The sequence below is a fragment of the Panthera tigris genome, chromosome B1 (assembly GCF_018350195.1).
Source record: "Panthera tigris isolate Pti1 chromosome B1, P.tigris_Pti1_mat1.1, whole genome shotgun sequence".
Taxonomy (NCBI): Eukaryota; Metazoa; Chordata; class Mammalia; order Carnivora; family Felidae; genus Panthera; species Panthera tigris.
Window position 1 is genome coordinate 163,999,476 of NC_056663.1, and position 463,230 is coordinate 164,462,705.

Here is a 463,230-nt window from a genome sequence, read left to right on the forward strand (position 1 = left end):
ACTCGCTGGAGGGATGGATCTGCAGAAGCACCGCGAGTTGGGTGTTTGTGTGGTGCAAGCAAGTTCCCTGGCAGGAACCGGTTCCCTTTGGGATTTTGGCTGGGGGATGGGCAAGGTAGATGGCGCTGGCGAGTGCCTTTGTTCCCCGCCAAGCTGCGTTCTGTTGTACGGGGCTCAACAACTCTCCCTCCCGTTGTCCTCCAGCCCTCCTGCTCTCCGAGCAAAGCTGTTAACTTATAACCTTCCAGCTGTTAAGTCCTGCTTGCTGTCCGAACACACTCCATCCGGCCCCTCTGCTTTTGCAAGCTAGACTTGGGGCCTCTGCTTGGCCAGCGGGCCGCCCCTCCACCCCTCCGCCCCGGCTCCCTCCCGCCAGTCCTTGTAGCGCGCACCGCCTCTCCGCCCTTCCTACCCTCTTCTGTGGGCCTCTCATCTGCTCTTGGCTCTGGAGACTCCATTCTGCTAGTCTTCTGGCGGTTTTCTGGGTTATTTAGGCAGGTGTAGGTGGAATCTGAGTGATCAGCAGGATGCGGTGAGCCCAGCGTCCTCCTACACTGCCATCTTTCCCCCCATCCTTTTTTTAAAAAATATAATTTATTGTCAAATTGGCTAACATGCAGTGTGTAAAGTGTGCTCTTGGTTTTTGGGGTAGAGTCCCGTGGTTCATTGCTTATATACAATACCCACTGGTCATCCCAACAAGTGACCTCCTCATTACCCATTTTCCCCTTCCCCCCATCAACCCTCAGTTTGTTCTCTGTATTTAATAGTCTCTTATGCTTTGCTTCCCTCCCTCTCTGTTTGTAACTAATTTTTCCCCCTCCCCTTCCCCCATGGTCTTCTGTTAAGTTTCTCAAGATCCACATATAAGTGAAAGCATATGATATCTGTCTTTGCCTGAGTGACTTATTTCACTCAGCATAACACCTTCCAATTCCATCCACGTTGCTACAAATGGCATGATTTCATTCTTTCTCATTGCCAAGTAGTATTCCATTGTATATATAAACCACATCTTCTTTATCCATTCATCAGTTGTTGGACATTTAGGTTTTATCTATAATTTGGCTATTGTTGAAAGTGCTGCTATAAACATTGGGGTACAAGTGCCCCTATGCATCAGCACTCCTGTATGGGTAAATTCCCAATGGGTAAATTCCTAGTAGTGCTATTGCTGGGTCATTGGGTAGTTCTATTTTTAATTTTTTGAGGAAACTCCACACTGTTTTCCAGAGTGGCTGCACCAGTTTGCATTCCCACCAGCAATGCAAGAGGGTTCCTGTTTCTCCACATCCTCACCAGCATCTATAGTTTCCTTATTTGTTCATTTTAGCCACTCTGTGATGAGGTGGTATCAGTGTGGTTTTGATTTGTATTTCCCTGATGATGAGTGATGTTGAGCATCTTTTCATGTGTCTCTAGGCCATCTGGATGTCTTCTTTGGAAAAGTGTCTATTCATGTCTTTTGCCCATTTCTTCACTGGATTATTTGTTTTTCAGGTATTGAGTTTGGTAAGTTCTTTATTGATTTTGGATACTAACCCTTTATCCGATATGTCATTTGCAAATATCTTTTCCCATTCCACTGGTTGCCTTTTAGTTTTGTTGATTGTTTCCTTTGCAGTGCAGAAGCTTTTATCTTGATGAGGTCCCAATAGTTCATTTTTGCTTTTAATTCCCTTGTCTTTGGAGATGTGTCGAGCAAGAAATTGCTGCAGCTGAGGTCAAAGAGGTTTTTTCCTGCTTTCTCATCTAGGGTTTTGATGGTTTCCTGTCTCACATTTAGGTCTTTCATCCATTTTGAGTTTATTTGTGTGTGTGGTGTAAGAAAGTGGTCTAGTTTCATTCTTCTGCATGTAGCTGTCCAGTTCTCACAGCACCATTTGCTAAAGAGACTGTCTTTTTTTCCATTGGATACTCTTTCTTGCTTTGTCAAAGCTTATTTGGCCATATGTTTGTGGGTCTAGTTCTGGGGTTTCTATTCTATTCCATTGGCCTGTTTTTGTGCCAATACCGTACTATCTTGATGATTACAGCTTTGTAGTAGAGGCTAAAGTCTGGGATTGTGATGCCTCCCACTTTGGTTTTCTTTTTCAACATTACTTTGGCTATTTGGGGTCTTTTGTGGTTCCATAAAAATTTTAGGATTGCTTGTTCTAGCTTTGAGAAGAATGCTTGTGCAATTTTGATTGGGATTGCATTGAATGTGTAGATAGCTTTGGGTAGTATTGACATTTTAACAATATTTATTCTTCCAATCCATGAGCATGGAATGCTTTTCCATTTCTTTGTGTCTTCTTCAATTCCCTTTGTAAGCTTTCTATAGTTTTCAGCATACAGATCTTTTACATCTTTGGTTAGGTTTATTCCTAGGTATTTTATGGTTCTTGGTGCAATTCTGGATGGGATCAGTTTCTTGATTTCTCTTTCTAACAGTACACACATCCTTAACTCAACTTTGTGGTCATGGTGAGGCATTACTGACCTGGGAGCAGGATCTGATAGCTTCCCACTTAAATATGCTTTTTCAGTAGGTATAAGCTTACTGTTTCTACACTGCTGTCTACATTCAAAGGTAACCACTGTACAGAGAATAGCATTTAAGAATCATTATGTAAAATAGGGACGTGTTGTAAATCCCAGTGTGCTGGAGCAATGTTCCTGTTATTCTGTCCTAGTCACAGCTCTGGTGGCCAGTATAGAAAGGGGAACAAATTCTTTCCTTGATAAAATGTATCAGAATGCTAAAAGTCACGGCCTACTGTGTTAACATCGGAGAAGGGAAGATCCCAGATGTCTAAGGAAGCCTGAGGGATAAGAGGGCTAGAGAAAATGAATCTTTGAAAGAAATTTATTCTTCACATTGATGGGACAAGCAAGAATACACATAATACACAGTAAGGCAGGTACCCAAATTTCAAGGGTGGGGCTAGGATTCTGGGAAGAGAGTGGTGTATGGCTTTAGGCACAAGAGCTGGGGTGTTTTAGAAAACTTCCCAAGAACACTGTTCTTGGTTTTACGTGCATAGACAGGCTGGATCCAGAGAGAATTGCAGATATACATTGTATGGAATCTCTCACTTTGCACTTACAAAGTTTTATTTTTTATTTCTGCAAAATAATATTTTCCGTAGCCATATGTTGATTGGTACTCATATCTGATTGCATTGCTAAAAGCATTTTTACTGGAAATGAAGTTTTGTTTTGAACTCAGTGAAGTTCACTGAGGGTTATTTTAGAAAAAATTCATAATGGCATAAAAGTGAAAAACATTAAAAAATTTTTTTTTCTATTTTAGGTTACTTGGAACAAGGACTGCTGGTAAAGGAAGAGGTTAAACTCATAGAGAAATATAAATCAAACTTGCAATTTAAACTTGATTTTATATCACTGATACCAACTGATCTGCTGTATTTTAAGCTAGGGTGGAACTATCCAGAAATTAGATTGAACAGACTGTTAAGGATCTCTCGGATGTTTGAATTCTTCCAGAGAACAGAAACGAGAACAAACTACCCAAACATCTTCAGGATTTCTAATCTTGTTATGTATATTGTCATCATTATCCACTGGAATGCATGTGTGTACTTCTCTATTTCCAAAGCTATTGGATTTGGAAATGACACATGGGTGTATCCTGATGTTAATGATCCTGAATTTGGCCGTTTGGCTAGAAAATATGTGTACAGCCTTTACTGGTCTACACTGACTTTGACCACAATTGGTGAAACACCACCTCCTGTGAGGGATTCTGAGTTTGTCTTTGTGGTGGTTGATTTCTTAATCGGAGTGTTAATTTTTGCTACCATCGTTGGTAACATAGGTTCTATGATTTCCAACATGAATGCTGCCAGAGCAGAATTTCAAGCAAGAATTGATGCAATCAAGCAGTATATGCATTTTCGAAATGTAAGCAAAGATATGGAAAAGAGAGTTATTAAATGGTTCGACTATCTGTGGACCAACCAAAAAACGGTTGATGAGAGAGAAGTCTTGAAGTATCTACCCGATAAGCTGAGAGCAGAGATCGCCATCAACGTTCACTTAGACACGTTAAAAAAAGTGCGTATTTTTGCGGACTGTGAAGCTGGTCTATTGGTGGAGTTGGTCTTGAAATTACAGCCCCAAGTCTACAGTCCTGGAGATTACATTTGCAAGAAAGGGGATATCGGGCGAGAGATGTACATCATCAAGGAGGGGAAACTGGCTGTGGTGGCAGATGATGGAATCACTCAGTTTGTGGTATTGAGTGATGGTAGTTACTTTGGTGAGATCAGCATCCTTAACATTAAAGGTAGCAAAGCCGGCAATCGAAGAACAGCCAATATTAAAAGCATTGGCTACTCAGATCTCTTCTGTCTCTCAAAAGATGACCTCATGGAAGCTCTGACTGAGTACCCAGATGCCAAAACTATGTTAGAAGAGAAAGGAAGGCAAATCCTGATGAAAGATGGCCTGCTGGATATAAATGTCGCAAATGCTGGAAGTGATCCTAAGGATCTTGAGGAGAAGGTCACCCGAATGGAGGGGTCCGTAGACCTCTTGCAAACGAGGTTTGCTCGGATCCTGGCGGAGTATGAGTCAATGCAGCAGAAACTGAAGCAAAGACTCACTAAGGTCGAGCGATTTCTGAAACCACTTATTGACACAGAATTTTCAGCTCTTGAAGGATCTGGAGTTGAAAGTGGGCCCATGGACTCCACCCAGGACTGAAAAGCTGGTTGTTAACAAGGACATGCCTCATGATCCTTTTGGTGATGTTATTAGGCCACTCTAATTTGGAAGAAGAGGAAGATTCAGCTGGGGGAGTTTTCCATAAGGAAAATGTGCTTTGGTGCAGGGCACAAGGCCCACATACTCACTTGCGAGGTACTGTGATTAAAGAATCATCGTACTTAGGATTTTTCAGAATGGATAGTGTGCAAAGATATAGAATGATTGTCAGTCTCTATATCTTCTGATCTTTTTCATGTATATTCCTTTTGTGTAATATGCTTTATAAAAGTGAATAAGCATCCCTCACTTTCAGGCATTTTTGGATCACTGAGGAGCAACTGGGAATTACCATGTACATCATGTTCAGGGTACCATTTTGAAAAGAATTACAAGGCAGTAAAGTAAAATAAATCCTAAAATGAATACTCCTTATCTGATCATTTAGTAGGGAGTTTAGGATCTTACAGAGCTTCAGAGTCATTTTAAGGGTAGTAATCATTGTACTTTTGGACTTGGGAAGCGTGGTTAAGAGAAACTTCTTACGATAAAAACATGACAAATTAGACTTCACATATATATGCTAATATATAAATATGTAACATTAAAAATCATAAAATGTAGGAATTTTTTATAATAAATTTTTTAAAATTTCTCTGATTCTTTTTTTAATTAAAAAAATTTTTTTGAATGTTTATTTTTGAGAGAGAGAGAGAGAGAGACAGAGCATGAATGGAGGAGGGGCAGAGAGAGAGGGAGACATAGAATCCGAAGCAGGCTCCAGGCTCCGAGCCCGACACGGCTCGAACTCAGAGCCATGAGATCATGACCTGAGCCGAAATCGGACGCTCAACCGACTGAGCCACCCAGGCGCCCCAAAATTTCTCTGATTCTTAAGGCCTGACAGCAATGACTACTATCTTCCTTATCTGACTGGCCAGCAATAAAAAAAGGGATACAAATAATTCTATTGCTGGGTGATTAACAAAGGAAATTGTTGTAATGTTAGAAAAGGAGATCTGAAAGTTCAATGGCAGCTTCTTAGAAATTCAGAATCTCAGGCCCTACCCTAGACCTACTGGATTAGAATCTACTTTTTAGCAAGACCCTTGGGTGAGTCATACCTACATTAAAGCTTGAGAAGCACCTAATTAGACAACCAGGAAGGAGTTAATGGGATTGTTTTAGAAATTTCAGAAAAGGGAACTGTATGAGAAGTGTGTGGTTGTGGAAGACATTGCTAATCAGTCATACAGCTCTCTATTGCTTAACCCATGTGGTTCAAAAGTTCTTCTTAACACAGATCTCTGGAATTGATATAAAATTTCTATCTCTGCCTATAATAATATGGCTTGACATGACATCTTGTTAATTTGACATTTCAAATACTTATATGGACCTTGATCAGTGTATGTCTATGGTAGAGTTTATTGTGTTCTACCAAAAAGGATATTCATTGAACTATGCATGGTATTTGCAGTCTTATGTTGCCATTTTACATGTTATTTGTTCAATATCACCCAGCAAGTGTTTCTTCACTACAGAGGAAGTGGCTGGTTCTGGAGTGGGTGGGTTGTAATTAGAATGTAATATGGTTTCTGACTGAGACAAGTACTCTTTTTACTCTCTCTTTTTCCATATTTTTAATACTCCTTCTCCTTCACACACATTTTATTCTTTGTGCTCCTTGTTGCCTGTTATAAAAACCTCTAAGGCATTGCAAAGAGACTTGATTTAGTAAGATAAGATGGCTCAGGGCCGGGGCGCCTGGGAGGCTCAGTCGGTTAAGCATCCGACTTCAGCTCAGGTCATGATCTCACGGTTTGTGAGTTTGAGCCCTGCATCGGGCTCTGTGCTGACAGCTCAGAGCCTGGAGCCTGCTTCGGATTCTGTGTCTCCCTCTCTCTGTTCCCCACCACTCGCACTCTGTCTCTCTCTCGCTCTCTCAAAAATAAAGATAAAAAAAAATAATAAAAAAAGATGGCTCAGGGTCTGGTTCCCAAGGAGAAGCAGCTCCAGTCACAGCATCCAGGAGGGTGGGTACAACGAGTCTGATCTGGGCTAGAGACACCCATTCTGATTTGATGACCTCGGACCCAAAGCTCTGTAAGTCTTTCTGATGCTTCGATTGGGCAGGTGGCAGATTCTTGGTACAAAGACTTGAGTCAGGAGGGCTAAGCCAATTCCTTTTCCATGACTCCTCCAGGTGGAGGCTCTGACAGGTAGTGGCGAAGTTCCACTTTAGACACCTGGAGTGCAATGCAGAGGTTCACAACTGGATTCTGGCTTCATAAAGAAATCTTTTAAAAAGACAGGAAATATGTGGCTTTGGGAGACTCATGGTAAGGATGCTGACCTGGGTACAGATAGATGTCAAAGCAGGAACTCACCTTTTGCTAATGCAAGAAACCACCCTTATTCTAGATTGATTCCAGACTCCACTTGCCTGTCTTAACATATTAAGACTAGGACAGGGTCTAGATAAGGACAAGGGAGAAGTGGTTGAAATTTGAAGTTGTTTAGCAACTAATCTGAGAGCAGATGAGAGAGAATTCTAGAACTCATAGATGGCAGATCAAGGAGGGAGCAGAAGCCCAATCAGCTAGTCTTGCCAGTGTGTCTGATGAGTGTTTACTCTGCACTTCCTGCCCAACTCTAGTATAATGTAATGTTTCCATAGGAATAGATTACTTCAGAGTTTTGCATATATCTTTAAAAAACCCCAACTTTTCCAACTTGAAATATGACATAGTTAAACTTCTTACCATTAGGTGGCAATGTTGGTCTACAATCACAACCTCCAAAGCCTGAAACTACATTTTTCTTCACAGAAATTATAGGTAGTAAAATCAGAGGTCTTTGGCAATAATGGGCATTTTTTTTCCTAACATGAATATTTCCAGAAGATTTTAGCATAGCAAACTATATGCCAGTCTAAAATTAAAGCATGATCAAGTAAAATTTAATATGCAAATTTAATGGAGACAGCAACAAGATAAATTGAAGCATTTTAGTATTTCTTAATTTCGGAAAGCTCACCAATGCAATAATGACAATTACATTACAAGAAGCTTTTTACCAATCTGTGAGCTATGTATTAGAGGTAAGCACACACAAAAAAGGAGCAAGCAGCATTTATATTGAAATTCACTTTATATTTTTATTAAAAAATATCCATTGCTTTAAAAAGTTTGGAAACTGTTGATATGTTTTAACTGTGTTGGAAGTATGCCTGGCTAAAACACTGTCAATGTGGTTAATATTCTACCTTATGACTACAGAAATTGTATTATTGGATGCCTTTGTTTATAGACCATTCAGAATATAAAATACCAAAAAACAGGCCTATAGACTCAAAAGAAAAGGTTGCTATTCCCTGGACTAGTTTATCTCTAGGTGAAGGAAGAAAGCAGGAAATTCATGGAAAGGAAATTGGAGCACATAGAAAATGCAACAAGATTCCAGAGATGGTCTAATTCACCCCTCCTCGTTTTACAAGTACAGAAATGATGATGAGGCAACACTACAGTTGGTGAGGATGTAGAGTGTTAGGAACTCGGAGTAGCAGTGGGAATTTTTACCGTATGTTGGAGAGCCATGTGCTAATATCTGCTAAAGCCAGGGTCAGGCTGATGTAAAAGCCAGCAATTTCATTGTTAGGTATAGTTACTACAGAAAATTGGCCACATATGCACCATAAGACATGTCAAAGAATGCTTATAATAGCTAAAGTTTGGAAACAACCTAAATGTCCATCAAAAGGAAGCCAGATACATGAATTGGAATATAGCCCCATAATGGAATACCATACAACATGCTTGAATAGTAACAGATACCATCACTTAACCTAGTGTTTAGTTTGTGCTGGCACTGGTCAAGTACTTTCTAGATTTCAGTGCATTTAATCTTCGTGATAGCTTGTAAGTTAGGTTCCACTATGTGTTCTGTTTAAAAGATGAGGAAAGGGAGGCACAGAGAGTGTAAGTAATTTGCCCAAGGCCCACAGGAAGGAAGTGGTATAACTGCTCTTTGAACCCGGACAGTGAGGCTTCAGGGCCCCTGCTCTTCACCCTTGAATTCATGAGCCGACTTTCATGTGCACAAAATATCACCTATACAAAATTTACAAACACACAACACAATACTCAGTAGTGTGTATGAATCTGCACCTCTGATGTCACAGTTTAATAACAGGCATGGGAATATTCGATAGAAATCGGAACACCATTCACACTTGTGGGGCTGGAGAGAATGAGACGGGGGTGGGGGGAGAGTGAAAAATTCAGAGGACTTCAACAGTCCATGATGTTTTATATTTTTAAAAACAATCTGAAAGACATAAGTTCAACTGTTAAGATCTGATGAACCTAGGTACAAATACATGTATTCTGTCTATGATTTTTGGTATATGTGAACTATTTCAAATGGAAGAGAAAAGAGGAGTAGAAGAGGTATGAATTCACACAGCTAGTTTAGTGACAAAGCCTGGACTTTTGACCCTTGGTTCCGTGTTTACTTCACTGTGAGGTTGCCTTTGAGTGCTCTCTACACAGACCAAGTTGAGTGCTTTATGGGGTTCTACTTGGTGATAACATGTCTGTTACCTGTATGTTTCCACTTTAAGCTAGTCAGACTGCATATTGAGTAAATTCGAGACAATACCTTCTAGAATTACATTTCATGTCTGGCTCTTGGTTTCCTGATGAGTTAGAGGTGAAAGAATGCATTTTTCACCAATGCATTCCTTTGGGGTTCTGAAAATAGCAATTTACCACAAAATTACTCATCGGCCTGACAATGTTGGCCCTTAAAAAGAGTTGATATTGGATTTCTCGTCAGATTGCCAATTTCTCTTTTTAGTTAGATTCATTTTTGCTTTATCTGGGTTGAGCTTTAGCCAGTTGGATGTGGTCCAAAAAGCTACTTGAGTTAGTTCTTTAGAGATCATGGAGCCTGTTTCCTGGGTTTGTCACAAAGATTGATGATGCCCAGGAGCACAGTACCGTTATGGCACCAAAATCCATGATGTTCCATGCTTTCCTTCAGTGGTCTCATTGCTTTCTCTCTGCAGAAAGGGGGACCAATGAGCCAGCCACTCAGGGCACAAGGGATGAACATTTGCCTACCATTATCAGGAGTCTCTAGAACACAGATGTAATTTTTTTCCATTCATTTTTGAATGTAATAAGTCACTGTCCCTAGTTCCTTCATTTGCCAAAAATACTGATAATCAATAGATTTAAATTACAGATATTCCCATTGTTCCATTTAGATATAATTTCAAAATGCCCAAAGAGCACAAAATATATAAAATTACTATGGAAGCATACCACAATAACGTAATATGAAATTTACTTCAATTATATTTCTTTTATTTTTATATCTAAAATAATTGGGCATTCGAAACTTTTCGATTAAAGAGAGGCAAGACTCTTTGGTGACAGAAAACTGAGAGTTGTTTTTTACTGAACTGCAATAATGGCTATTTCCTCCCTTTTGAGAAACTCTTTTTTCACATTTCGGTACTAAATCTCTTAACATAGACCTCTTGGTTTAACACCGGTGACCTAGTTTCATTTCTATCTCTTACCTGGAGAGGGAGACTGCCCTTCTGGCCTCCATGCCAAACCAGAAAGACTTTGCTTCTTTGCAGCTCAGAAAGGATGGTCAAAAATAAATCACAAAGGATCTAAAAATACATAACATAGCTTAACCATATTTCAAACACTTATCTGCAATCAAATATAGTATGCCAAAGGTATTGACCATGTGGATTGAGACTTTGCTCTCTGAGTCCGGTTAAGATCACGCTCTTCAAATTAAATGGTCCTTGAGAACAGGAAGCCATAACTAAATCACCTAGTTGAGCTGTAAATAGGTTTGTGGACAAAGGAAATAAGTAAATATCACTTATTTGAACTTTCAAAAATTTATCATAAGGATGCTTACTATTGTTTCAATTATATATGACATTTAGAGTAAGATCATACAAGTGGTAAGGTTAAATAGGTTCTTGGCTTACTGATACTGATGGGACCAGTTACACCTAACATGTTTAATTAAATATGATCTTAAAATCAATGGATGAGCTTCAGTATAGATAAGTTCCACTGGAGTACCCCAAGTAAAATAATTCAAATTACAATTTTTAAGTAATTGGCTTTAAGCAATCAAATACAGTAAAGAATACAGTAAAGGCCTAGATAAGGAGTTTTGTAGCCTGTAATGTTTCAGGGAGTACTTACAAAAAAAAAATCACGAAAAGTTTGGGTTTCGTTAGGAAGTTTTAAGAAGAAATTTTCCTGCCTTTGTAGAAAATCATGAGCATCCAAACTTAGGAAATCGTGTGCTCTTCTGTTTAATGAACCCTGAATATATTTTATTAGAGCTGGGTGGGGTCTGGAGAATGAGTGGAAAGGTGACACATGGATTAATGGTGGTGCGCGAGAGAACACAGGACTCCAGTGCAGAAAGACAGAGGCTGGGAGAAATGCACTTAAACAGCAACAGCAACAGTAAAGATACCTAGATGATTATTAAGAGAATGGAAAGACTTAACATTGACTAATTCGTCTATAAAGTTCCTTCAGAAGCTGATTATTCCCATACTTGTCTCTGAGGACTAAGAAAAAAGGAATATCTAGTCTTACTGTGGAAAGAGGCCTCAAAGCTCATCATCTACTCCTAAAGCCAAATGTAAGAAAAACAGAGAGATCCAGCAGCTTCGGATTTTGCTTCACTGATTGGACTTTTCCTGAGTGCTGCACTTGTAAGACACATAACAACATGGTACCAAAGGAAGGCTATTCTCATTGGGGAACAAATGATTCTTAGAAGTGTAATTTAAGCAGAATGTTGAGGCAAAGAAAAAATATTTCTGAGCTGAGAAAGGTCAGGTGCGATAATGAGGGCAACTGTTTCCAGGGCAGTCTGTTCAAACTTCCTTGATTATGACCCATAATAAATAACCCATATAACATGCATTTTGATTGCGATCTAGAAACCACATAGCTGTAACAAACCTTTCAGAAAAGAATACTTCCCCTTCTAACGTGCAATGTACTCAAGGACTTTCTCTTTTATCTATTCTATTTTAGTTCTTTTGAAAAAATGCTTGTTGCAAATTACTCAATTGATATCGTGATTAATTAATGGACCACCACTGGCAATTTGGAAAAAAATAAGCTCTCTTTCAGAGAATAAGTAGGATTGCTTGGAAGAGGAACGAACTCACTTTAAACTAGGCAGAGATGAGGAAAATCACGTAATGGGGAAGGGGAGGGAAAAATGTGTAACGGTGGAGGTTCTGGAAGTCTCTTCATACAAAACATTAAGAGTATAACTCCTCACAGTACTGTCACTAGGAATGAAAAATAGCTTATTTGGAGTGGTTGCCTGTTATTTCTTGAGAGCAAACTGTGATAACGAATTACCTTGTTGCCAGATGGTTCCATCGTTTTTAAAAAGTGATATATGAATGTCAACCTCATTTGCAGGAGTTTCTTCTAGTTTTTAGAAGATTTTCTTTCAGCACAGTCAGAGAAATAGTGAGTATTTTTCTAGATCACCTATAGGTGGCAAGAATGTTTGTAATGTTTTGTAAGGTGCCTTGAATCTCCTCAGAACTAGGGTTTCTCAGATTTTACTTTTCTCTTCAAGAGAAGGCAGTAATTGTGGAAATGAAGGCTCCTACTAACTTTAGAAGCATTAGGCACTGTTTGGCACACTGTCACGCCATATTAGGAACTAACATGTTTCTAGTATCATGTTTTGTTTTTTTTTTAATTTTTAATTTATTTTAGAGAGAGAGAGACAGACAGATGAGAGCAGGGGAGGGACAGAGACACAGAATCTGAAACGGGCTCCAGGCTCCGAGCTGTCAGCACAGAGCCCGACGCGGGGCTCGAACTCATGAGTGGTGAGATCGTGACCTGAGTCGAAGTCGGACGCTTCACCGACTGCGCCATTGAGGTGCCCCTTTAGTATCATAGTCTTGATGCCAACCCTGGAAAAATAAACACAACAGAATATTCCAATAACAAGCCTGGAAAGGATCTTCAGATGTCAAGTTAACTATTGCTGAGTTCATCTGAGTAATATCTAACAGAATAATATCTAAGCACTTTCAAAAGCCTCAAGGAATTAAAAATTTATCACCTCTTTTAAGCTGATGATTGTATTCTCTGACAGCCATCTCATTTCTGTTGGAATGTTTTCCAAATTCTTGTAATGACTTTTGATTAAAGGTCTGTAGAAAATTTATTGAAATCGAATTATCAGCTTTCCCTCACAAAACCGGATTATTTGTGTATTGTGGGTTCAGATGCAAGCAGAGGATAGTAATGGCTTATAAGAATTCAGGAACTGTTGTTTAAACATGATTGATCTATATTTACTTCTCATGCTGAAGTCCGGATAGAAGCAGGACAGGCCTGCCATGACATTTCTCAGAGAAGTTCTCCGGGGATACTAGCTCCTATCTGGATGTTTCAACAGATCTGCCTTTCATCCTGTAGGTCTCCTCTCCCAAGATCGCCTCATGGTCTGAGATGGCTAATTCAGCTTCTGCCATCCTATTTACACATTAGGCATCTGGAATGAGAAAGGGGGAGGGCATTTCTTTCCTTTAGGACACTTTCATTTCCACTCACATCTCACTGGCAAAAACTTAGTTGTGCGGTTACACCTAAAAGCAAGAGAGGCCAACACGGCATAGTCTTTATATTAATATATAATATTACATACATGATATATTCTGTATAAAATATATATAAAATAATAATATAACATATCATATACAATACATAATAATATAAATATAAATAACATATAATAGTGTGTAATATACATTATATATAATATTAAAGTCGAGCAGAAATACCTGTCTTCTTCTTTTAGCAATGGAACCCCTGAATTTATATATATCTCATATTTGGAATATCTGCCCAAATAAATCTGTTGTTTCTTGAGACCATTATGTACTCATGAGTTATCCTGCTCCCAGCCTATCTTTTTTTTTTTTTTTTTTTTTTTAAGGTGATATCTGAATGTCAACCCTACTTCCAGGGCTTTCTCTTCTAGTTTTAGAGAATTTCCTTTCAACATATTCAGAGAAATAGTGAATCTTTTACTAGATCACAGATGAACGGCATGAACATTTTACAAAGTGTGTTGCGTTTACTCAGAAGTAGGATTTCTGCTAGACTTTAACTCTGAGCTGGGAGAAGGAAAAAAAAAAAGCTGTTGGTTCCTTGAGTGCTCCCCAAGGCTATAGTAGGCCCTCGAAGGAAACAACCAAGTTGAACATGGGGAAGACTGGATCCTAGACCTGGAGTCCCTAGCCTCTAAAAGAGTCTCACGCCCCAAGTAGTGCACTGAGACCGCACACGTTAGGGTCTTGCCACCACAGCATCGGGCATGGGAGCAAGCCTGAAGAATGTCTGAGACAACTCTCTTACAATGGACAAGCACCCTAAGTTCCTGTCTGAGAAACTGTATCTTCTACTTGTGCACAGGTTTCTAGACCCTCTCTTGTACTCCAGGACTTTGTTGTTACAATCATCTCCCCCTTGCCTTGCCCCCCCCCATCATGCTTTACCATCCCCTCACCCCCTGTGGATTGTCCCCTTCAATGTGCAATGGCTCAAATCTTAAAAGAACATCTACCTGCTGCTTGGCCCTGTATCTGCTTCCAGCCAACACCGCATTCTGCTCTCCTTGACTGTAAAACTTCTGTAGAATTTGTCTTTGCCAACGGAGAGAGTTCCTCTCTCTCTGTTCTTCCTTGAACCTGACACGATGAAGTTTTGCTGCTATCACTCCACTGAAATCTCTTGTCAAGGTGACCAATATCAATGACCCCTGCTTTGCCAAATCTCGTGGTCAGTCCTGAGTCCAAAACTCACCAGATCTCTCAGTGGTGTTAGATAGAGATGATCACTTCCTTTCTGGAAATGCTTTTCTTCACTTGCCTTTCGAGATACTTGGCTTTCAGTCAGTTCTCTGACTGGATTTCCATCTCCCTTGGTTCCCCTCCTCATTGAATCTTTAAAGGCCAAAGTGTCCCGTGGCCACCATAATCACTCCCTAAGTGAGCTCATACATCCCATAGCATTTTACAACATCTATGTACTGAAAGCTCCCAAATTTGTATCTGCAGCCTCTCCTCCTCCTCTGAACTCCAGACTTGTATATTGAACTGGGCACATGGTATTTTCTTTGGTAAATGTACTTTAATAAGAAATATAAATTTTGGTCTTTGTTTCTGGTTCCTGGCCCAAGCTCCTAAAACCGTTGTAGTTCCCTAAGTGATAAGAGCTATAGGAATATCTTTTTTAAGATTTGGTTTTTGTCACTGACTCCTGAAGCCAGCTCCAGAGTGAAAAAAATTTAAAAAGCATTTTTTTTTGTTTTTCATAACATGCCTCTTTCAACCACATCTGAGTTTCTGTTGATGAAGTAACTTTTGGAAAGCCCCTAAGGATGGGGGCTGGTTGCCAGGGGAATAAACCATGGGATTAGATAATTGGAACTTTCAGCCCTACCCCCTGACCTTGGGAAGGGGAGAGGGACTGCAGGTTGAGTCAATCACTAACACCCAATGATCTAATCCATTAGGCTTATGTAATGAGGCTCCAATAAAAAATCCTTAACCCAAGGGGTTTGGAGGGCTTCTGGCTTGCTAAACACATTGAGGTACTGGGAGGGTAGTGCCCTCAGAGTTATGGAAGCTCCTTACCCCTTCCCACATTCCTTGTCCTATGAATATCTTCCATGTGCCTGGTCCTGAGTTGTATCATTTATGATAAATCAGTAAGAAAAAGTAAACTCTGTCTCTGAGCCATTCTAGAAAATTATAGAACACGAGGAGGGGACATGATTTATAACTAGTTGGCTAGTAGCACACGTGACAACATGAGACTTGTGACTGGGCATATGAAATGTGTGTGAGGGCAGTTTCGGGGGACCGAGCCCTTAACCTATGGGGTCTGTACTCTCCAGGCAGTTAGTGTCAGAACTGAGTTAAGTGTCAGAACTGAGTGAAATGTCAGAACTGAGTTAAATGTCAATTCTGCAAATTGAATTGTTTTGTTTGGAAGAAGCTATACATCTAGTGCCAGAAGCATTGTTGTGCAAGCTGGTGATCTTGTTTGTTTGTTTGTTTGTTTATAGTGAGAATTTGATGTGTCCTAGGCAGAACTCATGACTTTTTTCTCAAGCCTGTTTCTTTCCCTGTCCTCCCTATGTCAGAAAATGACACTGCCATTGACCCAGTTCCTCTGGTGAAAAACTTTGAGTCTTATTTTCTTGACTCTTAATCTCATACCTGTTATCTAAGCCGTCAGTGAATGTTGTGAGCTCAACCTTCAAGATATACCCCGAGTGTGAGGGTAATCTGTCACATCCATTGCTCATCTAAACTACCGTCTTTCACCTAGATTCCTACAGTAGTCTGTTACCCAGTATCTAATTCCACTTTTACTCTTCTTATGTCAACAGTCCATTTCCACGGAGTTGCCACTGTGATCTTTCAGAAGCAAAATCAGATTAAAAAAAAAAACAAAACCTAAGGCTTCCTTTTATGATATTGTTTCCCCTTTCTTGAACCTCATAGTGATTACTTAGTGCCATCATTGAGAACGAATTTTTCTACTTCGGTTTTCAAGATGCTCTCCAACTTTCTTTATGACCTTTGCCTTGGGATTCAACGGAATTTTCTCTTTTCTGGTTCAAACACGTGCCATGTTTATTTTCTCTTCTAAACCTTGGCTTACCACTCAGATTGCATCTTTCCATTCTATCCAAATCTAACCCTGCCCCTGGCGTCTTCATGAGTCTCTTCATCCTAACCCTGGTACTTTACCTATCGTGAATCTCTCTCATCTCTGAGTACATTATGTCCAGTGCCTGATAGTATTAGATATCTGCTAGACTCAATTATTGATTGATGGGTGGATTGTTAAGCTGAATATTTGAAAACAGTTTACATTAAATATGAATAAACGTTTGTTTGATTTTGTTTCTCTTGTGGTTTTCCTAGACAAAGTAAAATGATAAAGTCAAAAAAAAATTTAGTTTCATTTTCATAAAATTTACATTATACAGTGCTATTTTTATTATTCAATTCTGAATATTACTAACTAAAGGAAAAAAAGAACAAGTGCCCTAAAGTTATATTTTGAAAGTTATTTTAATGTGACTATGGAAACAACCTGATTATTAATATTCTAGTTTTCCTCTGCCCTATGTATGGCAGAAAATCTTTTTTACTTATTTTGGCTGGTATATTTTGCACTTTATGTCGTATCCTTAATTTCCTTAAAAACATTTTTTTTTTAATTTAAGAGAGAGTGAGCAGGGGGCCCTGGGCCAGTTTCCATGTTGAGTCTGTTTTGAAGGTTAACTGCAGGCCAGGCAGAGACTGCAAGGTTGCTGACCCAACGTGCGGTAGCAGGAAACACCGGAAAAGTTCTTTCCCACGATGTCTCTCCAGCGCCCTCTGCTGAGAAAACTTAAGGTGGTGCTCTCAGACGAGGTGCTTAAAAGAGTGCTGTCCATTATTAGAGCATACATTGAAGGGTGAATTGGAGTTGAGAGGCAATAAATTGATAACTGGCATAGTGTTTACGTAAATATATATGTATCTGCCAAGGATAAATGTATTTGGGGGGTTCTGTATGGGTACTCTGGCAAAAAGAATCCACATCAGGATAATGTATCAGTAATGGACAAATAAATATAATTAAATCACATTTTTCAAGGGGCTGGACAATAGACGTATTCAGATATTTTATTTTTTCTATATTTTATAATTCTTTTCAGAATTGAGGGGTATCACACATATCATAAGTTGCACAAATCATAAATGTATATATTTTTTGTTTTTATATGTATACACACACATGAAACTACCACCCAGATCAAGATAGAAGTTTTCCACCACTTAGGTGGCTACCTCACTCCTCTTCTCAGTTAAAATCCTTCTACCCCCATCAGAGGTAATCACTAATTTGGCTTCTATTTCTAGTTCAGAAACTTTATGAAATTGGAACCACATGTAAGTACTCTCCTGTGTCTGGCTTCTTTTGCTTAATATGATATCTTTGAGATCACCCATCATGTTTTATATTCATATATATATATGTGTGTGTGTGTGTGTGTGTATTCATATATATTCATGTTATATTCATATTTATATATGTGTGTGTATATATTCATATATATTCATGTTATATTCATATATGTGTGTGTATGTGTATATATGTACACACACACACATATATATGTATATACACATACACACACACACATTTGTGTGTGTGTCCATTATATGACTACACCACATTTATTTTTCTATTCTGGACATTAGGGTTGTTTCTAGCTTTTGGTTGCTATGAATAAAGCTGCTCTAAATGTGAGTTTTCTGGACATATGCACTCATATCTTTTAGGGGTATATACAGAAGTGGAATTGCTTGGTTATGGTGTTATAGTACTAAGTCATATTTTAGTAGATATTGCCAAACATTTTTTGAAAGGGTTTCAACCAATTTCAACTTCCACCAGTAAGTATGAGAGTTCCAGTTACTCCACATTGTTGCCAACACTTTGTATTGTCAGCCTCTTTTTAGCTATTCTTCTGGGTACTATTTCCAATAATTAAAATTAATTGGACCTGCACAATTATAGTTATCGATCTTTATAATTTTATTTTATAATTTTAATTGTGTTTAATTATATCTAATTATATTTATTATATAATAATTAAAAATTTTTTAACGTTTATTCATTTTTGAGAGACAGAGAGAGACAGAGTATGAGCAGGGAAGGGGCAGAGAGAGAGGGAGACACAGAATCTGAAGCAGGCTCCAGGCCTGAGCTGTCAGCAGAGAGCCCCACGTGGGGCTCGAACTCACAAACTGTGAGATCATGACCTGAGCCGAAGTTGGACGCTCAACTGACTGAGCCACCCAGGCGCCCCTATTATATAATAATTTAATATGTACTATATAATAACATAATATGATAATAAATTAATAATTTAATACATAGGATATATACTAAATAATATAATTTTAATTATATTTATAATTTTTAATTATATTTCCCATAAACACACAAAAAAATCTTGTTTCTCCCAAATATTATCTGAAATTCCAAAGTAAAAATAACAGCAATGGTCACTTTGTAAACAGGTTCTCAACTGACATATGCTTCCACATGGTATACAATTCTTCACTGCAAAACTTTACTATCATTCTGTAATAGTTTCCTAACACAGATAACACATATGATTCTGATTCCAAAATAATTATGATTATAAATTTTTATTTTGTCATATGGCAGGGGAAAAATTCTCATTATGTGAGGATTTTTTCACTTGATTAGGCCCTCTAAAAGTAACTGAATTTCTGTGTAAACATTAATACATTTATACAGTAATCATATGGCATGGTGCTTAAGAATATAGGTCAGGAATTACGCTACTCTGTTGCGATTTTGATTCTGCTAGGATTTTGAATAAGAAAATTTTGTGTTTGTTTCCTAATTTAAAAAATGGTATCCATGATAACAATACCTAGTTCTATCAGCAAAGGCAGATTACTTAACTTCTCTGTGCCTCAGTGTTTTCAGCTGTAAACTGGGAATAAATAGGGTTATTGTGAAGAATTAATTAATACATATATATTAAGACACTTTGAATAGTGTCTGGCACTTAACAAATGCCATTTAAACATTACGAATTTATTATTAATGTAGAGAATTGAGGTTGAAGAGTTGTATAAAGACAGTACTTCCAAACAGCAATCAACATATTCCTCAATCCCAGTCAGACCCCCAATTTTTTGACGTTTATCTTTTTTTAATGTTTATTTATTTTGAGAGTGGGGAGAGGGGCAGAGAAAGAGGGAAAGAGAGAATCCCAAGCAGACTCCCTGTTCAGCGCTCAGCGCAGTATATCTTACTGGAAAAGTCAGCAAAGTCAGGTCATGGCTTTCAATTACTTTCCTTAATAAAATCTACTTTAGGGAGCTGTCATGAAGGTAAAAAACCAGCCTCCTTCAGGACCTTACTGTAAACTATAGACTATAAAAAACTATGAGACTTATCCTTTACATCGCTATAGCAATTCAGAAGGGCGCTTGTCTGTATTCCATCCACTTTCTCTCAATACTCCAGCTTTCCTTCCCTCTTCCTCTACGCCCAAGTGTTTTCTTTGTTTATTTCCGTCAGTGAGAATTCTGCCACCTGAAAGCCTGGAGTCAAGGCTAAGGCTGGAGAGTAGCCAATTACAGCCACTCTGACAGAACCCTGATACCCAACTGGGTTTAAGGTACCGTTGGGGAAGCCTTAGTATCCTCTGGAGTTGAGAACACTTAGGGCCCGCCCACCTCCCAATCTTCCGCCCTCTCTGGGCGACGATCCCACCCAAACCCCAGAGCACGCCGGGAATTGTAGTTTCCGAAGGCTCGGTGCAAGTCAGCGCACGCGCTTTGAGCAACTCTCCCTCCCAGAAACGCTCCCGGATAAGGAAGTGGCCAGTGATGCCACGCGTTCTGCGGGCAGTCGATCTGGGCTTCTGGGAGTTGTAGTCGCCCGGGGCGGGCGCCGTCGGTAAGGAGACGTAGCTTTCCTTGGGGTCCGCTACTACAGTTGGTCTCCCGCGGGAGCCGAGGGGTCAGTCTGTACTTTTATCCGCACTACGCTCCCTCTGAGGCCGAGGAGGCGCTTCCCTTCTCCCGGGCTCTCCCTCTGCGGTACTGGATGCTCCTTGCCCTGAGGTCCATTTCTCTGTCTAGTCCTCTCTCTCCCTGGTCCATCTCCTAAACCTGGGCTTAGCGTGGACTGGCCCTCCTAGTGACAGGGCCGCGACCTTCTCACACCAGGTCCTCGCCCCGCGGGGACCCTCCTCATTCTGCTCCTCGCACTGGCTTCCCCCACTGCCCCTTTCCCCACCTCGGCACCCGCTGCTCTCACTCTCCTTCCACTTATTTTTTTTCCCCCTTCCTCTGCAGGGATGGAAGCTTCCTGGCGCCAGGTGGCCGGTGGCCGAGGCCGAGCCCGAGGACGGGCCACTGCGGCCCCCTCTTCGGGAAATGGACTCCATCTTCGCGGCGCCGGAGGGGGGCGAGAGAAGGGGTCAGTGGGCGCTGTGGGTCCTGGCCCCAGCCCCAGAGGAGCCGCGACCCCTGCGGCTGCAGGTAGTTCGGCCGGGCGCAGCCCCGCGGGATCTGAGGCACTGCAGACCTCCGTAGCCTGTGGTGAGAAAGACTCCGTCCTCGGTTTCACCTGGATACGTATTAAGGCACTTACTGCCCAGAACTGCCTCCCTGCCCTTGCTCTCGTTTACAGATTTTCTTCTCCTTCGAGTTTATTATTGCCCCTACATCTCAAACTCTGCAAGGAAGCTACTCATTTCGGTATTCTAGGCAGATTCCCAGCATACCTTTAATTTTAATTGACATTAATCAGCGTCTCCTCTTTGTCCGGTGTTCTTTTCTTTATTCGTTTTTGCCTACTGAATCCCTAGACCAAAATTTGCAAACTGTGGTCCGGGGTTCTGATTTAGCCTATAGTTTGGTTTGGTTAACACAGTCCTTTAAATCTGAATTGGTTGCCAGCAGGTTTTTTTGTTTTTCTTTTTAAAAATCTCATAAAAATCTGGTTAATAAGTTTTCTTGTAAAATAGGGTCGTGTGGCTTCATTACCTTTGTTCATGGTAACAGTCCACTTGCAGAAATTCCGTTTAGGCACTCCATTTCACGTGGTCTCTCCTACCTTGGGGGCAGTTGTCATTTTCCACCTTTGCAAGATTGCCTTAGTTTAGTAACTTAAATGGTCTATGCCCCGTAAGCACTTGAGCTTGAGGTGTTTTCCTCAACTTTGGTTGCTATTCACAAATTTCATGTCCTTTTCCGGATGTCTGATGTGGCCGCACCTGGAATGTCAGTATCCTTCATCCAAGGCTGTTTGAGTGGAGCCTGAGAACACACAGGCAACTGAATTGTCCATGCTAATGGAGGATTGCATGAAGCTAAAGAAATAATCCCTCAAATCATTTCACTTTTATGTTTGGAATTTGTTTTTCAGAATATATTTTTTGAGGGGAGGAGCAAGTTAAGCTTGAGTGCTTTTTTTCCTAAGCAACTTTTTAAAAAAATTAAAAAAAATATTTTTGAGAGAGAGAGAGAGAGAGCGCGCATGCACGCCCGTGCGAGCAGGGGACGGGCAGAGAGAGAGGGAGACACAGAGTCCCAAGCAGGCTCCAGGTTCTGAGCTGTCTGCACAGACCCTGACGCCTGGCTCGAACTTGTGAACGGTGAGATCATGACCTGAGCTGAAGTCAGTTGCTTAACTGACTGAGCCACCCAGGTGCCCCTTTCCTGAGCTACTTTTAAAGTTATTCTCATAGCTTGCAGTTACTGAGTTTATTTTAATTCCAGTATAGTTAATAGTTAACGTACAATGTTATGTTAGTTTCAGGTGTACAATATAGTGATTCAGTTCCATACAACACCCGGTGCTCATCACAAGTGCCCTCCTTAATCCCTGTTATCTCTTTCACCCATTTCCCCTATCCCCTCCCCTCTGGTAGTCCTTAGGAGTTTATGATAGTGGTGGTGGTGAAATGTGTAAGTTGGAGACCAAGAACAGTTTTGGTAATGTTTCTTGGACTTTGTGGATAGTAGAAAAGCAAGCATTCTTCACCTGTATTTATGAGATTTGACTGTAAGAAATAATATATATAGGAAGTGTCTTTTGTCACCTTTCCTTGAGAGGATCTTATGTGGATACCTTGATCGGGTTATGGACATTTTTATTATATCTTCTAATTCAGCCTTAAAAAATGTATCCTTGGGGTGCCTGGGTGGCTCAGTCGGTTAAGCGACTGACTCTTGGTTTCAGCTCAGGTCATGAACTTGTGGTTTCATGAGTTCAAGCCCCGCACTGGGCTCCGAACAGGCAGCCTGCTTGGGATTCTCTCTTTCCCTCCCTCTCTCTGCCCCTTCCCTATGTGTGCTATCTCTGTCTCTCTCAAAATAAACAAATAAACTTATTAAAAAAATAAATAAAAAAAGGATCCTTAAGTGGTCTTTTCCCACAATTAATGACATTTATCATCTCTCTTATTGCACATCAAGTTTTGGGTCATATAGCTCATAGCCATTACTTTTTTCCTAATACACAAAGATTCTTATAAAGGCACTGAATACATTTCTTTCAGTTTTATTTGAAATACTGAAATAATCCCCACCTAAACTGGCTTTAAAATGTAAATTTTGATTTCACGAGGGAACAAAAGATAAAACACCATTAAGTACACATATACAACCCAGATTAAGAAAGTTTATCCTGGTAGGGGCTCATCAGTTTCAAGCATAAAGTTTAACTTTAAATTAATGATTTATAATTTTAAATAAGTAAAATTAAAATCCTCTCAATATGGGCATTAATAAGTTCATATCAAGTCAGTATGTTTGGGACTTATTTCCTAAAACTGTGGTTGTTGTCCATAAGACTTTTTTTTTTATTTTTATTTTTTTATTTATTTTTTTAATTTTTTTTAACGTTTATTTATTTTTGAGACAGGGAGAGACAGCATGAACGGGGGAGGTTCAGAGAGGGAGACACAGAATCCGAGCCCGACGCGGGGCTCGAACTCACGCACCGCGAGATCATGACCTGAGCCGAAGTCGGATGCCCAACCGACTGAGCCACCCAGGCGCCCCCATAAGACTTTATTAATAGTTACTTAGTGCTTAAAGAAATTCCCCCTGGTCCTTGCCCTTAAGTAGTTGGGAATACACTATGAAGTAATCTAATTCTTTTTGTGTTATTATTTAACCAAGTAACAAAATGAGAAGTATAGTCAGTGATAGAATAGTGGAAGAACTGATCAATTTATTTAACATTTCTTTTTGGAATGAAGCTGTTGTAAGAACCACATTTTCTGTATTGGCAACATCCGGGTGGATTAATGTTAAATATATATATTTTGTGACCACATTTTAATAAAGGGAAAATGTCCTTGAGCTTTCTAAGAACAGATGATAAAATAACAGGTATGCAGTGAATATTGTTTGTGCAAAATCTTCGGTGGCTAGGTAAGGCTGGGCTGTAGTGTGGAAGAGGATTGTTTGAGAAAGCATCCATTTTAACTGATTCTGATGTGTTCCCAGTTGGCATGATTCCCACCTCTTAAAAATTACTGTGTATGATTTGTTTTTAAACATCCCATTTTTAATTTTTTAATGTCCTTATTTTGGGATTGATTACAGGTTTTTGATGCTTTTATCATATCTTTATAATTTTTTAATCGATTTGTTAGTCACTCTGTTTCTAGAACAATTTGCTGCATTTAGGATATTTAACAAAAGTGAAAGTTTTCATTTTAGTAGTCTCTTTTTTTTAATATTTTATTTTTTATTTGAGAGAGAGAGTGCACGAGCGTGAATTGGAGGGAGAGGGGCAGAGGGAGAGAGAATCTTAAGCAGGGTCCATGCTCAGCGAGGAGCCTGATGCAGGGCTAGATCCCATGACTCTGGGATCATGACCTAAGCCGAAATCAAGAGTGGCTTGCTCAACTGACTCAGCCACCCAAATGCCCCAATGGTGGTATTCTCTTTAGTTATATGACAAGAAACTTGAAAATACTTTTTTTGTGCATACAGCAAAACAGAATGCTCCAAGGGTGACTTTTAAATCTGTGCTTTTAGAGATTGTTTTGAAGAAATGAAACTAATTTTTTTTCTTTTAAACAGAGCTAATGTCTCAAAGGAAATTTGAGGAAATCAAGAAGGCCAATCAAGCTGCAGCCAAAAAACTTGTTGAAGAACACTTTAGCTCTTCCTCTGAAGAAGAAGGAGATGAAGATTTTGAAGGAAAACAGGGAAAAATAGTTGCTAATACATTTACAACTTACACTACTCAGACAGGTGCTGTATCGTCTTTTAAATTTTGATTTTTTATAGTTTTTATTTAAATTCCAGTTAACATACAGTGTAATACTAGTTTTATGTGTACAATTTAGTGACTCAGCACTTATACATGAAACCCAGGACTCATCACAGCACGTGCACTCCCGTCACCTATTTAGCCTGTCCCCGCCATCCATCTCCTAGTGACCGTCGACTTGTTCTCTGTAGTTAAGAGTCTGTTTCTTGGTTTGCCTCTCACTTTTATTCCCCTATGATCATTTGTTTTGTTTAGAAAATTCCACATATGAGTGAAATCATACAGTATTTGTCTTCCTCTGACTGACTTACTTCGCTTAGCATAATACTCTCTGGCTCTATTCATGTCATTGCAAATGGCAAGGTTTCATTCATTTTTATGGCCCAGTAATATCCCGTTGTATATATAAACCACAACTTCTTTATCCATTCATCAGTCATGGACATTTGGGCTCTTTCAGTAATTAGGCTATTGTAGATGGTGCTGCTGCAAATACTGGGGTGGATCCATGTATGTCTTCGAGTGAGTATTTTTGTGTTTTTTGGGAAAATGCCTAGTAGTGCAGTTGTTGGATCGTAGGGTAGTTCTATTTTTAACTTTTTGTGGAACCTCCATACTATTTTCCAGAGTGGCTGCACCAGTTTGTATCCCCACCAACAGTGTAAGAGGGGTTCCCTTTCTCCACATCCTCGCCAACACCTGTTGTTTCTTGTGTTGTTGATTTTAGCCATTCTGACAGGCGTGAGGTAATATCTCATTGTAGTTTTGATTTGTGTTTCTCTGATGGTAAGTGATGCTGAACATCTTTTTATGTGTCTGTTGGCCATCTGAATGTCTTTGGAGAAATGTCTGTTCATGTCTTCTGCCTGTTTTTTATTTATTTATTTTTATTTATTTATTTTTAATGTTTATTTTTGAGAATGAGAGAGAGCACAAGCGGGGGAGGGGCAGAGAGAAGGAAACACAGAATCTCAAGCGGGCTCCAGGCTCTGCGCTGTCAGTACAGAGTTCAACGTGGGACTCGAGCTCATGGACTGCGAGATCATGACCTGAGCTGAAGTCGGACACTCAACCGACTGAGCTACCCAGGCGCCCCGTCTTCTGCCTGTTTTTTAATTGGATTTTTTTTTTTTCTGGGTGTTGAGTTTTATAAGATCTTTTTATTTTAGATACTAGGCCTTTATCAGATATGTCATTTGCAGATATCTTCTCCCATTCTCTACATTGCCTTTTAGTTTTTTCGATTGTTTCCTTTGCTGTGCTGAAGCTTTTTATTTTGATGAAGTCCCAATGGTTCATTTTTTGCTTTTGTTTCCCTGGCCTCTGGAGACATACCTAGTAGGAAGTTACTATGGCTGATGTTAAAGAAGTTACTGCCTGCTTTATCCTCTAGGATTTTTATGGTTTCCTGTCTCACATTTAGGTCTTTAATCCATTTTGAATTCATTTTTGTGTATAGTGTGAGAAAGTGGTCCAGTTTCATTCTTTTGGGTGTTGCTGTCCAATTTTCCCAACACTATTTGGTGAAAAGACTGTCTTTTTCCCATTGGATATTCTTTCCTGCTTTGTTGAAGATTAATTGACCATATAGTTGTGGGTTCATTTCTGGATTTTCTATTCTGTTCTGTTGATCTTTGTGTCTATTTTTGTGCCAGGACCATACTGTTTTGATCACTACAGCTTTGTAATATAACTTGAAGTCCAGAATTGTGATGCCTCCATCTTTGCTTTGCTTTTTCAAGGTTGCTTCAGCTATTGGGGTTCTTCTGTGGTTCCATACAAATTTTAGGATTGTTTGTGAAAACAGAAATGTCTGCAAAAAATGCTGGTGGTATTTTGATAGGGATTGCTTTAAATGCACAGATTGTTTTGGGTAATATAGGCATTTTAACAATTTTTGTTCTTCCAATCCATGAGCATGGAATGTCTTTCCACTCTTTGTGTCATCTTCAACTTCTTTCCTCAACATTTTATAGTTGTCAGAGTACAGATCTTTCACCTCTTTGGTTAGGTTTATTCCTAGTTATATTATGGTTTTTGGTGCAATTGTAAATGAGATTGATTCCTTGATTTCTTTTTGATGCTTCATTATTGGTTATAAAAATGCAATAGATTTCTGTATGTTGGTTTTGTATCCTGTTACTTTAATGAATTCATGTATCAGTTCTAGCAGTTTTTTGGTGGAGTCTTTCAGGTTTTTATATATAGTATCATTTTATATGTGAAGAGTGAAAGTTTTACTTCTTCCTTGCCAGTTTGGATGCCTTTTATTTCTTTTTGTTGTCTGGTTGCTGTGGCTAGGACTTCCATTACTATGTTAAATAACATGGTGATGGTGAGATTGTTTCGTTCCTGACCATGGAGGAAAAGCTGTCAGTTTTTCCCCATGGAGGATGATCTTAGCTGTGAGTTTTTCATATATGGCCTTTATGCTGAGGTATATTCCCTCTAAACCTACTTTGTTGAGGATTTTTATCGTATTTTGTGTTGTGTGTTGTATTTTGTCAGATGCTTTTTCTGCATCTATTGAAAGGATCATATGGTTCATATCCTTTCTTTTATTAATGTGATGTATCATATAGATTGATATGCAATATGGAACCACCTTTGCAGCCTAGGAATACATTCTTCTTGGTCATGGTGAATGATTCTAATGTAATGTTGGGTTTGGTTTGCTAGTATTTTATTGAGAGTTTTTGCATCCATATTTATCAGGGATAACTGGCCTGTAGTTTTTTTTTTTTAGTGGAGTCTTTATCTGGTTTTGGTATCAGAGTAATGCTGATCTCAGAGTATGAATTTGGAAGTTTTCCTTCCTTTTCTATTTTTGAAATAGTTTGAGAAGAATAGGTATTAACTCTTCATTAGATACTGGTAAAATTTGCCTGTGAAGCCATCTGGCCCTGGACTTTTGTTTGTTGGGAGATTTTTTATTACCGTTGAATTTCTTTGCTGGTTATCTGTCTGTTCAAGTTTTCTATTCCTGTTTCAGTTTTGGTAGTTTATATGTTTCTAGGAATTTATCCATTTCTTCCAGATTGTCCAATTTGTCGGCATATAGTTTTTCATAATATTCTGCTATAATTTTTGCATTTCTGTGGTTTTGGCTGAGATCTCTCCTCCTCATTTATGATTTTATTTATTTGGGTCCTTTCTCTTTTTGATATGTCTGGCTTGAGGTTTATCAATTTTATTTATTTATTTTTTTCAAGGAACCAGCTCCTTCTTTCATTGATCTGTTATATTACTTTTTTAGTTTTTATCACTTATTTCTGCTCCAGCCTCTCTTATTTCCTGTCTTTTGCTGGCTTTTGGCTTTGTTTGTTCTTTTTCTAGCTCCTTTAGATGTAAAGTTAGGTTGTTTATTTGAGATTTTCCTTATGGTGGGCTTGTATTGCTATATACTTCCCTCTTAGCACTACTTTTGCTGCTTCCCAAAGGTTTTGGACCAATGTGTTTTCATTTTCCTTTGTTTCCACATATATTCTTTATTTCTTCTTTAATTTCCTGATTGACTCATTCATTCTTTAGTAGGATGTTCTTTAACCTCCATATATCTGTGGTCTTTCCAGATTTTTTTTCTTGTGGTTGATTTCAAGTTTCTTATCGTTGTGGTCAGAAAATATGCATGGCATGATCTCAGCCTTTTTGTGCTTGTTGAGGCTTGATTTGTGACCTAGCATATGATCTGTTCTGGAGAATGTCCGAAGTGCACTTGAAAAGAATGTGTATTCTGCTGCTTTAGGGTAGAATGTTCTGAATATATCTGTTAAGTCCATTTGGTCTGTGTGTCATTCAAAGCCTTTGTTTTATTGTTGATTTTCTGTTAGATGATCTGTTCATTGATGTATGTGGGATGTTAAAGTCCCCTAATATTACTGTATTATTATCAATGGGTTCCTTTATATTTGCTACCATTTTATATATTTGGGTGCTTCCACATGTTGGGTGCATAAATATTTACAATTGGTAGATCTTCTTGTTGAATTGTCCTTTTTCTTATGAAACAGTGCCATTTTCATGTCTTGTTATAGTCTTTGGTTTAAAGTGTAGTTTTTCCAATGTAAGTATTGCTATTGTGACTTTCTTTTGATTTCTATTTGCATTATAGATGTTTCTCCACCCCTTGCTTTCAATCTGCAGGTGTCTTTAGGTCTAAAATGAGTCTCTTGTAGGCAGCATATAGATGGGTCTTGTTTTTTTAATCCATTTTGATACTCTGTATCTTTTGATTGGCACATTTAGTCCATTTATATTCAGAGTAATTATTGATATGTATTTAGTCACATTTTATTATTTGTTTTGTCATTGTTTCTGGAGATTTTCTCTGATCCTTTCTTGTCTTTGTCACTTTTGGTCTTTCCTTTTCACTCAAAGAGTCCTCTTTAATATTTCTTGCAGGGCTGGTTTTATGGTCAAGAACTCCTTTAGTTTTTCTTTGGGAAACTCTTTATCTTTTCCTTCTATTCTGATAGCCTTGCTGGATAGAGTATTCATGGCTGCAGATTTTTGCCATTCAGCACTTTGAGTATATCATGTGACTCCCTTCTGGCTTGCCAAGTTTCAGTTGAGAAATCTGCAGCTAGCCGTATAGGTCTTCCCTTGTAAGTTAAGGACTTCTTTTCCTGCTTTTAAGATTTTTTCTTTATCACTGTATTTTGCAAATTTGGCCTGCTTTTGATGATTTTGATGGGAGTTCTTTCTGCCTCCGGGATCTGGATGGGTGTTTTTTTCTCCAGATTAGGAAAGGTTTCAGCTATGATTTCCTCAAATAAATTTTCTGCCCCCTGTTCTCTCTCTTCTTCGTCTGGGACTCCTTTAATATTAATGTTATTACATCTGATGGAGTCACTGAGTTCCCTCAGTCTTATCTCGTGATCCATAATTCTTCTTTTTCTCTTTGTTCAGCTTCATTATTTCCATTATATTGTCTTCTATGTCATTTATTCATTGCTCTGCTTCTTCCAGCCTTGTGTTCATTGTATTAAGCCTGTTACCAATCTCAGTTATTATATTTTTAATTTCTGACTGATTCTCTTTTTAACTCTTTCATCCCTGCAGTAAGGGTCTCCCTGATGTCTCCCATTCTTTTCTCAAGCCCAGTGATTATCCTTACGATTGTCGCTTTAAATTCTCCATCAGGCATGTTACACATATCTGTTTTGCTTAGATCTCTGGCTGTGACTTTATCTTGTTCTTTCATTTGGGATGAATTCCAACATCTTGGCATTCTAAGTCTCTGCCTTCTTCTTTGTGTTAGAAAAGGCTGTGTATTTCCTGCTTCTGAGAGTAATGGCTTTATGAAGAAGAGGTCATGTAAGTGTCCAGGGCCTGGTACCTCAGGGAGTGTCTCTGGTGTGTGCCGCCTGCACCCTGCTATTGTGTTTTGGTTGCTCTATTCTTCAGGCCAGTCATCTACAGAGGCTGTCCTTGCCTGCAGTGGACAGTGTTTGGACCTTAGCCAGAATGTGGCAAGTTTTAACTAGGTGTGCTCTGGTCTGCTTGTTAAGTGAGATCTGATACTATTGCACTAGACTGACGCTCTGAGAACTCTGGTTAGGAGATGTGGTATGGGCGGGGTTTCTTCTGGTCTTCTGGGGAAGGAGCCTGCTGTGCTAGGACTGAAGCAAGCTTGCCTGCAGTCCTGCCAGAGCACAAGGGTGTGGGACTTTGTATAAGCAGGTTAGGCAGTCAGTGTTGGTGCTGCGCTGCTTTACCACAGGTGGCTCTGTGTTTATACTAGGGGGTGGGGGAGGGAAATGGCACGAGCTGGCTCCTTTGTCCCTAGGGAGACATCTCTGAACACTGCCTCTCAGGAATATACTCCAGGAGGAGTGAATAATCTCCTCCTTGTGTGCCCCAGGTGTTTTTCAGATCACTGTTTCCATGCTGCCTGACCCCAAGCCGTTTGCCTGCCTTCTCTCCGAGAACAGTGCAGTGCTGTCAGGGCTCTGTGCCAGCCAAGCCCTATGACCTTTAAAACTCTAGTGTTTAATCCCTACTGGTTACAAGAACTCATGAAGATCAGCCCTTCTCGTTTTCCCAGCCAGTGGTTTTGGGGACAGTTCTAGTGCATTCTGCTATGTGCTCCTCTCTCTTGACTTTCTCTGGGACCAGGGCTCCATCCCCTCCTTAGTACTTGTGATCCGTTTCTCCCCTAAACCATGTCTCCGCACTGCCTATTCTTTAGTGTGGCTTCTTCTTTCCCTTTAATTATGGAATTTGTTTTGTCAGTCTTCAGGTTGATTTCTGGGGTATTTAGAAGATTTGATAGTTTCTAGTCACGTTTGAGGGAAGAGACGAGCCTAGGGTACTCTGTCGCTGTCTTAGTTCACCCTAAATTGACTTTTTTGGCATCAATGAAAATATATTTCTGATGTTTATACGTTAAAAAAATGTTTTTAATTTTTATTTTAGAGAGAGAGAGACACACAGAGTATGAGTTCGGGAGGGGCAGGCAGAGGGAGAGACGCAGAATCCAAAGCAGGCTCTAGGCTATGAGCTGTCAGCACAGAGCCCCATGCAGGGCTCGAATTCAGGCGCTGTGAGATCATGACCTGAGCCGAAGTCAGAGGCTCAACACTGAGCCATCCAAGCACTCTATATTTCTGACTTTCAAAAAACTAGTCTATATGGAATAGTTGTTGCATTTTAAATTTTTTTTTTTTTTAACGTTTTCTTTATTTTTGAGACAGGGAGAGACAGAGCAATGAACAGGGGAGGGTCAGAGAGAGGGAGACACAGAATCTGAAACAGGCTCCAGACTCAGCTGTCAGCACAGAGCCCGACGCGGGGCTCGAACCCACAGACTGAGCGATCATGACCTGAGCCGAAGTCGGCCGCTCAACTGACTGAGCCACCCAGGCACCCCAGTTGTTGCATTTTAAGAATGAGCATTTTGTATCATTTTGTGCATTTTATTATTTGAGTTACATGTTCTAGAACACTAATCTTTCCATAGAGCAAATAGAATGGCAGTGTCCCTTATAGGCTTAGAAGTTCTCCTGTATGTGTAATTGGCAGTTCATTAAATTCTGGAGGGGGATGTCAAAGTTCTCTGAAATGCATGGGATCAAGTTGTCCCCAGTTATGATTTGGTTGGGCTGGAGTACTTTATTCCCTTAAATCTGTTCTTCATTTTTCTGTTTTTCATTGTGTTAAATGTGTTTCGAAGTCAATTTCATTTCTTCACTTTATTCCTTTATATCTTAAAAAATTGATTTTATACTTTTTTTAGAGCTAAGTCTTCTTATATTTGATGTGTACAGTCACATTAAATGTTGTATGTATCTGGTTTACCCTCTTTAAAAAAAAAAATGTTTGTTTAGTTTGAGAGGGACCACAAATGGAGGAGGGACAGAGAGAGAGAGATTGAGAATCCCCAGCAGACTCTGTGCTGTCAGTGCCGAGCCCGTCTTAGGGCTCAGTCCCATGAATTGTGAGATGACCTGAGCCAAAATCAAGATTTGGAAGCTTAAGTTCAAGTCCTGCATCGGGCTCTCTGCTGTCAGCACAGAGCCCGTTTCGATCCTCTGTTTCCCTCTCTCTCTGCCCTTCCCCTGCTCACGTGCTCTCTTGCTCTTCTCTCTGTCTCTCAAAAATAAATAAAAACATTTTTAAAAAAAGAGTCAGAAGTGTAACCAACTGAGCTGCCCAGGCACCCCCTGGGTTACTCTTAATACCACATTTGTTTATGAGAGAAGAGGGCCTGTGTGTGCTGTGTGTGCTGCTGTGAAGGATTTGGTACTAAGCATAAAAACAGATTCTTTTAAATTTAAGTGTTTTAACATTTTATACTTAAAGACATTATTGGAAAGATGCTTGCATGTGTTATCAACATTAGTTAGTCGCCTGAATGTTCTGATGGCATCATGAGGGCACATATTGTCAGGTAGATTTTACCCTATCTGCTAAAGAATTGAGATCAGGAAGCTTCTTTAAAGTCTGGCTCAGCCACTGTAGGTTGATAAAGTGTGACCTTTATCAACTGGCTCAGCCAGGTTAGTTGATGAAGAGGTAATTTGAGTTTAGTAAGTTTCTTTCTTCTGGAGGACATTATAGGAAGCAACCTTAAGAAGTTTCCTGCCTTAAGAAGACCTTACTTAAAATAGTCTAGATAGAGAGAAGTTTTATTTTAAATAGAAAATTCAGTACTTTAACTCAGTATTTCTTTGTAGTGTTGAAAAAACATTTTTTATGTAAAGTTACTAATTTTTGGTCTGGCTTTCGTCTTAAAGTGTTAAGGCAATTTTTCTTACATTGTTTTTTGTCAAATCCATAAATATTTTGATTCTTGTTCCTTTGTGTTCTCTACCTATATCAAAGGAGGGAAATCTTACTACTTGATTTAAGAACAATAAATGTTAGAGTAATGAGGTGTTTCCCATCTCACTTTAGTGAATTAAATGGCAGAACTTTGCCAAAGAAGTTCATTCTTTTTGTCTGAGTCCCACTTTTGTATTTTCATGATGCTTCTCTCAAATTTCAGAGTTGCATGGTCACCTTCCCGATGGATGTATCTATCTTGTTGACCCATGGACATACTGAACATCTGTTGAAAGATAACTTATTTCTTCTCTTGTTTTGTTTACTTCAGCACCAGAATTTTTTCACCCAAGCCAGAAATCTGGGCACAGTGATGGCATAGACATAACATGAGTGTGTTTCATCCAGTACCATTCCTCCCCTCTGCCCATGTCAGACATCTCATCAAACACAGCACCCTTTCCTTTGAATGTTGACATGAATGTTGGCGTTTAAAAGCAGCACGATCTAATTGTCACCAAGCCCTGCTGAGTTTTACTTCCTATATTTCTCAACTCCACCCTTTTTCTCCCCACGTGCCGTAATTGCCTAATTCAGTCCCCTACAGCTGTTTAATATGGATTAAATCTGTATAACTCTATGAGATAGATTCTATTGCTATCATTACTGTTTTAAAGATGAGAAAACAGACAGAAACAGGTAAGTTGTTGAAAGTCATTTTTTGCCTTATCTGCTTCAACTGCCTCTTAACTGGTACTTGAGGCTTCTGGTCTTGGCCTCCTTAAACTCCTCTTCTGTTGCCAGAGTGATCTTTTTAAAATGCATGACTTCAAATGCCAGGCTATCCACTATGACATCTTGGACAGTATACCTAATCCCATAGCCAAACTTCAATACACTTTTCAAAGAAATCTTAAATAAATTTTATAAATATAAGGTTGGACTTTATTTTGTTAAAACCTGTTCCATCATGTTCTCAAATTCTGTTTTATATGTGAGCTGTGAAATTTAAAATGTTTTACAGTTGGGGCGCCTGGGTGGCTCAGTCGGTTGAGCGTCTGACTTCAGCTCAGGTCATGATCTCGCGGTTTGTGGGTTCAAGCCCTGCATCGGGCTCTGCGCTGACAGCTCAGAGCCTGAAGTCTGCTTTGGATTCTGTGTCTCCCTCTCTCTGCCCTTCTCCACTTGTGGGCGCGTGCTTGCTTGCTCTCTCAAAAATAAACAAACATTAAAAAAAATAATAAAATGTTTTACAGTTGACCCTTGAACAACATGGGCTTGAGCTGTGGGTCCACTTATTTGTGTTGTTTTTAAAAATAAATTTATGTACAGTATTATAAATGCATTTTCTCTTCCTTATGATTTTGTTAATAACATTTCCTATTTTCTAACTTGAGAATACAGCATGTAATACATACACAACATATGAAATATGTGTTAATTGATTATGTTATCAGTAAGGCTTCTGGTCAGCAGTTGGCTACTAGCAGTTAAGTTCTAGGGAGTCACAAGCTATATACCCAGACTTTTGACTGCATGGTTGTTCAGGGGTCAGCTGTCCATTTGTTAAAGCCAACTATGTTGAAAAGCAAAGGAAGCTCACAGAATATGATCATTAAAGTCTGCCTTTAAGGATACTCTTTAAACTTCAATGTTTATTTAAAATAAAGCAATTGTCTTTAATAATTTTATAATATAGTTATGGGAGTGAATTTATGTATATTTTGTTTAATATTCTAAATTATATTTGTTTATAGAGCAAGTTAGCAAGGTAGAGCAAGTTTTTGTAAAGTGCTGTGTTTACTTGGGTGATTTCAGAAAGTAAAGAATTAGCCACATGTCCTTTTTATTTGACTTTTCTCTTTGGTGACTTAAGTTTTGGTTTGAACCATTGTATTGCCGTGATAGTTTATGCTATTTGTCTGCTTTTCTTCGAGATTCAGTCAACCTCTATTGAGGAATCTATTGTACCAAGGGCATGTAGTTTTATTTCTCTTACACTAAAGGGACTCAGATTATTAAAGATCGTATGCTTTGAGGTAGTTTTTCAGCCGTTACTTCTTGGATCTCTTGTAGTAACCTTTTGAGGCAGCATAGCATAGTGGTCAAGTAAGGCTCACTTTTAGTCAGACTGAAGTTACTTAATTGTTCTCACATCAGTTTTCTCATCTGTAAAATGAAGATAAAAATAGCTCATTTAATCCCACTAAAATACAAATAGTATAGTGCCTATCAAATAAATGCTCAATAATTGCTTACAGAAAATACAGTTTGGTAGTATTTTCTAAGAAGTTCATGTTCCCCTTTTAAGTAAAGTTGTGAACATAATTTAATGAAATGAGGTTATCATAGTGTAATGACCTTGGGATCACTTCATTTAACACGTTTTATTAATAATATATTGTGTGTCAGCACACACACTTATATTTAGGCTAAATGGCTCTGCTGAGCTTTGGCTTTCCAGCTTCTTTCACTTTGCTTTTAGGTATGCTTTTCCTTAGTTACTTGACATCTTGGAGCTCTTGCCTATGGCTCTGCCCCCACCAAATTTGCTAAGGACGGTAATAGCAGTAAAAGCAAGTATGTTCTGAGAGGGCGGATGTACTGTTTTTAAATCAAGTATGTAAGATTTAATGCATGCACTTTGTGACCTTTTGGCAGCTCATTGGTTGCTTTTTTTTTTTTTTTTTAACTTCTCACTTTTCAACTGTATTTCAAGCAATTGATATGGCTTCAGTCCTCAATGTGATGCTATTAGTGAGTTTGTGTTATTTTCAGATGTTAACATGAAGTTTTCAATTTTTAAATTTCAAGATGGAGATATGCGTGAATTAGAGAGAACCAAACAGTACGTACATGAAGCTTTCCAAGCAGGGGCCATGACTTGCTTAATTTGTATTGCTTCAGTGAAGAGAAACCAAGCAGTAAGTTTTTCTCTTTACCTATATTAATGTATCTTCCCAAAATATCTTATTTTGCATTTATAGTTATTTCTTATTTTATTTTATTTATTATTATTCTTTTGCTTATTTTTGTTAAAAAACGCTTCATTTGTGATTTTTGTTTATGAATTGATTTTCATTTTGTGAATCTGAATTTGAAAAAATTACCTCTAAATGAGCATCCCGTATTTTCAGCACTCTTAATAAGTGAAGCAAGTATCTTCAGTTTTAATGTACATCTCCGTTTGATAAAGCCTAGCATCTGTACTTTAGAGATTCCCACGAGTACTAAAATGTTAAAATGCACTATGTTTCACTACTTTCAGCAGGGTTAAAAAAAAAAGGTAGATATGGTCCCTGCCTTCAAGGAAGTAGAGCCTGGAGTGAGCTTCTCTTGTGTTGAAGACACTGTAGAAAATGGCTAGGGTCATTGGGGAGAGATGGATTCAGATAAAACTCATGGACATAGAGGTGTTGGTATGGTCTAATGGTGAAGTTATCCGTAAATAAATAAGGGCATAAATTAAAAGGGCATTAAAGAAGCAGTTAAGAGGAAGTAATGACTGAATATGGTAGACTCTGTTTAAATTCAGATTAATCTGCTGTTACAGCAGCATTGCCTAGACACAGAAAATCAGGCCAGATCAATTGAGTTGGTTGTGTAGAGTGAATCAGAAATTTAACATGCATTGGATAGGATAGATATAGATGGCATGTGCCTTTGGTGTCACATCTGGTGACTTACTCTGATCTTAAGTGCGGTGGGTGAATAGTTTTTCCGCATGTGGTTATAGTCCCACCTTAAACACTTGCTGTGTATGTAGATTTATTTTTTTTAACCTTCGTCCTTTCTTCTTGGGAACTGACTCAGGTAGTACACAGGCATTGTGCACAAGCACAGGGGAGTTAATGCCCCTAGGGGCAACATTCTTCCACATGGAATTAATTGGTGGATGAATGTCCCAACATCCTCTCTGCTAGGTGTTGGGGCCTGGGAATTGAGATGTGTTTTACATGGTTCTCCACAGGGTCCCTAACAGGAATGAACTTTGGCCCTTAGTGCTAATCAGCTCAACAATTTACTATTTATTAGCATTTCCTCTTCCCCACCTTGTCCCCTCATTGCTGCATACCAGTTCTTTATTCAGGCACTGCTTTAGGGCTAACTCAAACTAAGAAATTGCCTTATTTTTTTAATTCTATTGCAGTTTATGCATTATGCTACTTGTCTGATTGTATTGAATAATTGCCAAATGTTAAAATGAAAGCAGAATTGATTTTTGTCACTGAAATGTTGGCAGGTTTTAAAAATTAAACTACTTTACTATTATTCTTCAAGTTTTAGTATATGTATGTGTGTGTGTGTGTATATATATATATATATATATATATACACATACACTTAAGTTTTTTGCTCACTTAATTTTTGGAATTTAACATTAAATGCTAGGTTACGAGATTTTACATAACAAAGGGGCTATGGAGAATATATGTACATATTATATTTCAGGATTCCTTGGTGGCATTATTTATGATTGGAAATACCTAAATGTCTAAAAAGAAATTGGTTAAATAAATGGCGATATATAAATCTACATGATACACTGTATAGCTGTAAATATCATGTATGAACATATTTAATAACAGTAAATGCTTATACATATCAATACAGCATAACCTTATTTTTCGAAAAGTTTGTAATATATACCAAAAGCATTGGAGATCATTCAGAATGTTAGTAGTAGTTATTTCTAGCTAAATGAATCAGGGTAATGAATCGGGGTAAAAACACTTTTTATTCAAAGTGTTTTATGCTTAAATAAATAGTTATGAAGAACATTTCTTCTATTAGAATGGAAGGAAAAATTTTTTTCCTTTATAATTCGGTAGCCCTTCAAAATAATTTAATGGGATGCTCATTTTAAAGTATTGTGGAATTATCAAAGAAAATCATGGCATGCGTGTTAATTTCTGATACCTTTTTCTTAGGTTTGGAGCTGTTCAGGATGTTTCTGTATATTTCACATGCCCTGTATCCAGAAGTGGGCTAAAGATAGCCAGTTTCTAGTATCTTCTCCTTTGACAGATGACGATTTTGGAAAAAGAGATTATCCTTGGCCATGGTAACTTTTTGCTAATTTAGTTGGAACAGTAAGTTGTAAAATAAATGAAAATTGTAGCTCAAAAGTTGCTTTATTGGCGGTTTCAGGATCCATGTTGGGTTTTCAATTAGTCATTTGGTTTGTGAAGTTAAGGAACTTTGGTAATGGCTCTTTCTTTCTTTCTTTTTTTTTTTAATTTGTGTAACTACTTGTTCCTTTCAAAAACTAATAAAGCGTTCAGACTTTTTCTTCTGCAAAACGACTCCTTAATTATCCTTTTTAAAGAACTTTCATTTCTTTAAAATTCTATAGGACTAGAATCCTTCATAATTCTGGTACTTCTTTTCTGGAGTTACTGTTAGTATACATTAATTAGTATCACATTGTAGAAGACTGTCATCTAATGTATTTTGATCATAGCCTTCCCGGGTTTATCTCTGCAGGTGTATGTTATCCAGCCTTACCAGTTTCTCCACATTTATTTATTTATTAGTATGCTTATTGTTGATGAGTATTTGCAAACTTCTGTTACATTTCCAGAAAGAATTGGGGTGTGGAGAATTTATATCTCTGCTAAATAAAGATAATAAAAAATTAATCCATACTGGCAGCTCAGAGGGTAGATTTACTGTCAGGGTAATGAAGCATAAACTTTAGGGACTCTGTGTTCATATAAATATTCACTTTTGTAACTTATATTTGTAATTTTATGTTCTTTTTCTTAACAGAGGCGCCCAAATTGTGTAAGATTCAGACCTCAGAAAATCTGGATCCATATTGGACCTCCCCTTTTTACTACAAATACTGATACATTTGTAAAATTGTGGTAGTGTAGTTTTTAAAAAACATTTAGACACGCTAGTTACTTTAAAAATAATTCTCAGCATTCTGTGAGGGTTTATATTCCCATGTTAATAATGGGGATATTGAAGTTGATAAAGCAAATTGGTATGTTCAGCCTTCTCTTACTCTTAAATGGTGTAGCCAGCATTTGAAACCTAGGATTTCTGATTTCTAAATTCAGTGCTTTCTCTATTCTACTGAGTTCTCTCTTGTAGTACTACTTTTAGAGATATTATTTGTTTTCTCTTCAATCAATATTAGCTTCTCTGAAACATTTTAAAATTTCAGTCTATATTTGTTTTGCTACTCCATCTTGTTTGTGGGAGAATTTCAGTGTTCAATAGGTACAGAATTGAACTAGATACTCTGGCTTAGTTTTAGAGATCTAAACTTTGTGTATACTTTTTATCACTCTTGCTCTTCTCACTCCTTTTTTAAGAGGTCATTTTGCCACAGTGCTGGGAAGTAACCAGTTAAGAGATGAATGAACTGCTACTCTTCACTTAAATCTAAAAGGAACAAAAAATTGATTCAACCGTGTAGTAGTAATCTTTGCATTCTGTACTTTACCTTTCTTAAGAAGGAAAATCAATGACTAGTCTGGATTTTGTTTAATCCTCATCAAGATGGAGCTAGAACTTGATAAAAATATTAATGGTTTTAAATTGGTTGTTTTTGTGGAATTCAAACATTTAAAATATATGTTTCTACTAAGATATTGCTTGTTTATAAATAAGGTATGGCCTAATTACATTTCATTATTGCATGCCATTATTTTAAATAACACATACATTTGCACATAATGTCCTTATCTCTCCCAGTCTCTTGGAGCAATTCAGCCTCACTGTTGGGCGGGCAGCATTAGGGTTTTGTGAGTTGCGTTTTAGTCATCCATATCCAGCCTTATTTAAAGTACACATCCCCCTCCACACTAGCTTAGAGGAATGTAGCCATTTGTCCTTTAGTAAAGGAAAATTATAACTCTTCCAGCAAAATTCTAGAGGAGCGTCTAAATGAATGTTTAGATGAGACATGGTATTTTGTTTTTGATTTTTGATTACAAGAACAAATATCTGTTATTATTCTGAATATTTTTGTGAAAAAATATTATTTTGGAAACAGAACATGTTCTCAGGGCAACGAGAATATATATGATACAAGAGAAAGTGATGACGTGACTTTTTCCAGTATAGTGTACTAACTGTACTCATTTGTCTGCAGGATAGTAAGGGTTAGAGCATCTTTTTAGCATGAAGTGATCTATGATCTACAAGTGAATTTGATAGAGCTTAAGGTTAACAGTGCTTTTTAAAAATCTTACTAGCTAAGAATCTGCTTTGACAGAGGATATGAGACAATATTTGAACTTTCTTTGAGGCACATTTGGAATATATCTATTTTGTATTAGATGTAGAAACATTCATTCTTTAAAGGATATTCCCCTTTAATTGTGGATTTTAGGCAAGTTTCTTGCTGCTGCATTGCCTGCCTATAACCTGGTTTCTCTCTTCTGTTCACAGTTGCCAGTATATTTTACTTATTTGCACATCACCCAACCAAACTTTTAAAACATTGAGCTTTATAAAAATTGGAGTGAATACCTCAGGAATAAAGTTCATCTGCTTAGTAGAAAGCTAATGTGCCTTCTTTTTGTAGCTTCATTCTAACTATGTTTCATATAGCACCAACTAGTCACATGTGGTTATTTAAATTTTGAAAAATTATGAAAATTTCTGTTTCTTCCTTAGTTGTATGTATCAGCCACATTTTAAGTGCTCATTGGTCGTATGTGGCTAATGTCTACTGTCCTGGACATGGCAGGTAGTAGAACAGTTCCATCATGTCAAGAAATCATATTGGACAGAGCTGTCCTAGATTGTTGAAAACGGCTTTTGTAAAATCTTATTTCATACTAACATAAAGATGGAGTGGGTGGTACATTAACATAAAATTGAGTATATTGTACTCAGTATATTTATATTCCTTTCCCTCGTGTCACTTTTAAAAAATGAAATTCATTTCGTAATTTTATTATTATTATTTTTTTGTAGTCCAAAGTGTAGATTTGAATACAAGCGATCTGACACACCTAGTAGGTACTACTGCTACTGTGGAAAAGTAGAAGATCCACCTTTGGATCCATGGCTTGTGCCTCATTCATGTGGCCAAGTATGTGAGAGAGAATTTAAACCTCCTTGTGGCCATAAGTGTTTGCTCCTCTGTCATCCAGGTGAGCTATATATCACATTTCTGATTATTCGTGGGTGGTTATTTCTTATGTTGAGGCCAAAAAAAAAATTGTGAAGGTTTAATTCCGAGCTTACGTGTACGTAAGAAGGGATCAGAAGGGAGTGGTTTTTAAGGTATCACTAAAGACAGCTTTACAAATTACTGGTAGGTGTAGGAATTGAAAGTTTTAAATTTTGACTTACGATTTTGTTTTTCCTTTCATTGGATTCTAGGTCCCTGCCCTCCTTGTCCAAAGATGGTCACAACTACTTGTTACTGTAAGAAAGCAAAACCGATCCCTCGTAGGTGCAGTGCCAAAGAATGGTCCTGTCAGCTTCCGTGTGGGCGCAAGTTGCTTTGTGGACAACATAAATGTGAAAGTTCTTGTCATGCAGGTAAAAGGTCATACCTCTAAGGTGTTTTGACTTTTTAGGTAAAAATCAAAGCAGCGTTGGGGCATCTGGGTGGCTCAGTTGATTAACGTGTCCGACTTCGGCTCAGGTCATGAGCTTGCGGTCTGTGAGTCGAGCCCTGCATCAGGCGCCGTGCTGACAGCTCAGAGCCCGGAGTCTGCTTCAGATTCTGTGTCTCCCTCTCTCTCTGCCCCTCCCCTGCTTGTGCTCTCTGTCTCTCTCTCTCTTTCAAAAATAAATAAACATTAAAAAATTTTTTTAAATCAAAGCAGTGTTTATTGTTTTTATAACGTTTCTATGCTAATTTATCATTGTGACTTTAGGAAATTGTCCTCCCTGTCCACGAGTCAGTAGACAAAAGTGTGTCTGTGGGAAACAAGCCGCTGAAAGAAGCTGCGCCAGTCCACTGTGGCACTGTGATCAAGTAAGTGCATGTGCATTTGGAGGGCTGGGAAGGAAAGACTGCAGAGAGCATAAGCAGTTAGAGGTGCTAATTAGGTTTAGTTGGATAAAAGGAGAAGAATGGTGACTCACATGAACTACTTTCATGTTTCAGGAAACTGTTTTCCAATTTAATACAATTTTAATTACTGGGAGAAATTTTCTTTTTCAAGTTAATAGCTATTTGTTGAATTTTGGATTTAGTACATATGTGCTCTGCTTCTTGCTGTCTCTCCCACCTTCCTTGTCTTTCCCTTCTCTTGAACTGACACCACTCTCTTCTTAACTTCATCCAGTTGAGGAAGTAGGATTGATTTTGTAGATTGTCCAAGAATTGACATGGTTTTCGTACCATTTGGAACTCTTTGGTAGATGGCCATGTGAAGCTATATGTACTTTTTTCCTTTTATTTTTAGAATATACCCTTTGGTACATAGGAAACGTGTGTGTATGTATGTGTGTGTGTATATGTATGTATGTGTATATGTTTACATGTATATGACACGTGTAAGATACAAAGCATAATAGGAAGTTATGTTGTGCACAAAGGCTTTGTAACTTTTAAGTCCTTCACTATTGCTTGTTGCATTTTATTTTAGGTGTGCGGAAAAACACTGCCATGTGGTCATCATACATGTGAGCAAGTTTGCCATATTGGTGCTTGTGGAGAATGTCCTCGATCTGGGAAAAGGTTCTGTCCATGTCAGAAGTCAAGTAAGGCTTTTTTTTAAACCTTTAACGGAATATGATTATCATGTTCATTAGAGTACTTTCCTAATTAAATTAGACTTCTCTGGGAGTTCATAATGTAGTTTTGGTAATAATACAAATATGATACTAGATTTCTTTACGTTTGGTGAAAGGACAATATAACTTGGTGGGTTAAGAACTCAGACTTTGGAGTCAGGCATGTCCTGGCTCAAAACCCACATTCATGAAATAATAGTTTTCTAAAGTTAAATGGGGACAGTAATAGTACCTTCCTTATAAAATAAAGAGAATGAAATGATAAAATGCACATTCGATGTAGTGCCTGGCAATAAAGAAACCTCATGATCAGAGACTTGTCATTATTATGTATTAGGTTACAGGTGAATTTAACTTTTGGCTGCTTTGAGATAAGACACAGAAGGTTGTAGTTTGAGTCTTTGACTCTGTACCAGCTGTACCAGCACACGTGTTTATAAGATTATTGGCAATATTTGTCTTACTATGTTTATGTTAAAGATTAGTTTCATAATGTTTTCAAGTCTACATCTTTCCTTTTTTTTCTAATCCTGTGAGGTTAAGAGCAAATTTTCCTTTTATAATTCTATAGATTGTCTAATTCTTCATAGAGGTGTACATGGTCTTACTCTTTTATTGAGATAAGTATTTCTGAAATAGTTAGCTCATAAACACGTGCTTTTTGAGGATGGTAACTTGTCATGTGTCACATTCTTTTTAAAAAACAAACTTTTTTACTAGGGATTATTTTTATTAAATGTAACTGTTGCTGGGCACCTGTGTGGCTCAGTTCGTTAAGCCTCCAGCTTTGGCTCAGGTCATGATCTCACGGTCTGTGGGTTCGAGCCCCATTGTCGGGCTCTGTGCTGACAGCTCGGAGCCTGGGGCCTGCTTCAGAGTCTGTGTCTCCCTCTCTCTCTTCCCCTCCTCTGCTCACTCTTTCTGTCTCTCTTTCTCTCTCAAAAAAGAAATAAAAATTTTTTAACTGTTTCTAAAAATTATGTACATACAAAAATTCATAGTCTGAAAGGGTTGCCATTCTTTAGGAAGTCAAAAGAATATGGCATGTTATTAGTGCTTTATAGTAATGTATCTTATTAACTTTGACTTTTTGTCTGCTCTTAGAGTTTTCTTTGCCTTGTACAGAAGATGTGCCAACTTGTGGAGACAGTTGTGACAAAGTACTTGAATGTGGAATCCATAGATGTTCACAGCGTTGTCACCGAGGTCCTTGTGAAACATGTAGACAAGTTAGTCATCTCCTGTAGTAATTAATTTTAAGAACCGCCTAGCATAATATGTCAAGTGAGATTATTCTGTAATTGTTTTCCATTATTTATATAAATATCTATGTCATGATCTGTATGAGTTTAGTGACCTAATATTTATGGTGGAGAAGCAAGAGAGTATGCCAACAATCAAATCTAAAAATTACCTTTTGTTTGATTGTGTTTGGTAAAAGTTTGTATGTTATTTTCATAATCCAGCTCGGGGTTGGTTGTTTTCAGAAGACACTCAAGGCACTGATAAAGTTGACCTAGTGATAATGAAAGAAACACATGCCTAGAAGTGAGATGTTAAAGTTATATGTGTCATTTTGGTTTTGACCATATTACTAGATAATCTAATTTCTTTTATTATACTGAGACAAGATGTGCAGATGGTATGGTGTAACTAGATGTGATTTTAATGTGTGGTATTGTTTTACTATTTAATATCCAATTTTTACTATAATGAAATTCTATGAAGTCTTTGTTGGAGCAAAGTAAGATACAAACAATATTTTAAGGAAATTTAGCTTTATTTTTGGTAAAGCCTTTGTATGAAATTTTTATAAAACTTTTCTTCATTTTTTACTGATTATAGAGATTGCAATGTGGAAAAAAAGTCAACAAAAGTTGGTTTTAATAGCGTTTATTCGATATTTCCAGGAAGTGGAAAAGCAGTGTCGCTGTGGAAAGCATACAAAACGAATGCCATGTCATAAACCTTATCTGTGTGAAACTAAGTGTGTTAAGATGCGGGACTGTCAGAAGCATCAGTGTAGGAGAAAGGTATGTGTAGGAAGCTTGGGAAACTGTTTGAAAAACCATCTTGAATTTGTCCTTTTTGTGCCTGTGATAAGTGTTATCATGATTTGTTCTTCAGATGTTCAAGCATATCCTTTGCTTTCCATATGAAATACTAATAAATGTTCTAGATTAATTTTTTTTATTTGAGAGAGAGCAGGGGGAGAGAGGCAGAGGGGGAGAGAGAAAGAATCTTAAGCTCACTCCACGCTCAGTGTGGAGCCTGACTGCAGGGCTTGATCCCACAACCCTGGGATTATGACCTGAGCCAAAATCAGGAGTTGGATGCTCAGCCAACTGAGCCACTCAGGCGGCTCTGTCTTAGATTAATCTTAATTGTTTATATCAGTGGGAAATCTTATCAAGTTGTTTAAATGATGGGTCTTTTTGGTCCTGGACATAAGCCTTTCAACTTGGTTCCTGGGCTGTTTCTGTTCCCTGGATTTTAAATCATCATAGCAGTGTTAGCGTGATAGTTCATTTGGTGGTAGAGGCTTAACTTTTAGTGTTCAAATCTTATTTATAAACACTTGGTTCTATGTAAGGTTGACCGGAGTATTTTATAGAGTCTGTAGATTTGTGGGTTTTTTTGAGTCCTGTTTATCATTGTGAATTATCCCTTACCCTTCTGGTAAGGTTTTCTTGTGCCTAAATCCATTTAGATATAGTGATACCAACTTTGTTTTGTTTAACGTTAACATGGGTATCTTTTCCCATTCTTTTACTTTGAACTTATTCATATCTTATCTTTAAAGTAGATTTCCTGGGGTGCCTGGGTGGCTCAGTCATTTAAGCAACCAACTCTTGATTTCACCTCAGGTCAGGATCTCAGGGTCATGAGATCAAGCCCTGAATAGGGCTCTGCGCTGTGTGTGGAGCCTGCTTAAGATTCTCTCACTCCCCCTCTTTTTCTCCCCCCTCCCCTGCTCACATGCACATGTACTCTCTCTCTCTCAAAATAAAGTGGATTTCTTATAGATCACATATAGATTTTATTTTATAATATCTTCCACTTTAAACATTGACAGTCTTTGTCATTTAATTTGGCTGTAAATCATTGACATTTAATATGATCTTTGGGGCACGTGGGTAGGTCAATTGGTTAAGTGTCTGACTCTTGATTTCAGCTCACGTCATGATCTCACGGTTCATGAGATTGAGCCCCACCCCCGAGCTGACAGCGCAGAGCCTGCTTGGGATTCTCTCCCTCTCTTTCTGTCCCTCTGTCACTCGTGCTCACACTCTGTCTCTTCCTCGCTCTCAAAAACAAACTTCAAAAAAAGGTTTTTTAAGTTTGTTTATTTTTGCTGACAGCAGCAAGCCCAATGGGGTCTCGAACTCATGAACTGCAAGATCATGACCTGAGGTGAAGTCGGATGCTCATCGGACTGAGCCACCCAGATGTCCCTCCCCCTGCCCAAAATACACTTTTAATGTGATCTTTAGTATGGTAGTATTTAAATCTGTCATTTGCTATTTATTTTCTATTTGTCCATCTGTTGTTTTTTCTTTTCCCATCTTTTTGTTTTCTGTTTAATTGAGTATTGTTTTTCCATGATTACATTTTAACTCTTTTATTGGATTTTCACACATTTTATATACGTGTATTTTATAAACTCCAAATACATTAATTTTACTTTTGCTTTAAATAGATATCTTTTAAAGGGTTTGAAAAAATAAGAAAAGTAGTCTTTTATATTTATCATCAAACTCACTACTTCTGGTGCTTTTCATCCTTTTACATAGATTGGGGTTTCTGTTTTCATTTTTTTTCTGTCAGCGGACTTCTAACGGTTTTTATAATGTTGGTCATGACGTCTTTCAACTTTTATAAACTACCTTTAGCCTTTGTGAAACATAGTTCTGTGGTAAAATTCTAGTTTGATAACTTTTCTCCCATACTTTAAAGATGTTGCTCCATTATCATTTAGCTTGCATTTTTTTTCCCCCGACAAGGAGTGTGCTGTGATTGTTATCTTTCTTCCTCTGCATGTAATGCCTCTTCTTTCCTTTGGGTATTTTTAGATATTTTTCTCTATACTGTTGGTTTTCAGCAGTTTATTTGTGGTGTTCCTTTGTATGGCTTTCTTTGTGTTTCTTTAGCTTAGTTTTTGTTGAGCTTCTTTGGATCTGTTTATAGTTTTTATCAAATTGTGAAATTTTCAGTCTTTGTTTCTTCAAATATTTTTCCCACGTGCACTGCCTTCTGAGACTCCAAAGACATGTATGTTATGCAGCTTGAAGTCCTACAGCTCACTGATGCTCCATTTTTTAGTCCTTGTAATTTATGTGTTTTAGTTTATGTAACTTTGTCTTCAAGTTCACTTATTTTCTTCTACATTGTCTAATTTGATGTTTATATCTGCCTGTGTTTTTTCATCTCAGATATAGTATTTTTTCATCTCTGAGAGTTGGAGTTGGGTCTTTTTTATATCTCCCATGTCTTTCCTTACCAGGCTCATGCTTTCCTCTATCTTCTTGAATATATGGATGGGCTATACTTACAATGCCCATTTTAATGTCTTTGCCTTCTAATTCTGTCATCTATCACGTTTGGGCCTATTTCTATTGATTGACTTTTCTTCTTTCGGATTATATTTTTCTGATTGGTAATTTTTGATTAGTTTTCAGACATTGTGAACTTTACATTTTTGGATGCTGGGGGTTTGTTTTGTATGTCTTTAAATATTTTTAAGCTTTATTCTGTTTTGAAGTCAAGTTATTTAGAAATCATTTGGTTCTTTTGAGGTTTCATTTTATTAGGTGTTTTGAGGCTGCCCTTTTAGTTAGGACTAATTTGGTGTCGCTACTGAGGCAATAATTCTTGTAAGTACTCTAGGTGATGCCTGTGTGTTAGGAAGTTCTTCCATTCTGGCCATAGGGAGCACAACCTATTTCTAGTCTTGAATAATCTCTGGAAACAGTTGTACCTTCTTCCACTGGTTCTTTCTCAGATTTTGAATAGTTTCTGCTTCACACGTGTAAAGACCAGTACTTGGCCAAAGACTTGAGAGGTCCTTTTGTAAGTTCTCCAGAGCTTTCTCTGTACTGCTATCACTTCTCCACAAATTCAAGCCACACTGACTTCTCTGAACTATGAATTTTGTCTTCTCAGCTTGGTGAGACCACCAGACTCTGCTTGTGATCTTCTTCCTTGTCCTATAGCCTCCAGGTCTGAGCAAGCGCTATCATAGGACTCACATTGTTTGTTTCTCTTCTTTTAGGGTTGCTGTCTTATGCTGCCTAATTGTCTAATGTCCAAAATCTGTTGTTTCATATGTTTTGTATGATATTCTAGTTGTTTAAGATAGAGTAAATCTGATTGTTATTCCTCCATGGTCAAAAACACAAATGTCAAAAGTCTTATTAAGTCATGGACCACATAACTTTCTTTCTCCCACTGTTAACTGGCAGGATGATAGGCACATAGTTTTACTTGGTAAATATTTGTCTAATTGAATGAACTATTTTGACTTTTAATTGTTTTTCAGTACTGTGTGTTCTGAGTTATTTTTATATACTGAAACTTGTTCTTAAGTAGGTTACAACCCTAAGTTTCTTTAAGACAGTTGTAGTATTTTTTTCCTCCAAAGTTTGGATATATGAGAGGCCAAGGAAGGAGTTAGCATGGCAAGATGGGCTTTAAGTAGTTAGTTGCTTTGTGTTCATGAATGAAAATTGGGAGAAGTTTGCACGAATGGATTGGAAAACAGGTGACAAAACAAAGTTAGAAACAATTAGCCTTTCTCTTTTTCTCTCCTTTAGTCTTTGATTCCATGGTTTGAAAATAACTGCTGGGGTGCCTGGGTGGCTCAGTTGGTTAAGCGTCCAACTCAGGTCATGGTCTTGTGGTTCGTCAGTTTGAGCCCCACATCAGGCTCTGTGCTGCCGGTGAGCAGCCTGCTTGGGATTCTCTCTCTCCCTCTCTGCCCTTCCCCTACTCTCTCTCTCTCTCTAAAGATAAATAAATAAACTTTAAGAAAATAACTGCCAAACTAATCTATACATTGAACTATACATTGATTTATTTTCATTAAATTTAAAAAATAGATTAATTGCCTAAATTGACTATAGGAGTTGACCAGATCCGTTCCTTTGGTTAATGCTGGCAATCTCTGCATAGATAAGTAGAAATGAAATTATCTAATGGGACTGTTGTTAGTCACAGAATAATTAACTGAAGGGCAAGAAACCTTAGCTTAATTTCATTAAATTAGGTCATTGTCTATTTACATTTATAAGTTCTTAATACAGTCTGTCTACTTAGAAGAATGTGGATACTCTTGAATACTTTTATTCTTATGGTGAAAAGTTCTTTGGCTTTTCATAAGTTCTGAGAATAATGACACTCATATTATGTGTGGTTTTCAAGTGACCTGTTCTCTGTATATTGCTTTCCCTTCAGTGTTGTCCTGGAAACTGTCCACCTTGTGATCAAAACTGTGGACGGACTTTAGGATGTAGGAACCATAAATGTCCATCTATCTGCCATAGAGGTAAAATTTAATAATAGCTGTAATTTTTTGTTTGTATTTATACAGTGCTTTATAGTTGATAGAGTTTTATATTCATTATCTTACTCTGAACAACCTTGAGAACGTAGGGCAGTCACCAGTGTCCCTATTTTATGGACAAGGAGATTGAAGCCAAAGATACTTCAGTGACTTACTCAGGGAAATACCTAGTAAAGAAGTATGGCTAAGATTTGAACACAGGCTTTCTACATATAAAAGTTCTTTCCATAATACCATGTTGTTTCCTTACTTCTTCCCAGCATCTCCCCCACAGTTTTTAAATTAGTTATTATGTTCTTAGGTTTTTCAGCATTATTTTGAATATTAGACATTTATATGGAATAGACATCTAGTAAGGGATTGGATGTATCCTAAGCCAGTGTTCTCAGCCTTTTTGGTCCCAAGATCCTTTTACATTCTTTTTGTACCCAAAGACCTTTTGTTAATGTTAGTTTCATCTATTGATATTTATTGTATTTGAAGTTAAAATACAATGTAATAATATTTATTATTTTATTTAAAAATAGCAGTAATAAACCCATCACATCTTAATACAGTAACTTTTTTTGGTGAAAAATGACGTTTTCTGAAACAAATGTAGTGAGAAGAATGGTATTTTACATTTCTGTAAATGTCTTTACTGTTCAGCTTGATAGAAGATAGGCTACATTCACATGTGTGCTTCTGCATTCAGTCTGTTGTTATACTGCTTGACCCATAGCACCTGGAAGACTACTCTAAGCACATGAGACCTTGCAGACCTCCTGAACAGGTCTTAGGGTTGCTAAAGTTATTAGACAATGAAAACTGCCTGGGTGGCTCAGTCAGTTAAGCATCTGACTCTTGGTTTCAGTTCTGGTCAGGATCTCACGGTTTTGTGAGTTCGAGCCCCAAGTCGGGCTCTGTGCTGTCAGGGCAGAGCTTGCTTGGGATTCTCTCTCCCTTTCTCTGCCCCTCCCCCACTCATGCTGTCTTTGTCTCTCTCAAACAAATAAACTTAAAAAAGAAAAACTGAGTTAACTTTACCCATTTGGAGTAGGATGATATAAAAAAGGAACACTGATTGTATAGGGTAGTAAGAAGGGATGGACTTTAGGGTAAGAGGTCCTGGTTCAAGTCTGGACTTTGCCACTTAGTAATGTTATGACCTGGGACAAACTATACTGTGGGATAAGGTGGATGCTTGATGCCTTCCTTAATCTCTTAGTCCTCAAAAACCTCAAAAAAATATGTTGTGCTGCTGTTATTTTGTACAGTAAGGAAATAGGCAAAAAGACTATTGGCCCAAGGTCATAGAACTAGTTGCAGGCAGGTCAGATGGGAACTCAAACTTTAATGATCTTTACATTATATCCCATTGCCTCCCTGTTAGGAAAAGTGGCAGATTCTATTAATCCCATAGATACTTTCCTATGAGTGTTCTCTCATGGGACTACTCATAGTGTTAGTGTCTTCAAATTGTGAAGTTTAGGACTAGTTTTTCAGTTTTCCCCATTACTGAAAGAATTTTATTTTTATATAGTCATATGATATCATTGATTCATTAGATTTCATTAACTTTAATAAAAATTTTTTTAATGTTTATTATTTTGAGAGAGAGACAGAGGATGAGCAGGGGAGGGGCAGAGAGAGAGGGAGACACAGAATACAAAACGGGTTCCAGGTTCTGAGCTGTTAGGTTAGAGCTTGACATGGGGCTCAAACTCATGGACTGCAAGATCATGACTTGAGCTGAATGAAGTTGGATGCTTAACCAACTGAGCCACTCAGGTGCCCCGGATTTCATTAACTTTTCTAATGTTACTCATTAATTAAAAAAGTGTTTTTGAGTGTCTACTAAGTACCAGGCACTGGGAATATATAATTGAACGATATTGACAAAGTGCCTCCTGCTCTTATGGAACGTATTTTTTTTTTTTTTTACTTCCCCTCCGTTAGAATATAAATAAATAAATAAATAAATAAATAAAGAATATCAGGTAGTGACAAGTATAGAAAGAAAATATAGTGTGATCGGGGAGGACTCTAGAAAGGTGACATTTGAGAGGAATCCTAAAAGAAGTAAGGGATATAAGCCATGTGCAAAAGAGGGTGGAATAGTGTTTTGGGCAAGAAAGCAGTAATTGCAAAGGCCTTGAGACAGGAGCATTTGAAGGAATTGCAAAGAGGACTGTAGTAAGTGCTCAAGGGACAAAGGGTAGGAGATGAGGTCAAAGAGATGGTGGGATGAAGGGTGCTGGAGAAAGAATATGTATAGGACCTTGTTGACCGTTACTAAAATGCTGGCCTTTACTACAATTAGAAAACCTATCTAGTTATATTACCATTAAAGAAATTGGATCAGTAGTTTAGAATTGCCAAGAAAATACGGCTTAGTTGATTTTTACACATTAACAAAATTTAAGATATATATATTCAATCTCTTTATAAACTGTTCGAGAGTATATGTAAAAAAGGAAGATGTCCCATTATATCATCTGACAAGGAAACTAAGAGAAAATTATCAGCCAATCTAACTCATAAACTCTGTAACTCGTAAATATTTGTAAAATATTAAAGTTTCAGCTAGTCAAATCCAGCTATCCAGTATTACAGTATTAGCTGTCTAAAACCTTAATCTTTCATAACCAAGTTGGGTTTATTCCAATAATGTATATGATTGGTTAAACTTTAGAAAATCTAATAATGTGATTTACCACATTAGTAGTTTAAAGGAAAAATGAAACTAAGTAAATGTCTAAAAAACAGTTGATGAAATTCAATATCCATATTTGATGGAAACTTAACTGGAAATAGAAGGGAACATCCTTAGCTTGATACAGAGTATCTGTAAAAAAAAAAAAAAAAAGGTAGAGCAAGCATCATGTTTAGTAGAGGAGTGTTGAAAACATATCCCACTCTTGTTTATTTTGATGCAAACCCCATAAATCCTTCAGTATTCATTTCTAAAATGTGGATTCTTAACCTGAAAATAGTTAATATATGTAACATCAGCAAATATCAGCTGTTTAGCTATATTGTCTCAAAAATGTCTTCATTTTTTACTTTAGTTTGTAAGAATCAACAACCTGATAAGATTGACATATTGCAATTGGTTGATGTCTCTAAAGTCTATGAATCTATACTTTCCCTCCTCCATCTTTTTTTTTTTTTTTTTTTTTTTTTTTTTTTTTTACCCCTTGTCACTTATTTAAGAAACTAGGTTGCTTTATTTAGTCACAAAGTCTACATATTACAGATTGCATCTCTGTGGTATTATTTGACATTTTCTTCTGTATTTCCTATAAATTATTACATTATTAGTGGGATGTAGAGGTTTGATCAGATCCAGGTTCTTCTTCTTCTTCTTCTTCTTTTTTTTTTTTGGCAGAGCATTTATTTTTATTTAAAAAAGAAGCTTATTAGACCCTAACAAAAATTACTTTAATGGAAAGTATGTGGAAGCTACTATTGTGTAACTTTCACCATCCACAGTTACAGAAGACATAGAGAACCATTATTCCATACCCTTTTTCATCATTCTAGATACCTTCATAATCAAGGTTATACTGTAACTCTTAGGAAGAGGATGCTAACTGGATGTTTGCACTGTGAACATAGGAAAATTTGACTTATACTTCTTTAAGTTCAAGGTTATCTGTGTTTATGGTTCCAGAACATTCTGCATGAGTACCCATTTTGGCCGTTGACCCACTGGTCACTGTAGTTACCTTCTGTATGCTGCTTTTTCATTTTAAAAATCTCTCTGAAGCTATTTTAATTTGTCATGTTGTACAGGTATCTGTAACAAATTCTGTTGATCAGTAGGAAGACCGTTCACAGAAATTATTGCTTATTTTTCTCAAGATTTAATTTTCATAAAAGGAAAAGTGATGCTGTAGGTTAACGTGGCAAAAAAGGTGTTATGTTTGATAAGTTTTCTCTTTGAATTGCTGAAAGTGATTGAAAATTATCATTGTTAGGGAGAAAATGATATAATATGCTGAATGAGAAGAGTTAAAGGTCATTATTAACTTTTAGAACATTTGACATCTAGTCATTCTTTTGGAAAGATTAAAATTGATCATGTGGATCAGGATAACTTGGCTTGTGTTACCATCAGGGAAATACTTCATGGATTACACTTATCAAAACACTGAAATATAAATTTGGTAATTTGTATAATCCATATATATTTATATTTTTCCCTATTGTACTTTTTACTCTCATTTCCTTATTCTGTGTTCATTATTTCAACCAGAATTCTTAACTTCTGTTCCTTTTAAGAGCTGTTTTAAGAGGCTTTATCCAGGATGCTTGTCATCATTTATCTGTTATCAGGTTAACTGCTATTCAATATTTTGCTTGGTCTTGACACAAAGGTGGCAGTCTCTTATGATCCTCACTCCTTAGTTGAAGACTTTTATTCCCTTCTTGCTATTTCAGTTCTAGTGAGGAGCCTTAGTTACTGAGAACACTCCAGTGGGAAGAAGATGATGTTGGAACCGTGGGGAGAATGTTATAGCCTGTTTAAAAGAGTTTCTTTGATTTTGTTTTTATGTATCCTCACCAACATACAACAAAAGAAGGTAGAAAGCTGAAACCCAAATAACCGTTCTTTTTGAAATGTTTAGAAAAGAAGTATTTGGAATTAGAAGGGTTATAAGGGTGTAACCTAAAATAAGGGTTGAGAATGAGTCCTTCACAAAGCACGAGTAATAGAAAATTGACTATTCTTGTTAATAACCTGAAGAGAGATGTTATTCTTATTGGGGAATTTATCTAAAAATAATATACTTGAATAAATTTAAGTAAGTTTATCTAAATTTATCTCTTGCTGGGGAATTTATCTAAAAATAATACACTTGAATAAGCAGTATGTGTGAAAATAAGCCAGAAAGAGTATTGGCAACGTTAGATTTTCCAAGACTTAGATCCATTTTGCTTGTGCAGCGGCAATTAAATTAGTAGAGTGTTAAATTTGTTATTTAGAGTAGAACTTTTAGGAATTTTTAAAGAAAATCCTAAAACTTTTTAATGGAATTACCAGTGTAGCTATAAAAAGTATACAAATCTTAAGTGTATAGCTTGATGAACCTTTACAAACTGATCATAACCAGGTAACCAGAACTCAAGATGATTACACAGAACATTACCAATATTTCCAAAACCCTCCTTGTATCCTTTGTAACCATCATCCTGATTGCAAACAGTATAGATTAGTTTTTTGTGTTTGTTTTGTGTAAATGGAATCATATACTACATACTCTGTGTCTGACTCTTTTGCTCAATGTTATGTGTGTGAGGTTCATTCATGTAGTTCCTTTATTCTCATTGTAGAACATCCAGTTGTGTGAATGCTAACCTCATTGATTCTACTGTTGAGGGGCATTTGAGTAGTCATAGTCCTTTTTAAGTTTCAGACTTTTTTTTCAGGTAGTTGTTATCCCTGCCCAGAAACGGTAGATGTGAAGTGCAATTGCGGTAGTACAAAGGTGACAGTGCCCTGTGGCCGGGAACGTACCACAAGACCACCCAAGTGCAAAGAGCAGTGCAGGTTAGTATGAAGTTCTGCACAAACTTACATCTGGTATCTTACGGATTTAAATTCATACTGACTTTTAATATTGTTAGTATCTTTAATTTTACTTTAATGTTCTAAAATACTGATATTCACAATATTCTTGTTCTGTTTGGAGTCAGAAGATAAATAGATAATTGCACTTTAGATGTAATTGTTTAATGATCAAAAGTAATTTAAAAAATTGTACTTTATGATTTAGTCGACCACCAACTTGCCATCATACAAGTCAAGAAAAACATCGCTGTCACTTTGGCTCTTGTCCTCCATGTCATCAACCTTGCCAAAAAGTTTTGGAGAAATGTGGTCACTTGTGTCCTGCTCCATGTCATGATCAAGCATTAATAAAGCAAACTGGCAGGGTAAGGGAATATATTATTAAGAGGTAGTGCATTGCTGTGGGTCATATTTTCTTAATTTTACTTATTCAACAAGCAATGATTAAGTACCTACTGGGTGTTAAGCACTGTGATAGGAGTTGGGGTACAAGGTAAATAAGACTTGATCTTTTGTCTTAAGCTCACAGTATAGAAAAAGCGAGAAACCAGTAAACAAATGTTTGCTAATACTGTGTGATAGTCATGTTGTAATCGTGATACACAAGAGTTTGGCAGTCTTCCTTCATATATTGTGGTTCAGGGTTAAAGATATCTTTTGGTTTCCTCAAAGATTCATTCACTTACTCAGGGAGTATTTGTTAAGTCCGTACTGTGTGATAAGCATTCTTCGAGGTGCTGGGGAGACAACAGTGAACAAAATAATGGAGATTACATTCTACTGGTGGAAGTTGGATTTTACAGTTCTGTTTGTCATTCTTCTTTTGGCTAACGAGAAGTGAAGGAGGCTACATTGCCTTTGTTCTGCCATTTAAAAACTGGGGTCTGCCTCAATTTTTATTGTCAAATGTGTGTAGAGGGGAACAATCTGATAATGACAATCTGATGGAATAAAATATTTCACTAAGCACAATTTGTTGATGACTTGAAAAAATTTCAATCTGCTTGAGCAGAGGATATGTGGAACTATTCGAGTCTTACAATGGCCCTATGATTTAATTCCTCTGCCTTAAAATTGTTAATGTATTTTACTTGTAGCACCAGCCTACAGGCCCTTGGGAACAGCCTTCTGAACCAGCATTTATTCAGACTGCATTACCTTGTCCTCCATGTCAAGTTCCTATTCCTACGTAAGTATTTTACAGTTTTAAAATGTTTATTTATTTATTTTTGAGAGAGAGAGAGAGAGAGAGAGAGAGAGAGAGAGAGAACATGGAGGGGAGAGGCAGAGAGAGAGAGGGAGACACAGAATCCAAAGCAGGCTTCAGGCTCTGAGCTGTTAGCATAGCATCTGACGCAGGGCTTGAACCCACGGACCATGAGATCATGACATGAGATCAAGACATGAGTCAGACACTTAACTGACTGAGCCACCCAGGCACTCCAATATTTTAGAATTTTAACTTAAAAAAAAAAAAAAATCTTTCTGGGGCACCTGGGTGGCTCAATTGGTCAAGCGTCCGACTTCGGCTCAGGTTATGATCTCATGGTCCGTGAGTTCGAACCCTGTGTCGGGCTCTGCACTGACAGCTCAGAGCTTGGAGCCTGCTTCGGATTCTATGTCTCCCTCTCTCTCTGCTCTTCTTCTGCTCATAGTCTCTCAAAAATAAACAAACATAAAGAAAAAATTTTTTTAAATAAAAAAATCTTTTGACACTTTAATTTGAAGTGTGTCTTAGGCCACCTACTCCCCTTTTTCTTTGTTGAGTTTATCATTCTTTCAGGCCTAGTCCATAAACCAGTCTCTCTTTTTCAGCCTTATTCCTTTCTAAATATATTTTACATACTGCTTGAAAACCTCTCCTATGTGTATATTTTTTCAGCCTTTCCCCCAGCTGGAGTTTAATATCCTTATTAGTTTCCATAGCAACTCTTCTTATCATTACAATAATTCATCCAAGAGATCATCCTCTGTTAGTTTTTCTGACTGATTCCCATGCTAGTCTTTGAGTTCCTTTAGGATGGAGGAAAGCCAGGTTTTAGGTAAGGTGTAATTGAAGGAAACATTGAAAATGAAAGTAGGTAGTTTTCTGGAGGGACCAGAAAATGACCTGGACTGAGTTGTAAGGAGCCAAACCTAAGGTAATAATAGAATCTTGGAATGGTTCATACTTTCAGTAGAAGTTATGGAATATAGAAGAAGAGGGAAGCATAGAATTCTGGGAAGCAACATAAAATCACCATTAAGGTTCCAAATTGAATATTGGTACGTCTTATATATCAACCTTTTCCAGAGGGCCTTCTTGTTTATTTTTAAAAGCTCTCACTCTCATTTTGTCCCTCCACATCTTTCTTTTCTGTTTAAGTAGCATGTATATTTTTGTATATTGGTTATGGAGTCAGGTTCGGAGGCAAAGTGTTGCTGGGAGCTATATCTACAGAGTGATTTTAGTCTGGATATTAGTGAAAGATTCATAAACACTAAATTTATATAATTGTAATCAGTTATCTTTGAATTCCTTAGTTTATCTTACAGGAGGATTATTTAACAGATATGTCTATCTTCATTCATTCAATTAATTTGCTTGAAATCTTAGGTTGGATTAAATATTTTATGACAATAGAAAAACTGCCTGGAATTACTAAGTCATGTTTACTAGAGGTTTAAAAAATTAATTTAAAAGTCTTTCCTTTGCACTTGAATGTGCTGCTGGAAGTTTTTTTGGATATGTATATTAAAATTGTGTTTTAGAGTAAGAACTTTTGAGCCCAGTGTTGTGCTTCCCGCTAACTACTACTATGAATAAGTCATATCCCTTCTCTGTAAAATAAGGAAATTTAAGATATCTACAAAAATGTCAGTGTCAAAGAGAAAATTTTTGGAGGTCCTTCTCAAAATCTATTCATTGTGTCTAATAACAATTTTTTTCTAAAGTCTATTTTTTCTGATATTAGTATAGCTACTTATACCCTCCTTTGGTTACAGTTTACATGGAGGGATAGACAGATTCTTAGAAACACAAAAGCAACTGAAGCTGACTCAGAAGTAGAAAATCTGAATAAAACTATACCTAGTAAAGAGATTAAAGTAGTAACCAAAAGCTTACCATAAGGAGAAGCTGAGGATGGGTGACTTTACTGGTAAATTCTACCAAACATTTAAAGAATTAACACCAATATTTCATTGTGGGGAGACATTTCCTGATTCATTCAATGAAGCTGGTATTTCCCTGATACTAAAAGCAGAGAAGGACCTCATAAGAAAACTATAGACCAATATCCCTTTTGTATAATAGATAACAAAAATTCTCAACAAAATAGTAACAAACTGAATCCAGCAACATGTAAAAAGGATTATGCATATGACCAAGTGGATGTATCCCAGAAATATGAGGTTGATTCAACATATGAAAATCAAAATATCAAAGTAATATTTTATCACTAGAATAAAGGACAATTGATAGATTCAGAAAAACATTTGACAAAATTGTACACAGTTTCTTGATAAAAAAAACTCAACAAACTTGGACTAAACAACCTCCCTCAACCTGATAAAGGGCATGTATGAAAAGCCCTTCATCATACTTAGTAGTGAAAGACTGAAAGCTTTCCTGTTAAGAACAGGAACAAGACTAGGATGTCTGCTCTTGCTCCTATTTATGTTTACATTGTATTAGAGGTGCTAGTCAGACCTATTAGACTAGAAAAAGAAATAAAAGATGTATTCATACTATTTGTATTGTTAGATGATGTGATCTTGTATATGAAAAATCCTAAGGAATCTTTACATAAGTTATTAGAGATATTGAATGAGTTTAGTAACGCTATATAAGCAACACTGATATACAAAAGTCGATTCTATACACTAGCAATGAACCATCTGAAATGAAATTAAGAAAACATTTCTACCTCCAATAGCCCTAAAAAAGCAACTTGGGCGGTTCAGTCGGTTGAATGTCCGACTCTTGATTTCAGTTCAGGTCATGATCCCAGGGTCGTGGGATTGAGCCTCACATCAGACTTCATGCTGAGTATGGAGCCTGTTTAAGATTATCTGCCTCTCTCCCTCTGCCCCTCTCCCCATTCTCTATCTAAAAAATTAAAAAATTAGAAAACCAACTTGTTTATTCAACAAATTTAATGAAAGAAATCTAAGGTTTTATGCACTGAAAACTGCAAAACATTGTTGGAAGAAATTAAAGAAGACCAAAGGCTCTAGTACTGGCATACATACATATAGATCAAGGGAATAGAATTGAGAGTCTAGAAATAAATTCATACACTTAATGGCCAGTTTTTGACAAGGGTACTAAGATAATTATTTAGTAAGCGGCAAGATATCCCACTTTTATGGATGGGAAGACAATATTGTTAAAGACATTACTACCCAAAGTAATCTACAAATTTAACATACTCCTTGTCAAAATCACAGCTGGCTTTTTTCCAAAATTCATATGGAAATGTAAGGACACAGAATAGCCAGAACAGTCTTGAAAGTGAAGAACAGATTTAGAGAACTCATACTTCCTTATTTTAAATTACAAAACTTTAGGGGCACCTGGGTGGCTCAGTCGGTTGGGCGTCCGACTTCGGCTCAGGTCATGATCTCGCGGTCCGTGAGTTCGAGCCCCGCGTCGGGCTATGTGCTGACAGCTCAGAGCCTGCAGCCTGTTTCAGATTCTGTGTCTCCCTCTCTCTATGACCTTCCCCCATTCATGCTCTGTCTCTCTCTGTCTCAAAAATGAATAAACGTTAAAAAAAATTAAAAAAAAATAAATTACAAAACTTTAACAATCAAGAATCTGTGGTATTGTAGCGACGGACATATTGATCAATGGAATAGAATTGAGAGTCCAGAAAGAAACCCATATGTTTATGGTCAGTTGATTTTTCACAAGAATGTCAAAAAAATATAGTGGGTGCTGAGAGAACTAGATATTCACACGGAAAAAAAAATGAAATTGGACCTCTGCTGCACAACATATGTAAATCTTAAAATGGGTCAAAGATCTAAAAGAGAGGTTTTAAACTCTTAGAAGAAAACAGGTGTAACTCCTTGTGTCCTTGGGTTAGGCAGTGGCTTGTTACATATTGCTGCCACCTAAAGCATAAGCAACAAAAGAAAAAATAAAGTGAGGACATTATTAAGAAATTGTGCTTCAAGGACACAATAAAAAAAATGAAAAACGTCACCCACAGAATGGGGAAGATGTTCGTAGATCATATATTCTATAAGAGTATTATCCAGAATATATAAAGATTTCTTTTTTTTTTTTTTTTTTCAAGTTTATTTACTTATTCTGAGAAAGAGAGCACAAGCAGGGGAGGGGGCAGAGAGAAAGAATCCCAAGCAGGCTCTGTGCAGAGCCTTCAAGCAGGGCTTGAACTCACGAACCATGAGATCATGACCTGAGCTGAAACCAAGAGTCAGATGCTTAAGCAACTGAGCCACCCAGGTGTCCCAGAATATGTAAAGAATTCTTAAACTGAGAAGCAAAAAGGCAATCTGTTTTTAAAAATGGGCAAAATCTTCGAATAGACATTTCTCTAGAGAAGATCTACACATGGCCAGTAAACGTGAAAAGATGCTCAAGTAATTATTAGGGAAATTCAAGTCAAAACCACATTAAGATGTCAATTTATACCCACTAGAATGACTAAAATAAAGAAGACATAAGTGTTGGTGAAGCTATGGAATAGTTGGAATCATCTTACATTGCTGATGGGAACGTAAAGTGGTGCCACTACTTTGCAAAGCAGTTTGGTAGTTTCTCAGGAAACTAAACTTGGAGTTACCAATTTTAGGTATATACCTAAGAGAACTGAAAATATGTGTTCATAAAAAACTTGTACATGAGTGTTACAATAATAGCATTATTATTAATAGCCAAAAAGTGGAAACAACTCAAACGTCTGTCAACTGATGAGTGGATAAAATGTGGTATAACTATGCAGTGGAATATCATTCAGCTATAAAAATGCATGAATTAACTGATATGTGCTGTAACATGGACGAACCTTGAAAACAGTATGCTAAGTGGAAAAGGCCAGACATAAAAGGCCACATAATGTTTGATTCCATTGATGTGAAATGTCCAGAATAGGCATATGCATAGCACCAGGAAGTAGATTAGTGGTTGCCAGGGGCTATGGAGTGATTTCTAAGAGTTACAGGGTTTCTCTGTTGGTAGTGAAAATATGCTTGATACTGGTGATGGTTACACAACCTCGTGAATATACTAAAAACCACTGAATTGTGCTTTAAAAAATTTTTTTTAATGTTTATTTTTGAGAGAGAGAGAGAGCATGAGCGGGGGAAGGGCAGAGAGAGAGACGGAGATGCAGAATATGAAGCAGGCCCCAGGCTCTGAGCTGTTAACACAGAGCCAGATGCGGGACTCGATTCCACGAGCTGTGAGATCATGACCTGAGCCCAAGTCAGAGGCTTAACCGACTGAGCCACCCAGGAGCCCCTTAATTGTACTTTTTTAAAAGTATAAATCTTATCTCAGTTTTAAAGAGGAGACAAACATGTAAAGGTCTTTGTAATTCTGATATAATGATCTTTCAGTGGCAGGTGTAATAAAATTAGTATAAAGTATATGTTAAAAATATTACTTGTCACATGAACGCCGAGGTAGTATAATTTTTTCTTAGAGTAGAATGTTCATGTCTTCTTGTCCCTTGCCTACCATTTTTAAACATAACCTGACTTTTAATAATTTGGCTGTGTGGTAAAAGAATTCTGAACATAAAATACGTGCTGTATCATTATGGTGCCTTTGGCTTCAAGTTATAAAGAACCTACATAAAAAAGTGACATAATAACAACAGTTTTGCCTTGTGCAGTTAGACTGGAGGTAGAGCAGCTCTGTGGTTGGTTAAGCTGATTAATGTAGTTCTGCATCATCAGGGGTTCAGATTCTGTCTTTCTGTTTTATCCTCAGTGTGGCATCTTTGCTCTCAGGCTACTTGGCTTTCTGTTAAACTTCCCATCCAGACAGGAAGCTTTCCAAAGAGAGAAACAAACTGTTTATGTCTTCTACCATCATCTTCTATTTTTAAAGAGTGAGAAGCCTTTTCCAGTAGCCCCATAGCAAAACTCCTTTCACATTTCATTGGCCAGAGTAGGATCACAAGACAGTTTAGAAACTGTCCCTGGAAAGGGAAATGAAATGTTTATTTTTTAGTTTTTTTTAAATAGACTTTATCTTTTTTTAGATGATTTTCAGGTTTACAGAAAAATTACACAGAAAGTAAAGAATTCCCATATGGTCCTGCGACACAGTTTCTCTTGTTAACACTTAGTGTGGCATATATATATTTTTTTTACATTTGAGGAACTGATATTGAATAATGATAATATTATAAACTAAAGTTCATAGTTTATACTAGGGTTTATATTTTGTGTTGGATGGTTTTATGAGTTTTGATAAATGCCTGATCTCGTGTATCTGCTAATTACAATATCATATACTATAGCCACTGCCCTAAAAACATCGTGTACTATTCTTGTTTATCCCTCACCTTCTTCCTCAAGTCCCTGGTGACCACTGATCTTTTTAATGTCTCTATCATTTTGCCTATCAGAATGTTATATAGTTGGAATCAGATGGCTTACAGTCTTCTCTATGCATTTAAGTTTTCTCTATGTCTTTTTATGTCTTGGTAGTTCATTTCTTTTTATTGCTGAATAATATTCCATTGTATGAATGTACCACAGTTTGTTTATCCATTCACCTATTGAAGGACATTTTGATTGCTTCCAAATTTTGGCAGTTACGAAGAAAGCTGCTTCAACATTCACGTGTAGGTTTTGCTGGATCATATGGTAAGGCTAGCTTAGCTTTGTAAGACACTGCCGAACTCTCTGACAAAGTGACTGTACCAATTTTGCATTCTTATCAGCAACAAGAGTTCCTGGTGCCCTGTATTCTTGCCGGCATCTGCTTGTCAGTGTTTTGGGTTTTAGTCATTCTAACAGGTATGCAGTGGCATCTCATTTTAATTGGCATTTTTGTAATGACATGATGTTCAGCATCTTTTCATAGTTTTGTTTGCCACCTGTATGTTTTCTTTGGAGGGTGAGGTGTCTGTTCTCTGTTCACATCTTGACCATTTTTCTTAATTGGATTGTTTGCTTTATTATTATTAAGTTTTAAGAATTTGTCTTACACTTTGGAGACAAACCCTTTGCCAGATACGTTTTTTCTCAAAGTCTGTGGCTTTTCTTTTAAGTGTTTTTCACAGGGCAGATGTTTTAGTTTAATAAAGTATAGCTTAACTATTTTTCTTTCGGAGATCACGCCTTTGGTGTCGTACCTAAAAAGTCATCCCCACACACAAGGTCACTTAGATTTTCTCCTATGTTGATAATTTCACATTTCACATTTAGGTCTGTGATCCTTTTTGAGTTGTCTGTTGTGAAAGGTATAATGCCTGTTTGGATTTTTTTTTTCCCCATGTAGATGTCTTTATTCCAGTACCAACCATTTGTTGAAAAGACTATCCCTTCTCTATTCAGTTGCATTTTTCCTTCATCAGAAATCAACTGAGTATATATTTGTGTAGGTCTGTTTCTGGGCTCAGTATTCTGTTCCATTGATCTATTTGTCTGTTTACTGTTACCAGTACCATCCTGTCTTGATCACAGTAGCTTTATAGGATGTCTTTAAGTTGGGTAGTGTTAGTACTGTGTTGTTCTTCAATACTGTGTTGACTATCCTGGGTTTTTTTGTTTTTCTATATAGACCTTAAAATCAGTTTGTTGGTGTCCACTATTAATAACTTGCTGGGATTTTGATGGGAATTACATTGAATCTAGATCAAGTTGGGAAAGAATCAACATTTTAACAATATTGTGCCCTTCTATCAATGAACATGAAATATCTTTATATTGTCTTTGATTTCTTTCATTAGTGTTTTGTAGTTTTGCTCATATAGATCACGTATATATTTTGTTAGATTTGTATCTATTTCATTTTTTGGTGCTAATGTAAATGGTGATGTGTTTTTAGTTTCAAATTCAAATTGTTTATTTCTGGTATATGGGGGAGCAGTTGGCTTTTGTATGTTAATTTTGTATCCTGCAATCTTTTTATAATCACTTATTCCATATGTGCTTTTTTTATGTAGTAAAACTAGTGGCGTTAGCACCTTTGCTTTAGGTAATCTTTTTGAAGAATTTATAATGTTTTCATTTTATTTTTTTTTCTTGCAGAGAATGTCTTGGGAAGCATGAGGTGAGTTATAGGTACAAGTTTTAAGTAAAGCTTATAATCTATGCTACTGTATAGGGATTGTTAGAAATGACAAAGTCAAAGTATTGTTTTTTGTGTTTTTTTTTAGTGCTCTAAAAAGTACAAGAGTTTATTTGCTGATTTTTAAAATATACAGTGCTTTTGAGAATTAGCCTATGTCTGTGTGGTCACTATAGCATCATTATATTGAATTTCCCTTTTAGGAATAGAATGTTTTGCTTCTTGGCATTCGTTTTTTGGATTTTTTGATAGGTTACTTTGATTTTGATAATAATTACTATTAATGAAAATGTGTTAGACCTTTATGAAACTTGTTCTTAAATGATAACAGAGTCATTTCAGACATATGGGACAGAAGGTTTTGTGTGTGTGTTGCTAATATTTTCTTTTCTTTTCTTTTCCTTTTTGTTAAGGTGAGTCCACTACCATGCCATACTGTAGGACCCTACTCTTGTAAGAGAGTCTGTGGACGAACCTTAGATTGTCAGAATCATACATGTATGAAAGAATGCCACAAAGTAACTGAAATTGATGCCTTCATTGGCAAAAACAAGGTAATATCCTTAGGTTGAATATATATGTGCTTATAGTATGCTTGAAACATTCTTTTGGATAATTATGCCATAAATATTTTTCCATTTTGTTATAACTATTTTCCTTTTTCTTGCCCTCATCTCTTCTCCTTCCTTGCCTTTCTTAATACAAGCAGCTTTAACAGCTTGGTGTACATTTCTCTGTATCTTTGTGCCAACTCATGATATGCCTTTTAATGTACTCTTCACATACTGTACCTGTGTTAATACATAGGCTTTCGTTTTATGATAAAAGTACAGAAATTATGTATCTATTTAGATAGTAGATAGAAATATTACTTCCACTTCTGTCCGTTTATATCTCTGAGTTTAATTCTGGAACATTTTTTCTTAGCTGTTTTTTAAACCTAACATGTATGATAGACAATGTCCACAATTTTAATAAATTTCTAATCTTTTGTTGGGAATAAAGTAAATAGCATCACAGATGTAGGGTATGTGTGTGTGAAATTCACTAAAAGCATTTTATAAATCATATAAGTCAACCATTGAAAGTTCTCTAGAGGCGCCTGGGTGGCGCAGTCGGTTAAGCGTCCGACTTCAGCCAGGTCACGATCTCGCGGTCCGTGAGTTCGAGCCCCGCGTCGGGCTCTGGGCTGATGGCTCAGAGCCTGGAGCCTGCTTCCGATTCTGTGTCTCCCTCTCTCTCTGCCCCTCCCCCGTTCATGCTCTGTCTCTCTCTGTCTCAAAAATAAATAAACATTAAAAAAAAAATTAAAAAAAAAAAAAAAAAAGAAAGTTCTCTAAAAACTGACATTTTACAAGGAAAAATATAGCCAATAAAATTTTAAATGATACTAAATTTTTTGTATATAATATATAAATAACATAAAACATATATATATATATATATATAAGTATATATATTTAGAGTGGGAGAGTATGAGCCAGGGAGAAGGACAGAGGGAGAGAGAGAGAATCTTAAGCAGGCTCCATGCTCAGCATGAAGCCTGGTGCAGGCCTTCATCCCACGACCCTGGGATCATGATCTAAGCTAAAATCAAGAGTCGGACTCTCCACTGATTGAGCCACTCAGACGCCCCTTATTAAATTTTATTTTTAAACGTTTAAATTCATCAACAAATAAAACTAACAAAACCCAGCAAAATCATTTACAATAGCAATAAAATATACCAGATTCCTGTTGAAACACAATACAGATAGTCAGTCTCCTGCTCTGAATTTCCTAGGCCATATGCAAGGTTCTGGCCAATAAAACATAGGCAGAAATGTTATTCAACTTCAGGAATAGTTAGAGAAATCTTAATTTATCATTAACCATTCTTTCTCTGTTTCCATGATGGAGGAGGTTGTATGTCTCTTGTGATACAGTTAAAAGCTAGCAAACTCCCCATCATCTTGTATCCCAGAATCATTGATTTCCCGGAGTCCCCTGCCAGCCTACATTTGACATGATGTGTGAATAAAAAATAAACTTTGTTATATAAAAAATTATATATTTTTAAAATATTTAATGTTTTTTCAAAGACTTCCATTCTATAGGGAATCATAATATTATTAGCAAGTGTGTGTAATGAGAAGTAAGCCAAAGATTTTAAGATTCATTTTATTAAATAACATTAAATTTTCAAATGTTTAAATTATTAATATGAATTGTATGCTATTGAAAAATTCACTTGCATTGTTACTTTTTTTTTTTTTTGTCTTTGATTCAGTGGTTGTAAAGCCTGATAATATAAATGTCCATAGTATCATTCTTGCTCATGTGCAGACATATATGTAAATATATTGCCTATAATTTCTTCATTGATCTGTGCTTTCATCCTTAATAAAAATGTTCTCATGATAAAATGAAAGAGAGAGTGGAATTATAAAATCATACTAACATAAATATAATAATTCAAAATCACTTTAGTCAGAGTACAGCTGCTATATCTTCTCTAGATTTCCAGAACATCAAATGAGTTGGAAAAACTCATTTTAAGAGCTGATAAGAGGGGCGCCTGGGTGGCTCAGTCGGTTAAGTGGCCGACTTCGGCTCAGGTCATGATCTCGCGGTCTGTGAGTTCGAGCCCCGCATCGGGCTCTGTGCTGACAGCTCAGAGCCTGGACCCTGTTTCGGATTCTGTGTCTCCCTCTCTCTGACCCTCCCCCGTTCATGCTCTGTCTCTCTCTGTCTCAAAAATAAATAAACGTTAAAAAAAAAAATTAAAAAAAAAAAAAAAAGAGCTGATAAGACACCAATTGGGGAATTATCTTGGATTATCCCAGCATTGCTCCATGGGCAATGGCTGTGGTAAAGTTTGGGTTATAACTTACATGCAGTTCATCTCAATTTAGCTACAAGTCCACCTTTGTCTCCCACTCAAGGAAGGCTACTACAGTGCAAGTGAATGAAAATTACATTATTTAGGGGATAACTTTGCAATCATTCTAATTTATATATTAAACATGAAATATATCATGAACTCTTTAAAATTCCTTATTGTAACATCTCAGTTGAGACCCACTGGAGATGATCTCCTTGTATGTCTGTCTTGACCCAAATGGCTCAGGAATTGTTAATTCAGCTTCTACCTTGAGTTGTAGCACAGAGCTTACAACATACAAAAAATATTAAATTAATAAATATTAAATATCGGGTATTTAAAAAGCGTTTATTGACTGGAATCAAAAGTCTTTTGTTTCTTATCTCTGTAGATCTCTCAGTCCAGTCAAAGCTGTTCTTATACGCTGTGGCTCTGATTGCTACAAGTAGCAACAGATATATCTCTATTGTCTAATTCACTGGCTGCAGTGAGTGGAACTGTGGTTAATTGAGGAAAGGTGTGAGATTGATGGCAATTGAAGTGAGTGTATTTCCCAAGCAAACCTGGGCACAAATAATTTTTAGAGTGACTGAAAGAAGAAATAATAAGTATTTCCGTTTCTTCTACTTGAAGAGAACATACTCTCTAAGAATACTTTCCATAGTGATTTTGATGTATTAACATAAAAAATAAAACCTCAAAAATACAAAAAAAAAAGAAAAGAAAAGAAGAAGTGGAAGAAATAATGAGGATAATCTTTGGGGAAAATCTGTACCAAAAATAAATGAAAAAGAAAAAATATATCGGTACATAATCACACATAGACACATACATTTCGTGTATGCTTATGTATATGGTAGACCCTTGCCACGCAGCATTGGCATCACCTGTAATCTTGTTGGAAACCCAGAATCTCAGATCGTACCTCAGCATTTAACGATTGCCAAGTGATTGATCATGCACAAAAGTGTTTGAAAATCACTGCTACAAGCAAGTGTGTATGATGTGTCATGTTTCATTGATTTAAAAAAAAGAATTTTGTTATAATCATCAGACTTTGTAAGAGATTGGAACTTAATTATTTCAGCCATTAAAAACAAAGGATAATTCTGTAATGTGATAGAAGTTCTAATTTTTGCTACGATGATAATCATAGTATATAAATGTGGAACACCTTAAATTTATGAAATGTCAAATATAAAACAGGAAAGAAAAATTTTACTTATCAAGATTCATTTTCCAGTTTGTAATAATAATGCACATGTTTATTCTGCCTTCTCATCATCTCCTTGCTTATAATTGGGATTGCTATCCTTCTGGGATTTCTAGACATCAGATGAATCAGGAAAAACTCATTTAAAAAAGATGGTATGACTAATTGGGGAATTATTGTAGATTATCCCAATATTGCTCCCTTGGTTAAAATTCCTGTCTCCCTTTAAAAAAAAATTTTTTTTTAATGTTTATTTTTGAGACAGAGACAGAGCGTGAGCAGGAGAGGGGCAGAGAGAGAGGGAGACACAGAATCGGAAGCAGGCTCCAGGCTCTGAGCTGTCAGTACAGAGCCTGACGCGGTGCATGAACCTGTGAACCATGAGATCATGACCTGAGCCAAACTCGGATGCTTAACTGACTGAACCACCCAGGCTTCCAGTGTCTCCCCTTTTTAAAATAAGAACTGTGTGGGGCGCCTGGGTGGCTCGGTCGGTTAAGCGTCCGACTTCAGCTCAGGTCACGATCTCGCAGTCTGTGAGTTCAAGCCCCGCGTCGGGCTCTGGGCTGATGGCCCAGAGCCTGGAGCCTGCTTCCGATTCTGTGTCTCCCTCTCTCTCTGCCCCTCCCCCGTTCATGCTCTGTCTCTCTCTGTCTCAAAAATAAATAAACGTTAAAAAAAAAAAAAATTAAAATAAGAACTGTGTAAGATATTTGACAGCCAGTCTTGCTGTATTTCTGAATTAAGGTAGATTCTTCTGGAAGATAGAACTTGATATTTGAAGTGATCCAGGAAGATAGCTTAGCAAGTATAGATTCAGTGATTTTTTTTTTTTTTTCCATAACTGGAACAAAGGAGCCCCATACCATCAGTATAATTCTTCTTTTGCAGATAGGGAAACTGAAGGTTTTCAAGTGACTTGTTCATGATAATATAACCAAGAGAGTAGTAATAAGAAGGTAGTATCCCTGATACTACCTGATATTAACTTCCAGCCCAGTATGATCTTCTATTTATTTAAATGAAAGATTATTACAGATGTACCACATAGCCAGGAAGAAACAAATGAGATAGACTATGTGTGTCATCTTTGGTTATGTTTGCACATTTTGAGATTCACTGCTTCTCTTTTTCCAGTCTTTCCCATTTCAGAAAGTTGTTTTATCAGTTTTACACCATTCTGCAGATCAAAGACAGGAACATTGCTTAATTTCTTTCTTATCTTCCTTTCCTTGTCTCACAACAAATCTTGTTAGGTTTATTATCTTCAAAGTAGATCCCTGAATCTATTTCTTATAACCTCTGACACTAACCTTCTCATTCAAGCCACCATCACCTCTTCCCTAGATTTCTGCAGTATTTTCCTAGCCAGGCTGTCCACTGCCTCGTTTGTCTTACTGCATTAGCCAAATTCATCTTTTAAAAATGTAAGAAAACAAAATAAGTCATGTGTCATCTCCCTTTTCAAAACCCATCAGTAGCTTTCAGTTACTCCCAGGATAAAATGCAGATGGCCTTATGATAGCCCAATAAGGCTTTATAGTGATCTAACTTCTGATGACATTTCCTACCTTTTCATTCATCACTCACTTGTTCCCTTCTACTTTTGTTCTTGCTATTCTTTGAATATTCCACATTTGTTCTTCTGTCAGAGCTTTTGCACTTAGTTTTTTTTCCCCTCTGGAACTCTATATTCTTGTGGCTTTCTCCCTTATTTAACTTAATTCGTGTTCAAATATGAACAGGAATTTCTTCATGTTGCTCCTATTACCCTCTCTTATCCTGCTTTATCTTTTTTCAGAATATTTATGAAGACATTCTGTTATGTTCTTTATCTCCCCCATTTAAATTTAAGTTTCTTAGGTCAGGGATCTCTCACATTTTGCATATTCCCAGTGTGTGAATGATTCCTGGCACATAACGCTGAATAAGTGTGAATAAATTAATATACTTTTTAAATTAAAAAATAGAAATTATTTATAGAAGAATGTTTCATAATTGAGACACTTTTTCTTTTTTTTTTTCTTTTTTTTTTAATTTACATCCAAGTTAGTTAGCATATAGTGCAACAATGATTTAAGGGGTAGATTCCTTAATGCCCCTTACCCACTTAGCCCCTCCCCCCTCCCACGAGATACTTTTTCTTTTTAATCGTGTATGTTAAAAGTAGCTTGGGTTTTTATTGACATAATAACTCGTTTGTAATCATAGCTTTACTTAGGAATGATAAAAAAAAAACATTTTTAAACTTTAAGACACTATCCATGTCTATAGCTCTCTTATTTCGCGTATGACATATGAAAATACTGTCTTGTAATAACAATTTTTAACCTTTTGTAGATATAGTTAAATTATTAAATACTAGAGGAGAGAGGTGCCTTCTTGAGTTACATTCAAGTACATTTATTTTTTTCATTTTTTTTTTTCAAGTTTATTTATTTTGAGAGAGAGGGAGATCTCACGTGTGTGTATGTGTGAGTTGGGGAGGGGCAGAGAGAGAGGGAGAGAGAGAACACCAAGCACGCTTCATGCCCTCAGCACAGAGCCTGATGGATGGCTTGATCTCAGAACTGTAAGATCATTACCTGAGGAGAAACCAAGAATTCTACGCTTAAGCTTAAGCAACTGAGCCACCCAGATGCTCTGAAGTACATTTACTTGTAAATGTAATGTAATCTTGGTTTACTGAAGTGCATTAAAACATAAACTTCTGGTCATTCTTTTTCCCCTCTATGCATGTTTCTCTTTGACTAGATGAGATCAGTATCTTCAGAACACTGAATGCTTTGGGAATTGTTATTTATGTATTAACAGGGTGTTGATTTCTTTAGTTTGATGGTGATCGTGCTTGTTGGGCGGAAATGAATTAATAATGTTTTACTCTTTATTTTTTTTCTGCTACGAACCATTCTTTAGGAAGTAATTTAAATTTTTAGTAGGAATACCTCATGTAATCCAGTACAATTTCAGATGACGCAGTTTGATTTAATGAAGTTTGTAGACATAACAGTCTTTGTGAATAGTGGTGATATTGATAATTTTGCTATTCTTCATTTTTAATATATATTTTTTCACTTTGAATAATTTTAAAGAGTGAAAGCATGCACCATTTTATTAACTATATTCTCAAGAGCTGCAAAAGTGCTTTTTTTTTTTAATGGGATATGTGAATTTTGTAGTTTTAATATATAGAAATGTTCAACTTCTGTACTTAGATGATTTATTTCCTTACTACCCATCAGGCTGGCCCAGAATGCCTTCACTGTGAAGAAGGGTGCTCTAAATCACGGCCTCTGGGTTGTCCCCATCCATGTGTTTTGCCATGTCACCCTGGAGAATGTCCTCCTTGTGTTCAGATGCTTAGAATAAAATGTCACTGCAAGATCACAAGCCTTTATGTGGAATGTAGGTAAGTGGACTGAAGAAGTATTTACTATAATTATTTTAACCAGTATTTCTTTGTAATTCAGAACCCTATACAGTATTCTTTAGGAAATATTATTCACTGTTGCCCATAGACACTAGAAGCCTAGACTTTCCAGTAGAGACCTGAAGAAAGACATGTAGAATCCCTCACCTTCTAGATACTTAGTCCTGGTTTCAAGGGCAATTCTGCTTTTTCCATTTGGGAATTCTGTGTAAGAGTTTTTAAGGGAAAAAGTTTCATCAATCACTGCTTAAAAAAAAATAGAAATATTCCTATAGCGGATTGTCAAGCAACTATGTCAAACTAGAATTTTGTTGGATCAAAACTTGATGTGCACATAGTTACTAAGGCATAATTTTTAAATTCTATGGGGCGCCTGGGTGGCTCAGTCGGTTGAGTGTCCGACTTCAGCCCAGGTCATGATCTCGCGGTCCGTGGGTTCGAGCCCCGCATCGGGCTCTGTGCTGACAGCTCGGAACCCGGAGCCTGTTTCAGATTCTGTGTCTCCCTCTCTCTCTGACCCTCCCCTGTTCATTGCTCTGTCTCTCTCTGTCTCAAAAATAAATAAACATTAAAAAAAAAAATTTAAATTCTAGACTTTTGTTTATTACAAGTGTAGCTGTTATGGCATATGCCAAACTAGGCTATGACTTCTATATTTCCTTTACTTAAAAAAATGCACACTTAATAATATGTATATTTTTGCTTATCAGTTATGTGGAGGGGAAAAATTACCATTTTTTCCCTATTTAATCACAATCTAACATAATTTATCTAACTTGTTCAGCTCCGTTTCACCCAAGTTTGTAAAGTGGGCTGTGTGTAAGTGTATTTGACTCAAGTTAAAGTTGGGGATATGACTTTGTTTCTCATTTTTTTAACATAAATACTTTTTGAAAAATGCCTGTTAATAGTATCTTAAATTTTCTTTTGTCATTTATACTATAGACTACTGTTTTTTTAAATTGGAAAAGTTAAATTTTATTCTTTTTATATATTAAAATTATTTTGTTGAACTTTTAAGAATGAACTATTCTAATTTTTAGCTTTAGAGTTTTGTTTGAAGAGGGCAATTTTGCTTTAGTAATTAGTGATACTAAAGAAAGGAGATTTTCTTTGGTCTTATAGGGTGTAAATTTCCTTTTCTTGCTTCTTTTTCCCTTTGTTATGAAGTCTCCAAAGTGTGACTTTGCCTTTTTACCTTCTTGTCCAGAGTGGTTGCCTTTCCAAGATTGACTCCTTGATTCTTGTGTACTTTTTAAAGTTTCTTCCTTTTAGTTAGTGTTCGTATCTACCAGTACTTTTTCACATTTAGGGTGGACTTTCTCTTTCTGGTGTGATGTTAGCTCAGTTGCCCTCTTCTCTTTTCTGCTCAGTTTTTCCAGAACCCTACTAGTTCTCTGAAATGATTTGCTGTGAGAGCTTGAGAAATAGCTTCGCTATGAATTGGTATTTATTTTTCTACTTGCCTGTAATTTGAAATTTGTAGAAATTTGTATCTTCTGATTATATGCAGGTCATGGGATTTGAGTGATTTTATTATTAATGAGCTGAATGATTTTGTGGGGAGGATATGTAGATATATATATTTGGATTGAGTTGGCTTCCATTACTACAGTTATCTGGATCCTTTTCCCTTTCCTTGAATGTATATTTAAAGTGTATGATTTTCAGCAGAATATACATTCTTTTCAAGTGTACATGGAACATTCTCCAGAATAGATCACATAGTAGTTCACAAAAGAGGCCTCAACAAATGCCAAAAGATTAAAGCCTCACCATGTACCTTTTCTGACTACAACACTATGAAACTAGAAGTCCAACTACAAGACAAAAATTGGAAGGACCACAAATATATGGAGGTTAAACAACATGCTACTAAACATTGAACAGCTCAACCAGGAAATCAGAGAAGAAATAAAAAATTACATGGAAATAAATGAAAATGAAAACACAGTGGTCCAAAACCTTTGGGATGCAGCAAAAGCGGTCATAAAAAGTATATAGCAACATAGGCCTACCTTAGGAAGCAAGAAAAATATCAAACAACCTAATCTTATACTAAAGGAGCTAGAAAATGAATATCAAACAAAACCCAAAGCCAGCAGAAGGAAGGAAGTAATAAAAATTAGAGCAGAAATAAATGTTATAGAAGCTAGAAAAATAGAACAGATCAGTGAAACCAGGAACTGATCCTTTGAAAAAAAAAAATTAATAAAATGTGATAAACCTCAAGCCAGACTTATCAAAAAGAAAAGACAAAGGACTCCAAGAAATAAAATCACAAATGAGAAGATAAATAGCAACCAACACCACAGGAATACAAAAAATTATAAGAGAAAGTTATGAAAAATTTTATGCCAACAAATTTTTTAAAGTTTATTTTGAAGTGGTGGGTGGGGGGGGGGAAGGGACAGAGAGAGATGGAGAGAGAACTCCAAGCAGGCTCCACACTGTCAGTGTGAAGCCCAGTGCAGGGCTCAAACTCATAAACTGTGAGATCATGACCTGAGCTAAAACCAAGAGCCAGATGCTTAACCAACTGAGCCATCCAGGTGTCCCTGTATGCCAACAAATTTGACAACCTAGAAGAAATGGGTAAATTCCTAGAAACATGTAAATGACCAAAACTGAAACAGGAAGAAATAAAAAACTTGAACACACTGGTAACCAGCAAAGAAATTGAATCAGTAGTCCAACTCCCAACAAACAAAAGTCCATGACCAGATTCTACCAAACATTTAGAGAAGAGTTAATAACTGTTCTCAAATAATTCAAAAAAATAGAAAAGGAAGGAAAACTTCCAAATTCATTCTATGGGGCCAGCATTACCCAAGCTACCACTAAAAAAGAACTACAGACCAATATCCCTGATGAACATAGATGCAGAAATTCTCAATAAAATACTAGCAAATGAAATCCAACAATGTATGAAAAAAGTTATTCACCACCATCAAGTGGGATTTATTCCTGAGTTGCAGGTGTGTTTCAGTATTCACAAATCAATCAACGTGATACACCACATTAATAAAAGAAAGGATATGAACCATATGATCCTTTCAATAGATACAGAAAAAGCATTTTACAAAGTATAATATCTGTTTATGATAAAAACCCCAACAAAGCAGATTTAGAGGGAACACACCTCAAAATGACAAAGGCTATATATAACAACCCCATAGCTAATATCATCCTCAAGGGGGAAAAACAGAGCTTTTCCTTTATGGTCAGGAACAAGACAGGGATGTCCACTCTCACCACTGTTATTTAACATAGTAATGGAAGTCCTAGCCACACAATCAGACAAGAAAAAGAAATAAGAGTCATTCAAACCGGCAAGGAAGAATTAAAACTTTCACTATGACATGATAACTATATATAGAAAACCTGAAAGAGTCCACCAAAAAAAAAAAACTGCTAGAACTGATACACAAATTCAGTAAAGTTATAGGATACAAAATCAATGTACAGAAATCTGTTGCATTTCCTTACACCAATTGGAATTTAAATAAAAACTTAAAATCACAATGAGATACAACTACATACCTGTTAGAATTCAAAAGATAAAAGATTGACAGGTGTTGAAAAATTAGTTTATTACTAATTATAAATTTTTTTAATGTTTGTTTATTTTTGAGAGAGAGAGAGAGAGACAGTGCGAGTGGGGGAGGGATGGAGAGAGGGAGACACAGAATCCGAAGCAGCCTCCAGGCTCTGAGCTGTCAACACGGAGCCCTATGCAGGGTTTGAACCCAAGAGATGTGAGATCATGACCTGAGCCAAAGTCGGCCGCTTAACCAACTGAGCCACCCAGGCACCTCCCTCTTTTTTTTTTTTAATGTTTATTTATTTTTGAGAGAGAGAGAGATAGTTCAAGTGGGGGAGGGACAGAGAGAGGGAGACACAGAATCCGAAGCAGCTTTAAAAAAAATTTTTTTTTAATGTGTATTTATTTTTGAGAGAGAGATGAAAAATTAGTTTATTACTAATTATAAAATGACAGGAATTGGGGCGCCTGGGTGGCTCAGTCGGTTAAGCGGCCGACTTTGGCTCAGGTCATGATCTTGCGGTCCGTGAGTTCGAGCCCCGCGTCGGGCTCTGTGCTCACAGCTCAGAGCCTGGAGCCTGTTTCAGATTCTGTGTCTCCCTCTCTCTGACCCTCCCCCGTTCATGCTCTGTCTCTCTGTCTCAAAAATAAATAAACGTTAAAAAAAAAAATTAAAAAAAATAAAAATTAAAAAAAATAAATAAAATGACAGGAACAAAATGATATTAATTCTTAAGTTCAGATGTGAGCACCATACTTACAAGGATGAAAACGTACAACTTCTGGGAGAGCCAGAAATTATTAAGTGAATTTTTGCTAAGAAAATTGCATATGTTACCTTAGAGTACATTTATACTAATTTGATAACACATATTTAAGATAATAGTTTTGACATTAGGCTAAATTTATGATATATTTTTGCAATTATGTATACTAAAAGGAAATAGGAAAAGCAGGAAAAGAAAGAAAGAATAAAAAGGAGAAGAAAGGTAATGGAAAGAGAAAATAAGATTCATATGGTAGGGATTTTAAGAGTGTCACTAGTTAACTGACTCATGCGATACCTGTTGTGGTTGTATTCAACTAGATTAGAAAGTAGTTTTATTCCCTGGTGCTTATGACTTTTCCTGAATTACCCACCAAGTCAAATATAAAAGCACACAGACTGCTCTAAAATGATTGAATCTAAAATGAATCAATTTCTAATATTAATAAATAGCTTACCGAAACAACTTAAAAAGATTTCCTAAAACAAGCTCATTAAATTCTTCAATTTGAAGTAGGTTTTTTTTTTTCCTCTTTAAGAAAAAGCAAGCAAAGGGGGGTGGAAAGAGAGAGAAAGGGAGGCAAATCAAGAAACAGACTCAACTACAGAGAACAAACTGATGGTTGCTAGAGGGGACGTGGATGGGGGAATGGGTTAAATAGGTGATGGGGGTTAAGGGGTGCACTTGTTGTGATGAGAGCTCTGGGTATTGTATGGAAGTATTGAATTACTATATTGTACACTTGAAACTAAATTACAATTTATGTTAACTAATTGGAATTTAAATACAAACTTTAAAAAAAAGAAATCTGGGTGAGCATTTTCTCAGGATCAATTTTAAAGTAATATATTGAGCCATCAGTTTTTAACTGTTCATAGAAGTGTTAGGAAAATGATAATTATATGATGATATAATGATTGATCTATCAACAGGGAAAGATAATAGCAGGAACTATTAAAGAGATCATGTTTTATATGTGTTTTATACTCCCTTTTTGCATTGATTGACTTTTTGGCATTTGATTTATTGGTAATAGATAAAGCGCTGGAAGGTTTCAGTTATCAGAACAGGTAAGTAATTTGAGATAATTATTACAGATGGTACACAAAATAGTTTTCAAGAAAAAAATGAACTAGGGTAATTTTGTGGATATGTTTGAAATGATGAATTACTTTTAGAGAAATTATGTTATAAAATGGACTTTGGTTTGAATGGCATCAAAATTTCCTCTTTTATTTTTAGAAAAATAACCACTGCTGATATAGATGAAAAGAATCTCCTTAGTTGTTGCAAAAATCAGTGTCCTAAAGAGGTAAGCTTTAATAGAAACTTTTAAGTTGTATTTCTATGGCCTTGTTTCTCTTGGATTTTCTCTTTTCTCGTTTGGTCTTATTTCAGGTCTTTTCTGAACCTGCTAGACATGTGGGTCCAGAAGAGAAGATGTGATTGAGGTCTGTAAAAATGTAATACATACTAACTGTGGATGCACATCTCTTTATGAAATTTTGGGGGTATTAGGACTAAGACTGACCCTTCGAAGATTTTTTTCTAAGAGCAGTTTTGAAGAGAGCTTATATACTTTATATGATAGAGTATTGACCTAATGCTTTGCCCCTCCTTAAAATATTAAATACGTGAAGAACTGTGTGAGTCATAGGCTGTGAGACAGTAAATCCATAGTAGGTTATTTAAGAAGCAGATTTGTGTGTGTGTGTGTGTGTGTGTGTGTGTGCACGCGCGTATGTATGAACTTTAAAGTTCATTATTATTTTGAATTAATACAAAGTACTTATGTTAAACTTTTATTTTTAAATATTCTGATTCTTGTATGTGCATTGTATCCAAACTGAAAGTATTAAAAATAGTTCAGAAAAATTATTCAGAGTGTAAAGGTTAAAAGTCACCAGTGATTTTTCTTGGTGATAATTTGAGAAACCAAAGTGGTCCGTCTATAGTTGGTTAACTTAAAAGTCAGAGTATTCCCTTTTTTGTTGTTGGAGGTAGGGCAGTAATAGTTACTTGATTTGGTTGGACATTTATAAAGGAATCCCTTTGACTTACAGATATACTTATTGTACCACTTTTATTTTAATTCTGTCTTTATGTATTTACCTGTTTCTCGTCCTCTTTATAGTCAGGGAGAGATGACAACAAAGCCTTAATGACAAGTATAGAAGTCATTCTCTTTAATTAAATAAAAAGAAATTAACGCATGATATGCCTTTTTGTTAGCAATATTTCCTTTTAACTAAAACTGGATGCTTTTTATGGATTTCTATTTAAGAACTATTGGAAGTTGAACCTGTGTATTTTAAAAGTTATGTGAGATTATAAACAGACATTTCAAGCAATAAATGATTATTTTAATAACCTGTCTTTGTCATACAAGCAAAACTAAGGGGGACATTGGGATATTTCAAATTTAATTTTCTGAATTCTTCAAATCCTGAGTTTTTCCTTTTTAAAATAAATTTTCTTCTGTCCAGATTCAGATTCCGGGTAATAAGTGGTTGAGAATGTTTTATTTTTAATCTGACTCAGTAACTTGGTATGAGATTGTAGTTAGAAATAACAAAATTAAATTTAGGGATTGCTAATTTGCAGTTTAACATTTCCTTGGCTGTGATTCATTTGTGATACTGTTATGACATTTGGTGGGACTAGATGGATGGTCACTGTTTAAAAATTTGTTTTCCATGCTCATGATTATTTGGATTCTAGATCATTCTGGAGCCCCGAGTATTTCCAGAGTCTCCTTGGGCTCCCTTGAAAAATATAGCCTTAGTTTGGGAACAATCCAGGTGGCTGTTATAGTTTGAAACAGTCTAGGAGCAGACAGGTGTCTAATAGAACTTACTCTAGTTTATGGCCTCTCAACATTGGTGAGGCTACAGCAATACTTCTCAAACAGTCAGTTTAAGAGCTTCTTGAAATGGATTAATGGGCCCTGCCCCAGAGTTTCTGGTTTTGGGGGCCCAAGAATTTGCATTTCTAATAAGCTTATATATAATAGTGATATTGTTGGTCTGGCACCACAGTTTTGAGACTCACTAAGCCATAGAATCAAGTCATACTTGGGATCAACCAAGAACTGTGTCACTTTGCATCTGCAGCAGATATCCTGTACTCAGAGTTAAGGTATAGGATGATGGTAAATTCTGATGTGCTGATAGATTCCTGTTCACTTTCTCTTCCCCTCCCCATACTATGGATTTCTTGAGGGCAGGGACTATGTCATATTTGTCCTTGCATCCAGTCCTTTGTTCCCTGTTTGTATGTATTAGGCAGTTGGTAAATGTTTGTTGAATGTGAATTAAACTGAACCGTGGGAGTGATATAGGCATATCCTTCTAGATATACACACTCTATGTCTTCTGGACTGGTTTGAATTTAACTAAAAGAAAATATAAAGATACCATGAAGAACTAACTACACCTTTAAACTGCCCCACATACACAATTCTGCTTTTAAAAAATATTTCTGAATTTGGTTTTATCATCCCCATGCAAGCTTTTTTACTTTTTGCTTGGGAAAATTATTTAATGTCTCTGTAACTCAAATTGTTCACGTATACAATGGGAGAAATAATACTCACTTCTGAGCGCTGAGTATTAATGAGTTAATAACATGTAAATGTCTTAGTATATGGTAAGTGCCTTATATGTGCTTGCTGTAGTGATGATGATATATGTGGGTATTTATCCACAAACATTGTTTTGAAAGCTTTCCTTAATTATTTTTAAAGATCTTTTTTAATTGTTGTGATTAAAATGGAACATTTTGAAGTAGACAGTATTGGTTATTGATGAGGTGTTGGATATGACATATGCAAATGTTAGCAGAATGATGTTAGGGGCTGAGTAGAAGAAAACCATTCCACATTGAGTAGAGTAGGCTATCTCTGCTTTAAATGAATGTGAAGGTTAGATGTTTTAGAAAAACCTCAGTATTTTGGTGTGAAGTCTGTAATGAAGATACAGTCTTTATATATTATGCATTTTAATCAGCTTCCTTTGAAACTGCTTTTCAGCTCTTTTAGAATATAAGCTGGCTTTTAAGATAACACATACTTGAACATCTGATTTTTTTTAAACAATGAAATTATTACCTAGTCAGAAATACGTAATACATATGGACAGTTTAACAAATGGTTAAAAAGTCAAGACCGTATAGCTCCACCCAGGTTAAAAATTACAGTGTGACTGCATCTCAGAAGTCTACCAAAGTCCCTGTCTGACTGTGGTTTCCTCTTTCTATCCTATATGTTATCTCCATCTCCCTTTTATAGTAATTTACTTGCTTTTGTTTATAATTTTCATCTGGAAACAATATTGCTTGCCTAATTTTATATTAAAAGTTCAAAAGTATGAACTTACGTGACCTACTTACTGTGCTTTATGTTATGTTTGTCTCGTTTATTACATGTTGCCACAGTCTTTATTCCATTATATGAGTATGCTATAGTTCACTGTGTTTTCTTTACTGTGGGTAGATATTTGAGTTGCTAAAAATACTGTTATGAACATTCTTGTTTATACATTCTAATATATGTGCATATAGGTTTCTGTATGTGCCATTGCTTATTCATAGGGGATGTATAATTTCAACTTAAAGTCATATTGATTTCCAAAATAGTTGTACAATTTACTATCAGTAAATTTTCCTGTTTACTACCAGTATTTTAAAGTTCCAGTATTTTAATTTCCAGTTACCACCACACTTGGTATTGTCATAATTTTTAAGTTTTGCCAATTCTATGGCATCTGGTGATTTTAAATTACATTTTCCTGATTACTAGTGGTTTTTAATACTTTTTCAGGATTAATGACATTACTTTTGTCTGTGGGGCATATGTTGGATACCAGCACAGCAGACTTCTGGATGAGTTTCAGTTCTCCTTGCAAGCTACAGAAATCAGTTTGGTTAACTTATCACACACACAAAAAAAGACATATTTGGAGGATATTGGAGGCCAGTTCATAGATTTTGAAGGAAATGCTGTTACAGCAAACTTTGGGAAGGGCAGGACCTGGGCAGCCCCCAGGGCCTTGCCAGCAGGGGCTTGAGGGCTCTGTAGTGAGATGACTATTCAAACCACCATCTCTTTCTTTTTAGTTTTCAGTTATCAGGAGAGAAAATCTGATTGGTCCCCTTAGGTACGGGGGCTCCCTTGGCACAGGCAGCAGCAGACAGGGAACTGGAGTGGGTGGTACAGTCATGGCCATAGCTCCTGGGAGAACTGTGGTAAACCAGGCAGCCATCCCAATTTATGTCTTCTGTTTCTTCTACCAGCAGAGAAGGTGAAAGGCCGGGAGATTCATGGAAGAATTGTGAGATGGGGGTAACAGGATCAATACAGTATTTAGAGAAAAGAGGTAGATTTTAAAGGTAGAAGACCCAGCCAGAGAAAAGAGACTTTTAAGATGGTAGTCAAATTGTGGAGAGTGACCATGGGGTCTTTTAGGACTAAGGCAGAAAGATAGGACATCCATCCGGTTTTTAGCTTTTCATCAAACCCCAACACGTTGAAAATATAGAATACTATAGTCACAATTCTGAGTAACTTCAGAAAGTCTATATTGATTCTGAAAAGCTTCCCTATTCACTTTCCCCATTAGAGTTACTGATTTAAAGTTGAAGTAGAGTGGTTAGTTACTTTTAGAGAGGATGACCGATGTCATTACCTCAATGAAGGAAAGAGCAAGAGGCTACAGAGACCTGTTTTGAGAAGAAGAGAGGATGGGTGGTAAGTTAATGCCAAATGTTTGTCTTCTTCATGAAGTCAGGCTAGAGGCACTGGCAGGAATGGAAGTGAGGAAGAAGTTGAGGAGGACAAAGACTTTAAACCACCCTGTGAGGCAGATATTTGATAGTTCAAAAGTATGAACTTTTGAGCTTATTAAGCAGTGTTCAAGGCCTGTAGTTAGGTAGAGAGAAAAACAAAACCAAAGTGGTCCAGGAATGCTAGTGTGGAACTCATTCCAGCAGTGCAGCCCTATGGTGGGACTGATGAAAATGTAGTCTGAGTGATCCATATTTAGTTTTGGTGCGAACGTCTCAGCTAAAAATGAAAAAACAAGAAATTTAGTTGCACACCAGAGAGAGACTAAAGGCAATGGAAAAGACTTCTGAATGTTTTAAAGTCAGTAGAGTTAATAGTTTGAAGAATCAATCTGGTGAAATATAAAGATCAGAAGTTGGAGAATTCAATGTTTATTAAGGTGTCTTTGTTAATGAATATAAGAGACACAAAGAAATAGAAGACCATTGCCCTCATTATAATACCTTTTATTATAATAGCTAAATATATCGAGAACATTTAATCCTCACGACAGCCTTACAAAGTTCTGTTTCCCTTCCCAGTTTTATACGTGAGGCACAGAAAAGTCAGGAGGTTTGCCCAAGATTTCACAGTTGGTCAACAGGGAAGCTGAAATTCAGTTCCAGGCAGCTTGACTTTGGAATTCAACCACTAACCAATGGTGTCTTTTATTCACAGTCTGGTTAGAGAGACAGGAATCTATGAAGTGTCTACATTTTTTAAAATTTTTAATGTTTTTATTCATTTTTGAGAGAGACAGAGCACAAGCAGGGGAGGGGCAGATAGAGAGGGAGACACAGACTCTGAAGCAGGCTCTAGGCTCTGAGCTGTCAGCACAGAGCCCATCGTGGGACTTGAACCCACGAACCATGAGATCATGACCTGAGCTGAAGTCAGACGCTCAACAGACTGAGCTACCCAGGCGCCCATAATTTTTTTTAAGACCACACAGTGTCACAATAGTTTAAAAGTAGATTTCTTACATAATTACTATTATTTGTTCAAATATAGGCAAATTTCTATCATGTTACTATGGTGATCTAAGCCATTTATTGAAGTCTGGATAAGATTTGAATACAAAGAAGATCACAATGTTTCATCTGAAAGCTTGACTGTGATAAGAAGATAGTAAATAACTAAAGACAAGGAGCCACATAGACATCATGGCAATTGCTTAGTTGGTTTGGCTACCTATATAATATGTTTTAATACATAGCGGCAAAGAGAAATGATTTAGAGTAAAAGGCTAAGCAGTTGTATTACAACACAGTGCCTTAAGGACAAGAAAGTTTTCTTTCTTATATAACCATATAGGGAAGGTAGATGTGTTATCACTGTGCTCCATGTATTCATCCAGGAACTCAAATAAGTCAGGCAGCTCTGCTTCATCTTGACACATGGTTTCCATTCGTGCTCTAAATGTCATCAGTTACAGCACATTGGGAAGGGAAGAACATGGATGTATGCTCTTGAAAAGCTTGAAGGCACAAAAGCACTTTTGCTTACATTTCATTGACCAGAACATAGTCACGTGGCTATAACTAGCCGCAACCCTGATGTAAGATACACTCTTGGAGTGGAACTGGGGAGAATATTTAACATTTATGTGTAAAGTAATTTATATCTAAAAGAAAAAGTTGGAAAATTAGATCATTATCCAGGGTTGATTGACCGACCCTACTGTGATAGACTCTCTTAAAATAGCTGTTGAAGGAAGGGGAGTTTGTAGAGTATGACTAGAATATAAATATGCAATTGCTTTATTTTCATTTTATTTTAGCTTCCTTGTGGTCACAGATGCAAAGAAATGTGTCATCCTGGTGAATGTCCCTTTAATTGCAACCAGAAGGTAAAACTTAGATGCCCTTGTAAAAGAATAAAAAAGGTAAGTATTTTAAGTTATTGAATATACTTTTCTGTGTAAAAAAAAATTTTTTTGTCTCTGTTTTGGTAGTTTTTGGCTTTACTTTTTGCCTTTTAATTTTAAGGTCTTACCTTTTAGAATCTTTATTGTTAGCCTATTTCTGTAGGTACTTATTTTAAATATCAGCTTTGTTTGGCAATTTAGTTTTCTGTAATTTACTCATAAAAGAACTTTGTTTTATGTTGGAACTAAGTTCAGTGCCCTTTTTTTGGGTAGAATCAACATGCTCTAGATTTGAGGGGTGCCTGGGTGGCTCAGTCGGTTAAGCGTCCGACTTCAGCTCAGGTCACGATCTCGCAGTTTGTGAGTTCAAGCCCTGCGTTGGGCTCTGTGCTGACAGCTCAGAGCCTGGAGCCTGTTTCAGATTCTGCGTCTCCCTCTCTCTGACCCTCCCCTGTTCATGCTCTGTCTCTGTCTCTCTCTCTCTCAAAAATAAAGATTAAAAAAAATTTAATATGCTCTAGATTTGAGGTCTTTGTACAAGGAACATGGAATGAGTAATAGAGTGAGTTTCATGGTTTAAGAAATGGTCTGGAATTTAACCTTTGTTGCTCTTATTTATGAAATAGTTTTTGCTATCAGTATCATGTTGTGAAAACACAGCCTTAAAAAGACTTCACATGCGCAGCCTTATGACAAACTGGGAGAGAATTCATGTTAAGATAAAATAGTGGTAATGCAGGAGTAAAAGGGCAAAACCTTTTTTTTTTTTTTGTAATGTTTGTTTATTTTTGAGAGAGAGCGAGAGAGACAGAGTCTGAGCGGGGAGGGGCAGAGAGAGAGGGAGACACAGAATCCAAAGCGGGCTCCAGGCTCTGAGCTATCAGCACAGAGCCCAATGTGGGGCTCAGATTCACAGACCACAAGATCATAATCTGAGCTGAAGTCGGACGCTTAACCCACTGAGCCACCCAGGAGCCCCTGAAAGGGCAAAACTAAGAACTGAAAAGCTCAGTGGAAGCAAACTATACACCATTCAGCTAAACTAAGCTTACACAGAAGAGTCTCACTTTTCTCCAGTGTCAGCAGCTGGTGGTCTTGTTTTCAGCCTCCTTTTCCTTGACTTGCCTGTTCACGCTGTTGACCTCTGATTTTTGCTCTCTCGGTTACAGTTGTAACTCCTTTTTTCCTTCATATTCTTATGGTCATCCCCTAAGGTTAGTCTTTTTCTTTTCTTTAAATTCATTCAACAAATATTTATTGAGAATCTTCTGCTTTTATTGAGGATATTTGCTTTTTACTTTTTTTCACAGTTCCTACCATCACTTCCTGGGATAGGTAGCTTCTGAATTTAAATTTAGAAGCCTGACCTCTTCTGAAGTTGAATCCCTAAGTTTTAGATATTTAAATTGGACTGCTTTATGTGAAAATCAATGCTTAGTCAAGTCACTTTTCATCTGCGATGTCTCTCTCATGTCCTGTTACTGTCCAAATACAGTTCGCCACCCACTAGAAGAACTTTGGCAACAGCTCATTCTTGGACTCTGATAACAGCTTCATAGCAGATTTCCCTGCCTCCGAGTCTAGTACTTCCTTAATCTAAGTTCTTCAGTGGTTCTTCATCACTATGGGAAAAGAATATACATTTAGAAGAAACATCTGTGTACATACTGACTTGGCATTCAAGTGAATCTGTGATGGTGAATGTTTGCCTGCTTATCTCCAGTCTCATCCTCTAGCAGCCATCTCTGTGAATCTGTTACTTAGGTGTCCTAACATACATGCTACCTTACGCTTTAATCTGTGGCGATGTATACATTCTTCCTTTTGTGTAAAATGCAAAGTTTTTCCCCTTTACCATTCCGTCCACTAGAATCCTGCTTCTAGTATTCAGTGCACGCATTTCCTTGTTTGGGAAGCTCTTCCTTGTCCTGACTCCCTTAGGAAGACTTAGATGCTGTTTTCCCTTGGTTTCCTTTATCCTAGGTTCATGACTAAGAGCTTGATGATCCTAGGGACGTCTGCAACCTTGTTTTCTCATCCATAAAAGAGAATTTATACTTAGATTTATTGAAAAGAATAAAAGAGGTAATGCTTATGTAGCATTTAGTACAGTGATTGCTATGTTTAATAGATAGCTGCTGTTATTATTAGTTAACCACTTGTCATATTATTCCATTCTTTTCCTTATTGTGTCCCTGTCCCTCATACAGTGCTTGGCATGTAATAGGTACTCTGTAAGTACCTTTTTTTTTCTTTTAAATTTTATTTATTTTGAGAGAGAGAGAGAGGGAGAGAGAACATGAGAGAGCACACACAGGGGAGGGGCAGAGAGAGGGAAAGAGAGAATCCCAAGCAGGCTCTGTGCTGCCAGTGCAGAGCCAGACATGGGGCTTGAACTCACAAAACTGTGAGCTCATGACCTGAGCCAAAACCAAGAGTCGGACACTTAACCAAGTGAGCCACCCAAGCGCCTCACCAAAATTTTAAAACTTTTTTAAAAAAGATTAAGTGGTTGAGAGGGAAATTTGTAGCTCTCCAGAAAATTCTCTAGAGCTGAATGAGTTGGTAGCCATTGGCCACATATGGCTGTTTATTTATTTGAATATTTTTAGCTTTATTGATGCACAGTTGACAAAAATTATACGTATTTAAAGTGCACACATGATGATTGTCCGTACATATACACTGGAGATGATTACAGCAATCAAGCTAATTAACATTTACCTCACAGTTACTGTTTCTTTGTGGCGAGAATATTTACATAGCATATTTAAAATATATAATACAGTATTAGTAACTATAGCCAGCATGTGGTGTATTAGGTTCCTTAGAACTTATTCATCTTATCACTGAAAATTTGTAGCCAGTGACCAATTTCTTCATATTCTACCTAGTCCGTAGTTCCTAGAAATTTCCATTCTCTTCTCAGCTTTTCTAAGTTCTTCTCAGCTTTAATTTTTTAGATTCCACATATAAGTAAGATCATACAATATTTGTCTGTATCTGACTTATTTTACTTAGCATGATTGTCTCCATGTTCATCCATGTTCTCTAAATAACAGGATTTCCTTCTTTTTTATGGCTGAATAATACTGCATTATAGGTAGGTAGGCAGATCACATTTTTTTTCATTCACTTATCCATTGATGGACACATGCCTTGTTACCATATCTTGGCTATTGTGAATAATGATGCAGTGAATATTGGAGCACAGATATCTCCTAGATACTATTTTCATTCCCTGTATAGCCAGAAGTAAGACTGCTAAAACCTATACTACATCTCTTTTAAGTTTTTAAAGAAGCTTCCACACTGTTTTGCATACTGGCTATACCAATTTACATTCCTGCCAACACAGCGCAAGGTTTCTTTCTTTTTTTTTTTCTGTAGTCTTGCCATGACTTGTTATTTATTGGCATATCTATAGTTATTCTAACAGTTGTGAGTTGATTATATCATTGTGGTTTACATTTGCATTTTCCTGGTGATTAATGATATTGAGCCCATTTGTGTATACCTGTTGGCACATATGGGTATTTAAAATTTGAATTTTAACGAATTAACATTAAATAATAGTAAACCTTCAGTTCTTCAGTTTCACTAGACACATTTTGAGTTTCAGTAGCCATATGTAGTTAGTGTTACTCTGTTGGGTAGTGCAGATTTAGGACGTTTTCATGATCTCAGAAAGCTGTGTTGGATGGCACTACTCTAGAGCATTTTATCCCCTGGAAACCTTAGAAATATAACAAGCAATAAAAATAAAGAATAAAAATGAAATTAAAGCTAAGTTCATAGTGGCTCTAGTAAATAATTATTAAATGGATGCTTTGAATTTTATGTTATTTACTTTTTTTCAATTATGAGGCAATAAAAGAATGATCCCTCTTTGAATTAAGACATTTAATACTTGTAACCATATCATCATTAAATATTCATGAGGTGACTGTTAATATGCATAACCTTAAGCTGTTAGAGAAATTTTGCTTTTTTGTGGCATACAGTTAGGACTTTGAGGGAAAAAGCTTTTAAAGTCAAATTTTTAAAAATATTATTTGTAGGAACTACAGTGTAACAAAGTACGTGAAAATCAGATTTCAATAGAATGCGACACAACATGCAAGGAAATGAAACGGAAAGCATCTGAGGTAATGTTGCATTAAATGTCAATTCTAATTTGCTAATTAATAGCCTTTTCATATTTTGTGGATTACTTTATGTGCTTATTACAAACAAATCTCATCTCTTTTTGCTTTTGTAATAAAAGCCTAGTTTTGTAGGCCTATTTTCAATCCCCAGGTGTATTCTTCAGTGTGTACTAGATTTTTCCATACCAGTTAGTGTATAATGCTCTGGAATGGGACATAGTTTTTCATTTTAATGTTAGTCTAAGCCTCTTGAAAGCTAGGTTAAAATAATACAAAATAAGGTTTTGGAATTCTTTGCTGTTTGGGTTACCTCTAGTGTCATCATTTGCCTCCATTAATGCATTCAATGAGTAAACTCTTGATTTTGTTTGATACTAAGGATTCCCTTCCAGATAGAACATTTGCAGAAAATGGTCAATTTCAACTCTAGAAAAAGAGTGGTATTGAATAATTTATTATAGACTTAGTATGATAACTCAAGAGAAAAAAATCAGCTTTAAAAATATTTCATTTTGCAGTTTTGTGACTCTTTGAATTGTGTTCTAATATCTATTACAATTGTTAAACTGAAATGTTTATATACCGTGTAACACTATCCCTCCCCTCCCCTTCCAGTCGGTTAGACAGAACCTTGGTAACACTTCTCAGTATAACCTTTACATGTCATTAAGTAACTTCCAATATAAAGTTCCTAGAAGTCATTCTGGGTTAGTGGATGCTGGGTGGGAAGATGTTAAAATTCTGAATAAAATTTGATGGTTGTGATGGTAATGTACTTTTAAATGTCTATAAAACAGATAAAAGAAGCAGAAGCCAAAGCTGCTCTTGAAGAGGAAAAACGAAGACAACAGGTAACTAAACAAAATACCTAGATTTATGTCTCTTTGTATCGTTGTTAGTTTTTATAGAAACACAAGGTATATTCCACATGCAAACTAGGGGCTGGTCTACTGTTTTCTGGACTGAAAATAATACATTTCCTACAAAACAGAAATTAGCCATTCCCTCACTTCAGTCCAGCTATCCTGAACCTCTCAAGAAGCATGAAATCTTGTATATTCCCAGATATTTTGTATATTCCCAAATTTACTTCCTTGCCAGGCTCATCCATTCTCTAGTGATAAGAATTTTAACTCCTCTTTAGGTTGGTGGGTGTTGGTGGGGTGTGGCAGCATCCATTTTTTTTTATTAAAAATTTTTTTATGGGCACCTGGATGGCTCAGTGAGTTAACTGTCCAAATTTGGCTCAGGTCATAATCTCACAGTTCATGAGCCCCATGTCAGGCTCTGTGCTGACAGCTTGGAGCTGGAGCCTGCTCCGGATTTTGTGTCTTTCTCTCTCTGCCCCTCCCCTGCTCACACTCTGTCTCCCTTCTCTCTCTCAAAAATAATAATTTTTTTAAATGTTTTTTTTTTTTCTTGAGAGAGCGAGAACGAGAGAGAACATGCTTGAGCCGGGTAGAAGCAATGAGAGAAGGGGACAAAGAATCCTAAGCAGGCTCTGCGCTGACAGCAGCAAGCCCGATGCAGGGCTTGAACTCATGAACTGCGGGGCTCTAACCCACAAATCATGAGATCATAACCTGAGCCAAAGTCAGACACTTAAATGACTGAGCCACCCAGGCCCCTGGCAGCATCCATTTTAAAGTACCTCTTGGAGCACTTGTCTTCACTTACCTAAAATTATTTGAGTTCTATTTTACTGGGTTGTAAATTGTCTGTAAAAGTCAGTGTTGTTTACTAACCAATGCCCTTATTTTAATAATACATTCCCTTATTTCTCCTTTATTTTCATAAATGCAGGATTATTATCTGCTCTTTGTTCTATAGCAGATAACAACTACATTTCTGTACATTTGCTCAAATACTATCTTGATTGTATACTCCAAAGAGTGGCTTAAGTTTCTAATAGTGACATGATTGTTTATCAGTTTGTATTTTGAGATGCTCCATACTTAGCAAAAAGGGTATATTATATGCAAACTGCTGCCTTTTGAATGAGGAAATTGAAATTTATATGACTTGAGGGGAGGGCATTGGAAACAATTCAGGTAGCAAATAAATGTGGGCTAAAATGACCTCTGATGTTAAATGGTTCTATAAAGTTGGTTTGCCTAATATTCCGAAATAAGTTATCAAAGCTCTTACAGTAAAACGTGGATTGACTAGAATCCTGGGAGGTTAATTTATTAGGAATAGTTGAGGGTGAATCTTCTTTCCCTTTTTATAAACCATTGTGGACGGAAATTTTTAATATATTCACTATTTACTGACCTTTTCAACAGAGTGTATAGAACATTGTTTAAATTCTGCATGATGAATGTGGGTCATCATTAAAGCATCAATTATTTTACTGTATCAGTTCCCAAGTTTGGCTCCTTTTCATGTATATTGATCTTGTTCTCTATTTCAACCACCACGAAAAATATTCTGACATTTTGATTCCTTGAAGAATGCTGCTTTGTGTTAAATTAAGTCCAGGAGTAGCTCATCTTCACATGTGGTTTACGGGTGAAGTAATGGATGTGTTAACTGAAGTTTGTACAGTTGACTCTCGAACAACACAGGTTTAAGCTGCAGGGGTCCACTTAAATGAGGCTTCTTTTTGATAGCTACAGCACAGTACTGTAAATGTATTTTCTCTTACTTATGATTTTCTTAGTAACATTTTCTTTTCTCTAGCTTATTTTATTGTAAGAATACAGTATATAATACAACATACAAAATATGTGTTCATCAACTGTTCGGTAAGGGTTCCAGTCAACAGAAGGCTGTTTATTAGCAGTTAAGTTTTGGGGGAGTCAAAAGTTGCATGTGGATTTTTGACTGTGGGGTCAGCACCCCTGACTTCTGCATTGTTTAAGGGTTAACTTGTATTTCCTTTAGATAAATAAACAATTACAGAATCTTGCACGACGATTACATACATATTTTAGTTAATGACTATCGTGGTTTAGTTACAATGCACTGTAGTGTATCATGTTACGTTATCATGTATAAAGTTAAGTTCTTAACAGTAGAATAAAAATCCGCATTTCATGAGTATCATCCAGTTACCCTTTTTTTAGAACCAGTTTTTATATTCTACTTTCTAAAATAGTCATTTTGACTTAAAGCATGAAGCATTTTTCCCCTGAAGAGTTTCTACTCTGTTTTTAAATGTATTTGATAAAGAGAAGACTCAATTTCTGGCAGTTTTTTTTCTCTACTCACTTGAATTTCCTTCATAAAGCCATTAATGTTTATTACTAGCATTGTAAAAAGCTAGAATTACAGGTATTTTTATTCTCACTGGGCATCTCTTATCGCTTGCCAGAAATTGTTGTCAAAACCCAGTAGGTTAATGGTGTTGAAGTATAAAACTAATGTCTATATTTAGGGCACCCTTTTTTAATCAGATATTTCTGTATTTTGTGTCAAAGTCAGGCCCATGGTCTGAAATAATCTGTGACTCCCCGTTTCCCTTTCTGCTTACCTAAACTCTGAATGTGTTGAATGCAATCTGTAGTGGAGAGAGTTTTTTTTAAAAAATCAAATCAATATATTTATTATATACCATTACTATTAAAACATTTCACAAATTGATTTTCATCCAAGTGGAGAATTTCAAATCAGCGTACGTATCGAATCTAATAAAAATGATACTGTTTTGTTTTTGACTTAGGCTGAACTGGAGGCTTTTGAAAACAGGCTGAAAGGTCGTCGGAAGAAGAGCAGGAAAAGAGATGAAGTGGCAGTGGAGCTGACGCTATGGCAGAAATACAAATATTTTCTCCTTCCCGCATGTGCGCTGGTGGTTTTAGTGTTTGCCTGGTACATAGCCCGTGACGTGGCCTAGAAGTTGTGATCTGTTCACATACCTCAGACTGGATTTAGAGAAGTCAAGTCTGGAACGTTAGGAAGTGTATACTGTAGAACATATATATTCACATTCGTCTCTGTGTTCTCTTCCGGCTGTTGTTAGAAGGACGGAATGCTAAGCTTTCTCCTGATGAGCATACCAGAAGTGGTAGGGTAACATTGTTCACTAGTAAAAGCATGACCGAAATTGTGAAATCTTTCATAAGTCATAGCCAGTGGCAGGGTAGCACATCAGTTGTTCAGTGCGCTTCCTTGTGTTAACACAGTTGTTTCATTGACTATTTCAAACCAACTTTCTTTTCTTTTCTCTCTCTTTTCTTCTTTCTTTCTTTCTTTCTTTCTTTCTTTTTTTCTTTCTTTCTTTCCAAAATTAAGATGAAACTGAGCCATATGTGCAGTAAAAGGAATATTTCACAATGCTTTGGTTACTTATTAAAAGGTACTTTTCTTGATCATGTAACTTTGTACTTTAAAAAAAAAAAAACTATTCTCTAAAAGACCTCTTAAATTGTAACATGAAGCTATAATTAGATGTAATTAGATTCCAGAAATTGGCTTATTAGTGAGGAATTTTTATCAGTTATTGAAATAAGTTTTTATGTGGTGGCTTTCTCAGAGGAAAATATAATTGTTTTTAAAAAATGTCAGGCTAGATTTCTCACATGTGGCTATTTCTTGTGTAAGAAGCACTTAACTGAAGTTTGGCATGTTTTGTAAAACTTGTACGTGTCTTCTCAAAGTAACAATAAAAGAAAACCTGATATTTATGAGCAATAAATGCTTGAGCACAGGGCTTATGAGCTTTCTATACTTACTCTCATTTCTTTTTATCATGATCCTGTAAGTAGATTTCAGCTGGAAATCATCAGTTCTTATGAAAAAAACACTCTGATAGAGAACTATCAGTAAGCCAAATCTGTTTGAATTGTCATTTTAAATGGTTTTGCTATTTAATTTTTGTATGATTAATGTTTTCGTTAAACTTTTTCATACCAAATTTGTAACCTAGAATATTTACTATTATCTAGAAGATTCAGGAGCCAGTAATTTTAGGTTAGGTATTAGTATCAATGTATAAAAGCTCTAATACTTGATGCAAAACATAGTTAATTGGTAGATACTGAAAAATGCAGAAGTATGTCTTAAACAGAAATACAAAGAAGGATTTTTACACATCGCTGACCTGAATTCAAAAATTTTTAATGTTACATGCATTCGTCTAGTATTAGCTAGTGTCTAAAATGAAAGGGCAGTCATTCTTTTCATTATGGTATTTGTGTTTTGATTTTAGACTTTTTTTTCTTTTTTACCTTTCTACATGTTAGAGTAACTGGGTTAGTGTTTCAGGAGCTCTAAGTTAGAGCTGCTACACTTATGTCATTTCCTGACTCTAAAAGGTGAATATTAAAGACTGTGAGCAACTAGGTGTCTCCCTGAGGAGCTATTTTTCATGTATCTCAGAATCTTGGCCTAATAAATGAGCCTAAAGCCTATTTCCTATCTGTTTGTTGGGCTTCTGTTCTTGCTAGTTTTCTTTCGCATTTGTGGGGAAGAATTTAGTGAGCTGAGGAATGAGACTGATTAGAATAATAATAATTAAGCTGTTTATTATTTTGTAATTGCTTGGCTAGTAGTTCAGAGCTTTGTTAATTTGCCCAAAGTCACACAATTATTCATTTATTCAATCAACAGATGTGTTTCCTGTGTTACAGGTACTTGGTAGGTACTGGAGATTAGAGTGATCCTTCCTCTTAGGGAGTGACTAAGGAGTGGAAGGGGACAGGAAGGAAACAGATACACAATAAAATGAACATCCTTTCATGTGTGATAGGTGGTATTAAAAAATGAAAAGTCATGAAAATGGGGGTAAGTGGGGACTAGCTGTTCTATTCTGGGAAAGTCCCTCTGAGATGGGGACAACTGAGCTGTGCCCTGAATGACCTTCACTTGAAGACATGAGGGAAAAATCCATGAGGGAGGAAAAGTAGCAAGTACTAAGTCTCTGAGCCCCATAGACCATGGTGAGGAATTGGGGTTTAGTCCATTCGCAAAGGGCAGTGTTGGAAGGCTTTAAGCAGGGAATAGTTACTGTTAAGATGACTGGCTGGCTGCTGGCTGCTGGCTGCTGGTGGAGAAAAGACTAGAAGGGAGCAAGGGAGGGGGATGGGCTGGGAGGCAGCCTAGGCTGGAGGTGCTGGTGATGCCTCGCCCCAGTTCCCCATTGCCCTTGAAAGAGTGGCGAGCACGAGGAAGTTGCCAAAACCGCTGCATGATGAGTGGAAGGGGAATGAATGAGATAGGATAGTTCTTTAAGGTCAACGTGAAGTTCAGTTTGGCCTAACTACTGGTTTGGAGGGAAATAAAGCAGTACATATGGGCCTTTTTTTGCTTCAGTCTGAACCAGAGAAGGAATGGAAGAGTTATCAAATAGCCACTAGAAAGGACACAGATAAAATTGTGAATGTCATGGCCTTACTTTCCTATTCACTCTGTGTCATTGTAAAAGTTTAGTAGCTTACTATTTGAAATTTGTGGAAATTTTAGTTTTTCGGCTTAAACTTTTAGGGAGTCTTCAGAACCTAGTGTTTGTATTTCAATTACTTTAGTCAAGTCCAAATTAAATTCAAATTTGAAATAAATTGGTATAATCTTTGCTGAAATTGCCAGAGGAACTTGGTTGAAGCAAAACATTGAAAACATTTGCTTTTTGCAAAGAAGTCTGATGCTTGAACTTCATGGCTATTAATGTTAAAGATTTTATTTATTTACTTATTAATTGTTTATTTTTGAGAGAGAGAGTGAGTGGGAGAGGGACAGAGAGAGAGGAGAAGCAGGCTCCATACTGCCAGTGCAGAGCCCGATGCCGGGCTCAAACTCACGTCAAGATCATGACCTGACCTGAGACAAAACCAAGATAGGGGACGTTTAACCAACACCCAGGTGCCCCTACTTACTTATTTTTTAAATGTTTATTTATTTACTTTGAGAAAGAATGAAAGCCCATGAGCAGGAAAGGGGCAGAGAGAGAGACACAGACAGACAGACAGAATCCCAAGCGCTGTCAGCACAGAGCCCAATATGGGGCCCGACCCAGAGTCGATCTCACGAACTGAGCTGACATCAAGAGACGGAGGCCTAACTGACTGAACCCCCCAGGTGCCACGATTTTTGTTAAAAATTTTAAACGCAGGTAAGTATCTGTGGTAGTGTTTCAAGATGACCTAAAGCTTTTTTGGCTCTTCATGTTATTTCAAATGACCCAGGTGACTCCTCCAGGTGTTACCTTTGCCCATCCTTGGGTGTTAGTGAGGCAGATGTTTAAGCTCTGGAGTCAGAATTGATGTAGGGCAGCTATGTCTCCTCTCTGGTCTTTGGAAGTTGTCCTCTGTATTGAGTGGCAGTGATTAGACCACCCTAATCCTTGGGGCTTAGAGTCTACTTATAAGTCGGTGAGCTTCGTAGAGGGAAGAAGCACCCCCTAGAAGAGATGCAAATTTGGGAGGGGGAGCTTCGAACGCCTCCGCGGACAAGAGAGACCAGGCATCCACCTGGAAAACCATTTTCAGGTATTGCAGAATCTTGGTCTGTTGGGGTAAGCTTAGGGCTCTTATTTGCTGCGCTTCTCTCATTTCTAAGCTTCGATTTCAGTTAATGTGGGACATGTATTTATGTAGAACTGTGAAGAGTTACCCACATACAGCCTGCAATTCCACAGTCCAGATTCATTTGAGTTAAAACACTTTCAGAGAGACATTCCCTTTTCACCATCATCTGGCCATCCTCTACCTTACAATATTTTTTCCTCCTAGCACCAAACAGTACCTGTCATTGTATCATGGATTTGTTTGTTGTCTCACCTGCTTCACTAGAACATAAGCTCCATGAGGGCAGGAGTGCAGTTTTGTTTGCCGCTGTAACCTCAGAGGGCACGCCTCGCCACAGAGTAGATGCTGGCATTAGTTTTCTGGGCCTGCCATAGCAAATGGCCACAAACGGAGTAGCTTGAAATGACAGAAATTTATTCTCTCACAGTTCAGGAGTCCAGAAGTCCAAAATCAAAGTGACAGTGGGATCGATTGGCTGGTTCTGGAGACCGAAAACTATTCCATGCCCCTCTCTCAGCTTCTGGTTGTGGGCGTCAGTCCTTGGCTTGTGGACTTAATCACTCCAGTCTCATCTCCGTCTTCGCATGACCTTCTTCTCTGGGTCTGTGTCCTTTTCTGTCTCCTCTGTATATTTAAAGTCCACTCAGCCGGTATAATCTCATTTTAATTAATTACATCTCAAAGGACCCTATTTCCAAATGTGGAAGGTGACATTCTCAGGCTCCAAATGGACATTGGTTTTGGGAGGGATGCTATTCATACCGCAACACTTATTATTTAACTTCTGTAAGCCTCAATTTCCTTTTGTAAAATAGTGACAATAAGCATTAGCTATTATTGTATGTCTGCAACTATTTTAAAGCAGTTTACGTTTTAAAAATTGCCATGACAGCCTATGCATTCTCCTTTTACAGCAAAGGAAAGTAGGTTTGTTTCAAGGATCAAAAACAAAATAAATATGTCACTTTGTGAAGTACTTGGTCACATAGTGCTTAGAAAATCTTAGCCACTCACCTGGGTGGCTCAGTCGGTTAAGTGTCCAACTTCAGCTCAGGTCATGATCTCACAGCTCATGGGTTCGAGCCCTGCATTGGGCTCTGTGCTCACAGCTCAGAGCCTGGAGCCTGCTTTGGGTTCTGTGTCTCCCTCTGTCTCTGTTCTTCTCCGGCTCACGCTCTCTCTCAAAAATAAGTAAACATTAAAAAAAAAAAAAAACTTTAAAAAAAATCTAAGCTATAATAATATAGGTAAGTGTGACTTAATCTCATAACTTCAAGACCTCTGTTACAAATGGATTCACAAATCAGAGGGGGGAAAATCTGTCATGAACTGAGGCACCTCAGCTTTTGCTCATGTGGTCACTGTCAATGAGGTGGGCACTATCCCTCTGAAGACCAGGCAGAATGCTGGCCAAAGGTAGGGGCGTTTGGACAAATTTCAGGAAGGGGCCCTGTTGGTGAGGAAACAGCACTAGGTGGGCAAGGGTGCTAAAAATAAAAATTCCTTTGGAAATTTTTCTGGACCAATTCTTATTCCTTTTCCCCGAATGACTGCTCTGATACAGTAGAGGAGGGGACTGATACACTAGTAATAATATGTACAACAAAGCAGGTCTACCCATGCTACTCTTAACATATGCACAATATTCAGTGTGCTGATAAGGGTATGTTGACTTTGTCTTTTTAATTAAACTCTCCCCTGCAACAGGTAAATTTCCAGTCCACCTATTTCTTGCTCTTTAACATTGTAAAAAAATCTTTGCATCTTTAGATCTCAGCTAAAACTGCCACGTTCTAAACCACCTAAAGCCAGCCTCACATTATTTTCAAGTATTTTTACATAGCATATCTTTGTGTGTGTTTAATGCATCTCTTCTACTAGACTGACAGTTCTCTGAGGGCAGGAGCCCTTATTTTGTTCACCTGGTGGCTAGCAAATCCTAAATGAGTATTAGTTGAATGAATAGCTAAACAGATAGGTCGTGGGGGTAGCGTATCTGTCTTAGCCACTGCTTGCCTATTACCATCCTCGGAGGCTGGCTGCAGCTTTAAAATATCTTTTTCTTGTTCTCAAATTGCCTTCATTTGTAGTACTAAGCACTAAGGAGGTCTGTCATATATGTGACCAAAGTTTCATCTGTAAAATTATCCTTTGCAGAGATACATTCAGTATGTTTAAGAAGTTGATTTTTCCCATCAACCTCTTTAAGGTTTGTCTTATTTCTTTTAAATGATCTAACTAGTTGAACATACACTGGAAGTGCTAGACAATAAAAATTTCGAAAGGCTAGAAATGTTTCTCTTGTAAAATTAAAGCATTTTAAGAGACTAGCCGGCGCTTGTTATTTTAAGTTGAAAAGCAAATGTGGCAAATTTGTAAAAACGAATAACTCAGGTCATTGAAGATTACTGTGGGCCCTCTGCATATTCGAAGTACTTCAGATGTTATGAGGCTTCTCACATTTTTGTGATTTCTTACATTATAAACCCTTCGTACAAAGTATATAAAAATAGATGTTTCCTGTCATGCCACCAATACCTCAAGTATTCACTCTGGTACCATTGGTAACCAGAACTGGTTGGATTTTGTTTTTTTTTTTTTCTGGAAAGAAGTTTAAGGAATTCTTATCTGACACCAGCAATGCAAGCAGTGTTAGTTCTCAGAACACAGCTGGTGTGGAAGAGAGAGGGACACCCGTCCACACCAGCTATCTCCAATCCACTGATTTATCTACTTTGCTTTCACGGTTCCTGCAGCACCTCCACCAGAGGGCAGAAAGTGGAAGAGAAAGGAGGGGACACAAATCCATACCAGCCTTCGGAATGCCTGTAGAACCCTTGAGGACTGAATCCAACCCTCCTTTTGCAAACGGAGTTAACTGTGGCTCGGGAAGGCCACGTGATTTGCTCAAGGTAGAGGCGGCTGAAGAATCCCCTAGGCTCTTCGTTTTCAGACTGGTGTCCCTGCAGTAATAACTTCAGATGAGGCAGTATTTCAATAAGAACACAGTCCTGAAGTTACAAGGCTTCCAGGGCATCCCAGCTCAGCACTTGTCTAGCCGTGTAACCTCGGACCGGCCACTTCAGCTCCCAAAATCTTCCTCATCTCTAAAATAAACAGTAAGAGTACCTACTTCATAAAGGGGTTGATAGACCCAAAAGAGAGAATCCGTATACAGTGCTTAGCACAAAGCTTGCCTCAGATACTAAGAGCTTAATTTTTTGAATGATGATAAACTTGTCAGATACTGGATTTCAAATCTGATGTTTGGAACACTGATGAAATCAGCGTTTCAACTATTTTACTATATATTTTTTTACTGTTTCATTTCATTTCAGAAACAAAATACAGATTTCCCCCCAGTTGTACAAAGGTAGACAGTTTCCCTCAGCAATATTATTCAAGGAACAGGTGCCTGGTGCATACTTTGTTGACTATGCACCGCCTCCACCAGAAAAATGGAGATGGGTGTATTCCATGACCTCATGAATCATTTTTGAAATTTCTATTAAGATCTTGACCGAAGTCGGATAAAAACTCATTTTTCAGAAAAAAATGCAATGTAGTCTCCCTGCCCCCCACACCCCCGGACAGATGACAACTGTCTTGGCCTTCAAATGAGAAAGGAATCTTTACCCTTGTAAATACCGGCAGCGCCCCCCTGGTTGTCTGCAGGAGAGCGGATGTTAGCGAATGACAGAAAAGCAGGGTTGCCGACCCGGACCCCTCGGGGGCAGCCTGTGGATCCCACCCTAGGAAATTGCCACCTGGGCTTATTAGGGAAGCAGCCTGAGGTTCCTCCACATGCCTGCAAAGCTCAGCAAAGTCTCAGGCAGTTTTGCAAAAGCACTTTCTTCGCCAAATATGTAACAGAAGGCAAGTTTCTATCTGTCTAATGCAAATAATGCTCGCCTTCAAAACGTCAAATCTTTTTTTGAGAAAACAAAGTTGGCCTTTTATTGCCAGTGCCCGCAGTTATTTCGATTTTTACTTGGCTAAGCTCTGGCTAAAAGAAAATGGTGTAGGATGTGATAAGGAGATTTTGGGGCGCCGAGAAGTAACTCTTGCTCCCAACTATTCTGTCTCCCAGGGCCCAAAATTTCAGGTCTTCTTTTCTTGCCGTCCTCGCGGGGTGTAAGTCCGGGGGGTGGGGAGCCAGCAGTCTGCCTGGCCTCCCCCTCTGCCCCTGAAGAGTAACTTCTTTGAACGCAAAAGAGGTGGGGTTGCGGAGGATCTGTCCTTAAGGGCTCGTATGGGTGGGACCCAGAGACGGCAGTGAAGGGAGGGAGTGGTCCGCGGGTGGGATCTGTGGAGCAGACAAAATGTGGGGCCCCTGTCCCCTGAAGTTCAACTTGTCTCTTCCTGAGTGAGGAGCAAGTCGTCCGTAGTACGCTCCCCCCACCCCCAAAGGGGCACGACGGGGAAAGAAAAGCGACCAGGTTAAGAGTGGGCAGAGGAAAAAGCGAGTCATGTGCTCCAGGAAACAGTCCCCAGCCCTGGCTCGGGAAGAGCGCTACCGCCCAGCCGGAGCCCCGGAGCAGGTAAGATCCACGAATTGCGCTTGCCCGCAAACAGGTCGGATGACCTCTCAGTGCAGATGAATTCGGGGTCGACCCCTCCTTCCCCTGCGTCCTCCTCCCCTCGGTGCCACCTTCCTCCCCCGCCGTCGGTGAGCTCCGGCTTGCCCGGCGGCGTTGAGCTCCCAGCAACCAGTCCTCGGGGCGCACGCTCCTCCACGGGTCGCTCAGCGTCCGCGACCCTCGCAAAGTCATGAGCAGACTTTCCTTCAACGTCCGAGTCGGGTCGGTCCGGAGACCCCGCTCTCCTCGGCAGGGGCGTCGGCACGTCTCCCGCAGAGTCCCTCCTCGGCCGGGCGCCCTGCACGCGGCAAGTGGACTGGGCGGCGCGCGGCCGCCGGGGGAGGCGGCAGCAGGAGCCGTCCGCACGAGCCCCTCGGGGATCCCCGGCTTCCCCTCAGCGCCAGCGCCGCGGAAGCCCGGGACGCGGCGGAAGCCCGGGACGCCCCGACCCCGGGAGCACTGCGCAGCAGCCCGGCCGGCCCCAGACGTAAGCCTGCTTTCCGACTGCGCGCCCCTCGGTCTCCGTCCTTCGCAGAGCCGGGGCTCGCGCTCGCTCCCCCCGCGGACAGCCGGCCCATTCTGAGCGTTGCCCCGCTCGCAGCGTGCCGCGACCTCCCGCGTCCCCTGCGCGCCGACCGTCTCTGGCGCAAGTCCGCCTGGACACACCCGGCGCCGGCCTCCGGGGGGCGCAGGCTCGGAGCTGCTCTGGGTTTGGCGGGCTCCGATCCTGTCTTGGGAAGGGACCGCGCTGCCCCTACTTCGGGAGACGGAAGGGAGGGAAGGGCGTCACAGACGGCTCGCACTAGCCTGAGCCCCCAGGAACAGGGTCTGATTTGCGACCGCCCTTCTTTTCGGGGTCAGGAGGGTCTCAGAATCCGCTCACTGCCACGCGGTGCCGGCTGCACGGAGTCGGGGACCAGTGACCGCTCTGTGCGAGCGGGGACCGAGGGCTAGGCGGGCGGGAGGAGGGTGGTGTCGTGTCGGATCCTGTGGGGACTCTGCCCCAGCTCCCGTGGCGGGCGTCCCACCTCCGGTGCCACCAGCTTGGGACCGGTGGATGGCGGTGTAGGCGTTTTTAGCACTGCTGGTCAATCCCAGACCGAGCCCCTGGCGCTCGGAGCTGCGAGCCCGACAGGAATGCAGCCGGGCTGGGCATTCACCGGGAAGCTGTCCTCGCAGTTCAGAAAGTGGAGATTTCCTCCCGTGGGGGAACCTCTGAGAACAATGCGCGGCAAAGACCAATTCTTGGCTAAGCCTCCGACGGCTTCTGGGTACACATTTGTAGTTTTTAGGTTTTTGTCTTTGTAGAGTGGTTTGCTGGTGGAAACAGAACTCTGCGAAGGAATGCCCGACTGCTACCAGAAAGGGAGCCAAGTTCAGGATGTACTGAGGAAGGCGGGATCATTATCCAAGAACACACACTTTAGCTGGCGGTGTTGAAACTAAAGATGCTGCAAAACGTTAATTTTTTGGCATAACCCGGAGAGCATGAGGAGAACTGCACCCATGCATCCCGTTTGCCCCATCACTGTCTTAGGCATTCCACTTTGCCTGGCCAAGCGGAAAATGGGGCTGCTTGGCTAAAGGAATACTGACCAGTACAGAACACTCGATCCGCAGGAAGCGCTCAAGCAACCTCCAGACTTAACCTGTTCCACAAAATCTACCCGGACATGCAAAGTGCACACACATACATGCTTTTGTGTTTGAGACTGTTCATTGAGGGTAGGGATGGAAAAAAAAATCGCAAGAGTGAAAGGCGCTGTTAGCTGGGGTGCCTCGGAGAGTAGCGTATGGGTTTTGGTGTCTAAGCTAAGTTCAAGTCTCTGGCTTTACCCCTTGAAAGCTACAAAGCCCTGGGCAAGTCAGATACTCCTGTTGAACCTTGGTGTTCGACCTGGATCCAGCAAATGGAGATGATACTGTTGGCGATTTATAAGAACGCTGTGAGGATTAAGGAAATAAACATGTCCCGGAAAGACTATCCATGATAGTTGTACATTCTATGAAGTCTCCCTAACCTGTTTTTACTTACAGAGCTGGTCCCATCTCAGATCCAATGAGTCTGCCAGGCTTTTCTGCACAGCCAGGCTTCTGTGATTCTAAAGCCGTGCTCTCCAATAGAGTAGCTGCTGGTCACACATTGTTATTTAATTAGTGTCATTATTTAAATTCATCAAAATTAAATCAAATGAAAAATTCCATTCTTCAGTCTCACCAGACATTTTTCAAGTGTTCACTAATCCCACGTGACTAGTGGCTACCGTATTATGTTGATAGAACATCTTCAATGTGGAATGTTCTCTTGAGCTTTCTTTTACTTGAGTGATAATTTAATGAGGCTCTTGGATGATACAGTTTTTCTGTTCAGTTGCCTCCTTTTGCTTCTTTTCTTCCCAAAGAGTGGTTTTGTATAGCTAAATCACTTCTGTTTTGTTGAGGTCTTTGACACGGGGCACTTGTTGAATGGTAAATGGCTAGACTCCTTTATAAATCAACCAACAAGTGTGAATTAGCCACAAAGTCCTTGGGCATCCCCTCTCAGCCTTGATGGTTTTTGCTAATGTATTCTTTTCCCTTCACAATGAGCCTTATGGCTGATGGTTTTCCTAGTTTTAGAGCAGAAACTCTGACATAATAGAGGAACGCTCTTCTCTCTCCCTTATGCCCTCCCATGTTGTACCATTTTTTTACACAAATGACAGTTCTAGAATACTAGGTTCAATGTTTGCATCGAAATTTACTGGGAGTGTTCGATTTATTTAGATTTGAAACTAATACCTCCGCCTTATTCTGTAGGACCCCTTCCTGAACTCACTACCCTTTGACAGACCATATTTTACTTCTTTATTCTGATTATTTTCTGTGTCCTCCTACATTGAGAAGCTCCTACTCTGAGAAGGCAGAGATTTTTCTGTGTTTGCATTCATTGCTAGAAGAGCGCCTGGTACATAGTGGGTACTTATTAATTATTTGTGAATGAACGACTGTACAGAGGTGTATTTGGAACTAGCTAGGACAGATAGATGCTGAGTTGGTTTCCAAGGGCTCTGTAACAAATAACCACAAACTGGGTGGCTTAACACAATAGAAATGTATTCGCTCACTGTTCCAAAATCAAGATGTCAGCAGGGCCATGTCCCTTGAAGGTTCTAGGGAAGAATCCTTCCTCCTCTCATCCTAGCTTCTGGTGGCTGTTGGCAATCCTTGGCTCATAGCTGTATCACCCCAGGCTCCGCCTCCACAGTCCTTCCTCCCTGTGTCTCCATGTTCTTTCCTCTTTTTTTTTTTTTTTAATTTACATACAAATTAGTTAGCATATAGTGCAACAATGATTTCAGGAGTAGATTCCTTAATGCCCCTTACCCATTTAGCCCATCCCCCCTCCCACAACCCCTCTAGTAACCCTCTGTTTGTTCTCCATATTTAAGAGTCTCTTATGTTTTGGCTCCCTCCCTGTTTTTATATTATTTTTGTTTCCCTTCCCTTATGTTCATCTGTTTTGTCTCTTAAAGTCCTCATATGAGAGAAGTCATATGCTTTTTGTCTTTCTCTGACTGACTAATGTTGCTTAGCATAATACCCTCCAGTTCCATCCACGTAGTTGCAAATGGCAAGATTTCATTCTTTTTGATTGCCGAGTAATACTCCATTGTGTGTATATATGTGTAGATAGATAGATAGATAGATAGATAGATAGATACCACATCTTCTTTATCCATTCATCCATCAATGGACATTTGGGCTCTTTCCATACTTTGGCTATTGTCGATAGCGCTGCTATAAACATGGGGGTGCATGTGCCCCTTCGAAACAGCACACCTGTATCCCTTGGATAAATGCCTAGTAGTGCAATTGCTGGGTCATAGGGTAGTTCTATTTTTAGTTTTTTGAGGAACCTCCATACGGTTTTCCAGAGTGGCTGCACCAGCTTGCATTCCCACCAACAATGCAAAAGAGATCCTCTTTATCTGCATCCTTGCCAACATCTGTTTTTGCCTGAGTTGTTAATGTGAGCCATTCTGACAGGTGTAAGGTGGTATCTCATTGTGGTTTTGATTTGCATTTCCCTGATGATGAGTGATGTTGAGCACTTTTTCATGTGTCGGTTGGCCATCTGGATGTCTTCTCTGGAGAAGTGTCTATTCATGTCTTTTGTCCATTTCTTCACTGGATTATTTGTTTTTTGGGTGTTGAGTTTGATAAGTTCTTTATAGATTTTGGATACTAACCCTTCATCTGATATGTCATTTGCAAATATCTTCTCCAATTCTTTCAGTTGCCTTTTAGTTTTGCTGATTGTTTCCTTTGCTGTGCAGAAGCTTTTTATTATGATGAAGTCCTAATAGTTCATTTTTGCTTTTGTTTCCCTTGCCTCCGGAGACGTGTTGAGTAAGAAGTTGCTGCGGCCAAGATCAAAGAGGTTTGTGCCTGCTGTATCCTCGAGGATTTTGATGGCTTCCTGTCTTACTTTGAGGTCTTTCATCCATTTTGAGTTGTGTATGGTGTAAGAAAGTGGTCTGGGTTCATTCTTCTGCATGTCGCTGTCCAGTTTTCCCAGCACCACTTGCTGAAGAGACTGTCTTTATTCCATTGGATATTCTTTCCTGCTTTGTCAAAGATTAGTTGGCCATATGTTGTGGGTCAATTTCTGAGTTCTTTATTCTGTTCCATTGATCTGAGAGTCTGTTCTTGTGCCATCTTTTCTCTTATTATAAAAATACTGGTTATATTTAAGGGCTAACCCTAATCCAGTATGACCTCACCCTAACTAATTACAAAGATGGACCTTGTTTCTTTCTTTCTTTCTCTTTCTTTCTTTCTTTCTTTCTTTCTTTCTTTCTTTCTTTCTTTCTTTCTTTTCTCGTATTCTTTTTAATTATTTAAATCCAAATTAGCTAACCTATGGTGTAAAGACCCTATTTCTAAGTAAGGTCACATTCTGAGTTTCCAGTGGACGTGAGTTTTGGGAGACACTATTCTAGCCAGCACAGAAGCATAGATAGACAATCTTTTCCCTGCCTGGCTTCCCAACTCCCTAGAGGTTGATTTTGTTTCTGGACTTTGCTGGATCTGCTTTGTTCCAAACACAGTCCACAGCGTTTTTTATTCTTACAAAGAATCACCACACGGGTTGGGAGGTTATGTGTGCTGTCCACAGCCCCTTCCTGAGCCTGTCACTCTTCCCAGCCCTGTCCCTAGCCTCTATTATCTCTTGGCTCAGGTGGAGCCACTGTGGTCCGAGAGCACCAGCTTGTCTGCCCGCCTCATCCTTGAGCCTTTCTGCAGGGGTGTTTGCTCAGCTCTGAGCTCTGCTAAATTATGTTTTCCTCTCAGCCTGCTGGCAGTTGCCTCCATTAGCTCACCTTACAGCAGCTGTTTGAATATTCTCCTGCAGTACGTTTCTACACATCCAAGCCATCAGAGCTGGTGGTGACAGGCGACGTTTCAGTGCTCAATGGGCTGGCTGGGGATCCAGGGTGGTCCTGTAGGTGATCCATCTTGCCATTCAATATCGGTGTTGAAACTCTGTCAGCAGCTCAGGAGGACATCTGTGGAGAAAGGCCAGGCAGCCAAAGGTCTGGCTTAAGAGTGGGCAGAAAATATTGGGGTGGGTGGTGAAGAACGTTTTGGTGCCACTAGCTGTGCTTAGCCTGGCACCGCTGGGAGCCTTTTGGCTGAAGGGCACCTTTTATTTCCAGCAGTTGGGAGACTTTTAAAGAAAGGTCTTTGTGCAGCTATGAAAGTGCATCTCCCAAGCCACGAAGGTCATTCTGCCAAAGTGTCACAGTAGCACCAGGAAATCTTGAGTGGGGGGTCCCTGACCCCCACGGGTGGTGAAAAATCTCTATGAACAGTTCCACGTGAATTTTTCTGGCTATAATACCCTGAGAGGTTAAGAGTCTTGTGCTAGACCCAAATTGCTTCAGCTTATGAGAATCCAGCCACACAGCCTGGACAGAAGGCTGTCCAGTAGATCCATCCATTTGCTCGACAAACACTTGTATGCCAGGCACAGTACTAGGCATTGGGATACACCGGTGAACAGAACACAAAGACTCATGTGCCTCGGGAGCTTTAGTTTTCACCTAAGCAATGGCCACTTTATCAAGAGTGCAGGGAAGAGAGCTAGCTGTTTAAGTAGTATGGATCGCATTGCTGGTCATTCTACCTGGTGCCCCGGAATGAGAACCCGAGATACGAGAAGGGGGTCTACTGTTAGCGTCAGGACACTGGTGCCTTTCTATGTGTTCGTGTTGCAGGTCTACATGTGATTCTGTGCCTTCTTGTCCTCTGACCTCAAGCCAGTTCATTAATCTGGTGCTAAACTGACGAGCTTGTTCCATCTCTGGAAAAACTGACCACGTGGAATTTGTTTACGGAAGTTATATTGGTCTCCAGTGTGGCACTTCTCCTAAGGACTTTCAAGGATTATTTTGACTGCACACGATTTTCACCTTTGTGTGCCCATTTCAGAGCCTCATCCTGAAAGCAGGATGCTCCCTGAGTTTACTTCATGTATTTCTCTGTGATCATTCAGAACGATTTTGGTCCAAGTTGAACAAAAACAGGAAATCGCAAATGGGCGTTCTAGTCTTCATCTGATACTAAGTTGCTCTGAGACTTTACAGAAGTCACTTAATCTGATCCTGGTGTCCTCATGTGTAAAATGAGGTAGTTGGACTAGACGCTCTCCAAGCTTTCTCGGTCTAAAAGCTCAAGTGTTAATGTGGCAGAGAAAACGAGCAGCACATTGTACCATTTTTTTTTTTTCTTTCCTTCCTCTCTTTCCAACCTTTGAGAAGTGCTGTCTGGGGAAGAAGCATCCTAGCAGACCTTAACGTCTGCTTCCCTCTTTGTGGCTCTTTTTGCTGATTCTTCTTATGGTGACCATCTGCCAAAGTGCAGAATTGCCTGTTCAACCCCAAGGAAGACTGATCAGGGGAAATCTGATCACCAGAGTTCCAATCTGTCTGGGATATCTTTTCTGGCCAGAAGTCAGAGCTGAGCATTTCACCAATGCATGTGGCTTGCGGGTGGTGGAAAGTGGGGCGAGACAGTCATGGGTGTTGGGGTCTTCCAGCAGATGACCCGGGATCCAGTTGGGAGCCAGGTATGCCTCTGGGTGTAGCTGAGGAGCAGTTTGACACAGAAGAAAAATCATCTTCCTTAAATGGCTAGGTAGGACGTGCAGCCCTCTGTATTCAGTTAAGAAATAATAATAATAATAATAATAATAATAATAATAAAGTGTTCAGAGTAGCAAAAAGGAATAAATTTTTTTATTTTGGAAAAAGGAAGAATTGTTGGATCTCTGAAAGTTAGGAAGCTTGCTTGTAAAATAACTCAGGAAGTAGAGTGAACCTGATTAAACTGTTCAACCCCAGCCCGGAAATAGGCTCAGGGCAGCCCTGGGTGCTCATGCTTGCAGACCTGGGTCAGACTCTTGCTCGTCACTTAGGAGCTGGTTGTGCCTCCAGCAAGTACATTTTCCTTAGGCTCAGTTTCTTTCTCTGAAAAATGGGAACAAGGTCCCTCTTACAGGATTATGATGGAGGATTCAGTGAAATAATGCTTTGTGGAGGTGCTTTGTAAGAACACAAGTTGCTAGAGATATATATATATTTCAGTTACTGTTTTTTAGTTACTGTTGTGCATGTCCCTAGATGATATCCGTCTTGATTTGAAATCTCAATTCAGTGTTCAGTTGCTCTTCCTAGAGAAGGTTGAAAGAAGAAATGTTGCTCTCTACATCTGGGCTCCCTTCTAAGTATGAGTGTGACAAAAATAAAGCAATTGCAATTTACCACTACCTTGCTTCCTTTGTGGTCTATAGCAGCACTATCCCTTAGAAATACAATGTCGGCCACATGTGTAATTTAAAACCGTCTAGTAGCTACATTTGAAAAAGCAAAAAGAAACAGATTAATTTTAATAATGTATTTTATTTAACTCACTGTATCTGGAATTTTATAATTTTAACATGGAATCAATATAAAAATTATTAATGAAATCTATTCCTTTTTTTTTTTTTTTTTTTTTTTTTTTTGAGCGGGGCAGGGGAAGAGAGAGAGAGAGAGAATCTTAAGCATGCTCCAAGTTCTGTGCAGAGCCTGATGCCAGGCTTGATCCCACACCTCTGGGATCATGACCGGAGCCAACACCGAGAGTCAGATGCTCAACCGACTGGGCCAACCAGGCGCCCCTATATTACTTTTTGTTTATAACAAGCCTTCAAATTTCAATACTCTTACAGCACATCCCAATTCAGATGGGTCACATTTCAAATGCTCAATAACCACATGTGGCTAGGGGCTAGTGTTTGGATAATATAGAACCATATGGAGTATGATAGGTTGAATAGTGCCCCCCCCCCCCATCCACGTCTTAATCCCTGGGATCTGTGAATACCACCTTATATGGCAACAGGGACTTTGCAGATGTGATTCGTTAAGATTCCGAGATGGGGAGATTATCCTGGATTATTTGGGAGGACCTGCTGTAATCAACAAGTTCTTGGACAGGAGGGTCCATCAGAAGAGGAAGCAATGAGATGGTGGATGTGGAGATTGGAGACAGGTGCTTTAAAGATGCAGGAAGGCCTACCAGCCATGCCCTCCAGACAGGGAGCCGATAAAAGCTGAAAAAGACAAGGAAACAGATTCTCCCCCGAGAGCCTTCCATAGGAAGTGGCTCTGATAACACCTTGACTTTGGTCCAGTGAAACTGATTGCAGACATCTGACCTCCAGATTCATAGGGAAATAAGTTTGTGTTGTAAGCCACTGTGGTAGTTTGTTACAGCAGCCATAGAAAACGAATTCCTTACTAGTAGTCTAACGGTAACATCCTTTCTAAGACCGCTTTGAGAACGGCTACATCACCTTACACAATTAGAATGCTTGGCTTCGTCGCGGCCCAGTCTAGGGTACCTATGCACAGTCATTCATTCTTAGGGTTGGCATGCGTCATGGCCATTCTCCCCGAGCAGTGGGGTCTGTTTCTGACTCTGACTCGGTTGCAGCCCTTGATGGCAAAACTCAGTTGATGTCTTGTCATTGTCCTTGAGAATGAACAGCGGAGAGAGGTTTTTCACATTAGGGTATACAGTACACAGGAGGAAAAAAGGTGTTCAAAAAAAGTTACTAGCTCTCTCTGCCATTCGCTCAATGTTTTCCTACATCTAAAAATGTACAAAGAATTAATGTCTCTTAGTTTGCAAAAATGTACTGCCATGTGGATTTGGTATGGGTAAAGGTTTACTCTTTATTTTTTTATTTTTATTTTTTTAACGTTTATTTATTTTTGAGACAGAGAGAGAGCATGAATGGGGGAGGGTCAGAGAGAGGGAGACACAGAATCTGAAACAGGCTCCAGGTTCTGAGCTGTCAGCACAGAGCCTGATGCGGGGCTCAAACTCATGGACTGAGAGATGATGACCTGAGCGGAAGGTGGCGCTTAACCGACCCTGGCACCCAGGCGCCCCTAAAGGTTTACTCTTATGATCCTTTATCTCTGAATGTTAATGAATGTGATTGGACCACTTCTTCTCAACAGCATGGGAATCACCCAGAGGGCCTGATATAACCTAGGTCGCTGGGTCCCACTGCCACAATTTCCAGTGTAGTAGGTCTGGGGTGGGGCCCCGGGATTTGCATTGCTAACAAGCTCCAGGTGATGCAGATATGGCAGGTGGGCTGCAGAGGTGAGTAGGTGGGCGCTGGGAGAGCCCCTGGGAATACTCTGCCTGCAGGAGGACGTCCCAGGCCTGGCTTCCGTGGGGAGGGTGCAGCACTATTGCTGGGAAGGCCCCCAGGCCGGCCTGCCCAACCCCCACCAGAGTAGACACGGAATCTTCTTCCAACAATAAGCTCCGTGGTGGCTGTTGCTAAGGAACCTCAGAGTCGGAATCCCTCCTCTTGCGTGGCTCTTTTGTGTCTCCTTCCCTGAGGTCAAAAGTAGATGACAATCCTGACATCCCCAAGTCTCAGCTAAAAATACCTCCTTTGCCACACAGGCCTGAGCTGACTTCTCAGATTTCCCAGCTGGAGTGAATCGCCCAGCCCTGGGGCTGCCCCAGTGGAAAGGCTATAAGCAGAAAATACCAGGTTAAAAATAGCCCTGCGGAGGCCCCACAAAGCTCTCACACCCAGCTGCTCTCTCCAGGTGACCAGTTCAGGGCAAGGGGGCAGGTAGAAGAAGTAAGCCAAGAATGACTGAAGCCCAGTGTCATTGTGTAGAAGAGTTAGGGCAAATTTTAGAGACTAGCTCCCTCTCTTCTGATGTGTGTGTGTGTGTGTGTGTGTGTGTGTGTGTGTTTAATGTAAATTCTAGACTTGGTAACTATGGTCCTCAACCTGGCTTGTGGTGATTTTTATGCTGCCTTCTTCTGCATAAGAATAAAGCTGAGGGGCACCTGGGTGGCTCAGTTGGTTAAGAGCCACCTTCCGCTCAGGTCATGATCTCACGGTTCATGAGTTTGAGCCCCACATCAGGCTCTGTGCTGACAGCTCAGAGCCTGGAGCCTGCTTCGAATTCTGTGTCTCCCTCTCTCTCTGCCCCTCCCCCCGCTGACACTTTGTCTCTCTCAAAATAAATAATCATTAAAAAAAAAAAAAGAATAAAGATGAGCTTCCCACTCTGAAATTAAAATAGAGGTGAGCCTTTCCGAAGGTGTCCTTGGTGAGAAAGTCAAGTGGACCCTTGGAAGGACCTGTGAGAGCTGATTTATGTGCCAAGGTCAGCAGACTGCATCATCCTGTGACCACCTCAGCTTGCCTGCTCGACTCCCTCCTGATTGCACTGACCCTTTCGTCTGGATTGTTTTGACTTTACCTCTATCAGCTCAATATCAGTAAGAGAAAGAAAAATGCTCCCTAGATAAGGGATAAATATTCCTAACTAATAATATTCTCCAATCATTTGGAGGCAGGCAACTCTCTCCCTTTCTTCCCTGAAGAGAGTTTTCCCAACAGTTGAAAAATATCTTCGTTCCAGAAAAATTATTTATTCCCCCTAATGGAAGTAAGCAAAACTCATGGGATAACTACTGTAATTTTTATTAGAACAAATTTGTAATTAAAACAAAATTTCTTTAAATTGCTTATTGCTTTTTTAATTTTTAAAAGCAGGCTTTTCTTTTTAAAAAGTTTGTTGTTTCTCCACTCACATTTCTCAAAGACAAAGGAAAAATGTAATAAATTACCCAATTTGGCCTTTCCCCCCTTCATGGAGTGCTGAATGTTCTGCCCTGTGGCCGGGAAATTGGTCAGGTCGGGTAGGAAGCAGTGAACACAGAGGTTCGGTGGTGGTCTGGCTGCTGGAGCATAAAACGGACACACACAATGCATACACTCACAACCTCCTGACTGACAGGTAGGGGAGAAGGTTGGAGGATCTAGATCTTGTCCTTTTATTCCTCTTTTGTGTATGTTTCAGTGAGAAGCCAGTGAACAGAGGAAGAACCTGATTGCCCCCTGTAGATTTCAGACCTTTGGTTGGATCTCCCTTTTCTTGCCCCTTAGTGATCAAGTCCTGAATCTGTTTTATGGGTAGAGAAAAGCAAGCTCTCTGGTCCCAGGAGGGGCAGTGCAGTGCCCAAGACCTGGCTGTGGAGGGGTGCCCTGTGGGGTGTAGGGGAAAGGAGGGCATGTGTGGGGTTGGCGTGGGTTGAGGGTCAGAGCTCGAGTGGGATGAAGGTTCAAGCGTGGGGCAGCCGAGGCAGGGCATCAGAGCTTGGACAATGTGAGCATGGCATCCATACGACATGGGGCCGGGACACTCCTTGTAGACTGCAGGACTGATCAAATAATTGTACATATTAAGAATAAGCCACATTCTTGCTATTGGAAAAAGGAGTTAAAGACAGAGAGAGGCAGAAAGCTAAATCTAGAACCCTGTGATATGGGATTGGAATTGGAGATACTTGTGTAAATGTATGTTTCAACATATAAAGTTAGATAAATATAGAAGTAATGTGTGTGGACATGTGGATACACGAGTGCACATGCCGTATAAATACATTTTCCCCTCTAGCTCTGTCTGCTGAAAGAGACTGGGCACAGCAACAACCTAAGAGCGATGAGCACACCCTGTGAGTTCTAAGGGACAGCCAGAGCTAGGTTTAAAATACCATTTGTTACCAAAAGGAACCAAGGTTCTTGGAGAAATGATTGATTCCAAGGATGAAGCAAGAAAAGAGACTAAAACATCTTGTTCCAGAAAGCAAGGAAGGGCTCAAAGAATGATGGGTGCATGTTAAAAAGACACTGAAACCAGACTGACTTGGCTCCCACTGACCAAATGGGAGGCAATTTAGCATGAAATAAAAAATGGTGGTAACAGATTATAAACCATTCAATAAAATAGGAAACCAAGAGTTCATGCACATGTCAATAAAAGAATAAACTGAAAATTTGAAGGGATGAGATAGTTTCATAATTTCAATACCTCACCACAAAAAGCTTCTTGATTACACAAATGAGATGGGGAGGAGGGGGGTAATATTCTAGCAGGGAGGCGTGGCAGACACCATGTGATTGATGTAATTGTACCAGTAGAGAAATACATTGATAGGATTCCCATGAGAAGAATATAGTATCACTTTTGTGATATTTCTTTTTTTTTTTTAAGTTTATTTTTATTTATTTTGAGAGAGAGAGAAAGGGAGGGAGCAGGAGAGGAGCAGAGCGAGAGGGAGAGAGAGAATCCCAAGCAGGCTCCATGCTGTCAGCACAGAGCCTGACACAGGCTCCATCCTGCAAACTGTGAGATCTTGACCTGAGCGGAAATCAAGAGTCTGATGCTTAACCGACTGAGCTACCCAGGCACCCCACTTGTGATATTTCTGCTACAGATATCTAAATTTAATCCTAAACCACAGCTAAACATCCCACAGAATAACTGGTCTGTAATTCCCCAAAGCGTCAAAGTCATGGAAGTCAAAGGAAGACTGAAGGAGACCAAAGAAACATGAAAAAACTGGGGCACCTGGGTGGTTCAGTCAGATTTTCTCTCTGTTTGCCCCTCTCCTGATTGTTCTCTCTCAAAACAAAACAAAACAAAACAAAAGCTAAGTGTAATATCTGATTCTAAATTAGACTTTTTGGGTGTAAGGGGTATTATTGAGACTATTGGCAAAACTTGAGCGAATTCTGAGAATTAGATGGTAGCTATGTTCTAGTTTTGATGGTTGTACTGTGGTTATGTAGGAGAATGTCCTTGTTTGTAAGAAATACCCACTAACATGTTCCAGAGTGATAGGGCATCTGGTTAGCAACCTATGAAATGGTTCAGAAAAATCGTTGTTTTGTACTTCTACCTTTTCTATAAATAGGTGGTTGTTTTGAATTTTTAAAAAAGGAGAAAAAGGTAAATGAGTTTCATTTGATAATTTTAAGAGATTTTAAAACTTTTTATGTTTGTCTCTACACTAAGTTTATTTTTAATCATGGCAACCTATTTATTTATTTATTTTTTGGAAAGCAGTAAACAAAAAGTATACTGTTAATACGCAATTTAATCTTATATTTCCAAAAGGAGAATTTCTTCTAACTTCTTCATATGAAAACAGGATTATTTATAATCACTTAGTTCACAATCATATTTTTAATTTTTTTTTGTAGAAGATAAGAGTCAATGCACTAAGTTTATGCAATTATTAAACATTGAAAGATATCTTTTTTGTATGAGTTTAGTCTCTTAATTTGGATTCAGGGGTTTGGCTTCTCATAAGCAAATTAGATACATACTATGCATTTTAAAACATTTATCATTTATACGTTTGGTTTTGTCTCAAGGTGTAGAAAACTTTGGCACTGGCAAAAAAAAAAAACTCACGAGAGTTAACAGATATTATTCTTTGCAAAATACTATATTATCATCTTTAAAAATTTCCCTTTCACCTATTTGCCCATCCACCCCCATCCACCTCCCTTCTGGTAACCACCAGTTTGTCCTCTGTATTTAAGTCCGTTTGTTTGTTCATTTGTTTTGTTTTTTAGATTCCACATATAAGTGAAATCATATGGCATTGGTCTTCTCTGTCTGACTTATTTCACTTAGCATAATTGCCTCTAGATCCATCCGTGTTGTCACAAATAACAAGATCTTTATTCTTTTTTATGGCTGAGTTTTCCACTGTACATATGCACCACATCTTTTTTATCCACTCATCTATTGACAGACACTTGAGTTGCTGCCATATTTTGGCTATTATAAATAATGCTGCAATAAACATAGAGGTTCATTTTTCTTTTCAAATTAGTGTTTTCATTTTCTTTAGGAAATTGCCCAAAAGTGGAATTACTGGATAATATGGTATTTCTATTTTTAATTTTTGAGGAATCTCCATAGTGCTTTCTACTGGGGTTGCATGAATTTATATTCCCACCAAGAGTGCACAAAGATTCCTTTTTCTCCACATCCTCACCAACACTTGTTATTTCTTGTCATTTTATACTAGCCATTCTCACAGGTATAAGATGATATCTTATTGCAGTTTTGATTTGCATTTCCCTAATGATTAGTGATGTCAATCATCTTTTCATGTGTCTGTTGGATATCTGTATGTCTTCTTTGGAAAAATGTGTATTCAGGTCCTCTGCCCATGCTTTAATTGGATTATTGTGGGGGGGGGGTTGGCATTCAGTTGTATAACTTCTTTATATATTTTGGATATTAGTCCCTTATTGGATATATCATTTGCAAATATCTTCTCTCTTCTGTAGGCTGCCTCTTTGGTTTGTTGATAGTTTCCTTTGCTATGCAAAACATTTTTATTTTGGTGTAGTCCCAACAGTTTAATTTTGCTTTTGCTTTTGAGACATATTTTTAAAAATGTTGTTAAAGCTGATGTCAAAGAGATTATTGCCTATGTTTTCTTTTAGGAGTTTTATGGTTTAAGGTCTCACGTTTAGGTCTTTCATTCATTTTTAGTTCACTTTTGTGTATGGTATAAGAAGGTGGTTTAAGAATGTGGTTTTCATTCTTTTGCATGTAGCTATCTGATTTTCCTAACACCATTTATTGAGAAGACTTTTTCTTAATGTATATTCTTGCCTGTTTTGTCATAGATTAATTGATGATATCAATGTGGGCTTATTTCTGGGCTCTCCAATTTGTTCCATTGATCTATGTGTCTGTTTTTGTGCCAGAACCATACTGTTTTGATTACTATAGGTTTGTAGTATATCTTGAAATCTGGGATTGGGATACCTCCAGCCTTGTTCTTCTTTCTCAAGATTGCTGTGGCTATTCCAGGTCTTTTGTGGTCCCCTACAAATTTTAGGATTATTTTAGCTCTGTGAAAATGCACTTGGTTTTTTGATAGGGATTGCACTGAATCTGTAAATTGTTTTGGGTAGTACGGACATGTTAGCAATACTAATTTTTCCAATCCATGAGAATGGTATATCTTTACATTTGTTTGTGTCATCTTTAATTTATTTCATCAATGTGTTACTGTTTTCAGAATATACGTCTTTTACTTACTTGGCTAAATTTATTCCTAGGTATTTTATTTATTTATTTTTGGTATAATCATAAACTGATTTTTATTTATTTATTTATTAAAAAATTTTTTTAAGGTTTATTTATTTTTGAGAAGAGAGAGACAGAGCATGAGTGGGGCAGGAGAGAGAAAGAGGGAGACATAGAATCTGAACAGACTCCAGACTCTGAGCTGTCAACATAGAGCCCGACACGGGGCTTGAACTCACGGAACCTGAGATCATGACCTGAGCTGAAGTCAGACGCTTAACCGACTAAGCCACCCAGGTGCCCCTAAACTGATTTTTAAAATGTTCTATTCCTTGGGAATACTAACTGTAAAGATATAAAAACAGTATTTAAAAATATGATGGATGGGGGGATGCCTGGGTGGCTCAGTCGGTTAAGCATCTAACTTCAGCTCAGGTCATGATCTCGTGGTTGGTGAGTTTGAGCCCTGCATCGGGCTCTGTGCTGATAGCTCAGAGCTGGAGCCTGCTTCAGATTCTGTGTCCCCCTCTCTCTCTGCCCCTCCCCTGCTCATGCCTTGTCTCTGTCTCAAAAATGAATAAAAACATTTTAAAAAAATTAAAAAAAAATATGACGGATGGGCTGATGAGGCTTATAGTCTGAAAAGTCTTCTTTTAATCATCAGCCTCTTATAATTTTAGGAATGTTATACAATTCTTAATACTTTGGACTCTGATCATAAATATTAAACAGCACAGTTTATGTTGTAAATATGATTAACATAGGGGCTATTCGGTGGCTCAGTCAGTTGGGCATCGAACTTCAGCTCAGGTCATTATCTCATAGTTCATGGGTTCAAGCCCTGTGTTGGGCTCTGGACTGACAGCTTAGAGCCTTGAGCCTCTTCAGATTCTGTGTCTCCCTCTCTCTCTGCCCCTCCCTGCTTGTGCTCTGTCTCTCTCTGTCTCTCAGAGATAAATAAACATCAAAAAAAATTTTAAAAATAAATGTGATTAACATATTAAAAACATTTTAAACCCTCATTGGAAAGAAATTGGGAAGCTAAATTATTTAATTATGGATGAAATAATTCTAGTAATTCAGTTTTGAGCACTAATAAGCAAGTATTCATTAGAAGTCCTTGTCACTGAAGTATTTTCAATATTAGACTATTCCCTGTTGTAGTTAAAACAACATGTTAAGTTTTAATGAAAAAGTGGTAATTAGTTTTGTATGTTCCTTTTTCACATTACCACATATTATTTACCCAGTAGTTACTCTGTATAGCACTTAATGCAATTATAATTAAATGAATATTTGAATAACTATATACTCTCTTTCTCCTCTGACAGATTGTGTGTTTCATGAATATCGTTTCCAGTAGCCACTTGACATAGATGTACAATCTTGAAAGCATGGTTTCCAAATTGTTCTTGCAGTGAACTGTCTACTGGCAGCTTTAAGAAGCCAGTTTTCAGTAATTTCTCCAATTCTTTCCTCCTTGGGGGCAATCAATTTATTTGCTCTTTGAGATTTTGCCTTGCGCCTCCTTCTCTGTTTGACTTCTTTGGGTTCCAGCCATGTATTATTGTCTATAACTGCCCAAACTATCTTCCCTCTTCTAATAGCCTCCTTAAGAGTAGTAGACCTGGGTGAAACTTTGCCATTCTCTATCCAGACCTTCAGAGTCATGTTTTCTTCTTCCTGTCTGCTCAGCCTGTTGGCTCAAGGCTCAGCCTTTCTCTTAAGGAAATCTCTTTCTTCCTCTAGCTTCATTAGTTTGTTGTTAGGGAAATAAGACTGAAGTGTGTTTTTTAAGCCATTCCACATCTCCTTTGACTCTCTGAGTTAAGTTGATTTTGTCAAGACAGATCGTTCAATGCACAGGCCTTTTAAAATGTCTTTTTAGGATTGCATTTACAAAAATTTTATTGAGTTGTGGTCCTAGCTCACCTCAGGAAGATGAAATACAAAATGATAAAGCTGTCTATTCCTCTTTGTTTTGAAACAAAATCTGCCACCTTTCCCTGACAGAATCCATGAATTAGTCTCTAAAATCTAAAGCCAAGGCTAGAGGTTATTTAATTAACAAATCCAGAGTGAATTAGGACCATGTGGGGGAGGATGGCTAAAACTTGTGAACAAGCCCCATGCATTTGGGTACCTCCACTTGTTGGCTTATTTCCATGGATCTGACTATAATTTAAAACAACATCATGAGAAATGGAATCTGGGGAAGCCTTCCTTCAATATCTGTTCTAAGACTGACACAAACAGTCAAAACTAGAAGTTCACATCTACTCCTGGAAAGCCAAAGGATCTCAGTTGCTTTGTAGTTTCTCAGAAGCACATTTGGTTCTGTTCACCTCTAGGACTACAAAGGCTTGGTCCTACCTCTTCCTCATTTGAAACACTGGACCAAGCTACACCTGGGTAGCCTGGGGGCAGAGCCTGCAAAGATGGTCCAAAGTCTAAAATCCTTCATGGCCCATACTTGGTATGGATCCACCAGAGCTTAAAACCTCATGCCCTGTCTACCCAAGAAATAATCACTCCATGTATATTTTCCCCCCAGTACTACTCACTCTTACTCAGTATTCCTAGTTTAATGTAGTAGATGTTAGGTTTCAAACGACCTAATAAATTATGCCTCTCTTCTTTAATTAATTAATGTTGACATTAAGAATCTATGTGTGTGTGTGTGTGTGTGTGTGTGTGTGTGTGTGTTTTATATGCCAAGTATGGTGATGGTCCCAATGAAATGATAAAATGTTTGATCTTGAAAAGTGTACTATCTCTCTGTGGACAAAAAGGTATAAACGCTCATCATTTACCTGAAGGCATTAGCTCTCAGTGCTAGTTAATGCCTATAGAATGTGGGAGAAATTTGCTAATCTAGGACTTTGCCTTGCATCCAGAGCATAGAGCTTACCGTGCAATATGTGTTCAATAGATGCCGGCTGAACAGCCCAAATGTTTCTTAACCAGAAAACATAGTACCCTGGGGGACACTTAGAAATAATGGAGGATGTGCTGTTGGTCACAATGCCTGGGCAGGGTGAGGAGAATTACTGCTGGCATTTATTAGGTGGTGGCCAGGGATGCCAAATGTCCTGAAATATGTGTGAGAGTCCCATCAGTGAAAAATTGCCCTGCAAAAATATCAATTATGTTGATTTCCCTTGGCTTCCCTCCTCCCTCAACCAACACACACATGCTCCTAGCCCCATCAAAATGAAGGCTGGAGAAATACTGTTGTTTAATCTTGGGGCAAAAGTGAAAACTTACATATTTTTAAAAACATAGCAGTGTGGACTGACTGTGCCCTAGTTCACTTCGCCTTTATGGTTGACTTACTGTCCTTTCTGCATAGTTTTACTGCCGGATCATGGACTATTGAAGTTACTCATTAAGGTGTGCATCTCCTGGGAGGTAGACTGTCAACTCCCGGAGGGCAGGGGCTATGTCTTTCTCACCTTTGTATCCTTAGAGCTCAGCTGCACAGAGAATAGGTGCTAAATAAGCATGAGTGGAACAAGCCAAATTAATATTTTAGCATGTAGCATAGACATGTTTTGTAATGGAACACAAGACAGGACTTCTGAATTTTCCAACTAGAATATTCATGAAATATAGCAAAACAAATGATGACTGTTAAGTTTGGAATACACCCCTTTGCTACAGGTATTCAGAAAGAAATTGCTGCTTCATCTAACACATAAAATCCTAACTTGTACTTTTTTTTTTTTTTTTTTTTTTTTTTGCTGCAAGATCCCTTTCAGGTAGGTTCAGTAGGTTAACTGTTTTCGACATCTGTTTATGTTTTACTTTGCATTGAAATGCCTGAAATGGATTGTTGTAGAGCATAAAATCCATTTTGTCTTGTATGCATTCCCTGATTATTTTCAGCTGTAGGGAGTCAATATTTTAGTTCTGTACTCACTTTCCCAATCTGTTTGAATTTTTTAAAGTCACAACATTTCCATTGTTATAGGATCAGCGAGTCAATTAGGTCTCAAATTTGCACGAAGTCAACAACTTCCTTAGTGCTCCATGAAAAATAGGTTTGGCTTCATTTGACAATATGTTAGGCTCCTCTGGATTTTGCTGTAGCATCCTTAGAAATATAGTAACTTATAGTCAGGATGTGAAATTTAAAACATTTTAATGAATGGATGTCAAATATTTAATTTCCTGAGGGACAGATAACCCAACCCTCTTCCCCCTTTCCCGCTCCCCCCCTCCCCAGCCTCCATTGTTTCCAAAGAAACATACTGAAAAGGCTTTAAGACTCTGTAATACATGCAGAAAGACTTCTGATATTGTATCTACTTTAAAAGGAATCTTTTATTACTTTACGATTTGTGGCTGTCATAAAATGGTAACATCAACATGTTTGAGATTGGGGGCAAAGTCATCTCACAACAAGGACGCAGGGCCCCATTTATCTATCTTGTCTAGATGGGGAGTTGCCTGCTGTTTTGTTCTGAGATCATCTTCTGTAACTGTAACAGAAATTTGACCCTCCCACCTTGCTCTGAAGAAAATGAGGTTTACCTTAAAAGATTTGCCTGTTGCCCCTGAAGACATTGCCTCACTTGAATAAAGATTATTATAACTTTCCCCCAGAGACTGAATTGAACAAACTCAACACAATGTGTTGGAGAGAAATCAAGGCTCTTAGAGCTTTTTGAACTTGAAAGAGACATTGTTATTCTTCTTTTCTTTTGCTTTACCAATTTCATTTTATTTTTGGAATATTTGTGGTTGGCACCAGACATTTATTTTTCAACCCTTACTTACACATATGGAAATATGGTTAGGACACGGTGATGGCTTTATAAGGTCACCTAGATTGTCAGTGGTGGAGACAATATTGTACAAGTTGTCTCTGAAACATTCCAATCTTCCCTCTCATATTTCAGACTTCGGCTAAACAATGCTACCCTCAAAACAGAAACAATGAAGTGATATGCTGCCTGGGTACTGGATTATTATTATTAGTCTCTTCGGCAGGAAAAATATTTGTCGGTATTTAGTGTCTGTATTGAGCATCCCTTCTGGGATGTGGGGATATGGAACTTGGGTTGGGGGTACTATCTGGTGCTGCTGTTAAGTTAATTTTCAAAGGAGAAAATGTGAGCCTGGTTGCCTTGCAGAACCATGTGTTCTGGTGTGAACTGAGTAATTTCATTTTGAGAGAGCTCATGAGTTCTTTGAACTTTTTATGCTTCAATTAAATACCAGAAAATGGGATGAAAAGACTTACTGAAAACCAGATGCTTGTTTTTCATGCCTCTTGGAATATTAAAAACAAACATCACAACAAAAGACATTTGGGTTTGACATAATTCACTGATGGATGATTTTGGAGGCATTTTGCTTAGTGGTAGAGTGGGAGCTAATATTTGAAGAATTAACAGATGTCTGGTCTGAGTGTATCTAAATCACTAATCTCTTATTCAATAAATCTACTTTTAATTCATATAGGGAACGCTTCCACAGCTCATTGAGACCAGAGCGGAGAAAGCATCTAGCGCTGGCAGGTTTTCTTTTCAAATATGGGGTAACAGTTGGCTTGTTTTTTGTCAGTGGATAGACAGTGGAAGGAGATTGGAGAAGCTCTTTCTTGGGTACTGAAAGCACGTTTCAAATCACATTTTGGAATGATGGTCGTACAGGACCATGTTCCATGCTGAATATCGAGCAGCAAGTGGAGTCTTGGGTGTCTGCATGTTTTCGGGACTGTAATTACATTAACACGTGATGGCATAATATTCCCACAGAGTTTAAGGGAGCTTCTACGTCCTGTTCAGGCCACAGCAGGCAGAGTGACCTTGTCCTTCTTGCAGGCTGCTCCCTGCATCACGGAAGCAGCAGAGTACAGAATATATTGACAGTTTATCAGCTTTCTGCCCAGCAGACTAAGGTGCTAGGTTGGTCTCGAGCCAACACATAGTTTGGCGGTGGGATGAAATTGTTCTTGTGAATTGTTTCCAACATTGTAAGCAAATCTTGTTTGGTAGGACAGATGGGTATTGAATTCTGCCATAGTTTTGCATAAAATCCCATCCACCAAAATGTGTGCTGTCATTTGGCTTAGGAATGTTTTTGATATTTGACTTGCTCGTATCATAAACCGCAAAGCGATACATAGAATTTTACTAGATCTATGAGTTAGGATAACTTGTGGGTAGTAGGTAGTAATATTTGTACATGGCTAAAATTAACAGGCTATTGACTAACCAGCCCATCTTAACTAAGTCTACATAATTTCATAATTGTATTTAAGAATATAATCATTTTGGGGCACCTGGGTGGCTCAGTTGGTTAAGCACTCGACTTCGGCTCAGGTTGTGATCTCATGGTTTGTGGGTTCGAGCCCCATGTCCAGCTCTGTGCTGACAGTTCAGAGCCTGAAGCCTGCTTCCGATTCTGTGTCTCTGTCTCTGTCCTTCCCCTGCTCATGCTCTGTCTCTGTCTGTCTCTCTCTCAAAAATAAAAAATACACTTTAAAAAATATATAGTCATTTTGATTTTTAAGAAAATCTATAGTATAGTATCATGTTATAAAGGTAGAATTAACCTCCACATTTCAAAATACTCTGTTAATCTGGAACAGTTTATATACTACCTCAAGTTTGTCTAATCTTTGGTTGTAATTTAAGCAAATCCTATTTGAAATAAAAATAATCAACATATCTCTACATATGATATTGTACCTTAAGAAGTAGCAAGCTGATACTAGTCTTTTATAAACAGTGTCTTTGGGTGTGCATACCACTTTTGGAGCTATTGTAGGCCAAGGATAGCATATGTTTGGCAAAACCTTGGAATGGTCAGGAAATAGGGTTTTTGTTGTTGTTAATTAGGTTTTTCACGTATTACATATGAACCTGAACCTCCTTTCTATTCTGACTTTTTACTGTTGAAATGATGTTACTTACACTGTGCTAGGCAGAACAATATCCCTATCTTTGGAAACTGATCATTAGGGCCAATGCCCTGCATTCTCAGGGCAAAATATTCTACACTATAGAAACTGTAGAAGATTCCATGTTTTCCAGAATTTCAAGTCATTCTCTGGCAATATTTTATAAATTAATTCTTGACAGTTTACTTATTTTCTTATGATTTTTTCATCTCTCACATCTAAAAGATAGAGAATAGAAAACTTATGCACTTAAAGATTCCAGGTAATTAAGGTTTTACTAGATAATTAGATCAAGGTTATAAAGGTAATTTTGAAATGTGGGCTCTAGAAAGAAATTGAAAAATACCACAGACAGGCCACTTCTAAAATGTATCTCTTAATGGCTGGCTGTGGTAACCTCCATTATGCCATACCTGACCTGGGAGGAGGGGCAGAAACATGGAGACTCAGGAAAAGCTCTATTTCCTACCTCCAAAGGACGAGCTGTTCTCAGGAATGGGTGGTTTTGAGTCTTTTAGGATGAGGGCCATGAGATCTGGTCCTTCATAGGACATCTGGATCCAGCTCTGCATGACTCAGGGTAAAAGCTTAGTCTATCTTCGCAGGGACAGAGCTGGAGTGTGGACAGTGTGTTCTAAAAAGTTCCGAAAACCATAGAATTCGATCAAATTAAAAAATCATGAGATCTCTGGTCTTTCTACTGAGCTTTAGAAAAAGGAACTGAATGACTGAATATTGCTTTGGATTCTGCCTTTTTGTCAGTTGCTTTGAATTATTTTTATAAGTTATTCACAAAGAGCCTCACACTCATCTATAAATGGGTATGGTAATAGCAACCACCTAGTAGAGTTTTTTGAGGATTAAGAGCATTTTTATATGCAAAACACTGAGAGCAGTGCTGGGCTCACAGGAAATGCCCAATTGATTTTTTGCTGTATTGTTATTATTTCGGTTATTATTATGATGGTAGTAATTATTCCAACATGGAACAGCATTTTACTCCTTGTGTTTCCAGGACTCTTCTGACAGTGGAAGGGCAGATTTAGATGAATTTATTGATTCATCATTTTAATACTTTTATGAAGTGCCTACTACAGTCAAGGCCCTTTTCACGTATAGGGCTACACTGGCGAGCAAAAGCCAACATGGTCCCTGACTTTATGGTGCCTACAGTGTGGCAGGAATAACCAACAGAATCTAATGAGCACACACATATATGTAAATTGCAACTGGGATAAAGAGCAGAAAGATGAGAACTAATCATGGTCATGAGTGGATGTAGGAAGGGTGAGTCTTGAGGGACACAGGCTCGTTGGGAGATGGAGGGAGGCCGTTCTAGGCAGAGAGTTCTTCTGAGCATCCGGAAGAGCCAGGTAGCAGAAGGTAGAGAGGGAGGCCATGAGAGGTGTCCAAAGAGGCTAGCATTGGCGGTGCAGACCCAGAAGCGTCCCTAGATCCTGCTACTGCAAAGTGTGGTTCTCAGACCACTAGCATCAGCGTTACCTGGGAGCTGGGGAGGAATGCACAGTCTCAGGCTCCACCCCAGACCTGCTGGCTCAGACTCCTCCCACATGTTTCACATGTACATCGAAGTCTGACAAACACTGTCTTCTATGCCACGTGAAAGAAGTTTGCCTTTGTTTCTGGAGGGTTTTAAGCAGGGCTACAATGTGAGGTTGGAAGGGGACAGGTGAGGATAGGGGGAAACCAGGTAGGAGATTGCTGAAGTTGGGAGAGAATGTGGGGTTTCCAATGGGATTGCAAGATGACCTAGTCCACTGATTGCCTGCATTTTAACCAACCTCACGTTTTATTGCTTGCTCCCTATTGACTCCTGATGAAACATTTTGGCTACTACACTGTATTTAGAAATTAAAAAAAAAAGTGTATATTTATTTTTGGGAGAGTGTAAGTGGGGGAGAGGTGGAGAGAGGGGGACAGGGGATCTGAAGTGGGCTCTGTACTGATAGGATGACAGTAGCGAGCCTGATGTGGGGCTCAAACTCATGAACCTTGAGATCATGACCCGAGCTGAAGTTGGATGCTCAACTGTCTGAGCCATCCAGGTGCCCCTCTAGAGATTTTTTAGAAGTTTATTTATTTATTTTGAGAGAGAGAGAGAGAGAGAGTGCAAACAGTGGAGTGCAGAGAGAGAGGAAGAGGGAATCCCAAGCAGGCTTCTCACTGTCAGCACACAGCCCTACTTGGGGCTTGATCTCAGGAATTATGAGATCATGACCTGAGCCAAAATCAAGAGTCAGATGTTTAACTGATTGAACCACCCAGGCACCCCAGGATTAGTCTTAAATACGAGGGGCCTTAAATAGCTTCTCTGTTTGAACAGGAAGGAAGGGTCTATAAATGATCAGGCGTGTAGGTTTAGATTTAAGTAAGTGAGGCAATTCTCATTTGACAGTTTTTGTTCTCTGTGTAAGACGGGAATTGAGATGGGTCATTTTTTAGGGTGAGGACGGAATGGGAGAAGGTAGTTTGAGGAGAATGGAGGAGGCTTTAAGTCAGCAATTGAGTAGTCCTGTTGAGTGACTTTTTACAGCCACACTCAACTGTCCAGGTGTAGATACAGAGAGATAAGATTGTTGGATTCATCTGGTATTGACTTTTACATGATGGGTGAGAAGAAAATTTAGAGGGGTGAGCAGGTTCAGGGCACTAGCAAGAGTATTGTTGCATTAATGGCACAAAGATTTTAAAGAAGGTATGTAGGGAAATGAAAAAAGGAGAGAGCTGATAGACTGGAACAAGATAGAGGAATCCATGGACAGCTGGTCTCCAAAGAGTCAGAGGATGGCTGTCATGAAAATGGTTGAGTCAGCAAGTTCAGAGGTGAGCATGAGAGAGTTAAAAATATGAAAGGAGAGGGATTAGAAGGTCTCCCACATGGAATCAAGTTGACTCAAGAAAATATCCTAGTTAGATAGATTGTATCCGTACATGTGGTATAAACCAACATGGCAGCTTTTAAAAGAAATGTAGCTCTTAAGATATAAGAAATGAGTTTTTACCAGCAGGATTAACAAAACACAAGAAGGACATATTTGAAGTATGTGCAGGTCAATCAGATGCAGTCTTGCCCGCCTGTCCCATGGAATGCTGTGCTTGTGCTTGTCTTACAGTTTCAAGCCCATGAAGGTAGTTTCTGGAAGAGGGTGCCCTCTGGAGAGAGGGTTGTGGTCCACTGAAACAAAGCTCAGGAATTTCCCCAGCAGGTTATCTCATCTGGTGTTATTAACTCAACAAGAGAGTCTAAGAGTTATGTTATGCCCAGGGGAAACTCCTCTGGCCTCTGAGTAATGCAGCACTTATAGCTATAGTCCTAAGTGGTCATGAGTACAGGAGGACAGTTATGAAATTGACAGTAGTGCTGGCTTTCTTCTAAGTATTTCTTTCTCTTCTCCCCTTGATAAGAGCAAACAATTTCCTAGACACGGGAGAACATATTTGCACAAATCGTGAATATGGTTTCTGGAGGTCAAGTACTTGTTGACTTGTTGACTTGACTCCTATATGCATAGGAGATATCAGAATGAGCTTCTAGCACTTTCTCCGCTGACTCTTCATGGATCAATACTAAATAGGATGTGCTTGGCTACAAGATTCCAGACAGTGCTGAGGCCATTGTGAATTTGCTACCTAAGAAGATGATCTCTGTAACCTCCTGTGACCGTCTTAACAAAGAAACCTTTTCTACTGTTATAGAAGCCAAAGAAAGTTCATAACTTCCTTACCTCTCTGATTGTATCTTACCACTCTTTAAAACTATAGTAGGACTTTTCAGGGGTACTTTTCTCAGAATTATGTTTGCCTCAAGTGCTGGTTCTCTGTAATGCTTTACCTGATCCTGCAGCAAGAAATTGTATTCCTATCTTTCGAATTCTTACGGCACTTCAGCTGTAAGTGTCATGGTGCTTAACATTTGCTACCTTGACATGTAGATATATCGTTTATGGACTTATCTCTCCTATAAGACCGTGAGCTTTTGGGGGACAGTTAGTCTGAAATCATAGTTACATCCATCACCATGCTGATGATAATCTTAGGTTTTCAATAACTAATTGCTGAGTAAATGAAGTAAGTCAGTAGATTCTCCTACTGTCTCTGTTGGGCTGTAGTCCCACACTTGCTTATTTCCATGCCTGAAAGGACACCACCCGTCCAACGCTGGTGTTGTAATTATTGTGCTATTGCAGATCTTATATTAAATTGTGTCAGTGTGTTGGTTTGCAAACTTAGGAGCTTCCTGGGTAAAATTTGAAACTGGCTTTTACACACAAAGTGCAAGGAGATACTGAAGAAAAAGACAGACCACTTCAGATTGGTAGATGGTAGGTTTAAGAAGCAAGGTAACTTACTATGAGGCTTGTCTTAGGCAGACAAGATGAGTGAATTTCCACACCTGCCTGCCTGAATCATAAAAGTTTATATAGAGGCCTTAACTAGGTTTAGTCATGTGTATTGTCCAGATGGTCTCAACAACACATTGCTCTCTCAAGGCTGCATTCTTGAAAATGGCTCTGGCTGTGGGAACAGTGGTACATTTCAAGGACGGGGGAGGGGGTGAGAAGCCTCTGATTGCCTGGGTCCCGCTCACGGGTCGATGGGTGGTCACATTCTTTTTATGGTCTCCTCTAACACAGTGCCATGTCTTCGTGCAGATCAAATTGTAAATTAACTCAGATCTCACTTTGGCTGGTGGATTAAGCCAGGTGCAGAGGGAATGGGTCAGTAAAGACATTAACCTAGCAGATCAAGCCATTCTCAAGCTAACATCATAGGTTCTTTCAAATAATATGTCTCATGGGGTATGCTTAAAATTACAGAGGGTGCCATTACGTCATAGTACATGTAGTGAACACTGCCTGCGATATGTGTTAGCGAATAAGAATTGATTCTGATTTAGGGGGAATAAAGCAGAAATGGAATATCACATATGCCTTGCAATCCAGAAGAACGTATCCAAGTTGCCTTTTTATCCATGAGAAATTATCAAGTACTTGTTATATGCTGTAAACGATCAAGTACAGGACCATTCTATTAGGACAACTTCTTGATTAGGATAAAGGTCTATCTCAAAGGCCATTCATTTTTCAAAATTAGACATTCGTTATAAGGGAAGAACCAACAAAACCTGATAATGTGTGGCATGGGGGGATGATGGAGAAGTGAGGAGTCTTGGGGTACTGGAGTAGTGGAATGTCTGTTAGCAAAAAATATGGAAATCAAGAGAAGAACTAGTTTGAAGGTAGAGACAGAGAAAGAGATTAATTTGGTTTTGGACTTGTTGAGAAGAGATGCCGCTGAGCACCGGGCATTGGAAAAACATGATACAACTTGGAAGGAAGTTGGAGACTCGAGAAAGGTTCAGGAGTCATTCATGCAGAGGTTATCATTCAAGCTCTGAAACTGTCACAGAAGAAAATGCTAGGAGAGTCAGAAGTCTAAGAGGAAGCCGTGAGAAACACCTTCACATGGAACTGGAAGAGTTGCTCATAGTGAGGGACTCAAATCACTTTTAATTTCATCTCAGACTCCTGTTGAAAATGTCAGTGCCCTAAACTAGCCATTTGCAAGAAATGAACTTCCAGACATCATTTCTGGCAAGAGACCGAACTAAAAATTAAGGTATTTAATTTTAGTTTAAGTTAGCAAAATTTCAAGTACTTTAAGATAAGAACGTTGTCGGAACCATCTCATAATGCTTTCACAAATAGATAGACTGCAGGGGCAACCTGGACAGTGGAAGGTATCCTCAGGGGTTGTCTGTGTTTAACTGGTCAACAGGACAGGCTCTCTTTTTCATTGTTCAGCTTGTCACTAAATACATGGTCAGTAATATTTAATCTTGTTGAATTATAAATGGCTGAAAATTAATTTTATCCAGATTCATGCAGATTGGGCTTAGGACTGAGGGGACAAACAACAATGAAATCTGGATAATGTCCTGTCTACACCTACTCACCAATATTTTATCACTGTACTAGGTAGTCTTTGCTTGTAGCTCTGGGCCAAGATAAGTCCTTGCCATGGAAACTCAGAGCCCTTTGAAATAATACCAAATTGGCAAATATGTTAAAAAATTCAAGATGGGATATCGTTAAAAGTTCATGTACTCCTGAAAAACACTTCAGAAACAGATGATTTTATCTGCCTTGAATGTGGTTGTATAGTTATTTGTTCACTTAATAGTGTGATTTAATGCCTAAGTCCATTTTCATGCCCTAAAGTACACGCACTAGAATCTCTCAGGAATGCTGCTTCTCTGAATGGACAGCTGTACTCTATAATTTCATACCGTGTATCGCGCTGCTTTGTAATATTAAAACCATGTTTCATATTCCTCTTTTACATTAGGTCTTGGGAGCTGTTGACAATAACATGGGTGATGGCTGCTCTCAGAAGCTGGCAACTGCGAATATTCTCCGCTTCTTGTTGCTGGTCTTGATTCCGTGTATCTGTGCCCTCATTGTCCTGCTCGTGATCCTGCTCTCCTTTGTTGGTGAGTGATGCCACTATTAAAGAAAAATGAAGTCAAAATGAAAATGAGCATAACCGTCATTTCTACTTAGTACTTATTTAACCCGAAGTGTCAACTTGATGAAAGGGTTACCTGTTGACTATCTAATGCAAATCTGAAGTTTCTGCCAGTGTAATCACTCTGCTAGTGATTATTATCAATATAAATTAATGAAGTAATTAATTAAAAGCACTTAAGGTGTGATTACCAGGTACCAGGGACTTTGAAAGTCCCTGAGAACTTAGGGATGGTTAACTTTAAGTCCTTCTTTCTTAGGAACTCATGGGGGAGAGGAAGAGATGATTACTACACAAGGCAACACAAGTTGATGATGGAGGTTTACCCTAGGTACTTTGGGGGAAATCGAAGAAGGGTTCATGAGGCATTAACATTTTAACTTTTGGAGAGTTCATAGCAATTCAGGTAAGAAGGCCATAGTACAAGTACAGGGTTTGGCAGAGAAAATAGCAAGTGCAAAAGTATAACCTTGTGCTAGATGGAGGTAGACTTAGGAGATTGGGTAGAATTTTGGCAGTGGGAGTAAATGCAGTCAGATTGATAGATAAAAGTCCAAATGACACAGGCCCTTGCATGTTGTCCTAAGGGAATTGGGCTTAAGATCCTAGGTAATCGGTTTTCAAATTCTATTCCATGAAACCAAGGTTCTGAGGAAGAATTCCAAGGATTACACAAATGTTTTCTTTTTTCTTTCTTTTTAAAAAAATTGTTTTAAGTTTATTATTTATTTTTGTGTGAGAGAGAGAGAGAGAGCACACACAAGCAGGGGAGGGACAGAGAGGAGAGACAGAATCCCATGCAGGCTCCATGCTGTTAGTGCAGAACCCAGTGTGGGCCCAAACTCACAAACCTTGAGATCATAACCTGAGCCAAGCTCAAGAGGAATATGCTTAACCAATTATGTCACCCAGGTGCCCCCCTTTTTTTTTTTTTAATTTTAGAGAGAGAGGGGGGAGAGCTGGAAAGAGGGGCAAAGGGAGAAAGAGAGAATTTTTAAAAAATGTTTATTTATTTTTGAGGCGGGGGGAAGGGCCAGAGAGAGGGAGAGAGGCAGAGAAGGGGACAGAGGATCTGAAGCAGGCTCAAAGCCCAATTTGGGGCTCGAACTCATGAACCATGAGATCATGACCTGAGCTGAAGTCGAATGCTTAACCCCTGAGCCACCCAGATGCCCCAGGAGAGAGAGAGAGAGAGAGAGAGAGAGAGAGAGAGAGAAAGAAAGAAAGAGAAAGAGAATCTTAAGTTGTCTTCACACTGAGTATGGAGCTTGACATGGGGCTCAATCCCACTAGCCTGGGATCATGACCTGAGCTGAAATCAAGAGTCAGAACCTCAACCAACTGAGCCACCCAGCCTCCCTACAAATGTTTGTTTTGGCTTTCAATTTATAAAAGAAATCTTAAACACATACTCAAACTAGATATTACACACCAATTTTTAACCGAGTGGAGACCAACAACCAAGTAATTTGTGCTGACAGATTAATTCATTTGTATTTGGATCTTGCTATCTCTGTAAATGAATCAAATGCTAAACTTAAAAGGTGAACTGTTAGTGGGGAGAAACCCCAAAATACTACTTTTGGTAGTTACCTATTGCTATGAATTAGGATTTTTTTGATCATGTGCATTGAAATGAAATAGAGAAATAAATAGCAAGATGATTTTGATCAAATTGCTTACCAACAATTTTGAATTTTTGTATTTCATCAAAACTACCTATTATTTTCTAATTGGTTTTTAATAAGTTATACACTTATAACTTATACAGTAAATTAATCCTAATAAAATACAGCTTCTATTTGTAGATATTAGGAACTTATATAGTATTAATTTGAAAATAGTATTTATTTTCTAGAAAAATGCTTGAGAACTGCTGCTATGAGTGGTAGTTTACCATTAGAGGATCTTTCCAAGCAGGGATAAATCTGATCATATTTGCATCTGCAAAAGACAGTAGGTCTAGATAAACCACAGAGGATTGGAGGCAGAAAGTCAGGAGGCCTTTTTGAGGCTCTGGCTATGGTCTAAGTAAGAAAATGATAAGGGCTTCAATTAAGGCATTTGGTGCATTAAAATCAGAAATCAGGACTGATTGGATTTTGCTGTGAAGGAAAAGAGGGATCAATGTTGACCTCTGAATTTTTGGCTTAGGCAACCAGGGTGATTTTGGTACCATTTGTTCCAGGAGGAAATAAAAGTGGAAGAGTGTGATGTAGGTAGATGGAAGGCAGGTTGGAAGTTCAGTTTGGACATGTTAACTTAGAGATACTTGTGGGAAAACAAAATATATTGGCATCATAGTTTAAGTGCATTTATCTTGATCAAATTCAACAGTGTAGGCAAGACTAAGAAATGAATGTAGGTATAGGGGCGCCTGGGTGGCTCAGTCGGCTAGGCGCCTGACTTCCGCTCAGGTCATGATCTCACAGTTTGTGAGTTCAAGCCCCGCGTCGGGCTCTGTGCTGACAGCTCAGAGCCTGGAGCCTGCTTCAGATTCTGTGTCTCCCTCTCTCTCTAACCCCTCCCCTGCTCATGCTGTGTCTCTCTCTCTCTGTTTCTCTCTGTCTCTCTCAAAAATAAATAAACATTAAAAAAAATTAAAAAAAAAAAGAAATGAATGTAGGTATAGAAGAACATGTTGCTTTCCTAAGGAAATTTCAAAGGAAATTGTGACTACACATGATTTTTGGCTTTCGTGTTCACTTTAGAACTTAGGGTGCCTGAGTGTCTCAGTTGGTTGAGTGCTGACTCTTAATTCCAGTTCAACTCATGATCCCATGGTCATGAGATCAAGCCCCAAGTTGGGCTCTGTGCTAGGCTTGGAGGCTGCTTGGGATTCTCTCTCTCCCTCTCTCTCAGCACCGTGCCCCACCCCCCCAATAAATAAATAAACATTAAAAAAAAAAAAAAGAACTTAACTCTCACCCCACTGTTACTGGTTTGAAGCTAGAAGGATCCAGAAGGGAAGCCGAGTCTGACCAGTTATGAAGGTGTGAATCTCACTGACAGTTGAAGGAATAGAAATAGATGAACCATAAACAAGAAGTGTACTGATCAAAAGCTGAGGGCAAAAGCCCTGGAGTATTTAAGGGGAAGATAAAGAAAAAGAAGGAATCAAGAGATACAGGAAGAATGGTCAGAGAAGAAGGAAAAGAACCCGAAGTGCTGGGTTTCATACCCAAGAGAGGAGAGACACTGCAGAGGTTACAAAGTGGCAAGTAAGAAGAGGAAACAGGAAGTGGCTCAGCCCAGGAAGACTTCAGATTATCTACTGGAGTTTTAGTCGCCCTGCCCCCACATGGTACCAACTGTGGTCTGCTCGCAGGCCAGAGACAGGACAAAACTCTGAAACTCTTCTCTGCCACTCTTTTCTTCCAAGACTCAACTCCCCTCCAGAATTGGCCAGCTTCTGTTTCCTTTCCTGGGCCTTCGGGTCCTTTTTTGGTGTGTTTTGTCCAGATTTATAGTTGTTATCTTTGCGAGGGTCTGTCTGATAGGAGCTCCCTCAGTCAGACCACTGTCATTTTTAAAGGTCTAATTCCTTTAAGAGGTTCAGAGGCTCACACACACTGAAGAGTATTTCCTTTCATTCTCAGGGTAGAATGCTAAATGTAAGTTTTAAACACATTTTTAAGTACCTCAGGGGTTGATGGGGGGGTGGAAGGGGGGGGAGGGTGGGTGATGGGCATTGAGGAGGGCACCTTTTGGGATGAGCACTGGGTGTTGTATGGAAACCAATTTGACAATAAACTTCATATATTGAAAAAAAAAAAAGTACCTCAGGGCTTAGAGGTCTCTGCACGGAGGTGAGATGCTATTAAAGCAGTGCTTTAATCGGGTTAAATTTGTTTGTTTGCTTCTTTATTTATTAGATTCTAATTTTTGTACAGCTTTATTGAAATATAATTCACATACCTATTTAAAGTATATATTGAACAATTTTTAGTGTATTCACAGATAAGTGTCACTCTCCCTACAATCAATTGTGGAACATTTTTATCACTTTAAGAAGACACTCTATACTTTTTATACTGTTTATAAACAGTGAGTCCCCTATATTTCCATCCTCCTCTTGCAGCCACTAATCTATGTTCTGTCTCTAGATGTCCCTAGTCTGGACATTTTGTATGAGCATATGTGGTTTTTGTAACTGGCATTTTTTACTTGGCATAATATTTTCAAGATTCATCCATGTTGTATTATGTATCAGTACCCCACTCTTTCTTATGGCCAAATAATGTTCTATTGTATTGATTTACCACATTTTTAAAATCCATTTGCCAGTTGATGGACATTTTAGTTGTTTCCATCTTTTGGTTATTATGAATAATGTTTCTCTGAATATTCACATACAAGTTTTTGTGCAAACCTATGTTTCCATTACTCTTGGGTTATACCTAAGAGTACAATTTTTTTTTATCACTATATATGGGATTAGGAAATATACCATTTATAACCACTTTTGAGTACCATTTTGGCTTATTTTTAAGTAACCTTTAGAAAGTGAGAGTTTCCTGGACAGTTTCTTCAAAAGCATTCTTTTCATAGATTCTGCCCCAGATGATTTGATATGGATATGTTAAGTAGTATCTGCTCAAATAAACATTTTCTATTTTATAACTGACATGTTTGTTTTTGTAATAAAACAGTTTTATATTTTTGTTTTTAAAAATAACCTCATTAAATTATTCTGCTTACTTTAAAAAATGTTCTGTTTGGTTTGAGTTTTTAACTACATGCTCTTTCAAAGTTTTTTATTTATTTGTGGGTCTATAAGTGTTGCTGTGGGATGCTGGGATGCCAATTTTGTATAAGTAACACGAGTTGTAGCTTCAAAAGACAACAATAATAGTGAGAGGATTATGAATTAGGAAAAGATAATAAAAGCAATAAAAGCCTTATGCTAATACAGATGTACTCTGTGTAGTAGTGTTTTGTCCCTTTGGGCTTCTCTCATGCAAAAAGTCAAGTTGGTAAAGAGATTCTGGAAGATAAGGGAGTTGGACTTTCTAAATAATTATTTCAGGAGCAGGATATAGAGGAGAGCAGTAGCAAATTGTTTCTCTCCTCAACCCCCAAACCTGAAGCTGGAGCTACAAAGGTTTAGTTTAGTTTAGTATTTCTTTTTTTCTTTCTTTCTTCTTCTTTTTTTTTTTTTTTTGAAAGTTTATTTTGAGAGAGACAGAGAAAGAGTATGAGTTGGGAAGGGGAAGAAAGATGGAGAGAGGAAGAATCCCAGTTGGGCTGTGTGTGATCAGTGCACAGAGCCTAAAGCAGGGCTTGAACTCATGAAACTGTGAGATCATGAGCTGAAATCAAGAGTTGGATGCTTAACTGACTAAGCCACCCAGGTGCCCCAGTTTAGTATTTCTAAAATTATTGGATAGTCTGAGCTGTCTATATGGTTCCAAAAATTTGGACTCTAAAATAAAGATTTAGGTTTTTAAAAAGTGAAAGTCCAGGATCAGATGGATTTCAAGGTGGATTTTACCAAACATTTAAAGAAGAACTGGGGCACTTTGGTGGCTCAGTCAGTTAAGCTTCCGACTTTGGCTCAGGTCATGATCTCACAGTCCGTGAGTTTGAGCCCCGCGTTGGCCTCTGTGCTGACAGCTCAGAGCCTGGAGCCTGTTTCTGTGTCTCCCTCTCTCTTTGCCCCTTCCCTGCTCACACTTTCCCTCTCTCTCTCTCTCTCTCTCTAATAATAAATAAACATTAAAAAATAATAATAAAAAAATAAAGAAGAGTTAATATGTATTCTCCTCAAACTATTCCAAACAACAGAAGAGAAAGGAGAGCTTACAAAGGCATTCTATGAGGCCAGCATTTCTCTGATACCAAAACCAGACAAAGACACCACACAAAAAAAGAAAATGATAAGCCAGTATCCCTGATGAACACAGATGCAAAAACTCTTAACAGAATAGCAAACTATTCAATAATACATTAAAAGGATCACTCACCAGTTTGCAAGGATGGTTCAATATTTGCAAATCAATCAATATGATCAACCACATCAACAAAATGAAGAATAAAAATCATGTGATCATCTTAATAGATGCAAAAAACCATTTGACAAAATTCAACATCTGTTCATGATAAACACTCCCAACAAAGTGGGTTTAGAGGGAACATACCTCGACATAATAAATGCCACATGTAAAAAAGTCACAGCTAACATCATACTCAATGGTGAAAAACTGAGAGCCTTTCCTATAAGATTAGGAACTCTCACTACCTTTATTCAGCATTGTACTGGAAGTCCTATTCATGGTAATCAGAAAAGAAAAGAAATAAAAGGAACCCGTATTGGTAAGGAAGAAGTTAAGCTGTCACTATTTGCTGATGGCATGATACTATACATAGAAAATCTTAAATCCTCCACCAAAAAGCTATTAGAGGAAATAAATAACTGGTAAATCTGCAGGATACAAAATTAACCCCCAGAAATCAATAGTATTTCTATACACTAATGAAGTAGCATCAATAGGAAAAATTAACAAAACAATCCATTTAGAATTGCACCGAAAAGAATAAAATACCTAGGAATAAACTTAACCAAGGCAGTGGAAGACCTTTACTCTGAAAACTGGAAAACACTGATGAAAGAATTGAAGATGACACAAACAAATGGAAAGATATTCCATACTCATGAATGGGAAGAATTAGTATTGTTAAAATGTCCATATTATCCAAAGCAATCTACAGATTCAATGCAATTACTATGAGAATACTAAGAGCATTTCACCTAGAACTAGAAGAAATAATACTAAAATTTGTATAGAACCCATAAGACCCCAAGTAGCCATAGCCAACTTGAGAAATCAGAACAAAGCTGGAGGTACCACAATCCCAGATTTCAAGATATACAACAAAGCTATAGTAATAAAAACAGTATAGTGCTAGCACAAAAATTTACACATAGATCAATGAAACAGAATGGAGTTCAGAAATAAACCCATACTTATATAGTCAATTTATCTATGACAAAGAAGTCCAGAATATAAAATGGGAAAAAGTCTCTTCGACAACTGGTGCTGGGAAAATGACAGCTGCATGCAAAAGCGTGAAAGTGGACCACTTACTTACAGGATATGCAAAAATAAACTCGAAATGGATTAGAGATCTAAATGTGTCACTGATACCATAAAATTCCTAGAAGAAAACATAGGTAGTGATTTCTTGGAGATCAGCCATAGAAATATTTTCCTTGTGTGTCTCCTGAAGCAAGGGAAACACAAACAAAATTAAACTGTTGGGACTACACCAAAATAAAAAGCTTCTGCACAGTGAAGGAAACCATTAACAAAACAAAAAGATCACTTACTGAATGGGAGAGGATATACACAAATGATATACCTGATAAGGGGTTAATATCCAAAATACATAAAGAATTTATACAACTTAACACCAAAACCCCCACAGAAATCCAATTAAAAAATGGGCAGAATGGGAAAGCAAGCTGGGACAGCCACTCTGGAAAACCGTATGGAGGTTCCTCAAAAAAATTAAAAATGGAACTACCCTATGACACAGCAATTGCACTACTAGGCATTTATCCAAGGGATACAGGTGTGCTGTTTCGAAGGGACACACGCACCCCCATGTTTATAGCAGTACTATCAACAATAGCCAAATTATGGAAAGGACCCCAATGTCCATCGATGGATGAATGGATAAAGAAGATGTGGCATATATATTCAATGGAGTATTGCTCGGCAATCAAAAAGAATGAAATCTTGCCATTTGCAACTACGTGAATGGAACTGGAGGGTATTATGCTAAGTGAAATTAGTCAGTCAGAGAAAGACAAATATCATATGGTTTCACTCATATGAGGACTTTAAAAGACAAAACAGATGAACATTGGGGAAGGGAAGCAAAAATAATATAAAAACAGGGAGGGGGACAAAACATAAAAGACTCTTAAATATGGAGAACAAACAGAGGGTTACTGGAGGGGTTGTCGGAGGGGGGATGGGCTAAATGGGTAAGGGGCATTAAGGAATCTACTCCTGAAATCATTGTTGCACTATATACTAACTAATTTGGATGTAAATTAAAAAAAAAAAAAATAAAACAAGTTTAAAAAAAAACTGTAAGCAAAAACAAAACAAAACAAAAAAAAAAGGGCAGAGGACCTGAATTATATTTTTCCAAAGAAGACATACAGACACATGAAAAGATGCTCAACATCACCAATCATCAAGGAAATGCAAATTATAACACAATGATACATCACTTTACAGCTGTCAGAATGGCTAAAATCAAGAAAACAAGAAACAGTAGTGTTGGTGAAGATGTGGAGAAAAAGGAACCTTCATACACTGTTGGTAGGAATGCAAACTGGTGCAGCCCCTGTGGAAAGCAATGTGGATGTTCCTCAAAAAATGAAAAAAAAATAGAATTACCATATCATCCAGCAGTTTCACTATGGGTATTTACTCAAAGAAAATGAAAACACTAATTTAAAAAGGTGTACGTACCCCTATGTTTATTGCAGCATCATTTGCAATAGTCCAGATATGGAAGCAACCCAATTGTCCACCAATAGACAATTGGATATGATGGTGTGATATATATACACAGCGGGATATTATGCAGCCGTAAAAAAGGATGAGATCTTGCCATTTGTGATGGCATGGATAGACCTAGAGTCTGTTATGCTAAGTGAGATAAGTCAGACTAGGAAAGATAAATACCATATGATTTTACTTGTAAGTAGAATCTAAAAACACACAAAAAAGTGAATAAACAAACAAGCAAACTAAAAGTGGAATGAGACTCTAAATACAGAGGACAGACTGATGGTTGCCAGCGGGAAGTGGGTGGGAGGATGGGCAAAATGGGTGAATGGGATTGGGAGGCTTCCTGTTACCGAGTAAGTCACAGGAATAAAAGGCACAGCATAGGGAATATAGTCAATGATATTGTAGTAGCATTGTATGGTGATAGATGGTAGCTACATTTGTGGTGAGCACAGCATAACAGAGAGAAGTTGCACTATGTTGCACAGCTGAAACTAATGTGACACTGTATGTCAATTACACTAAACATTTTTTTTTTAAAGATTTAGGTTTTCGAAAGACATTGAAGGGAAAATTGAAGAGTTGGAAAGTTACAATATTCTCCCTAGATTTTTATTTCTTTAGTTATAACCTAATAATGAAGGGCCATGTGACATAGAAATGTAATTTATAATGTCACTGGGAAGCTGGGGTTTAATGTCTTCCTCTTCCATTTAGTAGATGTGTGAGTTTTGGTCAGATGCTTTAACTTCTCTGTAAGTGGAGGAATATAATTTTTATTCATTTCCCAGCATTGTTACGAAAGTCAAATGAAAAAATTTGTGAAAGTGTTTTTATAAATGACAAAATTCATTATTAAAGGAAAGAATTAGTTTTTACTATAGTCAAAAATTGACTAAAAATGGGGTTATCTGTTTTAAACTCTATCCATAAGACCTAGAATCTTTGTGCAATGATCCAGTGCCATAGTAATCCCATAACCCATAACCCCATAAGCCTATTACCCAGCCATTGCTACAGTGTATTTCAGTTGCCAGTATAGTTGCTGGGAAGGAATAAAATTGACTCACTGTTGGATTTGCAATGTGATGGCAGGTTTCACATGACTTTTATGCTTAGACCGAGTGTTAATTTCAGAGGCTTTCCATTTCTTATCAGAACTAAACTGGGGGCAGGTTATATTGCCATCACATCCTTAGAAGAGTCGGTTTATGCCCTGGAGTACTTTATTAGAGATTGAGCTGATATCTGCTTGAAATTATATGCAAATGTATAAATAATATCTAAACATATATATGCAATATTTATTTTGCTATGTTGGGAAACATTTGAAAGAGAATTGTGGCTATATTTGATACTGAATTATTCAGTCCTTTAACAAACATTTATTGAGTGCAAGGCAATCTTCCTTGAATAAACTTGGCATTGAATAAACTTGGCATTGAATAAACTTACCCTCCTGGACCCCACAGTTCAACGAGAGAGGAAGGCATTAAAAAATGATCACGCACTTAATGCCAACAGAGGTAACCGATGTGGGAAGAAACAGTTGCTAGGAGAGTTTATGACAGGGGCCCAAAGCTAGTTTGAGTTGAGAGCAGACTTTTCTGATGGAGTGGCACTTTAATCTTGAACTCCACAATGGGGACAATAAGGGTGTTGGAGTAAGGGAGTGACATGTTTGATCTGGTAGAGCTTTTCAAAGGTGCCTTTGGCAGGTATAGGGAGAGAAGGTTGAAGTGGGTAGAGTATGTGTCAGGGAGAAAAAATGAGGGGGGGTATTGCAACATTCCTACAAGTGTGGTGCTTTGGGTTTTGGTTTGCGCTGAGCTTTGCAAACCATTGTTCATCCTAATTTAATTGCATCAAAGTTATGGTCCAAAAAAATCTCATTAGGATGCTCCCTATCTTCTTTCCCAGGCTGTTGAAGCCTTGGTTTCAAAGGCTGTTCCATACATCCACATCAAAAATACATTTTGTTTGTTTTAGGCATAAGCTTATTATGAGTGGTATGAGGTAACATTCCTAATTTTCCTAATACTATGAAAGGACTATGTGGTTTGTTTGTTTGTTTTTTGTCTGGCGATGAAGAAGAAAGAAAAATGATAGTGGTGAAGATTGTCGCAAGTATGGTAAATAGGCCATTTTTCTTGAACTCAAGAGAAATATTCCTTACAAAAATGCTAGATCAGCTAAAGATCATTGATTAAACTTAGAGTTTTTCTCTTAGCAAATATCTTTACAGCTTGTGGCTTTTACGAGAATTTGGAATTATAAGAATTTTAACTTCCTAATTTATAATGTTGTATTTTGACTATCACTTTAACCTGGAAAAACCTCCCAGATCCTTATTTCCTTACACCAAAAAATTTAAGATCCTCTATTATCCTTTATGACCTGACTCCGCATTTTACTTAGTTGAGCCCCCAAATTCATTTAATAACCCTGGCCTTCTGGTACAGATTCAGGGACATAAAGCTTCCAAACTTGAGAATAGTTTTCTTTAACCGCTCAGGTCTGAGGTTATATGTAATGTCTAAAGCTTTTTGAAATGGGAGTCTAAAGCCTTACACTCGAAGTGTGGTCCATGGGCTGGCAACATCAACATCACTTGAGAGTTTGTGTGAAATGCAGATTCCACGCCCACCTCCTGCCTTTGCCTTCCAGCAAGATCCCCAGGTGATTTCTGTGCTTGATCCAGTCCTCAACCCACTGCAATCTGATCTTCCCCTCTTTCTCTTCTTGTCCTACTACTAAATATTCTTACTGAGGCACTGAGTGCATTGTATGGTGGCCTCACTGAGGCGGTGACTTTTTATCCAATGCACAGCATTTGAAACTGATGTGTGTTTGAACAAGACTCTGAAATGAAGAACGCGTGCTTTCTCTCTGTGTTTGTTTACACCAGCTCACAAAGAGCATGTTCATTGTTAGTTGGTGCCAGCAACACTGTCTTTCATTCAAGTAGGGTCACGTGACCAGATATACTCTTGCCCAGTTTTGACTCTCTTCCCAAAATGCTCTTCTGTTTGGCCTGCATATTATCATTTCTGATTTTTCTTCTATTTCTGACTATTCTTTCTCTGTCTCCTGGAGCTTATCTTTCTTTACCTAGCCATTAAATGGTTGGGGTTTCTGTCCTAGGCTCTCTCTCTTCTCACTTTACACCCATGACTCTCTTGGAAGTGTCATCCACGCCCATCCATGAGTTGCTTCATCATTCACACATGCAACAAATATTCTTTAAGGCCTACACTGGTGCCAAGCATTCTCCTGGGCACTTGAGATACAGACATGCATAGAACACCTTCCTACCTTCAAGAAGGCAGACAAGAAACAGACAATTGCTCTTGAATATATGTGTGATACAAACAGTGTGTGCACTGGGACCACAAAGATCAGATTTGTGGGGGTCTGACAAGGCATTCTGGAGGAAATGCTTAGATTGCTCTAGATTTTATACTCAATGAATTATAACAATAACAATAACGAAAGCCAGCTCCTACAAATTCTATTTTTCATTCTCTGTATTAGTCAGGATAGGCTATGCAATACTGTGTAACAAAAATAACCCTAAAATAATAGTGGCTTAAAAACAGCAAAGGTCAATTTCTCACTCATGCTGCATGTCCTTTGCGAATGACATGGGGGCTATGCTCATTCAGGGACTAAACTGATCACCCAGCCATCATCTTGCACCTGTGTAGTTATTGTGCCAACGAGAAAGAAAAAGAGCACTGGAGATTCTTTTCTTTTCCTCAAAGGGGTATGATATGGTATTATTAACTATAATTGCCATGCTGTACATTAGATCCTTAGAGCTTATTCAACTTATAACTGGAAGCTTGTGCCCTTTGAGCACAACATCAGAAATGTCCAGAGACAGAGAATGAGGCCAGAGAATGTGACCCAAGCATATGTCTTAGTGAATGCGAGAGACTTGAAAATATTTGATGAACAGCCTTAATGACTGTCACCCTTATCTCAGTGGAAGGTCCCTTCATACACACAGTAATTCAAACCAGAAACCTTGAAGTGACCTCTGACTCTTTCCCTGATGAGCCCATAATTTTTGCCTCTTCCAAATGTTACCTGAGTCCTCACTGCTTTTGTCTTGGATCAGACCTTCCTCTTTTCTCACTTGGACTTGACCCCTTTCCATCACCATGCTGCTGCCACAGTGATCATTCTAATGTGCCACCCTTTTTAAGATCCTTCAAAAGTTCTTCATCACAAGAACAACTCCAAGCCTTTAACAGGAACTCCTCTTCATAGTCTGGCTTCTTCTCTCTCTTTAGCCTTTCCTCTTGCCAGGCCCCCATGTGCTAGCCATGTTTAGTTACTTGCCGCTAGGTTTTCAGTATCTTTCTCCCTTTGCTCCAACTAGAAAGTTCTCCATTCCCTATTACTATACCTCCTTCTTCTTCCCCACAGATGCTTTGCTCAAACCTCGACAATCCGTAATTATCCTTTAAGATTTATATTGAGTATGATCTCCTCCTAAGAAACCTTTCCTGGCTTTCTCAAATGGAATGACAGCTACCTCTCTGCTTTCTGTCATCAGATTGTCTTATGCTTACCATTCTCAAAGCACTTGTATCATGGTTTGTATTTTTAGACTACATGCCTATTTCAACTATAGATTTCAACTAATCTATAAACGTCTTGATGATAAGGAGCTTTTACAAAATGTCGTGTTTTCAGCAGAGAGTAAATACAGCATTCCTGGCACATAGAAAATGCCCAGTGAATGTATTACCGCATGGCTAGAGATGTAAAGATGAGGAATTACTTTTAAACTCCCATCATAGGAAGATAATTTTTTTACATGTGTATGATGGTTGATTTTTTAAAACCTGCAGACTTTGTCCAAAGTGAGAAGTGTATATGGGTGTATATGTGTGTGTGTGTGTCATGTCCTGACTCCATTCTTGGGTGCATTAAATAACTCTTGAAAGCTTCAGTTTCCTCCTCCCTGAAACTCTGTAAATGAGAGTTAATTATAGCATCTGTTTCAAAAGATTGTTGGAAGACTAACTCAGTAGATGCTTATAGTGAAGATCCTTAGCAAGGTGCTTGTGCTGGTTTCCTATTGCTGCTGTAACAAATTGATTACTCGGTACAATGCAAATACCTTACCGTGGAGTTGTAGAGGGCAGAAGTCGAAATAGGTCTCAATGAGCTAAATTAAGGTGTTGGCAGTGCTGTATTCCTTCTGGAGACTCTAGGGGACGGTCTGTTTCCTGTCTTTCCCAGCTTTTGGAGGCTTCATGTGTTCCTTGGCTTGTGGCCTCTTTCCATCTTTAAAATGAGCAATGGTCCATTAAGACCTTCTCACACTGCGTGGCTCTGATACACAAAACCTCTCACCTCCCTCTTCTCCTTGTAAAAACCCTGTGACCATCTTGGGCTCACATGAATAATCCAGGGTAATTTCCCCCTCTCAAATTCCTTAACTAATTCACATTGGCAACATCTCTTTTGCCATTTAAGGTATGTAGGGTAGCATATTCACAGGTTCTGGGACTTAGGAGGTGGATGTCTCTGGAGGAACGTTAATTTTGCCTACCACAGTGCTCGATACGTTCATTATAAGTGACCAGTGAAGTTCAGATATTATCATTGGAATTATAGACTTTTCCTTAAACATTTTTTTTTATTTTTAATGTTTTATTTATTTTTGAGAGACAGAGGTGGGGGGGGGGGCGCGGGAAGGGGCAGAGAGAGAGAGGGTGACACAGAATCCGAAGCAGGCTCCAGGCTCCGAGCTGTCAGCACAGAGCCTGACGTGGGGCTCGAACCCACGAACCATGAGATCATGACCTGAGCCGAAGTAGGATGCTTAACCAACTGAGCCACCCAGGTGCCCCTCCTTAAACATTGTTAATTAAACAGAGCTGTGTTCCAGAGCTGATACACTTTTGAGCCAAACAACCTTGATTGGTGGGGCCTTATATTATTAACTGGGCGTGAAAGAGCCACACTTCTTTTACTCCAAAAGTAGGTTAGGTGATTCACTTTTGAAATTTTCCTTAGCCATTTTGTTATGTGGGATGCACTTAGAGTAAATGGAAATTGATAGTTATTTAAAAGTACCTAAATAGCCCTAAGGAAGACAGTTTTACTTTCGTTACTATCATTATGTACTAATGACTAACAGTTACTGAGAACTTACTATGTGCCAGGAACTGTTCCAAATGTTTATATATATATTGACTAATTTGATCTTAACAGCCAGTCCCATGAGGGGAGGGACTTTTATTTTCCTTAGTTAATGGCAGTTGAGACTTTGCCCAGTTTCGGGGCTAGTGAGCACCAGAGATGGGATTTAAACCCACGTGGTCAGGCTATAGAACCTGTACTTTTAACCACAGCACTGTAAAAATAAGAGTGTAGAAAATTCTGGGGCGAAACTGGAAGAGTGAGCTCTCGATTGTGGGCTAATCACTCTCAGCATTTTTATAGCTCACCGTGGTGTAGCTTGAGGGTATTTAGTCTTATCGAGTTCTAATGTTTGTACGTTTTAAAAAATGACCAACTGTGAGGTGAGAGTTGGTCGGTTTCCAGAGCTGCTTGAAAAGAAATTGTCCTAGTGAGTTCAGGCTTTTAAAGACAGGTCCTTAGGTTTATTCTCTCTCCTTCTTTGTCGGTTGGTCCATCTGCCTGTCTCTTAAAAATGTACTTTAGGGACGTTAACTACAGCAACTACCATGTATCATATATTACCTGTCTCTTTCTATCTATTCTGCCAGCTTGTTTTCATATGTAGAATTTAAGAGCAAGGAAGCTGAATTTTTTAGAAAGTTATTATCTCAGTGTTTCCAGTCAGTGTTTCAGAAGATGACCCCCTTCTTCTTCTTCTTCTTCTTCTGGTAATTCATTTAGCTAATTTTTTTAATATAATTTATCATCAAACTGGCTAACATGCAGTATGTAAAGTATGCTTTTGGTTTTGGGGGTAGATTCCTGTGGTTCATCGCTTACATACAACACCCAGCGCTCATCCCAACAAGTGTCCTCCTCAATGCCCCTCACCCATTTTCCCCTCTCCCCGTCCCACCATCAACCCTCAGTTTGTTCTCTGTATTTAAGCGTCTCCCTAAGCAGAGTTTGCCTCCCTAAGCAGATGTCATTAACACTTTCACCACTGTGGTTTGATGAAAAAGATAAAAGAAAGATTATTAATATGGTTAATTATTACAAGCAAAATGTTGAGAACAACTGTTGAAATATTTCATATGGAAAGCAACTCCTTTTGAATTGGATTACTCAGGGATGTAACTGTGAGGAGTTTGCATTTGCTAAATGTGTGTTGACAGAGCTGGATGCTGACTCAGAGGGTTAGCCTGCTAAGTAAGTCAACTTTATGGACTTTAAAAGTTCATCATGGTGCTGGCTTCGGCAGCACATATACTAAAAGTTCATCATGGCCACGTTAATGGAATTAACATGTTATTGTGAAAAGTCTATTTATGCCAAAATAAGGAACGGTGAGAGCAACTAATAAATGGATGAAAATAAAATTATATCTAATTGATTGGTAAATTTTCCTGTATGAATGAAATCTGTATTACATAGTCATCAAGTCTATCAAATACATTTATTTTGATCTCAATCATTTTGAAAATAAAAAACAATTACATGAAGTCTTTCATTTTGCTTACTGCATTTAATACTTACTCATAATCATACAGACAGTTTGGAGAGTATGTTACCTGCACCACATGGTCACGATTGAGTTTTTATGCTCCGACGTTTTATTTAGAATCCTTTGGCAGATGAAACTGTTGACCTTAGTTAGCTAGAAAACAGCTGCTTTTCTATTTTGATTTGTAGTTAATGTTTTCCAAGTGTCAAGCACATGTAGGGAAATTTTTTCCATAGACTGATATTAAACATTTTATTTATATTTCTTTTATTTTTAATGGTCTGTGGACTGTTTGGAAAAGTGAGAGCCAATTAGAGCATTCGCTGTAAATTCTTTTAGAAAAAAAATCTCCCTTGGGTATTTCTATAATGAATCAATATCACATTTGTTTATTTTAGTGACATACTCAATTGCAGTGCTATATTCTGGAAACAATCTGTTGTCTATTTTTACTAAGTTAAAAATACATGATCTCTTTCAAGGTTTTCAGGAGTTTCGGCCTAAAGCCAAAGTGAGGTGATTTCCAGTAATCTTAGGTTTGACTATTTTGTCGATGAATGAATACCCTGAGAAAGTGACCAGTTGATAATCTTAGTTTTAATGCCTGTATCTTATAGTCATATTTATGGTTCTGGTCAAAGATGAAGGTAATTTAGTTCCTTCTCTTAGTTTTTCTAGAATTAGAGTTTACTTTTTGGCGGGTTTTCCGAGCTAGGCTTGGTAAATATATGAGCCCTATTATTTTTATTTATTTGTTATGCACAGGTCACTGAAACTTAGTGGAAAATGTGGAGAAATAAAGGCTGAACCTAAGCAGGCACTGTTGTCCTTTGGCGGCAGATATAGAGATATGAAGAGCTTGTGTCCTGGGTACTAAGTAGCATAAAATGGTGGATGAAATTGAGAAACTGAGAAAGCCAGAAGGAAACACCAAGATTCACCACATTTCATTTATTTGTTGTGAGTCTCAGGTGAAATGGAATTGCCCTGAATTCTTTGGGTACCGGGAACCCTAGATGGGAGGCTCAGTTTCTATGCCTGAAGCTTTTGAGAAAGGAGTGGTTTCTTCACAGGATTAGGTTATTTGTGGTAGAAAAGAAACTCTCTTGGTTGTTCCAATGAAGTGGGCAGTTTCGTGAGCCATCATCTTCCTCTTTGGGTTAGCCAGGATAGAATGAGACTTGGGAAAGTAGTTCAAGAATTTTCTCAATATGTTTTTAAAAATAAACACTTCTAATTATGTATCAGAATTTTTTTTTTTTTTTTTTGTCTTTCAGGAACATTAAAAAAAGCCTATTTTAAATCAAATGGGACTGAACCTTTGGTCACCGATGGTGAAGTCCCAGTGTCTGATATTGCTCTTACAAATACGATTTGTAACAAGAGCACTGTGCCGTCTGCCACGCATCCCAACCAGCACGTTCCAGCCTGGACCATGGATGCTTCTCTCCCAGGGAACCAGAATCACAGGAACACAAGTAAGTCTGAAGGTACTGAATACCCATGCCCTTTAATGTTTGTAGAACCTACAGGTGGATTTTAAGCGTGGCAACCAAGTGTGACCACGAACTGGCCACAGAGGCCACGTTGCACTCACTTACCCAGCAACCCTAACTGAGGGTTCTGTTCCTAAACATGAAATGCCATCAGCTCGGCCATCCAGATAGGGAGGGATAAGGGGGGGAAAGGAAAACGTATGAATGTCATTCAACATTTCTGAGGCACACTGCTTGCCCCGATAGAATAGTAGTGATTTTTATGGTGGTTCATCTCTGAAAGTTTGTGCTTCTGTTTTGAAGTTTTGAAGTTACTTGTTTTGAGATAGATAAATGAATATGTAGGTGAAGTTACTTATTTTGTTATTGGTGCCTTGTGGGAAGGATCTCGGTTCTATAATAGAATGTCAATGATTGAATGGGAACTATCCCCCCCCTATTTACTTTTGAGGTGCTCACGCGTTCTTCTTTCCTTACTTCCCTCTTCTCCCCCCTTTATTGGCTGTGCAATTTATTTTATGTGATGACTGACAATCACACCTTAAGGAAAATGGTGTGTGTGAAACCCTGCTTGAGGACCAATGCCAGGTATTCCAGAACAAGAGCTGGGAGAGAGAGAGGACAGAAAGTGTGGAGATGCGACCAGGTAGATAGTGGCAGACGGTATGCTGTGGAACATGATTTTATTCCTCAATATCCCTTAAATTTTTAGTAAGGGCACTAAGCTTCCAGATTGCTGGTGGGATTAGAGTTGGGGGCAAGTGCCTGAGAGCCTCAGCTCTGATCCAGTCAGCTCTGGCAAACATAATCAGAGCGCAGTCACTGTAAGAACTTTCTCTGTAGTTGTCTTCATTCTTATTTTCTGCTTCCCCAAACAAGGTCATGTGATTGAAAATTATACAAAACTCATCCATCTGGGGTCATTTCCTTGTTTGTTCCTCCCTCTTTCATGAAAACCCACAAAAGGAATCACATCCTAGGTCTAGGACAGAGTATTGATTTTCATCCTGAGCCAGGAAGGGAAGGAGGAAGCTAAATTTTAGCGATCATGGTATATATTTGACAGTGTCTGAAGAAAAGCAGGTTATTCTATTGCTCTAGACCTAAAGAGACAGACTGTTTGGATTCCATTGTTTCACACAGCACCTACATATTAACTGTTTCTGATGCTTGGTGTTTACCAGTGATTAATACGGATTTGTGTTTATTACCTGATGGTAATAACTGCAAACCCAAAGTATGACAAGTAAAATTTGCTTTCCTCATGAGTTTTACTTTGAAGTTTTTAATGTTTTCGTCATGTTTTTTTTTTTTTTTAATTTTTTTTTTTTCAACGTTTTTTATTTTATTTTTGGGACAGAGAGAGACAGAGCATGAACGGGGGAGGGGCAGAGAGAGAGGGAGACACAGAATCGGAAACAGGCTCCAGGCTCCGAGCCATCAGCCCAGAGCCTGACGCGGGGCTCGAACTCACGGACCGCGAGATCGTGACCTGGCTGAAGTCGGACGCTTAACCGACTGCGCCACCCAGGCGCCCCAGTTTTCGTCATGTTTTAAGCCCTTCATTTTTCTTAAGGACAGTGTTTTTCATCAGAAGTGCAGAGGTAATTTAAGCAAAAGCTCAGTCCCATTAATGTGTTTGCAATTATAGCGGTTGTTATTTTCTTTTGCTAAGTGGATTTTTCTCTCTTTTGAAAGTTTTGTCATTTGTTAAGATTCAAGTAGAAGTGGCAAACACATACTGTGAAGAGTAAAGAAACATATGGTATTTGTTACTCAGTTTGGAAGCTTGATGGAGGTCTGTTCGACTCGTTTTCTCTTCCTATGACTGGAACATTGCGTGAGACGAGGAATGTAATTTGACATGTAAAGGAAATCCAGGTGAAATTAGCACGGTTAAATGGAGAAAGGTCAACACCTTTGAATATATGTCATTCCATATTGTTCATGTACTTGACAGCATTGAGCTTTACTGCTAACCACATAGACCTTCAATACACTATCTTAACTAAAATTGTTCATTGCAAGGGATTCGATAGTTTTTCATACATTTCAGTAATATTGCTAGCCTGTGATTGTAGAGCTTTTGGGGCATAGTTTTTAGGGCATAGTTAAATTCTTTCCTCCTTATATATAATTAACTGATGACGTATGCAGGACAGGCGACACATACCATTTCAAGTTATGGAACTGAGGCTTAGCTGACATATCCCAAATTGCTTGTCTAGTACGTGATAGGCATGAAATTGGAATTCAGATCCTGGGACTTGTAGACCAGTGCTCTTTCAAGTTTTGCATGCTTCTTCATTTAGTTTTATTGCTTTCATTGCAGGAGCAGAGCAAATTTTAAGCTCCAGGAGAGTCGTCTGTTTTGTTTGCTGCTGTATAGCCAGTGCACAAGAAAATATTTATTGAATGAATAAGTAAACAAACCGCAGACATTTCCAATTTTTAATATCTGCTTTATCACTTCTCATTAATAATGTCTGATCACACTTCTGCACTTAGTAGTTACTTAACCAGTTTTATTTAAAGCATCATGTAGTGCCTTGTATCACTACTAACACCTAGGAGAGAATTTGCTTTTGTCCCTCTGAAAAAATTGCTCTCTAATTAAAATGTCATTTTAAATTCCTGGCATATGTAAAAGCTATTTAAGTCCACTTCAGTCCAAAAATACAGTGGCCAGACATTCTGTTCCATCCAAATATCCTGGGTAGGAAACTGAGGACTAACCTTCTGGCAAAAGGTACCAGGAAGTAGCCTCTCCTTAACACATTTGCCCCTGGGCATCCTTAATATCAAGCCAAAGCATAGAATACCTTAGTTTGTAAAGTCTTAATCAGAATCGTCCCTGTATTACACTGTGTGACAGAGCTTTGTAAATGTATAAAGTAGGTTTTATGTGACATCTGTTACTGCTGGACTTCCATGAGCTGCATTTTGAAACCCAGCTGTGATACGGAAAGGGAAAAGGTTGATAGCTCGCCTGTTATATTTTAGCAAGGCATTTTTCTAGGTTGCCTTTTGTATTTTCACCTTTTCTCCTTGTATATGTATTGAAGCATAAACTGAATTTTAAGGAAAGAAAAAAAAAAACTCTTTGACCAACCAAAAGCATTTGGGTTAAAAATAATATGGTGGCCAATGGAATTACCTGTAAACTGATCAGGAATTGAAGTGACAAAGAGTGGGGTAATGTGCAAAAAGCTTAAGATGTTCCTTTTTCTCATCATGTTGTTTGATAACCAGATCCGTAATCTCTGCATCAGATGAGAATGCATCATATCTATCATTCACTTTAATCAAAAGAACACTTTTTGAGTTATTATCCACCTACTACAAAATTCACCCTCTAATACGTAAAATACAAGATTTTAAGAATGTATTCACAGAGTTGTGCAACCACCACAACTATCTAATTTTAGAACATTTTCCTCCATGCAAAAAAGTGTTGGGGGCACCTGGGTGGCTCACTTGGTTTTGGCCATCTGACTTCGGCTCAGATCTCACAGTCTGTGAGTTCGAGCCCTGCCCCAGGCTCTGTGCTGACAGTTCAGAGCCTGGAGCCTGCTTCAGACTGTGTCTCTCTTTCTGCCCCTCCCCCACTCATGTGCATGTGCGCGCTCTCTCTCAAAAATGGATGAACATTAAAAAAAAAAAAAAGAAAAGAAAAAAGAAATGTTGTATCCATTATTCCTCATTTCCCTATTCTCCCATCCTGTGTCCAAAACTCCTACACTTTCCGTCTTTATGGATTTGCCTATTCTGAACACTTAATATAAACAGCATTATATAATAATTATGTGGCTTTGGGACTGGCTCCTCATAGCTTTCTTGAATATGTGCACAGTCTGGCCGCCCAGGTCCCAGAGAATATATCAGAGCCATTCTAAGGCCCCTTTGGCTATCTTATTCTCCAGTTTTTCCTTTTTAGGTGTTTTGGGTCAGCCTCTTATTTCCAAGGACATCTTTGCCTTAGGTAGCTGTGAAGTTTAGCAATCGCCACACATTGTTTTTGACAAGTGCCCTGGGGATAGGGCTGTTTCCATATAGACAGTTCTGAGTCAGAAACAACAACAACAAAAAGTTCTGAGTCAGGTCAAGTAAGGAGAAGCTCTGAGAATGGATTCTTTCCAGGGATCTTCCAGACAGGTTGAATAAGGACAGTTTTCTGGGGACTGCTTTTTGGATAGCTTCAAACCCATTCTTTCTTCTCCATTGCCTCCCCCCTCAGTTTCAGGTTTTTGCAATAAATGCAAAGCCATTGGTTTTCAAGGTTACCGCAGAACTGAGGAGATGGTGATGGAAATAGGGCAAGATGAAATGCTACAAAGCTCAGAGTTCTCACTATGGTTGTCATTTTTCTTGAATAAATGTTCCTCTAATTGATGCAAGCCTTTGGTTAAATTCCAAAGTTTTGAGAAATTTGATTTTGATAATTTTTTTTCCCAGTGTTTTCACTGCTTTTACATAGGAGCATATTTCTGGAGGATCTTACTGTGCTGTTCGGGAATTGCTTCCTACCCCTCAATCATTTTTATCTTCCTTATCTACTCTAGTGCTTGTTTTTCATCTCCTCCTACATTGGGAGCTTATTTTCTTCTTTTTTATAATGCACAACTATGTTCATATTATACATATTATGCTTAAATGGAAGTATTTTTCTTTTATTTATTTATTTATTTTTTTTTTGCATAAATCTCTTCATTCCCTCTCCTTCCTTTTGCATTATATTACCCCCAATCTGCCCATGGTTAACCCATGTTGACTACTTAGTGTATATGATTTTATAGTTTTCCCCATGCTCCTATAATCATACACAAACATATATGCACATACCTGTATATAGAATAACATACGTACAGGTTTTCTTGTCATTGTTTTTCAAAAAATGGGATCACATTTATTACATAAAATGTTTTCTTCATTCAAGAATACTTTGACTAAATGTCTCCAAGACAACAATTTAGCTTTAATTCATTATTACAATGACTGAATAGCAGTCCATATTGTCATTAGGCCATGCTTTATTTCAACGATTCTCCTAACAGTGGACATTCACCTTATGTTTACTTTTTTATTTTTCTTTAGGAAATATATAGAGTCTTTCTTCTGAATATAAAATGACTTGGATCAGAACAGTGAAGCTGTCTAAAAAGCAGAGATTTATTAGCACTGATAACTTTGTACCAAAGGTGCCCTAACCACATGCTCAAAATTTGCTGAGTGTAGAAAGCTTATATACCAATCAAAAACCCTAAGGTTATTCTTTCTTCCTGGTTTTCTGTTTGTTACATAGTATTTCTATTAGCTTGAAAATGAGTTCTGCAAGAATATGAGGCTAAAAGGATCAGAGAGCATCTTTTGAAGTTTTGCCACGAGTACTATTCATCAGGCAACTATCCAAGGGAGTACTTGGGAGAAGGAGTCTAATTAGACATCAGAAATCTTTCTTTTATCCTGACGTTTTCTAATACTATTAACAATAGAACCCTAGATGTCTTTATTATATTTTTCAAAACTCAGTTCTGCTGTCCTCAGAGTAAGATACACACCTCTGTAGATTGCTGACTGTGGATTATTGTGCCTTTGGAGTAGGAATCTGTGCTTATCTGTTCTTACATGTGTAAATGTAGATGAGTGAATGGATTAAATGCATCTGAGAATTGTATCCTTAGCATTCCTCTGTTGTTGTTGGATAGTACTTCTCCATCTGGGGTCTGAGAGACCTCAGATGTATTCTGGGGATCCAAGAATTCTCTGTAACAATTTCTTAAGTATATGCTTTCATTTCAACGACAATATAAAATAGCTAATGTAAGCCTGATCTCGATAACCTGGATAACCATCTTATAACAAGTACTTACATGGACTTTTCATGCCTGTATTTGAGCTTCTATTTATGATTTATGTTGCTGCTAAGCTGCATTGCTTAGACATTTGCCACGCATCAAGAAAGGAACAGAGGCAGACTTGATATTCTTGTCAATTGCAGATCTAAAGTACATACCAGCTTCTTGTGCAAAGGGCACCTTCAGGGCAACTCAGGTGGAGAAAAATGGTGACCCACTTACTCAGCTGGAATACATTGTAGTATAAGTGTCCTAAAGACAGAAGAAACTTGTGCCTCAGCACCATGCTTTTCAGAGAATAATGTTAATATTATTCATTAATGTAATTAACTTAAATTTCATTAGTTTTGTAGTTTTGTTTCAATTTAATTTATACATACTAATTTTGTAGTTGTGTTAGATCTATAGGCATAAAGTGGTTTATATCTAATTGTATATATACTTGCATAACTTTCTTCCCGTAAAAATGCCTATACAATTTTCAGCTTGCAAAATACTGCTTTAGGGTGACAGAATGCTAGCTGTTTGTGTCACATCCCCAGAAAAAGCAGCGATGCTCTAGGGCAAAGCTGCTTCTTCTTCTTCTTCTTTTTTGACCGCACCCCCACCCTAACCCTATGGCAGAGCTTCTTAAGTTTTTAGTGCCCAGGGCTCCTTCTGAAATCTGATGAGGCCTCTGGGTACCTTCTCAGAGTATTGTTTTGGTGCTTAAAAAAAATTACACAGAATCACAAAGGAAGGCAATTTTATTACAATTCAGTTACCAAAATATTAGAAATACAAATTCATGATACAGTAATTCACATGTCTATTAACGCATTAAACAATGGTATCTAGCTATAGGCCAATAACTATAATTTTATAACAGGGATGCGTATAAATAATAATTTGAAATGTCTATAATACTTCCAGGTTGATATGAAAATACCAGATATAATTTTTAATTTGTTCTTCTACATTTGTTGCCTGCATTGATAATTTAAGTATGCTCAATTTCAGTAGGAGGTTAATGGAAATAGAAATGCTATTTTTCTCCAAATCAGATTCTTCATAGACAGTAAAAATTCTATGTATAGGCACTTGGCGGGTCTTTGAATTATGAGTAAGGACATATATTCCAGATGAAAAAAGTAGTTTTTGGTAGCTAAGAGAGTTGAAGGCCTGTTTAAGCTGCTTCATTAGGAATTTGCTACTACAAAATTTACTGTAGTTGATAGGGAAAAATCTGTTATAAAATGGCCGACAGGACTGATAGGGGAATTTCAGTCCCTGCCTAAAGACTTCCGTTTCCGGGTTGTTCTTCCCACCCTGCTTGCCGTGAGCACCAAATTACTACTAATGAGGAATGCGGAAGTAACAGACTATAAATTGTCCCCTCTGTTGATGCCCTGCACTCAGACCTCTGGAGAACGATCTCTGCCCTGGGCTCAGTCCTCTGGAGAACGATCTCCTCTGAGCCCCCCGGTGTAAAGTAAACCTCCTGCCTTCCAAGATCTCTGAGTGCCACTTGGTTCTTCTGCTGGGTGATCCAGACCAGTTTCCATAACACAGTCATGATCCTGGACACCTTCGCTTATGTACTCTGCTAACCCCCAGTGTTCGACACCAATGTTCACACCCAGTTGGTTGCCCTCCACTGTATATTAATCATATTCTTCAGGCTTAAAGAATACTTATGAGATTCAGACATGGGCTTCTGGCTAGCATCAACATCTAAGCAAGAGCCAGCAAAGCATTTGAATAATTGCTTCGTGTTCTTCCAGTTCGCATGGTAGCATTCTAGTGAAGACCGACACACTCCTTGGGAGAGAGAGAAAGGAAATTTGAATGTAACACTGGACTCTCTTTTTTCCCCCCACTCTTCCTTTTTTCTCCTCATTTCATCTTTGGATGACTGGGAAGTATTGGGTCTCTCCCAGAGAGAGCAAACTTGCAGAGGTAGGCTTTTGAAAGGGGTAATGGATTGGTGACTGGCTCACTCTCCTTTGACTACAGTCCCAGTCTTCCCTTCTCAAAGATCTCTGGGTAAGACTTTCTGACCTTCTTTCCAAAATGAATCCTGCCACATTCCACAGGTGACATATTCCCCCCAAAGCATGTTCCTGTAACACATTACAAGTCAGAGTTTAGGTAGTTATGTCAAAGGCCTGTGGCTCAAAATTTTCCTCTCCAGATTTATTATCAATTTCCTTTTCTGAAAGAACAGCCCAATATCTTTGATCTGTATAAAGAAAAAAAAATAACAACAAGGTAATACTGCATTATAATCACAGTCCCAATAACAATTCAAGGTTACAAATCATCTTTTAAAAGACAAATTCTCAGATAAAACTAAACAAACAAACAAACAAACAAAAACAACTGTGTAAGTTATTCTACTTTGGTTCTGAAAGAAAATTGGCATTGTGTATATTCTTTTGCCTGAATCATTCAATTTGCTGACTGTCTTAGGTTTTTGGTCTTTGTACAATTCTGTGTTGAAAGCAAAAAAAAACCATCAGTGGGAATCTGTTTGCTGTTATTTATGCCTTTGGAGAATATGTCTTTTCACTTGTAGTTGAAATGAATATGATAATGAGTTTTGTAAGCCAAAAGCTTTGTACCAATTTACATTTGATATAAACCACTCCTTGTCTTTTTTTGTTAACATATTTTATGCTTATATTTTTCTCCACTGCATCATTAATCTAATATTTGTATGTGGTGTTTGAATTGATAAAACTTACAGTACTTGTTTACAATTATGTTAATTGGTGTGAATTCACTCTGATGTGTACGTACTCTTCCAGGCTTTATGAGGCGTCTCAATTTCTGAGAGTTTAGGATATTCTGGGAAGCACCATTTATTCATCAGCAACTGTTTATTGGGTGCCATGCTCTAGGGTTTGGCTGTGCAGACTATAAGGGTGAGTCAGATAGAAATCCTGTCCCCAAGTCGTAGCTGCTGTCTGGTCACTGCCTTAAGATAATGAACATATTTACAACCTGAGAAATTCTATAGGAGTTTCAATGACAGAGGAAAACATGGTCTATTTCAATTCTTCTTATTTCTTTAAAAGATAAGGTTTCTAATTCATACCATTTATATGCTGTAAGAAATACAACATTTTCCCAAACAATAAAGTTTTATTTATAATTATAGAGGTAAATTTTAGTTTAAAGGTTTGACCTGGAATTTTAATTTTTGGTGAGATTATACTGTTTCATTATTAAATTTAAAAACTTATTTATCATATAATTATCTTAGGTAAATTGAACAATAGTTTTCAATTTTATGGGAAGGCCAACCTTGCTTTTATAGGTACTACTGAGAATTTGATCACCTCAGGAAGTGGGAGGTCTAGAATTATACAATTCCCTTCTTGAAATTTCTTTTCAAATTTCATTGTTTATTAAGTAATCAGCTCAGAGAGTTTGTTTCTGCTTTGGTTGTATGTTTAGAAATGTGTTCTGACAATGGATATACATTAAGAAACTGATTTATGTTAACTCGATGGCTATTAAGCCACAGTATGTTACCATATTATGTATCCTTTAAAGTCAACAGAAAAGTTTAAACATAAATAATACAAGAGTGCTGCCATGAAAAAGAAATGGACACTTTAAATCAAAAGTCTCTGCTAGTTTTAGAGTTCGGGGATTGGCCAAGTGGCCATGTTATAGCCAATCATGAGATGCAGTGAAGCAAGTAATGTGTGGGGACACATCAAGTTCTGTCAGTGTTCAGGTGAGGACCGGCCACCCCTTCCTTATTTCCTATTTCTCCCTTTGGGAATGGAGATGTCTATCTTATGCCTGTCCCACCATAGCATTTTGGAAGCACATAACAAGTCCGTTTTCAGTTTCACAGCTGGAGAGGAATTTTGCCTCAGGATGAACTGTACCTTGAGTCCCACCCATATCTGATGTGGATAGTATTTAGATAAGACTTTGGACTTTAGACTTTGGAGTTGATGCTGATTGACTTAAGACTTTTAGGGCTTTGGGGATAGAATAAATATATTTTGCGTTAAGAAGGACATGAATTTGGGAGGGGCAAGGGTGGAATGCTATGGACTGAATATTTGTATCCCTCTAAAATTCATATGTTGAAGCTCTGACACCCAGTGTGATGGCACTTGGAGATGGGGACTTTGGGAGGTAATTAGGGCTAAAGCAGGTCATGAGGGGGGACCATCATGATGGGATTAGTGCCCTTATAAGAAGAGACAGAGGAAAACTTGCTCTCCCTCTCTCCGTTTTCACCCCAAAAAGAGGTCATGTGAACACACACGTCGTGGGGCTCGAACTCACGGACTGTGAGATCATGACCTGAGCCGAAGCCGGCCGCTTAACTGACTGAACCACCCAGGCGCCCCTAAACTGGAATTTAAATAAAACTTGGGGAAAGAAGAAATAAATGAAATAAAAAATGAAAGAGCATCTACCAAACCCAAGGGGAGAGGTTTCATTGGAAACACACCATGCTGTCACCTTGATCTTAGATTTCCAGTTCCAGAACTGTGAGAAAAATAAATTTCTGTTCTTTAAGCCACCCAGTCTATAGTATTCTGTTATAACAGCCTGGGTAGACTAATGCAAATCTCACTTATAAAATGCGAAGCTATTAAATAGAATATCAGCAACCAAATCTATTAATACCAAAAAATATATTGCATCTTAACAAAATAGGCTTTATAAAAATGCAAGGATGGCTTAGTATTAGACACTTTATTCGTATGTCTCCTCATTTAATTACTACAGTAGATTTCTTTTATTGATCATCTCAATTGCTGAAGCAAACACATTTGTTAAAATTTGACAGTAAAAAAGAAAGAAAATTTCTTTAATTCTAAAAAGAATATCCCTCAAAAACCTGGATGCTTTGACATTATTTGCAATTACAAAAGAATGGAAATACTCTAAATGTCCATTAGGAGGGAACTGTTAAAAACAAAACAAAACATGGTTTAGCCAAGTAATAGTGTAAGATACATCTGGGAAGATAATGAGGTAGATTGCTACACACTGATATATGTATATTATGTATATATAATGTATAATATATTATATACATAATGATCTGGACTAAATAGTGAATCAGTTAGTCAAGGTGCAAAACAGTGTATAAAATGTCACCTTTTGTGTGATAAATGGAAAGGGGAAATTATTTATTTACATTAAAAAATAAACAGAGGATACACCAGAAACTAATAAAAATGTTTCTTATTGGTGAAGAGAGGCAGGAAGGAAGTGACAGAGATGCAAATAAGACGTGTTCAAATGTACCATTCATGTAGCTTTGATTTAGAATCAGGTAAACGACTTACTTAATGAACAATTATACCAAAGGAAGAAATTCATCAAAAATTGAAAACAAGGCAACAAGTTATCTAACTGTATATCAAGTTAGTGACTTGACCATCTAAAATAAACGAATTATCTCCACTGAACTTAGAATATTTTGATTGTTCATCCCTAGTGGATGTACTCTAAGCACCTGAAGAATTGCAAAGAAAGCTTAAACTTCAACAAGTAGTATTGTTTTCCTCCCAACTTTACTGAGGAAAAATTGACCAATATAATCGCATATATTTTCAGTGTAAAATGTGACGATTTGATATACAGATACATTTTGACATGTTTGCCGAGATCAAGGTAATTGATGCATCCATGATTTAATGTAGTTAACTCTTTGTGTGTGTGTGCTGAGAACACTTCTCTCAGCAAATTCAAGTCTATCACACAGTGTCATTAACTATAGTCACCCTGTTGTACATTAGATCCTCAGAGCTTATTGATCTTGTAACTGAAAATTTGTACCATTTGATCTACATCGGTCTATTTCCCCTCAGCCCCTAGCAATCACAAGTCTGTTCTCTGTTTCAGTGAAATCCTTTTTTTTTTTTTTTTTTTTTAAGATTCCGCATATAAATGATACCATGCAGTATTTGTCTTTCTCTGGGTTTATCCATGTTGTTGCAATTGACAGGATTTCTTCTTATGACCAAATGATATTCCATTACATTTTCTTTATCCATTCATCCATCAATGGGCATTGATGTTGTTCATGTCTTGGCTGTTGTAAATCATGCTGCAGTGAACACGGGGTGCACGTATCTTTGTGAATTGGTGTTTTCATTTTTTTTGCAGATAAAAAAGAAATTGTGCTTTCCCAGAAGTGGCATTTCTGGGTCATATGGTAGTTCTATTTTTATTTTTGTGCGGAATCTCCACACTGTTTTTCATAGTGGCTACACCAATTTACATTCCCATCAACACTGTTCAAGTGTTCTCCTTTCTCTACATCCTCATCAACACTTGTTATCTCTTGTCTTTTTGATAATAGCTATCCTACAGGTGTGAAGTGATATTTCATTGTGGTTTTGATTGGCATTTCTTGATGATTAGAGATGTTGAGCATCTTTTCATATTATTTTTGGCAGTTTGTATGTCTTTTTTGAGAAACTATTCAGGTCCTTTGCCCATTTTAAAATTAGGATTATTTGGTTTTTTTGCTACCGAGTTGTGTGAGTTCCTTATATATTTTGACTATTAACCACTGATTGGATATATGATTTACAAATGATTTTTCATTTCAGAGGTTGCGTTTTCAAGTTTTTTAGTTTTATGCGGTTCCACTTATTTACTTAGCTTTTGTTGCCTGTACTTTTGGTATCTTATCAAAAAAACCATTGCCAAGATCAATGTTAGGAAGCTCCCCCCTCTCCTGTTTTCTTTTAGGAATTTTATGGTTTTAGGTGTTATATTTAAATCTTTAATTCATTTCAAGTTTCCATTAGGCAGTCTTATTGTTATATTGGGGTTGTTATTTTGAAAGCATTGTTTGCACATTACAGGAGAAAGCAAATAAGTATTTACATTCATGTTCTCAGGAACCAACATTTTCAACATAAAAGAGGTACAGATACAAAAATAAGTAAAACACTGTAATCTTAATTTTGAATTGAAAAGGAAAATATTTTTTCCTTCTTTTAAAATACATAATAATTGGGGCACCTGGGTGGCTCAGTCAGTTGAGCGTATGACTTTGGCTCAGGTCATGATCTCACGATTTGTGAGTTCGAGCCCCGCGTCGGGGTCTGTGCTGACAGCTCAGAGACTGGAGTCTGCTTCAGATTCTGTGTCTCTCTCTCTCTCTATCCCTCCCCGACTAGTGCTCTGTCTCTCTCTGTCTTTCAAAAATAAGTAAATGTAAAAAAAAATTTTTTTTTAAATACGTAATAGTTGTCTCTGTTCAACACAAAGCAAAAGAAGTGACAACTCAAGGACAATGAACAAATTTGGTCCTTCCTGACAAAGTTCTTGAAGAATTCTTCTATTAAGCTTATTAACTTAAACTGTTTGTATCTTGATGTCCATCATTCTGATGTCATAACGAAATATGGCTGCCTTTTTCATATGCAGATTCATTTATTCCTTCATTTCAGGAAAATTTTTTCTTTTATTTGTTATATTTTTAAAAGATGTTTATTTTTGAGAGAAAGAGATACAGAGCACAAGAAGGGGCAGGGCAGAGAGAGAAGGAGACAGAGAATCCAAAGCAGGCTCCAGACTCTGATCTGTCAGCACGGAGCCTGACACGGGCCGAACTCACAAACTGTGAGATCATGACCTGAGCCAAGGTCAGATGCTTGACTGACTGAGCCATCCAGGGGCCTCAGGAAAAATTTTTCTTACTAACATTTTCAGAACTTTTCTCTTTCACTTCTGGGTTCTTGGATTTAGAAGGATATTTTTTGTTGACTTGCTATTTTCCTTACATGTTCATCTTCTTAAATGTGCTTATAGTGATTATCCTAAGACTCGTCAATTTTGATTTATTACTTGTAAACATTTTCAGTCTTAAATTACTATTATTAGTCTTATAGCCGCAATTTTCTTAATTTTCTTTTATTACAATTTTTTCTTTTGTCTTTGAGCTGTATTTTTTTTTTTGGTAAACGTATATTTTATGCATATATATATATATATATATATATATATATATTTATTTTAATTCCAGTTAGTTTACATATTGTGTTATGTTAGTTTCCAGCATACAATATAGTAATGCAACAATTCCATACATCACTCTGTGATCATCATGACAAGTGCCCTCCTTAATCCCCATCACCTAATTAACCTAGCACACCCCTCTGGTAACCATCAGTTTGTACTCATAATTAAGAGCCTTTTTTTGTTTGTTTTGTTTTGGTTTTGGTTTGTCTCTCTGTCTCTCTCTTTTTTCCCTTTGCTCATTTGTTTTGTTTCTTAAATTCCACACATAAGTGAAATCATATGGTATTTGTCTTTCACTGATGTTTTTTGTTTAGCCTTATACTCAGTAGCTCCATCCATGTCCTTGCAAATGGAGAGACTTTATTCTTTTTAATGCATGAGTAGTATTCAAGTGTGTGTGTGTGTGTGTGTGTGTGTGTGTGTGTATCCCATCTTCTTTATCCATTCATCAGTTGATAGACACTTGGGCTAGTTCCATATGTTGGCTACTATAAATAATGCTGCTATAAAACATAACGGTGTATGTGTGCTTTTGAATTAGTGTTTTTGTATTCTTTGGGTAAATACCCAGAACATTATTGCTGGATCATAGGGTGGTTCTATTTTTAACTTTTTTTTTTTTTTTTTTAAATTTTTTCAACGTTTTTTATTTATTTTTGGTACAGAGAGAGACAGAGTATGAACGGGGGAGGGGCAGAGAGAGAGGGAGACACAGAATCGGAAACAGGCTCCAGGCTCCGAGCCATCAGCCCAGAGCCTGACGCGGGGCTCGAACTCACGGACCGCGAGATCGTGACCTGGCTGAAGTCGGACGCTTAACCGACTGCGCCACCCAGGCGCCCCTATTTTTAACTTTTTGAGGAGGCTCCATACTGTTTTCCACAGTGGCCACACCAGTTTGTCTTCCCCAACAACAGTGAACAAGGGTTCCTTTTTCTCCACATCTTCACCAGCACCTGTTGTGTCTTGTGTTGTTGATTTTAGCCATTCTGCACGTGTGAGGTGATATCTCACTGTAGTTTTGATTAGCATTTCCCTGATGGTAAGTGATGATGAGCATCTTTTCATGTATCTGTTGGTCATCTGCATGTCTTTTTTTTTGGCGGGGGGGGAGAAATGTCTGTTCACATCTTCTGCCTATTTTTTAATTGGATCTTTTGAGCTGTTGTTTTATTAAACTCTTTCCTTAGTGTTTTCTTATAATACATAGCATTTATAAAGATTTTGGGTTTGTTTGTTTGTTTCTGGGTTATATTTTTTAATGGGTTTTTAATCAGTCTTTTGTTCTTCTCCCCATCTCTTCCTTTTGATTCATTGTATGAATAAATGTACAACGATTAAAAACAATGTTGTGGAAGAATACATACTGATATTTGGAAATGTTCAAGATAGGTTAATGAGCGAATAAGTAGACTAAATAATATACTTTGCATATATACAGAGCATTGTGATGCATTGCAACATTATATATATTCATATTATGTTAAGTAATATACAATATATCTTTTGAAAGAAAAAAAGACTAGCAAAATAATGTCAAATTTATTGTGTGCTCATTATTATGCTATATACTTGATTACATGAAAGCTCTATTACATAGGCACTATTAATATTTATTGACTATATCAGCAAATACAATAATAATTGAAAATAGATTTCTACTTATGCTTGCCTCATTTCATTGCTAGTTACATAGGTTGTTTTCCACATCTTCTAATAGTAGGGATTGAATTAAAGTTTACATAGGATATGGAAATATAGGCAACAGATATATAGTGTAACGTTCCAAAATCAAAATAATTCAATAATCTGATTTAACTTAAAATACATCATTTTCTTTCTTAGTTCCTTTCTGCATCCAAGGTACAGACTTTCATTTTTTTTTTCAAACTTTAAAATATGAGGAATACTCTTATTTTCCTCTATGTTTGTGAGCAAGCAAAGCAATAAGCCCCAGATTTCTGATTTTTATGGTAATAAATAAGTACCGTAGCCAGTGCTACTCAACCTTGCAAATTTTTAGGCAATTTAAAGAAGTCTTTACAAAGAAGCCTCTTGCACTCTTTTTCAATGTGATGAAGGATTTCAAGTATACATAATTTAATAATCACCATTGCTTCTTGCTTCCTGCTTCTTCCTTCTGTGTTAAATTCTCTTCTTAATTGAAAATACTCCTTGGAGGTTTGACCAGTGGGAACTATTTCAGTTTTGGTTTATCTTCAAATGTCTTTATTTCCCCCTCAAAATGGCATGACTGTTTAGCTAGGTTGGCAATTTTTTTTCCTCTCATCAATCTAAGAATTTTATTTCACATTTATCTGGATTCTTCAATGCTATCAGAAACTTTAGTGCCAACTTAAATTTTGTTTCCTTGTAGGCAATTGGAATATTGTCTTTGGATGTTTGAAGTTTTGTGTGTGTGTGTTTAAAATAAACTGGTTATATTACAATGGATAGAATGTGGGTATCTTTCTTTCTATTCATCTATCTATCTATCTATCTATCATCTATCTATCTATCTATTTTAGAGAGAGAGAATGTGCACAGGGGAGAGGGGCAAAAGGAGAGAGAGAGAGAGAGAGAGAGAGAGAATCTTAAGCAGGCCCCACACTTAGCACGGAGCCTGATGCGGGGCTTGATCCCATGACCCTAGGATCATGACTTGAGCTGAAATCAAGAGCGATATGCTCAATCATTTGAGCCACCCAGGTGCCCCTGTATTTCTTTTTATATATCTTGTCTGGAAGATGCACTTCTTGAATTTGGGGATTCAGATATTTCTTCAGTTTGGGAGAGTTCTCAGCTTTTAATGCTATGAATATAACCTCCCTCCTGATGTTTCTATTCTGTCTTTCTGGAACTCTAATTACACTTAGGTTGGACATTCTCATCCATCCTTTATTAATCTTTGTGCTAAATTCTGGTATATTTCTCAGGTTTGTCTTCTAGTTCTTTAGTTCTCTCTTCAGCAGTATCTAATCTTCTATTTTACTCTATTCACTGACTTTTAAATTTTATTGTTTATATGTATTTTTCATTTCTAGAGGTTCTGTTTGGTTCCTTTTCAGATTGTCCAGTTTTTTTTAAATTTATAGTGTGTCATTCAAATGACTACATTTTTGTCTTTAGTTGTTTCATTCATACTTGTTTTTTTTTTTTTATTTTTTAGTGTTTATTTATTTTTGAGAGAGAGAGAGAGACACAGCCTGAGTGGGGGAGGGGCATAGAAAGAGGGAGACACAGAATCTGAAGTAGGCTCCAGGCTCCATGCTGTCAGCACTGAGCCTGACTTGGGGCTCGAACTCATGAACTGTGAGATCATGACCTGAGCTGCAGTCAGATGCTTAACCAACTGAGCCACCCAGGTGCCCCCATTCACACTTGTTTAATAGCCTCCATTGATTGTTCAATTGTCTGAAGTTCTCAGACTTTTAATACTGCTGCTGGTTATGGCTAATGATTTATTATTCTTTCTCTTAATGTATTGGGTTTATGGGTTTATGGGTTTATGACTTTAGGTTATAAACTTCCTTGGATTCAGGTCATGGCACTCTAGGACAATTTTGTGTTCAGTTTGACCAGGCACCCCAAGGTAATACTGTCCTGGGGCCAATTTTTATGTTAATATTTCATTTTTGTGGTTCTTGGATCACATGCATAGTTGTAATTTCAAACCCTTGGGAAGGCTAGAACTGTGGGAAAAAGTGCCCAAAGAAATGTTTTGTTTCCAACCAGAATCTAGGCAGAGTCAGACAGGCATCCTCATAATATGCCTGAGCTAACTGAGTCCTTGTTTTTTGTTGGGGGGATCTTTGTTCCTCTTTGTGCTTCTTATGGATACAAGACTTCATTTCTTTTTTTTTTTTTTAATTTTTTAAATTAAGTTTATTTATTTATTTTGAGAGAGACAGAGACAGTGTGAACAGAGCAGGGACAGAGAAAGAGGAAGAGAGAGAATCCCAAGCAGGCTCCGTATCATCAATGCAGAGCCCAACGTGAGACTCAAACTCATGAAACTGTGAGATCATGACCTGAGCTGAAACGAAGAGTCGGATGCTTAACCAACTGAACCACCCACGCACCCCTGAAAGGTTTCATTTCTTTATTGAAAATGATAGCTTCCTTCAAGACAAGGCCATTGTAATATTGGCTCATGTGATATTCATTCATGTGATGTCATCTCATGTACTCACTGCTTTTGTTGTCAGTTTGCTACTGTCTTTCTGGAATCCTGAGATTTCCTTTTCTTGATGGAGAGTTCAACTGTTTACATGAAACAAATTTGTTTTAGTTTACAAAATATTTCTCAATGTTTATCATGGGTGGGCTTTTAGATTATTTTCTAATATTTCAGAATTCATTCTTTAAAAAAATCAATTTACACAAAAATTTTTAGTCACACACAAAAGTAGAGAGAATAGTAAAATGAATCTCAATATGCTGTCTCCCAGCTTACCAATATTGTATCAATTTTGTCAGGAACTTTCTTTTTTTTTTAATTTTTTTTTTTTAACGTTTATTTATTTTTGAGACAGAGAAAGACAGAGCATGAACAGGGGAGGGTCGGAGAGAGAGGGAGACACAGAATCCGAAACAGGCTCCAGGCTCTGAGCTGTCAGCACACAGCCTGACACGGGGCTTGAACTCACAGACTGTGAGATCACGACCTGAGCCGAAGTCGGACGCTCAACCGACTGAGCCACCCAGGCGCCCTTGTCAGGATCTTTCTTAAAGCATTTTTCCTAGTGACTTTTGTAGCAGAGTTAAACTTTCTCCTGTAATTACACAGAGGAATTTTGACATTAACTAGTTTTTAATTACAATACTATGTTTCATAGTTTTAAGAAATCACCTAGAGAAAGCAAAGGCTTTATATAGCAGTATGTTAAACCTAATATTAAATACTTAATTCATCATTATTAAAATTCACATTCCAACATTTTCCAATTATAGGAAAATTACAATGTCCCTACACAGACACAAAATTGAATTGATATTCCCCCTTGGAGTTTTTGTGTTGGGTACTCCAGGGCTTTCACTGCACCATTCAGATCTCTGCCTCTCTTTGTTTGTATTCTACCCCATTTGAATTTGGGCCAATCTCACTAATTTAAAAAAAAACATTTTTTTTTCATTTATTTATTTTTGAGAGACAGAGAGAGCACAAGTGGGGAGGGTCAGAGAGAGAAGGAGACAGAGTCCAAAACAGGCTCCAGGCTCTGAGCTGTCAGCATGGAGCCCGACATGGGGCTCAAACTCGCAAACTGTGAGATCATGACCTGAGCTGAAAAGTCAGACGTTTAACCGACTGAGCCCCCCAGGTGCCCCCAATCTCACTGATGTTTGACTCTGCTTCTTTGCTATTTCAACTTCATTCATTCGTGTACATGTTTAAGCTTCCTGTGTTTCTCTTTTTTGGCTTTATTATCCCAGGGCCCTCTACTCCAGTTACTTCCATCTTCACCCTAACGTGAAAAGGCAGAGAGTAGAGAAGTTTCAGAATTTACATTTTTTCTAAGGTCACGTTTTACAGAGTCCTGTTTTTAGTCATCTGACAAGTGAATTGACATTACCTACTATTGTTGGTGACAAGTGGGAGAAAAGTACTCCCAGTTTCCTGTTGATATCTTCTTGATAAAGAAGAAACACTTTTCTTAATGTTCTACAAATCTCTTCAGTTACAGTTTGGCCAAATTCATCTAATGTGTCCATAGTAGGGATACAGTATAGCCATTAATATTTTCTTGAGAAATTCCCTGTGAGTCAAGGGCTCAAAATGACTGATTCATGATGGGTGGGCTTTACTATGTGCACTATAATTTAGAAGCAGGTATAAAGCCGCAAATATTTCAGCACAACGTTTGGAACATTGGATCAGCAGCATTAGACCACGTTTTCTCTCCTGGCTAAACGTGAGAGAAAAGAGGCCACTTAACAATGGCAGGGAATGGGCTCCTCACCAGTCCTATGTAGGCAGCTTCCCTGGAGAGATGTATGACTCTCTCAAGCTGGAGTTGAAATGTAGTCTGCACATACATCCAGTTTCCCAAGAGGAGACACTACTTTCATGCGATGTTTGAATGGGTGGACAAAGCCAGGGATGCTGTGTGTTTGGATATCTCTGCCTCTGACACCTTAAAATCTTAGAAAAAGATAGAAGTCCTCTGACTAAGCTGGAGGCCCCTACAGCTCTTAAACTGATCACCTTTAATTCTTACCTAATGTCATAGAGAAATCCTGGGACTTCTGCTCAAATATCGCTACGTGGAGAGTGATGGAGTTTTGTGGAGGGAGGACTCCTTTTCTAATCATTGACCAGCTTCATAAACACGCTGACCTGTATGGTTGCACAGAACTCTGAGCACAGGGCTCCACCCATTGTTTAATGCTCTGCTGTCGCTTTGTTGAAATTATTAACGATAATATAAATATTACAAATAATATAATATAAATAATATAAAATAATTTTTGAACAAGGGGCCCTATATTTGCGATTTACCCTGAGTGCCCTAAATTAGGTAGCCCATTCTGTCCCTGGGTTTTACTGTGATTGGACCAACTTCAGTCTCTTATTTGCCCTTGAATTAAGGACAGTGCCAAGCAATGTCATGAGTTAACAGTCATTGGCCAGTCAGGACCCCTGCCTGGAGCCAGGGATAGGGAGAGGTCTCCTGAACTTCGTGGCTGATATTCCAATTAGAGATGAGGAAGTTGATACTGAGGATACAACCAATAAGAACTAGTCCATTCTTCCTCCTTGTTGTTGAGTGGTTGCTTATGTTTTACTTTTACTTTCTAATCTTACATTGCCTTGTAATAAGATAAAAGGTATATTTGTTAAAAGCAAAAAGTGTATCATATGCATCCCCAAAACTAAAATTTTAAATATTCCCTTTTGAGATTCCCTTTATAATCTTACTCCCTTTACAATTGTATTCTCTGTAAAGTCTTCCTTTGTAAATTCAGAGAGTAAAAAGGTAAATATCAGCTCAGCTTGAGGCTCACTTGTTACTGATTTTAAAGTTAGAGAATTCTGGGGGCGCCTGGGTGGCTCAGTCGGTTAAGCCTCCGACTTCAGCTCGGGTCGTGATCTCGCGGTCCTTGAGTTTGAGCCCCGCGTCGGGCTCTGTGCTGACAGCTCAGAGCCTGGAGCCTGTTTCAGATTCTGTGTCTCCCTCTCTCTGCCCCTCCCCCGTTCATGCTCTGTCTCTCTCTGTCTCAAAAATAAATAAAGGTTAAAAAAAAATTTAAAGTTAGAGAATTCTGAGTGAGAGATGGTTATCTGAATGGGTGTTGTACAAATACATTAAGAACCACAGTACTTAGCTGGTATAATGCAGACCTTGGTATTACAGATCTGCCCTCTACATATTCTTCCAGTATTTCAATGTTGACTGTGAAATGGGGTTCCCAATAAAACTACACATGTTGGAAAGTCCGTTTAGATCTCATTGCCTTCGTGAACAGTGAAGTTTAAAACTAACCTCAAGTGAGGCACTGATTTTATATTAAATAAACCCTACCCTCCATGAACATGATGTGTCACTAAGTAGTTTCTTATACTCTCGTCATTTTAGAACTTATTTTTGTCATTAGTGGCATTAAAAACCAAACAATTTTCATGTGTGTTAAAGTACATATTGGGTAAATAAATAAAATGTGGTCTAATTTCAAATTCTTATTTTTAAATTCTTTAGCACCAAGACTAATGCCTATATTTAATAGAGAATACATATTTTCTCAATGAATAACTAATATTTTTAAAATATAACACCCAACATTGTTTCTTTTTCAAGTAAGCAAACTAATTAATGAAACTTTGAATTTTGACCGTGTGTGTGTGTGTGTGTGTGTGTGTGTGTGTGTAATGGAATATAATCACGGAATTTAGAAGAAAACGGCCGATGAAAGCTTAATGTTTCAGCCTCGGTTTTTCTACCCATACACCATGGATACAAGTATTTCTCCTTTCTAGTCTACAGAGTTTTTGTGAGTCACAAATGAGTTAATCATAATAGTGAAAAGTTTTATAACTTACCATATGTGCCAATGACAGGCATTATGTAACATCACTTAATCCTTATAATAGCCCCAAACATAGTAATTTGCAGATGAAGAAACATAAATAGAAAAGTTCAGTAACTTGTGAAAAGCCACATAAATATGGAATAATAAAAGCAGGATTTGAATCAGACCAATAGATATAATTATATAGAAAATGTTAAATCCCAATCCTCATGCTTCTCCTGGCAAAATTTGGTAGCTCATACGTAACTCTGATAATTAGTGTTGTACTAGCCAGGCACTTACATTTTTTACATGTGCAAAAATTGGCAAGACATTGAATTACCAATGCCCTTGACTATGTCTGTAAAGACTTTTTACAAATGCCACAGTTGACTCATGTGTTTTACTTTGTCTCACTGATTTTCTTTTATGAGAAATAAAATAGTTACCATATTTGGATTCAAAGATGTTTACAGAGTTGGTTAGGAGGCCAGGATCTTCACAGAAGGACCTGTCTTTAACTCTCTGTTCCTTCTTATCTTACTGCAACCCTTTTACGGATCTTCCTAAGTACACGAAGTCCTTTCATATTGGTTTGTGCCAGAAATTATTCTGACAAGATGTAACTGTCCCCATAAGTTATCTAGAATAGAGAATGGCTTTCATTATTCCATTCTGCTGATGTAGTCCTGACCTGTGTTGACTTTGTAGTACAGCCAGGAATAGATACTAAGCGTTCCCAATCCAAATGGACTCTTAGTAAGGACAGGTGAACTACTTTTAATAGCAAATTCACTGTTTCCTTTGAGAACGTTTAATTTTTGCCAATCTTAGAGAAGCAGCTCTATTGCTAAATCCAAGGAGAGTCATCAAAATATTCTACAGTGAATGAAGTGAATTTACCATGTTTAAAATGGAATAGTATCTCTGGCAGAATTGTATAGAGGAAAAGAATAGGTTATGGGATCAGAAAAACCTGGTTTCGACTCTACAAGTTAACATCTGTGTAATTTTGAGCACTTTCTTACCCTCACTGAATCTATCTCATCATATATAAAATAGGAATAAAAAAATCTTTCTCATAGGATTGTAACGTACCTAGAATATATATAACGTATATATTGTATATAACGTATATAATGTATATAACGTACCTAGAATCATAAATCCAGCCTAGAAGGTACTCAAGGATCTTTTGTCTATTTTCTTACCTTTAAGTTGTTTTATTTAATACAAAACAATAAGTGGAAGGGAAATTTTAAGTATATTTAATAACAAGAGACAACTTGAATAGATACTAATAGTTTATTTAGGCTTTTACTGTAAACTTATCTCAGCCTATCCTCTCTGAATTGTATGTTTTTCTTGCTGAAGGTACCAACACTATTGAAATGATAGTTGAACATCAGCAGTATGATGATTTCTGTTTTCTCTGCTATGGTGAGGTCTCATGCTACAAGCAATTGAGCATGCTTAAGGGTAACAGAAGGTATACCTTTTACAGGAAAGGGAGGGCAGCCCTTTCTCTCTTACTTCCAACTGCTGCACTATATAGTCCAGAGGGGAGTCCAAGATAAGAATTAATCCAGTGAAAGAAACAGTATGGGATGACTCCCTAGGTCATGGTAAGTTCTAGGGAACAGATAATTAAAAACAATAGTTGCAGTATTAGCCATCAACATTGGTGCCTTTCGGTCTGAGATATACTGGCTCATTCACATCTACTATCTTTTTCAGGAAGAAATCTTTTAGAGGGGACAATCTGTTCCATTGAATGTTTGCATTCATGCAGTGAATAACTATTGTCTACTCTTTGGTATCCCAGTGGTTTCTATCATTGTGGAAGAACGCTGGGAGTAAATAGATAGACAGACAAGATTGTATGAGGTAGTCCTAATACTATAATGAAAATAAAATAGGATGATGTTATTGAGGGATATAGGAGCACTTTGGATGATATGCTTACGGGAGCTCTTGCTGTCCTCTGAGAAGGAAATACCTTTTGTGCGTGTGTGTGTGTGCAGCTCACAATGCCATAACACAGTAGCACATCAAATGTGAGTTACCTTACTATTTTGTACTTTTCAAATGATTTCTTAAAATTCATTTTGCAGTATTCTCAATAGTGATTCTCAATATTCTTTGGCTAGGTGAGGATGAATTAGCCTTTTGATCATCTCCTCACTTCAAATTTAGTTTATCAAGTGTATAAACCCCAAAGCTATGAGCCCTACAGAAAATAATGTAATATAAAATGAATGATACTGGTCAGTATACATGGGTGTATTATCTCTGAATATAAATTCAGAACGATAACATGCCATTACATGCTTTTTAGTCTTTTCCTTTCATGGGCCATTAGGAATTATATTCTTTGAGATATGTTTTTTTTTTTTAATTTTGTTTTTTAACGTTTATTTATTTTTGAGACAGAGAGAGACAGAGCATGAATGGGGGAGGGGCACAGAGAGAGGGAGACACAGAATTGGAAGCAGGCTCCAGGCTCTGAGCTGTCAGCCCAGAGCCCAATGCGAGGCTCGAACTCACGGACCGCAAGATCGTGACCTGAGCTGAAGTCGGATGCTTAACCGACTGAGCCACCCAGGCGCCCCTCTTTGAGATATGTTTTTAACATAATAACCCCTTTGGTGTTAGCCTAGGGTGGTTCCAAACAGAAGTTATTCAGAAGACCTAAGTTTGAAGATCTGGAATTTTCACAGAATGGCTCTGCATAGCCAGGCAGATGTCTTAGCCTTTCTGCAATTGAGTTTTCTCATGTATACTATAGATGTGATACCACTTTAGCAGGTTGTGAAAATGAGATCGTTGTGAACGAGGGCCTCTGAGTACCTGGTTTAGTGCTTGGCACCTGCTGGTTTTCAATACATGTCTTCCTGAGACTGAATTTTCCACCAATTTTTTCACCTTTTTTGGTGGAGTCAAACTCTTACTCTCAGCTCTTTTAAGTAAGCATCTCTGCCTATAGCACAATACATACAGTTGTGTCATTTTGAAGTTTACTGTCCATATGATCACTCTGCCTGTGCTTATCTCCCACACTGAAATGTGTTTTAACCTCCCTCACCAAATGACATGACTGTCATATTCGTGCAATGTGCCTGAAACCCCCGACCTTAGCACTCATGTGAGGCTGAATTTGTGTGTTTATGTGTCTATTTGTGTTCTGTCTGAGTATTATTTTGACTTGGATTTTCTTCTTCTCTGACTCCTGTCTTTCCCATTTTGTATTTTGAGTTTGAGGAGGTCCAAAAAAGTGTTGTGCCCTTAAGTTTTTGGCCGTGTCTCTCCTATATTCTAGGATGAGAGAAATTCCACATGTCATTGATTGGCTTTGAAAAGGAAAATCATGTTTTGATCCTGCCCCACTGAGCTCAGCGCATTTTGGGTTAGATAATAAAAACAGTGGTGAAGTGTGTGTTTTCATGAAGAATGAGACTCTGAGCTAATGGCTACAATCTGGTCTTTTGGGGGAAAGACTTCTTACACGGTTTGGGCAGTTTTCAGAGAGGTTTGAAAGAGACGTGACATTAGGCAGTGTACTTAGGAGACTAGGAAGGGCAGTGAGATGATAAGAAGTGAAGTCTCTGAGGTGACCTATGTGAAGGAAAGAAGCAGAAGAGGAGGTCTGGAATCCTTCTGTGATAGGCTGTATTTGCTCTGTATTACAGATCAAAGGGTTTGTTTGGCCGTTTTGTCAGAGATGCAGTCTTATTTTTTAACATTGTTTTTATTAAAATGAAATTGGCCTTAGGTTTGGAGAGGTTTTCCCTTTATCTCTTTGACGGGGAGTTATATATCAGGAGAGATCTTTCCTTTCTTGTTGAGCTCTATTCCCTTCTTGCCTTTATCCCTCCTCAACATAATTAGAATTAATTCTTCCACTGTGTTTCCCAAACCTGAAGACTCTGGGTTCAAGTAGTAGCTTGCTTCAATAATAACCAAAATTTTAATTATCCCCTTCTTAAATGAAAAGTAATAAATCTTTATATAAACCAGTAAGAGAATACAGAATTCAAAGAGCAAAATAGAATAGTCTCCTAAAATCCCATCACCTGGATTCATATTAATATTTTTATTTATATGACACCGACCATGCAAATTTAGGGAATGAAGGAGAAAGAGAGGCTATGGAGGTGGTAGTGAGCCAATTATGGAGGAAAATGAAATCGGAGGCTCTGAGCTGACCCTGAACTGTTAGCATGGACAAGATTGGAAACCTTTGGGTAACCATGTATTTTTAAAAATAGGATCATGGTATGCAAACTGTTTTGTGACTTGCTATTTTTATTTAATACAAGCACCATTCTATATGATTAAATAGTCTTCTAAAGCATCTTTCATATAGTTAAGTATTCTGTTGTTTGTTTCATAGTATTTTAAAGCAATTCCCATTGGTGAACGTTTAGGTGATTGCTATCTTTTTATTATAGGGGGCACTTGTGGGGCTCAGTCAATTAAGCGTCTGCCTCTGGCTCAGGTCATGATCTCGCAGTTCATGGGTTTGAGCCCGATGTGCTGACAGTGGAGAGCCTGCTTGGGATCCTTTCTTTCCTCTCTCTCTGTCTGCCTCTATCCAGCTTGTCCTCTCTCTCACAAAATAAATAAACTTTAAAAATGTTAAAAAAAATTATAAACTATGCAGAGATGAAGATCCATGTAGATAAATCCATGTTCACAACCATGATTATTTCCTTAGGATAAAAGTATTAGAAATATTACAGTGCCAAAGGGTATGCATTTAAAACTTTTTTTTTTTTTTTTGGATACATATTGTCCTGCCTAGCTGTAATCCACAACAATATTTGCCAACTTATATGCCCATCAGCTGGCTGTGAGAGTGTATTTTTCTATACATTTGCCCAGGACACAGATGCTACCCCTTTGTGAATATTAGTAGCTTGATTTCATTATCATATGCATGCAGGCGCGTGCACACGCACACACGCACACACACACATTTATTTGTATGTATGTGGGTGTCTAGAATCTAGAATCTAGAATCATTCTTACTTGCAGAATGTATTTTATCTTATGAACATTGTCAGTCTATCATGTCAAATGAGTTTGCAAACATATGATTCTGTCGTGCCTGCTCCTAAATATAAATATCTTGACTTCCCAGGTGCCTGTATGAACATCACCCACAGCCAGTGTCAGATGCTGCCCTACCACACCACGCTAACACCTGTCTTCTCATTTGTCAAAAACATGGAAATGGAGAAGTTCCTCAAGTTCTTCATGTACCTCCATCGCCTCAGTTGCTATCAACATATCATGCTTTTTGGCTGTAGCCTCGCCTTCCCTGAGTGCGTCGGTGATGGCGATGACAGGTATTTTGGAACCAAAATCATTCAGTGATAAGAGCCAGTTGTAGCAGAAGTGACTGAGGGGGAATGAGATCATCCCAAGCTACCACCGTATATTTTTGTTAAAGGAGAAAATATCTCATGCCAGTCATAGCCAGTTGTAATTCTTTTAAACTAGATTTTTTTTTTTTTTTGAAAACCTAGAGTAGTTTTATTTCTGGGAAGAAATTAGTCAGGATGTTAGGTTGAGGCGATCAGCTGGGATACTGAGTAGCTGTTTCAGTGAGGGTCTGGCAGAAGACAGCACACTCAAAGGGGTGACTGAAAAGAGTTTATTGAAGAGAAGATTTATGGAGGTGTGGACAGGTTAAGAGAACAAATAAATGATGAGAGGCACCAGGGTCTCATGATAGGGGGGATGCAGTTCCACCACCCAGGACTTGGAAGGGGAGAAGGGCAGACAGCACCTGGAGAGAATTATAGCTGCGGGTAAGAGGTCTTCCAACAAGCCGTGCTGTGACCCGAGACAGAGGAGCACAGCCACTGCCAGCCCTTCAGCCCTGCAGGACAGAGAAGAAGAGATAAATACCCCAACCTCACTCTCCTGCCCTCTCCCTTGCCAGGACCTCCCACCAGATCAACTCACCCACAGCTATTGGGCAAGGGTGTGTTACTGATGTGAGCACAATGGATGAGATCCCAAATCTCGTCTAAATATCATCAGGTCCTAAGTGCCAAATCTCATCCTCTAAATCAGGTAAAGGTGAGACACTAGGTGGTTCTTATGGTCAACACTGGAACCCACAGCAGGTGAGGAGGGTGTGGGGTAGATGCAGAAGGGCAAACAGAGACTGTCTAGTGCTCTATCAAATAAGATTGGAAAGAATTTTCTTATTTTGGGTGTGGGGAAGCATTTGTGAGTGAGCATGCTTGTGTATGTGTCTTGTAAGCTCATTTCTTTTTTTTTTTTTTTGAGATATAAAATTGATACAAACATTATATTGGTTTCAGGCATACCACATAATGGTTCAACATTTGCATATATTGCCAAATGACCACCTCAGTAAGTCTAGTTAACACTCACCACCATACAGTGGCAAATTTTCTTTTTCTTAGAATGAGAAGTTTATTTTACTTCTTTTTTTAAGGTTTATTCATTTTTCAGAGACAGAGAGACAGAGAGACAAAGCGTGAATAGGGGAGGGGCAGAGAGAGAGGGAGACATAGAATCTGAAGCAGGTTCCAGGATCTGAGCTGTCAGCACAGACCCTGATGTGGGGCTCGAACTCACAGACCACAAGATCATGACCTGAGCTGAAGTTGGACGTTTAACTGACGGAGCACCCAGGTGCCCCTAGAATGAGAAATTTTAAAATCAACTCTCTTAGCAACTTTTAAATGTACAATAGAGTATTATTAACTATAGTCACTATGCTGTATATTACATCTCCATAAATTATTTAGTTTATAACTGGAAATTTGTACATTAATTTGACCACCTTCACCTTACTGAAATAGCATAACTTCAATATTACATTATTATATTGAAATAATTTTCAATAAGTGTAAATCAATTAAAAGTATGTTATGGAATATTTTAAATTTACTAAGTATACATCTTTAAAAATTTTTCAAAGCATGTACTAAATACAAAATTACATGGAACATCAGTTGTTTTCTGAATTAAAATGTTAAGGTATCTTTGGAGTAGTAATGTTAGAATGAGATGCATTTTCAAGTGTAAATAGATTCCATGTTATTTGCAGTACTTTTTTTTAATGTTTATTTTTGAGGGGCGGGGGAGACAGGGGGGAGGAGCAGAGAGAGAGGGAGACACAGAATCTGAGGCAGGCTGCAGGCTCTGGGCTGTCAGCACAGAGCCCCATGCAGGGCTTGAGCTCACAGACCGCGAGATCATGACCTGAACTGACGTCAGATGCTTAAGACTGAGCCACCCAGGCGCCCCTATTTGTACTAATTTAATTAGTGTATAAAATGTGTTTGGAACAGGACACAGGCGTTTATTGTTTTAACTGGAAAATGCCTGAATGGCCACAGAATAAAATCTGGGTAAAACAGAAACAGTAGGTTATTGTAGAAATAAGTAAAGAGCTATGATCAGATACTGTGTTCAGGAAAACATTTCACTCGAAAGAACCCTATGCAGAGCAGGCTTTCATGGTGACAAGAGTGAAGCAGTGGGAGTGTGATATGATGGTTGGATTAGTCTTCTAGAGCTGCCATAATAAATTACTACAAGCTGAATGGCTTACACATTTGTTCTCTCACAGTTCTAGAAACGAGAAGTCTAAAATCTGACAGGGCCATGCTCCCTCTGGAGATTCTGAGGGGGGCAGGGGACATTGTCTCCCTTTGTCAGCTTCTGGTAGTTTCAGGCTTTCCTTGACCTGTGGCCACATCACTCTACTCTCTGCCTCCATTTTCACATAGCCTTCTCTGTGTGTCCCTCTTCTCTTATGAGGACACTTGTCATTGGTTTAGGTAGCCCAAGAGGGTCTCATCATCTCAAGGTTCTAATTACACCCACAAAGACCTTTTATCCAAATAAGGCAACGTTCACAGGTTCCAGAAGTTAGGACGTGGACACATCATTTTGGGACCATCCATTCAACACACTGCAGCCGGTGAGGAAGCAGGGCACAAAGCCACACGTCTCAGCCTTGTCTTGTAGGTAGATAAAACAATGAAAGAGAGTGCATTCAGAGTCCTGGAGACTCTGAATTCCCTTTGGTCATCCTTATTGTAACTCAGCCTCCACTCTCACTTCAATCAACTGTAAAATTTTAGTGATGCTACTCATAGCCTTCCGGGCACTTTTAGGTAAAATTTGTTTCTCTTCTGACCTGGTTCATCCTGAGAAATGCTCTAATATAAGTGTTTTCCATTTTCTGTTATAATGGATAATTATTTATAGTCACTTTTCAGGTATACTTTGGAGACTTATTCTATTTTTTATTATTACATTTATTATTATACTTAACTTTATAATTACACTTTCAGACCAGTGCTTCCTGCTGTCATTTGGTGTGTGCATAGACCCAGCGAGCTAGATTTAATAAGCAAAACAAGTTAATAAAGGTAAAATGTATTTTAGAAAATAGTTCAAACATTTTTCTTCTTTTTCACATAATATCATCCATTATACTAATTTTTTCTACTGTTCAAATAATGGAGCATTGCTTATATTCTATTATAGACAAAATAGCTATTTGGTAATATTTAAAATTTAGTTTAAAAAGATCTAGTGGGATATATAAATAGTATAGTTTTTAACCTGCCCCCTCAGATGCTCATTAACTACATATATAACAATATATATATTATTAATATAACTTTAATAATTTCTATTTACACCAGGATTGCTATGAATAAACATGTGTATCATATACTATAACACAGGCTAATTGAAGTTGTGTATAATTTCTATGGATTCAGTGACATATATCTCAAACTGTAGAGATTTCGCTGATAAGCCATTTGGCTAGTCATAAAAATATGAGTTAGAAGGACTAGCTTAAAAATATCAGCAAGTAACTAGAGAGAAATTCACAATTTCTGGACCAGGAGAATAACAGTTGTTTCTGGATGGCTTTTTGATACACAAGATACAATTAAGGTGTCTGGAAGAGAAACCATCCACATGCTTCCTATGTGTAACTATCTCTCATTCCAACCTTGTTTAAATAATCGGCCTATAACATTATCAAAGCCGTAGAGAAGTCAGTTTGCCTTGGAAGGTCCAGCTTTGCTTGTAGAAGACACCCAGGAGACCTGCTGATGTGGGATGGTCACTCCACTCACATCTTCTAATACTTTGTAGAGAAACTCTGTGCTTATGGAATGAGTCCTTAACATTAAAAACTTGACATGCTTGCTATTGATTCTTTTCCCCCTCTGGAGTATTAATTTGTCACTAGGTCCTTTGCAGAAATTCTTAATATCTGTGGAAATGAAATAATCTTTATCTAGCTGGATTAGTTGAGATTAAAGATTATATCTCAAACCTAGGACTACAGGACAGTTTTCTGTAGTGTACTCAGTCCCTGTAGGATTGTGGTAAGGATCAAATGAATTTCCTTGAATGAGCTTCCTCAAAAGAACTATTATGCTTTTTCCCAAATAACTATGTTTGCTGGAAGTTAGAAAATTTACTCTGGTAACTACAGAGAAAGCACTTAAAGTTTGGGGGCAGATGAACACTGACTCAATCTGTAGCTCTGTCAATTGCCAGTTAAAGGGCCTTGGACATATTAGTTAGTCTTGTGAACCCATGGTTTACTCATTTCTATGATGAGGGTGATTATACCCCCTTTATAGGCTGTGTTTGTGTGTATTCGACAGAATGATTTATGCAAAGTGCCCATACATGGTTTCCCCTACCTGGTGCACAGTAACTTCTCCATAAATAATAACTTAGTATTATTGATATGGTAGTCCAAGATGATATGTGATTTTCTGGGAGTTTATAAACTTCATCACCTCCTTTAGAGATGCAAGATTTGCAATTTTTTTTCTCATTCTTCTCACCTTCTAAACCTGATTAGTGATATTGAGCATCATTTCATGTGTCTGTTGGACATCTATATGTCTTCTTTGGGAAAATATCCATCAGGTCCTCTGCCCATTTTTTAATTGGATTTTTTTTTTTTTTTTTGGTGTTCAGTTGTGTAAGTTCTTTATGTATTTTGGATATTAACCCCTTATCTGATGTATTATTCGCAAATATCTTCTCCCATTCAGTAAGTTTCCTTTTTGTTTTGTTGATGGTTTCTGTCACTGTGCAAAAGCTTTTTATTTTGGTGTGGTCCCAATAGTTTAATTTTGCATTCATTTCCCTTGCCTCAGGAGACATATCAAGGAAAATGTTTATATGGCTGATATTGGAGAAATTACTGACTATGTTTCCTTCTAGGAATTTTATGGTTTCAGATCTCACATTTAGGTCTTTAATCCATTTTGGGTTTATTTTTGTGTATAGTGTAAGAAAGTGGTCTAGTTTCATTCTTTTGCATTTATCTGTCCTGTATTCCCAACAGTATTTGTTGAAGAGACTTTTCTCCATTATATATTCTTGCCTCCTTTGTCGTAAATCAATTGACCATAAAATTGTGGGTTTATTTCTAGACTCTCTGCGTCTATTCTTTGTGCTGGTGCTGTACTGTTTTGGTTACTGAAGCTTTGTAATAATTCGTGAGGTCTGGGATTGTGATACCTCTGCTTTGTTCTCATTTCTCAAGATTTCTTTGGCTATTTGAGGTCTTCTGTGGGTCCACGTAAATTTTAGTATCATTTGTTCTGGCTCTGTGAAAAATGTCTTGGTATTTTGATAGAGACTGTATTGAATCTATAGATCGCTTTGAGGGGTATGGACATTTTAACAATATTAATTCTTCCACCTATCGGTGTGAAACATTGTTCCATTTGCTGGTGTTGTCTTCAGTTCTTTCATCAATGTTTTATAGTTTTCAGAGTACAAGTCTTTCACCTCCTTGGTTAAATTTATTCCTAAGTATTTTATTGTTTTCGGTGCAATTATAAATGGAATTGTTTTCTTAATTTCTCTTTCTGCTATTTTGTTATTAATGTATAGCAATATGGCTGATTTCTGAGGGCTAATTTTGTATCCTTCAACTTTTCTGACTTGACTTGTTACTTGTAATAGTTTTTTGGTGAACTCTTTAGGATTTTCTGTATATAGTACCAGGTCATCTGCAGATAGCAACAGTTTACCTTCTACCTTGCCAATATGGATGCTTCTTATTTCTTTTTCTTTTCTGATTGCTGTGGCTAGGATTTCCAGTATTACGTTCAATAATAGTAGTGAGGGTGGATATCTTTGTCTTGTTCCTGATCTTGTAGGAAAAACTCTCAGTTTTTTTTTTAATCACTGAATATGTTGTTGGCTGTGGGTTTTTTATATATGCCCTTTATTATGTTGAAGTATGTTGATTACTGGAATGATTAAAAAAATATTTGCTATACTAGAATTATAAAGCCTCTCCCTCATCACCAAATTTATACTCACAATTCCTACTACTGCACATCATTATATTGCTACACCATTTCTGAGTTAAATTTTACTGATAATGTTTTAATAAGAAATTAAAATTTGTCTGCTTCTAATGTAATTTTGGAGAGCTTACTGTATTCTTAAATGTGTTATTTTATAAGACAGCATGAGCCAATCTCCTATGTAAATGCAACCCTGAAGTCATCTTGAAAGCTATTAGAAAATATAATTTGCTTTAAAACCATTTTTGGGGGGCTGCTGGGTGGCTCAGTCAGTTGAGCATCTGACTCTTGGTTTTGGCTCAAGTCATAGACCTAGGGTTGTGAGATCAAGCTCCAGATCAGGTTCTGTGCTGACAGTGCGGAGCCTGCTTGGGATTATCTCTCCCCCCTCCTCTCTCTGCCACTTCCCCACTCTCTCTCTCTGTCTCTCAAAACAAATAAGTAGACTTAACATTTTTTTGAAGTATTCATAAATTATATAAAGTCAGCATAAGCTTATTGTATTAATTTTTTCTAAGTGGAAAGTAATTGCATACTGCTAATTTATTTTATTAAAGATTTTTTCTATGTCCCAAGAACTCTATTATGTCACATTTGGGAATAAGTGGAAATATTACAGATTAACATTTTTTAATAATTATAATTTTAAAATTTTATATAGGTCAGTAGTCAAATAAATAAAGATAAACTTTGTTGCTATTACCAAGTAAATATTCTGAAAGCCATTTGCCACTTGCTTCCCTGATTGTATCAACTAACTTGGAAGCAGCAGTCTTTTCAGCCATACCAGTGTTGACTACATGGCTGTTCAGATGGTCAATTGTGTCTGTTTGCTTTCCAACTTCAGGCAACACAGTTGATGTTGTCTGCTTTTCAGCATTAGACATAAAAGATTAAATGGTAAGTAAGGTTCCATTTTATGAGCCAAAATGGCCCCAAATGTGGGTGAGATATAGTCAAATAACTCATATTATTTTTATTTTACAAAGACATAAAGCTAGACAATCCGGCCATGATAGCTCGGCTCTTTGTGATTGTGTCCTGTCACATCACTGATGGTGTCTCAAGCACACATATTTTATGAAGCTCAGTGGAATCATTTGTTTACTTTTCTCCTCAAAAGCTCATTGGTATTACGTGGCTGTGACTAGAATTTAGATTTAATCTTTTTGATTCAATTCATTTGAAGATCCATATGTAAGGCGTCATTTCATGAGGTACAAAAATCAAAACAGCTGCAAAAATAATTTAACAATTGCAAGTTTCTTGTGTGATTCGTTAATCCTCTATTCCATGGGCCCTGGTAAATATGCCAAGTATTAATGAGAATCAGGATCGTGTCAGTTAGAAGTTGAGTGGAATTTTATATTCCTTTTCAGGGGTGGTTGTGTGGTTTTACATTATTCACACTCATCTTAATTCAAGCTGTGTTTATCTGTTAGTATTTCCTTGTTCTTCTATTTTAAGGGCGCCCCCCTACTGCTGGCATATTAACAAGACACTTAATCTGTAGAGTTTTCATCCTTAGCAATTTTATTAACATTTTAAGAGCATTTTCCTCTTACATGAGAATTATTTCGAGATTGAACAGCACGTGTAAAATTTGCTGACCTAATGGGGAGGAAATCATATGAGCAAGACCGGCATGAGTTCTTGTATAATCTGTAGTTGGGAGTTAGGTAGTTATGGTTTGCTCCCAACTTTGGTACTGACAGCTTTATTCCAAGCAGGACACTGAATTATCCCCTGCATGTGACTCATTTGTTTTTTCAAAAAATATTTGCTGACTGTACATACTGGGTATATAGCCGCAAACAAAATAGATCCTTGACCTCGTGGGACTTTTATTACAGTGAAGGGAAATAAGCAATAAGCAAATAAATAGATAATAAAAAAAATTAAAATAAATAAATAAATAGATAGTAGTATATCACATAGTGAAAAGTGCGATGGAAAAAAATTCCAGCAAGGAATTGGAGAGCTTTGGGAGAATGGGCTTTGGTGGCAAGATGTGTAATTTTAAGCAGAGCCTTGTTTAGGAGAACTTCACTGAGATCTGTGAGGATATGAGAATCTAGGAGATGAGGGAGACCTGGACATCTGTTGGTGTTTCCAATTTATTTATGCCTTTAGCAAGCATTTGTTGGCACCTACAATGTGCCAGGTGCATAGTTTGATGTTGGGGATGTGGAAATGAATAAAATACAGTTCTGCCTTCAAGGAGCTCAGCATAATAGGGGACCAGACATGAAAACAATCAAATTGTACAATGCGATCAGTTCACATAGTGTGGGGGTTACAGACAGACAAAGGAAGCCCTCTTTCCATCCTGCATTGTTAGAGAAGGCTTCTCCCAGGGAGGAAGCAACGGCTGAATTGGTTTTGCAGGATAAATAGAAGTTTGCCATGTGGACAAGGTAGAAACAGAAGGCGTTTCAGGTAGAGCAACTGTCTAGATCTAGGATATATTAGGGGAACTACAACTAGTTCAATTTTGCTAGGATATAAAGTGGGGAGGGGCGCCTGGGTGGCTCAGTCAGTTAAGCGTCCGACTTCAGCTCAGGTCACGATCTCACGGTCCGTGAGTTCGAGCCCCGCGTTGGGCTCTGGGCTGATGGCTCAGAGCCTGGAGCCTGCCCCCGGTTCTGTGTCTCCCTCTCTCTCTGCCCCCCCCCCCCCGTTCATGCTCTGTCTCTCTCTGTCTCAAAAATAAATAAACGTTTAAAAAAAAAAGGATATAAAGTGGGGAGAGAACAAACATATTTTAGGGAATTTTAAGAAGTAGAATTAATAGCACGTAGTGATTAGTTGCATATGAATGGTGAGGTTGAGGGTGAGGCAAAGGCTTTTGGGCTTGCAGACTTAGGTGGACAGTATTACCACCAAGAAAACCATGTATATCAAGGGAGAAGTCGTGGCTGTGGTGGGGGGGTGGTGGGGGTTAGTGGATAGTGAGTTAATATTGGCGTAATGTCTTTACCTGGTTCGAGAAGTGCATGATAGTACTTTTCCTTTCAGAGGAGATAAGAGCATTTTCTCTTCTGTAAGAGATGACATGATTGATATTTTCATCTAGTGGTTTGCTGGTAAACTGGCTCCCTGAACCAAAAAACGAAACAAAACAATCATTCGTGGCACTGGCTGATTTTTGTGGTATAGATACTCCCAGATTTCAAGCTAATAATAGTTTAACAATCTAATCACACACCACATTGTGTTTTATCCCTTGACAAGTGTTTGCTGAGCTCCCACTAGATACAGGGCACACAGCAGCATGCTGGCTATTTCTCATTTACTACTTCTTTTTTTTTTTTTAAGTTTACTTATTTATTTGCAGACAGAGCACGTGTAGGAGAGAAAGTCCCAAGCAGGCTCCATGCTGTCAGCACAGAGCCTGAAGCAGGACTCAATCTCATGAACTTTGAGATTATGACCTGAGCCAAAATCAAGAGTTGGACACTTAACAGACTGAGCCACCCTGGCTCTCCCCTCTCATTTGCTTCTCGATGTCCACTTGCCACCATCCTCCACTTCACTCTTGTCCCCAGGGGGCTTTCAATCATGCTGCTTTCTCCCTTGCTGTGGGGCTCAGCCAGCGGGAGCCACCAACAGGACTTCAGCATATGGGAAGAGTCAGGGTGTGTAGTAATCCTGTACTTCTTTCTTTGCCAGATTGCATGGTTGGCTTGCATTCCACCACGAGAATCTGTGGCTGGTACAGGAAGCCTTCTCCATATGGCTTTCTCTAAGTTCCAATGACTGCTCCTTCCCTTGTTTCTTAAGACTGGGATGCTAACAGTAACCTGTCCCAGCATACTGTACTACCCCTTGTTGATTTTTCTAAACCCTGCCAGCACCTTTGTTAAGTGGCTCTTTCACTAAACGCTCTGCAGTGATCCTACTTGCTTTCCCTCTGGAACCGTGGCTATTTCAAAGGAAAAATAAGACAGACATAGTCTTTTGTTTTTAAAGAGCTTCAGACCAATTTGACCAAAAAATATCCTGACATTTCCCATTATTTCTCCTCTGATGTGGGACAATGACATAAAACATTCTCTTGTGCACTTTTCCATCTGCATAGCTAGTGAAGCTGGGAACCAAGAAAACCTCTTTCCTACCTCTGTCATACCCCGTCTAAGCCATACCTCTTATGAGGTCTCTTGAGGCCAACAGAATGTGCTGGCATAGGAAGCTGATGTGGTTGGTTCATCAAAGAGAGAACAAGCCATCTGTTGTTTTTGTGTTTTCCAGCGGTGGTGATGAAATCATGCTCCTGTGTCATTTGTAGGTTTACTCCTATGTTACTTACCTGTGGCTCACGTCTGTGAGAAGAGACCCGCTAGGTGATGCATTTTGGAGCCCTGGCTGGAGTCATACTATCTGACTATGAGAACTCTTTTGTTTTTAGTTTTCATGTTCCTCACAATGTAAAAGGAGGAAATAGGAGCCAATTATCTTGTAAGACATTTCCAGCATTAACATTCTTTTCATGCTAAGGTCTGCAGCTCTGAGAGCTGCCTGTGACGAGGACTATGTGAGCATTGTTGACGGAATAGCTCACCCTAACAGAAAATTTAGGAATATGTTTTTCAAAAATGACTGTATGAGTCTCATCAATGAGTGGCACATCTAACTCAGTAGCAGTTTCTGATCAAGCGATATATCAAAGAAAAGTATATTATTTACATACTACTGCATAACAAATTACCACAAATCTAGCAGCTTAAAACAACACACACTGAACTCTTTTCATGCCTAGCACAGCCATGGCTCATGGTCCCAAGAAACATTGAAAGCGTGTAGCAGCTCCAAAGCTTTGGATGCTGGATAAACTGACCGGTATGTTTGCCCCTCGCCCATCTACTGGTCCCCATAAACTGAGGGAATGTCTCCCTCTTATTATTTTCCTAAGGAACAGACTTAAGTATGCCCTAACAGGAGATGAAGTAAAGAAGATCTGTACGTAGTGTTTTATGAAGATTGATGGCAAGGTCTGAACTGATATAACCTCCCCTGCTGTTTTTATGGATGTCATCAGCATTGACAAGGCTGGGGAGAATTTCTGTCTAAATTCTCCTTGGTTTTAAAGAGCTTCAGACCAATGTGACCAAAAAATACCCTGACATTTCCCATTATTTCTCTTCTGATGTGAAACAAGGGTGCCACCAAGAGTCACTGTGCTGTTCATTGGATTATACCTGAGGAAGCCACATGTAGGTTATGCAAAGTGAGAAGCATGTTTTGTGGGGACAAAAGGAATCCCTCATCCGATGACCTATGATGCTTGCATCATCTGCTATCCTAATCCCCTCAAGGTGAATGACCATTCAGAAACTGAAGACTGGAAAGACTGGAAAGTCTGACACTGGTAATCTATGTATGGTGACCAGAGGGTGCTAACCTGGGAAGAGTTGGTGTGATCACCAACAGAGAGAAACATCCTGATTTGCCAATGGCAACAGCTTTGCCACACGGCTGTGTCCAACATTTTTGTTATTAGCAAAGGCAATAAACCATGGATTTCTCTTCCCTGTGGAAAGTACATCCACCTCACCATTGCTGAAGAGAGAGACAAGAGACTGGCAGCCAAACAGAGCACTGGATAAAATTGTCTCTAGGTGATGTAATTAGAAATCTTTATACTTTATGGCACAAAAATAGACACTCGGATCAATGGAACAGAATAGAGAACCCAGAAATGGACCCACAAACATATGGCCAACTAATGTTTGACAAGCAGGAAAGAATATCCAATGGAATAAAGACAGTCTCTTCAGCAAGTGGTGCTGGGAAAACTGGACAGTGACATGCAGAAGAATGAACCTGGACCACTTTCTTACACCATACACAATAGCAAACTCAAAATGGATGAAAGACCTCAATGTAAGACAGGAAGCCATCAAAATCCTCGAGGATACAGCAGGCACAAATCTCTTTGATCTTGGCCGCAGCAACTTCTTACTCAACACGTCTCTGGAGGCAAGGGAAACAAAAGCAAAAAATGAACTATTAGGACCTCATCATAATAAAAAGCTTCTGCACGGCAAAGGAAACAATCAGCAAAACTAAAAGGCAACTGACAGAATGGGAGAAGATATTTGCAAATGACGTATCAGATGAAGGGTTAGTATCCAAAATCTATAAAGAACTTATCAAACTCAACACCCAAAAAACAAATAATCCAGTGAAGAAATGGACAAAAGACATGAATAGACACTTCTCCAGAGAAGACATCCAGATGGCCAACCGACACATGAAAAACTGCTCAACATCACTCATCATCAGGGAAATGCAAATCAAAACCACAATGAGATACCACCTTACACCTGTCAGAATGGCACACATTAACAACTCAGGCAACAATAGATGTTGGCGAGGATGCAGAGAAAGAGGATCTCTTTTGCACTGCTGGTGGGAATGCAAGCTGGTGCAACCACTCTGGAAAACAGTATGGAGGTTCCTCAAAAAATTAAAAATAGAACTACCCTATGACCCAGCAATTGCACTACTATGTATTTATCCAAGGGATACAGGTGTGCTGTTTTGAAGGACACATGCACCCCCATGTTTATAGCAGCACTATCAACAATAACCAAAGAATGGAAAGAGCCCAAATGTCCATTGATGGATGAATGGATAAAGAAGATGTGGTATGTATATATATATATATACACACACACACACACATATACGTGTGTATATATACACGTGTATATATGTATATATATACAATGGAGTATTACTCAGCAATCAAAAAGAATGAAATCTTGCCATTTGCGACTATGTGGATGGAACTGGAGGGTATTATGCTAAGTGAAATTAGTCAGAGAAAGACAAATATCATAGGACTTCAACCATATGAAGACTCTAAGACAGAACTGATGAACATAAGGGAAGGGAAGCAAAAATAATATAAAAACAAGGAAGGGGACAAACATAAGAGACTCTTAAATATGGAGAACAAACAGAGGGTTACTGAAGGGGTTGTGGGAGGGGGGATGGGCTAAATGGGTAAGGGGCATTAAGGAATCTACTCCTGAAATCATTGTTGCACTATATGCTAACTAATTTGTATGTAAATTAAAAAAAAATATACTGGAAAAAAGAAATCTTTATACTTTATTAATAATACAGCATAAATAAATAAATAAATAAAACATTACACATCTTTTATCTCACAGTTTCTGGTGTCTGTAACCTGGGAATGACTTACCTGGATCCTCTGCTTTAGGGTCTGTCATATGGGTACAATCAAGGTATTGGCCAGGGCTGGGGTCTTACTTGAATCATACAATTGGAAGAATTTCAGTTCCTCAACAGTTATTGGACTGATGACTTATTTCTAGCTGGCTGTTGACCAGAAGTCACTCTTAATTTTTTTTTTTAATGTTTATTTATTTTTGAGAGAGAGACAGAGTATGAGTGGGGGAGGAGCAGAGAGAGAGGGAGACAGAATCAGAAGCAGGCTCCAGGTCCTGAGCTGTCAGCACAGGGTCCAACGTGGGGCTCGAACCCACGAACCATGAGATCACAACCTGAGCCGAAGTCGGATGCTCAACCGACTGAGCCACCCAGGCACCCCCAGAGGTCACTCTTAAGTTCTTGTCATATGAGCCCCCCAATATGGCAACTTGCTTCACCAAATCCAATAAGGCAGAGTGTGCTAGCAATAGAGAAGTCATAATCTTATGTACCGTAATGATGGAATGACATCCCATTACCTTGTATTGGTTGCAAGAAGAGTCTCAAGGGGAGGGAGGGGCTTACACAGGCATGAATAACAGGAGGTGAGGATCATTAGGGACCATCTTAGAGTCTGCCTGCCACAGAGACTCTTTTTTTTTTTTAAATGGTAAAAGAGTTTTAAATCCTAAGCTCTTCTAATATATTGAAAGGTTGGTTTCTTTGCGAAAAATAAAAAGTGGCAACAAAATGCAGTGTGAGATCTCGAATGGAGGTCTTGGGAAGATTTGAATAGAGTTCTTCATTAAAGGTATTGTACCAATATTAATTTTCTGGTTCTGATGATTATACTGTAGTTATATAAGATGTTTGCCTTGGGGGAGCCTGGATGAAGGATATATGGAAACTTTTTGTAATATTCCTATAACTTGTCTGTAAGTCAAAAAGTAGGTCAAAGTAAAAAAATTGAAAAAATAAATGATTTGTCAAATTTAAAACCCATAGCTATATAAGCTTACTTTGTGACCTTGTTCAGGAACTTTAAAATTTATCTCTTTATCATAACTTTTTTTTTTTTTTTTACATGTATAGATTTGGGGAGACATGAGATGTTGGTTAAAGGGCACTGTAAAAAAAAATTTAAAAAACTGTAAATAAAGCTAACAATTTTGGTAGATAAATTCACTAAAAATTATATTGGTAAAATCTCCCATTTTTTAGGTAAATTATTTTAGAATGTCCCTGCTCGTGAAAATAAAAGCTTCACTATCATTATATAGTGGAATTATTTATGTATTTCTTTATATGTCTTTGTTTCAACAAATAGTTACAGAGGTGATGCAACAGGTTTTCTGCTTGAACTTTAGTTGAAATGTGTTAGGGACTTGGGCACAACACCAAATGTGCTTCCCACATCAATTTAAAATAATCGCCCGTGCTAAAATAGTATTCCGATAACCAAATCTGACTCTTCGCCTGTGCAGTGCGCTGTTTTCAGATGTCAGTCTGCTTACTGCTTGGGTATAGACACTCCTAATCCAAAATAGTGTGGCCTGTCTCACCACACTGTTCCATGTGATGAAAAGCCAAATACTTCAAGCCCTCGTAGGCAGTTGGATTTCGTGCAAAGCAAGAACAAATGGCTCCTCGTTTTGCTCCCTGTTTAAAAGGGCTGCTTGTTATAAATACCCATCACCATTTCACATGTCCTGCTCTAACAGGTCTCTGTCGGTTACCCCTCTTAAGAGAGCTATTTGGAAACACTCTAGACATTTTTCTTAAGTCCTATTTTTAGAATGGAAGGCCTAATGGTATTTTAATGTCTCTATATATTCCCAGAACAAATCTTAAGGAAAAAAAAAAATCTCTGTTACCTTTCGAAATTTAGCAAAGCTGGTAGGCTTAGCACTGCTCCTCTGAGAAGTATTGTGTTAAAGAATGAATTTTGATTTATAGAATGTTAGTAGGAAAAGGACCATGAGAAACCAGCCCTTCCAAACCCCTCGCTTTTTGAGTGAGGAAAGTGTGAGTCTTCGTGTGAGTGAATTGTTGGCCCAGGATCAGACAGTGAGGAGTGGCTGTGTGGAAGTTTTAGAGTGGTAGACGTATGCTTTCCTACAGAAAATGATCTTGATCAGAGTCCGTAACAGTCTTATCTGAGGTAAGACTCAGCTTTAGAACATGAAAACAATCTGCTAGGTGCTTGCATGAAATTTTAATGCTCTTCTACAAGATTCTGAGAATAGATGTTGAGTCATCCAAAAATATGTGGGCTCAGAAGTGAGGAAAAGTCCGTGAACCTCTCGAGAGAATTGGGCCCTGCGTGATCGACAGCTTTGCATGGATCTCCCCCACCCCACTCTATTGGATGAATGTTTCCCTGGTAAATGGCACCTGGCATTCCATCAACTAGCGATTCCTTTGCTCCAACCATCTTCTAATGATGCAAAAACCTTGGGAAGGTTAAGTGTCCCTCGGTTATTATGAATTACTCTGTGCTATTTTCATCTCTTTTCTTCTTTGGCAGCCTAATTGGGATCTGATCATTTGAGGAATGTAGTTTTGATTGTAGGAAGGGAAGGAAATGTTTAAGAGTGAGTAATGGTCTGGGGGGGGGCAGTTATCTAAGTGGGACGCTAGAGGGAGGGTGGCCAGGATCATGTCAGAAACTGGGAAGGTCAGGAACTAGAAGGCAAAGAAAGAATGCTGAAGACAAGCCTAGCTTGCTTGTACCATGACTGTGGGCTGTCTCACACCTGGAAAAGAAAGAGGAATCACTTTACCCTTCCTTTGTGTTCCTTAGCCCCTTGGGCAAATACCGATTCATTGCAGGTTAACTAGGAGTTTGTGGAGTGAAGAGAGAGCCCAACCCCATGTATATGGCTGGTCCACTCAGAAAGTGTATACAAGCATACCTTGTTTAATTGCACTTTCCATTATTGTGCTTCACAGATGTTTCATGTTTTGCAAATTGGAGATTTGTGGCAACTCTGTTGAGCAAGTCTATCAGCGCCATTTTTTCCAACAGCATTTGCTCACTTCATGTCTCTATGTCACATTTGGTGATTCTTGAAGTATTTAACATTTTTTTATTGTTACTATATTTGTCATGATGATCTGTGATCAGTGATCTTTGATGTACTATTGTATTTGTTTTTGAGGGTCATGAGTCACACCCATATAAGAGAACGAACTTAGTAAGTGTTGTGTGGGTTCTGACTGCTCCACAAGCTGGCCATTCCCCTGTCTCTCTCCCTCTCCTCAGTTCTCCCTTTTCCATGAGATGCAACAATATTAAAATCAGGCCCATGAATAACCCTACAATGACCTGTAAGTGTTCAAGTGAAAGGAAGAGCCACGTGTCTCATGTGAAATCAAAAGCTACAAATGATTAAGCTCAGTGAGGAAGGTGTAGCAGAAGCTAAGAGAGGCCGAAAGCTAGGCCTCTTGTGCGAAACACCCAAATTGTGAATGCAAAGGAAAATTGCTAAGGAAATTAAAAGTGCTACTCCCGTGAACACACGAATGATAAGAAAGCTAAACAGCCTTGTTGCTGATAGGGAGAAAGTTTGAGTGGTCTGGATAGAAGATCAAACCAGCCACAACATTCCCTTGAGCCAAAGCCTCATCCAGAGCAAGGCCCTAACTCTCTTCAATTCTGTGAAGGCTGACAGAAGTGGAAAAGCTGCAAAAGAAAAGGGCGAGGCTAGCAGAAGTTGGTTCATGAGGTTTAAGAAAAGAAGCCATCTCTAGAACATAAAGGTTCAAGGGGAGGCAGCAAGTGCTGACGTAGAAACTGCAGCAAGTTACCCAGAGATCTAGGTTAGGTACTTAATGAAGGTGGCTGCACTAAACAACAGATTTTCAGCATAAATGAAACAGCCTTCTATTGGAAGAAAATGCCACCTAGGACTTTCATAGTTAGAGAGGAGAAGTCAAGGCCTGGCTTCAAAACTTTAAAGGACGGGCTGACTCTATTAGGGGCTAAGGCAGTGGTTGACTTGAAATGGAAGCCAGTGTTTCTACACTCTTCCAAAATCTCTAGAGCCCTTATGAATTATGCCAAACGCAAAGCCTGGATAATAGCACATCTGTTTACAGCCATGATTTACTGCTCAGAAAAAAAAAATCTTTCAAAATATTGCTGCTCATTGACAATGCACCTGGTCACCCAAGAGCTCTGATGGAGGTGAACAATGAGGTTAATGTTGTTTTCATGCCTGTTAACACAGCATCCATTCTGTAGCCCATGGGTCAAGGAATAATTTTAATTTTCAAGTCTTTACTATTTAAGATATGTGTTTTGTAAGGCTATAGCTGCCATAGATAGTGATTCCTTTGATGGATCCGGGAAGAGTAAATCAAAACCTTCTGGATCGGATTAACCGTTCAAATGCCTCAAAGACATTTGTGATTCATGGGAAGTGGCCAAAATATTAACATTAAGAGGAGCTTGGAAGAAGTTGATTCCGAGCCTCATGGATAACTGGGAGGGGTTCAGGACTTCAGTGGAGGAAGTCACTGCAAATGTGGTGGAAATAGTAAGAGAACTAGAACGACAAGTGGGGCCTGAGGATGTGACCAAATTGCTGCAATCTCAGGACAAAACATGAACAGACGACGGGCTGCTTCTTATGGATGAGCAAAGAAAGTGGTATCTGGAGTTGGAATCTACTCCTGGGAAGATGCTGTGAAAATTATTGAAATGACAACAAGAATTTAGAATACTACATAAGCTTAGTTTATAAAGCAGCAGCAAGGTTTGAGAAGATTGATTCCAATTTTGAAAGTTCTACTGTGGGTAAGATGCTATCACACAGCATCATGTGCTACAGAGAAATTGTTCATGAAAGGAAGAATCCGTGGATGAGGCAAACTTCATTGTTGTCTTATTTTAAGAAATTGCTACAGCCACCCCGACCTTCAGCAACCACCACCCTGATGAGTCGGCAGCAAGACCCTGCACCCCAGCAGAAAGATTATAACTCGCTGAAAGCTCAGATGATGAGTAGCATTTTTTAGCAATAAAGTATTTTTTAAATTAAGGTATGTACACCACTTTTTTAGACATGATGCTATTGCACACTGAATAGACTATAGTGTAGTGTTAACATAACTTTTATAAATGCAATGGGAAACCAAAAAATGCATTTGATTTGCTTTGTTGTGACTTCACTTTATTGTGGTGGTCTGGAGCCTGTATCAAGTTTTGAACTAACCTTGAGTGGTGCTTTTGGAACATGCGTTCTTGAAGTATAGACTCACATAAATAGAGTTTAACTGAGCGTGTCCTGGGATCAATCTACCTGGTTCTGAATCTTGGCTCTGATACTCACTACCTCAGTGATCTTGGGCAAGTCTCTTCTTATTTTTCCTGTGCTTCAACTTTTTTATTTGTATATTTGGGGCCATAATGAGAAATGAATGAGTTAATGCACATGAAGCACTTAGAACAGAACCTAGCAAAGTGTCGCAAAGGAATTGCGTAAGAATTCTGCGTTTTCCAGATTTCCTCAACTATGTCCTTCGGTCTTATTTGAGAAAATACAGTCTCTAACTTCTCTGGAATATGATTTAAAATGCTATTTAAGTGATGCTTCCTCAAGTCCTATAAACATCTAATGTATTTCACAATGGCAGTCAAGTGTCTTCTTTATACCAAGAAACTTGCCTGAACCGATTCATAATTTTATGTCCCAAACCTAATCTTTCAAATGCAAAGCCTCTCTTTCTGCATCTTCATTAATAAATTTAGTTACATTTTAATGTAGGTAGATAATTATATGGAGATCAGGATTCTAAAAGATACTCAGTATTTTTTTTTTATTTTTTTTTAACGTTTATTTTTGAGACAGAGAGAGAGCATGAATGGGGGAGGGGCAGAGAGAGAGGGAGACACAGAATAGAGAGCAGGCTCTAGGCTCTGAGCCATCAGCCCAGAGCCCGACGCGGGGCTCGAACTCACGGACCATGAGATCGTGACCTGAGCTGAAGTCGGAGGCTTAACCGACTGAGCCACCCAGGCGCCCCTAAAAGATACTCAGTTTTAAGGCAAATTCCTGAGAGGAAGGCCAAAAGCATTTGCATCTGAGTGTAATTGTAGAGGACCCCGTTTCCATACTTTTATTGTTCTTTTTAAAGTTTATTTATTTGGGGGGAGACAGAGAGAGTTTGAGCAAGGGAGGGTCAGAGAGAGAGGGAGAATCCCAAGTAGGCTCCGTGCTGTTAGCACAGAATCCAAAATGGGTCTTGAACTCACGAACCAACCGTGATGTCATGACCTGAGCCAAAAATCAAGAGTCGGACACTCAACTGACTGAGCCACCCAGGCGCCCCCATATTTTTATAAATAATAAGATCTCTCTCCTGAGATTCTTTTATAGATTCTATCAGACTCTATCACTCTATCAGTGGCTGGTATATCCCATTATGTTTCTGCAATCCATAGAAGTATCAATGGGGAATTTTAATGTTCTTGTTTCATCAAAGGATTTTTAAAGCTGAATTATTCCATCCTTATGTGAGAATAGACAATATGGAAGAGTAGATGGAGCATGAACTGAAATTCCAAACACCTGGATTCTCTTCCTGCTTCTGCCATTAAGAAGATTGTGCTCTTGAGCGTGTCCCAGAATCTTCTTAGGCCTATCTCCAATAAGGGTTTGAACCAGATATTGTTTAAGGTTGCCACAGTGTGTGCTTTGCCTTGACTGACATGTGTATTTTTTTCCCCAGTTTCCTTAAAACCACTTGAAATGGCTTAGCCTGATCACCAGCCAGGGTGAGAGATAGATACATTTAAAAAAAAAATTTTTTTTAACGTTTATTTATTTTTGAGACAGAGAGAGACAGAGCATGAATGGGGGAGGGTCAGAGAGAGGGAGACACAGAATCTGAAACAGGCTCCAGGCTCTGAGCTGTCAGCACAGAGCCCGACGCGGGGCTCAAACCCACGGACCGCGAGATTATGACTTGAGCCGAAGTCGGCTGCTTAACCGACTGAGCCACCCAGGCGCCCCGAGAGATAGATACATTTTATTGCTGCAAAGTAGGAAATGCCACCTGTGTCTGGAAGGGAACAAGTCCCTGGCCTTCATGTTGTAGCATTCTGATCCAGAAGTGTTCGATCGCCTGGCGGTTGAGTAGAGACAGGCTCCCAGAGCATCATTACCCTTACCAACAGCAGACAGTTGTTTGCATTTTTCTGTTTTGCCAAAGATAAAAGAGAAATCTGAGAAGATAAATAACTTTAAAAACCGAAGATAAATAGTTTCTTACTGTAGATAAATAACTGAGTTTCCACTTGTCTCTGCTTTTTTTCTGGGGAGGCTGTGGAGGTTAAGGCACAGCTTTCTGTCTGCCTCTCAAAGATACTTTTAATTTCTCAAAGGGAAGATGAGAAATGAGATTAACCCATTTTGTGACCTACTTCTGCTTTTCCAATTTGGGGCCTTCATTTCTATGTTAATTTACTCCATTTGAGATTAACTAGAGCTCCTTTTTTCTTTTTCTTTTTTTTTTGACAGTTTTACCTCAGCACACGAAATTGAGGGAAAAAAATCATTTGGGATAAATACTTCTACAAGAGATAGTGACCTGATATGTTATGGAACTAGCTTCTTGTCCCTAGAATCATGATAATAGGGTGGCTGAAATCCTTGTCTTAGGACTTAATGTGGAAAATTAAATTGTTGACTACACTAAATATAGATTAAGATGGTATCTCAGCACTGGCGGCCAGCTTTTCTTTAATTTCATTGTTATTTCAGGAAGTAGTCTATAAAAACATTAATTTTCATCTTTTCTTTCCTTCTAGTCATGGACTCCTGCCCTGTAGGTCCTTCTGTGAGGCTGCAAAAGAGGGCTGTGAATCAGTCCTAGGGATGGTGAATGCCTCCTGGCCGGATTTCCTCACATGCTCCCAGTTTAGAGTCCAAAACGAAAGCAGCAACGTCAGCAGGATTTGCTTCTCACCACAACAGGAAAAAGGAAAGCAATGTAGGTGTCTGTGTTTCATTTCATTAAAAAAAATTTTATTGAAAAATGCTATTCATACAAGCACGTATACAAATAATATATACTTCAATACATTTTATGAAAGTGATCAGATCCTTATAAGCAGCACCCAGATTAAGAAATAGATCACACCAAACTTATACATAAATGTTCATAAGTGGCATTGCTTATAGTAACCCAAAAGTGGAAACAACCCAGATGTTTTTCAACTAATGTATGGATTTAAAAAAAAAATAGTATATTCATACAGTGGAATAGTAATTGACAGTAAAAATGCACGAAGTACTGATACATGCTACAACACGGATTAACCTTGAAAATATTAGGTAAGTGGAAGAAGCAAATCACAACAGGTCCAGCATCCCAGAAAATCTCTCAAGCCCCCTTTCAGTCGTCTGAAAGAAACCCAAAAGAAACCTCTCTTCTGAGAGAAGCAATCTAAGGTGACTTCTGCCATCTTACATAGGCTTGCCTACTTTTGAGATTCACGTCATTGGAATTGAGCAGGATGGACTCCTTTTGTATCTAGCTTCATTTGCTCAACATTATGTTTGAGAGATTCGTTATGTTTTCACCTTTGTGGTTCCTTCATTCTCATTGTTGTCTAGTATTCTAATATATGGTTATATCCCAATATATTTTTTCTATTCAGTTGTTGATAAATGTTTGAGTTGTTTCTAGCTATTATGAATAGTGACGCCATGACTATTCTTGTACATGCCTTTGAACATGCTCATAGGTTTATTCAGCAGAGTTTTTTAAAGTGGTTGTACCAATTCATCCTCCTACCAGCTATGTTTGAAAGTTGCAGTTGCCCCAAATCCTCCCCAGGACTTGTTGCTGTCTTTTTCATTTTAGCAATTCTCATGGTGCTGTGATCTTTTGTGGTTTTAAGTTGCATTTTCCTGATGAGTTAGATTGATTTTTCTGAAACTTTTAGTTATGTGAATATTCCTTTTTGTGAAGTGTCTGTCCAAGTGTTTTGTCCAATCTTTGATTGGGAAGTCTCCCTTTTTGTTCTTGATTTGCATTTCATTATGCATTCTGGATATGTCAACTCTTGGGAATATGTATTGTGACTATCTCCCACTTGGTTGGCTTGCTTTTCTTATTAGTGTCTATTGTGGAATAGAAGGTTGTAATTTTAATGGGTTCATATTATCAACCCTTTCTTTTGTGATTCATTTTTGATATCTTATATAAGACACCTTTGCCTACATCAAAACATAGAAGCTTTCCCCCACCCCACCCCCCATGTTTCCTTCTTGGAACTTTATTGTTTCAGCGTTAACGTTTATACCTACCATATTCTGGAACTAATTTTTGTGTATGGTGTGAGCTATGGATTAACTTTTTTTTCCTGCACATATATTTAATTGACCCCACTGCCCTTTATTTATTTGGAGTACTGTCTTTCCCCTCTGCACTGTAATGTCACCTTTGTTATCAGTCAAGTGATTGATTATATGTACATATATATCTAGACCCTCTATTTGACATAGAATTAAGCCATTACCACTCTGCCTGGACTACTGTCATTTTATAATAAGTCTTTAAATTTAATAGTGTAAGTCTTTCAGCCTTTTTCTTCTTAAAGACGGTTTGCCTATTCTTGGCCCTTCCATTTTATGTAAATTTTCAAATCACCTTGCAGTTGCCACAAATGCCTTTTGTTTTCTTTTGTTTTGTTTTGAATTGGGATTGTATTAAATCCATAAATCAAACTGGGGAGAATTGCTTTACAACATTGAGGCCTCCAAACCATCAAAATGATATACTATGGTAATCTTTAATTAAGTATTTTAATGACTTACTCCTTAAATTTTCTCAAAAATGTTTGGCAATTTCAACCAGAAAGATACTACACATCTTCCCTTAGATTTATTCATGGGTATTTGATATTTTTGATGTCATTGTAAATAGAAACTCAAAAAAATTTTTTTTCTGTTTGTGTACAAATAAATCACATATTGATTTTTATAACTCTCATTTGGATTTTCTAAGTACACATTATGTCATCTACAAATGGCAGTTTATTTTCTCCTTTCTAATCATTATGCTTTCTGTTTTTCCTCTGTCAGAGAAAGGTTTCAATATTTCACCTTTAATTATAATGTTTGCAGAAAGACTTTATGGATATCTGTGTCAGATTAAGGAAGCCCTTTCTATTTCTGGTTTGCTAAGGTTTTTTTTTTTTTTTTTTTTTTTTAAATCATGAATAGTTGGGGCACCTGGGTAGCTCAGTCGGTTAAGCGTCCAACTTCGGCCCAGGTCATGATCTCACAGTTCGTGGGTTCAAGCCCCGCGTCGGGCTCTGTGCTGACAGCTTAGAGCCTGGAGCCTGCTCCAGATTCTGTGTCTCCCTCTCTCTCTGCCCCTCCCCAGCTCATGCTCGCACTCTGTCTCTGTCAAAAATAAATAAACTTAAAAAAAAAAAATCATGAGTAGTTTTTGAATTTTATCAAATGCATTTTCTACACTTGTGAGATGATACAATTTTCTCTATATTATGTTAAAAACATAATATTTAGTGATATATAATGCATATGCCATAACATTCACTCTCTAACATGTATAATTAACTGTTTTTTTTTGTATACTTGGAGAGTTGTGCAACCATCACAGCCATCTAATTCCAAAATATTTTTATCACCCAAAAAAGAAACCCCATACGCATTATCAGTAGTGCCATTTTCTCCTCTCCTACTCCCTGGAAACCACTAATCTACTTTCTGATTCTATGGATTTGCCTATTTTGGCCATTTCACATAAATGGAATCAGACGATATGGGACCTCTGGTGATTTGCTGCCTTCATTTAGCAGTTTTCAAGGTTTATCCATGTTGCAGTGTGTATCAGTACTTCATGCATTTTTATTGTCAATTACTATTACTTTGTATGAACATACTATTTAAACATTTTTTTTTTAGCTTTTATTTATTTTTGAGAGAGAGAGACAGAGGGCAAGTGGGGGAGGGGCAGAGAGAGGGAGACACAGAAACCGAAGCAGGTTCCAGGCTCTGAGCTGTCAGCACAGAGCCTGACGCAGGGCTTGAACCCACAATCTGTGAGATCATGACCTGAACCGAAGTCCGGTGTTTAACCGTCTGAGCCACCCAGGCACCCGATTATACTATTTTTTTTTAAATCCATACATTAATTGAGGAACATTTAGGTTGTTTCTACTTTTTGTTTATTATGAATGATGATGCTACAGTGGACTTTCATGTGCAAGTTTTATGTGAATATATGTTTTCAATTCCCTTGGGTATGTATCTTGGAGTAGAATTGCTGTGACTAGTAATAACCGTTTAACATTTTGAGGAAATGCCAGTCTCACCAGCAGTGTAGAAGGGTTCCAGTTTCTCCGCATCCTCACCAACACTTTTTATCCTTTTTGATTGTAACCATCCTGGTGGGTAGGAAGTGATATCTCATTGTGGTTTTGTTTTACATGTTGCTAATGACTAATTATGGAGTTAATTCAACATTTTATGAGCTTGTTAGCCATTTATATGTCTTTTTAGAAATATATTTTCAAATAAGAGGTCCATTTTAAAATTAGGTAATTTGTCTTTAAATTGTTGAATTAGGGGTGCCTGGGTGGCTCAGTCGGTTGCACACCTGACTTCGGCTCAGGTCATGATCTCCCGGTTTGTGAGTTTGAGCCCCGTGTCAGGCTCTGTGCTGACAGCTCGGAGCCTGGAGCCTGCTTCAGATTCTGTGTCTGCTTCTCTCTCTGCCCCTTCCCCACTCATGCTCTGTCTCTCTCTCTCTCTGTCTCTCAAAAATGAATAAACATTAGGGGCGCCTGGGTGGCTCAGTGGGTTAAGTGGCCGACTTCAGCTCAGGTCATGATCTCGCGGTCCGTGGGTTCAAGCCCCGCGTCGGGCTCTGTGCTGACAGCTCAGAGCCTGGAGCCTGTTTCAGATTCTGTGTCTCCCTCTCTCTGACCCTCCCCCGTTCACGCTCTGTCTCTCTCTGTCTCAAAGATAAATAAACGTTAAAAAAAAAAATTTAAAAAAAATGAATAAACATTAAAAAAATAATACAAAAATAAAATAAATTGTTGAATTGTAAAAATTCTTCATCCACTCTGGATACAAGCCCATTATCAGATATATTATTTGCAAATATTTTCGTATGTTCTGTGGAGTGTCTTTTCAAATGATTTTCCTGTTTCTTTTTTTTTTCTCCAAGTGATTTTCAAGTGACTTTTCTTTTTTTTTTAATGATTATTTATTTATTTTGAGAAAGAGCTAGAGAGAGCACAAGCATGAGAGGGGCAGAGAGAGAGGGAGAGAGAGAATCCTAAGCAGACTCCACGCTGTCAACATGGAGCCTGATGCAGGGCTGGATTTCACAACCATGAGATCATGACCTGAGTCAAAGTCAGGAGTTGGATGCTTAACTGAGCCACCCAGGCACCCCTCAAGTGACTTTTCTTGGTTGTGTCCTTTGAAGCACATAAGTTTTTTTTTTTTTTTTTAACTTTGAAGGAAGTTCAACTTATCTATCTTTTGTCACTTCTGCTTTTAATGTCATGTCTAGAAAGTTGTAGTCTAACCCAAGGTTGCTAATATTTACTCCTGTTTCCTTCTAAGAGTTTTAAGATTTTAGCTCTCATATGTAGGTCATCAATTCATTTTGAATTAATGTTCATATATGGTATGAGGTAGGGGTCTAACCTCATCCAGTTATCTCAGGACCAACTATTGAAGAGACAATTCTTTCGCCATTGAATGGACTTGGTATCCTTGTCAAAAATCAGTTGGCCACAGATGTATGGGTTTATGTATGAAATCTCAATTCTATTCCATTTATTGATATGTCTATTCTTATGTGAGTATCCACTGTATTGATTATTATAGCTTTGCAGTAAGATTATTACTGGAAGCAAAGAAGGACATTTAAAAATGATACAAGAATCAATGCATCAAGAAGCCATAACCTAATGAAATATACCTCACCTCAGAAATATCTGAAGCAAAAACTTATAGAAATATACCTAACCTCAGAAATATATGAAGCAAAAACTTATAGAATTGAAGGGAAAAATAGATAATAGTTGATACTCCCCTTTCAATAGTGGATAGAAAAACTAGGTGGAAGATCTATAAGGAAGAAGAATTGAAAAACAATATAAGCCAACTTGATTTACTAGCCATCTGTAGAACATTACATCTAACAACAGCAAAATATATGTAAGCATGTATGCATCTCAAATTTTTCTTTTTTTAAATATTTTTATTTATTAATTTTTGAGAGAAAGACTGAGCCTGAGTGGGAGGGGGTCAGAGAGAGAGAGAGAGAGAGAGAGAGAGAGAGAATCCCAGGCAGGCTGGCAGGCTCTGCACTATCAGTGCAGAGCCCAATGCAGGACTCAAACTTATGAACCGTGAGATCATGACCTGAGCAAATCAAGAGTCAGAGGCTTAACTGACTGAGCCATCTAGTCTCCCCTCAAATTTTTAATTTTTTAACTTTCAACCTATTTGTGTCTCTGAATATGAGTTGAACATATAGTTGAATAGTGTTTTTTATGCACTAGGCAAATCTTGCCTTTTGACTACAGTGTTCAATTCATTTACATTTAATGTAATTACTGATAAGAGAGGATCTACATCTTCTGTTGTGCTATTTGTTTTCTTTTTTTCTTTTTTCTTTTTTTTTTTTTTAGAGAGAGAGAGAGAGAGTGAGCTGGAGAGAAGGGTAGAGAGAAAGAATCTTAAGCAGGTTTCATGTCCAGTGCAAAGCCCAACATGGGGCTCGATCCCACAACCCTGCTTGTTAAGCATCTCTGGTGAAATTTTCATTTTATTGTTGTACTTTTTAACTACTGAATTTCTATTTGGTTCATTTTTTTTAAGAAAAAAATAATTTATATCTCTTTGTTAATGCTCTATTTGTTGAAACATTGTTATTATACTTTAGTTCTTTTGAAATGGGTTTCTCTAATTCTTTGAATATATTTAACATAGCTGATATAAATTATTTGTCTAGTAAGTCCAATATCTGAGCCTCCTCGGTGACAGTTTCTATTGACTGTTTTTTTTCCTTACATATCAGTCACACTTTCCTGTCTCTTTGTCATATTTTGTTGCTGTTGTTGAAAATTGGATATTTTAAATAATATAATGTACAATTCTTCAAATCAAAATTTCCCTCTCCCCAGGATTTATTGTTGTTACTAGTTGGTGTTGTTACTAGTTACTTGTTTAGTGATTTCCCTAAACTAACTTTGTATTGTAACATTTGTATTCTTTGTCATGTCTGGCCATTGAAAGTTTTACCCAGATAGCAGCTCAGTGGTGAGTTGTTGATTGGAGAGATATTTTTTTAAATGCCTTGAACCAATAAGTCTCCCACCCTTTTCCAATGGGTTCTGTGTGTATATTGTGGTAGGACTTAAACATGCTGGCAATTTACAACTCTGCCTTAGCCTTCAATTCCTGCTTATGTAGAGCCTCAATGTCAGCTAGAGGTAAGACGTCAGAGGGATATTCCCAGCTGTTCTTATTCCAAGTGTCAGCATTCATTTTCTTTCTTTCTTTCTTTCTTTCTTTCTTTCTTTCTTTCTTTCTTAACTCCCTAATTCAGGCTTTACATTGCCAAAAAGATCTGCTTTCATTAGCTGCTTATCCTTCAGTAGAGCTTGAACATTCTGACTATTAATTCTTGGGCTTGGTCCTCAGTTTTCTAGACTCTCCAGCTACAGTGTTGTAAGAGCCTCTTTCTAAGCTACTGCAGAGGCTTTTTGGCTTTCACACATGAGTTACAATTATCTGTAGCTTTGAGTTATTGTTTTCTAGGTCATTGATGCTTAGCAGTAAGGCATCCAGTTCACTGTCCTTATAGTTACTTTTTTTTTTCACTTCTCAAACCCCATTCAGTGCATTCCTTTGCATAGGTACATTATTCCAATTCACCTCTGATGAGGGTTTTAACAATTGGACTGCCTGATTGTGTCGGGGAATGTCTGCCCTAACTACCAGGAATGACAACACTTTCACAGCAGTGAGTAATCCAGATCAATAACCCTATGTTACCACATGCTCTCTTGGATCACTCCTGAGACTGTCACAAACAAGTTGAGTTTTTCAGAAGCAGTCATTGAGATGGAGTTTGTTGTACAGGATATTCATTAGGCATCAGCACTTGTGTAAAGGAGGGAGAGTAAACAGGATTGAGAAGAAGAAATTGAAATTTGATCCAGGCCCATCAAAGTCTCTTGCTAAATCCATGCGAAGCTCTGGAGTATATATGATCTGAGAAAGGTGTTCCATATTAGGCCCAAATAGCTGGTTCTTTACATCCCCATCTCAGTCATTGATGTGGTCCTTTCTGGGTAGGGTGTACCTTTGGGTGAGGCAGCTCTCTGCGGTTGGAGCAAAATCTGAAGGAGATAAAGACTGTTGGCTGACAGTTGGGGCAACAAGACCTTTCTTGAGGGCTAGACACATAGTGGAACAGATCACCTGGATCCAACAGAGACTGACTGACTTTGCTGTTTTAATAAGGCTCCATCTACCTACCTCTGGTTTGTCCTAAGTCTGAGGGTGCACTTCGCCTGTGGTCCCAAATGAGAAACTGGGTTTTTACTGTGTTCTGTTCTTCCTTGGGCAATCCCAAATTCTATTTTTCCCTTCTCAGAACAATAAGATTGCTGGAATTTCCATTTTATGTTGCAGAGGTCTTTAGCCTCTTGCTCTTTGTGGAAAATGAAAGGGGAAAATCCTTCCAAGTGATAGGCCTACTTGTCTCTGTCTCCTTTCTCACCACATACATGGCCCCTTAATACCTCATCCCTTTGGCAGTATCCAAACTCTAACTTTTGTCTCTCTATACCTGTGGGAATGCCAAGATCTCTACTGGTTTCTCTGCCTCTTTGCAGAGGTGCTGTGTCCAGATTCTCAGTTTATAGCACCATGCCAATAACTGGAAAGTTCCATAAGGGGAAAATATATCCACAGAATGTACACTCTTTGTTCTACAGTTATTTTCTCTCCAGGATCTTGGCCACTCACGTCCTAACAGTCTCGAGAGCTATAAGGTGCCTTGACACAGATGTTTCTTCTGTTTTATCTGGCTTTTCTAGCTTTACTTGATGAGGGCATAGACCTGCTGGAAGTTACTACACTGAAGCCAGGAGTAGAAGTTTGTTTTATTTTATTTTTTTTAACACAATGTTTAGTAGAGGTCTGATGTTAAGCTGGGTTTCCATCCAAAAGACGGTATATAGCAATAAACCACAAGAATGATAAGTGAGTGTATCTGAAAGAGAAGTCCCTCACATCTTATCTTGTTTAGCTACATTTGCCCCTGTTTTGATGAGAACACTTTATTAGTTGTCTTTATTAGAAGTCATTTGGAAAATGTAGCCCATTGGTACAGGATTTAAGAATCCATAGAGAAAATTTAAGAATCAAAACATCATCAGTATTCCTTAACGCTGATGGTTAAAGCGTTTCTTGAAAATCAAAGTAAGATTATCAGTATTATTTAATAGCTCAGACTGAAATGCCACTGAATATAGATAGGTTCTCCAGATATCAGAAAATATAAGTTTTCTAATCTCAAAAAGTTTGATGAAGCATTTATATCCAAAAACATATGTTTAAAGAGACAGAAATTTCCTACGAGGATCTGAGATCCTCTGCTTGTCATAGTCTTTTTAGAATTCTTGTTGTAATATTTTCTCTGCGTAGAATTAATTCTCTGAAAATAAACCTGATAAAAAAGTGTTTGATGCAATATTTTCCTAGAATTTAAAATAATTGTTCTGTCTCGTGCTTAATGGATAAATAGGATGTAGCAATCCTAGATATGTTCATGATACATGTCCTAGGGAGAGAGCTACTGCTAGCTATGATCTTTGTGTGTGCCTAAGAACATAATTTCTAGCATACACACACATGGTTACTAAATATGTGTTCACGTACTAAGAATATGAATGCCAACTAGAAAAGTCTTTGTTATACAATATAGTCTTAATCATATAAGGGTTTAAGCTATAGGGCCACTTGTAAATACAACTAATGAAGTCCTTTTCTCATTTTTTCATTTATTTGACAAATACCAGTTGAGTACCTGCTCTGTTTTGAGCATCATCCAGGGAATCTGAAAAAATAAAAGTAATCACAATAATCATAATATTAGTTTATACCCATTTAGTGCAGGTGTTCTCAACCAAGAGTCACTTTGTAGCCCCACTGAGGAACATTTGGCAATTTCTGTAGACATTTTGGTTGTTACAGCTCTACATACAGAAAGGAGTTGGTACCAGCATCTAGTGAGTAGCGACCAGGTATGCTGTGTAACCTCCTACGATGCACAAACAGCTCATCACAACAAAAGAACCATGTGGCCCCAAATACCAAAAGGCCTGCTTTTGAGAAGCCTTGGTTTAATGTTTTATGTTTTGCAAAGTATTTAATAATATCAATGATAATAATTTCCATGCTTCCTACTTTTAAGGAGTATTAAGCCTAATCTGGTCCACCCTTATGTGAGGACCAATGTAAGAAGAGTATGAGTGACTACATTTATACATGCTGTCACACAGAAACTACAAAGGGACGCAGGTTAAATGTCAGTGGAGTAGAGGGGAGCCAACTGCATAAAGGAATTCTGAGGATCCGAAAAAGAGAAGGATCCCACCTGCAAAGATGAAGAGAAAAGCTATTCTGTAGGCATTCAGCCCTGTGAACTTGTGTTGGGCATCAGGCTCCTATTCAACCCATGAAATGAAGGGGTTAGTCTTCTCTTTCCCACTTGTGAATAATTTGCCCCAAGAAAATAGTAATTTCCCCCCCTTACGTTATGGACCCCGTTCTCCTTTCCAGAATGCCTTCATAGCTGTTAGCTCACTTGCTTCCAGAGTAGATCTCTGAGGTATTATCATCTTCATTTAATTAATTAGGAAACAAAGGGTCAGGGGAATCATTTCAAGGTTATTTTAAATCTAGCCCCCCCCACCCCCGGCCCTATTATCTGCCCAGTAGTCCACCATCGTGGGACTATCCCGAGATTCAATTATTAATCCTTGAGCACTACCCTCTGTTACAGCCCCCTACTCACAGGAGCTTTCTGAATGTCTTTTCAGACTGAATTGAACCTAAACCCATGACTTGTAACAGCTGCTTTTCCCAAGGCACAGCTCTGTGAATTTCATTCTTATTTTAGCATCCTTCAGTCAACACTCTGAAGATATTTTGTTGTCATATAGAAGGATACACGGTTGTCTCGTCCTTTCTGTCTTTTAGCAATGCTACATCCTGTAAAGTAAGTCATGTGCTAAATGACAACGCTGTGGGAAGTGTTCTTCAGAGGTTTCAAAATAAACACTTGTGTGTGTTTCCGTAGTGGAGTTGTGAGAACTCAGGGGCTAAAGGTCAAGGCCCATCAATCATTCTGAGCTTTCTGACTAATCCTTTACTCTACCTTCTCTGTGATCACATATGAAAAGCCTTTTTTAAATGGTATTTCTGTAGGTCTAGAGAAATCTTCCCGGCCGTGAAAGAACTTCAGCTATTTATTTTTTTCCTTGCGCTTTTCCTTTTCCTCATATCTTATTTGCCTTTTTTAGCTCTGGTCCCTGAGAGCAACCATTTCAGCCCAGTAGCAGCAAAAGGGTAGTTTTGGGATCTTGGTAAAACTTACACTCTGAATTTCTCCTGTTGACTTGTGGATTCATCTGGGATAAATAATGCAATACTATTTCTCTGAGGTAATTAGTGTCAGTGTTTTGCCAGAGACACTGGCAAAAGTTTGATTATAGATAGCATCATGAAGTTACTAAGAGCTAGCCAGGAACTTTTCATTACAATGAATAGTCAAATAAAATGGGGTTTTCTTAGAACTTCAAATTTTCCTACATTTACAGTTTTAAATTATTCAAATTTAAACTAAGGAGACATTTTCTTTCCTTCATATGTAGATGTTTCATTTATTTATTTATTTATTTATTTATTTTGTAAATAATAGGATTTATTTTTTTAATGTTTATTTATTTATTTATTTATTTCAATATATGAAGTTTATTGTCACATTGGTTTCCATACAACACCCAGTGCTCATCCCAAAAGGTGCCCTCCTCAATACCCATCACCCACCCTCCCCTCCCTCCCACCCCCCATCAACCCTCAGTTTGTTCTCAGTTTTTAAGAGTCTTTTATGCTTTGCCTCTCTCCCACTCTAACCTCTTTTTTTTTTTTCCTTCCCCTCCCCCATGGGTTTCTGTTAAGTTTCTCAGGATCCACATAAGAGTGAAACCATATGGTATCTGTCTTTCTCTGTATGGCTTATTTCACTTAGCATCACACTCTCCAGTTCCATCCACGTTGCTACAAAGGGCCATATTTCATTCTTTCTCATTGCCACGTAGTACTCCATTGTGTATATAAATCACAATTTCTTTATCCATTCATCAGTTGATGGACATTTAAGCTCTTTCCATAATTTGGCTATTGTTGAGAGTGCTGCTATAAACATTGGGGTACAAGTGCCCCCTATGCATCAGTACTCCTGTATCCCTTGGGTAAATTCCTAGCAGTGCTATTGCTGGGTCATAGGGTAGGTCTATTTTTAATTTTTTGAGGAACCTCCACACTGTTTTCCAGAGTGGCTGCACCAGTTTGCATTCCCACCAACAGTGCAAGAGGGTTCCCGTTTCTCCACATCCTCTCCAGCATCTATAGTCTCCTGATTTGTTCATTTTGGCCACTCTGACTGGCATGAGGTGATATCTGAGTGTGGTTTTGATTTGTATTTCCCTGATGAGGAGCAACGTTGAGCATCTTTTCATGTGCCTATTGGCCATCCGGATGTCTTCTTTAGAGAAGTGTCTATTCATGTTTTCTGCCCATTTCTTCACTGGGTTATTCGTTTTTCGGGTGTGGAGTTTGGTGAGCTCTTTATAGATTTTGGATACTAGCCCTTTGTCCAATATGTCATTTGCAAATATCTTTTCCCATTCCGTTGGTTGCCTTTTAGTTTTGTTGGTTGTTTCCTTTGCTGTGCAGAAGCTTTTTATCTTCAAAAAATATGGAACGCTTCACGAATTTGCATGTCATCCTTGCACAGGGGCCATGCTAATCTTCTCTGTATCGTTCCAATTTTAGTATATGTGCTGCCGAAGCGAGCAATAGATGTTTCTTTTAAAGGCACCAAACTTAGGTCTGAAGAATGGTGTTCAAGCCCTGACTATTCTACTTATGAATTGTGTGGGCTTGAGAAAGTTTCTTAAACTCTTTTATCCCCTCTTTTCTCACCATTGATTTTTAAGTTTATTTACTTATTTTGAGAGAGAGAAAGAGCATAGAAAGAGCAGAGAGAGAGAGAGAGAGAGAGAGAGAGAGAGAGAATCCCAAGCAGGCTCTGCACTGTCAGCACAGAGCCCAACATGGGGCTTGAACTCACAAATGGTGAGACCATGACCTGAGCTGAAACCAGGAGTTGGATGCTCAACTGACTGAGCCACCCAGGTGCCCCTCCTCCCTTTTTAATAGGAATACTTATTATTATACACCTGGGTGGTATAACTGTTTTATGGGCAAAAGGAGAGAATGTATCTGAAAGAATTCTGCCAACTATAACACACTATGCAAATATGAATGCTTCAATTAAACAGATATTTAGAAGTATATTCTGTATGCCAGGCAGTTTACCAGGAACTGGAAAAGGAAAGATTACCTGCACACTTTTAAAAAAGCTTATAGACCAGTGGGGAAATAGAATCTAAGCACAGAAGGCAGAGCCTGAGACAAGAGTTGGAGCATAAATGGTGTATTTGAGAGAGGCATGGGACAGTGAGGGAGGGTAGATGTGATTTAGGGAAGGGAAGATGGCCAACAAAAGTAAATTATTAAACCAGCTACCATAGTGGGCAACTGGAGAGCTTAATCTCTTGGGAAAATCTGGGCAATAGTGTACAACATATGGCTCAGAATTATCCCACTAGAGGAGTGAGGTGGCTGGAGTGTGCACTTACTTGCTTTAGCTTTGGAAACGGATAGTATCTGCTATAAGTATTATGTCTGGTAATGGCAGAGACAAGGGATAGTGGGGGAGGATGTATACAATTTGCCTGTGCCCTGCAAAAAGCCTGGGAAGGCTTTTGTCCCATTGACTTCTCCATTTGTAGCACTCTCTTTGCCTTTGATTTCTAGACCAATGCTCTGTTTGATCTGCTTCCCACCACACAGGCCACTCTCTGAACTCTTTCCTTTTCTTCTACAGACTCCTTACATTTTGGCATTTAACAGATTCTACTCTCAACCTTCTTTCCTTAACATTCTGTATGTTTCCTGTAGGAAATCTCTTGCTTGTGGCCATGTAAGTACTGATGACTCTTAAATCTATATTTCACCCCAAATTTTATTCTACTTCCCCAAGCTTCATACTCATATTCCAATGTCCTCGCTTCCATTTCTCAAACAAAGCTACTTTTCTCCAGGTCTCCAGGGATTTTCATCCATGTTGCTAAATCCCATGGAAAGTTCTCACTTCTCTTCTGACTTGACCTCCTGCAGCATTTGCCACATTTAATTGCTCCCTCCTCCCTGATAATCTCTCTTCCCTTGGATTCCAGGGAGAAGCCACTCATTTTCAGCTTCCTCTGATGTGTCTCCTCATTTCTATCACCTCTAAACATTGGAGTGCCCTACAGCTTAGTCTTTGGATCTTTCCTGTTTTAGTGATCTGATTCAGGCTGTGGCTTCATGCACAAACTACCAATGTGAGTCTCAAGCCTGAATCTTCCCTGAACTTTGGGACTGCATGCATATTTAGGACTCTCTCTCATTCTCTCTCTTTCTCATACACATACACACACACATACACACACACTGCCTTCTATTTATTTCCACTTGAGTGTCTGAAAGGCATGTTAAACATAACACGTACATAACTGATCTGATGTTGCCCCCACACCTGCTTCTCTCCCAGCTTCCCCCATCTTAATAAATAACAATTTTTCTATTCCAGTTGCTCCAGCCAAAAATTTTAGGTCATCCTTGACCCTATTCTCTCTCTCTCATACCATAGCTGATCTATCAGCAAATTCCATTGGCTCTGTTGTCAAAATATATACATAATCCAACCAGTGCTCACCACCTCCATAACCACCACTTGACCCAAGCCACTTCAACTTGTCCCTGGACTATCCTTCCAACTCCTTATTAGTTCTTTGCTTGCTTCCTTTGCTCCTGTTTGCTATTTTCCACACAGAAACGAAATGTTCTTTTTTGCTACTTAAATGTTCACCTCTCTACTCTCCAAGGTTTCTAAAGGTTTCCCATCTCATTCAATTTAAGAGCCACCATCCTTACAACCTTCAGGGCCACCCGTCAGTATTGCATTGCACAACTCCAGGGGAGCACCAGTCACACAGAATTCAATACAACTAGTGCTTCTCAGAGCAACATACATCTGGCCCTACATTATCTGCCTGTCTTACCCCCCCAACGCCTCCCTTAATACTTTCCTTTTTGCTTCTTAGGTTCTAGCTATTCTGTTCTATCTGCCTGCCATGCTGTTCCCCCAGATATCTCCTCTCTGTTCTTTTAAACACTTGTCTGTAAGACCGTTAGGGTGAGTAGCCAAAGACAAGGTACGAAAGAGAAGCTATACCAGTAACAGCTATTATTATCCTTGTTATTGGGGTAGTGAGAGACTCAAGGACATGGAAGAATTCTTTTTTTTTTTTTTTAACGTTTATTTATTTTTGAGACAGAGAGAGACACAGCATGAACGGGGGAGGGGCAGAGAGAGAGGGAGACACAGAATCGGAAGCAGGCTCCAGGCTCTGAGCCATCAGCCCAGAGCCTGACGCGGGGCTCGAACTCGCGGACCGCGAGATCGTGACCTGAGCTGAAGTCGGACGCTCAACCGACTGAGCCACCCAGGCGCCGCAAGAATTCTTAATAAAATTCATGATCAACTTGAATTTCATTCTGCTATGAATTGAACCTTGAAGGTTTTTGTTTTTGTTTTTGTTTTTTTAATTATTTAAAGTCCCTAACAACTTCTTTCTATCTATTGAACTGTAAGAAATGCTCATCTGGTGGGTTCCCACTGTTTTTCTGTGAGAACCACAGTCTTGTTTTGATTTCTCTATGCCACATACCCAGCCAGAAGAAGCAGTGCCAAACAAAATAGATTTCTCACTGAGCCTAAATACTACCTGTTCTCTTTGGGCTCAGTAATTTTTGTTTATAGATCATTTGAGATTAGGTTTCTATTCTCTCCCAAACACTGCTTTGCTTGAGGCAGCACAGTGGTTCCTCAAACAGAAATAAGGAGGTGCCTGCCCTCACTTGCATTTCGTTCTTCTTCCTCTCTTTACAAGTTGGTCGCACAGCTTAGAGGGTGATGACTCAGAAGCCCAAGAGCACAGACTGAGCCCTGTATTATTTTGTTCAGTGGCTCAAGACCAAGGATATCCACATTTTGTTCAGTATCGTGCCTCACAATCAGAAATCTGTGGACTTACAGATTATGATCAAATACAGAAATGTTTAGCTACAAAGGAAAGGTCTGATGTTTTCAACATATATAAGTACATACCTCTAAGCGTTTCTGGTCAGTAATCACTTTGATCACTGCAACAAGAATGCCCCTCTGTCACACCCTGAACCATTCAAAACATCCTTTCTTTTAATTCTAAATTCAGCTTTATATCCCCCAAGGGTGGTCAATTTAATCATAACAGAACCAGGTAGCTGAAAGAAATTGCTGGGATTTTTTTTTTTCCCTTCACATGATTGAAATATTAGCTTAGTTCTAAGTTTTGTATTTGTCTTCAAAAGTTCCCAAGAAGGGATACCTGTTTATGTCTTTTTGGTGGATATAGTTTCTTAAGCTCAGTCAGTTCTCCTTGAAATTGAACTAGAATGATGTAGTAATTGCCTAGTAACTCAGCCATCCAAGTGTCTGAACTCTAGGCCGCCTGCTGAAACTAATGTGTGGTTCGGGATTGGCACATCAAAATCTGTGAATCTCTTTTGAAATTGCAATTTCATTATGCCAAATAGCACTGCCATCTTCATAACCTCAATTCCATTGAGCTCAGCAGTTGGGAAGTAATTGCAGTCTCCCTTTTCATCTGTTCAATCTGTATGTTTATTTTGTGTCTGAAGCCCTGCACCCATTGAAACAAAATGAGCTAAATTCTTTTTTGTTTAATGTTTATTTATTTTTGAGGGAGAGACAGAGACAGAGTGTGAATGGGGGAGGGGCAGAGAATGAGGGGAGACACAGAATCCCAAGCAGGCTCCAGGCTCTGAGCTGTCAGCACAGAGCCCGACATGGGGCTCGAACCCACAAACCCTGATATCTGACCTGAACCGAAGTTGGACATTTAAACCGACTGAGCCAACCAGGCACCCCATGAGCTAAATTTTAATTGAGGAGGTAGTGTAAGACAGTGTTTTAAAGCTGTGGTCTTCTAAATATTTTTGCCTGTGGAACCCTGAAAGGATTTTGAAAAACGATACACGATTGAATGAAAACATTCAAATTGCACAATTTGAAGTTACTGTCTAAAAATTTTAAATCATGAATGTAGTTGGCAAAGAGTGTAATTTAAAAGATATCACAATAATTGACATTTTACAATGAAACCATTATATTACTTTTTTAAATGTGTCCAAAGGAATTTAAATACCTTAGTGAGGGGGGTTTCACCAACCATTCAAAAATTACAAGCTCTTCTTTTCACAGTCAATGGACATTACATTGATTCTCTTTCTCCCTGAACTCTTATTTCTATTTTCCTTCTACAGAATTTCATTCTAGTGTAATCTCTTTGAATGCTGTGAATTATTTTCTATCACACTACCATACATCTCTAGAACTAAACCCTGTATTACTTCGAAACATTTTCCCTCAGTCATGAGATTCCGAGTGTCAACAACTTCTTTTTTGATTAATTTATCATAAAAATTATGATTTAAATCTATTACAAGCTTTTGTAATTACTAAATGTGACATTTGCTGGAGGTTCATCTCTTTTTAAAAAAATGTTTATTTATTTATGTATTTTGAGAGAGAGAAAGCACGAGTGGGGTCAAGGCAGAGAGAGAGAGGGAGAGTCTCAGCAGTCTCCACACTTAGTGTGGAGTCTGACATGGGACTTGATCCCATGACTGTGAGATCCCATGACCGGATCCCACGACCATGACCAAAATCAAGAGTCTGATGCTCAACTGACTGAGCCACACAGGTGCCCCTGGAGATTCCTCTCTTGATGTGTTAGAGGAATGGTTGGCTTTCTTTTAAAACTGGTTTGTGTACAGTGTAACAGAGTTTGTGATATATTCCGTTCCTGTATTTTTTCTTCTAGATGATTGTGCTTTAGAACTTATTCACATAATTAAGTACAGGGAATAGAAAGAATTTTATTAGAGTAATGGCATTCAGTTATTTGAACAACTTCCCAGTTTAATGTCAAAATCCACATTATAATAACCTATCATTAAAAATTATTTCTAATGATTAGATGACAACTTTATTAGATTCTCCTTCCATTTTTGAAAGCACAGAGTTGGAAAGAACTGTACTTGCATCTGAATTTGTTATTCCATCAGTAAAGTCTTCATGATCTTAATTTCTCAGACCTTTACCAGGTTTTATCAAAGGTCAACGTATGGCTTTTTCACTTAGAGGCACTTTATTTAATCCTGTATACTCAGAAAGAATTTGGAAAACAGATGTATTGTTAATTTCAATTAATTATTATTTTGTTAAGTTTATTTATTTGGGGGGAGGGGAGGGGCAGAGAGAGGGGGTGGGAAAGAGAGAATCCCAGGCAGGCTTCACACTGTCAGTGCAAAGCCCCATGTGGGGCTTCAACTCAGAAACCACGAGATCATGACCTGAGCTGAAGTCAGACGCTTAACCCACTAAGCCACCTAGGCATCCCAATGACACAATATTTTTGATATGATGGGAGGTGGGTGGGGGATGGGCTAAATGGTGATGGGCATTAAGGAAGGCACTTGTTGGGATGAGCACTGGGTGTTATGTGTAAGTAATGAATCAATGGGTTGTACCCCTGAAACCAATACTACACTGTATGTTAACTAAATTGAATTTAAATCAATCAATCAATCAATCAATCAATCAATAACTTATCATATTATTGTGTGCTTTAAATATATGTTTTAAAACTTTGGAGCCATTGATTTGATTCCTTCAGTTTATAGAGAATTTACCTTACTGGTAAAGTCACTTTCCAATGTTAAGTTAATTGGCCAAATTAGAGTTACTTTTTGACAGAAAGAGGCTGACTTTATTTTTCAGTTTATATTAGTGTGTTGATATGTGTTCCCATAATAAGAATCTTTCTGTTATTTATTTCTTTTACTTATTAAGTTATACAATATTCACTTTCCCCCCCTTGTGTATAGTTCTATGAGTTTTAACACAGGCATAGATTTGTATAACCACCAACGCAATCAGGATAAAACAGTTCCATCCCCCCAAATATATCCTCATATTATTCTTTGTAGTGAAATCTACATTCCCACCTCAAACCTCTGGAAACCGATGATCTGCTCTCCAAACCTACAGTCATGCTTTTCCCACAATAGAATACTATGCTTCATTATCTTTTGAGACTGACTTCTTTCACTTAGCATAATACCTTTAAGATTCATCCATGTTGTTACATGTATCAATTTTTTTCATTTTACTTTTTAATAGTATTTCATTTTATGGATGTACCCCAATCTGCTTATTCACTCATTTGTTGAAAGTCATTTTTTATTTCCAGTTTTTGGTAGTTATGAAAATTATTGCTAAACATTTGATTATAGGATTTGTAAGCAAATTTCTCTAGAATAAATACCTAGATTGGAAAATGTATGTGTTGCTTTTTCAGAAACTGCCAAACTGTTTTCCAGAATGGCTATGTTATTTGGCTTTTCCTTCAACAATATATATGAGTTCAAGTTGCTTCACATGCTCATCAGTATTTGGTATTGCCAGGTTGAATTGTGTTGTTGTTTTGTGTTAGTCATTCCAATAAGGGTGTAGCGGTATCTCATTGCAGTTTTAATTTGCATTTGCCTAATGACTAATGATAAGCATCTTTTAACATGTTTGCTGTCAGTATATCTACTTTGGTGAAGTGTCTGTTCATATCTTTTGCCCATTTTTTCCCTTACATTGTGTGATTTCTTATTTGAGACTCCTTTATGTATTCTGGTGCAAGTCCTTTGTGAAATATGTGATTTGGAAGTAGTTTCTCCCAGTCCGTAACTTGTCTTATTATTTTCTTCACATTGGCTTTCACAGAGCAAATGTTTTTAATTTTGATGACGTCTAATTTATTAATTTTGCCTTGCATGGAACATACTTTGGTGTCCTATAAGAACTCTTTGCCTTATTCACACACACAGATCTTCTCCATAATGTCTCCCAAGACTTTTTTAGTTTTATTATGATTTATAGTGAGTTAATTTTTGCATAATGTGTGAAGTATAGGTCAAGTAGTATTTTTTTCTTTTTGCACATGGATGTCCAATTTTCTAGGACCATTTGCTGAAAAGATTGAATTGCTTTTGCAACCTTGTTAAAAAGTAACTGACCATATTCATGTAAGTCTATTTCTGGACTCTATTTTGTTCCATTGATCTTTGTGTCTATCCCCAAACCAAAAACACTCTGCTTGATTATGACATCTTTATGTTGTCTTAACATATGGTAGTATGAGTTTTTCAACTGTGTTCTTGCTCCAAATTTATTTTTCTGTTCTAGTACTTTGCCTTTCTATATAAGTTTTAAAATCAGCTTGTCAAAACTCCTTCAAAGATTTTGACTGGAATTATGTTAAAGCTCTAGATCAATTTAGGGAGATACCAGTATGATATCTTAAACATAATGAATCTTTCAAACAATGAACTCTGTTTATCTCTCCATTTATTAGGTCTGCCATGGTTCTTTTATCAGCATTTTATAATTTTCATTTATATACCTTGCACATATTTTGTTAGATGTTTTTAGAGCTATTGTACAAGGTACTGTTTTCAGAATATTGGCTTCATACTGTTCATTGCTTATTATGGTAAACAGAATTCTGAGATGGTCTCCGAGATTCTAGTCTTCTGGTATATAATCTCCTTATTTTTGAATGTGGGTATGAAATCTGAGTATAATGAGATGGTCACTCCTGTGATTAGTTATGTTATGTGCCACAGTTGACTTCAAGAAAGGTAGGATATTTTTGGCAGGGCTGACATAATCAGATAATTCCTTAAACTGAATCTCTCCTCCTGGTTTCCTGAAGAGTTGTCATGAAAGATGTAGAATTCTATCAAATGTTTTCCCACATATGCTGGCATGATTATGTGGGGTTTTTTTTAGTTTGTTAATGTGGAGTTTACATTTATTACTTTTTCAATGTACAACTAGTCTTGCATTACCAGAATAAACCCTATTTGTTTGAGTATTTTGTGTACATATATGATTTTCCTTGAGTTAGTCCTGTTTGGGTTGTGCTGAGCTCAAGTCTAAATTTATAGTCTTCACTGGATTTCAGAAGTTGAGTCATTAATTTTTAAATAATTTTTTGTACAAATCTCATTCTTCTTTCTTTCTTGGATTTTAATGACATCAGCATTAGACCTTTTTATAGTATCTAATAGGTCCCTGAAGTTATGTCCATTCTTTTCAATCGTTTTTCTCTCTATTGTTCAAGTCGGGCAATGCCTATTAATCTATATTCAAGCTCACTGATTCTTTTCATTGTCATCGTCATTCTTCCATTCAGTAGCCTTTTAAAAAAATTATCATATGTTTTAATTCTAAAATTTCCATTTGATTCTTACAACTGCTGTTTCTCTACTGAGAACTTCTATCCTTCCATTCATTTCAAATTTGTTGACCCTTACTTCATGGAGCATGGGTGTAATAGCTGTTGCAACGGCCTGTCAAATAATTCCAGTATCTAGGTCTTCTCACAAATTGTGTCTACTGATTATCTTTTCACCTGGGGGTTGCTGAAAGTGTCCTGCTTCTTGGTATGTCAACTAATTTTGGATTACATCCTGGGTGTTTTGAATATATTATGAAATTCTGGGTCCTGTTAAAAATCTCTGGATAATGTTAATTTTTGTGCATTTGTTTTTCTTCATAGTCAACTGAGCCAGTTGGGTTTAGGTCACAAGTCCCAATATACTTTCTGTGGTCTTTAGTTCCAATGTGTCAGCTTACTTTTCAAAGATTTTGTGGTGTTATTTGGATCCTCCACACATATTCGCCTCCCAGTGACTATTGGGCCATGGAATACATTGTAGTTCAGTTCTCAAAGACTTGGTATTCTGTTTCAAGTCATTTTCATGCATGTATCTCTGGGGGGTAAGTCCAGGACTCAATACACAATTCTATGGGATTTTCTCCTCAAGCTCTCTTCTCTCTGTGATCTCTCCAAACTCTCTGACTCCCAGGGACTCTTCTTCCTGGTCCTTTGTGTCCACAAAGCTGTAGGTTCAGCATCTTTCACTGTCATATCCTCCTCCAGGGCAAACAGGCAGCCCAGCCCATAGCTGCTCCCATTGTTGTGTGAGTACCGCTCCAGAACTAAGACCTCCCTCTAGAGGAGAGTCAAGAGAGAAAACAGTTTGGAGGATTGCCTCCCCACTCTTTGTTTTGCAGGATTCCTCCCTCCCATCCCTCTGACCAGGGAGAGAGTTTCTCCTGGCCATGCCTGTAGCTCAGTTCTATGATTTTGCTGCCCAGACTCTATGTTGGGAAATATGGGTGAAAAAGGAAAACGCCAGAAAACTCACTTCCTAATTAGTCTTTTTCTTTTTTTCAATGAATGAGGTACAATTGACATAACATTGTGTTAGTTTCAGGTGTACAACATAATGATTTGATATTTGTATTACTCTTTTTTAAGTCTTGATATCCCTTCCCAAGCTGCCTGCTATTCTTAACTTTTCAGATCCCATAGATAGTTGCTTTATGCGTTTTGTTTGTGATTTTTAGTTATAACCAAAGGAGGAGATAAGATGAAATATTCTTATGCCATCTTAACTGGAACTGGTAGCTTCTAACCTCATTTGCACTTTTAATTTTAGTGCATATATTTAGGAGGACAGTCCGTCAGACAAAACCCAATGGCTGGACTCAAGTTTGTTGCTGTAATGACATGAGTTCCCTGTCCTTCTGTGTTTCTTGTCAGTGCTCTTTTGACTTTGCCCTTCAAGGGGTTTCCCTGGGAACAATATATTATCTGACATTTGGGGAATGAGGATGCACGATAGCTAAACTGAAGGTATTTTGAAATGTCTACAGGTTTGGAATTTCAGATATTTTGCACCTCACGATGAGGCATTGGAGCAGGTTTGGAATGGATAAGAGACATGTCTTTATTTTGTCAATTAAAAAAAAAGAGACTTCATGAGATGGGGAAGGGAAAACTGACAACTCCAGCCTTGGACAGGTAGGGCAATTAAGTAGGGCAGTTATAAAAAAGAGGGCATTGAAGAATGTGGACACTGAGTCCTTTAAAACTATTTCTACCTGTGTGTAGCCTTGGAGGATCTTTGCTTATGCCCAGGGCTACTGTGGAATCCTTCAGACTTGGCTTTGATCCTGGTTCTATTTCTTTAGTGATACAGTTGAAAACGGGCACATAGTGTCAAAATGAATCACACGTGACAGAAACTCATAGGCACGTACACAAGTGATTACATTAATACATGGGATAAATATTAAGAACAAAAAAATGCTGACTAGCTGTGAGGACGGATAGCTACATGTTAGAGGCTGGTGGCACTAGTCCGTGCAAGCGGTACTTTGGCTAGAGATTTGTACAAGGGAAGATCAATGACTTTTAGTTTAAGTTCCTCTCTGGTGAATGTGGGTAAGGCAATTACAGAACTGAAAAAAAAATGCAGAAGAAACAGTAGAGGAACTTTTTAATCCAAATAATAGTTTCAACAATAGTATAATAATAATAATAATATATAACACTTGCTGAACATTTGTTATATACTAAATGCCATGCCAGGCGGTTAGAGATACTATCTTATTTACTGCTCACAGATGCACTGTGAGTATCATAGCAATTCTTCCCATTTGGGGCTATATATTGTGTCTCCCCAAAAATTCGTATGTTGGAACCTGAACTCCCAAAGGAATGGTATTAGGATATAGAGCCTTTGGGAGGTAATTAGGTTTCCATGAGGGTAGAGTCCCATGATGGGATAAGAAAAGAGACTGGAGCTTGCTCTCTGTGGTATATATCAAGGAAGGCCATGTGAGGACATAACCAGGAAGAGAGCCCTCACCAAGAACTAGACCATGCTAGCACCCCGACTTTAGACTTCCAGCCTCCAGAACTGTGAGAAATGAATGTTTTGTGTTACCACCCAGTCTATGGTATTGTTGCTACAGCCAACACTGACTGAGACACTTCTCCTTTTGTAGATGAGAGGACAGATACTTAGATTCTCTCATTTGCTCAAGGTTATCGAGGTAGGATGACGCAAGCTGTGATTTGAACCCATTTGAACCTGGGCCGGGTAGAGCTCACAGATTTAGTATATCACTGTTGTAACCGAAACACACACATTTTAAAAGGAGGAAAGAAGATTTCTGTGTATATTTAACTTAATGACCTTCAAAATTAGCTCCAAATGGTGATTTCTGTGTACAAAGACTACTTATTTAAAAATCATTCACTGGAAGCACTTAATTAGAATGGATTAAAGATTAGAACTATGGCATTAGGCCCACAAAGGAAGGGAGGGGTTTATTCCATACAAAAAGTTCAAGTTGCATAAGGAAATTTCTATGTATATGTATATAGCACATGATTTTATATATATACAGCAAGTACTGTTCATTCGCCTTATATTTTGTGATTAGATAAGCAAGCAGTGGTCGCCTGCACATACTCCAGTTGGCTTCTTTTCTTCTTCATGAGAATGTTCCTATTTTTTTTTTTCATGGTTTGTAGTTCAAATAAATCTCAACATGGGACAAAAAAAAGTGGCCATTTAGCTTAGAACTGTTGATGTTGACTGGGTAAGAAGTTTGGAGTTTTGCTTTCAGTCTCTTCGGACAAGATGTCAGAAATGTGTGGCTTAATTTAGGCTAAGGCTTTGCACTGAAAATAAGTCTGCCTGCTGGCAGTCTTATAATTGAAGAAAACATGTAATGTTCAGATCTGCCCGGTATAGAATAGTAGTGATAAAAATAAGAGTCTTGACATATTTTTATCTCATGAAGTCTCCTTATTTTGCAAGTCAAATGCAGATGCAGACATAAATGTACTGACCTTTTATTTATTTCTGTTATTTGTAGCACATTTTTGCTATTTTTATGAAGCAGGCAATGCAAATTGATCTGGCTGGACACTGGACAGAAAGTAAAATGCAAGGCCACATACTTCTAGCAATAAAGCAACATGTATCGTTCAGAACCTTGTCCTACTAAAATCAGTTCAAATGGATATGATGTTTTAGATGAAATATGAAAAGATCTTCACTCAAAAATCTTGGGGAACATTTGACAAGTTACTTCTGTCCACTAAGTAGCATCTAGAGGGCTCAAAAGAGTTAATGCTTTCTGAGATTGCCCAATACATACAGCCAGTGGCCTCACAGGATCTGGCTTTTTACTCCATAGGATTTTATGAAATATTATTCTTTGGGGTTGTTAAGCTGTTTCCAATTTTCTCAGTTTGGATTTCAGAAGACTCCCTGCTAAGTATAACTTTTGAATAGAGGATTTTTACAGATTTTTATAGGATAAAATCTGAAGACTAGAAAATGTCTTGCTTATCTGGGAAACTCAACAGCCAGAGGATTAACATTTGAACATTATAACAAAACAAATAGTATCTTGTTCTGATAGAAAACAAAATTGTTTCATATGATTTAACAGCCGTGTTTAAATGAACAAATTATTAGAAAGATTTAAGTAAAAGGGAATTATTTTTATGTTCTTGTTTTTTGAGAACCCAGCTTAAAGAAACGCATTCACCCCTTCCTTCAGCAGGTATGGAAAAGCAGCTACGGGCCATTCATGCATACAGCAAATGTGTATGGAGTGCCTATTGTCACTGGGGTTGTTTCGGCCACTGGGGATTCAGGAGCATACAAAACAAAGTCCCTGTTCCGAAGGACTCACACATTGGAGAATTTGATGATTCTCGTGGGAGAGGAAAAGACGGAAGGTGTTTGGTTGGGAGAAGATGGAGGGTGGTGGTTGTACCACTGGCCACAGTAGAAACCACAGGGAAGAGAACAGTTTAGAAGGAAGAACCATTTGGGTTGTGACTTTCCAGATCATATCAGTTGGGTGTAGGTACCTGAAGCTCAGGAGACAGGTTTGAACAGGGCAACAAGAGCTTGGGAGTTGTTTGTATAGATACCAGGCTGAAAGCAAAGTGGATGAGCTCATAGAGGGTGAAGGTGAAGTGCAAAGGAGACAAAGAGGAATGAGCTCGAAAGTTCAGGACACGTAAAGGGCAGCTTGCAAAAGCAGTTTTGATATCTGTCCCCCTCTGAGACCCACCGGAGTTGTGGAAAATGGCTCACCGACTCATCTCTTGACTGTATCACAGACTAAGGAATACTAAATCTTCTATTCCGGTATTTGTCCTTCCTTTCTCGTGTGTTTCCCCCAGTTGATTATGAAACAGGTTGGTGCCCTGCTGGACCCAGGAGGATTGGGATGGAGGCACTGGAACTCGGGAAAATTGGAAAAAGATGTGACTCATTGTATTCTGTGAGAAGATAAAAAATGTATATAAATAAACATTGTTTTGCTTAAAAATGAGTTTTTATTGGTTTTTAGCTCAAGTTAGGCGACAGCTAAAAACAAGGTCCTTAGAGCAATAACAATAACAGCAACAACGGTAATGATAAGTTACTTTGATTGCATGCGTGCTGGGTGCCACTCATGTTAAGTGCTTTTTACATTCTGTTTCATTTAATTTTCTATACAGTGTACTGGGTACATAATATCATCCTTATTTTACAAGTGAGGGAACGGAAGCTTATCATTTTAGGATATTTCCTGACAGAATAACCTTGATACTCAGTGCATTTTTGAATGAGAGAGCGATTGAAGGGGCTTTCAGCAATGAAAAAAAGAATACTAATTTAAGGGGTACTAAATTAATCCAACCGTTTGCATTGCAACTAGAGAATCTCATTGGGGTGAGTATTAGGAGCAACAAAAGAAGCAAGCTCGTAGTGTTTATTGCAGAAAAGGGAATGAACTTTCAGAAACTAAGGCTAAGGAGATAGTGATTCAGGTCACTAATGTGTGTCCCTGTTGGCATTTGGCCCGATCAGATGCCCAAAGGCAGTTCTGCCTGGCAGGCTGGATTGCGGTCTATTTTCATTCCTACTTGGGATGCTGTGCTCTTCTGCTGCCTAGTTCCCCCTTCAGTATCCTGTCTCTGTTCCTCCTTCTCAGCTTGTCACTTTCGTGGTGCGATATGAGGCTACCCATGCCTTTGTTCCTCTCTCAGCTAGTGGCTAAACTTCCCAGTTTCTTCCAGGCCTGGCGGGGTCCCCGAAGCTGTATCAGCTGAAGTTCCTATATCCAGCAGTCATGTAATAGAGTGTCTCTTTTTTCCCTATATTTAAATGTAATGCAGCTGCTTTATTTTTTATTCTGTGTCATGCCTCTGACAGATTGAACGTGAATAACTAAAACACCAGAAATTTGTTACTGGTGTCCCGGTCCCATTTAAGAATCTCTTGTGTACAGGGCCAATGTCGTTAGATTTTAAAAAGAAAAACGAGCAGACAAAAGCTTAGGTCATTTAACCTATCAAGTTTAGGCTTAATCACATTTTGGGGGAGAGGCAGGTTGTTGAAAGTGGTGTGAGTTGAGGGTGCAGAGTGTGGACATGTGAGAGGACGGGGGAAGGATTGGGGTCAGTGAATGAAAGAGCTGAATGAAGGATTTCTTGGCTGGAAGAATACAGACTGGTTAGAGAGGAAATGAAGGCTGGGAAAACTGGAGGGGGCCTTTGAAGCTAAGAATGAGGAGTCTGCATTTGATAAGGAGAACAATAGCGAGGCCACTGGCTGGGAGGGGTGACCTGGTCAAAGCTGTGGGTGAGAAAAAACATTTTTTACCAACTGGTAAAATTGAGTATATACTGGTTTTGCATGCCTGAGTCGTCTGTTAGATCCATTGTTGTTGTGAAAAACTCTGAAGGACATTACGATGGAAAATAAATGCGGAGAATCCACAGTTCTGAGATGTCCGAGTTGCTACACAAAACATTACTTTTCCGTTAAGCAAATCAAACGCAACTTTTCTTGTTCCAGGAGGCAGGCATCTTTTTGGTCTTGACAGTTTCTTAAAAATACCCTTTAGTTCTGATTTTCAGAGTATTATTTCTGTAGGAATTTTGTATACAATGTCAGCTACAACTAATGAGCATCTCCATACCTTACACCATAATGAATATATTCCTTCTGCATTTTCCCCAACACAGTATTCTTTCAGTTCGCATTATTTTTTTAACAAGTGTGAAAGGGGCTTAATTTTCATTCACTGTTTAGTAATATTTGTAAAGTGTCAACATTTGTGTTAGTTGAAGCCGTCTTAATTTTTTTAGTTGATGCACAAAAATAAAATGCCTATCATCTATATTGAAAAACTGAGGTTTTTGGCTATAAATTATAATTGCATTGCAAGTGAACACATATGAGTAGAGAGTATTTTATGTATTTTATGTATATATATGAAAACTACTATTGTTCTGTGTGATTTCACATTGTGATGGAGTGTGATCCTTCATCTATGAAGTTAACATTTTTCTTTGCTATCTAAAGAAAAAGGTATAGGAAATGACAGTGAACTACAGTACTCGAGTAACAGCTCTGATCGTGTTTCGGACAGAGAGCAAAGGTGTCTAAATGCTTTTTGGCTATAACATCATCATGTTGACTCATAGCCCTTTGAGTTGCAGAAGTTGTATCCATACCACTTTCATAGTTATAATCATTTATAACCCGATCTCTCGTTCATTGATAGAGCTTCATTTTGTGCCTTTCTGCTTCCAAAGCCATGCAGTGAAACCAAAGTTGAGGTGTGTGAAAGCCCAAGGGTAAATCAAATATTGGAAGATGATGGTTGTTTGCACTAAGCCCTGAATACGCTGAATGAGTCATTGTATAAACTGAACAGATGTTGGGAGCAAGTTGGCACAAAGTAATGAACCTCATTCTCATCATATATCATTGGGTTACTTTTTAGTGCCTCCAAGGGTAGATGTGCTTTTTAAACAACCAATTTACTACTAAGGAGCAACATAAACATTAGGGAAAATAGAGTACTACATTTAGTTCAATTGAGTATGTCAAATGACAATTTGTATAGTTCTCTTAAAATTCAGATGTTGAAAAGTCTTGTACTTCTTTCCTTTCTCTTCAGGGAGGGTACCTCATGCCAAACAGATGCAAAGTTTCGAATTCTCTCAAAAGCTCCCTAGAGGAAATTTGAAGTGTTCCTTGGCAAACTCATCCCAATCTGTCATATTTGTTAGGAAGAGGAACTTTGTCCCTGCCTCAGATTGCAGCATTCGGCTTTTTCCTCTTTTCCTCCTCCTTCCCCTCCCCCTTCCCCTCCTTTTCCTCCTCTTCCTCCCCCTCCTCCTCTTCCTCCCCCTCCTCCTCTTCTTCCTCCTCCTCCTCCTCCTCTTCCTCCTTTTTTCTGCATTAATCCTTCATGGAGAAGAAAAGGCATTTGGGCACTTTCTTCCATGAAATCTCTCTTTGTGTGTCTGGAGAATATCATGAAGATTATGATCATTGCACCAGTATCATCAAGGGCTCCTGACACAGGCCAAATGCACTTTGGGCATGTTTTTGTTGCGGGGAGATTATTCATGGTTCCGTGATCAGACTCATTGATTCTGATATGAAGGATGCTCCCTTGGTGAGAAGGTGATGTGTTTTCAGTTTGTGGTAACTAGTAGATTTTGATGGCACTCTTTACTTATTTCTTTAGGTTAGAATACTTTGCTTACACAAAACCTCTGATGCCTTGCATTTTAGTTATTTTAATTAAGTAAGTTGTATCATTTAATGCGTACTAATATTTTAGTTCTCTTCGCCATTCTTATTTAGCCAAGATAATTTAGAATTCCAATTCTCTTAAGAATCCTCTGCTTTCTCAGAGTTGTTTTCTTGATTTTCTCAATATTACCAAAGAATATAATGGTCTTGAGGCTAGGATTAATCCTTACCAAACATCATTTAAAAATGTCACACTGGCAACATTTAAAATATATATAATCACTCTCCTGAGTTCTGTTACTGTTATTCAGTTTTTTACTGTATTGACAATAGGTTTGTTGATTTGAAATTACACTGATCATTTTCATTTAGCTAGAGTCTGCCATCTTGTTCAAGATCAGGGTCAACAAACGACAGCCCATGAAGCCAACGAGAGCCTGTAGCCTGTTTTGTAAATAAACTTTTACTGAAACACAGCCATGCCCATTCATTTATGCATTCCCTATGACTGCTTTTGCTGCACAATGGCATAGTTGAATATAGTTTACAACAGAGACTATATCACTGCAAAGTGTAAAAAATTTACTATCTGGAGGCGCCTGGGTAACTCGGTTGGTTAAGCATCTGACTTCAGCTCAGGTCATGATCTCACAGTCTATAAGTTCGAGCCCCACATGGGGCTCTGTGCTGATAGCTCAGAACCTGGATCCTGTTTCAGATTCTGTGTCTCCCTCTCTCTGACCCTCCCCAACTCGCACCTCCCTCCTTCCCTCTCTCTCTCAAAAGTAAATAAACATTTAAAATTTTTTTTTTTTAAATTTGCTATCTGCCCCTTTGTAGAAAAAGTTTGCCAACCTCTATTCTAGATTAATTTGTATGTGCTTAAGAGCGTTGGAAAGGACATGAGAAAACCTGGATTCCAGTCCTGTCTCTACATTCTCATTAGCCCACTGACATTGATTCTCCGGCCTATGTTTCCTCATTCATAGATTGGGCAGGCAGAACTGTATGATCGCCAGTGTCTTTCAGCTTGAAATTTTCAGAAATCTGATTAACACTATTTTACTTAAAGTAACTTGAAGTTGATTTTTTTCTTACAGATTTTTGGGTTTGTTACAATCCCTCTTGAGCATATTAGACACACATCCAAATTTCCACACATATTCAATGATTTAAAAATAATAATATAGCTTGCCTATATGAGCTCTATATGTGCCAAGTATGGAGGCGGGCATTTTACTTTATCTCTTTTAATCTTTAAAACGCCTGTCTAGAGTGGATGTGAATGTTCCCACAGCTGTAAGAGGCAGAGCCAGGACTTGAACTCAGTTCTCATGGTGAAGCTCCCTGCCCTTTCCACGGTCTCTTTTCATATGCCTCCTCTACTGTTATTGTCATTTGCATAAATGGTAGTATCTCATTTATCCAGGGGTTGCCACTTAAATTATTCAGAACACAATCAATAATTAAAAAGTAAAAAAACAAAAAGATTAGATTAACCGAAAAGATGGTCTCTTTTAACCACTAAAAGTATTTCCCAAGGTCCTCTTTTATAGCCTGTTCACTTTTACTTTAAAAAAAAATAATGTTTATTTTGAGGGAGAGAGAGAGAGAGAGAGAGAGAGAGAGAGAGAGAGAGAGAGACAGCGTGAGTGGGGGAGGGGCAAGAGTGAGAGGGAGACAGAGAATCCAAAGCAGGCTCCAGGCTCTGAGCTGTCAGCAAAGAGCCCAACGTAGGGCTTGAAGTCATGAACCATGGGATCATGACCTGAGCCGAAGTCGGACGCTTAACTGAGCCACCCAGGTGCCCTTATTCACTTTTACTTTTGAACAAATATAAAAACTTGCTTTTTGTTTGTTTGTTTCCCAAACCTCTATAATTAATGGCAAACCAATTGGAATCAGAGATGGGTAAAACCACAGGTGCAGGTTATCTTTAGTAGAGATGGTGATGGTGGAGAATATGGATAATGTAAGAAGGATTAATCCTAAATGGCAAGAGCCTAAAGCAGGTGGCAATCCTTGGCAGCTTAGTCTAGGGACAAATTTACCGCAGGAAACTCCCAGGGGCACTGAAAAATTTTTGCTTCTCATCGCAAAGACCCTGGAGCAGCAGGGAAATGTTTAAAATTAGCACACTCGATTTAAGAAGGGGAAGAAAGAGTGCTCTATTTCATGAAACTTTAATACAATTTTGAAGGATATTAGGAATCTCAAATAGATAATGCTTCAGTTATTTGAATTTCTCACTATGTGGAATATTTCCTTCCTTCAAAGTGCTCAGCAAACAAAATACTGCCGAGTCCCGAGTATTTGAGAAATCTTTCTCCAGATTTTCACCGATTTCATCTCACTTTTCTGCTCTTTGTTATTGCCTTAGTCAGTGTTCACACTCTGAAAACAGGGCTCTAGAGAGAAGTAATTAAAAGTCTGACTTTTCAGTTTCGTGTATTACCAGATTTTCTCCACACCTCATTCAGTCTTACATGTTCCCACTACCTCTTTTTATTCCCTATGGCTCTAAAGAAGGTCTTATTGTTTTCCTTTTATTGTTTTCATTTTTTCCAGAGTAGAGACTTTGGTTTCTAAAAACCATCTTGCTTTGATCCATTGAGTATTATTGATTGTAAAGTGAATTTGCAGAAGGTAAACATTTCTTCTACTGGCAGACTCTTGCAGAGGTGGGGGGAGTGGATAGTGGCCCTTCCTTTTATGTTTCTCTCTTGTATTCAGTTCTTGGTTTCTTCTTCCTGACGTGTAGGCATTTCCTGCCATGTTGATTTTCTAACCCATCATTTCTAATTGTCTACTTTGGGAAATGCTTTAAAACTTCAAACATTTTTTGAGGTAATATTTTATGCTATTTAGTTTGGGGAAAATGCGGTAGAATTGTGGAAGTTAAGAGATCTGGAAATATTTAAATCATTCATCCCTCATACCTCTGACTGTGAGGGTCATACCAAAAGCCTGAGGCACTATACTTCCTTAGAGTAAATTCCTCCTTTCCTTGCTGCCTATATTATATTGATTTAAAAATGTCAGTAATAGTCCGCTAAATATGTTAAAAGCTCATTTGAAGGCAGATACTATGCATAATGGTTTGCATGTAATATGTCCATTAATCTTCACTATAAGGCAGATACAGAATTACTGGTAGTCTTCAGCTAATAAATGGGCTATATTTCAAAGATATACTTGCAGATTAGTTGTTTCAAACATGAAAGATATTTTCTCATAGAAGCTCTGTTGTGGGTACATCTCTAGCTTGAACTGGATCATGAAGTCTATTGGACTCATAGCCAACATGTGTAAATGAATGTCTGTGTGGGAAGGTACGTCCTGAGTCCTCATTGGGATGCAGTGGGCCCACCTTCTTCCTTGGATCCTATATTTATTACAAGTGACTTGGCTTTATTCTCAGATCTTCCTTATGGACAGTGGGAACAAACCCCCCCCCAGATTCAAACCGTTCATATCAGTTATAGAAAAACTAACCTGCTGTAACAAAAGAGATCTTGAAATACAGTGGCTTAAAGGAAACAACACTTTGTTTCTCTGTTAAGCAGTAGAACCAAGATGAATTTTCCAGTTTGTAAGCTCAAACTTCCTCTATGAACTCATCCAAAGACTTGAGTTCCATCCAATTTTTTTTCTTTTTTTTTTCTTTCTTTTTTTTTTTTTTTTGCTTCTCCAGTTCCTAGATTATGGTCCTTATCTGAGTGATTGAAGCTGGCCGAGCCATGTAGCTGTGCTCCATCTTATGGGAAGGCAAAGAGAGGAAGCACATGGCAGCCAGTCACGTTTAAGCCTGCAAAATAGAAGAGTCATCTGCTTATAATATATTGCTGAGAACTTAGTAACATGACCACACTGAGCCACAAATGAGCTAAGATATGTAGTCTTTAGCTGGTCAGCCATAGGGGCACCTCAAACTCCATTACTACAACAAAGGTGGAGGTGTTTTAGGATGAACAACCAGCAGTCTTTGCCATATCCCGGTGGTGGTACCCACGTCTAGACAGGAACTCTGGCGGGATTGAATTTGGTGTCTGTGGCAGAAGAGATGTGGGTAGAGGTTGGATACAGCGAGTAACACAGGGTAGGTTTTGGGGTGAGTGGGACGCTGGGCCCCTTGCCATTGTAACTTCTTGGAAGAACTCGTTGCAGATTTTCATTTCCATTTCACCTCCTGCCTTTCTTTTTCCTTTGGAAGGCTGAAGGCAGGGCTGGTTTCATGGCTGGTGATCTGTGCAGTGAGTGGCACAGGACCCTAAGGTCAGAAGGGTTCCAGGCTTGGTTTTAGGCTATGCTGTCACCGTCTTGAAATTGCTAATAACTTTATATTTATACTTGTGCTTTGTGATGAGGTTGGATGGGACAACGGAGCAGGTGTGTGAGTGGCAGAGATATGCTAGGTAGTAGTGTGTGCACATGTGGGCATATGCCAACGGGCATGGCGAGTGAACGGTGTGGGTGCTGAGCAATTGGCCTGGTGCCACAAAGCACATGCATATGCCTGAGGATCATCTGGAGGTGGCCGGGTCAGGACCCGGGTCCCCATTGGTGGCCATGATGCAGCCACAACAACAGAAACACAACAAAGCAGGTTTTGAGGGTGTAGTGGTAGCCTTGGCCCTGGGCTAGAAGAGGGGCTCCACCCAAGAACCTGTGGGAGGTCAGCCTGGCTGACTGTCCCTGGAGCCTGTCCCTGGGGCATCTGCACAAGTATTAACTCTACAGCCTGAACCTTGAGACGGAAACTTCTGGTGCTTGGGCAGCCGGCTTTGTAAGTAAATTATCACACAATAAAAGCGTACACATGAACATTGCAATAAAGCATTAATCAGAGTTATTAGGATTCTTCAAGGATTTAAAAATCCTTGGTTTTGAATGCTGAAACATTGCAAAATGCATATCCACAGGCTTAGAAATAGAAATCACACTTAACTATTGTCATTGGAAAAGAACACTATTTTCATATGAACTTTGGATGAACCATTTGTTAACAAGGAAGATAACTGAAAATGCAAATTTTACATAAAATTGGCAATACGGCTATAGAATGTATAAACAGGCATTTTGAATTGTATATACATTTTAAAGCCCTTTTTGATTTCTTTTATGATCTCCACAATTTACAGGGAATATCAGAAGAATCATCAAAATATCATTGTATAAATTTACATTTAAAATAAAATTCAGACTTCCATGAAACTGATTCATATGAAGAGTTAAATCTTTTTGTTAAAATTGCTCCTAGAGAATCATCAGCTCTAGATATGCTAAAATTTGTATTTCCGAATGGTTTATCAGACATCTATCCCAATGTTGTCACAGCCTATAAATACTGCAAACAGAAAGAGTAAAATTTGCACCAAAGATTCTTGTCAAAATTAAGAACGAACAAAAATCATTTGCAATCTTGCTTTTTTGTTGAGCTACTTACTGAATCTATTTTCATTTATGTAGACTAAAAATAATGTTGCTAAACATTAAATTCATACATGAATTTGCAGAAAAGTGAGCCAGAAAAATCACATTAATAGTGTATTGCTATTTAAAAAAATTTTTTTTTAATGTTTGTTTATTTTTTTTTGAGAGAGAGAGAGACAGAGTGCGAGGGGGGGAGGGGCAGAGAGTGAGGGAGACCCAGAATCCAAAGCAGGCTCCAGGCTCTGAGCTGTCAGTACAGAGTCCGATGCAGGGCTCGAACCCACAAACCATGAGATCGTGACCTGAACTGAAGTCGGATGCTTAACCGACTAAGCCACCCAGGTGCCCCAATAGTGTATTGTTATTTATTGTATCATATTAAATTATGACACAAAAATATGTTTTGTGCTATTTGTAAGTTTATGTTGTTCCTCATATATCACTATTATTGATATTATGTTTTATAAGTAATAAAGTATTTTTAAAGGAAAATATGTTTGTATTTTAGTGTCCTTGAAGCACTTTTTTTTTCCCTGCAAGGGCCTCTGTGTCTTCAGTTTCCATTGGGCCCTGCACATTATGTAGTTTGTACAGGTTGGGGACTAGTTTATCTGCTCAGCTTTCTTTTCTGCCTTTTCTATGCCTGCTACGTATAGTCCTTTTGCAGGTTTTAAAGGATTTTGGTTACTAATGATGAATGAAACAGTGAGAAGAGTCAAGGCCAAGCTCCTCCTCAGGCCTTTTCTGTCTCTTTGCTTGGCGCTTGGCTACTCAGAAAGTAAGAAACACATGTAACTGATGGCTACAAAAGCACAGATATAGCTCTTGGTTGCACCAAAGCCCGATAGAAGACTCATTTACATTTTCGAGTATCATCCCTGAGTCTTTTGAACACTCTTATTACAGGAATAGAATCAAACAGCAATTATCCACCTAGTGATTTTGTGCAGCCAAGATGCCTGCTACCCTGGGCTCCTCTTGCACTAGAATTGACTGAATCAGGCTGGAGTCAAGGACTGAGACTAGAGATTCCAGACCATGGCATCTCTGACACAGGGAATGGGAAGGAGGAAGAGGAGGGCAGTCAGCAGGTGGGACACAAGGCACATCTGTTTGAGCCAGTCATTTGCAGGTGGCTGTTCATACGTACGGGGCACACAAATAGAGTAAGATGTTAAGGCATCTGTGGTAGGCCGAATAATGGCTCCCCAAAGGGGTCCATATCCTAATCCCTGGAACCTGTGAAGATGTTAGGTTACGTGGCGACGGGGAATTAAAGTTGAAGAATGGAAGTAAGGGTTCTACCCATCTGACCTTAAAACAGGGAGATTCTTCTGGATTATGTGGGCGGCCCCATTGTAATCACAGGAGTCCTTAACAGTTGGGAGAGAGAGGCAGAAGAGAAGAGTCAGACAAAGAGATGTGAAGCACACACAAGAACAAAGAGATGCTATGTGGCTGGCTTTCCTTATGGAAGAAGGGGCCACAAGCCAAGGAATGGGGGAAGCCACCAGAAGATGGAAAAGAAAGGCATCATTCTCCCCTAAGAACCTCCCAAAAGAAAGACAGCCTGCTGGCACTTTGATCTTAGCCCAATGAGACCTATGTCAGACTTCGACCTGCAGACCAGTGGGAGAATACATTTCCATTGTTTTAAGCCACCCAGTTTGTGATCATTGTTGATGACTGTAATAGGAAACTAACACAGCACCCTTGAGTGTTTATATTAAGGGTACAGGCTCCTGAGTCAGACTGCATGGGTTTTAGAGAGGAGCTGTGCTACTCATTAGCTGTGTTATGGGGGAAATTTCCTAACCTTCCCAAGCCTTGGTTTCATCCTCTGATAAATGAGGTTATCACCATCATGGCTGTGTTCTAAGGAAAAATGAAGGTAAATCCTTTAAGACCTTGCCTGGTAAATAGAAAGTTCTTGGTAAGTGTTAGTTTAAACAAAGTCATGGGGGTCTGATCCTGGACGGAGTTTTCAGTAAGGCAAAAGACTTTCTTCCTCATCTATTCCATGTCATTCACTGCTACTCCCCTCCCTGACATCTTTGGCTCCTGAAGATCCCATTTGACTCTTGGTCCTCTAGGGCTCTTACCCAGGTATGTCCTTGATGGAGTCACAATCTTTAGATTCCACCCTTTCCTATATTTCATGCTAAGTTTCCAATATCTCTTAAAGAAAAATAAATACACAAGATAAATATATAAAGTACTATCTCCAGAGGTACTTAGTCACTGATATTGCCTTTATCTTTTATGGTCTCTGCAAGGCCTTATGATTTCTGCCATGTCCTGCACTATGCCTTCTGCAGACAGCCTCGTGGAATTCTTGGTGGTTGAATAAATGAGGAGTCCCAAGGAACTGCCTTTTAATTGAGGACTTTTGGCTTACGTTAAATGAGCGAAATCCAAACTGAAGAATTTCAGTTGGGAAATATTTTAGGGAGAGAGACCTCCCAGGAGCCCTTCGAATCAAGCCAACTTTCATAAACATTTGGCCTCGTTTTCTGTCTACTTGTAAACAGCTCTGGAATGGCTGTCACAAAAGTTTCTTAGGAGGGTATTTGCTGAGTAAAATTGGCAGTTTTTCTTCAGAGTTCTTAGAGCAGAGGGGTTGGAGCTGATGATGCTAACATTTCCGAAGAACTTTTCTCCAGCTGCGAAGTTTCATTTCGATCTGGATGCTGTGGTGAGACGTTCTAACAGGCATTTGTAATGAGATTGATTATCTTGTAATGAGATCGCCTGCTAAAAAATCCGTTTCAGTTCCATAAAAATTGTATTATGGATAGATTACAATCCGAAAAATGTATACAAAGCTATTTGAAAGAAAACCGTCGGAGTCAAAACCGGATCTCTAAAGTTCTTGGTTGTTACGAGAATGGAAAATGTCAATTCCAAAACAAATGCACAAAGTAAGTGTTAGTGTTCCATATGCACAGGTCTGCGAGGCTTCGTATTTTTGGAATCTGTAGTTAAAATGCAAAATTACACTGTGATTTGATGTTTAATAGAAATGCTGAGAACCCATAAAAGACTGTTGTTTTCAAATACTTTCACACACCTGGCCACTTCCCGCAAGCATAGGGCAGGCTCTGTAGTTTGCTTGGTGGTGGGGTCTCCCTCTGGTGGTTGGTGTTAAGGAAGGTGCCGGCTTGAAAGCAGTCACCGGATTTATTCCCCTTGGCGTTTGGCTGACAAATCTGGAAAGTGTCTCAAGAGTTCCTTTCTCCTATTCTGTTAAATAAAGACCAGGCTACATATTTTGTATTTTGACCATTTCAACAATATGGGAAGCTTTCTTATTTGAACAGAAGTTAGTCAGTCAGCCTGTAGCCTACCCCCTATGACCGTGTCAAAATCAGTTTTGACTATTAGGAAAGCTAACCTGGATTTTCTATCTCTATGGCCTATTTTTGGCATATTTTGACCCCAAAACGTCTCTTGATTTGGCCGGGATGTTTTCCATTTGCTTTAGAAAAGGCTCTGAGTTGAATACCACATTTATTCAGCCCACCTGTGTGTCCATCACTTTTCCATGACCCATGGCATAGCAAGAATCAGACAAAAATTACTGCCCTCCTAGAGTTTCCGTTCTGTGATGCATATAGATATGGTTTACAAATACATACATTTTATAAAGATTTTTGGCTTCACCTGTGAAACATTTGTATAGCTAAAGGGACTATGAATTTAAAAGGCAAATAGGGGCTCCTGGGTGGTTCAGTCAGTTAAGTGTCCATTTCTTGATTTCGGCTCAGGTCATGATCTTACAGTTGTGAGTTCGAGCCCCACGTCAGGCTCTGGAGCCTACTTAGGATTCTTTTTCTCTCCCTCCCTTTTTCTGCCCCTCCCCTGCTCACGCTCTCTCTCTCAAAATAAACGAACATTTAAAAGCTTTTTAAAAACAAAGAAAAAATGGAACAAAAAGGGCTCCAATAAATCAACAAGGAAGAAAACCAACAGAAAAAATAATTGGCAGAAGTGGGATTTCATGATATCACATTTACCTGGTTAAAGACACAAGCAAGGGTGCCCATTGGAAAAGAGCCATCTCCCAGCTAGAATTCCCTGTGCACCTTTACAACCTCTCGCATACTGGGGGTCTCGGGCAGACTTCCCTGTAGCACTGCCCAGAGCCTGTGTGCTGAGTATGCCTGCTTGGAAACCGCACGTTCCCTACCCTTTTGGCAAGTGGCAGCAAATGGACCTTTTTCCAACGGTATTCACCCCCTTGCTCAGCTCGGTCCCCCAACCCATCTACCGTTAGCTGATCCCTGTGGCATAAAGTTTCCCAGGATTAATTTAAGCACATTAGATTGATCAGTTGAATATTTCCAGATGAGACTACATTACTGCTCAGACTGCGGTGTCGAGAGTTTATAGTGATAGACACGTAGTTTGTGACTTTCCATTATCTGCTCTAAGGTCTTTCCTCCTCTCAGGGATAACGTAGAGCTTTTCCTATTTGACTCAGGGCCGATCTTAATGACAAATTATTTGCCATCCATTTCTAATCCCTGTATGGCTTTCCTGAAACTGCAGCCTCATTCCAACCTCTCACCTCTTCCTTTCCTTGGCTCATTCCGATTGGATCACTATATCTTGTTCACAGAGACATTCTTCCTGTTTACCTGTACAAAGAAACATGTGAATCCTACGAAAATGTTGGAAAAAAAAAGTTAGCAGGTTTTATTTTTCCCCCATCCCTCTGAGCCCTTGGGTGCTGTGTACCCAATCTTCTAGTCTCAGCACACTAGCAGCTACGACTCTGGAATGCAAGTTAATTAAATGGTGCTTATATTTAGTTTTAGGCAAGGTTGATTTTTTTTCTGTGTTAGGTTTAGTCTGTGTGGCTTTGTGATATACAATCCTGGTAACTAGGGATACTAGGAGAAATTTTATGTGGCTGTGCTGTGAAAGGCATGCAGTGGGAGAGAGAACTCAGGGACCTCTGTGTTCCACCAGTATGTAAATCATCTAGCAGAACACAAATGCTTTAACAGTCAAAGTCAACTTTCCTGGAGCAATTGACTTCCTTTTCTGTCTCTGAGCCAAAGAAAAGTTAGGAATTCTATCCCTAGATGCTGTTATATTGGTTCCTGTGTGTGTCGATCTCTTCAGAAGCAGGCTCTTTTCCAGTTATCTTGGTTGTTACAAAGAATCCAGTGCCCCCACCTCCCAGCTCCAAGGAGGCAGTGCTATATCCCTTTAAAGTTGGGAAAGGGGACCCTCTACTCACTCACAGGTTAACCCTTGAAGCGCAAGGCATTTTTCGACACTCGGTGATGACCATCTTTCGGAAGTGAGTTACGCATTTCGCAACCTTAGTAAACAGAGCATGCTGGTCATTCCAGGTGCTTTCTATCCATTACTGATCCATATTCTTAAAGGCCATACCAAAGCAGGTGGGATTCAGATAAGGAAGCTGAAGCTCAGAAAGGTTACATAAGTCACCCAAACTAGCATGAATCGCTTAGTTTAAATCCAAGTTCATATGTTTTCTCCACGATTACTTTTATTTTCATATCTCAGGTTCATTATCATGAATAGTTACTTTTCTGGCCTCTAGATCCAGTCACTATCAGTATGGTTATTAGAGTGAGTGTTTTAAACTAATCTCCTCACCATTAATTTATTTTCTTCTAATCACGATACCATTTAGGATTGAAGTTTCCTGATCATTGTGGGGTGGTTTAAGCTTGAAGGGTCAGATAACTGGAAGTGTCTAGGCTTTCCCACCCCTGCCTTGACCCAAGCAATGGAATGTGTGCTGTCTCCACGGGCTACTGTGTGAGGGCAAGTGAGTGGGGTTTGTTGCCATCTGTTAAGAGGAAGGAGATTGGACAAGGTCTGGGGCAGAGCTCTAACTGAGGGCTTGAGAGTCTCAGCACCCAGTACTGGCTATCTGATGTGGAAGATAAGTGAGATCCTACAGTATCCTGAAGATTAGTGACTTTTTAAAGATGAGAGTATTTTGGGATACTATAAATTATAATAATTAACAATAGGGAGTAGGTGGGAAAGTGATACAAAGCCATCTTCATGGGATTTGAGGTGAATTTTTAGACAATAAGATAGAACTGTTATCTCTTCTTGAAAGACGTTTTCTCTAAGTTCTTAGAGTAAATTCTAAATATATATGTCTATTCTATGTCTGGGTCTCAGGCCACAATAGTATTGCATCATAAGCAATTTATTCCAGCTTTTAGATTGTCATTATATAAAACACATAAAATGAGCTGAAGTAAAAGAAACCAGGATTAAAAATAAGTTTGGGTGAGTTGAAAATTAAATCCATGAACTATTAACTTATAAAATGAAATCAGTCCAATTTATATAGCTTAACAAGTAAGAAAAATAACACGAATAGCTCTTCAAGCTTATTATTATTTTTTGTCTGTTTATCTTTCTCTTAAGTCTTTCCATAGGTGTTGTGACTGACTTTCACATGTAATAAAGGTCAGGAAAAATGCTAGTATGTATAATTTTTCAGATACTACCCTGTGAATGCAAGAGACTGTTACTTTCTTTCCAAATAATATGTATCTCTTTTAGTTCTCCTAGATTTATATGCAGACATCTAATTCTTTTCTAAAAAACACCCTACATTTGTTTGAAATTTGTCAATGTAATGTATATATTGTTCCATCATTTTCATTTCATGATTCATAATCAATAATTGCAAAATGTCATATGAGACAGACTTACGTTTGGAGAAAATCTCAAAAATATTCTAAAGCACCATGAAATGATCATTCTTGTTTGGAAAATAAACTGTTTATTTCTTAAAGCAAACTCAGAAAGTAGCACCCCTCCCCCCTCCGTAAAACTTAAATGTTTGAGTAGGAATCTCTACCTGCCTTGTCAAGAGGGTAGACTGGTTTAGGCATATAGTTTCTAAATTGTCCGCGTTCTCTAGAAAGCTGAAGTTACGTTATTGCACTTACATGCAGGGAATGATAAATAACACAATCATTGTAGGCATCTTATTTTCCAGTGGTTTTTGATAAAATTGTTTTAGGGTTCTATTTGGGACTTTTAGACACTAAAGCTTGGGGTAGTAGATTAGTACATCCTTTTAACTGGACAATTCCTGTTTGGAAGTTTTCCCTTCTTTCCTCCCTCCCTTCCTTCCTTCTGCAATGTTGAATGAATACATTTTTTTTTTTAAGTTTTGTTTAGACGTCAGTCTCTGATCGTAAAGCTAACGTCCTCCGTTTTCTTCTGCTCTGTCTCTACTTTCTCCTCTGTCTAATTAGATTTAAAATGTGAGCAGGATTTTGTCTAGCTCTATTTTATACTGTGATTTTACTTGAGACATTGAATGCTGACATGGAATTGCTCTCCAAACTCTATATTCTCTCTTCTATCAGAGTGCCACCAGTCACAGAACTATTTTTGTTTCCTGCTAATGATTTTTAGATAATTTCACAATGACTGATTTTTCTATAGAATGATAGATCCTCCCTCCATCATGCTGTCAAGCGATACATATACTTAGTTCTTATTTTCAGGATTTTAAGCTGAAGGCCAGATGGCAAAGTTTCCATCGAATCAAAGCATAGCTTTATTTCAGAGAGAGAGAGAGAGAGAGAGAGAGAAATGAGTCAAGAAGTAACTTAATCTTGAGGACATTTAATTGGGAGTTGGTTTGGATTTTCTTTGGCCATTTATTTGACAATGATAGTTTCTCACTAATTGAAACATGTTATATACCAGTCACTGAGGGACTTGCAACTAAAGAGTTGCACTGTGTAAGGGACCTCGTTTGACCTGGTCTCGGCAGCAGGTGTATGAGCACCACAGAAAATAAAAGAGAAAGTCACCATGGTACTTCTGCTGTTAGACTATCTAAGTTAAGAAGTCCCCAAGTGCATTTATTCAATGGCATTTACTGACCACTTACCATATTCTGCTTTGGAACAAAGATCTGTATGTTAAAAGGTGGTGACAGAGTCCTTTGCTCCCTTGGTCATGAACAAAATATCTGTGTAATAGAGCAATCTACTAAGAAAACAAACAGGGGGCGCCTGGGTGGCTCAGTAAGTTGAGCATCTGTCTTAGGCTCAGGTCATGATCCCACGGTCCGTGGGTTCGAGCCCCGCGTCGGGCTCTGTGCTCAAGAGCCTGGAGCCTGTTTCAGATTCTGTGTCCTCCTCTCTCTCTGCCCCTCCCCAACTCATGCTCTGTCTCTCTCTCTCTCTCTCTCAAAAATAAATAAACATTAAAAAAGATTAAAAAAAAAAAAGAAAACAAACAGGATCTGTGTTACCATCTCTGCATTTTCAGAAGAGAGAGACCAGCTCTGGGGAGGGAAGGACTGAGCAGAGATCATGTGGCATCACCCAGAGTGGGGTGGCACAGGGCAGGGGGAATGTTTGGAGGTGTAAAAGTGGAGCAGGGGATGTAGGAGACATTACCCAAGGCTCAGAAGGGGGCTGAGTTTTGCCATGTCCCTCACATAGCAGGGAAAGAGGCAGGATTTCAGACAGGAGTGGCTGTGTGGGGCAGCCTAGAAAGCTTGACTCTGGGGACCATGACACTGCACCCTGGGATGGATCAGACATAGTGGAGTGGTCTATTCAGTACAAACCCTAAGGGTGTAGAACCACGAGTCCCTCAGCAATTCTCTGAGGAATTGAAAACCAGAGTCCCTTCCTCGGTTCTTCCAGGTACCATGTAAGCCCCTTGGATCCTCACAGCGCCCTAGGAAGGCTGAAATCCCTGAAACACATGTCTGAATAAGATTTCTTATCACCTTTTTGAGTGGGGAAGGATGTGTTCATTTAGAAAAATAAAGCTATGTGGCGTTTCTCATACTGTAGTGTGACAGAGTTAGGGCCACACCCACTTCTGAGCTCATTGCGCTTCCTTCCGTGTTGACTTCTCATTGTCACTTCTCAAGTCATGTAACTTCCCTGAACTCTCCTACTCCCACCTCGAAAGCTACTCGTCCAATAGCTCATTCTTTCAAGTCTAGATATAAGGAGAAGCACAACAGACTGTAGTTAAATTCAGAACTAAGTATTCATAGCCAAAAAAAAAGTGTAATTAAAGTGTAATCTCTCTGAGACTTTAAGTAAACACTTAAAATCTTCAGGGTGAAGGGGTCGTCAAACTTGTTTGGGCAGCAAAACCCCATTTTCAAAGGAAATTTTCCACGGACCAAAATTTGTAAAGCGGACAAGGGTGGAGTTCCCTGGCTAAAGTGGAGAGGGGACTGGAGACACCCCTCCAACCCACGATGTGGCCCCAGAGCCCCTTCCCTTGGTCTCCTAGAGTTCATCGGAAAACCACCATTCATTTTAACCTAAGGAATGAGTAGTGTGGGTGTAGGTTTGGGGGGAGTGGTAGACACATCTCCACAGGCCAGCGGGGAAGATTATTTTAGGTAGAAGTGTCCTTTATACTCATTGTCCTACCACACAAGCAAATGCTCCTCAGAAGGCCCGCTTGCCAGCAGGTTTGAGTGAGTATCCCACACTAACACAGAGGGATTTTTAACATTTCATCAGCACCTTATTTCCCTGCCAATTTGAAGAAGAAAGTTGTAAGATATGTATTGCCTTTGAACATCTCCCCCCAAAGGAATGATCATTTAGTTCTGCTAGGCACCTTACGCTCTGTCTTTACTTAATTATTTAACAACTATTTAATTCTATCCTAGACTCAGGAGTGAGAGAGACTGATACAGTGCTTTCTCTCACGGAGCTTACATTCTAGAAGGGAGAGAGAGGGAGACAATAAACAAACAAATACCTTCTGCTAATATAAATTATGGGAATCATAAAACAGTCTTTTTTTTTAAAGCAGGCTGTAGTTCTGATGGTTTTGAGCATCAGCACTGTTAGAAATGATTAGCATGGTGCACCATGTTTAATAGAGGCCTAGTAGATGTGCAAGAAGGTAAAGAAGAGAATGAGAGCATTTCTCACCTTGGGAGACGGATACTTTTCCTGAGGAAGCCGCATTTTAGTGATGGGATTAGAGAGAGAGACAGAATAAGACTGGCTTCATGTTTGGATGGTAAATATATTCCTGATGTTGGTGACTCTTCATCCCCAGCCCCCTCTATCTTCAAGACTGATCATTGTTTATTTGATTCATGCCAACCGGTAGGCAAAACTGAGTACCACTCTGCTCCCCACAAAGAACATACTCATACAAAATCACTTAAAAATGCCTTAAAAAAAACACCCCACTTCCTTTGATATCTACCACCCATTTATTCGCTTCTGCAGCAGCAAAGTTGTCCTGCCTTTCTGAGCTACTTCCTCTCCTTTTATTCTCTCTTAAACATAGACTTTTGTCCTTCGAACTCCATTGAAACTGCTCTTATTAGAGTCCCCACTGACCTCACATTGCCAAAATCTCATCTGGGCATATGGTGTCAAATCGATATGCTGACAACTCACACATTAATATTAATATTGTTCCTATTTGGATTTTACTCCTATCCTCTTTCCCAGACGTTGAACTTACATATCCAGTTGTCTACTTAATATCTCTACTTGGGTGCCCACTGTATATGTCAGATGCAACAAGTTTCCAAAATGCAACTCTTGATGTTTTTTCCCACAGTCTTGCTCCTCCAGTAGGCTTCTCCACCTCAGGAGATGGCAATTCCAGTCTTCTGGCTGGCGGGAAACTTTGTCCTCATTGGCTCTTGTCTTTCCCTCACAATTCTCATTGTGTGGGCCAGAAAACCCTCCTGGCTCTACTTTGAAAACACATCCAGCATCCAGTCACGTCTCGGCACCCTCGCTGCTGCCCCCACGAAGCCGCCATCACTCTTTCTGGACAGCTCCGATAGGCTCCTAACACTTGTTCCCACTGGTTTCTTTGCCCCTCTAGAGTATTTCCAACACCACAGGCAGAGATCCTTGTAAACATAGGTCAGATCATACCACATTTTACTGAAACCTTGTAATGACTTTACTTTTATTTTAAGTCTTTGCAAAGCCCTAGGTGGTTGACCCCTCCCCTCTACTCTCCTTCATGTCTTGCTACATTCTCCACCACTTGCTCTACTGGGGCCACACGGGTTTCTTTGCTTTCCCCATACCCCACACCCCCGCCAGACATGCTCCTGCCTGAGAGTCTTTGCACTGAGACCTCCTTCTGCTGAAATCTTCCCCTGAAAGTTGGTTAATTCCTTCACCTCTTTGAAGTTGTTACTTAAATGTCAACTTTTAGTGAGGCATAGCACTGGCTCCTCTCTTTCCCCATGGGGATGCTTTACTCGTTCATACACAGAGCTCTCTGATACCCATGCATACCTACCCATGTTAATGTTCAACAAAAAGAAGGGTGTACAAAAAGAAGTGAGTATGGTGTGGAAAGCTGGGTAAGACCGAGTTGACTCACTTGAGCATATCGCTAGATTTTCTTTCTCCTTTCTCATCTTTTATCTTTCACCTCAATCCTTTTATCAACCCAAAGATACAGTGCTCTCCACAAGAGGAATTCTTGTATCAGCTGCTGAAAGATTAGACATGTTCTTTTTCTAGTCAAATACTCTCGTAAAAGGTAAGAGCGATAGAGGCTGACAGTAACTTAATTTCAAGCAGCATGTAGTATTGAAGGGCTAACAGGCTCTCAGTACAGGCTCAGGTGATAAGAGTCTCTGCCAGGTCAGCTTTCTTTTCAGACGTTGAGTTGAACCTGAGCTTCAGACTTTATACAAAGGCTCAAAGACTGAGTGAATGAGGACATTATACAGTCAGTGATTGGTAGGTAGTTTCTGAAAAGGACTCCAAAAATTAACAATCAAAGTATTGAGAGCATTTGCCAATATAAATGCCTCCCATAATACACCAGCAGAGCAAACTGAGAGACCTGGAAGCGGCTGTAGAAAATCTAAAAGGTCATTTCAGGATATGGATATTATTTCAGCAGGCTATTATCAGAGACCAAAATACTGAAGAGTTGATCATCTTCATGGGTATATACTCTTCAGAATCCAGAGAATTCTGAAGTCAGGTGGTTCATAATTATCCCCATCATCTGGACATGTACACTAGTGTCTTAGGCAATATTCCTTTGTATGCTGCTATTATTGCATTAATATTAATCAGTTGCCAGGTGTCTAAATGGAAATCAACTTTGGTGGTGAAGTACCTTTACTTGGTAAAATTATCAGATGACCATCAGTAGAATATATGCTACCAAAGGTAGGGGATTATTTTTGTTTTCTTCACTGCTGTGTCCCTAGATGCTAGAATAATGCTTAGCACATAGTAAACATCCAGTAACTGATTAACAAACGAATCTTCTGTTGATCAATTTGCCATTGACTTAAAGTCCAACATGCACCTCTTAGAATCATAGATGATTGTATAGCATGTCAAGATTGTATAGCATGACTTCTCCTCATGGGATCTTTCTTTTTCACCTTAAGGGCTAAGTCAAAAGGTTATTTGAATGAAGATAATTGGTATAAGAAAGTGAAATTTATGGTTGAAAAATTTCGACAGAGATTTGTTATGAGCTCTCTTAGGGTGTTCTCTAAAAAACCCAGAGCTGAGATGGAATGTCATCTCACCTGGTCCCAATCACCTGAAGGGCAGACATTTATCTTTTGTTTAGATAGAAAAATAAAGACAAACTTGAACTTTTACTTGGAACTGATGTCTTTGAACTGACCACAAATAAGGTGACCACACAACTGCTCTGGAAAAGAAACCGGGCATGGGTGTGTGGTATGGGGGACTGAGCCTGAAGCTCAGACCTCATGATTCTGTGTCTACCTGGCTATATGACTTTGGGCAATTGTTGTCTTAACCACATGACACTCCAATTTCTGTATTTGTAAATCACCGTTTCCCCTAAGGAAGGTGAATAGAATGCCTGCCTGTCCACTTTATGCGGCTGCTTGGAAATTCCAAAGAAGATGTGTTTGAAGTACTTTGCTAGTTGAACAGTTTTACACACCAGAAGTGGAAGTGCTGAATACAAGTTAAGGAGAAATCAAACAGAAAATAAACAAAAGTTATTCTGAGTTTACAAAAATAGTATTGATTAATGAAACTATGAACTTCTAAAGAAAGAATAAGAATAAACAAACAACTTACAGTGTAAAACCAAGGGCAATCACACCTCCCACTGTGGAACCACACAAAAGAAGTCAGTGTCTGCTGAATCAGCCAAGACAGGGGGATATCAATAATCAAAACAATGCAAGCAATGCTATGTTTTAAATTTGATCCAGATTTGATATAACCATACACAAGAGATGGCTTTACTGGAGTAAAATATTTAGGGTCTTAACGATGAAATCTAGATGTTAGGAGCTATTTACGGGTGAACTTTCAGCTACATTTCTGGAGGAATCATCGGAGCCCTAAGGTGGGGAATGCAATAATTCTTCTGAAACATTGCAGCTGCTGAAATGCAGACAGATGGAATTTCTGCAGTCTCTAATATAACACAGAAACAATCCCAACAATAGGATAAACACTTATGCCTTGAAAATGTTCTCTTAACCCTAGAGAGAGGATATTGTATAGACCGGCCAGTAAAATCTTAGTGTTTTGGATTCTCCTTTTATATCTGGTTTCCTGTGTACCTTTTAGAAGTCTGTATTTGTAGGTATAGGAATGCAGCCCCGTGCTGAGTCCTCTAAGACTATTCAAAATATAAACATGCTTCATATTTTAGTAGTTGAGGTCCATAGATGTAATTTGTATTGATACTGAAATGGTAGCATGTAAAGGAAAACCAGACATTTGTTGCTGATCTTTTGACGATTACACATGAAGTAACATCATAAGAAACTTTAATCAATCAGCTGGTAATTAATGTTCAGCAAATCAAAATTCAGATTTCCTTGATACCATTGGAAAATAATTAAGTAATTGCATTTTTTCTTTGCTTTTTTGGTAATATATTGTGCTTCATTGAGATTGAGGTGACTTTTTCTCATCATATATTAACTAAGAACCTTCTGAGTGCCAGCCACTCTCTTAAGAGATACTTCTCTGTATTTCTAATTCTGAGTTAAAATATTCTGTTATTTCCTAGTTCTCTTTAGTTAGTCAACAAAGCTCATCTCATCAAGGAATATACCGTTCTGGGAGCAGTGACAGCAAGCAGGCAACTGACCACACGAATGATCACACTATCTTTTGTGGAGGGACAGAGACAAAGAGAGACAGAAGTTTTCAAGGGTTGCGTTTACTTAGTTACTCTGAATTGAAAACTCGTGAAAAACTTAGCTTTTTTCTTTTCTGATTAAAAAAGTCAGACATCATGAAAGCCAGTGGTATGCCCCAGCCCAAAGCTCTTAGTCACGTGAAAGGAAGTGGGCACGATCCTGTCCTGCACTTTCCCACTGCGTTGCTAAAGCCAGCAGGTGCACATAGTCCACATAGGGGATGCTCCTTAATCACCCGGCTCTGGTGGCGGGGGTGGTGGTGGGGGGGACGGTATTTCTGGGCACCACGGGATTGTAACTATTGGAGAGACAGTTCTTGGCAGGCTAGATATATGCACCCTTATGTTTACTGCAGCATTATTTGTAAAAACCAAGATATGGAAGCAACCGAAGTGTCCATCAGCAGATGAATGGATACAAAAGATGAAGTATATACGCACACAATTGAATATTACTCAGCCATAATAAAGAATGAAATCTTGCCGTTTGCAACAACATGGATGGATCTGCAGAGTATAATGCTAAGTGAAATAAGTCAGACAAAGACAGGTACCATATGAGTTCATTTATATGTGGAAATTAAGAAACGAAACAAATGAACAAAGAAAAAAAGAGACAAACAAAAAACCAGACTCTGAAATATGGGGACTAAATTGGTGGTTGCCAGAGAGGAGGCGGGTGGGAGGACGGGTGAAATAGGCAATGGGGATTAAGAGTACACTTATCATGACGAGCACTGAGTAATGTACAGAATTGTTGAATCATTATATTATATCTGAAAGTAATATAATTAATTAATATAATTAATACATATAAAATAATTAACCGCATGTAAACTATACTGGAATTAAAATAGTAATTAATTAAATAATTAATTAAAATGGATAGAAGATCTGAATAGACATTTTTCCAAAGACATGCAGATGGCCAAAAGGTAACTGAAACGATGCCCAACATCACTGACAATCAGGGAAATGCAAATCAAAAGCACAATGAGATATCACCTCACCTCTGTTAGAATGGCTATTATCAAAAAGACAAGAAATAAAAAAGAAAGACAACAACTGTTGGTGAGGGTGTGGCAAAAAGAGAACCTTGTACACTGTGGGTAGAAGTGGAATTGGTGCCTCAACCCCTATGGAAAACAGAATGGAGTTTCCTCAAAAAATTAAAAGTAGAACTACCATGTGGTCTAGTAATTCCAGTTCTGGGACTTTATCTGAAGAAAAGGGAAACACTAATTCAAAATTGTATATGCATTCCCACATTCATTGAAGCATTATTTTTAATAGTCAAGATATGGAAACAACCAAAGTGTCCATCAATGGATGAATGGTATATACATACGTGTGTGTGTGTGTGTGTGTGTGTGTGTGTGTATGTAATGGAATATTACTGAACCATTAAAAAAGAACCATAAAAAAAGGAAATTTTACCATTTGTGACAACATATATGGACCTCGAAGGCATTATGCCAAGGGAAAAGTCAAAGAAAGACAAATACCACATGATCCCTCTTATAGGTGGAATCTTACAAACAGACAAAAGCAAAACAAAACACCAAACTCATGGACACAGAGAACAGATTGGTGTTTGCAAGAGGCAGAGTCTAGGGGGAGGTGGAAGAAATGGGTAAATATTGGTTTTTGTCTGTATTCGTTTAAATAAATTGAATAAAAGATTTTTAAAAAACAAATAAAAGACCTTATTTCCAAAAAAAAAGTCCATATCCAAAAAAAAACCCCAAAAAAACAAACTCATCAAACCATAAGGGAAGAGAGCAAGAGAAGAAGGAACAAAGAACTAGAAAGCAGCCAGGAGGCAATGAACCGAATGGCAGTAAGTACCTACCTAATAATTACTTTAAATGTAAATGGACTAGGACTCACGTTGTGGTGGCTGTGGGAGGTGCTGCTGCGAAAGGAGGCAGACGAGGAGATGGGGCAGAAAACTGGTTTGTCCCACAAGAGCATAGGGCATGAGTAGGGCAGGGGTCCTGACTCAGGAGCTTCTGGCCATGCCTGGTCTCTTCATTGTCCTGGAAAAGGTCTGACGTGGGACTGAAATGAGAGGTACTCAGTGTTCCCTGATTTCTGTACGTTATCATCTCGTGTACACCTCATTCCCACAATAGTCTGGCTTGTCCATTCCCTGATCTGCAAATCCCCATTCCTTCATGGATTTGAAGGCTCTGCTTTCCTCCTTGAATAACTTTGCATCCCTCTCACTTGCTGAAAGTTGGGACAATGTTGGATTATGGTGGAACCAATCCCGCAACACACTGTGAACACACTCTTCCTTACCAATAACTTGACTGCGGAAGTGATGCAGGAGGCGCTGCAAAAGAAGGCAGGTCTCACTCTCTCCTACCATCCGCCTACTTTCTGACCCTTGAAGCACATAACCTGGAAAACCTGGAAGGAGTGCCTGGTGCTCCTGGCTCTGGGAAACCGTCCATATTTATTCTTCTCACACAGCCCAGGATGCCACGCCTCAAGAAGTCAGCAGCCAGTTGGTTTAAGGGCTTGGAGTTTGCACCTCCAGGCCCATACATCCTTCCAAAGCTCCCAACTACCCCACAAGGGAAATGTACAGGGTAGAATTCGGTGTTAACTGCACCCACGGACCGGCCAAAGTCATTTCCGCAGTGAAAGGAATTGTGCGTGTTTCTGTCACTTCTTCTACCAGGACTGATGATGAAGAACAAATGTGGATTAGTCTGAATTGTAGTCGGGGATTTGATGCAGGTGGTGGCTGTTCTTTCTAAGAGAAGACATTTTATCAGAAGACTGAAGTTCTGTCACTGGGGAAGCCTCGGCTCCCACATGCTGGAATGGGACAGTTGTGCACAGTGGATGTGTCTGTTTCCTTGGCAGCCATGATTGTGTGAATCAAAAGTCACTTTAAACTATCTCATGGTCGCCTTGCTCTTGAGGTAAGAAGGACCTTGGTGTCTCCAGTCAAAGCTGTGACCCTGTGCACTGGTTCTAGGAGCACTGTGCTGCAGGTTGGCAGTGGCCGACCTTTCCCTCACAAGTGAGATGTCCCGTCGTGATGCTCTGTATGCTGCACCCCAAGGAATAAATGTCTTCCTGTGTCAACACAGCAACATCGAGTGAAGCTTTCTTTCTGATCTTCAAGATATGCTAGGTGCTCCCTTAGGAAAATAAGGTTAATATTATCCTGTCAGAAACAGACAGGGACCCTCTTCATGTGGTGCACAGCATACAGGAACAACAGGATGACAAAATCGACAAACTGATTGGTTCCCAATGTGAATGCATAACGAGAATCAACAGAGTTGGTATCCTTGTGGAAGAATGTCTTAGAATGTACTTATTTCTGGCTTCTAAATCTGCTTCACCAAATGTCCTGTAGCTCATATGGTGAAAACCATGACGTAACTACCATTAAAGAACAAATATTCATCATAAAAGATGAACTAAGAATATACAATGTAAAGTATATATTCATTATAAACTCCAGGAAAGAGCAACTAAAATCTGTTTACTTAACATTCTTGGTAAGTAGCTCAAGCAATTGTCTCTTTAGCTTAATTAAAGGTGGAATGTGTCATTCTAGATCTTTCTGCCCTTAACCAGTTTAAAAACATACTTTTAGGGGCCCCTGGGTGGCTTAGTTGGTTGAGCGTCTGACTCAACCAACTCATGTCATGATCTCCTGGTTTGTGGGATTGAGCCCTTTATGGGGCTCTGGGCTGACAGCACAGAGCCTGCTTGGGGTTCTCTCTCCCCCTCTCTGTGTCTCCCCCACTAGTGCTCTCTCTTTCTCAAAAATAAATATTAAAAAAATAAAAGTGAAAACATACTTTTAAAAAACTTCAGATTGGAACACTGATTTCTAGGTAGTAGCCTCTAGAGGGTGATAAGGTCTGTCTGTATGTTCCTGTTTCTAGATTACTAATCTCTCACCTAAATTTCAAAATCAGAGGGAGGTTTTTTTTCTTAATATACATGAGAATTATTCATAACTATTATTTTATTGCTTTTAGGTAACTCACCTGTAATTTTATCAGGAATATATAAAAAGGGTTAGCTTTCAAAATAATACCAGTAATTATATAATATTAATTTTGTGCCAGGCACTCTCTTAAGTATGTTGTAAATATTTTCAATTCTTTATAAACAAGAATATAGTTATTATTATCCCCATTTTACAGATGAAGAAACTGAAACAGAGGTTAAAGAGTTTGCCCAAGGCCACATAGTTAGGAAGTGATGGGAGTTAGGACACAAACTCAGGCAGTCTGGCTCCAGAGTCTGTGTTCTTAACTACTTCTTAATCAGCATGGATGATAAGACTGATATAGGAGGTATGTAAGAAATCCTGAAGGAAAAGTAATCCATTTTAACTGGGATTTTCTCTGGGTGGTATGATGGAAGGTTTTTCTTTTGAATGCTCGTATACATGTATATTTCTAATTTATGCTGAGCATGTTACTTTGATAATGAGAAAAGAAAATCTTTTTCAAATACTGTCTAACATGGGGCTCCTGGGTGGCTCGGTCGGTTAAGCGTCCAACTTCGGCTCAGCTCATGATCTCTCAGCTCGTGGGTTCGAGCCCCACGTCAGGCTCTGTGCTGACAGCTCAGAGCCTGGAGCCTGCTTTGGATTCTGTGTCTCCTTCTCTCTCTGTTCCTCCCCTGTTCACGCTCTCTCTCTCTCTCTTTCTCTCAAAAATAAATAAAGATTAGACCAATTTTACATTTCTTTTGTAGGACCCCTTTCCTACCAATCTTATCTCCTGGAGGATTTGGGATCCTAACTTACAAATTATTCTTGGTGATTCACCTGTAATATTAATTCACTACAGAAATAACCAGTTGGACTGAGCCTTAAGAAATGCACCCAGTTAGAGAGTTGGAGGAGGAGCCAAGAGAGGAGGTGGGAGAAGATCAGCAGTGTCAGAAGCCAAGTAGAGAGCTTTGATGAGAGACCATCAACAATGTCCAAGTGAGAGAATGAGACAGCAGACAGCTTTGAGGTACTATCTCAATGGTATTTGCTTCAGTTATTGTTTGTGTTTTATGTGGGGAGAATAGGACAGAAATTGGATAATACTTAAGAGTTTAATACTTCAACTTAATTGGATAATACTTAAGAGTTATTGTGATTGTGCCAAAAATATGCAGAGGGCCTACAAGGAAGGTTTTCTGGGGGAAGTGGGTAGAATTCAGTCAAAAGGTACAGCTTGAACAAACACAGTAAGTGTAAAGAAACAGCACAACGCATTGAAAAAGCCCAAGTAACCAATTCATTATTGTCAGGGCAGAAAGCAGGAGGCAGGGAAGGTATGGTTAGAGATGATGCTTAAGAAATAGCCTGGGGCCAGTCATTATCAAACCATTTTAAATTTATGGCACACTTAAGGTATAGCATGATTTTACCTTTAACAGTTAATCAAGTTGAAGGTTGTGGATTCCTTTGGATAGAGTTCCAGAAGGGGTTAATTGATCATATAATTTCTTTATGATTGGTCAAACTTATTGCCAAATAGTTTTTTTTTTAAAGAATGACATTACTACCGTAACTTTTTGTTTTTTATTTTTTAAATTTACATCCAAATTAGTCAGCATATAGTGCAACAATGATTTCAGGAGTAGATTCCTTAATGTCCCTTACCCATTTAGCCCATCCCCCCTCTCACAACCCTTCCAGTACCCCTCAGTTTGTTCTCCAGTTTATGAGTCTCTTCTGTTTTGTCCCCCTCCGTTTTTATATTATTTTTGTTTCCCTTCCTTTATGTTCATCTGCTTTGTCTCTTAAAGTCCTCATATGAGTGAGGTCATATGATATTTGTCTTTCTCTGACTAATTTCACTTAGCATAACACCCTCCAGTTCCATTCACGTAGTTGGAAATGGCAAGATTTCATTCTTTTTGACTGCCGAGTAATACTCCATTGTGTGTGCGTGTGTGCGTGTGTGTGTGTGTGTGTATAATATATATATATATATATATATATATATATATATACCACATCTTCTTTATCCATTCATCCATCAATGGACATTGAGGTCCTTTCCATACTTTGGCTATTGTTGATAGTGCTGCTATAAACATGGGGGTGCATGTGTCCCTTTGAAACAGCACATCTGTATCCCGTGGATAACTGCCTAGGAATGCAATTGCTGGGTTGTAGGGTAGTTCTATTTTTAGTTTTTTGAGGAACCTCCATACTGTTTTCCAGAGTGGCTGCACCAGCTTGCATTCCCACCAACAATGCAAAAGAGATCCTGTTTCTCCGTGTCCTCGCCAACATCTGTTGTTGCCTGAGTTGTTAATGTGAGCCATTCTGACAGGTGTAAGGTGGTATCTCATTGTGGTTTTGATTTGTATTTCCCTGATGATGAGTGATGTTGAGCATTTTTTCATGTGTCGGTTGGCCATCTGGATGTCTTCTCTGGAGAAGTGTCTATTCATGTCTTTTTCCCCATTTCTTCACTGGAGTGTTTGTTTTTTGGGTGTTGAGTTTGATAAGTTCTTTATAGATTTTGGATACTAACCCTTTATCTGATACGTCGTTTGCAAATATCTTCTCCCATTCTGTCGGTTGCCTTTTAGTTTTGCTACTACTCTAACTTTTCTTTACTGGCATGCTAACATTTATAAATAACTAAAAATACCCCCAAATATATCATTTATAGTTTAAAAAAAGTAAAGTATCACTGAAGATTTAAAAAAAAATAAATAAATGTAAATTGACTAAATTCTCCCACCAAAAAACATGGAGTGGCTGGATAAAAAAAAAATTCTAATAAAAATCCATTTTTTTGTACCTACAAGAGACTCACTTCAGATGTAATGGCACTCAAAGACTGCAGGTGAAGAGATGGAAAAAGATGTTCCATGCAAACAGAACCCGAAAGAAAGCTGGGGTAGCTATGTTTATATGAAACAAAATAGACTTTAAAACAAACACTGTAATAAAAGGCAAAGAAGGGCATTATATAATGATAAAGGGGTCAATCCAATGAGAGGATCATAATTTTTGTAAATATTATGCATGTAACATAGGAGTACCTAAATATATAAAGCAAATATTAACAGACCTAAAGGGAAAAACTGACAGGAATACAAAATAGTAGAGGCCTTTAATACCTCATTAACATCAATGGATAGATTATCTAGGCAAAAAAATCAATAAAAATAATTGGTCTTAAATGATATATTAGACCAGATGGACTTAATAGATATTTACAGAACATTTTATCCAAAAGCAAAAAAATACACATTCTTCTCAAATGCACATGGAACATTCTCCAAGATAGATTATATGTTAGGCCCCAAAACAGGTCTTCATAAATTAAAGAAGACTGAAATCATATCAAGCATCTTTTCTGGCCACAACAGTATGAAACTAGGAATCAAAGAAGAAAACTGGAAAGGTCACCAATATGTGGAGGTTAAATAACTCCACATCAATATATACATAAATATATAATGAGTCAATGACAAGATCAAAGGAGAAATAAAAAAATACCTTGAGACAATAAAAATGGAAATACAAATCTTTGAGATGCAATAAAAGTAGTTTCTAAGAGGGAGGTTCATAGCAATGTGGGCCTACCACAAGCAACAAGAAAAGTCCCAAATAGCAATCTAACCTTATACCTAAAGAACTAGAAAAAGACAAAGAAGCAAAGCTCAAAGTTAGTAGAATTAAGGAAATAACAAAGATCAAAACAGAAGTAAATGAAATAGAGACCGAAAAGATAATAGTAACTAAGTAACTTGAGCTTGTAACCAAGAGCTTGATCTTTGAAAAGATAAGCAACATTTAAAAATCTTTACGCTCACCAAGAAAAAAAGAGAGAGGGCTCAAATAAATAAAATAAGAAATGGAAGAAGAGAAGTTACAACTGATACCACAGAAATATAAAACATCTTGAGAAACTATGAACAATTCTGTGCCAGAAAATTGGATAACCTAGAAGAAATGGATAAATTCCTAGAAACATATAATCTTCCAAGACTGAATAATGAAGAAATAAAAAGTCTGAATAGACCAATTACTGGTAAGGAGATTAATCAGTACTCAAAAACCTACCAACAACAAACAGAAGTCTAGGATCAGATGGCTTCACTGGTGAATTCTACCCCACATTTGAAGATTTTATATATATCCTTTTCAGACTCTTCCAAAAAATTGAAGAGTAAAGGACACTTCCAAGCTCATTTTACAAGGCCAGCATTACCCTGAAACCAAAACCAGACTAGGACATCATAAGAAAGGAAGAAAAGAAAAAGAAAAGAAAAGAAAAGAAAAGAAAAGAAAAGAAAAAGAAAAAGAGAAGAAACCAAAGGAGAGCAATAGGCCAATATCTCTAATGAACATAGATGCAAAAATCCATGACATTTTTCACAGAAATAAAACAATCCTAAAATTTGTATAAACCACAAAAGATCCTGAATAGCAAAAGCAATCTTGAAGAAAGAGAATGAAACTGGAGGTATAATGCTCCCTGGTTTCAAACTATATTATAAAGTTTAGTAATCAAAACAGTATGGTATAGGCATAAAAAACAGACACATGGATCCATGGAAAGGAATAGAGTCCAGACATAAACCCATGCGTATATGGTCAATTAATTTACAACAAAGGAGACAAGAATATACAACGGGGAAAGGACACACTCTTTAAAAAATGGTGTTGGGAAAACTGGACAGCCATATGCTCAAGAATGAAACTGGACTACTCTCTTACACCACACATAAAAATAAACTCCAAATGGATTAAAGACTTGAATGTGAGACCTGAAACCATAAAATTTATAGGAGAAAACATAGGTGGCAAGCTCCTTGACATCAGTCTTAGTGATGAATGTTTGAATCAAATTCCAAAAACAAAAGCAAAAATAAACAATCGGGACTACTTGGAACTAAAAACCTTCTGCACAGCAAAGGAAACCATCAACAAAATGAAAGGCAAGCTACTAATGGGAGAAAATATTTGCAAATGATGTAACTGATAAGGGATCAATATCCAAAATATATGAAGAACTCATACAACTCTATAGCAAAACAACAACAAAACACAACCTGATTTAAAAATTGGGCAGAGGATCTGAACAGACATTTTTCCAAAGAAGACATACAGTTGGCCAACAAGCACATGAAAAGATGCTCAACACCACTGATCATCAAGGAAATGCAAATCAAAAGCACTATGAGATATCACTTCCCAGCTGTTAGAATGGTTATTATCAAAAAGACAAGGAATAGCAAATGCTGACAAGGATATGGAGAAAAGAGAACCTTCATGCACTGTTGGTGCAAATGTAAATCGGTGCAGCCACTATGGAAAATAATATGGAGGTTCCTCAAAAAATTAAAATAGAGCTACCACACTGATGTAGTAATTCCACTTCTGGATATTTATCTGAAGAAAAGGAAAACATTAAATTGAAAAGATATATGCATCCCTGTATTCATTGAGCATTATTTACACAAGCCAAGATATGTAAACAGCCTAAGTTTCTATTGATAGATGAAAGGATAAAGAAAATGTGGTATACACATACACAAAGGAATACTACTCAGCCAAAAGAAAAAAGAATGACATTTTGCCATTTGTAACAAGATGGGTGGACCTTGAAGGTATTATGCCAACTGAAATAAGTCGGACAGAGAAAGACAAATACCATATGATCTCAATTATGTGTGGAATCTAAAAAACAAAACAAAGGAACAAAGAAGACAAAACAAAACATGGAGATACAGAAACAGAATGATGGTTTCTAGAGGGAGGGAGGTTGGGTGTGAATGAAATGGGAGCAAACGGGGGTCAAGAGGTACAAACTTAGTTACAAAATAAATAAGTCATGGGGATGAAATATACAGTAGTCAATAACATTATAGTGCATATTTGCAAGTTGCCAAGAGAGTAAATCTTAAAAGTTCCCATCACAAGAAAAAAAATCTGTAACTTTCACTGGTGATGGATAGTAACTAGAAAGACTGAAGTGATCATTTGGCTGTGTATACAAACATTGAATTATTATGCCGTGCACCTGAAACTAATATAACGTTATGTGTCAATTACACTTGAATAAAAACAGACACCATCATTATAAGAACATTTGTAAAATACAGAGGAAAATAAGATGAAGAAAATAAAAATTGCTTTTAATCCCAATACTGGGGATAATCACAGTAACCATTGATTTACTTCTTTCTAGGCCAAATTATATTATGCTTTTTTTCCGTACCAGTGTTTTTCCACTTAAATTATCTTGAACTTTGTCCTAAGACATCAAGTATTTTCTGCAGTATACTTTTCAATGGCTCTAACAGTATTTCTTATTATGAAGGTAACAAAATTTATTTAACCAGCCTCCTACTATTGCATAGTTCTTTTCTATCATTTCCTCATTATAAATCATGATTGTACAAATAGCCTTAAAAATAAAAACTTGCACTTATTTATAATGATTTCCTTTGTATGAAGTCCAAGAAATAAGGCGCTTGGTGAAAGGTCATGCACATTTGAAAGGCATTTGATGCACATTACCAAATATTTAAGTCTATTTTAACACCCATTTTATTTTGAAAAGGAACTGATTTTGCCTTTTGTTAATGATTTTCCTTAAAAAAAATCTCTCTAGCTTTTTGTCTTACACTTGTCTACTGTAATTTTGGAGCAATTGAATATTGATTAAAAAAAGAGTACCATAATACTAAAAGCAAAAAATATTAAAATGTAACTATGCTGAAAAAAAGAATGAAAAAATCATTAGGTCATGTTTCACATTCCTTATGCCAAAATAGACTCTGATATAGTCAACTGACATCCTTTTAAGGCAAGTAAATATATTTCACTACAGATCAGGGTGTCTCTAGGCCTGGTTCAAGCACACAACGATGGACTCTTTTTACTGTAACTTTACTGTGCAGCATTGTGTAGCATTTTAATTTTTTTAATGTTTATTTATTTTTGAGAGAGGGAGAGAGAGAGGAAGGTGGAGCGTGAGTGGAAGAGGGGCAGAGAGAGAGGGAGACACAGAATCCCAAGCAGCCTCCAGGCTCTGAGCTGTCAGCACAGAGCCGCATGGGGGCCTTCAACTCACCAACGTTGCGGTCTTGACCTGAGCCGAAGTCAGACACTTAATCGGCTGAGCCATCCAGGCAGCAATTTAGAAGGAGAGGGTTGGGGTTTTTTGTTTGTGTGTTTGTTTCTTGTTTTTAATGTTTGTTCAACTAACAGCACTTCATTTTTAAATAATTTGCAGGTATTAAGAAAAATATTCACATCTGGTATTTTCCCCACATAAATCGTGCAATTGATAAGGCTACCTACCCTCTTGTGCTCTGAACACGGAGACCTCTCACCCCGCATGAGTTTTCTTTTGCGTTTCTCAGGCAAACACTGTTTGTATTATTCCCAGGCAATTTCACCATTCATGTTCTAGAGGGCTGAAGGAAACTCGGTGAGGGAATGTGGACACAAATCCGTTGGAGAGCAAGGGAAGGTTTTCCCTCTGTGCTTTATTTCTCCCACTTTTAATGGGAAAACCCTTCTGACGCTGTGTTCCCACCCTTGTATTTCAGCGCTGTGCGGAGGGGGCGAGAGCTTTCTGTGCGCCAGCGGGCTCTGCGTGCCCCGGAAGCTGCAGTGCAACGGCCACAACGACTGTAACGACTGGAGCGATGAGGCGCATTGCAGTAGGCGCGGGGCCCTGGGGGTTGTGCGGGCGGCCGGGTCCTAGTCAGGCGCCTACAGACCACAGCCATTGCATCGTCAGAGCCTGCCGACCACCGGCCTTTGCGTAGACCACTGCTAGTTTGCCTTTCTAAAGTGAGCCAACGGGTACGGGTTTGCGCGCCTTTCAAAGGCCTGATGCCCTTAGCAGGGCAGGAGCTGGAGGCTGCAATGGAGCTGCTCAAGGACTGGGGCGTTGTGTTGCCTCAAGTGCTCAAAATTGCAAGAAGGCTTTTTTGTTTATTTTGTTTGGGGGAGGATTTTGTTTTTGTTTTTACAGTTTAATGAGTTATAAAGGTCAGCTTTTTGGAAAAGGACGTTTTTAATAGGGAAAATTTTCACCCTTGTGATGCTTAACATTCCAGGTCCAGCAGATGCAAAACCTCTTGTTTAGGTTTTCTCAAAACCTGGCGAGAGACCATGGTGTTAACTGTTTTGAATCCATGCATTGATAGATTCAGCCATAAACATCGTCAGTTTGTTGGCTATTGATTTGATTGCTTGTTTTGACTCGATTGCTGGGTGGCTTGTCTAATATTGTAGTAGTCTGCTTGGGCTGCCATTCAAAACACTGCAGACTTCATGGTTTCAATAGGAGAAATTTATTCTCTCCCAGTTCTGGAGGCTGGAGAGTCTAAGATCAAGGCCAACCAAGTTCAGTTTTTGGTGACAGTTCTCTTGGCTTACAGGCAGCTTCCAGCTTCCTATGTGCTCATGTGACCTCTTTGGAGGCAGAGAGGGAGGGGGACAAGGTGGGAGAGGGTGAGAGAGAGAGAGAGAGAGAGGGCTCTGGTGCCTCATCCTCTTATAAGGGTACTTAGATTAGGGCCCCACTTTTATAGCCACATCTAAGCTTTATCACCTTCTTACAGGTTCTGTCTCCAAATACAGTTATTTGGGGGTTAAGGCTTTAACATACTCATTTTGAGAGGACATAAGCATTCTGGTCCTACATATATATATATATATATATATATATACACACACACACACACACACACACTCCAACTTTCAAGTTGTTTTGCACTTATGCAACAGATGAAAAAGAAAAATTCATCTCAATAATACATTGCAGGATTTGCATCCAAAGCAGAACCATATGTAGTGTTCTAATTGCTTTTTAATGGTTATACGACCAGCAAAAGTTACCACAGGAAAAGCTGTGTTTTACTCCCTGTAGGAGTTGCCAAGGCTGTGTGAGAGCTCATCACTGTTGACCTTAATTGAGAGGTTCTTGTGGTCTCTTTGCCAGGTGGACCACCTTTTGTTTCTCTGAAGGATTAGGATGCTTATTTATCATAAGTGTTGAAGGCAGTATATTATGATAATATTTCAGGTCAGTGTTTCCCTAACTCATGTTCCATAGTTCCTCAGTCTTGAAAACTGCTTGAGAAAAAAAATAAATTTGAGACATTCTGCCAAATCTACTTTTTAGAGAGTTGCAACACATACACATTGCAAGCTCTGAGAAATGCAGTTAAAAAAAAGACTTATTGGGGTGCCTGGGTGGCTCAGTTAGTTGAGCGCCCGACTTCGGCTCGAGTCATGATCTCACAGTTCGTGGTTTCGAGCCCTGCGTCGGGCTCTGTGCTGACAGCTCAGATCGTGCTCCTGTCTCTCTTTCTCTCAAAAATAATAAACATTAAATAAATAAATAAATAAATAAATAAATAAATAAAGACTTATTTTTGCTTAGCTTTGCTTAATTTTGCCTAGCTTTGTATTTTCTCAAAATTATTTGTTCCTTTATACCCCCACTTTTATTTATTTATTTTTCATGCATTCTTTTATTTATTTTGTGTAATATCTAGCATCCTATGGAACTTCAGATATGCCACCCATATTTTGGAAATATTTTCACTATGACATTTGTTTTTATATTTTGGAATTACCTGTTCAGAAAAACCTGTGGCATGTGATTTTACATGAAAAACATTCTCACGGGATGTATACTTACATTAGGGAGTACTGCTGTAGAATTAGGAGGAAATATTTTATAGAGCACCCCCATTAGAGAATTTAAAATGATTCAATAGAATTATGGAAATTATGGAAATCGTGGTGGAATCTTTTCCTTATCTCCCAATACGGCCCATGTGGGCATTATTAAAATTCTGCATGTGCCTCTACTCCCGGTGTGGGCTCACACTGGCCCATCATTCTGTTCCTCCACTGCAGTGAGCATTGCACTTAAAACAGTAAGAGCTTTCTGCTGCATTGGTTGAAATTGATTTTGAAAGAGCGAATTTTCCACTCAGTGACTGAACAAGGAAGGTATTACTATTCTATAAGGTATATAGCAATGTCCTAGGAACTGCAAGTTTATGAAGGAAGATATGGGCTTTCCTCATGAGCATACTTCAAAACCCATGTGGCTTGGTCAGTTGAGGAAATAAAATACATCCCTTCAGAATATTTGTCTATGAAAATGCTTAGTTAGACATTGAAAGCTTTGAGTGTAATTGTTTCCGGACTCACGAGGACATTTGATTCTGAGTTTTAACTTTCAGTGCTTGTGGCATTTCAGTGCGTTCACTGAGGGTGCCACTCTCCCGCTGTCCACCACCCTGTGGTGAAGGAGGAGTGCTAAGTCTGAAATAGGGCATGGATGCAAATCAGAGCGTGAATGCAGCCTGCATACTCCTGAAGGGAGAAGACGGTTTTGCTGGGCATTCCTAATGAGTGAGTAGAAAGATATGCCGGTTCCCAGGGCGCTGGCAGGTATAGGAGGAGGAGGACTCCTCCTCTATGCTAATCAACTATGCTGGTGGCATTTATTTACATGATGTGATTGAATTTTTAGCAGAGGAGGTATTACCCCTTTTTGTCCAGATGCAGTGCTGAGGTTGACAGTGATGAACAAATTTGCCACTTGTTCAAAGTGCTAGATTTGAGCCTGGTTCTCTACTATTTGTTTTTATTGAAGTGTAGTTGATACACAAATGTCATATTAGTTTTAGGTGTACAACATAGTAATTCAACAATTCTGTGCGGTACTCAGTGCTTATCACAAGTGTAGTCACCATGTGTCACCTTACAATATTATTGACCACATTTCCTATGTTGTACTTTTCATCCCCATGACTGATTTATTTTATAACTGGAAGTTTGTATCTCTTAATCCCCTCCCCTTATTTCACCCATCCCCCCAGTCCTCTCCCCTCTGGCAATCATCAGGTTTTACTTCGTATTTATGAGTCTGTTTCTGTTTTTGTTTGTTTTCTAGATTCCATGTATACATGAAACCATAATGACATTTGTCCTTCTCTGACTTATTTCACTTAGCATAATACCCTCAAGGTCTACCCATGTTGTCACAAATGGCAAGATATCATTCTTTTTTATGGCCCCAAATATTCCATTATACACACACACACACACACACCCCACATCTTTTTTATCCATTCATCTATCAATGGACGCTTAGGTTGTCTCCACATCTTGGCTATTGTAAATAATACTGCAGAAAGCATAGGGGTGCACATATCTTTTTGAATTAGTGTTTTCATTTTGGGGGGAGTAAATACCCAGTAGTAGAATTACTGGATCATACGATATTCCTATTTTTAATTTTTTTGAGGAACCTCCATACTGTTTTCCACAGTAGTTGAACCAATTTACATTCCCACCAACAGGGCACAAGGTTTCCTTTTTCTCCACGTCTTCGCTAACACTTGTTGTTTCTTGTCTTTTAGGAACTAGCTATTCTGACAGGTGTGAGGTGATATCTCAATGTGGTTTTGATTTGCATTTCCCTGATAATGAGTGATGTGGGGCATCTTATGTGTCTGTTGGCCATCTGTATGTCTTCTTTGGAAAAATGTCTATTCAGGTCCTTTACCCAATTTTTATTCAGATTATTTGGGGTTTTTGGTATGGAGTTGTATGAGTTCTTTATATATTTTATATACTAACTCTTTATTGGCTGTGTCATTTGCAAATATCTTCTCCCATTCCATAGGTTGCCTTTTTGTTTTGTTGATGGTTTCCTTCACTGTGCAAAAGCTTTTTATTTGGTGAAGTCCCAACAGTTTATTTTTGCTTTTGTTTCTTTTGCCTGGGGAGACCTATCCATAAATGTGTTGCTAAGGCTGATGTCCAAGGCATAACTGCGGGTATTTTCTTTTAGGAGTTTTGCGGTTTCAGGTCTCACATTTAGGTCTTTCATCCATTTTGAGTTCATTTTTGTGTATGGTATAAGAAAGTGGTCCTGTTTCATTCTTTTGCATGTGGCTGTCCAGTGTTCTCAATACCATTTATTGAAGAGACTGTCTCTCCATTATAAATGCTTCCCTCCTTTGTTGTAGATTAATTGACCATATAAGCGTGGGTTTATTTCTGGGCTGTCTATCCTGTTCCATTGATCTATGTGTCTGAATCCAGCCTTGAATGGGTCCAAATCTAATTGTTGTTTTTCCCAAACTGTGCTGCCTTTCACTTGCTCTTGTCCGTGTAAGTTCAGACTTGGTGAACAATTATATTCTGATCACTTATATGACAGGAAAATGTTTATTTTGGATGCTCTATTATACTTTGGGCGATGATTGTCTATTACACCGGCATGCCAGGTACCTGGGACTGCTTACGGACTTTCTCCACTAACTAATTTTGTCATGTCCTTCAGTGTCTTCCTAAGTATTTGTAGAATGAATGGATTTCCAACCACCTGGAATAATTTTAGTGGGGTAGTGAAAATATTTTCAAAAATTAAGGAAAGTTTTCTTTTAGAAATTTCTAACTCTGTGACTTTAGGCAGGCTACCTACCTCTCTGTTCCTGGGTTTCTTTGTCACTGAGGCGGGCTGCACTTTAGCCCTGCAGGAAGCCCCACTTGCAGGGATCCTAATCCAGTGGGTCTGGAGGCGGAGCGCAGTAGCACCTTTGCAAAACTTCCAGGGTAACTCTAATATACAGCCAGATATGAAACCACTGGACTAGAGGGTGTCTGGTGTCTCTTTTGTTGCTCACATTTTATAATCTTTTGATTGTATAACCAGCTCTAGAACAGCGTCTGGTAGATAACTAGTGCTTAGCAAATGAATAAGAAAGCTTCAAGAAAAACGGTTGTCACAAGGAAAATAGCGGCCACAAAGTCCACACACTTTATGCCACGTACAATCACTGCCAAATACCTTTGGAAATCATTTGCTTGGAATTTAGAGTAAAATTGGTTGACTTATATTTTAGTATAATTATACTCTAAGCTATACTAATTATACTATACGCTAGTTATGCTGTGTTAACTACTTATTCTAAGTATAATTAATTACACTAATGATCACAACGTGTAGTGATTACTCGTGGTGGACGTTCTGGAGTCAGGCTGCCTGGGTTCCTATCTCTGCTTTGCCATTTCCTCCTTCTGTGAACTTGGGGAAGTCACTCAATCTCTCTCGACCTCAGTGCCCTCATCAGTGAGATGGAAACATTAACAGTAACTATCTCTAGAACTATCGTGCAGAATGCCGAATCCTTGGCTAGAAAGCACATAGCCCATTGTCTGTCTGGCATGCTATAACCCTTTCAAGAGTGATAGGACTTCTGGGTGCTATTGTGGTTATTGCGTTTTTATTCACCACATCTTTGCTCCCCACGCCAGCTCACCTCCACCTCTGCCCACCACTTCTCACCTCCAAGGTGTAAAGGATGGTCACCGGAAGCCATAAGGCCGCTCATAAAGGTCAGGGGGGTAATTGAAGAGGAAACAGAAACATAAAAACATCCACCCCAACTTTAAAACCAGCACCGCGTGAAACTATTTTAGAAAAGAAGCACAAAAGAAAAACTGGTGTTCCATATGATGTTTCTGAATCACCAAAAATGACCACATTGACCATATTCTGTTTCCTAAAAGGCAGGGATGCAAGTAAATACTAGAACTGTTTCCATCAAAATAATAAAAAGGAAAATATTACTCTGTACACTGAAGGAGAAAGCTTCAGATGTCTGGAAAATTCACTTCGGTTTAGTAGCAATCTGATTATACAAATCAGTAAGAGTATTGAATACTCTTGAATTCCTGCCATGTGCAAAGCATGTTGTAGACACCCAGGAAGTATAAAGACTGTTAAGACATGGTTTCTTTCTTCAGGAGTCTTTGAGTCTAATCAGAGGAATAACATGAATACGGAGATCATTGAATATGGTACTTTAGAGCAATACAGTAGAAGAGATGTCACAAAGGGAAAGAAGACTGGTACAAACAAAAAGGCAGGGGCCGTAGGTTCTATGACTATATGACAAGGGCAAGATCATTAGGAGTAAGATTAGTGTGGAGAAAGCTGATGAAAAGATGGGATTGAAACCAGGCCTTGGACACAGGTGATGTTTGGAAAATCTAGTTCAGTGATTCTCAAGAGAAGGCAGTTTTGCCCCACCTCTCCCCCCCCCCCCCCCCGAGGGGACATTTTGCAATATTTGGAGACAAATTTGACTGTCACGAGTATGGAGTTTGGAGGAGGTGCTACTGGCATTTAGTGGGTAGAGGCCAGAGATGCTGGTCAGCATCCTACAATGCACAGGATCATCCCACAAAGAATTACCCACTCCCAATTTGTCAATAGTACTGCTATTGAGAAGTCCTCCTTTAGAGCTAAAAACCAATAGTCAGAAACCCCAGGAATCAAGAAACCTGGGTAACCGTAATGTGCTGGGCAACTGCGGGCAAACTATTTAACCTCTCGGGTCGTCTCAAAATGAGGGCGCCTCTGGGTGGAAATTGAGCATCCATACTTGAATCTTGAATTGAGGCAACACAATTATGTTCATAGACTTGTAGAGATTAAGAAAAGTGAATGAAGCTCTTGATAAAAACTTTTCTGTTCCTTAGTTTTCTCCTTTAATTTAATGATAATTTTGAGGGATGAAAGTTAATAGAGTAAGATGCCAAATTGAAATAAATATCAACATGCAAGAACTGCAGAAGTAACATTTTGTATCAGGTACTCATTAAAGAAAAAAAATCTGTATCTAGAAAAACATCTATCTTAGGTTATGTAAAGTTATGCTTGTATTGAGCAAGAAAATCATAGCAAGAAGCTTTTGAAAATTTTGATTTGTTGGCCCTAAATGGTGCTGGCATCTCTTTTCAGTCCAAATAAACATTTATTCCAATAAAAGGAGGCACTGTGATCTTTGCTGTTTGCTATGCATTTCTGGCTGCGCAGCGCCTCTGGTTAAGGTTCTGTGTGTTTACTAATCACGCAGACCTCAGGGAGGTAACAAGTTGTTTTCCAAATGCAGCTCATTTTGTATCTATCCTCGGAAAATGGCTTCTAACCAAGGAAGTGGTAACAGTGGAAAGTTCAATCTGCACCTGTGTGAATAATGAAGAATTAAAAAAAAAATGCTTGAGTCATCTCCATTTATGAAATAAATGTTTATTTTTATGAAATAATTTAATAGATGACAGCATTAACTTAAAAAATATCTACAGCAAGGTGTTTTAATATGCAACGTTTTTAGAATGGGCCTCACAGAAGGGATGCATGAATCATTGGAAATTTTTGGCATGTTCCAAGGTTAATCAGATTCTAAAAGAAGTATTTGATTCCCCAGTCTTACCATCAAAAAAAAAAAAAAGTGAAATGTACTGCTTAAAAAAAAAGAAAATTAACTCCTATCGTTTAAAATATGTCACCCCGTCCACCCCACTCCCTCCTCTGGGGAATGCAAAATGACCATTTTGCGCGATGGTCAAATTGAGGCCCCTGGTTATTGCTGATTCTAGCATACTGATTCAAAACCTGCTACAAGAGTAATTTAGATTAAAAACTAAACAATAATAAGAAAGATTTTTTTTCAAATTTCCCAAGGAAATGTATATATTTTGATGCACAAATTCCCTAACTTTGCAGAGTGGGCAGGAGAATCAAAGTCTGTAACCTTTCTTGACTCAGCATGTGTGCAGCGTGGGGTGCAGGGTGGGGATTTAGCGCCCTCTGCTGAATGGGAGGAAATAGTCCTGTCAGGTGAAAACTGGGACCTCTTTTTAATTATTTTCCTTTATGATGGTCATCCGTGTTATTAAACTTATTCAGCCTGGGCGAAATAAATAAAAAGCACTTACAGAGTTCTGTGTGTGTAGAAGTGGGAGCATGTATGTAGACACATGTGTGTGTGTTGTCCACATATGCACCCTCTTAATGTAGGCACTGAACAGATAGATGGTCCCTAAGGAACATTACATTTTTTAAACGATATGACCCTACAAGTATGTAAATAGCTTCTTCGAAGAACGCTTCGTGAAATAGAAACTTATAATTCATGTAACAAGTATAATATTTTGATGTATGTGGCCAACAGTTTAACTGATCCATGCCCAAGAATTTTGGTAAGGAATTATTATAGAGTCTGGGATGTTTACAGTGAAGAGGTACCCATCACCAGTCATGTGAGATGCAGACTTCTGCTTGAGGAGAAGCAATCAGGTAGAATTTAGGAGACAATTAGATTCTTGGTCTTCATCAGCCAAGTAGACTTGTCCTCAAAAGTGTCCCCTTTGTTCTTGCTATTCCTTCTGCTTGAATCATGCTGAAACTTTCATCCCATCCACTCTACTGAGATCCTGTCTTCCATGATCCCTCTCCAGCCTTAAGAATCTGTATTTTGGGGGCACCTGGGTGGCTCAGTGGGTTAAGCGTCCGACTTCAGCTCAGGTCATGGTGTCATGGTCCGTGAGTTTGAGCCCGGCGCAGGGCTCTGTGCTGACAGCTCAGAGCCTGGAGCCTGCTTCAAAATCTGTGTCTCCCTCTCTCTCTGCCCCTCTCCCACTCACACTCTGTCTCTCTCTCTCTCTCTCTCTCTCTCTCTCAAAAATAAACATTTAAACAAATTAAAAAAAAGAATCTGTATTTTGAACGTAATTCACTTTAAATAAGAGAAAATACTTTTAAGAAATCTCATTTCTATTAAATGCAGGCTTCCTAACACATATTGATTTAAAACATTTTTATAACTTTATTGAGGTACAATTTCCATACCATATGTTATCCCATTGATTTTTAGTAAATTTATGGAGTTGTGTGACCACCACCACAATCCACTTCTAGAACTTCTTCATCTCCCCTCAGATTTCCCTCCCACCTATTTGTAGTCAGTCCCCATTCCCACCCCTTCAGCCACAGGTAACCACTGCTCTGATCTCTGTCTCTGTAAGTTTTCTTTTTCTGGGAATTTCATAAATGGGTCATACAATATGTAGTCTTTGTATCTGAATTCTTTTATTTAGCATAATGGTTTTGAGATTCATCTGTACTGTCACATGTATCAATGGTATGATATTTCTAATTGCTGGATAGTATTTCATCATTTGAGTATTCTATATTTTGATTATTCATTCACCAGCTGGTGAGCATTTGGTTTCTAGTCTTTGGCTATTATAAATAACGCTGCCACAGACATTTGCATACAAGTCTTTGTATGGATGTTTGTTTCATTTTTCTTGGGTAGATTTCTAAGGATGGAAATCATGAATCATATGATAAGGTTTATAGTTAACTTTATGAAAAGCTGCCATACTGCTTTCTAATGTAGCATTATTATTTTGCATCCCCAGCAAGTATATATGAGAGCTTCAGTTTCTCAAAATCCTTGCCAATACTTGGTATTTTCTGTTTATTGTTATTGTTATTATTATTAATTACCATCTTAGGGGATATGTAATGGTATCTTATTGTGGTTTTAATTTGCCTTTCCCTAATGACTAATTATATTGAGCACTTTTTTATGTCTCCTTCGTATGTCTTTTGTGAAGATTTTCTATTCAATTCTTTCACGTATTTGAAATTGGGTTGTCTTATTATTGAATCTAGAAGTTCTATATATATTCTGGATGTAAGTCCTTTATCTGATACATGACTTGCAACTACTTATTCCAGTATGTGGTTTGTCTTTTCATTTTCTTAGTAGTATCTTTTGAAGCACAAGCCTTTAATGAAGTCCATTTGCTATTATTATTTTTGTAATGGCTTGTGCTTTTGTTGTTATACCTAAGAATTCTTCCAAGGTCAAAAAGATTGTTTCCTGTTTTTTTGTTTTTTTTTTTCTAGAAACGTCATAATTTTAGCTCTTACATTGAAGTCTGTGATCCACTTTGAGACAGTTTTTGTATACAGTTTGAGGGAAAAGCTAGACTTAATTTTGCAATTGGCCCAACACCATTTGTTGAAGAGTGTTATTTTTGCATTGAATTGTACCGGCATCTTACACATATTAATTTACATTACACATACTTATTAATCTCTTCCCCAAACCCTATTAAGTAATTGATATTATCCTAGTTTCATAAATCAGTTTACAGATTCATAGACTGTAACCACTCCAGTTATTCAAGTTCTCACAGCTAGTAGTAGATGGCAGAACCAGGGTGCCCAAGTATCTGGTTCACCCAAGTACAAGATCTAGTACAAGGACCAAGTCCAAGTCCTTCCATATTACTTATTTCAACATTAAACTTTAAGCTTCTGGAGGTTACATAGCACTTAATCTTATCTTGTCACCATAATCTAGCCCAGTACTGATTATTTGAGGGTCATGTTATGAAACACTGAGTTGACTTAAATGATATTGTGTGTGTGAAAATAACAACCTTATAATCTAAATAACTTTTTCTCTCCATTCTGTTCATGCTTATCATGGACAAAACTAGACTTTCATTTTATTTTCTTTTTTAAAGTTTAGTTATTTTGAGAGAGAGAGAGAGAGTGCAAGTGGGGGAGAGACAGAGAGAGAGAGAGAGAGAGAGAGAGAGAGAATCCCAAGCAGGCTCTGTGCTGTCAGTGCAGAGCCCGACATGGAATTTGATCCGACAAACCATGAGATCATGGCCTGAGCTGAATCTAGAGTTGGACACTCCACCAACTGTGCCACCCAGGTGCCCCTAGACTTTCATTTTAAAGGAAATGTTTTAAGGAAATAACTACTCAGCCTGTATTAAAAGTCATTCATTCTGCATGAACATGAATTTCATTAGGAACTTTGTTGAGTTGAGAGTGTCTGTGCTCGTATTTGACTATAAAAGAGCTTTCAGGTAACATAAAGTGGATCTCAGATAAAGACTTTCAGAAAGTGTTAGAAGCATTGGTTTGGGAGCCAGAAGGTTCTAGTCCTCACTCTGCAGGAACTTGGTAAGTGATCTTGAACAAGACCTTGGATGTCTCTGCATCACAGTCTCCTCACTGGTAAAACAGTAGATGTGGACCTGGTTACCATTATGATTTCCCTCCCCTGATATGCTTTTGTTAAATGAATATCCTATAACATCCTGTTCTGCTCTGATGACATATCAGCGGCTTCTCTTATATACAGATTGCAGTGAGGATTTGTTTCACTGTCACACGGGCAAGTGCCTTAATTATAGCCTTGTGTGTGACGGATATGATGACTGTGGGGACCTGAGTGAGGAGCAGAACTGTGGTAAGTAGTATTGTTTCCCTGAAGGTTTTCATTTAAAATGACAGACGTGCATAGTCCAGAATTCGTAGCTCATTGTTTGTTCACGTGATTAGCAGGTTAACTTGCAAAATGGCTGGTTTCCTTATTTTTAGAAAGAGGAGGTTTTTTCCAATTACTCATCTCAGTCATGTCTTATGTGTCAATGTAATATTTCTTAAAGTCACAATAATGAAGTGCTTAAGAAGTAGAGTGGAAAGATGGGTAACGGTTGTTAATATGTTAAAATTTTCTCCTTGAAAGTGTTGTATTTCTTCTCTGGTTAGGACCAGTGGCCCATATTTGATTTTGAGCTCTTGAGCAAAACTTCACAGACAGATGTATTGTTGTGTGTACATCATAGAGTTTATAGTTGGGAAAGGTCTTATAGATGACCTAATCCAAACCCCCCTTTTACAGTGAGATAACTGGAGAAAAGCGGGGGGGGGGAAGTGGGGGATGGGGTGGAGGGCTTGAGTAGTTGGACAGGTCAATGGAGAGGACCAGGGAATATAGTTACTGTGTAAAAAAGAATGGTCTTAACCACTCAACATAATTCCTCTGAAGATAGTAGGATATCATGAAGTTTGTGCTCTTAGGGTGACTTTGCGCCTCTGTAACGGTAATAATTACAACTTTCCCTTAGACAAGTCTTTGCCCCACTTGCCCATCATTATTAGCAAGCTGAGCACATGGTGCTTCTTCTGGTTTCTGCACATGTATCCCATCTATTGTGTCTTTCTTCTTTTCTCAGCACTTCATCTTCCATATACTATACCTTACTTTATTGCTGCAATATGACCTTTCAGATCCATGGTTGCTCCATGAGTCTGTCAACGACAGTGGTACTCTCTCAGTGGATACTCATAATTGTTCCTCATTATTGAATCTGTTATCCACGAATCTACACACATCTGTTAAGTGGTCACTTATATTAAGGCTTTTCCACATCTCATGGTAAGGAATCCCATAGAGTCTGCTCTCTGTGAGAAGAAACTTGACTTAATTCCCTCTCTTTTTTTCTCCAGGAATGTATAGTTTAGGGAAGAGGTTAAATCTAGGCTAAAAAGGATCATGAAAAGAATATAAATATTCTGCATTTCTTACCCAGGAGTTTTTTTTTCCAATATGAATTATATATTAAGATAGTTTAATAAAAAGCCTAAGCTTAGCATCAGGAAAGATGACAGGAGATATTTGCCTTCCCAATTTATCAGAGAGAGGTAGGTCACAATTCTTAGACACATGGTAGAGTCCTCACAAATCAAATCAGCTATCTACATTGTGAAACCCACATCAGAGGTCTGTTTATGTTAGCCAATGTAAAAATAAAAATTTTTCGTAAGGAAAGAAAACAACAACAAAACAAAAACAGGAACAACCCATGGGTCCTGAGAAAGCTGCCCGGTTGTTACTCATTTGAAAAACAGACAGATCTTACCCCACAGTGATGGTGGCCAGTGGGTCACATGCTGGGGTAGGAGGTGGCATTTTAATTATGCCGGAGCCACCATAGAGAAAGCATTGAAGGTATCTGAACAATCAGAACAGACTCTCTTCAGCTGGAATCATGAGTCATTCAGCTCTCAGTCTTTGTCGTGCTGGTTCTCTACATCCCCCTGAGTTTTTGTTTCCTCCAGATTGTAATCCCACAAAGGAGCATCGCTGTGGAGATGGGCGCTGCATTGCAATAGAGTGGGTTTGTGACGGTGACCATGACTGTGTGGATAAGTCCGACGAGGTCAATTGCTGTAAGTGCCCTGCGGATTTCCATTTGCTTATTTTTTCCTTTCTGCCTGTTTAGACAAATATAGTGCCCAGCACTCAAAGGGAAGATCGCTGTACTTTGCTTCTAATCTATGAAGATAATAATTGAGCGGTGTGATGGCAATTACAGTGTCATGTATCTGGCTTCCACATGTGTCTCCCCAGAACTCCAAGCTTAATTTGGCTGCCCTGGCCAGGCCGGTGTCTGTTTTCTGTCTCACTGGCCACGCATCTCCTTTCTGCATCTGTAACTTTGTCAAAGAGGATGTTCTTCCCAAAGATTGGGGGACTCTTTTTCTGCAAGCTATGTATGAGTAACTAAGCTTCCCTGAAGGAACCTCCAAACATGCTCTCAGTCACTATTTGTGGGAGAACATGGAGAGGATTGCCAGAGACATGAAAGCCTTCAGTGTTCCTAGGGTTACATAGAGCACATGATAATAATTACAACTTTACGGGCTGTTGTGTTTCTGGGTGAGTAGACAGTCTGGAATAGTAGAAGCTAGATGTTAAACGAGAATAGTATTGACCTGAAGGAGTTAATATGATGCATTTGGTGCATGTTCAAACCAATTAAAGTTTTTATTCCATCTTTTGCTGTCTAATAAAAATAGGCAAATTGATACATATGAGATTGAATATTTAATTTGCCTATAATTTGAGGCAAAAATAGAAATATGGGTTTTATTTTGACAGAAGAAAAGCCATCTACATTAATTAACAAATGCAACACCCAGCTTTCCCTTTCCCTGAATTGAATTGGAACTGAGTCCTTGCTGGTGGACATAGTCAAACAGAGTGGACAATATCTCGATGGATCTTGGGAAAGCAAGGACATGGTACTCAGGTCTACCGATTCTGGTGTTCAGCCTCAGTTCAAGCATATGGAGCTTTAATATTAGACAGTAACTCAGTGAAGGCTGAGGTTACATGAATGGGTTTCTGATGCTCGAAAAGACAATAGGGATAGAGTTTAGACAACCTTCAGGAACTGGAAGGTTAGTAGCCACTAGACCATCCCTATCAAATGTAAGATGTCATAAGCAGTTTTGAAATAAAGTGTTTATTATGTGCGGGGTACTATGCAAATTCTTTCACATACGTCATTTCGTTGGCCCATTAGGTCAGATTGGAATAAAATGAAATGTTTGGGCTTTGAGTCAGAGAACCTTGCCTTCACATTCCGGCACCAGCTTTTAACAGCCTTGTGGCTTTGAGACGGACGCTAACCTCTCTAGACTTTAGTTTCCTTATTCTATACAAGGTTGATAATATCTACTTCGCAAGTCTGTTATGAGGATCTGAGATTAGATACATAATACTGCTAGCACAGTTATTGCCGTATGCTAAGCCTTTAATAAATTATAGCTTTTATATTTGTAATAAAGCTACTATGATCCTTAAGACAATTTTCTCACCCTGCCCTTATCAAGAAAACGTTAGTTTTTAGTAAGTGCTATTTCACATGGCAAGAGAGAGCCTCAAAAGAAAACTTTCCATTCCCAAAACACGTGGAATGAAACAAATTAATGACACATTCGTTCATTTATGTGGAACATGCAGATAGAACGTTTCATTTCTTGGTAATGCCAGATAAGCGGGAATCCTATCTACGATCCGCAGACAGAAGTACAAATCAGTGCAGCAAATATTATTCTGGCCTCTGCAGCTTGTCACAGCCAGGGTCTGATGGAGTGCAGGAGCGGACAGTGTATCCCTAGCTCTTTCCAGTGTGACGGAGACGAGGACTGCAGGGACGGCTCTGATGAGGAGAACTGCGGCGACAGTAAGTGTGGGAGCATTCCTCACCCGCGGACTTTTCCCTGGGAATGGAGCAAAGAGTTGGGAGTTACCTAATGCTTACGTAGGATTTCCACATAAACAATTCCAGATTGCCCGGCTCAGCATGGCTCACAGCACTGGCTGGCCGTAAAACCCTTCCTTGTGGTCAGTATAATTCCCCAGCATCTTGCACTGAACAGTCCTCCCTCAGGATAGACGGTGGAGGTTGAACACTTAAACAGCATGGGAGATTCAGTGATCTGTCTTATGGGGAATGTCAACACGATGATCAAAGAAAAGTTGAGTCTGTAGTATTCTGTTAAATTACATTAGGTTACAATTAGGAGGAGCTGGCTTCTGAAATCAAACATGACAGCCTCCCCGGGTGCCTCGGTGGCTCAGTTGGTTAAGCGCCCAACTCTTGATTTCCGCTGAGATTTACGATCTCGTGGTTCACAAGATTGAGCCCCATGTTGAGTTCTGTGCTGACAGTTCCGAGCCTGCTTGAGATTTTCTCTTTCCCTATCTCAAAAATAAATAAGTAAAAATAAACAAACAAATAAAAAATGTGATTGCCTTCTAAAATAACTATGTGCAGAGAAACAGTTTCTCTCTCTTTTTTTGTGTGCCCTGCCGTGTCATTTTATTTTCATTTATTTTTTTATTTCGAGTCGTTATTTAAATTCTAGTTAATTAACATATAGTGTAATATTGTTTTCAGGAGTAGAATTCAGTGATCGATCACAGAGAAGCAGTTTCATGCCTCACATTAACAAGTAACATACTCAACTACACTTGAAAAGGGTCACCGATGTCTTCTGTGAAACTCGAAAAGAAAATCAAATAAGTTGGTTTTTAAACTGTGTCTATTTCTGTCAGAAAAGAAGAGCCCTTGACTTAAAAATCACTACATTTGTTTGTAAGTGACCTTGCCACTCACCGGCATAGCCTAGTCATTAACAATGTGGCTGCTGGATGGGATGCTTGGGTGGCTCAGTCAGTTGAGCATCCGACTCTTGATCTCAGCTCTGGGGGACTCAGGTCTTGTTCTGAGGGTTGTGAGTTCAAGCCCTGCATTGGGCTCCATTCTGGGTGTGAAGCTTACTTAAAAAAAAAAAAAAGAATGTGGCTGTAGGTGACTTTGGGCTGGTAACTGAACTCTGTTGTGTCTCAGGCTCTGTGCCTGTAAACTCAGAGTAATACCTACTCAGAGGGCTGGCACATTGTGAACACTCAATAAACATGAGCTATTATTATCACACGACTGTTGTGTTAAAACATGTCTTGGGGTGCGTATATCACAAATTGGCCAATGAGGTTGGTCACCTGTAGCTAAATTAATTTTGTCATAATGAATATTGATCCTTAGAATAACTTCAATGAAAAAGCATACCAGGCCTAAAAAGAGGTACTTTTAATCACAGATGTAGTACCTAAGAAATCAGGTAATGAGTACTTCATTTTACCAATTTTAGCATTCAGAAGCAGATTCTTTTCTAGCCATGAGTTATGATGTGCATATCAGCCAAGCACCTCCCTTTGGATCAAACTGTTCTTTCTTTCGACGTAATTCATCTGTGTTTGAGACAATTTTGGATTCTTTACTATGCAATGGCAAGATTTATAAACTATTTCCTAGCATATGTGAGATGTAAGAAAGTCATGCAATAAAGTGGATCAAAAGTAAAATTTTTACCATCTTCATATTACTTAATCTAATGAATCTGACTTAATAAATGTATATTGTGGTGCTAATATGTGGTCAACCACTGGGAATCTGGTGGCAGGCGAAATAGGTCATGGAGTCTGCAGGCCCCTGGGGAAGACTGGCGTGACACAAATAATTGTGCAAGTCAGTGTCTACCAAGGAGTGACATGGGCCAGGAGGGAAAGTTCAGGGAGCTTTGTGCTGTATATGGGATGCATGCGCTGGGACAGGGCCTTAGGGAAGTTTCCCTGAGGAAGAGACGTTGGAGCTAAGATGTGAGGAATGAGTGGAGCTGACTTAATGAAGTAAGGTGGGACTGGAGAAAGCACTTTGGACACGGGGATCCGCTTGTCCGAAGGTCCCAGGGAGGAGAGGAACAAGGCATATATGTAGATACCAGGAGAAGGCCACTATGATTAGAGCCAGGAGTGAAGGGGGAAGGTGCCACTCCAGAATGTTGTCACCAGTATCCCAGGCCGGCTCTGCTAGGAAGACTGGGGAGGGAAGTAGAAGCCGCCCAGGCCTTTGGGCCCCATTCAAGATTCAGGCCTCTACAGCCCTCAGGCTCCCCTCTCAGCCCTGTTGTCTAGTCTCCCCGAAGCTCCAGTGATGCCAGCCTGTGCCCTCCCCACTCCAGCCTTTGTGTATTCTGCTTTCTGCTTGGGAAACCATTCTACCTTCTTTCTTTTATTTATTTTTTATTTTTAAATTTTTATTTATTTTTGAGAGAGAGAGCGTGCGCACAAGTGGGGGAGGGGCAGAGAGAGACGGAGACACAGAATCCAAAGCAGGCTCCAGGCTCCGAGCTGTCAGCACAGAGCCCGATATAGAGCTCAAACTCACGAATTGAACTGTGAGATCATGACCTGAGCCGAAGTCGGACGCTTAACCGACTGAGCCACCCAGGCGCCCCACCCCATTCTACCTTCTTATGCCAACTTAACCCACCTGCCTTAAAAACTCCTTTGAGAAGCTCTCCCCTTATTGTCCTAGTTTGCTTCTACTGCCTTACATATACCTTACATACACAGTGATCACACGGCTTAGCTGTGTGTGTAAGGTTCTGTTCATGGCCACGTGCCTAGGTGGAGTATAAGCCATTTCACTTCTTTTATCTTTTAATGCCTCATGCCTAGCCTGTCACCTAAGCTTGTCACATAGCAGACGCTCAATACCAGCTGAAATAATGAATGCAGGTTGTCTTATTGAAATTCTTTAAGAGACTGGATGCATTGATATTAGCCTGGCTTACCTTGCAAAAGTGGTTTGACCCTGATGATATTAAAAAAAAAACAAAACAGGAGTGGTATCTGTTTTCTTTCAAGGCTGTGATATATACTGTTGCACATTAATGGGAAGGAAAGAGTCCAATATAATAAACATTATCTGAGAATTATAGATAAGAATGATTTTATGTACACATATACTGTTATTTATACTTAAAAATGCCTTGCAAGATTTTCTAGATTCTAGATGACATATATGAAAGTAACTGACTATAATGAACAAGAGGTAGAGAGAGAATGGGTAGTAATTTATTACCCTATCCATTTAACCTACAAATGACCAGGAAATCAATGGGAAAAGCAGTTTCCTTTCTACAAACCTTAAGGAAAAGCCATTAGGCTGATGTTACTGCTTTCATTCATTTGGAAACAAGAAACCCAATTCTCAGGTCATCATAGCTAGGCCAGTGATACTTTCCAAGGACATACAGAAAATATGGATAGCAGCTGCATAAGATTTGCACCATGATAAAGTATCCTTACTGTCTTGGTGTTGATGCCCTATTTATTTTTAGGGAAAGCATTTTCCTTACAGGGAAGAATAGAGTTGGGTGCAAATGAGTCCTTAAAATAATATCATTTGACACTCAAAATTCCAAGATCATTACTTTGGCCTTTCTCTCCAACCACCTACATTTTATTCTGTAATCAAGTTTATTCACCCATGTAAACATAAAACACCTTTTTCCCCCCGTTAAAAGTAACACCCACCTGTTTTGTAGGCTAGGTTGCCTCTTATTTCTTCATTCCTACAGAATCCTTTTTGGAATAACAGTGTTGTATTTAGTTGCCAGGACAATTAATCCAGAAAGTTACATATTTAACATGTGTTCAATATTTTTGGAGAAATTGGAAGGGAATTAAAGTTGTGTCATTCCTCCGCTCCACCAGACGTTCTTGATACTTTCTATCCCAGTGTCAGGACTTTACAGATGATGAAAGCAAATGTGCCTTTTCCCCCCCTCTGTAGGTCAGACTCCATGTCAAGAAGGCGACCAACGATGCCTCTACAATTCCTGCCTTGATTCATGTGGCGGTAGCTCCCTTTGTGACCCGAACAACAGTCTAAATAACTGTAGTAAGTACAGCAGCTGACAAATGCGATCATCATGTCAGGATGTGCATTTGGCTGTTTTCTTTTGAATTGACATTAAAATGTTGAAATCCGGAATCCCTCCAAGTGTGTGTGTGTGTGTGTGTGTGTGTGTGTACATTTATATACATATTTCTTTTTTAAAGGTTGCATGTGGTAGCGGAAAAGAAACAAAATGGTCTTAGTTAACTTAAATCAGAAACAAATGTGTCATTGTGAACGGCCTATAAATCCACCTTGCTTAATATCATTACCATTATTTTCAATTCAACATCAGCTCCTATATATTACGTTCTTGGCTCCATCTATGGGCAGATGCTATCTTTCTTCCGTTTGAAAGCACACCTTCAAAAATAGAAACTTTATCCAAGAAGGGAATATGAAGTTCATCTAAACAGCCACCTAAAACCGTGGCGGGTCTGTTCTCCTAATAAGATGTATTCTCACCTTTCCGGGAACTTTGCTGGCCTGTAATGATCTTGAGGCTGTTATGTAAATTTGTTTTGGTGACAAATGGTGGAAACAGGTGGCTTTCTCAAAAGAAGCTTTCAGGAGAGGGAATTCCTGGGGAAGAGAGAATGGGCAGGGATTGCAGACGGCTGTATAGACTCTCGTGGGAAATTGAAAATGAATCAGAAAACCCCAAAAGACTCTGATTTCTAGTAATGAACTCTTATTTGTGGGCTCCGCTTTCATATTCTGTTCACTTTTTTCACTTTTTATAATCAACCTGTGGCCTCATCTTCAGCTTGGGGCTTGAGGTTTAGAAGCAGGTCTGTCAGCTGTTCGTTTACAAGAAAGTATAAAGGTTATCTCCCAGATGAAAGGCCGAAAGGTTCAGGTTCTAGTTTTACCCAGTGACCTTTCTGCGTCACTGTAGAGCTTATAGGGGCTGCTCCTGTACCCACAGGGATGTGAGGGAGGCAGCCAGTGAAAAACCCAGACTGAGGAGTTTTTGTTTATTTTCATGAGCACTTAATAACTGTTTGGGGAAAAGCACAATCCCCAAGCCTTTTCCATTTCCATTTCCATATGAGAGAACGATTGAGATAGATATTAATGTAACCATTAAGACATACTGCCATTTTCCTCACTCTAAACTGATGTAAATAAGTGTGTGTTCATATGCATGTATGTATCTGTATCTGTATCTGTATCTGTATCTGTATCTGTATATGTATATGTATACGTATGTGCTGGGTCCATTTCACGTTGCTTTATCTCCCAATCTGCTCTGGAACTTTTTCAGGATTGTTTCTTTACTACACCTTTACCTTGGCGTAAGTAATTGTCAACAATGACAGTGTCATCTCAAAGATATGTGTTTATTATTGGCTTTAGGGGTTGTCCGACATGGAATGGCACTTCATGTTAGATTCAAAAAAAGTTGAAAGGGCACTGTTAGCCTGTGTCAAATTTGGGTGGGGAGGAATTGAGCGTATGTTGTCCTATTTTCTCCATTTTTGAAATACGCCAAAATATAAAATTTAAAAATATGTTACACCTGTCAAAAAGAGAAGTGGAAAGAAGGGCACTAGATAACTCTGGCTCATAGCCTACTGGTATTTATAGCGTGCAGACAATGTTCCAGGCTCTGGGATGGGCACCAGGCACTTTAATGGTGAAGAAGGGCGACATGATTTCTGCCTTCCTGGAGACAACTTTTCAGTATGGGAGAACATAGTGCCATCTTTCCACTCAGGTATACTGTGTGAGTTTTATCTTTATGTTCTTTTTTGAATGCTTATTTACTATTTTTTTTTTTGAGAGAGAGAGAGAGCAAGTGCGGGGGAGGAGCAGAGAGAAAAAGGGAGAGAGAGAATCCCAAGCAGGCTCTGTGCTGTTAGTGTGGAGCCCGAGGTGGGGCTTGATCCCATGAACTGTGAGATCATGACCAGAATTAAAATCAAGGGACGCTCAACTCAGGGACGCCTGAGTCACCCAGGCACCCTTCTCTTTATGTTCCTTAAATACACTCAAACAATGTCCTTAGCACTTCACTGTCTCATCAGCTTCTTCACTCACCACAAATATTCTTGCCAGCTTCTTCCATATATATTCAGCAGACATTTGATCATCCCCTCCTCTGAGTTCCAGGCACTGGGCTGGTCATTGGTCCCTCACTCCTTCTCTGTTATTAAAAATAGTTTATATCCCTAACTTCCAATTGGAAGTAAAGATGTTTTTTTTCTCATTTTTCAAAGAGCTTCATGGTGGTATGTCTGTAAAGTTGGTCAAGGAGCATCTTCTCTCAGAAAACGTCATGCATTTGAATATGTGATTAATTATTGGAAGATCCTTACCGCTAGAGAGACTATCGTTACCTAGATTCTGAGGCACAACTACACAGCACTGTCTTTCTCTAGCTCCATACTAATGGAAGTATGAGTTTGAAGAATGTGGATATTCTGTCTGATGGAGTCAGTCTGTTACTGGAGTTGCTGGGATTCTGGTTCTTGAAGACACTTGTTCTTGCTATCCCATAATATATAACTTACTAATGGTCTCTGAAGATATACTAACTGGGACCTGGGCATCAGTATTTTTTTAAATTTCCTGGTGACTTCAATAGGCAGCCAAGGTTGAGAATTATTAGCTTAGTGGTTTGTCCATGGCTAGGCTGCAAGGGTATGGGGCATCCCTGAAACTGAATATAAAAAAGTCTTCATAGTTTTCAAAGTTTTCAGTGGAGAAGTCCATGGCTTATCTCAGACTCCCAGAAATACCTTTTATTTTTTTTTAATTTTTTTTTAATGTTTATTTATTTTTGAGACAGAGAGAGACAGAGCATGAACAGGGGAGGGGCAGAAAGAGAGGGAGACACAGAATCTGAAACAGGCTCCAGGCTCTGAGCTGTCAGCACAGAGCCTGACGCGGGGCTCGAACTCACAGACCGCGAGATCATGACCTGAGCCGAAGTCGGACGCTTAACCAACCAAGCCACCCAGGCGCCCCCCAGAAATACGTACAGTTAAAAAAAAACCCTAAAACCCACATCTCTGATGATATTGTTTACTGAGAGGCTTGAAGTATCACAGTATTCCCACATCCAGTCACAATCCCAAATCTTTAGTACCTCCTTGAGGCAAAATACAGACACATCCTTGCCGTAGGGGGTAGGAGCAGGGTGTGGGATACTAATCCTCACTTCCACATGGCGGTGTGCAATCCAGACAGCCGGGGAACCCTGTGGAAAGAGCAGCTCCTGGGCATGTGTCCTTCCTCCCACTCTCTGTGCCCATGAGCACCATGGCTGTATGAAGCCAGGTATGACTGTCATACCCCAGGGACTCTCAGGTTCCCCATAGTGTTCCATCAACTGTTACTTCTACATGTTTACTCATGCCTTTTTTCCCCTCCAATGCTGAAGAAGCAATGGGCCGCTTTGTTCTTTACATAGCTTCCTACTGACCTCCCAATTTACTGTCCTCTCCTTGCAATCTCCAGTTGGAAGGAACAGATAGTATAGGGATGTGGTAAAGGAACCAAACACCATAAGGGTTAAGGACTTTAGTCCTTGGGAGCAAATAGTAGATGAGAGGAATGGTCTCTTTCTAAAAGTATTCTCAACTAATGAGTGAAAACTAAATGATTAAGTTAGAATATTACCATATAGTGACACTGATTGGTTACCATTTGGTAACATTAATCAGTGAATTAATGGGTCAAGGCATTGAGCATCTACAGCTGCTGACATCACAAAAGGAGAGAAATCAGTTACACTTTGCCTTCTGATGAAAAAACACCATAGCACCTATAGCTTTACCTAAGGGATGAAGCCTAATCGGCCCTCTGCATTCAGCTGCCCATGTTCTGGAAATAAGAGTAGCAGAGGAATATATTTAACTTCACCAGGACTGAGTAGTCAGCAAAGTCAAACTCTGGGATGCTCTACAGTTCAAATCTCTGGGTTCTTCCATAGTTAAACTTTAATTAAAAATAAAGGATGGGCGTCCAGATGGGTCAGTCGATTAAGCATCTGACTCTTGATTTCAGCTCAGGTTGTGATCTCACAGTTGTGATCTCATCCTGTGCTGAGCATGGAGCCTGCTTGGGATTCTCTCTCTCTCTCTCTCTCTCTCTCTCTCTCTCTCTCTCTCTCCCTCTCCTTCCTCTCTCCTTCCTCTGTCCCTTCCCTGCTCACCAGTGCACAAAATAAAAAATAAACCACTCTCAAAATAAAAAAAAATATTTAAAAAATTTGAACAAAATTAAAGGATGGAGGGGAAAACAAAACAAGTTTTAAAAAATGGGCAAGGCTTAACTCTAGTATTTAGGGTGAAGTGCACACTTAGGTAATAAAACTGTAAGAAGGCTAAGGTGACAACTATGAACTCAGTTGCTATTCTGTGGAGAAAGGAGAAGCTTGATAGAAGATAGGGTATATGGAGGGTCATCTGGGATGTCTGGCAAAGTTCAATTTCTTGATTTGGGTGGTAGGTACAGGGATGTTCACCTTATAAAACTCATCAAACCATTAAAAATAATGATAAAAATAAATATAGAGTTTGAGGCAAAGATGAATCTTAGAATCTTGTATATGCCAGTAGATGTTGAAAGTGCCGTTTTTCTCATGTAAATGACCATCATTTAATACATGATTTCCATGGGTGCCTCCGTGGCTCAGTCAGTTGCGTGTTTTCACTTCACTCAAGTCACGATCTCAGTTCGTGAGTTTGAGCCCTGCATCAGGCTCTGTGCTGACAGCTCAGAGCCTGGAGACTGCTTCAGATTGTGTGTCTGCCCCTCCCCGCCCCCACTCTGTCTCTCTCTCTCTCAAAAATAAACATTAAAAAAATACACGATTTCCAATGGCTTCATCGTGGCAAGGATGTAACATCATTTAGTTAACAATCCCCTCTTTAGGTTGAATTTAACAAACATGTTTTCAGACTTTGAAAAGTTGGATATCATTAAGACTCAATTAGGATCAATTTTTTTTTCAGCAGATATTTATTAAATCTCATCTATGTTCAGGAAAATGTGCTAATGAGCACGGCATCAAACTCGCATTGAAACAGTCCTGCAGGATTAAACGTCTTCACGTTTGTGACACGACTGCCCTCTAGTGGCTGTCATAAATCAAACTAGTGAGTGAGTGAATAATCCTTAAGATAAAAAAGCTTATTGATGCTGTAAATCATAGAATGTGAGGTTGATAGATATTTTGAGAGTTTATATTGCTTAGCACTCTATGGAGAATTCCTTAACAAGATTCGGTCGCCCTTACCACGTTCAGTAGAGATCTCCAGAATAATGTATGATCACAACTTCACCCTTTCATCTTCCTTGGCTGGGAAACACTGAAAGCTTCTATCTCATCTCAAATCATTAGCGATATAGTTTCCACATATAGAAAAGAAAAAAATATCCATGTGATAGGTCTGCTAGTCATATAATAAAATATACCAATAAAAAGTTAAAACTTGATAGGGCGGTAGAGGAAAAGCTAGAAAGGTTTACACAAGAAAAAAAAAGACTGCATCAAAAATTCATGTGAGTCATCCCATTTTTGTAAAATTACACTAAAGAAATTAGGAAAAATATGGTTAGAGTTGCATCTACTTACTTATATGATGGTCATGATTAATAATTAAGCAACAAAAGTGAATTGAGGAATCATAGGAATGGTATAATTCCACTCTGGCAGAAACAAGCAAGCAACCTCTTTCTATGTGTGTAAATGCTTCTATGTAAATGCTTGTATGTAAATGCATGTATGTAAATACATGTAAATGCATGTATGAAATTTACTATAGGTATAGATGTAGACATAGATATATAGATACATGCCTATATGTGTGTTTTGTTTTCTTGTTAGGTCAATGTGAACCAATTACGTTGGAACTCTGCATGAATTTGCCCTACAACCATACAAATTATCCAAATTACCTTGGCCACAGGACTCAAAAAGAAGCCTCCATCAGCTGGGAGTCCTCCCTTTTCCCTGCACTTGTTCAAACCAACTGTTACAAATACCTCATGTTCTTTGCTTGCACCATCTTGGTACCAAAGTGTGATGTGAACACAAGCCAGCGTATTCCACCTTGCAGGTAACACAGTGGGGTCTCCCCCAAGCACCCTCACTTCCCCTCAGGGAGAACCAAGGGAGCAGAGACTAAGTTTGAGTTTAGACAAAGTCCATGTTGCTAAGGAGCTCTGTATTTAACAAATTATACATTGAAATGGTAAAGAAGTAGGAATTCTAAAATGAATATTTGAGTAAGAAGTAACTGCTGAAGTACCACACAGCGGAGGCATGAACTACCTTTGATAGTAGTTCACAGACTTTAATCCAATAAGATCATCCACGTTTCATTTTGGTGGATCAAGAAGTGTTCTAAAATGTGAGTTAACGGAAGATGGAGTGTATCTGCCTCTTTCTCTGGCAACGTGGGTGTATTTAAAATGCTGCCTCCTAGGGTGCCTGGGTGGCTCAGTCGGTTAAGCGTCCAACTTTGGCTCAGGTCATGATCTCGCGGTCAGTGGGTTTGAGGCCCGCGTCGGGCTCTGTGCTGGCAGCTCGGAGCCTGGAGCCTGCTTCGGATTCTGTGTCTCCCTCTCTCTCTGCCCCTCCCCCGCTCGTGCTCTGTGTCTCTCTCAAAAATAAATAAACATTTAAGAAAATAAAATAAAATAAAATGCTGCCTCCTCACATGTACCCCAATGTTTACAGCAGCGTTTGCAACAATAGCCAAATCATGGAAAGAGCCCAAGTGTTCATCAACTGATGAATGGATAAAGTAGATGTGGTTTATGTATACAATGGAATACTATTTGGCAATTAGAAAGAATGAAATCCGGCCATTTGCAACAATGTGGGTGGAACTGGAGAGTATTATGCTAAGGGAAATAAGTCAGTTGGAGAAAGACAGATATCAAAAGTTTTCACTCATATGTGGAACTTGAGAAACTGAAAAGAAGACCATGGGGGAGGGAAAGGGGGAAAAATAGTTACAAACAGAGTGTGAGGGAGGCAAACCATTAGAGACTCTTAAATACAGAGAACAAACTTGAGGGTTGATTGGGGGGAGGTGCTAAGGGAGTGGGGAGAATGGGTGATGGGCATTGAGGAGGGTACTTGTTGGGATGAGCACTGGGTGTTGTATATAAGCGATGAATCACGGGAATCTACCCCCGAAACCAAGAGCACAGTGTGTACACTGTATGTTAGCTAACTTGACAATAAGTTATATTAAAAGTAAATAAGCAAAATGCGGCCTCCTGATAGCACTCAAAAGTTGGAGACATAGGGGCACCCGGATGGCACAGTCAGTGGAACATGATGATCTCGCGATTTGTGAGTTCAAGCCTCACGTCGGGCTCACTGCTATCAGCGCAGAGCCTGCTTCGGATCCTCCGTTCCTCTCTCTGCCCCTCCCCTGCTTGCACTCTCTCAAAAATAAATAAAAATTAAAAAAAAAAAGTTAGGGACATTACATAAGGAGTGGCCTGAAGGTTGGACAAGGCACGCACGTTGCTGACGTTTTCCTGCTTGCTGGGATGAAATAAGGGGCAGAATTTCAAGCTTGCGGCTTGGATTTAGAACGAGCGATACCCCACTTCGGGGTAAGAGCACTACTCCGGAGTCCACTGTCTGGGCCACGTCCTGGCTCTCCTTCGCTGCCCCGTGGCCGGGGACAGATTCCTCCGTCTCTCTCAGCGTTGGCTCTTCTACTCCTGTCTGTGAAATCAAGAGAGGAGGTTGTTGGGTAGAGTCATTGGGAGAGTAAATGAACGTGCATCAGGGTGACGCCTTCTGACTGGCAGATCTGATGAACACCAGCTCTGATGGCAGGAGAGGAACACTACTGTCTGGTGGCAGGTGGTTCCTGTCCTGTGCTGTGGGTTGTGACGTAGTCAGAGATGGCGTCTTTCCAAGAGGTGGTCACACAGGCGGGCCACTGCACTCCTCGCACTGTTTTCCATCAGGGGTGAATATACAGATGTGCTTGTCCAAATGTGAGCGGTAACTACGGAAGCTCTATGCTGGGATCAGAAGTCGCTTAGAGCTTTAAGAAAAAGCAGTGATATCAATATAGTGGACAGATGGGAAAACAATAAGTTAAATACCCAATATCAAGCGGATGACAAGGAGGGGGGCATCTATAGAGGACAGGAAGCAATAAAATTTCAAAATGAGTTGGGGAACTGGATAACCAGAGTAAAAGTTAATGTTGCCTTGTGCAGACATAATTCTGGAAACTTCTGGAAAATGCCTTTTAAAGTATCGCTAATAAAAGGTCTACCCATTTTATGTGAAAAATTTATTTCTCAATTTTATTCCACTTTTGCTAAGCAAGGTCAAGGATAGTGAATAATCACTTCTGATGATACGTTAAAAATGTTTGCCTTGATTTTCTTTTCATATGTATAAAAAATGTCCGTAATGCAGTATTCTCTGGAACAAATTAACATGCACATATGATTTATAATTTCAGGGCTTATGTTTCATATTAAAACACCCAAGATGAGACTGAAATGTTATTCAATCAACATTTTAGTGAACTTTCTTCAGACACTTTCCTTCTGTTTCTCGTATCTACAAGTACATCTGTCATTTTCAGTGGCTTTCAAAATGACTTTTGCATTTTGGTTATTTGTTCGTAAGATTTTTTTATATTCGTTCAAGATTAATATACTGATATGTTCATGAAGCAATGTTGCTTTTGCCAATCTTGTTTATTGATCTTAAAATTTCATGAAAAATTTTTTTAACGTTTATTTCTGAGAGAGAGAGAGTGAGAGAGAGAGCGAGTAGGGGAGGGGCAGAGAGAGGGAGACATAGAGTTGGAAGCAGGCTCCAGGCTCTGCACTGACTGACAGCAGTCAGCCTGATGCGGGGCTCGAACCCATGAACTATGAGATCATGACCTGAGCCAAGGTCAGACGCTTAACTGACTGAGCCACCCAGGCGCCCCCTGACTCATAACTTAAAAATAAAATTTTAAGGGGCACCTGGGTGGCTCAGTCAGTTAAGCGTCTGACCTCGGCTCAGATCATGAACTCACCATTCGTGGGTTATAGTCCCTCATCAGGCTCTTTGCTGTCAGTGCGGAGCCTGTTTGGGATCCTCTGTTCCCCTCTCTCTCTACCCCTCCCCTTCTACGCAGGCATGCACTCCTTCTCTCTCTCTCTTTCCAAAGCAAACATTAAAAAAAGTCTTTAAAGGGGACCTGGGTGGCTCATCGGTAAAGGGTAAAGTGTCGGGACTTCCGCTCAGGTCATGATCTTAGGATTTGTAGATTTGAGCCCCACCCCCACCCCATCAGGCTCTGTGCTGACAGCTCAGAGCCTGGAGCCTGCTTCAGATTCCGTGTCTCCCTCTCTCTCTGCCCCACCTCCACGCACCCTCTGTCTCCCTCTCTCTCTCAAAAATGAATAAATATTAAAAATACTAAATATTAAAAATTAAAATTTTAATTCTTAAAAAAATCTTTTGAGCCTGAAAAACAACATTTTCGAGCCCTTACAATGTGTTAAATATGTTAGGGTACTGCTGCTGTCTCCTTCTCAAAATGTCCTTCTGAGAGAGGCCCCTACCATCAAGGCTGCTGCCTGTGGCTGCATTGTCTTATTTTGATTGTATTGTCTTATTGCACTACTATTGTTTTATTTTAATGTATTCTTGTGTTATTTCCATTTTATGGAAAAAATAGGAAGTGGTAGAGTCAGGCACTAGACAATGTTCCATGTAATTTGGTATCCTATGGCTAATTTAAAATCGCAGCAATTAAGTCATATACATTTTTTTATAAATCTACAATAACACTCTTCAGTCTAACAGAGGGTTATTGAACACTATTGAATTTCCCATTTTTGCAAAACTAATGTGGAAATGCCATGGATCTGTTGTTGCCCCAAATTCTGAGGCTAAACCAGCATTAAATTATGCTCTGCCTTGTGCAAGAGTAAATGTAGACAGAGTTTTCTCTGAAATTTTCCCCCATTCTAGTGTCAACCTTTCCCTACCAGTTTCTGGCCAGACTGGAGCTGACCCTTCTAGAAGGCCTGCCCCATTTTATCGAGGGTGAGACCGAGACCTTTGTTGAAATTAATAGTTTAAAGTTGAAAACTTCTGAAAATAAATAATACATTTGAAAGGAAATAAAAAATTTGCCTGAAACTTACTTGGTTATGTTTCTTTTTCTTTTTTAATTATGTAACTCATTTCTTGGTAATGTGCTGAGGCAAGACCATTCTTCCCCCACCGGAAGTAAAGAAATCTCCTGTGAGACAGGCTGATACCTGACTTTGTACAGGGGCGCCTGGGTGGCTCAGTAGGTTGGGCATCGGACTCTTGATTTTGGCTCAGGTCATGATCATGGTTGTGTGAGTCCTGAGAAGGGTTCGGCACTGGGCGTGGAGCCTGCTTAGGATTCTCTTCCTCTCCCTCTGCCCCTCCCCCACTGGCACGCACGTGTTCTCTCTCTCTCTCCCTCTCTCAAAAGAAGAAAATACATATATATATATACATATATATATGCTTTGTACAAATGTGATAACACAAATGAAAGCACCTAGCACAATGCTTAGTGTAGATTTTCTTTCAAAAAGAAACAAACACATTTTATTTTAGCCGACTTGAGCTCAGTGTAGAGGGGTTTGGGGGGAGGTGCCAAACTTGTCAACACTACTGATTCAAGTTGAAGTGATGATGGCAGTGCCTTGGGTAAGCCAAGCTGGCACATGGAATGGCTCCCATGGCTGTTCGCCAGAGGAAGAGAACTCTGCGGTTGAGGGTATGGTATAGATGCCATGACCCTTGGTGGCCGACTCTCCAAACCGATGCTGGGAACTTCCTGACTTGGAATAAAAGCATTGGAGAATGTGTCTGCTTGGAAGACAGAAGAGAGAACAGAAGGGTATCTGTGTTCTGGATGCTGTTCAAGCGCGTAAACTTGCGACTAGTTGATATATAGATTCTGGAGATCTTATGCACAATATAGTGAATATAGACAAAGGTATTGTATTATAATCATCAAGCTTCCTAAGAATCTGGATCTTAATTTTTCAACCACAAAAGAGAAATGGTAATTATGTGATGTGATGGAGGTTCTATCATCACATTATAATATATAAATGTTATCAATCAACATGTTTTCCGCCTTAAATATACATCATGTTATATGTGAAATACATTTCAATAAAAACACACACAGCAAACTTTTATTTCTATTTCTGCAATGAAGTTTCTTTTGGTGAAATTATGTTGCTGGCATGCATTTCCCTTGTGGAGGTATTACTCTTTTTGTTTTCCCAAATATCTGTTACGTATCTGTGCATTTATACTGGTATATACACACACCAGATACACACATAGACCCACATTCGTGCAGAATTAGAACCCTACGTATATTCCTGACATACCATTTCAGACGTAGCTATTTCTGTTACTCATGTTTACTCTTTCTTTCTCTTTCAGAGCACTGTGTGAGCACTCCAAAGAACACTGTGAGTCTGTTCTTGGGATCGTGGGCCTGCAGTGGCCTGAAGACACAGATTGCAATCAATTTCCAGAGGAAAATTCAGACAACCAAACTTGCCTAATGCCTAATGAAGATGTGGAAGGTTAATTTTTAAATCAATTACCGCCGGTTATCTAACATGGACGAATAGATCAGCTCCCTTCTTGAGTTTCCCGGTTGTTATTGTTCTTGCTGTGTTCTATTTAGTTGTCAATCAGGCGGCATGGGTGAGTGAGTCTATGAACTTGATTCATTGAAGAATGTGGTGCTGATCTGTTAAATGTTGTCTTCATTTTAAAAATAAATTGCAGAGATGTATGTAATATTCCAGGTATTTATCTTAACCATACTCAACTCACAGAGCCCATTATAGGTGGCTTTTATCCTAGGGTTCCTGTAGGTAATGGTGAACATCGAGCCTTGGTTACTTTAAAGTTTTTAGAGACCTTGGCAACATAGGTTCATCAGGTAGAGAAAGGGAGTCCGGGACCTGCCCACCTGGTGGAAGGATTAGAACTGGAAACAGTTGGACACATCAAGGTGTCATTAGAAGCATTGTCTCCATGGGCTATTTCAGGCTCTGACAATCTGTGGAATGGACAAGCTTGTCCATTCAGGAAGGTAGTTAATTGCTGGAAAGCATAAAGACACTAAACAACTGACGGGAGAGACGATGCCAGGGGTGAAGGAAAAAGATCCCCGTCAGCAAGCAGAGAAAGCCAAGCTACCTTTGGTTGGCTCAGCTTTGTGGAAGACCATCTTCTCTTCAGGAATAGCTCCTTGGCAATAGCCCACCCGTAAATGGATAGATCAGTTGATGCTTCCAGGTTTTCTGTCCAGCGACAATAAAGTGGCTTATTGTTTTTAACAGAATGCTCACCTAGTCACTTCAAGTGTGGCTCTGGACGGTGTGTTCTGGCTTCTAGAAGGTGTGATGGCCAGGCTGACTGTGACGATGACAGTGATGAAGAAAACTGCGGTATGCGTGTGAGATGACACTTTTCTGGAATATACGTTAATGCCTGGCTAGGATAAAGGCCTGTATTTAAAAATGTGAGCTGTTCTGATAGTCATGGGCAGGGATGAGGATCGAATGCTAATGCATTTACTTTTAGTATTATCAAACGGCAAGGTATGACTCAGTAGGTATTTTTCCTGTTAACTCTATTGATTTTCCCTAAATTATACTTCCGTTTATGACCTTGCTGATATATGTCCCTAGTAAAAGGAGAAGCACTTCACAAATGCAAGGGATTATTTTTATGATTAGAAACGTTAAAGCAGTTGTTGTCTGTTTAAAAGTCAGAATAATAGTGTCTTTGTATATGATTTCCATGTTGCTAAATAGGCATCTAAGATACACAGACAGAGTTCAGGCTCCAACATTCAAATTTAATTGGAATTCGTTTCCATGCCCTCTCTGATTTTGTCTCTGTCGGCAAAGGATAAAACTCTTTCTGACGTTTCTTCGTGGAGTTCCAAAATCACCAGTGGAAAGGCCAGAAATGCCAATGGTAATTTGAGTGAAGCTAATTCCTATTTTATTTCCCTGCAAACCTCTGTACTTGTAACCTCAGAATGTGTCAGGCAATAGAAAGTGGGCAATGCTCTTTACTAAGCAATATTCTAGAATAAAGCAAAATGATTGAAAGGCTATCCAAAGAATAGTTTGGTTATGATTATTTACCTTGTTCTGCTTAAGAATGAATTGACACTTTCTGTCACTAAACCACACGAGGCAATACATCTTTTGAATTCATTTTATTCTTTTGGCCTTTGAAATACGAACTATTGCCTGGCTTCCCAAAATGAATTTTCTGCAGTAGACGTTGTCCTTCTGGTCTAGACAAATGTCACAAGCAATAAACTGAAATCCTGTCAGTTGTTATAAATATGGACAAGTGCATCTTCTAGACAATTAGGGCTGTCAGGATGATGAACCAATGACCAGGGGTAATTCTCTTAGAGAAGAACATACAGTGTTTGGAGAAGCTACTGTTGTTTGCTTGTTTGTGGTCTTTATGTGGAGAAATAAATCCAAACTCATTGAATATCCCTTATATAAGTCATTTGTTGAGAATCTATTGGATTTGTTTGCTAAACTATGACTTCAGTGTGTTATGGTATTACGAGATGCAATTTAAAATAGATTAGCTTTGATGACTTAAAGAGGTTACATGGCACTCTACTGGGGTGGCTCGACCTAAATCTAAGTAGGGGACTAAATCTATCAGTAGGGGGCTAAATATTTGAGAAATGTAAAAACTTAGTTTTAAATGGTCTGAGTCCTAGAATATATTTTGCAAAAAGAAATTCAAAGCTCTGTAGGGTTTAAATGACCCTAAAATGTCAGGTTTCTAGTTTAGCAAGGAGTTTTTATCAAAACTGTATTCACTCAATTAAAGGCAGTCAATTCACACCAGAATGATAGAATCTGTTGTCGAATCTCTATCAGCACTCAATATATTGATGGCACTACTGAGAGCTCTAGGTAAGGAAAGTTAAAAATGGGAGAGAAATTAATACATTCGGATTTACATTAATTGCTCCAACAGTAGTCAGTTATGAGAAAGCTCTTATTAAGTTTTTCAAAGTGACCAATGATAGAAATTTTCCATATATTTATTTCCCTTTGGGATGTATGTACACATTTGAATGGGCATGTCCGTTACTCTGAGAGAATAAGACACTTAAAATGAAATAAAGAAGTCCTGTGGAGGAGGGCCCGATGAGGACTACCACCCAGCTTCCATTTCTCATCTTCTCAGTCTGGCCCTCTGGTTCCATGGCCATGCATGTCACCATCCAGCAATGCAAACACCAGCCCCAGTGAAGCCGGTTTCACCTCAAGCTTCAGACGGTTTTGATTTATTCTGTCCATTGTGAAGCTTAACGCACTTAATGGCTTGAGCTTTACTGAATAATGTGACAATTAACCATTCACTGGCACACACTGCGGATCCTCCAGAACTTCTAAAAACACTGTAGGGTTTTCCTCTCAAAACAGGATTTATTTATTTACAAAATAATTGACGCGTTGGAAATTTATTTTGTGTTTCTTTGGCAAATCTGCAGGAGGAAAACATGGTGGCCGAAGCACACCATTTATAACTATGCTTTTAAAATACAGACTTCCCCTGCAATCCGGAAGTACAGCATTCCTATAAAAACTTTCCTAAGCCAAAATTGTGTGAAGTGAAGAAGCCATTGCCATTAATTTATGTAGAAAAAAATTTTGAGTATTCCCAGAGCCTAAAAATATCCTCCCTTAGGCTTTCTAATACCCACCACACATCTTGCTAGTGGGTATACAAAATAAATCAAGACAAAGCAGAGAGAGAAACATCAAAGCTTCCGTGGCTTGACGCTGAGAGGCTGAGTGTAGTTCCCGGGGAAGGAGCTGGGGGGCGCTACTCGCTGCTCAGCGTGCACCCTGCCTGCGTAAAGCCTGGCGGCAAAACCAATGCTGAAGCTCTTTTCCTTTTTCACTCGCTGAAACTATTTTCCTGTTTTCCTTTCCGCTGTTTCTCGTGAAAGGGACAATCCTCTTCAGATTGCTCGTGGTCAGTAAAAACAGTTGCTAATGTAGATCTTTTCCTAAAAGCGAAGTGGTGTGATGTGATCTTTCGAAAAAGGGGGTATACCTGTACATGCGTTAGAATTTAGCAACCACCAGTGTTGCTCTGAAGTGTCATCTGCTCCGGTGGTAAATTTTTGTTATAGTTTTTTTTTTTTTTTTTCAAAAAAAAATTTTAATGTTTGTTTATTTTTTGACAGAGAGAGACAGAGCATGAGTGTGGGAGGGGCAGAGAGACACAGAATCCAAAGCAGGCTCCAGGCTCTGAGCTGTCAGACCAGAGCCCGACGCGGGGCTCGAACTCACAGACCAGGAGATCATGGCCTGAGCCCAAGTCTCACGCTCAATCGACTGAGCCACCCAGACGCCCCGTTAAAGTTTGTTTTGGTTGTGTAATTGCTAATGTAAACAACCGTTGAAAACACTGTGAAACACTGTGAAAACACTGTCCGCCATGTGGACGGAACTGTCTGTTAAACTAGCAACTTGATGAAATAAGTTGATTTTCAGCATAACCTTTCCCAAGCACTGATATCTAAGCCATGAAGAAAAAGGTGACGATCTGGGCAAAGAAATGAACAGGAATGGCATAAAAGAGAGCTGAGGGAAATAACATGGATTGCATTTCTGGGTTTTGCCTTCATGCATAGATTTGAGTTCGTGAGACTGAGGTTAGAGTTTGCTAAGCCTATGTCCATGCTTTGGCTGGGCTACCAACCAGCAGGAGCCAGGTGGTACCTGGTCTGTGACGTGAGCAGCATGTCTTCTCAATGGGGCAGTTAAATGGGAATACAGCTAAGACAGTAGACATAAAACCCTTTATGACATAAACACAGCATCACGATTACTAATTGATCGCTGTTCTGTGTATAAGGATATACACCATATGCAGAAAGATTGTCGACAATACAAATACTCAGGTGTCATTAAGTGCCTTCCTGTTTATCTTCAAGTGATTGAAATTCACTGGGCTCAATGGGGCGCCTGGGTGGCTCCTCGGTTAGGCATGTGACTTTAGCTCAGTTCATGATCTCACGGTCTGTGGGTTCAAGCCCTGTGTCGGGCCGTGCTGACAGTTCAGAGCCTGGAGCCTGCTTCAGATTCTGTGTCTCCCTCTCTCTCTGCCCCTCCCCACCTCATGTTCTGGCTCTGAAAAATGAATAAAGCTTTAAAGAAATCTTAAAAAAAAAAATCACTGGGCTCAAATAAAATAAAATCTTCAAATATAATCTTTTCTTGGGATCAAAACCCCTTTGTGCTGCAATCAAAGCCTCTGACTGTAGCTTAATTTTTAAAGTTTTCCAAAAGACCTATTTTCCTATCCATTTGGATCCTTTAATAGTATTTCTATGACTTCTCAAAGAGAATGGCTTACGTGGCATTTTTAGCAAATAGTAGTCTCCAGGCCTCTCTTTCTCTTTGCTTGTGGAAGACCCCGACTCTGCTCTGTAACTGGCCGAAACAGAGTTCGAGTCACTATGTCCGTATCATGTTGGATACTCACAAATGGCTTTCTCTTTTGATATTTTGCTACTTGGTTCACTGTTTAGCTATTTCATTTGGCATCTTGGACAGGCAGCCTGGAATGTCAGGGGGTGCTCTGTGTAGACCTAGACTTGGATTTTTTTTATTAATATGAAATTTATGTTGTTCCCATACAACACCCAGTGCTCATCCCAACAGGTGCCCTCCTCAATACGCATCACCCACCCTCCCCTCCCTCCCACCCCCCATCAACCCTCAGTTTATTCCCAGTTTTTAAGAGTCTCTTATGCTTTGGTTCCCTCCCTCTCTAACCTCTTTTTTTTTTTCTTCCCCTCCCCCATGGTCTTCTGTTAAATTTCTCAGGCTCCACATAAGAGTGAAATTTAAATCCCAGCTCAGCACCTAGAGACTGTGTGACTTTTGGCCAGTCACTTAATTTCTCTGGGCCTCAGTTTCCTCACCTGCAAAATGTAGAGAACGCCCACTTTATCCTCCAGAGCTTGAAATGTTTATTCTGTGCCTTTATTCATTCCTCAGAAGGCAATAACCAAGCACCCATCTGCCATGGTGCCAGCATATCCAGGGGGCAGCTCAAAGGTCACCCTGGGGATCTCCCTGGAGGGGAGGAGTCCTGTCTTGCTTGGTCTTGTTTCAGACAGACCAAAGTCTTGTTTATGGCAGAGGAGATAAGGCTGGCATGTCATGTCCGAAGTGCGAGCTGGGCAGAGCCGCTGGTTCGCATCGTAAACACCAGCAGCAGGGTGCTGTCTCATCCTGGAGGTAGACTTACCTGGAGGCAGATGTCCCCATCTCCCTCCAGGATGAGTCATGGAAGGGGGCCCCAGCCTACAGTTTAAAGCCTTTCCATTCCCCCATCCTGCCTCCTCAGAGGGTCCTAAGCCAGCATATGTTGAAGAAGGTGACATGGGGATGTCACCCCTAAATGGGGGAGGAGTTGGGAGGAGCTGCTGAGGAACCGTAAGCCTTATGGTTTGTGCTGGTGTTGCTGTTCTACAGGTGCTGCCGCTGGTCCTTGAGATTGGAGTTCCATCTCCCAGGGTTCCATCTCCCAGGGTTCTATCTCCCAGGGTTACATCTCCCAGGGTTGCATCTCCCAGGGTTCCAACTCCCAGGGTTGCATCTCCCAGGGTTGCATCTCCCAGGGTTGCATCTCCCAGGGTTCCATCTCCCAGGGTTCCATCTCCCAGGGTTCCATCTCCTAGGGTTGCATCTCCCAGGGTTCCATCTCCCAGGGTTGCATCTCCCAGGGTTGCATCTCTCAGGGTTCCATCTCCCAGGGTTCTATCTCTCAGGGTTCCATCTCCCAAGGTTGCATCTCCCAGGCTTGCATGCTCTGCAGGGACCTTGAGCCTCCCTGCTGCAGCTTTCTGGTGCCAGCCCAACATGGCTGCATCCAGACTGTCCCAGCCCCAGCAGCTCCAGGACCCAGATTCACCTTGCCCCTTCTTTATAAAAAGAAAAAAAAATTAATGTTTGTTTATTTTTGAGAGAGAGAGAGAGTGTGCGAACCGGGAGGGAGATTCACACAGAATCCGAAGCAAGCTCAAGGCTTTGAGATGTCAGCCCAGAGCCCGATGTGGGGCCCAGACCCACGAACTTTGAGATTATGACCTGAGCCCAATGGGATGCTTAACCACCTGAGCCACCCTGGTGCCCCTCCCTGATGTTACGTTTTAGTTCTTACAGCTCAACTCTGCAGACCTAATGAGCCCACCTGCTCACCTTATATTTGCCTGGGAGATCCTTCCAATACAAGAAGCATCCACTTAAAGTGGTTTGCTGCCTTTACCTATGATGACAACATTTTCGGTAGAGAGAAAAAAAGACCAATGGTGCTCCAGTTCAGGTTGGACCTGCCTCTGGCATGGAAGCCTGCTGCTTCACAGAGTCTTTGTGAAAACGAAAGCTAGAGGAAGCGAACAACACGGCGCAAACTTAGCACACGTAGGGCAAAGAAGCCTCTGGTTTGCCTGGGACCAGGGGAGGTTTTTGGACCGAGGGACAGTTAGTGCTCAGAACAGGAGGTCTTGGGTAAGCTGGGATGGCTTGGTTACTTTAGCCACACACCATGGCCTCCAGGAGTGGGTGTTGTCATGATCTCTGTGGTGGTGGTGATCATTCTGACATAAACAATTATTTGGTTTTATGACCTGAAACTCCATTAAACATCCCACTCCATCCATATCTGTCCTTATTTTTTTTAAATTTTTTAAATGCTCATTTGTTTTTGAGAGAGAAAGAGAGACAGAGCATGAGCAGGGGAGGGGCAGAGAGAGACGGGGACACAGAATCTGAAGCAGGCTCCAGGCTCTGAGCTATCAGCACAGAGCCCAGCACAGGACTCGAACCCACGAACCATGAGATCATGACCTGAGCTGAAGTCCGATGCTTAACCGACTGAGCCACCCAGGCACCCCCATAATGTCTTTTTTAGTGGAAGCACACTCTTTTCATTGTAAAGCATACATTTAAAACATAATTACACCAAAAACATCACTTTAAAATGAGTGGTTTCTTTGCAAAATAATAATACTATCTTCCATGTGACTAATGTTTTGACCTGTTCATCCTACTTCATTTATGCTCATCATAACTCCACAAAAGAGGTATTAGGCCACACAAACTTCTATGAGAAAAGAGACGATACAGAGGATAATGCTCATACTCATTTAATCTGTATAGCAACCCTATGTAGCAGGCCTTATTATTACTATTTTATAGATATTGAAACTGAGGTTCAGAGAGTTTAAGTAACCTATCCAAAGTCACACAGCTAGTGAAATTAGAGGTAGGACTCAAATTGCTTTCTACCCCTTATGTGTATGGTACATTCTCATTTTACAGAGGACTGCAGCTAAAGACTTGCACCTAGATCCCTACTGGATCTTTCTCTGTAAGGCTGTGATTTGGAACAGTTGATTTATTTTCTCTAAATGTCATTTTGCTCACTTATAAAACAATGATCATCACCTGACATCCTGATATTGTGGTGTTATTATAAGAAATAAAACTGGGGAGCCTGGGTCGCTCGATTGGTTCAGCATCCGACTCTTGATTTCAGCTCAGGTCATGATCCCAGATTCATGGGATTGAGCCCCGTGTCGGGTTCCCTGCTGACCATGGAGCCTGCTTGAGATTTGCTCTCTCTTTCTCTCTCTTTCTCTGCCCTTCTTGAACTCTCTCTCTCTCTAAAAAAAAAAGGAAAGAAAGAAAGAAATTTGAGCGCTGAATATTTTTTAAAAAATGAATATTTATAATGTGTATATGTAGTGGATAATGAATTCTATCATTATTATTATTATTACTGTTAAGAATGCAGGCCTTGTGGATGTCCCAGAAAATCTACTCCTGTGGTCGTTCATGGCCCATTCCAAAAGTCCACATTCTCCGGACTTTTAGGAAGGGTACCTTGTGAATAATCAGAAAGGCTCATACTGTTTTCTCTCATCCTCTGCTGGCAAGTGGTGACGTTTGTAATGAGACTGATGAGACTGTTATTGTCAGAACACTCCAGATGATGTCTGTATCCTCTGCTAGCTGAAACTCCATAAAGTACCCATGAGTTCCTAGAATAGACATCTCTGGGCCTAAGACTGTTCCAGATGTACCGCTAGTGAAACACCCTCACTGTTCATTTCCTAGAGTTTTGAATGGTGAAACACTTTAAATCTAATTGTAGCTCATAATAAAAATTTCTCTTCTAGTGACTTATTTTGTGGTAACTGTTTTCAATGAAAATTTTGATAAGAGCAGATTTTTTTTTCTTATAACGGATTCCAAGAAAGCTGAGTCAATCACCCACAAAATTTCCCTGAATTATTTGTAGTAGGTCAAACAGGAAATAGCCTCTTCTAAGAAAGCCCTTATTTGATCACTGCTTTGCATTTCACTCACCTTAAACTAAATGATCTTTTCCTGGGAAGTGAAGAGACTTTCTGTTCCCTACATTTGTTTGTTTGTTTGTTTGTTTATTTTAATATGAAATTTATTGTCAAATTGGTTTCCATACAACACCCAGTGCTCATCCCAACAGGTGCCCTCCTCAGTGCCCATCACCCACCCTCTCCTCCCTCCCACCCCCCATTATTTAAAATGCACATGTGTTGAAGGCCTGGCAAGGGCTATTGTGACATGGGAGGGGGGCGGGAAGCCAAAGATGAACAGCATGTGGACTCCTCCTTCGTGCACCTAGCAGCCTAGTAAGGACCATGGATCCCACTGGAGTGACAAGAATGCATTAGACTCTTGGCATGTTTCAGCAGATGTATGAAACGCACTGCCTTTGATGCAAATGACATTTTTTAAGTTCATTGCAAGTTCTTGCTATTAAATAGGCAAATTACAGTTCAAGCTTATGGTCCTGATCTTGTGCAAATTACGTTCATTTCTCCTATTAATTGATGAAGTTGACATCCTTAGATCTCTTAGACTATGTTACTGAAGTAACAGCTTTTGTACCTGGCTTTTAAATGAATTTTGTTGGACTGATGAATGGATAAAGAAATTTTGGTTTATATACACAATGGAGTACTACATGGCAATGAGAAAGAATGAAATATGGCCCTTTGTAGCAACGTGGACGGAAACGGAGAGTGTGATGCTAAGTGAAATAAGCCATACAGAGAAAGACAGATACCATATGGTTTCACTCTTATGTGGATCCTGAGAAACTTAACAGGAACCCATGGGGGAGGGAAAGGAAAAAAAAAAAAAAAAGAGAGGTTAGAGTGGGAGAGAGCCAAAGCATAAGAGACTCTTAAAAAAATGAGAACAAAATGAGGGCTGATGGGGGGTGGGAGGGAGGGGAGGGTAGGTGATGGGTATTGAAGAGGGCATCTTTTGAGATGAGCACTGAGTGTTGTATGGAAACCAATTTGACAATAAATTTCATATATTTAAAATAAATAAATAAATAAACATTGAAAATTAAAAAAAAAATAAAAATAAATTAATTTTGTTGCTATTTGGTATAGGAGGCGCCTCTTACTAAACACACAGATGGCCTTTCTATTTGTTGGCTGAAATTACATTTTTAAGATAATATGCATCTAAATCACTAGGTTTTAGCATATTTACTTAAAGCATAAGTTATCATTTCATAGTTGAGTCTAATGCGTTGGCAAATGGACTCCGAAGGCAAAAAGAACAGCTAAAGATGAGCGTCAGTGTATAGCTGTTTTTCCATTTTTTCCCCCTTTTCCCATATGTCACTTTTGATCTTCTCTTACGAAAGCTGTCCTATTGCAGCATGGAGATTATCGAATATTTCTGCTCTAAAAATTACAGTTTTCATGGTATACAGAAGTCAAGCCAAGCCTTTTTAAAAAATGTTTATTTATTTATTTTGAGAGAGAGAGAGAGGAGAGAGAGAATGAGCATGTGAGTGGGGGAGGGGCAGAGGGAGAGGGAGAGAGAGAATCCCAAGCAGGCTCCGTGCTGCCAGTGCAGAGCCTGACGTGGGGCTCCATCTCATGAACCGTGAGATCATGACCTGAGCAAAATCAAGAGTCGGACACTTAACTGACTGAGCCACCCAGGCACCCCCAGAAGTCAAGACTTTTTAAGAAGAAAGAAATCATGACTTTGTGCTATAATTTTTCTACGTTGCTTCATCAAATCCATCATTATTTTTATCTCCACATCTATTGCAAATAACCTTTTCTTCTGTCTTCAGGCTGTAAAGAGAGAGATCTTTGGGAATGTCCATCCAATAAACAATGTTTGAAGCACACAGTTATCTGTGATGGGTTCCCAGACTGCCCTGATGCCATGGATGAGAAAAACTGTTGTAAGTGCTTACCTTGAATGGACCAACACAACTTTTTATATGTTAAACACTGATTACCTCTAATTTTGAATGTAATCTAGAAATTTGGAAATATGTATCAAAAGCTTTTAGTATGTTCAGATCTTACGAACAAATCTCCACTTATAAAAATATATGCAAGAACATAAACATGTGTAAATTATATGCACAGTGATATTATTCTAGTATTATTTATCACATGGAAAAATTATAATTTTATCCAACTATACAAAAAAAGGGGACAGAAAATACAGCCCTAAAATGCAATAATATGCAAACATTAAAAATCAAATGGAAAGAATAATTTCTCCTGGGTTCATTACATGTCATTAGGCAAATAAAACAAAATATAAAGTATTATGTGCACTATTGTCGTGAATTTTTAAAGTGCTGATACCCACATATAGGAAAAGATCAGAAAGTCACAGAAACAGTTTACAGTTCTTATCTCTAGGTGGTGGGATTATTAAGTGTTTTTGCTTTTCTGTCTTTTCTACATTTTCTAAATGAATGGCCACTACTTTGAGAACCAGAAAAAAATTATCTCTCAAGATATTTTATCTACTAGTAACAGAAAGCCCAGCTCAGGCTGACTTAAACAGTGAAGACTTTATTTTATTTTATTTTATTTTATTTTATTTTATTTTATTATTTTATTTTATATCATATGTATCACTATGTCTTGTATTATCATTTTAAAAGTCAAGTACAGGAAGGATTCTTGAGGCTAGATGTTGGAGTTCAGCACCTCTTCTTAGATTCTTTAAGTTCAGCTTGACTTCAGACTAGGTCTGCGAGAGTCAAAAGATGGCTGCCAAGAGTAACTGAGATGCCATGCTTTCTTGATCATATCCAGTGAGAAGGAGTGATGATGACCTTGCCCTCATCTCTGGAATATCACTTAAGGGTTCACTCAGACTGGCCAACTTTGAACAAGGTTCCAGCTAGCATTCAGGGGTCTTTGTGTGAATTAGAAAAGATACCACCTAAATAGCTGGATTGCAAAAAGAAGCACCCCTTAGTGAAAACCAATTAGAAAAAATGCTGTTTCCTTCAGGCTGCCGCTGTCCCAGGTTGGGATGCATGATCTGGCCAGCAGGGTTTGGGTAGGAACTATCTTGGAAAGCACAACCCCAGAAATGGTAGGCCAGAACTCTGATCTTGGGTCCCATCTTTTCCGTTGGGCTAGTAACTATACTCAGAAGAAAAATAGTTGTAGCTAGAAAATGCAATGTCCCACTTACACTAGTCAAGATCTTCTGGAGCTGTGGGAAGCTGAACAGAATCAGGTTCCCTTAAAAAAGGAGAAAGAAAGGAAATGGATGTTAGGCAGGTGAGCAATCAAGGAGTGTCACTATGATTTTAAAAACCCAGCAGAATTAGTATGTGATTCAGGGAGTCATTTAATAGTAGAGATTTTTAAAGAATAAACAGTATCCATGTATGTGGACAGAGCTGGTTTCCATCTTGTGGTCACTTCATTCTGCTCATCCCCAGTGCTTGCCTCATGCCACATCAGATTTTAACGCTGTTCTCTCAATCTTTGGAAGTTCTGCTGCTCTGGGTACCACTTTTTCAATCCTGGTGTCAGAACTAGATAATTTAGTGACTTGTAATTTAAATTTACAAGTGTCAGAACTAGATAATTTAGTGACTAGTAATTTAAATGCTCGCTATTTGTATGGGTTGGCATCTGTGATAGGAGTTTTTACCAATTCAGTTATTCTGTCCTGAAACCTGTTTGGAGGCCTCAGAGACCCGCGGCTTTTCTTCCTTCCCTGCTCCTGCTGACAGATGATAATGTGCATGTGAATGATGATCATACTTGTTTAATGTTTCCATCGTCTCGCTTCTTGTTCCCCATGCCAGCATTTTGCCAAGACGATGAACTCGAATGCGCGAACCATGAGTGTGTGTCCCGTGAGCGCTGGTGCGATGGTGAAGCCGACTGCTTGGACAGTTCTGATGAGTGGGACTGTGGTGAGCTGTGTGTTTCTGCCATTGGCCACCCACTGGAACACCTATCAGCTATTTGAGCTTAATAAGTCTTAAGTGACTTCACAGGATTTACTGACCAATTTCATCTGTTTTGTTTTACTATGATAACAGCTGGCAGTAGGGATTCATAGATGTTATTTCCAACGCACAGAACATTTCCCCCTAAGTTATTTTGTTATTTGAAATGTCCATAATATATGTAAAAACATCTGGGTTTAAATTGTTATGACCATATAGCTGCTAGAATACAATTTTTAGACTCTTTATTATCACCCAGCTTCAACAATTATTAATATTCTGTCATTCTGATATCATTGACACCTCCTGGAATAGGGTATTAGAGTGGGTCTTCCACATGAATAGACATTTCTCCAAAGAATACATACAAATGGCTAAGGCACATGAAAAATGCTCAACATCACTCATCATCCGGGAAATACAAATCAAAACTACGAGATACTACCTCACACCTGTCAGAATGGCTAAAATTAACAACACAGGAAACAACAGATGTTGACGAGAATGCGGAGAAAGGGGAACCCTCTTAACACTGGTTGGTAGGAATGCAGACTGGTGCAGCCACTCTGGAAAACAATATGGAGGTTCTTCAAAAAGTTAAAAATAGAACTACCCTACAATGCAGCGATTGCACTACTAGGTATTTACCCAAAGGATACAAAAGTACTGATTCAAAGGGGCACAGGCACCCCAATGTTTATAGCAGTTTTATCAATAATAGCCAAATTATAGAAAAAGCCCACATGTCCATTGACCGATGAATGGATAAAGAAGAGGTGGTATGTATATACAATGGAGTATTACTTGGCAATCAGAAAGAATGAAATCTTGCCGTTTGCAACAAAGTGGATGGAGCTAGAATGTGTTACGCTAAGTGAAATAAGTCAGTTAGGAAAAGACAAATATCGTATGATTTCACTCATGTGGAGTTGAAGGAACAAAACAGATGAACACAGGGGAAGGGAAGGAAAATTAAAATACAATAAAAACAGAGAGGGAGACAAACCATAAGAGACTTAATGATAGAGAACACACGGAGGGTTGATGGAGGGGAGGTGGTGGGGGGATGGGCTAAGTGGGTGATGGGCATTAAGGAGGGTGCTTCTTGTGATGAGCACGGAGTGTTGCATGTAAGTGATGAATCACTAGATTCTACTCCTAAAACTAATACCACACTGTATGTTAACTAAGTTGAATTTAAATAAGATCTTGGAGGGAAAACAAAGAGAAAAAAATGTAAAATGCTAATGGAAAGTCCAACAAACTATATTCAAAGTTTTGAAATAAATTATTATTGATTATTTTTAAAAAAGCGGGTCTTCCGCCTTCCCTGTGCTCTTGCTCTAGATCCAAAGGAAATAGATATCTACCTAGTTCCTTACATGGAGAGGACCTAAAGGCATCTCCCACCAGTATCCAGTGTTGCAGTTTGTAATCTTGGGTTTGATTAATTCTGTTGTTCCATACTCATCATCCTTCCATTCACTGACCTCTTATGTCAGTCCTTTGCATCATCTGGCCACACCATGATCATCATTTGTGCTGTGATTAATTGCACAGTGTTTCACAAGTAATCTATGGCGTAGGAAGTAGAGAGGATGCTCTATTGTAAAATAGGAATTAGAGCATATACCAAATTAGTCCTAACTTAACATCGCTTGGCTACCCTTGCCTTCTCACATACTCTCTTGAAAGGAAATGAAATGAACAAAGTGACAACTAACCCCTGATAGCTGTGCAAATCACTGGATAAACTCAAGGGATTTGAGTGCTGCCTCTGGTCGTCTTGTAAGTCGTAAAGAAAAGTTAAGAACTGCCATGTCTTTCACTAGAGCCTGTGGTTCCTGGAGGGCAGAGAACATTTCTAATTCACTTTTTGCAGTCTTCCACAACACTGAGAGCAGTGCTAAGCACAGGGCAAGCACTCATCAAGTGGTTCTTAATTAAAACAATGAAACACAAATGCAAGCAAAGCGAAATCACAAGTTAGCTTTTGGTTTCCTGAGCAGAAATGTTTCTAATTAGGGTTTTCCCTTTCTTTTTTTTCTCCGCAGTGACCCTCTCTAAAAATGTGAGCTCCTCCTCATTCCTGACGGCTCACAGATCTGCCAAAGAACACCACGTGTGTGCGGATGGCTGGCAGGAGACGTTGAGTCAGCTAGCCTGCAAGCAGATGGGTTTAGGGTAAGGTCAGTAGTTTGTAGCACTGATGAGTTTCTCAGAAGGCTTCGTGGAATTGGCAATAACATCTTCCTTATGAATGCAGAGTGAGTTAGTGCTCTCACATAGAGCCCTCCAGAGCATGGGAAATGAATCAGGTGAGAGAACCATATTTAATGACAGGCACCTGCTCTGAAGAGGCTGCAGTGAAAAGCCACTTTGATGAAGACTCTCGCTACATGTAAATGCAGTAATTGTATTTTAACAACTTCTGAAAGGAAACACGTTGAGTATTTGCAAAAGCATTAAGATGGTTCCCTCCAAGCAACCTGGATGGGGAAATATTGAGGTTTTTCTCCCAAGAGGTTACTGAAAATTTCTTTTTAAGCAACACACATTTTTTAATAAGTTGAGAAATAGAACTTAAAGTTAACGGTATTTCAGTTTACCCTCAGTAGTAATTAGGAAACGTAAATCAGGAAATAGTTCGCCATTTTGGATCCTTAGTAGAATGAAAAGACACTAACTCTGGCTTTGATACAAATAGACTGAAACCTATACTTTGAAAGTTGGATACTTGCTATTTTGTGGGGTTTTCTTTTTCAGTTCTGTTGGGGATGGAAAGCAATAACTGAGGGTCTTAGATGTATATGTGAGGGTATGTATTCACATATATATTTTTTTTACCCCTGCTGTATGTGAGATTTGGGGGGAAATGTGGAAATGATGGAAATAAAAGACAAACAAGGTTTAAAATTCTAGAATAAAAAATTGAGTAAATGTCATTTCCCAGGATTCCACTGAACAAACTTGAAACAATTTTTCAATAACGAGCTATGAATTATGGGATAGAAACTAGCAGCGCATTTTTGTTATCTCAGTTTGAAGAGTGACATAAATCCCAGTATCTTCAGCCTATTTTCCCCATGTAAAGTCTTACATCTTTGGAAAGTTGAGTAACTGATGCTACTATGTAAGAAAGAACTTTCAACTTTGCCAGAGCAGAAAAATTATATCCATCAAGATCCATTAAATTATACTTCATTTTCACAACATCCTTACGGATATCTAAATGAAATGGTATGTGACTGTGATCAGAGATAAATGAAAAGCCTTTTGAATGAGCTTTATTTTCCACTCACCAAAACATAGGTTATTTCTTAATATGAAAACTGGATTAACATAATGATCGATAACTCTGTTGAGAGTTCTGAGGAAACGTCGCAACCGCAAAGATTCTGCCAGCCGAAAAATTCTTCTGACAGGCCACCCTGCTCTATTATAAACAGAAGGGATCTTGTTTTAAATATTCTCTTTGATATCGCTTCTAATTTTTTTGTATATTGGATTTTTGTTTTTTATTTTGATGAGATACATATAACTCACCATCTTAACCATTTTAAAGGGTAAATTCGGTGGCATTTAGTGTATTCACAATGCTATGCAACCATCTCCATTATCTGGCTTCTTTCACTTAGCATAGTGTTTTTATACAACTATGAACCAGCATTTCATTGCTGTTTATGGCTGAAAAATATTCCATTGCATGGATACACCACATTTTTAAATCTGTTCATCCAACGAGGCACATTTTGGTGGTTGCCATCTTTGGCTATTGTATGCATATTGGATTTTTTTTTTTTAATTTCTTACGCTACTTTCTTCATTTCCTTAAAATAGTGGGAAAATGTTATTTCAATATATTAGATATTTAAAATGGAAATAGACATTTAGATTTTTTTTAAACATACCTTTATTTCACAGAAAGGCTAGGAAAGTCTGAGAGAGCAGTGTGGCTGGAAAACCGTAAGCATTATTTGAGTGAATTAATGGGTAAGTAGTGGTAAGTCTTTGAAGGAAATGAGTAGGAAGGGTAACCTTAGTATTTTTGTACTTTCTGATTGCCGTCAAGAGAACTCTTCAGTTTTCTTGGGTAGATCGTGAATGGACAGAAATCTGGAGAGCCAGGCTGGGGCAGGAATGAAGATAATGGGCAAGAAGAGGCCATTGATTCCTACAGTAGGAATGGGCTACTTAGGAATCTGCTCTGTTCCCACTGTCTCTGGAGAGCCGCAGCTGTACTGTGAATTCACAGTTGCCACTGATGCCTCAAACTCTAAGTAACCCTGCATCGGAGTCATTTCCTCTAGATTCAAAGTCCCTACAGAAAGGTCTGTCTGGCCATGATTAGTCATTGATCTACACTCCAGCTGCCAAAGGAAGGGAAAACATTATAGCTGTCCTCTTTAAGCTTCTGGAGTGGAGTAGGTCTGTCTTTATACCTTCAAACATGCTTTACACCCAGAAACTTGAAGCTTAAAGCACAACCCCAATTAGTTCTATTCACTATGCCTTTCCTATTGGGTTTTTTTTTTTTTATTTTTTGGTTTTTGTTGTTGTTGTTGTTGCTGTTGTTTTGAGAATCTGCTTATGGGCCTTGAACTAGAGTAGGCATTATGTGGAGGATGCAGGGGTGAAAATATCATCAAAGAGCTTACCATGTAGTGGGGAAGACACATAAGGAAACAACCTAGAACATAAAGTTGTTGGAAAAAACTTCCAGACTCTTTGTCATCTGAGAATGGTTCATGTACAACATAGCACCTGGCATACCTATTAGAAGTATATAAGAAAAATATTCAACTCTATCATTGTCTTGATATTATAATATACATTTATTTAGTCATTCATTTAGTCATTCAGTAAACATTTATAGAGAATAGCATTGTAGTGTAGTGTCCCAAACTAATACACTTTAACTCCAAATGCAGGGAGGGTACACGTTGGAGTTACTTTATCAAAATGTAAGTCTAGACCGAATTACATGTTTTGTGGGGCTTCTATTGAAATACTTTCATGATAGAGGCAGTTGATTAAAAAACCTACACTTGGAGTTTTTCAGATGCAAATTACACCTTCCATGTCTAACAGCACAAATGCTCAGCTCTCAACTAAGTGCTTGCCCAAATAAGAAGATTGAGAGTTCTTTGCTGAATCTGTACAACTTTTTACGCCCATCTGCAGATATCATGAGTTCACCCCAGCCTGGAAGTATGATGACTATTTGATTAGACAAGGATATAAATCAGCCCCTAATTCTCATGACAGTATATTGACTTTGCTACCTACATGCCCAGTATTAGAAACATATGGACATTTATTTAATCAACAATACAAATCAGAATTTAGACTGCCCTCTAATACTTGCCAAATGTTCAGTTCAGACATCTGGTATTTGAGAAAGTTGGTCTAAGAGAATGTGATTCTCGGTGTCTCTTGGCTTCATAAACTTTATCTCTATATAAAACCAGATCATCTGGAAATAGGCTATTCTACTTTGACAAAAATTCCTATATGGGATTGGTTGAAGTTTGATTTTGTGTCCTAATGTTTTAGAGTTGGTCAATAGAAGCACCAGGCTTCCAAAGAACATTTCTTTATTTTGGGCTAAACCACAAAGATAGCCTCAATTGTATTACCTGAGAGTCGCTGATATAAGGATTTATATCGAAATTTTTCCCGGAAGTGTACTTCCAGGGAAAATCTTCTAACTTCAGATTCCATTTGTCACATAAGGATAGTTTCCTTATTGATTGACTTCCATGAAACTCGTGAAGCTCAAAGACAAGACTAAATCCTGTGTGGTAATAGATTCAGCCCAGGCTGCTGGTCCTGTACAAGGAAACCATGGAAAAGAAGCTTGAATCCTTATGGTCTTTTTAAAAAATATACAATATAATTCATATACCATAAAATTCACTCTTTAAAAGTGTACAATTCAGTCATTTTTAATATATTCACAATATTGTGCAGTCATCACCACTGATTCCTAAACATTTCATCACTTGGGAAAGAAACCCCATGCCTCTAACAGTCACTCCCGGTTTCTCCTCCCTAAACCCCTGACAAACACGACTTTCTGCTTCTAGAGACTTGCCCATTGTGCACGTCTCATAAAAACAGAATCATCTAATATATGCCTTTTTTTGTCTGGTCTCTTTCACTTAGCATAATGTTTTCAAGGTTTATCTATGTTTTATAATATGTATCAGTGCTTCGTTCCTATCTATGGCTGAATAATATTCCATTGTGTAGATATATCCACACTTTGATTATCCATTCATCAATTGATGGATATTTGGGTTGTTTCCATTTTTTTGGCTCTTATGAAAATGTTGCTAAGAACGTTGATGTACAAGTTTTGTGTGAATGTATGTTTTTAGTTTCTCCTGGGTGTAGACTCAGGACTAAAATTGCTAGGTCAGATTTTTAATTTTTTGAAGAACTGCCAAACTGTCTTCCAAAAGGGCTGCACCACATTATACTTTTACCAGCACTGCATGAGGGTCCCAATTTCTCCATATCCGTGTCAATACTTGTTATTATTTACTTTTTATTGTAGCCATTTTCTGACTAAAAGGTATCACTCTGGTTGTTATTGAGAATATGCCGTAGGAAGGCAAGAGTAGAAGCAGGAAGACTAGTTAGGAGGCCACTGAAGTCATCCAAGTAAGACATTTGGGTGGCTCAGATCAGAATGGTAGCAGAGAACATGGCCATAAATGATTTAATCCTGAATATATTTTAAAAAGTGGAGCCAACAGGACTCCCTGACAGATTGGATATTGATTGGAGATTGAGAAGAGTCAAGAATGACTGAAAGGTTTTTTTTTGACTCACTCAAGCAACTGTAAAGATAGTATTGTAGTAAACTGAGATGGGGAAGACTGTAGCTGGAGCAGGTCTGGGGAGAAAGATCAGTTCTGTGATCTTGTGAAATTTGGGATGTCTATTAGACATCCAAATGGACTCTAGTCTGGAGTTTAAAGTTGTTTTTTAAAATTTTTTTAAAAATTTGCATCCAAATTAGTTAGCATATAGTGCAACAATGATTTCAAGAGTAGATTCCTTAGTGCCCCTTACCCATTTAGCCCATCCCCCCTCCCACAACTCCTCCAGTAACCCTCAGTTTGTTCTCCATATTTAAGAGTCTCTTATGTTTTGTCCCCCTCCTTGTTTTTATACTATTTTTGTTGCCCTTCCCTCATGTTCATCTGTTTTGTCTCTTAAAGTCCTCATATGAGTGAAGTCATAGGATATTTGTCTTTCTCTAATTTCGCTTAACATAATACCCTCCAGTTCCATCCACGTGGTTGCAAATGGCAAGATTTCATTCTTTTTGATTGCTGAGTAATACTACATTGTGTATGTATATATATATATATATATATATATATATATATATATATATATATACCACATCTTCTTTACCCATTTATCCATCGATGGACATTGGGGTTCTTTCCATACTTTGGCTATTGTTGATAGTGCTGCTATAAACATTGGGGTGCATATGTCCCTTCGAAACCCCACACCTGTATCCCTTGGATAAATACCTAGTAGTGCAATTGCTGGGTTGTAGGGTAGTTCTATTTTATGTTTTTGAGAAACCATCATACTATTTTCCAGAGTGGCTGCACCAGCTTGCATTCCCACCAACAATGCAAAAGAGATCCTCTTTCTCCACATCCTTGCCAACATCTGTTGTTGCCTGAATTGTTAATGTTAGCCATTCTGACAGGTGTAAGGTGGTATCTCATTGTGGTTTTGATTTATATTTCCCTGATGATGAGTGATGTTGAGCATTTTTTCATGTGTCGGTTGGCCATCTGGATGCCTTCTCTGGAGAAGTGTCTATTCATTCTTTTGCCCATTTCTTCACTGGATTATTTGTATTTTGGGGGTTGAATTTGATAAGTTCTTTATAGATTTTGGACACTAACCCGTTATCTGATATGTCATTTGCAAATATCTTCTCCCGTTCTGCCAGTTGCCTTTTAGTTTTGCTGATTGTTTTTTTCGCTGTGCAGAAGCTTTTTATTTTGATGAGGTCCCAGTAGTTCATTTTTGCTTTTGTTTCCCTTGCCTCTGGAGACATGTTGAGTAAGAAGTTGCTGTGGCCAAGATCAAAGAGGTTTTGCCTGCTTTCTCCTCTAGGATTTTGATGGCTTCCTGTCTTACATTCAGGTCTTTCATCTGTTTTGAGTTTATTTTTGTGCATGGTGTAAGAAAGTGGTCCAGGTTAATTTTTCTGCATGTCACTGTCCAGTTTTCCCAGCACCACTTGCTGAAGAGACTGTCTTTATTCCATTGGATATTCTTCCCTGCTTTGTCAAAGATTAGTTGGCCATAGGTTTGTGGGTCCATTTCTGGGTTCTCTATTCTGTTCCATTGATCTGAGTGTTCTTGTGCCAGTACCATACTGTCTTGATGATTACAGCTTTCTAGTATAGCTTGAAGTCCGGGATTGTGATGCCTCCTGCTTTGGTTTTCTTTTTCAAGATTGCTTTGACTATTCAGGGTCTTTTCTGGGTCCATACAAATTTTAGGATTATTTGTTCTAACTCTGTGCAGAATGCTGGTGTTACTTTGATAGGGATTGCATTGAATATGTAGATTGTTTTGGGTAGTATCGACATTTTAACAATATTTAAGTTTTACTTACAATATTCTTCCTATTCAGGAGCATGGAATCTTTTTTTCCCTTTTTTTGTGTGTGTCTTCTTCAATTTCTTTCATATGCTTTCTATAGTTTTCAGTGTATAGAGTTTTCACCTCTTTGGTTAGATTTATTCCTGGGTATTTTATGGTTTTTGGAGCAATTGTAAATGGGATCGATTCCTTGATTTCTCTTTCTGTTGCTTCATTGTTGGTGAATAGGAATGCAATGGATTTCTGTGCATTGATTTTATATCCTATAACTGTGATGAATTCATGAACCAGTTCTAGCAGTTTTTTGGTGGAATCTTTTGGGTTTTCCATGTAGAATATCATGTCATCTGCGAAGAGTGACAGTTTGACCTCCTCCTGGCCGATTTGAATGCCTTTTATTTCTTTGTGTTGTCTGATTGCAGAGGCTAAGATTTCGAATAGTACGTTGAATAACAGTGGCGAGAATGGACATCCCTGTCTTGTTCCTGACCTTAGGGGGAAAGCTCTCAGTTTTTCCCCATTGAGGATGATATTAGTGTTGGGTCATTCATATATGGCTTTTATGATCTTGAGGTATGCTCCTTCTATCCCCACTTTCTTGAGGGTTTTTATCAAGAAACGATGCTGTATTTTGTCAAATGCTTTCTCTGCATCTATTGGAGGATCATATGGTTCTTGTACTTTCTTTTATTGATGTGATAAACCATGTTAATTGTTTTGCGGATATTGAACCAGCCCTGCATCCCAGGTATAAATCCCACTTGGGGTCTCTGTCTGGTTTTGGAATCAAGGTAATGCTGGCTTCATGGAAAGAGTTTAGAAGTTTTCCTTCCATTTCTATCTTTTGGAACAGAATAGGTGTTAACTCTTCCTTAAATGTTTGGTAGAATTCACCTGGAAAGCCATCTGAAGTTTTGTTTGTTTGTTTGTTTCTTTGTTTTTAAGTTTTACTTACTTTTGAGAGTGAGAGAGAGAATGCAGACTGGGGAGGGGCAGAGAGAGAGAGAGAGGGAGACAGAGGATCCAAAGCAGGTTCTGTGCTGACAGCACAGAGTCCAATGTGGAGCTCTAACTCACGAACCATGAGATCATGATCTCAGCTGAAGTTTAATGCTTACCTGACTGAGCCACCCAGGTGCCCCTCAAGTCTGGAGTTTATTAGAGATGTTTGAACTAGAGCTATATATTTGAAAGTCACCTGGATACAGACAGTATAAATTTATGGGACTGGTGACATAACCAAGAGAGTGAATTTATGTATTTATTTTTTAATTTTTCTGAATGCATATTTATTTTTGATATATAGAGAGATAGAGTGTGAGTGGGGGAGGGGCAGAGAGAGAGAAGGAGACACAGAATCCGAAGCAGGTTCCAGGCTCTGAGCTGTCAGCACAGAGCCTGATGCAGGCCTCAAAGTCACAAATAGTGAGATCATGACCTGACCTGAAGTCTGATGCTTACCTGACTGAGCCACCCTGCTGCCCTAAGAGCGAGTTTAGATAGAGAAGATAAGACCAAGAGCTGAGCCCTAACATTAAGAGGGTGGGAGAAGAGAAGTAGTAAAGCCAAAGGAGATGAGAGAGGACAACCCAGGGGTAGGAGGATGTGGTATCCTGGAAACCAAGGGAAGAAAGTGTATCAAGGCAGAAGCAACGGTCAGTTGTGTTAAAAGTTGCTGAGAAGTCAAGTAAAATGAGGGCTGAAAACTGACTTTTGGTTTCAGCAATGTGCATGTCATTGGCATGAGTAGTTTTAGTGGAGTGAGTGGGGCAAAAACATAAGATAGTGAAAGGAGAGAAATAAAAGATAGTATAGAACTTTTTGGAGGGGGGCACCTGGGTGTCTCAGCCGGTTGAGCGTCCGGCTTCGGCTCAGGTCATGATCTCATGGTTTGTGAGTTCGAGCCCCGCGTCGGGCTCTGTGCTGATAGCTCAGAGCCTGGAGCCTGCTTCAGATTCTGTGTCCCCCTCTCTCTCTGCCCCTCCCCCACTCATGCTCTGTCTCTCTCTGTCTCAGAAATAAACATTAAAAAATTTTTTTTAAAAAAAAGAACTGTTTGGAGGGATTTTGTTGTAAAGAGGAGCATAGAAATGTGAGTAGTGGTTGGTGGGGGAAGTAGGATTAGGAAATGTTTGGTGCCTCCATTTCCTGGGAAGCACTCAGTATCCCATGGATAAATTATTAATAGGGACCTACCTGCCATAGTAGGAACATCATGTTCAATTGCTATTGAATGTTTGTGTTCCTCCAAATTCATATGTTAATTCCTAATGTCAATGGTATTAGGAGGTGGGGCCTTTGGGAAGTGTTTGGGTCATGAGAGTGGAGCCCACATGAATGGAATTAGTGTCCTTGTAAAAGAAACCCCAGAGAGCTCTTTCACCCCTTCCACCATGTGATGACCCAGCAAGAAGATGGCCATCTTATTATAAACAAGGAAGCAGGTATTTACCAGACACTAAATCTGCCAAGACCTTGGTCTTGGATTTCTCAACTTCCAGAACTGTGGGAAATAAATTTCTGTTGTTTACAAGCCACCCAGGCTATGGTAATTTGTTATAGAAGACTGAATAGATTAAGGTAGAAATAAATAATTTCTCTGGAAAAATCTTTCATTTCACATATATTTTTTTTTAACCAAAAAAGTTTGGACTATTTTCCCCAATTAGTGGACTCACCATAAACTATTTCATCTTTCTTTAGCTTTGTATCCCTTTATACGCTCCTTCTCTTTCAAGACTGACTTGTCCTTTATCCGTGTTCCACGGGCACATTCTTTCCTGCTTCTGTGTCTTTGTCCATAAATGTCCATACATTTCCTCTCCAAATTCTCAGGGCCTCACTCAAGCCCCATGACTTCTGTGAAGACTTTCTCATCTGCATGTCTTTTTTTCTCTCTATACTTTCTGTGGTACATAAGAATTGGTATTACACAATTTCCCTCTTAATTCTACAATGCCATACCATTTTACTTTTATTTTTTTATTCTTTATCTTATTTCCCAGAAAGGTTATACAAAATAGTAATGGCTAATTTTCATTGTGTGCCAGGCTGCTCTGAGTCCTTGATATGTATTAACCCAATTTATCCACACTATAATCTTGCAATAGACATAGCATTATTATTTCTACTTTACGTATGAGGAAACTGAGGCTTAGATCAAGGAACTTTGCTAGGTCACAGAAAAATATGGTGCCGGGATGCCAGTCCAAGCAAAAGCAAAGGGCCTCGTGGGGAGTAGAGTACAGTAGAGTCCCTGTACATCCAGTTAATCAATAAACATGACCCGATTGATGTGGCCAACCAGGTTCTTAAACATAAATCCCTTTTAGTATTGCTCCCGTCAAGATTTTTGGGGTAAGTCTTAGTACCATACCACCTAATGATCTTATCATTGTGGCATTTTTTTAAAAGTCGATTTGTTTATTTTGAGAGAGAGAGCGAGCAAGTGTGAGCAGGGGAGGAGCAGAGAGAGAGGGAGAGAGAGAATCCCAAGCAGACGCTATGCTGTCAGCGTGGAGCCTGACACAGGGCTGGATCTCACAAACCTGAGCCAAAATCAAGAATCGGCCACTTAACTGATTGAGCCACCTAGACGCCCCCAATGTGGGATTTTTAAGTAGATAGTAGTGAGGAGGTGCAGCAGTGGAGAAAATTCATCATGCATGCAGGACAACAATATAAGTGTTTTTCGGTTTTCAAAAAGCCACTTATAGTAATAAGTAGACGGTAGGCATATTCTGAGTAGAAGTTAGCTGAAGCACATCCATAAAAAGTTGTTTTCTTTCACACAGCAGCTTCACGGTTTTTCTGGCAGGCACGTAGCTTGGGCACAGGGAATTCAATCCTACACATTTCCAAGAAGCTGGTTAAGTGACTGCTTGGGTGAGAAGAAAATCAGATAGTCCAGAGTGTGAGTGTATCGTTCCCTGGAACGTGTTATTCTGGAGTGAGGATGAAGAATAATTTCCCGAAGAAGTGCTGTATCCTAAAGGAAGTAAAAGTGTTTTTTTAAGTTCTTCCATGTGACTACTGGGTATGAGGCTTTAATAAACAAAGCAAGGTAAGTCTATCAGTTGTCTGAAAGCATTGCTGTATGATCTCCAACAGCAGGCTCTACCAAGAATTTAGATATTTGTTAGAAAACTGAGTCTCAGGGTGCCTGGGTGGCTCAGTCAGTGGAGCGGCCGACTTCGGCTCAGGTCATGATCTCGCGGTCCGTGAGTTCGAGCCCTGTGTTGGGCTCTGGGCTGACAGCTCAGAGCCTGGAGGCTGTTTCAGATTCTGTGTCTCCCTCTCTCTCTCTCTGACCCTCCCCCGTTCATGCTCTGTCCCTCTCTGTCTCAAAAATAAATAAACGTTAAAAAAAAAAATTTAGAAAACTGAATCTCAAACTGTGTTGGTGGAGTTAATGAATATTTTATGAACTTAAAAGGAAACTTCTCAGTGGTATAGAGAAATTCGCCATTATTAATTAGAATGGAACTACATGGGATTCTGAATTAATCAGATTGTTTTTTACTCTTTTACATTCCATTTTGTGGTGAAAAGTTTATCAGTGGAAAATGGACTCATATCCTGATTTTTAAAACCAACAGATGGTTCTCCAGAATTAAGTACTGTCAAGACTCAGCTTTTAGCCAAAAATACCAGGGCTGATGTGAGCCAGAAGATTCTAGAATGGAAAAAATGCATCTCCATAATGTCTCTGGGGGACTTGGATTCCCCAGTCATCATAATGAATATAGCATTGCCATTGGACATAAATATGAGTGAGTTCTGGGAAGTTAAGAACGTGATTTAAGATAATCCATCAATAATTGACCAAAGAGGCCTGTATTCTTCCTGTTAGAAGTCCTTATCTGGCAGCTTACTCATTTTGGAACTTTAACCAGAAGACTCCTGGTGATGACTAACTTTAGATCTGTTATCTTTTTCATAGTGTCTTTCAAACTTACTGCAGTTTGACCGGCTTTTACCTCCAAGACAAGACTGACAGTCAGCAATGACAATATCTGCATGGCAAACCCACTAGTCTTTTCTTATTATTTATATAGTTTGGGCTCAAAATCCAATTCTTACTCTGGCCTGTAAGACACTGGCCCCTCCCTCCCTCTTTTCTAGCATTCTCCGCGTGTCCATGAACTTTAGACACGATGACCTTATTACTGATGTTCAAACTGCAAACTCATTTCCACCTCAGGGGCTTTTGCCCTCATTGTTCTTCCTGCTTGGAATGCTGATCTGTAGATCTTTATGTGATCACCTCCCTCTCATCATTCATGTCGTCTTAGCTCGTACATCAAACACTTAGAAAGGCCTTCCTTAGCAACCCTAGTTGAAGCAGCTTTCACCCACACCAAGTCACTCTCTGCTTATTTTGCTTTCTTCAAAGCACAGTATTAGAAATTATTTTTAACATGTTTGTTATTTGTTTCTCTAACTAAAATAATAGCCCCTTGAGGAAGGGACTGCGTCTAAATACAACACCCTTGTGTTGTCTCCATTCGCATTACACCTTATTAACCCCATAGTCATCAGGTTTAGCCTTTGTCCATCTGACTGCGTCATTTGTTTAATTCTGCCAGGATAATGTTCCTCCTGAGATCCAATTCACCTTACAACATTATCAGCTTGAACGCTTACGGAGTAACCCAGTATTTCATTTATGAACATAAGTCAAATCTAATTTCTACCCAAGTTTTTATCCTTCCTACCTCTTCTAAACAGTAACAAAGGAACATGTAGAATCTTGACTCTGAGGCATAATCATCTTTTAAGTAAAAAATTTCAATTAAAATCACTTGTAGCAGACATTTATTAAGTTGCTTCCCTGTATCCCTTCCTTTTGGGGACTTGCTTCACTCCTCATTCTATCCTTGGGATCCAAATGGGAGCTGTCATTTTGTACATGAACCACTCTTCTTGGCCTCAGTGACTGGTTAAGGGGGAGGGACCTAACCCAAGCTGAATCAATCAAAGGACTTCACTTCTAGGTCACAGTGATTGGATTTGGGATACTTAAAGTTCTTCAACAAGATTTGTTTTTGGTTGAGCTAGAAGAAGAGACTTCTTTCCTTTTTGTTCATGAAGATGAATTAATTTGAGTTTAGAAGAGCAGGCAGCCTGTCCTCTGGTTTGTGGAAAGTCACATGGAGACAATAAAGCCACCCTCACATCACCTCCTGCTTCTTCTCACAGAAGAGGGTAGATGAGAGGTAGAGGGTCCTGAGGGCTCTTGGTTCTCTAGCACCCACTTTTCTGAAGACCGTCCACATCTCCTTAGAAATTGATTACATTTCTAGTTTTTCATACTCAGATATTCCAGTGGTATTTTAGGGGCTAAAATCCTGAGGTTTTTTTTTTGTTTGTTTGTTTGTGTAAAACTAGTTAACTGAATATATACATGAAAAAAAAAGTACATATATATACTTAATATATATGTGTATATATATATATACATATACATATATATAAGTGTACACTTATACAAATATATATATGTATATATATAATAAATATGTATATATAATATACATATAAAATCCTCAGTGTATGTGTGTGTGTGTGTATATATATGTATATATATATACTTAAATCCCTAAAGTTTGTATTATTTTATCTTATATCCAGAGACATAGTCTGTCTTAATTGAATAAAGGGGTATTTTCTATACTTCTATAGTTTTCAAGAGGAGGAAGAAAACAGGCACTTGACAAAGCAAGACTTCTGTTAGAAAAATTAATTCTACTCTGGCTCACAGTCTTTCTGAATTAGTGGAACAAAAAAATGGCGTATTGTAGTTGAAATTGGTAATCCCTGCTTTTATATTGATCAACTGAAAAGTGAAGACAAAGAGGAAACACTTTCTTTGAAACTAAACTCAAGCCACTCTCAATAAAATGTTGAATCTGTTTCTTAAAAAGAGTTTAAAAATTCTTCCAAAGGTTTTCTACAAGTTATCAAAAAAGCCATGGAATTTTCTGCACATAAAATAGACCAAAGGACCGAAGGAAAGAGTTGGATAGTGTAGATTCTTTCTTTTTAAATAATTTATTTTTTTAATGTTTATTTATATTTGAGAGAGAAAAAGAGAGAGTGCATGAGCCAGAGAGAGGCAGAGAGAGATGGGCACAAAATCTGAAGGAGGCTCCAGGCTGTCAGCACAGAGCCTGACACAGGACTCAAACTCACAAGCTGTGAGATCATGACCTGAGCCAAAGTTGGATGCTTAACCAACTGAGCCATGCAAGTGCCCTGGGCTAGTGTGCATTCTGAAAGAGGCAGACACTTTTGCTCAAAACTATACTTACCACTTGACCCCAGTGTACTCCATTTGCTTCATAAGATTGAATTTTAAAAACGATCCAATGACATTTTAATTAAAAATTTTTATGATTGGTTAATTGTTTCACTTTTAATGACATGTTTATTTTCAACAATACTTTTTAAAATTAATTTAATTTAACTTAATTTTTTTTAACTTAGAGAGTGCACACACATGCAAGAGCAAGGAAGGGGCAGAGAGAGAGAGAGAATCTGAGCCACCCAGGCATTCGATATTAATTTTATTTTCTAACTTATGTTAGAATAATGTATAGTTAATAGTTATAATTTTATAAACTTATATTTTACTTCATGTTATAATTTTAGATAAATATGGATTAAATACCTAGTTTTATTGATGTTTAAATTTTATGAAATATCAATACTGTGATTTAATTTAAATTCATAACATTGTCCTCTCTGCTTTGGGATAGTTTTTGTCACTTGGACCTATAGCTCATTGCCTCATACAGTTCTTACACTCTACCTCTGAGCCAGACCAATGAATAAAATGATATGCCTTCAGTTAGGATTTCAACAAAAAGATTTTTAGAAATGCTAAGTTTACTGGAAAAATTAACTCAGACTTTATGCTGTCCTTTAAACATTACTACCAGGGGGAAGTTTTCCTGTATAAAGCATAAGCTGAGCTAACTCACCAGACAAATGACTCTATAGTGATACTCATTCCTGCTTTGTTTTAAACCTATTATGCCTTCTTGTCAGAATTTCCAGGCCATCTTTCTATTTGACAAAATAATTTAACTAATTTTTTAATAACATGTCTAGTCTATAGAAACCAAACAGAGGGGCGCCTGGGTGGCTCAGTTGGTTAAGCGTCCGACTTCAGCCAGGTCACGATCTCGAGGTCAGTGAATTCGAGCCCCGCGTCGGGCTCTGGGCTGATGGCTCAGAGCCTGGAGCCTGCTTCCGATTTTGTGTCTCCCTCTCTCTGCCCCTCCCCTGTTCATGCTCTGTCTCTGTCTCAAAAATAAATAAACATTAAAAAAAAAAAAAAAAAAGAAACCAAACAGAGATAATAATGTGACAGTGTTCACGAAAATATTTCTGAATTCAGAGAGCTAAATGTTTAGTGGAGACGTTCCAAGTTCTGAACAGGATATTTAGAAGAGCAAATAACGTATTTTGTCTACTACACTAGGCATTTATATTTCAAGACCAACTGTTAGTATTGAAGATGAAAACTCAGATTATTTTTCCCCAGCAGTAGCCACAAGAGAACAGACTTTGCCCTGCTACTGAAATGTGTAACATTTCTAGGTAATTCCTCCCCTGTTCTCTTGCTGCCAAAAGTGAAGAAGCCCTTGGTTTCTGGGAATTTTGCTGACCTTCATTGTTTAAGTGAGCAACCCCAACATAAGGATAACACAAGCATTGAATGCCTTATTACTGAACACTGGGTGTCTTCAGCGTGTGAGGACAGGTCCGACTATCTAGAGATCTGGTTGCTCACCTAAGCCTTGAAATGCATCCATGCGTCATTCCTTGCAGAATGTCAAGATGTTTTAGAATTCTGGAGAAGTTCTATCTTCTCATTTTGGGGGCAGAGGAAGAATTATACATTTTTAAATATATATATGTCTTATGGCCACACAATTCAAGAAGCAAATTTGGAAATCCTTTTGCTTTTCTGTGCAGTACTGCCCCTCGACCCAGAGCAGAGGGCCCTGGCCCTGGGCTCCATGATTTAGAGAAGTGGTTCTCCACCAGGCTTAACTTTGCCCCTCAAGGGGCATTTGGAAACGTCTGTAAGACCCTTTTAATTGTCAGTCCGGGGGTGGCTACTAGCATCTCGTGGGTAGAAGCCAGGGATGACACTAATCCTAAAGAGCACCAGATGACTCCGCACAGTGAGTAATTATCTGGTCTAAAATGTCAACAGTGCCGAGGATAAGAAACCCTGATATAGAGTGAACGCTCTGGCCTTCCTCCCCAGCCATGCCTCACCCCATGGGGCAAGGAATCTGTCTTGCCCACCTGGAGCCTGGTCTGCTATCTAAACCAATGTCTTCAAAGTGTGGTCCCAGACCAGCGGCGGCCGCATCACCTGGGATCTTGTTAGAAGGGTAGCCTTTGCGGCCCCATCTCAGACTTACTGAATCAGGGAATCTGGGAGTGGGGCCAGCAAGCTTTGTTGTAACGGGTCCTCCAGGTGATGATGAATGCCAAGGTTTGAAACCACTGTTCCAAAGAGGCCCAAATCCTATATTCTGAGCCTAAAAGATACGTTGGTCAAGATGGCAAGATAGAAACAGGTGAACATAGGGGAAGGGAAGGAAAAGTAAAATAAGGTAAAAAACAGAGAGGGAGGCAAACCATAAGAAACTCTTAAATATAGAGAACAAACCGAGGGTTGCTGGAGGGGAGGAGAGTGAGGCTAAATGGGGGATGAGCATTATGGAGGGCACTTGTGATGAGCGCTGGGTGTTATATGTAAACGACGACTCATTAAATTCTATTCCTGAAACTAATACTACACTATATGTTCACTAACTTGAATTTAAATAAAATCTTGGGGGGGGGGGGAAAGGAAGATAGAAGACATGTTCTTTAACAACTTGTGAATTTGATTTATAACATCTAAATATGTAGACCTATCTTATGTGGGCCTCCATTTGTACCCTTACTCACAAATGTTTGGCCCCCACGAATGTTTGGGATGGGTCTGTATCTGTGTCTCAGTTTTCTCAGACTGTCAGGCTGTCAAATGAGGGCAGTGGATTAGATTGTCCCTTATTTTCTTTCTCTGTATATGATTTCATGGCTGCTATAGAAACATTCAGGGTTGATTATATTCCCTGCACACACTTTCTTAGGATACAGTGACTTTGATGCCTAATTACTAGTAAAATGGGTTTTGCTCTTTTGCTGTCTACCCAACAGACTTTCTTTAATTTGGTAAAATATGGAAAAAGGTAAGTCAAAATCACTACTGACTGTCAAACCAAATTTGAGCAGCTAAGTTCCAGATACCTTTTAATGGCATGATTTACACTATGTGCATAGTTATAAAAGTTAAAAAGTCCTTACACATATATTCTTGATGAGTATGTAAATCGTCATTAGTGTTTGAAGGGAAAATCCATACTTTGAATCAAAGATTTCCATTTTGATTTGATACTTTTATATCTAGGAAATTATTTTTATTTTGGGAAACTGTGCATGTAGGCAAAGGTGAACAGTTAAAAGTGTTAACTGCTGTTTTTTATTGTAACAAAAATTGGAAACAGCCTACCTGTGGGTTAATAGTGGGCTGGGTAAGTAAATGTATGTACATCCATATAATGGTAAAACTCTGCAGCTGTAAAAAGAACACAGCATGTGTTGTTAATGAAGAGGGACCACGTGGTGTTCGAAGTGTTAGGAGGGGTCCTCTGGCATCAGACCACCGGGATTCAAATCCCAGTTCTGCCATCTAGTCACTGTGTGACCTTGGGCAAGGTACCTACTCTCTTTTTACCTGAATTTTTTCATCTCCGAAAAAGGGAATAATGATGCCTACTTTCCAACATTGTTCAGAGGATTAAAGAAGATAAAATAGTGCAGTTGACAAACGTTAACTATTTTTACGGAAAGCCTTCCAAGATAAATCACTAAATAAAAATATCATCAGTACAACACAGAACAAGGTGTGTAGATTAAAAAAAAAATACAACAGAAAACAAGATGTATGGACTAAAAAAATCTATGTATATATACATGAATTACAGCTAAAGCTTGGCAAGGATACTCTCAGATGCTATTTATGGAGGTTGTTTCTATACATCTGGAATGGGAAGAATATTTTTTCACTGTATAACTTGTATTATTTTTTCCAGGTGTAAGTATTTTTTAATTTTAAAAATTATCTAAAGAAAAAATTTTAAAAATTGAAATCACACAGATGCTCAGATTCTGTATGATGGCAGAAATACAACCATATGAATTTCCTGATTTTTTTAAATGAGCCATAGAATGGCATTTCTGGGGCTGAAAGATTTGTTTTTTGTGTATGAAAAGCATTCTAGTATTTAAGAATTTCATGGGAAACTAATTTTTGTAATGACATTCCCCTCTTCTTGATGATGAATTTCTTATATTTTCCACTTGATGTAAGTGAGAGATTCAGACTAAATCGCCTTTCTTGTTGGAGATTAATGAATGAAATGCAGAAACATCCCATGTGCCTTGCTCTGTGGAGACCTTTTTTCAGGGTAACTGAAGTTGCCTTGCAGATTGAAAGACTGAAGTTTCCTTTGCAATGATTTTTCTATCCACCATCAGTGCAAATCCTATGCTGAATAGACCTCCCTGTGCAAATCCCTTTTGCCTTATAAATACCTGCCTAAAGAATGACTTAAACAACAAATTTAATCTGATGCTTATCTTCCTTTGTCTTTTGGCCAGTAAAATGCCTGGATTTAGGAGGCTCCCAAGTTGTTCTACCACAGAACATAATTCTCAGGATGCAGGTATCAGGAGAAATACTGTCAGTGGTATTTGTGACCTCTGTCTGACATTGAAAGTTTCCCTCTCACTATGCCTCCACATACGCAACTTCTGAGATTAACAGAAAGCCATACTCTCATTTTGGTCAAGGACAAGGAAAACCCTCGTTTTGCAGTAGGTTTTGTGAACTCTTCAACGACCTCACAGTTCATTCAAGTTTCTAACTAAATTTAAATCTGGTGGAACTCTTCTTAAAGTGTGGTCAGGGTGCATGCTCTTTGCTTTAACATCCAGTGATTAGAATCCATTCATTATTAAGGGCTCTGTTTTGTTTTTTTCTTTGGCTCTTATTCTGTCATCAGTTCTCTTTAGAGGGTTTCCCTCTTTTTAAAAGTAACAGGATTTGGGGAAGGTTTTGTTCCTTTTGTTTTCTATGATGAGATTAGTTAAATCTCATAAAGTGAAAATTTTAGAAATAATTTTTAAATAATAATCAGCTGCAATGTTCATTTCCCTTTCAATGCCACTGAACCGAACTTTGCTTCCCTTCCTGTGCCCTCTACACCACCCCCTCTTTTTTTTCAAAAAGTGTCATCCATCCGTTGTTGGAAAAGAAAGTCACTAAGCATGAAGACTTGATGCTGGTACAATTTCAGGATTTCCAGGTTCATTTGAACCGTCAGTGCTGTTGCCATTGTTCTCAGTTATCTTTGATGTGTTTCTTCAAACACTTCCACCAGGGAACGAATCCATATACCTGTCACTTTCCTCGTCATCATGAGCCCCTGACATCCCCAACTTTCATCTGAGGAGCTCACCTTTTACTTGGAAAGAAAGATAGAGGCTATCCGATTTGAAGTCTCTACTCTCCTCCAACTTCAACAAAGTATCATCTTCCTTCCAGGTTTAGGAGCAGCCCTCCTTCCTCCTGTCTAAATTCATTCCTCCACCTCATCTACCCTGGGGCTTCAGGTGATGGAACTGCAAAAGGTTTTCGGCAAATACAGATCGCCTAAAAGAGCCAATTATTTCATGAAGAATAGAATATTTTACATAAAACCTGCATACTTTTGAACCCCAATTTTCAATCTTTGGATTGAAAACCCAAGGTTTTCAATCTTGGATATGGTGTAACCATATGTACTTGAATGATCGAATAAGATATTCACAGAAAAGGATTCATAGAAGTTGATTAAGAAGACAGGTAAAGAGGAAAATAATAGTGTTTAACTCCCATTTCTATTTTCCAGAGTTTTTCCTGACTTTTGGTGCATAAAGATTTTATAGTATGTTGAGAAAAATCATTACAGTTTTGTGCTGTCCAAATAGATATTACATAGCAATCAATTTACTTATTTACTTCTTTAGTTTTTACTTTATTTACTTCATTTTAAGGTATCGCTGCATTGCAGGATTACATTGGGCAAGAAGAGAAGAGAAAAAAATCCCAGGCAGATAAATTTTATCTTGCTTTTTTTGATCCCTGCCCGAAGTTGCTCTTGTTTTTGAGATATTGGAACTTTTATGTCATATATGTTAGAATTCAAACACCTCACAAAGTTCAAGTACATGTCAGTGGAGAGCATGATTAAAATAGCTATAACAGTTGAGATTTTTATTGCTTTAGTATATACTTTTAGTAGCTTCCTCTTCTATTGATCACATTCCATGCCAAATTTCTAATACAACCCCCCCCCCACTCTTGAAATACTGACTTGTAATGTTTCTTTTTGGGTTTTTTTGTTTGTTTTTTAAATTTTTTTTAATGTTTATTTATTTCTGAGACAGAGAGAGACAGAGCATGAGTGAGAGAGGGGCAGAGAGAGAGGGAGACACAGAATCAGAAGCAGGCTCCAGGCTCTGAGCTGTCAGCACAGAGCCCGACGCGGGGCTCAAACTCACAAACCATGAGATCATGACCTGAGCCGAAGTCGGTCTCTCAACCAACTGAGCCACCCAGGCGCCCCTGTAATGTTTCTTTTTGAAAGAGAATGAGTGTTAAATAATGATATGGCCTGTCAAAGATCACTGTGCTTTGAATATTTCATTGTTATTTGTCCTTCTATTAGAGAACCATCTGTGACTAAATTGGTACAGGGACAGGAGCAAGACCAGGAGTGGCTGACATTACACTCCAACTGGGAGAGCCTCAATGGGACCACTTTGCATGAACTGCTGGTAAAAGGGTAAGACACTCTTCACAAGAGCTGTGTAGAGTGGATTATGGAGCAGGAATCTATCATCAGGGGCTTTCTCCTGTTTCTAATTTAGCATAATCCAAATGTATCACATCAATAAAGAACTTCCATAGAATGGTGATTGGCCTTTATATTTCAACATTGTTTGGCTTTATCTCTTCTTTCTAGACACAGATTCTTTTCTCTTGCTAATTACATTTTTCTTTAATGAAGATTACAGAAACTATTATGGTGAAGGAAGAGGAACTTAGATTCTAATTTTGGAGTTTTTTCAAATCCTATCCAAAGGAAATTCTCATGTCTAATATCCTACAGATGCTACATGGAACTAGTTAGGAGGGAATTGAAGTGATGAGAACTGATCAAACTTGGAGAGTCTGAGGGAAAAATTGACACAAAATGAAATTATAATCGAGTAGCCTTGAAAGTCCACTTGCTCTGGTCTTAAAAAACCTACCTTGTATAGGTAGACAGAGAAACTATAAGCTAGTAAACAAAATAAATTTCAGATATTTGGAAATACTACAAAGAAATTAAGGATAACAAGATAGAGAGTAAGTAGGAGACAGGACTTCAGGTTGTGGGAAGGCAAAAAGCAAACATGTGTTTTCTGAATTATATAACTTATTGATACAAATAATTACACATATCCCCATGCAAATTTACCAAGAAATGAAAATATAGCAGATCCTCAAAAGGGAATGTGGACATGGCATATTTAGGGATACTTCTTTTTTTCTGAGAGGTCTAGGATTCTAAGCACGTCACGGTATTTTTTTTTTTAATTTTTTAAAGTTTATTTAGTTTTGAGAGAGACAGAGACATAGCGGGGGAGGGGCAGAGAGAGAGCGAGAGAGAGAGAATGACAAACAGGCTCCATGCCCCCAGTACAGAGCTCGATGCGGGGCTTAAACTTATGAAACCGTGAGATCATATATACTAAAGCAAAAACCGTCGAAACTGAGTCAGTAGCCTAACCGCTTAACTGACTGAGCCACCCAGGCGCCCCATTGACCGTCTCAAAGTATCTTTTGTTTTTTTAAATGTATACTGTGAATAAATGCTTCATGGTTGAAAGAAAACTCTGTGATTGAAACTTAATATTCCCTACATTGAATTCTCTTGTGCAGTCACATTGATAGATGCTTAAACATGGCCCATGTTCTTACCTTTAAAGGTTAACCCTGGTTTTTAGAAAAGTCTTTCTTTACTGAACCCATTATTCCTGTAATTCTACTGACTGGTTCTGATCCTGCCATCTAGAGTTACATGGAATAAATTTAACCCCCTTCTTCTTGTCAGCCAATCATAGAAAATTTTATTTTAAGTTCACTTATTAAAATTTTATTTTAAGTTTACTTATTTTGAAAGAAAGAGAGAGAGAGAGTCAGACAGAGAGAGGGAAAGAGAGAATCCCAAGCAGGCTTCTCACTGCCAGCACAGAGCCTGATGTGGGGTTCGAACCCACGAAACTGTGAGATCATGACCTGAGCCAAAACCGAGTTGGATGTTCAACCAACTGAGTCACCCAGGCAGGTGCCCTAGATCCACATTTTATTATTACAAGTATCTTCATGATTCTTTTCCAGTCTAAATATTCAATTCCTTTATCTGTTCTCTAACTTTCTGAAGTAATATTTTATCTCTCTAAACTATTTGCAACTTGTTTTGAACATCCACACCCTCTCCCTAAGCATAAAAATCTGACATGCTCCTTTCTCACTAGAGATTCTAAGAAATCACCCAATTCCCTTGCCTTCCTCTCCTTACTTTGAAAATTATGGTTTGACATAAGACTCTTAAAAACTGAGAATAAGCTGAGGGCTGAAGGGGGGTGGCAGGGAGGGGAAATTGGGTGATGGGCATTGAGGAGGGCACCTGTTGGGATGAGCACTGAGTGTTTTATGGAAACCAATTTGACAATAAATTTCATATTAAAAAAAAAGAAAATTATGGTCTGAGTCAATATTCTGGGCGGTGCCACCAGCCAAGATGATGTGGGAGACTTTGCTAAAAGTAGTTTCTTTTCCCACACATGTGAAAATATATTATGATGATATTAAATAAACTAAAAAAAAAAAAAGTAAACATCCTCCATATGCCATCATTTCCAAGGTGGTATTTGACAATAGCCCTGCCTCAAGAATTCCTGCACCAGTACAGATAATCATTACTCAAAGAATACAACCTCTGGGAACAGTGGAACCTATGTCTTGCTTTTCGGTGGTAAAGTGTTTGAAGTGAGTGATAAATATGTGACTTAACACTATGCCATTTTATGTTTCCAAATCTAGGCAGCCTTGTCAGAGCAGAAGTAAGATTTCTCTTCTGTGTACTAAACAAGGTGAGAGAATTAGTGGTGTAGCAATGGAATACGAACTTAACTGGGTTGGCTCAGGGCAAAAACAATAACTTGCACTTAACAGCAAAGATCCAAGCATGGAGCTGGGTTTGTTGGTGAATCACCCGCTGTCTTTCCTGCTCCCTGGTAGACTGTGGGCGCCGCCCTGCTGCCCGAATGAACAAGAGGATCCTTGGGGGTCGAACGAGTCGTCCCGGAAGATGGCCATGGCAGTGTTCCCTGCAGAGTGAACCCAGTGGACACATTTGTGGCTGTGTCCTCATTGCCAAGAAGTGGGTCCTGACGGTTGCCCACTGCTTTGAGGGGTAAGCTCCATCCTTCGGCTTTGCCTCAACCTGATCATTCTGTCACTTGGGCATTCTTAGTGTCTTATATAATTCTGCGAAGCCACTTCAGTGCAGAAGCCACAGTTGATTTACTTCCTTTATCTGCTTAGATTTTCCTACCCTTGATGTTGTCATCCTATGTATGTGCTGATCACTTATTGGCAATCATATTGTTTATGATTTTTCCCTAAAGAGGGGGGAAGTGGAAGAAAGAGGTTCAGAAGGTTGGCTCTCCAGCTAGCATTAGTCTCTTTTCCAGCCCCCTTAAATACGTCAACTACATCTGAAGTTCAACAGAGGGGATTTATGTTTCCTATAGTGAGGTTAGCTGGAAGGATTTGTGAGGAGTTTGAGAAGCAGAGTTAAAGGCACCCCAATATGTGTATTAGGGTTCTCAGAGAATGAGAGAGGAGGGGTGAAATTATTTTAAGAAATTGTCTCACATGATTGTGTGGGTGCTGGTGGGTCCAAAACCTAATGGTGTAGATTGGCAGCCTAGAGTCTCAGGGAGAGGTTCAGTTTGAATGCAAAGGCAGACTGCTGGCTGAATTTCTTCTTGCTCAGGGGAGACCTGTCTTTGTTCTCTTAAAGTCTCCAGTTTATGGGATGAGGATAATCATATTATGGAGGGTAGTCTGCTTTATTCAAAGTCCACCAATTTAAATGTTAATCTTGCCCAAGATACCTTCACGAAAGCATCCAGAACAATGTTTCACCAAATATTTGGGCACCATGGCCTAACTTCATTGGCATGTAAAATTCATCATCACAATATGCCTGAAGGGACTAGAAAAATAAGATAAAGGGGAGCCCTACCCTAAATTGACAAATATCACTGCACCTGTTCTATCGACTGTGTATTTTAGGAGCCAAAAAAACAAAAAACAAAAAACAAAAAAAAAAAAAAAAAGCAAAAAAAAACAAAAAACAAAAAAAAAACCCCAAATCAAACAATAACAACAACAAACAAACAAAAAATCCAATTCTGGGGGTCAGACGTTTGGACCTGACATAGCCAGCGCAGTTTGTCCCTGATCATCAATGTCTGGGGCCTTGGTTGAAAGATTCTAAGGCTGAGGGCTAGAACCATCGGAAGGCAGGCAGTCGATGCTGCCTTTTGGCTGGGGCCTTAGTACATCTATCTCCATGTGGGACTCAACACCATGGTGGCTGGTCCCCCAGAACCAGCTGCTCAGAAAGGGAGCTGGGAGGAAGGTGTGTTCCCTTTTTTGACCTAGCCTCCAAAGACACACAAAGAGGCACGTACCTCACCTCTGTGGTTGGTCGGAGCCCCCACAAGCCCCGCTCAGCTCCAAAGGGAAGAAGCAAGGAATTCTCCTCTCTGTAGGAGGAAGATTTGATGGCATGTTTTAAAATCACCACACCTTTTTTTCTATTTATTTTTAATAATTTTACTTTATTCCAAAGTAAAATTAAATATTAAATAATAGCAAATATTCAAGACAAAATAACTCATAGTTCTATCACCTGACCAAATTGATTCTTTTCATTTGATCAGCTTAATTTCTAGAAAAAAATGCAATTTCTTCTCTCTCTCTTTTTTTTTTTTTGCCTATTCATATTTTTTCTTAGCGTTGCCACTTGCTGTGTCGTCACGGGTCAATTCATTAACCTCTCTGGGCCACAGTTTCTTCACTTATGACATGAGGGAAATAATAGTCCCTACCTCACAGGGCTGGTGCGGGCAGTAAGTGAAATAGTCTTATGCAAAGCCTTGAGAACCATGCCTGACATTGATCAGTAAGCTCTCGATAAAGGGCAACTGTTCTTTTAAAAAATTACTGCTGAAAACGTGCATTCTACCTTTTCCCTTTGCAGTATCGCATGAGTATCTTTACATTTTGTGTATTTTTGTGTATTTTACAGATTTGCTGTATTTTTGTCTTCTCCCTTCTCATCATCTTCCACAGTAACCCCTGTGATAGCCGAGGGAGTGTTTTTCGCAGGGTGCCACTGTTTACTTTTACGATTTGGAATCATACTCTGTGCTTTTGTTTGTTAAGTTGTTTTTCTCATTTGATAATATATCATGGACCTCCCTCTAGGTTAAGAGATGTGGCTCTCCCTCACTCTTTTTCTAGGTTAATAGACGTGGCTCTCCCTCACTCTTTTTCAAGCCTAAATGATATTCCATTATATAGATTTACCATAACTTTTTCCATTATCCCCTAGTCGATGGACATTCAGGTTAGTCCCACTTTGCTACCATTTTCGCAATACTGCAATACATCTTCTCAAGCACAGCTACTCACCTACTGGTCCTTGTTGCTACGGGCTACAGTCCCAGCCTATATATTCAGCTCTACATGGGGGTTACAGAGATGAATACATGTTTCCTTCCTTGAAGTGCTAACCTAGTAAGGAGACAGACATTTAAACGAGTAATTAGAGTACAGTTGTAAGATGGAAACGTGTATTTCCAGCTGATTGCTCGTTTGGGGAAAAGAAAATATAAAAAAATCAAACCAGTACCTCCTCTTGAGAACTTTTAGTGTGTAAGACCCCAAGCAATTGGAAAAGTCTGTGTGGTGTGTCAGGAAATACACTACAATGTTATTGCTTTGGAAGGGGCCAGACGTTTCCAGATGCCTTTCCCAGTTTTGGTGTAGAGCTCCGTGATAAGCAGAAGATGATACTAGCAAGATTACATTCATCAAAAAATGATCACCTAAATAAATCCAACAGTACTCTTTACGTGCTAGCTAAACCAGGTTCATAAACCACTTTTGTCATTTCCATATGTGGTATCCAAGCTTCCTCTGTCATTGACAGCTCTGTAAAGTTAAGAAGAAACCTTGCATTAGAAAAGAAATATGTGTTTACAATTAAGGAAATGGATATAATATCTAAGGTCTTGGTGAAATTGCATGGAACACTAGACTTAACAGAGCTGTCAAGAGGGATCTGGTCTGTCCATAAAAAGCGAGAAATTGCCCAACTTCAAATAAGCCTTCTCCTGAATATGTGCTAATAACTGATTCAATTGTACAATCTCTCCAGTGGCCGGCAAGCTTTGAGAACGTCTCATTGTAAGCCCCATTCCCTGCTGGAGTCATCAACTGCTGCAATTAACGGGCTTTACTTCACACTGTGATCCCATACTTTGGCAAGGCCCAGCATGACCCATCTGTAGGTCTTATCAAGCCTGTCTTTTTAAATTATATTGGTAGAAAGAAAAAAAAAACAGAGAGACAGGTTTGTTTTTCTCTTTTATGAAAAAGTATTTAAAAATCCCAAATGAAAATTAAAAACATGAGTTACGAAGCTGATCAGACCAAGGCCCGTATGCCCTAATAACAACTCAACGTCAACAGTGCTGAACAAGAAAGACTTTGACTTTCAGGAGTAATTTCACATGCATTGTTCTTGCCTTCTCTTGCCTCTGAAAGACTTAAGGCTGGACTTCCTAGGCTGGCACACAAGTGGTAATTGTCAGAAGCATCTAATTCCTCACCAGGAAATGCACATAAAAAAATGATCACCTCACTAGATGACCACAACCCTTAACCCCACCACGTTACCCATGCTGTGATTTCACCCAACCAACTCTCCTGTCCAACAGGACTGTGGCTGCTAGTCTGCACGTGTCCCCCAGTGATTTCAGTCCCCTAGTCTTCTCATGCCCTCCTCTTCACAGTTAACCTTGTGTGCCAGGCTAATCACTTCAGTCCTCTCACCCAGACTTTCAATGTCTTTGTCCCTGGATTTGCCTGCCATTCAGACCAGGCAGATGTCCAAAACTGAGTCAATGCAAATACCTCATTTTCTGATCCTAATATTCTTGCTTTTCGGAACCGAGGGAGGACATTACCCAAGAGTGGAGATCAGCACCATCCCTGACATTCAACATCAGCTAGACTTTTAATATTACTCTGTCATCTTTCTACATCCTTCTGGAGAGCTCCCTCTCTCATTCTCCATAGAACAAAGTCACTGTGCTCACCCAGCTCTCCTAATCTAACAGTCTGTTACTGCACTCAGAAAAGGAAGTGAGAGGTTTGGTCTGACTTTTTATTAAAAGTTAAATCATGTTGTGTCCTCATAATTCCCTCTTTTTCTCTAGGTGCCTATGAACTGTGCCAGTAATTCACAATTTGTTTTTCTGTTCTATTCCCTTGAGGAATTTTATCCACTCCCATCAGTAATAGTGCCCAGTAAAGCAGAAATTCTCCATTTTGGATCCATATGTCCCCTGGGGTGCTGTTTTCCAGCGTCACTGAAGAATAAGCAAGTGTAGTTTTGAAAAGTCCTTGGTGACAAGGACCTGACTCCATTCTTGCCACTGTGCTGCCTCCTGTGGAGATATTCTCTCCCCTCCTCTCTCCAGTGGAAAATATCTGGGTCTAGGATGTAGTCAGAAGTGGGCTTAAAATATGGGCCAAACCTCATAGTTTCTGGGGCTCACTGAAAATGGGAGCTCCTCCTCTCTTAAGCTTTGTAGTTACTTACTTGTTTCTTCTAGTCGTGCCACCTACTATGTACTCTGCATCTGCACCTGAACAGCTAACCACATTGCTGAAGAATATCACACGCCCAGCTGCTGAGTTCACATAAAATGTGTGATCATGAGTCTCAAATGAGCATCTAACAATGTGGAACACTTCTAATCTACTTCCATAGTAAGATCACTTTTCTACCCTCAGAGACAACTATCTGACATTTTCTCTTCTCTCCCCAAATCCTCTTCACCCTCCATTGGTCTCACCTCATGCTTCATGGAGAGAACAGACACTACCATATATTCCACCTTGCCTCATCCTTAATCCCAACAAATTGCCTGTAAATATGGCCATAACCCCTACTTTCCCCTGAGTTATGGTGGAAGATGTGTCTATTTCTGTTTAAGACAATCATGTCCTCCTTCATCTTTTTCAAGACTTTATTTTTAAAATCATCATTTCTGTTTTGTATCAACAGTTTCTCCCTTTTTTGCTGGGTCATTCTCTTCGACAAACATGCCTTGATATCACTAACTTGAGCCCCCTTCTCTTGACTTTCCATCTCTCTTCAACTACTGGCCATTTTGGCTACTATTCACAGTAAAACTTCTAAAAGACTTCGGCACAGTCACTGTCTCCCCTTTTCCACTTTTCATTTTCTCCTCAACCCACACTGGTCGAGCTCTCATCAGGGTCACCACAAAAATGGCACTTATCAAAGTCTTTGATGACTTCCATCTTGCCATATTCAATGGTGACTTTTCAGTTTCCAACTTATTGGAACCCTCCCTAGTATTTCATCACTACATCTTTCTTGAAATACTTTCTTCACTTTTATTTTAGAATAACAAGAATGTTCTTGTTTTCCTCTTATTTCACTGACCTACCTATTTCTTTCTCTTTTTCCATCTCTTCCTTTCTTAGGCCACTTAGTGCTTTAGTGCTCCTGAGCTATTATGGACCTCAGGCTTTGTTTCCCCTCCAAATTCATATGTTGAAACTAATTAGATGAAGTTAGGAGGTGGGGCTGTTGGGAGATAATTAAATCATGAAAGTAGAAGCCCCATAATGGGAATAATGTCCTTACAGGAAAAGAAAGTGAGCTTGCCACCTTTTTCTGCCATATGAGGTTACAACAAGAAGACTGCTGTCTATAAAGTAGGAAGAGGGTCTTCACCATGACCTAACCATGCTATCCCCTTGATCTCAGACTTCTGGCCTTTAGAATTATGAGAAGTAAATGTGTATTATTTAAGTCAGTCAGTCTACAGTAATTTATTATACCATCCCAAGCTAAGACAAGGGCCCAATTTTTGGCTTTCTTATCCATCTATGCTCATCTAATAATATGGTTTAAATATGTGTTCATATGTGAGCAAATATGAAGATCAAGTATTGACATGAATATCATTTTGAATATCACATTTTAATATAAAATATGAATATCACATATTTGTTCATGACTTCCAAACATATATCTCCATCCCAGCCCAGATTCTTCCCACCCCTCACTACTACCCATTGACTTTAAACATGTATAACTGCTTAGATGAGATGTCCATTTGAATATGTAATAAACATCCTGCTTTACGAGGCCAAAACAAAACTCGATTTCTTGCCTCTCCCACTGATCAAAGAATTGTGTGCTTCACAAACTTTCCCCATCTCAGTAAAAATCATCATGATCCATTGGTTCACCAAACCTAGGAATTATCCTTAATTCCTCTCACATTTAATAATAATTTCTGTAGGATCTTCTTCCAAAATATCTCTAACCCAACCATTTCTCACCATCTTCACCCTATATTCCTAGTCCAAGTCATTATCATAGCAGGTCTTCACTATTGTATTAGTTTTCTAGGGCTGCCATAACCAAATACCATAAACCTGGTGGCTTGAGCTACAGATCTTTATTATCTTACAGTTTTGAAGGCTAGAAGTCCAAGATCAAGATATGGGAAGTGTTGGTCCTTTCTGAAGGCTGGGAGAGAATGCCTCTCACCTAGATTCTGGTGGTTGCTGTCAATCTCTGGTATCCCTTGGTTTGTGGAAGCATCACACAAATCTCTGCCTTTGTCTTCACATAGTGTTCCCTTGATGTGCATCCCTATCTACAGTTTCCCCTTTTTATAAGGGCAGCAGTCATTGGATTAGGGCCCATCCTAATGACCTCATTTTAACTTGATTATCTCTGTAAAGACCTTATCTCCAAAAAGGTCATATTCTGATGGACCCATGGTTAGGACTTCAACATATGGATTTGAGAGAGAAACACAATCAATCCACAACAACAATTAAAACAGTTTCCTGTCTGGTCTTTTGGACTGTTCTCTTGTTCCCTTATTGTCTACTATCCACACGGTGAGATAGTGATCTTTCTAAAATGTAAATCAGACCATGTTGCTCCCCCTACTTAAAATTTCACAATGGCTTCCCATTGTAGCAAGAGTAAAATCTTCTCATCATAGCCTTTCAAGATCTAGTCCTACTTCTTGGACTACATCTTCCCCTATACTCCCATGGTTCACTGGGCTGCAGACATCTAGCCTTCTTCATGTCCCTGAAATCCTCCAAGCTCATATCCACCTTAGGACACTTGAACTTGCTGTTTTCACAGTTAGAGCCACAAAGCTACCTCCTTCTGGTTATTAAAGTCTCTATTTAAGTATGGCTTTGTCAAAGGCCTTCCCTAACCATCTTGGATACAGTGAACCCCCACCCCCTTCAGTCATCTATCAAGTTCTCCCATTTTGTCACTTTTAAGTGCCTGAGATAATCTTACTTCTTTATATATTCTTTAAGTAGAATAAAAGCTCCATGAGGGCATGAACTGTCTTCCTCATCCTTGTGTTTTCATTTCTTTCAGCCACTCATCTTCTAGATGTTTCAAAGATGCAATTGTTTGAGTAGTTAGGACTATAACTTGTGTGGAACTAGAAATGTTAATATATCTCACAGAAGGTCAATGACGTCTCACTGAGTCCTCCCAAATCTTAGACCACACATCTGTTCAACATTGTAATGTATTAAGCCCCTGTATGTTTTATCAAATGGAAAGATGAATCTTCTGCATATTGTCTGAAGAAGATTCTCTTTGAATGGAGAAACTGGAAGCAAAGGAAACTTCCAACAGTTCTGTTTTGTCTTAGTTCTTTAGTAATATTATTTGCCACAGACAGAAATTTTCCCCTTTCCTTGTTCTTGCACATTATTTTGCAGAGAAGCCATTTTTATTTTTCCTACTTTTTTCCTACTTAAACAAACCACTGCTCAACCTATGACAAAGACTTTCCAATAGTTACTATGCTTTCATGCCAGTCTTTTGTGATAGTTTCTAGTTGCAAAGCTCTGGGATCCTTGTGCAGTCACATTTGCTTTTTAGATGACTCTTCATTTTCTTACTGCAGTCACTTGTGACAGTAGCATCAGAATTTGGCACTTTAATTCTCTCATGTCTCCTGAGTTATACTTGCTTTAAGAGTCCCAGGGCACACTATCAAGTCTGCCTTTTTTTTCCAAAACATTCTGAAATCTGATTCTTGAATGTCTATGATATGTATCTGACTACCCCCTTCTCTTGCTTTTTCGGACCCTGGGATAACAGGATTTTTCACCTTCTGTAATTTTACCGCTGGTGGCTAGCTCCCCATCATGGCGGGATGATGTGTTCAAGAAAAAGAAGATATCTTCCTGCTATCTCACCAATGAGTCTCCACCATGTTACATGCTTTCCTGTGGCCAGTACCTGATTCCTATGTAGATGCCTGTAGATCTTTCTCTTTGTTTCAGAGAAGTTTGGTAGAAAGGGTGTGCTCTAGGGGTTTAAAGGACCAGCATTCTGGTCTATCACCATCATTTACTATCTCTGTGACTTTAGATGAGTCACTCATCTGCTGTGAGTCACTGCTTTCTCTTCTCTAAAATGGAATTCGAATTCCTATTTACATCTTGCAGTTGGTAAGAAGATAACTTGAAACATTGTGTATAGAAATACTTGGAAAGCTATAAAGTAGAACTCTTACACTAATAAAATCCAGGCTGTTGGGGTTTTTTTGCCCATTGTATTGCTGTTGTTTGGCCAGCATTTAAAACTGTGGATTCCATAAAAGGAATCCAGAACTCTGGCTTCCCTTGAACATTCAAAAAAATAAAAGGTCAGGTTACACCAAGCATTCCAACATGACAGCAATAAGCAGGAGCTGAGATGTGGACGGTAGACAGAGCCTATGATTGACACACTGTACTTATGACCTGTATCCAGTCCCTTCACACATTCACTCTGCGATCACCCTAGTCTAAAGTCTGTTTACCAGGTGTGTTGCAGAGAATTCTTTAGAAATACCAAGGACAGAGTACAATATTAAAAGAGGTTTGTAAGATATGTAGAACAACAATGATGCCATCGTGTGATATTTCTTTACTTAGTGCAAATTTGGTCCCCTTCAAACTACCTCCAAAATCACCACTTAGCTGTGCTATTTCTGTAGTAAGACTTGTAAAAACTAGGGTGATTTCTATCACAGGTGTTGATTATAAATATTAGTTTTCTTTTCTTAAAATGATAAATATTAAATATAAGATATTAAAGCAAAATCAGAAAGGGTGAAAGAAAGGGAAATTTTGTGCTCTTAAGAGAAGAAGTTAGAAAATCTCTAAAGCTGGCTAGCTGAATTAAGTAAAAATGTGGCATTTTTGTGTCTAAACTAGAATTCAGGGTGGCAAATTATAAACCAAAGTGACCAGTTCTGACGACCAGAGACATTGTGCCTGCAATTTCGTGTAAATTTTCCTGAATGTCATCTGAGATGTGTATGAAGCTGAGCTTTCTCTCTAGAGCTCATGTTTGAAGAATTCTAGGTTAAAATCATATCATCTCAATGTTCTCTGTAGAGTGTATCCATTATTAAAGCAGTCATATAGGCACGAAGCAAATTAGACCTTAAATATGAATTTCAGACAAGGAAATAACATCTGGGGCAAGAATGAAAGGAGAAAAGGGGTCTCTTAATGTCTTCCTCAGCCATTTTTTTAAGAGAGAGTGAGAGTGCACACATGCATGGGTTGGGGGAGGGGCAATGAGAGAGGAGAGAGAGAGAGAGAGAGAGAGAGGGAGAGAGAGAGAGATTCTTAAGCAGGCTCCATGCCCAGCACGGAGCCCAGTGTGGGGCTCATCATGAGGCTAGGTCTCAAGACCCTGAGATCCTGACCTGAGCCTAAATCAAGAGTTGGAGCTTAACCGACTGAGCCACCCAGGTGCTGCATCTGCCATTTTCATTTGATTGGTGGATTTTCACTGGGCTTCCTCTCTGCCTGCTTCATCCCTCCCAGAACATGACAGGTCTCTGCAGAAACTTCTTTAAGGATGCACCAGCTCTCTGTACTGATGCTTTGATGTCTGACAGCTCAGTTTGAAAAAAATCCTCCTTTTGCTGAAGATTTTCAGCTTCTATAATTGGCTTTTTTTCTTTTGTCATTCAAACGCTTCACTAAACCGCCCAGGTGAACCTCCTTGTTCTTATGTGTTTCTCCACAGGGTAATTTTGAACTGAAACTAGACTCCCGTGGCATTCATGAAACTCTAAATTTTCTTTCCTTTTTTTGCTTCCGCCAACACGGGGTTGTCTCTGCTATTATTCCTGACTCATTCTTTCCAGCATGTGTTTAATATGCCCATTTACCATTTATACACAATTCCCTCACTTCGCATGTCCATTTCAAACAACAGCTTGTGGTTTTCCTGGTATTTGCCAGCCTTGGGAAAAAAAAAAACATTAAAAGAGACTTTATTTTTTTCCATCACACTCATAACAAAAAGTAAAAAGAACAATATCTCACAGATTACAAAAATTATGTGAATTTCCTATGTTACTCTGTTCTTTTTTGGTGGATGTTAATTCCAAAAAGACCGTAACTTATGTAGCAAGAAACTACTAGATACGGGTTAATAAAATTTAGCAGTTTTACTTTTCACTGTTAGAATTATATTAAGCACAATACAGTAATTAAGTCTGAAATTGATGCTATTTCATCTTGTTACAAATAATTTGCAGTGTTCAATTATTTGAAATACTGCTTATGATTTAAGCAAATGGATGAGTATTATAAACAAAATTTAGTAGCTCTGAATCAAGGGCAAGGAGCTATTAAATAAGCATAAATTTGAAATAAATTGTTGCTTGATTTCAGATGCCTTAAATGATAGAATCTCAAAGGAATATTGAATTTCTCAAATGGTCATGCACTTACTCCTGTAGGATGGAAAAATGGAAGGAACAAGGGAAGGAGGGAAGGAAGGGAGGAAGTGAAAGAGGGACAGAAGGGAGGAAAGGAAGGGGAGGGGGAAGGAGGAGAGAGAAAGAGAAAGAAGGAAAGGAGGGAGAGAGAAAAGTGGGGAGAGGGAAGGAAGGAAGGAAGGAAGGCAGGGAGAGAGGGAAAGGAAAGGAGAGAGGGAAGAAGAAAAGGAGGGAGGAAAGAAAGAAGAAAAGAAGGTAAGGAGGGAGGGAGAGGGAAGGGAGGAAAGGAGGGAGGGTGGAGAGGAAGAAGGAAGGGAGGGAGGGAGGAAGAGAAAGAAAGACATGTTCTTTGAGTGATAGCCTTCTTTAATGAAAAATAATTCTTCTGTAATATCATCTTGAAATGCTCATGAGGTATCACTTCCTACATTTTACTATGATTGTTTCTTTAATTGTTCATCTTCACTCAATTCTGAAGTTTGTTGAGCAGGAATCATATCTTGCTTATTGTAATCCCTAGCACCATGTTTGGCATGGAGGAGATGCTATATAACTATCTATATATCTATACCTATCTACATGTTGATAGCTAATATCTATATCTATATCTGCATTCAAAGAATGACATCAATTCCTGTTCATATAGCCTAAAATTATTTTTCTTTACAATGGTAAAAGGATAGAACTCATGGACTATGTTTTTTAGAAGAGTCATTTAGTAGAGTGTACTCCAAGAATCCAGCAAAGCTGTAAACAGTTTGAATGCTGACCTTGGCCACTTCTTTCCTAACCCTCCTGAAATACCAACTTTTTGAATCTTTGCCGTGCATGAAAACACAGTAAAGAAAAGCATGCAAAGGAAAGAAGGAATGTGGGTGAGTTTTTGTCAGAGAGTCCATTGAGACCTCTTAAAAATATTGATTCCCAGGCCCCACCTAGCCTAAAGCTTTCAACTGATGTGGGGTGATGCCCAGAAAATCAGTATTTAAGAGTTCTCCACATGATTCAGCGTTCAGCCTGGATTGAAAAACAACTGTCTAGTGGGTCAAATCAACCTGCTTTAGTTGAGGAAGCTCCCAAGTGGAGACAGTTGACATGGCTGACTTATGCTAACACCATGTAAGGGGGTGTCCACTAGGAAAGCTCTGCTAGCACTGTGGTCCTCTCCACTCCTCTGCTCCTGGCCTATTCTGGAGGAGGAGGGACTGGGAAAGGTAGAGGGGGTGGGGAAGGGTTGACGAAGAATAGACTTTGCCTAGGTGGCCATTAGTAAAAGTGTTTACTAGTGTTTACGTGCATTGAGCCACCATTAAGCAAATACTTGTTGAGAACCTGCTCCATACTAGTTCCTGGGGCCTGTGAATACAGCACTGAATAAGACCAACCAAGTCCCTGGCCTCATGGAACTTCTATGCTGGGTGCAAGGCAGAGGATAGACAAACAGCTGTGTTGATGTCATTGATACCAATGAGATAAAAATTAAAGCAGGGTCAAGAGTAGAGAGTGATGGAGACAGAATAGAGCTTAGACTGGGTGGCCAAGGAGGACAGCTAAGAGAAGGTGGTGTTTGAGCTGAGACCTCAAAGAAGAGGAGTTAAGGTGGGAACCATATGGGAGCTGAGAGAACAGAAAGGGAAGAGCCTCTGGGTTGAGGATATCCTCAGCATGTCTGAAACTAGAAAGTTCTTGGGGTTGGAATGGAGCAAGTCAGCTCAGGGGCCATGGGGAGAAGTCTACAATGTCTCCAGTGTGATTCAATTTCCCTGGAGAATTATGAGCATGAGATGGACTCAATATAATTTTTTAAAATATTTATTTATTTATTTATTTATTTATTTATTTATTTTTAGAGAGAGAGAGTGAGAGAGAGCAGGGGAGGAGCAGAGAGAGACAACCCCAAGTGATCCCTGCACTGTCTTGAACTCATGAACTGTGAGATCATGACCAGAACCCAAATCAAGAGTGAGACACTTAACCGAGTAAGCCACCCAGGTGCCCCTCTAATGTTGTTTTTAAAAAGATCACTCTGCTGCCATGAGGAAAATGAGCTCAGGGGGCTAAGGGTAGAAGGGCCTTCTTTTGGGAGGCCATTGCAGTGGTCCAAGCACTTGGCAGTGGTTACATTAAGATAGATTGTGGAAGAGGGAGAAACATCAAGATTCAGGGTATATTTGAAAGTGGAGTGGTGAAGATTTGCTGATGCAGAGGATGTTGAGATAAGAGAAAGACGTTTCAACTGTGTCACATGGTTATAAGTACTAAATACCTGTAAAATGCATTCTGAATGCTTAGAACACTGTCAAAAATGTGGTAAGCACTACAAAATCTTAGCTATTGTTGAATATACAAGCAAATGTGTTGAGTAGATGATTCTCTATTCAAATTTGTAGCTCATGGGGGAGGGGGGAGCTAGAGATACATGTTTGGGAGTTATCAGGATTTGGTGGCATTTAAAACCATTGGACTAGATGAAATCTTCAAGGGGATGAGTATGGAATAAGAAGACTGACAGTAGAGCCCTGGGGCACTTTGACATAGACTTGAGAGCAGAGAAGAAGAGGAGACAAGAGGGAAAATGAAAACGGAAGAGAAATAAAAAGCCAAGACTAAGAAATTCCTCCAAGAAGCAGCAAGTGCCTCCAAGGAATGGCAAGTTTTTGGAAGAACGTTTTGAAAATTTCAAGCCAAAGGCTTAAAAAGGTTACCATAACTTCTGGTGGTCAGGCTCACAAGACTGCATTGTTTTTGAGCACTTGCTGGGATTATTCTAGTCAACTCCCACCTTAAAACACTTTATTCACTTACCTTTCAGGACTCTCCATGCCCCAGAATTTCCTCTTTCTTCTTCATGTCTTTTTATTATTTCTCCCACTCATTGAAGCAAGAAACCACCCTGCCTGCCTTCCAAACTGAACAAATTTTGCTTTCCAAAATAGCCCCATTCTAGAAACACGAGCTTGTCTTTCTACAAGAATACCTATTTACAAATTAACTCAGGCCATTATAGAGGTGCAGGGAAAGAGCCATTATTTACATAAACAAAATATTTTTAAAAATCACATGTACATTTTAGGGGTATCTGGGTGGCTCAGTCCGTTAAGCGTCCGGCTCTTGGTTTCGACTCAGGTCATGATCTCAAGGTTCATGAGTTCGAGCCCCATGTCGGGCTCTGTGCTGACAGCACGGAGCCTGCTTGGGATTCTTTCTCCTTCTCTCCCTGCCCCTCCTCACTCTCTCTCTCTTTCTCTCTCAAAATAAATAAATAATTTTTTTAAAAAAATTTGCATGTACATTTTAAAATGTAAATTTGAGTTTAAGCCAATAGCTCTTGAATTCATCATTTTAGGCGAGAGAGCGCTGCCGTATGGAAAGTGGTCTTTGGTATCAACAACCTAGACCACCCGTCGACGTTTATGCAGACGCGCCTGGTGAGGACCATCATCCTGCACCCTCGCTACAGTCGAGCTGTGGTCGACTACGACATCAGCATAGTGGAGCTAAGCGAAGACATCAATGAAACCATCTACGTGCGGCCGGTCTGCTTACCCGGCACAGAGCAGTCCTTGGAACCGGATACGTACTGCTACATCACAGGCTGGGGGCATATGGGCAACAAAAGTAAGCCACCGTCCTCAGGAGCACTTGCCTTTCAGTTTGTCCCTGGAAAACACTGTGTTACCGCCCAGCCGTTGGTGCCCGTTTCCCATTTTCACTTCTAAAAGTGTAGCCACAAATAGCAAAGACGAGGTGCACGTGTCACACCCACCTGCCACGCACATGGAGGTGTCAGCACCTCATGGTACTTGAACCTGCCAGGCTCACATACAGTCTCAAAAATCCTTCTCTGCACCCCAGATTCTTTCTCCAGGGAGCCGCTGCCGATGCCCTGGGGCTGCCCTGTGAGATAAGGCTTATCTTCCTGGCTTCAGACCGTCTCTACCAGTGATTTGCACTCTGCAGGCCAAGTCACTCTCACTGGGAGCCCCCTCTCTGGAGATCAGGCAGTTTCAGTCCTGCGGTCAGGCTGCATGGTCACGTTTCCAATTCTCTGTTATGATTTGGTCTTGTCAACATCCATAACAAGCTGTAAGTCCTTCCAGAAGGAAACCTGATTTGCCATTTGCCTGTTTAAATTGATTAAAATAGTTGGGCTCTCTAGATGCTTGAAACCTACAAAACACAAAAATTTAGCAATTGGTACTGCCTACTCCCAGCCCCCATAATGGATTCTCTCATTTTGTTGGACCTGTTAAAAGTTTAGAATAAGAATGTAATCAGTGAGGCATTTGCTTTACAGTAAGTGCTGGCCACCCCAACTGTATCAAGAACACCAGCACAGCTCTCGGGAATGCCAATGTATATTGATATCCTGTTATCTATGTTAGCAACTGCCGATTTGAATGACAGTTTTTTTCTTCTTCTCAAAATTAGTCAGAAAAGTTATGGGCTAAGTTGAGTTTCTTTTCTATGTGATCACTTGAGGACAGAAAGAAAAAGTCAAACGATAGAAATGAGTCAATGCCATCTGAAGAGCCCCCATGGAAGACCTTTGAAGGCGGTGTCAGACATATGATGTCACGATTCCTGTGGCTCTTGGTTTTTCAAAGCTATAATTAGTACCGTGATGTGATATAGCAGCAGAATATGCTTTATATTGTGTCTACTTGTGTTTCCACAATATCCACATCAAACTCACAGCAATCATGTAGCATCACACAGACCACATATATGGCATGGCATGAAGACCAGGGGTCCGAATTCAGTTAGAAAGGTTTGATTGACCCTGACTTTCTAGCTTACTCTAAAATGGAAAAAAATAATAGCAACTGTCTATTTCACAGGATAATTGCAAAGATTAAAGACAAGAGGCCCAGAAAATGCTGAGATCAGGTCCTGGCCTGTACCCAGTAAATGTTGGTGATGGTTCTTATCACTATTCTTTGCACAATTCATTGAAACTGTTCCCGTCACACTGATTTTCCCATACATGACTCTTTCTTCCTATAAGCTGTCCTGTACATAGGCACTGCTTTACCATCACTATCTAAAAGGAGAACAATGTGTATAATTTGGTAGAAGGTCTAAACAACAAAAGATTATGCTCCAAGAAATCCGTTAGTATTCTGTGACAATGTAGAAACAAGATGGAATTCACATGTTCCCTCTGCTGACAGTAGGGATGGCTTTGTCCCTTTCAACATCTCCCTGTCATCTCCTCTAGGATTAAAGGTTCTTACCTCCAGTAATGGCTATGGCAGTACATGATGAGACGTATTCTGTAAACCTAAGATAGAGCAATCATTCCCGTTAGACCAGATGGTGTTCTGTACCTTAGCAGAGGGGGGCTGGCATGCCCCGCTGACACTGATCCAGCAGCCTCGCATCTGGGGGCAGTGCTTTGGCTTGATTGTTTCCCTTTTCATTTTAGTAGTTGTTCTTGTTGCAGGATATATTAAGGGGGGGGGGGGCGGAAGCACGAGGCAAGTTACCTAAGCAAGTTACTTGACCAGTCTGTACCTCAGTTTTCCCATTGGTAAAATAAAGGGGTTTGATGAGATGATTGCTGTCAACACTTCTAATTGGAAGATTCTGACGCCAAACAAGACTTGTCTTTGAGACGACACTTTAAGTAAAGATTATGGTTCTCTTGGCATACAGATGTAATCATTTCATATATAGCTAGCATCATCTTTGAGTCATTTTACCCTCTTATATATTGTGTTTCTTCTTTTTTAAAAAATCTAGTGCCTTTTAAGCTGCAAGAGGGAGAAGTTCGCATCATCTCTCTGCAGCAATGCCAGTCCTACTTTGACATGAAGACCATCACCACCCGGATGATATGTGCCGGCTATGAGTCCGGCACGGTCGACTCGTGCATGGTAAATTGCTTTCTGGTTACCGAGGAGATTCAGTTCAGCAGTAACGTCGATGGGTCCATATAAACTGGTTATGATTCATTTGTGGCCCTTTGGGAATGCTTTTTGAAGATTGCTTATTACCAAATGTTTAATTATTCACAGTGTGTACTTTATCCAGTACCCGAGTGATCCCCCTAACTACCTCCATGCCCTTCACTCAGGTTGCCCTCAGCTTTCTCATCTACTGCATGGGGAACAGCACCCTGGGTCGGCAAAACGAAGAAAAGCAGTTGTCTGGCCCATCTTAGCAGCTAGCACAAACAAGGTTCTGTGAGGAGCTAGTGGTAATCATGGCTCCAACCAGCCTGCCCCTCCCCACCTCCCCTCCCTGCCCACAGCAGAGGAGCACCAAAGGATGTTTTCAGCCATCAGGGTGACAGCGTTAAAGCACACACCACATCCCACCTTCCAGGCTGTGTGAGAGAACTACCTTTGTCTCAAGAGTTGATTGCTTCTGAGTTGATTGCTTTAGACACCCAGGATTCCTGGTCGCAGTAGTTTCCTGAGCACGCTAACTTAGCAATACAGGGAGGCGTTTTTATTTCTATATAATAAACATTCATTGAATATTATGTTGAACTAGAAACCAAGGAAGGACAAAAGAGTTATTTTTTTCTTTCCATTTTAAAATTTTAATTCCAGCATAGTTAACATACAATGTTATACTAGTTTCAAGTGTACAATAGTGATTTAACAATTCCATACATCACCCGGGGCTCATCACATGTGCACTCCTTAATCTCCATCACTGATTTCACCCATCCCCCTCCCCACCTCCCCTCATCAGTTTATTCTTTATAATTAAGGGTCTCTTTCTTGACTTGTCTTTTTTTTCCCCTTTGTGTTGTTTCTTATATTTCACATATGAGTGAACTCATATGGTATCTGTCTTTCTCTGACTGAGTTACCTTGCTTAGCATTATACTCTCTTGCTCCATCCGGGTCATTGCAAATGGCAAGATTTCATGCTTTTTATGGCTGAATAATATTCCATATTCCAAGATATCCATATTCCAAGATAAATACCATATCTTCTCTATCCATTCATCAACCAGTGAACACTTGGACTGCTTCCACAACTTGGCTATTGCAAATAATGCTGTTATAAACATCAGGGTGAATGCATCCCTTTGAATTAGTGTTTTTGTATTCTTTGGATAAATACTCAGTAGTGCTATTACTGGAACTTAGGATAGTTCTATTTTTACCATTTTGAGGAACCCCCATATTGCTTTCCACAATGGTTGCATCAGTTTGCATTCCCACCAACAGTGCAAGAGTGTCCCTTTTTCTCCACATCCTCACTAACTCTTGTTTCTTGTGTTTTTGATTTTAGCCATTCTGACAGGTGTAAGGTGATACCTCATTGTAGTTTTTAAAATTTTTAATGCTTATTCATTTCTTGAGAGGCAGAGACTGAGTGTGAGTGGGGGAGGGCCAGAGAGAGAGAGGGAGACACAGAATCCAAAGCAGGCTCCAGGCTCCGAACTGACAGCACAGAGCCCAACGCAGGGCTCAAACTCACAAACCGTGAGATGACCTGAGGCAAAGTCAGACACTTAACCGACTGAGCCACCCAGGCACCCCTGTAGTTTTTAAAAAATTAATTAATTAATTTTAAATTTTACATCCAAGTTAGTTAGCATATAGTGCAACAGTGATTTCAAGAGTAGATTCCTTAATGCTTCTTACGCATTTAGCCCATCCCCCCCCCACAACCCCTCCAGCCACCCTCTATTTGTTCTCCATATTTAATGTTTTGTCTTATGTTTTGTCCCTCTCCCTATTTTTATATTATTTTTGCTTCCCTTCCCTTATGTTCATCTGTTTTGTATCTTAAATTCCTCATATGATTGAAGTCATATGATATTTGTCTTTCTCTAATTTCGCTCACATTGAAACCCTCTAGTTCCATCCACGTAGTTGCAAATGGCAAGATTTCATTCTTTTTTATTGCCGAGTAATACTCCATTGTGTGTGTGTGTGTGTGTGTGTGTGTGTGTGTGTGTGTACTACATCTTCTTTATCCATTCATCTATCAATGGATATTTGGGCTCTTTCCATACTTTGGCTATGGTCGATAGTGCTGCTATAAACATGGGGGTGCACGTGCCTCTTCAAAACAGCACACCTGTATCCGTTGGATATGTATCTAGTAATGCAATTGCTGGGTCGTAGGGCAGTTCTAAGTTTTTGAGGAACCACCATACTGTTTTCCAGAGTGGCTGCACCAGCTTGCATTCCCACCAACAATGCAAAAGAGATCCTCTTTCTCCACATCCTCGCCAACACCTGTTGTTGCCTGAGTTGTTAATGTTTTCCATTCTGACTGGTGTGAGGTGGTATCACTTTGTGGTTTTGATTTGTATTCTCCTGATGATGAGTGATGTTGAGCATTTTTTTATGTGTCAGTTGGCCATCTGGATGTCTTTGGAGAAGTGTCTATTCATGTCTTTTGCCCATTTCTTCACTGGATTATTTGTTTTTTGGGGGTTGAGTTTAATAAGTTCTTTATAGATTTTGGATACTAACCCTTTATCTGATATGTCATCTCCCATTCCATCAGTTGCCTTTTAGTTTTGCTGATTGTTTCCTTTGCTGTGTAGAAGCTTTTTATTTTGATGAGGTCCCAATAATTCATTTTTGCTTTTGTTTCCCTTGCCTATGGAGACGTACTGAGTAAGAAGTTGCTGTGGGAGAAGTTTTTGCCTGCTTTCTCCTCTAGGATTTTGATGGCTTCCTGTCTTACGTTTAGGTCTTTCATCCATTTTGAGTTTATTTTTGTGTATGGTATAAGAAAGTGGTTCAGGTTAATTTTTCTGCATGTCGCTGTCCAGTTTTCCCAGCACAACTTGCTGAAGAGACTGTCTTTATTCCATTGGATATTCTTCCCTGCTTTGTCAAAGATTAGTTGACCGTAGGTTTTTGGGTAAATTTCTGGGTTCTCTATTCTGTTCCATTGATCTGAGTGTCTGTTCTTGTGCCAGTATCATACTGTCTTGATGATTACAGCTTTGTAGTATAGCTTGAAGTCTGAGATTGTGATGCCTCCTGCTTTGGTTTTCTTTTTCAAGATTGCTTTGGCTATTCAGGATCTTTTCTGAGTCCATACAAATTTTAGGATTGTTTGTTCTAGCTCTGTGCAGAATGCTGGTGTCATTTTCATACAGATTGCATTGAATATGTATATTGCTTTGGGTAGTATCGACATTTTAACAATATTTGTTCTTCCAGTCAGGAGCATGGAATCTTCTTCCATTTTTGTGTGTCTTCTTCAGTTTCTTTCATAAGCTTTCTATAATTTTCAGTGTACAGGTTTTTCGCCTCTTTGCTTATGTTTATTCCTAGGTATTTTATGGTTTTTGGTGCAATTGTAAATGGAATCGATTCATTGATTTCTCTTTCTGTTGCTTCATTATTGGTGTATAGGAATGGTACTGATTTCTGTGCACTGATTTCATATCCTGTGACTTTGCTGAACTCATGGATCAGTTCTAGCAGTTTTTTGGTGGAATCTTTTGGGTTTTCTATATAGAGTATCATGTCATCTGTGATGAGTGAAAGTTTGACTTCCTCCTGGCTGACTTGGATGCCTTTTATTCCTTTGTGTTGTCTTATTTCTGAGGCTAAGACTCCAATACTATATTGAATAACAGTGGTGATAGTGGACATTCTTGTCATATTCCTGACCATAAGGGGAAAGCTCTCAGTGTTTCCCCATTGATGATGATATTAGCAGTGGGTCTTTCATATATGGCTTTTATGATCTTGAAGTTTGATCCTACTATCTCTTTCTTGAGGGTTTTTATCAAGAAAGGATGCTGTATTTTGTCAAATTCTTTCTCTGCATCTATTGAGAGGATCATGTGGTTCTTGTCCTTTCTTTTATTGACATAAGAAAAGTTAACACCTATTCTTTTGAGGCTATTCCAAAAAAACAGAAATGGAAGGACAACTTCCAAACTATTCTGTGAAGCAAGCATTACCTTGATTCCAAAACCAGAAAAAAAAACCCACTAAAAAAAAAAGGAAAACTACAGACCAATTTCCCTGGTGAACATGGATGCAAAAATCCTCAACAAGATACTAGCCAACCAGATCCAACAATACATTAAAAGAATTATTCACCACAACCAAGTGGGATTTATACCTGGGATGCAGGGCTGGTTCAATATCTTCATTGTAGTTTTGATTTGTGTTTTCCTGATGATGAGTGATGTTGAACATCTTTTCATGTGTCTGTTGGCCATCTGGATGTGTTCTTTGGAAAAATGTCTGTTCATGTCTTCTGCCTATTTTTTAATTGGGTTATTTGTGTTGTGGGTGTTGAGTTGTATCAGTTCTTTATATATTTTGGATACTAACCCTTTATTAGATTTGTCATTTGCAAATATCTTCTCCCATTCCATAGGTGGTTTTTTAGTTTTGTTGATTGTTTCCTTCGCTGTGCAGAAGCTTTTTATTTTGATGTGGCTCTAATAGTTCATTTTTATTTTTGCTTTTATTTCCTTTCCCTCAAGAGACATATCTAGAAAAATGTTGCTGTGGCCAATGTCAGAAACATTACTGCCTGGGCATGTACATGCTGACTAGTTTTCCCAGCACCATTTGTTGAAGAGACTTTTTCCCATTGGATATTCTTTCCTGTTTTGTTGAAGATTTATTGACCATATAATTGTGGGTTTATTTCTGGGTTTTCTATTCTGTTCTATTGATAAATGTGTCTGTTTTTGTGCCAGGACCATACTGGTTTGATCACTACAGCTTTGAAATATAACTTGAAGTCTGAAATTGTGAAACTTCCAGGTTTTTTCTTTTTCAAAATTGCATTGGTTATTCAAGGTCTTTTGTGGTTCCATATAAATTTTAGGATTGTTTGTTCTGGTTTTGTGAAAAACGCTGTTGGTCTTTTGATAGAGATTGCATTAAATCTGTAGACTGCTGTAGGTGGTATGGACATATTAAGAATATTTGTTCTTTCAATCCAAGATCATGGAACATTTTTCCATTTCTTTGTGTCATCTTCAATTTCGTTCATCAATGTTTTATAGTTTTCAGAGTATAGGTCTTTCACCTCTCTGGTTAAGTTTATTCCTGGTATCTTACAATTTTCAGTGCAGTTGTAAATTGGATTGTGAATTTCTCTTTCTGCTTCAAAGAAGTTTACAACAGAGTGCAACTGCTATGGAAGACCTTTGTTATTTCACTGCTGTTCAGTAAATCAGATTGCCCCTCACATTTTAGAATTGACGAAGAGATCAACAATGTCATTACTACTCACACAACATAACAAAAGAACATCTCAGTGGCCTATTTCAAAACGGGCAAATCAGGGGACTGGAAATGGCCCAGTGGTGATTCTTTAGTTGTCATGGGAAAGAGGGAAGCAGGCGCCTCCTCTGGAGTTTCACCAAGGCCACAGTCTCTTCTGCTTCCTGACCACGAATTGTCCAAATGAGGTGGGCAGCGGTGGAAGAATTCCTACCTTCATATGAGAGGCCCAGGTTTGATTTCCCAAGCCAAAAAAAAAAAAAAAAGTGTTTGGGAAGGCAGCTTGGTATGGGTCTTGGGACACAGAATGTGCAGCCTGAAAGTTTGGGTTGGGTCCTATCTCTGCCTGTAAGAACAAAATGACCTGGAGAAGTTTCTCTAGAAAGTTTTCTCATAAGATGGGGCTGATTCTAATATTCAGGGTGTTTGATGATTACCCACGTCCATGTATGTGAAAGCCCTATCTTTCACCCATCTGTGTGTGATGTCCGACTCACTCACTCAATGAATTGTACCTTTAGCATCAGTATCTATCGGTTGGTGCTTGTTGTGTTCCAGTATCTCTTCCAAGTGCTTTTTAATAACTCATTTAATCCTCACAATCAACGCTTGTGGCAGTATCATTGTTTTTGCTATTTTACAAATCAAGACAACAAGGGAGCAGAGAGGTTAAGTAATTAACCCCGTATCACCCAGCATGAAGGTGGCAGAGTGAGGATATGAACTCAGGAAGTCCAGCTTCAGGGTCCAACCACTACACTCTCCTGGTAACAGTGATGAGTGTGTATACATTTCTCCCTGTTCCCAACACCATTCAGAGACCCACCCCAAATTAGTGCCTCTTCATCCCTTGGTAATTGCTAAAGGAGAAGAAGGGAGGTGTTCTTTGAAAGAGAATTGAAGCCCAAGCACAGGCACAGGTATGTTCATATCATGTCGCCTGGTAGGAACTAGGTCCTAGGAGTTCAACACTGTGGGTGTCTTAAATGCATACCAGATACTCTATAATACATCCCCAGGGAGCATACAGAACAAAACAAATAATCAAAAGCTACTTTTTCCCCAGGTCTGGAGCAAGATTATTTACCAGAACCTCTCGTTATCTTCCTCAAGTACATCCATAGCATACATTGGAAGCTGTTAGACCCTTCTGTTAAGGTCTAGAAATAAATCATGGGGATCAGTACTGAAGCCAAACATAAACTTTGGCCTAACGCCCAATATTATGAAAAGGAAGAGGACCAAAAAAGAGCAAATTATGCCTTTTTGCTGTATAATCCCTTGTATTTGAATTGCTTCTTTCTCCTCTCTTGCTTTCCACCTGACACTTGTTTATTTGCCTCACGACGCTTCACTCAAAATCCACATCTTGGGAAGGCAAGATGGCTTTCAAGTAGAGTTATGCTTGGTACCCAAGCAGACTTGTGACCTCTCTGGGACAGAAAAAATGGTGCCTTCTTCGTCTGCACAGACCCTAGCACAGAATCTTGCAGAGTAGATGCTGAATAGTTATTTGGCTAAATTCCTGATCTGAAAGTACAGAGATGCTGACCTGTACCCGTCTCATTTTTTTTAGAAATGCTAGTTACATTTGATTTTATTGGCAGCATCTTTCAGTATACCGAATTCCCAAGTTACCGTGTACCCCTTTCCATTCTCTTCTCTGGAGAGGCTTCTTTTTTAGAGGCAACGTAGGCACGTCCAACTTTAATAACACTCTGGCATAATGAACAGCTTATCCTAAATAAGTCAGCATTTTACTCTTGCCTTTACCTAAGGGGAGATAAAACAATTGTGGAATTTGATAACATTTTTCTAGTAAATTTTGCCTTAAAAAACTCCATGAGGCTTCCGGGCAGAACAGTTTATTCAGCCTCTTGCAAGGTCTATCCTTACTATTCAGGCTTACGGCATTGCTAAGTTAGGAACGTAAGGATCGCCATTGCCACAAAAGCCCACAGCACAGTCAAAAACTCTATTTCTCTCTAATAGCAGTGGTAGTTGCTGACACTTGTGAGTAGTTATGGAGCTGGAGTCATGGTGTCAGGACGCCTGCGTCTAACGCTAACTCTGCCAACGAACACGTGACACACCTGTGCTTCAGGCTCATTGCCTCCAACATGCATATTATAATTATTGTCAACTCATAGGGGTTTCATGAGGATTAAATGAGCTAATCTGAGGGCAAGTGTTTAGAGGAGGCATCGATAAACATAATTACTGTTTTTCTCCAACATGACCAGAGCGGGAAGACCATCTAGCTAATTCTAAGTCTGAAATTCTTACAGGGCAAGGATTATTGGTAAACTCCCACTATGAATTTCCACACTTACTTCCTTATTTTACAAGGTATCCATCCCTCTCTTTTGAGGCAGTGTGGAATGCACTTAATCTCTGATCTTTTCAGATGTAACAAATAGTAACATTTATAAAGTCATAGTGTCTTAATTACATGTGGGCAAAAGAACGGCAACACCTGAAGTTAGATGTCAAGAACGAAAATCCCCAGCATGTGAAAGAGAATACAAGCTATCCACAAAATACCTTGCCGGAAATAATTCTTATGTGGTGTTTTCCATTCAAGCATACTAATTGGAACGGTCCTAAAAACTATTAAGAAATCAAGCAAGTTGTCAGTGTCTTTTACTGAATGCACACATTAATGGAGCATGAATCTTGAAAATAGGGTTATTCTGGAGTATTTTTCTAGTAATGCTTTGTGGAGAAAATCAAATCTTTGAATGTCCCATTTGGGTACTTACGACATTTATAAAATGACTCAAAGTTAAAGAACGAGATCAAACTAGCAGAGTATTAGTTCTGATACACCCATTTAAAAAGAAATTATGACCTATTTGAATTTAGCACAGGAAATGACTGAGAAATCTTCTGATTTCTTGGGGGAAAAAAAAGAATGTAGTCCTTTCCCAAGGCACCTCCATTTTTTTCAAGATCAGAGTGTAAGTGCAAGTTCCACTTGCGTAGGTCGAAAGCACGCTCCCTCCACCAGTTGGCAATGAAAGCTTTGTTAGAACTTTCCAAGAAGTTGGTTAAGCTGGGTTTGGCTTTATTGCACCCTCAGGATAACACAGACGCCATGAGGGTTCCGAAATACCAGTGACTAATGTGCACTGCTATTCATTACAGGGTGACAGCGGCGGGCCACTTGTTTGTGAGCGGCCTGGAGGACAGTGGACATTGTTTGGTTTAACCTCATGGGGCTCCGTGTGCTTTTCCAAAGTCCTGGGGCCTGGGGTTTATAGCAATGTGTCATACTTCGTCGAGTGGATTGAAAGACAAATATATATCCATACCTTCCTCCTAAACTAATCCCAAAGATGATCAGAGACTTTTGCCAGCTACATTCAAAGAAAATGGCCTTTTTGACTGTGGAGTGCTTCCCGCAGAGAGCTGAACAGACGCACTTTCCGTGGACCGGGATGCTCGGCAGTGCACTGCAAATTTTCATGTTTGTTTTGGTCTAATTTTATTCAGTTTTTTTTTCAACTTTAGTTTTCTCTTATTTCAAGTTTAATGAAGTCTTTAAAAAAAAAAACCCAAAACAAAGAAAAGCAGATTTTGTTCTCTTGCCAGGCCTAACCTTGACCTTAGCACAAAATTTATCAGCCCTGGAATATGACAGGTGCTAGGGGAACAGGTTATGGAAAATTCTCTTTCAGTCACAAAGAGGACCTTGAGATCCAGGATGACTAATCTTTGCCGGTTTTTGTTTCTTGAGCACAGTGGCAAATTGCAATATTAATGCTGGAGACTTGCTTTTGATTTATTAAAAAGCCAGGATAATTTACAAGCTTAAATGATTTACTGTTACTCTTCTCAAGTTTGCATAATTCTGAGAACCTATGACGGACAGATATAAAAGACAAGTAGCATCCACTGCGGTAGCTGAAATGGAAGGACATTTTGAACACAAAGTTCTTCAGACATCAACATTAGCACTCCCATAGAGGACTGCACGCTCTGAACTCAAATCAAGGATGTTGCTTTATAGAAAAGTCTCCACAAAAGCTTCTCCAGAGCTGGGGTTTGTTCATTGTGTATCGGCTGACTGAGATTTTAACAACTAGAAGCATATTCGTGGAAAACATTTTGTTTTGCCTGTGTGACAATGAATGGAGATTAAAGCTTGCCAAAGGAGAACTCGCTTTAGACTGGAGAGATTCAATTTTGGAAGAGGAAAATTAAATTGCACCCGACCTCCAATTCCGTATTTTCCAATTGTCCTGTGTTCACCCATAACAATAGAGTCGCAGAACCGCATCTCAAAGCACGGTGAAAGTTTGCCTGGAGTACCACATTTTGTCCTTGAAACATGTTTCATATCTGGTGTTGTTGCCATTTCCTCCTGTTGATGATTAAAACAAAATTTTTTTACTGCTTTTAAGCACTAGGCCACTTTATGCACGTCAATCTCTCCCCACTAAAAAGCTCCAAAATATAGATTTTCACGTGTAAGTAATTTAGTTAGGCATTCATTTTGCAACATCCAAATGCCTTTTGAGCAAGTAGGGTTCCCTACTAACCTTCACCAGCAAGCAACCCGGACTGCCTCAGCAGACACTACGTGCTATTTTATACATGTATTTTTCTACTCTTTTCTATGTGCCCACATATTTCAGTTTCAAAAAGTTGTCTTGACACGTTCCATGTTATTCCTCTCCTATTCTCTAGTTTGTGTGAACCTACTCAGAATGTGAAATCCAGCACCGGAATTGCAGTCACAATTGTATGAAAGTTTAAGAACATTATGTCAGTTTTGTTATAGTTGTAGGTACATACTTAATGTAATAACTTTTAGCCTCGCTCAACTTCTGTTCAGTCAAGTGTACCTGTTGTACTTATTTCAAATAACCTGCAATACAAATAAAGTGGTACAATCCTTTTTTTTTTTTTTTTTTTAATGGACATGGAACATGGATGGAAAGTCCCAGGACACTGTGTCTCCCACCATAATTGTTGCCCCCAGCCGCCTACCAACCCGAATTTACCTGTCTTGGACTCCCTCTCACAGGAACGTGCTCTTTTATTTTAGGTAACGGATGGCTTTTGGAAGTGAAAGGTTGCTAATAGTCTCAGGTTACTTAAGTGTCCAAAGAAAACTTTAATCCTGGTAAGAGTGCAAGGACCTTTCATATCTACAGAGTACATTTTGGGAGCCTGGAATAATTCTTTCATAAATCTTTGGGGATAAAATTATACCTCAAAATATACATTATTAACCATTTTTTTCTGGCTATAAAGAACAATGATCCCTCAAATTTGGGAAAACATATTGAACACCAAAATGCAATAACTTTGTGTAAAGGTTACTCACTTGTAAATGAGGCCCGTTAAGGGCTTGATATGGATCCCAAATCTTTTTTGCCTGAGGGCTAGCTGTGTGACAGAATCCTGAATTTTTCAGAATCTAAAAGATACAATACAGTTTAGCACCCAGTAATACATTTTTATAGTAAAACATCTGAATAATTATATTAAATAGTTTTACATCTCTCTGGTACATTTAATTTGTGCCTAACTTATGAAAAAACCCTCAAGTTCCAGACCTCTTGGGATTTTAGAATTGTGGATAAGAGATTGCGGACACATAACGTGAACACTCGAGTTTCTTCTACTCTTATGTACGGATACTTGATATCTGGAAACTTAACTTTTTTTCTTAGTCTTCTTGGCTTATTCTTTTTCTCTTTAGATTCTAACCCTTTATTCATATTCAGAGAATGAATGCCAGCTGCTATGACACTATTGATTTTTCCATATAAGAAAAGGTCACTACAATACTCTGGTAAAAGGTGTGCTTTAAGAGCTTCCTTCTAAGCTCAGGTAACAATTACTATTAGGTTCAGTGGTATCTACAGGAATGATGACAGTTTTTTGTACAAATTATTTATTAAACAATTTAAAAAAAATCATTAAGAAAGCAGAAAGCAACCTCTAATATCATGTGGGATTTTGAAAGTTCTAGAAATCAGTCTGTATAAAAGACTATTTGTAGTAGCATCAGACAGTTATAAAAAAAAAATGTCAGACCAGGAAAGTAGGTATCAGGAAAAGATCAAGCCCTGAGAATAACAGATTAATAGTCATAAGACCTTGATACAGACAGAGAACATTAGCATGGAGATTTCAGGAAGGAGATTCTGGGTGACTAGTGGCTGACAATGTTCAGATGAATAGATACTGAATTTTAAAAAGAACTCAACAAGAATAGATGATCTTATAATACCTGGGTTTACTTGGTAAACTAGACTTTGTTCCAACTAAAGCCAGCATACATGATTTGCAACAGCAAGTAACTTGCTATGGACATTCCTGTCCTAAAATGTATTAAAAAAATGAAGTTTTCTAAGAACCTCATGAAATCCTTCTGAGAACCACCTGTATCAGTCCCAATTCATAATAAATCACTTTTAAAAGTTGTAACACCAGAGAAGTTGTAGGATTCTGTAAGGACCATGAACCCTCAAATGGTCTCTTAAAGACTGTTTTGAAATTGATTGTCTCATTTTGATCAGGCTTTTGATTGTAAGTTTTAGAATACAAGAAATTGCCAAATAGGCTAGAGACTCAGCTGATTCTGTCTGCCCTTACCTATGGTCTGTGTCCCAGCTGACAGCAGCTGCATAGAGGCAGACCTCATAAAAGGTCGTCTTTTGACTGAAAGCTGAGAGAGAAACACATTCCTACGGAACCCTGGCATCCCTCTGCCCTTTCCCAATGAAGACTCCCCCTCAAGAGAACACTGACATGAGCAGAAGGATATGCCTAACATCTGCAGACGACCAAAGGCATCTTCCTGCATGAAATAAGCTACTAATAATCACTAACTCCATTTCAAATAGTAGAGCTATTACCCTATTTTAGGTACTCTGTCATTAGAAGGTTCTTTGAATTTTTTTTCTGGAAGTGAACCATTTATATGTAACATTTTTTCTCTTTGGAGTTCTAACTGATCTGAAAACTACGTTTTCTTCATTTAAAACAATTCAGATTGGAGTCTGCTCATTGAAAACACTTCCCTGGAATCGGAGATCTCCCAATTAAATAAATACATCTCAAAGGAATCCTTTAAGAATGTCTGCACTTGTAAGACAATAAAAGAGCTTTTACAAAGTCCAAAAAGTTTCATAAAAGCATTTGATTCTGAATTAAGTATTTCACTTCCCTAAACACTGTTCAGGTTACCCTCCAAGTCCTTTTACAAATGTATCTACAAACATACGATAAAGGTCATCACATTGGCTTTTCCAAGCACAGTAGAATGAATGTTCATGTCCCTTAGGGAAAAATCCATTTCATTCTTGATAGAGGTGCCTCTTCAAGGTCCCTCTTCCAAATCTGAGGGAATACTTGCAACTCCAAGGAGGCTACAATGCTTTTTCTTTTTTAACCCTTTGGGGGCCCAGCCATCCCTGAGGCCTTGGCTTCACAGTAGTCTGAGTCCAAAGCAGTTTCATGTACAGAGAAGTCTCCCTGGTCAACAGGATGAGAAGGTGCTGACATCATTGCAAAGATGTCAGCAGGGTCAGACTTAGCTCTTTTCTCTGACTTGGAGTCTGAGTGGTCAGCATTCTTGGGTGTCACTTGGCCCATCTTTCCAGCCTCTGCCCACTTCTTGAGAGCTTTAGTCCTCTCCTCTGGAGTCAGTCTGTCAAAGTGCTTCGCCCTTAGAACTGGAGATGGAAATAGGGATCCCTGAAGAACCCGGTATACAAACCTAGGTTACAAAAAGCACCACAGAGTTACATTCACCTCAAATGTAGCACAGGGACACAAAAAATACTCACCAATTAGAAAAAGTAAAAGGGTCTGGTGGCCATTTGTCTTCCTGAGGTAAAAGGAAAAGATAAGCAAACTATAAAATGGAGGCAGTAACAATATTAAATAAGTTGATATTTGTAAAGCACGTGGAAAACAGTGAGTGCCCTAAAAGTGCTTGTCAAATCAATAAAAAAAATAAAATATTAGCAGGAGAGGTGCCGACACTGCTAGATCATAGGCTGTTAGATAAGTTAATACATGGAAAGCAGACAGAGTGTTGGCACATAGTAAGCATTCAAAAAATGCTAGCTCTTAGTTTCCTGTGAGTACTATGACACATTGCTACAAACCTGTCCCTTTCAGTCCAAGCTGGCAGTGTTTATGCTGGTACAGGATTCTCATAAACCTCGTGGGTCTCCAATATATATGTCATGCAGAGTTATGCCATTAATTGAGGGTCCTTCACAGATCTTTCCTATATAACCCCATCTCCTTTCCTGGTGGCTGTCAAGATGGCTGAAGGGATCCAGAGGTCACAGACCTGATCTCTTCAGCACCAGCAAAAGGTTGTCCGGCCACACTGTTCCCCTTTTCTCTAGAGCATATTCCCCAAAGCCAATCTCTTAATTGTAACAACTTTTAAAATCTGGATAGGCTGAGAATTTTCTAAATCTAACTTCTCTGTGTTTAACAGGCCTTCCCTCAGTCTATTTTCTCTCACATTTTACTCTAAGCAGCATGCAGAAACCAGGCCAAATCTTCAACACTAAATATCCAAGTTCATAGTTCATCAATTCTGTTTTCCACATAACAGAACACACTTTGGGTACGTTTTCTGCCACTACATTGCAAAGATCCCCTTCCCTCAAATTTCCAATACCCTGTTCCTCATTTCTTTCTAACTCCTCACCAGTGCCTTTAACACCCACATTTCTAGGAACATTCTGTTTAAGACCGTCTATGTATTTTCTAAGATGATATGGTTTTTTCAACCCATGCTTCTCACTTGCTTCTGAATCCCCACCAGCAGGAACTTTAATGTCCCTGATTATCTACAGTCTGTTTAAAGAAGTCTAGCATTTTTCTATCAGGTACCTCTAAATTCTTCCAGTCTCTGCCCATTCTCCAGTTTCCAAGCCACCTTCACATGTTTAGGTATTTGTGATAGCAACACCCATCTTCCCCATATCAAAGTCTGTTAGTTTCCTAGGGTCGTTGTAACAAATTACCAAAAACTTGATGGCTTAGAATGACCAAACTTTATTCCCACGGTTCTGAAGGCCAAGAGTTTTTGTTTTTTTTAAGTTTATTTATTTTGAAAGAGAGAGCACAACTGGGGAGGGCAGAGAGACAGGGAGAGAGAATCCCAAGTAGGCTTCGTGCTGTCAGCACTGAGCCTGACTCAGGACTCAAACTCATGAACCATGAGATCCTGACCTGAGCCAAAATCAAAAGTTGGATGCTTAACCTACTGAGCCACCCATGTACCCGCTGGAGGCCAAAAATTCTGGCATTGGTTCACTGAACCAAAATCTAGGTGGAGCAAAGGCCATGCAACTTATAAAGGTTCTAGAGGGGAATCCAGTCCTTGTCTCTTCCAGCTTCTGATAAGTGCTGGCATTCCTTAGCCTGTAACCAAGGAATCTCTGCCACTCTGGTTGGAGTGCTTTCTCTGCAACTGCTTGTGTCAAATTGTCCTCTGCCTCTCTCTCATAAGGATACTTACGATTGCATTTAGGGCCCACCCAGATAATACGGGATAATCTCGCCATCTCAGTATCCTTAATCACATCTGCATAAGCAAAAAACTCAACATTCACAGGTTCCAGGGATTAGGGCATGGGTATATTTTAGGGGGTCACTTTTTTCAGCCTAGCACAACAATGTCAGATAGAATTGTACTCTTAGGGGCGCCTGGGTGGCTTGGTTGGTTAAGCATCCGACTTCGGCTCAGGTCATGATCTCACGGTCCATGGGTTCGAGCCCCGCGTCGGGCTCTGTGCTGACAGCTCGGAGCCTGGAGCCTGTTTCGGATTCTGTGTCTCCCTCTCTCTCTGCTCCTCCCCTGTTCATGCTCTGTCTCTCTCTGTCTTAAAAATAAATAAACGTTAAAAAAAAAAAAAAAGAATTGTACTCTTAGTGGTACAATTGGGAGGATTTTTCTTTTCGGGCTATAACTTTTTAGGAATTGTGTCTTCATAAATTCTACAAGCTCATCTTGTTAGTTTTTATTCTATTTATTTATTTTTTCATTTTAGTTTTGTTTTGTTTCTTCTTTTATTTATTTTTTATATGAAATTTATTGTCAAATTGGTTTCCATACAACACCCAGTGCTCATCCCAACAGGTGCCTTCCTCAATGGCCATCACCCACTTTCCCCTCCCCCGCACCCCCCATCGACCCTCAGTTTATTCTCGGCATTTAAGAGTCTCTTATGGTTTGCCTCCTTCCCTCTTTGTAACTTTTCCCCCCCTTCCCCTCCCCATAGTTCTCTGTTAAGTCTCTCAGGATCCACATATGAGTGAAAACATATGGTATCTTTCTCTGCCTGACTTATTTCACTTAGCATAACACTCTCCAGTTCCATCCACGTTGCTACAAAAGGCCAGATTTCATTCTTTCTCATTGCCAAGTAGTATTCCACTGTATACATAAACCACATCTTCTTTATGGACAGTTGATGGACATTTAGGCTCTTTCCATAATTTGGCTATTGTTGAAAGTGCTGCTATAAACATTGGGGTACAACTGCCCCTCTGCATCAGCACTCCTGTATCCCTTGGGTAAATTCCTAGTAGTGCTATTGCTGGGTTATAGGGTAGATCTATTTATAATTTTTTGAGGAACCTCCATACTGTTTTCCAGAGTGGCTGTACCAGTTTGTGTTCCCACCAACAGTGCACCTCGCACCGGTCAGAGTGGCTAAAATGAACAAATCAGGAGACTATAGATGCTGGAGAGGATGTGAAGAAATGGGAACCCTCTTGCACTGTTGGTGGGAATCACCTTGTTAGTTTTTGATCTGAAAGCTGGTAATCACAGTGAGTAGCATGGAAGCATCTCAGTTGAGCAGTAATACTGTCAAGTACACAATCGTAAACACCATAGAAGGACTCAAGAGGGCTTTTCTTACACATTTCTAGAAGGAACGCCCATCAGTAACAGAGTTTGTGCTCATGCTGTCTTACATTGGTGTTACAAACTGGGGGGTGGCAAACTTTCTTCCGGCGGGCCAGATAGTAATATTTCAGGCTTTGCAAGCCAGACGGTCTCTGTTGGAACTACTGGACTCTGCTACTGTAGTGCGAAATCAGCCATAGATAACTCATAAATAAGTATGTCTATGTTCCAACGAAACTTTATTTACTTTTAAAAACAGGCAGCGGGTCAGATTTGGCCTGGGAGTCAGTTTGTCAGCTCTCTTATCTGAAATCACCATTTGACTCTCACAGCATGTTTACAAAGGTAGAACAACTATTTGGCAAAGTGTTTCCAGCTAAACAGATAAATTTTATAAAAATATAAAGAGAAAGAGCTATAGATTAAAAATCCATGTATACTTCTTAGCCAGTTCCATCCCGTACAATATTAGAAATTCCATTTAAACTAAAATGGGAAAGGTAACTGAACTCAGATTAAGTTTTCAGCAGTTATAGGCTGTAGAAAGACCAATGCTGTCCCTCAGTATGCATTCTCCCCTTTTTCCTTTTAGAAACACTCAGATTTTAGGCACTCAGAGTCCAGATACTTAAGTTCTAGTTAAGGGGATATGAGCAACTTCTGGGTCACTTCTGCATCAAAAAAAAAAAAAAAGAAAAAAAGAAAGGAAGAAGAAGAAAGCTGCTCGCACTCCATTTTCTCTCTTTCTCCCTCCTGCAGGCAGGGAGGTGGATGGGCTGAGGGTGAGTCACCTTCAATCATGCAGATAAGGGCAACACCCATGGGGATTGGCAGAACAAAAGGACAGAGGAAAGGATCCTCATATAACCTTGTGGGTGAAGCTGCCCCATCTTTGGGGACTGCCAACCAGTCAGAATTTTCCACGAGAGAGACCTATCCCTTCCAGTTCACTTAAACCATATTTGTTCTCTGGTAAAGGAGCTAACACACCAATGTTTTAACTAGTACACAGGCTGACCTCTCCACTAGTAAACAGGACGGTCTGCCATCCATTCTCAGCAGTTGCCTGAAGAATTCTCAGCCTGTGATCTCACTTCCTCTCTTGATGATAAGACACCATACCTGGGCAGAAGGGCGACGCAGGCTGCGAGGACACAGACCAAGTAGAACACTGGATCCAGCATGTGCTCCTGCATAATCCAGTGGGGGTTGGATGGCGGGTTGCAAGTCACACACATGGCTCCAAACACCAAGGCAAAGAGAAAATAAGACAAGACACTACCAACGATGACCAGCATGTGGATCCAGGTCTGCAAGACATGAAAAGCGGGGGAAATGAACACTCTCTCACTGACAGGGATTTGCGCCCCGATGCACTCTGCTCTGTTGAAGAGACAACATGTCTGAGCAATGAATAAGCGTCACAAACCTTAGAGAACAAAACACAAAATACCAAAGAGATGAGAGCATCTTTCGTGAACAGTTCATATCACTGTTGAAATTCTGTAAAGCTAAGTCAAATGCCAACAGGTTGATTCTGATGACTATTTTATATTGTCCACGCACCATAAGGTGTCGCATGCTCGCTTTCTCTCTAATACAGTCACTAATTGGTCTGTTTCTTCATTAAGTTATACTTCAGTCCTCAAACTTTACCCATTCACAGGGCTGGCAGACATTACTGTTCCTCACCAATATTCGAATTTCTTCCCATCGTAAGCACTTGGAAGGATTGCATTTCCTCATCCCCTTGAAATCAAGTATGGCCATATATCCTGCTTTGACCAATGAAATGTGAATGGAAGAGAGATGCAAAATGTCCAGGCTAGAGGCATGGAAGAGCTGGTGTGCAATTTCCCATGCTGTCTCCTTTCCTTCCATGTTGACCAAGAAGATCCCCCTTTTGGGAGGGACAATTCCAGATGGTAAAGCTACAAGACACAGCCAGGGCACTCAGCCCCCCACTCAGAGAACAAGTACTCTAGAGCTATCTGGAACCTCAGCTGACTTTATATGAACAAGAAACAAATCTTTTTCTTCACACTGTAGCCTAGCCACCTTTGTATCTGTGGATAGCTTGGAATTTTTCTTAATACATATATATATTTTAAGTTCATTTGTTTATTTTGAGAGAGAGAGTGAGAGTGGGGTAGAGGCAGAGAGAGAGGGAGACAGAGAATCCCAAGCAGGCTCCGCCTCGTCAGCACAGAGCCGACGCAGGGCTCAAACTCATGAACTGAGCCGAAGTCGGAGGCTTAACCCACTGAACCATCCAGGAGCCCCTCTTAGTATTTCCCTTAAACTGGCTTACTATTTAAGTAACTTCATTTCGAAAAACAAGGAGATGACTTCCTTAAATGCAGTGTCGCCATTACCTAGTATCGTAAGTGCCAGGTCTACAGTCTGACCTTCGTTACAAAGGGAAATTGGCACAGTGGGGTATTCAGTGTTATTTAGTGCAGTGGACACTACCACCTAAGATCGTAGTGTATACCATGGTGGAAAAGGTTATGCTTTTGGGGGGAAGCACTGCCTTCAGTAATATTTTCTAAGGCTATAATTTTCTCCTTTTCTCTCTTAATTCTGCAAAGTATTTCCCCAAGGTAGACATCTTCACACGCATCACAAAGACTGCTCATTTTGTGTAAAATGTACAAACTGCTCAGAAAGTGTTGGCTACATCCTGATGGTCATCATGCCTCTAAGGCAATGATTTGTTATCTTTTGTCTTTCTTTCTCAGATGTCTTTCCTTCCCACTGAACGCTACTGCCTGAATTTTTTTCCCTAAGGATGTGCATTTGGCAAGTGAGACAGCAACTTGATGGTTGGCACATTTACAGAAGTTGATATAGTTAGAGTCAAGAGACACTGGGTGAAAACAGGGAGGTGGGGGGTGACAATGAGATGAGGGTGCTTCACACCCTCCCAACGGCTGACTCTTACTGACAAGGGACTCTCCGAGGCTATGAGCTCTAGCCTCCCCTGGCATGAGAAAAAAGTTTAATGATGCGTCCTATAAAGGACACTATTTGCTATATAAATAGCAAACACTGTTTTTCTTGGCGCCTGGCTTTCACTTTCTTCCTTCTCAGTGCAGGTACCCGACATTGTGCACAGTCTTGGCACGATATCCCTCCTCTAGCCAAAGTCTAGGACTGAAGCTAAGGAAACAGAATTCTGTCACCAGGGACTAAACTTGGAGCACAGTGAGGCAAGAGCAGAAAGAAAATGACTATAGCCAATTCAGCACAGAGCAATCTTGTCCGTTAGTTTGTTTCCTGGATGTCTGGAGCCACTCTCGTTTCTCAGGATGGTTTGGTTTGATCATCGTTCTTCAGTATATTTTTAATAACTTTTCTATTTGCTCAGGTTGCTGTTCATAACCAGTGAACCCAAACGGACACACTTGATCCATTAGATCCTTTGAAACGCTAATAAATGCTAGAACCTATGACAATTCCTTGGGTAGTAACTAAGAGTGCCTACAAAACTGTTTAAAAATGAAACCAAATAGATACTAAAACAATGCCAAATATTTTAGTTCTAGAATTCCCTTTAGTCTCCCTACCTGGTATTTTCAGATATTAACCTTTTACTACACTCTGGGCTTGTACAGTTTGATTATAGAAGGTTGTAAGCAAAGGAAGTGATGCCAGAAATATTCAGCTCTACTTTAGAATTTATTATAAATAATTTTACAATATAACTGCACGTATTTCAACTATAACCTCATTCAGCTATTCCTGTGTAAAATGCATTCACTACCAGGGTGGTAAAAACACTCTAAATACTGGTTAGTCATTTAATTATTTGTTTATCCATTCAAATATTTTTAAGCACCTACGATGTGCCAGTCTTGTCCTAGATTCTGGTATACAGTGGTCAACAAAATAAATATGAACTTTGTCCTCACAGAGATTATAGTTTAAGGCAGAAGGTAAACACGAATCAGACAATCACGTAACTGCTGAATAATAAGAAATTATTATTAGGGTGATGGATAAAAGCAAACCGATGGCATGAGACAATGGATGGTTAGGGAAGGGGCCCTGGGGAAAGCAGCATTTTTGCTGAGACCCAAAATAATATTTGAGCTGGGAAAAGTGTGGGGAACCAAGGGAATAAGAATACTCCCCTCAGGAGGTATGGTGAATGCTAAGGACCCGATAAGGTAAGGAGCTCACTGTATCGGAGCCACTGAAAAGGGATAGTGTGTTTCCAGTGGAAATGTGATTGGAGAGAAAAGGAGAGGTATCACTGCATGAAGTCTTGTAGGCCATCTTAGGGCTTTTCAACTTTATTCCAAGTACAGTAGGAAATCACTGAAGGGTTTTACCCAAAGGACAGCAACAAGACATGGTTTGTGTTTCAAAAGGATGATTCTGGTTGTTTTGCAGAGGACGGCTAGAGGAGTCAAGAGTAGAGGTTGGTGGGAAGACTAAGGAGGCTGTACAATAGTCCAGGAAGAGATGATAGTGGCTTAGACTATAGCAAAGATGATGCCAACGGAAATGAGGAACTGGCATCAATAATCACAGAGGCAGTTTATTCTTCAGAGTTGGGTAGAATGTTCACCTGCAAAGGAAGGTTTATAACCAAGTTCTCATGATCTGAATCCTACACATTAGCTTTGCTGCAGAGAGCTACAGTGCAATCATTTTGATGAAGAGACCTAACTTTATCATTAAGTCAGCAAATAAGATAAAAAAGACCTAGATTTAAATGAACAGTACAAATTCTGGAGGGAAGATAATATGTTCCTGTATCATGAGAAATTTTGTTGTGATAAAATCATCACTTACTAAAGTCAGTATACCAGGATTATGGCACAACCCCTCTTTTTAGTTGAGTTGCAAGACATCAGCACAATCTAATAATGTTGGCCATCTTGAAGAGTATTGGCCATCAATTATTTCTCCAGCCGGATTCACGCCTCCATGAACCATCCATCATGGCTACCACCAAGGGGACCAGGTAGGTATCTTCCACTTTCCCTGGCTATACATCGAGCTCAACATAATGGCACTCAACAGTCAACAAGAGTAGCCATGAATCACCCCTCTTATTGGGAATCATTACTCTTGTTAACATGTGTCTTCTAGGCATGAAGGGTTTAAGCAGGGTCACTGCTAACAGAAGACACTTCCCCAAGCACAGTTTCAGCCCAATTCAGAGGCAGGAAAACCACTCACCAAACTGTTGCTTTCAATCACCAGGTGGAGGATAATGATGAACAGAGCAGCTGTGTTCAGGGGGTTTCCAAATGCAAAGATGTCAATGTCTGAGCCCTGGTAGGTCTACAAAAAGGACAACAGGCGGTGATGCAGGAGAGTTGTCACACTCAGTGGTGTGAATACCATTCCTTTATTGTACAGCTCAACTGTGGATGGGTCCCTTCTTCAACAACGGGTCATTTAGGATAAACTCAAACATTTCCAGAAGAGAGAGACTGACTCTTAGCTAGGCCGTCTAATCTCTGAACTTTTCAGTTGGAATGCCTCTTTATCCTGAGTCATAATTCATCCTCCCAGAACCTTGTACTTGCTCTCCCAGCTCTTTGAAGTATAGAAAAATAGGAAATATGTCCCATTGAACAGAGCTGCAAGCCTCTGAGGCAGCTATTAAGGCTATCTTGAGTATATATCTCTGCTAAGTAAATATCCCCTCCTCTCCTACGTATATGTCCTCAAGTCCTTCAAGTATTCTTTGAATGACACTATTTTCTGACATTTCACAATTTCTGGCATTTCATAATTGTTCTCCTCTGCTTTACAGTTCAGATTGCCTTATCTGTATTCCCTTGAAATGCCGTAAACCTGGAATATTCTAGCTGGGCAAATTCAAGTCATTTTATTTAAATAAATAACTAAAGAATAGAAGTTGTTAACTTAGAGACTACGACCTTTCTCATTCTTAACACTGTGTTTTTTGTTAACACCAATCTATGATCAAACTAGTGTTTTCTTCTGGGTAGGGCTGTGTATGGGTGGGCAGTTACATCATGTTTTGTGCTTGGTGCTGGCACAAATTTTAAAGTTCATTTTTACACATTCTTTCCTTAGTCACATTTCTTCTATTCCTCACCTGTGAAACAGGTTTTTTAGTTTTGAAGAGACTATGAATAAGAACTTAAATTTAATACTATGAATATCATCCTGGTAGAATCAGCCCAGCACTAATAATAAATCTCATATTCTGACTTTGCCTTTCTGATTTTGACTCATCTCATTATATGCCTGGACTCTCAATTTTATTCAGGTCATTTGCAAAACTGATCAAGCAGTACAGGGCTAAAAAGGAGACACAAGAGGAGTCAACTAGGTACTTACCTCCAAACTTAATCCATTATCTAACATTTTGGGGGGGACATTATAATTTAGTCAGCTAATAATCAACTTGATTATATGAGCAATCTACCCTAATATATCCATCCTGTGTGTTTATACTGGCAACAAAGAAGCCTCGTTGATTCATTAATAGCATATTCTTTGAGTGAACGGGGACTCACATAATAAGGCACAAAGAAGCAGACCAGGCTTTGATAAAAGGCATCCAACAAGGTGATCCAGAAGGTAAGGGGTAAGTATGCCTGAAAATGAAACAGATATTGCGGAGGGATCAAGATTAAAATGGGTCAAAGCAAAGTCAAGGAACAACACAAGCCAATACTTACTTTTGCTTCTCTAAGAAGACTATATTCCTTCATGGGAATTTGTAAAAACAGTGGTGGGATTTGTAAACAGTGGTGAACAAATAAGGTGTGACAGCTGAATAAATTCCTAGGTGAAAAAAATCCATAAAGGAACTCTGTTCCGCTCATGTCGCTTATATCTTTTGATCGACCTTGGGCAAGCCCCACACTGGGCTCCGTGCTTAGCATCGAGTCTGCTTAAGATTCTCTCTCTCCCTCTCCCGCTTGGGTGTGTGCACGCACTCTTTTTCTCCAACAAGAAACATCTCTCATCACCACTGGAAATAACTGTATTTGTGTACCTAATGGGTCTCTCAACAAAATGCAAATTACATACAGTGGGGCTTTGATTTTTTTTTTATTCAAGTGATTAAAACAGTACCTGGTACCTATCAAGTACTCAGTAAATATTTGCTGGATTAATAAACTATTCCCATATAGTTTTGCATGTGTTAATCTGCTTCTTACCAAAAGCTTATAACAAAAAAGTTCAAGCAGAGACACTAATCTCTACTTGAAAACACATTTTCAAACGAGAGCCACCTCTGACTGAATGTTGATGTATGTGCAGAACGATTCTGAGGCTGCATTCAGACCCAGGAGGAACAATAGAGTGCTATGGTCTATCAGTGATGTCTGCCATGGGCAAAAATGGCAACACATGTATTATATCCCTGCCCTAGTCTTCTCTTTTCTTAACATGTTCTCACTCTCATTTCCTTCCAAATACGAAAAGGCTGAAATTTCCTTGAAAATAACCAATGTCTTCTAAATAACAAAGTTTTAGAAATACACAAATTCTCCATATACACTCTTTTATTCTTCAGTAGACTACACTTAGAGTTTTAAAATCTATCCTTTTTTAAAAGGATCTCTTTGTCCTCTGGAAAACCAAAACAATGAGGATTTATTGTTTCTGATCTTATTACTATTATTGTTCCTTTTATTACACTGTCCTGTTCCTTTTCCTTGTGTGTCTTTTACTATTTCCTCCTTAAAAATGATAGGATATTCTACCGGCCTTTCATCATCCAAATGTCCATAAAATCTAAGGAGAAGCACAATCAAATGATAGAAGAGAATGCAGCAGAACCAAAGGGGCAACCAAAATGTCACTAGACAAGAGAGAACAATTTGGGGATAAGCTAAAATGTAACTTCATGCTTCTGGATGAATGGAAGTTGCTCAAAAATCCTAGCGCAAATAAGGTAAAAGCACAATTACTCCACAGCAGTCACGTGAGTAAGGGAACTTGGGAAGTAGAGAAGGGTAAAAGATGAATGAGAGGCTAAAGCGATGAACTCATCGGATCTCTTGGAAACCGAAAGGGAAAATGTGGACATGAAGTCCAAGCCAGAAAAGATGACTGTGTGGGTGATGAGAGATGGTTAACAGATGACTGTTTCTTGGAAGGGAAGCCTCTGCTACAGCCCTCCACATCATCTCCTTCAGGGGAAGATTCTGAAACCTTGGAGAGTATATTTCACGATGCTGAAGGCAGGAACTGGCTGAAGCATAAAACAGAATTCATTTGAAGACCAAGTTCAAAGAAAGGACAACTCCTCTGGAAGGTAAACTCAATGAAATCAATGACCTTCTATCAATAGCCACATGCTAGGAATCCTCCTGCTATTACCATGTATTATAAAGCTGGCCAACTCAATAGAACAATGTGTGCAAAGGATTGATAACAGGGTTCAACAATAGGAAACAATGACCTCAACTCTTCCAAGGGCAAGAACCAACCAAAGTCTGTACAGATGGGCTTTTAAAATGTCAGCTACAAAAATTTTGAACGTTCCCCCCTCACCTCTCTTTCCCCAATGGACTTGGAATTTAATTTAGGTAGGGGGTACAGGACAAGCTTCATTAATATCAACCATACATTCCTGCATCCTGGCCTTGAACTTTAAGTCAGACTGGATTCCTTTAGGAAAACCCTATTTAGCTCCTTGATCCAAATGGATTGGATGGTATTAAATGGTATTATGAGGATTTCTTCTCCCCTGAAAGATGAACGTGTGACTTCTCTGTGTTGCCTACTGCAGGTAGCCTGTGGACATTAACTTACTCCCCAGCCTGGAAAGGAAGTTCAAGTCAGGATAAAGTTAGACTGAGGAAAATAAACATATTTTACATTTGAGATTTCCTCAAATTTCTGGTTAATTCTGGAGAGTAAAAATAACAATACTGAGAGCTTCATGTGGATGAACTTTTTATCTTCCTCAATCCTCATACCATCTCTATAAAGAAACAGAAATGCAAGCAAGTTAAATAATTTACCACGGTCACACAGCACAGAACCAGAATTTCAACACTCAGAATTTAAACATAAACTCAGCATTATTTCTAACTGATCTGGGTCAGTGTCTTTAGAACAGTGGGTGAAGCACAACACAGAGATTTCTTCTGGTGGGTCTGATTTTTGTCTGTCCAGTACTTCTATAGGACACCCTTCTTTCCAATCCTGTCCATGTGATTCAGCTCTGTCCTCACAAATGATAACTGTCCCAGCCTTGGTCAAGGAGAAAACGAAAAGGCATGAGACTCAAGCTAGGCCAGTGAGTCCTAACCTGGACATTTAGAGTTGCTTTAAGAGTAACAGTGTTCCGTCATCATTACCTGTGGATTTTGCAGCTATGCAAAAGTTTATTAAGCCAATAAACTTCCCTTTTTTATTAAGCCAGTTCGAGTTGGTTTCTGTCATTTGCAACTGAAAGAGTTTTGAGTAACAGAGTCTTCCTTTCAAGACAGACTATCTGACTACACGGACCCCTCAGCTTTGCCCACTTACAGGTGTCTACAGGCTCCTGGCCCGCCTCAGTCCCTGTGATCCTGACAATGCACCTGTGAAAGCACTTTGGATTCTTGGCATTAAATAGCATGTGGAGGCAGGGGGTGACCCAAGGACTGAAGACAGCATCAGTGTTCTTTCTGCCACATAGCATAATGGTGGACAGGACGGGCTAGAGATCCAGAGTTCACCTGTACCACCCATGAACACTGTGACATGGCAGATTACTGAAGGGACCTTCTTGTGCCTGACCTTCCTCACCTACAGTGTGGATAAAGACAGCACTTACTTATAGGGTCATTTTGAGGTTAGATTTATATATATTAAGGACTTAGTGCCTGGCATACAGGAGGCATTACAAAAATGTTCATAAGTGCTACATTAATTACTATTAATTTTGTAGAAGAGAAATTAGAAAGAAAAGAGTTTTGGAGGACCTGGGGGGCTTGGTCGGTTGAGCACCCGACTCTTGATCTAAGCTCAGGTCATGATCCCAGGGTAGTGGGATCGAGCCCCACCACTGAGCTCCATGCTGACAGTGTGGAGCCTGCTTGGGATTCTCTCCCTCTCTCTCTGCCCCTCCCCAGTTTGTGTTCTCTCAAAATAAATAAATACACTTTAAAAAAAAAAAAAAAAGATTCTCTCTCTCCCTCCGCCCCTCTTCCCTGCTCATGCACTCTCTCTCTCTAAAATAAAAAAGAAAAAAGAAAGAAAAGAGTTCTGAGACAGCTAGCCCAGTTAATCAGCAACCACAATATTCTGGGTGGGAGGCAATGAGGGCAGTGAGAGAAGATTGGAAAGTGGGGACATACATAAATGATCCATCAGTAGACTGACAGCACGAAGATCAATTAAGTAGAGGCGGGGCATGGTTTTAAGTAGAGGGAGCCATTCAGAACAAGCCACTATTTTGCATGACAGTAGAACATGAAGAATTTGATTTTGGCTTTGGAACCAGACTAAGAAGGAGTCACATCCTGGCTCTGCCATTTGTTCAGCTGCAAGATTTTTGAGGTTCTCCATCAACATGTTTTGTGGAGATAAATGAGATGGAATGTTCAGTAGTTTGCACAAGAGACGGCACAGTGAGGTTTAGCAAATACTAGACATTATTTAAAAAAAAATTTTTTTTAACATTTATTTATTTTTGAGAGACAGAGAGAGATAGAGCACAAGCAGGGGAGGAGCAGAGAGAGAGGGAGACACAGAATCCAAAGCAGGCTGCAGGCTGGCAGCACAGAGCCCGATGTGGGGCTCGAACTCATGGACCACAAGATCATGACCTGAGCCGACGTCGGCCACTCAACCAACCGAGCCACCCAGTCGACCCACAAATACTAGACATTATTAGCTATGAGGTCTAAACACCAGATTTCTTCATATAAGTACCTAAGACTTTTCATAGTTTTACCTCTGTTCATCTCAGAAGCAAGTAACTTAATATCTTCCTGTTATCTCTGTTAGCAGAGATCTTCTGAAACAACCATATAATCCAAATAGGTTTTTTTTTTAATGTTTATTTAAACATTAAATAACGTTTAAGAGAGAGAGAGAGAGAGAGAGAGAGAGAGAGAGAGAGAAAGCACACGGGCATGTGCACAATCGGGGGAGGGGCAGAGAGAGAGGGAGAGAGAATCCTAAGCAGGCTCCATGCTGTCAGCACAGAACTTTATGTGGGCCTGGATCCCACAAACCGTGAGATCACGACATGAGCCGAAATCAACAGTTGGATGCCCAACCGGCTGAGCCACCCAGGCGCCCCCTAATTCAAATTGTTTTAAGTAGTCCTGAATGTACCACAATATTTGAGCTGCACTGACTGGAAAATGCCCTGGCTTTGACAACAGATGTGCACTGGTCCAAGCATTTTTGCTTTAGCACCTACCTCTGATTTCTGACCACTCTTGTAAAGTTCGGGCAGTTGCATGAGGGTCTCTGCAGACACATCTTTCTCCAAAACACCATAAATGACAGGAGGAGCGGAAGTGAAAAGGAGGTTGAACAAGATCAAAACCCAGTAGTCAGTCATGGATGTTCCTGAAAATCCACAAAAGAACTGGTACCAGAAAAGGAGGTTCACATAGGCCTACGGACACAAAGAGCGACATTTGCATCTTAGAAACAGCAAGGTGTGCCGTCACCGCACCAGCCACATGCTGCCATTTTCAGCTGTGTAATCTCCGCCTCTCCCTCGGTGTAGTTCCCTCACTTACAGAATGGAAGACCACAACTTACCTTGGCGTCCCTTTTAGGTAAATGTTTTATTTAAGTGAAACACATACACATGCACACGTACTTACATACACACGTAAATACACACATGCCACTTACTGTGTGGTCCTAGCACTGTTCTAAGAGCTTTACAAATAATTTGCTCAACCTTCCTAACAACTTGGGAATTATTGGTGTCCTATTTTACAGACAAGGAAACTGAGGCAGAGAGAGGCTGAGGAATTTGCACAGAGTTACCTGGCTGGTAAGCAGCAGAGCCAGTTTTCAAACTGAAGAATCTCTTCTACATGAAGAGACCCTAGCCCAGTGCCTGGTATGAAGCATGCACACAACAAATATTCATTCTCTTGCTTTCATGGTTTAAAATTATGTGTTTAGTGGTGCCAGCAGGGTAGCCAACCATCCCACTTAGTTTTGGACTGAGGAGTTTCCCAGGACAGGGACTCTCACTGCTAAAACTGAGATAGCCCCCAGCAAATCAGGACAGGTCGTCACCCTAGAGGCTAGACACATACATCCTACGATGTTTCCTCCAATATTTTTCTCAGACGAACTAAGTCCACTATGGCAAAAGTTCCGTGCCCTCAAGCAAGGCAGGCCACAGGAAAGGGCACTGGACCGAGATTTAGGGGTCCTCTTCAAGGCCTGAGGACATTTCATATTGCTCTTTTCACTTTAAGCCATTTTCCCAACGCCTCTGAATTTTTGGTTTCCTCATCTGAAAAATGAGAATTACACCACCTCAGAGCTTGATATCAAGATCAACTCAGAAAGTACCCATGACCTGTAGAGTGCCTTAAACATATTGAGATGTTATTGTTGGCATTCTAGACACACTAGAATACTTTAGGGTAGGGGCCACAATCCTTAGAATAATCCTTAAGTCTAGGGTCTATGGACACACACCACACCCTGCTCCTGAAAATGTATTAATTTGGTACATGTGTTTTGGGGAGTGAATTCATAGTCTTCATCAGTATCTCAAAAGTTTCCTCAGATCCAAGAACCACAGTCTCAGAAACATACGTTACTTGAATGGCTTCTGGTACTGGGCCTTTTTCTCCGTAGTTTACAAAGCATTCAGTGTTTTGCTAGATACAAAAGAGGTAGAGATAAATTGTGAGGTTATCAGTGGGAATGGCCATCAAGGGTTCCACAGCAGAAAGACGCCTTTCCATCTCTGTTCCGTCTTTGTTCCCTGGTGACAGTCTCTACTAATAAACACTGCCCCACTCTCTGAAAATATATGTCACCTCTCTTTCTAACAGTAGTGTTTCTTAACCCTTGGGTTTAATCTGGGCTTTATGGGGAAAGAGGAGCTGCACCACAAGAGGAGAAGGTAGGAGAATGCAAAACTATTTACCATTTTTTTTTTTTTTTTACATTTATTTATTTTTGAGACACAGAGTGAGAGCACAAGCAGGGGAGGGGCAGAGAGCGAAGGAGACACAGAACCCGAAGCAGGCTCCAAGCTCCGAGCAAAAAAAAAATGCAAAAGTATTTAAAAAAAAACTTGGGAAGGCAGTTCCTCCCTAGAAGTCAGTGAGCATTAAGTCCCAGAATTTTAAAAAAGCTAATTGTGCTACAGGACAAAAGAAAAAAAAAATGTTCTGCTGACCAACAGACAGACACACACACACAGATACATGGATCTAAATTACACATCTGGAGTATCTGAAAAATGACCTACTGAAGTTATTTTTTTCCTAACGGTGGTATTTCAATAGAGTGATGTAAATTTATGTTTACTATTAATGCACTGCCTATGGACTTTTTGAAGGCTAGGAATAAATTTAGTCTAAAAATCATGACAAATTTACATAATCACTCTGCCTGGAAGGAACTTAAGTGAAGCGAAGCAATCTGAGGTCACCACGATCTTATAAAGGAGGAGACTGAAATTTAAATGGTATGTCAAAGATCAGAAGCTCGGATTCTCATCAAATTCTGCCCCTTTAGGAGCTATATAATCAAAATTAAGTTCCTTGGCCATCAAATAACTCTCAACCACAAATACATTTTACAGGTTTGCCAGAGAATTCTTCATTTCTGAGTGTTAGCCAGCTACAGGCTAAGGCATGATAACTGGGTTGTCCCTGGCATCTGTGTCTTCCACATACAACATGGGACATCGGTTTGAGGACCCCAGGTATTTTTTGGTATCTTCTGTAAAATGGAAGCAAACATTTTCATTCTCTACTGACAGACGGCATTCAACATTTCATAATTCTGCTTGTCACTACCTTTTCATGGAAGGTCAAAAATTAGGTCTTAAATGAACCAGACAGGACTTAATTGAATTTAGAAGCATAGGGAATAGAAAACGCCAGCAGACGGACAAGGCTAGCGATTTGCTGTCAGCAGCTGAAACGGAGCACATTCGCAGATTATTTCTGGTAAGGCAGCAGGAGTGCTCCTGGCGGCTCCCCAAACATCAGCAAGCAGAGCCGCTTAGCGTGGGGGCATTTCCTCCTCATCCCTTATGCTAGCAGAATAAGAAAGTGTAAAGGGGGAAGGGACAGATTGTCTGGAGCTACGTACCACGTTCTTGTAGAAAAAATACAGAATCATGTTGGAAAGCCGTGTGTAGCACCAGTGCCCGTGGACAAGGAGGAGCTTGCTGAGATGCTTGAACTGAGAAATGGCAAAATCACTGGCCATCACAGCCTGCAGAGACAAGGGGGAGAGAATGCCACCCTGAGCAATCAAATGTGTTAAGACAGACACAGCATGGCAGCCTGACCATCATCAGGCTCCAACTGGTCCGATCTGTTGTTTAAACCTTACACGCAGACCAGACGAAGCCAAACCAAACTGAAACAAACAAAACTCATGAACACAGAGACTTGATGGTCTGCCTGGAGTTACTATTCAGCTTTCCAGTCTGGTCACATGAAACAAGACTTCTCTTTGGTTACCACTCGACCCAATTTCAGCAAATGTACTTTTCTGGAAAGCAGCTCCCGTAGCAAGAATGCCATGCATCACAATATGCATCTGCTTCTCCCTCACTGGGAAGAATATTAAAAGTAATGTAGTCTTGACACTATGTAACAATGTATAATGTGCCAGGCAAAGAGATCACTGAATTTCTCAACTGTTGGAGAGAATGTCATAATTTACAATTCTCTGGAAACCCTAAGCCTCTATCCTATCTTTCTCTAACAGCATTTGCTCCATACATGAAAAGCAGTCTTTGGACAAGTTTTTATCTGAATTTTGTGCCTAAAACACTATCTAATATTCACACGTGTACACACACGCACACACACACACACACACACACACACATACAAAGAGCACCCCCCTCCCTCATTCTCAAATATTATCTCCCTCCCTTCCTCTTTAGGTCTGTAGGTCTTTTATTCAAATCCTTAGTAGCTCTCACCAGTGTCAAAAGTCACACAGCTAGAATAAACTGAGGGCTGCTGGAGGGGAGGTGAGTGGGGGGATAAGCTAATGGGGTGATGGGCATTAAGGAGGGCAATTTTTGGGATACACACTGGGTGTCATATATAAGAGATGAATCACTGGGTTCTACTCTTGAGGCCAAGACTACAGTGCATGCTGATTAACTTGAATTTAAATTAAAAAATAAAATAAAACCATAAGAAAATATCTTTAAAATTAAAAAAAAAAGTCACACAGCTATTGCAGGGCTAAATATATATATTTTTATGTTCTAGATGAAATATATTTAAAAAAAAATTTTAACATTTATTTATTATTGAAAGACAGAGCATGAGCATGGGAGGGGCAGAGAGAGGGGGAGACACAGAATCTGAAGCAGGCTCCAGGCTCCAAGATATCAGCACAGAGCTCGACGACGGGCTCAAACTCACAGACCACGAGATCATGACCTGAGCCAAAGTCGGACGTTTAACCCACTGAGCCACCCAGGCGCCCCGATGAGCTATATGTTTTAAACTGAACAAGGGAACCACATGGTTAAAATTACCCAGGAAAATACCCTAACACCCACACAGTAGATAACGAATGAATGCAGAGACCAACTCCCTGTCTCCCTGCCTCCCACTCCTGATCAAGCCACAGCCAGCCTCACTCTACAACAGAGATTTTACTGTGAAAATACGTTGCCCTGGAGTGGGCAGGTGAAGTCTGTGGCACATGGGTGGATGGTATCCACTCACCTGCATGCCTTCTTGACCGGAGATCCCCATCCCAATGTCTGCCACCTGTATCATGCTGACATCGTTGGCACCATCACCTTCAGGAGACAGAAGAAAAGCTGAGAAATGTATGAAGGGTAAAGAAAAGATACAGACTTTCTGCAAAGCAACAGCGACCACCCAAGCAAACAAATCCTTCAACGTTGATCCTATGTCTGCAAATGACCGGGAAGCCAGTTAAAGAGAAATGAAGCGCGGCATCCCACTGCCATGAGGAAGGATTCCAAATTTGACACTTAAAATCCTTAAAAATCCTTCACGCTAAGGCAACCTTTCTGGACTTATCTCCCCTTTTTCCATGCCACTCACTTTACTTTCAATTTTCCAGATATCCCTGCTCCTTCCAGCCACCGCTCATGCAGTTTCCGTGTCCTGTAACACTGCCCTCACCACCCCCACCTCACGTGGCTGGATTTCAATTGCTCTTGCCCTCAGCTTAGAGGTCAGTTCCTCTGGGAAATCCTTCTCATCCTCCCTTTAGGTCAGATGCCTCTTCCTTAGACTCCGGCACCACCCTGCGTTTCTCTATCATATGATATTACGACTGCTACATATTTCTTGGTCTCCCCAACACACTGGCAGCTTCTTTTTTTTTTTTTTTAATTTTTTTTAACCTTTATTTATTTTTGAGACAGGGAGAGACAGCATGAACGGGGGGAGTGTCAGAGAGAGAGGGACACACAGAATCTGAAACAGGCTCCAGGCTCTGAGCCGTCAGCACAGAGCCCGACGCGGGGCTCAAACTCACGGACCGCGAGATCATGACCTGAGCCGAAGTCGGACGCTCAACCGACTGAGCCACCCAGGCGCCCCACACACTGGCAGCTTCTTAGGGGAAGTATTACATTCCTGTTGGTAATGACCATTTGTTGTCCCCAAATGCCCACTGATCATTCACTGTTTTCTGGTAACAGTATCCTGATTTTGCTTGGGAACTCTGAGTCCATGTGGTTTATTAGGGATGAACCAAAAACCCCAGATGTAGGACGGCAACTCACCCAGATCTAGACAATTAGCATCATCTGTTTCCTGGCCTTGGTGATTGGCTCGGAGATGGGCACCTGACTCCAATGATGTAATTGACATATCCAGAAGTTCTAGCCTCAGGAACATCTGGATCCAGGGGCTTGAACAATTCATTCATCTATATGTTCATTCAATAAGACAGCTGAACAAAATTCCACTCTCATCCTGATTCTTTACTCCAGCAACTTGAAAAGAGTTGCTATCTTTTCACTCAGGTTGCTAACAGGATAGGATGTAAACCTAGGAATTTTTGGCAGCCGTATCAGCAAGCACGCTGAGGGGAGAAGCTATCTGAGACTGAAAGCAATCCAGGTAAAAACAGAGGCTACAAGAGATGGCTGAGTCCTCATCTTGCCATTTCTGAACACTGCGGTATCTCAGAGCTTAATCTCACACAGCTTCTCTCTTCCATTTATACTCATATTTTGGTGGTCGCATCTACTAGCCAGACCTTCAGTATCATCTAGACTTATAATTCCCCAATTTGTATCTCCAGCCAATCCCTCACTGCTAAATTCCAGACTTCCTATTGAGCTGTCCACCTGACACATCCCTGCTCAGATCTCTATGGACCTGTTCAAATTTCAGATGCATGTGTCCCAGTTCCTGATTCCCCTGCCCTCCTGGTTCCAACCCCTCTGCTCTCAGAGACAAAAATCTTCTTGTTTCCTTTAACGCCTTCTATCATACAACACGTGAAATTCATCAGCATGTGTCACCAGCTCTTTTTCCAAACCATGTCTATTAGCTGACCATGTTTCATGTCTCATCTGGGCTCAAGCCACCACCACCTTTTGCCTGAATTATTCCAGTAGCCTCCCAACTCTCCGTTCCAGTAGCCTCTTTACCTATGTCCTTGCATCCAACAGTTACTCTCAACACAGTAGCCATGTGATCCTCTTAAATTTAAAACAGATCATTTTCCTTCTCTGTTCAAAGTTCTCCCAAGACTCCCTACCTCCTCAGATAAAAGCCAAAAACGTCCTCCAGGACCCTACGTGATTTGGCCACCTGCCACCTCTCTGCCCATCACTCACCTAGAAAACTCTTCCCTTTGCTCAATCTGCTTGGGTCTTGAGGCACCCCAAATTTAGCCCACAGTCTTCACTTTCACTGCCCTCACCAGGAATGTTCTCCCCTCAGATCTCTGTGGCTCCCTGATCATTCTCTTCAAGTCTCTGCCCACCTGCAAACTTCAGAGATTATCTCTGAAAAGCATTTAAGCTAGCAGCCCCCCTCCCTCCCCTAGTGCTCTACGTCTCCCGGCTCTGCTTTATTTTTTTAAATAGTTTGTCACTATCTGATATATATGTATGGCTTTTTTGTTTTGTTTCATTTTTTACTATATGCCTTCTAGTGGATATAAGCTCCTTAGGAAAAAGTACTTTGTCAGTTTATATACTCCTTTATCTCCAGTGCCTAGAAAAATGTCTGGTATACAGAAGGCACTCGATAAATATTTGTTGAATGAATAAATGATTTGTTCATGTCCCTAAATTTAACTTTTCTGAAGGTAGAACCCCTAGATTTTTCAGTTTTATAATTCAGTACATTTACCCTCCTTAACTTAGTTGATTTGGGGATCTCACATGTAACCCAAAGTCCTACTGTGTTGTTTTCCGCATCACATCCCTACCATGTGGTTCGAAGCAAGTGGTCAAAAAGGTGATGAAGGCAAGAAGGGAAGGAGTGGAGGATAGGGAGGAAGCAGAGAGGAAAGGGAGAAGGAAAGTGGGGGAGGGAAAGGACAGACAGACAGAAGGGTAGACAGAAGTACAGAAGGAAGGACGGAACAGAAGGATCAGCCCCTAGCGTGGCATGAAAGTGAGGAGCACGCGGCCGGTTCCACCCCCACTCACCGATGGCCAGCGTCATCACCTGGAGATGGTTGCGCACCAACTTCACTACCTCGCTTTTCTGCAGGGGGGTGGCTCGGCAGCAGACCACAGCTTGACAGCAGGCAGTCAGCTCCAGGAACTGCTTCTGCAGACTCTCCTGCAGGGCGAACTCCAGGGTCTTCCCATTGATGATGAGTCCAGCCCGCAGCCCTGAGTCCTGTGTGGCTGGGGACTGGTGTAAGCCCTCACTTAACAATGCTTGCTCTGGACAGGCTGGATTCTTCTTCTGAAGTTCCTTCAAAATTGTGCTCATCAGCATCTCACAGGCATCCTTGAAACAAGAGGCAAAGACAGTTGGCCTTAGGGCTCCCTTGGTGGCCATACCCAGCTAAATTTATCATTGTCATTCTTTAGCAACTGCTGTATAAAGGCAGTTCCTCAAGCCGTTACTTTTGAAGACCTCCCAGCTTTTCCACAGAGATCGGGGAGGGGGGGGGCGGGGAGGAGGGAGGAGATCAGTTAATAGGATGGAAGAGACCTCTCATCCCCAATTCTGTAACTAAAAATAGCTGAGAATTTATTTGTACAATTTACTTTCTCAAACAGTGACTCCCGAGAGTTCTTTGGTCTTTTTCTACCATTTACTATCTGCTTGACATTAGGAAAATTATGTAACCTCTCTGAACCTCAGCTTTCTCATCAGAAAATGCAAATGTCTACACATTATAACATCATTGTCAAGAAGAAGTGAAATAATGTGTGCAAAATTCCTAGTGTAAGGCATGACACAGAATTTAAAAAATAATAGTTACTATTTTTATCTTCTTTTGGACTCAAAATTCATTCATACACAGTGGTTTATTGAGAAACCACTTTATACTAGGAAACATCCTAGGCACTGGGGATTGGCCAACGAGCACAAGAAGACCCCTGCCCTCATCGAGCTTATGTTCTGGTTGGGATGTTTTCAGTGGTGCTTGTCACGTTTGGTCTGTGCACATCCCTCCACTCTCTTCACCCCACATAGTTAAGAAGTACCATGAAGACAGGTATCATTTTTAATTTACTTTTGAAGCCTTCACAATGCCTGAGAGAGGGTCACATCAGACACTCAATAAATACTCATTGGATGGATTCTACTCAAGAAGACTGACAATAAAATTACCCAGAAATTATTGTGTCAAGTGACCACTAAGGACAGAGCCTAACAAAATCCACGAGCACTGCATTTAAGTTTAGACATTAAGACTGAAAGAAAAAGAAAAAAAAGACTGAAAGAGTTCATTCGTAAGAGATCCCCTCACTCACAGGTCCCATACATGTCGCTCTGATCCCATACATGTCAAAAACTTCTGAGGAAAAGTATACAAAGGTGAATCAAATATGCCCTTTATAGGCTCAACATATAATAGTAAAAAGTTATTTTAAAAAACCTTCTAGAGTTTGGTTATATTAAAACGATATATTCAGAAGGTAACATACCCTTGAGTCATTGAAAATCAGCGTGTCTATTAACATGAGATGATACTTAAGGCATTTGTTAAGTGAAAAAACACAATTACAATACTATACAATACATAATGACAGCCTTTGTATGCTCAGGGTGCACAGAATACAGGCTTGAGTAGAAGCCCTCTAAAATATGAACATAAATTATCTGTAGTTTTATGTTTATAGAATGATTATAGACATTTTTATCCTCTTATTTGAGCATGCATTTAGCTCTATAAATTACATTTTCGTTACAGAAATATATATATACACTCATTTTTCATTATTTGCAGATTCCATATCTGTGAATTCACTTACTTGCTAAAATTTATCTGTAATCCCACAATCAATACTTGTAGTGCCTTCATGGTCATTGGTAAACATGCACAGATAGAAATTTTTTGAGTCACGTGATACGACTCCAGCCGAAACTGAACAAGGTGATGCTCTATCTTATGTCAGCTCCTGTACTATAAATAAGTGTCCTTTTCACTGTTTGGTGACACATTTTCTGTATGTTTGTGCTTCTTGTTAATTTCACTGTTTAAAATGGCCTCCAAGCATAGCGCTGCTGAAGTGCACAGTGCTGTCTAGGGGTCCTACGTACTAGAAGGTTGTGATTGGCCATAAATTCAATGTTATAATACATACAATTAATTGTTTTTAAACAGAAACACGCACGGAACGAGGTTCTATATTGATTGGTTGACACAATGTTGTGACCAGAGGCTTATGGCAACCTAATCCTACGTTTGGTTCAGTATTCACTAATACAGCATTTGCAGCAACTGTATAGAACTTAACTCCACGAATAATGAGAAAAACTACAGATGGATATAGATTATATAATATGTAATTCAATACAAAATGTATGCTTGACAAGTAATCAGCTGTGAGTAGACAAACCACAACCTTTTGGAGTTTCAGGCTATAAAAATGAGGATAATTTTACCTGATCTGTGGCCTTGTTGTAACTGTCAAGTAAGATCACGAATAAGAAAGCCTTCTATGGATTCTAACCAGCATGAAAATAAAGTTACTATCTCAGGAAAAAATTATAAGTGAAATAATAAAAACAAAACTTAAAAATTAAATGATGAATCCTAAAAGGCCTTTATATATCAAAAGGCAATAAAGAATCCAATATATAATTATATTAACCTTTTCCCCCCAAAAAAACAGACCCAGGACTTTTATGAGAATGGAAACCATGTTGTAAAGTTTATAAGTGGCGACATTTACTGTAATCAACTTGCAGATTTAGGAACAAGAGTTGACAGAAATTTGTAAAGCTGAAATACTACACTACAGAAATGACCAGATATTCTACTGGTTTCCAGGTGGCTCACTTAGAATGTCACAGAAGCAATTTCTTCACTAACTGGCCAACCAGGTTCCGTGATCTTTCTTTTTTAATTCTTAGCATCTCCTGATGGATGGAGGAGAATGGGGGAAAAAAATGAAAATAATATAGTGACTTAGCCCCTACTATGTGCCTGGCATTTTATATGGATGGACCTGAGTCACCATAAAACTAAATTGTGTTCACTGTGCTCTGTTAGTTACCTGGAAAATTCACATAGGTGGAACAGCTTTTGATAATTAAAAAAAAAAAATGTATTTTTTGTATTTAGAACAGTCCACAGTGGATACTCTATAAAGACTTCTTGAATTGGTAACTTTAAATATCTTCAACTATAATTGTGTATTTACAAATAAGCTCTATGATCCTATGGATTTTACTGCTCATAAAAATGTCAAAGTTGAAATCAAATAAAAAGAACTGACTTCCTTTTCAATGGTAATTGAACCCTTTCTGACAGGTACTACATGTTTAATGTATAGTTTATATTTTCTCATTTAATGCCTACAATGACCCTATGAAATAGATGTTACTCTCACATCACAGGTTAGGGAAAAGGTCCAGAAGAAAACTCTCCAAGGTCACATACCTGATCACTGGCAGACCAAGTAAATGAACCAGGGTCTTACCAGCCTTAGGGCACATCCATTTTAGTGACCAAAATGACTAATGACAATTTTCTTGTGCTCAGACCTGGCTGGTACTAGGAGCTGGCTGGAGGTTGTGGTTATGGGTCTCTGGATCACAGCCAACTGCCAAGGAGAACCCACCCTGTGTTGAAAAGGAAAGTTCTCTTTCCTTAAAATATATGATCTGGTTAGGTATTGACTGAGGCCCGACCATAATAACATGGCTAACCAAACATGGCAGCCTGTGACAGCCCCAAGATGTGATCCAGATGAGAAGCTCCAGAGGATTTCTGAGAGGCGGGTTGCTGGCAGAGTATGGATGCCACTGATGAAGTCTGACTTTGAGGAAGGAGGGAGAAAGGTTTTCCAAGCTAATTAAGCGGCATGCACAAATCTCAGAGGTTATTACTATACTGGAAAATTAAAAAAAAACAAAACAAAAACCTATTCAACGCATTAGAAATTTGTGTTAGAATTTAATGGGAGGTGGGGCAGGGACAATTATAAAAAAAAAATAAGCTGTATCCAAACCTCTTAAACTCCTTAAGGAAAAAAAAAAAATTTCCCTTTCCTTAAAACAGTTCTACAAACTTGACATTCTCAACAGTACTATCTAAGAATTACCACTAGAGGGCATAATTATCCCGAGAGTCTATTTTTGGAATTAACCATAAAAATACCAATTTACTCACCTAATTCTGATAGAAATCATCACTTCCCCTCAACTTGAAACAGAGGTATATTCCTGTCCAAGAATTTGACATAGTTTTTCATTATGGGCTAAATCTTATCAAATCCCTGGAAATCCAATGGGGGGTAAGGGAAAGCAGATAGAAAATAAAAAGGCAACTTTCTATAGCAACAATTTCTTTGAATCATGTTAAACCATGAAGCCTTTAGAAGAACTATGGTGTCTTCCCAAGCACAAGCTAGGTTGCTGGATAGAAGAAGTAATTATCAAGGAGCTAATGGTTATTGGTTTTTTTTCCTCCTTCCATTCATCAAATCACAAATGCTCCCTTGGCTATGAAAAAAAAAAAAAAAAAAAGACTCAATCTCATTACACATACTTTACTCTGGGTATTGAGGATAAAGAGCTTGTCATCTGGCTCCAGTAGTTTGCATGCATAAGCTATGTTGACAGCTGTCTCCTGCTTGTCCCCTGTCAGCATCCAGATCTTGATGCCGGCTTTTTGAAGGGCTTCTATAGACTCGGGGACTCCCTCCTGCAGACGGTCTTCAATGCCAGTAGCACCTAAAGATAGCCAAAGTGCAACAGAGCCTGTGAGAAACTGAAGCCAGTAGGAGCTCACCTAGGCTATAATTGAACTGTATCTGTTTGTCAACCCAATCCTGAACTACCCAAACTGTGCCAGCAGCTTCCAGAGATTCAAAGAAGTGTGGACCCAGACCAAAATCATATACAAAGTAATATTCTGGGAGGGAAGCCTTAGGAATCAATGAGCTTATTAAACTTACTTGTTTTCCTTGTAGCTAGCTTTCCTCTCCATAAATTGAGGGGGACTTGTTTCAGTTACTTATGCAACCTTTTTCTATGATTTTGTAATTCTGTGACACTCCCAAGGGTAAGGACAGGCTTTCAAAGAATGTTCTTGCCAATAAGTGGCTTATATTATGAAACAGCATTAAAAATAGATATTATAAGTCCATAATTCCTTTTGCTAAAACAACCAGGGCCAGGTAAGTTTTAGAATTCAAAATTTGTCATATTTTATGAAGGTAACATAGTGCATCTATCATATTTTGAAGTATCTGATAACCAAACATATTAATATTTCTGTGGAAAACTTTCAAATGTTCACACTAGTTAGGAAAATAAAGACTTACAAAAGTTTATCAGACCAGGCCTGATTTTTATAGCCAAATGAGTTCTGGCACTAAACCCATGGAGCGTTTTTGAGTTTGGAATTTCAGACAAGGAGAGGTAGACGCATACAACTGATGCTGTCACAAAGAAATGACGTAGGACAGCACTATTACTCTAGTGGCTCGACACAAAGTGGGATCACTGTTTTTTTCTGAACCAGAGGAATGGAGCTCCGATACTGGTCTCTTGCTATGTTAGCACTTAGATTAGAATCTAGATGTCAGACTCGGAGACAGTGGTTCTCAACCTTGACTGGCTCAGCATTCCTTGGGGATCTTTTGAAAATTCAAATGTCCCAGTCACACATCAGACGAACTGAATCAGAATCCCTGAGAATAGGATGCAGGTTTTTTTATTAAAAAATTTTTCTTAATGTTTATATATTTTTGAGAGAGAGAGAGAGAGACACAGAGTGCTAGTGGGGGGGAGCAGAGAGAGGGAGACACAGAATCTGAGGCAGGTTCCAGGTTCTGGGCTGTCAGCATAGAGCCCAATGCGGGGCTCATACCTATGAACCGTGAGATCATGACCTGAGCCAAACTCGGACACTTAACCGACTGAGCCACCCAGGTGCCCTTTTTAAACTTTTTTTTAATGTTTATTTATTTTTGATAGAGAGAGAGAGAGAGAGAGTGCATGAGTGCGGGTGAGGGGCAGAGAGAGAGGAGAGGGAGGCTCTGAAGCAGGTACTGTGCTGTCAGCAGAGAGCCTGACATGGTGCTCAAACTCACAAACTGAGATCATGACCTGAGCCAAGGTGGGATGCTTAACCGATTGCACCACCCAGGTGCCCTGCACTAGTATCTTAAAGTGCCCCAGATGATTTCAAGGCACAGCTCAGTCTGAGACAAGAGGTGTCGTTTGTGCTACTTTTACCAGCAATCAGGAAGTAAGAGAAGAGAGAAAATTTCATTGGTCCAGTTGCAGGTACATACAAAGCACACAGGCCCTGTTGCTAGGTAGACCCGAGTTTCTCTGCAGCTCTATCAGCTGCTAGTGTGACTTTGAACAAGTCAATGAGCTTCTCTGTGCCCCAAGTTTCCTCCAAATAATTTAGAGATTTGTTGTGAAGGTTCAAAGAGACAACACATATTAAGTACCTTATCCAAGGCCTGGCAAGAAACTTAAGCTGGAAATCCTCTTGAACCAGGGGGAACCAGGATATTTATTTGACTTGGTATTCTAAGTTAAAATGATAAGGTTTTAAATGATCTTCTTAAGGATGACCACCCTGATCCCACCATAAATGGAGTCTAGTTCACTGCAGCGGAAAACAGAATGAAAAGAATTGGAAACCGGGTAGAGATCAGACTGGACACGGTAGACAGAACCATGTGCTCTATTAGATCAAAGTAGGGGGGAAAAAACCACTGGTGAATAACTTAGAGAGAGCCAGTGTTTTTCAAAATTGTCCATTCAGACAACACAAGAGTCTACCTACCAAGTAAAGTTAGCTTGTTCTCCAACCTCATGGCAGATTCAAGGAGTAACTCTTCCCTGTGGTCAATGCTGGTTTCTGCTAAAAAGTGGTTCCTCAGCCACTCTGCGTATTCAGTGTCACTCATGACCTAGGAGGGTAAAAAGAGCTATAAGACAGGCCAGATCATCTTGTGGGATCCCACCAGGACTGACCACTAGCTGAATACCAAGCCATCAACCTGTTTTCGGTATTCCTCTCTCTAGACATACTTATGCCAGGTTCTCACACCACCTGGTCACAACCTTCCCAAGCTCTATGGTCAGACTTCTTTAACACTGATAATGGATGGACACGATAGCTCAGTAGTTCTTGGAAATTCTAGGCATCATACATGATGAAAGTGGGTTAATTTCTTTAACCCAGGGTGTATGCAGTTGGAAGAGGTCTCCACGTGGCAGTTAAATCTAGAAAGATTCTAATGGTGCAGTTGAGAAAGTGGCGTCAGGACTGCTCAGTTTGAGGTATTACATAGCCAACAGCACCGCTAATATCTTTTGACGGTTAGTTTGTGGAGTTAGTTATTTGTAAAGGTGAAAAGAGCGAGGGAGCTGTATGAGTGGAGCAAGGAAGTACTCTTCCTAAAATATTAAATGAAATTCCTGGAGAAGGAACCAATGATACATTTTCCTCTTTCTTCAGGTTGCCATAGAGGGAGAAATCCACATTTTGGTTCTCAAAAAGCAACGTGAGGTGGAGGGGGTGAGGCAACTTCTCTATCTACTTATTCTCACTCACAAGGTAATCTGACTTAGGAAAAATCTGACATCTATTGGGCTGCATTTTTATCAGGGACAGGATCATTGCACTTGAAAAGGCAGCATTCTCTCCTTTTGCTTTCATCTTGAAACTCTCCATTTTTCTTACAACTTTGTGTGGGGCAGGCTTTTGATTCTATATGCAGCTGGGTGACTAAATATTGACTAAGAGTCTGCAATGGATCCCAGCTTCCCTAATGCAGCTCGTCAGAACTAGAATTTGGGTGAGAAATGAGCGATCCCTACATTTGTCTTAGGTGCTCGCTACAGTCTCCAATTCAGGCTTCCTGGAGAGCCTCGTATTTAAAAATTATAATGGATGGCAATTAATGCACTGATACTTTGATCTACCTGTACACCCCTGTCTTTCATATTCGCTAGAGCCCAGAATGACACACAGAAATTGATACTCTGGTTTCTAACACAGCACATGAGAACTCAGAGAACAGAACTTTTAGGTACCCTTGTGGCTTGTTCTCCAAGCAAAACACTGCTTTGGAGAACAAACTCCAAGCAGACAATACATATGGAAGGGAGAAGCTGTGAACAGAAAGCCCATGATCCAGGGGCTTTGCCAATTATCCGGACCAGGGTTTGACACATGCTCGTCATTAAACGATGGCTACACGGTGGAAGAATAAAGACGATGCGCCTGAGAGCCTCACCTTCTTCGCTATACATAACGTGCGTAGGCCTCGTTTGGCATAGTCGTCCAAGTGTTTCTGGGTTTTCTCTCTTATTATCATCTGTTGTTTTTCCAGACTTCCTCCATCTGAAATAATTAACAAAACACAAGTATTCCCACCAGTCTGCCCAATTAAAGACAAAGTTTTACAAACAATGGTGGCTTACCCCACAACAAACAAAAGACCTTGTAGTTTTGAGTCCCAACTGTGCATTAATTAAAGGGACCCTCAGAATAAAGCTTTCCCTTGTTCCTTCCTCCCTGGGGAAAAGCACCATGAACTTAATACAAACACCATTCCCACACCATCAATAACAACAGTAACAGTAACTATAATAATGCTATCTGCCATTCACTGAACACCTGCCATTTGGTAGGCACTGGACAAAGGCTCTCCATATACTGGATATGGCGTGTCATTAAACCTCTGAGGAACCTACAAAAAAGGTACTATAATCCCCATTTATTGAACACTTAGGCACAGAGTAGTAGGTAACTTTACGAAGACATAGGTCAGATCTGCACCCAGGTTTGTATAGCCCCCAGACTTACATGCTTTCTCACCAAATCCTAGGCAGCTTCCCCTACTTTGCCAAGTGCAGCTGATCCCCCAAATATCCACTTGCTTGTCTTTATAAAACCATCTGGAGTGGCCTTTGAATTTCTGAGCCCTTGATACCCCCGCTTTCAGTTCTGTATGAACTCACCTGGGGAAGCCACAGAGAGCAACTCCATGATTACAGAATCCGCACCCTTTGTGTATACCACGACTTGGTTGGAAAGGGGGTGTCGAACAACAACAGACATTCTTTTTCTTACTGAGTCGAAAGGCAGGATGTGCAGGAGTTGAAACGTTAATGGCCCCAAAGCAGCGAAGTCCACCATGACCTGCTCTGGTGTCCGGGACCGTAAAGTGCATTGGTAAGCCCGGGCGGCATACACCAAGGCCGCTTCGTCTGGGCTCTCAGCCTCATAACACAGGCTGGAGGCCCACGGCTGTCCAGGGGAGCATTCCACCTTGCCATCGGTGAGGCCTGCATCACAGTTCTGTTTCTCAGTCTCCGTAGGGCGAGCACAATCACTAGAGTCCCGAGGGCTCTCGCTAGTTTGGGAGACCTCTTCCTCCACAGGTGAAGCCAGTTTCATTCGACTAAAGAGAGAGAGTCTGCTCACAAAGGCACTTGGGATCCCAGAAGATGGCTCTTTCCCACTGGCAAGTGACGGCGAACTTGATCTTCGCACAGACAATCTCTGGAAGAGGTTTTTAATCTCTTCCAAGGACTTGATAGGCATTCCACTCAGTGATGAGAGTCCAATCTAGGGAAGACAATTTGGGAGGGTCTCCATCATATAGTCAAAAGCAGTTCATAACCATGTTGAAGTCAAACCAGGAAAAAAGAAGGTAAGAATTACCCCTCCTTAAATAACTAGCAGCCTGCTTCTTCATACTTAAAACTGCCCCAGAAAAGGGGTGCCTGGGTGGCGCAGTTGGTTAAGTGTCCGACTCTCGATTTCAGCCCACGTTATGATCTCAAGGTTTGTGAGTTTGAGCCCTGCATCAGGCTTCGTGCTGCCAGCACAGAGCCTGCTTGGGATTCTCTCTCTCCCTTTGTCTGCCCCTTCCCTCCTCATGTTATCTCTCTCTCTCTCTCTCTCAAAATAAATAAACATTAAAAAAAAAAAACTGTCCCAGAAAACATTAACAAAAATTAAAATGGCCATAATGAAAAAGATGTGCTAACGTTGATGGCACTATAAATTTCTACAACCATTTAGAAAGAAATTTGGCAAATAATAGCAAAAGAGATAAAATGCCAATATTGCCAGCAGTGGGCATATTAAAGCAACTTTTCCTAACGAATAACTTAAAATATAGGTGATCCATAATCTTTATTATGTACATCCTAGCAATAGCAAATTTAAAAATTATAAGCAAATTAAGTATTCAAAAATAGCAAAGCAGAAAAATCTTCCTGAAATGTTATACAGTCCTTACAAAATAAAATTTATAAAGCCTATGGGGTAAAATTGGTAAAGCTTTAAAATATAAAATTCATGTGAACAACATAAAAATAAAAATTGTATGAACATAAGAACAAATGAGTGATAATATGCATTTAAAACACTGAAAGAAAGCTAAAAGATTAACAAAATGGGTTGTTTTCCTCTTTTATTTTTCAGATTCTATAAGATTGTTACCATGACTTTTTCTGTTGTTTTAAAAAGGCCAGTGAACAAAGTCACTTTAAGTGTTATCAGCAGAAATTATTAGCTTATTAGCAGAAATTCACAGTGTGAATTTCTATTACATATTTTTTCTAATTTGTAGCCTTATTTTCTTTTCTAGCTCTCAACTTTTATCAGTGATTAAACTTAGAGTTTAATATTAATTATGAAGGCCAATTAAATCCTAAAATTTTCTCATTCTGAAAAGCCCAAAATATGGAAGTGTTTTCCTAAACATTATTAATCTTTGGATAGTTGGAGACACCTATGCTGGTCAATTTTCAGACTTATCAGCAACTCAGAAATGAAGAGAAACAACCACAGATGAGGTTTTCATATTCCTGACAGATTCTGATTAACTTATTAGTCATGGTCTATCATTACCTCAAAATATCATAAAGCTTAGGCTTTTATAGCTCTAGAGATTTTCTTTCAGACAACAGCATATTCTATTCTTTGGGGATAAGGCAACAACATTTTCAAACAAAAAAACACCAGAAGATGCCTACTTTGGATACAGATGCACGAGAAAAACTGTTACACGAGGAGGAAAAAATATCCAGTAATTTATTCTCTAAGTACATAATCACTTTCCAAAGAGCAACTCTCTAATTGAAAACCTTATAAAAACAGTTTTCTGATAAAAGCTTAATTGGAAATAAGTTATTTTTATGGTAAAGTTGACCACCTCTGAATTTGCCAAAAAAAGATGATCTGATGGGAAATTAAAATGTAACTGGGTTGTGCTGCAAACTGAATTTAAGTGGGTGTGTGCAAAAGGGAAGAGAGTTCTTCGCACGAGGAACACAGCACAGCATGTGGTGAATCACCAGTCTTTAAAACAAGTTTTTCTTTTTAATTGAAAGTGAATTTTTACATAAATTCTAAGCTACAAATAGGCTTTTTAAATCTAGCTTTTGTGGGAACTGCAGAATCTTGGTACACTATAAATGTGCTGGATTTTAAACTGAGTTAGAACTAACCCAACTGGTACATGAAAAAAGGTACCCTATCGTGAAACATGATAATGAATCTAATACTTTAAATTTTGCCTGATGTAGTGCATATGACATTGGAGGTCTCAGAAGCCTCAAAGAAGCTTTGATTGGGTAAGGAAACTGCAAAATGAGCACAGCCACATTCCACAAGAACTGTTCTCATCAGCTATCCTTCAAGAGGCAAAATAGTAGAGCAGCACTGAGTCCTACTTCATGGGTTCAAATCCTGCTTCCCCCACATACTGGCTCTGTGACCCCAGGATAGTTACTTAACCTCAATGGCAAAATGGAATGGTGGAGTAATATTATCCAACTTAGGAAGTTGTTCGGAGGATTGCACATGTTAATACCAGTAAATCACTTAGAACATATGTCCAGAACACAGATTAAGTGGTGTGTGTCAACTGCTATTATTATTATCATTAGTAATAGTGTTAATTATTATCTACATAACAAGGCCAGTACAAGTACATTTAAACCCAAAGTTCTCTTCTAGAAGGTGATCCTTGTTTGCATTAGAGACTTTACCTTTTGTCGTGGTTGGTTAGGAGCAGAAACCACTACAGTGTTGCAAATTGCCAATGCAATAAAGAAGTCAATGATATACAAAGTCTCCAGTGGTGGATTTGGGACAGCCTCATCTAGTGGTGTAAAAAGCTGAGGTGTAATCTGATTAAATTTGTCCAAAAGTCTGGTGTCTGGTACCACATCTGTTTCCTGAAAACCCAATTAGAAAAAGTGTTGTTATGTTAAGTATCTAAAAATGAGAGCTTTAAATTTACATGAGAAGTAGCTTTTATAACCACACTCTATGCACAATGAGATAGTAAACTTTACTCTTCTAAAAAACATTTAACATGGCATCATGGGAAGTGAGAATAGGATAAATAACAGACCAAAAAAAAAAAAAAAAAAAAAAGGAAAATCCAGAATGCACAATACTGATGGAGAACACCTTGACTATTAACTTAAATTCAACAGGAGATAGGAACAATGCCTTCCACCAAAATCTAGTTGACTGTTTTTCTATTTTGAAATACATAGTTGACAAAAGTGAACTATTGGGCGTTCATCAAGATAAAAAGCTTCTGCACAGAGAAGGAAAAAAAAATCAACAAAACTAAAAGACAACCGACGGAATGGGAGAAGATATTTGCAAATGACATATCAGATAAAGGATTAGTATCCACAATCTATAAAGAACTTATCAAACCCAACATCCAAAAAAAAAAAAAATAATAATCCAGTGAAGAAAGGAGCAAAAGACATGAATAGACACTTTTCCAAAGAAGACATCCAGATGGCTAACAGACACGTGAAAAGATGCTCAACATCACTCACCATCAAGGAAATACAAATCAAAACTACAATGAGACACCCCCTCACGCCTGTCAGAATGACTAAAATTAACACAATAAACAACAGGTGTTGGCAAGGATGTGGAGAAAGGGGAATTCTATTGCACTGTTGGTGGGAATGCAAACTGGTGCAGCCGCTCTGCAAAACAGTATCGAGGTTCCTCAAAAAGTTAAAAATAGAACTACCCTATGACATAGCAATTGCACTACCAGGTATTTATCCAAAGGATACAAAAATACAGATTTGGAGGAATATATGCACCCCAATACTTATAGCAGTACTATCAACAATAGCCAAACTATGGAGAGAGCCCAAATGTCCACTGACTGATGAATGGATAAAGAAGAGGTGGTATATATAAACAATGGGATATTATTCAGCCATCAAAAAGAATGAAATCTTGCCATTTGCAACAACATGGATGAAGCTGGAGTATATAATGCTAAGCAAGTCAGTCAGGAAAAGACAAATACTGTATGACTTCAGTCATATGTGGAATTTAAGAAACAAAACAGATAAACATATGGGAAGGGGGAAAGGACGAGAGGGAAATAAACCATAAGAGATTTTTATTGATAGAGAACAAACTGAGAGTTGATGGAGGGGGGTTGGTGGGGGATGAGCTAGATGGGTGGTGGGCATTAAGAAGGGCACTTAGTTATGATGAACACTGGATGTTGTATGTAAGTAATGAATCACTGAATTCTACTCCTGAAACCAATATTGCATTGTATATCAACTAATTAGAATTTAAATAAAAATTTGAAAAGAAAAAAAAATACACAGTTTCCAGAGCATCCAACAGCAACTGATGATTCATCTAACAACTGATGAGTACCACCTCTTTTAAAAGTGAGGACATTATTCATACCATGTTATTTTATGGTTCGTACAAAAAATTTTATGGTTCAAATCATTACTATAATAAAAACAAAAACAGAAACAAACAAAAGAACCTCTCCAAAATAAACATTAGTATGAGCAGGCAAACATATATAAAGAATATTACCTAGTAATATACATGACATTAATGAGGGTTTCTCCAAGAGATTTTTCTTTTTTTTTAACATTTTCATTTTATTTTTTGAGAAAGAAAGAGAGCATGAGCATGGGAGGGGCAGAGAGAGAGGAAGACACAGAATCCCAAAGCAGGCGCCAGGTTCTGAGCTGTTAGCACAGAGCCCGATGCAGGGGCTTGAACCCACGAATGTGAGATTGTGACCTGAGCCAAAGTTGGATGCTCAACTGACTGAGCCACCCAGGCGCCCCTCCAAGAGATTTCTGATCATCAAATATATTGTCAATATCTGCCCTGTGCCCTCCTCTTAAAGATTCTTAGCATAGGGTGGTTCAGTCGGTTAAGCGTCCAACTCTTGACTTCAGCTCAGGTCGTGATCTCATGGTTCTTGAGTCTGAGCTCCACATCTGGCTCTCTGCTGACAGCATGGAGCCTGTTTCAGATCCTCTGTCCCCCTCTCTCTGCCCTTCCCCTACTCGTGCTCGCTCGCTCTCTTTCTCCCCAAAATAAATATTAAAAAAGTAAAAAAAAAGGGGCGCCTGGGTGGCTCAGTCGGTTAAGCGTCCAACTTCGGCTTAGGTCATGATCTCACAGTCCGTGAGCTGTCAGCACAGCTCAGAGCCTGGAGCCTGTTTCAGATGCTATGTCTCCCTCTCTTTCTGACCCTCCCCCATTCATGCTCTGTCTCTCTCTGTCTCAAAAATAAAAACGTTAAAAAAAATTTTTTTTAATTAAAAAAAATTAAAAAAAAAGATTCTTAGTACAAATTACCTCTAAGAAGTTCTGCTATTGAAAAAACTACATATCCATTTTAACACAGTGCTTCTCACATTTACTGAAGAGTACTAGTTTTAACAAAAGAATGTTGTGCTAGAAAATGGTTTATAAAACAGTCACATGTAGACAACTGCTTTAGAAATTTTTCAGATGAATCAAAAGAGGGATCATCAACTACAAATCAAATTTCACTAAAATGCCATTGTATTCTAGAGAAGTCGTGCATGTAGTCGGTTGGCATACTGACTGCAGGAAGCCAGGAGAGGTGATTTAGAGATAGGAGAAAACGGTGGAGATGTGAGATGTGTGATATTAGGCTCAAAAGACCATGGCTTGTATTTTATGCTTAGTTTGGGGAGAACTAGCGTAGGCTTAATAAGAAAACAGCACAGGCTGAAAAATCGCATGAGTTTGAGTTTAGATCCTGGACTCACTGCATAGTCGCTGCTATCCTCAGGTAGCGTGCTTCAACTCCCCGAGCTTCATTTTCTTCTTCTGAGTAATGGTAAAAATAACACCTACCTCACAGGGTGGTTGTATAAAGTCAATGAGATAATGAGTGAGGTGATACCCGTACAACAGGAACCTATAGGCAGATCACCAGGCTCACAATGGGTCCAAATTATATGCTGTCACAAAGCATTCTCAAATTTCTATTTAAATACATCAACATCTACTATCCTGTGATATGAGACATAGTTTGGTGGAGTTCATAGGCACTAATATTCTGATGGCTGTTCACTAATGAGTCAGCCATATTTCCTCACACATCTCACGTACACAGTAACACTGAGCCAGTGTCTGGGCCCTCAGTTACTCAGAGAATAATCCTTTCCTCAGGACCTCCTTGCCAAAGTCAATAGAAGACAGTGGTAATGTTTGAGAGACTTCTTTCTTACTCAATGCTTAGTCAGCAAGGGATGCTTGGGAAACTCGTCACATGATATTTGGCAAATATACTGTCATCTATTGCTTGTGAGATCCCATGAGTTAGAAAATATTTCCAGAGGCATCTCAGAATGCTAATGTGTACTAAGTCAAAAACAAAAACAAAACAAAACAAAAAACAAAAAAACATTTCAGAGTGGAACTCTTCTTAAGAAATGTTAAAAATTTTTTTTCTAATATGTGTTTATTTTTGAGAAAGAGAGAGAGAGAGGGAGGGAGACAGACAGAAAGACACAGAATCTGAAGCAGGCTCTAGGCTCTGAGCTGTCAGCACAGAGCTGATGCGGGGCTCGAACTCAAGAACCACGAGATCATGACCTGAGCCAAAGTCAGAGGCTTAACCAACTGAGCCACCCAGGCGCCCCTCTCTAAGACATGTTTAAATATCAATTTAAACTTAGTGGCTTTCCTTCGAATCATGCTTCCTTTTTAGTAATTCTCGGCCACCTTCCCCACCTTTTCTGGCTTTATTTCCCACCTATGTTTATCAATTACTGACCCTCTCTCTTCAGGTCCATTTCTCTTACCCCAATTTTCATTTTTATTGCTGCAAAGTCTAGGTCTTTTGGGCTTGAGGTTACTTTCTTTTCTGCTCTGTAAATCCCTCCTTATTAGTTTAATCCTAACTCAAGTTTTACCTCTTTTCTGCAGCCCTTCTTGATCCCTCCTCCTCCCTTGAGAGTTGAACACTCCATTCTTTGTGCCCTCACTATACTTTGGGTTCACCCACTATTACTGCATCTTTAATATAGGATTGTTTTTATTTATTTTTATGTCTGCCTCCTCTGCCTAGAAACAAAACTGAAGGATAAGGACATGTCTTACTCATTTTACATCCCTGTGTCTAGTATTTTGCCATTGTTTTTCATTAATCTATTCATTCATTCATTCATTCATCCCATAAATATTCACTGTTGCATCTATGGCATCAGGCACTCCTCAAGGACAGAGGGATGCATAGGACAGATACGATCCTGGCTTGTGTGCAGCTCACATTCTAGTTAGGGGAGATAGCAGATACAAAAACTAACCTATAAACAATAAGATGCTTCTAGATTGAGACAGAGAGAGACAGGAGGGGTGGAAAGAACTCTGGATTAGGTGGTAGGGAAGGTTTACTGAAGAGGTGACACTAAAGCTGAGATCTCAGTGACAGAAAGGAAAGCCACATAGAGATCTAAGAGAATAGTCACCTGGGTAGAAGAAACAGCACTCCTGTTGAACAAAAACATAAAGAGGAGGAAAGAAGCATAAACAACCTTGGCTTACAAAGAAAAGGTTTCTATTTCTAAATAGGTAGTATGAACCCAGGAGCCTGGGGCTTCAATGACATGTTAATTCCCAAAGCTTGGAATATTTTTGCCAGCAGCCCGCCTAGGATCCTTACTCCCTGGCTCTTAACCTGCATCTCCATGCAAGGTGCTAGCTTACAATTTTCCATTTCTAGACATCACAGCTCTCAGTGTGCTCTCAAGCTGGTGCTCTTAACCGGGGCTCCACCGACAGGCTTCTGGAACTGGATGCAAAAATTTAACAGATGCTAATTTTTCAGGTCAAAGAATCTATAGCTTTCTCAAAATAATCTTTAGTCTCGAAAGGATAAAATCAACTTGTCTAGAGCAAGAGTGAGATGATCTCATATTTCAAGGAAGACCTCTTTATCCTATATATAATGGTGTGGTTTTGAAAACACAAAACACCCCCAGTGCATCTTTACAATCAAAATGGCACATGGCATTGAAATAAAGGGCAAGTGAAAACAAAATGCACTGAGTGGGAAGGCTGAGCCTGTTAAGCAGCTTCACTTAACAACCTTCAAAACTACTTTATTGAGAATGGACACATGAGTCCCTGAGACAGATCTTGAGAATTCAAGATGTTAAGTTCTTGCTCTTAAGGAGCTATTGGCATATTTCAGGGGGCATAAATAAGGCCTGCGTAATGAGAACTAAGGAAGGGAGGGAATGGGTACACAGAACTCAGAAGCTGAGAAAAGAGAGTCTGGGAAGTCTTCAGAAGAGAGTATTTAACATAGTCTTATAAGAAATAAGTGTTTCATCAGATTTGGTAGACAGAGGTAGGTTGCCAATGGGAAGAAAAAATGTTAGATGGAGAAAATGGTACAGATAAAAGAACAGACTTTAAGAAACATCACTTTTTTTCCAAGGAGATGAGGCTAAATCAGGAAACTGAGAGGGTGGGTAGGGCACAACCCCAGTGGGTCACCAATGTCCTATTTCCAAGTAAACATGGGTCAACATGTGGTTAACTTTGCATGGGTGGAAAATGTAAAAGATCAGTACAGGAATAGGTAAAAAGAGAAAAAAATATATATCTATTTCTGATACAGCTTTATAGTGAATGCACAGAAGAGGCTGTATGCATTCTTTTCCTATTTTCCTTTCAGAAGTTGGAGAAAAAAAATTAAGCCTAGATGTTTGGAATAGTCTGACATGTGGCCAAGATACAATATGACAGGTGCTATATCTTCAGTGCCACAGGAATGAACTAAATGAGTTGCATGGAAATGATTATGCTCACTCCTGAAATTTTTACTGGCAACTTTGAAAAGAGCCAGGAGATTCCCTTCAAGGCCTTTCCAGAACAAAAGAGACCACTGGCATCTATTCAGATCACATCTCTGCTACGAAAACCATACAATAAATTCAATGCAGACACACAAAGTTTCCCCAAAGTGGATTTGTTCTTGTTACGCCACCTACTTTAGACCAGTTGCCAGTCTCAAGCCTGGGGAATCCTCATCTTGGTAAACCACAAGAGTTAATGAGATGTGGAAGGCAGAAAGGGCAGCTGAAGGTTTACAGAAACAATTCTAAGTACAGCAAAACTTTTGAACTCTGATTCTTTCATGTAAGTATCATTCCTCTTTCCCATCTTCCACATGGCCCTCTAGATTTTTCTTCAGCAAAATGGGTTTGTCAATGGGTATAACTAAACAGCTTCCAAAACTTCCCTCAGGAACTCAAGTGATACCCAGATGAGCTCTAAAATAGAAATATCAGAAAATGTCATTCTGAGGACTCAGAATGGGGAAGAGGACACAGGTTTGGTGGGACTGGGGGGAAAAATGCAGAAAAAAAGGCCTTGGAGGGTACTGACAGTACATATGTCATTCAGACATACTTAGCTGTCTATGAGATAACTCTGGAAAGCTTTGCTGGTTCTGAGAGTGAGTCATGGTCTGTAACCCAAGGCAGCTGTTTTTGTTTTTGTTTTTCCAGAGAGACAGAGACAGAGACAGAGAGAGAGAGAGAGAGAGAGAGAATGAGAATGAGAGCATGAGCATGGGGGAAGAGAGTCGGGGGGGGAGAGAATGGTAACCAGGTTCCAGGCTCAGTGCAGAGCCCAATGCGGGGCTTGATTTCACAACCCTGAGATCATGACCTGAGCCAAAATCAAGAGTTGGACACTTAGCCAACTGAGCTGCCCCAAGGCAGCCTTCTTTAGGCTTAGGCACCATTGGCCCTGATCAGAAATACTATGCTATTTCAGAAATGATACACTATCTCTCAACACTGAAGTATCCCACAAATTAGGAAGCTATGATACTGTTTGCTTATATTTCTAATTTTGTGTGGGCAATTACACTGAACCACAATTATGTAGTCTCTTCTCAGGTAGAAAAGACAACAGTGTTTGGCTCTGTCATAATTAGGGGGATGTTCTTTCATTATTCATTATAGATATACAAGATTCAAGTCACATATTCACACTTACAATGGGGCTACTGAAAGCAGCCTGTCTGGAGTGAGGCCCTTCACTGGCTCCTTCTCCACTTCCCACAGCTAAACAGCTCCCAGCAAGATGATTCAAGGATTTACTTCCCAAGGGCCCATTATGAACTGTCCTGCAGCTGGGGGTCCTCGGTTTTGTCATATTGGTGAGGGAGCCGCTGGGAGTGTCCATGGAATCTTCATCTTCAGAGGCAGCTTCCTGGTAGGACTCTAACCTCTTGGCTGAGCGATAAAAAATCATACTGGGTCATTACCTGAGAAGAACCATTTGCAAACTGAATATGCCAGACATTTACTTAAACAGCTATTCCACACCATCTCCTCCCTTTTCAAAAACTGCCCTCCAAACTCCCCTCTCCAGATTCCCTTCATGAACTTACCTCGTTGGGAAAAGTAAAAGCAATCAGACAGCAACTCCCTTCTTATCCTATCGTCAAATCTACCAACCTATCCACATCTGTATCTGAACCCTCCTACTACTATGGATAAAGCTTCAAATGCCAAGCTCTCCACTCATGATCTGCCTCCCGCTCCTCTGGCCTTCTCAAGGACTTCACGTTTACAACTTTCCCCTCCTTCGCTTACACCAAGCTCCCCTCAACCAATCTCATGGCTTTCTGTCCCTGTCTGTCCACTGACACTACTTTTGGCAAGGTTGCCCATGAGTTCCACGTTATCAAATCCCATTACTGCATCTGTCCATATCTTATATGCATCCTTAGCAACATCCAACAGAGGTGACCGTTCTCTGCTTGAAATGGCTCTTTTGGTTTCTCTGACATGATGTGTACCTGTTTTTCCTCCTACTTCAGTGGCTATTCCTTCTTATTTTCTCCTGCTATCTTCTCTTCAATCAAATACTGGGTTGCTGCAGGAGCTCCTTCCCTTCTCCACCTATACACTCTTCCTTGGTGATATCACCTGGTCCACATTTGAAATGCCAACTCTGTGCACATGATTTTTAACTTCTAACTGGAATCCAGACTCCTATATATATCCAACTCTCCACCTGATACTTCTAGTTAGATGTCTATTCAGTTCTTCAAGCAGATTATCTGCATGGCTAACTCCTTTACCTTTCTCAAGTCTCTTAGCATGTCCCTTGTCAGCAGACTTTCCAGATATAACCACTTCAGAGCTTACCACCATCTACACACTATAGATCTTATTTATTTTTTGAATCATCGAGTAGAATATAAACTCCAAAAATGCAGAGAGTTTTGTCAGTTTTGGTTTGTCTGTTTTGTTTTGCTGTAAAGCATCACCAATAGCTGTCCATTATTTATCCAAAATATCTCTAATATCTCGAATTCTCTCCATCTTCATTTCCTTAACCCAAGCCACCATTATCTCTCAACTGGACCAGTGCTAACAGCCTCATAACTGGTCTCCTTACCCCTCGGCATTCCATTCCTTAACCAGTAGCTACAGTGATCTTCCTAAAATATAAAAGCTGATCACATAACTCCTGCACAAAATTTTCCATATGTTGGCTTACATAGCTCAAAATGATCTGACCTTTGCTGATCTTCTTGAAGTTTCTTGCCCCTTCCTCTTCCACATGTCCACTAAAATCCAGCCTCCCTGGCCTTCTTTTCTTACTTTGAAAATTGCCAAGCTCATTTCAGCCTGAGAGCCTCTATACTAGCTGCTGCCTGTAACTGGTAGGTTTTCGCATCTGAACTTCAAGATTATGTTATTCAGATCTAAGCTGTAACCCTTAGAAAGGCCTTGCTCCCCTACCCAATCCAAAATGCCTTCCAATCATTCTATCATATCATCTCATTTTAATTCTCTGAAAAGCACTTTTCATTATTTAATTATTTTTCTTGATTTAAGAATTAATTTATTTGTGACTATTCAACAGAAGCTCTGTGAGAGGGCCCCTATCTGCCTTGTTAATCATTATGTCCAGGAGTACAGAGTAAACAATCAGTCAATGTGTACTTGCTGAATTGCTAGCTGCATTCAAGCCAAGTCTAGCTACTTAGAGTATGGCTTTTGGCAAGTTAATTTCAAAATAAAAAATATTTTCATATTCTGTTCAATAGTTTTTATCTGTATTTTTCAAGGACAAAGAGAAGCTAAGAGGCAATGTTGTGATCCTGAGTTCTAGAACGAACTCTTCCAAAGACTCAGTGTTTTCTAGGAAATCACTTAACTTTTCCCGGGCCTCTGTTTTCTTGCTGGCCGAATGAACAATTTGGATTTAATGACTTTAAGATCCTTTCCAGTTCTGCAAGTTTCATTATATTCTCTGACTAAATAATACAGAATGCTTCCCTGTATGGCCTTTCAGCTTCAAAAACCCATCCACTTACTGAATCCCAAACATACTGAAGTTCTCCATTTTCACCTGTGCCCTTGTCCAGAATATCCATTCTCTTTTTCTATACTTACATAAATCCTCAACATCTTTGAAGGCTTAGTTCAAAGGCCAGTTCCTCAATGGTGACCTCTGTAACTATACTGGCCCTCACTCCCTGGGTCTTTAAAGCTTCTATCTACTGAATGTACTGAATGTTACTATGCACCAGGCATCTGTCTCATTTAATAACTAGGACAACCCTCTGTGGCAGATACTATTAATACCTCAATTTTAGTAATAAAGAAATCAAACGAATTTTCCCCATTTCACAAAAGTAATAATCATTGGTCTTACATCCAGTTCTATAAAGTTCACAGCCAGTGCTCAGAATGTTATGTTCTGAACGTATGTTAACATGATATTCTTTATAATTTTACACCAATATTCCCTGCTTGATTTCAATGAGTCCATGTATTTAGTTTAAACATTTATCAAACGAGTAATGAACGCATGTTTGAATAGACACATAAATGGAATATCCGTAGAATCAAGGGAATGTTGTGGGGTAGGGACTTGACATTTATTGAGTACTTCCTGGGGCGCCTGGGTGGCTCAGTCAGTTGAGCGACCGACTTCGGCTCAGGTCACGATCTCATGGTTTGTGAGTTCGAGCCCCACGTCAGGCTCTGTGCTGACAGCTCAAAGCCTGGAGCCTGCTTCTGATTCTCTCTCTCTCTCTCTCTCTCTCTCTCTTCCCCTACCCCACTCATGCTCTGTCTCTGTCTCAGAAATAAATAAACATTAAAAAAAAATTTATTGAGTACTTCCTGTTCATCAATCATCTGTTTAGGTCTTTATGTAAATATCTGTATCTAGGTCTTCCCTTTACATCTTAAAAATAATGCTACCAGTTAGGAACTATCACTGTTTCACTTTGCAGGTAAGAGAGGCTAAGAGCCAGAGAGATTAAGTACTTTGACCATGGTTAAACAGCTAGTTGGGGGTAGAGTTGGGATTTAAATGTAGGTCTTCCTGACCCTGAAGCCAGTACATGTATCCACTATGTTATATCTCCTTGGCAGTTACCTGTATAGGTTAGTTCAGTCATTCTCAACAAGGGGTGAATTTGTCCCCCTGCGAACATTTGGCAATGCCTGTACACAGTCTGGTTGTTATAACTGGGGGAGGAGTGTAATTGGCATTCAGTGGTCAGAGCCCATGGAGGCATCTAAACATCTTAGAATGCACAGAACCGCACCCATCTCAAAGAATAATGCAGCCCCAAATGGCAATAGTGCTGAGGTTGATAAATCCTTGAGTAGCTAAAGAAACTTATTGGTGATGTGATACCATTGTAAAAATAAATAATTACAATATTACAAAACCTATAGAAACATAAAGGCTTATACTTCAGGAATTTCTCCTGTACATCATTAGGGAAATCCGTCCTCATGCAACTGTGTAATTACTATAATGCCAGACAGCTCAGCCCTTAGGACAGGACAAACTTGCTCAATAAATAACGCTGGAAGAGTGGACTCAAGAACACATGGAGCAACCTTTAATCATTTTGTAAAAAGCTATGGGAAGGAAACAGAACAGTAAAGCTATAATTTGATTCAGAAAACAAAACTATAGGTGTAATACTTGTAGACTCAGTGAAGATTTTTCAAAAATTGGGTATGAGATGGCTCAGTCGGTTAACCGTCCAACTCTTGGTTTCGGCTCAGGTCATGACCACACAGTTTTGTAAGTTTGAGCCCTGTATCGGACTCCGTGTTGACAGTATGGAGCCTGCTTGGGATTCTCTCTCTTTCCCTCTCTGTCACTGGCCCTCCCCTGCTTGCATGCTGTCTCTCTCTCAAAATAAATAAATAAACTTTAAAAAAAAAATCAAAAATTGGGTATGAGAAAGAAAAGCTTATTACCATACTGATAAACAAAAATCTATCCAGGGCACCTGGGTGGCTCAGTCAGTTGAGCCTTTGACTTCAGCTTAGGTCATGATCTCGCGGTTGGTGAGTTCAAGCCCTGTGTCGAGCTCTGTGCTGACAGCTTGGAGCCTGGAGACTGTTTCAGATTGTGTCTTCTTCGCTCCCTGCCCCTCCCCCACTCAGGCTCATGCGCTCTCTCTCTCTCTCTCTCTCTCTCTCTTTCAAAAATAAGTAAACATTAAAATTTTTTTTTTAATCTATCCAGCTGATCATGCAGACTTTTCATATGTCTCTTAAAGCAGGTTTTAATTAGTTCCATAAATGCCTCAGAGTGGGGCAGGAATTCTTGCTTTCCAACTCACAGGAGAAAACGCAAAGTATGTAGTCTTTCTATCAAGGTAGGTACTGGGTTAGATGCTAGGTTAACTACTTCAATTCTCTTTCTTATTTAACCCCTAATCTTCTCTTTTGAATCCTCCTTCAAATATCTAGTAACCTGTTCAGGGCCTATTACTTACATTTATTTGATATTTGGAAGAAGTGAGCAAAAATCTGTGGAACAAAAAATTGATCATACTTTTCAATGTGCTCCTCAAAGGGCCCAAAACAAGGGTGAACAGCACAACGTGCACATGGATTTCTCCCAAATGTATCATCCCCATATCCTCCAAGCATTTTGCTATGAACTAATCCCCCAAACATTTCCAGCATCCCGACTTTCACCTGCTCATAAACAGCACGCTCAGCTAAGCTTCGGCCAACTGTATCATCCATGTATCCTTGATACACACAAATCTTTTATTCTAAACTGACTCCCTGCGCATTTCCAGCATTCCAAAAATTTCTTGCCCAATATCCTTCTAGGTCCCAAACCTTGATCAATGCTAAAATCACCTCCAAAACACCAGATTTTCATCCTATGAGACGAACTAAGATATTTTTACGTTTCCATGCCTGTTTTCCGTATTGGACCATGAACTCCTCAAAAGATAAATCTATTTCTTACTTTGACAACTGTAATGACAAAAACAATGGCAGCTCATACTTACAAAGAATTTATTCTGTGTCATGCTTTGAGTGGCTTTTCATGAATTATCTTCACGAATACTATTATGGATCTTTTTTAGTGAGGCCCAGAGAAATTATGTAACTGGCCCAGAGTCATACAGCCCATAGGCAGTAAAGATGGGAATCAGATTCAGGAGGCCTGGTTCCAAAATCTTTGTTCTTGGAAACTACTAAATGCTCTCACCATGTAGATCAGATTCACAAACTGCATCATAAAGGCACTCTCTAGACAAACCCAAATTGAGAAACATTCTACAAAATCCCTGAATAGTGCCCTTCAGAACTAGGGTCATCGAGAAACAGAAAGCCTTAGAAGCTTTCAAATCTAGAGCAGTCTAAATGAGGACTGTCACATGGTCTTCTGGATGGGATCCTCAGACAGAAAAAGGTATAAACTAAAGAAATCTGAATAAAGCATGGATTTCAGTTAATAATGATATCAATATTAGTTCATTACTTATGATAAATGTATTATACAACTAATGTAAGATGTTAATGACAGAGGAAACTAGATAGGGGTGCATAACGGAACCCTCAAAAGCATCTTTGTAACTTTTCTATAAATCTAATGCTATTCTGAACTAAAAAAGATTACTATTAAAAAAGACATTCTCTTTCAGTAATTTTTTAAAGGATTGCTTTAAAATTTTAATATGCACATAAATCACCTGGGAATATTGTTAAATGAAGATTTTAATTGAAGTTTTAAAGAGAGCCTGAGATTCTGTGTTTTTAATACACACTGAGGCGTTGCTGATGCTACTTAGTTCATTAACCAAATTTCTAAGTTGCAGGGTTTTATTTTTTTTTAAGTTTATTTATTTAAGTAACCTCTACACTCAATGTGGGGCTTGAACTCACAACCTCAAGATCAAGAGTCATAAACTCTTCCAACTGAGCCAACCAGGTGCTCCTAAGTTGCAAGGTTTTAAAACATAAAATGGTGTCATCAGATGTGTTTATTTCAAATGCATATGTGCACGGGGCTATTTCCGAGCAGTGATGTTTTTTATGGACAGATCTCCTAGGCGGTGATTTTGCCCCCAAATCCTGAAGGGTTAACTAGCTTTAATTTCAGTAAAAATAATATATCTTAGGGTTAAATCCTGGAGAGAAGTAGCCCCCACTACTCCCTCCTTCATCAATCAGAGTGTGTATACATGTCCTTATTTTTAAACTATTACAGAAAAGAGACCAGGATCTCTGTATGTATGTGTAGTAGAGAAGTGTTTACAGGCAAAGTTGGTACCTACAGAAGCAGTGCAACACTCCATGGTCCACAGACAGTTCAGTCATGATAGCATGTGATTCTCAGTCTCTTGGTACCTTCTCTGCATAAAGGGCTATCTATAGAAGAGAAGCACTCACTGGGCCCAAGTGTGTGCTCAGGAACTGTGGCGGGAAAGGGCTGATATCAGCCCTTTTAAATGCTACAAACACAAAATTTGAAATGCTACGAATACAAAAAAAAAAAAAAAAAAAGCGATGCTCCTCATCACATATTTTGTGAAACACTACTATAAGTTACTTGAAAATAGGGATCTACATAGTCAACTATTTTGGAAGACACTCCTCTCACAAACAGGTGTGAAAGTTTAGCTAGTGAGGTTCACTGCAGCATTGCTTACCACAGTAAATGTTGACAACCGAAATTAATGGTGGATTATTTACATAAATTTTGGCAATTATTACAGTGCAATATAGCATAGCCTCTAGAAGAGTAAGGAGAGAACAGAAAGGCAGTCACAATGAAGCCTTAAGAAAAATGGTTGAAGTCTTAAGAAAAAAAGCAAAAGCACACTGTAATTTCATTTTTGTTTAAAAAGCATAAATTGTACAAGAAAAAGAATCAAAAGAAATGTACGAAAATGTTAACAGTGGTCTACTCTGGTGGGGGTTACTTATGGCTTTTATATTTTTCCTCATTTAGCTTACCTGAGATTTTCTAAAATATTGTTTTTGTAACAAAAATGCAATAAAGAAGATAAAACAAGGCAGAGTATCATCATATCCAGTATGACTAGTTATTTTTTTTTACATTTGTGTAGTGATTATGTGATAAACATTCAACATTTTATCCCTTGCATTCACAGGTAACAACAAAACCTGGCTTAAAAATGTATGTGCCTAAGAGAAAATACAGTGTATTTTAAAAAAAATTTTTTTAAAGTTGATTTATTTTGAGAGACACAGAGAGCAGAGGAGGGGCAGAGAGAGGGAATCTCAGGCAGACCTTGCACTGTCTGCACAGAGCCCGATACGGGGCTTGAACTCGCAAGCAGTGGGATCACGACCTGAGCTGAAGTCGGATGCTTAACCGACTGAGCCACCCAGGTGTCCCTAGAATTATCAAACTTTTAAGTGGGGGCCAAAAAGCCCAATCTTCAGGTTGGTTTTCACAGAAACCCACACTTACCATTTTCTTCATGGCAGTAATCGAAACCTGCCACACTACATCTTCGAAAAACCATCTTATTCTCAGTGAGAGTTCCTGTCTTATCAGAAAAGAGGTACTGAATCTGCCCAAGGTCCTCGGTGATGTTCAGAGACCGGCACTGAATAGTAGAATCCATTTTCTCATTGTAGAAATCCACATCACTTTGAATAAAATATATCTGTCCAAGCTTCACAATTTCAATGGAAACATAGAGAGAAATGGGAATCAAGACCTAAGAGGAACCAAGCAATTTAAAAAAATATTAGAGAGGGAAAATAACGGGTGAGAAACCAAATGTAGTTGGATTAAGTAACAAAGTCCTCAAAATTCTGTGATGAACTCAACATAAATTACCTGTAACAAAATGATCATGGTCCAAAACATATAGAATCCTGCCAACACTGGTGATATGACATGTCCATCAGGCTCCGGGATATTAAAAAATATTATGTTTTCATATCTACTCAACCAGATTCCATGACCTTTCAAAAAACACACAGACATCAAAAGAATGCTACATATACACTATGTAAATATAGAACTTCATTCCTAAAGAGGAATAAAAGTATTTATTTTGGTTGAAGACCCATTGTTTATTTTTTTAAAACAAATTAAAATTCAAAAGGCTCCAAATTCTCCTGTCTCGGTCTCTCTTTAAATGTCTTGCCAGGTCCCTTTACTACTGTGGCCCCATGTAACTGGATATAATCAACATTAATGTTTTTCAGATCAGAGATTGAGAAAGATAAAGATGTGAGGAAAAAAATGAATGGCGAATGAAACCTCCTTTACAGAAGTCAAATATTCATCAATATTTTGAAAATAAAATACTTTTAAATAAATACCTTGCTGAAAAGACGTCAGCAAAAAAATCAAATTTACCTACCCAATGCACCAGTTAAACACATCACAAGCAAAAGTAGGACACACCAGAGGACATCTGTATTTGCTCTTCTTTCTAATTTGCTGCGCTTATACCTTGGACCACTGTTGTTCAGCATTGCTTTGGTTTCATGGCCTACGTAGGTAACATGTCAGAAAATTTGCAAATTAAAGCCAGATAGCAAATAGCATATTTTTAAATCTCTGCGGCAGATAATTTAATAAAGAGTAATTGCACAATAGATTTTGCTAATTTAGTTTGCTTTTGTGATCCATTTAGAAAAAGAGACCGAGGATTAAGTTTACGAAGACAAAATTTCCTTTCTGCTTTTGTAGATTGCATTTTGAATAAACGAAAAATGTTAACTTGAAGAAAAACACAGAGGAAACAACAGTGAAAATCAGAAGTGTAACTAACCTGCATAAACCACGATGCCCACAACAGCCTCTGTGTTCCTAATGGTGCATCCTCTAAGTAATAAATTTTCTTTACTGAGACCCACGCGTTCTCTGTTGGAATGTTCTCTATAAGAAAGATAGCATAGAGATTCATTTTTAAATAGCAAAAGTAGGGATGTAAAAATAAAAATCATGCATTCTGAGTTTTCTTGACTGGAGTATTAAGTCAAGCAGGTCACAAGAAAGGTTTCAAATCTCTGGGCCCTTTGTTTTTCTTATCTTGCTTTGGCTTGGTAAAAGATGCAACAAGTCTCAACTACCATCATTTTCTATCATTCCTGTTTGTCAACTTCTCATACTACAAAACCTCAAAAAAAAAAAATATTCCAAATAAGGAACGTGCTGCTAGTACAAACTGTGTTTCAGGTAACTTAGTAACTGACAAGGGAAAAGTTCTTGATAGAATTAGAAAAATTCCATTTTCAACCTGGATAGAATCAAGGACTGTTCTAGGGAATGGTAATTTGTGGCTGCTAAACCCAGTAGGTGACAGCCTGATGAGGATTTTATAATGAAAGAATATGGCTGACAACACCAATCTTAATAGAACCACCAATGGGACAGGGGACATCACAGGCCTCCAGATGATACACAATAGCAAGTACCTATTTCCACAGGTACCTAATCAAGCGTCTCTAACAGCAAATCCACCTGGGGTGGAGATCAAGAGATCCATGAAGGCTTTGAAATTGTATGCGATATTTCCTGCATGTACGTGTGTGTGTGTGTGTGTGTGTCATTTTGTAGAAAAAGAAACTATGTCCTTCATCAGATTTGAAAGTGTCCCTGGACAGTTTACAGGAAATCAGATGGCCAGAAAACAATGTTCACTACCACCACAAGGATGCAGCCTGGTAAATGTGGTAAACTGTGATGGGGGCGGGGGCGGGGGGGGGGGGGGGCGGGGCGGGCAAAGCTGGCAAAATTATGAAATAGTTAAATCTGGGTGAGAGCCCATGAGTGTTCATTATATTTTTCTTTCTGCTTTTGCCTGTTGGAAAGTTTCTGTAATAAATGGTTTAAAAATTATCAAAGCAATTACTTGATCAAGTTACAACAGTGGCAAAAATAAAGAGCAAAATAATTGGACTTTTTTTTTTAATTTTTTTTTTACGTTTTTTAGTTTTGAGACAGAGAGAGACAGAGCATGAACGAGGGAGGGGCAGAGAGAGAGAGGGAGACACAGAATTGGAAGCAGGCTGCAGGCTCTGAGCCATCAGCCCAGAGCCCAACGCGGGGCTCGAACTCACGGACCGCGAGATCGTGACCTGAGCCGAAGTCGGCTGCTTAACCGACTGAGCCACCCAGGCGCCCCTGGACTTTTTTTTAAATAAACAAAAGTAATGTATTTCACCTATTTTGAAAATGCCCTCTTAATTTCAGCATTAAAATTAGGTTGCTTTCTAAGCAATATACTTCAGTTGATAAGTTGTTTCTTCTTTCTTAAATGTAGGAGAACTATAATTGTTATCTGGTATCCTTGCTACCTGCAATTACTAAGGAAAACTCTTCAAAGAAGGATACACAAAGGAGAAAGAAACAGATGTGTCATTTCACTCCTATAATTTGCAAACACCTTATTCTAGGAGATCTATGTTTATATGCTTTCACATATGTGGTTTTAGGTACAAAGAGACAACTATAGTGTAGTGTCCTTGGGTTTAATTTAATTCTGCTTCCTGGTTTTGCAGATGAAAAATTTTTTATATAAAAAAATTTTTTTAACGTTTATTTTATTATTGAGAGACAGAGAGAGACAGAGCATGAGCATGGGAGGGACAGAGACAGGAGGAGACACAGAATCCAAAGCAGTTTCCAGGCTCTGAGCGGTTAGCACAGAGCCCAATGTGGGGCTCGAACTCACAAATGGCGAGATCATGACCTGAACCGAAGTCGGATGCTTAACCAACTGAGCCACCCAAGCACCCCTGCAGATGAAGAATTTAAGTTCAACAGTGACATTTCTATGTGGTGTTCCCAGGCAAGCCCCACACAATCCTCATCAATATAACATTCATTATCTCTAGAGCCTTTATAGGAACAGATTCAACATAGAAACCATTTCCAAAGTTCCTCAGTAAGATTTAAAATTCCTACCCCCTCCCCCCACCAGATCCTTATTTTTCACCATTACATCACTCTAGGTTACTATCATTAGATCAAAGCCTAACTTCTATCATAATAGCATCTGCCCAAACATTAAACAGGTCCTGCACTTGACAGGTATATGTTATTTGGCACTTATGATGTGAGATCTCTGGACTCTATATGAAGCACTGACTGTCCACATAGAGCTCTCATCCCCTGAAATCACTAGGCAACATCTATTATAGGCCCAGCATTCCCACTCAGATGCTGGGAATAGAAAAACACACATAGTCTTGGCTCCTGTGGTCTAAGGGGAAGTGACTGATACAGAAATATGTAAGTGTAATAATTATAGATATTATAATAGAAACTTGATATTCAACATGCACTGTGGACACAAATAGGGAGAAAGCTCTACCTGAGAGTAAGATCAGAGAAGGCACCATATAGAAAGTGAGCCTGAGCATCTCAGTTTTTGTTGATTTTAGAAAACAGACCACAAAGCAGGTAAAGGATAAGGAGTTAGCTTAGTGGATAAAAATAATTCCACAGAAAAATCACTCTATCTACCTGGGCTGACTCTATCATTCAATGCTTCCTTGCAAGTTGCTGAAGCCAGCTTAATAGAAGCTTCAACAGAGCAGACCCAGGAAAATCTAATTACTGAGGAAGACAGAATCTGAGGGAGGGAAAAGAAGCAGAGAGCAGCTTTAGTTGTGGATTCCAAGAGAAAGGCAATTCCAGTGGTCAGATCAGACTAATCAGAAAGTAAGGCAGCACAGTTGAAGCAGACAGACATCAGAGGAGCCCATCATGAATGGAAAAACCAAAGAGCAGGTGAACGTGGCATCAGAGAATCCAGAGGCAAGTGATAATTAGGACAGCCAAGAGGCTAGTGGGGCCTTAGAAGTAGGTAAGGGTTCTAGGGCAAGACTGAGTACTCACAACAGCAAACGATGCTCCAATGTGTTTATTAAGAAAAAGAAAAAATATGTCCAAGGGGGATGAAGAGAGAGGCTGACAAGGTAGACTAGGAGTCCAGTTCCAGAAATTTAGTTAAGGCACTCACTTATCTGCTTTCTTTTGCTTTAAATTAGGTTTATTTTCAAGAAATTATATAAATCAAACCATAGAGTATATATTCTTTCCTGCCTGGCTTGTTTCACTGAACATGACATTCAGAGATGCATCCAAATTTTAGCATGTAGCACCAGTGAATTCCTTTTGCTGAATTCCCCCTGCAATGAATTCCATACACTGTATGGATATACAATTTGTTCATCCATGCTCTTGTTGATGGTATTTGGCTTGTTTCCAGTTTTGGACAATTACAAACAAAGCTGCTATGAATATTTGTGTACAGACTACTCTACCAAGAAATGTTTTATTTTCTCATGGATAACTACCTAGGAGTGGAACACCCAGATCATACAGTGGGCACATGTTTAACATTTTAAGAAACTTCCAAGTTGTTTTTTAAAGTGGCTGAATTGCTTTATATTCCCACAAGCAGTAAGTGGGCACTCCAGTTCTCCTACTTACTCACCAGCATTGGGTATAGTTGGGTCTTTTGAACTGTTAGTAGTTGTAGCTCTGTGGTTTTAACTTGTATCTTTCTACACAGTTATTTGTCACCTATATACTTTTTTTGGTGAAGTGTCTGTTCAAATTTCTTGGACTATTTTAAAACTTATTGTTTGTTTTCTTATTACTGAGGGTTTTTTTTTTAATGTTTATTTATTTTTGAGGGAGAGAGAGAGCATGCACACATGCTCGCGAGAGGGTAGGGGCAGAGAGAAAGGGAAATAGAGGATCCAAAGCGGGCTCTACACTGACAGCAGACAGAGGATGTAAGGCTTGAACTTAGCAACCATGAGATCATGACCTGAGCTGAAGGTGGACACTTAACCAACTGAGCCACCCAGGTGCCCCTTATTACCAGGTTTTAAGATGTCTTTGTATAATCTGAACACATCAGTTACACGCATTGAGAATATTTTCTTCCAATCTGTTACTTATCTTTTTCATTCACTTAATAGTGTCATTGAAGAGAAAAAGGTTTTCATTTTGATTCTGAAGTTCTTTTATGTATTTGTTTTTGTCCTTTTATTGTGCTTTGGGTGTTCTGAGAAGTCTTTGCCTAACTGAAGATAGCAAAGATTTCTCTTATGTTTCCTCCATGTTTAAGGAGTTTCAAATCTTAGGTTTACATTAAACTATAGAAGCCATTTTTAGTTCAGTTTTTTAAACAGTGAGAGGTATGGCTTGAAGTTTATTTTCTACAATATGGATATCCAATCGTTTTAGTATCATTTGTTGAAAAGAAAAACCTTGCTTCACTAAATTGCTTGTGTGTACCTTTGTCAAAGGCACATTTATGGACAATAAAAACCAATCGCCCATAAATTTGTGGGTCAATTTCTGGATTCTATAATCTTTTAATCTTTTCTGATCTGCTGGTCTATCTTTATGCCAAAATGATGCTAATTTGATTACTGTACTTTACTAGAAGTCTTGAAATCAGGCGGTGTTGGCTCTCCCACTCTGTTCTGTTTCAGTGCTGTTTCAAGGTAATATAGGTTCTTTGCAATCCCATATAAATTTTAGAATAAACTTGTCAATTTCTTTAAAAAAAAAAAATAACAAAACCATGCTGGGATTTTGATTAGGATTACATTGAATCTACAGATCGATTTGGAAAAAAAATTAAAATAAACGTGCCAATTTCTTTAAAAAAAACATGCTGGGATTTTGTAGGATTACATTGAATCTACAGATCGATTTGGAAAAAAACTGAATCATAACAATACTGAGTCTTTCAACCCATGAACAGCATACATGCTCCATTTATTTAGGTCTTTCATTTCTTTCTTCAGTGTTCAATGGTTTTGAGTGTGCAGGTGTTTCACAACTTTTGTCAGGATTAGCCTCAGGTATTTCATTTTTTCTGATGCTATCATAAGTTGTATTTTGAAAAATTTCAATATCTGATTGCTCATTGCTAGTATATAGAAATACAATGGATTTCTGTATATTGATCTGTTTCCTACAACATTGTTAAGCCCAATTGTTAAATTCTTATAGATTTTATCAGGTTTTCCACAAACAGCATCAAGCCATCTATGAATAATAAACAGTTTTACTTCTTTTTTAGTTGAAATCTTTTATTTCCTTTTCTTGCCTGACTACACTAATCTAGAATCTCTAGTGAAATATTGAATAAAAGTGGTGAGAGTAAATATCCTTGTCTTGTTCCTGATCTTAGGGAAAAAACATTTAAAAGCATTTAGTCTTGCACCATTAAGTATGATTCTAACTGTAGGTTCTTCATATATGCCAGTACCGGGTTGAGAGAGTTCCTTTCTAGTTCCAGTTTGCAAGAACAGAAGTTAGATTTTGTCAAATGCTTTGTCTACATTCATGAGATGATCACTTGGGTTTTTCTTTTTTAATTTGTTAATTGGGGCTTGTTAATATGGTGGATTACATCATTTGACTTTCTAATATTAAGTTTTTTTGTTTTTGTTTTTGTTTTTTTTTTTTGAGAGAGAGAGAGAGAGCAAGCAAGCATGCGAATAAGGGACCAGGGAAGAGGGGAAGAGAGGGAAAATCTTACGCAGGCTCCACACTCAGGGTGAAGCCTGACACAGGGCTCAATCCCACAACCCTGGGATCATGACCTGAGCTGAAATCAAGAGTTGGACACTCAACCGACTGAGCCACTCAAGCACTCTGCTTTTCTAATATTAAACCAACCTGCATTTTTGGGATAGGTCCCACTGGGTCATGATATATTATCCTTCTTATATATCGTTGGATTTGATTTGCCACAATTTTGCATCTGTGTTCATGCAGGACACTGATCTTTCCATAAGTGTCTTTGTATGTTTATGGTATCAGGATAATCCTGGTCTCCAAAATGAGTTGGAAATTTTCTTTACCATTCTCTCATAAGATCACTACTATGAAGTAGATCTGATTGTCTCCTCTCCTCTTAAAAATCAGGGAACTGAGGATCAAAAAGAGTAAATGACTTGGTTCAAGGCATAAAGCACTTAAGTGGCTGAAATTAGGTAAGACACCAAATTCTAGCTGCCCTTGCAAAAGGGATATAGATGCCTCAAGGGCTCCAGAATGAACACTGTTGTGACTTCCCATACTTTTTCTTACACATTTCAATTCCTTGGCTAACTTTTGCCAACCAGAAATACCCACTTGATACTCTAATTCTGCAGGAGGACACTATCCTATCATGTCACCTAGGTTGCCAGTTCTGTGAAGGCCCCTCCTTCCAAACAACATGTCTTAAGCTTAATACAGAGCTCATGTAAAACATTCTTACACCACTGACCGAGATTTTGTGATTATTTTAAGAACAAGCTTTTGTTATGGTTTTTATTTTTTTATTATTTTTTAAATATAATTTATTGTCAAATTGGCTTTCATACAACACCCAGTTAATAATATTTACCAGATTATTAAAATAAAGACAAATTAATAGGTGACTAAACACATGGCCTTTGGTGATTTAACTTGGATATACATACACAAAAATATTATTGCGTTAAATATAATTGCAACACATAATTCTACTCATACCAATGAAGGTTAAGTCATGTATCACTCACAGGTAGCCTCGGAATCTGTTGAGGTCATTGTTTGGACTTTCACATTCTATCTTACTGGAGAATTTCTCTGGATCAACTTCAGAGTCCTAAAAACAAACAAAAAATATATATATACATATATATACACACACACACATCTACATATTTTAAAATCATGACACAAGAAAAATTCAAAGTTAAACCCTTGATATTTAAGTGTTTATCCTTTCACCAACTCTTAAGATAAAACTAATGCATTCTTGCTACAAAATTTAGGTCACAAATTGCCCAAATAAAGAAAATGAAGAACAGTACAGGCATAATCATAAATGAATATGTGGAATGGGGACGGTCCTGGAGCATTAACAAACATCTATAGGTCTTATTCATACACTAGAATCCATGCAGGACTCTCTGCAGAGAAGACCTTCTATTCATACAGCAAACACTCCTTTATGCAGAAATCACTGAAAAGCTGAAAATACTTTGTTGTTATTCTTTTATCATGTAGGGATTTTCGGAGATTAAATGTGTATGCGAACACTCTGAGCACATTATGCATTTATCCCAGCAAATTTTCTTTAAAAATTTAAACATAAGCTGGACGTCAGCATCTTACAAAATTCTCTAATGGATTAAATGGTAATTTTAGTATGCTTTATGAAACCCGTGAGCAAATAAACAAAATGTTTTTATAGAACACAGGCATGGATTCACTAAGAATAAGCCAGGGGAACCTTATCTCATTTCCTTGTTTTCATATGAAGGTTTGCCTAGTAAAAAAAAACTATTATTGACATATCTCATCAAGTATTAACGTATCACAGCAAAACATATGGAAAATGAGTTATATAATTAGATGATTTGATTTGCTAATCATTAATTTTTTAGTTCTTTTGATGTAGTAGAATCTCTATTATGTACTTTAAACATATTAATTTCTTAATATGAGGTAGGTGCTATAATTAGGTCTAATTAACAGATAAAGAAAGAGACACAGAGAGAAGATCAGTAATTTGCTCTAGGTCTCCACACAAGGAGGTGTTTAGAAACAGGATTATAATCTAGGTCGTGGGATTCCAGAGCACTCACCCTTAATTGATCCCAAAGTGTACTGATTAATCAACTGGTGTTACCTTCAGAATAGGCACTTAGTAGTATATAATGGAATCTCAAGTTGTACAAGATTTTTACAAACGTCTTAGTAATATAAATGTTCACAAAAGTGACAATGCGAAGCTGAGAGGCTTATCAATCACAGGATCTAAATTAAATCCATAGATAGAAAGACGGCCCAATGTTACACCATATCATGAAACTTACTAAAGATCAGGGCATTTATTTGGCTAAAACACTTTTTAGTTTACGAACTTAATGGTTCAGTTTAAGTCAGTTACCTGACTTAATGGTTCAGTTTTAAAAAGACTATTAAATTTTTAAAAACTTCATCTCAAGTGCTTCCAGAGACAGGGAAGGGAAACTAATATTTAAGCAATGTACATGATATTTTTACATACATTACTTCATTTACATCTCACAGCAATGCTATGAGACAGGCATCATCATTTCTATTTTAAGATAAACTGAGGCACAAAATAAGTGACTTGCCCAAGGCCACACAATAATGTAATAGGAGAGCTAGAATTCATTCAAACTCATGTTCACAGAACTTCACAGTTCTTGTTTCCCTCGCCACAGTGTGGTGAAGAGTCTAGAAGCCCTGTGGCATGAGAAACTACACAAGTCTCAAAAGGTCTGGGTATGTATGCAATTATACATTGTAGGAACAGAAGGTGATCGTTTCCATTGCAAAATAATTTTCCAAATTGCAAAATAATTCTGTTAGTTTCCTTTAATTCAGTTCCAAAAAATATAGGATCGCCAGACTAAAATGTGTGAACTTCAAAGTCATTACAGCCTATTATCTATAAAACACTTCCAGGGATATCTGGAAATGGATTAAGCCCTCTGGGCTTCTATTTTGTAATGGTAAAAATAAATTTAAAAATCTCATTTTCTGTCTCTGTGAAAAATGAGCTCGGTCATCTTCTGAAAGGAAAAATGTTAACAAGTCACCAAGTGAGAACACAGTATTTACCTGCTCTGCATATCCCCGAACCACCTGCCTCTGTTTTAAATTGCTCTCTCCATCGAGACCCGAAGTCTCAATGTGACAGATTCCATCTGGATCGGTGGAAAAGAGTAAGACCATGTCTGCAGGAATAACCTCATTACAGGAAAGGCGAATGAAATCCCCAACAGCAACGTCTTTCCAGCATTGGTCGACATATTTTTTCTCTTTCCTAACATTGGGGGAGGAAGGAAGTTTAAAGAGAATATTAAGACAGATACGCAGATAATCTTATTTTTTAGGTTTTGTGTATGATTTGAGGCATGTTTTAAGCATTTGGGGTGAATTTTAATCCATTAAATGCTAAAACGGAAGCCAGAGAAAACCTAAATTCCAGAATTTGCTTCACCTGAAAATTTAGTTATTTAGTTACTAAAACACATTTTTCAGCTCTTTAGTCCTTGAGATTTTTGAACTATTAAGCTGCTTGAGAGTAATTCTGGAATAAAACTAACGTTTGATAAGTTTATTCACGCATAAGGCAATTACTGCGTGCTGCCCTGTGGTCAGGTATCAAGAACTCACAAGTGCACAAGACATACCATCTACTTTCAAGGAGCTTCCCATCCTTTGGACAGGATGAATAATGAAAGAAAACATCAAGGAAATGAAATAAAAAATAAAATGAAATAAATAAAATACTCAGCGTTTTAAAAACCATTATACTGCTATTAACGCCTCTATCACTTAATAGAAATACTGATAAACAGTCATGAGTCTGCTGTAGCTGATCATTAGAAAGAAGAATGGCAAATTTTAAGTCTTTTCAAAAGTGTAGTTTTCCCATTTATATATTCATTTTAAAGGAAAGATACATCATTTGAGATTGTCTGCCTTAAATACCCTGCTTTATGTTAAAGTTTTTCTCATGCCTTTTCATACTAACCAGCATGAATGGCGCTTCACAAAGCATTTTCCTTAGAGTAGAATGAGGAAATCTGTATCAAAGAACATCATATCGACTAGTTCAGCAGCATTTCATATACAATGCTATCAACAAATATTAGGAAGGTCTGTCTCATTCCTCCATTGCCTACCAATGCAACTGGTAATTGTCACAAAAATACACTTATTTCCAAAGTAAAGATTTCTCTTCAATTACATTCATAGAGCTAAATATTCGAATTCATTGTCAAAGGAGGCTGAGCGATAGCTATATTCTAAATTATGCATCAGATCAAATAGAAATGCTACCTTAGGACAATGCTTGTACACTTTCTGCTATAGGGAATTATATCCGTTATCTCAAGAAATATTTAGCTTAAAAGGATACCTAAGAAGTACGTTTTCAGGATGCTTTTTCCCCAAATACCTAATGCACCAGGTTGAATCCAACTAAAGGAAATCCTCAATTACCTAAAGAGTTGGTTAGTGTAAGGAGAAAGGCAAATCAATGGTTTGTACCATCCTTTTTTCCTACTGTTTGTATACACCAGTTCACTCTTCATGGAAGGAAGTAAGAGAGAAGATCAAAAACACAGGCATGGGTCATATTTCAAAGGTTCAGTCCTACAACTCTAAGAGTAGTGATTTCATTCCATAGAAAATGGGGAGTCACAAGGTTCACCAGAAGAAGGATTTGATACTATCTCTACTTGCTAACTCCTGTGACAGAGTAATGGATGGATTTTGGGTGTCAGGCTAATTTGGAGTAGGAATGGCCAAAAAAAAAAAAACAACAAAACAAGAATGTAAAGTTATTGAAATAATTCAGGAGAAGAATGAAGATGATCAAAATTAAGGCAATAGCAACAGAGATAAATACAAGATTAAATCAAGACATGTTTGGGTTTTTCTACTTAGTACATGTTTTACGACTTAGTACACCATATTTCATGACTTACTACATGTAAAGAAGTTATAGAAGATGACATTATGGTTTCTAACTTGCCTGATGGGATGAGGAATGGTGCCTTTCGCCATGTGTCAAATTTTAGAAGCAACTGGTCACATGAGAGGGCAGATAATAAAAACTCAGACTGGAAAGGTTTTATCTGAAGTGGGATATAAATTGAAGACGTGCAGCAATTTGAAGGTTCTGATCTGAATTTCCAGATGTGAGTTTGGAAGTCCTAGGTACACAGACACCTATGTCAGACACCAGGTAAGGACATGAAATTCCTCAGGAAAAGAGACGTCAAGGCGATAGAGAAGTGGAAGGAGACCCAAGAGAAAATGGTATCACAGAAATCTAGGGAGAAGGAAAGTTCAAAAAGGGAGTCATCATAGTAAAAGAAGCTGCAAAGGGGCCATTCCTACAGCATTTATTTATTACGATGTCTGTTGACTATGGAAAAGGCTGATGGTGTAAAATTGTTGCTGGGGAGTGTGAATTAGAAAGTAAGACCTCCGTGAACCTAAGAATGCCTGAAGGTTGAAGAAGGAGGGCATGTCACGTTTAGCCTCTGAAAGGAATAAGGGGTAAAAGTAGCCACTGCAATGAAAGGTAAGTCAAAGGACAAAGGATGAGAGAATTGGACATGAACATGGGCTGTTGGGAAGGAGTCTATGGCAAAGGCAAGGTAGAAGATAGAACACAGAGTAGGAAAGGTGGTTGAGGTTTTGAAGAAACAGAAGTGCCTGGGTGGCTCAGTCAGTTAAATGCTTGACTCTTGATTTCGGCTCAGGTCAGGATCTCATGGTTGTGAGATCAAGGCCCCGTTGGGCTCCACGCTGGAGCCTGCTTAAGATTCTCTCTCTCTCCCCCCCTACCCCTATGGCACACGCATACATGCTTTTTCTCGAAAGAAAGAAAGAAAGAAAGAGAAAGAAAGAAAGAAAAAAACAACAAGGAATGGGATTAAGAACACAAATGAAAGGGGGCACCTGGGTGGCTCAGTCAGGTAAACAACTTCGGCTCAGGTCAGGTTACAGTCCGTGGGTTCAAGCCCCAGACTGGACTCTTCTGACAGCTCAGAGACCAGAGCCCTCTTTGGATTCTGTGTCTCCCTCTCTCTGCCCCTCCCACGCTTGCATGCATGCATGCATTCTCTCTCTCTCTCTCTCTCTCTCTCTCTCTCTCTCTCCCTCAAAAATAAATAAAACATTAAAAAAACTGAAAAAAAAAGGAAAAAAGAACACAGATGAAGGGTTACTATTATAATAAAAGGAATTAGTTCTTCATCTCAGGTCGGAAGAAAGTAGGTCTAAATGTGAATGATGCACAAAGGAATCTGGGATACATACATTCATGCTTAATGACCTCTACTTTTTCTATGAGGAAAGCTATGAGGAAAATTTGCTAAGAATTTTTGAAGTGTGAAGATAGGAAGAGAAGACAGACTTGAACCTTAGGGTTAAGAATTTTATTTTTCTTTCAAACATAAAAAGTAGGATTCCTCTGAAGGACAAGTTTATTTATTCTACATTGGAATGAAATTCAAATGAAGCCCATTTCATAACTGAATTAAGTTCACTGTCCCCTATTTGGAGTAAACACCAGGATTTCAAAAAAAAAAAAAAATAGCTAATTTGCCCAACAGCTAGCTCATTCAGATCAATAAACATATACTGATGTTCATTTATGCCAGTTACCACGTTAGGTGCTAAGAATACACAAATGGTTAATATATGTTCACCACCCTATTGAAGTTATGGTTGAAATTTGAAAAAGAGACACAAACAGTACTTTCTTAAGAGAGAGGTCTGTAGGTACAGGTTACTACTACTACTATGGAAGCCAACCGTTGGGGCGTTTAGTCCTGGAGGAGATGAGTCTTATAGGGTGATCAAGACTGACTGAGACAGGACCATGTCGAAGGGCCCCGGGCCCGGCGGCTCCGCAGCTTCCTCGGCGCCCCCGGCCGCCACCGCTCAGGTGCTGCAGGCACAGCGCGAGAAACCGCAGCTCTACACCTATGTTAGATACTAAAGAAGGCTTCCCCACAATCCATTTGCATCTGCTTTGACTGGTGGTTTCTATCAACCTACAAAGACTGACTTATTGGTGAGGGCAGCTGGACAACTCTGAGAGCAACTTAGAGAAATCCATCTTGGGCACACTCTATAAAGGAGCTCCTTCTCTGGAAATAGCACCCCAGATAAGTGCACAAAAGCAAGACACCTCGTGGACCTAATTTCCTCCCGCTTTCAACACCCTGATGCCTGAAGCTATGCTTGATACTAAAGGAAGTTTTCTCACATTTGCATCTTCTGTATTTTGAAATTGCAACTATGGACAGTTGTGGCTAATCCTAGATTGTCTTCCCTTCTTTTAACATCTTGGATGAATTTGGGGCACACTAATGTGTTATGTGAAGATGGATGTTGAATATACTGTGTAGATTCACCCCAGCCTGCCATCTTAAAATACCTGCATGGGCCACAGAATATCTGCGGAGAAAGTTTGGGTAAAATCAGTGCATATGACGATAGTGTGTAGAATTTGACAGCAGTATCAAGAGCTGATGAGGAGGAGAAGATGGAAAGGAGTCTAGCGACTTAAAAATCTCATAGCATTCTCTGTGAGATGAGTCAACAGATCCTACTGTTACTCTTGTTTTCTTCATGGAGTCAATGTCTCGTTTGAAGTGACTGAAGAATTAGCATCAATGAATAGTCTATTTAAAACAACGACAGCTGAGAATATTTTCAAAAAATTGAGGACAACCTGAAGTATGATCTGCTAATATCTGTTACAACTGATGGTGGTAAGAATATTGTGGAGCAGAAAAAAACCTCACTGGACAAATTTGCAAAGCTTATGAAATTGTAAGGTGTTTAAAGCCTGTGGTTGGTTATTCATTATATTATTCATCAGGTACTTTGGGGAAAAATACTTGAATCCATCATGTGTTACTGAACCATTAGAATCAGCAGTGAACTTCACTCCCTCTTGTGGACTTCACCATGATCAATTCCATGAATTTCTGTCAGAAAAAGAAACTGAATATTCTGATGCCCTACCACACAATAGTTTGATGGCTCAGCAGTGAAGTTTTCTTGTAATTTTCTGAGTTCAGGGCTGACATTGAAACTTTCCTGAATGAGAAGAATCATTCTCAACTACTACTGAACACTGAATAGCTTTGGAAATTGGCTTTTGCTGCAGACTTGATAAGGTTTTTTAATGAACTCAACCTAAAATTACAGGGCAAACAGCTTGTTTGCAAACCTTAAATTGTAGTTCAGTCATTTCGACTACTAATGTTTGAGTCACGTCCAGTTACTTTATATATTTCCTGTGTACTGTCAGAAGTTGAAACAAAGGCAAGATCTACATTCCTACACAAAGTTCCTGTGGATATGATTTCTAAAGAAAAACTACAGTTCTAACTGATTTTGCAGCTTGGTGTGAATGCAAAAGAAATTTTGTTATTTCAAAATCCATTTACCTGTGCAACTAAGGAGTTACACCAAACCTTCAAATGGAAGCGATTAAAAGGCAAATATCAAGACTCCAATATAATCCTACAAGTGTCTTCTAAGAGAAGGATATGCTCAATTAAAATCATGCTTGTGGAATGATAACGGCATTTGGCCATACCTATCTATGTGAAAAGACGTTTTCAAAGGTGAAATATATAAAATCTTATTACAGAATAAGTTATAAGTTTTTTTAGATTCTATATTGTTTATTTCTGCTCTGATCTTTATTATTTCTCTTCTTCTGCTGGATTTAGGCTGTCTTTGCTGTTCTGCTTCTATTTCCTTTAGGTGTGCTGTTAGATTTTGTATTTGGGATTTTTCTTGTTTCTTGAGATAGGCCTGGATTGCAATGTATTTTCCTCTCAGGACTGCCTTCGCTGCATCCCAAAGCGTTTGGATTGTTGTATTTTCATTTTCATTTGTTTCCATATATTTTTTAATTTCTTCTCTAATTGCCTGGTTGACCCATTCATTCTTTAGTAGGGTGTTCTTTAACCTCCATGCTTTTGGAGGTTTTCCAGACTTTTTCCTGTGGTTGATTTCAAGTTTCATAGCATTGTGGTCTGAAAGTGTGCATGGTATGATCTCAATTCTTTTATACTTATAAAGAGCTCTTTTGTGACCCAGTATATGACCTATCTTTGAGAATGTTCCATGTGTACTTGAGAAGAAAGTATATTCTGTTGCTTTGGGATGCAGAGTTCTAAATATATCTGTCAAGTCCATCTGATCCAATGTATCATTCAGGGCCCTTGTTTTTTTATTGATCCTGTGTCTAGATGATCTATCCATTGTTGTAAGTGGGGTATTAGGGTACCCTGCAATTACCACATTCTTATCAATACGGTTGCTTACGTTTGTGATTGTTTTATATATTTGGGGGCTCCCGTATTCGGCACATAGACATTTATAATTGTTAGCTCTTCCTGATGGGTAGTCCCTGTAATTATTATATAATGCTCTTCTCTATCTCTTGTTACAGGCTTTAATTTAAAGTCTAGTTTGTCTGATATAAGTATGGCTACTCCAGCTTTCTTTTGACTTCCAGTAGCATGATAGATAGTTCTCCATCCCCTCACTTTCAATCTGAAGGTGTCCTCAGGTCTAAAATGAGTCTCTTGTAGATGGCAAACAGATGGGTATTGTTTTTTTTATCCATTCTGATACCCTATGTCTTTTGGTTGGAGCATTTAGTCCATTTACATTCAGTGTTGTTATTGAAAGACATGAGTTTAGAGTCATTGTGATGTCTGTAGGTTTCATGCTTGTAGTGATGTCTCTGGTACTTTGTCTCACAGGATCGCCCTTAGGATCTCTTGTAGGGCTGGTTTAGTGGTGATAAATTCCTTCAGTTTTTGTTTGTTTGGGAAGACCTTTATCTCTCCTTCTATTCTGAGTGACAAACTTGCTGGATAAAGGATTCTTGGCTGCATATTTTTTTCTGTTCATCACACTGAAGATTTCCTGCCATTCCTTTCTGGCCTGCCAAGTTTCAGTAGATAGGTCTGCCACTAGTCTTATGGGTCTCCCTTTGTACGTTAGAGTCTGTTTAACCTTAGCTGCTTTCAGGATTTTCTCTTTATCCTTGTATTTTGCCAGTTTCACTATGATATATTGTGCAGAAGATCGATTCAAGTTACGTCTGAAAGGAGTTCTCTGTGCCTCTTGGATTTCAATGCCTTTTTCCTTCCCCAGATCAGGGAAGTTCTCAACTATGACTTGTTCAAGTACACCTTCAGCCCCTTTCTCTCTCTCTTCCTCTTCTGGAATTCCTATTATATGGATATTGTTCCATTTGATTGCATCACTTTGTTCTCTAATTCTCCCCTCATACTCCTGGATTTTTTTAATCTCTTTTTCTCAGCTTCCTCTTTTTCCATAATTTTATCTTCTAATTCACCTATTCTCTCCTCTGCCTCTTCAATCAGAACTGTGGTCACCTCCATTTTATTTTGCACCTCATTTATAGCATTTTTAGCTCCTCCTGACTATTCCTTAGTCCCTTGATCTCTGTAGCAATAGATTCTCTGCTGTCCTCTATACTTTTTTCAAGCCCAGCGATTAATTTTATGACTATTAGTCTAAATTCTGGTTCCGTTATATTGCTTGAATTGTTTTTGGTCAATTTGTTAGCTGTCGTACTTTCTGGAGTTTCTTTTGAGGAGAGTTCTTTCATTTCATCATTTTGGGTAGTCCCTCAGGTGGCTCCAAACTGCAGGGCACTTCCCCTGTACTGTCCAGAGTAACTTGTGTTGGCGGGCAGGGCCGCAGTCAGACTCAATGTCTGCCCCCAGCCCACCGCTGGGGCCATCATCAGACTGGTGTGTACCTTACCTTCTCCTCTCCCAGGGGCAGGACTCACTGTGGAGTGGTGTGGCCCCTGTCTGGGCTACTTGCACACTGCCAGGCTTGTGGTGCTGGGGATCTGGCATATTAGCTGGGGTGGATCTGCAAGGTGCACAGGGGCGGGAGGGGCAGGCTTAGCTTGCTTTGCTGTCGGTGATCCCTTGCGGGAGGGGCCCTGTAGCACCGGGAGGGAGGCAGACCCACCTCCGTGGGCCTCTTGTCTACGCTTGGCTCCGGAGAGTCCATTCTGCTAGTCTTCTGGCAGTTTTCTGGGTAATTTAGGCAGATGTGGGTGGAATCTAAGCAATCAGCAGGACAGGTGAGGCCAGCATCCTCCTTTGCTGCCATCTTCATGATAGCATTTTTAATTGTGATGTAAGAAGCAGTCAGGCAGCTCCTCAGATTGCAGTCTTCCACAGGATCACGACAGATTTTACCACCAACAGCTCCGTGGCCCTGCAATTTGTGATGGTCACTATTGGGTGGTTCCCAGAGACCAAGCTGAGATAATCTGGTGGCAGATTTCTCAAACCACACCATAGGCTCAAGTCAGAAGAAATCACTAGAGAGCGGGTCCTCAGGACTGGTGCTGACTAGCTGAAACGGGGGAGACTCCGGGGCAATTTCCAGGGGTCTAGCTTGGGCACCTGAACACTTGGGTTTCAGTAGTTTTGTTTTTGACACACTTCTATTCTCTTGAAACAAATCTTAATACCTTATACACGGCTGCTATTTTAAAGGCAATCTTAAGAAAGTTAGGTTTTCCATAATAGCTAATTCCAACTTAATTGAGGTATAATAAAGTTTAAATGTTTAATTTCTATATTAGTGTTTATTTCCCAAGATACTTGCCCAAAGACAAGCACCATGTGAAAGACCACATATTACAAACAAGAATCAAATTATCTGCACAGAAATGTTAATATGCTTCTTCCAGAAGCTTGTACAATTTAATGGCTCCCACCTTCACCTTAATTTTGCTGAGGAATAATTTGTTCTCTAAAGTGATGCCTTTGTATTTCATGGGAATTTAAGTTGTTAGCATGTTTAAATCAACAAGGCATGATCTTAGAGCCTACTTTTATTTCTTTATATCCTTATAATTTGTTCTAAGAACAATGTGAGGGGAGGGGGGAAAGGTAAGCAGTAATTCTTCTGCAACACCAAACAAAATAAAATTACATAAAATAATAGACAAAAAGAAAATTACCTAATTCTACTTTGAAATGCAATCACAAAATGGCATCTTGGGATAGACTATAAACAATTAAATAGAATACTGCATCTTATCTTTAAATTTATATGCAAATTATCTAAAATAGATGTGGACTATGTCCAAAAGGACACCTTAGAAAAAAATCATACCAGGTCTCCCACTAGGCAATTTTAATATTTACAAAACAGTGTCCTAAGGAGTTCTCAGATGTTGATTAAATGACTTAATAATGTGACAACTGTAGCTAGTAGTTATTACTAGCCTACAAAAATGATCATAATGGCGAACCTTTACTTAGGACTTAGAAAGGGCTGAGTTTATTGCTTACTGTTTTATTACTATTAGATTCCTAATGAAGGGAACTGGGGTTCCACTAGCTTATGGAGTGTGCCTAAGGTAATCCAGCTACTAACTGAGAAAATCAGAATTAGAGTTTATTTATAACAAGTTAGAAAAGCAAACAGGGGTGCCTGGTGGCTCAGTCAGTTGAGCATCCAACTTCAGCCCAGGTCATGGTCTCATAGTTCATGAGTTTGAGCCCCACGTCAGGCTCTGTGCTGACAGCTCAGAGCCTGGAGCCTGCTTTGAATTCTGTGTCTCTCTCTCTCTCTGCCCTTTCCTTGCTTGCTCTCTGTCTCCCTCTCTCAAAAATAAACAAACATTAAAAAAAATTTTTTTTAAAGAAAAGCAAACAAACACATGTTATCAACTTTAAACTACCACTAAAAGTCAGTAATTATTTATATACAATAACTTGTATTTAAAAAATACTTATAAGAAGCATTCTTCCTGTTTGCTAAACTTGGTACTCTGGGTAATCTTAAAATTGATCAAAATCTCGATTCTTTGCTCATCATATAATCATTCTAAAATACTGTTTCTTGCAGTTAGTTTTTAAGGGTAAGGGTGTATCAACACCACCTGTCTATCCTTGGCATATGATAAAGACTCAAATACCATCAAATGATTCATACCAATGTTTCAGTAAAACGCTCATGACTTTAAAATAAAAACCATGAGCTTTTACTGTTATTCTCAGTTTTCTACACAATACAACAGTTTTTTCTGGTCGCTTTAAATAGACAAGAGTATAAGAAAAAAAAAACACACAGACCAAATTTTCCCTTATCTAAGTACAAGTCACATCATCTTACAAAGGAGAAAAAAAAAGTTATTTGTTTTGTTTTGTTTCTAGATCTTTAAAACAAATATCGAGAAAGTCACTGGAGAATTCTAATAACGAACGAAATTCAGAATCCCACAGGTTTTAGCTTAAGTATCACTTTATCAGAGCAGCCTAACTATTTCCTCTGTGGCTCACATAAAATTAAAGACAATTCCATGAGGACAAGTCTTTGAGTTCTTTTTCTCCCGAAACTAAACAACAAAAATTATGTCATCTGGTTGAACTTTTGGTCAGCCAAAAGAGCCTAAAATTTGTTCAAAATGTACTGCTTTTTATTATAAAACTAGACTTTTGAACCTACATGTCTTTTATTCAGACTTGGTAACTAGAACAGAATCTCTAGTCTGACAAATTTAGAATTACAATCTAAAAACTTAGAGTCTACATAAGAACACTAACGTCAATCCAAGAAATGTACCAAATGCTCTGAGATGTCAGAAGAAGGAGTGGCAACATCTGCCCAAAGGAACCTGGAAAGTCTGCTCAAGGGGCTGAGAAGTGCTTGCCTACCTCTGGGCTCAAAGCTCAGCCTTTCAGCTCTTCATCTGTTTTCTCTTAGGGCTTTAAGTCCAACTCCTCACTTCAAAATCATCTCTACACAGACTGATGACTTTGTCATTTCTTATCATAGCTTTTCCTTCCTTCCAGAACTTCTGCACTATGTTCCTGTTTGCCTGGGGGGCATTTCCACTTGGATGCCTGTCTTGCTCTCATTTCCAGCTCATCCTACCCCTAAGGTGAATGTAATGCTCCCTACTTCTATCAGTGGTACTTCTACTCAAAAATCACAAAAGTTCACCAAATTCAACTGGGTTCTTCTTCACAGTACCTCTGTATGCACCCCTTCCTGTACTTTGCATCTACTCCCAGCAGTGCTCTGGAATGATTTGCAGAGGCAGATCTACTCTACTAGGAGAGGCTATTCCCAGGACTTGAGTAGACCAATATTCCTAAAGCATAGCTTTCACCCATTCCTTCTCTGCTCAAAAGGGGGTGGGGGGAAGAGAGAAGCAGGCAAGCCAAGAAACAGACTCTTAACTATAGAGAAATGATGGTTATTCCTGAGGGAAGGTAGGTAGGGGGATGGGTTAAATAGGTGATGGGGGTTAAGGAGGGTACGTGTTGTGCTGAGCACCAGGTGATCTATGGAATTATTGAATCATTATATTGTATACCTAAAACTAATATTACACTGTATGTTAACTGGAATTTAAATAAAAACTTAAAAAAAAGAGAGATGAATTCTCTGCCACTAAAGGAAAACATCTCTGATGGTTAATTTTACATGTCAACTTCACTAGTGATGCCGAGAAACTGGTTGAACACTACTTCTGGGTGTGTCTGTGAGAGTGTTTCTGGGAGAAAATAGCATTTGAATTGGTGAACTGAGTAAAGCAGATGGCCCTCACCCAATCCCTTGAGAACAAAAAGGCAGAGAAAGGTTGAATTTACTATCTGCCTTTCTGATGCTTGAGCTGGGACACTGATAGTCTGACCTCAGCATTCCTGGTTCTCAGGCCTTCAGACTTGCACTATAATCTACACCATCAATTCTCTGGCTCTCAGGCCTTCATAGTGCACTGCTGGCCTTCCAGAAACTCCAGCTTGTGGATGCTGGCGTTTCTTGGCCTCTTTTATCACAGGAGCCAATTCCTTATAATAAATCTCATTCCTATTTGTTCTATTTCTCCGGACAACCCTGGCTAGTGCAATGTCCAAGCAGTGGGCTGGTGGTAAAGTCCCTTCACAGTAGACCTAACACTCCCTCTCTTCATTTCTTATCACGGCTCCTTTAGTGGGTTACCTCAGGCCAAGTTAATATACTCCATTTCCGGGGCGCCTGGGTGGCCAAGTCGGTTAAGCATCCGACTTTGGCTCAGGTCACGATCTCGCGGTCCATGAGTTCGAGCCCCACGTCGGGCTCTGTGCTGACTGCTCAGAGCCTGGAGCCTGTTTCAGATTCTGTGTCTCCCTCTCTCTCTGACCCTCCCCCATTTATGCTCTGTCTCTCTCTGTCTCAAAAATAAATAAACGTTAAAAAAAATTTTTTTTTAAATAAAATAAAAAAAATATATATTCCGTTTCCTCAGAACACTCCTACCCGAGAATGAATGAATGAATGAATGAATAAATAACATTATAAACTTGTTTGTAAAGCTATTAACATATTAGATTCAGAATTTCACAAATCTGTTCTAGTGATGACTTTTTAAAGTTTATTTATTTTATTTTCAAGAGAGAGAGTGAGCATGTACACGTGAGAGAGAGAGAGGCAAACAAAGAGGGAGAAAGAGAATCCCAAGCAGGTTCTGCACTGTCAGTGCAGAGCCTGACATGGGGCTCGATATTATGAACCAGGAGATCATGGCCAGAGCCAAAATCAAGAGTCAGACACTTAACCGACTCAGCCAGCCAGGCACCCCTAAAGATGACTTTGTAAAAAGTAGATACAGGGGCACCTGGGTGGCTCCAGTCAATTAAGTGTCTGGCTTTGGCTCAGGTCATGATCTCACAGTTCATGAGTTCAAGCCCCACATCGGGCTCTGTGCTGACAGTACAGAGCCTGCTTTGGATCCTCCGTCCCCTTCTCTCTGGCCCTCCCCCTGCTCATGCTCTCTCTCTCTCTCAAATAAACAAACATTAAAAAATTTAAAAAAGAGCATTTTAAAATAAAAAGTAGATACATTTCTCATGAAACATAATGCCAGAGAATATTATAAACTTTGTAATTCATTTTCCTAAAAGTATGAAATATGAAAATTTCATCTTCACAAAGACATGGGAAATGTTTGTGGTACAGTATTAGGCTAAAACAACTAGGGTAAAAATATATGCAACACAATCTTAATTTTGTAAAACACATGTACACAATGAGCACAGGACTTAAAGGAATATACAGCCGTGTTATAGTTATCTCTGGATACCAGTATCGTAGGTATAATTTGTAGATGTAGATTTACAACATACAGCACAGTTCAAAACTCATCTTTACAGACTTTATTCTTAGCTACACAGTCTTTCAGTTTAATAAATACTGGAGATACACGTCTCCAACAGAGCACACATGCTTCTGAAAAGACCTATTATGAATACCTTTTGCTGCTGCAGTGGGAAGGCTTTTATAAGCCTCTAGTTTTGTGTACAAAAAAGAACACTCTTGGGGTGCCTGGCTAACTCATTCAGTACAGCATGCAACTCTTGATTTCAGGGTTGTGATTTTGAGCCCCATGTTGGCTATACAGATTACTTAAAAATAAAATCTTTTAAAAAAAACAAAAAAACCCCACTCTTCCCCATTTTTCAGTATTCCTTTCCTCAACAGGTACTTCTGGTCTTTTCTTCCATATCTCATCTTGTTTTTCATATCCATTCATATTTTTCTTATTCCATCCTCTTCTTAATCCCAAATTATAACATCCAGTATTAAAAACTATCTGCTTGCTTTCTTTCTTATGGTTTGAAGTTTAATGCTTTCAATTCCACTTATAATAAGTTATAGAAGCTTTTGCTTTATCAACTCCTGGGTTGACAATAACTTTTAGAGCTCTTCCTTGACTTATGAAAGGGTTACATCCCAAAAAACCTATTGCAAGTTGAAAATACTGTAGGTTGAAAATGCATGTAATACCCCTAGCCTACAGAACATCATAGTTTAACCTAGCTTACCTTAAACGTGCTCAGAATGCTTACCTATGAGCCTATAGTTGGGCAAAATCATCTAACACAAAGCCTATTTTATAATGAAGTGTTAGTGCTCCCTTCGGCAGCACATATACTAAAATATAATGAAGTGTTGAATATCTCACATAATTTATTGACTACTGTACTGAAAGTGAAAAACAGAATGTTGTATGGGTACAAAATAATTATGTACCCCCCTGATTACAGGGCTGACTGGGAACTGAGGCTCCCTGCTACTATCCAGCATCATGAAAGTATCTTACCCCATCACTCACCCAGGGAAACTGTCTAAATTTGAAATCTGAATGCATACTGCCTTGTATCACAGTAAAGTCAAAGAATCCTAAATCAGACCATCCTAAATCAGGACCATCTTACACATTTTGGTTCTGCTATGACACCTGAACTAAACTCACTGAAGGTCTTCAACAAATATTAGCTGAAAACATCACCACCACCACCATCACCAAAAAGGGTCCCGATCACATCTAAGGGGGAAAAAGGTAACATTCTAAGGGGGAACACATCTAAGGGGGAAAAAAGTAACATTTCTAAGACATGGGTATTCCCTAGCACAGCTCCTGTTCCACTTACCTACTGTAAACTTTAGTTACTAAATTATTGATCTGTTTGTCAATCTTGTATTTTCGGTAATCTTCCAAACCATCTTTAATTGCGATAATCGTAAGGACTACCACCAAAGGCAGCATCGTAATTTCCTTTTGGAAGGCTTCGACCAAAGGCACCCAGTTCAAGACAGCTAGAAACAGGAAATATAAATTGGCAGCTCTGCAAATCCAAACACACACAAGCAGGTGTTAACAAATCACATGCAAGTTTAAAGCAAGAGGGGCAACAATACCACAGGGTGCCTTCCGACGAATTTCTACTGTTTCATTTTTGATGCTAGGGAATAGACAACTAGCACAACCTGACGGATCTGAGCAACGTGTCACTCCTGCAGACATCCAGCTCAGGGCATTATTTCAATAAATAGGAGGTATTTTTTATTAAATACATAATAGTGAATATTGGAGCAGGATAGTCTTGGGTTGTGTAAAACATGATATAAAGCATAACAGAAGACACTATTTTCATTTTAAAGGCTCTAGAAATTTAGAGGAAATTCAGTGTTTAACGCATAGTAGAAATAAATTTTTAAAAACTCCAATTCTCTAGCCTTCAGAAGTTACTTTGCAAGTCTGAACATTAGATTCAAACAAGGCTCAAAATAAACAGAGAAGCCCGAGAGGGTTTTCTTTTCCCCTGGAGACCTACCCTTCTACCTCAGCTCTTCAGCAATTCACTTTTTCAGGAACTTCCTCCACTCCTTTATTTTACATATTCAAATACTTCTCCACTGGTCCCTAAGGTAAATTCAAGTGGCTCATTTCCTTAAAATCTCAATCCTGCATAGCCCCTTGAGTTTTTACCATGAATTTTCTCCATTAACCATTAAACTTCTCAAAATAATTTCCCCACATTTCTCCCTTCCTTGCCTCTAACTCCTTCTGCTCTGAAAATTTCTTTCTTAACCCTTTTTGCTACTTTTTTGGCTTCTATTGTTTCCATGTGGACTGCATCCAAACTTACAACACTGGCCCTGGACTCTGTTCAAGTTCCAGATTCTAGCTCCATCAATGTACAATGTCCAATGTACATTGTACAATGTACAATGTACAATGTCCAATCCATGTACTAGATTATGAACTTCATAAAAGATAGACTCACCCATAGCATTTAAAGCCATTAATTCAACAAATTCACATCTATACTGTAAACATACCCACCGTTCAATAAATGCATGTGGAACCGAAGTAGAGTGAATAATGAAAATGAATATGTGTGGAATGAACAATGAATGCTGAGAATCTCTCTATTCACACATTAGCATCTCAAACTCAACATTTATAAAAACAAAATAATCAAACCAACTTTCTTTTCATTCCTGTCTTCTGCTAATCCTTCTGGTTAACTCAGATCAAAATGTTCACACCATCTTTTTACTTAATTCTCCGTATCTAACCCATAATATCTGTAATAGATCATTCTTTTCATTCCCGCATTTTTCTAAGCTCAGGTCTTACCACTCACCAGAGTATATACAGAATCTTCCTAAATGTTCTCTCTGCCTTTATTTGCTTCTAAGGGTGTCAGGCAGAAGGGTCCACATTCCAGGCCTCAGTTAAATCTATGCTACTGCCTTTCTGCTTTTACTCCTATTCCTTCCTGCATCTGAAATGTGCTTTGCCGACACCTCTGCCTTGAAAATCTCACCCACTCTCCATAATTAAATTTCAACGCCATTTCATCTTCTATTGTTCTACTATTGCTCATTTTGAGGCTTCCATCCTACTTGGTAGGACTTTATAACACTCATCACATCCACTGTGTCTTTTCATTGTATACACCTCCTGTTTCCTCGGCTGAATGGCAAACTCCATTAGGAAAGGAGCACCATTTAGACATTTCCTTCAAAGCCTAAACTCACAGGAGAGCTTCAATAAATACATATTAAACTGAACTATGTCGTTGCTTCACCTAGTAACATCTTATATCTGCATTTGCTTCAGAGCTCTATTTCCCCCTATAATCAAGTAAGAAAAAGTGAAAATAAAATGCAGCTTGATCTAATGGAAAGAACATGGAAGCAAGTGTGAAAAGACTCAGAGCTATGGCTCCTGGTCTGCTCCTTATCACTGGCATGACGTTGGGTAAACCCCAGCATCGAACTTTGTTTCCTAATCTAGAATATGAACACAACAGTATCTTCCCTGGTCAAGAGAAAGCATTTTACCAATTGTAAAGCGCTGTGTAAACGTGAGGGGTCATCTTTTCACAACAGACTCTACCAGAGTCATCAAAGGAAATGTCCCAAGTCGTAGGCTTAGGTAACCTACGTTATAGAAATGAAAAATCTTGTATCAACCAGAATGACAAAGAACGTAAGATCTTCTTTTTCAAAAAGAGAATAAAAGTACCTGTGAAATTGTTCAAATAAGTTTCTTGGCACAAAATTTAGAAGTGTGTACTTTGTTGTTCGTATTCGGTTATTGACGTAGGTACCAGAGAACTTTTCATACTCATCCTTGAAGGGCCGAAGGTGGGGGACAACAACGCGGTGCTTTGCTGCCAGTTTGGGAGCGTGAGAGGACACACTCCCACAGGCGAGCAGAGAGGAATAGTTGTATGGCCTCTCGTCGTCGTCCCTGTGTGTGCTGCCCATCAGCCGCTGCCAGCGATACCTGGCCCACTGAAGACACTCAGTCATGTCCAAAACGTGCTGAGATCCAGGAGGTGTAGGTGATCTGGCAAAACAAACAGACACCCACTGAAACACTCCTCATAAACTTCTGGAAAGTCTTAAAGAACAGGAAGGATAGTAAAATTTACAATTTTTTCCGTATCAAACAAACATATGACCCAACCGCTGAAGGTATAAATGGTATGAGGACACTTTCGTTAGGTGCTCTATTTACTCATGTATTGTCTTTCCCCTTCCCCCGTTCTCAATCCCAGGGAATTTTAGTGAGGACTGAATTGGGGCTGCCTATTGCCCTCCCCAGCATCCTCCTCAGCCATTGAATCTCTGTCCTTCTCTCCAAGGCCAGGTGACTCATCTTGTAATGCCTTCCCCTCAACACTGCCATTCTCTCCTGAAGAGTGAATAGTGGATCAAAGGACTGATCTACACAAGACAGAGACACTAATGGCGTCTTTGTGGGATTGCAAAAAGACCAGATGCAGAGGTAATTAAGATGTGGTTAATATCCTTTCAAATTTCCAGTTTAGAATTTAAACCACTTTATATCGAGCAAGAATGACCAAGGATCTACTTAGACATTCCAGCTCGAGCATTTTCAAAATTTGTCAACTGTCAGACTGGTGAGAAATACGTTCTGTGATGTAACCTAGAACCTCCACACACACAAATACAAACACAGCTGAAACAGAAGTTATAAAACAATTCTTATCCTTATTACTTGCAATGCATGTTCTATTCTACTCTATTTTCACTCTCGTTTGGTCTCTCTCCCATTTTAATACTGGTCAAGATGCACTGAATTGATCTTGAGATTAACTAATATGTTGCTATACACACTTTGGAAAGACAATGATTGAATGTGGCTCCACAATGGGTCGAAAGTATACACAGAAGTGAACAGACCTACTTTCTGTTATGGCAGAAAGGCAGGGGAAAACAGCAGCCTAACTAGAATGTTCAGGGATGGCAACACTTCCTATCATGGCCAGGAGAAGGTAGCCTTTTAATCTTTCTTTATCTATCCAAGCAAAGCTAAAAATACATTACTGCTTAAAGAAGGTTGTTATTAATAATAGTTCACATAAATCTACAGCAAAACTTAAGATATCAAAAGGAAAGCAAATCAGAGTAAGTCATACCTCATTAAGAACCAGCATAAATCATAGTATTTTAAAGCTTAGACTTTAGAGATTATTTAATCTAGAGGTCACAAACCAGTGGCCTTTAAGCAAAATTCTACCCAGTGATGTATCTTGTATCATGGTGTCGGTAAACACATTACTAGAATTTGTTTTCTGATACAGGACCAACCTTTGCAAATAGATATAAATTCACATAAAATACTGATATTTAGTTTCTCTTAAATAAAAAAAAAAACAACAAAATATTGGGCACATATTTTCACATGATAACAACTGTCAGAAGCCTTTTTACTATAACCCCTGACCCTAACCCTGCATTTTCTGGTTCATCTATTTTAATCGAGTGAATGAGCACAATGTTTACCACTTTTTGACAAATCAAATTCTTCCTGCTCTATAGACTCCAGCTCATATATCAGTTGTATAACTTATTAGGTATGTGACCTATGTAATTAACCTTTGCACCTCAGCTTGCCAATGAAAAAAATGAGACACGATGAAGAATCATGGGGCATACTGTTGACAAACATTGTTCATTCTATTCCCCACTCTCACTCTCCACTTTGGCTATTTCTCAGGTTATACAGAATCAAGGTTGTAAACCCTGTAAATTGGGCTGAGATCCAACCTTTCAATATATTGCTTTTCAAATTAAATAAAGTTGTCCAACTCTAAGTAAATGCTCAGTCCAATACACCTGTAGATACGTGACAAGTAACCAGCACTAAGTAGGATACATATAGAAGAACAAACATTAACAAAATACAGGCATGACATAAAATGACCCCCACACCACCCGATCTCATCCTCAACCATTCTATCCAAAATTCAAACTATGTTCACGAACAAACTGTATTCCACTTGTTTGGTGTTTCCCAAGCTTCTGTCGTAACAGTTCCCTAGGCCCCTTCCCTGGATATCCTGATTAAAAGAATCTAGAATGGAGCCCTGAATGTGGAATCTAGTACCCAAACGACTTATCAGGGAGGTTGCAAAGCACAGGTTATACCTCATATCTCTGCAAATGCTGCTTTCTGGAGGGCTGGTCAATCATTTCATCCACTCACTGCACCAGCCCCTATTCATCCTTTTGACTGTTTTAGTTTGACCGTGGAGTGGGGGAAACTGAGGAGGGTCCACACAGGAGATACAGTAAGGCATTCCCTGCTCTGCTCCCATTACAATGCTGAGCCTGGCTCATTCACCCCACTTGTTTCAGGGTGCAGCAGGTAGCTTCTTTCTTCAAAGTCAGGCAAGGCATCTAATTGTTTCCAGACTCCACAACAGAGTCTAATGCTTGGCCAAAGTTAGATGATCAACAAATGACTGTTGATCATTGAATTTTATAGAAACGAGGAAGTATGGGGAAAGGAGACGAAACACCCCATTTCCTCTTTCATGGTTCAGCCTGGCTTTCCTTCCATTAGAAGGAGTAATAAGATTTAAGTTTGAGAAAACAGAAGCAGTCAGTTTGTGACTGCATTCCTTCTACCTTTATTAATAGAAGGAATCTGCTTCTCCAAGCCTGAAAGACTCTTGCAGAAAATCATCGTTTTCTTTCCTACTGGCTTTATAAGACCAGTAAGCAGTATAGTAGTGATTAAGAGCATAGACTCCAAAGCCAGACGCTGACATCAATTCCTGGCACCTTCACTTGCCAGCTAACCTTGATCAAAGGGTTGTTGTGAGGATTAAGTGAGTTAATATATGTAAAGCCCTTACAATGGTGTGTGAACCATAATTAAGAGCTAAGTAAAGCAAAAAAAATGTAGTGATTATCTGGAAAATGTTCTCTCAATTATAGCATTTATTCATAAATATTGAGAATTTATATGCACAGTGTTGACATTAACAACTATACCCAATTATTGATCTATATTTAATTTCTTAAACTGTATATAACTCACACTCAGCTTTAGCAACTTTGCATTTCATTTAATTGGAGAGTTTCCCAGGCAACCAACCATGTGAGGATAGCAATACCTTCTTCTCAGCTGTTCCCAGGGGTAAACAGAGCAACCTAGTAGACAAAACTCTAAAGAACAACGTGCTATGAAGCATTTTTACAATTTTTCAAAACATCATTCATCATTCCAAGATTTAGCCCACTCCAAAGAGAGTTGATTTGTCATGGTGTTCTGCTAATACATAAAATGGTCCCATGCTTTATTTGACCTAATACTCTGCCACTGATTGAAACACTGCCTTCAGAATTAACAGCAAAATTAAACACACACATACACACACACACACAAAGAACCAAAGGCTAAAAGTTCAATTATCATCACTTAGAAACAGAAAGAATTTTCAGATCTAGATACTTGACTTGTGAGTGAGCTACTGTCCCTAAAGGTAGGGAGATTTAGTATTTCGTTTAAAAGGAAAAAAAAAAACAACATTTACCTAGGTTTTATTAAAGTCTCCATGACTAACATCATTTTTACTTTAGGAGTAAACTACTACTTGTGAAAATTTGGGTTACAACAAACTTGCTGCTGGTTAGTGATGGAAAAATACCATTAAAGATTAACTATATGAAAAGGCCTACATGTTCCCAGGCTAAGCATGGAAACTTGAAGTCCAACATTACCCAAATATGCAATGTCAAAAAACACCTGACCCTGGACACTTTGCTTTCACTAATGGACATTAGCATTTTATCTAGAATTTAAAAATTAATTAATATGATCATAGATCCTAAAGGTCAAGATGCTTTTTTTTTTTAATGTTTACTTATTTTTTAGAGACAGAGAGGTAGAGTGTGAGTGGGGGAGGGAGAGGAGAGAGAGAGGGAGACACAGAATCTGAATCAGGCTCCAGGCTCCAAGCTGTCAGCACAGAGCCCCACAGGGGGCTCAAATCCACCAACCCAGAGATCATGACCTGAGCCTCAGCAGAAGTCGTCAGCCACTTAACCGACTGAGCCACCCAGGCACCCCCTAAAGGTCAAGATTCTTAACACACGTGAATACTGGGAGAGAAGGACCGGGTATGAGATTAACATGAACCACATGCTATATACACCCAACTTGCAACACTCCTTCACAGCAAGGCAATTATATGGTAAAAAAAATAAAAATAAAAATAAAAAAGTTTCACTGCGAATAACCATTTATCACCATAATATAAATATCTATACATATTAAAAACATGTGCAAGCTTTTTTATAATTGCCACAAAAAATTATAAACCACTTTTACTTAGGAATATTGATGGAAAAACTCCTAAAAATCTAGCAAATTAAATACAATGCAAAAGGATGGCTGCTGGTTGTCTCTAGGGGTTAAGAGCAGCCTTCCAGTGATGGCCAGCAAGAAAATGGAGACATAGGTCCTACTACTGCAAAGAACCAAGGTCTGCCAACAACCTGAGTAAAGTTGGAAGTAGATTCTTCCTGGGTTTTCAGTTAAGAACTCAGCTCGGATGACATCCTAATTTCAGCCTTTGAGAACCTGAGCAAAGAACCAATTCTCACCATACCTGGACTTTTCATCAACAGAACTATACTCATAAACTAGCGTTTATGAGTGGCATGGACTAAGCCACTAAATTGTGGTTGTTATAATGGCAAGACAAAATTAGCGCAGAGGGCCCAAAAGTAGATCCTTGTATAAACAGAAAGATAATATATGGCAAACGTGGGATTTCAAATCAGTGGGAAAATGGTGACTTAACACACCTGAATAAATGGTTATCCATCTTGAAAGCCAGAAAGCTAAAATCCTTTTTACCTCATTTAAAAATAAATTTTTATTTCAAAATATTTTAATAAATTTTTGATTTAAAAAATCTCTAGGTAGATTAAAACTTAAATGTAAAAATTATAGTAAATTTACTGGAAGAAAATTCAGAACACTTATTGTTAGCTGGGCAAAATTGTTAACTTCTCTCTTGCTTAGGAAAGTTCTCTTGTAGTCAGTGCTGGTGAGGATACGGGGAAACAAATCCTCTGGCAATGGGAAATGAATTGCTTAAAATCTCCCCTCCACCAAAAAAAAAATTTAACAATATCTAATAAAATTGAAAATACATGTAACTATTGACACAGCAATTCCATTTTGGGGAGTCTTACCTATAGGTATGGGTATACGTACAAGAATGTATACTGTAGTTTTGGGGGTTTTGTTTGTTTTTTGTAGTAACGGTTTTGGAAATATCATGAGAGTCCTTCAATTATGGAAGAGCTGATACATACACTAGGACACATCCACATTACAGAATATTACACATTTATTTAAAATTATATATATCCAGGGGCACCTGGGTGGCTTGGTCGGTTAAGCATCCGACTTCGGCTCAGGTCATGATCTCACGGTCCGTGAGTTCGAGCCCCGCGTCGGGCTCTGTGCTGACAGCTCAGAGCCTGCAGCCTGTTTCGGATTCTGTGTCTCCCTCTCTCTCTGCCCCTCCCCTGTTCATGCTCTGTCTCTCTCTGTCTCAAAAATAAATAAACGTTAAAAAAAAAAATTTTTTTTTAAAAATAAAATAAAATTATATATATCCATCCATTGACCTGAACAAATGACTATTGTGTATAGTTAGAAAAAAAAAGGAAATAACAGAGACCTGCAAATATAAATGATCAAAACCAAAAATTAATAAACATGAATGAAGTACAGACCAAAATGACTGATCTGGATTCAAAGAATGGCAAGAATAACAATGTGGGCACAGTTGAAGTTTCACTTTAGTTACCACCTACCAAAATAGGCAAAGGTATACATAGATCTAGGATGCACATAAGCCGGTGCAGCTCTTGTCACCTCCTTAGTTCCTCAGGAAGACAAGACCGTTTAGCAGTGCTGTTGGCTGTGAGGAATGTGGAGCCTGCCAGTTCACAAGATACTGGAATAGAAGTCCACTGCCTTTTCAAATTCTTAGGCTGGAAGAAGGGCCACATCAGCACACGAGGGTCTACGGATTAGATTATCAAGCCTTGATTAGAGAATCAAGGGCTATCTTAGCATACCGCAGCTCCACAGACCTAGCTTGTATTTCTTAATGCACTGTCGACTCCACAATTGGCCTGGCCTTGGTTTGCTTCACTTAATAACACAAACTGTGTGTATGTTCACATACATTTTCAAGAACATGGATAAAAGTATAGAATTATTTACACAGGGCTATGACTATCGGTTATCGATAGTGAGAATACAAAGGGAATAGAAGATGAACTCTTCTTTCTTATCTTTGGCACAATGAAGATGTATTGATTTATAATTTTTTAAATAAAGTTTTTGAAGGGAGAATTTATAATTAATAGCTACAAATGTCTAATGTTGCCCTAAGCATTAGGTCTGCGTGATGCTACATGATCCAATATTCCATTCAGCCACAGAAGCTGAAAAAACCAATAAAGTTCTAAAATCTACAAGAGATCATTATGCACAAAACCAATTAAGATTAGAAATAAATAAATATAGGGATGCCTGGGTGGCTCAGTTGGTTGAGCATCCGACTCTTGATTTTAGCTCAGGTCGTGATCCCAGGGTCTTGGGATCGAGCCCCACATCGGGCTCCGTGCTAAGCATGGAGTCTGTTTAAGATTTCTCTCTCTCTCTCTCTCTCTCTCTCTCTCTCTCTCTCTCTCTCTCTCTCTCTCTCCCTCTGCCCCTCTCCCCTGCTCACAGTCACTCATGCTGTCCCAGGAAGGAAGGAAGGAAGGAAGGAAGGAAGGAAGGAAGGAAGGAAGGAAGGAAGGAAGGAAAACCAAGCATTGCTTATAAAATAAGTACTAACATTTCTATCATGGCTACTCTTTATGAAATACATTTCCCAGTGTCATTTATGACTTCTATTTTTCAAAGTAAGAAACAAAAAGTCAAAGAAGCGTTTATAATAACTCAAGGCATGCAATTTTAACTCCAAAGTCATGCCTTTCCAACTATACAATACTACTTCTATAGAAAATTTAAAGTCAAATATTATCATTTAAAACTATATTATTTCTAATTATAAAATTTTTTCTAGAAGATATTAAAAACAAAAATCCTTCATAACAGAGCGTACCTAAAATAACATATCGCACTATGCTCCTTCTTGAATACAAATGTACTTGAAAGCAAACAGTTCTCAAAAACCCTGTTTCCCTTAATGAATGCTAATGAAAAGTTTGTAGCAAGGCAGATTACCAAAGGTAAATATGCAGTAATGAATTCCCTTGGGCCCAGTTAGCATTTAAAACTTTCTGAGGTCATCACCACCCAACAAACAACTTGAATTACACACATAAGCTCACCTGCCTGAAAGAGAAAAACATTCCTATGTATAGTCATGTCAAGATGCTCTGTTTGTGGCTGTCAAACTCCAGCATGCATCAGAGTGTCCTGAACCACATCCCTGACTTTCTGATTCCACAGGTCTGGGGTGGGGGTTCAAGTATTTGCATGTCTAACACATTTCCAGGTGGTGTTGATGCTGCTGGTCCTGAACCATACTTTGGGAACCACTACTCTATGCTAAATCAGTTTATTTCAAAATGTGAAGTTGAAATTAAGAGTGAACAGTTTATTAGGTACCACTCCTGTTACCAGCAAGCCCATCGCCTCTGACTGTATAGACCAAGGCTATGACCAGCGACTTGACAACCTGCACAAACAGAAGTTGGTGGTGAGGCCTGCAGGATCAATTCTTTCTACAGATTTAATATAGTTACAGTCAGTTTCAACCAACATTTCCAAAAGCTCAGCAAGGGAGAACAGTAAGTCCCCACCTTGACAGACTTCTAATCTTCTTCTCAACTAAGAGGAGAAAACCCTAACAAAATATCAAAGTTGTTACATGTTCAAGATCTTGGAAGAAAGTCAAGTTATCTAGTAGGGTCAATAAAAAATACAGAGTAATTTTATAGCTATCAGTTTCCGAGAATAAGATAGGAACTGTTCACAGTAGAAACTTACAAGCTATGAAAGTCTCCTTGACCTCGATGTGTCAGGTAGCCCTCTCTGAAGCACGATGAGCCCTGATAAAACTTGGGCTTGTTCCAATCTGGGTCATCCCTGACTAACTTACTCAAGTTACTCAAATTCTCTCTGTAAGAGCCCTATTGCCCTCAAGGAGATCAATTCTCTCTGACAGGTAATAACAATGGCAGTAAGATCATTTGATATCTTTACTGGTTTCTTTGTCGTATCAGGGGCCAAAGTGACAGGTTGGCAGGGCTCCTTTAGTAACTACTATCCTGTGATCTACAAAAGGAGAAAGTATTTTCATCACCCCATATAATCACTGGAAAAAATATGAACAGTCATAGATGGATCTAATACAAGTTTGGTGATGACAAGGGTCAATTTATTTAGTGGGAAAACTGGATCTTGAATAATGAAGTCCCATAATCCTCTGTGCTCTCCAGGTGAGAGGAATCAGATTTGCCAAATAAAGTCATTTTGGAGTTCCGTGTGCTCTTTAATATTCTCTATGAATTTAACTCCTTGAACTAAATCCCCAGTCGAAGTATATATTCTTTTAGATGTATGCAAGAGGCCAGGCAAGGAGAATATGTCACCAAAAACAATGAACTGAAGTAATTACTTTCGATAACTGCTGATTATTATCATGGGAGGAAGTGCTACATAGGAGTATAAAAAACTAACTTAATAGTATCTTTCACTTCTACCACTAACGAAGAAATCTTTGTGAGAGCTTTGTCATTTTTTAGGACCCTAAATAGGAAAAGGTCAACTCTACTCAAGCACATAGCCCTTAGGCATCTTTAGAAAAGAGTGCTTAAAGGGGCACCTGGGTAGCTCAGTCAATTAAGCATGCAACTTCGGGTCAGGTCATGATCTTGAGGTCTGTGGTTTCAAGCCCCATGTCGGGCTCTGTGCTGACAGCTCAGAGTCTGGAGCCTGCTTAAGATTCTGTCTCTCCCTCTCTCTCTGCCCCTCTCCAGCTTGCTTGCTCTCTCTCTCTCTCTCTCTCTCTCACACACACACAAATAAACATTTTTTAAAAATTTTTTAAGAAAAACAAGGAGTGCTTAAGCCACGTTTACTCAGTCCGTGACCTGAAAACCAGACACTGGCTGATGCAGGGGGAGAGAAACAAAAAATACTGTTCTACATCACAGAAGCAGCCTCTAAATCAGACTGAGGGAAGGAACCCTCCACAGCAATGGAGGGTCCTCATGTTTAATATCATTGCAGTTGAATTTTCAAAGACAACATGTTTATTTTAAAAGAAGACAGATATAAAATATGACTGTGGTACCCAGATGCATAGTTTTATACTGAGAAGAGTTATTCATTCTTAATGTTTCCAAATACATTAAGTATAAGACATTCTTTAATTCTCTTATGTGAGTGTGCATGTGTAAATATATATATATATATATATATATATATATATATATATATATATATATATATAAATATATCTTCATCCATTCAGATGCTGAAAGCTTTACCATCTCTCATCTTCAATGTATCTCAACTTTCTCTTGAAAGGACCACACATCCAAATGAGTTACATTTGCTGATGCTTGGGCTTCAAAACTGGTTTAAGCTAGCAAAAGGGCAGGGAAAATGCTGCAGTTGTATGAATGTCTCTCTGGTACTAGGAACCAAAAAAAAGCTCACCCATACTCATGGTTAGTTCCCAATATGCCTTTGTCTATTCTTAAAGCTGAAAAAACATATATTAAAAGTTAATAACAATTTTTAATACTATGTTTTGACATTGGTAATTCTAGATAGTACTCCTAAATATTGAGATGACAGAAAAGCATGTTTTTGAGATTTGGCTATTCAACTCTAATAAAATATTAATTCAGTAAACCTAAGATCATAACAATATCTGCCACTTAGAAAGACATGCCGAGTTCTGTGCTGGGGATAAATATACAGTAACTTTAATCCTTACAACAAAGGACATACAATTATCCCCATGTTAGGATGAGAAAACTGAGGCTCAGAGCGATTGAGAAATTTACCCAAGGGACATAGCTTGGTGAGTGGTTGGTTACCCAAGCGTAATCCAAAGAACATGAGGGTTGGAAGAAAGAAGACGATGACTATAAAAAATCTGAATTTATGTCATTTAGAGAAAAAAAAGAACTAAAGACACACTTCATTTGAAAAACCAAAGTTAACAAGTTCAAATATTTGTATTTAATTTTAAAACATTCTATTGGTGCATTCAATAGAACAATCTTTACATATGTTTGAAACGTGATTCAGTACACACAAATAAAATTTGCTTTTAAATGATTCATTTTTAACCTGACTTCAGTATCATCTGCCCCCACAGGGACCTGTAAGCAGCTAAACTGCGGTCTTTCACTGTTGCTCCTTCATGCATGGCCTCACTTCCCTGCTCATCCAAATTCAATTTCGTGGTCAACCCTGTTATCATTTCCTTCTGTAGTCTCTCTACCCCTTAGCTCTTCTTTCCTCTCTTGACAAAACTCTTATCCTAGTTCTATTCAAATCAGTTATATCCAGATCCCTGTTATACTCTGTTCTAGTTAGTACCTCCAAGTTGAAAGTGTCAGAAACGTGTAACATCCCTCACTGGTGTCACTTTAAATTACTGACCGTGGACCACCAGCCAGCCACACCTGCTGATGGTAATCACACAGCATTTGCAAACTCTTCACTTTCCCACTTTCATAGACAACTGTTTCATACCTTCTCCTCTAACTTTCCACATCTCCCTCCTAACATTCTTCCTGCTGATGACCTTGTTTCTACTGTACTGAGAAACCAGGGCCATCAAACCAGAACTTCTACAGGTTCCCCCCATGTAACTGCCCTCCAGCTCAGACCTCTTCCCCCAAACTCCAGACTCCTATATCTGCCTGCCAACGAGGCAGCCCCTCTCTAGATGGGAACATGTACAGAACTGTGCTCTTCTGCTTCCTCTGCAGATTAGCCCTATCAGTTGATGGCAGCTCCATCCTTCCGGATCCTCAGCCTGGGGTCCTGTCCTTTCCTCAAAACCCACATACAGTCAGTCAGCAAATTCAGCTGAATCCAGAATCTCACCACATGGCATCACCTCTACCACTACCATCTAGTCCCGTTAAACCCTAAGTTACATCCTGAATTTTCCACAATTTAAAACTCTCCAGAGGCTCTCATCTTAATTATGACAAGAGCTGGCAGCGTCACGTGTACCTGTCTCCCAAACTCCTCTCCAATCTTTTTTTTTAGTGTTTATTTGAGAGACAGAGCACAGATGAGGAGGGGAGGGGCAGAGAGAGAGAGAGAGAGAGAAGGAGGGAGAGAGAGACAGAATCCCAAGTGGACTCCATGCTGCCAGCACAGAGCCCGACGCGGGGCTAAAACTCCCCAATGGAAGATCCTAACCGGAGCGAATATCAAAAACCAGATGTTTACCCGACTGAGCCACCCAGGTGCCACAGTCCTCTCCAATCTTTTGCTCCTCCCCTCCTTCATGCCACCTGCCACAGGCTCACCTCAGCCATCCCTGTTCTCCTTCCCAGTTTTATTTTTCATAGAACTTTTGCATCACTTTCCAACGTCATAAAATTATTTTTGTATTTTAGCTCTTGTCTCTCCTCTCCATTAGAGGAGGGATTTCTATCTTTTTTGTTCACTCATACAGACTAGTCCTGCAAAGTACCAGGCACAGAGTAGATTTCAATGCATATCTGTGGAACGAACATAAGAATCAGGTACCACCTCTCTTATACTTAGCAAAAAGAGGAATATCTGTGACAATCTTGTATACACCAGCTCCATAAGGTATATAAGCTTAGTTATTCCATGATCTCATTGTATCTTTTATTGTGCATGCTAAAGTTATTAGAGTTTCAGATTTAGGTTTATAGCATGTAACCCTAAAATGACCACTAAAAAGACTCTGCAACAGGTAGACATAAAAAGGGAAATAAAACAAGGAGACTGTATTTTTAAAAATTACTCAGGTATTTGAATTTCTTTGTTGTGAAACTCTCAGGGAGGAAGTTTTCTGAATACCTATTTTTTTTCACATAGCTTAAGGTTTATCCCTTTAAGTACCAAAACAATTTTATCTGGGATGAAACAGCAACATGTAAAAGAATGAAACTGGACTACTCTCTTACACCATACACAAATAAACTCAAAACGGATGAAAGGCCTAAATGTAAGACAGGAAACCATCAAAGCCCTAGAGGACAAAACAGGCAGCAACCTCTTTGACCTCAGCTACAGCAACTTTGTACTCAACATGTCTCCAGAGGCAAGGGAAACAAAAACAAAAATCAACTATTGGGACCTCATCAAGATAAAAAGCTTCTGCACAGCAAAAGGAACAATCAGCATAACTAAAAAGCAACCAAAGGAATGGGAGAAGACATATGCAAATGACCTATTGGGTAAAGGGTTAGTATCCAAAATCTATAAAGAACTTATCAAAATCAACACCCAAAAAAATAAATAACCCAATGAAGAAATGGGCAAAAGACATGAATAGACACTTTTCCAAAGAAGACATCCAGATGGCCGACAGACACTTGAAAAGATGCTCACCACTGCTCCTCATCAAGGAAATACAAATCAAAATGACACTCAGATACCACCTCACACCAGTCAGAGTGGCTGAAATCAACAACTCCGAAACAACAGACGTTGGCAAGGATGTGGAGAAACAGGAACCCAGTTGCACTGTTGGTGGGAATGCAAACTGGTTACAGCCTCTCTGGAAAACAGTGTGGAGGTTCCTCAAAAAATTAAAAATAGAACTACCCTATGACCTAGCAATAGCACTACTAGGAATTTATCCCAAGGATATAGGAGTGCTGATGTACCCACAATGTTTACAGCAGCACTATCAACAATAGCCAAATTATGGAAAGAGCTCAAGTGTCCATCAACTGATGAATGGATAAAGAAGAGTGGTTTATATATACAATGGAATACTACTTGGCAATGAGAAAGAATGAAATCATACCATTTGCAGCAACGTGGATGGAACCGGAAGGTATTATGCTAAGTGAAATAAGTCAGTCAGAGAAACACAGATATCATATGTTTCACTCATATGTGGTATTTGAGAAACTTAACAGAAGACCATGGGGGAAGGGAAGGGGGAAAAAATAGTTTCAAACAGAGAGGGAGGCAAACCATAAGAGACTCTTAAATACAGAGAGAAAACTGAGGGTTGATGGGGGCTGGGGGTAGGGGGAATGGGTTATGGGCATTGAGAACAGCACTTGTTGGCATGAGCGCTGAGTGTTGTATGTAAGCGATAAATCATGGGAATCTATTCCCAAAGCCAGGAGCACACACTGTATACACTGTATGTTAGCTAACTTGACAATAAATTATATTTAGAAAAAATAACTAAATAAAAAATTAAATAAAATTAGAAAAAACACAAAGTGGGGAAAAAAAAAAAACAGGATGAAGTGTGAAGAGTGTTAAAACCAGGGGAGTATGTGTGTGTGTGTGTGTGTGTGTGTGTAGTCCCTGCGTGTGACTGCCTTTTAAAATTAAATATAAATTGTTTTTTGATTACTATTTTGGAATTTATGTGCATTCTTATATACCACTACTTTGGATAATCAAGGTTTGATCCTACACAGACTTATGGTTTTTCCCTCTGTTCTGTAACATCTGGTATTCAGAAACTGTATCCCCTTCCAGATCGTCTTTATTTTTTTCCTTGTTCATGTTAGTGCTTCCCAGGATTTATACTGAACAATTCAACTTTGTCAAAGAAGAATCATGCTTTCACAACATTGTACTTAAAAAAAATAAAATAGGGGTGCCTGGGTGGCTCAGTCAGTTAAGCATCCGACTTTGGCTCAGGTCATGATCTCATGGTTCATGGGTTAAAGCCCCGCATCGGGCTCTGTGCTGACAGCTCAGACCCTGGAGCTTGCTTTGGATTCTGTCTCCCTCTCTCTGTCCCCCCCCCTGTCTGTGCTCTCTCTTTCTCTCTCTCTCTCTCTCTCTCAAAAATAAACATTACAAAAATGTTTTAATAAAACAAAAATAAGTAAATGAATTTTCCTATGTTTTACACAGTTTAAATAAATTTTCTTCTGAGAATTCAGTTCCAATGTTCTAAGCACCATTACAGCAAAGTGTTCTATATAGTGATGCCTTCAGGACGTTTGGAAACACATCCATAGGTTCTCTTTCAGTAGTTGAAGGCCTCCTTGTTTTGAATGCTCATGTCTGACTTTGTAGGTTTCTCCCTTGGATGCCCAAATATCTGACTTTATTAAAATTTAACTCATACTCCCAACTCTCTTAGAAAATCAATATGCTTAAATATTGAATTAATAATGACCTCAATGGTCTTCAGGAAGCAGAACACAGAAACTTATGGCTTATTTAGTGAAACCTATTTTCACTGTTCAGAGATCACTTTTCCTTCTATCTGTTTAATAAACAGGCACCAAGGGTTCCCTGTGCCAGTCTGGCACTTTTCCTGGACTGCAACCACAATAATGAAAAGTCCTATGTAAATTCCATGATTCCTGCCCTCAAGGAACAAAGAGCCCAGAAGAGGGATCAAGCAAGAACTTCATGAGATTCCCTCATTCCCTGAAATACTTCAGAGATTAACCTCCATGAGACAAACCTTGACATGTTTATGGCCAGGTTTCAGAGTGGTAAATACAAAGAACATTAAAACACTAACCTAATCGGGGCGCCTGGGTGGCGCAGTCGGTTAAGCGTCCGACTTCAGCCAGGTCACGATCTCGCGGTCCGTGAGTTCGAGCCCCGCGTCAGGCTCTGGGCTGATGGCTCGGAGCCTGGAGCCTGTTTCCGATTCTGTGTCTCCCTCTCTCTCTGCCCCTCCCCCGTTCATGCTCTGTCTCTCTCTGTCCCAAAAATAAATAAAAAACCGTTGAAAAAAAAAAAAATTTTAAAATAAAAAAAAACACTAACCTAATCAATAAACAAGTAAGTTATGATATGAAGCTAGCACCCAGATAAGTGCCCATTTTGAAAACAAGAGCCAAAATACCTTCCTAAACAGCAGAACACAAATTTCATGGCGTGGTATCTTTATTCATCACACAAAGGACAACAAATTCTAGCTCTGTGTGACAAGCTGTGTGTGTAAAACATAATAAACACACTGGATTGTGATTCTAAATACATGCGGTAAAAGACTGTTAGTAGGGAATGAACTGTAATTATTTAATAGCTGCTTCCCCATTAAGACCATCCTATTTACAGTTTGAACCAATAACCAGACAATGCCTACCACATGACAAGTACTCAATGAATATTAAAAAAAAATTGTTAATGTTTATTTATTTTTGTGACAGAGAGAGACAGAGCATGAGCAGGGGAGGGGCAGAGAAAGAGGGAGACACAGAATCCGAAGCAGGCTCCAGGCTCCAAGCTGTCAGCACAGAGCCCGATGCAGGGCTCGAACCTATGGACCATGAGATCATGACTTGAGACAAAGTCAGACGCCCAGGCACCCCATGAATATTTTTAAATAAATTAAATAAGTATTTTAAATAAATATTTTAAATAAATTAACTAATATCTAATAAGGTTCATGGTCATATACTATGTATCCCAGAAATGAGTGTTCTCCAAAGAAGAAAAATCTCAAGAAGATAAAGGTCAAGCAATCAATAAGTGTGCAATAAGTATTACTGAATGATGGGATTCTACTTGGTCTATTCTACCTTGTCTTCTGTAATCCAAGACGACCTAAAGCCACTTACCTCTGCTTGAGATAATTATATTTGTCCTATTGAAGACTTAGGTTGCATTAAACTAGGGGTTCTCAACTAGGAACAATTTTGCCTCCCCAGGGGACATTTGCAGTATCGGGAAGCATTTTCGGTTGTCACAACTGAGGGGGTGCTAATGAATAGGTGCCGTGGATGCCATTATAATCACAGGACAGCCCCTACCACAACAAAGAATTATTGGCCTAAAATGCCAATAATGCTACTGCTGAATACACGTCTAGAGCAAGCCATCACATTTGTTCAAGAGAGAGGAAAGTAGCAGAGTGGAAAAAAGAGCTTTTCAGGCAATCATGGGGTCAAATCCTGGCCCTAATCACTCAATCCTAGTAGGACTTTGTATAATCTTCAGTTTCCCCATCAGGAAATTAATAAGTACTCTTTAGGTCCTTAGGTTTATTGTGAGGAGTTAATGAGAATATATGCAAGGTATCTGGCATAGAATAGATCAGTAAGTGGCAGCTATTCTTACTATTATGGAGCACTTATTAATCATTTGATGGCAACATTTCACCAAGTAGGAAAAGCATTTAAAGGTGATAAGACTTAGCAACTTAAAAAATTCATAATTTAAAGCTAGAAAAGATCTTCAATATCCAACTAAATACTTCATACACAAGAAAACTGAGGTTCAGAGACACTGACTCACCCATTATTATACATCAAGTTAGTGGAAGTCACATAAAATAATCCAGCCATCCTCTCCACTACCATTTAATTACTCATTCATATATAGGTAGGTTTTTATTAATTCCTAAATTGCACACTTATAAATATGTCGTAAGTTATTTAAGTCATAGTTTGACTACAAGATTTTATGCCTGCTAAAATTTTGTATGATAGTGTGCTTACCCTATGTTTAAAATTACTAAGATTTATTCACATTTGTATCTACCTTAAAATTTTCACAGCTAATTTGTGAGCTCTGCCTTATTTCATTTTTATCCTAATGAAAATGAAATTTTCCTATTAGCACTCACAATGGCCTACTTTTTACTTTGATATTTTATAAAAGCAATATAAAAAATTATTCACTTCTGGTTTAAATATTTGCTAGAAGGGCATGAACAAACATGACACTGACAAACTGCAAATACATAGGAAAAAAGTATTTCCAACTTCACCAGTAACCTTAAAAAAGCAATTAAGAGTATTTTTTGCACTGAATGTAGCAAAGAATTTCTTTATTCATAATGCTCAATGAAAGCAAGCTTTCATACAGTTCTGGGATAATCTAGCCCGCTTTTTCACTTCTCTGGAGCCAAGAGGTAATACGCCTTAAAATGCTCATCGTCCTCAGCCCTGAGTAGAAAGATGATCAACTCAGCACTGGAAAGGGCACTAACTCAAATGCTGAGAAAAAGAGAAATTGTTAAATTGTGGTGTATCTAAATGGAAATATAATTAAAAAATATTCAAATGAATTTTTGAAGTTTATAAGGTTTTAGAAGTTTATAAGGTTTTATAAGTTTATAAGGTTTTAATCCATTATTTATACCTGTATATCACTATGAACTCAAGTGGAATGAATATATATATATATATATATATATATATATATATATATATATATATACATATAGATATATACACATACACTCTTTATACATACAGATTTGGAATAAAATATTTTTAAAACATAAACACTGGTTATTTTGAGGTAGTATATTAATAGATAACTTTTAAATATGTTTTGTAACTGTCCATATCCATGAAAATATATACTCACTTTATCATTAGAAAATATATCTTCATTTCAGTGAAAAACTATTCTAAAACTAATCCCACAAAACATGTCCCAACTTTAATCACAAAGCCAAATGCTTATGGTAGAGAAAAGCATACAAGTAAGTTAATGTTTTGCTTCTACATTTAAGATCAGGGATGGGGTGCCTGGTGGCTCAGTCGGTTGAGTGTCCAAGTCTTGGTTTTGGCTCAGGTCATAATCTCATGATTTGTGGGTTCAAGCCCCACATCGGGGTCTGTGCTGATGGCACGGAGCCTACTTGGGATTCTCTGCCTCTCTCTCTACCCCACCCCTCCCCAGGCTTGCTCTCTCTCTCAAAATATATAAGCGTAAAAAAAATAAAAAATAAAAGAATACAGCCTGTAAAGATGCACTATGAAAATACTTTTATGTGGAGACTCTATATATAATTAATTAATTACAACTTTAATGATCAAAGTAGGTACCTATATCATTCCTCACCTCCACAAAGACACTCAGGACCTCTGGTAAGAAATCTTGATTCCCTAGGCACAAACTCCCTACTGAGAGTCATAAGGATTCATATTTGTATCTTTAATCATCCTCCAAAAATATACCCAAGATCAAAGGATGAGAAAAATGTCCCCCTCTTTTTGTCTTATGAAACACAAAAATGTTCAATTATATCTTTTGAAGCTAGCTCACAAGTAGCACACAAGTATTTGAAATGGCACACAGGAGTCCATGGAATTGTCTTTTTCAGAGACCTTTTAAACTAGACCAGGTACCTGTCCACCAAAACCCAGTGACTATGGCCTGCTCATTAAGGATCTTACCCTAAGCCTGTATTCTCAAACTATCACAGATCAGAATCACCTGAAATTTGTGAAAACATGGCTTCTTCCCCTGTGCACGCACGTGCACACGCATGCACGCCCACACACACACACACACACACACACACACACACACACACACACACACACACACTCCAGTTTCAGATTCAAAAGGTTTGCAGTGGGGCCTGAGAATTTGTATTTCTAACAAGCTTAAGTGATGCCAATTCTGGGTACCAGAATCTGAAAATCATTGACCTAGGCAGCTCAAATCTGCTCTGGAAAAACTTATTTATAATTTATAAATATATTTTCTCCATAGATTCATTATGACTAAATATTTTTATGCAACTAATCATTTCTAGCCCAATAGTGTATATGTTACTGTCGTTCAAATAATTAGTGAAACTACTCTTTTATACACAAGAAATGGAATATTTTCTGGATGTGTAACCACAGAAACTTTTATCAAGGCAAAGAAAATAAAAGAATGAGGAATAAGAGAAAAAATTAATGGATAGGGAAGGGAGTTATTTGTAGCTAAAATGGAAAGAATTTAACTCTGAAAGATGGTATATACTTATAAAACTAAAGGTTAAGTTAATTGGCTACATTAAATTGTTTTCCAAAGGTTTTTTGCAGATTATTAACTGAGTTATAAATACAAACCAAATAAACACATCAAAGACTAAAATTTGGGGGTGTCTGGGTGGCTCCGTTCATTGGGCATCTGACTCTTGATTTTGACTCAGGTCATGATCTCACAGCTTGTAGGATCGAGCCCCACATGGGTCCCTATGCTGGCAGCATGAATCCTGCTTGGGATTCTCTCCTCTCCCTCTCTCCCCCTCTCCCACTCCTCTCTCAAAATAAATAAACTTTTTTTAAAAAAGACTAAAATTTTAAGTCACAGTTTCCTTCAAAAGTATATGGTATCAGTGGATATATGAAGACAGGCATTTCTTTAGCTGAACTGTAGAAAGGAGATTTCAGTATAATGGATGAGATTTAATTAATTTCTAAAAACTATTTAAAGATTCACTTCTGGAAGTGCTGGGTGACTTAAAATATGTTACAAGTATTTCAGAGAAGTATTAGTTTACAATGGTTAAAAATGACTTCAGCACATGACTTAATGTAATGAACGCACAGATCACATACATCAACTACAGGTATACCTTGGAGATATTCCAGTTTGGTTCCACATCACTACAGTACAGTAAGCCAATGAATTTTTTGATTTCTCAGTGTATTCAAAAGTTATGTTTTTATTACACTGTAGCCCATTAAGTACAAAATAGCATTATGTCTCAAAGAGAACGTAAATACCTTAAATAAACAATGTACATACCTTAATGCCTGTCTTAATTAAAAACTGATTTATTACTAAAATTATGCTAACCATTATCTGAGTTTCCAGCCAAGCTGTCATCTTTTTGCTGGTCGAGGGTCTTGCCTCAATGTTGATGGCTGCTGACTGATCAGGGCAGTAGTGGCTGAAGGTTAAAGTGACTGTGGCAATTTCTTAATATAACAATGACATTTGCTGTATCGACTGACTCTTCCTTTCACTAATGTTTCTCTGTAGCACGCAATGCTATTTGTCAACATTTTGCCCAAAGAAGGGCTTCTTTCAAAATTAGAATCAATCCTCTCAAACTCTGCCACTGCTTTATCAACTAAGTGTATGTAATATTCTAAATCCTTTGTTGTCATTTCAATTATCTTCACAGCATCTTCACCAGGAGTAGATTCCATCTCCAGAAACTACTGATCACTGATCATCATATACATCAAATACAATAGTAATGAAATATTATAATAATGAAAAAGTTTTAAATATGGCAAGAATTACTAAAATGTGACACAGAGACATGAAATGAGCAAATGCTATTAGAAAAATGGCACTGACAGACTTGTTCGACACAGGACTGCCATAAACCTTCCATTTGTAAAAAATTCAGCATCTGAGAAGCATGATAAGGTCAAGTACAATAAAGTGAGGTATACCTGAATTTTAATTGTCTTGACATGTATATTTAAATTGTCTTTGGGGTACCTGGGTGGCTCAGTTGGCTGGGCACCCTGCTCTTGGTGTTGGCTGATCTCCCGGTTCATGGGATCGAGCCCCACATAAGACTATGCTGGCAGCGGGAAGCCTGCTTGGGATTCTGTCTCTCTCCTTCTCTCTCTCTCTCTCTCTCTCTCTCTCTCTCTGCCCCTCCCCTGCTCAGTTCTGTCTCTCTCAAAATAAACATTTCAGAAAAATAAAATTAATATAATAAATTGTCGTTTATGCCTATATTACAAGGTATAGCATATAAACACCAATAAAGGACAGATGAAAGCTGTAAACGATATTGAAAAGAAATTAATGATATTCAATGGGATTATAAAATGAATTCATAATAAATGGTCAACTCCAACAATCAACACAATGCTACTGACCCTTTAAAACACATTCATCTTGAACAAGAAGTGATGATATAATTAGCTGTTTTCAAACCAGCAATAAGTGCAGCAACAATCTGCAGCTAGTAGAAAAACACAAGCTCTAACAAGTTCAAGTGTCACTGATGCTCAGATTGACAGTCTGCCACTTTGCACAAGCTCTTAGCTCCTGAGTCTCAGCTTCCACATCTGTAAAGTAGAAATAATCATCACCTACCTCACAGAGTTTTGTAAAGAGGTTTATTAAATAATGCACTATGTCTAACATACTGAATAACTTCATTCTTTCAATTAATGTTGGCTGAGCTTCGAGTATATGCCAAACAACGTTACAGATAGCAGAAATAAATCAGGGAACAAAAGACAAAAATCTCTGCTTCCTAGGAGCTTACCTTCTAGTGTTCCTTTATTTTACCTTGTCTTAGGCACAGTGCTGGGTACTTTGAGAATGAATAAAAGTGCCCAGAGCAGGTCAACATACTCAATTCAACAACAACAACAAAAAGCTAACACTAGTGTAATCATACAGTATATAAATTTAGAAAACAGAAAGTCCTAGGAGAGGACATGACATGAGGTTGGAAGACAGAAAGGGAGTGGAGGGTAGACTTCTGGGAAGAGAGGGCATGTTAAATGAACTCTGGGAAATGACAGGAGAGATTTGTAGATTTTAGAAATATTATGAATGAAGGCTAGGAGACTGAAAAGCCCTGTGTTCATTTAAGTAACAGTGAGTAGTTCAATATGGCTGGAGTTTCAAGTACACATTAAGGAGTGAGGGCAAATAAAGATGGAAATCTAGGTTAGGACCATGTAAGTCCTTACTTGCTAAGATGAAAAATTTATACTTATTTTGAAGGAAATGGGAAATCATCGAAGATATGAAGAAGATATGCGATGGGAATGCAAGCTGGTGCAGCCACTCTGGAAAACAGTATGGAGGTTCCTCAAAAAACTAAAAATAGAACTACCCTATGACCCAGCAGTTGCACTACTAGGCATTTATCCTAGGGATACAGGTGTGCTGTTCCAAAGGGACACATGCACCCCCATGTTTATAGCAGCACTATCAACAATAGCCAAAGTATGTAAAGAGCCCAAATGTCCATCGATGGATGAATGGATAAAGAAGATGTGGTGTATATATACAATGGAGTATTACTCGGCAATCAAAAAGAAGAAATCTTGCCATTTGCAACTACATGATGGAACTGGAGGGTATTATGCTAAGTGAAATTAGTCAGTCAGAGAAAGACAAAAACCATATGACTTCACTCATATGAGGACTTTAAGAGACAAAACAGATGAACATAAGGGAAGGGAAACAAAAATAATATAAAAACAGGGAGGGGGGCAAAACAGAAGAGACTCAAATATGGAGAACAAACTGAGGGTTACTGGAGGGGTTGTGGGAGGGGGGATGGGCTAAATGGGTAAGGGGCATTAAGGAATCTACTCCTGAAATCAGTGTTGCACTATATGCTAATTTAGATGTAAATTTAAAAAAATTAAAACTAAAATTAAAAAAAAAAGATGATGTGATACGATATGGACATTTAAAAGATTTCTTTGCAAGAAGTTGAAAGCACATTGGAATGGGGGAGAAAAGGCAGGGAGGCTAGACTGAAAAAAGGAAAAAAATGTGCTTCCGAACACAGTTGACTAGTAACCTAACAAGGAGTGGGATTACTAGAGATTTCCAGAGGCATCTTGGAGTGCACATTTGTGACATCAGCAGCACCAATGGCTGGCGAGGACACCCCAACAACATGGTAGGAACCACGCTCATATTCCCCACTGTACCTCCTGTCCTCTGCCTGTTACCAACACTGCTTCCTCAACAGGACATACTCTGTCCACACATTCCTACCATCACCCCATCCATCTGGACCATGACCCAAATCAAGCAGGCAAAAAATGTGACTAATTGGGCACTGGGGACCACAATACACCCTCTTTTGCATTACTTAGCTCAAATGAAATGTTACAGTTTGAGAGAGGAAAGACAGCTTAGGAATCTGAGTAAGAATTATTTTTTAAAATACCACTGCCCTACTGAAAACATTTCACTTTTCTCTAGGTCCTTGGTTTAGGAATCTTAAAATTATAATAATAGTTCAGGGGCACCTGGGTGGCTCAGTTGGTTGAGCATCATCAGACTTCAGCTTAGGTCACGATTTCATGGTTCATGGGTTTGAGCCCCACATCGGGCTCTGTGCTGACAGCTCAGAGGCTGGAGCCTGCTTTGGATTCTGTGTGTGTCTCCCTCCCGCACTCTGTCTCTCTCTCTCTGTCTCTCAAAAATAAACATTTAAAAAAAAATTATTTAAGTATAATAATAGTTCAGAATCAGGCATTTTTCTAACCTGACAAGGTAGAAATGTTGATTTGTTAGCTGAAGGGCATCACAGGTAAGTAGAGAGAATATATGAGAACACCTGTCTTGGAAAGACTTTAGTGAAGAAAAGATATTATAAATTAAGATTTTTAACAATAACCTTCAGTGTATCATTATAGCCTGTAAGGGAAACGACAATGTTTTTAAATAGTGCTAGTTATGAAAACTATACCTTGAAGAAAAAGACTTCACCAAATTTTTGGATAATTTAAAACTGATTTTGACCTTCTTTCTCATAACTAAGCTATTATGATTTATTACCTTTCCTACATACAGAGTTGAAGTTTATAAATTTGTGTGGCTGACAGAAATATAGACATGTACTCCTCTTCCTCATTCAGAAAGGCCTTGAATGAAATGAGTAGATGTTAGAAAAAGAAATTAAGAAGTGTTTAATTAAGGCCTAGTAGCTTGGGCCCCAAGAAGATGTGATCAACCGGACATGAATAGGAATAAAGCTTTCATCAGTCCAACACCGCTTATTATTTCAGAAAACAGCTGGGGGCACTAGAGTGAATGTGACTAGAATAAGTTTTATCTTGAGATTTCCCTTTAATTTCACATGTTCTCACCATCAAATATAATCCGGAAACAATGACACTTGACACGGAATTACACCCTGAGACTATATAGGCTTTGTGAAAGAAAACAAAGAGAATATCGTCCATGTACTCTTCATTCTAGAACAAACTGATTTATTAGGATAGCAATTTTTTCCCCTGATAACCAAAATATATTTACTGTAGAAATTTTAGAAACTACAGATGAATACAATGAGAAAACAGAAATCACTCATAATCCCATCACCCAAACATAAGTAACATCACCATTTGGTTTACTCTCCACCAATAAAGTAGTTTCTGTGCATTAAACTGGATTTTTTCAAAAGTAAGATTCTGTAACTTTTCATTCCTCCTATCCTAACCATATTTCCATATCATTAAAAAGTCTTCCTTCCAAACAACTTCACACATTTTAATTTGCTCTCCAAGTTTACTGATGTGATGTGTGAAAGTGTGCTAACTTAGTAAACATCCCTCTCCTCCTGACCTTAAAAAAGTCCATTTTTTCCCTCTGAGAATTGCCCATTTATGTCTATTTTTCATTGGGCATAATTTTTCACATGGGTGTTCATTTATGTCTCACTGCAGTTTATAATATCCTTTGAAAAGGGTTTACTAGTATATAAAATATAAACCTCAGAGTTTTAATTTCGGTTTTGGTATCTCTTGGCAACATTTCTCAAAACAGTATTTTTGTGATTATTAAAATAATAGTAGCCACAGAAGATTTGGGAATGTGAAGAAGAATATTTTCAAAGAGCCACAACTCTACCACCTAGAAATCCAATTTTTTTTTCATATATGTCAGTGAATACATCCATTGATACAAACAGGAACTTGTATACAAACAGGAAGTACAACAGTCTTGTTCAATGTTTAATTTAGAACAATGCCTAATATATAGTAAGAGCTGAATATGTGAGTAAATGATATTTTATCTTTTTAGAATACTTTCTAAGTAATGAAATTTTTTTCAAAACTATTTTGGAAACTGAATTGCATCAATATAGATATATAGTACAATAATTTAGGTATTTTGCTATTGCAGGGTTTATTCTTCTTTTTCGTATTACATTCATGTTCACTGTAATGAACATATTTACAAATCTTCATATAAAATTCAGAGGATTACCTTGGTATATATTTCTAGACCCAGTATTACTGAGTCAAAGCCTGAAAGGATTTACAGGTTTTAATACATACTCTCATTTTATCAGCTTATATCATTGCATGAACATACCCTTCATTTAGAAGCACAAAAGAAGATTCCATGAAGGTCACAACTCTTTAACAAAACTAGTGTCACTGTTACTTATTACTCTAATGGTGGCACTAGCTCCATGAAAAGTGTCGTTTCTATGGCTAAGATGATTTCTGAAGTGAAAGAAATCCATCTAAGGTAATAGGAAGGGAATAACGTCTTTAAGAGAGTACATTCATATCAAACCTCTTCTTAAGTGATAAGGAAAGCTGTTCAGCTGCTATAACTACAACCAGGAATAGAGACAGCACACACACTATTGTTCCAAGAGTTGATCCACAGATTCTCCTCCTCGCAAGCACAAACTATTCAATGTATCTTCACCATTGCATTGGGTTTGGGCTATTCCCAAGCGATTTTGCTTGTAGCATTTTCTTTGATTTTCCTTCATCAAAAAGGCTATGTCTAATTAGATCAGACAACAACTGAGACATGTACTGAAGCCTTCAGTATGTGAACATTCTTGACCTCTTAATTTAAAAATAGATTCTAACAAGTTTACTTGTCTAGCCAATAAGTCATTTCCTTTGTTTTACAGACATCAAAATAAACAATATCCTATTCAATTTCTATTTAATCATTAAGTAATCGTATTAAAAAAGTATTTGATTCTTGCCATCCTAAGGTCAAGCATTCCCGAAATCCGGTTTTAGACTGCGCAGATTATCCATTTATGTATACAATTTAACAAATGGTAAATTAGCAGCTAGTGCTGGGGCACCTTGGTGGCTCAGTCCGCTAAGCCTCCAACTTTGGCTCAGGTCATGATCTCATCGTGGTGAGTTCAAGCCCCGCTTTGGGCTCTGAGCTGACAGTGGGGAGCTTGCTCCCAATTTCTCTGTCTCCCCCTCTCTTTGCCCCTCCCCCACTCGTGTTTTTTTTCTCTCTCTCAAATAAATAACTATTTAAAAAATTAGCAGCTAGTGTTATTTTTTTAACTCCCTAAAACTTTTTGCATGTTGCCAATTTGCTTTTCAATATATGTAGTATGACCACATTTTCATAAAAACAAATCATCCCAATATAAGTATGTAATATGTATTTGTAATGAGAACAGAAGAGAGTCCAGAAGGAGCAGACATTACCCCTTGGGGTAGAGTGGAGTGAGGACTCACACTGGGGCACTGAAGGAGTTTACAGTGTTACAACGATCATATGTCACGCACCTGTTCTTAAGCCAAAGATTTTTTTTTTATGATGGCACTCTTCAGATATTTGACCTAGCCCAATATAAAAATTACTCTCTCCTCTATAGTTACTTTTCTAGTACAGCAATCAGTTGGTAGACAAAGAGCCCCCATTCTTGTGGCTCAATCTTCTAGAGCTGATGAGACTCAGAAGCTTGCTCTCAGACTACAGAACTGTTTCTCCTTGCAAAGAACTAGCATGAAAAGAAGCAACAAGAAACTTTGTGGTCTTATTGAGATAACATTCTAAACACCTGAGTTAGCATGCCCTTATGGCTAAGAATAGTTTAAATATATCCTTTAAAAGCAGAAAGGCTTGACTCTCCAAACTGGAGGGTTTCACTAACCAAGTTGATGTCTCTCTGCTGTACATAGGAAAGTCTGACTATGTTTTATAACGTAAGAGGAAGGATGCCTCAAACCATTAAGTTCTGCAAAGTTAATGTGTGCGGGGACGAACGCGGGCTTTTCTGCAGCGCTCCTTTAAAACCATTTCTGAGCAAACTCCAACACAAACACCTTCCTAAGGAATAAACCCGGCTTTTCTACTGGGTTACAACTTCAACCCCCACTGTCTTCCTTACCCTTGAGACAAAGCCAAAATTGCCTTTAGACTGCTGGATTTCACAATGAGATGACAAGTGTGTGCGCGCATAATTTACCTTTTCACAAAACCCAGCATTCAGAATAGATAAAATAATTCCTCTTTTGCAATCAAAATCAAGTAACTGAAAACGGGGTCTCTCCGTTTTGGTTTTGTTTTGTTTTTTAAGTTCAACAACAGACCTAAAGTCTAGTTTTGAGGCACTGCATCAAACCTGAAAGCAATTTTTGGGGAAGCGGGAGAGGAAGAGGGGAGGGGAAGGGAAGGGAAGGGGGAGCAGGGTGAGAAGTGAAACAGAAGTGAAGGAAACAGACCTAGGAGTTCGCACGTTCACCCTTACCAATTCCTCCATCCGCACACATCACAGCATGACGATCACGACTCTCAAGGTGCAAGAGAAAACCCAACACAAATCCGAAGAGTGGAGGCGGGTTATGCGCCTCGGCCAGCCATTTGCTTTTTGGGGAAACAAAAAACAAGAAAACAAACAAAAAAAACCCACTTCTCAGAAGACAGCCCGCAAACCGCTCGGCTGAAGCCTGAGCCAAAGCCGCGACCTCCTCCTCCTCCTCCTCCCCCTGCTTCTCCAGCCCTCCTGGCCTGACTCCGGAGCAGCAGAGCTTCCGCGAACAGCCAATCGCCGGCAGCCCCGCCTCCCGTGACGCAGGGGGGCGTGGCGCGGCGGAGGCTGGCTTCCCGGCCTCAGCTGTAGCACCGAGCTGCCAGCCCGCAGAGGGCCCGGGCCCGGGTGGTCCAGGGTTTTTACAGTCCCACCCCGGCCGTTTGTCCAGACTTGAAGCGCTTGGCAGTTATTTTTTTGGAGGGGTAAAAGGAACAAATCTAAACTTTTAATGTTATTGTTTTATAACTGGGAAAGGAATTGAGAAAAAGACTACAATTCTGATTTGGCCTCGCTCAGTGTAATGTACTTTGTCCGTATACCTGCCATGGTCTGTGGCTTTAAGCAAAAATATTTTTCTCCTAAATAAATTCCAGCAACCCATTTGGTCCCTCAAAACTTCTGACCAACTAACTGCTTTGAGAAAGGAAAAAAGGGATTTGGGAAAAGACAGCCATTAATGGCAATAATTCAGACTAAAAACTAATAATCACTGACCGCCAAATGTTTTATCCCACTGAAACAAAAATAAAAGGAGCCAAAACCTCCACAGCTCATTTGTACATCTATCTTACATTTTCTTAACTGTTTCTCAAATGCGCAGCAAAAGTGAAGAAAACTAACGATCCTTCAAATGTTTCACTAACAGGGAAGAGCTCTCCAGGGCAGACCCATGGAGCCACTTGGGAGGTTTGCAGACTCTCCCAGACCAGGCTGGAGAGGCCAAACAAGTTCCTACATTCACTGGGAACGTGCCTCTCCCGGAGGGGAGAAACAAGTTCTGGGTGTGGCTTCCTGTGACGGCAGAATTTGGAAAGCAACTTCTGCAGGCAAGGGCAAATCTCTATAGAGTGTAGTCAACCCTGGGAATAAATTCAGTTGATATAAGAAGACTGGCATTTCGCGGCCTCTGAAAATTCCTAGCCTTGGTAGCACTTTTTGCAGTCATGTGAGTGTCCCTAACAGGATTTAGGATTAAACTTAAAATTACATTTTCTATCTGATAGCCAACCTTCTCGAGGAGACTTGAAATTTAAGATGGGCCTCCCAGAGTTTCCCCAGTCAGCACCCATGCTATAATCTCCGTGAAGGGCCTTCCTGGGAGGATGCATACCAGGACAATTCAGGCAGGCCGCTGGTATTTGCCGCCTGTTTGGATTGCTTAAATCAGTGGTTCTAACCAGCTACACCTCAGAGTCAACAGGGGAGCTTGATGCCAAGGCTCAACCCAGCCCAATTAAACTGGAATCGATAGGGGTGGGGCTCCGGCAATTTCTTTCTTTCAAGTTCCCTGAGGGACTCTAATCTGCAACAAGGGTGAGAATCACTGGCTCAGATTTAAATGATTAGAGACAATTCGAGGTTAATATTTAAGTCAAAAATGTGATATTTTGTAAGTAAAAGTAAGTAAAAAATTAGGTAAATTTTTGCAGAATAATGTGAAACATTTGGTAATATAACTTGTCCTTATGTATTCTTTACATATTTGTATATTTTTATATAAATACAGAAAATATGTGGTGAGATACACATCAAAATTGTTTACTCAGAAGGGAAGGATTGAAGAGTGAGGGGAAATTATTAGCTTTCCATTCATGTCTGTGTCATTTGACAAGGAAAGGTACATGTACCCTGTTTATGATTTAAATAGATCCAGTCAAGTTTAAAAAATTAATATTTATGAATGTCATTGCAAATGGCCACTATTAAAATGGACTTCAGTTTGTTTTTGCAAATGTTCCTCTAATATATAACTTTTCTAAGGGTTCTTTCCATTTTGTAAAAGGAAAGAAAGAAAAAATCCATAGTTTCTTTAACACATTAGCTAATTGCCAAACAATATATTTACTTCCTTATAATTCATATAATGTACCTATCATCTGATGATTTTTTTAAACTAATATTCAAAGTATACAATATAAATGTAAGGAAATTTCACCTTTTCCAAATTATTTGTAATTAGTATCTCAAAACTAATGGTTTTGGGGCAACTGTATGGCTCAGTCGATTAAGCATCCAACTCTTGATTTCAGCTTAGGTCATGATCTCATGGTTCATGAGTTTGAGTCCTGCTTTGGGCTCTGTGCTGGCAGCATGGAGCCTGTTAGGGATTCTCTGTCTTTCTCTCTCTGCTCCACTCCTGCTCACACTCTCTCCCTAAAAAATAAATAAATAAACATTACAAAAAAACTAGTGGCTTCATAATTAATTCCCAATAGGAAACATGGCATAGTAACCAAGTGCCTAGGTTTGACCTGGCTTTAAATCTTAGCTTTGCATATTTTTAGATAAATGATCTAAGGTACCATCTCTAAACCCCACAGGTATAATGAATCCAATAATATCTACAACAGTGTTATTAAGACTACACCACATCATGTAATAGGTGCTTAATAAGTGATAGCTATTAATCCACTGACTTCTATTGTCCTATTTTTTCTTAAACATTCAAAGATTAGCATGGCAGCAGTAGACTAAGAATTTATCAGGAAACATTTTTATAAAATAGTATGATTTTTTCTATGACCATTGATACTTCTTATCCAGTTATATAGGCGAAAGAGAAACATTCATTCTTTCAGGTCACTGCTTTAGCATAGAACATATATAAGGGTGTTTTTTGTTTGTTTGCCTCAAAACGTTCTACATATAACAATGTTTCCTGAAGTGATACACAAGCGGATTTTAGGATTCATAAACCACCATTTCTTTTCTCTATGCTTATTAACAGAGAGTGACTTAAGCACAGATCATGATGTTTCCCAGGATTGGTTTCCTGACTAACTGCTGGACAAAAAAAAGGAGACGTCAATGCCTCAAGCAATAAGGGCTTATCTCCTGTAGGTAATATCATCCTGCGTTTTAGTAATATCATCCTGCATTTTTTTGTCTCTTTTTTTTTCTTTCCTGGACGTTTACTGAGCATCAGTAAAACATTTCTATGTTAGGCACTATTCTAAGTAGTTTACATCTATCACCTCACTTGATCCTCTTGTCAGCCAAAGTTAGAGCAAGCCAAAGTGTGAAGGATGAAGAGAAGTCAGGCAAATGAAAGGATGAATAAGGGTAAGACCGTTGCAGATAGAGGAAACATGCTAGAGGTGGAACAGCTTTCACACTGGGGATTTATAGGTCATATTCATATTACTAGCATGGAGATTTTCACAGGATATTGGTGGCTTTGGCCTGTGTAGGTTGCCCAGCTCTATGATGTTTTTATATTTCTGGTTCCATATTTCAAGGGTGTTCTACCTGATCATGGTCAACCCTCACTTCCATCCTTTTTTCTACTACTAATCTACCCCGTCAATTCCCAACCATGCAGAGACTCTACCGGCTGTTTCTCCCCTCTTACGTTTCCAGGTTGTGTTAGCAGAATGTTATGAAAGTAAGCTAATTGAAAAGTTAATGGAGTCCACACTCTTGATAAACTTTCTGTTTATTCCTAAGTGATTCCTTATCATTATCAGCCAAGCTCCCCTCTTCTGACAAACACTTAACTGAGCACCCACCAAATGACAGCCTGAACTCACCACCTCCACTCACTAGAAGGGAGTCCACAGCATGCTGACGTGGATCCAAGCACCACAATGTATAAATCTCATTATTTCCCTTCCCTCTCACTCTTTCTCCATTCCTGCATTTCTGTGTAAGTGGTTCTCCCTTCTTTAAAAAAGCTCATTTCTCTCTGAAGTTGGTATCTCTGGCCACCGGCTCTTGCCCCTTCCACAACTTTATGGTACCCATTATTGCCTCTTTATATCATTAACTTTTTTCTTTTCACTGGACCTTCAACCTACGTATATTTAATTTAGAGATGAATATATATGTTCTCCACACCAAAGAAGAGGAGGAGGAGAAAGAAGGTAGGAAGGGAGAGAAAGGGAGAAGGAAGGAGAAGGAAGAAGAGAAAATGATAGAGAAGGCTCTCTTTTGATCTTGCTATTCTTTCAGATCAAACTGTTTTTTTTTCTCTCTCCACATTACCAAGATTCACTGGAACATATCTTAATCGCTTCCTGACTCCTTGAGCCCCTGCAATCTGATTTCACTCTTTTCTCCCCTGAACTTATCAATGGTCACAATTCCAATTGTCAAACTCAGTTGTATCTCTCCCATTCTCCATTGTCACAACTGGCTTTGATAGCCACTCCCTGCTACTAGGAACTCTTCTTTGGGGGAGTTCTGTGGTTCTTCCTGGTTCTCTTCTTCTTTTTTTTTAAATCATTTTTTAAATAAAACATTAAAACATTTTAATGTTCATTTATTTTTGAGAGAGGGAGAGTGACAGAGTGTGAGTAGGGGAGGGGAAGAGAGAGAGGGAGACACAGAATCTGAAGCAGGCTCCAGGCTCCGAGCTGTCAGCACAGAGCCCGACATGGGGCTCAAACTCAACAAACCCTGAGATCATGACCTGTGGTGAAGTTGGATGTTCAACCAACTGAGCCACCCAGGCGCCCCTAGATAAAAAAGATTTTTATAAAGACTCTTGTCTGGTTCATCTGCTTTCTTCTCTACCTCAGGTGTATGAATTCTCCCAAGATCTGCCCTGGTAGCTCATTCATTTTGATAATGTAGTTATGGTTTCCAGCCTGAGGACTTCCAAGCTTTCTGCCCTTTGCTGAGCTGCAGGTGTGCATTTCCAGTTGTCTGCCCACCACCTCTTCCTGATAGCAATGTCACCTTGATACCTCCAATGCAGTATGCCCTTCTCTCTACACTTGCTCCTCCCTTTTCTCCTTTCTATTTCCCCACCAGACTCTGCTGTGGCCACAGCTGGGGTTCGGTCATGCCTAGGCAGGTCTGGCAAACTAGTGGGGCAGCACAGCAGACATTTATTGCCATGGGAGGCCTAGGAAGAACTTGGGATTTAGTTATTCTAAGACGAAATTCCAGGCCAATTTGACTGGCATAGCAAAAATCTTAATCCTTGTAGGGGTTGGATGACTCTCAAGGAGAGTGCTTTTCATTAGAATTATCTTCCCCATCTCCCTTTAAATATCACCACAGAACCTTAATACCAGTTTGTGAAATACTAATACATTTACTGTATGTAATGTATACAAATATCTTTACTATAGAGGTATGGAACAGGTGTTATAGGAGTGTAAAAGACAGGGAATTCTCATGGGACAGCAGAACTAGCAAAAGTTTCATATGGGGTTGTGATTTGAGTGGGGCTTCTTGATATGTGTAGGAATGCACTGATGGAAAAATAAGGGTCAAGCCTCTGGGTAAATACAAAACAACAGACAAATAAGAAGAAAAATGCAAATGCACTGGAGTATATGGCATGTTTGAGAATTGTTTACCTTTTTGTCAGACCAGTGCAGAGTAGAGAAGGAGACAAAGAGTATTAGGACTCCAGTGTGAAGGTTTTTGAGCAAAAGAGTTGTGGTTGGTTCTGTGCCATAACAAATTAAACACACTGGACAGGATAGACATTGCAGTGTGAGAGAGATGAAATAAAGGCCTGAAACAAGGGTCTGGCAGTGGTGTGGAAAGGCAGGGATGCATTCGAGAGTCTTTGCAAGGTCAAATCTTCCTTGAGAAAAAAAATGAGCTCCATCCAACAATGTAGGTTGCATGGCCAGTAGGAATGTTATTGCTCTGCAGTAGTGGGGTTGGTCAGAGGATCCTGTGCTCTGCAGAAGAGCCCTGACCTGGATAGGCTGATAAGCAGAATTCTAGTTGGTTGCTTTTTTGTTGTTTTTTGTTTTTTTGGTCTGATACATGGTACATGACTTAAATGGTGATAGGAAGTACCATTAAGTTAGGTACTTCATTAAGCCCAGTGCAAGTTTTCATGCTGAATGTAGTGACATTCCTGCCACCTATTGGGTGAAGTACCAAATCTCTTCTTTTTTTTAATTTAACTTAATACTTAATTTAATTAATTGATTTATTTTTTAATTTACATCCAAGTTAGTTAGCATATAGTGCAATAATGATTTCAGGAGTAGAATCCAGTGATTCATCCCCTATGTATAACACCCGATGCTCATCCCAACAAGTGTCTTCCTTAATGTCTCTTACCCCACCCACAACCC

At 38.9% G+C, this 463,230-nt stretch overlaps 4 protein-coding genes, 1 non-coding gene and 2 pseudogenes across 13 annotated transcripts in view; 5 read left to right on the top strand and 2 right to left on the bottom strand.

Annotated features, from left to right (window-relative positions):
• Positions 1-4,713, top strand: part of CNGA1 (cyclic nucleotide gated channel subunit alpha 1) — a 20,524-nt gene extending 15,811 nt beyond the window's left edge. Inside the window, exon 8 of the mRNA XM_007075906.2 lies at positions 3,299-4,713. Within this exon, the coding sequence (XP_007075968.2) occupies positions 3,299-4,713 (1,415 nt within the window). The remainder of the gene's footprint in view (positions 1-3,298) is intronic.
• Positions 4,714-20,255: 15,542 nt separating this feature from the next.
• On the top strand, positions 20,256-92,335 carry NFXL1 (nuclear transcription factor, X-box binding like 1). Of its 3 annotated transcripts, none has more exons than XM_042984581.1 (23): positions 20,256-20,327; positions 20,729-20,974; positions 24,476-24,649; positions 35,748-35,857; positions 37,865-37,998; positions 40,872-41,050; positions 41,283-41,444; positions 41,786-41,886; positions 42,503-42,617; positions 43,755-43,879; positions 44,561-44,683; positions 49,104-49,194; positions 54,628-54,748; positions 54,975-55,134; positions 55,867-55,958; positions 63,989-64,010; positions 64,442-64,582; positions 71,347-71,513; positions 77,088-77,157; positions 83,447-83,551; positions 87,595-87,681; positions 88,479-88,532; positions 91,346-92,335. In XM_042984581.1, the coding sequence occupies exons 2-23, from the start codon at positions 20,731-20,733 to the stop codon at positions 91,517-91,519; spliced, it is 2,751 nt and encodes a 916-aa protein (XP_042840515.1). In that variant the 5' UTR covers positions 20,256-20,327; positions 20,729-20,730; the 3' UTR covers positions 91,520-92,335. The 3 variants fall into 3 exon arrangements, with proteins under 3 accessions (XP_042840515.1, XP_007075969.1, XP_007075970.1); XM_007075907.2 differs by having other exon boundaries at positions 20,318-20,390; XM_007075908.3 differs by lacking the exon at positions 20,256-20,327 and adding an exon at positions 20,404-20,470.
• Positions 92,336-99,461: 7,126 nt separating this feature from the next.
• Positions 99,462-350,623, top strand: CORIN (corin, serine peptidase). Of its 6 annotated transcripts, none has more exons than XM_007075910.3 (22): positions 99,462-99,688; positions 128,489-128,633; positions 146,125-146,325; positions 173,350-173,557; positions 194,565-194,746; positions 254,935-255,048; positions 266,392-266,499; positions 268,155-268,265; positions 269,951-270,067; positions 274,028-274,135; positions 279,972-280,203; positions 285,576-285,721; positions 286,490-286,597; positions 296,376-296,489; positions 298,377-298,487; positions 300,578-300,707; positions 321,020-321,136; positions 323,443-323,492; positions 323,641-323,815; positions 337,876-338,147; positions 340,275-340,408; positions 348,866-350,623. In XM_007075910.3, the coding sequence occupies exons 1-22, from the start codon at positions 99,617-99,619 to the stop codon at positions 349,046-349,048; spliced, it is 3,138 nt and encodes a 1,045-aa protein (XP_007075972.1). In that variant the 5' UTR covers positions 99,462-99,616; the 3' UTR covers positions 349,049-350,623. The 6 variants fall into 6 exon arrangements, with proteins under 6 accessions (XP_007075972.1, XP_042840518.1, XP_042840521.1 ...); XM_042984584.1 differs by lacking the exon at positions 99,462-99,688 and adding an exon at positions 99,918-100,214; XM_042984588.1 differs by lacking the exon at positions 99,462-99,688 and adding an exon at positions 109,738-109,893.
• Positions 184,333-185,172, top strand: LOC102968138 (annotated as a pseudogene).
• Positions 206,804-206,910, bottom strand: LOC122238172. Its single transcript, XR_006217134.1, has one exon. It is a non-coding gene; the product is annotated as a U6 spliceosomal RNA (small nuclear RNA).
• Positions 245,438-246,742, top strand: LOC107179022 (annotated as a pseudogene).
• ATP10D (ATPase phospholipid transporting 10D (putative)) lies at positions 350,008-457,126 on the bottom strand. 2 transcript variants are annotated; one of them, XM_007075911.3, is made up of 24 exons: positions 456,902-457,126; positions 429,457-429,783; positions 427,070-427,264; positions 412,647-412,851; positions 410,570-410,655; positions 403,813-403,919; positions 403,399-403,530; positions 402,867-402,994; positions 402,492-402,744; positions 394,749-394,987; positions 387,437-387,625; positions 384,392-385,001; positions 383,665-383,771; positions 382,206-382,332; positions 379,947-380,131; positions 375,415-375,724; positions 372,491-372,567; positions 370,881-371,006; positions 367,993-368,193; positions 363,131-363,211; positions 361,815-361,919; positions 357,744-357,931; positions 351,054-353,456; positions 350,008-350,084 (listed from the first exon to the last, which is right to left on the bottom strand). In XM_007075911.3, exons 2-23 carry the CDS (start codon positions 429,744-429,746, stop codon positions 353,126-353,128), a joined length of 4,272 nt encoding a protein of 1,423 aa, XP_007075973.1. In that variant the 5' UTR covers positions 429,747-429,783; positions 456,902-457,126; the 3' UTR covers positions 350,008-350,084; positions 351,054-353,125. The 2 variants fall into 2 exon arrangements, with proteins under 2 accessions (XP_007075973.1, XP_015390246.1); XM_015534760.2 differs by lacking the exon at positions 456,902-457,126 and having other exon boundaries at positions 427,070-427,235; positions 429,457-429,545.
• Positions 457,127-463,230: the final 6,104 nt, after the last annotated feature.

Bases quoted from the DNA above. Each gene is read 5' to 3' on its own strand.
- NFXL1 (XM_042984581.1), top strand. From the start codon at position 20,731: ATGGAAGCTTCCTGGCGCCAGGTGGCCGGTGGCCGAGGCCGAGCCCGA. The intron at 24,650-35,747 runs GTGCTGTATCGT...TTAAATTTCAAG, and splicing joins AACTTACACTACTCAGACAG to ATGGAGATATGCGTGAATTA. The intron at 64,583-71,346 runs GTAATATCCTTA...ACTACCCATCAG, and splicing joins CCTTCATTGGCAAAAACAAG to GCTGGCCCAGAATGCCTTCA.
- CORIN (XM_042984584.1), top strand. From the start codon at position 99,918: ATGAGCAGACTTTCCTTCAACGTCCGAGTCGGGTCGGTCCGGAGACCC. The intron at 274,136-279,971 runs GTAAGTACAGCA...TTTTCTTGTTAG, and splicing joins CAACAGTCTAAATAACTGTA to GTCAATGTGAACCAATTACG. The intron at 280,204-285,575 runs GTAACACAGTGG...TTTCTCTTTCAG, and splicing joins CAGCGTATTCCACCTTGCAG to AGCACTGTGTGAGCACTCCA.
- ATP10D (XM_007075911.3), bottom strand. From the start codon at position 429,746: ATGACTGAGTGTCTTCAGTGGGCCAGGTATCGCTGGCAGCGGCTGATG. The intron at 371,007-372,490 runs GTGAGTGGATAC...TTGTCTCTGCAG, and splicing joins CCGGTCAAGAAGGCATGCAG to GCTGTGATGGCCAGTGATTT. The intron at 353,457-357,743 runs GTATGGTGTCTT...TTTGTAACCTAG, and splicing joins TGCGTCGCCCTTCTGCCCAG to GTTTGTATACCGGGTTCTTC.